The 559878-nt window shown below is 38.6% G+C and overlaps 3 protein-coding genes across 13 annotated transcripts; 2 read left to right on the top strand and 1 right to left on the bottom strand.

Moving 5' to 3' along the window:
- Window positions 1-87873: 87873 nt before the first annotated feature.
- On the top strand, window positions 87874-236694 carry nav3 (neuron navigator 3). Of its 4 annotated transcripts, XM_084406904.1 has the most exons (42): window positions 87874-88395; window positions 129546-129663; window positions 130272-130324; window positions 143131-143203; window positions 149255-149438; window positions 155841-155909; window positions 159687-159835; window positions 165708-166731; window positions 170256-170368; window positions 178952-179060; window positions 187724-188092; window positions 189497-189628; window positions 204769-204889; window positions 205114-205390; window positions 206002-206731; window positions 208845-209279; window positions 209460-209501; window positions 210634-210785; window positions 210920-211108; window positions 211296-211348; window positions 212806-212826; window positions 213195-213218; window positions 213785-213808; window positions 214020-214097; window positions 219426-219509; window positions 220370-220481; window positions 221178-221299; window positions 223282-223305; window positions 223762-223937; window positions 224257-224343; window positions 225549-225702; window positions 226646-226832; window positions 228175-228272; window positions 228384-228479; window positions 228556-228724; window positions 228808-229043; window positions 229689-229843; window positions 230219-230290; window positions 230499-230695; window positions 230776-230894; window positions 230980-231183; window positions 233626-236694. In XM_084406904.1, exons 1-42 carry the CDS (start codon window positions 88120-88122, stop codon window positions 233743-233745), a joined length of 7227 nt encoding a protein of 2408 aa, XP_084263030.1. In that variant the 5' UTR covers window positions 87874-88119; the 3' UTR covers window positions 233746-236694. The 4 variants fall into 4 exon arrangements, with proteins under 4 accessions (XP_084263030.1, XP_084263031.1, XP_084263033.1 ...); XM_084406905.1 differs by lacking the exon at window positions 224257-224343; XM_084406907.1 differs by lacking the exons at window positions 223282-223305; window positions 224257-224343.
- Window positions 236695-242595: 5901 nt separating this feature from the next.
- On the top strand, window positions 242596-460880 carry syt1a (synaptotagmin Ia). Of its 8 annotated transcripts, XM_084406910.1 has the most exons (12): window positions 242596-242865; window positions 245439-245580; window positions 336086-336141; window positions 367688-367774; window positions 421817-422005; window positions 435449-435621; window positions 439437-439562; window positions 442928-443095; window positions 443897-444064; window positions 445785-445902; window positions 455460-455593; window positions 456875-460880. In XM_084406910.1, the coding sequence occupies exons 5-12, from the start codon at window positions 421843-421845 to the stop codon at window positions 457082-457084; spliced, it is 1260 nt and encodes a 419-aa protein (XP_084263036.1). In that variant the 5' UTR covers window positions 242596-242865; window positions 245439-245580; window positions 336086-336141; window positions 367688-367774; window positions 421817-421842; the 3' UTR covers window positions 457085-460880. The 8 variants fall into 8 exon arrangements, with proteins under 8 accessions (XP_084263036.1, XP_084263034.1, XP_084263035.1 ...); XM_084406908.1 differs by lacking the exons at window positions 242596-242865; window positions 245439-245580 and adding an exon at window positions 262404-262702; XM_084406909.1 differs by lacking the exons at window positions 242596-242865; window positions 245439-245580 and adding an exon at window positions 262404-262702 and having other exon boundaries at window positions 336086-336137.
- A 10770-nt stretch (window positions 460881-471650) lies between these two features.
- On the bottom strand, window positions 471651-538050 carry pawr (PRKC, apoptosis, WT1, regulator). The gene is made up of 6 exons (XM_084408290.1): window positions 537266-538050; window positions 495561-495689; window positions 488314-488342; window positions 484055-484145; window positions 480906-481010; window positions 471651-472988 (listed from the first exon to the last, which is right to left on the bottom strand). Exons 1-6 carry the CDS (start codon window positions 537743-537745, stop codon window positions 472902-472904), a joined length of 921 nt encoding a protein of 306 aa, XP_084264416.1. The 5' UTR covers window positions 537746-538050; the 3' UTR covers window positions 471651-472901.
- Between the last annotated feature and the right edge of the window lie 21828 nt (window positions 538051-559878).

Below are 559878 nucleotides of genomic sequence, written 5' to 3' on the forward strand. Positions count from 1 at the left end.
GCATTGCACTGTATATATATATATTCATATGGAGATATTGGGGAAACAAGCATGAACAATATATAAACACTATATTTTATACAACTGTGGCCATTTTACAATATTACAGTTTTTTCTGTCCTTCTGATCAAATAAATGCAGGATTGATGAGCCTAAGAGCATAATGATTTTAAATCATCATGTGACCCCCTAGTCTGTCTAGTACCCCTGTTTAAGAACCAATGCCCTATATTTTTTCAAATTATACTTATATGTACAATTGTGGGCAGTATACCATGTATTGTGCACTGCAGTAAGCAGTATGCTAGCATTCCATTTCACTGCAGAGGTCTTGTCACAGGACGTAAGTATATTCATTGTCTATGAGACCATTGCTGTGATGCTGCTGTACCTGCGTCATTGGCAAATGTATGCTCTTAGCATTAATAAACTGGGTCTTTAGTAGATGTCGAATGAATAATTGAAGAGTCTAGTTTTAGTGTTTCAAAGTCATAAAAATACATTGCTTCTCGTAACATTGCTGTAACCACTCTTGAAACAGGATATTGTTTTCCTTTGTAACAACTCTGAAAACTATTTCACCACCCCTATTACACAGCTTGTCGCTTTTAATTTGCTTCTAGTCTTTTTAACAAGCCTGTTTTTTTCTTTAAAGGTTAGCATGTAACTCTGAATCTTTCCTTTTTATTCAGTTTTATTCAGCTATAAACCCGTTTCCTGCTTCACTGCATGACAAACGTGTTTTATCTTGGGTTAAATAGTGATTTGGTGCTGTGTAACGTGAAGGACCTGCAGTCAGAGGCAGGTGTGTGATGGGTTTTGGGGCGTTTAATCTTCTTATCGTGAGCTGGCACACGGTCTAAAGGGCGGCGTAGAAGCAATGAACCCACTTGACCTCGGGCAACTGCTGCTGGCAAGAGCAACACTCCCCTATGTCGTGGCGCTAGCATGCTAATTCATAAGAAGCCCCCTTTGCCACATTCCCCCCCTGTGATGCAAGTCTGTTGCTGGTCTGGGTCTGAGCCGCTGGGGATTAGCTGGTCACACAAGTGCCACTGGCACCATGCCGAAGAGTCGGACTGTCTGGGTGTCACAATATGACTGAATCACCATAAAAATGTAACCCGCAGCTTACAGGAAACTGTGAAAATGTGAGAGGAGAAAGAAAACATTGGCCATTTTTCAACAAGAAAGAATCTGTCACTCAGAGTTGACTTTCAAAAGAAACATCACTGTTGCACACACACTCAGTTTGCTGTTGTCAACATTTGTCACTCTGTCTCACTCTCTGTCTGTCTCTCTCTCCTTCACATTTCTTAACCTTGGCAGTTGTTTGAGTGTTGAAAAGAAATAAGGTGTCAGTTTCTTTTTAGGACATCCGTTGGCACATTTGATGTTTGTCTTAAGTTATTATTTTACAGTTTCAAGGTGTATGACTATTTATATCTATATATTATATTTTTAATTATTTTGTTTGTGTTTAACAATAGTTAGACCTCCTAGAAATAATGTGGGGTCCCTTGATCATTTGGCTCTAATTTGTCTAATAGGATAACATTTATCGCTATACTGATGTGAGTCAAAATATTGTGCATCACTAACCAGAAGTAGCTGTTACCAAGAAATCAGACTTGTGATTTTCTAGACATTTGAATATCATAAAGACTTTGGGGTGGGCTCTTTTGACTTGGGTCACACTTAGCATCATCCCACAACACCCTAGCATTCTAGTTCCTGTTGCACTCACATTTTCTTCATAAAAAGTTTAGTTCTTTGTTTATTTATTTATTTATTTATTTATTTCCTAAGCATTAATCCAGACCCAAGAAATGTCCTGACATGAACCTAGTCTTATTTGCTTTGACACAAAGCAAATTATAACACCTATTGTCACACATAGATCAGTTCTAGATTGAAATTCCGCCTGAATGGCTAATTGAGTTTCATATGTCACTGTTTTTTCCTCCCAGGGAGCTTTATCTTATGAAATACATCCCCCGCTGCCCTATCTAACCAAATAATTCAAATAGCTTTCCTAAAGCTCCAGGAATCCTTGTCCTTTCTGCTTTACCCATGATGCCATTCTCTTTGGTTATTGGTTGCACTGTGATGAGGGGATGAGATTGCTTTCTCCTCCAGTTTGAATATCCCTCATTGATTGTGCCTATATTGAGATACAGCAACACTGCGCCTGTTAGAGGCCGGTCTTAAATCACAGGGAAGCATATGCGCTTACAGCGGGATTGGGAATTCAAATGGATCGCCAGAGCTGTATGGAAAGTATACTGTATGGCAACCATAAACTTTCACAGCAGCCTTTCTCGAGCCATATTGACACTAACATGCTGATTTCCTAAAGTATAGGCATGTCAGAAAGGAAAACCGCAACCTAAGTCGGCAAAATGTGTCGTTGAAATAGAATACCATTACTTGACTAGTGAGGCGAAAGTGTAAGTGAGTTTCATTGTGGGCAGAGGAATATAAAAAAAAAAGAACAATTTGTGTCTAATGTTGCATCCAATATAAATGGTAATCATTTTGGGGGTTCAGACACACACTCTCTCACGGTAATCAAAGTGCCTGAAAGCACACAGCTCTAAATCTAGTTTTAGGATGCCCTATCAGATATCAGAGCTGACAGTGTTGGGGTAATCATAATTCGGGCACTAATTCAACAACTCTTGTCATATTTCTTTTCCCACCTAATGGGAAAATTCATGGTTCAGTGACCCGTACAATGAGTTAAACTCTGAACACTGTGACTCACTGTATGCCACTTTATTAGAGCATATTATGCAGGTGTTGAGCGCTCAAGAGGTGGTCGGTTGATTTCAGACCTCAATACTCTCTTGGTTGATGATTCTTCATTTAGTTATGAACATTAAGTGCATGGAATTTGCATTCATATATACTTGAATAAGTCCTTCAATGTATTGCAGTTGAACTCCGAGGGGTAATTGAAAGACTGAATTGTGTATTTATATTATATATAAAATATGACATATATAATTATTTTATAGTATACAACCCATTTATTCTATGTTTTAAGTGTATAGAAAAAGATTGTATTGGGTAACTAGATATTCCACTCATATTCTAGATATTCAGCTCTTTTCAGTTCACCCGTCACTCATTTTTATTCCTTCCGGGAGGAATGGATGGTCTAGTTAGTTATTAATATATTTGCTCTGACAGCTCTGAGTCCCACACTGCATTGCAATGTAAACAAAAATTATTGCGCACATAGCGCTAATCACTTACTAACTGAGAATAGTAGTCATTATTAAAATGTCATTAAAGGGATAGTTCACCCAAAAATGAAAATTAGCCCATGATTTACTCACCCTGAAGCCATCCTAGGTATATACGACATTCTTCTTTCAGACGAATACAATTGGAGTTATATTAAAAAATGTCCTGGCCCTTCCAAGCTTTATAATGAGAGTGAATGGCTGTTTGACTTTGGAAGTCCATTAAAGCGCATCTATTCATGATTAAAGTGCTCGACATGGATCTGCAGGGGTTAATAAAGGGCTTCTGAAGTGAAGCGATGTGTTCGTGTAGACGACAGATGGCCATACGCATTAATTTACGCCAAAAGAGTAAATTTTTGGACGCACAGCGTAATGACGGCTATTGACGCCTCTAATGGTTCAAACAAACAGGACTGGACAACCGCGTTCGTCATTACGTTGTGCGTTTTGACAGTATAGACATTTATAATGTTACAAAATAATGTTTTCAAGTAAATGTTTTGAACTTTCTATTAATCAAAGAATCCTGAAAAAACAGCATCATGGTTTCCACAAAAATATTAATAAACTGTTTTCAACATTAATAATAATAATAAGAAGAAATGTATCTTGAGCAGCAAATCAGCATATTAGAATGATTTCTGAAGGACCATTTGACACTGAAGAAGAACAATAATACAATATCTTTAAATAATGGATTTTCTCAGCAAACAGATCTCAAGTTTATAGTGTCTCAAGTAGAGTGGTTTTTTTTTTTACTTTGAGAATAATTGCAAGTCTAGAATTTAGAAACACAGTTGCATGATTTGATATCTTCCCATCTGTTGCAGTCAGAATCCCTGGTCACGGGGGATTGTGCCTTGAGGATTGGTGTGTTTGTGCATAACCACAATTACATCTGTCACAGGTGACTCATGAGTTGTGGGGGCACTTTGCACCATGGGATATTGCGCAAGATAAGCTGGAGGGAAATTTGTGTGTGTCCTTATGGCACTATCTGACAGGAGTGACACTGATATTCTAGACTTGACATTCAGACCCATCGCGCCTGCCAAAATTGTTCACTCTTGCACATTTTAAACTTGCAAAATACACCAAGACTGATGTATTGTACCATTTAAAGCACTTTACCATCATCAGATGACACTAATATTATAGCAAGACCTTTAGTACAAGCAATACATTAAAATACACACCGTTTCGAAAGACACTAAACAATCTTTCAACTTCAGTGCCATACAGTGACGTTAAACTCTGTAGCCCCCCCCACCCAAGAAAAACAAACAAACAGACACCTTAATTCACCTCTGTTTAAAGGATGTCAGTTAGAAATGTAATCTTGGCGTCACTCTGAGTATCATTCCATTTCCATCAGGGTCTTTAGATACATTTAGCGGCGTCACATCAATAGTTATTAATCGCATTGCTGTGCTGCCACAGATGAGCATCCATTACTCTCATCAGCCCTTTTGACAGACACGGAATCAGGGTTTTTCACTCCTGCCCGTAACCGTCCTACTCTACAATGGAATAAGCGCCAGGGCTGCAGGATCACAACAGAACCGTAACGGCTGATTTAGGGGCAAATCGTCTTTACTTGCCGTGAATGTCACTGTAACCGTCCGTCTCATACGCAGAGCACAAAGCTGTCAAGGTTTTATTATTGACACACTCTCTATCTCTCTCTTCACTTCTGGCGTCAGAGGAAAGATGCTTGTACTTGCACTACTTTTGTGGTGGTCATACGTGTTGAGGCTGACAGGCTGTCAGGTGAAGAGTCATGTGTGTCTGGTTTGCCCTTCCAGTTGTAAAATAACACCCTCTCAACTGTCTCTGTACATAAATGAGCAATATGAGAAATATTTTAATAAAAAAAAATAAAAAATTGTCACAATCCACTCATCCTAAAATCACTTAGGCCTAAGCCATATATCAAGACAATATTTGCAGTCAATTTTGTAATATGGACTAGTTTTATTATACTTTATTGAGATGTAAGAACACAATATATTGGGATCCATATCGGCCAATATTAGTAATTTTAATTGATCTGTATCGGATATTTAATTGTGGACACTTTTTTTTGCCTTCAATTTTAGTTTAAATTGAATGTGATCTAGCACTAACTTTAGATTAAAGATTCAAGTCAAGTCAAGTCATCTTCATTTATATAGCGCTTTTAACAATGTAGATTGTTCCAAAGCGGCTTTACATTGATAATAGGAAATTAAAGTAACATAGATTGTTTTGGCTTTATAGCAGCTCTAGAATAAAGTTATTGTCCAGGTAAATTTAGTTTTGACTGATTCTCTTCCATCGCAACGATCATTAGTTATTAACTTAGAGGCCACTTACACGACACCGTTTTAACAGAAAACTCTGAAGTTCTCTCTACGCAAACTTAAAAAACGCGAACCTGTGAGAACGCTGATGGCGTGCACATGCATATTACGAGTTCAGTCTATAGGGATGCGCATTTGAATATATGTGCGCAGGCGTGTAGTCCTTCCCTACAAACCAACCCTCAACAAAATACTTGTCTGGCCTTAAATTGTATAATACAGAATTTTTATCGCTTCCGCGTAGCCAGAATTATCCCGACAATGGAATTAGTGAGAGACTAGTTGACACTTCAGGACTGCGTTGTCGTCGCGTCCAGGCGCAGGTCCTTCATCAGATCTGGATACGGCCTGGATCTGGCGGACTGCGGTAAACCTCGGGATAAACTGAGAGATTAATATTAGCGTAGATGCCATTCTTTTTCTGATGTAACGAGTACATCAGGATTTATGGGAAGTGTTCCCGGTTCCGGCTGATCTAAACTATGCAGCCTAACATTGAATTATGGAAGTCTATAATGTGTTACGTGTATCAAGTGCACTTAAAGCACAAATGGAGGTTCCACTTCTATTATAGGGACTTTCTTATCTCAACTATCCAACTTTCTCATCAACTAATCTCATAATTTATAGGGTTCTTTTTGGATTGTTTTGAAGCCTTTGTCTAAAGGATACCCCTGACTTGAGAAAAGTACTTTTCTTCTTGTTAAGACATTATAAACTGGTGAAATGTTTTGTTTTGTTTTGTTTTCCATAGTTCAAGATGTTTTGCACTCTAAGGCTGGTATGAGTAAGTAAATACTGTAATGTTGACCTCTTGTGGGATGTTTTTGCTGTGCGTGGGCAGCTTACCAGTGAACTGATCAGGGTTTCTGAAGAGATCAAACCAGTCCCTTTAAACTTACATCTCATCTTATATGGAGGTGTTTGCTAAATGTGTCTGAACTTAGTCATAAATATATCTTGAAGCCAAGCTGTTTCATAACTGTTATATTATACTAGGTTTGCTTGGTTGGCTTTCATAAAGGAAAAATAAAAGGTCATCATGACATGTCAGTGACATTTGAAACCATTAGTGAGAGAAACACAGTGGAACGGAGATATAGAGATCATCTTAATAAGGCAGCCTGGGTTTTGGGAGAGTAGCTGAGTTGTGGAAAACAAATGGCCCTGCGAATAAGACAGTGTTTCTCTTAGCCTGTGGTCACTGCACATTTTGGGTTTGCGGGAAGATCCTTCTAGGTCAACACTAACAACTTCTGGGTAAAGCCACATAATATCCATTTCCCCCATAATATCTCCAAATGGTTTTCAAGCTCTGAAGCAAACAAGTTTTAGTGTCTATGACATTGACTTGTCATCCATGAGCTCATGAGTTACATAAGGCTGGCTGATCCCAGCTGACCAATATCATTTTTCAATTAAAACTGGATTTAAGTTGTCAAACATCAAATTATAGAAGGTTTGAATGATGAGAAAGTAACTCCTGTACACTCAAGAACTAGATCCTGGCACATCAGATATTGGGTAAACTAACTGATTCCAGGAGAGGTTTTTTTTGTTTGTTTTTTTGTTAGCATGTTGCGAAGATAAGCTACTGATGTGATGATCTAATTAGCACAAAACATATAAGTATGTAGTACACACAAATAATGGGTGAAATATTTTGAATGCCCTAGAAAGGCAACAACTCTTCTTGCATTTACGGTTGATTCCAATAGAGTTTATTAGCATGTTGCTAAGCTCATAATATACAAATGAAATAAACAGTGCTTTATTTGTTCAGCTACAGTAGGTGTATTTAACAGTAGCATTCAAGTTAGAAATTGAATGAGCTATAAAAAATAAAACACTGCAGAAACTTCACTGTATAAATTGTACATTGATTCTTATTAAAGCTACTGTATTAAAGTTCTTCAATCAAGAGCAGTGAGTGATTTTCTTTTTGTCTTTTGTTGTTTTATTAACATTAAAGGGATAGTTCCCCCCAAAATGAAAATGGTTTTAAACCTGAATGAGTTTGTTTCATCCGTTGAAAATTAAATTTATTTTGAAGAATGGGGGTAACCAAACAGTTGAAGTTTCCCATTGACTTCCATAGTATGTTTTTTTCTTACTATGGAAGCCAGCAACTGTTTGGTTACTAACTTTCTTCAAAATACCTTCTTTTGTGTTCAGCACAAGAGAGAAATGAATACAGGTTTGGAACAACATTAGGGTAAGTAAATAATGACAGAATTTTCATTTTTGGGTGAAATATCCCTTTAAGGACAAGTGGGAGCATGTTTACTAATTGGCTGTTGTCACTTTAAGACCCGCACGCATCTAATATACAGACACGCATTAAAATACTTGAATGTATCTATAAAAATAGTCCTACTAAATCAAACTTGGGGCTATTTTAAATATATTAATGAATGCCTAACACATTGGTACGTGTTGCACTTGAAGGCAGCATTATTGCAATGCATTCTGTGATTGCTTAAAAGCATATATAATGCGCTGTATTTTGTCTTTGATTCCTTACAATGCTGCCTAGGTACTGTAGGCAATCTGCTAGGATTGCAACAGAGCTATTGTATGACTAAAATTGCGATACCACATACAACATACCTGAAGGACAACCTCATTCAACAGTATAGATTTCAGGGCACAGATATGCCAGTCAACGCTCTTTTGCCACCTTTGTTGTGCTGTGCACAGATAATGAGATGAGATGGCTGCTTTGCTGGTTTATTTACTGATGGCTGCTCACTCTTGCTACCACAATGGCTGATAGATTTGATAAAGACTGTTTACAAAGCAGAAAAGGATGGAGTTGGTAGCCACATATCATGTCTACATGCTCTTAGTGTTTGATTTAGTGGTGTACTCCAAACAAGGACAAGTTCTTGCAGTCAACTGAATCTTAATATACTATCGGCACAACAACAACTAAGTAGCAGAGCATCAAAATAATGGTTAGCTGTATAAGAACATTCTCTAGACATCCAAATAGTGCCATATTACTGTGTTATCCTACTGATTAGTCCTGATATCCTACTGTAGTAGCTGATGCTCATTAATGTTGTCATCCACAGTACAGACTTCATTACCACAGCACCTCATGCCCGGCTTAATCTCTTTTTTGACATTCTCATTCGCCACATGCAAAAGGTCAAATGGTTTGTTTAGATTTATTTATAGTGTGAGCTGCTTCTGTTGAGCCATTACATCACCTAAAACAACTAGTGAATTACTAAATCAACAGAGGGCAAGTATTGCAGGTCCCTGCTGAAAAGAACAGCATCACTGACCTTCTACTGTAGATCACAATTCATTGTCAATAACAGTTGGTGCAGTCCTGTAAAACAGCGGCAGTTTAGGCCTTGAGGTTGTGTGTCAGATGATTGTCACCTATATTAGGATGCCTTTTGCTATGTAAAGGCCCGTTCACACCAAGGACTATAACTATAACGATACAGAGATGTCTATAAAAATCATTCTAATTTGAAAAGAAAAGCAGAGTCCATACCACAACTATAATGATAACAGCACAGAGGAACAATATCGTTGGAACGATATCATTTCCAGTTGATAACAGCCAATCAGGATCCATCAGCCAACCAGAGCTCAAGCATTTAAAGCGACAGATGACATAACTGCATTGCACTTGTCATAAACAGAACGTTATTGTGTGTTGATGTGGATACTAATTAGGTAAAGTTATTGTTATATTTATAGTGATCGTTCTCGGTGTGAACAGGCCTTAACACAAACTATGCCAGAATCAAACCAGCTTAAACCAGTTGGGTGTTTTCAGAAGGGTTTGATTGGAAAAGTTGCCCACATCCCCCATCATTGCTCTGCCCTCCTCCTCTTGCCATTCAAATAGCATTATGCTTCTATTAAGTTAGAAGTAAACCTCAGGCACTTCAGCATCTGGCTGTACTGTTGTAATTGCCCTCTAGCAAGAGATTTGCACTCTGACGGAGCCTGAATCTGTGCTGCGGATGTCATCAGAGACAAGAAGAGCGTAATAATGGAGTGAATCCCACAGCACTGGAGAAATCAACCTCAGTATTGTCTTAATCAGCAGATCTAAACCGTTATTTCAGTGATGGCAAAGCTGAACATTGAGCAGTAAGTAATCCAGTCTTCAGTGTCTCCTGATCCTTCAGAAATCATTCTAATTTGGTGCTCAAAAATTATTTATTATATAGTTTTTCTGCTTAATATATTTGTGGAAACCGTGATGCATTTTTTCAGGGTTCTTTGATGAATAGAAAGTTCAAAAGAGCAACATTTATTTTAAACATTCTTTGTTACATTATAATAGTATTTTACTGTCACCGTTGATCAATTTAATGTATCCTTGCTGAATAAAAGTATTTATTTCTTTAAAAAAATCTCTATACTATATAAAATATGGTACAGTTTTGTAAACTTAAAGTTTTAAATTAATACTTTTTTAAAATGTATATGTTTTTATATCATTTTAATGTGTAAATCAATATTTCTTTTCTTTTTCTTTTCTTTTTTTTTTATGGGAGGAACTGCTTATATAGAGTCAAAACACTATGGAAAAAAATCTGTGTTCCAAAGTTATTCCAGTCTGAATAACAGTGCAGATACCAGAAAGTATTCAGGCCTTTCTCCGTTAGTCAGGTGCCATGGCACACTTTGGATTTTTCCATGGATGGAAAGCGTGCAACCTGGGGAGAAAAATATATCATCTTTTTCAAGTATAGCGAGAGGGGGAACATTAAGAGGACTGGCACGGATCCTAGAAAATCTTCCTAAGAATTTGCTTCAGGCAAGACATCATATAATCGCTGCAGGATTCTGGATGGAAGATGCGGTAATGACAATGCATCATGTCAAAATAGTGTTTGTTTGTATCAAACAAGAATAAAGTACAGCCCCCCACTGTCATATGCTATTTTTCCCCTCAGAAGGAAATCGATCGGGTAGGACATCTGTGAATAGGAGGAAATTGGCCTGATTGCTAGTTCCCAGTGTCTGTAGCCACGCATCATGGGTACATGGACTCAAAATGAAGGGAAATATCAAACTCCCATTTAGACTGTTATTCAAATAAATGGCTTCTGTTTATTGATCTCTACTCTACTTTTATTGTAGCAATTCATAAGAGACGTTCGATTCATGCGTCAACACATTAAAACCGCGATGAAGAAAAGATTAATCTGTTGATAAAAGCTTTTACTTAAATTGAATGTAGCCTTTCTATCAATGTGTTCACGATCTCCTCACATGGTTTTACCATCATGTGTCCAATGGATAAGTTACTGTTATACATCAATTCCTTTGCTAGATTAATTTGTTCTCTTCTCACAAATTATGTGGTTAGGAATGGAACTAGCTGTCCTTACAAAGTGGTACCATGTTACAGTAATTGTCAGAGTGTAATACAATGGTATTTTGATATATAGTATGTCCGTAGCGAACCGTTGCTCTTGAACCTTGGCCCTCTCACCCCCTTCCCTCGTCGGGAAAGAAGTACTCAGCCTAGCTTACTGTGTCTTCTTCTGTAGTACTGCACAAGTTACCTTTGACATTACAAAGAATTGCATCATCACACAATCGGTGTGTCGTTTCAGTGGAATATGGTGACAACTGGCCACAAAACCAACAAAATGTTATGTTAGCTGATGCATCATGGCAGCACTCAGACCAAAGCACATTAGCGACACTTCTGCATGTTAATAATAAATCATATCATATCATAAGCACAGCAGCTGATTAAATGTGTATAACAGACCGTATTAAACTTATGATTTGGGAAAAATGTAACTATTATGCAGATATACAGAAAATGTGCATGGTCGCTAAGTTAGTACATTTACAGACTAACTAGTAATTCTGCAAAATAACTGTTTTCTCAGCTGTTTTCTTAACATATAAAACAGTGGCAGCGGCGGCCAGAATAAAATCAGTCGCATAACCTATTCGATTTTAAATAACGTGCCCAAACAGCAAACAGTTCCAGCAGTAAAGCTTTAGCTACTTGATTGATGCTGTCATCCAAGGGTATAACTCATAATTGCTTTAAAGGGGTCATATAATGGTACATTCACTTTTACAAGTTGATTGTTCTGAAATGTGTCTTGGCAGTGCCTGTACACAACCATCATAAAAAGATAAAAATCCATCCAGTGGTTTTATTTTATTATAATGGTTTATTCTTATATGTTTTTCCCCCAGTTGATTATTAAGATGAGAAAGAAATGTATTACAAGTTTTCTGTAATTTAATGTTTAAATATGCAAATTAAGCAATATCTAATTAAATCAGAGTATTGGATAACATTTCTTTCACTGTGTTCACATATTAGATGGGGAAAAAAAATTACAGAGGGATTTATGGATATCTACTTTTGTTATCCTGTAAATCAGAATATACTTTCAATAGCCTTAACATGTTTTTTGGAATAAAATGTTATATAAATCAGGCTAGGAATAATATTTTTACAAATCCCTCTGTAAATGTCTTCATAATATAACTAGGTACAAGACTGGAAAGTTTGGTGTATATAGGTGCTACTGAAGTGGAGATTTCGGACTTGGAGTGTGAGAGAAAAGTCATTTTGAGAAAACGGGCTTTAAAGATTTATCATCAGCCAATGAGATTGCGCATTCAGCCCTTTTACTTTCACGATTGGTTGCTGATAAAAAGGAAATGACCATATTTGGATCTGACAGCATTGCACAGGAGAGAGAGAGCTTTCCATCGGTGCATATGATGACAAGGAGCAGACGGTGATCGCGGAGCAGCGTTATGATTTACAACGCCAACTTTTGTTGAATTTATGAGAAATCTACAGACGCAAACAGACAAAGTGTAATAAAATAAAGACCTAAATGTGTATTTCGGACTTTTTTTCACCACAAGTCTGAAAGAAGTCACTGTTATTGAAGACAAATATCCCAAAATCTCCAAATTGACCAGTAAAAACCCCGATGTTTTTGCCTGCCGTGTCTCGCCTTAAAAAGCTTTGGCTTTCTGCACAAAATTAAGCTCTGGTGTAGGATTTCCTTTGCGATTAACTCCAGCTTTTCTTTAAAAGTTAATCTTGAAAACGAAGTGGATAGTGAAATACCTCATTAATGTTGCTTGCGGTTTCCATAGCGAATAGCGTTAGCTATATTATCAGCGTTTTTTTTCCTCACAGCGGGCGGAACGTGTCACAAATTTAGTGATTACAACACCCTCCCATTTAAAGGGATGATATGATTGGTAAATTTTACTAGATTATCTGAAATATTTAGTTGTTGAAATGTTGTGTTTACTTATTCATTAATTAATTACTACCAAAAAAATTAATATATAACACATACAGCTCCCGTGATATTAAATTACTAATGCAATATTTTTCCACATATTACATAACCCTAGTTACCATATTCATCCTCATATGCAAGAACAGCCATTGTATTTGTGCAAGTCCAAAAAAAAAAAGATGCCTTGGTATTTTTTAGTACTTTTTGTTAGTGTGACAAAAATGTAATCCTTTGACAAGAATATCTTTGACAGCATCATACAGTAATCATGTAACCTGTTTTCCTGAAAGTTCGAAATCTTACAGCTAGTGCTGATACATATATAACTTTACTTGAGTTGGCTTACTCAGTACATGTTCTCACAGTCTTTTATTCATACTCATAGCATCTCCAGCTGTCATCTCCCTCATTAGTTTGCTCTCTCCAGATGTATGCCGCGTTAGCATCTTGAAGACAGACAAGCCTAGTGGACTGAACCAGTGGGAAACAGTGAGCGTGTGTGAGTGGGAGAATGAATACAGACCCCAGTATCATCTGAGCACACCTGCAACGTTCCTCATCAGAAACCAGCTGCGGCAGACTAATCCCCCCCTTTAATCTCCCACAATTAGCAGACACTTCAATACACCGATATGCAGCGGCTGCCCTCACCAACCTCTCAACTCAAACACACATACATGACTCTGTTATGTTTTAATTAGGTCTGTTGGTTAAAAGCTGTTATCAAATGTATTGTTTGATAGCATTATTTACATGAATTTCTTTACATAAATGTATTATCACTTAATCTAATAGTCAATATGTGAATTGACATAATTCATGCAAATAACATAATATAAAACATGATAATTTTGAATTGACTAAATAATCATGTGATTTGTCAATTCACAATTACGTATATGTTTCTGAAAACCTGAATACATGTATTAGTTATTTATACAACATGTAAACACATAGTTTTGTCTTCAGATTATTTGCAGTACCTCACGAGCCTTTAGGTCTGTTATTGAGATGTTTTTGAACAGAGGTGGTTCTTTATTGAAAGGTCATGCATTCTACGTGAAAATGAATTTAGTTTCAGAGATAAACACATACTGTTGAGGACTCCTCCTGTTATTCAGAGTCATGAAGGAAAAGAAAGAGGCTCTGTGCTCAGATGACCAGATGTTTCTCCACTGCTGCCTTTTCGAGTTCAAACTACTCAAACCAACAATAGTGTTGAAGTTCTTCTGTCAAATCTGCTGCAAAATCAGCAGTTTTTTTGCATTGGGAAACTCCCCTCCTCTTAGGTCTATGAACTCAAGTAAGTCTTTATCTCAAATAAAAAAATGTGTTTACTCATTTTGACATTTTGACACACCTAAAGTTAGTTTAATTAAGTTAGTTAAAGTTGTGCAGGATGTCTGAGGTCTTTAAAAAAAGTTCCACCAACACCTATTCCCTGCTCATCTCTGGAGCTCAAGCATGAAAGAAGTCTATTTTGGTGAAAGTTCAATTTTAGATTCTGTCGATAGGAGCCGCGCGTCCATCCCTTACTTCACTGTTGCTGTGGCAACCTCTGCCCTGCTTTGTGAGCAGCAGTTATACTTTGTGGAGCGTGGAGGCTGGAGAAGACCTGTTGGGTGGAAAGTAAATTACAGGCATTCAGTAGATGATGAGAACCATTGACCACTCATGCATGAAGTCGTAAGCCGTCAGGGAAGTGTGGGAAGTTTCTTCAGAGAATATTGTAGGACACAACTTTTTTTGGTATACAGTGCAGTCTTTCATCTAATATTGTAAATGGTGTACGTACTAGTAAACAGTACACAATAGACAAGAGAAAGCATCAGGAAGTGAACCTCTGAGGGATATTGTATCACTTAACCATAGGGCTTTGCTTGTATCTTGACACACTCGTCCCAGGGAGCTGATTTGCTCTTGTTATACTTGAAGTTCTTCAAGTGTTCGTAACATCATAGTAAACTTTTTGAACAACAGCTAACCCGCTGTGGCCCTCTGCACGTATACATTACCTCAAGATTCATTACGTAACATACAGAAGCTGGGATACATATGTAGGGCGACTGAATTGTCCCTGAAACCCAAACTGGGTCTGATACTTGCTTTGTTTTTGTTGTTTTTATGTCACTTCAGCTTCAAATTAAGACGAGAAGCATCAAAAGTTATTGGAAAATGCAGGCAGCAACCTCAGAGGTCTGATTCCGTCAGCGATGTGACAGCACAATTCTGCTACTTGTAATAGCTCTTTAATGTTCCAGTGTCATTGTCTTTCTTAATTTTAATACAGATCTTGTAATTATATAATGATCAAATCTCTTTGTGGTTTCTCGACAGTATCTTCAAATCTCTGGTTCATCTTGTCCTCATATCTGTCCCTCAAAGGGGGATATCAGTTCTCTAACAAAGGCACAAAAGGAATTTGTTATGATTCTCTTTTCTTTCTTGGAGGAATTTGATAATGATGTCAATTTTCCAAGCTCATCCCAGGCTTTTTTTTTTCTTTTCTTTCCTTTTCCCCCAGCAATCAATTTTCAGCGCGACTAATTGTGGATTAAACATCCGGACGCCTTACTTTCTCACTTCTGCCAGAGGGATGAAGAGAAAGCAAATGAGAATAATCATCTTGCTCATCTCTTGTCAACTCGTATGGTATTGCCATGGAATATTTGTGGCTGAGTGGTTTGGGGGGAGGGGGGGCGGGGGTTGTGTCTTCATGGCGGTGAGAACAGTCAAACACGAATGCTTAGCTTATGTAAACATGAGATGCCACACATATCCAGAGATGCAGTCGGCTCTGTCACACTGCCTGTGCATTTCGGGTGCTGAAAGCGCAGAAGATATGCCATAATGTGTCATGACTGCAGTGCTTTGGAAGACAGGTGTGAAAACTCACTTTTCAAACTTGATGTGGCTACACGTGACATTTTATTTTGGAAACACATCTCTGTTGTATCCATCATTGACATGATGGAGATATTCTCTGTGGGCTTGGCAAATAAATTGATGGGTATTTTTAAGACTAATCTTATATTTCGTCTGAAGGTCATACACTTCACCCAAAGTTTCACTCACCCAAAGTTCGTCCTTATTGTCTTTTTTTTTCAGGTGCTCTCTGTAAGTTTTCTTCTTCACTTCACTTCTACACTTCATTCTTGGATTAAATGCATTTTCATGCATTATTGGTGATTCATTCTTATATTGTTATATTGTTTGGTTTTCTTGCTTTGTAAAGCAACTTTATTTTTATTATTAGTCATTTGCATGACACGGCTGGTCAACATGGTGGTGCCCATTAAAGGACAACTCATTCCATGTAGAAGAAAACTGCTTTTTCTAGAAGGATATGACTGGAGTCTTCATCTGTACCGTTTTAACTATGTTTCTAAAAATGACAATTTTTTCCCCCTTTTTATGTAAAACTTTTCTTAATTAGCAGAACACTGAATACACCTTTAAGCAACAACATCAACAAAAATCTACAAAAATTGTTACCTAGCTTGTTTTTAATATTAAATTACATTCTAAGCTCTTGGTTGTAATTTCCCGAGGCATTGTAGATTCCCCTGTCCATCTGTTGAAAAATTAATTAATTCATACAAGAGAGCTCAAGGCATGGCAAACATCCTCATGTCCTCAGGTGCTTTTCTGAAATCCACAGTGCACCAGTTTAATGCAAAAAGCCTCCGAAAGCTCAGTCAGCTGTTTAGATATGCAGACAATGTTTTTAATGGCATTGAGCCACTTTAGCTGAAGACCTAGAAACCTGGGGAAATTAGATAATTCTTGCTAATATGATTCAGTGAACACAGCGTGATATCAGATAATTCAATATGCAAATTGACACATCCTAAAACACATAATAAACATTTCATTACTTCTTTTTGGATTCAGATTTGCAGCATTTACATGCTATTAAAATTTACAAAGCCTCAAAACCTACTCAAAAATGCACTTTGAATCTGATTTATTTGATTTGATTTGATGTTTAAAAGAGGAGATGTTCATTGTAAGATTATTGCTATTAATAGAACAACTTTTTGTTTGCCAGCAGAAAAGGAAGGCAATGCCCTCTGTGATTACTTCTAATGACTTCAATATGAGCTAATAAACATCATATAAACATTCAGAGTAATAAGCAAGTGTTGTCTTGCCCTGTGGTCCAATCACAGTCACTGATTACTTCCTACTCAACACCCTAATCAATTCCTAACTACGCCACATACTCAAGCCAAGCCAGCTAATCTGCTTTTTTTTTTATCCGGCCATCTTTAATTGGCTGTCAAGTTCATTTATGAACAAGCAGCCATGCAACTTTTCGCTGTAATTTACTGCCTATTGCTTGCAAAGAAGACCCATTCACTACATATCCCCCCTGCTATGTGTGGAAATAAGGTTTAACTCATATTCAGCTTCAATCATTCAATACCAGCTCCTCTTCCTGTAGAGATGATAAATGTGACACATTTCCCCTGATTCCAAAGACACACATGCTCATTCTTCCATCCAATTAACATCAACTGGCCTAGACTTCCTCTCAGCAGAGGCGCTGGGACCTGTTATCTCTCCTGCAGCCATTTCGCCACAGTTAGTCGTACAGCCAGCCTCCACGGTCTCTTTTAATACGTCCATATGCCACTTGCAGCGCATCATGAGAATGCGCCCACATAGCGTCGCATTGTTTCACCTTGGCAACAAGGAATATTTCAAGCCCACCTGCCAGAGTCACACGGCCCGATGCCAGACTCAGGCAGATTTAATTAAAGAGACTCTAGAGCTCGTGAACACTGAAATAAGGGTCGTCACTATGGGTGCAGAGAGAGAGAGAGAGAGAGAGAGAGAGAGAGAGAGCAGGGAGGGATTCTGTTCTATTATGGCTATTGTAGAGCTCTGGATGCAGGTTATAATTTCAGGATGCATGCCCAATATGCTTGACACATAACAATCATTGTGGGATGCAGGTTTGAATCTGGCCTGCTAGAGAGAGAGAGAGAGAGAGAGAGAGAGAGAGAGAGAGAGAGAGAGAGAGAGAGAGAGCCAATCATCTGGGTCGAAATAACCACATTTGCTAAGATATAAAGATGATTAATATAAGAACATGTCCTGTAGATGCTATAGATTGTTGTTTTGTGGAAAGTTTCAACTTCCTTGATCACACAGTTGCACAGGTTTAATTGGATAGTTTATCCTTTACTTAATTTCACGTTGTTCCAAACCTGTATGATATAGCAACACAAAAGAAAATATTTTGTAGAAATGTCTGTTTTGTCAATACAATGAAAGTCAAAGGGGTCAATTTGGAAATATGCCAATTATTAGTCTGTTTAAATCCCACCAATTTCACAAGCTCACATTCAGATCTGCTTCTAAAGAATATAACCATGTCACCTCTCTACTTTTTTTTTTCTCATAAGTCATAATATGGAAACAAGATCTGTCACTACTTTCGTTACATCGTAACTTTGAAATAGATTGTTAGATATAGCGCCCCCTAATAAATAAATAAATAAGTAGTCAAATTATGAGAAAATCAGAAAATCTAACTTTTAAAAAGAGATTGGGTGGAAAATCTGAGTCACGTAGAAAATCACCTTGGACATCATGAACCCAAGTAAATCCATCGCCAATAGGACACTTGAATCTTTGGTTCAGTTACAAGTAAGGAGATTTCAGACAGTTTAGAGGTCTGCCGCTTGGGAGTTAAGTTGCTGCTCTGTCAAACAGATCATTTAGCAGAACTTTCTGGTTTATTACCCTATAGCAGTGGCTAAGCAGGCTTTTCAAACTTTTCGATTAACTGACAGGATAAGTTTCACAATAAACTGTCATCTTTGTACAGTATGATCGATCACCATATATGTACCCCATGGCTTAACCTCATATACTTCCTATAGGGTAGCCAATTTCTTATTAGATGTCCTGAGCATTAAACTGCCTGTACCAGACAAATGTAAGATGGGATTGAACAGGACAGGTAAGAGTAGGGTGTTTTGAAAAACAAATATCCATGGAAGCAATCAACGTCTTTGCTCTGATTTATATAAGAAAAGTCACAGGCAAGATCAGACCCTTGATTTATTTGCTGGCGCAAGGGGAAAGATCAAAAGTTTACTGCAGAAAATGGAAAAACACATTCTCTGTAGTTTCCCTCTGTTCTGATTTATCAAATGCTTTAGATATTTGAACATGCTCTGTTTATATTCATGAACTTGCTCTTGTATAGCTGCTGCAGTGCTTAAGTCAATTCAGTTGGGATTTACAAATATGCATGACAACACAATTAATGCGCTTTGTAATTAGGAGAATGTGAATATCACAGTTGCCTTTCATATTTACCCCAAGCACAGCCGTAAGCATACTGTAGAATATATATTGTATACTGGCTAACGCTTGAATATAGTAATAATAATAATATAATAATACACACTGTAAAAAATGATCGTAATTTTAACGGTAAAAGACTGTAAAAATGCTACAGTGAAAAACTGTTAATTGGTTAACAGAAAGTTTCCGTACTATATACGGTAAATAACTGTGATAGATCTAACGGTACATTTAATGTAATTTTGCTATAAAATACCGTTAAATTTACAGTTTTTGAAAGTGAAAAAGAACAACTCATTGTATAATTTACAGTGAAAAAACGTAAATTGGCATTCCCACAATTCCCTGTGTGACACTTCACATTTGATGTATTTTTGTTGAAATAACTGTTTCTTCGTAGTTTTTTTTTTTTTTTAGTTTTTCTAATCAGTTATGTACATTAGGGTTTTATGTTACATTTAATGTTGTTAAATTAATGTTTATTGCATTTTTTAAATTTCATGTGTTACCATGATGGTGTTTAATGTTTGTGTGAATGACACTATGCAGCTTTTATAAATTAGTATTAACTTTCTTGTGGAAGAGCTGCTTGTGATGAGCTTTGATTGATCATGTGACTCTCATCACTGCTGTGATTGGTGGTTATCAGTGTATTACAATGGTACAAAACAGATATTAATAGTTCAATAGGATGGTAAATTGGTGGTAAAATACGGTTTATTACTGTAAATTTTAAGTTAAGTCTGTAAAACCAATAACGTTGCTACCGTATTTTTGACGGTAAAGTTCTGGCAACCACAGCTGCCGGTTTTTTACCGTAAAAATCACGGTTTAATTTTTACAGTGCATATAGCCTAATAAATAATAGTTAATAACAGTAACAACAATTATTATTATTATTTGCATTTCTAATCCAGTTCTGTGGCAAAATATTCTGCATACTTCATACTTTCAAAAGACTAATATATAGTATGCCCTTCCAAACATACATAATGTTTCCACAGCATTACAGTGACTGTGCTGTTTGTCCGTTCATTGGTTCTGCTGAGTCACTTGTCAATCACATCAGTTCACTCAGGTTACAGTGGGCTGTTAGCTACATTACCGCCAGTTGTGAAATGCTAAATGGAGCTACTGCAGTGTTGCTGAGTGCTATCCGCCAACTGTGTTTTTCTCTCGAGATGACATGCACTGCTTCCTCCGACCTTTCCAGTCATCTTCATCATCTCCTTTACACGGACAATGTGGTGGCTCTCTGGCTAGACAACCATGTGGGGACCCACAGGGAGACAGAGGGATTGGAAAATGAGCGTGTTTGTCTCTCCATCTCTCACGATACGTTTCCATCTCATCATGATGTTTCTCGGTAGAGCCTGAAAAAAGAGACACATTACTCTGACAGAAAATAAGGCAAATAACAGCAGCTCCTCGCTACCAGATTTGGTCCCTCAGTTTTCTAATGTCTCAGTTTATTAGGCCAGAGACTTCCGCATAGGATCCAGCACTGGCTGAATGACATTGGTACTCCAGTCATTTGTAAACTGGTCTGGCTGGCAAAAGTCCACAGGCGCCCGGTCTTTGAAGTGAAGAGACCCAGTGCAGATGACTCAAACATTCTGACATTCAAACTCTTACACCCCATGAGTTTGCAAAGTTGAATGGGGTTCATCAAATCAGAGCTCAACAGTCTTTTATTCTGCTTGCCCAGTTGGGTTAATAGTTAAAATTTCTACTTGCAAACATCACTGGTCCCATCACAAAAAAATAATTCTTTAATGAGCTGTTGATTTCTGGCAAGAAACCAGTGACAGAAACCATTGGGGGAATTCATTATACAAACGAGTAATGACAACATGCAGTAACCAATAGGAGTGCAGATAGGGATCCATCATGTTATAAAGTTGGATATGGTAGTCTCGTAGGAACACTTTCTAGCTACCAACTTTCAAGCTAGCAATTTCATCGCTGTGAACGCCCCTTAAGGCCTCGGTTCTGACTCTGTATCTTTGATCTGCATTATCCCAGAAATCATTATAAATGCACTATAATTAAGATGCTCAAGGGAGCCACTGGAAAGACTTGATGAATCAGATCTCTTAAATAATTTATGCTAAGGATTTCTCACATTCGCGCTCTTGATAGAATAAAGTTTAAGTTTGTAAACTTCAGTGAAGATTTCTGACCTTGCACTATTATAGAGGTGAGTGAACCAGAAGATTAAGTTCCTCTAGGTGTCATGATACACCGCCATAGTCTATAGTATAGCAGGGATAAATGAGGGCAGCTCTTTTGCCGTATCAGCTCTCCATGCAGGCTGCTGCTTCAACTTGTTTGATCAAAGGGAGGGAAAATTTATGAAGCCGGAGCTGGAAGGTCACGTTGCCACCCTTTTTGCCTTGTGCTGGTGTGTCAAACGTCCAAGCAAAAGTAGTGCTTTCACAAAAATAGCGGGTCCAGTCGGTGTAATTTCTCTGTTCCACGCTTTGTTGGAGATTTGATCACAGCCTTTTTGCTGGAAAGAAGCTTATGATTGACTACAAAGATAATTGAACCTGTCCTTTGACAAATTACTTTTCTTGCTTTGTCGTTCTTCCCAAGGTCTGGATCTGGAATTAAACTATATTAGCTTCCATAAGCTCACTGCACTGTACTTGCTGACTCGTACTCTCAAGTGTGAGTGGAGCTATTGTTTTAATCTGGAATTAGACAGAATAAAATAAACTCTTGCACAAATATTAAAATGGTCTTGAAGCTGTTTCATGCTGATATTGACCAGATTAACTTGATAAATCAAATTTAGAGGTAATAGTGTATTTTATTTTTTCAGTTGTGCGTGTCTGTCACAATGCTTCGATTGTTTCTGACTCAGCAGAGAGATGACAAGCCACAGGGAATGTTCTACATGTTGACAAGGGTGGAGAGGTCAAGTCATTTCAAATTTGCCATGACTAACCTTCCACAATGCAGCCGCTGGCCTGTACTTTGTTAACCAGGCAGGAAGACAATCGCTCCTGACCAATCTCATGGAGCTGCATGAATCACTTCTCCTGTTGTGGGAGACACCTTCACCCCTGTAAAGGCTAAACTATGCATTTTGTGTTCATTAAAATTCATCAACATACATGTCTTCCCGGCAGCTTTCTTTTCTGCTGGCATTCACAATGATCAATGTCTGATCATGGCGGTGGATGCTGGTTCACCCTTAGGAGGTTTGTAATACCTGGAGATAGCTGTCTGTTAGCATTCTCATTCATCTTAATGACAGTTGCTCAGATGCCGCAAGACCCCCTGGAAACTTGTGATTTCAGTATTTTTCCACCCATTTTTGCCTTTTTGCTGAACAGGGGGGCAGGTAAAGTTAGCCATTTATGGTCACAATTTCTGTTGTTACCAACATTGTGTAACTGGATTGTCTTCTGCAGTGCTGCCTTTGAAGTCATTTCATAATTGTTGAACTTTGCATTGTCAGTTTTTTAACTGATTGGAATGAACATTGAACTAAACTGAGCTGAACAATGACACTGTTCTGTAGAGCTGCGTTATAGCTGAATTGAACTGGTTTCATAATTGATGTGTTTTGCAATATTAACACTGTTATTTTCCTGTTTATTACTGTGAAGCTGCTTTGAAACAATCTGTATTGTATTAAGCGCTATATAAATAAATATGACTTGACTTTCTGAAAACATTGTTCCGAGGAACATTTGCAAACAACATCGCAAAGTTGTATGGTTGAAAACTTCAGCGCTCAACCTCTGGTTAGAAGCATAGTTTCCTTTTAATATGACGTGGACTTAAGTAGATCATTGCTCTTGAGGAGAAAAAAAGCAAGCTAACATGCAGCACAATCCATATCTTTCGTTCCACAAATATATACACATTTAATTCTATATCTTTTAGTTTTTCAAGAGAATAAACGTTTTTGAAAAGTGTGCATGTGTGTACATTCTCTAAATCCTCAGGGGAAGCCCGGAGTATGCCTTAAGATTTGAATCAAACATCTGTAAATAAAGCCAAACGCAAAAACAAAAGTATTGAGTAGTTCTGTGATACCTTGTTTGTTATTTACAGTAATAATCTGACATTAAGTTGTTCTCAAACAGATTAATTAGCTGAATTTATTACACCACCACCTGCGTGACTTCATTAACGACAGTTCTACATTGTTGAACCAATGTAGTTCGAATGATGAATGATGAAAATTACTCCATACTCCGCATCATACTTTGGTAATTACAAGCGAGTTACGTTGTTGTACTGGAAACTCACTTCATAATGGTAACGATTGTCCACCAGCTATATCAACAGCAAACTAACAGCAACCAGCATAAACTGGCCTCAAACAGTATGTAAAATAATGGTGGTCTTTTCAGCAAACTAGCAAACCATAATATGAGTGAATCCACACACCAGAATATGCATTCAGATTGGCACAAGGTCAGAGTTCGTGCCCTCATTAGTAGTGCATGGCAGCTCTTTCCGAGCTGCATGTAGCAGTTTTAGTCTTATCTGATCCGCTTCTCATAAGTGTCGGGGTGACCTGTGGCTGAACCGACCAAAATCAATACCCATAAATCCGACCTGGCCCATCTTCCTCTGAGTTTATTCACTCTAGTGTGTTGGTAGACTTCTTTTTTTTTTCTTTTTTTTTAATTCAGGTCTTTTTTCTTTCTGTAGTTCCAAGTCATCACACCCCCATACTTTTAGAGACCAGTTTAATATTGTAGCGGGGGAATGGAGTTTTCTGAATTAGTCGTAATGCGGTTGTTACGGCCCTTTATCTAATTAGGCTCGTTAAAACACATGTAAGACAAGGACCGTACATATCAAGAATCACAGACGATTGGGTGAGGTTTCAAAGTGTACATCGTTTCTTTTAATGAAACATGAGAGAGCGCACCAACAATAAACAATAAATCAAACTAATAGCACAGGTAGGGTAGCAAAAGGAAAACAGAAAGCCTGACTATCTAACTCTGTAAGCAAGATCTTATCTGCTCCCGAAGAAAACAACAAACAGAGTGAGTCTTCCGGACCACTGCTTTCCTACGCTGTATCAACTAAATAATAAAAGTGATCAAAGAAAATACCCACTACCTGGCTTGAAAATAACCAAAATAAAAACTCAGTCCATGATCTGGAACAGCCGAGGCGAAGACCGTGGACTGCTCGCCATGTGGCAAGAAACCCCAGCTGTTACTGATCAGAAGGGTAGAGGCAGCTAGAGCAGCGAGCGTCGCGAGAGCCGAGAGAACCGAGAGAGCCGAGAGAGAGACCAGCCTCAATTCCGGACCGGCTTAAATACGGGGTTTCCCATGACGTCATTCATGACTGCACCTGCGATCTCAGATAGAACAATTAACATTCAGCAATTTAAAGCACCACCACATAACACCCTCACCCTTAAATAATTAATTGTAGGGTAAAAATATATATCTTACCTCAGAGCCTGCAATTAATTTAGATGCGAGATAAAGCATCCGCAACCACGTTATCCTTACCCCGAATGTGACGAATGTCAAGCTCAAAAGGCTGTAGGAATAAACTCCAACGCATCAAACGTTGATTGTTATTTTTCATCCGATCAATAAAAATCAAGGGATTGTGATCCGTATAAACAGTCAATGGGTACGAAACAGAACCAACATAAACGTCAAAATGTTGAATAGCAAGAACAAGGGCGAGCGCCTCCTTCTCAATAGTCGAGTAACGTCGTTGAGGTTTATTAAATTTACGTGAAAAATAGCAAACAGGATGTTCGACGCCAGTGTGATCTGATTGAAGGAGAACAGCTCCAGCACCGGTGTTACTTGCATCAACAGCAAGAGAAAACGGAGTGGTAAAATCAGGAGCAGACAAAACGGGAGAATTAACTAAAAGGGCTTTAACTCTCTCGAAACTCGATTGACAAATCTCAGACCATTTAAATGGAACCTTAGGACTAAGAAGGTCGGTTAAGGGCGAAGCAACTACAGAAAAATTCTTACAAAAATTTCTGTAGTACCCAACCATACCCAAAAACCGACGAAGCTCACGACGTGTATTGGGCACGGGAAAATGAGTGATGGACTCTACCTTAGACTCAACGGGTCGAACCTGACCGCTACCAACAATCTTTCCCAGATAAGTGACCGTGGCTCGGCCGAATTCGCACTTCGCTAAATTAACCGTAAGGTTAGCTTGAGACAAACGACTGAAAAGCGTATCGAGTTGCTCCACATGTTCTGGCCAAGACGCGCTGTAAAGGACCAAGTCATCCAAATATGCTTCAACGTTATGCATGCCTTCGATGACGCGATTGACCAGTCTCTGAAAGGTTGCCGGGGCGTTTCGTAAACCGAAAGCCATTACGGTATAATGGAGAAAATGATCTGGTGTTACGAACGCACTGATTTCCTTCGCACGATCTGACAACGGCACCTGCCAGTATCCTTTAAGCAGATCGATCTTCGTAACAAACACAGCATTTCCTACGTGATCCACGCAATCTTCCATGCGAGGCAATGGATAACTATCTGGTTTGGTCACAGCATTAACGCGTCTAAAATCAGTACAAAAACGAAATGTACTGTCCGGTTTTTTTACGAGCAAACAGGGTGAGCTCCAAGGACTAAAACTTTGCTCTGCGATGTCATTCTCAAGCATGAAGGTCACCTCATTTTGCAACAACATTCTCTTTTCAGGACTTACCCGATATGCGTGCTGTTTAATGGGCAACGAGTCACCAATATCGATGTCATGCTCTATTAACGAAGTACGAGATGGAATATCGGAGAACAAATTACTGTACGTCCGAATAATATTAGTCACATCAGCTCGTTCGGCAACGGTCAAATGAGAAAGATGTGAGTCTAAGGTTTGAATGATCTCAGAATTTTTCAATCTTCCCGCAACCAGTTCGGTAGAAGGAAACTCTACATCCTCATCGAAAGAAGAATCATCACCGCTGTCCGATACAGCAGAACACAATGGGTGGATCGAAGATTCAGGACTGGACAGCGCCTTGGTGTCAAGTATATCAGCACTGGACAGCCTCTGTCCTCCGGCCACCGGAAAGTCTGTGGGTGAAACGGTTAACACAGCCGACTTTTTTTCAGACAAATCTGGCGATCTTTCAAAGTACGGCTTGAGCATGTTAATGTGACAGAGACGAGTTTTCTTTCTTCTGTCTGTCGTCGAGATAACATAATCAAGCTCACTCACCTTTTCTTTCACTCGATAGGGACCAAAATAACGAGCCTGCAAGGCAGACCCAGGCACTGGCATCAGCACAAGCACCTTGTCACCAGGAGTAAAGCTACGAAGTTTAGCACGACGATCAAAACGCTGCTTCATTCGTTGCTGTGCAATCTCCAAATTCTCTTTGGCCAATTCGCATGCACGATGCAACTTAAAACGAAAGCTTGAGACATAGTCAAGTATGTTATTTTGAGGTATATCACTAGTCCAATGATCTCTGATCAGCTTCAGTGGGCCACGAACAGTATGCCCGAACACTAACTCGGCCGGACTAAAACCTAACGACTCCTGCACTACTTCTCTCACTGCGAACATGACCATAGGCACTCCTTCGTCCCAATCTTTTTGAAACTCAAGACAAAACGCACGCAGCATTGATTTTAAAGTCTGGTGGAACCTCTCAAGTACTCCCTGACTTTCCGGATGGTAACAACTTGAGGTGCAATGTTGGATATGCAGCTGATCTAAAGCTTGCTTGAACACACGGGACATAAAATTCGTGCCTTGGTCCGACTGAATAGTACGTGGAAGTCCAAACAGTGAAAAGAACTTTATAAGTGATTTTACGATCACTGGTGCAGTGATTTTACGCAGAGGAATGGCCTCTGGAAAACGCGTTGACGTGCACATTATAGTGAGCAGATATTGGTTTCCCGACTTCGTGCGAGGCAAAGGACCGACACAATCGATCATCACACGCTCAAATGGTTCACCGATAGCTGGAACAGGATGCAACGGAGCAGGTGAAACATTCTGGTTCGGTTTTCCCGTCATTTGGCACACATGACAGCTTCTGCAATAACTTGCTACATCAGTTTTCAGGCCAGGCCAGAAAAAATTTCGGAGTATTCGATCGTACGTTTTATTTACTCCTAAGTGACCGGCAAACGGGCTATCATGCGCAAGACTCAAAATTTCAGAGCGGTACGAGGAGGGAACTATTATCTGTTTGACGATTTGCCACTCATCATCAGCAGATGCAGTAGGTGGTCTCCACTTCCTCATCAACACTCCATCTTCTACAAAGTATCCTTGCGATACGTGTTCGAGTTGCTCAGCAGGAACAACAGCTTCAAAGAGGGATGACAACTTCTCATCTTTCCTCTGTTCAACAATAAGCTGCTCGCGAGACAGAGACAATTTAGTAGGCCCCATAATATGTTCATCTAATTTTTTAACGGCACTATCTGAACCGTCAACAAAATTTGAACATCTCACTTCACAAAAATCAGAATTAGAAAAGAATGTATCACTCAAATCAAAATTACACTCACTTTCTGATTCACTAAGGCTTTTACCTTTTAGTCTCTGAGTCATAGCGCGAGTAATAGCACATGAGGGAAAAACCTCAGGATATTCCTGAGCTAAGGCATCAGCAACAGTAAGACACAGAAAAGGATCATCAGTTACCTCAGGGCTAGCAAAAACTTTTCCTCCCGCTAAGTCATTCCCTAAGATAAACGTGACATCTCGAACGGGAAGACATGGTCGCACTCCAACAACAACGCGGCCAGACACAAGGGAAGATTCAATTTCGATCTCGTGCAAAGGTACCTTAACGAAGCCCATCTCAAATCCTTGTACTAAGACACTTGAACCAACAGAGCTCTCATCAGACAACGGCAATATTCCTTCCAGAATAAAACTCTGAGCAGCGCCTGTATCACGAAGTATCTTGACTGGTTTGCGCGAAGCACTACCTGACAAAGATACAAATCCGTCCATCAAAAACGGCACATATCCCTCATTTTCACACATGTCAGCTTCCGAAGCCAACAACTCAAGTCCTTTCACTTGTGGCATGGACGTCATCAATAAACCTACCGGTTTAGGAACACGGTTTTTCTTTTTGAGCACACTGCACTCAGAAATAATGTGTCCGCGTTTCTTACAATAGAAACAAACGGGTGAGAACACAGACTTATCAGAACTTAGCGCCGCTTTATCAACAGGCAGGGGGCGTTCAAAATTACGCTGAGAAGACCGAGTGCTGTTAGCTGAAGGAAACTTCGGTGCGACACTAAACACGTTCTTATGTGTGAGCACATATTCGTCAGCCAATGTCGCAGCAACAGAACATTTAGAAGCTTTTTGCTCATTAAGATAGATTACAACGCGTTCTGGTAAGCAGTTTTTAAATTCCTCTAAAATAATCAGTTCACGAAGCTCTTCAAAAGTGGTCACTTTCATGGAAGCACACCAACGATCAAACAGTGATTCTTTCTCCCGAACGAACTCAACGTAAGCCTCATCAGTTTTCCGTAAATTACGAAATTTCTGACGATAAGCCTCGGGGACTAGCTCATACACTCTGAGAACGGATGTCTTCACTTGCTCATAATTAAGAGAGTCTTCGACTGATAAAGAGGAAAAAACTTCCTGGGCTTTACCCACAAAAACACACTGTAACAACATGGGCCAAAAAGTCTTCGGCCATTTCATATTGACAGCGACGCGTTCAAAAAGAGCAAAAAATTTATCAACTTCTTGTTCTCGAAAAGGAGGAACAATACGAATATTACGACTCACGTCGAAATCAGAAGTGTCAGATAAGCCCCTTTCACGAGCGCTTAACTCAATCTCTTTTAGACGGCACGCTTGCTCCATTTCGAGCTTTTTCAGTTCAAGTTCATGTCTCTCACGATCTCTAGTTCTCTCTCTCTCACGCTCCCACCCTTCTCTCTCTCTCAACAAAACTATCTCGTGCTCTTTAGCTTGCAACTGCAATTTTTTAACCTGCATCGCAAGATCTTCGGAACTACCTTCAAATTCAACATCAGGATAATCCGTCATCTTTTCCTCATCACCAAAAACGCCTTGTTCATGCAATGAATCAACAAGCAGAATCTGAAGCTCATGTTTAGTTGAAGTCTTACGAAAATTGACCTTAAAATGAGCAGCAATCCTCGTAAGATCTACTCTATTAATTTGAAACAGCTCAGCTTGCGTCGGTTTCGCAATGAAGTTCGCTAATTCAAACATGATTAAAAATAACGTCTGGTTATTATAAGGAAAAAAATTTAACGAGCACTACACGAGAAAATATACACACACACCAATCGACTGTGATTCAACAAAGTTACTGAAGTTACTCAAGTAACAAATACAAAGTGTGAGCAGATCAAAAGATCAAACAAAGCCACACAAAATTCGATCCCGGACGAGCCCCCAAATATGTTACGGCCCTTTATCTAATTAGGCTCGTTAAAACACATGTAAGACAAGGACCGTACATATCAAGAATCACAGACGATTGGGTGAGGTTTCAAAGTGTACATCGTTTCTTTTAATGAAACATGAGAGAGCGCACCAACAATAAACAATAAATCAAACTAATAGCACAGGTAGGGTAGCAAAAGGAAAACAGAAAGCCTGACTATCTAACTCTGTAAGCAAGATCTTATCTGCTCCCGAAGAAAACAACAAACAGAGTGAGTCTTCCGGACCACTGCTTTCCTACGCTGTATCAACTAAATAATAAAAGTGATCAAAGAAAATACCCACTACCTGGCTTGAAAATAACCAAAATAAAAACTCAGTCCATGATCTGGAACAGCCGAGGCGAAGACCGTGGACTGCTCGCCATGTGGCAAGAAACCCCAGCTGTTACTGATCAGAAGGGTAGAGGCAGCTAGAGCAGCGAGCGTCGCGAGAGCCGAGAGAACCGAGAGAGCCGAGAGAGAGACCAGCCTCAATTCCGGACCGGCTTAAATACGGGGTTTCCCATGACGTCATTCATGACTGCACCTGCGATCTCAGATAGAACAATTAACATTCAGCAATTTAAAGCACCACCACATAACAGCGGTAAAGAGAGGTTCGCCCGCGCTGTTCATTAGCAGTAGCGATGCTATCAAGGCTAAATGGGCCTCTGCTAATAGCATCATAATTAGCTTGTCACTTATAAAGAAAATTATAATAAATACTTGTTTGTCTTCCAGCCATGGATTTCTGAGATAAAGTTAATCAGCTGTGTGTTTGTGTGTTATGAGTTGTTTATCTATGCCAGGGATCTGACCACATTGATTTAAGGCTCTCTCTGTTGCTTTATTACCTTATAAAGGCAAATTTTATTTATTTATAAGAGTTTTACCATTATTACATTGGACAACATAGAGAGACAGGAAATGATTGGGGACAGAGGGAGGAATGGGATCAGGACATGACACAGGTCAGGCAGGTTCCAGTCTTCCAGACTCCTTTTCATATCAGTCAATGCATGTTGTATAAGACAGTGCTCACACACAGTAGTGATATTTTAGTATCACTGAGATACTATTATATTTTTTATTAATATTTTGAATTAGTTTTATTTTTTAGATTTTCCATTTTCATTTTAGTTACATTTTAGTAACATTTTTAGTTATTTTGTTGTGTGTTTTTTATATACAGTGTGTGTGTGTGTGTGTTTGTGTGTGTGTGTTTGTATATATATACAAACACACACACACACACATTTATATTATATATTATACACATTTATATTAATTATACATTTATATTATATATATATATATATATATATATATATATATATATATATATATATATAAAGTATGCAAAATTATATATATGTTATATAACCTGCAGTAGACAAAATTTCAGATGGCACTTAGCCGCAGAGTTGCATCTGAAGTCTTCATATATATATATGAAGACTTCAGATGCAAAAGCCTCTAAGTGCCATCTGAAATTTTCTTTTAAAATTAGCATTTTTATCAAGCTTGTTTATTTAAGTTCAGTAATTTCACTTTAATGACAATTAATAGGTCATTTTCATTGCCTTTAAAGTGAAATAAAATGTAATATATATATATATATATATATATATATATATATATATATATAACTTTGCATTGAATATGTACAATTTGAATTTGTGATCTTGCAAAAAATATTTTTGAGTTTTAATATTTTACATGTGTAAACATTATCATATTTCCATTAACATACTAACATAAGATTACCTTTATTTTGATTATCCACTAAATTATATATTTAAAAAATGAAGGGTACATTATCTTATTTTCAAATCTTTAGTTAGTTAGTGGAACTTCGCACACCAAAACATGCTTCATATTATATTACACCTAATAATAATAATAAATAATAATAACAATAACAATAACCTGCAACCTACATCTCGCTTGTTATTCTTGTGTCAAAACCCTCTTTATTCCTTCCTAGTACTTAAATAAACAGACACACTGGCACACATGCACAGACATGTATTTGTTGACTGTCACCTTGTGACTGTTGCAGATGTAGTGTTGTCAATGACAGGCAGCAGGCGTCGGTGACTGACAGAGCTCATCTGCAGAACAGTGGCAGCTGTTTTGCTCCGGTCCCAGACATGGACAAGCATGTCTCTGCACCGTCTCATCTGTCAGTACAACAGGAAATATGACAGGTAGAGCAATGCGGTCGGCTCCAACTTATTCTCTTTTTCATCTTTTTCACACACCTGTCTGTCCAGCCTCGCCAGAATAATATGTGAGCTATTAAAGTATGCCCATAAAAGACCCTGGAAATTTAAAGAGATTTGCTTGGTTGTTGACAGGGTGAGATGGCCTTTGGTGTCTTGGAGCTTTGTGAGGAATGAATGTGGTTGCCTTGTGGTTGTGTTCCTCTTTTTATCTGTACATGAAGGAGGTGGTGAGCTGTTGTGACAGGAGTGTTGCTCTGGCAGTCAGCGGGGCGGCTTGATGGTTTGATGCGGAGAACAGGGCCAAAAGAGGAGGCTCTTCATTTTGTCTCGCCATGATGAGCCTCCTCCCTCCATCCACCCCCCTTTCTCTCTTTTTCTCGCTCTGGATTTTCTTTCTCACCTACTTTCTGTTCTCAGTAAGCCTCTGGCTGTGTTTTGTGCCACATTACCTCATTAAAACCTTCAGTAGACAATATTTTATTGGCGGTGCTTAATTTGTAAATTATGAGGTCCCTGAAAAATAACTGGTGACAGATCTGGCAGCTGGAGGTTGGGATCAGAAAAAAGTGTGCATTTCACTACCAGTTGACACCACAAATGAGCTTTGTTGATTATTGGTTGTTTATGGTTTGTGTATGGGCTTATTTCAGATGTGACTATACATATAATAAAAATAAAATTATATTATTATTATCTTTCATATATGAAGTGTTCAAAAGTTTGGAATCAGTATTTTTATTTATTTTTAAGAAATAATTACTTTTATTCAGCAAGGACACAGTTAAACTGATCAAAAAGTGACAGTAAAGCCACTTATACTGTTACAAAACATTTCTATTTCAAATAAATAATTTTCTAAATACATTTATATTTATAAATATGATATGATATAATATGATAATAATAAGAAATGTTTATTGAGCACCAAACCATGATATCTATAATATTTACATGGTACTCCAAAGTACTTTAAAGAGTTAGCAGTGGTATTACCTTTATATTTTATGCTGTTTCCATGTCCAAAAACAGTACTTTTTTTAAAATAAGGTAATTATGTATTGTACTCAGAACTCTGTACTGTAGGCTCACACATAAATTACCATTCAGAGTGAATGAACTGACTGGAATGACAGTGAGATTGTCCTAGGGCACAGAACATAAATGATTCAGGAAGTGCTAATTGCCGACATGCTAATTTCTTATGAATCATTCAAATAAATGGGCATAGATCTTTTTGCAAGTGAGGGTTTAATAGAGAGGTGTGAGGGATTTATTAGAGTTCATGCTTTTATTATGCTCTTCTTGATGTGCCTAAGTATATGAACTAATTGGCACTTATGGTTGTTGATTCTGGGTTATTAGCTGTCACAGCTACTGTATTTATATGCCTGGGATCAGTTGATTTTCAAGGCCTCAAACAATCCTTCAAATCTGTAATATTATGTAATCGTTCTTAGAGGAATTGCCTTTAGTACAGGGGTCTTACCGCAAGCCACTCTTGCAATGCAAGATTTATATTTCCCCATATTTGTGTTTAAAAGTTGTTGTTGACGCATGTTTCACTGTTTGATTTAACGTGCCATTTCTGGCTCTCCCTCAAAGAAAACGCTCTGACTCATGTCATGTTATCCTAAATTTAAAAGAAAAAGCTTTTATGAAGCCTATTAAATGTCAGTAATGATGTGAAAAGTTGAAATCTTTTGCTGACATGTCAAAAATAAAACATTCACAAACACTCACATGACCCATATGGCGGCGTCATCATACAGGCCAGCCTAATGCAGTACATCCATTTAGACCTTGCTTTTCCCTCCTAATGGGGCTTCAATGGGCCTTTTCAGGAGGGCACGGCCCTGTAAATGACTGCAGCCTCGGCTATGGCCGTCCGGGGACTAGGGTAATAAATAAGCCCACATGGTGTTTAATAAAACAATATGAAAATATTGTCTTACACTTAATAGCCTTGTAGAAAGGAGGGAGGTATAAATCAAGCCATGGGCCGTACTGTAGCTTTACCTTTTCCAGTCCGCTCTCCTGGAACCCTGGGAGGCTGGTTTCTCCTCTGAAGTGTAAAACGAGCGGTTGTACCTCATCGTCCTCCTCCACTGCAAGCACAATGTCGCTCTCATTCTGACTTGTTGAACCCAAGTTCTTTCGGTGTCACCCGAAGATTTACCACGGGCCCTTACCTGGTCTCGGCTTTAGAAACTTGATAACTTGTCTCCTGGTGACACTGCATCAGTTTTCTATTTAAACATTTAGCACGGGGTCTTTTGAAGCACAGAGGTGGTTAAGGTTGTGTTTGGCTTCTGTCCATGCGGGATATGTTTCATGACTTGATGTGCTGGTGAAGAAAATTGGGCTGTTTTAAAATGTTCACGTTTTGAAGGATTAAGCAAAGAAACCTGTTTGAATGCAAACTTCAGATGTTGTGCCCCTCATGGAATCTAATAGAGTGAGAGTTTTCAAACTGGGTGCTGCAAGACGAGCTACAGGCTCCACAGAATATTTGAGGGAAAGAATTATAGGAATTATAAAACAACTAGTCGGAAATCATCGGATCAATTGCAATTTATTTCTTCATTATTTTATCAGTAAGAAATAATAAATGCTCTTTTAAAACTGCAGACCTATATTTATTGTAAAAAGAAAAAAATACAAACACATTTGAATTTAATTTCAAATGCTTCTCTTTAGGTTTATATATGTAACTATGAAGATAATTGTGAGTTTACGTCATATCTCACAATTGCAACTTTATATCTCATAATTAAGACTATATGCACTACCGTGACATTTGCACATTTTTGTTGTAGAAAATGTGTGATTCTATAACTATAAGCAGTACAAGTCAATATCAGTGGATGGCACTTTAAATACATGCAGGCGTATCTAATCTCAGGAAATCTTTCTATCCTAATTCTACCTGCATCTTGACACTTTTCCTAATCGAATTACAGTCGTGCTGTCAGGGCAACTGAAAGAAAGTCTAAGCCAAGGCAAACACCTGGTACAGTGCAAAATGCAGTTCCTCAGCCCTGATTTAGTCTTTTTGGCCATAGGCCAGATCATTTTATTGTGATGGACTCTACAGTGTGTCTCTGACGGTCTGCTCTGGAGTTGTTAGTTCTCACCTTTGACTGAACATCTGTTCCCTTGGCGCTTCAAGCACATTGTTCTAATGACCTTCTAGAACCACACTGAAACAGAAAGTAACTCAAAGTCATCTGTTATAGCAATCAGAATATTCCCTTTGTTTTCATATTATGTTATAATAGATAATCAGTCGCGCACAACCACAATTTTGACTGTTGGCATAAAGTCTGGTCCATTTTGCAGTTTATTCTGGCCTAAAGCCGCCCACTTAGACTTGGGTCAGCCTGATACCTTATAAAAATGCATATGTTTCTAGGTGGACTGGTAAAAATGTGCATATTCAAGTTTTCTAGGAGCCAGCCAATGAAAAAAATGGAACTGTCAAACAGACTGCAGGTGCTGTCTAAGTCCAAGACTACTTGTGAGATTGCCTCACTGTTTGCATGTTAGCATGTTTCTAACCTACAGTGACATTTTAATGAATGGCTGAGCAAACTGTGCAACTTTGTGTTAAGAAGGGCATCCTCGCCAGATGAACTCATGCCCAATTTCAGCTCTCTATCGGGAGAGATCCCAGATTGCAGCAGCTGAAGTGTGAGGCACCACGCCGGGCGGCGGTCTGTCGCTCCCACACCATGTACCGGCTCCACTGCAGTGGGAGTACCGACATTGTGGCGTCGGATTGAGCCTGAGAGGGATATACACGCAGGGATCCACCCCACAATGCAAACAAAACGGGTGAATATTTAGAATCGCCGGAAATACGCCATTTAAATTCTACAAATGCGTTTTCACAGTGGCTAGCGGGTAACCTCACATGTCAGTCGGTAAAGTAAAGTAGAGTGGAAGTGTTGTGGGCTCTGCCGTTTGATCGAAGATGTCTGCGGGGTGCCCGCCAACCTCAGCCAAACCAGTACAGGCCTTTCCGCACCTCCGCTCCCAAATAATGACCCGGCTCGACAAACCAGAGCAAATCTCCCAGCACTGCTTGAGGTTTCCAAGCGAAGCAAATGGATTTTCGAGAAAGAAGGGCGTTTTATTTTCCTTCACCAACACTCAAATTACAGTTTCGTTGCAGATTCTAGCATCTAATTCAATGTTGTAGTATCATATAATACTGACAGCTTAAGTGCAGGGTGTCAGTCAAATTGACATGGAGGAAGCTCCACCAAAAGTGAGACCTAAGAACCAGACACAAGCTAAATGAATATAAAAGCTTTGGGACAGATTAAGTCTGAATCTAAAAATGCAGTAAAAATAGGTTGAGAAGATTCTGCAACATAGTTTCCTGTCATATACAGTATCAGTGCAGTTACCTGCATCATAATTATAAAGTTGTGCATTAAAATGTAAATATTAAGATACAAATATGAATGGAATATGAAATAAAAAATATTCTTAGCCTAAATAATATGATATTAATGTTTTTTTTTTTTTAAATCTTTTTATTTTCACTGCTTTTGCTGTGGGCACGAAAGTTGTAAGAATAACGGCCATAAAGTGCTTCTAAGACCGCATGTCCTCCAAAGTGTTTTTAGCCAGCTGAAAACACTAGGCGCTCTGCTGAAAACGCCTAGCTGTGGGCGCTTGAGAGTGTTTTGGCAGCGCAGCATTTTTTTTCAGTTGAGACGCTTTGCTTGCTATGATACGGAATATCCGCGGAAGTCTTACTAGTATCTCATTTCACAGAGAGTTTGTTTCTGTGTTGTTTCTATATAAAAATACAATGTAAAGTATTTGCTCTGGTTCTTGTTTTAAATTATTTTGTTCTGTTATTATGCTTGTTGTTGTCATCTGTTGACGTTGTACAAGCAGAATGTGACGGTTGGTCGGTGTGGTATTTGTCCCGCCCCTCCTCCACTGTGATTGGACAGCTAGGTAAAAAGTTACAGTGATGAGCGCTGCGTTTTACCTGTAGACTGTAAAAAAATATGGACGTAGTGTCCGTGATGTCACCCGTAGGTTTCTGAAGAGCATTTTTTAAGCCCAAAGTGGGCGGAGCCGGCCGTCGCCATCTTGGCAACGCGTCACCGCGTCACTCCCGGATAACCGAAAATGGGCAAAGAGGATTAACTGAGGAGACGTGACGGCTAACAGACAGCAGAAAAACGACAAGTAGTGACAGCAGCGGCAATCCACCTGTCACTCAAGTGGCCACGCCCTTAATTATGCAGAACTTTAAGGTTTAATATAATTTAAACGGATGATTTATAAATATATTCATCCCCCTTACAGTTGTCATGAAGGGCAAAATTAGCTATATAGACCAAAACCACTTTTTTATACCAGGCTGTGAACATATTTATTTCTGCTGTAAAGTTGGGCATATTAACATGGGGGGTATATGGGATTGACTCTCTTTTGGAGTATGTCTCTAGTGGCCAGTCAATGAATTGCACTTTAAGTCTCTTACGTGTTAGATTCAAGAGAGAGGCCGGAAGGTTGCCGCTTGGTTTTACCCAAAGTTGAACATTCTTCTTCTCTCGGCGACCGGTAAAAAACACAGAGCGTTCAGCGCTTCAGCGTGAAATAGACAGTCAGCACCTTGTTATGCTCCTGACGGGTTAAAAACGCGACGCTCCCATTGAAAACAATTTTTTTAAATATGCTAGCCGCAGGAAAAAATGCTTTGATGGACACCTAAAATACCACAAATTAGCAGCATTGTTTCCCTTGCATTCACATTTAGGATAAAAATAAATAAATAAATAAAAACTGAATTTTGTTTATGTTCATGATTAAGAAGCTCTAGCGGTACACTTAAAAAAAAAATGGCCTTGATTATACTTCAGAAATATGTGCTACTGTATCATACTAGATGATGTCCGTCCTTTGGCTTTGAGTTTGTACCACATCTCCGATCAGCCACTTTTGGTCTAATGTATCTGTAATGGCCCAAGACTAGAAATCTACTTGATGAACAGGGCTCAGGTTCTGTGCGCCGTTCAAAGCCACTTCATTACCTCCACTCTCCCTCTCTCGACCTCTTCATTACACCTGCAGTGAAGAAGCACTCAGATGGCTGCCTCTGCAGAGCTGTGTTTGGGATTCAGAAAGCTTCCTGACAGGACTAAGTGTTCAGACAGATGGAAACACAGAGGGCATGAAGCGTTGTTTTGTTTCCGTTCCATTTTGTCCCATTTTGTTTTATTCTGTTTAATTTTACTTTCTGCTGTTTTGTTTGGTTTTCTGCTGTTTTTTGCAACAGTGCTAACTTGGTGAAAAAGGCATATGCTATAATAAGACTGATTTGCATAGAAAGAAAACATAAAAAAAAAAAACAATGACAATGGCTTAAATATGCAGCAGTGCTATTTCAGTTCAGTTTGTATTTTGCTAAGCTGGATTGCATATTGTTAGTGAATAATAAGCATGTTTAATGTATGTTCTAAAGTACTGTATAAAAATGTGGATGACTTGTTTAGTGTATTTACAAGATAAGTTTCAATTTCTATGATACCTCATACAAATGTCTTAAGATTGAGAAATGGTTTTCAGCATTTCTTCATAATCTTCTATGGCCGGCATGAGCACCATATCTCAGTGTTCAAGCCACAACACCGACAAAGCCTGTTGATTTTGAATTGTAGAAGAGTATTAGAGTATTAATGCTTAACGATGCTGGACAATTAAGAAAACATGATACTGGCTGTATTCTCTACTACTGTATAGGTGGGCTTACTTACACAAATCATGTAGTACATTACTATCAGACTGGAAAGGTTTCAAAATGATGAATAGATTGCATCCTGACAGATGGTCTGTGAAAGACTGACCTTTGTCCCTCCACTGTGACAGTAAAATAAAATTAGAAAGGAAGGTTGGAAACCAATATCTAGACCCCTAATATATAATTTAGAGCATGTGCGTGTGGCTCTACCAAAGGTCAACCTGTTTATGACCTTCACTCAGCCCCTCAGCCCATTAAAACTCCTGTTAGAGACATAAGTCGGACCAAGCCTGTTCAATTAAGAATACATTTATGTGCTTAGCAAAAGATTTCTTACTAAATTGACACATGGATGAATCTCAGTTCCATGTCCCAAACACATTATACATCAAAATTAAAAGAAAGAAATTTGTTTTAAGATTTATTGTAGTTTTAACACTAATGGTTCTTAAAATTATATTTTAATTGTTATACAATGCAAAAACTATTGATTATTATTATTATTATCATGGGTAAAATGCAGCCTGGGCATGTTCATAAGATTGATCCATGAAAGAAATGACATTATCCTGATTTAACCACTAAAGGTGCACTGGTTTGTCAAAATACCGTATGTCAGCAACAGTGGGCTTTATTCACCATGGCTGCCTTTTATTTGTATACATGTGATCAGATCCCTGGGGAACATCAGATATCTTGTAGCCACCTCACGTTAGTCCTGAGGGAATGAGATGTGTCAAGATTCATAGAGATGCTCTGACATGGATAGACATATAGATGGACTTTATTGATCCCTCAGGGGAAATTCAGTAAAATAACGGACATCACTTTGTTTCTGCCTGCTTTAGTATTAGCCAGTGAGTCATGCGAACAGGAAAATAAGCTTAGTCACTCCTGACTGAAGATTTTCCACTGTAGAAAATGCAGATTTGCTTATGCTTATGAGAGCATGGGGGATGTTTTGAGCTCTGTGCATCAAGCACATGTTCTTAAATAATATACTGTACAACTAAGGGGGAATTGTTATCCATCCATCAATCCATCCATATTATTTAATGGGTAGATGCATATATGACAAATGTAATGGTTATACCCAAGGGTTAAAGTGACATTTTGGAGGCAGGGGAACCATAAGAGAGAGATAATAAATAAATAAATAAATATAATATACGTGTAGATTCATTGTGTAAAACGATCCTATCGCTCTATATAAGCAAACGCATAAGTTTGTTTTCATAAGCTGAAATTTGCACCTTTCATTAAACATCCAAGTTGTCCATGTTACTTGTGCCAGCTTGGCAGGAGAAAGATTGATTTGGCTCTCTAAAATAAGCGAGTCAGTCGATGGCGAGAGTAAATAACTGCTGACTCTGAGGCCATTAGAGCCTGTCAGACTATTTGTCTGCTCACTGACTGCTGTCTGTCTGCGTGCACAGCAGTGCATTGCGATCGATATTTGAAAAGCTTGATCAGGAACGAAGTCTTGTTAGATGATTCCTTTTATAAAAATCGCCTTTCTTTTGAGGCTGTGTCTCTGCACACCACAATCTGAAGTGTCCAGAGAGAATCACCACCTCACGCTGTTACCCTGTAACAGACTGAACAGACTTAACACTGCCATCTATTGGACATACATGGTATGACAGGTTTGTCTGAGTTCAAGCAGTGCATATTGGCCTCTCTCCATCTTTCTGTCAATGTCTAGTGTTTCTTCCTCTCCGTAGATTTCCATCACAACCGGCGTGAACCCACAAACGGTGTCGGTCAAACGGAAGTCGAGTTTTGCACACTTTTTACCAACAGAAATGACAGTAAAAAAGTAGGAGCCCTTTGGTTTGTGTAATGAGTGCAGTGAAGCTGTGCTGCTGGAAGCTCGGATGACTCCCCTGATTATGTGAAGGTCAATTGAGCGTGCTATTAGGAAGTGGAGGAGTTCTGAAGAATGGCAGCAACACAACCAAAGCGTTTCATCGAGAACAAAAGGTCACGCATTCTGTCAGCCAGGTGCTTATCATGAGACCTGTCTCCAACTGGGGATATTTGAAAGTTCACAGAAACTGATTTCATGAATATTTTTAGTAGTGTGTGTATGTGTGCATGTGTCTGTGTGTTCCAAACCCAAGTGACTTACTTTCTCCTGAGGAACAGAAAAGGAGATATTTTGCTAAATGTTCTGGCTGCTCTTTTACATGCAACTACAATGAATGGGAAATGAAGCGTTCAAGATTCAAAATGATGCAAAAATATTTTTAAGTATTAAAAAGTTTCTTACTAACGAAAACGTACAACTCTTATGTCTTACGACTAAATTGCTATTTTGCTATTCCATGTCTTAATTAGTTATAATAAAATAACTTTGCAAACTGGACCAAAAGATTCATTGAAAAGATTCGACTGTTTATAAAAAAATAAAAAAATGATTTGTTTAGTGAATGACATGAGATTCTAAAGATTCAGAAGATTTGGAATATAGTGCACAAGTGATAAGAACTACATTTATATAAATGTTATTGTGCTTTTTTTTTTTTTTGGAGCTTGACAATCCCAGTCCACATTTATTCGTAGTTCTTTGAAAATAGTAGCCAGCATATTCTTCACAGATTCACCTTTTGTGTTAGACTTGTAAACTTTACTTTTGGAAATTTAAGGATCTATTTACACAGAACTTTTAAAACTGCAGGGCAGTGAAAAAAAGACAAGAAAAGAAAAGGTCTGAGCGAGACATTGCAAAAGACACAAGCTCAAAAACGATAGAAAAGCAGTGTTTTTGAATGCAGAAACGCATTCTGTTTGAACATCGCCTTACATGTTTGGAACAACATTCGATTGAGTAATAAAGACAGAATTTTAATTTTGAGTGAATTTTCCCTTTAAGCCTTGGTTTCTATTGGAAAATGCCTCACAGCAACTACAGAAGATGGACTGAAATTACATCTCTTATCACCACAGCAATGATCAGTTGCACACTACACTTTTGTTCTCATATCATCCACTATCTGTCTTTCTCTGTCATTTGAATGATGATGGATATGATATATAGAGCTGCTCTCTATGTGGAATGCACTTCCATCTCTGTCCTAATCTTTCTTTGTTCACATTAGATGTGTTTGCTAGCAACCATCACTGTTGCTCTTAGCATTAGGAGAATGTTCAAACCCCTAAGGATCATTTTTGATGTGCATAATTCATCCCACATCATCCTACAGATATTTAACGACGCCTCAACTACTTTTCTAAGACATCATACTCTTTTAAGAGAGAGAGAGAGAACTTTTTTATTCCAAAGATCATAGAGACATGGGTAGGGTTATTTTGCCTCACAATGAGCCCCCAGACATAAATTAGGTAATATTTCAGTCTCTCTGTTCTCCGTTTTCCATCATATATGTGGCTTATTTACATACTTATCAAGTTAATACAGCCTGAACTTTGATTTAAACAAAGTGTTTTACACACAGAGTCACTGTGATTATACTTCCATAGGTTGTAGCTCACTGCATTATCAACGAGATTAACAAACCATTGTTCATTCCACGAATTCAGCACAGTTATTGATGACTGAACACAGACCACCCATGTTTTCCTTCTGTTGCATCACTTATTGCATAACACTATCCATCTTTTGTTTGAAACTACACAGTTAGGTCATATAAACCAGCAGCAGAAAGTTTTTACTAGAGGTCAGATCCGGATAAGAGAAGATTACTGCTGATGATTCAGGATCCAGCCGGCTGAGCCGAACCTCAACGAATCGCTTCCAACGGCTTCTGAAGATCAGAGCAAAGCCCCAGCAGACAGCAACCTGTCGGAAAAATCACCCCGCCACTCTCTTCAATGCGAGTTGCAGGCCCGTCTGCGTTTTATTAATCTTATCTTTGACAGGCCTGACTTATTCAACAGGAATTTAGGGAAGAACTAAAAGAGAGGCCATTCATAGCCGCGGACTGTTGTCTTTCTTGCAGTGTTTTCCTTCACGACCGTCTCGTCCTTAAAGGACAGGCGTGTGTCAGGAACGATCTTTCCATTGTCTGGTATTCTCTCATGGCATTTTCTTTTCTTTGTTTTCCTAAGCTTAGCGACTGTAAGAAAACACATGTCAAGCCGTGGGGCATTTCCTGCATGCACTCGCCTTTCGCTGGAAAGCAAACACCGTTCCCTCGTCGCCTTTCAATGGGGAGGCCGCTTTTCCTCCCTTCGCTCTCATCCCTCTTTTATTTATGAGCTCACCTCATCAGAAAGAAAGAGAGCTTCTGTATGAATGAGCCACTTTGTTCCGATGTGTAAAAGCATTGTACTCTTGTATTTTTTTTCTCATGCATACGCCGAGTCACCGTAAAGGCACTTTTCAGAGCAATGGAAGTTCACCTCACAAATCACTCACCACTTTTGGCTCTGAGGAGACCCGGTGGCAGAAACCCTCTTGGTCGCGGTCGGAGGAAGTACTTGAGTCCAACCTTCAATTACACACAGTAAATCTGATCAGAGCCTGGAGAGCGCAAGCAGGGCTGCCATCAATCAATCGTATCCCGAACCAGAGGCCAGGCTGACCCGATCTTCGAACCAAAGACGAGATTAATTATGAGTTTTCAATCCAGGCCGAGGGGCTGATCTGTCACAATCGCTGCAGTACAGTAGGAATTAAACCAGAGATTCTAGGATTTCAGTCTTAAAGGGGAATCAGACCCTTACCTGAATATGAGCTGATGTGTCTCAAGGCTATATTTCTTGCCTTACGTGCGTTGATTCTTGCTGTACTGACGTTTTTATTTCAAATAAATGGAATTAATATACACTGTTTTTAAAAAGATTTGAAGTTGCCACTAAAATAACTCTATAACTAAAACTCTCACTTAAAATCGTCTGGTTTTCAAAATACCGAACCACTTAGCATTTATTTTAAAGGATACAAGCAAAAAGGTCATTTCTGAAAAAGAAAAGGAAAAAAAAAATACTATGACAATTTTTTTTTTACTGTCAAAAATATGATGCGGAAAAAAAATAGCACTGCAAAATATCAATATTGCATTCACAACTAATAAAATTGTGATAGCAATCCCTCCAATTTGTCATATTTCTTTACACCTCCGTGGTATGTAAGGGTGACTTGAACTCAAAGAATATCCAATATTCCAACAACTTTGTAGCAACAGTAACTAATAAAAATGCTTATTAACAAAATTAACTGGAATTTTTTTTTTTACACAGTCCAAAAATGTATTTCTCCAATCTTACATTTTAAATAGTCCTTTGAAATACTTAAATATTGAATTACACTTTATTTACAGGTATTAAATCCACATCTACTGTATACAAATAACTTATGGATCTTACACCTAATTAATATATTGAAGAAGGTTTAATTTCTATAAAAAAAAAAAAAAAAAACATTTAATGATTGGTGTATAGGAGATTGATCTGCTTGAGCTGAAAGTGTGTGTTCAATTCAATTCAATTCAAATTTATTTGTATAGCGCTTTTCAAAATACATATTGTTTCAAAGCAGCTTTACAGAAAGTGCATGTGTGTGTGTGTGCGTCTGTGTGTATTTTACAGAATTTTTACATTATCCACAACATAAAGTGATATAAATTATTTCTTAATGAAAATATTAGTTATTAAATTATTAAATGTTATATTTAATGTTACTGCTTGTTTTTATCAAAATTACATGCCATTTTAATCAGAGTAAAAAAAACGAATTTATCAATGATATATTGATTCAATTTAAAGGACATTTTCAACACTGTGGTTGTCAAACACCAGCATTACGTAATGAAGCACACCTGTGGTTACTCTATAGGACACCTGTAGGAATGACATCTTACATCCAGCCTCCAATTTTGACAATTGACAGGAGCATGTAAACAACTTTACGATGATAACTGCAGCAGGTATCTAATAAAACAGATTGGCGGTTTTGCGAGGCTTTACGCTGTCAGTGACTCATACTACAGAAACCCGTGCTGCCAAATGCCATGACTTGTTTGCCCTGGAGGAGCTTGAGAGGTTTTCTGTGTGGCCGCACGTGTATGTGCGCATGCTGGCGATGTTCCCGTGTTTTCATCCTTATCGGCTTGGGTTTACATTTGATGTCACACTGATTTGATTTAACAAGATAACGGGGCATCAATAAACCTCAGCCTCCGCAGATTTTCAGAGCTAGATGGCAATTTGAAGAAAAAAAAAGGAAGAATGTCACGGAAGCGATGATAAGGGCGCCATCCAATGCTTATTTGTTTTGTCTAAATTGAATTAGTCATTCGTTAAGCTAGTGGGAGAGTTAATTGGATTCGAATTAATTGAAGAGGGGTAGGCTGAGAGAGGAGATGGTGTATTATTACCATATCAAGCATAGAGAGGGAGAGATGAAACATAGTGCTGTGAATGACAATATCTGGACGGATAGTTTCTGGATCTGTTTGTCAAAGCCATGATACTTAATGACACATTTATTCACTTATTTATTTTGTTTTGTTAGACTTCAAGTATGAGGATTTCTGAGTGGATGTTGAAGAGGCGCAATTGTTCATTTATTTTTAGGGAGATTCAAGCGTGATTAAAGGTTTTGCAATTGATTTTTTTTTTAATAGCACACATAAAATGGCCCTTCAGCCTGACAGACGTTACTGAATTATGTGTCCTGAGAAATCCCACGGCATTTTAAGCTGTAAAAAAGAGTTAGGGGTGTAGCCCACACTTTTTAGCCAGTCAGAAACACTCTCTACCTGTCAATACTTTCACACATTTGTGTTTGCTTAGTTTCGGAGTTTGGCATGTGGTCAATGTTAGGAACCTGGCAGAAGTTAGCAAAGCGACTTATAGCACCTTGAAGGTTTATTTATGGTTTTGATGACTGCCGGTAATATGTTATTTTGTTTGAGAGACTTTCTTTCTTTTACTTTCCTGACACTGTTGTTCACCTGACTGAAGGTCATTTCTTGCCTACTTGTAGAAATCAATAGATTTTAATGACTTTATCTAATGTTAATACAATTGTGCACCCTAATTGTGAAGCATTACTTAAATCTCATGTGTGTGTGTTCTTGTGTATGAGCTCATGGCTTAAAATCATACTTAACCGTGTTTTTTGAAATTGAAAAAAATGGCAAAAGTTTACTGTGATGGGTAGGTTTATTGGTAGGGTTAGTATAGGGGGATAGAATATACAGTTTGTACAATATAAAAACCATTACGCCTATGGAGAGTCCCCGTAAGCCAAATATACAAGTATCTGTGTGTGTGCGTGCATGCGTGCGTGTGGATGCTGTATTGGTTTTACTCTCATGTCACTGCACCAGTACCAGCAGAGGGAGCTATATCAAATGGACGCAGCACTGGACCTTGCGTGTGGCCACACACACATTCCTGTGGGGATACAGAATGGATTTACTTTCCAATAGGGCATTAATCAATCGGCTTGATTTAATGACTGTTCTCACCTCATTCGAAACACTCGAACATAATTTTACAACCATCGTTAGTCACTACTTCAATTAATAGACAGCGCAACCTTTTTAAATGTCTGACAGTAATGAACTAATAAATTCAGCTTTCTTACACCTTTTATTTTTGAGGTTGTGATGCTTTGATAAAGAGAGTCAGCAGACAGAGAAAGCAGGGCGTTATGGGGAGAAAGAGGGGTTATTGAATGGGAATACTGCAAAAAAGAATATACTATAATATATCAAATAAATTCAGAAATTATTTTTTCCCTACATTCATTTTACATCTGATTTTGAGCTATAATAATAATAAAAAAAATATTTTATATTGGGTTTTTTTTTTTTCTGACAAAGGTCATTATTGTTTACCTTGTTCTTTCAGAAACAGAAGGTACGTTACACAGCCTCTGTCTCAGTGGCAGTGAGTGTGTGCTTTGGGAAGTGTAGTGATGAAGACTACGGAAATGAGGGTTTAGGAGCTAAGCATGAGACATGTAGCCCAGAGGCTGATGTCTCTGCCGGACCCAGTCAGCTCTGAGAATAGTAATTTAACCGTCTGTCTGCGAGAGACAAGAGGAAGCTGCCTTCGTTATCTTATAGAACAGAAAGTTACATCTTGCAGAGTTAACACTAGAAACCTTGTCTTCATTGAGATGGTGATCTTTAGCTTTGCCTTTTATGGGGATGTAATTGACACTTTTTTCCCCTGTGGCATATATATATTCTGTCACTTTATTTTGTATTAAAGCCCAACAGCCTTGCGTGATTTCTGCTCGAGTTGGTTTTTGAGGCACCGGTGTGCTCATTTGAAGATTGCGCTCTTGATGGACAGTTTTATGAATGAAGGCGAGGGTGATTCTTAGTTAAACTGATATTTCAGGGTTTTTTCTCTGAAAATACGAGCATACACCTACACGCTGACAGAAAGTGAGAGGAAAGAAACTGCTGGAGGCGCACGCTAAAACTCTCTCACGCTCTTTATATTTGAAGATGGTGCCAGCTTGTCAGGTCTAGTTAGTTTGACTGTTGACTGTTAATGCAACTTTTTAACTATCTGTCCTTCTGTCGTTCGGTCAGTCAGTCTATCTGTCATCCGTCTGTCCGTCCATCCATCCTTATTGTGTGATATTACATAACTTAATCTCTACACTCAGTTTTGGGAGTTGTTTGCCTCAGGGTTTTGACTTTTTTCATTCTGTATATATGTGAACATATGTGTCTTTGCATGCAAGGTGGGAGTGCAAGTCTGTCTGTGAGTTATTCCTCCATATTTTGACAGGCATTATTTTAAAACTGGCGAGCCCGTTCTTCACAGCCCATCCTTCACAAAGATCAAGCTACAGGTTCCAACAAGATTACTTCTGTGGCACAAATAGCTTTCATTCAGTTCCATTCTTCTCTAGTTTCACCCCAAGAGAAGATCACAGTCGCAAGGTCTTGCTGATTCAATAATGATGAATAAATGAATGGAGCGTAGCCATACTGTATCATCCAACCTTGACAAATTTAGCTTTCTGTCAAAAGATTTCTTGTTTAAACGAGCAGTGTCTCAGGTTGCTTCATATGTGACCTTCTTAGAAACTTAAAAATGAAAAATCTGTCATCGTTTAATCAGCCTCATTTTGTTCCAAACCAGTTTGGTTTTCTTTCTTATCTAGAAAACAAAAGGAGATGTTTAGCAGATTCTCCCTTGTGATGTTTTTCATACATATCATAATAATAGTTTATATGACCAGTTTGCTATATTCACACAGGAAATCTCATTTGTGCTACTGTGTATTCACTGTATGCTTTCATACATTTATGAAAAGACATGATGGTTAGTTAATACCATCAGAATTTAAATTTTTGGCTAAAGTACTCTATGTTATTATTTTGTTATGAATATAGTTACATTACCTATACATTTTTATAGCTTGGTTCACAAGCCTAATTCTTCACCATATTACCTTTGAAAGGCCTCTGTAGATCGTTAAATCAGTTAATTCTAACATATTACACAGTATTTGATAAGTACATGTGTTTTAACACAGCATTAGGATTGTTTTTTTTACTAACCCTCTTTTGTCCATGTTATACTGCTGTTAAATGACTATAATGCCCTAAATATGTAATTACACAAAAGAGACACGGTTCCAGAAAGCCTAAGTAATTGATGTAATGATGCGGCAGGCCAAGACATTTAGCCTTGTATGTGCAGCCACACAATTACAGTAATTACCCATTGGATCAGTATTGTGTAACCTGGCTAAACCAAGACACCTCTGGCCTGGCAAATTTGTGGCAGATGTTCTAGAGAGAGACTTGGAGAACTGCTGCTCTGGTCGTCTTATTTTCAACCATCTACACCTATCTGAACTCACAAAATGTTGTCCTGTTGATAACATCTGACACAAATGACCTATTTATGGCAGGGTGTTTATGCCAAGCAGCATGTTTCCTCTCATCTAACCTCCAAAACAACAAAAACAAGCACTCGGCGAAAGACTAACAGCAATTAGTTTTGTTGAGCGAAGAGGAAGCTGACCCCATACTCAGATAAATCATGCTGTTTGCCGTTTTTTCCGGGTGGTGTTTGGCAGCTCTTGATTTCCCCCAGGTGTCTGGAGTGAGGACCGTGACTGAGTCCACAAACATTAGCGCTTCCGATCTTTTTCCTGGTGCCTTTGCATGCTCAGTAGTACCAGATGGTCCATTTGAAGAGCCCTTTGGATCTGCTGCCCATGCTTAACCGCTGCTACCACCCATTTCTATTAAACAGGACCGTAAAAATGACTAGCGGCCCTATGTGTTGAGTCATGTTGGTTTTGGTGGTGGTGCATGTTTTTATAACGCATTGCGTTCAGAGAGAGATAAAGGCTGCTTTCACACTAGAGCTTTTCGTTTCGTTCGGTCGGCGTGAAAGCACTTTTCCAAACTCAGGTGCACACCAGCAAACCGCAAACCAAGTGTGCAAACTGCCAAAGACATGCTAGTTCTTTAGTATCCACACCAGATTTCACATCTCACATTTGATGGAAACAGAATAATGAAATGGAATGTTCTGTGAAACACGATTTTGACACAGTGAGTGTGAACTGAAGTTGAAACAGCTTGAAACAGTAAGAGCTGATGAATACTTGTGCTTGGCCACAGCCATTATGCGCTCTGTTTCTCAGATGCTGGGCATTCTTGTGGTCAGAGAAAGGAAATGTCACCCGCAATGGACTGAGCTGAACTGGTGGTCCTTGCTGTTAACGTACACTCACCGCTCTGGGGTCTACTCTCTCTTAGGTGGTCTGCAGAAGTAATGGATGTGGAATTACAGTACTATACAGTACCCATTTTGAACACCATTGGGTAATTCTCAAATACTTGAATTATTTAAAGTATAGCAGAGTTAAAAGACAAAAGATGTATTGTGCGGAGTACGTTTTTAACTTTCCCACCTCTAGCGCCAGCTGTGGTTTGAGATCTTACCATGTTGAAAGTGCAGAACATACAAGTTTCAGCTTTTTCAAGTTTCTGAAACTTTTTTTAGCTAGGTCTGCGCAGTTCATCTATGAAAATCAAAACCAAATATGGTCATGTACAATTATTAATTCACATGTATTATTATTATTATTATTAATGCACTTAAACAGTATACTATTTTACTGGGCTTAAAAAAATACTGCAAATGAAAAGACTATAAAGAGATCTGAGTCCACTTTAAAGTTTAAATAAAATGGAGTGGAAAGGTTTTGTGTTGCTGTTGTTTTGATGTTTTGCTTTGTGTCCAAATATATTCCTGCATTTGATTATAAAACATGAACAATGATGGTTGATGGTAGCCTCACAGTTTGACCCTTCACAATCATGACAGCGTTTCCATCTTCAGGCAACTGTGGGTGGGCAGATGAATAAAACATAAGCAGTGGTTGATTGAATCATCACCTGCATGGAGAAAGTGAATTATGCTTCTATTTCTAGATGATGATAACTCACTCCATGCCACCATGCCACGCAACCTCTGTGTGAAACAAAACACCAGGGTGGATATTTATCGGTGTCAGGTCAAGTGAAGATGACTCTGGGTGCTGAATGCTCAATGAAAGCTTAGAGTTTAAATTGTCACAGCATGACAAAGGATTTCGTTTGATTAAAGTAATTGGCGTACTGAATTCTGCAGGGCCTGTCTGTTGTGACCCTGAGATTATGGAGATCGCTGATCTGATAGAAGGAAAAAAAAGACCAGAATTGCTTGTCCCCAACATATTGAGTTTTGGATGCTGTATATACACTGTATAATGAATGTGAAATGACAAAAAAATTACTATAAAAGTATAATAAAACTGATCCAAATGACTTGTGCTCTATAGTCTTCTGAAGCACTTTGTGGGGAACAGTTATCAAATCTTGATAGCTAATTCATGAGAAGTAGCATATTCGTGAACAAATTGTTATTTTGAATCTGATCATTTAAATGAATCATACAAAACCGAATGATTCATTCATTCACAATTGTTACTGATCTTATCAACTTCTGGTCTGTTCCTCACACAAAGTTATTATATGACATCACCTGACTTGAATATAGTGTGCAAGTTGTATGGGCCATTTTTAGCTAGTTTTGCCTCCTATTTGAAGCCTGAAAGCCCCAGTTCTCATTCATTCACCTTTATTGTATTAAAACATGGCACAGATATTTTGTGTTCCATTGAAGGAAGAAAATCATAAATACAACATGATGGGTGAACAGAGCTGGTTTAGCCATTTACTTCCATATGGAACAGATGTCCTTTTTTTTGTCAATTTAATGCATATTTATTGTGGTATTTAGAAATAATCCAATCAAAAGGGGCATTTGTGGCTGGTAATAATGTTGGACATCCTTCAATCACGTCTGTCTCCCTGTTCTTCGTTTATAGCTTCTTTCCCTTGTCCACTGATGTGAATCTGCTTTACAGAGCTGTAAAATACAAAGGCATGCACACATAAAGACTTCTTGACAAAATGCAGTTCCTCGCCCACACCGTATGTTGAGGATGTGTTAAATCTAGGCCAGCATCTGTGTGGTATCTGCCCATGATGAATGTATCCCATTGTTTGCAGTGGTATTCACTCTTAAACTGGCATTATCATTATAGGGGAGTTCTACATGCACTCGCCCATGCGTCCTGCTGAAGTGTCTTTGCCAGTCGGGAAAGAAAGTTTTACAGCACCATTAGCGGTTTTGCCAGGATTGTGGTGTGTTATCTCTTTATAGCAGAGCGGAGGGACGCCGAGAGAAGGAATAGGATTGCTACAGGACCGTTGTTCGCTAACACAGCATGCAGGGACCGCAGCCAGCCTCACAGGGCTCAAAGCAAGGCACACTCTTTTGGATCTGCTGTACTCCATCACTGAGAGAGCGAGTGTACCCATATTTTCTCATATTTCTGTTGGCAGACGCCGTTAGCTCATTTACTCTAGTTTGTTTTGATGTCAAACAGAAATGGTTTTACACAATTTTGGAATCGTCTGCGCTAATACACTCCACCGCAAAGCTATAAGAGAGAGAGAGAGAGAAGAAAACAATAAAGACAGAAGTAAAAAACATTGTTTGAAAAAAAAAGATACGGTCAAATCTGTGCCATGATTGTCACAGTCAGGGACGCAGGTTCGAATCCAGCTTATATGACATACCAAAATATAAATATTAGATGAAGACCTTAACCAAAATGAAAATTAGATTTGTTGTCTTGGCAAATAACTGAAATAAGTTTAGGTTGAGGCACTAAAATGACTAACTGGGAATAAAAAAATAAAAAAAAACTAAAGAGTATATATTACTATTAATATATAATAATAATAATAATAATAAATTAATGACAAAAAAGAGCCTTCCTGTTGCTCAAATAGTATAGAGCGCTGCACTAGCAACGCCAAAGTCATGGTCCGATTCCCAGGGAAAGCCTCAAACTTTTTTTTTATACAAAAAAGTAAATATACAACAGAATGTTCAAGCTGCTTTTTGCCAGATTATGAAAGTGAACTAGGACAGTTGCTTTCAAACTTCAGTTCATTGTGTTCAAATTAAAATGTTCAAATGCAATTCGTTGTCTGTTTACGAGGCACTCAAGAATCAAGAATGACATTGACTTTTAAACATAATTTGGTTCTAGACTGCAGTATGCACAAGTATGACATTTGAGACAGGAGGAGGAGGGGAATATTTATAGGAAATAACTGGTTAAATTGTGTTCTTTGTCCTCACACAGATCTATCGAATGGCTTCATGGAAGAGAGAAAATAATTTGGCTCTCTAGCAATGAGCTCTCTGATTTTTTCTGGCCCAGTGCTTGAGTTGATAGTGTGTAATAGATAGCTTTAGTGTGCTGTAGGCATGACCTATGCATCGCAATCAATGGAATAGTCATGTTCTTGCTGTTTTCAACCACATATACATAATTCATATATGACTCCCAGGGCCCAGATGACGAGGTATTACACCATATTCAATATCTCGGCTGACTCATCTCCATCCTAGAAATCTGTGCTGCACTGTAACCATGCTTGACTAATAATAGGGATGAGTCTATCAGACTCAGCTTGGACGCAGAACATCGGTTCTGTGGCGCCTTTTCAACACTTCTCAGAAAATGGACATTTCCATTCAATAACAATATGTTTAGCCAGCAGTTTTTTTTTTTCTTCGTTTTTCTTTTTTCCCTCCAGCACAGTGCGGTCTTTTTATGGTTTTTAAAATGGATGGGAGTTTTCTTTGTGGCAGTTTCTGCCGTGCATGCCAAAACCACAACAGATGCGCCACTCGCAGGCCACTTTGGCTGCTCATTAGAGATTGGCTGCTGTCTGTTAGCCCAGCTGAGAAGTTAGCATTAGCAGCAGCATGCGCCCAATGAGTCTTCCCTACTGGAAAATCCAACTTAATCTATTATCACCTTAGACCAGCTAATGAGCTGCTTAGATCAGGTTAGTTGCCATTGACTATCTTAACTAGCTGATGACCATCTTAGTCCAGTTAATGACCAGCTTAGATCAGTCAATGACCATCTTAGACCACTTAATTTGCAGTCTAGACCAGCTAATGACTACCTAAAGGGCCGTACACACCGGGACGAATATCGGCCCGCGTTATTCGCCAGCGTTCTTCAACGCGTTTTTTGTGTTCACACCCAAGCGATTTTCGCTGACGATGAGCCGAGTGAACATGTAAATTCATTCCCTGACATTAGATGACGCTTAATGTAAAACAGAAATACTCCGCTGTCGCGTTTGTCATATAGTTCTTTATGTTCCGACACCAACGAGACCAGCAGCTCTACATTCATCTTGCCTTACATCTTCCTCGTCTTATTTCTTCCCGGCAGTGTAGACGCTACTTGGCGTATATCTTCTTCGCCGTTACGTATGTGTGCTCGGCAAGACCGTTTTGTGTTTGAGCGCCCCCAAGTTGTGTTTTACTGTAACTTCAGAAGCTCCAGACACGTGAGCAAAAGCGCCAATCTCATTGGTCGGATAGTTTTTGACGCGGTGCGTCAAACCAAAAAAACGAACCCGAGGCGTTTTAAAAAAAATGACGCTTTTATGCGTGGCGTTTTTCGCGTCGGTGTGCACACTCACATTGGCGCCCTTTGTTTAGTCACGAGGCGTTAAACGTCGACAAATATCGCGCGTGAAATTCGTCCCGGTGTGAACAGGCCTGTAGACAAGCTAATGGCAATCTTAGAAGGGCCATCTTAGGCCAGGTAATAGCGATTGACCATTTTAGACCATATTAGACCAGTTAATACTCAGCATAGATTAGCTAAAACCAGTTAATAAGCAAATTAGGCAAGCTAATGACTATTTAAGACCAGATAAAGAGAAGCTTAGACTAGCTAGTTACCTTCTTAGACCAGTTTATGACCAGTTTAGACCAGCTAATGAGCAGCCTTGGCCAACTAATGATCATTTTAGACCAGCTAATGAGTAGCCTACACCAGCTAATGACCGCCTTGGACCAGTTTAGATCAGCCATTGACCATCTTAAGCAACTGATGATCACCTTGAACCAGCTTAGACTAGCTAATCCAGGTAAAGATCAGGCAGAGACCATCTTATACCAGTTTTGTGCAGCTTAGGCAAGCTAAGAGCCAGTGAACATCTCAAGGACCAATTTAAAGGTAAAATTAGGTATCATGTTCCAAAACACAGCTACCATCTCAAACTGGATTTTCCAGCAGGGTTATCAAGGCGATACAACAGGAAGTGTCTTAATCGCACAGATTAAACACACAAAGATAACACAGCTGAGTGTAGAAATGAGTGGTGGGATAAACCTTTGATTGCACACCTGCAGTGTTGTGAAGCCCTGTATTTTGTGCTTTTTCAAGCCCTGAAAACACTTACAGGTCCCGCCAGGTCATTGCAAGGACAAAGGGAGGTTGTTTATTCTCCCTTATTGCCCGTTACTGAAAAGCGAGTGAAAGTGCTTCTAAAAAGGTTGTGTTTCTTTTCTGCTTTGTGAAATCCTGGAGCAGCCCTGGTGCATTGATCTAAGTAAAAGTTGTGTGGTTTGGGGTGTATCGTCTGACCCTTTGCTCTGCTTCTGAATGCTATTATTACTGCGCTCTGATCCTAGATGCTGTTTGTACCATACATGCTCATTTAAATCACATTAGCAACTTTCCCAGGGAAACTTCACCAGCAGCTCAGAGCGTAAGTAAATACCTGACGTGCACACACTCACGCACACTTAAGTGGACACACACATGTGTGGCTTTGATGTACTACACAAACACTGCGGTGTGCCACTTTTCCCAAGCTGCACCTGCCAGACGTGCAGGGAAAAACTGTGAGATGGGGAACATGTCTTACTAACCTGATTGCATTGTCAAGAAATGCAATGATTAATGTGAGTGTAATGTCTGTAGCCGAGTCCTGTGGGATTGCGTGGTTCCACTGTCTGGCCATGGAAAGGTCTCGCTCATGTGCAAGACTGGCATGTCTTCACAGATCAAATGCCTATCATAAACATATATTTTTCATGTATGTTTTTTTCAGTCTTTCTTCTTCAAAATGTCATGTTTAATACAATGTGTTGACACTGTTTAGTTTTTAGGCCTAATTAATTGTGAAATTTACTTGCAATGTGTCAGTGAAAATGTTTTTTAACACCTTTTCTTTCAGTGTTTTTTTTTTTTTTTTTTTACCTCCACCCCCCCTCTTCGGAGGATAACTTCTATATAGGCAATATATATTTTAAGTACATACACAATATGTTACATTCAAATTACATTTATATTCAGTGCATTTAACTGTTGTCCTACCATAACCTTTCACCATGTTTTGGTCACCAAGGCCAGGTGGAAGTAAAGCACCACATACAGAGTAAAACACATAACACCTAAAACACAACAAGGTGACAGACAGACAACAGAAGGAAATGAGACAGGACAATATCAGGGCAAAAAAAAAAAAAAAAAAACAGTACAGTTGACAGATCAGTTTCAGTGTAGCTTCATCATGCTGCAAGAAATGCACAAAGAAAAAAACAAAACCAATGTTAAATCTTTAATGCATTAGATTGAGAGAAATCTATTGGAATCTTTAATATGCAGATAATATGCTTTGGCGAAACCCCAGTTTGTCTTTCCTGTGTATGACAGGGCAATTGTGTTGTTTTTGATGTAGTTTGTTTTGGCAGGACCTCCGTTTCCACCAGCTGTGGTGTGGAAGACCAAATCCGCCCGTGTTTCTGCTTTCAGTCACCCATCCCTCTCTAGGCTGTCCCAACTTCTACACCCAGATGGGTTATTGTCTATGATGGACGGTGTCGATAACGCCTGTCCTTTACTGCATACACACAAACACATTACACTGCACCCAGATCTGCTCTGCACCCTGCTGCCGTGCCAATGTTTTGTAACTGAGGGTTGGTTTTGTTTTTGAAAATATGAAAAAGGCTCTGCCCGTTTATTTTTAGATCTGGCAGTGTTGTAAATCTTATGCGAGTAGTAAATTCAGATTACAGAGAGGCATTCATAGCTTATTTTTCTATTCTTTTGTGGAGTTTTTTTTAGCACAGAAGAATCAGGGCTGTTTTAAATTTTCTTGAAGTTGTGCTCTGAAAAGTTCAGGATATTCTTCATCGAAAAGACAAAACTGTAAAAAAAACAACAACAATGCATCATATTTCATGTCTTGCAATAAACTTGATAAGGAAATGAATTTTGTCACTTTTAGATATGAAGTGATATAATGTGCATCTCACAGTGTGGATTTTTTTTTTTTATATACAAGGGGAGGGGTTAAATAATAAAAATGGTCTGTGGTGATGAAAAGGAAAACTAACATCTTTCAAATTTTAGTTAAAAACATATGTGACAGGTTCTTAGAAATGTACTCTTTGTTGGTTTTATACATTTTTGTAAAATAAATTGATGAAAAGTTGAAGAGAAATGTAGAAAAGTAATGCCAAGGGGTGTAACTATTAAAGTAAATAAAAAAGAACAAATAAAAGTATCAATTTATATTGAATTTATATTTACTTTAAATGTTTTTGCAGTTATACCATTTGAAAATGACCTTGACACAGTCAGAAGGGCCGGCATGGGACCTCGCTGTGACATAATTTCCTGTTTTACAGATTTACTATGACATTACAAAAATACTTAATATATAAAATATAATAATACCTGTAAAAGATTAAGCCAAACAATTTTTCCCCCTAGAATTTCAGCCTTTTAATTATTATTTTTCTTTGACATAATTTTTTGAATAATAATCAATAACACTTCAAAGTCTTTGTAAAAAATGCAGCTATACATATATATATATATATATATATATATATAGTTCTTTGTCATGACTCTTTCTCTCCCCGAGACATCATTAGCACTAATAAAGCCGGTGACATTTTACACCGGAAAATTCTGCTTCAAAAGTTCTGTTGAGTGACGCAATCCGTGTAGTGATCTCTGTTGTTTATCTGGCCTGTTTTCTTTGGAGCGGCCGCACAGTGGCAGGAATTGGACGGGCTCTTCCAGAGACTCTGGCCTGGAAACACGTCTGAGGTCACCGTCCAGTTATTAACAGCAGGACTCAATCAATGCAAACACTGGGGCTTTAGTTTTACTAATTCAAGCCCATTTCCAATTGTCATGTGTGTCGGCTTGTCTTTAGTTGTGTAATTGTTTACATATGTGTGTGTGTCCATGAGCCGTCATCACAAAGTGGATTGTTGCTGAAAGTCTCTGGGAGGCGCTGGCAAAGGATAAGAGAGACAACAAGGCTGTGTAGGCATTTCACTTTATGATTTTGTTTATCACATCTGTAACCTCGCAATTTGTGGTATCTATGTTTGTGCTGCATATGGTATCGAAAGTCCTTCCTTGTGCATTGTTGGACGTTCAGTTAAGCTGATCTGCATCGCTTTTGCTTGCAAACAACCTGCCACTCGGGATTCAAAAAGCCGTATATCAAATCCAGGTTATGAGGTGGAATTAAATAAGGGCTGTTTTTATCGTCTGAAGCACGGACTAGACGCAAACCGTGACATTTCCTTCTTGACAGCGCTGCCCATTTGATGTATAGGGATGTCTTGAGAGTGTGTGGTGTTTAATGGGATTTACAGGATGGGAGGGGGGGGGGTTGCAGATGAAAGACTGTCTTTTGAGATGAGGAACTCTGAGGGAGTTTTGTGCGATAAAGGTTTCAAATTGTAGGGCAGAAATGTTAGCTTGTTCTTCTGTTTTGAAGTATGCGTGGGGCCTCATCAAGGATGGTAACAATATAAACTCTTGAATATTAAGCAAAACTCAACACTTTCAACCCTTCAGTGATTGCTCAAGCTACGCTCGGACTGTAGTCCAATAAAAGGACCTGTTACTCTGATCACACGCCAGAAACTTGTTAGAGGCCTACTTCTCTTTAAAATTGTGCCAGATTGTATCAGACAGGTTTTGTGTGTGCTTATGTACTATTTGCTCTCTGTCGTGTTTTATTTCTTTAAAATACAGCAATACAATACTATCACTCAGCTGCCTTTATTTGATTGGAAATACAGTAAAAGCAGTAATATTGTAAAATATTATTACAATTAAAAATGACTTTACACATAAATCTCTTCCTTTAACAAAAGTCTGTCATTTTTAAACTTGAGGTTAAAAAGAAATGACCCGTCATCTTTCTGCATGTGAATGAATTGGGCTGCATGGCTTGGTTTATGCTAATAGCTTTCTTATGGGGAGATGGTTACGGCCCTATTGATTTTCCTTCTAGCCGCCTGGCCTAGGATGAAAGAGCAGGTCCCCGGCAGGCGCTTACTATAGAGTGAGTGCTGAAAAGCAGCGGTGGGATAGCTGAAGTGCAGGGAGAGGATCCAAACCAACGTCCCCAGACCAGGCCCTCTTTACCTTGGGGTCTGCGGAGGCTGAGGGAAGCCTGGCCGGATCCCTCGTGAAATGGAGCCAAAGCCTAACCACCATTTGCTGTTGTTGGAGCAGCCATAGTCCTGGTTGGTTAGGTGAAGATGGTGTTTATTTTTCTGTGAAAGAGTGAACTGGCAGTATATTCTACATCCTGGCCTTTGCTTCAACGGGTCATATCATGAGGAATCAAATTTTCCTTTGAGATAAAATAGCTTGATGTACTATGAAAACATACTGAAATTCAGAATCTTTTGAAAATAAAGTGCCAAAATGTCTCTTATGCAACTTTGTGACCTCACAGAGATTCAGTTACCACCCACTTTTACATGTTAGTGATAAATATTGGGTGATTAGAAACCTGGTCTGCTTAGTCATGCTGAGGTAAAACAGTAGTGTTCGAGAATGTTTGCCAAACCTTGTGCAGTTCCTGACAATAGTGTAGCTTCTTCTGCTTTGTAAATCCTTCTGAAGGATCACAATGTTAAAAATTCATGTCAATGTCAAACACATTCTTTTTCTTTCAAAAGCCCCTGATCATTTCTGGCTGATCTTAAAAAGTTCTCATGAACCGGAAGTTGCAACCGACTTTACTTCAGTGTTGTAACGTATTTCCAAGTGAAACAGAATATTGAGTTTAATAGTTGTTGCCATTGATTGAATTGTTGCAAAGAGGTTGTTATCAAATTATGGGGGAGTTAAAATTCTATTCTATTAAATAAAATGAAATGAAATATACTTAAAAAATACAATAAAAATATTCCCTGAGGTCCACTTATGATGCTAGTAAAGTTTTTGTTTTGCTATGACCTTTAAGTTTGTAATAGACTGTAAGGAGGAAACTGCATTTCCATTTTGCTCTATGATGTCAATAGTATTGAACTTCCGAAAATCACTGTTTGGTCAACAGATGCTTGTGGTGTTATTTGGAAGTAGCATAACTGGAAATCTAACTCAAGATTGCGGGGAGATTTATGGAGCACAACTGCTTGTCTTTTACTTTGTAAACACTGTGATGTTTCTAAATTCATCTAACCACACATCTAAATAAGTTGATTTTTCAGATTCAGCCCATAATTGCATTGCTGAAAGTTGAGTTTGGAAACAGTGCACTATTCCAACCGATCTTTAGACCATCTGTGTTTGAAAGCGCTCAACAATGTGTGAAGTCTTAGCACATACCCTCTCACTTTAAAATGCTCACTTGCCCGCACTGCAAATCGATTGATTTATTTTTACGCTCGTGCCAAGCTTTTTTCGCTTGTTTTAGCTCAGCAGATGCTGAAAATGAAGCAGATATGGAGTCTTCCTATGCTGAGTGATATGGATCTGCCAAGAACAAATCCATTCATTTCAGGGGCTTTGGGTGAGTTATATTCATAATAACATCTAAAACAGATTCAGCAGTGAAGCATCTGAGGAATACTTTGTCCATCCATTGTTCTTCGCCTTCCCTCTGGGCCCATTTAAAGTGGGATATTGTTCTGTTTGGCTTCGTTTAAAGCTTAATTGGATTGTTTCAAGGCCGGAATTGAATGATTTTACATACAGAGCAAGTCTATTACGTGCTAGCATGTAAACACAATACACATTACGTATGACAAACGTGCATCCCCCGCGACTGGTCTGAAACGGTTAGATGCTTAACAGACGGAATAATGGGAAATGAGAAGGTAAACCCCACAGAGACAAAGATGAGGATATGATTTGCGTCTCTCCTGCAAAATTTGTTCTATTCTTTGGTGAATAACCACATTTTGACACATCTTATTTGCCTCATAAAATATATCACTCCCTGTTCTCACGTTCATCCTTCCAAAAGTGCAAGTAAAATGCGGTTTGGCACAGTCATTCTCAGTGTGAAGTCGTGGTGGTATATGAAAGAGATTACCCAGACAAGTTAAGCCAAAGCTTTCCATATGATTTCTGCTTTGTAGTATCCAGCTCTCCACAGACAGTAGAGCCGGAGCCATGGGCCACAGATGGTGCAGCCTGCATGTCTGGCCCTGTCAAACATGCCTCTCTTAATGCAGAATTATTAACGTTATGACACGCATACTGAAAACAGGTCATTTTAGATATGCACTTAAAGCTGTAACTGACATTTAGATCATGGCCATGCTCCATTTATGCCAACTTTCTTATTATTTGTTATTTTTTAGATGTTTTTGACAGGTATAGCCCTTTTTTTTTGTTTTTTAAGTCGGATGTCTATCCAAAAGAGGTTATAGGTCACAGTAGTACTGTTCCAAAACCAAGTGTGCTGTCCACATAGACAACATTTTAAGGCATCAAAGCGTCCCCACTATATAAAGGCTCTTCCAAAAACAGGTATTGCATAATTATGTTGGCTTCTAAGGTACCTTTGCCCAAACTTTAAGGGTGCTTTGCATGTATTGTGCACAGAAAATTTAATTCCATTGCAATGCATTGCGACAAGGTTTTTTTTTTTTTAAAGAAAAAACATTCAAGATGGTGGACGAGTCAAGATAAAGGTTGATTTTATTGTATTGTATTGTCAGTTCCAAATCTGAAATATATATATTTTAATATAGAGCACTATTAATCTACATTCATCTTCTCTATAATATTGTCTTTGTTTGGGCTCATGTCCTATCGTGTCCTTGTCAGAAGTTTTCCAATGTGTCTCTCTTCATGTCTGTACAAAGAAACTGTGAAGGCATGTAGAGCATAAGAGAGTTTGACAAGATGCTTCAGGACAGCATTTAATTGAATAATAAACACCGCTGGGACTGAGTGTATCCATGCATACAATGCTATTCTGTATACCCAGTTAAAGGGGTAGCTCACCAAAAATGAATAAAAACTTTATATTATTTACTCACCCTCATGTCATTCCAAACCTGTATGACTTTCTTTCTGCTTCTTAACAAAGAAGACATTTTAAAGAAATTTCCAGCTTTTTAATGAATTGAAATTCAATGAGGTCCATAAAAAACATTGGACCCCATTGACTGTCATTGTTCGAAGAAAAATAAGTTGTTTATTATTAGAATTTATTAGGATTAACCCCTTGAGATGTATCATCTCGTTTTCGAGAGGGTACTTACAATGAAACAATTACAACTTAAAGAACATAACAAGATTACAATTAACAATACATCAACAAACAGGCAAAAAAAAAAAAAAAAAAAGGAACAGTACACAACAACAACGACAGTTTCAGTTTGGGTGAACTGCCCCTTTAACTATTATCATATCTCCCTTTGTATTCTTAGGACTTCTCAATAATTATTTGAAGTCATTTAAACACAAAAGAACAATGCCTGGAACAACAGAGAGCATGTTGAGATATTTGTTAGCCAGTGGAAAGATTTTACTGGTTTGGACTAAGCTTATGTTCAGGCTGTGTCAGAAACGGTTGGGGGTCTGGCTCACTACTGAGTGTCCATATCTGCGGCTTAGCTGTCCAGTCTAAGCCCATACTTCCAGTCTGTTCTGGTTTAAACAGTCTGTCTACAGTGCTTCCCTCCAGTGCTATGCTAGCTCTAAGATACCGCTTCCCAATGTGATTGTATTGTTTTGAGACTTAATCTGTGTTCAAGAATCTGAGCGTCAGGCTGAATGCCACTGAATCAACTCAGTGATCGCAATTACAACATGGGACACCCCAGGGGACTGCTCGGTCAGAGACTGAGAAGTAAGATGGGGTCTTTGGAAGGGGGGGAGAGAGGGAGAGAGACAGAGACAGGGATCGGGAGGGGGCGAAAGGGAAAGCGACAGATGGTGGAAGGAGAAATGCAGGAAAAGGATTGAGTGTCACTCTGCTGGTGGCTGGTTGAGTAAAGGCAGGAGGGGGGATCAGAGAACGACAGGACCTGTAAAGCAGATCATAACCAGTCCGCTCTGTAATCTGCTCCAGTATCTGGCCTCTTCTCCATCTGTACCTCTGGACACATCTAGCAGGACTTCTTTAGAGGATCTCACAGTTCCAAACTGCTCTTTCAAGCTCGTCGGGCCCGCTAAAGCTCTCCAGACTTTTTGGAATTCAGAGGTCCTGTCCAGGATGAGGTGGTTGGAGACAGTACGATCGTTGTTTAAAGGGGGCAGTCGCAGTGCCCCAGTGACCCCCACCTCCAGCCCATGCATGCCCTCAAAGAAAGACCACTCGGCCAAGCAGGTAAGAGACTAGAAGGGACAGAGATCAGGCATAGATTTTTAATAGAAGTTTTTAGTGCTGGGATTCATGTGATGCTTCATTTGGGAAATAATAATAAATAACAATTATAAATAAAAAATAATAATTTAAATAAATTCAGATTTTTCTTTTTGAAATAAACATATGTATATATTTTTAGCTCAGAATGCAACAAATTCATAAACTCATGATCAGTTTATGCAGTCATAGTTGAAACGCATTCTGATGATGATTGTTAGCGACCTTAATCCATGAAGCATCAGTCATTTTATACAGAACATAAAGTCCCTCTATGTGCGCATGTGAATGTATGTGTGTTTTAATCGTAAGCGCTCTGTTTGGATTTGCTTTGTCTGGATTTCACGGCGTGCTTCAAATGCATTAAGTCCTGCAGGCTGGTTGATGACACATTTATTGTATGATAATATCTTTATGGCTTCCAGGCTTATCTCTGAGAAGCACCCATAAATTCTCAATCAGAAATGTAATACCCCTTTCCCTCAATGTCATACTTAACATTAAGAGCTTCATGCCAAAGTGCAGCCACACAGTATTGCAGCACATTATTATTATTATTATTATTATTATTATTCATTTTTCATTTGATAATGTCCTGATCAGTCAAGGACCATCCATTTTTAGTTTCTGTGCCAATTATTTCATTTCATTATTTGTTTTTCATTTATTTTTAATATATTTACTTGCCATTTGTATGTGTATTTTTTTTTTTTTTTTTACTTTTTCATTCTTACTATTATTCATTTATATCAATAATTTCATATTTCAAATATTAATTTGTATTAATTTAGTTCTTAGAAATGATTAGACACTGTGTTATCAGCCTTAACATATAGTATCAAATAGGGCTGTAATCAACCAAAGAAAATCTCGGTCGACTAAAGTCCTGAAATTTTCGACTAAAAATGACGTTAGGAAAAAAAACAACTTTAAATTAATTAGCTGCGCACTGTGCGCCTAAATGAATTATAAATAAACATAAAAAACTAGTAGGCTATTTGCAGTATTAAATCGTTTTTGACGTAATTATTTTGCACTGAAATGAGTCTGACACACGAGTCTGTCGGCTCTGACAGCGTTGCATCACGTGCACCTGCGCAATATCATAGCCTATGATTTCCGAAAATAGTACTATGTTGTCAACTAGTGATATCATGACAAGAACTTTTGAGGAATATGTAACATAATTTAGACAATTGTTTTTGTCATATGTATTATAATAACTGACAGACACTATAATTTCAGCCGCTGATTTTTTGTCTAGTGTTACAGGAATGTCAATTAGGCATCACATGTGGACACTGAAATGTGAGTTTGAGTGTTGAGATATGTGGGTGGTGAGATTTGTGCCATGTTTGGACAATCTCACGGCAAATGAAGATCAGCCAGCACATGTTAATTGACTGTGTTCTCCCAGACGAGGACTACAGGAACCGACTCGAGGTCTGACAAGGGCTTAGCGCCTGCCTGCATTAGTCTAATGACGGATAATGACAGCTCAACAACCCACTCAGCACAGGACCAGCACACCCACCATCAACGATTTATAAACCTCTTACCGTCAAATCACCTTGATGTCTAAAAAAAAACACTAATGTGGAAAAAAACTAATTCGGTTATCGCTCATTGTGTTTGGATGATATCCTAAGAGAAAAAGTTTGAGAAACTAAAGGAGGAGGAAAGAGTAGAAGAAAAGTTGTTGTTCTTGGTCCTTTAATGTCTTGTAAAGGAACTAAAGGTAGCTCAGTCGAGTCTGAATCGAGATATGGACTCAGCCTTGACAAGACTCGACACTCTTCTTGACTCTGACTTGAATGATCTGGTCTCGACTACAACACTAAAAAATGCTTCGTCTGTTATAGATCAACAGGTAGAGCACTGCACTTACAATACAAAGGTCATGGGTTAAATTCCCAGGTATAATGCACATTCCGAGAAAGCATATATTTTTTTATGTATTGCAAATATTTTTATAACAACTGTGATGAATCTTATCACAGTCCATTTTTACTCAATCTCTCCCTCTACTCACTAACCTCGAAGGAATGAGTACAATAGCCAGATTTTAACAACCATTCTTTTCTCTTTTTTTCCCCCTCTGTAACTACCACACTTGTCCATCACTGTCAACCACAACACTAGATTCAGTTTAGATTCTGCCAGAAAATGCTCTGCTCAATTTACTTATTCATGGGAGAAAACGCTGAGTCAGTGCTTCTATAAATCCTCTCATTATATGCCCATGCTGAAGAGCGTACATCATAAAACTTTCCTGTTTACAGTAGTTTGGAGGAGTCGCATTGGACACATGCAGTCAATGATGCCTCTTGATCATTTGATTGCATTGTAGACCGGGTGTGAAGGTTAGTCCTGGTTTGGTTACAAGAAAGTTATGCTACCTGCTCACTCAGCATCTTTGAGATTTGGCGGCACTGCTGCTATTTGTTCAAGCACTTTCAGCTAATGTTGGAATAATTACCCAAATCACCCAGAACTAATGTTAGCGGGCCTCTCACAGATAGGAGGGAGCAAAATAAACTCTACTCTCTTTGCATCTTGTTCAGCCGCTTTCTTTCTCTTGTTCACTCTCTCTCTTCTAACATTCGACACATGGTAGGTCTGCTGCCAGACCTGAGACTAATCATGGGAGATCAATGCCAATGAGATGAATGGGAATTCTAATAGCTAGCCTTTGCTATCTGGTTTTCAGGACGATTTGGGTTGGTTTAAGTCAGTTACCACCTAAAACATTCACACAAAAAAGGAGTAAAGACAGATTTCACTTTGCTTTCAAGGCTATAATGGCTCCATGCTTCTAGGTCATTGCCTCAGAGAGGAAATAAAAGAGCTAACTTGTGTTTGGGTCTTTCAATTTGACACTACCAGTCTGGTCGGGTCAGGTCGGGTCGGGTTAAGTCACAGGGCCTCATTTACAGGCTGAATTCAGGCTTCAATTCAATGCCTGTGCAAACCTCTTACACACACAATGAGCCTCCAGTTCCTCAGAATGCATTATGAGGAGTAAATGAGGGCTATTAACAAAATTAACCTTTGACTTCAACTCTCTGCTCTTTTCCCTTTCCAGGCAAAAAGGGCCTGATGCTTATTTAGGCAAAAAATATCTGATTTTAGCTATTGTCCAATGACTGGAATACTTCATATTGTCGTGTTCTATGAAGTCTTGCATTTGTCATCCCTACATCTGCCTGGAGTTTAATGCACCCTGCAGTTTTTCATCCAGCCTCTGCAGAGCACAGCTTGACGTCTTGATGGTGCTGCCACGTCCATCTCTCTCTCCTCGCTTTCGTGAGGAGAAGCTCTCCAGGACGCTGGATGCTGACTAACAGCATGTGCGACTGTTTCGTCACACGTGTCAGTGGGTTGTTAGGATGCAGCTGCGTTTCTTTATCCGCTTCCTGGCTCATCTTTGTGTTTTCTTTTTGCAGCTCTTCTCCGCAGCTGCTGTGAGCTTGTGCTGATCTTTTCCAAGGAACAAATGAAGGGAAGAACTTCATCCCTCTCTTTCCGTCCTCAGTTCAGCGCTTCCCCTGTTTTCATGTAATCCTCCATGCGGCACATCCCAGATTAGCCAACCCACAGTGCCTTGCGACAAGGTCTCTAAATCTCATGCCCTCTCAATGGCTTGGAAAGAAGCATCGGCTACTGAAAGAGTGAAAGAGGAAGAAAAAGTGAATGTTACGCAATGCATTGTTCTTGGGAAAGTTTCGTGTAATCACTCCAGTGTGCCGCTAAATAAAATTGTGTGGGTTTGAAGATGATTATGTGCAAGCTTTCCCAGCATGGCTGGTTTGTTTGAGTGGTCTGTGCCTGTTTCCCAAAAGTGGGCCAACCAGAGCATACGATACCGACCTCGGATGAACTGGTCTAGTGTGATGTGGACTCTGCCGCACAGATGCCCAGGTCTTCTCTTAAACCAGGATGCACCAACATTCTTCAAAACTGGATATATTCTCGCGAGCGGGCTTAAACACTGTTCGAAATTGTAGGCCACCTTCCAAGGCCATAATCAGAGTGAAATCCGCACTCACAAGGGTCTCATTAAAAAGCACTTCATGAATGAATAGCTGCCGTGTGGCAGTGTGACTAGCTCTGACTCACTACTCCGTCAGAGCAAGTGGGATATTCCACATATTCTGAGGTTTCGATGGCATTCCTCTCTCTCTCTCTCTCTCTCTTCACTCCCTCCCTTTTCCTTTGATTTTAGTCCTTATTTTAACGTCCTGTGGCATTTTACAACTATATCCTGCCAAAATATCCTAATTTGCTTGAGGCCTGGATATATATGTACTCGCATCAATCAAGTCGCCATAGTTCAGCTTAAAGATGTCTGCATTGGTTACTTGCAGCCAGGCATTTCCTGACTGTCGTATAGATAAATGAGCTTCATGATACAGTATTCTAGCAATACAGAATGAGGCATTTTGTTGACGGTATTCCAGTAATATGATAGGAAACACAATGATAAATGACAGACATTTATATTACCGTGTTGTAAGTTGATAGAGGAAAAGCAGCTGTAATGAAAGTTACATGAATTTAATTGGAAATTATGAAATAGCATGGTTTCTTGAAATGTATTGGACGTCAGAGTTGGCTGCTCTTAGCATTTATTTTAAAGAGATGCAAACCATCATCTATTATTTAGGTAATTATATCGTTGTGGTGCCAATTGCTGCAAAGAAATCCTGCCAGCAATTGTGAAAATTCAAAAAAATATATTTTTACTGTATAACAGGTCTTCCTAACTGTAACAATACTTGTGGTAAATATAGAGTTTTTTTTTCTTTATTCTATAAATATATATATAAAAAATATTACACTAATGAAATCTTTCCAGACAAAAGTACATTTTATTTATTTATTTACTTGCTTGCTTTTTTGGGCTTAATTAAGAGAGAGATACATTAATTAATATGGTACGTTAGATTAAATATTTGCTTGATCATTGTACATTAACAAAAGCAGTAACATTTTTCCACCAAATCAATAAATAAAGGCTTACACATAAATAAAAGTTGTCATAAATAAGCAGATTTACACTATTCTCTCTTCCTGTTCATAGTGTGACTCCTGTGGGACTGACACCTGTTATAGATATCAGCCAGTGCTGTCTCTTTCAACCTCTGTGTGTGAATATGTTTATTTGGTTGTCTTTTGTCTGTACTAATGGGAATACGGAAAACAAGGCTTTGTTTCACACAAGAAAACGCTCCGGTTACGTTATACGAGAATGTGTTTGTAATTATTTTGGCAGCGTGAGACTCAAGTGTCATTGTTGAAGAATACTGTGGTTTTAATACGTGTTATGACAGCTCTTTTTACCACAGAGCATTAGCAATAGAGCGCAAGTTTTAAAGAACAGAGAAACTGAGCCATTCGCTTTACCAGCTCATTCAGATACTAAGGAAAACCTCTGTGGATATTATATGGCATCCATTATGAAGCTTACTTATACTGTACATAGGTGCTTTTTAGAACATGATCCCATTCATTAGCACTTCTGGAATGCGATTTTTGTGTGTGTGTGTGTGTGTGTTTTTCTGTCAGACATGCATTTTTACAATTCTATTTTTCTTGTCATTCTCAGACTTTTTTCCCCATCATCCTTTTTACCTGTTTACCATTACAACTGCTTTCCATCAAGTTTGTGAGCTCTCATCTGTGTTTGAAGATGCAAAAAACACACGTAGCTTTCTTAATTGTTTACCCGCACATTAGGCAGGCTATCGACAGATCAGACTCTTTGCTTATGCTTTGTGTCACAGCATGTGACGGTTTCCCCATTGGCATGTTTGCTTAGCTTTTATAATCTCAAACGTACTGTCCTTAAACAAATGCTTGATGCAAAATGAAAAATGCCGTACTCACTCACATTGTTCCAAATTCATACAACTTATGTTCTGCCGTTAAGCACAAAAAGAAAACATTTTGTATAATGTGAATACTTTCTTCCTCTTGACTGTCATATCTCATATGTTTAGGCTAAAAAAGCACCGCAAAAGTGTTTTATATAATGCATGCATCTTAAAGGGATACTTCACCTCTGGGAAGATGAATGTGTATTTAAAATAGGTCATTTAAGTAGAAGAAATGTGAAGAAATTTTTGAATTTGGAGCTTTCTAGACTGAGAAAAGCCAGAAAATGTATTTTTGGCTTATGTGGATGAAAGACAACAACTCCCAGAATGCACTTGCTTCGCTGCCTTAGGAGGCCACGCCTACCGGTAAGAGTGCGCAGTTTAAAACAACAAAGCTAGCCTACGTGATGAGTTTGCGAGGGATTTAGAGATAGCCGAAAATGTCCGGGATTCGGCTTTTGCGTTCTACAGTCGCCATTCATTCATCATGTATACTGTGGCGAGCAGGACGAGGCTGACGGCCGCGGGAGAACGGCGCGAGGCCGGTGGCATGATTACTGAGACGCGCCGGGTCTCCCATCTCTCACGGAGGAGCGGGAATTTTCCTTAGCAATGGTAAAACGCACATCAACCGATCACTTGTTCAGCGTTCATGTAAACACTACATTCAGATTCACCGATCGGAATGAATTCAGTTAGATTGAAACAAAAGGTGTGCATGTAAACAAGGAATAGCAACCGCAGAAAGCAAAAGCTGAATCCCGTACATTTTGAACGATCTCGCCCGCCGGACAAGTCCGGGAAAAGGAGGATGGTTACTTACTCAGCTTTCTCCTACTATTCAGCTTTCTCCACAGAACAAGAGCCTGCTAGCTTAGCTTCCAAAGAAAGACGGCTGACACTGTGTACATTCTGACTGAGTGAGATCCCACCCTGTATGGGCGGGCTGAAAACATGCGGAACAACGCCATCTACTGGCTGTAGTCTTTAGCCTCTGGCCAGAAAATCCTCCGATGACGCAAAATGACGATTTTTGCGTCATCGGAGGATTTTTTCCAGACAAAAAATACATAAATCTCTTGTCTCAGGGTCATATGAGGGTGGAAAGCATGGTAATTCGAATATACTACAGGTTTTCTACTAATACAAAGCTTAATGCTAAATCCTGAAGTAACCCTTTAAGTCTTCTGAAGCCATGCAAAAGTTTTGTTTGAAAGTGACTCAAATTTAAGTTGTTTTTCACTGAAAAATCTCAAATATGATTTGCATATAACCACTATTTAACATCAGTGACACCAAACTCCAATGGTTCTCAACTGTCACATGTCCAATTCCATGGTTTGGAATAACATGAAGGTACGTAAATGACAAAATGTTTATTTTTTGGATGAACACTCAGAATGCTTTTTAATGCTTGGTTGCAGAAGAACTTCGTTTTTAATCAGCCTCTCTATCCATTCTTACTATGCATTCAAAGGGACAGGCTTACACAATGCTGCTGTGAGCAAAGTTGTCCACTGAGTTTTCTGCTATAGAAGTCTTCCCTTCAGATCTATAGCCCACACAGTCTCTGTTCATTTATATTGGATCAGCAGAGGTCTACAGGGGAAAGATCTTCTTCTTCTGCGAGCATGTCAGTGCCAGTTTTAGATATACTCTATAGTCCAACGCAGACAGTCTTGTTTTTAGTGGTGGACTGCAGTGTTTTACAAGCAGACATAATGCCTTGAAGTTCAGTGCCTGGAATAGTCACAGGCTTTCGTGTTTAGAACAGTTGTTATCTGTATTTCTGCAGATACCCAGCTGTGTTTGGAGCCCCAAAATGATTAGATTAGAGTTTGTCTGGATACTGCAGTCTGATTCATGCCATGGAAGGGATAGCAGTATCATTCAAGCAAATTAGCAGTGTATCCGTCACGCTTTGACTCGATAACATACTGTAACCTGAGGTTGGATTTTGGTTGCAATGGAACACAATCCTTATGTGTTGACATTGCTCTAATTTTGCCCAATGAATTTCACAAAACCTGTCAAAACCATGTCCCAAATCACTCAAAAATCAACAGGAAAGAAATAAAAGTAATACATTTTTTTTTATATATATATATATATATATTCCCCAAAAAATATATATATATTTTTTTGTAAAATCCACTGTTGCAATTTGAAACAGAAACAAAAGATATTTAATTGAATGCACTATTTTATTTTGTAGTTAATATAAAGTATTTTATTTTATTTTAAACCAGCATCATTTAACAGCAGTAATAAATGATAATAAATCAGGTATAAATAATAGCAGTTGTCAGAATTGCACCTTCAACTTCACAATGTGTAATGTTAATGTTCTTAAAATACACTTTTTTTTATTTCGTTTTTTGATATGACCCGGAGATGTTCTTGACAGGTTTCGTGAGATTACCTCATACACTGATCATCACGTCAGCCATGGGGACTACGAAATTTCTGCCACTAAAAGAGTTGCACCAGGATAACAGAGCCTTGGCTTAGCCCTGGAACCTCACGACCTCGGTCTGTTGTCCATGCCAGCTCACCACAACAGTTTGTCCATACGTCAGCCTTTAAGTGTACTCTGTTACCATAATTAGTAGGTGCAATCCCATTTGTGCAAACATTCAGTGGAGCATCTCGCTTGCATTTGCCAAAAGTGTTTCCCCCCTCTGCTATTAGCTGCCTGCCGAGTGTATTTCTCCGTGCTCCCGTTCAGCGTCTCCAGTGGTATTACGCTGAGAGAAGCTCTTTCCCACTCCTGAGGCCCGGCCAAGCCCGAGCTCCCCACTGACCTCATGTTTAAGTGGGTGTGCAGAGAATGTTGCTCTGGGTTAAAAGAAATAAAAAGAAGGAAAACTACAAACGACTGAGGAAAATCATTACGTGGATCTAATTATGGCTTCTGTCTCACCCTGCATTTACTGTTTTTGAGGTTTTCTGTAAGCCATATTTAGCTGATTTATACATTTATTCATGGCCTTTTTGTTGTTTGTGCATGTGTTAGTGTATTTGTGTTTTTCTGTCATTTGCACTTGGCTGTGTTGCAGCTTTTCTGTGGTGCATGAACATTTTTCAGTGCATCAATGTATTAATGAATGTCTTTCTGTTTCTACATAGAGAACATGCATTTATTTATTTATTTATTTGCAACATCTCATTCTTTTTCTGAATGAAACTTATAGTATGTTTTTATTAGATTTTTTCAGTTATGTGTGCTGTGTATGGAGTGCTGAAAATGGTAAATCTGCAATCAAAGCATAACACTCGGGAGGATTTCTTTGAAATTAACATTCTGAGAGTAAAAAGAGAGAGAGATTTCTTGTGTATTTGTGGTAATTTCACAGCTCAGTGATCAGAGTATTTCCCAGAGAGCCTCCTGCCTTTGAATCTGAGATCTTACTGGCTGTTGAAAATCAAACTCAAGCACAGTCCCTCATGTGACTTGGTCCTAATTTAAGAACGTTTACCCTACAAGCTTTAGAGACACTAAAACACTATTATATGGATGCTCATATTTACCTATTGAGATTTCCATTGTAAAACCATTGCCATTAAAAGGTTCTCCATTTGATGCCATAATAAGTTATGTTACCTAGGTAGGGGTTGGACGACTACTGATTTCTCCTAGTCGGTTACTTATCAAAGCAATACCCAAGTTACTCAACTACTTGTGGTTTATGTTACTGTTTAAAAAATGACAAAATAACAGTTTGTGTCAACAAGTGTTTATCAGTTGACATCCCAATGTTTGCTACAATTACATATCATACATGAATTGTAAAAACATTAAAACAATGAGTTTCATTTTGTATAGGCAAAATAACACATTGTGACACATTAAAACCTTAACATCTGCATCTTCGACGTTGAGCAATATGTGCATACATATATTATTAATAAAAATAATTTAAATGGGTATTATACAACATTAGCCTCCTCACATATTTGACTGGTCTTTAGCAGTTAAAGCACTAATGGATCTGTACTCGCATCACTCATATCTTCACTCAACTGGTTCAAAATGTTTAGAATAGAATAAGACAAATATCATGAAGTAAATTCGCTGTCAACATCATCCTGCCCCTAGTCTCAGCCTCAGATGTCATGCCCACTGACCGTTGGCTCAACGTCTGATGCATAAGGCACACAAAATGGGAAACGCTTTGGGAGTTTCGAAGTCGTCATCTGATTGGTTGAATTCTACAGGATTTCCAGGAGACGTGTGTGTCGCGTTCTTTAATGGTCTGCCTGGAAATAAAGCCATCTTGATGCCAAACCCCCTCTTGGAAGAGGAAAGCTGATGTTTTTTCAGAATAAACTTAAACACTGGATTTCAAAAGTATGTTGCAGTAAACTTGCACAACGTTCTTAAATGAATAATTTATTAGATGCATGCTGGTCTATTATTGTAGGGACATAGACTTTTTATTTTCATGACACGGCACAAAGCAAACTGGGATTGGTTGCTTTACATGTCAGTCAGACGTCCTCTTGGGCAGTCCTTGGCCAATGAAAGCTGCGATTGAGTCCAGACCTTCTGAAGGAAGGCAACATACTCTCTTTGGTTTTTGTCATGGCTTGCTTGTTTACGTTAAGTAAAACAATCGCATCGTTATGGTTATTGCGTGCTCGAGTGCTCAGATGGCTTCCAACAGCACCAACTAGTGGTTGAAGTAGTTGACTACCCGACTAGTCTATGCAGGCTCTATTTCTAGGGAGGCCTTTACTCAGCCACAAGCTTCAGTGAGGCCAGGCGCTATTGTTGGCTGGTGCGGTCTTGCTTACAGTCAGCATACCCATTCACCCCAAAGGTGTTTAGTGGGGTTCAAATCTAGGACCTTGCACTGGTAGGGGCACTGTAATTCTAGAACAGAAAATATACTTTATTTTACAAAAAAATGTGGCTGTATACTTGATTTTATGCACCTGTTAGACATCAGTGTTGCTGAAATAGCCAAACCCAGTAATTAGACATGGGTGTTCACATATTTTTGGCCATGTAATGTATACAGGTGATGCATTTTTTAGTGTTTACTGTATATACTGCTTTATATCTTATATAGTATATTAAGGTAAAATATCTGGGCTTGATGGATACCACTATCTTTATATCACTATTACACCCTTGAGCAAGTTGCTGCAGGGAGACTGCTACCTGTGATAATTTCCTAATCAAAAGATCCAACAGGAATGCTAATGGAATATCTGTCATAATATTTATTCCTGAAAGAGATCAATTAAGAATTTTATAATTGTATTTTCCCCAGGAAAAGATGAGCAAACGTCAAAAAAAGGGAATGAACTGTTCATGAGAAGGGATGCACAGTTTTTTAAAATTTTGGCCAATACCAATTTGACACTCTTTATTTTGACTGGCCAATTACCCATCAAAGGCAGATATCAGAATATCAATATTATTTTGTGGAAATAATGAGTAAGTAAATGAACACCCTAAAAAGTACGAAAGACGCATTGATTTTTAGATCTCTAAATATTACATTTAGCAGTGTTATTAATCTCTATTCATGCGGATATGCTAAATAACAAAAAAAGTGCACGATTCGTTTGCTACAAGAATTTAATTGGTCAGATGTCAAATGATACATTTTTATACACCTGTTTTTGACAGTCCTCTTGTTAATTCAGTCCAGAGCACAGGTGTGTGTCATCACAATGTGATTTTAACAACTGTATGAATTCATTCTTGCAGCATCATTTGGTCAGAAGGTCCTGGTTTGCCTCAATTTTAGCTTGAACGGTAAGCTAGCTGTGTCTCTTTTTGTCTATTATGTTTTGTGTCTGCTAGCTTGATATGTGCCATGGCAGCATTTGTTTTGGTGGAAAATCATAACACAGCAGAGCAGAGTCATTATGCTCACAGTCCAATGAAGGATTCGCAACGTTTTGACAGAGCCTGTAAATACTTAACAATGCAGGTTTGCAGGCTTTTGTGAAGAATAATCAAGCATTTGGTTACCGTTATTTTTTTTATCAAGAACAAAGCATGACGTCTCTGTCTTTGAATAAACAGGTACAATAGCAAGGGACACAACTGATTGGCCCGGGTCGCTGAGTGGAGAATATTGCTGGAGCCACCGTATCAGTAAAGCCAAACATGTGAAGCGAGTTCTACCACATTCTTTCCAGATAAGTAAGAAAAGCCCAAAAGTGGGACTAATTACTTACCGGGCTTTTGTTGAGGCCAAGAAAATGAAACCAGGAACATTCTGGTTTGTCTTAAAACGACAGGAGGTTGATGAGCCGATGCAGGAAGAGAAAACCCTGAATCTGCGGGAACGCCGTGGTGTGTTTGCGAAATTATCTGACTCGATCAATCACTGTGCGTCTAGACCTGCAGACAGTCTAATTTTCCTCATTGGATGAAAGCACTTTACAAATTGCATGCTGGACCGAATATTCTGTGATGTTGAGATAATGCATTCATCGGCTCTTTTGAAGACACAGACAAAACTGATTGTTCTCCTCCAGCCAATCTTTTTTAGTATCAATCACCTCGCATAGAGTTTCGAAGCGCATTAATGTAAACAAACAGCAGGAAAGCTCTGCATAATAAGAAAATGTAAGCTGTTGTGTGGAAAAACTGAACAGACTTACGAATGTGATGTCAAACCATTTGCATGATTCAATCTCCTTCAGAAAGCTTCTTTGAATATTGAAATATTCCTTTAACTGGGAGATTGTTTGGAATGATACTGTCCCACTGAGATGTGATTGTCCTCTAGGTTCCTCTACATTAAAAGAAGCTTTCAATGAAGCTATTCAAATAAGCTTCACATTTCTACTTTTAAATCCTACTTTTAAAATTTGGCACTTTCAGCCCTTATGTTTGAGTAAATGGCTACGGTTCCCCTTCAGTTTTTCACTAGGGGCCGCGCTGCACACGTACACTCTGGATTAGACGGCCCTCATCCTCTCTCAGGCCTTTTATAGGTCTCTCCCCACGCGCCAGTGCCCACCCATAAATTATGAAGTGTTGGGTCATTCATAAGGCAGACATGGCACAGATTAGCACTGCTGTTTATGCTCTGGCAATGCCATGCCCTGTTCCCCGCTCAGGACCTTAATTGGGCACCACGCGCTCTGGCTTCCTGCCGGTTCCAGCTTCCCATTTGGTTTTCGTCAGCAGCCCATAATGAAGAGAAATGAAGTGAGTGCTTTCACCTCTCAGCACCACACTACTTAGCCACATGGTCCCTGAACTTTAACTCAGAGTCTCTCAGGCCACAGCTTGGCCATGACAAATCCATCTTAGAAACTGTTATAGGGCCCCTGTAACAACAGCAACATGGTGGCCACGTTCTCAAAACTGGGTGCAATTGGAAATATTGCCTCTAATGGCTTTATCTGTTTGACACGTTCAAGCAGATTTTTGATTAATTACCTTTGGACCCCTTAATCCAAAACACTGTGTTGTTATTGCCTTTTGGAGGCAAGTCAAGGTCTGATAAGATTGTCACAACAGTTTACATCCTGTTAATCTCGCCCGTGAGTTTGGGGGTAGCCCAGGCAAAAGAGTTTGTTCAAGTGAACAAGTACATGTGTAAGGGGAGAATGGGAGTGGGAACTCAAGACAATCTGAATATGTTGACGGAGGTGGGATTGTCGTGCCAAACCTAACACATCGCTGGACGCTGTTCCAGAGGCCGGACCTGCTTCCTGGCCAAACACAATACATCCAGTATTAGAAAACACAGCATCTCATGTAATCATGTCCTGGAGGCCACACGGTTCCAAGAGTTAAGCAAACAGGCTCTGAAATTCTCTGCTTAAACTATTAGATTCATGACATTTGGCAAGCAGAAGCCAGATGTTATTGGCTATGAGATTAGTGGATTGTAGACCTGGATATTGATTATTATATTTATATATTTCTGTGATAGCAAAGGACCACTTTGTATCCCAACAGTCATTTTATTCAGTTTTACTATTTTATAGCAGGGTTGTGCGTCATTCAGAACTGAGTTGAAAATGGCTTTGCAACAGTGTTATTGTTAAATTAAAATAAAGATGGGATATTAATATTTACCTATTTCTGGAATGAAACTCTAGATGGGGCAAGGCTGATAAGTCTTTGACTCATTTGGTAGCGATCACATCATTATCTACATGGCACAGCTGATTGCATCAGCGTCCAATGAACTTGCGCTCAACATTCAAACAAATACCGGGGTGTTTCTGGTAGCAGTATGCAGCGCGCTTTCAAAAATCCTCCACCTTCCCCAGCTCCACCTGTATAGATCTGCTACAGGGGTTAAATCACGTACGTTACATGTGCAGCAGCAGTAGCGTGTCTTACATGCTCACAGCAGCATATCTATAATGTATTGGCAGTAGCAAATCTCTGTACTTGCTCTGCAGCAGCAGCAGCAGCGTAGACCAAATACAGTACATTAACATTGCCATATCCATTACCATGTCAATCTCGATTACCATACCAATCTTTTGAGACTTGTCATGACAGAATTAGTGAAAACAGCTTAAATTAACAAAAAAAAAAACTTAAATGACAATAAGAAATGTTTAGTTGACAACTAACTGAAATAAATGTTTAAGTTGAAGTGCTAAAGTAAAAAAAAAAAAAAAAAAAAAGCAATATAGAAATATCGAAAAAATATATATAAAGCACTTGGCAAAATTGTTCAAGCTTAAATGAATTTTAAAATGAAAACTGATAATCTAAAAATAAAAGCTAATTCAAAAATACTGTAATAATATATAAATAATACAAAAAATTTAGTTTGACAAGGTCACAAAAAGGATTAAAAACTGTCAATTCAAAATTTAAAAAGCAAGTACAAATAAATTTAATTGAAAATGTATGTCACTAATGTTTAGCTGGAATAGGAAAGATTTTGAACGTGGCTTCACAAAGCCTTGTTTAAGTTAAGTTTTGAAAAAAAGTTTGCCTCACAGGTAGAATTCCCAGAATGCACCTGTGTGCACCCGTCTTTTTCTTTTAACTCTTTAGCATGGTCAATTCAATTTAGATTCACACTCATAACTGAAAGAGGGCCAGTTCTTCCATTCTGAATTTTGCCCAACCATGTTATGTAGCGTGTGTTTTTGGCCTAACCTTCTTTGTAATATCAAGCATAAGCTAAGTCACGCTAAAATGTCTTTCCAAAGAAGTTCCCTAATCTTTGTGAATCTGATGTTTGAATATCTTTAGTGGAGAAGATTTCTTCAAAGCAGTGAACTGTGTGCGTGGGTGATTAGTAATAGAGCATAATGCATCTGATGTAAATACAGTATTCCGTAGCTAATGAGTCAGAATCCATTAGAGGGGCCTTTCTTCTTGCATCGCGGCCACTTGGGCATTTTAAGTTTTTAGAGGAAGGCGCGGATTGAGACTCTCATAGCTGATGATAACACAGAGCAGAGGCCCTTTGTAAACACACTGCTGTAGATGAAAGAGCCGTGCTCTTCACTCAAGCACACGCAAGGCTCTGATCTGTGTAAGTTGTGTGGGCAAAGCCCCATTAAGCTTTTAGCATGCTAACATACATAGGCCAAAGCGATGACTCCAAAACCTCTAACCCCCATTTAACAACACCTATCTGTTAATGAGGGACAGAGTGAAGAGGGATCATTTACTCTGCAGTTAAATGTCAACGCTTCCATCCCATATAGGGGTATTTACACGGATTATACACAGCCATGCTCATGTTGTATGCAATTATCTTCTGATGCTGCCAACCTGAGACTGTTTGTATCACAGCTTTTGGGGGTGATGATTGTATGATGATCCTGTTGAGCTGCAGGTAAACAGCTTCCCGAACTCGTTGAAGACAAGGAAGCTGCGTGATATGTTTGTCAAATGGGAAAAACTCTTTTCCCCATTTCCCTCCAGAAGGGGTGCTAATTCTGACCACAAACTGACTATATTTAGACAGAAAAATGGCTGACTGATTGACATGAATTAAGGATGCACAAGCACTGAAATTATGATACTGATAAGCCGATAATTATTTTTATGTTGTAGACAATTATAACCAATAAATTGCCGCTATTATACATCTATACTTGTTGTGTTTTTTTTATTAAAAAAAAAAAAAAAAAAAAGTAGGCTCTAGTAGGCTACATACTGAAAACAAAAGTAAAAAGTTGCGTGAGCATAAAATGGACATTCAAACATAATTATCACAACATATACTAATTAGAATTTGACATTTAAATAAATCATTAAAATAGGGGATTGGCCCCTGATTGACCAAAGTAAATATATTTAAAAAATATTATAATTTTTTTTATACAATTATTGAAATATGTAAAATTAATTAAATGAAAATTAATACTATTTAATATAATATTCATTTTATGTTAAGGATGCACAGTATATTGGTAACCACAGCTTCCTTTTTCTGGGGCTAGTATTCTGAAATTGTATTGAGTATACGAGTATGATGAAGTATATTTCAAGATTTGAAAAGATAAGAATGAAAAGAAAAGAAAACCGTTGGATGTTTCAAAGATTTAATGCCACACATTGTTTATGATAGTTAGCTAGTAGTCTAGTTTTTAAACCTTAAGCCATGTTGTTCACCAGCAAGATTTTAGCTGCTACAGATGGTCGACCAGCATGTACATTATGGTTAAACTTGATGGTTAAGTTAGTTAAGAAGCCTGTCAGAAACACCAGCATCAAACGCACATCACACGGTTCATAAATGTCTGTGGGTGTGCCGTCTGAGACCTGAAGCGGTCAGTGTGTGCAGACTGGGCTCAAAAACCGCAAACTCATCAAGATGAAGCCTCCAGACGAGCCAAACACCCCAGCGTAGAGCAGTGAGTGTTTGTAATGTAATGAGCTGGAAGAGAGTTAGCACACACCACATGGGAGGCCTCCAGTAATGACCTAGTGTCTCCACATCTGGAGCTGCTGAGCTGAGGCCTGATAGTGGAGTACCACAGGAGCGCAGGCTTGTATTCCGAGCCTTTAATCAGAATCTCTCTCTCTAGGAGCACTGCTCCAGTGTTATGAGTGATCTGTAATGAGCAGGAGATGCAGCCACAGGTGACAGCACTGTACTGTATGTTTATCGCATGGAGAAACTGAGTGCTATTTACAAGGCGCACATGCTGATATCCACAGCAAACACTATAATGAAGCTGGGGGGAGAGGAGGGCCATTCTAGTATTAAAGAATGTTTAAAATAAGAACAGATGCAACAGACCTGTTTACATAGGGATAGATTGTGCCGTAAACACAACTTGGAGGGATCAACATTTTATAGAGATGTCATGTATGAGGGGCCACTTGTTTTTTGTAGCTTTCTCCCCTTACAGCTCATTAATAAAGTTGAACTTTTACATTATTATGTAACTTTATTACATAACTTTACATAACTTTTTTATTAAAACATTTTTCGCTACTTTAACTAAGATGTGTCTGTAAATGACATCTTGTTCTGAATCCTAGATTGGCGTTATGGTCTGAAACAAACTTATATTACAAGTGTTTGTGTTTTTTTAATTTATTATGTACTGATATCTTCTTATTGATTGTATTTTATTTTGTTAAATTATTTTTTTGTTTTTTTGTTTGTTACATAGGCCTATGTGATTATTTGGCCATTATTCTTTTTTTTTTTTTTTTTTTTTGGTGATATCCTCTGTTGCATTTTAAAAAAGAAATATAAAATATACTTAATGACTCAGTGCTGAAAGATCTCACCTTTTTTATTACTATATGAGGTTAGGTTTAGCTGCTTTTTGTCTGCCACCCATCCTTGGCTTTGGTGAATGCTTTTACCCTGTAAGGCATTGGATGGCCGTGACTCCATGCTGTTTGTTAAAGGCAACTAGTGCCAGGATAAGCCACCTTGGAATGCAGGCTGGTGTGTTAGTGTTGATGTGAAAAGACTACTCGCTGATGAGCCAGCTGTGTGTGTGGATGTAATCTGTTAGGGTTTGATATTGAGCCTCAAAGAAGCAATGCAGGAACCTGGTCTGGTCAGGTCTCTCTGAATGTTCGGTGTATTGTATTGTTCAGTTATGTATATAGCTTTGATTAGACCTGCCCAGCTTAATTTAAGTAATGTTTATTTCTAATAAAAAAGAAGTTGAAGCTGCTGTGTGAATATTGGTTATGATTATGAAGCTTAAACATTGTAATTCATAATGCACTTATGATTTGTGTGTGTGTGTGTGTGTGTGTGTGTGTGTGGGGGGGGGTGGCCTGGTAAACCCTGCATTATAGGGACAAAATGTCCCCACAAAGTTGCAATATCCAAAATCCTTCTCCTTGTGGGGACAATTTTTGGTCCCCATAAGGAAAACAGCTTATAAGTCTTATACTGTACTTTACGGGTCGTACTCAATTTGTACAGTTGTAGCAGTTACAGTGCCCTCCACAATTATTGAACCCCCTGGTAAATATGATCAAAATTGGCTGTAAAAAATAAATCTGCATCGATTATCCTTGTGATCTTTCATTCAAAAAATGTGCAAAATTCTAACCTTTCATTGAAGTAAAAGAATTGAAAGTGGGGGGAAATCACATTATGAAATAAATGTTTTTCTCCAAAACATGTTGGACACAATTATTGAAACCCCTAGAATTTTTTACGAGTAAAATATCTCTGAAGTATATTCCCATTAATATTTACCTTTTTTAGTACACCAGGGTGACTAGGAACATGAAACTGTCCAGCTATGACTTCGTGTTTCACAGAAGTTTAAATATGAGGAAACACAAAGGCCAAATCCCCTTAATCATCCATCACAATGAGTAAAACCACAGAATATAGTTCTGATGCGTAGCAAAAGATTGTTGAGCATCACAAACTAGAAAGTGGCTGTAAGACAATAGCTAAAGAATTGAAAATCCCCATTTTGACCATCAGGGCAATAATTAAGAAGTTATAACCAACTAAAGATGTTATGAATCTGCCAGGAAAAGGACGTGTGTCTATACTGTCTTAATGCACGGCGAGTATGAAAGTTTGAGTGGCCAAAGACTCTCCAAGGATCACAGATGGAGAATTGCAGAGATTAGTTGAGTCTTAGGGTCAGAAAGCCTAAAAAAAAAAATTATCAAACAACCCCTACATCCCCACATGTTGTTTGGGAGGGTTTAAAAAAAAACCTCCTCGCTCATCCAAAAACAAATTCCAGCAAATTTAATTGTCAGACACGACTGGATCTTCAAACAACACAGGGTTCTGTGGTCAGATGAGACTAAAACAGAGCTTTTTGGCAGCAAACACACTAGATGGGTTTGGTGAACACAAGGATAAAAAGTACCCCATGTGTACAATTTAATATACCATTGGATCTTTAATGTTGTGGGCATATTTTTCTGCTGGAGGTCCTGGACTTCTTGTTCAGATACATGGCATTGTGGATTCTATCAAATATCAACAGATAAAAAATCAAAACCTGACGCCTTCTGCTAGAAATCTTATAATATGCCGTGGTTGGATCTTCCATCAGGACAACGATCCAAAACAAACATCAAAATCAAAACAAAAATTTGTTGTGGAGCACAAAATGAAGCTTCTGCCATGACCGTCTCAGTCCCCTGACCTGATGAGTGGGCTGAACTGAAGAGGAGAAGCACCAACATGGATCTGGGAATCTGAAGGATCTGGAGAGATTCTGTATGGAGGAATGGTCTCTGATCTCTTGTCAGTTATTCTCCAAACTCATCAGGCATTATAGAAGAAGACTCAGAGCTGTTATCTTGGCAAAAGGAGATTGCAAAAAGTATTTAATAAAAGGGTTTCAATAATTGTGGCCAACGTGTTTTGGAGAAAAACATTTATTTCATAATGTGATTTCCCCCCACTTTCAATTCTTTTACTTCAATGAAAGGTTAGAATTTTTCACATTTTTTGAATGAAAGATCACAAGGATAATCGATGCAGATTTATTTTTTACAGCCAATTTTGATCATATTTACCAGGGGGTTCAATAATTGTGGAGGGCACTGTATGTTCAAAGCCTTCGTATGTCAATACAGGTGTCCCGCAGGGCTCAGTATTGGGTCCTCTTTTATTTATTATTTATCTTTTACCCCTATTCGTCTGCTCGAATCATCTGCAGAACTCCCCTAGCTGAACACATTACTCCCATATTACTAAACTTGCTCTACTAAAATTCTTCTTCTTACTTACAAGGCACTCAACAGTCTTGCTCCTTCATACTTATCTGACCTTCTTCATATTTACACTCCTTCTCGGACTTTAAGATCATCTTCTTCACTCACATTTGTTCTCCCTCGAACTCACACTACTTCCATGGGGTCCCGGGCCTTTAGTCATGTAGCTCCTTATTTATGGAACCTGCTGCCATAGGATGTGCAAAACAGTGGAAGTCTTTGTGTTTTTAAATCTCGCCTTAAGACCCATCTTTTTCGGCAGGCTTTTATGTGATTACTTTTGCATTTTAGTACTGGTATCCAGGCTGTAATAATGAGTATTTGTTTATTGTTTTATTGTGTTTGTAAGGTGTCCTTGAGTGTCATGTAAGGTGCCAATAAATAAAATGTAAAATAATATTATAATAATAATAATGAAGTCATACTAAGGTTTTTTTTGAAAATGTAAAAATGTGTGATGTGTAGGTTTAGGTGTAGGGTGGGTGTAATTGGATAGAATATACAGTTTGTACAGTATAAAAATCAATATGTTTATGGAAAGTCCCCATAAAACATGAAAACACAACGCGTTAGTGTGTGTGTGTGTGTGTGAGAATCTAATTTCCACAATGTCTGGCGTGCACATTTTGGACCCAATAGTTCCTCAGTTAGTTTTGCAGTGGATTGGACCTTAACAGTTTGTCTGTGTTTGTTATTCTAACCTTGGCTACATAACTGCTGACTCCTGGGCAGCTGAGTGTTCATTGATCTACTATTGTGCTTGTCTATGTTAGTATTATTCTGCTGGGATATTTAGTTGGGACTGAGCCCAGTGTTGTGGTGGCCTCTTCCTCTGGTTCGGGCTGATGGCTGACCTCCCTTTCATGTTATTTTTAGGCCACAATAGGCACAGTTATACTTACTGTACATCCCTGCCTTTTGCTTATTGTTCTGGTTGGTAAGTGTGCATTGATTCCCTGCTTGAGTTCAATCAAAACCAGCTGCAAAATGTTTCAAAAGAGACCAAATCTTGCACCAAAAATAAAGAAAGAGATGGAGTGAGCAAGACATGAGGGAAGACCATAGTTAATATCTAAAAATATTGTACAGAAAATAGCTTTTTTTTATGGCACACACACACACACACACACACACACACACACACACACACACACACACACACTGTCGCTCGCTCGCTCACTCACTCACTCAAGCACACACAATCGCTCACTCGCACAGACACACACAGTCGCTCTCGCACGCACACACACACACTCACTGTCGCACACACACACTCACTGTTGCTCGCACTCTCACTCACTAGCGCACACTCACAGTCACTCACATACTCGCTCACTCTTGACGGAACCCGTCGTGGAGGACCGTTAAAAAATTAAACATGCTAGTCTTTTTGTCGTGATGTCGTGAAGCATCGCAGACGCGACGTAGGTTGTCGCCCACAATGACACACTTTACGAGATGAAACGATCGAATCTTGCGTCCCGATGCCCCTTGTCGTTTACGAATCCCCACGACACCCTACGTCAAACGGATCGTGCCAAAATCGGGCTAAAATCGTGTAATCTGAACCAGGCATAAAAGTGTTTCAAAACTACATGAAACCAACATAAACTTGCCACATGTTTGAAACTTTTTTCTTTTTTTTCTATAATAGACAATTTTAGATGTCATTGACACTTGTGCCTGATTATTTAGTAAGTTATGAGGTTTAATTGTTATTGAAGTTGACCACTAAGTAGGAAAGTGGCAGCACTGTTTTTTGGGGAAAGTAGAAGATTTCCTGCTGGGATTAGGATGCGGCTTTAATTCAATGTAGTGTTGTTTCCACCCACTCTTTTTTTGGAATGTGGCCAAGCCACCCGCTCCAAACATGTTCTCCGGGCAGCTGGAATTTCTTTGACGTTTTTGCTAAATGTGTGTTTATAAGTTTGGCTGTTTGAAAAGGGATAGTTCACATTCCATTTGTTCCGACCCCTTTGAATCCGAAATGGAGGAACAATTGCTCCCACTAAAATGAATTGTTTCAATCTGTTTCACTACTCGTCTCCATCACGGTGGCCTCAAGGGCTCAAGACTTCAATATGAAAAAGAAACGGTGACTAATCGAATGGAAGTTCTTCCATCACCTCCAACCCTGCCATGTCCTGATAATCTCTGATTCACTCCAGACTAGAAGTCTTTGCAAGGATTAGCATGGTAGGAGAACCTTGAAAAGCACTCTTCTGATGCTAATGATGAAAAATGAATACCATCATAGTGCCACATAAAGCTTATCTCTCAAGCCTGTAGCCCATCAGGCAGAGAGTGAGAGCCCATGGAGGGCGTCAAAGGTTGACTGGGGAGTAGGAATCCATGACTCCAGCACCCTGTGTGTGTGTGTGTTTTCTTTTCCATGCCATCCTATTTGCAGAGCTGAGATAAGCATGTGCTTGTGGTGGGGACCAGGTGCGTGACTATCTGTCTCTCAAGGGATTTGTATTGACAGGGGAGGGTCCAGAGGGGATGTAAGAGGGTCAACCCATCTCTCGTTCTCTTTTTCAGTCTTTCATTCTGCCCATCTCTCCCCCCTTCTTGTTTTCACAGGGAGTGCAGGCCACTCTCTGACGTCAGGTTCCATGCATGATTGTTCCATATAATCAGGAACCACTGCTTTGGTTCTGCCTGGTATTCCTTTTTCTATAACCGGTAATATTTGTTTTTGGAGAAACACAACATTTAGATTCATGGATGAATGATGGTGACTAGGAGCTCGTCAGCTGGAAATGTCCCAATGCACACTTTGGTTCATTAATGCTGAACCCTTGCGTTTATCAGTCAGAGAGAAAAGAGAGTATCTCAACAAACATACATACATCTGTAGCAGCAGATTTCCTTCCAGGCTCTTTCGTGGAAAGCAGCAAGTTGACTTAATCACATGTTATAATGTTTGGCCTGGAGGATTGAGTCTTGAGATGCAGAGTTCCTATTTCCTCTCTTGGGCTGTGGCTTTTGGGTCTTCCATAATTCTCCCCCAACCCAAATTTCTTGAGGTTTCTCCCTCAGCCCACTCTTTTCCCCAGTTCTGTTGGAATGCCCTTTTTCCCTGCCACAAGATACTCCACTGTGGCTTTGGAGGCCACCTAGAATGGAGCAACTCTGCTGAGCCCACATTCAGAAATAAAGATTGAGGCTGTAAATGTAGCTCTTATCAGGGCTCTTTGCCTCTATCTATCGAGTATTGCCCGATCTTAAAAGACACATTGTTTGTTGTTGGAATTATAGCACTTCTGAGGTACAGGCCACAGTTGTCAACTGTGCCTCGCTAGACAAGCCTGAGGAAGTGAACTCTATCATTACCATCATCACCCTGCGGCATCAACAACAATATTGCTGTCATTCCCATCAACATCCTCATCATGTTTTATGATCTTTGTCCCCGCTTAACCAGCCCGCTAAGAGTATGGGCCCTCATGTGGAGAAAAGCGGTCAGATGGCTAAACAGCACACTAGCCATGACCCACCAAGCTCCGGTGGAACTGAACCCAGAGGTTGCTCTGCTCCTGTTGACTTTGGCTTTTCTAAGGCAGTTAGCGGCAAACTTTCAGCTCCGATTTATCGCAGTGCATTCCGAAAATAGGTAACTGGAAGCCTATCGTTCAGCAGTGCTTCACCAGAGCAGCTTGATGAACTCTGTGAGGGAGACACTGCTCAAGTAGGAACACACGCGGAAATGTTTTTTTGAATCTGACCTTCTGCCTGGAGCGTTCAGTTACATGTGATCCACTGAGCACCTGGAATCCTGGAGAGGAAATCAGAGCAGTTTCTTTCAATATATAATTGTATATAATTTTCTTACATTGAAGGTATAGTTATCATTCATTGCTTTGCAGTATTGGTGGATTGCATAGTAAAGTATGTTGTTAATGAAGGAGGAACATGGAAAAAAAAGGTGTTCACCATCTCATTAAATGCACTTGATTCTAAATATACCAAACAGACAAGAATATAGGCTTAGTTGTGTGAGCATTGAGTCAATCCCATGAGGTATTAAATAAACTGTAGGTGCTCAGGATAGGCTTAGGAACTGGACGTTGCTGTGTTAAAGTGTTCCGATGTGGTGGAAATCCTTGCTGTTCCTCCACACATCCCTGCTTTTAAACTGAACCAGATGGGCTCTTTCCATATAAAACTTTCACTCTCTTTTAAGTCTCACACTAGGCTAACGGCTGTTAAAAACCATGGTACATGTCATATTTTGCCCATTTAATAAAGTCTTTAATACATCAAGGGCTGCTCAGTTTCACACCACAGTTGAAAATTCATGTATACAGGCACTTTGCCAGGTACAAAACGACAGATTGTTTAGTGATCATGGGCAATGATTCGTTGTCCTCTGTTAGTGGGAAATGAATCGTATCTCCTGGGCTAAACACAAGAAAATTCCCTGATTATTTGTTTGACATGAATTAGCAGGGAGGAAAGTCAGTGCTGTCAGCATTGCTGTCATGTTCTTCTCTCCACCAGTTCCTAAATGCTACGCAAAAAGTCTAACACACAGTCCACTGTCTCCAAGCCTTCCTGTCTTTCTGACCCTTTACCAACTATTTCTATAAACTGGGTGGGGATAATAGATGAGATGAGAGTGAAAGTAAAGTTGACAGCACAAAAAAAGAAAGAGAGAGGCAGTGAATTGGAGTTTGGCAGCTAAATCCAGGGAACTAGACAAACAACTTAAGTGTGGATTGTTTCCGGGATAAAAGAGAGTAGACCTTTTCTAACATCTGTTTGTGTTGGCTGTCATATATATACAGACTTACTTTTACTCCAAACAACCCCAAATGTTTCCACTGTCTTTCGAGTGTTCTTTTTGCACTCATTCTTTCATCACAGCTTTCCGTTGTTCCAGCTGCAGCCAGTGTGAGGTGTCTATGTCCACCGATCTGAGCTGGGTTACGGAGAGACTGTTTTGACAGTTGCACAGTCGGAGTGTGACGCGCTGCTGTGGAATGCTCTTCAAATGACAGAGGAGGAACCAGAGAGTTAGATCAGTCGGTGTGTGCATGTGTGTATGTTAGAGAGATACACAGTCAGATCTGGGTAATCAGGCAGTGAGAAGAGCAGAGTGGTGGTTACCTTCCCGGGAAGTTCACGCCCCCGAGAGCTGTTTGGTTTTGTAGTGGCGCTTTGTCAGTAAGGGAAGAGGAGGAGTGGAAGAGAGAGAGGAGGAGGGGAGAATGTGTAGTGGAGGAGCCTTCTCAGTTACTGAGAGCAGCACACGCTGTCGGCAACAGAATGAGCGTGTCCACGCTCTCACCCGCTAGCAGCACTCTTTAAGAGACCATACACCCCCCTCCCACCTCTTATAGCCCCTGCCAGGCATCAAGAGCAGACACAGGGCTCTTGTCTCTCTCTCTCTCTCTCTCCCTTGTGTGAGAAAACCACGAGAGACAACTCCTCCACTTTTTTCCCCTCCTTATTTCTCTGTTCGACTTGCACTCTGAGGGACTATGCCAGTAGTTGGCGTTGCATCGAAACTCCGGCAGCCAGCTGTGGGGTCCAAACCCATCCACACTGCACTGCCCATCCTGAACCCAGGGAGAAGCAGCATGGCACATGGATTGACACCCAGGAGCTCGGAGCTCAGGGTCACAGAATCGTCTATGCTGTCCTGTCAGCTGTCATTCAAGACGGAGATCCATGATAGGAGGTCAACCTTGGTCCCAGCTCCAGCCGCAACTTTGGCACGTAGCAGCAGACAGGCAGAAGAGAGCAAGATATGCAAGGTCAGTGAGACAGATGATGACATGTAATCCAGGCATTCATCCGTGTGTACCATGTTTGGGTTGGTCTTTAGACTAGGTACTGGTTCACTCTACAGGTGACTCTCATGTTGCTCTAGGAGAAAGCTGGTTACAGTTCTTGTTTGATTGATGTGGAATTATAATTCAATGCATGTTTGGAAATAGATCAGCCAGATGCCTGGCAGACTATTGCATAATTTTAGCAGGTGCCATAGATCTGTCATGTCTGGACATTTTTATTCTACATGCTGGAAATTATGCAGTAGTGCATATGTATGAATTTAGATGCTTTACATAAAGAAATTGAATTAATTATATGGTTTGTTTATTTTATATATTAAAATGAATAGTTCACTCAGAAATGAAAAACTTTGGAATGACATGAGGGTAAAGAAATGATGACAAAATTTTTATTTTGGCTGAACTATCCCTTTAATATCTGAAGGAAAACACACTTTGCTGAATCATGCGCACTGTTTGAGCATGGCTGGTTTATCATTACAAACCATGTCTCTCATGATGCTAATACTTCCAGTTTACGAACGAGCTGTTGTAGTTTTGCTGAGGCTATTAAGATCTCTATCTGTGAAATGAAGCATGGGGGCAGTTTTAGGGGGTGTTTTGCGGGGGAGACTCGGCCACCCGAGGAAACTCTTGTGTGAAACAGAGCGGGGCAGCACACTAACTCCCTATCCCCCACGTGTGGTGCTCCATTACAGATATATGGCTGGTGTTTTCCCCTTGCTCTTTTCTCAGGCTTCACGATATTAAAAAGGCAAAGATCAAATTGCTAGCGAATGATAGACATGTATGGATTCCCATGAACTCTTACCCATTCAAAAGAAAGGCATGCAAATATTTCTGAAAGCAATTTTCATACATTTGGCTGGAAACCGAAGCAGAGACAGAAGGAAGGCGGGGCACTATGAAGGATGTGAGAGTCTTTCAAAATCCCCGCCAAGCAGATTCATTTGAGGTTTTGCTAGTCCCGCCTGTCACAATTGAAAAAAGTAAACTTTAGGTTAAAAAAAAAAGACTTTCCTGTTTAGTAAGCTCATCTTGACCATTGTCTCACTTATGACTTCCTTAGATTTACCTCCTCCCTATTCAGATCCGAAAAGGCTGTGTTTTCTTGTAACTTGAAGGAAGTGCGTGCTAACTTCAAAGCAGGGTCGTGGTTGACTGCTCAGGGTTTCTGGTGCAGTGGTTGTGAGCATGTTTGGGGTTGCTGGAGGGCAGTGGGGCCAAGAAAGAGGGGAAGTGTGCTTTATTATTAACTCCGTGCTCCATGACAAACTCAAGTGTCATGCCCTTTAGTGCGAAAAAAAAACAAAAAACAATCACTAGCCTTGTCTCATCACTTTAGTTTGCTGTTAAAAATGCAGCAGGAATGTTAAGACTAATCATAAAACTCAACTGAGCAAGCACTATTTTACAATATTATTAAGAAATGTCATGTCATGTAATGTGACTGACTTTTTAATACCTTCTTATCTCCTTAACTAAATAAATGTCCCACCTGTCCCTTCCTGACTGGTCACAAGGGAACAATTAGTACTAATGTGGGCTTGTCCACTCAGGTCTTGCAGCTCTCTTTGAATGGGCTGAAGAGCCTGAGGCAGTACTTGCTTTCTCCTGACAATCTAGTTTTGGTGGGGCTACTGAAGATGTCTAAGATCATAATGTAGTGGCATGTCAGTGCATTCAGCACAGGTGGATTGGTTTATACCCACATCATGCCTGTTTGGACATGTTTGTAGTCGTTCCCACAGAGGGCAGCACATTCACCTTGTTTGGTGTTGAGACAGTCTCTATGCTGCTGCAGATTGATTTGAATCATGTGTCGGGACAGCAAACTCATGTCAAACTTTGCATTTGAGGACATCAGTCTACCGCGCAGCTGGCGGTGTTGTGATCTGCTTGTGCTATTTATCAAGTTTCCAAACAAACAGGAGCTCCACAGAACAAGATTTAAAGTAAACCCATGGAACAACTTAACGGTTAATGTGAGAACAGATGGCGAGTGTTCTGTAGAAGCTCTTTTGGACACCTTAAGAGTTTACAGTATGCAAGGGCCTTATCTCATGACAAAAAATGATGGTTGTGCAAGTATCATTCCAGCCACTTTCTCCACAGAGTTCTCAGTGCAGTTTCCCATGGTAAATGGAGGAAATATGTGGTTGGTCTGGTTGGTGAACTGATTATAGCTTACGCTGTACACTTTATACACCTGAGACCAAGGGCAGTGAGGAGGTGTGTTTGAGAATGTGTGTCTGTGGCAGGCTTGATGAGAGAGATAATATGTGAGAAAATATGAACAAAAAGAAGGAAACAACTGGGTATTTGAATTAAATCTGTATCTAGGAAATAGGAAGAATATGGAAATGTTTATTAATTTAGACCTAATTTTTTGAACTCTTACACAACTAGTAGATGAGAAATCAGAACCGTTTTCTAATTCAGCTTGATTTTTTCTGCATCAAAGAGCACTTACTTAACTGACTTGAAAATGGAATGACTCCACTGGGTGTTGTTCACTGTTATACAAGACTGAAATTGGGACATAAAGACTTACAAGTATGAATTCTCTTCTTGTTCAAGAGTAAACATATTTTGTATAGTGTTTAGATCATCAGATAAAACAGTTGTTGATATAAATCCAAAATAATGATCCAGAAATGTTTTGTTGAGATGAATCCATCTGTTATATTTTATTACTCATATTTATTGCATGATTTATTGTCCCAAACAGCTTTTTGTAAATCCTCCTTTGAGTGCTTGGCTTTGAATGCAGATGGACTGGGGGAGATAGTCTTCCATAATGCATGAGGTTTGTCTGATATGTTGTTCTAGCATCCAGTGTAGAATTATGACAGCAAAACCCTGTTCTCAGAAGGACACATGTTTTCCACCCTGTGCAAATCTTCCATTTGCTTTGCCATCTTACATTTTTATTTTATGTGTTTTCTTGTGCTCTATGAGTCTTTTATATTAAAGTTATGTGAAATCCCCCAAATGCTCCTTACTGTCAAAACTGGATTGTCAACAACAGGATGTAATGCAGGTTCTATATTTACTCATTTGTTGTCCTATGAAAAGCAGCCTCTCTTAAACTCGGACCTCTCCATTGCTGTATAACTTTTTAGTAGCTTATAATATAGAAATTTTCATACATTTGGCTGGAAACCGAAGCAGAGACAGAAGGAAGGCGGGGCACTATGAAGGATGTGAGAGTCTTTAAAAATCCCCGCCAAGCAGATTCATTTGAGGTTTTACTAGTCCTGTCTGTCACAATTGAAAAAAGGAAAGTGTGGGTGTGGGTGCTCGAGGGCTTGACGTCGTAACAAGTGAAGCCACCGCTCCATCTGATTTCAATATGCAAACGTTACTTAATGAATCAGTGTTTTTATATCTGAACTCCCTGTACATTCTTACAATGCAAACATCCCAATCATGTAAATGGTTATTTATTTAATGTCAGGAAAATTAAGTATCATGTATAAGCCTATGCAAATGTCAAAGTGGTCATTTTCATTTTCAAAGTATATGCATACAACTTAATTCACCTTGTTACGTAATTGTTCTGTATTAGAAATATTGTGTTTTAATACCGTAACTTAATTTAAATTATTCGCACCCCACGGCAGGAACGTAAATCGGCGCCTATGCTTTCTGTCTTCTTTGCAACACAAAGGAAAATAATTTGAAGAATATTCCACCTGTTTTTGTCCATACAATAAAAGACACAAGAGTCCAAAACAACTTTATATAGATGAACAAACTCTTTAATTTCACTCATTTTTACAGCGATGTGAAATGTGGATTATATATTCACATTATCATTAGCTGTCTTGAGGCTCTTGTCATCTCAGGGAATCCTGTTACATATGGGCACAGACACACACTCATGTATATAATCCTCTTCATTCTTACTGAGTTCAGCAGTGTGGTCCAATAGCGAGGTTCCCCAGAGCTCTGTACTTGTCCCATTTAACATTTGTATGTGTGAGATTAAGAAGTCAGGGAATGTAAACAGGCCACTGGTGGCTCACAGTGTGTTAGATGGGGAAGGTAGGGGAATGTTGAGAGTGCAAGGGGACAGTGCCAGCGTTTCCCAGCAGCAGAGGTGCTGTCGGTGGTGAAACACTGAGGCTTGAGGTCGGCGGGTGGGGTGTTTCTTCTGTCTGTGCATGTCATAGCCATGGGTGGTCTGGCGTGCTGCACTCCTTATCTGGAAGAGTGCAGGACACTGAAGACAAGTGATGATGCTCCCCCTTAGACAAGCAGAGATGGGGGCTCAAAGCCATTATACAGCTCAACTCGAATAGAAACATACAGTACTATCCAAAAGCTCTCTAAAGAGTTGCGACTTGTAAAAACCTACATAATCTAATAATTCACTAGTATATTTTCCCCCAGTGTGTCTACTCAAGGGTTGAGTGATGATGATGTTTATTCAGATAATATCAGGCATAATCTCGGCACACTGCTCAGTTTATTTCTTGAGGCCTTTACTGTTTGCTGCAACTCATTTCTTTTTTTAATAAAATAAATCTGATTCTGACTCCCATGAACAAGGACTGGTTTACTGTTATGTTCTGTTTATTATACAAGTGCACGGGTAAAAGAGAGTATAACTGACATGCACAGAAGTGTTTATTGACTTTATTGACTTGCACAACCAATACAACATCTATCCAAAAATTTTATTCTGCAATTATATGCAATTAAGATTGAAAAAGAAGAATCTTTAAAACTTCAAAACAGATGCAAGTGCACCATAAAAGTATCATGAACGTGGTCTTCTGAAGCTGATCGAAAGACTGATTGAAGACTGAACAAACATTTTTTGTTATTGTGCATCACTTTTGTGTTATTCATTTACTTACATCCTTTTTTTGTTGTGGTATGAAAGCTTTACTCCAATCCACTGTAATTCCATGGAAAAGAACAACTATCTCATTATTAAGCATTTCTCCTTCTGTGTTCTACTGAAGAAAGAAACAACATAAGGGTAAGTAATGAAAGAAAATTCATTTAATTTTTTTTGTAAACTTTTTCTGTAAGTGTTTTGATTTTGCATTATGGAGTTTGTTTTCAAAACAACCGTGCAGGTTTATATTTAACGTCTCTGGAAGCCAAATCAGCCTTTAGTTAAAACAGGAAGAAAAACTGGTGAGAAAAAAAGCGCGCAACCTAAAGGACAGATCTTGCCAGGCATCCTGTTTTTTTTGTTTTTTTTTGTGTGTGTTTTTTTTTTTACAGGGGTGAGCCGTCCAGAGACCAAAAACACTCTGTGCACGCAGCTCTATTCGAAAAAATTACGTCTAATAACATTTAACGATCTGGCATGTATCATTTTGTTTCCCTCTATTCACCAGTATCATTAAGTGGCCGAGCACTTCTGCCACATCTGAATCTCTTGAATGGTATTTATTGATGCAGCGCTTGCAGAGCTGCAGAAAAGTTTCTTACCGCTTTGCACAGTACAGCCCATGGACGGAAGTTACCCACATGCTTTCATACTACTTCTCACACACATCAGGCCATATCCACAAACACAGTACCTCCAGGCATTGTGCTAGTTCAAAGGTATGACCAATAAATGATCAGAGAGAGGGAGACAAACTGTACACTGCCACTTCTGTGTTGTTTAATGCCATAAAAGAACAAAAAGAATGGAGCAACTAGAGCCGGCAAATTTAACCAGTTATCTAATAACATAGCCTTCTGTAGATCAGTGGTCTCAACCAGGGGGCTGGGGTCCACTCGTGGGCCTCAAGATGACTTCAAATTATTTGAAATAAGACGAAACAAGCGTTAAAATAAGCTAAACAACAAAAAAAAATCAAGATATTTTTGTCTTTTCTAAAAAACCTGTGTCTTGAAAAACCTGGATGTAGGAGGTAGCTAAAGTTATAAAATTACATTGGAATTTTGAGTAAATACTGAGTATTTTTCTTCCTTATAATGTAAATAACAAACAGCTGAAAAAGTCATGGGTCCTTCAGATATTGTTGTGGACAATAGGTAGCCTTGGTGTCAAAACTGTTAAGAATAACTTCTATAGATTTCTATGGTTTTGATTGAAAGCTAATAATAATTAATACACAAACTAATGCAATTTTTTTTATGCATAATTCTAACTTTAAAAACATGGTTTTGTCAGATTAGTTAACTTCTGGGGACACACAATGTGTGGCTAATCAAACGTATGAACACGCACTCAAGTGATTCATGTCTGATATTAGTCTGCTACCTTTCACTTCCTTTTCCCAATTCCAGTCTTCAAGTTTAAAGTTTCTGTTCTTTCACTCCCTTTCCTTCATTGCTCTAATCAGCCGCATTTGTCATTTGTTACATAAACTTTGACAGCTTTCCCACCTCTCTCACCTCTCTCACTTTCATGCGCTCACTTATTCTTTTACTTTCTCTCATTTTCCTGGAGAATTCACTTCATTCCAGACCTCTGCTCTCCTTTACTCATTCTCACAATCTGTGCTCCTCTCTCTCTCTCTCTCTCTCTCTCTCTCTCTCTTACTGACATTGTGCTGATAGAGGGATGGAGGCAGTGCACACACCTGGCACTGTCTGTATAACTGGCTCCGATTACACGCCACGAGCCCAGTGCCGCACACAGAGGTCACACATACACACACACACACACACACACACACTTTCTCTTGGCTTGACACAAAGGAGGAACATCTGTGAAACCAAAGCATGGGGCTCATTAGCAATCAGCAGGGACTGGGACAGAGCGGACATCCCAGCATGCCATTAATACACACCAGGAAAGGAGAGGAGGGATGCGCAAAGCTACATATTTTCATAATCGACTAGTCGTCAGGTTGTCTGAACAACTTGACTAGTAATTCTAAGGAAGTTCTGAGTCAGGATGGTCGAATAGTCATCTACTAAATGAATATTCAATTATTAAAGTACATTTCCCCCCTAATTATCATTAATTGTTTGAACTCGCACTAGCATTATTAAACAGGGTTAATAATGCTAGTGCGAGTTCAAACAACTAACGATAATTGGGGGGGAAATGTACTTTAATAATTGAATATTCATTTAGTAGATGACTATTCGATCATCCTGACTCATCCCTAGAGGAGAGGAGAGGTAAACAGAAAGAGTTCAGTTAGTCTGCCCTTCTGTGAGTCAGACTGCTTGATAACATCGTGACCCGCTACAGAATCATTGGATTTTCTGGCCCCTGGGCAAAAGTCCAAAGCCCTTCAGTAGTGTTTGTGCACTGACATGCGTGAATGTTTAGTGGTTATTGGACACCTCAGGAATCTTTTGCTGGCTACTGTTTAAGGGTTTTTCTTATCGACGATGCCACATGCATCTTTAAGTATTACAGGATCCCAGAAACCCCCTTGCAGTCTGACTCAATCTTTAATACATTACCGTTCAAAAGTTTGGGTCAGAAGTTGTGTGTTTTTTTTTATTATAGTTTTAAACTTTTTTTTTTTTTTTTTTTTTTTTAGCTTTTATTCATCAAGGATTCGGTAAATTGATCACACGTGACCCTATAAAGACTTTGATATTGTTACAAATTATTTCTGTTTGTAATATTAGTGAAAAATTAAGCACAAATATTAAGCAGCACAACCGTTTTCAAGATTGATAATAGTAAAAATAAATTCTTGAGCAACAAATCTGAAGGATCATGTGACACTGAAGACTAGAGTAATTCAGCTTTTCCATTACAGGAATAAATTACATTTTGAAATATATTAAAATAGAAAACAGTTAATAATTGTAATAGTGTTTTTACCGTTTTTGATCAAGTAAATGCAGCTTTTGTGAGCATAAGAGACTTCTTTCATGAACATGAAAAAATCGCGCACACCCTCAAATGTGGTACAAAAGTACAAATAATGAAGTGGCACAAATTAATGTTGTACTGATGCAGAACTGCCAAACGTTTTAGGAAGTACTTAGGAACATTGAAGCAGTCTGAGGTGATAATTTTGTTCAGAGAAAGTTTTAAAGTTTCAATGCCTTCTACAGTGGTTTGCCCCAGTACTGCATTAGGTTAAATGATTAAATCTGTGTTTTCCCCAGATGATCGCAGCAAATGAACTGTGAAGTACACAGACTCTGAACTCACTGTGTATGTGCGTGTGTGTGTCCTGTTATACCAGCCAACAGCCAGTTTAAAAAAAAAAAAAAAAAAAAAAAACCTTGTGCCAGCAGTAACGCCTTAGATCAGATAAGCAATTTTCAGAGATGGCTCAGATTCAGTTGCTCATTTGTTGTAACTCAGCACAAATGTTTTTCACTTCTATTTTTTGCATTTCCGTTTTGTAATGCGAGTGGCACTGAAATTACTTGTAGTTATATATATTTACCTTTATATATGTACCTTTTGTATATTTTTTTTGCATATTTATGCTTGTATCCCACCTCACCAACTTGCCCATGCAGACCAGAGGTTAAGTATTTCCCATCATTCAAAGGGTGTTAATGTTATTTTGGGAAGGTGTTAAGCCTCTCATTAGTGGTGTTTAAAACTGAAGTGCAGCCTTATTGACAAGAAAACTGTTCATGTCAAGACCAGGGTGACCAGACATAAAGGGGTCTGGCTTATTACCACAAACTTTCTCTCTCTCTCTCTCTCTCTCTCTCTCTCTCTCTCTCTCTCTCTCTCTCTCTCTCTCTCTCTCTCTCTCTCTCTCTCTCTCTCTCACTCTCTCTCTCTCTCACCACACAAACTCCTCTCTGTGCCTCCTTGACAAATAGCAGAGCCTCCTAATCTCATAATTATGGTGTAATCTCCTTAATAGCATAATGCTCCTAAACTTTACTGAGTATATATAAATATATATATATATATATATATATAGAGAGAGAGAGAGAGAGAGAGAGAGAGAGAGAGAGAGAGAGAGAGAGAGAGAGAGAGAGAGAGAGAGAGAGAGAGAGAACAAACGGTTCTCCTCCAATTGGTTCATGCATGCTTTTGGTCAGCCATTAAGGCAGTGGTTGATGTTTGATGGGCCTTTAATATCCCCAAAAATGTGCTAACAAATATTCTCTCATAATGATCCAGTGAGGAGGGGAGGTTATGCTTCAGTGAACGGTCCATTACTGCGGTTATGACAGTGGTACAGGGGTCCGTTGTATCTCACTGAGGTCGTGTGATAGCACACTCACCATTACAGATGGTGACTCAAGTCGTTCGCAAGCTCGTTATCTCTTTCCCTCCACTGCTGTCATCCCGGTATCGATTAGTTTGTGTACCTCAACACACACTTCCACTTGAAGCTGTCTGAGAAGTATGTTAGTTTATGTCTGTGGTATTATTTTCATCAGAACTGCATAATATCCTTTTTTAAGTGCTTCAAAATCACATTCTCTTAAGCTCTTGGACCATTGTGGTGTGTTATTGCCTTCTTCCCATTTATCTGGCAAGTTCTGGAAAAGTTTTGCAGTTATTATTCATTTAAAAGGCTGGGGGGAAAAAAACACCTTTGTATGTGCAGGCATGTGTAAATCTGTACATTGTGCAATGAAAGGCCTAGGTCACCTGACATAATTTTCTCATGTCATTCCAAACCTGAAAAAAGCAATCATACACGTTTGGTTTGTAAGAGTGAGCAGCATTCATTTTATTTATTGGTGTTTATTTAATTCAATAATGTTTTAAATTAACATCTTCATATTTTCAGTTTCAGTTTTAGTGATTTTATGTGCTTTTGTTTATTTTTTATTTAGCTTTAATTTATTTTTATTCAGTTTTAGTCATTTTAGTACACCAGCATCTAAAACACACCACACAATGCTGGTCTTTTCAGAAGGGTTAGTTCAGTTGAATTGCGCACTTTGTTGCACACTGAAGTGGTCATGTGTGTTTGGCTTACACCCCCGCTCACCTTGAAAGAAGATGTGCATGAAGAAGACTTACTGCATTGGAAGCAGATGGAAGCACCTACTGCAGATTTTTAGAGCTTTAATAAGCCCACATCTGCCTGCTTCCTCTCTCTCTTGCTCATGCTTTATTGTGACTTCATAAAGGAGCAACTGAGAGAGGAAAGGGAAGGATGGAGGTGCTGGGTAAGAGAGTAGGGGAAAAGGGATGAGTAGTTAGCTTTCATGGATCACAGCCCCTCTTTCTGTGTAGTCTAAGTAAGCCAATATTGCAGTAATCTGGAGTAAATCCGGTTTAATTAAGCTACAGAGGTTTAAGGGGCAGCGTTAGATTAGAAGCACATTGTACATGGTGGGAATGTGCCATGCTCTCTGTCCTTTGATCTCATACATACACACACACACATATGCCACACATACACCCATAGAACTGGCACAGTCTCCAAGTGGGCCGTTCCGCTGGTGCGTATAGCCCAAGCGCGTTCTGATATTCATTTTCCCAGGTTGACAGGAGCTATTAGTCATGCGGAGGATGGCTATGTTACATCGCTACAGGCTAAAGAGCACATTGGGAAAACGCTGTGCTATGTATCTCTGTATGTACTTCAAAACCGCAACAGCCCTGGAACTACTTGCAAATAATTTTTGCTTTTCTGTTAAATTGTTCGTAGGTGTGGCAGCATGTGACACCTCTTATATTCTGGGCAAAAGATGTTCCATGCACTTGCTGCCTTAGGGGCCAAAGCCTGTTTTGCTGAGAGTTGCATAAAAACAGGATGCTGGAGTGCAGCACTACAGATGTGCAGAAAGATCGGGCGAGGTGAAGAGAAGAGAGGGAGGGAGACGGGGAAGGGGAGATAAAGATATTTTTTGCACCAACTCGTCAAAAAGGTGACTTTTGGGTAAATGAGTGTCCTATCGCATGGCTGGAGGTTCAAGGTTTGTTTTTTGCATGACCGTTATGCATTATAGGGTGCTACAGTAACTGTGAGAAATAGTCTGAGAGTTTTGGGCCTTTGCTGTGTTTGCAATGAAAAGGTCATCCATTTGTGTATGCCATTAAAAAAAAAAACTGTCATATTCTCTACACTGATTTGTAGCTGTGCACCTGCATCTACAGTAGATGTGTGTATATTATTTTTTACATTTCTTAAAACTAAAATTCATTACATTTATAAAACTACATTTTTTTTACACCACTTTTGTGGTGAGGAAAATGATGGCAGGGCAAGTTACTATTGAAACTGCTAGCCTGACCAGGCAAGCAGAAATAATAATAATAGAAAAAATTCTTATTAAACCCTGCATTAGTTTAAAAAGAAAGGTCTGACAGAATTTGTGCCCTTTTTTGCATTTATTTTGGACTTAAAAACTGTGTAATTCTGGAATGGATGTGGTAAAAGGAGTTGAGGGAGTTATATTGCTAGCTAAATGCATGATCACATTACCAAAAATAAACAAACATGTAAAGATCAAACGAGGAGTCAAATTGTGTTTTAAACCCAAATAACTTTTCACGGAATTCCATTTGATTCCATTTGATTTGATGCAGGCCTAGTTGATTAGTCAACCAGTTGAATGTGTATCCCCGGTGGTCCAATCAAATTGTTCCCACGTAAATAGAAACGGAGTATGATGGCAAACATTTAAACTTGGACCTGAGGAGTATCGTTTTTTGCACAATATTTGACTGTGGGTAGTCATAGTTTTTTTATTTATTTTTATTACCTGGCAGACAGAGGAGCTACAGGCTTGCCAGGCTTGCCCTGATCCTTCATTGTTTATGTGCATGTTGAGAGTGTGTTTGTGGGTCTGAGCTTGTTTTCTCAGGTTTATATTCTGAAGTAGCACTTGGCTGCGGGCTGAAAGCAGTTACACTTTAATAGGCCAGTTGTTTACTCTTTTCTGCAGACCACTCTGGATGCACTCTAGTTTAGATCCCTCCTCCTTGCTGGCAGGTACGCTTTGAGCTGTAAAGTTAATGTTGTATCGTGCCCACCACATCTTACTAACTGATTTTAACAATCTGCCCAAAAAAGTGCCTGTCTTTTATAATAGCTGTAGGTAATGCAAGCAAGCTTGAGAAATAGACCCACCTCTGTTTTAGGTCTACCCCATTCCGACTTATTCAACACCACAGGGTGACAAACACCGTGAACTCACTGACTCAGAAAAGACGCTGTATTCACATGGCTTGCATGAATAGATTTTGGGCCCATAAGCTTTCCGTTGCACCCTGAAAGGAATAGATTAAAAAGAGACAGGGGGTCCGGTGGGGGAGTGTGAGTGGTGGGAAGAAGGGATGAAAGAAGAGGTGTGCTTGCCAAAAGCTGGACCTTTTTACGTCTGGCCAAGAGGCAGCATGAATGCCACATGCACCTGATCTTTCATCTCCTCTTGCTCATAGGAAATGGAGAGCAGATTGGGCTTTGGTTTACGTGATGCTCTTGATTGAGGACAAAGAGGAAAAGTTGTTATTGCGGTTAGCCATTGCGTGATCTACAATATAGAGGTCTGGCTTTGATGGGACTCAACCGTACCCTGTAATGGTGACTAGAGAACCCATTGAACCCAGGACAGGGGTAACAATAGCTAAGCCTTCTGTCGAGACCTTAAGAAGGGCAATGCTGGTAGAGAGAGAGAGTCTTAACCCTGGCAGACAGCTCCTTAAGGAATGTTTGGATTGGACCACATCTGCACTGAGGGGTACACCGCTTACACTATGCGGAACATAGACTTATGCAGAATGGTGAAGCTATCGGGCCGCTTTAAGCCAGGATTGCATTTGTGGTTTCTCCAACATGATCCCCTGCTGATAGCTCCAACAGGACTTCCATTCCCACTACTGTAAAGACTATAATTTACAAAATTTGTTCAACTATTTGTTGTACTTGTTGATGGTCAGTGACATGTACAATTATGTCCGTCTCTCTCGTACGGCTGGCATCCGTTTTATAAGGGCCTGGCTCTTGGAAGGAAGAGTTTGGCCACTGCTCTATTTGTCCTTGCTGAAAATTGCACAAGTACTGTCCCAGAGGTTGTGAGTAATTGATGAGTACATATGTTTTTGGGTTTTGCTCTTTAGATTTTATGTTTCACTCTCTCTACACTACCCCCTCGCTTGGTCAGTGGAGACTGTCTTTTTTCACAACTTTTGGCTTGGAATGTAAACCTCCTCCTCAGGCTTTGAGCCTATAGATTATATGACATGACCATTTAAGGGCCATTCCTAAGCTGTCCAGTTATTCAGCAGTTAAGCGCCATCTTTATAAAGGTCACCTGCTGATTGCCTTTGGTTTATCTATGACTGAGCAGGTCTCTGAAGTCTATTGCTCCACAGTGGTCCATAATGAATCATTTAACAACAGTGTTGGGCTTCCTCAGAAAAAAAGTTACATTTGTGTCGGATGTTTTTGATTTGATCTCTCATACAGGCTGTCTGGCCCAAGCCTAATGTCTGGATTTTCTAAGCACTTGGTGTAGTTAAACTCAGGGGTGGTCTGCTTCCCTCAGAAGAGGCTTTAAGGGTTCACATCGAGCCAAGGCTGATTGTACACAAAAAGGTCAGATGCTGGAGGAAGCCCTGTGTATTTCCTACATGTCAGACTCATAACTGTGAGAATATAGTGTAATAGCTGCACCTGGCTTAAACACAAAAACTAATCAGTGCTAAGTAGTTCATCCAATCTGTAAAACCAGCATCACAGACTCTCTTGCATCTGCATGTAATGTGTTTACAAAGAGAATGCGGATACATCCGTGGCTGTCTCAACGAAGGTCAACAAATATCTGCCCTCAAGTCGTCCTGGTAAGTTCCTACTAATGAGATTGGATGTTGTAATTACCCCCCCCCCCCCCCCCCCCCCAGAAAATATTTTTGTCGGAACACAATAAATGCGATACAATAAATAAATTTTTTGCCTTTTTGTTTTACCTACCAACAAGCATAGCACGGGTTTTCATGCAACTGCTACAAAATGTGGTGCTAAATATGTGCATTGGGTATATAAATTGACGCTTTATGCATTTGACCATATAGATTGGTCTCTTAAGGCCGTTGCCTAAAAAAAATAGACATTTTTAAATTATTAACAGTTATCAAAAGGCATTCAAAATTAATTGTGTAGTTAGCATTCATAATTTAGAAACACTATTATGTCTAGGATGGACATTCACATTGAGAAACTTTGTACGATTGTTTTGACGACTTGAAGGCAGCACTTGTCTGTGCCATCAATGCACAGGACCTTTGTGAAAGCATTCACCACTCTGTTTTCTATAGTGAATCCAGGCTCTGTTGAGCTTAAAGTTGATTAACACACACTTGCAAATATATATATATATATATATATATATATATATATATATTTAAATGTCTTGCATGCAGACACTATTATAAAATCCACCTGTTTTTTTTTTTTTTTTTATGTTGGCTTCCAGCGGTGTAGCACTCGGTACCATGTGCATTCAAGCGAATATGTCGTAGTCTGTATTTACACAGCTGCAAGAGGACAGGAGCAAGTCAGGTGAAGGCCCTGGCCTCATGCTGGCCCAGCAGGATCCTCTGTGAGCAAACGTTCACAACTCGGGCCATGATTCAGAGACACTGTCTGCCTCTGCAACCGCTGCTTTCACTCCAAACATCGTCCTTCCTGTCTGGAGAAGAGCGATAGGGCAAAGTCTACACACACTGACTTAGATATACATCTTCAGAATCATACTCATACAAACACTAAGGAGAGAATCTTCAAAGTGACCTACTGAGGTGTGTTGGTTAAACAGTGAAGTAGGGTCTCGCTGGTTGCTGCCGGTGGTGTGGTTCAAGACTTTGTGAAAAAATGGATGGCTTCTCAAGGGTGACTGCTGTAACCTTATACTGTTGTGCTTGGCAGCATTTCCTCAGACTCACCGATACGTGTCTGCCCTATTTGGACAGTCTCTGAGCACAGGGCCCCTCAGGTGGGAACTCTTAATGTGTGTGAGAGAGAAATAAGAAGCAGAAAAGCAAGACAGACATTCTCTAGCTTTTTGTCCGACTCCTGTTCTCTAGCAAGAAAAAAGGATGCCAATCCAAAGATTCACAAATTGATTTTGTCCCCAAGAGCTCTCTGAGAGTTTGGGTGTGGGGTCAACATATATCACTAAGCCTGGTTATTCACTTTTCCAGCATGATAACAGAACAGCCCATGTCTCCACTTTCTCCTGTTCCTCCTGAGACAGTCTGAGAGCTATTTTTGCCCTTTGAATCTATAATTAAATCTCTAGATAGTTAGATAGCGGACAGACCTTACTGCATGGGTGTAAAGAGTCCTGGCCAAGACTGTGACTGAGGAATCTCTCATTGACAAGTTTTACCTGTAATTACAGTCATCATCTCCCTGTTAAGCCTGTCCTGACAATAAAAACCGCTCTGCTAGATCATTGGAGTTACAGTAATAGGTTTTGTAGAAAAGTGTTTTCACCGGATTCTCAGAATTTGAGAGCTACATATATAGTAGTTTTCTTACAAGCATTATGCACACAGTAATGACCCTCTGGCCAGAGAAGAAGTTTTCAAAGTTTGTTCTTAATTACTCTTGTAGCCTCAAGTACCCCAGCTATGATCTCCAGCCATTATTTACAGATTGCCCGAGGTTACTAATATTCATTGAGCTTCACATATGAGTTTATTAATTGGGGATGTGATAGAGAGAGAGAGAGTGATAAAGATGCAAATGACAGGTCTGCTTGTTTAAAACCAAGCCAAGAGTTTAAAACTCTGCCAAAGTGTCCCTGTAAAGTCGTTTTTCCCATGTTTTAAAGTAAAAGCAAAATCTAATCTGTAGTCAGAAAAAAACTTTATTTGTGAGTTTGGAGTGTCTTAGCATAGTACAGCTTATTAGAGCTACTGAATTCAGTGCTGTTGTGTTTATTATTAGTTGTTAGTGTCCTGGATAATAACTATGCCGTGAACCAGTGTACTTTTTTTTTTTCGACCTCTTCTGCCTCACAGAATTATTTGCTGACAATCCCTTCTAATCTCCAGCTGTGGGTCTCTTGGCAGGTCTGCAATTTTCAAATATTTTGAAAGTGTCTTATGCCACCTTGATGCCTTACTTGGAGAGTGAAGTGGTGCAGATGTATGTATGCGTTAATGGGTCGAAAAAAGAACATGGACATCACAGTCCTGTAGAGTAGTACCCTACCTATCCATATGTCAGCACAGGTCCTGCTTAGTCATGGATACGCGCTCGATAAGAATGCACCAATATCCATTCAAGTCGCTGATGATAAGATACAAGGCTTTGATCTTATTGCTCAAGGCTGGACAACTACAGATAGTCCTATATTCACAATCATAGACAAGCAGGCAAATCAACTAAATCATGCAGCTTGCTTGACACAAGCACTTCCTTGGTACGGTCGTTGACATTCCCACATTGAGAGCCGGTTTGATGATAGTTATGCAATATCATCTGGCAGAGAGAGTGTGAGAGAGGGTAGGAAAGTTATTAGCCAACTCTTCTTTAAAACTGCTGTGATTGCATTCATGCTTTCTCTGTCCTCATTCCCACAACCCACTGTCTCACAGGAAACCATGAATCTACACAAAGTCTCAGAGGAAACACAGATCCAAATGCGTGAAAAGTTTGTTTTCTTGAATTAGCGTTGCAATAAAGTGTTTAGTATCATGTTTTACTGCTAAACTGAAGATGGTTCCTGTTGCTACTGGCTTAACTCGATTGGCCTGTACAACTTGTAAAAAATCTAAAGAACACACATTCCCAGAGAGTAGGACGCACATAAACTGCACTGTATGTGTTATGCTTTTATGAAATTTGACTTCAAAGACTCTGTCAGCTTTGATGAAACACAAACTGCTGTCTCAGTCAAGCGTCTGGGTGATCTTGCTTTCTCGTTTTTCTCAGTTGTATCTGCCGGTGTACACTTACAGATAGATGGCAGGGTCATCCGGAGCCCTGTGTGATCTGACACTGTGGGAGAGATACTTTGATGCCACCTTCACCTTCCCACAGCTTCCAGACAACAGTCTTCCAGTCTTTTCTTGTCCTATTAAAAGAGCATAATATATTGCCTGAAAGATAAAACAGTGCTAGTGTCTCCAGACCTGCATATTCATGTGCTTGCCAGTTTTTGTATGTGGGCCCTCTTAACAAAACTTATGTTACCATATGTAACCATCCCATATTTAGTTTGTTGTAATGCTGGAACACACCACTTGCTGGAAAACCAGGTCATAAGTTGGTCCAGGTGGGTTCTGGCACATGGTAGGTAGTTGCTGGTCCAAACATGGTATATGTACATTTAATGCCAATTGAGAGTATATTGTACATATATCTCCCCCTCAGATAAGTTTTTTTTTAAAGCCACCTGCACTCTTTTAAGGCTCTACACTCAAAAAAAGCCATCAATACCTGTCTGAAAACCCTGTGTGTTTGAAGTCTTATTCTTCACCTCAGCTGGAACTGATACAAATGAGCATCTCTGTTTATCTCCATCACTCCAGATAGGCAGCGATAAGCTGGAAGCCGATTAAAGACATAATAAAACCATAACCATAAGGCCGTAAAAGTGCTTTCCTTCAGATCAGTCGCTGCTGATGGGAGGAAACGATCAGCACCTGTTTGGACCAGATCCAGATTATTGTTTTCCCTGAGCTGTTGTTTATGATGGGGGCAGTACAGACTCCCGTGACCACTCTTGTTTTTGCTTTCATGTCTCTCATGTTGTGTAAGAGGTTTACACTTGCTGGAAATCAGCCAGAAACATGAAGAGTGAGAGTATGACTGAAACTTTGAACTGCTAAGTGTTGTCCTTTGTTTTTCAAGTGTTTGTTCGTGGTAATTTCCCTTCTGATCCACCACCTGTATGCACTGTTTCTCAAACTTGTGGGAGGATTTGTCAAAAACGATGTGAAAATATTCTTGGATTTGGAGGTAGTTAGGCTCCTAATGTATTATACAGTAGACCAGGGATTTCTCTTTAGTTTATCTATATCTTTGAGTTTCTCAATACTGTTGGGCTCCTTAGAGGCAGAGAAGGAGGAAGAGGAGTGGGAGGAAGGGTAGTTAGTTTGGGGTCAGCTGAGGGAGCTGGCCGAGGTCATGTGAACGGCGAAGAGAGAAGGATCCAAGAGGATTCTTTTTGGAAGATTGTCCAAGAGGAATCTTTTTGGAAAAACATCCCTCAGACTGTTACTGTGGTTTTGAATAGTTCGGAGAGTTTTAGTGCACCATGAGCTTGCTGTCTACCTGAGTGGAACATGGCCAAACTGGCCTGTAATCATGTGGTTTCGGCTTGCGGTCCACTGATTAATTCACTTGATCCACTTGGATTAGCAAGTAGTGTGACTTTGCAACTAAGGCACTAGAGAATAGTTTATGAGTGTGACTATATGTGTGTCTCTATGTGCTTTGCTTGTATTTCTTGTGAGTGTATGTTCGGAAAAGCATACTACAAATTTTATTTATGTACTGTTTAGTATGTGCATTGTGTTTGCATTCTAATTGTATGTAGAACTCACTAAAATGTATACTGTATCCCATTTGCCATGTTGACTCTTTTTCTTTTCATTCAGTTTTCGTTCAGACTGCTAAAATATATAGATATATGTAGTAAATAGTAACTTGTACTCTAGTATTCCATTCTTATCATTAGGAAAGGACCAAAAAGGACAACAACAACAAGGCCCAATCAAACATCCATCCACAAGCATCTTATTAACAGATCTCAGTTCTCTCAGAGGAGCACCTGATGCACGGCTCATCAGGAACAAATCCCCATCAACTCCCACTCACTCCCTCATTTCCTCCTGATAAACAGATTCAAGACTCTTTCTCTCTCTCTTATCTTCTGATACACAGCACTGATGCTGTTCGCTCATCAGGAAGGAAGTTCACTCCTCTGTTACCGTAGCGACCACGTGCGTAAAGCCCTAGTAATCTAGTGACACACTGAGCTGATTGTATCTGCGGCTCTGAATTCAATTAGCCATTGCTGCTGCAATAAGATAACCTGCTCTGTCATTGCTTAAGAAAATAAAAAGCTGCTGTCTTAGACTGCATTGGTTATACTGTTTAAGAGTCAAGATGACTGATAAGACACTCAGTTGCAATTGCCATCAATGGAGATTGTGTCTTACTACAGCAGTAAAACTCTATTTGTCCATGTTGTTGTGTTTCGATAAAAATCTTGACCTGTTATACTAATTAAACTCTGTTAAGACCTTTAGTTGCGGAAATGAACCTGATAGATCAGAGCAGTTTTGGTCTAATGTCATTTCCTCAGCATGAGACTGATATCCTGTCCATGTTAACATCTTCTGACTTCACTCTGCTTCCTCCATTCATTGCAGACCCTCCTGATTGTCTTTACATGCTCATTCACTGACATTTGTTCTCTGTTACATTCCCAGTGAGCTGCATCCCCTCATAATATATATGTATATATATATATATATATGCAAACTTGGGTTAAGGGATACCCAGGATAGTGCTTGGGTGTCCACAGAAAATTTTAAACACAATATTACTGTTTCATTTTTCTTATTTCTTTTAAAAGATTGGTTGGGAATTATGAGATGTATTGTGATTATTTTATTCTATTCTATTGACAACCCTCATTTTCAGCAGTAAGAAATGCTACATTGTGTATACTGCATAAATTATGCATAAATCACAATAGAAATACTTCATACATTTTCAGTTCATCTGTTTTTTCATAGTTTGTGCCTAAGGAAACAAAGGAATCATCCATTTTGGGGGTCCTTACCATCAAAATATTTTTAAATCCTTTGTGTACAAGATAATGACAGTGAAGGAATGGAGATTGATGAAGTTTTGATAGGTCACATTCCAGATATATTAGATATGAAATAAAGAAGATAAAGTTAGAGCAGAGCTTGTTTGGTGGTCCTATCTTAAATCGTTTGCATGTGCTGATTGTGGGAGCACAGACATGGTGGTTCACCTCTCACTGTCCACAACTGCTGATAAATGATGTGAAAGTTCATGATACAAACTCTTAGATCTTCTAACTTAATCCATCCAATGAGAGACCGCGAGTGAAAGTTTAACAGGTATCTGCCTGCTGAGACCATATTTAACCTGTGAGGTGCTTCTGCAGCTCACCGAAGTAGCAGGTCTTAGTCGGTGAGGGAGATGAATGAATGCAGAAGTCAAACAGAGAGGAGATAAGGCTAATATTTACAATGAGAGCCCAGCCCAAGGCCGCATACCTGCCATGCTCATCTGACCTCAGGGGGCGTGTAGGGGGGTTTGGGATTCTGGGGAAAAGAGACAGGAGATCATTACTGCCTCAGAGGCACTGGGGATATTTAGCAGAGCTCCATACAGACACACAAAGTTGAATGTGTGTCAGTTGTATTGCTGATATGAACAATGTGAGGAGCAGTGCAGTCTTTATCTAAAGTACTTAATCACTGAATAAACTGTAGTTTTTTAAAAATTGTAACCAGATGGTTTTCTAAAGACCTATATATTTAAATTATAATATTAAAAGTTAAAGAGGTTCATTTTTTTGGTGCTCTTTGGAAACTGGTAATAGTACCATAAAAGATTCGGATTCATTTTAATTTATGGTGCTCAAAAAAGCCACAGGCCATGTCCTGAGTAGAATCTGATAGCGATATTGTGTTCGGGGCTTTTTGTCCATGTTTTCTTGCACACATGATCACAGAGGAAATCGGGCATGGCACTTGTGAAGAATTATACGGAGAGCTTCCCAGCGCGGATGACTCTGCTCTGCTTCTGCGTTCAGGGCACATTTAAAACAATGCAGCAGGTGCAGAGTCTTCTATGAGCCGTGAGGTGCGAAATATCAAGTTTGTGTGGGAGAACTGTGGGTCTGTATGGAGCTACAGCACTTTTATCAGGTGCACTAATATGTAGAATAGGAATGACAAATGTTTTGCCCATGTGTGATATGTCATATTATGAAAGAAACAGAGTTTTGTCAGCAGTGTGTGTGAGTGTATGTGTGTGTGTTTCAGGGGTAAGATGGGTTTGTGGTGACAAGGGCATTACCCCTACGGCAGCAAAATATCACTTTTCTGCCCATTGGGAAGAATTACCGACATGAACCACAGAAACCAGCAGTCGGGTTTGAGTTACAGGCAGCAGATTTAAAGGTCTTTTCTGAGCAGGCTGTATCATTTACAAAGCATTCCCCAGGACTGCATTTTTATCGGTCAGTATGACTCATGAGTTGGGCCAGAGAGCAGATTTTCACAGAGCCACTGTTAATGCGTGTTGTTTAGAGATTTTTTTTTTTAAGTCTGTGCCAGTTTACATCGCCAGAGATGAACGTTTTTGGTTTTGTGGTAATTAGTGGTTTCTCTCTCTCAGAAAATCATCACGCTCTTAAAAAGTTTCTTTTATTTGCCGTTTCGTGTTCAAAGAGGCCAGAGTTAGAGTCTGATGAATGACTTTAAAGCGACCAAAATACATATGTTAGAAAAACCTCCAACAGAGCTGCCTAAAAGCAGTACATGACCCAGTGAAAAAGGGGGGAAAATGATAAAAGCGTGAGAAAAGAAACTAAAAAAGAACGAACGAAAAGAACAAACAAACTAAAGTCATTTTGTTTGTTTAACGTTGCTGCTGGGTTGTGGATGGTTTTTGTGGGTGTTATGTGATTCTAAATTAATTTTAGTAGGGTGTTCACTAATCACTAGTCCAAACAGTCTTTAGTCTCATCCCTAAATATGGCTCAGTTCAGTGGGACTTTTTTACCCTTTTTATTGTCTACCAAGCGAAAAATGAAAGTCTGATTATGTAGGAAAGTAATTTAAGTTTAATAGTAGTGATGCACTGAATTTTTTTTTTTTTTTACGAAACTGAAATTACAGTCATTTAGTTGAAAACTCAAACTGAAAATAAAGTTTCAGTGATTGGGTAATTCTGAGGTGATAAATTAAAGGTGCAGTGTGCAATCTCCCAGAATTGTTGTTGAACACTGTTGATATTTGATATCAACCCAAACAAACCCACCTCCTCTCTTCAATGCTCCACCTCCAAAATTCACAAACACTTTACAGCCTGGACCTAACCGCCTCACTCTGAGCTGGTCTCGAACCCCAATCGCCGGCATGCGAGGCTGGCGTGCTAACAAGGATGCTTAACGCCGTATTCTCTAATCTAGTGTCAGCTGGCCTCCGTTACACACACAATACAAGACTAGATGTCTATTTATCATCGCAGAAGCAAAGCAAAATAATGCTTTACGAAAAATGAAGCAAAGATGATGAACGAACGACAAGGAAGCACAAAAAAAATTGACATACAGTACACAAGAGTCAATATAAGCAAGAGTTGGTTCAGCAGTTCAGCAGCTCCAGACAAACAATGACACTCAAAACTGTCCTGGAAAGCTTTTATAATATTGACGCGGATCATAAAGCTCTTGCCTGATCATAACCCTTCTTTTTCCAGTGATATTCCTCTGAGATTTTCTCTCTCTGAGATCTCTCTTTCAACAGTCTTTCTTCAAATCTCCCTCTTGCTCACTCTCTGTCCTCCACCATCATACTCCCCCTAATGCTGATTGGCTACACGTTTGTTGTGGTGCTCGGTTCGACAACTTTTCAACAGACTTTTTGAAAAATCGCTTACTGCACCTTTAAGGGGCTGTTTACATGACACCGTTTTCATGCATATTACGTGTTTAGTCTATAGGCAAATGTCTTCTCCTGTATGAGCATGTTAGATTTAATGGCCATTGGCCAGTGAATCCAGACAGACACTTCTAAACTACACAGACACCGCCTGCCTCTCTGTCCTCCTTCTCTGTCTCTTACTCTCTCTCACACACACACTCTTTGTCCTTAGGCTTCTATCAGAGCTAATGGATGTATTTCTCAGTCAAGAGCCTTTGTTTGATGACTCCAGTGATGCCCCACTTTTCAAATTGCGAGCGACCGTCACTTTCCACGGCTATTTAGATTGGATAGACGTCCAGTCAGACTTGCCACAAAAGATGCTCTGCAGCATCGCTCCATCATTCCAGCTTCATTTATATCAAACAGACATTTACAGGCTATTAGCCTGCGCCACCATATCACTAGGATATTTACTGGTGCATCCGGAGCAAATCGGTAATAAAGTAATCATACAAAATCACACGGGCCGCCTCCTGCTGCGTCAGTGCCTGCCGCTATGTGAGAACTTAATAGGAAGGGAAAGGCGATCTCTCCCTCTAAAGCTCGTGCCCCGCCGCCGACATATTGAGATGCTAAATCAAAAACACGCTTTGCTTCTTCTTCTTTGCAAAGAAAGAAAGAAGAAAGAAACGCAGGAAGGGCTAGCTGGAAAATCGATTGCTGCTGTGGCTCACGTTTCCAGTCGTATCGGAGTGAAAGAGAGAGAGAGAGAGAGAGAGAGTGAAAGAGAGAGAGAAAGCAGTCTGGGATGAGACGGCTTTTATATCATATTATGTCACCAGACGACTCAGCACCTGATTCTCTCATCAGCTTACCAGACAAACCCCCTCCCTCCTATTGCTCTTTCCCATTTTTTTTCTTTCTCTCTGTTAGATGGGAGAGTACACATGCTGGCCTAGTGCCCTGAATAGCACACTATATAGTGAATAAAGAAGTTTATGGTTTATTTTATTGTGTACAAACCATATCAAGTTTTGAGTTCAGTATATAACATAATAAGAAAAAATTAAGCTTTTTGGCATAAAAACCACAAACAAGTAATTTCCACTTGATCTGGGTTACAGTGAGACACTTACAATGAAAGTGAATGGGGCCAATTCACAAACTTTAGAATAGTCTCTCTTTAAATATTAAAGGCAAAAGATGTAAAGAATTTTGTAAAGATTTTAGTTCACTTTTTAAGAAAAAAGAAAAAGAAATGAAAACTTTTTTGTATAAAGTTCCATCCAATTTTGATCGCCATTACAACGTAACAGTGCAACTCTAACAAAACTGTTGATTTAATTGCACAATTTTTTATGATACACTAATTAATGTACATGTACAGTAAGTGTTTTTATAAAGTTCACTTCACATTTCTGCTTTTAAAATCTGCATAAATTGGTCCTACACTAAAAAGGTTGAAGGATTTTTACTCAGAAATTGCTAGTAAATTTCACAAAGAATTACAAAGAAAATATGCCGAACAATTGTAAATGTGACAGCACCTTTACAATATGTGCCAGTTGTTGTTTTGTTGTTGTTTGCCTATCACACTTCAGAAGATCTCCCCTGCCTTGACCTGGCCGCAGTCTCACCTGTGTTCTCAGTAATGGAGTGAGATGAGACTGTCTTCATGAATTTGATATTTAAATTGGAGAAGACGGTAAAGTAATAATACTGAGATGTAGACCTTCAGTCATTTTTTTTCCACATGAATTTTATAGTCTCTTTTGTTTCCATGGTGATGCAGTGTGTCGGCACAGTGAGGTTAAGGACAGTTGCACTGCCTCATTTTCTGTCACTCACTGTCATTCTTTCATTCAGCTCATTGTCCAACGTCATCATTCAAATACGGGTCAGGTTCACATTTACGAAAGAATCAAGACGCGCTGTGCTCTTCATGAAGGACAGGTGTGCGTGTGTGTGTGGGGGGTGGGCTTGTGTTCGAAAATGATTCACATAGTGAACATCCAGACGCACATGCTGAGCAGCTAAATGCACTGACGGAGAGAAATTGTCTGAATTTTTTTATTGATTCGTTTATTCTTTTGTTCATTTATTCATTTGTTTTACATCTGTTTCTTTGCTCATTCATTTATTGATACATTCATTGATTAATCTGATTATTCATTCATTCGTTTGTTTATTTATTCATTTGTTTATCAGTTTGTTTGTTACACTCACTCATTCATTCATTTCCTCAGTCATTGATTCATTTGTTTGTTCATTCGTGAGTTGGTTTGTTAGTCCATTTGTTTGTTTGTTTGTTCGTTCATTTGTTTGTTCGTTCATTCACGAGTTAGATTGTTCATTCATTCATTCATTCATGAGTTGGTTTGTTAGTCCATTCATTCATTCATGAGTTGGTCTGTTTGTTCACTCACTCATTCATTCATTCATTCATGAGTTGGTCTGTTTGTCCATTCATTCATTCATTCATGAGTTGGTCTGTTAGTCAATTAATTCATTCATGAGTTGGTCTGTTTGTCCATTCATTCATTCATGAGTTGGTTTGTTAGTCCGTTCATTCATTCATGAGTTGGTATGTTTGTTTGTTCACTCACTCATTCATTCATTCATGAGTTGGTCTGTTTGTTCACTCACTCATTCATTCATTCATTCATGAGTTGGTTTGTTAGTCCATTCATTCATTCATTCATGAGTTGGTCTGTTAGTCAATTCATTCATTCATGAGTTGGTTTGTTAGTCCGTTCATTCATTCATGAGTTGGTATGTTTGTTTGTTCACTCACTCACTCATTCATTCATTCATGAGTTGGTCTGTTTGTTCACTCACTCATTCATTCATTCATTCATTCATGAGTTGGTCTGTTTGTCCATTCATTCATTCATGAGTTGGTTTGTTAGTCTGTTCATTTATTCATGAGTTGGTCTGTTTGTTCACTTATGCATTCATTCATGAGTTGGTCTGTTAGTCAATTCATTCATTCATGAGTTGGTTTGTTAGTCCATTCATTCATGAGTTGGTTTGTTAGTCCGTTCATTCATTCATGAGTTAGTTTGTTAGTCCAATTATTCATTCATGAGTTGGTCTGTTAGTTCACTCATTCATTCATGAGTTGGTCTGTTAGTCCAGTCATTCGTTCATTCATGAGTTGGTTTGTTATTCCGTTCATTCATTCATGAGTTGGTTTGTTAGTCCGTTCATTCATTTACAGTATGAGTTTGTTTGTTGGTCCAATTACTCATTCAAGAGTTGGTCTGTTAGTCCATTCATTCATTCATGAGTTGGTTTGTTAGTCCTTTCATTCATTCATGCTCATGTTGTCTGTGCATTCCTGTAGATCTGGCAGTGACAAATTCTGTGAGATCTGGAGTGACAGATATTTGGACCCAAATGTCATGATGAAAATCCAGTCTTTTTTCCTCTCTCTTTAATGTATTCAGCATTCAGGCATATATCAAGTTAAAGATCATTAATCAAGCCCATAACTGAAAAATGACTAATAGTTAATCAACATGCTTGTGTATTCCATGTACTCAACAGGACTCATTCGAAAAATGTGTTTATTTAGTTTCAGCCACGTGGTCAGGAAAGCTGGAATATTATTTAAGCTTTTCATTCAGCTGTGACGGCCTACGATTCTCAGAGTTTAACTCCAGAGGAGAGTTTTGGGTCAGTGCAAAGGCTACAAAGGGCCACTGAGAAGTTCTCAACACCCGACCAGCTGAACTGACAAGCCATTACTGTTGTAATTTTAGATCTTAGGTTTTTTTTTCACTGGGACTGCAGAGTTGACTGCGGGTCTAGACCGACAGCAAATAGAGAAGGCCAAAGATTAAGAGCGGATATAGTGTCTTCAGATCCAAATGCTGGAGGGCTCAGGATGTGTGTGTGTGTGTGTGTGTGTGTGTGTGTGTGTGTGTGTGTGTGTGTGTGTTCAAGACAAAGTGAATTGTCTTTAATCTGCCAATATATCATACAACTTGGACAACTCTCCTTCACCTTCAACCTTTCCGGATTAGAGAAAGAAGTGTGTAGGTGTGTGTATGGGGCCTTTTAGCAACAGGCCATTAACTAATATCAATGGTGTGGCCATTTTATCCTATCTACTAAGTGTGTGTGTGTGTGTGTGTGTGTGTGTGTGTGTGTGTGTGTGTGTGTGTGTGTGTGTGTGTGTGTCGCCCAGGGCATGACTACTGCAGTTCACTCTGGAAGAAATATAATAATCTGAAAAGTTAGTAGACCTTTAGGATGGGGGGAGCGGGAAAAAGACAGAAAGAGCTGTTTCCAGGGTTCTTTTAAAAGTACTGATGTGATTTGTGATGCTCGATTTTTTTTGCCAGATAAGGGGGGCTCTTGCCATCTCAATTTCCCCACCTGCCAAATGCAGAAAGAAGGGAAAGAAGAAAGATTTTTGGGGGATTTCCCCCCTCGGGTTTCATCTTCTGACAGCCCTCTTTTTAGATAGCACATCTCCAAAGTCATTGCTCTGTGAGCCACATCATATTAGAGGTCTGAAGTAGTTGCTGTGTGTTTTAGTGTCTTGGGGCAAATTGTATTTCTAAGACACAGTTGAACAATAGAGACAGAGGAAGAAAAAGTGATGGGGGAAAGTCACAGACAAAACTTTAACTTTAACTTAAACTCACCGAATCTGTGACATGCTGTTGATTACCACAAAAAAACTTTTTTGACTCGTCTCTTAGTTTGTAAAATCAAGCAAAAGTCGATTGCAAAGCACAATTGCAATGGAAGTCTATGAAGCAAGCCATTGCACTGCAGGATACCACTAGAACATTGAATGAGTTCATACATTTACATACATTTTCCAATACATTTTCTATTCATTTATTTATACTTTTTTGTGGTAATCAAAAGCATGACTCCGAAGCTCTCAATAGTCCTTGTTTTGAACATTCATTTCAAGTGACTCAGAATCTTCTTTCTCCCTCTAGCAGCTAGTTTGGCCTTTATAAACGTCCTTGAAGTGATCATAAGACTGGGTTTCCCTCTTCCCGTTCCCCTGACAGGTGTGCACTCATGTGCCTGTGTGTTTCCCCTCTTCTTTCCTGGGCTGATATTGTTATTATAGCTGTGCTGAGTGAAGGAGTGGAAGGCTGAGCCATGTGCCAACTAGAGCAAAAGCTTTGAGTTGAGCGGAGCGGAGGAGGAAATTTCATGCAGGAAAGCTGGTGAAGCAGTTCTCAAGGCATTTTCAAAAAGCATCCCAGGGAAATCCTGACCGACTGCAGGGCTCGAGAAATCTGACCTCTGATAGTCACATGACTCAGATAGCGGGAAGTGTGGTTGAACCTGAATGAGTCAGCATTGATTAAAGGCAGAGGAAAAACCTAAAATAAAGCAAACACATAAAAAATCAGTAGCTGTCACTTACCAGTGATGAATCACGGTATGTCAGACATGAGTAACACACACACTCATTCACTGGCAGATGTTTCAGACATCCAAAAAAGAAGCTTTTACTGTAAATGGCATCATTATGGATTACATAAATTAAATTGATGTGACACAGTCGACTAAAACTTCATGTCTACCAGCCACTGATTTAGAGTCTTAGTGCCGACTCATACTATCCATCAACACACATACAAAATCGGTCTGGCTTCTGTCCTTTGTATGTGGAGTAATGTTGTCCTTGATGACAACATTAGCTGTTCAATCATGACGTCAGTTTTCAGCCCGACCCGGAAGGCTAATCCGCCTTGGGTTCCCTCAGGAATATCTAATGGGTTTTTAGAATAGCAGGTTTCTTTGTAGGAACTGGTGTTTTTAAAGCCGTTTAAAAGCATTGTTTTGAAACCATTGCGTACTTTAAAACTGTACGTTTCTACATAAGGACTACAATAGTTGTCTGATTCATATAAACTGACAACTTCCAGGTAGATGTACTGTAGTCCTTATGTAGAAACTTGTTTGAAAGTGGGGTTTTAAAATCCATGTTTAAGGTGTGACAGTGTATTATTTATGTTATAAGACATATCTACCTTTAAGTTACATTAAAGGCAACATGAAATGACTTGAAACAGGGAACATTTTGGGACAGGGAATATTGATATTCTCATTCCGGAGAGCATTTGCTTGTATAAAAATCTGTGTAATGTAAGAAGAATTAATCAATATCTTCATCCCTTTTTTCTGAGAGAGACGGTCATTTTTAATTGTGCTAAAAGTAAATTTTGTCAGCAAGTACACTAGCATCCGAATGGTCTCAAAACTGATGGACTTAAAGCCACAAAACTCTAATTGTGATTTAATTGGGTCTTTAATCACAGACCTTTAACCACAAACTGAACAGCTCTGTAACAAAGTGTGTGTGTGTGTGTGTGTGTGTGTGTGTGTGTGTGTGTGTGTGTGTGTGTGTGTGTGTGTGTGTGTGTGTGTGTGTGTGTGTGTGTGTGTGTGTGTGTGTGTGTGTGTGTGTGTGTGTGTGTGTGTGTGTGTGTGTGTGTGTGTGTCGACTGGAGGTCAGGGCAAATCCAAACTCAACCCCACTCTCGCTGTCAGTGTAACTGATGACATAACCCACGGCTCTGATAGGCGGTCGTTCTGACGTGATGAAAGCGTGTTTTATTGGTTCATAGTGTCTGAAGCGCAGAGATATACAGCACTGCTATACGGCAAGGCTTCTGTCTCAAATTGTAGCCATTATTCTTTGTGTTTGGTTTCACTCTCCAATGACTCATAAGTGAATGAAAATGACTCAGCATATTTTGGTTTCCTGCTTGTTAAATTCCGGTGAGGCTAAAATTCCAAGCTTTTTCTCCCTCCGTAAGATGCATCACAGGATTGAGTGAAAACGGGGCCCTCTAGTGGGAGCTGCCGGTAGTGGGTTTCAAGCAGACAGTCAGGCTCCAAGCAGTCCGGGTGAAGATGCAAATCAAAAAGCCATTAGAGAAAGCCAGTGAGTTAAATCACATTTGTGAAGGTTGCACAGATTGATTTACATAGAGAGCAAACGTGTCTCCTGAATTCAAAGTAACCATAATCCCACTCTCTGTGTCCATGGAACATGAGGACGTCAAGTGCTCAAATGACCAGCCAAATCACCAGACTCATAATTATTGATTATTAAACCAATTAAAGTTAAGTCAATGTGACGGGAATGTCAGACTTCAGCAAATTCCTTGTAGATGAAAAAAAGCCCCATCTGTATTAAATATTAGTTTAGTGCCACGTCAAAACCAAAGATGAGCTCTGGGTTTGACACTTATCATGTGGCATCCCTCTTGCATCATGGTTATATGAAAATCAGGGGGTTTTGGGTACAGAAATACACATGGTAACTACATTACCTATAATTCCTCACATCCAAACATTATTGGTTAACGGCAGATGGGATGCAGTTCAGTTAACTGGCAGCGGACTTCGACTTTTTCAAAGCTTCATTTTATGAAAGTACTAGTGCATTAAATCTAATCAGTAACCTTTCCATGTTTCTACAAGTGGTTTAACTGCAAGGGATTGTGTGTGGAAGAGAAAAAAAAAGTCAAATATATGAAAAACAGAGTGATTTCATATATTTCACCATACACAAGGTCATAGGTTCATGCCAGCGTTGAGTGTGCTGTTGTTTTGGTGTGTGTCACTGCTTCTCCCCACGCTTTGACTCACCTTACACTCACGGGTGAGCATGAGGCCAGACTTAATTGAACACTAGCAGGAAGCGTGACTAATTACCCACAGGAAGAAGCAATGCTGCAATCGCTGCTCTTCCAAATGCAATACATTCTCACTGATACCCACTTATGGGATGTCAAGTCAGACTACTGATACTGGAACACGAGTGTGTGCTGACTCACCCGGACCGGACCCCCTCCTCCGCTTTTCCACAGTCATCCTGCATTAACAAAGGATGGCTTGTACAGTTTTTTTTTTTTGTCATTTATTTGTTAAATACAGAGAAAAGCCTATTATCCTACTGGCATTTTTGATGCAAGATAATGATAATGTTAATGAGATGCAAATCTAGGTCTCCGTTTTAAATTCTAGTGAGCTACCTAAATAGGCAGCTGCCTTCTTAGTTCACAACAGCAAATGGACCTTATAAGTGACTTATTTGGAATGCTCTACAGACCACACAAAATCATGTGAAGCACAAGGAGGCATGACTCAAAATTGATTGAAAAGCTCCATCTGTATCAAATATTAGTTTAGCACCACATCAAATCCAAAGATGAGCTTAAACATAAACATAAATACACATGGTAACTACATTACCGATAATTCCTCACATCCTAACATTATTGGTTTATGATATCAGGGCAGATGGGATGCAGTTCAGTTAGACAGCAGCCTTCTAAGTTCGCAACAGCAATGGGACCAAAGTGACTGATTTAGAATGCTCTATAGACCACATAAATCGCAAGGAGACGCGACTCAAAATTGATTCCAACAGTTTGACAAAAGCATGTTGCTTAACTAATACTGTACTCCAAGAAGCCTAAAACTAATTTCTAATAAAAAATTTTTTTTACAATAGTACTGAACTGTTCAATAGTTTAGGGTCGGTAGGATAAAAAAAAAAAAAAAAAAAAAAAAAGTTTCATATGCTCAGCAAGGTTGTATTTATTTGATTTAAAATACAGTAAAAAACAGTAAGGTTGTGAAATATTATTGTAATTTGAAAATCTGTTTTGAAAAATGTAATGTATTCATATGATGGCAAAGTTCAATTTTCAGCATCATTACTCCAGTGTTCAATGTCGCAAACTCCAGTCTTTATTGTCATTTTTGATCAGTTTATTGCATCCTTATTGAATAAAACCAGGCAGCATAATGTTGCATCCTACTTTTTGGCCTTTAAAAACAGCCTTCATGTTGGGAGCGTTTCTATGAAATCTTAAATGTTGTCTAGGTAGGCAGCTCACTCGTATTTGGAACACAGCTAATGTCGCTACACCATCCTCCTACACATCAGTCGCTAGTTGCAGTCTAGCATGGTGCTCAGTAACGAGTTGATGGAGGCTAATTACACGTTTGCTATTTACTTTTCTAAACTGGGTAATTTACTTAGTGAAGGTGGCTCTTACAGGTCTACTGCTAATTATAGAGACATGCTGAGAGACAGGAATAGCTTTGTGTCGCTAAGAGACAAAGGGGTTGCTAGTACAGCTGAGATGCTATTTCTTAGGCCAGATCCAGCAAAGCTACACATATACATGCAGATGAATAGTGTTTAGTCAGATACAATAGTGAGTTTAGATGTCTCACACCCCAAAGTTGTGAGTAACACTTTCAATTAACTGTGTACAAATGCAGTGCCAATGTGTTGTTTACTTTCTATGCATTGATAATGCATAATGATACACCTTAATACATTCTATGTTATCCTAAATACTTGTAACCACAGTTATGAGATACTTATTGATTAGTAATTTGACTTCTAAAGAGTATAAGGCACATACTCAACACCACATTTGGGTGTTATATGTTAAATGTAAAAATACAAGTATTATAATGTATTACCTTGCAGCTACAATTATTCATGACAAAATAAACCACATTACAATGTCTCTTGTAATGCATTATGAATACATGTAATGCATTATATATGGACTACAGGCATCATAGAAAGTGTTAGTGAGTGTTGCAGTGCTGCATTCCACCTTGAGACGACAGAATTATTTAAAGGATTAGATGGTTAAGCTCTATTTCACACCAGATCCCAATGGATATAATTTTTGAATGTAGTTCTCATTATTCCTTTCTGCTGAATCAAATGTGCTTACTAATTAGATGACAGATATTTCTCTGGAAGTGCTGCCTGTTTTAGTAATGACATGTTTTGAAAAGGGGCAGGCCGAGGGAGATTCCTCTCTTCAACAACAGTGGGAGTAAGCGTGACCACATTGTAGGTCATAATAAGAAATATCTCGCTGTGTTTATTATGATTTCTGTGGTAACTGGTTGAATGGTGGAGAGCTGTCACTCAAACTCAGCCAAGGTCAGTTTTGTCATGGAGACTTTTGACTTGTGACCTAAAAGCTGGTCCTCATTGCCCTTTGTTAAGGTCAAGATCCGCCACTTAAGCAGGAAGACACATATAAAGCAACCAACCACTGTTTAAGTTTGTGTACATGACTCTTGAAGTTGCGTAGAACCAGCTCATCACATTCAGTCAAATCAACTTTTGTCATTTGTGTGAGCAGTATTCATCAGAGAGTCAGTGAATAGACTGTGAATGGCCTAGGAACATTGTGTCCTTCACTGTTTGTGCTCTAGAAATGCAGAACTCCCTTCAGCTTCCTGTAACTCCTGAAAGTCACTTCAAGAATACGGCTTATGTACTTTCTTCCCACATGTTTCTATCCCCAGTTTTTTTTTCATCTCTGTATCTTCCTGTCCCTTCTTCTTGCTTTCTCTCTCTTCACTTCATCTGATTGACAACTGCAAGAGAATTTAAGAGACTTGCTCCCCTGCCGTGAGGTCCTTCATATCTTCGTTCCAGCTCTCATCAAACGAGAGCTCTTTGTTGGCATATGTCTGTGTAACAACGGAAAACTTTCCAATTCCAATTATTCTCAAAGTTGATTCTCATTGGATTTGCATTTTGACAATACAACATTGTTACGTATTTTTAATTACTGTATAATACAAATAAATAATTACTGTATTAATTTACATTCTTTCATATTGTTCCCTGTAATACAGCAATCTATATTTTTTCTGCATTGTAATTTAATACTTATCTAGTAAGTTAGTTAGCTCTTGCCATGTATGTGTTGGAAAAGGACGCACCTGATGTTTTATAGACAAACTACATGCATATGCATATGAGGAAAGGTATTTTATGCTTGGCAGAAGTTCCAGCCATTAACAAGTGGCAGGGTTACAAATGTGTTTGCTTTTACAACGTGTTGCATTATTTTCCACTTAAAGAGGCATTTTCCCCGTGCAGTGCTCAAAGGAGAAGAGTTTGGCTGTAGCTGTGAGTGTTTGTGGACCTTTAATGAAGTGACCATGGGGCTGACAGGTGCTATTATTGGGAACATTAAATGAGATGAAGGGCTACTGGCTCCCTTGGACAAGATAATGATGTTTGTACTGGAAAGAAGAAAACCAGGAACTGTTTAAAGTTGCTTTGAGGAGAAAGTGAACAAGGTTTGGCATAGTGATATCTTCCAGATGTGTGCAATGGTGCAGTTTGGTTCATGCTGTAGATATCTCAAAGTGTCTACGTAGACAACCATTTTGCATATACCATTTGAAATGGTTGTCTATGTTAAGTAGGCAGAATGTTTGTAGTATATTCCAACATAGGCTCAAAACTGCTTTCCTCATGTAAGCACCCATTCTCAATGAATTACCGCTAAGCCTTGGCTCCAACAGGAAACCTTCCATTGTTGATTACAAACAACAAAGGGACGGTTTACCATTATGTAACCTTGTTTCGCACGCATCATCATCGTCCATTGATTTTTACGGTATTCAACACTCTGGAGAATATTCTGCGAAGATGCTTTAATTACTAAACGCTGGAGCAGGGAATTCTCTGTTGTCTGTGCACTTTAGTATGTTAGCTGCTCTGTGGGGATTCTCAAGGGAAACTAGACTAAATGAGTCTCATGAAGATTCTGATGTACGATCAACCTTCAGACAAACACAATTAACTCAATTGGCAGCTACTGACACAGATTAATTCAGGTCACTTAATGAACCTGGTTGTCTGTTGTGTGGGTCTTCTATCAAGAGCCCATAAATGGCAAACCTGTTATCTTCCTCCATGCTGGTATTTATCTGATATACAATTAGGAGGAAGTGTATTTAGCCAGTGTATTTTCTTAAATTCTGAAATTTCATCAATGGGCCAATGAGAATGTGGTCTGAAAGAGTGGGTAGGGCTCGCACCTTATTAATTTCACCGTCCCTTACACTATGAGGTCTCAACATGAAGAGCATCTCCAAATGTCAGCTGTGTGCCAAGTCAACAATGATAATGTCATGCCATGTGAGAGGAAGGGACCTTTGTCGTCTCGCTGGGTTCAACTGTGTGTGGGTGTCCTGGCTGAGAGGAGCATTTAGGAGGCACATCTTTCAATGGGACGAGGAGCAGCCAAGGGCCAGCGCGCACACAGGAAACTAGTACTGACAGCCCAACTGCCTGCACTTCCTGTCAAAGCGCACAGTGGCGTCTCATCCTTGCAGAAACGACAAACACTCTTGCCCTTCTCCGCCGAGGGTTTTGTCTGGGAGTGATGTTTGATTTACACATACACAACTGTACACACAATAAAACCCTAGTCCCCATCCTCTTCCAATCTCCCCTGAGCCAAATGAAGGAATCACAGCCATATGTCAGCAGTCTGCGCTCCCATTCATGTGGCGGAACGCCGTGCCTGAGTATGAATGGAAAACTACCATGAAATCAATGGAGAAACTGCATTAAACTCAAGTGTCACACAGACTGACGGCTGATGTGTTATGGGTAAACAGCGGTGAGCTGTGTTTGCTGCCGCCTCAGCCCTGATTCAGCAAAGTCTTGTTCATCGCTCAGTTACAATGTCATAAGATGATTCCCTTTCCTCGAGGTGTCTCTCTATCCCTGAGTACTGCAAACTCATTCTGTACGCTCTCTCTGCAGCCTGCCCTACCTTTATTTGATTTTTTGTGCAATTTATGTGATTTAAAACATTCAAACACTCATGACGGTCCAAACCTATATGACTTTTTCTGTCAGATATTTTTTTTAAATCACAATATTTTTTGTCTATAATGAAAGTCATTGGGGTGCAATGTTATTTTGGACTCCATTGACTTTGATTCTTCATTTGAAACTTCTTTAAAAAAGTTTTTTAGTGGTAGTTTAACTTGTCTCGCACTGTTGTGCGTTGTGTATTAGTAATTAACAACATGTACTTACTATATAATTAGGGTTAGGGTTTGGTTTAGTCTTAGTTGCATGTAATTATGCATAATTGTCTGTTATTTCTACACTAAGTACATGTAACATATATAACAAGGACACTGTAAAATAAAGTGCAACTGCTTCTTTTGACTTACCAACCACTTAGAACACCATAGGAATGACAAAAAAGCTCTAAAGCACTTAGCAACTGTATAGAAATACCATATAGACCATTCAGAAAACCCAGTTTTACTCAAGCAAGCACAATCACATTTTCTTGAGAAAATGTAAAATTGTAGTCTGATTTTACACTGTATTTGTATTGTAAACCTGCTGTTTAACAACTTCCTGATTTTATTTGATTTTTTTAGCTCTATTCCCTTTCCTTGATATTGTTTTTAGTTATTTTAATGAATTCCTCTAATAAGATATATAAAGGTTTACATACAGTCATATAACTCAATTTGCAGCATTACACAATAGCCCTAAAGTGTTCTGAGGGCAGTTAAATATTCCATATGCTTACAGAGCCCCTCATTTTTATTAAATAATACATTTACATTCCTTTTCCACTCAGTCCTGTGATTTATAATCTAAACTTCATCTAAAAGCATTCAAATAAACACCAAATACGGTCTCTGGATCATCCGCAAGGCAGTGAACTCACAGACCCCTCTGGCTTATGCATGACAGCCTTTCCCAGCAGCTGACTCCCCCCATTGGCCGAGTACTGTAACTGCAGGCTTCCAGTACCTGCGCAGTTATAGGCACTGCAGACTGTAGAGAGAGACGAACGCTGCCGTTTATCAGCGGGACACTGAGGACGGGGACAACCTGGGCTCAGATACTCTTAAGAGGTACACACACTTCACTCGAGCTTAACTCTGGCAGGCTGAAACAACAGGGACTGTTGACTGCTTCTTAGAGTCAGAGACAAAGCCTGGGGATTTGTGTTTTTGTTTGATGGATGTGTGTGTCTGGACGCATGTATGTGTGCACTGGCAACCTACTTGCGAGGGGAGGAGGCTGCTCTCATGAATGACGGCTGTATGAGTGTATGTGTGTGTGTGTGTGTGTGTCCGTTTAATGCTGTGTGAATGCTGAGGGTGGCATAGTTGGGTTTTACAGCGGAGTGATGCATTAGCCAAACAAGCGCTTGCTCATTAATAGAGACAAAACCACAGTGTCAGAGCTGTTGGGATGAATTGAAAATAATGGGTCGCGGGAAAAGAAACCGTGATGCATGACAAATAGCTGTGAGTGAAGTCAAGGGGTGCTAGGGCACCAGATTAATGCTGTTCAGATGGGATCCAGCAAACATCTGGGGACTGAAGAGCACCGGGACTGACTTTTGGATGTGTTTGCGTTCATGTGAGCTTCTGCCGGTCTCACAGTGGGAAACATCAGCAAGTTCTCCCCCTGAAATAACGGGACGGGAAACTGTTTAACCTTGGCTCGATGTACTTCCCTCCATGAAACTATCAGATTGAAAGACTGCTTTACAACCAGTTTCCTTCTGCCATAACAGTCGCTTATTTACAGCTGCAGACCGGCCCATTTCCCCCTCCCTTGTGCCTGAGTGTTAATGGCAGCATTGATTAAAGCATTTACAGTGTGCTGCTGGTTATCATGTGCATAAGAGATTCCAGCTTCTCCTCGATATATTGTACGTTGCCTATGCTGATAAAAATGTTAATGGTGGTTTTCAGATCAATCAATCTGTTTGTAAATAACTGTGGTAATGGTCCTCTCAGGGAGATTTCATCTGTATCCACTTCTATCCTCATTAATAGGACACAGGGAGACTCCTTTAGTCGTACCTGTCAGCTTTTTATTTGTAATTTTCTGTTCTTTTTGCTCATTTTTTAAGCGCCAATCTAAAGCTGAAGTGTGTAATTTCTTTGACGTTTAAAATATATACTCTTAGTCTTATCCCAGCTTAATATACAGAGACAACTGTGAGTAAACCAATTTCCCTGAAGAGTGAAAATACCGTATCTGTGGTGTTTTCAAAACATTGCTTTGTTTGTTTTCACATGTATAATTTTGGCAGGTGTTAGCATAATTTTAACCCTAGGTCATGAACCCCATCTTTAATAGTCCCAAAGGTACACTATATAGAGTGAAGGATTCTGAGGGAAAGGGTAAAAGTATTGAACAATCAACAATCAAAAGTCAAGGTTTTTGGTTGTTATCTTGTTCCAGTTGGGCAATGCTGCCCAATCCTGTTCCTGGATATCTACCTACCTGTAGAGTTCAGATCCAACCCTGATTCAACACACCTGTCTGTATTTATCAAGTGCTCCTAAAGATCTCAATAAGCTGGATCAGTTGTGTTTGAACAGGGTTGGAGCTGAAATTTGCAGAACAATTAGATCTCCAGGGGCCGGTTGCACAAGCTGTGCTTAAGTTACAACTTAGCCTAGTTTTGCTATAAATGTACCACAAATAAAGTAAAGTTACAACATACTAACAAAAAAAATCATCACATTGCACCATTAAACTTAGTTGATGCGCAACTCTACTTATAAACACAATTTTTACGGAAGCCTCCAATCAGGACAGACTTCAATTCTTTAGACATATATGATAATGCTGACATTTTCACACACTTACATTTTAAGAGAGAGGACATTATGTGAATAAATTACTTTGTTAGCGACTCTTCGATATGAACAAAGAACAGAGTTCGTTACAAGCTAGCTAGTAGTTACTAAGCCCCTGACTTTCAATGTTCCAATTTAAGAAAGAATGGCTGGTGCAACTCAGGAATATGATTGGGCACCCCTGGCCTATACTACTAGCCTGGGTGCCAGCCCGAACCCCGCCCACAATATTTTTTGGTCGGGAAGTTCGGTCTGGACTCGCTCCGTTGAGGAGCTATTATGCCCGAACAAAAATTGTTCGGACCAATCAAATTGTCAGGGCGGGCTTTATACGATGATGGACAGATAAGCAACGGTAACGTCATCATCCACGTCATCAACGAGCGCTTGGGTTGAATTCAAATGACTGCCGCTGAAGAATTGAGATTTCACGAGTTCACGCTTACAAATAAGTCAGATAGAATAAATGCATATTTGGCGTGCTGTCTGAGGAGAGGCTTCGGGCTCGGTATTCGGCCCGAACCCAAAGTACTCCCCCCGTATTCCTGGCTGTGGAAGAACAAGCCAAGAGTGAGTGCAGGGATGCTGAAAACTGTCATGTTAGGTGAGTTGACCGAGTGAATAAATATATGCTTTCCTCTCATGCTGATAGACGGTTGATTGGATTGATTATTTGAATGTGCTCCTCCTGAAATTTGTTTATAAAACATCATGTGTAGATTCCGCCATCGCGTCTGTTATAGAAGATATCGACAGCGCATTAATTTTAAAAGAGGAACAGAGAACCGCGATCGGAAACATGAATGAAAAACATACGTCACTTACTCCGTTGCTCTGATTGGTTGTAGGTCTATCCAATTGAGTGCAGAGGAATTTTTTTTCCTGGTTCGGTTGAAACACGCCCCATAATCAAAGCTCAATGGAGAAGTATCAGACTCACATTCTGACTAGAATTGAGTATGACGACGTCAGGCTACTATACTACTGTAACTACAACAGAAAGCATGGTGACCATTCAAATGTTGCATTCAAGACTAATGCATTCATTAGTCACATGGCATTTACAGCTCAGGTGATTGGCTAACCGAACTTTATCAAGAATGTTTGCTCATTGTGTGCAATTTTAAATGTGAAATGTCCACTAGTCTCTTGCTTTTTCTGTTGTTTTTGCTCTCTCATCTTACTTTCTCTTACCATGTCTCTCTCTGCTTTCTTTGTTGATCTTTGGGCGCTGGAGGCAATAAGAGGGAGACAGAATGATTTTTCTTTCCTTCCTTTCAAAGGTCCAGATGGACAATTTCTGCCCGTCGAGCCCATGAACAACTGTGGCACTGTGGCACTGTGGCACCCCTAATTCTCTCTGCCCTCTGCTTGGCAGGGAAAATGGGAACGGGGTTGTGCTGCAGAGAATCTCTCTTATACTCCACTTCTTTTTCTGACCTTTCAACCACTGCGTCAGTTTACCTCACGAACTCTTGTTAAGCCACAGATATCTGTCTTCCTCCTACATCCTGGACCACTAGGATGAACTAAAACATCAATATCATAGCCAAACCAAAGCAGAATTCACTTGGCTTACTAGATGCTGCAGAATATTTTTTGCTGTTTTCTCTGCCATGACTAGAGGTGTTGGCATGTGTGGTAGTGTAGCTCTTTGTTTACTCAACTCTCGGAGGTGACTGTGGTTTGGAGTGGTGAGCTTTTGCATTGTGTTGTGTTTAAGTAGGATGGTGAGTAAAGTGTTCTTCATCACCCTGTTCTCGTTAACGACTCCTCTTCATGTGCTGAAACCACAACAGACGAAACCTTTGAACTGTGGCATCTTTGAGTGGAATGCTCCCTTTTGCCTGGCAAAGACAGAAATGTTTAATTGGTTACTGTGTTTGAGGTGGCGAGAGAGTGTGGCTTATGTTTTTTTTTATTTATTTTTTATGAGGCATTATAATATGGTCTAAAATGAAATGTGAATCTATGTGAATGAAAATTCCTTTGAAATTTTACTGGGTGCGTGGGAGTAAATTACTTTTACCACTTGAAAAATCTTTCAGTGCGTCATTCATAACTTAAACATGAAGCATGGTGCAGATTATGGGGGTGTGGGGAGGTCTGACCACCCTAATTAAGGCTCGAACTGTCTAAAGGAAGCCAAAACAAAAGCAACAGTAGGATGTTTGACCATTTTCCGCTAGGACCAAAATCAAATGGCACATTGAAAGAACAGATATGATACATGCTGTTTGGTTGATCTGAAAAAGTTGAACCTATCTGATACTCACATGTATAATTCACATACTGAAATCAAACATTACAAACAAAAGCCCCATACAGGCAACTCTATTAGTGAAAGGATGTGAGCTCTAAGAGTGTACCTTGCCACTGGAGTGCTTTTACTTAGGTGGGAAATGGAAAACCGCTTGCCTTTTGTGCAATGATATCTAATCCTAAGATTACAACGAAAGAGCAGAGCTCTAAGATTTGCGACATGAGTATTTTTAGGGGCCCTAGAACAGACCCCTGAGGAGCACCATATCCAAGGAATCTTTTAGACATATTACTGAGTCACTAGGGGGTTGCATTTGCTCGAACAGACCCGGTATATTACGCAATAAATAAGGACTTTCTATTTAGTGTTCCCTATATGCTGTTTTAACTTTTTTTTTTTTCTGTTTCACTACTGGGACTGGTCTGAAACTGTTATGTAACAACGTTCATGAAACAGGACTTAATTTAAAAGACTTTAATGATGGTTTATGCGCTCAAGATGCGATGACACCAGCCTTTAGAGAAGAATTTACATTTTGAAAAGTTAATTTGTTGTAAGTAGCTACCCATTATCTGTGTAATCCACATCTGATTAAACGGATCAGCTGTGTCACAATGTCATGCTAGGGCTGGATTCTATCCAGTAGAAAATCTAGATAAGCTGTTACAAGTGCTGAAGCCTCATTGATAGTTTTGATTAATTTGAACTCAACTTGTCCATACTAAACACGGTTGTGTTTTTCTCAATCTCTGTCTCTCATAGTAACACGTTTTACCTGCTTAGGTCCTCTTGGATATAAATATTCATTAATCTGTATTCTAGAAGGTTTCATCTACAAGGTTATTCATCCATCTTCTGTTACTTATCAAACAAAATTCTCATTCCCTATAGATCTACACTGATTGGGCGAACCATTATTTGGCCAAGTCCGGTTGTCCAAGGCTTATTAAGGACCTGACTCAGGACATACCCGATGGAGTTCTGCTGGCAGAAATCATCCAGATAATAGGTGAGAGCATGCACACACAGACACACAGTGCAGGCTAATAAATCTTCACAGCTCATTTGAGTGCTAAAATTATTTGTGTAAAACATAACTACTTACAGTGTTTCATCTTTAAGTTATTCTGCTCACGTTAAACTGGATTAGAAGCCGTAGAAAATCAGCAACATGAGAATTGAATTCTATTTCTGCACTATTAAAGCATGTGTCTCCCATGTGTTCACTTTAGCGAGCCCAGAGTGGTTTGCGTTGTGTGCATGTGTGTCAGTCTGTCTTTTTTATTTTTCCTTCTCTCTTCACCCCCATCCCATTTTCCCCTCCTCTGGGCTGTCCTGAAACGTTATTATGAACCTCCAGCATACAATGGCAGATCTTATGTCACAAACTCGCAACCAACAGCTGATGAATTAACAGCCGTTCATTTTCTCAGCATTTTCTCCCACACTTCGAACATACATATGCCCATTCAATCACAAATTCTCACAAACGGCAAAGGCAAACTTTCTTGCCTCATGACGGTAACCCGTGGATGGAAAGGCCGGAGGTTATGGTATGCTTTTTTGTTGTGTACCAGTGTGCTGCAGAGGTTTAATCAAGCAATATCTCTTTTGCAGCTAATGAAAAGGTAGAAGATATTAACATCTGCCCCAAGACTCACTCTCAAATGGTAAGTGTCTTTTTTAATCAATAATGCTTTAATATTCATTGCTTCATTGGTTAAATTAGTCAATTTGTGATTATGCAATGTACATAGAGTAATAGCATGATGATTGATACAAAGTCCTGACATATTAAGGTTTTTCTTTAACATTAGCAGCTATAAATAATACTTACACTGTAAAAAATTTGTAACACTGCCCAATCAAAAATTTCAATTGACCGATAACATCTAAATTTTTCAATTGGCCCAAGTGAAATTCTGTAAATTCTAAAATTAAATGTACAGATTTTCACTTGGGCCAATTGAAAAATTTAGATGTTATCGGTCAATTGAAATTTTTGATTGGGGAGTGTTACAAATTTTTTACAGTGTACAGAACTTTTGATCAGAAGGTGAAAATACTTGAAATTTGTTTAGTAGACAAACATAAATTGTATCTACGTATAAGTTTAAACAATTAAATTAACTGAAACTGATAGTAAAGGAAACAAGTGTCCAGTATTACATGCAAACTTCTTCAGTAGTATTTGCAAATCATGCTAGGATGCTTTTCATGATTTTTCATAGATCTTCACATAATTCACATACTTTCCTATATGTTATTACATAGTTATGATGACATAACTGTTATACATTATTATAAAATGTATCCAAACCTTTGACTGGTAGAGCATATTTTGTTACATATTTATTTATTTATTTATTGTCACAACAGTATTATATAGCTATTTTGTCATTGCATTTCTATGATAAACAGCACATGTCACTATAAAATAAACCAGTCTCATGAAATTGCTTCTGTCACAAAATCATGAAGATCAATTATTATTTTGTTCCATTTGGTCGACCAAATGATAATGTTTTTGCTGATGATTTTGCAAACTAATGATTCTTTGTTGTTATACATGTAAGTAAGATCCTCTATGCTTATGTTGTGTTTCTGCTGTGGCACATTGCAGTGATTAAACTCTTGCTAAGCTGTAATACAGTAAAGGCTTTAATGGCCTCCCAGGTCTTTTCTGCAGTAGAATGGACCGACCGGGCACTGGGCTATAACTCTCTGCATGTCAATGAGTATAGCAGAGAATGCTAGGATAGTTGCTGTGGACTTTTCCTAACAACTCCCATGTAGGTATGCTTGTCAAATTGGAAGAGCACAAAGACTGCAGGAAAAGATTTAGTTTTAAGTTTAAGGCTGAGTTTAAGGGTAGTTGTAGGAGGTTTCATTCAATGGCCATTGATCTTGCACCTGCGGCCAGCATGTGTGTGCACACATATGTAGAGGTTTTACACTGAGGAAGCGTGCCTGTTTATAAAACTGTTTACGGGAAGTTGAGGTTATAGAGGAATCTGACATACACATACTGTATCACAGCCAAGCTTCACAAGAGTAACCTATCAGCACATTGTTGCAGATTGCTGGGAGACTTGTCTGTAATTGCTAACGTTTTTGTCAGTGTTTGATTGATAGGAACAGGTTATTGTGCTAAAACAGCATAAATGGGATGCTGGTGTACAGGGTTCTTAACTATCTTAAACGAGTAGTGAATGAAATGAAAATGTTGTTTTTGTCTATGCAGTGAAAGTCAATTTGGCCACATGTCAGTAATATCAAACCTCATTGGTGCTTATCATGATGTTAAGTCATGTGAGATGCAAACATTCAAAGTAATCAGAAGGCTGATTAAACCACTGGAGTTGGATTACTTTTACGATACATATATGTCCTTTTTGAAGTTTGAAACTTTTGCACACAATTGCCTGGTTTCTCCCAAGGTTTGTTTTCTTAATTCTGTCACCTGATGGAGTTTTGGTTCCTTGTCACTGTCGCTTTTGGCTTTTGGCTTGCTTAGTTGGGGACACTTAATATTCAACAATATTATTGATCTTCCTGCATTGACCCCATTATATGAGAGCTGAACTGAGCTGGACAATGACATCACTGTTTTCTCCAGAGCGACTATAGATATATATAAATTAACTAAATTAATAACTTTTTTTACAACAAAAATGAACCATCACTGAACATCAGCTGGACTATGACACTGTTTTCTTCTAGATCTGTACAGCCGAAACAAACTTATTTGCATTATTTTCCTGTTATAACTGTAAAGCTGCTTTGAAAAAAATCTATATTGTGAAAAGCGCTATATAAATAAAGGTGAGAAAGCAAGATAACTGATAAAAAAAAGGAGATATAGTCCTCAGATGCCACGTCTGTAATTCATAGCAAAAAATCTGGCATTAATTCAATCTCAAATGCATGATATCATTAACAAGCGTGGTTGAACGTCAAATTTGCGACAATATGATTTAGGGAAAAGGTTGTGACTAGCTAGTTGATTTCTTCAACGATGCACCGTATTATGGTAGTTATGCAGCGAGTAACGTCGTTGTATGGGAAACTAGCATTTTTTGCTGGTTCACCATCAAAAATCCATGCTGGTTTAAGATGGTCTTTTCTGGGAGTTGTGTAGGACGGGGTCATTTATGTGTGTTAAATGAGAGGATAAGAAATATCCTGCCCTCAGCCTGGTTAACGTATTCAGGAATAAGTCAGGAAGCTAATCTATTGTGCCCCTTTTCCTGTATTTGTTACTGTGTGGCAGTTAATATTAAACAGTAAATCATGTCAAGCCTCATTGCTCAGGGAGTCGGCAATCTGCCATTGAGGAATAATCAATTATAACTATCATTCAGAAAGGAAATTCCTTATCGATTAGGATTAGATAGCCCTCCATGCATTTTCCGCTGTGAACCAATAAAACTTTACAACTTTGGCATTAGCAAAAAAAACCCACTTGCTCGTGTCCATTAAAAGCACCTGTTAAAAGTGACTCAGCTTCAGTTAAATGAGTGTACTGTTGGGTGCTTTCCCAGGCAATGAAGATGGTTGCTAAATTACATGCGTAATAAACTCTCTCTCATTGATCTGATTGGTCTCTCGGGGCTTAATTAAACTGGCATGAAGAGAGGCAGATAAATCGTTGCCTACAGGCTGTCTGTTCATTCACTGACCCGTATGGAAACGTTTGTCTTTTGAACCGCAATTACACAAGAAGCTAAAAAGGTAGGACCCACTTAGGACCCACTTTTCCCATAAGGAATGGCTATGATCCCAAGGCTGGTATTCGGATTAGTCTGGAATTCTGAACATGTTGGTACACCAAATGAGCCCTCTCTGCCATTCGCAGCGTAGTCAGTGAGAGACAGCTATTTTGGGAGGTTATGCATCAGAATGGGAGTTCCCCTGTACACAAGCATATCCCATTAGCCTGGCTTTCTTAGCAGATTCAGGGATTGCAACATTTGAAGCCATCCCCGAGGCATGTACACAAATTATTTTGCACAAACAGATTCCGAAGATCATCAGAGGCAACCTATTGGAAAATTCAAAATTTAAAATTTAATATGCAGTTTTGTGATCTCATTTAGTATAAACATTAAGATATCACTGAGGAGACTGTTGGCTTCTTAGTGGATGTTTTGTGGCTGACGGCTGCTTCATCAAATCCCTGTTTGCACCTCTTTCCTCTCCTATCAGGCATTGTTGGGACAAATTCAGTCTGACAGTGTTGTCTCATCCCTAAAACTGGAAACCACAGGAACTGTGCATGCAGAGCGCGCCTTTGAACACAACCAGACGCCCTCCAGCTCAGAAAAAGACAGAAAGAAATCCAAACAGTGCCATAAAAAGCCATTCAACTGAAAGTGTTGCATTACTAATCTATATAATAAAAAAAATAAAAATAATAAACCACATTGCACTTCAAAAGGCTACAGATGACTAGGCACACAGTTGGACTGCAATTCCCAGAATGCACCACATAAACTTCAAGTCTGTCTATACACATATGAGTTGCTGTCAGTGTCTCTTGTAGGTTTGATTTTGTGGCCATCAGGAGAGGCTGACTGATTGGTTACCTCTCCAGGTCTTGTGGGAGGACCAGTGCAGTTAAGTGTGTTAGGGCTTGTAAAGTGGCTGCATCATCTGGGCTCCATCTGTTAGCTGACAGCTGAGAGATTCGCTCCTCGCTGCGTACGCAGACATCAGCATATCCCTCTGATGGCACACCGCATTCATCTTTATATGATTAATACAGCATCTACCCAACTGGTCGTTAGAGAGACCTCAGATGCTCAGCTGGTTTACCCTTCTGGATGTCAGCTCGTCCACATGTCAGGATCAATGAACCATTTATTGAGGATGAACTTTGGGTTTTTACAAAGTTTGTTTGGTTAGTTAGAAAATTAGTTCGTCAAGAGGATGGACTGTACGACTTAATCAAGTTAGTTTAGTTAGTTAATTAGTGAGTTAGTTCCTCGAGAATACGTTTTGGAACTTTATTGCGTTAGTTTGTAGTTAGTACTGTAAGTTAGTTCATCAAAAGGATGGGCTTTTGGTGTTGATAGTTTTAGTTTTGTTAGTATGTTAGTTCATCGTGAAGCATGGCAATGGGTCTTGATTGAGTTGGTTTAGTTGTTTAGTGAGTTACAGTAGATCATTGGAAAGATGGACTTTGGGTCTTTATTGAGTTTGTTTTAGAACTTTATTGTGTTAGTTTGGTTAGTTAGCAAGTTAGTTCATCAAAAGAATGGACTTTTGGTGTTGATTTTGTTAGTTTGGTTAGTATGTTAGTTCATCGTGAAGCATGGCAATGGGTCCTGATTGAGTTGGTTTTGTTGTTTAGTAAGTAGATCATTGAGAGGGTGGACTTTGGGTCTTGATTAAGTTTGATTAGTTTGTCAGTTCATCAAGAGGATGGTCTTTTGGAATTGATAAAAATGTGTTTGGTTAGTAAGTTAGTTTAGAGGGTGGCCTTTGGATCTTGGTGGAGTTAATTTGGTTTGTTAATGAGTTAATACACTTTGGACGTTTTTTTAGGTATATTGGTTTGCGAGTTAGTTCATCAAAAGAATGGGCTTTTGGTGTTGATTTAGTTATTCTGGTTAGTGAGTTAGTTCATTGAGAAGCATGACATTGGGTCTTGATTGACTTGGTTTGGTTATTTAGAGTTCAGTTCAGTTTGGTTGGTTAGTTGGTTTATTAAGAGGCTGGACATTGGGTCTTGATTGAGTTAGTTTGGTTAGTGAATAACTAAGAAGTGATCTCTGAGCAGAACACGTTTGCATCTAATTGTTCAGCAGACACTTTTTTTAATCTAAAGTAACTCACAAATGAGTATTATTTTGTATTTGAAATGGGTATATATTGCTATTTTGTTTTTCTTGTTAGCATAGCATAGTGTACTGTAGTATTAATATTTTTTTGGACCATTTAAGAAAAAATAGCTTAGGTTTATTTAAGATGGATTTTTTCTGCAGACCTGTTTTTTGCGTCTTACAGGTGGTGGTTAAATATCAGTCATTCAGGTCAACTCTCACTCTCTTTCTCTGCTTAGCCTGCTCAGAGGGGTTGAGAAGTTTGTTAATGACTGAGTGCCTCTTGCACAGAATCATAGGACATGTCTCACCTTGTCTTTTCGTGTGTTTAACGCCACATACTGTAGCGACACTACGTTCACATTTGATTAGTGACGTTTAGCGTTTGACATTAGTGATGACCTTTCCACTTGGGCTTGTAGACATAGCAGAAATGGTTCTGAATGTTTCCTGTCAGAAATGTTGACTGCCACTGGACTGTGATTGTGCTTTGACCTCCTCTGTGTGAGGATCTGTTTTTGGATTGATGGATTTTCTGCTTTTTACTTTTGACAGGGAGTCATTTTAGTAATTATAAAGATTTCAGTCCGCTTAGAAATTACCTTGAGGTTGGTGGGCCCTGATGTCTTTTTCCTTCCTCAGACATGTCTGACATGCTTTCAAAATCTAATTTCCCTGTCCTGTTGTAATCATGTCTTCGAAGACATTTTCACAGTTATGAATAAAGGAAATGTTCATTCATTATGGCGACAACAAACATATTTGACAGACATTTTAATGGACCTCCAAATATCCGGTCTCCCAGAGTGAAAAACAGAGAGTCTAATCCTCTGATTACATCTCATTGAATGCTTTTCTGCTCGGCAACAATAAGCTTAATAATTCTACACAGAGGAAACTATGGAAGTAAGCCTGTTAAATCCCAGAGCAATTTGTGGAAATCTACAAAGATCAAACATAAAACAGACTGTGAAGAGGATAACTACAGCAAAGAGGTTTCCGGTGGTAACATGAAAGAACCGGTTGTGTGACATGACTAAAAGAGCAAATCTGTCAACCAAAACATTATTCAAAAATACATGAGCATTCATGAGATAATTTTTGATTTATTAATTTATGAGATGATGGCCTCTCCTGGACGCCTTCCCGGGAAGGTGTTCCGGGCATGTCCCACCGGGAGGAGACCCCGGGGAAGACCTAGGACACGCTGGAGAGACTATGTCTCCCGGCTGGCCTGGGAACGCCTCGGTGTCCCCCCGGAAGAGCTGGAGGAAGTGTCTAGGGAGAGGGAAGTCTGGGCATCCCTGCTTAGACTGCTGCCCCCGTGACCCGGCCCCGGATAAGCGGTAGAAGATGGATGGATGGATGGAGATGATGGCCTTAAATTGATAGAAATTCTGTCACCCTCATGTCATTCCAAACCAATATGACATTCTTATGTTAAACACAAAAGGAGAGAATTTACAATGCATTTACAATGAAAGCGTACTAGAGCTTTCAAAATGAAAAAAAGTATCATTAAAGTCAACAGCTTGTGCGCTACATCCCAAGTCATCTAAAATTTAAGTCATTATTCACTGTAAACCTTGACATTTGCTCTATTGCGTGTTCAGGAAAAAACTAATTCTCTGACTCCGATCTTTTCTATTATTTAGTTGTTACAGTTCCCATTTTTTATGAATCAAACTGATCTCTTATTTATTGAGTTATTTCTTGGGTAATACTGTATCTCTCACTGACAAAACAACAAACCATGGACTTGGAAATATAGTGCCCACCTCACATGGACCAATTTTATGATATTTTCTGGTGCTTTTGGGTTATTTTTTGAAGTTTCAAGGAAAAAAATAAATGGTGGACCTGCAGTATGAAATCTTGGCATTCTCAGATGTTTTGAGAGAGCAGACTCTTCAAAGCACATGTTGCAGGCAGTCTATCCTGCTGGTGCCGTACCTCCACCAGTCTTGTGCAGGGCAGCGGCTGCAGCCTGATCCATTTAGCTGCTAATTAGATAGAGGAGGCCACAGGAATTTAACGGCTGTCTTCATTGGCTGGCATCATAATGGCTCAGCTACGGTTGTTTGTCTCAATGCCACTGGGCACAGAGAATGGCATGCTGAAGTTGGCACTGAGATGGGTTTAACAAATAGACCTGCCAAGCATTACCATAACACCATTAGTGCAGACATAACTGTCATATTGCATGAATTAAAACAATTAATAAAAGTTATTAAGTCCTGAAGAGCAATGTGAAAAAAGTAGCACTAAATTATTTTCACTTGGTTTGTAATTTCAATTATACACAGGCCTAATGGCAAATCTTCAGTATAATTTGTTAGTAAATAACCAGTCTTATTATGTAGGGGGAATGGGACTAGTTGTCACGCTTTTTACTTTTTACTAAGGGGGGATTTTCCTAGTCAATTTTACACCTTAGTTAACTCAAGTTTTAAGTTGTGTATGTGTGTATATATATATATACAGTGAGGAAAATTAAATTTGAACACCCTGCTATTTTGCAAGTTTTCCCACTTAGAAATCATGGAGGGGTCTGAAATTGTCATCGTAGGTGCATGTCCACTGTGAGAGACATAATCTAAAAAAAAAAATCCAGAAATCACAATGTATGATTTTTTAAACTATTTATTTGTATGATACAGCTGCAAATAAGTATTTGAACACCTGAGAAAATCAATGTTAATATTTGGTACAGTAGCCTTTGTTTGCAATTACAGAGGTCAAACGTTTCCTGTAGTTTTTCACCAGGTTTGCACACACTGCAGGAGGGATTTTGGCCCACTCCTCCACACAGATCCTCTCTAGATCAGTCAGGTTTCTGGGCTGTCGCTGAGAAACACGGAGTTTGAGCTCCCTCCAAAGATTCTCTATTGGGTTTAGGTCTGGAGACTGGCTAGGCCACGCCAGAACCTTGATATGCTTCTTACAGAGCCACTCCTTGGTTATCCTGGCTGTGTGCTTCGGGTCATTGTCATGTTGGAAGACCCAGCCTCGACCCATCTTCAATGCTCTAACTGAGGGAAGGAGGTTGTTCCCCAAAATCTCGCAATACATGGCCCCGGTCATCCTCTCCTTAATACAGTGCAGTCGCCCTGTCCCATGTGCAGAAAAACACCCCCAAAGCATGATGCTACCACCCCCTTGCTTCACAGTAAGGATGGTGTTCTTGGGATGGTACTCATCATTCTTCTTCCTCCAAACACGTTTAGTGGAATTATGACCAAAAAGTTCTATTTTGGTCTCATCTGACCACATGACTTTCTCCCATGACTCCTCTGGATCATCCAAATGGTCATTGGCAAACTTAAGACGGGCCTTGACATGTGCTGGTTTAAGCAGGGGAACCTTCTGTGCCATGCATGATTTCAAACCATGACGTCTTAGTGTAGGTGGTCCCAGCGGTTTTCAGGTCATTGACCAGCTCCTCCCGTGTAGTTCTGGGCTGATTTCTCACCTTTCTTAGGATCATTGAGACCCCACGAGGTGAGATCTTGCATGGAGCCCCAGTCCGAGGGAGATTGACAGTCATGTTTAGCTTCTTCCATTTTCTAATGATTGCTCCAACAGTGGACCTTTTTTCACCAAGCTGCTTGGCAATTTCCCCGTAGCCCTTTCCAGCCTTGTGGAGGTGTACAATTTTGTCTCTAGTGTCTTTGGACAGCTCTTTGGTCTTGGCCATGTTAGTAGTTGGATTCTTACTGATTGTATGGGGTGGACAGGTGTCTTTATGCAGCTAACGACCTCAAACAGGTGCATCTAATTTAGGATAATAAATGGAGTGGAGGTGGACATTTTAAAGGCAGACTAACAGGTCTTTGAGGGTCAGAATTCTAGCTGATAGACAGGTGTTCAAATACTTATTTGCAGCTGTATCATACAAATAAATAGTTTAAAAAATCATATATTGTGATTTCTGGATTTTTATTTTTTTTTGATTATGTCTCTCACAGTGGACATGCACCTACGATGACAATTTCAGACCCCTCCATGATTTCCAAGTGGGAGAACTTGCAAAATAGCAGGGTGTTCAAATACTTATTTTCCTCACTGTATATACAGTATATATATATATATATAAATTGTATGGAAAAAATTGAGCAGTTGTTTGGCCGAAATATTTTTAATTAATTGCATACATTTATGACATTTAAAACACAACTTGTGACAACTTGCCCCAAATGGAAATTTGTGAAAAATATTGGATAGGGGAAACTTTTACTTAAAAACATTTTTCTTTTTTAAATGAGTTTGGAAGGCAGAATTCCCTTTAAATTGAAACTGATTATTACCTTTGAAATATAAACTTTTGAAAGCTTTTGAACTATTAAACCAATGTACAAAACCACTGTTAATTTTTTTTTTTTGTGTAAATAAAAATAGTCCCTGTTTGACAATGAGCCCCATTGTGTTCTATTGCACAGGCTTTTTTTTTTTTTTTTTTTTTACCTATGGGCAGCTCATCAAATTCATGTGTATGTGGTCACTATGATCAGAGGAAATGAAATGGTACAAAACGACTGCAGCTGTCTCCCTGGAAAAAACAGAAGTGCCGGAGAAAACAGCATTTATCTGTTCTCTTTGCTCTGAGTGGTTTTTAAGTGAAAGCCATATAATTGAGGCAAAAGACCATTTGTATTTCATGGTAGTGTTGGAGCAGCAACACTTTCCAAAGCCAGCGCTCACCCCACGGTTATCTGATATGCTTGGAGTCGGTCCCCGCGCAGCTAGCTTGGGCCCCTCAGCATCTGGATCCACACAGCCGGACCCGAGTGCAAACATTTACTCTGCATTAAAGCCTCGCTCTGATAAGTGTGTTGTATAGATTAAACATGATCAGATTTATGACGGTTGCAGCTCGCTGAGACAGTAAACTTAAACAGCTCGCCGTTGTCATTTCGAGCAAGGGATGTAAGCCGACTCGTGGTAATTTTCCATCCCGTTTGCATCCGTGTCAGCCCTGAAAAGTGCTTGCTTATAAATTTCTCAATATTATTTTGTGAAAATATACCTCATCAAAACATTCTCCTCCCTAATTGCGTTTAATGGCATATCTGGTGCTGGAAAATGTCTGTTTATGTCGGAAAAACAGATGATCTGACTTTCCCGGAGAGTTGTTAAAATCCCACATGGTTTGAAAAACCGCTCGGCAAGCGGCGGTTCGGCATCTAAAGCTGGCGAGAGCTCTGCTCGCCATTAGCGTATAGAATCACGGTTTCTGTATGTGTACATCACTGTAGGCTGAAAGACAGACTAAAAATAAACAGAGGGATGGGTTGATGGGACTGCTATTAAAAGGAGGGTGGAATTTCCAACCGTACTTATGGGATTATATCCGTAACGGACACCAAACTTGATGATCTTCTCGCTTTTAGAGCGCAAACCCCATCCATATGTCTGTTCGTGCACGTCTGTCAATCAACAGCATCCGCTCGCGCTTTTGGTGACGGCAACAAATGTTCAGTCCATTGCAGAGACATTATGAGCTATCCTATATCGTAAACACTCCAGAAAAGCATTAAACGATGCGGTTTAAATACCAGGCAAGCGTTTAGCGTTTGACCGCATTAGTGTTAAGTACGTTTCATCTTCGTTGAGAATGTCTGAATCAGTTTTTGGTCAGGACTTGCAGTCGGGTGCCCATGTGCGTGGGTGCCGTCGTCTGAATGAGACTGCAATGAAAAACAGCCCATCTCTGGTGCACCACACATGTTCTGCACTGTGTTGCCATTAGAAGAGGTTTATGAGAGAAGATAATCAAAGCGCATTAGGCTCCTTGTGTGTGCGGCTGTGTGTGGGATGTGTGTCATATGAAAAACAGGCTACTTGCCATCGGGACAGATGTAAGAAGAAACAAGATGCTGTCGATACGGATCGCATTAACAATTGCTCATTTATTCGTCATTCTGTGTGTTTGCGAGTGTGTGTGTGTGGGAGTTAATACTGTATGTGATCTGTGTGGATCTTTCTGGCTCCATGCCTTTCGCTGTGGGGCACTGAGGTCAGAGGATGGATGGATGGAGTTGCGTGAAAGACTGTAAATCTGTGACAGCTGTGAGAATGACATTAAATCGTGTTCCTTTCGGCCTTCACAGCAGAACTACAGCATTTTAGGACTCACTGACTGTATATTATCCAATGTATTATGGCTACTTGAAAAAATGCGAGACAAAATATGAGTGACATGAAACTAGCACAGGTAATTAGGTGACTGAGACAACATTATAGTGTTCATTAAACTGTACACACACACACACACACACACACACACACACACACACACACACACACACACACACACACACACACAATCTTTAACCATAAAATGCTGTGATTGACCAATTAGAATAGTGTTCCAGAGCTGTGTGATAAGGTCAGATTTTTTAATGAAAGCACTGTATGAATTAATTTGTCCGATTTCTGTTCACTCTGAATGCTTGAATTTAATTTGAACATGCTTAATGAAACACACACATTAGCTAACAGTCATATTATAATGTGACAGGAGTAACAGGTTTTAGTTTTTTTGCATTTTTCTATTTTTCTTAAGTTCTCAGTATCGTATTACGATACTTTTTCTCATTTTATCTGTATTGCAGTATTTATTTTCAACCAAATAATTTGAATTAATTATACAATTTAATCATTTGATATAACCGTTAAATATTATTTTTATTATTTATGTGATCTACTTAGATTGTTTTAGTTCTTTATGTTCTTTATGCTAACACTTTCTATATTACACAGTCATCTAAAGTGAAAACTGAGGATTCTTTACGATACCCTTCAAAACAGCATTAAAAATAGTAATAAAATAGTGGAAATCACCACTAGAGTGACATTTCCTTGTGAGACTGTGTATTATAGACCGCATTAATAAATGTGCACAAGGGCATCCCCTCAGGGTCTCATGTACTGTATGAGCTGAGTCAACTGTCTTCGCTTCTGTCACAAGGGTCCAGCACACAGCACAATGCATTCCACATAGTATTGAGCTTGTCGCATAATAATATAGTGTGGTCTGGCCCATTGACTATATCTGACCCTTACTCTACGACTTCTTCAGCATTTTGCCCTATACTAGTGCAAAATATGCAAGCCATTTGTATCACATGGCCAAAGTCCCTTTGTGTGCCCATGAGTGGAGGCGTCATGATAATACCACACTTTCAGTCAAGTGCTGTATTATTACAGCCCGCAACGTCATGCCTGGTCCGTCTGTCAGCGTGTGTGTAGGTGTGACACACTGCCGTCCCAGAGTCACACTCCGGGTCCGACCCGCAAAGGTTAGCCAGGGGTCATGACACTGTCTGACTCCCGACAATAGAGCCTTTGTGGGAATAAATCCGTGGACGTGTCCCCGCACAACATCGACATGCGCGCGTCAGCTAAACGGACACCAGTTGAGCTGTCATACATACTGAAGTATGCTATTACTGAAGGCGACCTTCAGAAGAAACCATCGCAGTCAAAGGCTTTGTTGAATTTTTAATACTGAAAGGAATGCGTGTGAGGTTCAATAGCCGCCTCTCTGACACCACTGGTCACTCACATTAACCGTCCACATCCTCAGTGTAATGACCATGTGCTGGTGGGTTTGCTCTATGGCTAATCTCTTTGTTTTTGTCTTTCAGATTGAGAATGTGGAGGCTTGTCTGAATTTCTTAGGGGCCAGAGGAGTCAGTGTTCAAGGGCTCTCTGCTGAAGGTAAGACCCCTCTGTCTGCTTGAAACTAAATAACAACTGTTAAATTCCTTCATATGCACAAATAGGCCTGCTATTCTTATGATTGGTGGTGTTTGCATCAGTATTATTGCTACATTACTGCTTATATATAGAATTAATGGCTTTTCATTATCACCAACATTAAGTATTCCATTTTAAACATAATATACTGCATATTTAGGCTATGAAGTTTAATGATACCTCAAACTGTGTGGCTAGTTTACATTTATAAGCAATCATATGAACAGATTTTGCAGTACAAAGGATAAAATGGGTGAAAATCCCACAGATTTGTATTGAAATAGGGGCCCAAGACATATCTAATGACTAGAATATCATAAAGAAGTGGTTCTCAACCATGTGGCAACAGGATGATTTTAAATAATTTTAACTATATTACAAATAAATCTATAAAATGTTATAAAAATCTAAGTGTAAACTGAAATTTACTGTGAAATGTGTGAGTATACTATATACCCTAAATAACTCATATTTCTTTTCATATTTGTATTGAAATACATACAGAATGAGAATGTTCTATAAACACAAAATAAATGTTTCTATTGTCATTGAGACTTTTTAAAATTGAGCTTATAAATTGCCAATTAGGAACCACCCAAAGCAACACCCTGACATAGTGGCGTGGTGGAATAATAATTATTTTTAGCATTTCATGTAATTCTGTATGCATACACAGTTAAGTATCACATCATTGTTATAGCTACATTGGTGGCAGAGTGTTTGAGCCCATAGATACTAGTTGATATTTGAACCTTATTTTAAAATAATTTTAGGTTTTTTAGAACGGCTGCACTGACAAACCACAAAGATCCTTGATATTCTTTTTCAGTCTGAGCTCAAGTGTACTAAATTCTGTGTGGAATGATATCATTAACCTAAAGCAGCTTGGATACTGTATTCACTGTCCCGCTAAATTCAGCATGAGTGCACAGGGTCCATAAATATACAGTGTATAGGGTTTCTCAAGCTTTCATCACACACTCATCCCCTACTTTTAGTGAGTGAGTGAGTGAGTGATGGAGGGTGTGTGTATGTGTGTGTGAGTGAGTGAGTGAGTGAGTGAGTGAGTGAGTGAGTGAGTGAGTGAGTGAGTGAGTGAGTGAGTGAGTGAGTGAGTGAGTGAGTGAGTGAGTGAGTGAGTGAGTAGTGTGTGAGTGTGTGAGTGAGTGTGTGAGCGTGTGAGCGTGTGTGTGTGTGTGTGTGTGTGTGTGAGTGAGTGAGTGAGTGAGTGAGTGAGTGAGTGAGTGAGTGATGGAGGGTGTGTATGTGTGTGTGTGTGAGTGAGTGAGTGAGTGGTGTGTGAGTGAGTGAGTGAGTGAGTGAGTGAGTGATGGAGGGTGTGTATGTGTGTGTGAGTGAGTGAGTGAGTGAGTGAGTGAGTGAGTGAGTGAGTGAGTGAGTGAGTGGTGTGTGTATGTGTGTGTGTGTGTGTGTGTGTGTGTGAGTGAGTGAGTGAGTGAGTGTGTGTGTGTGAGTGAGTGAGTGAGTGAGTGAGTGAGTGAGTGATGGAGGGTGTGTGTGTGTGTGTGTGTGTGTGTGTGTGTGTGTGTGTGTGTGTGTGTGTGTGTGTGTGTGTGTGTGTGTGTGAGTGAGTGAGTGATGGAGGGTGTGTGTGTGTGTGTGTGTGTGTGTGTGTGTGTGTGTGTGTGTGTGTGTGTGTGTGTGTGTGTGTGAGTGAGTGAGTGATGGAGGGTGTGTGTATGTGTGAGTGAGTGTGTGAGTGAGTGTGTGAGTATGTGAGTGTGTGTGTGAGTGAGTGAGTGAGTGAGTGAGTGATGGAGGGTGTGAGGAGTGTGTGAGTGTGAGTGCGTGAGCAAGTGAGCGTGTGTGTGTGTGTGTGTGTGTGTGTGTGTGTGTGTGTGTGTGTGTGTGTGTGTGTGTGTGTGTGTGTGTGTGTGTGTTGAGCATCTTTCCTAAAGCTGTGAGTAGTTGTCTTAATTAAATTAGCTAAGGTTTCAGAGTTTGAGGTTTGAAGGCTTGCATACGCTTGTGTTTAGTATTTTATGAGGCATGCCGACTCAAGACCTTTATAAAATAAGTTGTTTTTTTGTTTGATGTGCTTGACTGTGTAGGAGTTTTCCTAGGAAAATAAATGTAATAATGTCTCAACCACAGACACTATGTCATATAGTATTTCTCTTTTTCTGTCAGTTTTGAATTTATTTATTTTTTAATGTATTAAATTATTTCTCCTAGACAACAAGATTAAATTCAGAGCGAATTAGATTTCACTCCTCCTGAAGTATCCTCAATTTATTAAATAAAATGCATTCAGTTATGCTATTTAGTTTAATAGCACTATACTGCAAGTCATTCCAAAAAAAAAAGTACAATTTTGTTTTGCAAGTTTAAATATATAAATTAAAAAGTATTTAAAAACATACAATTAAAAATACCATTATCATTATTATTAGTATTATTGCCATTGTAGTTTGCATTCACAGTCTAATTAATAACTAATTAATACGTCTATGAATCCCAATTCCCACAACACATAGCTTATTTACCTCAAAATGATAGAAAACTGTAATTTTAAGATGGAACCTCTTCTTTTGAAGAGGAAGTAACAACATTCAGGTTTTCAGACACTCCGAGACTCAATGCATTCTTTTAGCACTTAATGTCATTCTTTGTCTGACAGAATGTTTAATGTACTTTAAAACAAATCACCATTCCAAATTTTAAAAAGGCAAGTAGTTTAATAGAATACCACTCTAACTGTATGTGTACAGTTGTCACATTTGTTTCTATTTCTATCTCTTCGAGGAATTTTAAGAGAAACATCTGAGACAAAGTTGACACTTAAATGAAACCCAACCTCCTTCGCTATGAAAGTGCATCATCTGTGCAATAAAATTGTCCTCAGGGAAAGTTTCCTCTCGACCCCTGCTGAGTGTTATCCTAGCCCTCATTCCCCAGAACAGTCCAATAATGAGAGGTGCAAGCTCTCAATATCCCTTTTCCTGCTGCACTGGCCATGACTCTCTGTTCACGGTGTGTAGGGTATCAGAACGCACAGTGGGATTCCGGTTTTAAGTGCTTTAAGTGCAGGGCACACCATGACCTGAGCTTTGATCTCATTGGCTGTGAGGATCTGGTGAAAAGTTGCACTTCGTTAAAGAGCAGGTTAGTCCTAAAGACTTCTCATAGGGTCAAAGGGGGCACCTTCTCCGGTGACCTGACCGTGAAACCCACCATGACAAGAAACACACACGTGTATTAAGACGTTCACGCAACTGATGTCAGCATAAATGAAGAGGCGCTTCCTCTGAGCTGTTTAATCCTTCTGCTCAAATCAAAAATCCTCACAAGTCATACAAAAGAGATCAAGCATGACCTTCTGAGGTATTCAAATTGAAAGACACTCATTAAAATGTAAAATACAGGAAGCCTGTTTTCATAGAAATCACTTTTCCTAATCTCAGCTGGGCTAAAGGTATAGTTCACTCAAAATGAAAATTCTCATCATTTATTCACCCTCACGTGGTTGCAAACCTGTAATGACTTTCTTTGTCACAGGCATGGGGGCTGTTCAACTCCAGAAATGATCAAATTACACAACTGTTTTCAATATTGATAATAATATGAATAATAAAAAAACGTTTCTTGAGCACTAAATTAGAATGATTTCTGAAAGATCACTTGACAGTGCAGACTGATGTAATGACTGATGATAATTCAGATTTTCTATCGCATTTTAAAATATATTAAACTGTATTTTTTGTTAAATTGTGATGTTTCACAATATTACTGTTTTACTGTATTTTTGATCAAATTAATTCAGCCTTGGTGATGAAATATCTTACCGACTCCAAACTTTTGAACGGTACTGTATATACATCCAATCCACTTTGTAATTCTGTACAAAGTATTACATGTTTACTGGTACTGAAATGATAGAACACTACTGTATACAGAGGAAGTGGTCAAGGTCACATCACTGTAAATAGATAATGTATTCACACTTCCCTGTCCTCGCTTCCCTTAATGAACCCGGCTGAACAGATACGCCTTTGACCTTGTGCGGCTAGTGACAGAAGCCGGATGACTCCACATTTAAACTTCTGCTTAAAGTGTGTTCATTAGCATACAACTTTTACTTCAAGTTTCCAATGTACATCCTAACTCACTGGTGTTTGTTTACATGGTTTGGGGCAGGACTGTCATGAAAAAAATCTAATTTGATTAGTTGATAAAGATTCTGAAAGAGAAGATTCTGATTCTGTATGTATTTCAATAAAAATAAGAGTTTTTTGGGGGGTGGGGGACAATTAAAATATATTTTAGAGTAAATTTCAGTTTACATCTTGATTTTTTTTTATATAGTTTAAATTATTTAAAATCAACCTGTGGCCCCATGGTTGAGAACCATTTCTTTATGATATTCTAGTCATTAGATATGTCTTGGGCCCCTATTTCCATGCAAATCTATGGGATTTTCACCCATTTTATAATTTGTAATGCAAAATCTGTTCATATGATTGCTTAGAAATGTAAACTAGCCACACAATTTTAAGTATCACTATCATTAATCTTCATAGACTGAATATGCAGCATGTTATGTGTAAAATGTATTACTTAAAGAGATAGTTCACCCAAAAAGGAAAATTCTGTCACCATCACCCTCAAGTTATTCAAAATCTGAATGAATTTCTTTCTTCTGCTTAACACAAAAGAAATGTCGGTAACCAAACACTTGATGGGCCCCATTGACTTCCATAGTATTTTTTCCCCATACTGTGGAAGTCAATGGGGCCCATCAACTGTAAGTAAATGTCATAATTTACTATGATTTTATAGAACTAGTGATACCAGTAACTATGTTATTTTCTATAGTGAAATCCTTATGGTAACATCTCATAAGCAATGTTCAATTCACTGGTGTTCGTGGAAATCGTTAATGTGAATCAGTGTAGCCCCCTAGACGAAATCTAAATGCTCTCCATATGCTATTGCACAAAGCAGTTGTGAGGAAAAATACTAATTCCCTCCATTAATGCAAACATACAAAATGCATTTGCAAATTAGCCTGCTAGTTTTTCATTTTCCGCACTGACCTGAAGTGCAACGACACCAAATAGTGCCAAATTTCTGTCGCCTGACCCAAAAATTATGTTCAATGGAAACATACCATCTAAGTGCTTTATTATGTAGAATACAAATTACAGCACCGCACGGTCCCAAATTGAACCGGGAGAAGATTGATAACCCCAAACATCGCTGCCGGGCAGAACAAACAGGCAGGCTGTCAGAAATAAACCGGATTCTTCTCTTTAGCGCTGCCTCAGCACTGCCATCATTCAGTCGCTTTCTGCACCAGCCATTAGCAGTGTGTGACTATGAATGAAGACCGTTTCATAAATGGGCACAAGAGAGAAAAGCGTCTCTGGCAGGCAGAGCGCAGACAATCGATGCTCTTCCCTTCATCTTCAGTCCTTTATCTCTGTGATCAGAGCAACGCCATGCTAGCACTTATTCAAACTCACATCCTCAATTTGGAAAAAGTTCCAAATTCCTCGTAGCACACCTCACAGCGCTAATGTGCATAGGATAATAGCGTATGGGCTTTTAAACTCCATCCGGCACTTCAACGTTTTGCTTATTGAATCAGTATCTCGTAAAAGGTCTCAATTAAAAGTCAGATCCAGTCGTTTACAGCGACTGTTTACAAATGTTAGCGTCTAATTTATGACGCACAAGACTCCAGACAGTCAAATGACAATGCTAAACTTGGATCCTCCAGACAGTTGTATGTTGTCATGCTGTGTATTACTTCCTCATTCAGAGAACAGAACTTATCTCCCCATATTCTCAACTGATTGTAAACTCTACTCGAACTTCCTTATAATGAGGCTAGCTACCATATGACTCAACGGCCGTTTCTTCTGACTTGATCCTGTACTAAAAACATGATGCATTTAAGGTTTGGTCGCATCAATGGAATGCAGTCGTCCGCAGGATTAAAGAGCTCTTCCTGTGGTACTTTCTAAATCTGGTGTGTTTGATCTTCAGAGGTGTGTAATGGGAATCTGAAGAGCATCCTGGGTTTGTTCTTCATCCTGTCCCGCTACAAGCAGCAACAGCAGCACCAGCAGCAGTACCTGCAGTCATTGGTGGAGCTTCAACAGCACGTCACGCATCAGAGCACAGGGGCGGCGCCAGCGAGCCAGCACAAAACACAAGACATGCAGTCCAGGTAGGACACGTCTGATGAGACCTTTCTCTGTCGCTCCTCTATTTGAGTTCTGCATCTTTCGTCATGAAATATACGGCTAAATAAATAAATGGAAAAAATGCTGGCTATAGTTGAATTCTATGTTCATAGACCTTGTAAGACTTATATTGTACTTTCTTAATGTCTAAAGGCCCGTGTTTTCTGGCGCTTATTCTGAAGATGTTTTGCAAAGTATTTTCTGTGTTGTGTCTACTTAACAATCAACATAAAGGTACAAATAATTACCAAAACAGCTCACTGTTCTTCGCATAAAATTAAATATGGCTTCTACTGTAACTAAGATAGTTTATACACTGATAGCATACAATGTGTTAGATCGCTAGATCAAAACTAGTTGAGTTCTTCTGAAAAAAACAAAACAATTCTTAGTAATTTATAAATATCACATGTATTATTTTTAGTATAAAGTAAATTGATATATAATTGATCATATAATACAATACAATTTAATAAATATACAGTTATATACTATAATATAATATAATATACAATTAAAATGAAATATAATAATATTAAATGTTGACTTTTTCACTAAAGACACATGGATGTAACATGGATTGTAACAATTATATATATATATATATATATATATATATATATATATATAAGTCATATGTGTATACACTATTTGAACTGAAATTTAAAATGGTTAGTAACTTAAAATGGTTAGTAAGTTAAACAGAATAATAGAACTGTGTGTGTGTGTGTGTGTGTGTGTGTGTGTGTGTGTGTGTGTGTGTGTGTGTGTGTGTGTGTGTGTGTGTGTGCGTGCGTGCGTGTCCGTGTGTAGGTAAAAAAGGAAGGCCATAACTGTGATGTAAATAGATGAGTAATCTTAGCAGCAGCTACGGAGAGAAGATGCCGCACATGAGTGGAGTTACACAGCCTGGCTCACGTTACCTGGCCCAGAATGCATTTGTGTGTGTGTGGGACAGGCAGAAAAGCACGAGTGTGCGTTTTGTAGTGCTTCTCTGTGCTGTCAGCATTCACAAGTGCAAAGAGAAGAGGGAGAGAGAGAGGAAGAGAGTGAGAAAAAGACAACAGCTGCCCCTCATTCTTGTCCGGGGCCTGTGGGATCTCTCTCAACTCAGATCCAGCAGTGACAGGTGTTCAGAGGGCATTGGACTGCCAGCCTGAAACACACACACACAGCTTTAGAATTCCACACACACCAAATGACATCAGTGAGCAGAATTGGGCCAGGAGGGCTGTAGATTGGCCGTACTCCTTGAGGATGTTGTAAACACAGTCTCCTCAGATAACTGTCACAGTTCTGTCCAGACAGTCTGGTAAAAAGGAAGCTATTGTATTGCGTTTATGAAATGTTTCTTCAAACGTTTACTGGCTTGGGGTTACAGGTGTTAAAATGGGTGGCTGGCTGATTGTGTGTGTGTGTGTGTTGTATCGGTCACAGGGGTCTTGGTGATTCATCAACTCTGGTCTTTGGCCAACAGCACAGAAACACTTAAACAGACTCCTGGGAGTTTCTTAAAGCATTTTAGCTTACTGGCAGAAGCGTATCACATACTCAGTGAATAAACTCATTATGTTTAATTCAATGGGTAAAACGGTCTTCCATACACTGACCTGAGCAAGCGCCATTCGTCAAGTTGCTGGTGCTAAATAATTTTTCTGTTCATACTTACATTTTCTGCTTAACAAGACATTTTATTAAGAAGCCAGTCAGAAGATATTTACAGTACAGTACAGTACAGCAATTAAATTTCAGCTACTCAGCACTATATTTACTCCCATTTCTGATCATTTCTTTTTTTAATGATATAATAAAATATAATTAATTACATTATATTACACTGTCAGTGTAAATGCTTATAAAATCCCAATTTAAGTTTTTAGTGGCTTCATTTTTAGCTTTGAGTGCATCTGTACTCTATACTGTATTGTATTGCTAAAAGTTAACAACATTATATTTTAGCTGATATATGCATTAAAAAAATAATGATGACTTATCTTGCACTCAGGGGCATAACTGAATTTTTAACCAATCAATTGTTTTCTAGAATAAGCATGCCTTCTCTTAACCATACTTGCTATGTTCCAGCAGAAGCATCATGGTTAAACTAAAGTTAAATCATGACTTAAACTAAAGACTATTGACTATTTACCAAAAAGAACAAGCCCTTCGATAAGTTCCGCCCCAACTTCCTGTTTCAACAGGAAATACATCAGCACAGGAAAGAAAACTGCAATGAGACACTGCATTTAGGGCTAATATCTGTACATAGATTTACACACAGTAACTTTTATCACTTTTTACTGGTAAGGACATTATATAAAATTCTGTTGCTGTTGCTTTAAAAAGGGAAATTGACTTTTAACACTTTTGACACCAAGTCAGCTGGATATCTGTTTTGTTTTAAAGATTTAAATACCATAATACAACACTGTCTGAGATCCCTGGGAATGAGGGGGGAGCTTTTAATAATGCACTCTGGCTGGTTTTACTCACAGGCACTGCTCCCATTTACAGTTTTAGAGATCCAGGCTTTCTATAGCCAACACCTGCTGGAGTGTTGGTCAGAGAGAGAGAGAGAGAGAGAGAGAGAGAGAGGCTGAAAGAGAGAGGGGGGGATAGCTGGACATTGCGGTGCCTTTAGGTCTGGGGAAGATATGGGGGGTGAAGTGTCATCCCTCCCTCTCAGCTCACCATGTCCCGAGATGAACAACTCGACTCGGTTGTCTCATGCTCACGATTGCCTGCCCCCAGCTCACGGGACAGGAAGAGCCGACTGTCCTATGGGAGAAAGTCTGACAGCAATAGGTACAGTAGAATTGATCGTGTCACGGATCTGGGTTACAGAGGTCCTTTGACTGGGAGCAACATGGTTGTTGTTAACTTTGTCGTAGTTTATTAATCGTTTATGGTGCAAGTTTTTGGACTGTCCTGTTCAGTGTATTCAGGCTATTGTGTCCCTCCAGATTTGATAATTATTCTGGGTCTACAGTGTGACATTTTATATTTAGGTGTTTAGTTCCTTTTTTGGAAGTTGTCTGTTCTGCTTTGAAAAATGAGATGTTTCTCTCTCGGGAGGTAAGTTGAAACTCATTTTATGGGTTGTTGCACTTATATCAGTTTAAAACTTTTCTGCAGGTTGGTCATTCTTTGTTTCCTGTCTTTTGCTGTTGAAAGTCATCTAGAATTATTGCATTAGAACTGGTAAAGTACTGCTAGTTAAGAGTTTTTATTTTAAAGGTAGGATTGTAAAAATATTAACTAAAACATTACATAACATCTGAAACTTAATCTAAATTAATAATCAAATGTACTATGTTATGGGGGTATTTATCAGAATAGACATTGATTAGTTTGTTATAACGCAAATGTTACATCTGCTGTGGTTCTGTGTTGTTTGATACATTTTTACTGTCAGTTGGAAAGTTTTGATTTATAAGTTATGCTTTTGAAATGTGTCTTTTATTTCTCTGGTCGATACGGCGGTTGTCTTGACGTCGATTGGTGTGGATGTATTGTAGCAACACAAAAAGTGGTCACCGTTGCTTATATGACTGGAAACTGCACAACATTAAAGATTTTTCATATGCATCCTTATCATTCTGATGCTTTTACATTTGAGTACGTAGGCTAATCTTGAGATTTACTGATTCCCATTAGACAAACTATAGTGAATGGTTTTGTAATCCTCACTAAACCTAATTGTTTAGATTCAATTTAAGATTTTCAGAATAGTGACCTTGGCGGATTTGGTCTCTGTTTGATTTCTCACTGTGAAGTGTGTCTAAATGGCCCACGGCAAAAGATTTATCCTTGAGACTGTCAGACTCACCACTGTCGCACTCTTATACTTCTTGGCTGAATGCTTTTAGAAGTGAAGGAAAAAGAAAGAAAGAAGGTTGTAGAGCAACTGCCCCAGCTGAGTTCCTCTTTGAGCTGGAGGAGAAACGGTGGGCCTCATTAATCATGTGGACATGATCACATTCTCAAGAGAGAGAGAGTGAATGAGAGAGTGAAAGACAGTGTTAGTGTCTCACTGGAGCTGTCTTTGGTTACAATGCTTGTTAACCTGCTGTCTTGCCTCCTTCTTTTACTGTCTTCCTCTCGTTCTCTCAGTCTGGTGAAGTCTTTGTTGCTCCTCAGGGTTTTACCTGTGGTAGTCTAGCCAGCTAGACTCAAGCCAGCTCCTTGTCACGCACTCACCGTAGAAACATTCATGGTGGTCATAATGATCTCTTTCTGAGCAGACACTCCCACCTTCTCAGTCACTTTGGGCAACTTTTGGAAGAAAGGAATAGAAATGCCTTTTTTTTTGCTCTGAATAGATATAGTTGATATCCAACAAGATATCCAACAAGATAAAGCTGGTTTCACCTTATGTATAAATGGGCGTGACATGACACAATCACAACCAATCAGAACATATTTGATATTTAATTTTGTGGAACAGGTTTTTGAACCAATGAAATTTCACTGTGGGCAGGGTTGCCGATCACGGAACACTAAAGAAACTTAAATCAAATGACTGAACACTTGTTACGTTAAGTTCTGGTCTAAATTGGTCATTCATGATCCAAGATGGTGTAGATGGTTGATCAGCTCTATTACCACCTGGTTTTGACCTTGTAAACCATTCTGATGACCTTTTGCTGATGGCAGATGGTGATAGCAACTAGGTGCTGTTTAGATAGATGTCTTCTTACTGTAACTGTTGAACCGTTGTGAACTGGACATTCCCTCTTTCTCATTCTCTCTCATCTTTCAACTTTCAGCAATTTTCATCCATCCATTGACATTCTCGTTCCATCACGCAGCGCTCACAAACCTGCTAAACGCAAAAGCTTGTCAAGGCACATTTACCGCTTAGACACAGCATATACAAACATAGACAAACAAAAATGCACACCCAAAACGAACAAAGGCAGTGTCAGTCAGCTGTCAGGGGATGGAAAGAGAGAGAGATTTGAGACCTATAAAGCCAACTGTTCTGTGTTTTGTGTTTGGCCTGAGGTGTTTGGGGTTTGTTTTATATGTGTGTGTTGTAAATACAACTCCTACTGACAGGACCTCCATCTATCATTTATTCCATCTGACAATGTAAGGGTCTTCTCTGTCCTTATAGAGATCAGTTCAGTTATATTTATTATTATACTTGCAGTATTACTAACTTATTACAGTTTTCATTATAGTATGTACACTACTGTTATAAAGTTCGGTCAGAGTTGGTAAGATTTTTTTTTTATGTTTTTGAAAGAATGTTATGCTCTCAAAGGCTGTATTTATTCGGTCAAAAATAGTCAAAGCAGTAATATTGTGAAATATTATTATAATTTAAAAGGACTGTTTCTATGTTGATATATAAAAAATAAAAAAATAAATATTTCTGTGATGGCAAAGCTACATTTTCAGATTTGTCTTCATTGTTACATAATCCTTCAGAATGAATTCTAATATGCTTGACTTGGTGGTCAAGAAAAATTTATTATTATTACTATCACAGTTGAAAACAGTTGTGCTGCTTAATATTTTTGGTATAAACCATGGTACCGTTTTTTCTTGAAACCGTTTTTTCTTTGATGAATAGAAAGTAACTTTTAAAAGTAAAAGTAGATGTAAAGTGTAAAAGTCTTTACTGTCACTTTCAATCAAATCTACTGCATTCTTCCTAAATAAAACTATTTACTTCCTCTATTCAAAATCAGGATCAGAAAGCGCTTTATTGCCAAGGAATTTACCTTGGTATTAAAGCTTCCAGTTAAAATCTTACTTACCCCGAACTTTTGAACGGTGTATATTTATGCATTATTTATACACACAGTTAAAGTGTTCCTGGAAGAGGTATGTGTTTGTGTGAGAGAGTGAGTGTGTGAAGTTTTTGTTGTTGTTGTTGTTGTTTTTGTGACTGGACCTACAGGAATATCATCTCTGTCATGTGGGATTACTTTCTTTGAGTTATATGTTGTTATAGAGGTCATTCTCAATGGATCAGTGATTCAGCATTACGAAGAATAAAGCTCGTACTGTATTCACCCACACGCATAGTTTAAGGTACAGGTTTATGAAGAGTGTGATTTGGCTTTACAGCATTCAATGGCTACTAGAACAGTAGGACGGTTGGAGGAAGTACACATACTTGTGGTCGGAGACGAGTGACATGTCATGTGAATCTGAATAGGCGCACACAGAGGCCATGCTGTTTGCGTTTGCACGTAAGCGCCCAGCCCTGATTGTGGCTCGCTAAGTGCCGCCCTTATTGCATTAGAGAGAAAGATGCCACAGTTAAAAAAAAAAAAAATTCAATCCAATCATTAACCTCATTCCTTTCTCTCTCTCCCTCCCTCTTTTTCTCTCCCGTTTCTCTCTCGTTCTCTCCCACTACCTCTTTACAGTCTCACCGCACGATATACAAGTCCACCAGGTCACAGTGGAATAGCAGCCCCTCAGAAGAAAAACACAAGGTAGAGTCTTTACAGTATCTGCCTGCTCTCGCTCTGTTCTGACACCTGAAACTCTCCGCAGACCTTCAGGCTAGAGGCTGGGAAAGCCGATCCACTGATGTTCAAAGCTGTAGCAACAGATCTGGGTGATGGAAGTGGTGGATGATATATACGCATGCTGGTTCTTCAACTGTAGTCTAGATATTTTTTATAAAATCTTTCTGTTGCTTTTCTAAGGGTTTTGAGCTGAATATCTTGGTTTAGCTGAGGTGAGCAGATGCAGAACGTCCTGGATCATCCCTAGATCTTGAACGCTGTTTATCTCTGACCACTTTAGCCGGAGGTTTTTTGTAGTTTGAAGCTTCGGCAGCAGTTGTCTGGCCCTGAAAGCATTTTCTTCATCTCTGAGCTGTTGGGAATCTGAGTGCTGGCGAAGCATTTCAAGCAGCCCCTGGCCAAACTATGTGAGATATGTGATGGACACTATGTGTGATATAGTGCTTACTCCACTGACAGCCTGATGGCTAAGGTTCAACTGATGGCATTATTTGCTCAAAGACAATATGTGCCTGCAGGGAAAGGGACAGGAATGGAGACGCTGCAGTTCTCTTTGACTTATATGAGGTCTGGGATCTTCTCTCAAAGCACTGATATAAAATGTGTCCTGAAGCAACTCTTTTTCATACTGGACTCTGCCCTCGTCCTAAGCTCAAATGTACTGCATATTTCATTGTATAGACTTTTAAATAGCCTGTAAGGATGTAGAGGGCTGCTCACGCCTAATGTTATCAGTGGGCTACATTACTGGCAAAAGCTTTTGAAAATCTGATCAGATATGAGATTTATTGGTGGTTGTAAGTGAGAACGCAAAAAAAAAAAAAAAAAAAAAAATCTTGTATCAAATATCTCCAAAGAGAAAAACCTATACAAATGATTAATTGTGTGTATATATATATATATATATATATATATATATATATATATATATATATATATATATATAATGATCTATATAAGTATCTCTAAGTACACACTTTCTCCTTTTTGTGTCTTTAGTTTAGAGAGATAAACTAATTGATTAATTAAACAGGATTATTGTGTAGTAATTTGGGTTAGAGAGACAAATTTAATAACCTATGAGGGGAAACCAGAATAGATAATAGTGCATAAATTAGCTGTCCTCTAGAATCCAAAACTTCCACCTCAATCCAAAGCACTTCAGTCGGAAAGATTACGATTCACCGGAGATGACAGATGACAGTCTTATTTGATCCTGAAACACCCTGCTCTAAATTTTAATAGGCATAATTTGAAAGATTTTTATCTTCCATAAGGCCTTTTATGTATGCAGGACACAGTTTGTAAAAGATGTGACATTTTAATAAAATTCAGTTATTATTTAGCAGTGCAGATAACCCCGTAAAACGCTTACGGTTTTCATCTGAGCCCCATTGACACTTTAATTGTTACCCTCAAATAATCAGGAGCAGATCCGGAGACCTGATCTTCCAGCTGACCATTTCAGCTTCAGGAATAGATTTTTCAATATCAGCCCCTAAAGCAGAATATGCCATTAACAACCCCCATCCCACATAAAAAATATAATATTTCAAACAAGTTTCCCTGCTTCCCTGCCATTGGTCAAACAATCAGATAGTCCTTCCTCAACTTGGTTGAGTCAGTGTGTGGCTGTGTTTTGGGATGCTTAAAAAGAGTAATGCTTTAAAAATACCTCCGATTTTTTTCCCCAGAGCCTATGAATGTCATATTTGTCAGGATAGGATAAAGTATTTTAGCACGTGCAGAAAAAAAATATGCACCACAGCTTTAATTCAGGTCTATTTTAGCAACGTTCTCTATCTTCAAATGCCTGGTAAGCACCAAATGTATCCTCTACTGGCATATTTGTGTATGTATACATGATACATATTTATGCAAATCATAGTCTAAGGAACATTTCAAGACCAAATTAGAAACCCAAATGTCTTATAAATGCTGATGTCAGATGTTGTCTGCATCTCTGAACCAGGGCGAACTGAATCTGCTCACTTTTGATGTGTTTGCTTTGCAAATTCAGGGGAAAAATCTGCAGATTTCAACATGATAAAATGCGTTACGCTCAGCTACGGTTGTATTGATAGCTGAAAGCATGATACAATTAGTCTACATATTTAATAAACAAACACATGAGGGCTGATGTGAATCTGCTGAGCTCTCAATAGACATCAGTTCCATGTGGGCCTGACTTCTAAAACTCTTTCGTTCAAATGCTTATCTCAATTCAGACAATGCTATCCACCCCAATTTTCACAGAAATAACCTCTCTGCGAATTAACTGCTTTTTCAGAGCCACTTTTCACACTTGTGTATTATCATAGCTGGCAATGGTGGCCTGCATAACAGGTTAATAGGGAAAAGCAGAAGTTCCTGATAGGAAATGAGCGAGTGATGAAGCAGTGTCATTAGAGGCTTGATGAGACATGCACCTCAACTGCCTGAATCATTGGTTTCCAATCCATCATTTCTGAAAAAAGCTATTTTCTCTGATTCTTTATAATAATACTTTTCAAACATATTTGATCAGCGATGAACTTCAAATAATGATGGAAATTTAAAATGCTTTTATTAGTTTATCAATTTGGTTTGTTAAAATCAATCGCCTTTTGCCGTAATCAGATTTGAGTAACGTCGAACATTTCTGTTTGGTGAGAAATGAATCGCCTCTAAATATATATTTGTCAATGTCAAAGTCCCTGTAAATTCCTGCCTTTTCTGTTCTCACACGACATGTTTATGAGATGGTGTTAGGCTATTAGATATTGTGTTTCCCAATTAAAAACTACCACTCGTGAGTCATTAACAAGCTTTGTGCAGGAGTAAATCATCAATAATGTGGATACAGCACAGGGCAATGCAAAGAAAAAACACACATACACACTCCAGGCTAGTTTCATTGCAGATTTTAGAGCAATTAAAAGCTGTTTATTATGCTGGCATGTTGAGGAATGAGCCGTTTTATTTCTAAATGGCATTAATTTATTGTCTCAAAAGGCATTACCAGAGCTCTATGTTATTAGAGCTTATATACAGTTGGAAATATATGTCTACCCTCCATTGGAAGTAAACCTTCACAATATTTGAATGGAATGCATGCATATGTTTGTATGGGTTTACTTGCCTATAGTTTAAGAAAAAAATGTCCTTAGAAGGGAGCAATGTAAAATGTTTATCTATATATCTTTATAAAACGGATAGTTCCAGTCCTTGATTCTGATTGGTTGAGCCGCGTTCAAAGCCTAAATTCACTGTAAATAACGACTTTGCGGGGCTTATTGCTTTAATCTATCTATCTATCTATCTATCTATCTATCTATCTATCTATCTATCTATCTATCTATCTATCTATCTATCTAACTATCTGAGTTTTAGACCATCGAAGTGAGGACAAAGAGAGTAAAGTGAGGACATTTTGGATGGTCCTCACTTTCTGAGAGCCCTTTAAAGGCCTGTTTGAGGGTCAAGACTTGGTTTAAGGGATCAGGTTATAATTACGTTAAGGGTAGGTTTAGGGTAAGGGTTTGGGTTAGGCAGTTAGTTGTAATGGTAGGGTTAGGGCAAGAAGATAGAGATTGAATTGTGTCAATGAATGGATGTACAAGAATGTGTGTGTGTGTGTGTGTGTGTGTGTGTGTGTGCGTACGTGTGTGCGTGTCTGTCTGTCATAGTTATATGTAATCTTATACAGCTCATATCCAGTGATTGAAGACCAAACTAATGTGTTAGTGTTGTGTGTTACAGGTTACCAGGTCCCTCCAGAGTCCCCGCTGCAGGCAGCGGCAGTAGCAGCAGTAAAGCCCACGGCTCCTCAAACCTGAACCGAAGGAGCCAGAGCTTCAACAGTATTGACAAGAGCAAACCACTGCAGTATGCTAGCGGCAACGACAGAGGTGAGTAATTTACAGACTTTACATTCTCTATCTTAATATTAAAATCAAGGTTTCTGCATGTCACTAACATGAAACAGCAGCAGCTATATCATGTTATCCACTAGATGGTGCCACTATCTAAGAAACAATAGAGCTGTGGGACCAGGCAAGATGCTCTAAGCTGGTTCCCCCGGTAAAAAAAATGCATTTCTTATTACATTTTCATAATGATGTAAATAAATCTGCAGAAAAACACATTTCCTGAGGAAAATTTCGGGACTTGAAGTATAATATTGCACTGCGGTTCCTTTGTGGTGTGTTATTCACATCTGAAAAGGTGATCTGCCCTAGGCATTCACTGTCCTCCTCCTACATATTTAGAGATGACGTTAATGTTATATTTTTGCTTCTTCCACATAACCAGCCTATTCAGGGTTCACTTCAGATTTCATCTTCCTGTCAGAGCCGAACCATCATTCAAAGCCGACTTCATAAAACCACACGGCCATTCAGCCACCAGTGTGTAAATCTCCACAGGCTAGTTGGTTACTTCATAAATCTGCGCTAGACCTGATGGAGTGTGTCGATTGAAGTCGGGTTGGGAGTTCAAAGGCGTGTGACCTGTATTTCGCCCCTACTTCACCCCTCACAGCAAGGATCCATGGCGATCGGTGAACAAAACGCAACTGATTTCCCTCGCAGACTGTTTTTTTTGGCTGTGCTGCCCGATTAGATTTATACTGGACTTTACTGGTCCTTGTTCACCGTTAGCACAGATGCTGGTGTTCCCAGACACTGGGTACGGAGAGGGCGAGACTGCACACACAAAGCCAGACAGAGGGTCTCACATGGCAGACGGAGCTTTGATGAATCAAAGAGTCCTAATAGGCGACGTCTCTCTTGAAACCCATGGCTGCCCTTTTCCATCGGGCCTAACATTACTCAAAACCTTGATTTACAGGGCTACTGTGCTAATACCTCCACAGATGAGAAAAGCAAACTCCCATCTGCCTTTTTTTCCTCATCTTCCCTTTTCTTCTGTCCAAAGAGTCTGCTGCACTGGAGGAACCATGGGAGGGGCTGGTAGGGAGAGAATGAGCTCTGTTCCAAAAAACTGAGCTGCCTACCTAGCATTTTAGGACACCATACAGGGCTCTAGAGTGCGACCAATTTGGTCGCATATGCGACCAAATTTTGTAAGTGTGCGACTAACATTTTTCCTAGGTCGCACCGGTGCACCTGACGTCCTCGCATCCGCTGCCTCTGCACGAACGTTTGTTGGCGTTTGTTCTCCTTTGACGGAACTCACACTCTTCTCTCACGCGATGCCACAGCTCGCACAACACGACAGCCCTGCTTAATGAGTGACGATGGAGGACAGAATTAAACATTCAAACGTAGCCTGGTTACACTTAAGGTCTGTTATATTAGTCTGATTTTATTTTAAATTTCGGCTTCCAAAGATTATAAAAAATAATATATTGAGGTAACTTAAAACCATTAAAAACTATCTACGCGCAACTTCTTCCCTTCGCAGCATTACGCTGTCATTTCTCCCTAAAACTCAGAATCAGAATCAGCACGATCGGTGATTGTTGTAAATGCAGTCTAGCTACTGTTGCTAAATTGCGGGACGCGTTTAATAATTGAAAGAGCTATTAAAAACACAAAAATCTGCGCAAGAGATGTTGTTCGCATGGCGGCGCGCGCTCCGAAACAGTCCGAGACAAGCAAATTATACTTTCGGTTTCATGTGCAGATTGTGCGCGTCTAAACGATCAATTGTACACAAAAGCGTGTCAAAATTACCGGCTTTGAGATTCACTAAAAACAGTTTATGTCTTAAATGGACGTAGTTATGGAAACAGTTGGGAGAATATGGTGCATCAGTAGCCTATTATATCTGCACCCGGTCTTAAAGGGGCCGCAGTCTAATAAACATGCTGACGATTGCGCCATTACTGCAAATCAAACAACAAGAGAAAAATCACTCACAGCTCTCGAAAGAATAACTTCAGCTTTGATAAGCATTAATCTATTTATGATAAATTTTACAGTGTTATTTTACATTTTATTACTTTATTAGATTTCTTTTTAGACCATGCCTGAACAGTAGTAGGCCTTCCTGAAATTAAAGCACTGTGTAGGCCTATATAAAGTGTATCTTTGTTTAATTGTTTATCTTTTGTTTATCTATTGTTTATCTTTGTTTATTATATATAAAACAAAAAGAACCATAAGAATACAGTTAAAGTACTGTATCGATAAGCAGTATCGGTAAGAGTAGGAATACCGTTAATAATTGTGCTTCAAAAAATAAATAAAAGTTTTTACCTACACCTTCTTGTTTAAATTCATTTACATAATATATATGAATGTGTATAGAGCGTGATAAAAAGGTGACCTTAAAATTGTGGCGTTAAAGGTGATACATCCGAGGAAAGATTTGGGTGCACCCAAATTTTGTGCTGGTGCACCTAAATAAAAAAGTTAGGCGCACCAGTGCAACCAAGGCAAAAAGTTAGTCTGGAGCCCTGCCATAGGTGCACTGTTGACACGAAAGCTGTTCCAGTAGGCAGAAAAATGATGCTGCCTTTTGAGACTTAATGTTTTGGCCAAATTTTAAAGGTATGGTCACATTAATGAAACAAGGTCCATCGTGGATTGTCAATAGTGTAGCGATATATAAAGCAGTTCACACAGCTTTATTTTGGTCAATGTGGTGAATACATGTGTCCAACTTGAACCAGTTGGGGAAATCTTTCACTAAACGAAAATTTCCTGATTGAAATTACTATTTTACCTGTGAAAATTTGTCATAAAACGGTAAATATGGCTGCACCTTCACAGGGGAGGTTATCCCAGAATGCATTTTGCCAAACGAGAAGCTGAAAAAGCGGCAGGAATGGTCTGGTACATATTATGAATTGGAAAAATTGTAACTGTAGTCACACTATACAGTTAAAAGAGCCAAAAAAGTGTGTTTTAGCTGGACCAGCCTGAAAAAAATTCAAACTTTCATTATGTTTATGACACCATTGTAGAGTAATTCTGTTCCTGATTTGAAATGTGTTGTTAAAGCATAATTTCAACCAACAGTTACTTAGATTTCGGTCCCCATTCAAATAGATCAGGAATTTCCAAACTATTTTGTCCCCTTAGTACCCCATTAGATTTTAATTCATATTTCAATAATTGAACAACACATTCGCGTGTTCACGGTTCTGTGAAGTTTGTAAGGGTTACATGAGATGCAGGTAAACTAAATGTGTGTTTTTTTTAGTTAGTGTTTTATTTTCATGTTTTCATTAAAAAAAAAATATATATATATATATATATATATATATTTTATAAACTATTAATTAATTAAATGCTTTTCGGCTCACAAACCCCTGCAGTTTCCTCACGTACCCCCAGGGGTTCACAAACATTAGTTGGGGAACCCTGAAATTAAATATAAAATACATATTATATAATATTGGTAAAATATAAATAGATCAAGAAATGGCCAGAAATAGCTTGCGTATGTTGTTATGTATCTATTATGCATATTGTATAAACTTTGTTAGCTTAGCAACATGCAATCAATTAAGATGTGAGATGAGTTTTATTTGCACTCTATGCTGCCTACATAGTGTTCCAAATCAGGCACTTATGACGGTTGGGATGCTGCCTTTGTAGCCCTTTAGGCAGCTCGCTAGGTTCTGGAACAGAGCTAGCATGTAGTCTTTCATTTTATGGCAAACTTGAATACAAAATTCATAATCCGGAGTTTGACCTTTAACTGATTTAATCCTTAACCTCGAAATCTGTCAGCACCCAGTGCTACCGTCACCTGCGTGTCTTAGCACAAAGCCTCTCTGTGGATGCAAATCTCACACTGTTTATAAACCCTATGCCAAGTTAGTAGGCACAAACACTTGCATGTTAAGTAGTCTTGACTCTTGTATAACAAAGCTAATTTCTCCATTCACACTGGCTGCAGGAGTGAATCAGCATGTTTAGCTCATGTCCACTTCCTGGATTCGTTTGAAGGAAATCATTGTTATTTAGTACACTCAATGAACTTCTGGCATAGCTTCATACAATAGCACCTGTGACGGTGGAGATATATCAGAACTGGACAGAAGAGATAACAAAGAAAGCCAGAGGCAAAGGAAATGGCTAATGTGATCCATTCTGGATTAGACAGTAGTGAATTGAGTATTTTCATTACAGAGTTGCTGTCAGTACACCTGTTAATATGTTTGTTTTGGAATGTGTATGGCATCCTACCAGAATTCCAAGACCAAAGTGGAGTTTCACTTTCAACATATAAAGTGGTGTGGCGAAAAGACGGGTAGCTATGGTAACCTCGTTTCGATGGTCTGGTGTGTGTGTACGTGCGAGAGAGAGGCTGTTATTTAAGCTGCTGTTATCTCCAAAGACGGGGTTAATTTAGCTGACACATGCACTGAAGCCCGATCCACACAACGCTCATTCATAGTCCAATCACTGTTCCTTCTACATGATTTTCAATGGAACCAATTGAAGTCCCATCTCCTCCTCTCTTCCTTTATGTTTAGAATTTTTCAGCTTGAGACTTTGATATATCTGGATGCAAATCAAAGTTGGGGACAGCCTGAGTTACTGTGAGATTAAGCAGATTTGCTTGCAGTTTGTTGTGTTATAAGGCAGCTGAAGCATTGGTGTATTACTGATCTTTTTAAATTCACAGAAACTCATTAAAATGGTATTTTATTTTCATGTATAATCCATTGAAGTTCAGTGAAAGCGATCTGATTTAAAAACACTTGAGAGTGAATCTCACAAAACAAAATAAAAATGATTTATTTGGCATTAAAAAAATTCTAATATTATTTTCATGACAGGTGGATGTTTTATTTTTTACTTCCTTTTTGGGAATTTTGGAACATTTGGAATTCTCATTACTGCTATATATATATATTCAGTATTACAGTGATTCGAATATGTGAAGAAATTACTTTTCAACAAAATTTATTTTATTTATTTGTTTTATTTTTAGTACAAATGACCCAAGTGAAAAAATATGCCTTTGTCTGGTTGCATGAGATTCACTCTTAAAATATAAAACATATTCTATACATATAGTACTTGAGTACATTGGTAGAATCAGATGGTAAAACCATGGTAATTTGGTATGTATGTTGGTACTGCATGATTATGATTACTGTATTCATATACCATATTCATATAGGTGCTAGAAAGAATGTAATTCATTATAGATAAAGAAGAAAAAAACAGCATGGTAATACAATGGTACTTTTTTTTGTCAGTAATGTACAATTGACAGAAATCTTGTCAAAGTAATCTGATTTATATACACTTACATTGTAAAGCATTTTGAGTCTATGTCCTGAGCTTTGCAATGGGAAGTTGTCATTATTGGACATTATTGGACTGATAGTTCATGATCTAAAAGGCTTGATATATGTAGATCTGTGGACATGATGTATTTGTATTGGATTAAGTATGTTTACATATATATATAATTCTGTGAGCCATGTTGATTCTCTGAAAAACATCACTGCATTTACAAAGAACAAGAGAGTGTCTGGCAACAACAAAGTATTTGAAATCCCACAAAATCAATTTAGGAGCCAATTTTCTGCCTGAGTGCATCTCAGCATTGCTTGGGATTTTTAGTATGCGGTAGTTGCAGAGTAAAGATTTGGTTGGAGCACTATCTATTTCTCACGTGTTTATCATTTTCCTTTCCCACAATCCCTTTCCTCTTATGTTAATATTTGATTATTGCCGCAGTCATCATTTTTGTTACAATTTTCACAACACAAACTTCGTATTGCTTCTAGGGTGTAGTTTTATCAGTCTAACAGATGTGTCCACTGTGTGGTCTGTTTCTCTGGCACAGAATCGGTGAAGGGCATCCCTCTGCCAGGCAGCATGAACGGCAGTGGCTCGGTGCCCTCAAGCACCAGCGGGCAGCAGCTGGCCTCTGCCATCCCCTCTCCCACAGCTGGAAAGTCCTGGCGCAGCAAATCCATGAACATAAAGCACAGTGCCACCTCGTCCATGCTGGCCACCAAGCCGCCTAGCCCAACCGCTTCCCCGACTCCTCCCTTATCATCTGATCGCCTCCGGCCCCCAATCACAGATGCCTCCAAATCAGCACCCGGCAACCAGCGCTCCATGTTGGAGAAGTTCCGGCTCATCAACCCTCGCTCCGCATCCAGAACCTCGCCCTCGGTGGCCGAAATGGCTCTTCAGGAGGAGGACGACTTGTCGGAGTTTGGAGATGAGGGGACCTGCAGTCCCACACCACCCTGCGGGATCTCGAAACAGCAGGGGAAGACCTCTGCATCCTCCTTTGCACCCCCAAACAAGACCAACAACTGCAAGAACCACAACAATAAGTCCTTGCCGCAGCCCAAAGACAAAGAGGAGAAGAACAAGACAAAGAGCAAAGCCAGCACACCACCCAAAGAGGAGCCAGTAATAGTGGAGCCCTCTAAGAAAGGCTCAAAGATCGGCAGCTTCATCCCCAAAGGAGGCAAAACATCTGCAGCCTCTGTGAAGAAAGAAAGTGCAATCCCCGCCTCCAGCGGCATCCCCAAGCCTGGTCTGAAGGCTCCGGCAACGACCGCCAAGCCTGCAGCAACTCAGCCTAGTGTACCTGCAACTAGTGTACCTGCTACAAGTGAGAAGACCAAACATAGTAAAGGCAGTCAGTCTATATATATGCAGAAATCTTTGGGTGGTTTGGAGAATCGTAAGACCAGCATGGTGTCATCAACCAGTACCTCAGCACTTTCTGGATCCGCCACTTCAGGGCTGGGTGGTGGAGGAGCTCTAGGAGGTAATGGGGTAGTACAACTTCCCCAGCAGCAGCAATACAACCATCCCAACACAGCAACCGTCGCCCCCTTCATGTACCGGTGAGTGATTCTCAAACACAGTTGGACTTGATCGTTGCATTTTTTAAATGTCTTGCTTTGCATATTGTGAATGATGGTTGCCGAAGTTACGGGTACTTGCTTAATGATTAAGGATCTGGATGTGTCCTGTTCAGTCACAGAAGAGTCCACCTCTGTCATATTACATTTACCATTATACCCCTAGCGAATTAATTAAGAGCAGGTGGGCTTTGCTTGTGATCAGTGTACTTTGTCTCTTTGGATAAAATTAGACAGAAATCCCTCAGTAGAGAAAACAGATGCCAACTGGTCATTTTTCATGTCCTCTATGTCCTCATCATAGACCCTGCTGGCTTCTAGTCCTGGCAGGGCTACTGGGGTCTATATATCCGATGGCGCTTAGAGACATTAAAGTGTAAGGCTCAGATAAACAGACAGATCTGGGTTCCTTGGTTCTATTCTGGGTTGTAAAATCATTATCATTATCCATGAGACAGCAGGACCATGTCTCTGTAATTACCCTCAATAGACAGGCAAAGATGAAACCCTCATCCCCAGGAGGTCCAGAATAATTACCTCATCTTTTACTCATTCTGCACACTGATAACCAGTTGTGTGGCTTTTGCCAAATGTAACAGGTACTATTCGTAATCGCTAGTAGTTCACAAGATACACCATTAACTATATGCAAAATCCAGTTTTTGTTTAGATGTGGAAAGTAATATCTGCATGAAAGATCTGACTGTTATAGAGTTGGCCTGGTGGGAAGTGCACATGTTCCGACATGTTGCATAGTGGTTTTTCTGTGCAGGCAACCCGGGTTTTAGTCATTTTCAAATCAATCATTTCTTCACTCTCCTGTCAGAGTAAAGGCAGAAAGAAATCTGGAGGATGTCTTGTTAAATCTGACTGTGGGGGGTGATGTTAACAGGATGGATCTCTTTTCATTATAGATCGTCTAGACAAGAGTCCTGTTTTGACCAGATGGGGTGAGACCCCTCTCACACACATAGGTTACAGAGCAACATAAAGCATCATTAATTACAGACAAATAAATGTTGAACTATTCATCTATATATACAGTTTATCAAACCAGCTTTTAAACCCACAAACACACACCCACTGATCATCTGTCCATTGCATCACATATCCAATCGCGCAAAGCTTTGTTAGAAAAAACAGTGGGTAAACGTCTCATCTTGACAGTATTAATAGCCCGAGTGGGAACCGCTGAGACGTTTGCCAGACCGCCTCGTTTGAGGGGCGTGGCTTCCCTCAGTCCTCACCAAGAGACTGGTGACATCACAAATGATGACTAATGAGGGTGAATAGGGTAGAGTGGAGGAAGAGGAAGTGGGAACAGAAAAGAGAATTATGTGATTGATGGGCAGAGGGCATTCATAACAGTTTGAGTCAGCTTGTTAAAAAGACAAAGAGGGTGTTAATGGTCCTATGACATGGAAGACAAAGATGAGAGTGTTAAAAGCGAGAGAGGAAGAGTATTGTCCTTGAGCGATTGTGCATGTTCAGTAACGTTTAATCCGTCTCTTGATAAAGAGCTCTCAAACCTGATGACCCCCGTCTGACATGCATGCACAAACTGAACCTTTAGAGCTCAACGTCTCTCATAAAAACACACTCACCACCTTACCGGCCTGCCACAGGTTCATTATTCACAGGAAGATGATGGCGTTTTCTTAAAGCTGTGTTTGGCATTCTCAGTGTCGTCTCATAAGGATTATAACCTAAAGACTTAATGGAATTTTAAACTGAAGCCTTTATCGCACTCCACCACCGCAGATCTTCCTCTCGAGAGCTTTGCTTGGCACTGTAAAAACCTGCAGGGCTGCGACAGCACTCAATGGTGCTGCGAGATGGTACACTGCATTTTGAATGGGTCCACATGGTGATCATGCTCTTTAAAACTACACTTACATAGGGTCAAACTTTTTGACATGTTTGGCAAAGGTGGGTGAGTTGATGAAGTTGCATTACCAGCCTCAAAACTATATTTTTGTGTAAATGTAAATATTTATACTCTAGTGTTCAAAATAAGCAGGTTGGTAAGATTTCTTCATGGTTTTGAAAGAAGTCTCTCAACAAAGCAACATTTATTTGATTAAAAATATTTTTTCCACTGGCATGGTGCCTCTCTTCCCATCAACACTCTAAGCTTCAGTGATGTTGCATGAAAACTATATTAAAACGATGAAATGATGTGTCTGATGCCCATGAAATCTCTGTATGTGTCCTTACCCGACCTTCTGTTGAAACTGTCTGTTCATTCAGTTCACCTACCTGACAGTTTAAGCCCTCTTCCTTTCTGCATCATTTGCTTATTTGCATTCTCAGGCAGAGTTTGTGTGTACGTGGGTGAGTGTTTGTTGTCTCAGGTAACACAGGAACACGTGGTGAAACTAATAGTGTGACATGCCACTGAAATATTTGGCTGGTGAATTGGATGTGTGTGACTGTGTGTGTGAGAGAGAGAGAGAAGGGAATGTTTATCTGGGCGAGTGCAGGTATCCTGGGACAACTTTGTTGTAGATGTGGTTGTTATGCATATATACAGTCATAGAGTTTCTCCCAGACTGTTTCAACTGTTCCAGTCTGAACAGCCTCGTATGTGCATGTGCTTGTCAGGTTTTGTTAGATTTTTGGGTACCAGGTGTCCCCACAATGACCGTCAAACCTAAGAAAAAGGAAGATGGCTACATAAAGTCAAAAATCTATGAGATTTTCTTTAGGTAAAATGTTTTCCCTTTATTTTAGGGTTTGACTACAGTAGTACAGTTAGTCTATAGTACTTGGCATTATAATTTTGATGATTATGGCTTACAGCTTATGAAAACCCCAAATTCAAAATCTCAGAAAATTTGAATATTACATGAAATCAATAAAAAAAAGGATTTTAAATACATAAATGTCGGCCCTCTGAAAAGTATAATCATGCATATGTATATAGTTATACTAAATATATTAGTTTCACCTTTTAATTGGAATTACTGAAATACACAAACTTTTGCACGATATTACATTTTTTCGAGTTTCACCTGTATACGTATATTAATGGTATTTAGTATTTGGTGTTAATGATATTTTATTATTTAATAATATATTATTTAATTGTTATTGTCATTATTAATGGCAGGGTATTATCGTTACATACCTAAAACTAAAACCATAAAAAAAGTAATTGCTTGACAAAATAAATATTAACAAAAAAAAAAAAAGTATTTATTATATTTCAGATAGTTGCCAAGGCAACATTTATCATTTTTGTTTAGTTTAAAATTAAATTGAAGAAAATAAAAGACTTATTACAGAAAACGAATAAAAAGGACTAAAACTTGAACTAAAATGAAAATGAAAACAGAAATATTGACCAAAACATTTGCCACTTTTTCATTAAACCCGTGGTTTTATCTTGCAACTGGTGGTTTCCATTCATTGTTAGGATGATATGCAGGCAAACTAAAAATATGATCTTCTCTGTGTAAAAATACTAATAATTCATATGCAATTTTTCCTTTTGCTTCACTCAGGACGTATTCAGAGAATGACTGCACTACCGTGGTCCCCACTGAACCGTGTCTCAGTCCCACAAAAGACCTGGTCTACAGCAAGACCGCCAAACAGTGCCTGGAGGAGATCTCAGGTAGGATGAGTGCCGCCACATGTGCACATACACACCTACACACAGTCAAACACACTCAACACACCCAACACACATACACTCACACAGGCACAGATTCTCTCTGCAGGCCTCTAGTTCCATGTTGCTATCGCAGCAAGAAAAAGGTCAGATATGACAGGTGGACAAAGGCCGGCCTTGTTTGGGAGGCCAAGCAGCAGAATGTGTTTATTTGCGCTTCTGTGTATTTCTCCATGTGTGGGACTATGATGTGACAGCTGATAGCTGAAGATAGGTGCCTGTGGCTCAGGCTCTGCTCGCACACATATTTTAACAGCCAGTCGGTGAGAAATAAATGCAAATTGTGCCCAAATGCTGCATTTACCTGCGCTGCAGTTACTGGAAATGGAGGGTGCACTATGACATACGTTCCTAGTTGTTCATTTCCTGTGTGAATATTTATCACAGCCACTGCTGTTATAGCTCTCTGCAAACGCTTGGGTTTATTTCATTAATTCTGTACGAGATGAGATTTAATCGGTTTGCGATCTGGCCGCATGTGTGCATCCCTGAGGTTCCCTGTTGTTATTTTAATACATTTTGTTCGTAATTAACCATCTAAAAAAGCTAAAAACAAAAAATCTTTTCTCAAACCAGCCCACTCTTCTTTAATGAGATATAAATTAGTGCTCCAGCTTGCACAAAAATGCCTGGAATGTCAAATTAAAGCGAATAAGCTGCAGACGAACACATAAGCACAAAGTGGTCAGTCGTTGTATGTCAATAAGAATGCAGCCCTGCTGTGGTCATTTTGAAGGTGAGGGACATTGTTGTTTGCAGCAATAACATTGTGACTCATGGTCAAACATTTACTGGATGTTTTGCCCTGCATTGGGAGAGTTTGGGACAGTTTATGGCTGATGAGACTTAGGGAAGCATAAAATTGTAATTGTACCCTGAGCTGTTGAAAACAAATTATAAATGGTACAGCCAGATTGTAAATCCAAAGTATGTACAATCATTTAAGATGATTAGACTTTATCTCAGATCCATGTGCTCTGATTTGCCAAAATGCTAAATTCTAAAGTCAGATTTTTTGTTATAAACTCCAATGTTTAGCTTTTATTTTATTGCTCTATATTCCTACTGTATGCACAGGATCATACTTATTTTAAACAGAAATTAGAACTCCATAAAATTCTCTTAATCTATGTAAGGGGAACATGTGAAAAAAATAAAATAAAATTCCTCTTAGTCTACAGGCTTTTTTTTCTACATCTGGGCATGCTTGAAATGCTGTGGTTTGTCCAGTGATGCGTCAGGGAAACCCTCACATGGACTACTTATAGATGTGAACCTCAGAACTCACTTCCTGTTAAAGTGCATTGTGGGTTCCACCCTGTTGTAAAATTTGTTTTATTCCATGCAAGGACAAGAACAAAATCTATGCATGCACCTGCTTTGTTTTTGCACATTTAGATGTCTGGTTGGTTTGGTGGTATGCAGATATTTGGTAAAGTTTATACCACTGTTTGATTAAAAAAAGAAAGAAGAAAAAAGAACTTCCTTACATTTGTTGAATTATCCGGAATCTATTTATGGTAACTATCTCTGTTGGTTAATTCTGAAACATCAGGCAAGCACTTTTGTGAATATAGCTTGTCGGAGTCCAGAAACGGATAAAAAAATTAAAAATAAAAATAATAATAATATATATATATAAATTATTAATAATATAATATCATATATAATAATACAGACAACTGTCTATATGTAATATTTAATTCATAAATGTATTATTATATTATATTATCTGTCTTACATCATTATAAAATCATGCTAGTAATTTTTTAATGATTATTTTAATTTTTGAATGCATAATAAGAATTTTTTGATGAAAGATATTCATTTTAATGTTAAAATCTAGCTTTTTATTTTGGGGGTCCCTGAGTCAGACCTATAAAGGTTGAAAATCTCTGTTTTGGGATATATTATGGTCTTAGTTCAGTTTTGTATGATTTCCTTTCCTTTTCCAGTTGAGCTGTGTGCTGCGGCATTTCCAAATGCATCATCTTAACACCCTTCACCAGTTTGAAGGGAGAGAAATCACAGTGTTACAAGCCAGTTTTGTCTTGCGCTATTCCCACAACACACACACACACACACACACAAATACCTGTGCTGACTCGGTAGCTAACAGCAACAGGAAACCAGCCATCATTGCTGCAAAGAGAAACACAGAGAGAGGAAAGGAGGAGATAGATAAAGAGAATGAAGCAGCTCACAGCATGTTAAAAGGAGCAGGCGGACCCTGAGCTCGCACCTCGTAGCGCACACACATACTCAGTCTCTGCTCCTGTCCCTTGGAGCGAGCCACATGCGCTCACTCCAGCCGGTAATTAATAGACAGAGTGTGTGAAGAGTCCTCGGTTGCTGGGAGAGAAACAGGAAGAGAGGGAAACGCCGCGAAGGATATGTATCACAATTTAACCGTAATCTGGTGCAGATCTGCTTCCCGCGAGCCTCTGTGCTGCATTGAAGGAAAGAAGTGATAGAAGAGGAAGAGAGGAGGAAGACAAGGAGGAGTGTGCTCTCAGCACGTGCACCTGGATGCTGGTTATTGGCTGCGGCGAGCGAGCGTGTGTGTGTGGGCAGGATGATATTTGAAGCTCCCTGGTGCAAGGGGCAGTTTTGCGACTGAGCTTATGTGCCAGCTACCACCTGAGGCACGCAGATCATGTGAAGAGGAACAAACTTCGAGATAAGGTAGAAAAAGTGCGAGGGATCCTAAAGAACGTGAGAAAATATGAAGCGGGGAGCTGACTTTTCTGTGTTCCAGGGCGGCAGCCCACCTCGCAAGTCACCGCAGTCTCTCCCAGACAATCTAAACCTCCGCAAGCAACGTTCTCTCGGCAACCTCGTGCTGCTTAGTGATGGGGAGCAGAGGGTTTACACCTTTGAGCTGGACGAACCGCCATGCCCACCCTCATCAGGATCCGGGATGTCGTCTTCATCACCCTCGCCCCAACACGGCCGATCCAGCGCTCGTAGACACCCCGAAAGCAGCACCCGAGCTCGGTCGCTCTCGCTGTCCCTCACCAAGATGCTCTCCCAGTCCGAACACTCCCTTATACCTGTGCCCTGGGGCCGGAAGTCCAGCCGAATGGCACCTGCGCATCAGCTCCAGCGGCCGGAGTTGATGGATAAAGCGGGCAGCAGTAGAAGATCAGATGAAGACACCCGGGCAGGTCCAGCGGGCACTGGGGGAGACTGGGAGCTTGAGAGTGCCAGAGATGAGCAGGCACAGCTGGATAAAGAGGTTATACTCACTATGCTGGGAGACCTGGAGCAGGTTTTAAACCCGCAGACACGCCGTAAGTGCCATGCCGTATAGCTACACAGAGTCACTCAAACTCATCAGTAACATTCTGTAACAGTCTTTGTGCCTTGCTTGTGAGTTGCTGTGGTAATGGTCATATTTATCCCTGTACTCCGGGTCGAGCGTGTGTGTGACTGCATTAGAAACGGTTCTTGGGGATGTCAGGGTGAATTATGGTTCTCTGATTGTGCTATAGGAGAACATTTAGAAGCCACATTCACCTGCCGGCTATGGAAGCATTGCCATGCTGTCTGCTGCTCTGATCAATAGCTCTATTTACCCTCCCGTCGGTGTGATCCATGCTTTTATTCCTCACCCATCTAATATTAACCGCCAACCACGGGGCTGTTTGTTCGCAAGCCCACCACCTCATCTTATTGAAGTAATTCAGTTCCCTGTAGTTCAGTGTGATCACAGCTTTCTTTCACACAGCATTGGAGTTAACTGAGGAAATGTTTTAGAGGGGTTATTTCTTACTTGTTTTAGTGGTCACTGTTCCTAGTGCTAATTCTTAAAGGGGATTGTTCACATGAAATTAGTCTACACAGTCTACACAGTTTTTTTTTTCCTACGGACAATAGTACCTCAAAAAAAACAAAAAAAAAAACATATATATATATATATATATATATATATATATATATGGTAATGGTCATATTTATCCCTGTACTCGGAGTCAGATTGCTTAGAAAAGTAATAGCGCACATTACATAAAAAAAAAAAAATATATATATATATATATATGTTTTTTTTTTTTTTTATGTAAGGAAATGTTTTTTTTTTTTTATGTAAGGTGCGCTATTACTTCTCTAAGCAATCTGACTAATGATTTTAGCCTTGTGGACGATGAAATGCATACCATAAAATCCCATTAAATGCTACTGTTATTATTGGCTAACATCATTGCATAGAAACGCATGTCAACGCCCACTCGAGTAAGTGTTTTTCATGTGAGTTAGTGTTTTGAAAACATTATCCATATAAAACCATAATTTAAAGACAAAGCATTATGAAATCATTTACTTACTGTTTGCGATGCAGCTGCTGTCCGTTTCTTTCAAGTTTCTTTGCAAAGTCTCCATTACACTGTGCCTCGCTGACAAAACAAAATGCTCCGAACAAACATATAATCCTTCAACGCGATCCGGGGCACCTTTAAAATACACCATCCGGTTGTTTCCGACGTTAAGATACTTCTAAAGTCTGCACAGAGACACAGATGAGCTGTTTAAACTGGACGCGTCAAATCGAACGTTCTTTCATTTTTCCATTTGTCCTGTCGACAGACTCAAGTGCATTGAGCATGTCAGAAACTAAACGCACATCTGTATCTAGTATAGACAACATCAGTGATTATAATGGGTTCTATTTGCTTTTGACGTGACACAATGCTCACATCCAGTGCAGGCAAATGTGAGCAGTTAAGCGACTGAAAGCCAATAGGTGGGGCCCAAGGTGCGATGGTGTATAACTATTCGTCGATGTCTAGCTCTGGAGGCAGTCCATAGACTGTAAAAAAAGATGGACGACGCCCCTTCGCTCTCTTCCATTGATGAGAACTGAAGCCGCCAGAGTCCCGATATGGCGCTGACATCTTGGAACTTGAGTCTGCGCAGTAGCGATCTCGGGACCAGACCTGCGCAGTAGTGAGCAGGAAGTAAAGCCGCGAAATCAAAGCTCCGCCCTCACTCTGCAAAATTGATTGCAGTACGACAAGAGGCTTGTTAAAATAAAGTAAATACAATCTCCTCAGTCCTCCGAAGATCCCGAAAAAAATGTCCGTTGGTGCTTCAGTGACTACTTCGCTCGAGAACCTGTCAATCACAGCTGTCAATCATGACGTTACACCGCCGTTTTTATAGCATCACGTAACTAACTAAAAAACAACTTATTTTTGAAACAGACACTTGAACTTACATCAGCGTGATAAAAACGACAGCAAATGAAAGAAACCACCTTTGGAAAAAAGATATTTGAAGTGTAATTTAATTGTTTAGTTGGTCTCACGTCCCGTTGAATTACATGGGGAGGCGGGGCTTATGACCTATACTAGGACCAGTCACCGGGGGGCGATCGAGACGTTTTGGCTTCACTTTTCAGGGCTTGTGCGGCACACTTGAGGCAGTCACATACAAATCTGTTTTCCCGTGTGACATCACAGGTCACCCGATATCACAACAAGCTGTTTTTAGAGCTTGAATAAATAAATGCTTTGTTTATAATGAGGAGTTCGTTTTAAGCTATGAAACTTGCAGGATTTTTTAATGTCAAAAGATGAAGGCGAATTTGATTTCTCATGTCATATGGTCCCTTTAAGCAGGTTTTTGCTACTGTACCTTTAACAATACAGTATTTAATTGGCTAAACTCTTTGCTATTAGGGCACAGAAATCTGCTGTGTCACCCTTTTTGCCTTGAAATGAGTGATACGGGTACAAAACAGCTCTGAATTATGCAAAACACAAGCAGGACAATGCAATCTGCAAAGATTCCAGTTTGTAGCTGTAGACTCTGAGGTTAGCTTTCACACTGGCACAATGAGGTTAAATCAAAGCAAATTCTCAGCTAACATCTGATCAGACAGAGCCAGCGGTGTGTCCTCACACCCTCCTTTGCTGCTGACAGGCTCAAATGGTGCTTACAGAAATGCGTCTGCTCGCCCAGAGGGCAACAAGTGCAGTTATACCACCTAGAGCCCTCTTGATCATCAAATACCTGAGTCTTGTATTGTTTGTTCATTTCCAGGATTCACATACATGTGCACCGTGCACCTGCTATATGTGTGTGGGTTTTAAATTGCCCTTGGCTCTAAATGTGAGGTAGTGCAGGAAAGAGAAAATACTTTATTTGCCTTACGCAGGTTGGCTGAATGGTCCATTACAATGCTATAAAATAAGCATTCTGGGTAATAGAGGGCCTGATATATTCACAGTGACTCCGTATGTGCTCCAGAGCTATGCCTCTCTGGGCTGTAGGGATCAGGATGGTCGACTAGTTTAATTAGTGAGGTTTAGTGTTCTGTTTTTTTCTGTTTAGTTGTTTGAGAGTTAATATTTTATGTGGTGTGCTTTAAAGGGATGAACTTTGAGATACACCCTTTCAAAGAGGATTTTAGCATGGTACTGTGACTAAAAATGTCAACACGGTAATCTGTCTCAGAACCGTTGCATCTCTCAAAGTCATTCTCTTGACATAATTGCCGCCACAGTCATCTTTTGTAACGAATCAAACTGTCAGCTGCAAGGAATATAGTTTTGAACAAAGTTACAGATATTTTTGGAATGTTGGTCTATGTACACATTAAAACAGATGTCTTGCAGTGTTTCGCACTGTGAACTCCTAGTTTTTAAGATGCTGTATCAAAAACAGTTTGACTTTTTAAAATGCATCTCAAAACCCTTCAATTATTTTTAAACTGTTTTTTAACATAATAATGCAACCAGTGCAAACATGTGCTCCATTGCTCAAGACCAGCTTGTCAGCTTTTTCGTTTATGAAAATATGTTGGTTTGCACGCAGTGTTGGATCTTTACAACCCAGAATGTTACATCCATAGAAATCTCGTCAGTTATTTCCTGTGGCAGAATATGCATCTTTAATATCGGTCTAAGGTTGCACTCTGGCTCTGTATTGATGGTCAGTCATGACACCCTCATACGTGGTTGTGCTTCTCATCATGTCTTCAATCCTGTCGGACAGAACTTCCACTCAGATGACTTTTGAGTCAGGCTCACTTACATGATCGCTTCTGTTTGTCAGATGGTTTGCCTTCCAAACAATATTGATTTGACAATAACTGTGTATAGAGTCCAGCTCTCTAAGCAGCAGCACAGACATGCTAAAACAAAATATGCGGTGTCATTTAATAACACAGAAGAGAAATAAGGTTTGACCTGGAAGTGTTTGATAAGTGAAAAGGGCTGTTGAAAATAGTTCTTGGTGTAAATCATGGTTCACATGGGAAATCACCTTTTATATTTCTTGTTTTTTGCTAAATACTTTTCCAGACACTGTGAAAGTGATACAGTACAATCAGTTTTGATTTAAAGCTCATTTTAAATGCCCATATAATGACAACTTCAACACATGAGCAACACACTTAAGATCAGTGCACCATATACTGTATGATAGCATATTTTTTATTATTATTTAGTGATATAAGTTGTATTATTATTAATTAGTGTTTCATATCATAGCTCATGCAATTGACACAGTATTTTACAGTCAGGGTGTGATAAAGCCAGACGTGACTGGATCAAATAAGCAGGTCTCTGATGTGATGTGGGAGTCATGCAGACCTGCTGTTAAACCTCTTACTGCCATCATCAGCTTGTATGAGTGTCCATTTGAGTGTCTTTGTTCAATGAGTTTAATGCAGTGGAAAAGAAGCACTTAACTGAACCTCTGCAGATCCAGATCCAGAGTCTGAGTTCTAGTGGTGTTGTGGCCATGAACAAATGAAAAATATTTCAAGTTTTCTTTCTTGTAAAGTGCATGAATGCCTTTGATGTCTTTTCCTGGCTTCATAATGATTGATTTATTATTAGAAGAAAAAAAAAATGGTTGGAATTAGTGGGGAAAACCCTTATGTTTAAACAGTCTCGCTGGAGTCTCTTAGTAGATTTTTAAATGAATCGGTTGAGTGAATAATTCAATGACGCATTCACAACTATTTGGTCAATAACAATAATGCTGTAACCTGCAGAAAAGGTTCACTGAATGAATCAGTGATTGAATCTGAAAGAATCTTTGGGGGAAGAGATTGAAATCATTTAAACCACTGAGACAATTTAAAATGTACACCTCTATTGAGTTCATACCGAATTAATTTTCTTCACTTCTGTCCAGAAAATGAGGATGAAAATATGTGCAGTTAAATGACTCGGTCTGTTCGAATTTGACAGGTTTCTGCTTTATAGGCAAATCATGCTCCAGCCAAACTTTGAGCCTGGCTTAGGGGTTAAGAAGTGGTGTCATAGCGCATGGATTACTCTGTGCTCCGCGAAAAAGTGATGACCGTGAAATCTGTCCCTTTATCCCATCAGCTGCACAGCAAGCTGTAACTTCAGCATCTAAGTTGACATGCAAGAGCAGACAGCCTCCTCTCACTAACCGCTGGCCACAGCATGTTTGACTGGTTCATATGCCGAATCTGTTTTGCCTTTCAGACTATTTACTAGCAAGCGTCTGTAACAGGGTAACCAATGTTTTCTTTTCTTTGTCCACCAGGGGAGGATCCAGAGGCTAGACGGATGCGTACAGTGAAGAACATCGCCGATCTGAGACAGAATCTCGAAGAAACCATGTCCAGTTTACGTGGGACGCAGATAAGCCACAGGTGAGTGTTAGTTCATCATTCAAAATATTGGTGGTGAAGCTGGTGGACCAGTATGGTCTGAAGCTTTTTGCAATGAGCCTTATCCATTAAGATATGTATATATATCAGTTGAGTAAAACATAATAAAAGTAAGTTCATTAGTTCCAAAAAGTGACAGCTGCACTTTTGAAAAACTGGGTCTCTTTTGCCAATTTAATTTCTTTAAAGATAGAGCTCAGCTTGGCACTCACAAACAATGCAAACCCTCACTGTGCCAACATCTTTGCTAACAAAGACTCTCACCAATCTCATTGTGATATGAAAAATGCTCTCTATTTTTGACGAGATAATCATTTATTAAAACCGTATTGCCTGTAAGACCCAAATTCCCAAACACCCAATTACTGAAGAAAATACTTAAGCGTAACCACATTTGTCCGGCTCTGGGATGGCCTATTTCTGCGACTCTCTCTTTATCTCACTCACAATGTGAACGTAATTTCACAGGAAAGTGGTTCAGAGGCAGCGCTCTGACATGACAGATGGTGTTGGCCCTTTCTCTCTTTCCCTCATGGGGAGCATCTTCTTTGGAAATCAATGCCTGGCCTTTTTGTTTTTTTTCACAGCACATTGCTTCTCAAAGGAGCCAAAAAGGCGTTAGACACTTCCTCACACTCCCTCACCGTAAGCCTAACCAGTAAAGAGCCCATGAATCAAAAAAACTCCAGCCTTTCTTTGTATGGAGTTCATAACGCTCAGATGTACATGTTGTTGATGCACGGCTGTCAGGCTGTGTACTCGATGAATGAAGATGAGGAAAAAACTATTAATCACTGTGACAAACTGAACAAAGTAATTCAGGGCAAGACAACAGACTTTATAGAAACAACAGACTTGCAAAGACTGAAAGATAGCGATCCAGCTAATTGTAGGGAAGAGCTCCATTTTCTCCATTGTGACATTGTTTGGTCGTCAGGAATTTGACCTGCCGTTTTCTGAGACGTTGACCCACTGTGTGCATTCCATCAAACATCATACATCTCGCACGAGCTTTTGAAATTGACTTCCATTCATCTCTAAACATACAGTACCATATGATTGGTATGCAGAAGAGTATAGAGTATCCATGTTCTTTCAGAAACTCCTGCACACACGTATTCACTGCAGTGCTGGGAACGCCACAAAGATCTATTGATCTGAACCTGTGTTTGGAAGGTTCTCAGACCTTAAATATTGTATTGATTGATGTTAAAAAAATAAAATAAAAAAGAAATCCTCAGTATATGAGTTTGGGATCTTCAAGGTCAATACAGCATCTCAAAGAAAATGAAAATCCCATCCAGACTTCATGGGGATTTATTTGATGGAAACTCATTATAAATACTATACAAGATACTGTATAGGCAGATTAACACTAGAAGTGCCAGAATTCCATAACTACTAGAACTGCCGCAAGCGGTCATTTTGACCGCTAGATTCCAAACTCTATATCTTTAATGATAAATACCCAATTGAGAGATTAATGCATTTATTGTATTAGGATATCTTTTAGAAACAAAACAACACCAAACTGTACATTTAAACAAGTTTAATTATACATCTATAAATAATAATATCCGTAGATGTCCAAAATGACGGAGCAGCCTGTTTTCATGTTTACACTGTTCGATCGCGCCCGCGCCTTACACACACACACACACACACACACACCATATTCCAGCATTGCAATCTTGACATCGCAGCCTGTTCATTATAGCCATAAACAAAATTATAAAATAGTCAAAACATATAAAAAATCCACTGCTCTGTTTATATAGTCAGTAGTAGCCTACAATTCGTACCATTTTGCGCATGTGAAGATTTTTTTCCGTCGATATTGGAACGTGAGTGAAGTACAAAGCATAATAAAGAATATTTTACCATCCAAATACATCGCAAATGTTGAAACATTTTGATTCTAATTAGAGAGTTACGTGAGCCCAACGCCGCTTACTTTCACTTTCGCTTGAAAGTAGCCTATTTCATTTTGGCTTGTTTATAGTTATTTTTTCATTCTTGTTCTGTTCTGAATATCATTGCATTTAAATGATTTGTTGTGGAATATGTTTTGTGTATTTTTTACCACATTTTATTGTTGTGTATATTGGTATATGTATAATAATACCGCGAAATTCAGTGCGGTCAATCTGACCGTCTATGGCCGAAATAGGTAAATATGTTCATTTGTTTTTTTGCCTTATGTGTAATTTATATGAAAAACATTTCAAATGAAAATACAGACACTTTTAGGAAAAGTCAGGTACCAGCAGGATTTTATTTATTTTTTAATTTTAAGTTATTGCAGATATAAAATTCAAAACGGTCAAAATGACCGCTTTGGCAGTTCTAGTGTTAAGTCTGTACACTGTGTGAAAAAAATTATCCCATATTTTTATTGTAGTCTCAGACCTTTGGGCACCACTGTATATATTAATGCAATGCAATAATAACAAATAAGATGTAGGCAACATAAAACCGCTAAAATGAATTAATTGCGTATTTTACACAGTGTTTGCCTAAACATGACTACAACATGTGCATTATGAATTGATAAAAAATGTCAAAAGATTTCAGAACAGCTCCTGTTAATTAGCAAAGCGTGCATGATTATACTTCCTGATGTAAGAGGATGTTGAAATAAGCTCTAGCACTTTTCTCACCGGTAGCTTTTATAATCGTGTTTCCATTTCATCAGGCCATTTGATTTCTTGCCACTGTTTAAGGTATAGCAGAGGAGGATGGCAGACTCAGAATAATGCTGCAGTCTTACCCTTACCCAGTAGCGTTAGCATGTTGCTAAGAGACAGGGGTTGTCGAGAAGATGAGACATCAGGAATATATATAGAGGAACTGTCAGCTGTCATGAGGAGTGACATCAGAGAGGAAGATAAATGCTGGTGACTTGGCCAGAGGGTGATTCGGGAGATCAATAGATTAGACAGAGCAACCTGCCGAAATGTGGTGCATCCAGTGATGTTTACTAACTCGAGATTCATGATTTATGTTCTAAGCGAGCCATAAACCTCAGCTCATACACTTCCTGTTGGCTTGGATTTGTAGACGAAAAGGGAAGTCATTGTTTCTTAGTTGGTCTGGGTTCTTTGTTCAACACTATTGCATGTGTACCGTACTGCAGGGACGCTCACATTACACAGTTCAGCAACCACTTTTAGAAAATACTGGGTGACCAGAGGGCAGTGAATAAAATGACTTTAAAATGACCAAAAAGCCTGTCACTGCTCACCGGTGATGATGGTATTTCCATATTCTTATGGTTTGCTTCTTGATTATGGGAATACTTTACAATAACATTTAATTAATTAACATTAGGTGTGATGAACTAACAATAAACAATACTTTGACATCGTTTTTATATTTAGAATGATATAAATCAGTGTTATTTTAGAATTATTTATATACTATTATAGTAGCTATTCATATTTTCAATTAGCATTATTTTAAAGGGGACCTATTAAGCAAAATTCATTATTACATGGTGTTTGAACATAAATGTGTGTCGGCAGTGTGTACACAACCTAGCCTGGTAATACCAAACTCTCACTGTAAAAAAAATCCCGTTGTTTTTACGGAAAAAAACTGGCAGCTGTGGTTACCAGAACAATACTGTAAAAAACACATCAAACCGTAAACATACTTACGGAGTTACATGTAAATTTAACATTTTAAACATGTATATTTAACATTGGATTTAAGTAATATGATATAATGTTAATTTTCCGACCTATTGAAGTATTAATCTCTATTTTGTACCATAGTATTACACTGACAAACCAACAATCTCAGCAGTAATGAGAGTTACATGATTAATCAATGCTCATTACATGTAGGCTAGTTCTTCCACAACAAAGTTACAATTAAAATATATAGAAGGTGCACAGTGTCATTCACACAAACATTAAACACCATCATGGTAACACACATGAAATTTTAAAAATACAATAAACATTAATTTAACAACATTAAATGTAATATAAAACCCTAATGTACATAACTGATTATAAAAAAAACTAAGAAAACTATGACGAAACATAGTTATTTCAACAAAAATACATCAACTGTGAAGTGTCACGCATGGAATTGTGGGAATGTCAATTTACGTTTTTTCACTGTAAATTATACGATGACTTGTTCGTTTTTACTTCCAAAAACTGTAAATTTAACGGTATTTTAAAGTAAAATTACATTAAATGTACCATTAGATCTATCACAGTTATTTACCGTATATAGTACGGAAACTTTCTGTTAACCAATTAACAGTTTTTTACTGTAGCATTTTTACAGTCTTTAACTGTTAAAATCACGATCATTTTTTACAGTGCTGCTACTTCGCTTTGCTTCGTAGACAGAGTCTGGAATGGCATAATAGAGAAGTGTTTTCTCTCTCGCGGGGGGCGCTTGTCTGAAGTTTAAAATCATTGGTTCCCGTAAGCCAATCACATAACGTTTGGTTATGGCGTGTGTTATGCGCATGCTCAGCCGCATCTAACTTCCACTGTAAACACATGTATGATGCGAAAACAAAACCATCGAGCGAAATACCGGAGTGAACATGGCTGTGCGCGACTTTTGCAGATTATGTGAAGTAAAAATCAACGCATCCACGGTACAATCAGCGTCTACGTCACGGCTCTCAGCCCGCCCTCTGTTCGTTGATTGGCCCGGCTGTTTTCAGGCCGGAGGCAAACGGAAAGCTATTACGCTGTATCAGACTGACTACAGAAGCGAAATGAAATTGAGCGGAAGTAAGAAGTCTGACGTAGTCAGGCTATACACAACCACCCTATAATGGTAAAAATCCACTCACTCCTCTTTTTTAATACCCATAAATCATAAGCAATGTTTTAGAATAAGCCATTTGCAGTTTCTATGCAATGTGACGTCACATTGTTTAGGCCCCGCCTACGACTGCTGACGGACTCTGCCCTATTAGCATAGACCCCGCCTGTCTAAAGTGAGCTTTACACAGTCCGCCATGTTTATCTCCTCGCCAGAGCATTTAACAGCAGCATTTATGTAAGAAATGTATTCTTATTAAAGCTACTAAAGCTATTCAGTCAAGAGCAGTGAGTGATTTTCTGTTTTTCTTTTGTTGTTTGATTCATTTTAACAGCAAATATAGCAGTAGGTACTGTATATTACGCCGCTTTCACTTTAATACACAGATCTAAAATACACATGAAATTTATTTACTTTTACAGACGTAATGGACTGTGTTTATGTAAGCTTTGTGTGTTTTTGACACAACTTTGTGTGTATTTGAGAGTTTAAGCACAATAAGACGTGAAAGAGAACTTAGTTTAATACTCACGGGACACGCCATCTGGCAGCTTTCTGTGCGCGTGCTTCGGATGTGAGCATTAAGAATAGCATTTATCAGAAGTTTAGACTGATATGGCTTGAAAACGCATGCAGATAATAAACTTTCATGATGATGAAGAACTGCAATGTCACGTGAGAGTGACCGCGATAGGGATGATAATCAAAAACAAAGAGATTTTTTAGTTTTTGGCAGAATATCCAAGGCACGAGCTGTAAAGCCTCTGCTCTCTTCTAAAAGCAGGGTGGGGAGCAGAATCTCATTTGCATTTAAAGATACATGCACGAAAACAGCATGTTTTTCCCCCAATTTTTTTTTATTTTTAGTTATTTTAGTACTTCAGCTTGCACTTATTTATTTCATTTTTATTTATCAAGTTGATATCAATCAAATATTAAATTTTGTATTTTATTTCAGCTTTATTTCAATTACCCAAAATTATTTGTAATAGTTTTAGTTGATGAAGACAATGCTGGTATAAGTGAAGACAATGCTGGTGTAAGTGGCCATATAGTTGATGTATTATATAGGCACACGAATTTACTGTAGATTAATAAATGCTGTAAAAATGTTAATTGTTAGTTCAGGATATCTAATGCATAAATTCATGTTGACAATTCAAACCTTATTATAAAGTACCACAGTAATTAAACAAGAAATATGAACTGCAAAACTGCAGAAGTATCCCTGCCCTCCTGCATAAATCCATCTAATCAATTTTTTTGGTCAGTACTACCAAGTCAAGGCCCTCTTCAGTTTTTTTGGGGTTTGTTTTTTTGCTTGTGTATTTGTACATACATGCTTCTCATTTGTATTTGTCTTGTCCACAGATTTGCACCATTTTTATAAACATCAACAACCCAATAAACCGACCTAATGTGTTCTGACTGTGAAATTCAATATTACTGTTCAAATATGTACGTGTTTGTTTCCTATCTATACAAAAACACCGGTCAGCCATGAGCATGACCAATCCCTGGTTTGGTATCCACCCTTCATTACTGCTGAGTCACAACTCTCTGGTGTATTTCATAACAAGAGCGTCCACACACTTAATGCTGGTTTCAGATATACCACAGCACAACAGAATAACACTAGGCGGGAACGCTGTTTCTGTAAATTAGACCCTTGGATTTTTCAATACAAATCAATACATGTATCTTTGGTCTACTAATACTACTGTAGTTTGCTTTTTCACAGTACATGAAAGTGTATCTCTTTCGAAGGATGTTGTTAACCAGCTTACATGCTGGCTAACCACTAATGAGATTCGTTCTGAATGGACTTTGATGGAGAGGATATTAATATGCCGGTGCTGTAGTCATGACAACGTCGCCTTGGCGCTGATGACTTATTTGTTAAGTGACACTCGTTTTTGACCCCCTGCTGTTGTCCCTTCATGCGAATAACTGTCATTTTTTTGGGTATATGCTTGTACACATTGTTTAAATTTCATATTCATGAATTTGTATATTTAATGATATTTATGTGTAATCTAAAATTGAATAGAACCTGAAAATGTACCCTAGAAATTGAAATGATGTCCGTAATGTGATTGTCTCACCACTAGAGAGAGCTGTTGCAGGACAGTCTTCTTGTATGAAGGGTGTGTCATTATGGGCGTCTGCATTTGAGCATTTGTCCATATGTTGTTTTCTCACTCGTTCCCGCATCAACAAGCTTGTGAACGTGTGGAGACACCTATACACACATCAGTTCACACATTTATATTCACACAATCAAAGACATACATGGAGCACTTAACAAAGGTCAGGAGGTCAGACTGAAGTTTTGCTCGCGGTAACACGCTTGTTGATGGGCTGATGCTAGTTGAAGTGAAAGATGAGAATAGCTTCCATTTTATGGAGAGCAGAAATCAAGCACAACCACATTGGCAATCTTTCTGCTTCAGCTGGGTCCTTCACACCACGCTGAACACTCACAACCTACAGATAGAAGACCTGCTGTGGAGAGAGACTCTATCTATCTATCTATCTATCTATCTATCTATCTATCTATCTATCTATCTATCTATCTGTCTATCTGCTATATTCATGTAGGTTATAAATTTAAAAATCAGTACAATATATTATTTTTCCAAAAACTACTAAATTCATAGCTTCATATTGAAGATCATTTTTATTTTAGATTGTTTTGGAATCGCTGAAATAAAAAGTAATGATTGGTAATAAACTCAAATCATTTACTAATACCACATATATTATTAGCTATTTATTTTTGTTTAATATCAGTTTTCCAAATCATACTAGTTATTGCTGTATTTAGCAAAATAGTCTTTTGGTTTTTAGAAATTATATACCATAGTAAGACCCTTTTTACCCTTTTTTATTTACGCATTTACTGTACAGTACAATGTTGTTTTGGGTTTTAAAGATGTACCATGGTCACCTTGGAGTTCCATAAAAATACCACTTTACACAATATGAATGTGATAATGAAGGATCAACGTCAATGCAGAATGGTATTACTTTCTGATAACAATGGTACTAGCACAGGGTAGACTCAAAATATAAAAGTATTGGAAACATTAAAGGTGAAGTGTAATTTATTCACCATTGTGGAGCCAAACTGAATTGGAATCTGTGTATTGGAGAAGAACGCTATCCATTAGCATTGATATTCACCTCAATGGCATTTGCTCGGTTTCCAAAAAACAACCGTTGATAATATTAAGAAATGCTTCTTGAGCAGCAAATCATCATATTAGAATGATTTTTGAAGGATCATGCACCGAAGACAGGAGTAATGATGCTGGAAAGTCAGCTTTGCCATCACAGGAATAAATTACATTTTTAAATATATTTAAATAGAAAACTATTCTTTTAAATCATATTATTTCACAATTTTTGATCAAATAAATCTGGCTGAGTGAGCAGATTATCTTTAAAAAACTTACCAACCCTAAACTTTGGACCATGAGTGTAATTTGAAATCTGCCATCTTTTCTCATAGGCACAATAGTTGTGGAGCAAATCATCTTGTCAAACACATTTGTGTAAGTCAGCCAGTTTGAAAGTTTTTTGCACCATGCCAATATTCAGGAGAGTAGGTGGATATTTTAAACTCCAAACTTTACTTTAGAAACTGTGCTGCATTGCAGGGTACAGATTGGTCCTCAAACTGTCAAGCAAACTCCTCACCTTGGCACAGGTGTTAGATATTTACGCCTTTAAATGGCAAGTCAGCTGTTTCAGAAGCAGGATATTGATTTAATTACCCAAATCCGTCTGCAGTCCCCAAAATCTCTCCTCTAATCTCCTTCTCTTCCTCATTTTTTTCTTTGTAGTACACTTGAGACAACATTCGACACCACTGTAACTACAGAAGTGAACGGTCGTGGCCTCCCCGCCCTCTCGAGCCGCTCTTCCCCCATGTCTTGGCGTCTCGCCCAAGGGTCCAATCCTCGTCTTCAGGCCGGCGATGCTCCTAGCTTCACCCCGCCCAGATCCAGTGCTGGCACCACTGGTCGCTATGGTGACTCATCGAGGTTGTTATACACTGCCCCCCTGAGGAGAGCGGCGGCCTCAGGGGTTCGAGGGTCAGAGCCGGGGGAGAAAGGTGGGGTTTCTGAGGCGGGACCAGAGGTGGATGTGACCGGATACGGGAGCGATGGGGACATACTCGCCAAGAATGTACATGCAGACGATATCAGTGGGTAAGAAACTACGAAATTAGAAACCATATTGGATATCAAACCATGAAGAAACAGCATCTTTTTTGGGGTGTTTTTCAAGAAATTAATGCTTAATTGGTACTCTGCAAGGACAAAAGTGACAGTAAAGACATTTAATGTTATTTGATTTCTGTTTCAAATAAACGCTATTCTTTATAATCATCAAAAAATCATGAAAAAAAGATTCTTTTTTTCTACATACATAAACTAAACAATGATATTCTCATAGTTTAAGCAGACCAGTCAAACAATCGATCACTTTTTCTGTTGCTGTATGCAGTGTTCATAAACAGAAGGCTGTTTAAAAAAAAATATGATCGATTTATAACATTGATGTTGTTTCCATCAAAGCAGAGAGGGAGTACGGCTGTTTCTCAATATCCCTATATGGGTGAGAAACACTTATACACCACCATATGTCTCTGTTTGGAGGAATAGCTCAGGGTCACATATATATCACTGTGTGATGCACTATTGCTTTTGCCCTTGCTGTCTTTATGCTTCTGAATAGACGGAGAGAGAAAAATAACACTAGAAATGAAGTCTATAAGAGACTGACTCACACAGGAAACAAAGTATGTACCTGAACCTGAAGAAACTCGCATGAAAGTAATGGGTTTGGGGATATAAACACATTGAAGCTCAAACCTGCAGGCAGTGCATCTGCTTAAAACAGCAATTAGCTGAAGTATTACACTTATTATCAGAACGTTAATGTTTTGTACTCTCTAATCTGTGGCATGTTTTTAATTCACTGATTCTCATCAAATAGTATTACATACTGTAAGTAAAAATGATGCTCACATAGATGCACAACGCATTGTTGTTGTTTATATACTATTATAATATTTATGAATATTTTGAATCATTTTCATTTTATTTTTATTAATTGTTTTGATTTGTTTAGTTTAGATTTGTTACATTTTTTGTAATTTTGTCATGTTAAATAATAATAAAATATTTGTTTATATATATACTATTGCTGTAATAAAAGGCCTAAAATTACATTTCCCCTAAAATTTCATTCCTGTGAATAAATTATACAGTATTTATTCTTACATTCCATGGAACAGGAGAAATTTTGAAGAATGTTAATGCTGCTCTTTTCCATACAATGAAAGCTGATGTCAAGCAGCCATCAAGCTTCAGAAATGACAACAAAAGTAGTTCATAAAGCTCATGCATTGTATTCGAAGTCTTTAGCTCTCAAATATCATTTGTGCTACTGCCTAAACTTGCAAGAACCAACAGCATAACACTAACAAACATGGTCAAATCTAGCAACAAAGTTGAGTAAATGATGAAAAATGAACCTCACTTATATTAACCCCCTGACAAATGCTCACAGATAATAGTTCACTGTGCATTTGTTGTTTACCCATTAAGGTATCACACAGATGGAGGTCTTTACTCTCGGAATGTCGACCTTTACTCTCGAAATGTTGGTCGCCCACCTGAGATGACGCCAGCTCGAGAGGTTGTTCAAAAAGGAGTCAAAGAGATGCAAGGGGAAGACAGGTAAGACTTCCTGTTATGAATCAAACAATTTTTTTTTTTTCTGATTGATTACAGGAAGTGTTTGTAGATATTTCCTGTAATATCTTAAATGTGTACATTCACAAAACTAGCTGTACTGTGTGATTCAGCATTAGAGATAGTGGATTTCCACATATTTAAGGTCTCTGACAGACTATGAAGCAGCCAAGTGCTGACCGGTTGAGGGGAAAGCTCATTTAAGAAAGTAAGAAGTTGTGACAAGATTTAAATGAACGTGTGACATTTTCCGTAACTGTGGAAAATTGGCAAAATGTTCGAAAATGGAGTTCATTACATTGCTGGTCTCCTTCACCGTGTCATTTGATAATAGGACCCATAAAACTGTTTTAGCAGAAGCTCTAATCCAAGTGATTTATATGAATGTAACTCTTTGAGGACTTTAGCAGAGTTCAGATCAGGTGATGAATGAGATTCAGCGATTGACGGACCTGATACCACTTTTCTTTGATCAATGAGCTGCTTCCTGCCTTTATCTGTGCTGGATGAGAGCAGATATTAATGACTGGGAGTGATTCTAACTGATGAGGTCCAGACGGTATCATAGCGGCCTGCCAATCACATCAAAACCTACATCTTGTCTGCCGTCAAGCAGATTTAAATTATTTGAGCCTTTTTATTATTATATAATGTATAATAGTAATAATAAAAAAGTAAAAAAAATAAAATAAAAAAAGATATATAGTATAATCCATGGCTAGCTGTGCATGAAACGATTTTAATGCACGATGTGGAGGCAAAGAACCACCCGACACATAGTGCATTCGGATTGTTTAATGCACAGTTAGCCATTAATTATCCTGCTTATACCATGGTCATTTGCCTGCACTGACAAGTTAAAGCTGTTATTATTGTTTGCTGCGCAATTTTTGACCGGAAGGATGATAACTGATATTTCCATCCATTACTGCTCGTTAGATCTACCATTCTCCCAACTTTGAATCAGACACAGAGATAAATGAGCGTGGTAACATTACATTTATTTTAATGAATTAATTATTGCATTTCTTTGAATTAATATTGATAGAGAGAGAGAGAGAGAGAGAGAGAGAGAGAGAGAGAGAGAGAGAGAGAGATGAGTGTGTGAATTATCTGTGTCTTCAGCATCTCTCTACTCTCACACTCTGAAGCAGTGAGTTTATGGTCAGACACAGAGATAAAGTAGCGTGGTAACATTACATTTATTTTAATGAATTAATTATTGCATTTCTTTGAATTAATATTGATTGAGAAAGAGAGAGAGAGAGAGAGAGAGAGAGAGAGAGAGAGAGATGCGTGTGTGAATTATCGGTGTCTTCAGCATCTCTCTACTCTCACACTCTGAAGCTGTGAGTTTAATTACTTCAAAAAGAGCAATGTTATCCCCTCTTTTGCTGAAAAATATAATGTAGTGATTCAGTATAGACTTTTATTAACAAAAGTAGTGTGGCAGCATTGATACATTTCTGTGCTCCTGAATGTTTCTGTGTGTGTGCGCAGCGCAATCTCCGATCTCTGTGTGTGAGTGATGTATGTGTGTGTGCAGCGCATTAAGATAGAACGGTGATTAAGCTGACTGGAACTACAGCCAATCAGAATCGAGTATTCTGACAGACCATGGTGTGTATATATTTAGTTACGTTTTGGATGGGCTACTCTAATCTTTGTAAATGAAGATATCAGAATAGTACATCTCTTACAAGTCGTTTAGGGTTGTACATGTAAAGTCGTAATTAATTCTGAGAACTAAATAAAATATAGGTGTGCTAAACAATATGTTTACTTGTCCCTAGTAGTTCCTCAAAAGTGGTTCCTTCAATATATTTTCAATGAGAAGCCCCGATGTAAAATGTTGTTTTTTTTGTTGTTTTTTTCATACACAATAACCAGTATGACCTGAGACTACATTACCTACTTCTTGGTTTGGAATTTTTGAGCTGTGTCCTTTCCTCATCAGTGTCAAGTGTTTTTCACAACCAAAAATTCAGTACAACGGCACAGTCTCAAGCCTCAGGGAGGCACTGTATTTTAGTCTTGCCTCTGGGAACAGTCAGTTACTCTGTGGATAAGGATCAGCTGTGCTGAAGGTCCCCAGACTGAACCTCGGTCCCCAGACTAATGAACCCTACCTGTCCAGAGGGGATGTGATTGAGAAAAATTGTCAGCTCAGGGCCCCTGCTACTCTGGATTGGCACTGGAAAGTTACCCTCTCTCTTTCTCTCCAGTTCGTATAGCTTTCAGTCTTTAAGCAGTTTATTTTAATAGCAGCTCACATACCTCTGAATGATTACTGAATGTTTAGTAGTCAGTACCTGTGTGTTTTATGGTTAGTGTTTCACCGATCCCTGATTCCCTGACCAATTACCAGCTCTAATTGGGAATGTAAACATGATCCCGGTGCGCTTGTTCTCTGTGCGATGTGATGTTATAGGGTGGAGAGAACAGGAGGTTCCAGAGGGACTCATTACAGTTGCTGCTTAATGTCGTTCCAGTCCGTCTCTGACTCTTCCTTGCAATGCACTTAAAATCTACAGCTAAACCCATCACTCTGATTTTGGCTGCAGAAATCTGAAGATACTGTTAATTAATAAAAAATGATGTGAAAATATATGCTGTTTTTGATATATCAGTAGTGTTGCTAAGGATTCTGGGTTAGGGATTTTTTAACAGACCCTTAATCATCTATCCTATCCTATTACATTATATTATATTATATTATAAGGAGTTAATGTAAGTCTCGTTTCAGCATCGCCCTACACGAGCATCAAGGCAAAGGTTGAATTGTCGACGTATGCAATTGATATTAGCAACTAATATCATTGCTTCACATGCTGGAAGCTCACTAACTTTCATCTGTTCGAATAAAAAAGCCAGTCAGTAGCGTGTTTGCGTATTGGCAGTGTGTAGTAGCGTAATTGGGGCTGTCATATGCTTTGAGCGGCCATCTGTGTGTAGTACCTCAAAGAGTGTGACTGCTGAGATTTGGGCATTTAAACAAAGCTCACTCCATCTCTCTCCTGCTGTGGCGTGTAGCTCAGTTTGAATCCCTCAGGCTGGGGAAAATTAGATTATTTCAATCTGCTGTTGCCCTTTTAAAACCCTGACTGCTGAATAAGCAGAGCGATGCAGCCCGGCCAACAGCAACACGTCTCCCGTATAATGGCAATAATTTTGCTTCGTAGAAATCCGGTCTGAAGTACAAAAGTGGGCTACTGCTGCTACTAAATCTTAATCTCACAGTGTTGTTTTTAGTAATCCTGTAATAATATTCATTAAAAAGACTAAAGATTGTATTGACTTGCATGAAACAGGTCACATTACTGTCATAAAGCCATTGCAGGCTGAATGTTGTGGGAATGTAACAAAAAAGTCATATACTGTATGTCTCATTGTGGTGATGTCTGAAAATCAGTTGCCATGCGATTAATCCAATGGTTGCTAAAAGTCTTTGGCTATAAATACACCCATCATGCAACATAGATGAGGCATGGCTAGCGGCAGCTCTGTGAGAAAGAAGGACCAGTACGACAGCGCGCAGACATGAATAAGTAAAACCCTTCACTTTCAGACTCAGAGAAAGCGGTTGGCTTCTTATGACAGCTTGCTCGGCATTTTTGTACTTGAAAGGAACGCTTTGGGGATTGGTTTGTGTTTATTCGTGAGAAGGGAGTGAGAGCAAAGGGTTTGTGTCTGTTTGAAGGACTGATGCTAAAATGATCTGTGGTTTTGTTATTCTGTGGTAAACAGCGGGAGGATTTTGTAGTGATTTGATTTTACAGTCATTGACAAAGATTCCTATTAGACAGAAGAGGTTTTGTGACTGATTCCGTATTTGAAGACATGAGTCAGACTCCTCCGCCTTCATTCATCACAATAAAATGGAGTCATGGAGTTCTTTCAGGTTATAGATGATCACCTTACTATCTCATTTGGTGCAGGAAATCACTCACTAATTGAAATTCATTTGCCCGCTTCATATGGATGACTGTTCTTGCCCTGTTCCCAAAAGCTGCTTCTTTAACTCATTATTGATTCTTTAACATTAGATTAAAAAGGAAATGTTTTTGTGTTTAAACCCCTCTTTTATTACAAAGACACTATCAGATGGTAGTTCAGTAACTGCTCTGATTCAGTAAGTCATTCCTAAGTTGATCTGATGAGTCTTTTTGACTGATTCACTAGACAAAGATGATTTGTTCATGAATCGGACTGCATTGATTGTGCTAAATGCTTGTTTTTGTGTTGTCTTATGCACAAGATGCATTGTTTGTTTACTGTCTTCTGTAAAATGTAATGGACTACTTGTACAACTATTTCCGCGTTCTTCTTATTACTACTCGGGAGTTTCCGGTTACAGCGTTCAGCGCACCTACATACAGTCCAGACAGTTACTCACGAGAACGCAGATTATTACTGCGTTTTATGGCTGACACTTGATTAAAACAATGAATCATGTTCTCTGCGTGTTAACATGAATTATCTTGAACCTGCTGAGATGTTCCTATAAATATATTTTCTTTCCTACTGTTAGTGGAGAAAAAATATATTTCTCCACCAACCTGCTGCAGTCCAGTGCTCGTATTCTCATCTTACTAATCATAGTTCATTACCTGTTTACATTTTTTTATTAATTTGAGTGATAAAAAAGGATTGCAAATAAAAATGTTCCGTTGAGTTTGGAAAATTCTTAATGTCCAGATTTTTAAATCTTCTTGTGGACACTCATTCTGAGTGGCGTTTAGTCAGCTAGGTACCTGGAGCACATTGAAGATAGACCTAACTGGTAAAAAGTTTTACTTTTTCAAAAACAAAAATGTGTCACAAAGCTCAGTGTTAGTAGTCCATTCTATAGAGCTGGTAAGTCCCGCCCATCCGTAAAACCCCAAGTGGACCTCTAGGTTGAAAAATCGTCAATGCAAGTGAATGGGAGAAAATAATTATTTTCTGGTCCCGTTTGAATTGTGCCATGAATGTGAACATATGTTGTCTGTGAATTTTTTATATAATCTTTCATGTTACGAGTTTGACAGTATATGGTATGATTCTTCGGCTAGCAGTTGTGGAAAAGACATAACGAGAAAGACTACATGTCGCCTATGTGACGTCACCCCATAAAGTTGACTTACCCGTGGTTTTCGCCAACCTCAACGATTTTGTCCTCTCCCTGAAAGAAGGCGGTGAAGTGCACCAAAGACACAGTCATGTTTAGCGGGATCCGTGAGCTAGTGTCCGTGTGCAAATGGTGGTGACGTTTCAAACGCGTCGAAAGCAGCGAAGAGTTGTAGTCCACAAAGTGCTCTCACACAAAGTCTAACCGTATCAAACTTCTACCCGCTAAATTGTAGCATTCTTTACACGAAAAATTATATAAAAAATTCACAGACAACATATGTTCATATTCATGGCACAATTCAAACGGGACCAGAAAATAATTATTTTCTCCCATTCACTTGCATTGACGATTTTTCAACCTAGAGGTCCAGTGGGGTTAGCGGAAGGGGCGGGACTTACCAGCTCTATCAAGCTGTAGATTTAGCCTGTTTTGATTCAAAAATTCATATGAGGGTTTGGTAATATGTTCACCTTCAGAATCCAGCTGATGGATTAGCTCAAAGAAGTTTTTCAAAACATGGGTCAAAAACATTTATTTGTGTAGAAAATACATCAACTATATAAGGTGTGTTTAATTTTATGAAAGAGCTCAATTGCTGATTAAAAAGTTGATAGGTGCTTTTGATACCCTTTTTCCGGGAGTATGTTTGTCTCTGTATTTGAAGTCTCCAGTAACACTTTGCAATATCCGACAATATCCCAAACACTTTGCAATATCCGACAATATCCCATGTCATGACTCCCTGTACTCCAACCCCCTGCCAGCCGTCTGGGTTGTCTTTCCTTCCTGCTGCAGTCAAACCATCCATCAAAGTCCACCAAATCCACTATAATCTGACTCTAGACAGTTTGAGGTCAACCAACATGGTTTCTTTCCTCAATAGTAACAGGTTAATAACATTTTGTTTACTCTTGAGCATTTTCTGACTAATCCATCCTCATTTGCGATATACAAAGATCGTTGGTGTGCCTATGTAAATCTCCTCTCTTCTAACTCCCCAGGGATGTTAAATAGTAACTAAATAGAGAAAGCTGCTCAGATACTGATTTTGTTGTTCAGCACTTTTAAGTTTTGAACTTCAAGCCACAAGCATTTACAGAAGAGTAGAGTAATTACTGCGTGTTCACCTGGGATAAACCCTGAAGAGTGCTGCCTCAGTATTTCAATATTCCTTTTTGTCCTTTATGTGTCTTTAATTCTAAGTTTCTGTAGTACTTCAGGCTAAATGTTAAAGCATAGCAGATTCCACGCCACAACTATAACTGTAACGGCATAGAGAAACAATATCGTTGGAATCACTTTGAGTATTTTTCTTCCAGCTGATGAATGAAACATTGACAGCCAATCAGAATCCATCCTGCTTTAAAGAGCATAAACAAGCAGCAGACAACAACTTTAGTGCACTTATCATAAACAGTATGTTATCACGTGTTGGTGTGGACGCTAATATATTTATTGTTATAGTTATCTTTATAGTTATCGTTCTTGATGTGAATGGGCCTTTAAACTTGATATGGACACATTAGCTCTACTTCAAAACTTAGTGAGTTGCCTACCTAGACAGCACTTTTAGGCAAAATTATGCCACCTTTTAAGATTTGTAATCCACTGTTTATTACAAACTTATATTTCATTTAAAACTGAATAGCGTGAAAGACAAACTGTTCAGGATGTTTACAAATGGAATATTTCAACCAATATTTATGTGTACTGTGTATTTTTTGTACGTACTTATTTATAAAGCGCTTTGGATAAATGTAGCTTCGCAACTCCACTGGAATCAATTGTGAGTCAATTCTACGTTGAAGTATACTGCCTTTGTACAGCGTTGGAAATTAGATATGAATCAGATATGGCAACTCTGACAAGGTCATTTTTAACACCATTAGATGTTTCTGATGTGCTGGTCCTGATCAATACAGGAGCATGGTTGAGGAACCATTGCTGCTCCATCTATGCCAAAACAATTGGCATGTTTTTCTAGAACAAATGATAAAAGAATTAAGCCATTCTTCCTCAGATTGTAGAATGTCTGAGTTTTTGGGATTCATACTGACTTCTTCATGCAGACAGTGTGCATCTGTTCAGATAATGGATTTAATAGGGATACTCCGCTAGTGACAAACGCTGCTCAAAGTCAGTAAGTAATGGAGTATTAGGATTGATCATTGCCCTGGGGATGTAAACAGAAACACTGTCCACATAAACAAACAAGAGGTTTCATTAGTGTCCAGGCAGAAAACCGGCCAACATTACTACATTATATAATGCCTAACTCAAGGGTTTTCAAACTTCTCAATGCCAAAGTTCCTAAATATGAAAATCCTCTTGCGAAGGACTACAACAGTATAAAGTCAGCTATATACTCATTTATGCTGTGTAAAAAAAAAAGTAGTAAGTGTGATATTAAAAAATGTGTGATGTTATTATAGCAAGTCAAATGCAATTATTAAAATGTTATCTCTAAAATATTACTAATTCACACTAATTGTTAATAATTCACATTTGCGCATTTATATATACTGTGTGTGTGTGTGTGTGTGTGTGTATCGCAAAAGATGGCAATATCCAAAATCCTTGTCTTTCTGGGGAGAATTTTTGGTCCCCATGAGGAAAACAGCTTATAAATCAGACTAAGTGATGGTTTTTGTAATGACATTTCTGTGATGGGTAGGTTTAGGGTTAGCTGATAGAATATACAGTTTGTACAGTATAAAAATAATTTTGTCTATGGAATGTCCCCATAAAACATGGAAACCCAACGTGTGTGTGTGAGTGTGAGTGTGTTTGTCTGTGGTGATTCTCACAATCACCACACTCATTATGTTCATTAACTGTCCTAGCCAGACATTTTATGTCACACACAGTGAAGAATGCAGTTGAATGCCTCTGTGATTGTGGGTTTGTCTGTTTGAGAAATAGAGCCTCTACATCCCTCAGTGGTGCCAGTGTATTGATTTCCAGAAGTAAAGGGGTGTATCTGCAGCTCAGTTCTGCAGATTTCGGTGGCGGCTGGTTGTCGGTTTCCTCTGCAATGCAGAAGTCACACATTTTTTTTTTTTCACTCAAGTCAGTGGAGTGACGTTTGACTGTCCCTGCTTTCATAAAAGATGGCATTGTCATACTCTGCCTCCACAAGGTCATTTGATTCAAACTGATTTGATTAAGCTGTACAAATACAACAGCTGAAGTACATTTTCATTTTCTGAAGTTTTTTTACTTTGAATGATGCATCTTGTTAAGGCCACTATGCATTTATTTAATCAAGAACATTAAGAATGTATTAATATGAGTCAGATATGTCTAGTTTCCAAAGGTTCAGCACATAAAGGTCATTGTGCATCATTTCCCTTGTGTTACCCAGCATGCAACTTCAAGTTTGACCCTGACTCTGACTTTGATTGGAGTCTGTGTCTTCTGGCAACGCCCCAGTTGGTTGAGGATGTCTGAAGCATTTCTCAGAGTGCATGATGGGCCCTGGGGAGGGGTGAGGTGTGGGGGGTGGGGTGGAGCTGTAAGAAGTGGCGAGATGTCGCTCTCTTCCCTCCAGCCCGTGTTTCGCAACCAAGCAGGTGGGTTGCATTCTTCCTCCATCTTCTTCCCCTCCTTTTTTTCTCTCTCCTCTGCTTTTTCTTCCTCCCCTGGAGCTACAGCATGACACGGGCAGCTTGCAGACAATCCAGACAGCATCAATCGCAGGGTGGTGAGTTAGTGTTCACCCTTTCGGCTCACTCGGGAGTCATCAATCACTGGTTTTGGGACATACTTTGGTATGTTGGTGACTCTAACAGGCTGGTCACCGTTCGTTTTAATATACAGCTAAGGCTCTAGATATTAACTTTAGGTTAGTACAGAATACTTTGTTTTCATTACAAATGTATGTTGATAAGATTTACTGGGTTAAATTGGATCATTCTTTAAGTTGTGTCTTTATATAAGTGTCAACATTCACAGACTGCTAATTGTTGTAAATTTTCCCTTTGGGGACCATTGGATAGCAGATTGTCTCTGTAAATGATTTTCTTTGCAATGAAAGTCATAAAAAGAATTTGCATGTTGTGGCCTTAAGACTTCTTATGCTAATCTTTGAATTCTTGTACTTAAGTGTTTGGGTGAAGAAAAGAAGAAAATGAATGGCTGATGGCTACATGCCCTTAAAAAACTGCATTTGAATGGACTCAGTTGAGGTTGCTACATATAGGACTGTTATGCAACCATACAGACGATGGTTAATTTCCTCTGGAAATATGTTGCTTTGCCATAATTAAGCCACAGCATGAAACATATTTAACAGGCCAATAGACACAGCTAGTGATAAAGAACTTGATTTGTTTTGATCCACGTAGAATGCAAAATCTGGCTTTATTAAGTGCTATTGTTTCATGGTTCTTTCAACACTGAATATTTCATGAGAATATTACTGTATGCTTGAATGGACGTTTGCACTGAACATAGAGTGAAAGTCAAGCGAATGCCGCCACTCATATTGTGAGGCGTTTTTATTAAAAAACAACAGTCCATGGAAGATATTCAGCCAACCAATCACAAGGTGCTAAAATCAACAGTCATGAAACATGTTTTACATATACAAGTGATTCAAGTGTAGGCGTTTTGACTAGTATTGCTATCATAAATGGACCGGTGTCTAAGGACATGGTCCGACCGTCAGTCACATCACAGATATGACAGCACAGAAAAGAATAAAATATTCAACCCATATGGGTAAGCTTTTAGGGCAGCTCTCTGGGGTCTTTATCCTGCTAGCAGCATTATTTCTGAGTGTTGTTATAAAAACTATACTGAATCACAATGGAATCTTGTTGTATAGTCCCAATAAAGTATGACATATTGTGGTAGTCTGTTGCCTCCTCCACAATTTAGTGCTTGAATTAATTTGTTAACTTGGACTGGCTTTTAACAGGTAAAGAGACTTTTTTCATAGATATATTATGCATAGAGATAGTGGCCTATATGCGGGACAGGACAGTGAAGTAAAGCACAGGGCAATGCTCAGAAAATCTGCTAGGTATCTACTAAGTCACAATTCAGTTTAAATAAGAATGATTGGAACTAACAACATGCGTGGCCCTGTAAAACAGCAGTGGTTAAGTAAGAAGTATTTGTCTCACTGTATGCAGAGAATGTAGCCGTCCTAACCAACTAACGTGCCTACTGTATATTGCCTATTCAAGGATCCGCCACTGTCTGTAGAGCATTGCATTTCTCAAGAAAAATGTACCACCCACCCTAAGACTGTTCTGCTGAATTAACTGTGACAAATTTCAATCTAAAAAAACAGATGTTGAGCTAATTATTCCCTATTCATGAAAGCATTAATTGATATTTTTTGGTGACTCGCCTTTGTTTTGGTAAACAATCATTATAATTATTATGCATAAGAAGACATCATTTGCGTCTAAGTGAAGAAAAAGGTATGCTGTTAAACAGTCAAATTGTTTAAATCTGACTTCAAAGTCATGTAATCTCAAACTGCACTAGAAGGGAACTCATTCCCAGCTCATTCTTCCATCGACAATGTGCTTCAATATATACAATTTGTCACATTTCATTTCTCATGGTCAATTAACAGAAATATATATTTGAGAAATGGTGCCCATGTTAATGGTATTAATACTCAAGATATTGAGTATATGAAAGATTCAAACCCCAAAGGTTTTTAACACCAACACCCAAAATTAGATCATGTATTTCCTACTTTCGGCATCCTGTGAAGTCACAAGAAGTGAAGGTTTAGTCACCATTCTGGCTGTATACCAGTGACATTCCTGCTGAAATCACTCTCTCAAAGCAGTGGGCACACTCAGCGGGGACATAGGTGTGTGGAAACAAGACTATCAAGGTGACCTTAACCAGTGAGCCCATGCCAAAAAGTGTCCAACTGGCAAAGGGTGCCCAACTAAGATTGAGTACCACAGTTTCAGATGTTTACTGTTGCATTGTGGGAGGGCAAATGCACAGAAAGCAGGAAGCCCTAGAAATCTCTCAGGCAGGTAAGGTTTCAGCAGAGTGCATATTAAGGGAAATTGTCAACTGGCCTGGTTATTGATTTGTGTTGGTGGTCCACTTGCAGCTTCATTTCACATTCGTCTGAACTCAAGACTACCAGCACATCATAGCACCAACAAGTCAATAACTCTACCCAGGTGTTAAAGCATTAGCTGCTAATGTGTGTACATTCACTGGATACTGTAGTCATTTTACTCTTGAAAAGTGTCACTTAATGTGTAGTTTAGACAAGCGCAACCATTGTTGATGTTATTGATAGATTTTAATATATCTCATGCTTGACATCACAATTTCAGTTAATTGTATCTGCTCCCATAATGGTCCCATATTGTCAAAAATGAAATTTCCTGGCTTTTCATGAAACAGAGGTCTAGGGGCTATGCAACTACCATATAAGTTTCAAAATCCACAGTCAATCCACAGACAAATGCGCACAGCCTGCATAAAGTAGCTTCGCCTTTTCACAAGCCGTTGTGACTTCCGTAAAAATGTGACGTCAGAACTACTCAGTCACAGAGTTTCTATTTATAACATGTTTGCAGCGTTGAGCAATGTAGCCAATCACAGACATATGTGTTGATTTCTTGAACGCAATGGCCAATGAGATGCATTTAAGATAGAATCCACTCACCGCTCAAAACTGAATTTTTGTTCAGTGCTGAATTCTGCATGCTGGCAAATCCTCTGATTATAACAAATGACGTGATGACATTTTGAAAGATGTATTGTGCAGTCAGCTTCATTGAAAATAACGGAGCTTTATGAGATCGCGATGAACTGAGATATCAGCTTTTTAGGAATTATTACATAGTAGCCTATGCTTGCTTTTATGTTAAATTAACAGTGGTTTGTGAATGTTTATGCTCTAATAACAAATAATTCATCACCATCATTACAGGTGCTTTATTTACCTTACGTGTGAGCATCACCAAGCCACAGCAGGCTACAGCATACATGACCTTAGTTACCTGTGGTTGGCCTGGCCGTGCGGCACTCATAAAACAACAGGCCAATCAGAAGAGAGGCTCATGAATATTAAGTAGACAGGCCAAAATTAACCTTTTATTGGCAGAGCTTCTGAGGAAGGAGCTGTAAAAAATATACTGAGATGGTTTTTAGTACTTATACCGCAAATATATATTCTTACGGACATAAAACTTCAGAAAGGTGTACAATATGAGACCTTTAAATGACGGAATCACATTTGTGGTCATTAGATATAGTAATTTCCTATAATAGTTCAATGATTAGAAGATGAATAGCACTTTGTGGATGAGATATATCTTGCATTGGTATGATTCTTGAGAAATTATTAATAATTTAATGAATGGTATTTGTTTCAGTAGGATACTAATGGAGAAAGAGAATGGATACTGCTATCAGTTTTAATCACATAGCTAAATTCTTATTAAATTCACTTTTCTTAATAAAAGTGCAATTTCTTCTTGTAATTTAATATTATAAAAGTGTTTAATAAAATTAAAATTGTTGCTGAGCAGAAAACAGAACATCATCAAACTGGACATTTAAAAAAAACTGTAATAAATTAAATGAAAAGTTGAAAAAGGAATAGTTCATCCAAAAATGAAAATTATACCATTAATTAATCACCCTCATGTCATTCCAAACCCATAAGTCTTTCGTTCATCTTCGGAACACAAATTAAGATATTTTTAATGAAATCTGAGAGCTTTTTTGTACTCTCCATAGACAGCTTCGCAACTGACACATTGACGCTTTAAAAAGTTCATAAAGAGATTGTAAAACTAATCCATATGAATTGAGGAGTTTAGTCCAAATTTTCTGAAGAGACTTAATTGCTGAATATGATGAAAAGATTGAATTTAGGCTTTTATTCACGTATAAACATTGATCAGCAAAAAATAAACAGAAGCTCAACCGAACATGCTTTACGTGCTAGAACAAACCTCTTGTGGAAGTTCAAAAGTGCTACGTAACACAAGAATGAACCTCATTGGTTCTTGTGGAAGCTCAAACATGCTGCGTAAAACAGGAGAATGAACCTCATTGGTTCTTGCACATCAAGCAAGCAAACTTGATCTTCTGTTTACCACAACTGATGTGTGAGTTGTTCAATGTTTATATGGGAATAAAAGTCTGTATTCAATCTGTTCATTATATAAAGCAATCGTGTCTCTTCAAAAAAAAATTGGACTAAACCACTCAATTCATATGGATTAGTTTTACGATCTCTTTATGAACTTTTTGAAGTGTCAGCTGCGTGGCTGACAGATCATAAATATCTTCAACGAAAGGCTTAAGGGTTTGGAACGACATGAGGGTGAGTAAATGATGACAGAATTGTAATTTTTGAACTATCCCTTTAAGTAGAAGTGGTGGCATCAGCAATATAATCAAAATAAAAAAAATTCTGCCAAGTATAGTTAATTTGTCTTACTGTTGGGTGTTTAATGTTGTGTAGCGGCTTGCTGTATTACTATAGAATTTCTGCAGTGAAATGTATGCATACATATCAACTTTTTACAGTGGCTTCAAATGCTCATCCAATCAGACTTTAGAAAAGTTCTGTTGTGTAATAGACGTTGTGTCATCTCTAATCTTTAATTTACATTATTGTATAACAGTATCAGATCTCAAGCTAAATGTGTCAAGTGCTCCTGGAGTTAAATAAGGGCGAAACAAGGATGTTGAAAAATCAATAATGATATTTTTAGTGTGATTGCGCACATACTCGCACCCACCGAGCCTATTTCTAATGCAAGAATCTTCAGAAACACCCACATGCTGGTGTTAAGAGCCCTGCGGGGTCTCTCACAATTATTATCCAGTCGCTTTCAGCCTCTCAAAGTTTTCTTTCCTTCTCACTCTGCCCTGCATACATAATAAAAGTGAAGAGAGAATATGTACTAGCTCGTCAAACATTTCAAAAAGAAGACCAAATGTCCTGGACACGAACGTCTCCTGGGTAGACTTGAATATATTGAATTTTAGATGCCAGCGTAGTTCTGCAAGCATTACTCAGAATCTTAGAATTGATATGAATAATTGAACTGCAGATATTGACATCAGTAAAGAGGTTTGAATATTTCAATCTCTTTTTATGTCAGATGTCTGTAAATGCCAGGATGTCTCTCTTTCTCTTGTCTAAATGGATTTCATGTCGGTCTAGCTGTCAATTTAGTCTGTAGAGCCGAACAACAAATAGCCAACAGTCATCAGAGAGTTGAATATAATATATGATCAGATCTGAAGAGCTTATTAAATTTGAGGACATATGCGTCCACAAACATGATCAAACAGAGCTCGCTTAGCAACACAAGAGAAAGACAGTAGATGATAAATTATCAGTATACGATTTATCTTGTGTGATAGACAGAAAATTAGTTTGCAAGCCTGTACAATTCTGCTTTGGCAGTAGTAATAACTTCATATGCATTCACACCTAGCTTTCCTCTTGGATTTTCAACTGGGTCAACAAAGTCGAGGGTGTCAAAGCTACTGTTTAATAACCTTTATTAATTAGACATGATCTGGTAAATTTAGAAGAATGATAATGTAAGGACTGTGGAGAAAAGAGAAATATTGCCAATAGTTAATGAGAATTGAAGTGGCAAGACACGGAGAACACTAATTAAGAGAAATAATATGAATAAGATGGTGACAGAGAGTCAACAATAATGGGCTTTGAAATATTAATGAAGGTGTACTGCAATCATATTTTCAGTTCTGGTTCTTGTGATGAATGTTTGGAAAGGTCTAATAAAAGACAAACTTTCTCTAAATATTTCCAGAAGATAAAACCTTGAAAAAAAACAATCAAATGGGCCATCTCCACAAGGGAATTTCTTTTTTTCATAAATCAGATTAATAATGTAATTCAATATAAAAATGATACACTATTTCCTGTCTCCAGGCACGATAAGTAAGGAAGCCCCCAAAGTTTTGGGTGTTTTTGTTTCTGCTTATAATTTTATTTTATTCTTTTCTCTTTCTGTCTCTACAGCTGGGATGACAGTAGTTCGGTCAGCAGTGGTTTGAGTGATACTTTAGATAACATCGGCACTGACGATCTGAATCCACCCACATATTCCGGCATCTCATCTCGCAAGAGCAAAGCAGCACAGGTGTGCATACGCTCTAGTCTTATGTATTTTTTCTCCTCACACACACATTTTTATAAATAGCTTTATATCAGCAGTCTGTCAGTAGGCCACAGCAGATTGAACAGACTGAGAGTTTTGGACATTTTGCTTTGGCTAGTAAGAAAAGTTTGGCCATCTGTCAGACGGATTGGCAATGTGAGATTACTGTGTTTGCACTATATTTTGTGTGTCTGTGTGATTCACAGTCAAATAAAGATACGCACACTCATACCGAGCAGGATGGTAGCAGCTGGGCTGGTGCGGAGGATCTGAAGAAGGTTGATGAAGAGATGGAGCCAGGTATGGACCCTTCCTGCAAGTGGAAGTCTTCATCCCCTTCCTCTTCATGTCAGGGTGAGGACGTTGGCCAGAAGACAGCTTTGCCCATGTCTCAAACAGGCTCCTGGAGGAGGGGCATGAGTGCCCAGGTTGGCATCACACCACCACGGACCAAAGGCTCATCCACCTCTCTCAAATCACCAGGTATCAAAATCTCATACAGTGGTACTTTGTAAATATGAAAAGATACGTGGAGCACCATTTGTGGTTTCACTGAGAGAGGCACTGTCAGAATCCTTTAGAAAACCTTTGCAAAAATGCCAATTCTCTGGAGGAACTTTCAAAATGGAACCCACAATTTTCTGTAAGGAAGCATGAAAGATACAGATGCCTTTTTGGTTCTTACAAAACCAAGGGCATATCAGTGATACAGTGATATCTGTCAGTAGGGACATTTTCTGCATGGTATTCAAAATAATTGCTTACTGTAGCTTCAAAGAGAAAGTATAATCAAAAAGAGATGAGGCTTTTTGACAACTTTGAGTCTTTGTCTTTTTCTTTATCTCAGCCAACTTTTGCAGCTGAAGCTCTTTTGGGACACTCAGCAGGAACAAGTTATTTTGGCTTAGAGTACCTTATCTGTGCTGTTTGCTGAGTTGTGCAAAAAAAGGGCAGTTGGCTAGAACACAACAGCCATTGCGTTGCATTGGTGATGATGGATTGGGTTGTGAAATTCTTTGTAAAAAACTAGCCAGCAGTATTGAATGATTGAGCAGGAGGTACTAGTGCCATAACAAACATCTTTGTGCTGACAGGTAAAACAGATGATGCCAAGGCATCTGAGAAGGGCAAGGCCCCATCTAAGAGCCCAAGCATCCAGCGCTCACCATCGGATGCAGGCAAGAGCAGCGGAGATGAAGGGAAGAAGCCACCCTCAGGCATCGGTCGTCCACCTACCACAAGCTCCTTCGGCTTTAAGAAGATTCCGGGTTCCGCCGGAGCCCTTATCACAGCCAGCGGGGCCACTCTGACCAGTGGTTCTGCGACTCTAGGCAAGGTACCAAAGTCTGCAGGCATTGGGAAGGGTGCAGGTATCGGCAATGAGCGGAAGACAAGTCTCGATGGTGCTCAACACCAGGATGATGCCGTTTTGTTAGGCTGTGGAGGCTCCAAGGTTCCACTCCAGTATCGCTCCCTACCTAGACCGGCAAAGTCATCTAGTGGGGGAAGCAGCGTGGTGGGCCGCAGCGGGCATCGTTCCAGCTCTAGCAGCATTGATTCTAATGTCAGTGGGAAGTCTGCGGGAGGTAGTGGAGGGGTGGTAGGAACCCCAACCAGCACAAAGAGAAGAGACCCTGGGAAAGTAGGGTCAGGACGCTCTAGTCCCATTACCATCAACCAAACGGATAAAGAGAAAGTGGCAGGGTCGGATCAAGAGGGAACCGGGTTGTCCACCTCCCCCAAATCCAGTCCCACTTCCACCCAATCGGGACTCAGACAGCCAGGCTCCAAATACCCAGACATTGCATCCCCCACATTCCGCAGGTAACCGACTTTCTTTCTGAATAAAACTACTGGGGTAATGGGAGGACAAGAAAAGTTAGACAAAGATGACACAAGGCAGACATAAGCAGAGATAAGACTAAAATATGAAAGCAAAATAGGCAGTTAGCTTGAGACAAATGGACACAAGCAGACAGTAAAAAAGAACAATTGCTTTTTGTGGTTTGGCTCACTCCTGCGATGTCATGACCTCTTGGCCAGCATGGAGGAGCGTTTCAGCATGTTTCCTCAGTAAGTATGTGAGATGAACGTGAGCTGCTTTAGGCTGTGCTACACTGCTGATTTGATCCACCAATGAGTTTAGGCTTGCCTCAGAGATCCAGGAAATTTTGTGATGGATTACGGAGCTGATTGTTTGAGTCATAGCCATAGCCTTCTGTATCACTCTTGTGTTTCCCCCAGCCACCATTAGACGAACTAAAATCTTGTCAGCAGCCCACAAATGCTCTGATGAATAGAGAAGGATGTAATCTAAATCACTAGTTCTCAACTGGTTTTTATACAGAACCAGATTTCACAATGAACATCAAGGGATGACCTATGTAGTAGCAAAAGAAAGAAAACTGACATTGGCCAAAAAGAATCGCAAGTTTATTAACCATAATAGTTTGGGTTTCTAAATGTCTCCTGAATCCTGATGGTTTCTTGACAAGCAGTGATATACCGCACAAAACAAAATTGTGGTCAGAACAATCTATAGCCGCTTTTCCACCGTCGGGCTGAACGGTTCTAAAAATAGTAAGGAACAATTCCAGTTGTATTTCCACTTGAGCCTGGTACGGCCCAATTACAAACCGTTCTCGACCCGGAATTCCTGTGCTGGTAGAATGCGTGTATTGATGTCGCAACTCGGGATTGGTCACTTGTCTGTTGTCTGACTACCCGTTTCTCTGTAGCTGGCTAAGCATGCTATTTGAGAGACGTAAACACAAAGTAATAATAAAATTATAAGAAATATCCAATCATCCTCCATAATGCAGTCACTATTTACATTTTTATCGTCTGTAAAGGCTTGTGTTACCAAGGGAATGACTGACACATTCGTATTACATTCCAAAGAGCTCAGTTATCAGCCGTTTTCGTACCATAGCCTATATGAAACCATAATTGCACGGAATGGATCGGTTAAGCAAAGAGAACGGTTTGGCCCGACGATAGAAAAGTAGCTTATTTCTGTCCTCTGCAGTATGTTAAGTTTGTATGTTTAATGTAGTCTGGCTCATATTTTCTTGTTAGTCTTGTTATGAAACCTGCCCATATTTACTTACTAATTTTGTTAGCTTATACTAAGAAACAGCCGTTTTTTGTTTTTGTGCCAAAACACTGTAAACTTTGATCGGACACAACCTTCACATCAAGAACAAAAGATGTGAGAAGCCTTTAAAAAGTTAAGCCTGTTTAATTTGCATAATTATACAGTTAGTTTGAATTAGTTTTTTTTATGCATTTAGCATTTTGTCTCCCTGTTGTCTGTGAGTCTCATAACAGCCTGCGACCCATTTTTGAGAATCGAAATCACATTGCAGCTTTAGCAGTCTGTCTTAGCACCTCTCTCCCACATCAGAGGACAGTTGCACACAAGACGGATTAGGGTCAGATTGCCACCTGGTGGTTGTGGAATGTAAGTGCATATATGGAAACACTCCTCAGGGAGCATGATTTGCCATTCTGATCAGACTCAATTCAGCATTGATGAAAGCAGATGGAGTGAGCGGATTTCCAGCACACTGATCTCTTTATTAGTAGGCGTGTCCATTTAAAAACATGTCTACATGGTGTGCTGCTCTGCTCCATGAAGCTGAAGTGTAATAGCTGGATTTGCTTGCCTCAGGCTGTTATTGCTGGAGCCATACAGTGAGAACCATGGGCAGATCCACCACTGAAAGCATATTTGATTATATACAAGGAGTAGAAGCTGACCAATTAAGTTATGCTGGAACTGTGTGATGATACTTTGTTTTTTAATGAGATTGCATGGTCTTTCATGAAAGAGCAAATGTGTGTAAACTGTTTCTGAAATCAACTCAATTCATTGCGACAGTTTACATAAGCAAGGTTTACGAACAATTTGTTGTCTTGTTTTCACTTTGCCCAGGTTGTTTGGCAGCAAGACTAGCAGTAAACCAAGTTCCCCTGGCACCCCTGACTCTGGTAAATGCCCATCGGCACTGGGCAGTCCTCATGGCACACTGGCGCGGCAGGCCAGCCTGGATTCACCCTCCTCAGGAACAGGTAGTCTGGGCAGCATGGGTGGGCAAAGCGGAGGCAGCAGCCCGTTGTACGGCAAAACGCCCGACCTGGGCACTGACTCCCCCGCCTCTAGTCCGGCGTCAGGCCTCTCTCTGCCCTCTAACGCCCGGCCTTGGCCTCCGAACCTCAGCAGTTCCTCTGCGGGCAGTAAAGACACACTGAGCTGCCACAGTATGACCAGTTTACACACAAGCTCAGAGTCCATAGACCTGCCGCTCCCACATCACCATGGGCCGAAGGTCACCCGCACGGGCAGTGTCAAGTCCACCCTGTCTGAGGGGTAAGTGCAGATATTCATATGGTATTAATTAAATGATAAGATGACAATGTATTGCTTATTACATGATATGTTTAATGAAATAATGGAGCATTAGTTTGTTGTTGAAATCTGTTAGTCGTGATATGATCAAACTACCTGTTTGTCGTAGATAACTCTCTTATTTTTCTTCTGTTTTAATAGCATGCCTCTTGACAGAAACACTCTCCCCAAAAAGGGATTAAGGTACTAATATAACCACCATCCATGTAATTGTCCTCACAAATATGTTTTTGTTTATGTTGTCACCTCCATCAAGTAACTAGCATTAATATTCTCATCAACTGCTTTTGAATTTGTCACTTACCCAGTACATGTGTGTGTCTATGTATTAGGTGTTTGCTAAAGCAAGCATTACTATTATTACTCATACTCATATTACAGTTAGCGATTGAAAACCCCAACCCTAAATATTGAACTTTAGCACATCATCCTGTACAGTTTGTGCTACAGACATTCCTTAAATCATGTGGCTTTGTGATGTGAAATTACGAGTAATAGCTGCTAAAAAATCAGCTTTGCCATCACAGTAATCAATTACATTTTAAAATATTTTAAGATAGAAAACAATTATTTTAGAACACTTTAGCAACTGCATAAGCAACACACAACCCACAGCAATGGTAGTGTTGGCAAAATGTTTTACATATCCACAGTGGCTTGTCAAGCTGTGACTCACTGATTTGTTAAACACTCATTTATTAACACTTTTAGCAAGAGACAACCACAGAAAAAAGTAACATGCTCTTAAGAAGCAATTAAATATTCACAGAGATAAGCACAGCATTTATATGAAATCAGACTGTGTCCAAACCACTATAAAAGAGCCATCAATGTGCAGTCAGGATGAAAGATAAACTGTGGAAATGCTACATGCGTGTGTGACCTTCTATTTGAGTTAAATCGCAATGTGAGCAAATAATTTAGGCCACAATATGGTATTTTAATTCTAAAGGCTTAGGTAGGCAGTGATGTGTGCACTGAAGATAGTCCAGTCAGGAAGATCCACGTGATCTCCATTCGTCTCCATTCATCTCCATTCGTTTTATGGAAACCGTCTTTGACGCATCCTAAGTCTGCCCACTGCCTAAAGCTATTACTGCAGAACAATGGATGTGAGACTGTGTGGGCTGTTATTATCTAGTTTTATTGTATAAATCATGTTAAGCCCTATCACTGCTGAAGATTTAGTGATTTTAGTTTAATAGACTCAATAATTGGAACAGTTGCATTTATTTATAAATATAAAAAAAATACTGCATTTTGGGAAAGTACATCCTTATGGAATAGCTAAAACTGTTTATTTACCTCCAATCAGGTACCCTCCATCCTCCAGACAGACATCCCATGAGGAAGGAAAGGAATGGTTGCGTTCTCACTCCACTGGAGGTCTGCAGGACACAGGAAGTCCACTTTCACCACCGGGCACAACCAGCACCAACGCTGGCAAATACCACTACTCAAACCTGCGTATGTCAACACATATCATATCTGATTTACACTTTACAGTAGAACACAACTATAATTTCTGGATTTCTCATTACACCATGAACAGATATTGGGATAAATGATAATTTTGTGACATCATGACATATGTGTTGCAGTGAGTCCCACCAGTATGTCACAGTATAATCTTCCCAGCACCAGTATGAGCCGTTCCAACAGTATTCCAGCACAGGATTCATTCGAGCTGTACGGGGAGGGTCACACTTTGGGCGGCAGTGCCACCTCGCTGGAGGAACGGCCACGCGGGATGAGCCGGTCCGGTTCTTTCCGAGACAGCACAGATGAAGGTTAGCATTGAAGTTACTTCCTTTAGAAGAATTCATTTATTTATTTACATCCGTACCATTGATATGCCTTTTCTATATAGTTGTGCATGTACCTGTATGTGTGCATGTCTGTTAGAAAACTTTTGGTTTCCTTTAGCATTAAAAACAGAAATATTTATATCGTTATGTTGCTCTGCTCTGTCTACAGTTCATGGTTCTTCTCTGTCTTTGGTCTCGAGCACATCATCTTTGTATTCTGCGGTGAGTGACGCTATAGTCTTCCTACAGAATCTTGTGATTGACTAATCAGTCAGATTTCAGTTTTGCAAAAGAAGTAGCCAGTCTTGCACCCAGTATTGTTTTTCTTCATTTAAAACGTTTTACAAAAATAAATCAATAGTACTTTTCAAAAAAAATGAAAAAATTATATATATATATATATATATATATACAGTATATGGAACAGCTGGGCTAAAGGCACATATTTTATTTTGATTATATTTATCTCGAACCCACATGAGTTTTCTAAACATCTACATTTCACTATGCAAGTGAAACTTTGTCTGATCCTTGATGCGATAGCATCAACGCAAAGTCAATTCTGTGCTAAATTGATCTAATATAATAATAATGTTTTTTGTTTTTTTTTAAGTTATAGATTTATGTAGCAAATGCAAATCATTAAAATTACCAAATATATTTTCAGACAAAAGTATTATTAATGATTTATATTTCCATTCAAGTTGATTAAATCAAAGTTTTTTCAAAAACTGAAGAATATGTCAAATATTGGTATTTGAGTACTAATGGCACAATATTTAATGTGCAAATAACTGGTTGACTTTTACAATTGTTGACATGCCATGGTTAGATTTATAAGGTCAAAATAATTGATTAAGCTGTTTATCCACCTTAGAGATAACATGAGACTACAGTCTTCAACCAAAATAAAAGTTTAAGGGTTTAACTCTTGCAGGTGAAGAATTTAAAACAAAAGTTATATACAAAAATAAGATACGTATTATTATAACTCTTAAAATGCACCATATTGATGCGTAGAACTTTAAAATGTACAAACTTTTCTGACAGGGGACCATGTCCCTAGGGCACCCCCCTAGAGGGAACGCAAAGATATATTTTTTTCTGCAATCTTACTACTGGAGTAGTGAAAAACAGATTTTCCTTACGGTGTGCTTTTAGCCCCATTGTACCCTATGATGATAAAAACTCTGTATATTTTGTACAGTGTATTTTTTTTTAAATTGATTTTATCGCATGCTATTATTTATTTGAACTAATTTGTCCTTTAATTTTGCCTGTATGCCTTTTAGTTTTATATTTGATATTTATTCATTTTTTTCTATTTTAGAGCTGGGTTTCCTTTGAAAATATAATAGATACACATTATATTCCTTGCCTGAGTCTCACTTTCTATATTAAAAGTCATTTTAGATCACTCGTATTAACTGCTAGTCTCTGAATAACTGTAACATCATACATGCTGTTTCCATTTGCCTGAGCTTGACAAACTAATAACTTTAAGGAGTAATTTCTTTGAGAAGTCGTCAGAGTTGAATATGTAACCTCCACTATTCACCAAGGTTATAAATGAAGACTAATGACGAGATTTAGAGAGGTGGTAGACTCATCTCAGAGGCTCATGGTGGCTCAGTATTGTGACTTTGCCACTATTTGAACACACATTTTCTCACTTTCAGGTGCTGGCCTTTTTAGACAAGGTAATAATTTGTCATACAGAAAAGTCTGCTTGTATTCACTTCATATTTTTTGATAAATGCAAACCCTAACAGTCTAACGTTTTGCTTCAAATCAGCTGCTACTAACGGGTAACCATAAATCTGATCCAAATGGCAAAATTCTGATCTTTGGTTAATTTGTATGGCTTTGTGGTTTACCTTTAAGTGTTTGCTAAGAGCTGGTGTGGATTTTGGCTTCTTAATTCTTTCTTCTTATTGGATATAATAGGAAACACTGATTGTAGATTTTTATGAATGCAAAAAACAAAACAAAAAAAAGACTATTGGGATGTTGGTAATATTGTATTTGGGTTATTTTCATGTCCTTTAACTGTTGTTTTTTCCCACAGACGGAGGAGAAGGCCCACTCTGAGGTAAGAATATCTTGTTTCCTAGTTATATTTGTGATTTTGGTAATATGTAAAAGCAACAAAAGGTCAAACAGTGATTCACTTTCACAAAGTCCAAAATCAGTTGGGTCTTTGAATCGGACAACCACACCAATACATTTACCAACAACACACATATTTAAAAAAATGAAAATTTAACGCTATGTTGCATTATTTTATGAGATCAATATCTATAATTCCCTTGTATTCACTGGCTCACATTCAGTCATGGACAAACATCTTTAAAATTCACATCCATAATTTCCCAGGTTTGGTTATATTTGGACTCTTGTTCATTTGATCACTGATTTTCCTTTGATTTCACTTTATTTTGTGTTTGTGTGCCATTAATATTCTCTCTCCTGTTGTCATATTTCTCCAAGACTGCAGACTTCTATATATGATGTGTCATGTAATGCTTAACATGTAACGAACAGCTACACTTTTCGTCTAACTACTAAAAACGAATGTATTCCTGTTTCATGGTTATGGCTGCATTTTGTACGAACATGCAACATAGAGTTAATTGTACTTTTCTTTTCTCAATCAAGGGCCAAACAGTCCAAAATACAACGGTAATTTCCCATTTTACATACTCTCTTCTGGTATAATACAAGAGAAAGCACTTCAAAGTCTTACATGCCAGGGTGCTTACCTGAGGCCACTGATTGATATCTAGGTTCTTTTGTTACTGTTAAGCAAAGAAAATGAAAGCAGTTTATTCTCCACTGTTTGAGTGCACAGCTCATTGAGGTTTGTAATGAGAAACCACTTCTTTTCCTACAGCAAATCAGAAAACTGCGAAGAGAGCTGGACGCTTCTCAGGAGAAAGTGGCAACCCTGACCTCTCAGCTGGCGGCCAACGTGAGTTAGATGCTAAAACAAAGAAAGGCATCAAAATACATCTCGTCTAGTGTTTTAAATTTAGTACACATAATAATGCCTGTGCTGCAGTAAAATTAAGAGGAATTCCAAGGTCCTAGAAGATTTAATAATCTTTATTTTGAAATAAAAGATTTTACAATATAATTAATATCATATAATTATTATTATTTTATCATATTAAAATGATATAAGAAAAACTTTTAAACTGCACAGGAGTGGCTTCTAAAATATAAACTGTTAACAGTCAGCATGTTTGGGAATTTGCATTAAAAGCATCTCAAAATCCCAGATTCTGAGGTATTCTGTGATATTCTCAGGAGAAGATTTAGTTTGTGTCCCTGCATTGTCAATCTAGGGCACATTGTTTCACAGTGTCACATTAGATTTCTGTGTGAAGGCACTGCAGGAAGAGAGCAGAGTTTGGACCGGGCTGAACTCTATTCACTTTCCTGTCCCAGGAGTGATGAGGGCAGGTGTGATGAAGGGCTTTGCTCTCTGACAGTTTAGTGAGAAGTGTGACAGGGCATGAGACAGTTCCTGTCTCTTCACTCGACCTCCTCTGTGATTTGTGTTTGACAGGATTCGTGTATGGGAGAACGCCTGCGAACTAAATCTATTCAAGTCGTACAATACTTGAGTGGATTGAAATGTCTGCTCTCCAGCTGGATATTTTTGAACTTCTCAGTGTCAGAACAACTTTTGAAAGTTGGTGTTCAGTTTTCAGGGATGAAAGAGAGCATCTTTGTATCTGTTGAATTCTGATGCCCCACAGCAACACAGAAACTATATGATATGAAGATTAAATTGTACTTCCTGAAATATTTCCTGATATCTGGACCCAAAAATTATTTGGACAATTACGACAAATGTCTGAATCCTATTACATTAGTTATCAAAGCAGTATCGCAGTGTCAAACCAAGTGCCATTTATTTTAAAATTAGCACAAGCATTTAAGAAAAAAAAACATTTGACACCAGTCTAAACTTACAATTACAATCAGAAAGTGTATAATTTCATTTAAGTGTAGGTTAAGTTTCCAAATTAGGGTATGAACCCTCAAAGTTTCTCTTGTTCTTCCATTCAAAACTTCCTGCCCACCCATTGGTTAATCCTTCAGTATCATGTGCATTTGTATTAGAGAGTCTGTGTAGTTTTGTATTAGGGTGTGAGAGAGCTTAAAGATGGCTGTGACTAACAGGGGTACTGCTTTAGCTAGTTCACTGTTTTGGCCACAACTGAACCGTTATCCGCGTAAAGAAAGGTCAAAGAGACAAGACCGTTTTGCTCAGATATTGTCATTACAGCAGCAAAACATCTGGATTTCATCACAACCACACCAGGTAAGGTGATAACACAAGATATGTGGTTTCTTTATGTTGCTTAAACAGCTAATATGTGGCTTTCATTTGTATGCATATCATAGTTTAAAATCATTTTAATGTCAAAATGTCCACCTTGAGGTTTTAATAGGTGAGAGTTTGCTTGGTGGGATTCATGTGTCAGGCTCCTTTGTGTAAGATTTGTGGAAATGCTGCCTGTTTCAGGTGTGCTTGACTGGGCTGAGGGACTCAGTGTGGACAGATTGTTGAAGGAATTTAAATGGATGGACAAACAGGTCAGGGCAGGGCATGTCGTAAAAGTGTGTTTATAGAGGCACTCTCCCATTAGAGTCACTCAAGCATTTGGCATTGTGCCTCTCAGTATTCGCTTGGCTTCACTTCCTGGCAGGCATTTTAAATAGTATATACCAAGAACCTTTTGAATACACCTCTTTTATAAAACCCAGTGATATTTAACTTAAAATATTAGAATTTAAAATGTTTTTATTTTATTTATAACTATAAGGACTACAGCTATCAGCTTAGGTCCTCGAACGGGTTGTTGGTCAGTTACAACAAATGATGTCCACAAATAATCTATTAGAACAGTTTCAGTCTGGATTTAGATCAGGACACAGCACTGAGACCACTCTTGTCTGGGTCACGAATGACTTTCTCACTTCTACTGACACGGGTGCTTGTAGCATTTTAGTTTTGTTAGACATTAGTGCTGCTTTTGACACAGTATGCCATACCATCCTTCTTGAAAGGATGTGTGGGTGGCTAGGCATCTCTGGTGATGTGTTTGAGTGGTTAAAATCTTATTTCACTGATCGTTTCCAGTATATATGTTTGGTGAAAAATAAATCCAAACCAACTTTAATTCATCAGGGTGTCCCTCAGGGGTCTGTGTTAGGGCCCATGCATTCTATCTTCTTATCTATTACCAGTGTGGATGCAAGACAACTTTCTCAATTAGTCAAAAACTGAAATGCTGCTTGGTGGTTTGCCAACGGCTCTGCATAAATGGAATAATTTCAATTTGTTAACTGATTGCCGTTCAGTATCTAAAAAATATTTTTTTTTTATGTTCACATTCAATGCCCATATCAAAATTGTCTCGAAAACTGCTTTTTTACAACTCAGAGATATTACCAGACTTAGACCTTCTCTTTCCTTGCCTGATGCAGAAAGGCTTAATCATGCCTTTATTATGTCTAGGCTTGATTATTGTAATGCACTTTATTCTGGTCTCCCTGATAAATCTATTAAGAAACTGCAATATTTAGAATTCAGCCACCCAGCTCCTGACTCATACAACTTTTTGCCAGGATGTTTCCCCTGTACTTTATAAATTACATTGGCTTCCCATACAGGCACGCATCAATTTTAACCTTGTCACTCCTTATACACCAACCCTTTCTCTGCTCTCCTCTGGTTCTTGTACTGTTCAGCAGCCTCTGAGCATTCTCTGTTTCAGCTCCACGGTTATGAAATGCTCTACCTTTGGTGATAAGAAATTCCCCAAAACTGGACTGTTCTGAGAACTCTCTAAGGACTAAATCTGTGCGTTTTTAATTTAATTTAATTTTATTGTTTGTATTCTTTCTTTTTTTTTATTACTGTTTATTATTATTACTCTGTCATAGCACTTTGAGTTTTAGAAAAGCATTATAAAATATATATATATATATATATAATTATTATTATTATTATTATTATTTCTAGGTTTATGCCAGCTCTGACTATTGAATGTATTGTTTGTTTTTTGTTCTGTCCCTTAGTTTTTTAAAAACACTATGGGCCCTATTTTAACGATCTGAAACGCAAGTGTCAAAGCGCAAAGCGCAAGTAACTTTGTGGGCGGGTCTTGGCGCTGTTGCTATTTTCCCGGCGGGATAAATTACTCTTGCGCCGGGCGCAAATCTAAAAGGGGTTGGTCTGAAGTAGCTTCATTATTCATAGGTGTGGTTTGGGCGTAACGTGAAATAAACCAATCAGAGCGACATCTCACATTCCCTTTAAGAGCAGACGCACTTTTTCCTTGGCGTATTGCTATTATAACGGCGGATTTGCTAGGCGCGCGCCAGGAGCGGTTCACAGCCGAGGAGACCAACGCTCTCGTCACGGCCGTAAAAGAGAGAGAAGTGACATTGGGGATGGAGAAACACACCCAAATTAGCTTCGGTTAAACAGGCATATAATAATGTGGGTAAATGTGTAAGCTAGATGTATGCTTTTATAATAAATTATTATATTTATAATAAATTGTCTATCTATCTATCTATCTATCTATCTATCTATCTATCTATCTATCTATCTATCTATCTATCTATCTATCGTTTGTAATAATATGATTTGCAAAAATGAAAACTGCATGCTTCTGTGTAGATTAGAGAATCACAGTGTATGAGCGTTGTGCACTCTATACATTATGGTCAAGCATGCGCCCTTAAAATAGCATAATGAACAACGCGCAACGCGCCACTGACTTTAGACTAGGTTTTTTCTGGCCAGTGGCGCAATTGTTTTATGGAACAGTAAAATAGCACCAGGGAACGTTTGCGCCGGAACACGCCTCCTTTTGTGCGCTGAACCGCCCAGGGAGCGCAAGTTCATTCCCTAATTTAGCGACGTGCTTCTGTGGAGGGAAAAGCGCGCTTTGCGCGGGTGCAAAATAGGAATGAAACATGCGTCGGTGTACAAAGTCAATTGCGCTGGGTGCAAGATAGGGCCCTATGAGTCTAAGGTCAGATGTTAAACTGGGTCATTTATATGGCCAAAATATATTTTGGATGTATTAAATTATTTTGGATGTACTTACGTTCGTTACTATCGTAACTTCGTTGTGTGAATATATATATTCATTCACAGACTTCAGAAGTCTTTTCAGTGTAGCTGAGGTCAGGAGAGACGGCTCTTCCACCAAAGCGCTGGGCCTTATGTTCAGACAAGCCTTAGACATTGTGTTTCCTTTGAACTCCTTCTCAGGAGCTTAAACCTGAAACATGCTTCAAAGCCCTTGGTGACTGTTGAGGAGTTCACAGCACTGTTTAGCTTGCCTGTGCAGGATAGATCAGAGTTTCCCAGGAGGAATCCTCCAGAGGCTCAGACTGGGTGGATACAAGAAAGTTGTTGATAGTTTTTCCAGCTCAGATGCCCAGAGTGTGCTGTAAGTTTTTATGCACAGAAGGATAAACTTAATAGATCTGAAAATCTATACTGTGGGTCTCACCGTGTACTTACATTTGTTTTACACCCACTGCATTAACATTATTGGCTTCATCGGTTTGTGTTGCCGAAAGCAAAGCAGGTTTTGTGTTGTATGAAAAACAAGCAAGGACGCATTAAATTGATCAAAAATGACAGTAAAGACGTTTGTGATGTCACAAAAGATTTCTATTTCAAATAAATTCTGTTCTTTTGAACCTTTTATTCATCAAAGAATACAAAAAAAATGTATGACGTTTACCCAAAAATATCAAGCAGCACAACAGTTTTCAACATTGATAATAATAAGAAGAAAATTTTCTTGAGCATCAAATAAGCATATTAGAATGATTTCTGAAGGATCATGTAACACTGAAGACTGGAGTAATGATGCTGAAAATTCAGCTTTGCATCACAAGAATAAATATAATACAATAGAAAACTGTCATTTAAAAATATATAATATATATCAATATTACTATTTTTACCATATTTGATCAAATAAATGCAGCCTTGGTGAATATAAAATAATATATTTTTTAAATACTTATTGACCCCCAAACTTTTGAACGTTAGCATACATGCTATTAGCATAACTATTATTTATCCATGTACCAGATGTTCAGCGACTGAGCTTTGATAGCCTCGAACCCAGAGAAGTTTAATTTTTCGATTCTTTCTCAATTTCCCTGTGGATTTGGTAAAGTATCTTATTAGAACCCTGTGTTGAAATCTGCGTGTGTGTGTGTGTGTGTGTGTGTGTTTGTGTTTCGACAGGCACACCTGGTGGCTGCGTTTGAGAAGAGTCTGACGAACATGACCTGTCGCTTGCAGAGTCTAACAATGACAGCGGAGCAAAAGGTAGGAAAGGACATACACACACACAAATGTGAACAATAACTTAAATATTTGAATGTTCTCTGTGTTTGTTGAGACTTAATAGCACATATTCTACCAGATATTTGTACCGTTTTAGGGGGGGACTGAGTAGTCTAAGCAGTTCCACCCATCAATAAAACCATCCAGTCATCATGTACATGTAACCTTCTGGTTAAAATGTGAAACTGCTTCCTTAATTTGCACAAAGCACCATCATCGACTTAATGAGTTCCTGCCTCTGTTAATCCCTCTTGAATAAACCATCAGAGATTACAGAGGGACGTCTTTGTTAAGATGGGACAATTTCAATTAAAGCTGAAACCCTATCGTAAGCACTAGAATCTTGAGCTCTGGATCGACAGAGAGACCGTATTGTGATGGAATACGGGGCTGGAACACATGCTCGGTTCCTCGGATCAGCGGGGCGCTTATCTCCACATGTGCTTTTGTGGCAGGAAACATCTGATAGAGGAATAAGACAGCTGGTGGTACGAGAGGGAGTTTGTGCTTTGCCTACAAAAGAGTTTGTGTAGGGTCAAAAACCGAAAGTGCCATGTGGCTCACTTCCTTTCTAGCGATTCATATGTAATGCTGATTTGATATTTTAATTAGCAATGCTTGCTAGCATCACAATTATTTTTGTGCATATTTAGGGTTTGGGATTTAAGCAAACCTCTGAACATAAGTGTTCAACTTTGTTGCGCAACTCTTGTCTGCATCATTTGAGCAACAGACATTAATCATAATCATGTGGCTTGTTGGGGAGAGGTGTGCTTTTACTTTTCTAAGCGATATGGGGAAATCAGTTGTGTTTATATTCAATGTAACTGTGTGTGTTGTAGGAGTCAGAGCTGGCGGAGTTGAGAGAGACCATTGAAGCATTGAAAACTCAGAACACAGATGCTCAGACGGCCATTCAAGTGGCCCTCAACGGCCCTGATCATGTTCATAAAGGTGCTGCTTGTGTAGCTACTTCAAAATCTTTCTGTTTCGCAATTATTAAAGGAATATTTCAGGTTCAAGTTAAGGTGCAGTCACATTTACCATTATAATCCATTCATTTTAGTAAGAATCCTTGCAATCCTTGCATAGAGCGTGCAAAAGATTCCCCCACGCTGATTTCGCAATGATATCAAGTTGGTCACATAGCAAATTCGATGTGTTGACTAACAAAACACTACTTGGTTTGAAAGTGACTTCTATGTGAGCTGTGCATCATACCTTACACTATTGATGATAACCAATGAATCTTTTTTTGCCCACCATATTTCACCGCAATTTTTGCTAATGTGACAGCACCTTTTAAACTCAATTGACAGTACTTGTGGTATAATCAATTACTTTTTTTAACCATGATTTAAGTATGAAAAAACAACAACACTTAATAACATTTTCTGTATAAAGGTATGTCATTTTACTTCATTCCCATGACGTCGTAAGACCTAAAGCCCTAAAACAACCATAAAATAACAATTTAAACAACTAAATAATAAATAATACACAGACTGTTACAGTTTTAACAGAAGAATAAATGTAAGTGTAAATTTAAGTTAAAATTAAAATTGGCCCTATTCACTTCCATTGTAAGTTCCACTGTAACTCACGAATGTTTGTTATGTGATGATGACTGTTTGTGTGTGTGTGTGGCAGACCTGAGGATCCGTCGACAGCACTCGTCAGAAAGTATGTCCAGTATTAACAGTGCAGCCAGCCATTCCAGTATGGGTAGCGCTAAAGACGCAGACGACAAGAAGAAAAAGAAGAAAAGCTGGGTGAGTCATTGCACAAGGCTTCAGCATCACAGGCTTGTCCGCTTGTAGAATGATGACTACAACTGTGAAAAAAAAAAATATATATATATATATGAAATATATGAATCACTGCATTAGATGACAAAATATTAAAAAAAGAGCTAATAGAGCCGAGAACAGTTTGTAATCTTGCCGTACCGAACCAAGCTCAAGTGGAAATATAACCGTAACCGTTCCTTACCGTTCTTAGAACTGCAATCTTGCATAAATGGCTGCATAAAATGGCTTTATCTTACATCTTACAGTTTTATGTTTAGTATATTACAAATTCATTATATTTTACATTTGTATTTGGCTGACGCTTTTATTTAAAGCGATAATGTAATGAACATTTTCAATGTACATATTTACATTTTATTAGTTCTTGCTTTCCCTGGGAATTCTTAGCATCTAGATATTAATGCCTTTTCCATATTTAGCAACTGTGAAACCTTGACTAACATTGTAAGAGGAAAGAAAGGTGTCTTTATCATATTCTATTATGCTTTTTTCAAATTCTTCTATGATAAAGTGATTTTTAGTTAGTCATCATTCTAGTAGTGGCATCCTCTCTAACTCGGTTCCTACTTTGGGAACATCAAGAACACGTAGCACAAACATTTCTGTCATTTCACCCCTTTCCGGCTGTCTCGCCCTCTTTCACACCCTCTCTCACACTTTCTCTGTCTTTCACTTCCTCACCACACCACCAGGGAAAGGATAGAGGACACAAGGTGACTATAACACCCCCTCAAAACTCTCCTGCATGCCCGTATGGAGGATCCGACATGCTCGTCCCATTTTTTCCCCTCAGTGGCCCTTCAAACCCCTAAACTTCCTCACTCTTCAGTTCTTGCCCTTTAAAAAACATATCTTCTTTAAAGAATGCACTAATTAAGAACATCTCGCTCAGGTTGCAGACATTACCGGTGATATATTTATGTTATTAAGATGCAGTTTTGCATGTTTTACTCCTAGTCAGCTGTTCTAGTTCACTCGCAGCAATTTTACAGATTTATTATCTCCTAACGCTTGTGGGCTGTTGTTTATTCTCATTTAGGGTGTACATTAAGTCAAGAGCACTTGAGGTAAACAGCTGTTTGAGAAATAACATTGGCATTGTGTGCAGCAGTTATGGCAACTTTTCCTCGAGCTGCCCTGGACTCTTGTAATGAGAGCAGAGCTCAAACCGAGCTCATAAATACCAATCACCTCTTTATTTATGCGCCTATTAATTATTCATCAGCACAATTTGAGGCAGTGTGGTCTCTGGATTCAGACAGTCTGGAAACGCTGCTCAAAGATGAAAGACAGTGAGAAAGCAAACTAAAAAGAAAACGAGTGAGATGAGGGTTGCAAAATAATACATTCACAGCAGGGCTCAACAATAATGATACATTGTAAGAGAGAGTTGCGGGGGACAGTTTTATTTTGCCTTCTATTAAATATAATTTAATACACATAGAAAATGAAAATGCTTAAGGAAAATTATAATTTTTTTCTAATTAGAAGAGAAGAAAGAAGTTGATATACATATAGACCTATATATTGACCTATATATTATAGCTTTTAATGAAATATTTTAATACATCATTTATATATAATACATATTTGTGTGTATATGTACAAAAAAAAATGTATGTTTAAAATCGCATAAAAATACATATAAAATATGCATAAGTAATATGCTTGTTGTGAGTCCAGTAGCTGAACAAGTGCAAACAGTAGCAGGTCAGAAAAAAATGTCCTTATTGTTGAGTGCACTGATGTCAAAGGAAGTTGAGGAAATAGAGTTCCAGTCAAATGCTGTTATGTGGAATTAACTAGTTCCATGCTGACAGACACAGCCTCCATTCGGATCTAATCAGATGAACAATGAATAAATGATGCTGCTGTTCCTGAACATTCTGGTCCAGCAGTGAACGTTTCAGTCAATAGTAACAGTGAGTGTGTTCTATCCATAGGTGGCTGATTCCATCCCTGCCCAGGTTAGTGTTTTCACGTCCCACATCACTGCGGCCATTTGCCTCTGATAACCTCAAACAACCCCCCTCCCCCCCTTCTCCCCCCACCAACTGCCCCCCCTCCAAATCCTAGGTGTTTCCATAGAAATATGTGCATGCCACCAGCTTCCCCCAGTCCCACTGACTGCCCCAGTACTTTATGTTTCTGCTGCTTTATTAGTTCTGCACAGTGAATTGCACAAGAAGGCTGGTATTTACCCTCTCAAAATGTTACATTAACCTTATTTTTAACCTTTATCATAAGCTGACTGAAAATAACCATGTGATGTTTACCAGACTATTTGAATGTCTTACCTAATGATCTTTTAAGCATTATATAATGCAATCATATTTGTTGAATGAATGTTTCAGGCTACGTTCAGAAAATGTGGCATGCATTTGGTTAGCACAGGAGACAATTTGTGGGGGTTTTTCTTACAGTTGCGGAGCTCCTTTAAGCAGGCCTTCAGCAAGAAAAAGACCAACAAGACCCAATCATCTCACGATGAGTTTGAAGAGATGACTGACTCATCCCTTCCTTCTTCACCCAAACTACAACACACCAACAGACAGACCAGCACCATCCAACCACTGCTCTCATCACCGTCCACCACAGAGTGAGTACAGATACAGATACAGTACATGCATATACACCTCTATGAAATACAGTAGATGCTTAAACATGCACATATTTGTTATGTTTTAATGTCATTTGTTTCTATTTCAGTTACACTCTTGCATATAATGGGCCATAACACATTCAACACATTTATCACCAGTAACTTCCACTTGTGTTTCAGTGATTTTATTGCTTGTTTTGTTGATTTTTTTCTTTCTTTATTTTTTTTGCTCTCTTTTTTTGGGATAATCTTACTCATCCTTTCCCTTAATCATATCTGTATTATGTCCTTGTTCCTCAATTTCATGTGTCTTCAGAAAGTGTTTTTGTGATAGCAAGTCCTCCCCCATTTGGATGCCAAAGAAAAAGTCAAACGGTCATGTGGTCTACAAGCACAGATCTCGGTAACGGGCACAGTGTGGCATGCTGGGAAGGATTGGGAGTGTGCAGTGACTAAAATCATTACAAAAGATCCCTTCCCCCTATATTTCAGTTGCAAAACATTTCATTTTAGAAAAATATAAAAAAAATATATTTGAATTTAATTTGTAATGGGAGATGTACTCAAAAAATAGAAATTTTATTAAGGAGATTTTTGTAAAAACAAAACAAATAAAATAAAATAAAATAAACAAAGATTTCAATATATGCTAACAAAAAAAAGTCAAACTTGTCTATAATCGTTTAGAATCAAATTATAGTTTACCTGAGTTATTTATTAAATTATTACTTACTATATGTTGCTTTAACTTCAATAATTTGCCTGTGCTTAAAGGCCCTTTCACACCAAGGATGATAAACTATAATGATAATGATGATGATAATGATAACTTAAGTTTTAATAATCGTTCTAATTCTAAGAGAACACAGAATTTTACACCACAACTATAACGATAACAACATAGAGGAACGATATTGTTGGAATCACTTTCATAACGATTTTTTACAGCTTATGAATGATAAAAACAATGACAGCTAATCAGAATCCATCCTGCTTTAAAGAGCTTGAGCATTTAAAGCAGCAGATTACTTAACTGCAGTGAGCTTGTCATAAACAGAAAGATATTTTGCAGTGGTCTGGACGCTAGTGAAGTTATCATTATAGTTATCGTTCTTGGTTTGAACAAGCCTTAATAATGGACATGACGGATTCCCACTTCCTGTTTGTGTTGATAATGAGTGTGATCTCTAATGCCGCATTCCATTCAGCTCGAAATGTTGGAATTTCCTACTTAGAATTTTTCTAAGTCTGACTTCTTACCATGCATAAATTCACAACTCGAGTTTCACCAAGGTGTGGAGAAGTATGTCAGGCTAACATGGCGGTAACCAGGGAGCTTTACACAGTTAATGATGAACACTTGTGAACAATAGAATATCTCACGTCCAACTTTGAATGGAATGCAGCAAACGCCCCTCACAAATATAAAACACAAAGCCCAGTGTGTGAATTTGTGTGCATCAAAGTGTTTGTGCATATAAATATTCTGACCACATCTAATTCTCCAGGAGTTTGTTGTGCATTAAACCCGCCTGTGTTTTGTAGCTCTCTGTGATGTGTAACAGTGTTGTGACCCACCTCCTCCCTGTACGGTGTGTGTTTGTGCAGACTGTGTGAATGTACAGAGGCCGAGGCCGAGATTATCCTACAGCTGAAGAACGAACTGAGAGAGAAGGAGCTGAAGCTGACTGATATCAGACTGGAGGCGTTAAGCTCCGCCCACCACCTTGACCAGATACGAGAAGCCATGAATCGCATGCAGGTACACACACACACACATACGCACACGTATGCATGCTGACTCACTCTGGGCCCTGCAACATTATATCACTGTCTTATGAATTCTAATCCAGTGTCTTAGTGCAATTCAGTGATCTATGTATTATATTAAAATATTAGAGTATTATATTAAAATGTCATTTATTCTTGTGATGGCAAAGCTGAATGTTTAGCAGCAATTACTCCAGTCTTCAGTGTCACATGATCCTTCAGTAATTATCCTAATATGCTGTTTGGTGCTCAAGAAACCTTTTTTATAACTATCAGTGTTGAAAACAGTTGTGCTGTGTACCCTAAACTTTTGAACAATATTGTATAAATAAAATATATATATATTTATATATTATATCAAAGTACTCTATTAGGTCCCACACAGAACACTCATGGCAGAAGTTTAAAGAATCCCACAAAGTTGATTTGTTTAAGGAACTCCTTACCAGCAAACACTTATGCTGCATAAAACATTTGGACTGAATCATTTAAAGTCTGAAACAAGGTGATTGAATGACTAAGATCAAAGTAAGTGTTGATAAAAGGGCCAAATTGCTCTAATTCCAAGATAAAACAACTAGACTGTGTTGTTCATACTCTTGAAGTATCTGTCTGAGCTTTTCCTTACAGCACTGGTTTGCTGAGCATGGCACACAAGTCTAATCTAAAGATTAACGAAATCTTTAAACTAACTTCTAAGTCATTAAAAGCCTTAGAAACAGTTTAGAAACTTAGACAACAAAGAGCAAGTCCTAATCTTCTTAGTATGTCACAAAAGCGTATTTCAGTTTTGAAGTGTGTGGGAAAGTTCCTTTTTTTTTCTAGTCACATAATAGTATGTGTTGACTGCATACTGTATATATGTCCAGTTAGAGAAATGTAGTTTTATTGTAGCTATCATTGTAGTTTTGAAATGACCTGTTTTTTATGTGCAGAATGAGATTGAGCTGCTGAAGGCGGAGAATGACAGACTCAAGTCCAGTGGCAACACCACACCTGCGGCCACACCTGCTAAAACAGCCCGTCCACCTTCAGAAACCTCCAGCACGTCCTCCTCGTCTTCACGCCAATCTCTGGGGCTGTCGCTGAACAACCTCAACATCACAGACACCATTATGTCAGGTCAGGCTATGCTTCATAATTTAAACGTGGAGTTATTTGGGTCTAACAATGTTTATTTCCAGTATGCACCATCAAAATGACGCTTTAGCCATTGTTACCTTGTTTTGGGGATTGTGAAAAGTATTTGGATTTTCTTCAGATGTTAATCTGTTATAAAAGTAGCTTTGTGTTTGATTGCTGTTCTCAACTCAGTCCAATATAACAACATATACTGTAGTGTACATATACTACTCAGGTTAGTTTTTATAGCTCATTAACTGAAAAGGAAATCCTACAATATTGTTCCTCTGTTTTGTTATCGTTATAGTTGTGGTGTGGACTATTGTCTTAGAGTTTGAGAGAGTTTGAGAACAGTCATTTTGAACTGCAATTTCTTAAGACAATACAACCAAATCACAACACAACCTGTCAAAGACATCCAAACCTTTCTGGAATCCTGGTATTGATTATTTTTATGGCTCAATGTTTTGATGATACATGGATAGACTGTGTTAAATTGATGTTTCCTTGTGAGACTTGATGCTATTTGGGATATGAGGTCACAATTAAAACCGTTGCAAGCAAACTTGATACATATAATCATCTCGCCAACAGTGTCCGGAAATGTATTTTTCAGTCGGATGATTTCGTTTTCCACCAGTGTGCTCAGCTCATGGATTGCAGTGTAGATTTGCATATGTCTGTGTTATTGATGATTCTGGTGTGGCGTTAATGAAAACTCTGGCATGGGAAAGACTATTTCACAGCTGTGCGGGAAGAGAAAGAACGCAGCGAAGAGTGAAATGGCCTCTTTTCTGTAAGGGAGGATTTGAACAGTGTGCCTGTGGCCACGTTTTGGGGTGGGATGGCATGGACTTGCTTGCTCTCCGGCTAATTAAAAGTAGCGACTTCCTTCTCTCTCAGGACTTTGGGCTGCTTAATTGATGGAGAGATGTGTGGAGGAGCACTAGAGCGTGGGTGGACGTGTGGTGGAAGGAACGTTATCACTCCTCTGCAGAACCTTGTGCAGGATGAATACAAAGCGCCCCCCTTCTGCCCATTCACCAAGTTCCGCGTACAAGGCCCATCAAAGCCGCACTCCTCCACTAACAGCCCTCTTCCTTTATTTAAATCCCTGTTAAAACCAAACAGCTCAGCCCCGCAGACAACAAAGCTTAAAGCGGTCGGCGTTTAACTACAGTCAAAACTACACTTTAGTGTCTCCGCTTGCCGAATTTGTCAGCGCTGAAAAGGTTCTTCTCCCCCAGATTCAATGACTCATTTGGCAATAAGTCTTTTGAGTTGTTCAGGCTTTGATATTTTTGTCATGCGATGAGTTTGAAGTTCGTGTTTGTGTGCACAGATATTCTGCTGGATGACGGCTATGAGGGCAACCTACGCAAAGAGGGCAGGAGCGTCCGTATAGTGGTCATGATCAAGAGCGACTTCAACAAGACCAAGGTATAGAGTGATTTTAACTATCCTGTTTTAATTTCAGAAGCTGTTTTGAAATGAAACTACTAATAAACAATACCCTTACGAGCATCATTTCATATCCTCTCGTCATCTAAGGCTATGCAGAAGAAGGTGTATCTGATTGGCTCCATTGGCGTCAGTGGAAAGACCAAGTGGGACGTGTTGGATGGTGTAATACGACGCTTGTTTAAGGTGCCAGTTTAGCCTTTTGCAAATATATTTCAGTTCCAATATTTCAAATCTAACAGATTCATTTTCTTGCATTAAGGAGTATGTGTTCCGTGTGGACCCGTTGACCAGTCTGGGCTTGAATTCGGATAGTATTGTGTGCTACAGGATGGGGGATGTGGTCCGATCTCATTCTTCTGAGGTGCCTGAACTGTTGCCCTGTGGATATCTGGTGGGCGACAACAACGTCATCACAGTCACCCTCAAAGGTGAGGAACCTCAAAAGATTCTTGTAGGGTCTTCAAAAGAGGTCAGATTTGAAGTCAAATGTCTTTCTGTTTATGTACTGTAGGTGTGAAGGAGGGTAGTATTGATGACTTGGTGTTTGATACATTGATCCCTAAACCCATCATTCAACGCTATTTGAACCTGCTGATGGAGCACCGTAGAATAATTTTGTCCGGTCCGAGTGGAACTGGCAAATCTTACCTAGCCACTAAACTGGCTTACTTCATCATCTCCAAGACTGGTCGAGAGGTAACCGACACTAATTTGGCGAGCTTCAACGTGGACCAGAAATCCAGCAAGGTATGTATTTCCATTCTGGGAGGCATTAATTTAGTGCCTATTATGCCCTATACAAAGTCTTGATTTTGTTTTGGGGGTATACTAGAATAGGTTTTCATGCTTGATTGTTCAAAAAACTAATTATTTTTTACATATTTTACATTACTGCAGCTCCTCTCTTCCCAGTGTGACTCAAATGCCCGTTTAGTTCCTGTTTCAAGAAGCCCCTCCTTCTGTAATATAAAATATGCTCTGATTGGTCAGCTGGCCCAGCATGTTGTGATTGGCGAACCGCTTAGAGCGTGTTCCGGAAATGTCATGCCCCTGACCATAATGGTAAAATGGTAATTGCTTTTAGGTTCATTTAGGTTCACAAGATCGGGAAGAAGTGCGATGTAGTGAAAAATTGCTAAAATAATTGTTTTATAAAAGGCTTTCCAAAGATTCTCCCCATTTGCTATTGGTAGAAGCCAACATATAATCCCACACCATTCGTCAATAGTTGCCAGTATGCTCAAAATAAAAAAGCAATGTTTCGAAAGCGCCACAGACTTACACATTTTGGCGAAATCAACCCGAGAATGACTTACTTATTGTTACCTTTTAAAGTAATGACAAAGTTTTCAGATATGTAATACATTTGTGCTTTGTGTTTGCTCAAACCAGGATTTTCGGCAGTACCTCTCTAGCCTGGCCGAGCAGTGCAACACAGAGGAGTGTGAGATCGAGCTCCCCACCGTAGTTATTCTGGATAACCTCCATCATATTGGCTCCCTCAGTGACATCTTCAATGGATTCCTCAACTGCAAATACCACAAATGGTGATGATTCCTATTATTACCCCCAAACTTTTAAAATATATTTAAAAAATGTTTTGAAAAAATGCTGTTCCTTTTAACTTTTTGTTCAACAAAGAATCTGATTTCAACTGTTGTCAGCATTGATAATATGAAGAAATGTTTTTTGAGTACCAAATCAGCCTTTTAGAATGATTTTTGAAGGATCACAATATTTCACAATATTACTGTAAATACTGTTTCCTATATGTATTTTAGCTGTATTGACCCATCAGCATTTCTTACTGGAACTGTTTATTTTATACCACAGTTTGACACCCATTATAGTGGATTTTCCTTGAGTATCTGAAACTGAGCTGATGAATTGCATCTAATTATGTGCATCTGTCCCTTCCACAGCCCGTATGTCATAGGAACTATGAACCAGGGTGTGTCCTCATCTCCAAACTTGGAGTTGCATCACAACTTCAGGTACTGTGTTCAATGTCAATGTAGCAGATGGTTTTGAACAAGACACACAGCACACATCACACTGATGATTGTTATTCTAGCTTTTCTCCACATGGGGGCCATAAGTGATCATATTTTACATTTGTCACTTGCACACATACACACACATAGAGTACACAAATCTTTCCAGTCATGTTCTCAGTGTAATATCCGACCATCAACCCCTCAGGTGGGTGCTGTGTGCCAACCACACTGAGCCGGTGAAGGGCTTCCTGGGCCGATTCCTGAAAAGAAAATTGATTGAAACTGAGATTGATAAGAACATGCGCAGCAACGACCTCATCAAAATCATCGACTGGATCCCCAAAACCTGGCAACACCTCAATTCCTTCTTAGAGGCTCACAGCTCTTCAGACGTCACTATCGGTAATAAACACAACACACAAGCCAATTAACATATTTGATTTGGTTGTTTGCCCAGAGATGTTAATTCATGTTGCTTCCAGGTCCTCGGCTGTTCCTGTCCTGTCCAATGGATGCGGATGGCTCACGTGTGTGGTTTACTGACCTGTGGAACTATTCTCTAGTGCCATATCTACTGGAAGCAGTACGAGAAGGACTGCAGGTACACATTTAACCACACACACTCATGTATTATGGGTATTTCTTACAATTTATACCTAAAACCATTTTTTTGTTTATCACTCCAGCTGTATGGTAAGAGGGCGGCATGGGAGGACCCTTCCAAATGGGTGATTGACACCTACCCTTGGAGCTCGGCCTCCCTGCAGCATGAAGGCCAGTCTCTGCTGCAGCTGCGTCCCGAGGACGTGGGCTATGATGGCTACACTTCCTCTAAAGACGGAGCCACCTCCAAACAAGTATCTCAGAGTGACACAGAGGGAGACCCACTGGTAAAGATAGCTTCATAAATCACAGTTCATTTAGATATGCACTACCGTTCAAAAGTTTGGGGTCGGATTAAACATACAGTAATATTACTGTTCTAACTTAATTTAATACCTCATTCATGTGATGGCAAAGCTACATTTTCAGCAGCCATCCCCCCCCCCCCCCCCCCCGCCCCCCCCCCCCCCGCCCCCCCCAGAATTCTTTGATAATAGAAACAGCATTTATTTGAAATGTAAATCTTTTGACAGGTTATAAATTACTTTACTGTCACTTTTGATCAATTTAACCTGTCCTTGCTGAATAAAAGTTTTTTTTTTTTAAACATACTCCAAACTTTTGAATGGTATTTTATACTGTAAGTTATAAGATAATAAGAACTACAGTACTAAATCACTAGTCATGCAAAATAACTAGCTCTTTTTCTAGACTAGGAACTGCCCAAGAGCAGCAAGGTGAAACATGGGCAATATTTGAGTAGGGGGAAATGAATGCCGATTTGTCAGGTTACCATTTATATGTGTATTTGTAAGGATAGCTGACATGTATCCATATGTATACACATTCAAAAAGGAGAACTGAAAAATTCTGCATAGAAATTATAAAGTTTACAGTGCTATCTAGATCAAATGCTCACATATATTTCCAAAATGTCCATGAATAATAAAGACTAGGTAAACATAAACAAGCAGTGGCTCAGACAACCTGTCTGGTAGTGAAAAGTGTGTGTGTGGGGGGGTTCAGATGTAACCTAAGTTGTGGGGACAAAGATGGCAATATCCAAAATCCTTGTCCTTGTGGGGAAATCTTTTTTGGTCCCCATGAGGAAACAAGCTTATAAATCATACAGAATGTAAAAATGCAGAAAGTTTTGTGTGATAGGTAGGGTTAGTGTAAGGGGACAGAATATACAGTTTGTACAGTATAAAAAAACATTACGTCTATGAAGAGTCCCCACAAAGATAGTAAACCAGACGTGTGTGACAAAAAGAGAGAGAATTAAAACAAAACAGCCCTCTCCCACCCTCCTGTGGACATAACTGTAATTTAAGAGTCTGAATGAGCAATACGAAATAAACGTCCTCTAGGTGGCAGCACTTAGTACATGCAATGTGACCTACTGTGTTCATGAATCAGGACACATGGGCAGAACAAAAGTCTTTGTAAATAATACATAAAACCATTTGTATGTACCTTCTTGCATTCAGTTCAGCTGAGAATGGCTTTAGGAACACTTATACACAGAAATTTGGCCCAATCTCAAAAAGCCATTTTACACATATTTATTAGTGCTAATTTCATTGTCATAATATTATAATAATGACTGTGGTTCCCTGAGGTCAAAAGTTAAACAAATGCACAATTATTGCACTGTCTCATCTTGCTGTCTCCTCTCATTTCTTTATTTTTTTTTCTGAGAACAGACGTTCAGAGATTATAAGGTGACAGAACTGCTGTTGTATGTTTAAATATCAGTGATTAGTTTGATCTAGTTCATAGTGTTTATAGATTTAAGGGTTTTAATGTTGTAGTGTTTCTCTCTATTGTGTCTATGTGAATGATGAGGTACAAACGTTTCCTTCTATCTGTGTTTGTTCCAATATCTGTCTGTTCAACTAGTGTTACAGTGGTCATTGATGTCAAATGAGTGTTGTGTAAACACCATTGGTTTCGTGCTTCGTGGCTGTGTTTTTGAACATCACTAGTGTGGTTGTGTGAGTTCATTACAACTGTAGTAGTGTGTTTGTTTGTTTGTTCAGTACAGACCAGTGTTGGGGAATGTTACATTTCAAAGTAACATGGTAAACTATTGCATGTGCCCTAATCAAAAGGACTCAGTGTTACTTTTGTGTGGAAAGGTGCCGTCATATTTACCATTGTTCGGGGAATTTTCGCGAGCGAAATCCAGTCGCAAACATTTCCCTCACAGATTTCGCAACCCATTTCAAGTTGATCAGGCAAATTCGCCACGATGACTAACAGAACGCTGCTTGGTTTGAAAGTGACTTCTGTTTGAGCTGAGCTTCATTTATCGCTATACTATTGGCAATAAACAATGGAGCTTTTTGTCTACGAAATTTTGCGAATGTGACACACCTTAACGTCTTGTGATACTGTTAGTCACTGCCTGACAACGTTTCTTTCAGAACAGTAAAACTATTCTTGGCTATTTTTTTTAACATTGTTTAATTACATTGTTTACAACGATCTAGTGATCTAGAACATGAATACATTAAAATTGTATTTGTCAGTAAATAAATACGGAAGTATACTTGGATAATGGTGGGGAAAAAAACAAATTACGAACTTGTTACTCTTGAAAAGTAACTTCATTACATCAATTTGTTACTTGTAACATGTAACCCTGGCACTGACTGTTACACAGCGATATTGAGTAACATCTTCCGCATCGCAAACATATGCGCTTGTCCTTCTCTGTCCATTAGATGAACATGCTGATGAGGCTACAGGAAGCTGCGAACTACTCCAGTGCCCAGAGCTGTGACAGCGACAGCGCCAGTCACCACGACGACCTGCTGGACTCCTCATTGGAGTCTGCCCTCTAAGCCCCGCCCCATTCGAAGAGGAAGTCTTCTGATTGGTTTAAATAGGGCCCACAGGACTTGTGCTAATGAGACAGGCTTATGAAACGCCCGACGCCTCCGGTGGAGTGTCCAGTATGCAGCGAATGAAAAGGTGCTGGTGGCACACACGACACTGGGGAAAAGTGTGTGTGCTTACTTAATTATTAAAAAACAACAACTGGAATTTGAATTTGTTGGAGGTGATTCGTAAGTTAAACATGTTTACAGAGGCAAGTGTTTAGTTGAAATTCACTGAGGTTTAAAAACCTAAAGGGCAACATTCTGAATTCTGACCTCAGTCAACAAACTGGTGCTGCTGTGGTGCCAGAACCAACATGTGGTTTACACTCATCTCGCCGGCACCATTCATGAAACGCCTCTAGCCAACAAGCACAAAACGTGCAACGTGTCATTACCGCTACTGTGAAATCATTCGCTAAAGTCCACCACTCGTTTCACTGCCAAGCGTATAGTGACCTGCAGCACTCCTGCACCACAGACCTCTTTCGTTCGAGTCCACGGCCGTGTGCGTAGTTGTTTTCTCCTCGCCGCAGGTACGAGGCAACTGCTTGTAGGAGAGTGTACCAGCTTTGTGAAAATGACCAGAAAATGGTGCTTTCTCGCTGCCTTAAATGTGCTGAGCTCTGAAGACATTTAAATGTGGTGCCGCTGTCCTTTTTCGCAGAAACGATGGCTTAGGACAGAACCGATCAACCATTTTCCTAAAAATGCCACGTCCACATATTTTATTTTTGTTACAATTAGTGTTTTAGTGCAAAACATGCCATTATAAAACGGTCCAAATGTATAAAAGTAAAAAAGATCTTTATGTAATCCCAGTTGAGCTGGGATCACTTGAATCGAGAGCACAAATCCGACGCGTCGCTTCGCTAGCATGCTGTTTTTTTCTTTGCTATATGTGTGTACGTGCACGCCGGAAACGTTTTTTCGCTCCCGTGCGCCAGTGTTCGTGTAGTCGAGGTTCATTCATCCTTTACTTTGGTTTGCTATGTGGGTTTTGCACAGTTGAAAAGGTGATTGTAAATACATCCAAGTCTTGCACAGCCTCTTAAAGATGCACTCTGCCCGCTCGGTATTGCGTTTCTGCTCTTCTTGTCTAGCATTACGCTCTCGTGATTTACTGAGAAAAAGAAAAAAAAAGCAAACCAGCAACCTGTCCAAACCTTATATGTCTTGTAATAACTGGTTATTATACAGAACTCTAAACTGTACAGTGAGAGGTGAAGTGTTTTTCAATTTCAGAAAACTTTAGTGTCAGTTTACTGTTCAAGGGCGCAAAATCATCCAAAGCGATTCCCTGTTTTATCTTTGCAATGCATCAATCATTTCTAACTCGCATCACACTGTTACAGTTCCTGTCTTGCAGCTTTCAGATAAACTGGCCCCTTTGGACGTACAGTAAGCCACGCTTAAAGACCCCATGAATGTTTTCTGACAACCAAAAGTTATTGCAGAATCTGACTGCCGAAAAGAGCATTTGATTGGACAGAAATGTTTATACGCCCTTAAATGCAGGATAAGCCATTAATATTTATAGTCCATTATGATTGCAATATGTTTAAAAGAGAAATACTGTAAATTCTAAATGTGTATATCTGCATAAAGTTTGTTTTCTTTAAGGAGTACAAGAGCATATAAATGACCTCAAAACGCTTCATTTTGAATTCAGTGGACTTTTAAAAATGCGTGAATGTCATTGCACTAGATAACAAAATCACACAACGTGCATATATTTTGGAAATAACGGTTATTTTAAGGTGTCCTTGTTACAGTGTAATAATACAATTAAGAACTGAGTAATATGAATTGACAACATGTACTTACTATAGGGTTAGGGTTTGGTTTAGGGCTTGTTGCTTGTAATTATGCATAATTTACTGTTATTACTATAGTAAGCACATGTGACGTGTTACAAGGACATTATAAAATAAAGTGTTGCCCAAAAACATCAGTATACGTTCCAGTTGGCGAACTACACCTGTGGTTACTCTGCTAGGACTTCTGTGTGACTCCACTAAAAAAAGATTAGCGTGGAACATGTATGTAAAAAAAAAAAAATCAATGCAAAAAATGGCTTAAAGTTAGTTGAAGATCTAGCATAATTTCTTATGAAGATGCAAGTCTAATACAATGGCATTCATACATAAAAGTGTGACTAAAGTATCTGAATAAATCCCTCACGACTTCCCAGAAATGTTACTGTGAAAGACTTTTCACTTTCCAGAGTTTGCACATGTTTACAGTAACTGAATCTGTTAGCTTGATGTACATGGTCAGGAGGTACAAGGTGTTTCATACGAGGTGCTATAGGTGAACCATTGAAAAGCTTTACGTCTTATTTGATCAGGCCTTTACCACATCCAGCTTCACCTTCCGACTCAAACTAAGTAACTCATTCTCACTGCCAGGCTTTAACCTTTGATTCTTTCCAATCTACCTTTTTGTTGATTCAGGAAACGGCTTTTTTTTTTTTTATTCCTCAGCACTACAGTGGTGCTACGACATGTATGTAACCTCCAAACTCTGTGACTCTGTGCCTGATGCTTTGCTTGTCAACCATTGTTCAGTGTAAAAGTACTCAACAGAAACATTTATAAGAAGTGCAGTAAAGGTTTCAAACTGCCTAATGCTCCCTAACCTCAAACACAAATAGTGATTGTCCATGGTACATCGGAAATATTCTTTTAATTTTCTTCGTGTTATGGCAAACACATCTCTCGGTGAGCGCATAACATTGAACTACTTTGAAAATGTTTCTTTTCAGGTGGAACATTTGTTGGTAGATGTTTTATATTTTGTACATTTGTAAGTAACATATCATGTAAATAGAAAGAGACCACAAATTTAATTCATCTGGGGGATTTTGTAGTCTTTGTAAAGCCCTAATAAATGGTATTTGGTGTCACCTGACCATTGAGTGTCGATTCATTATTTATACATTTATCAAATAAATTATTTTATAATTATGTTTTGTCTTATATGTATAAGTCATATATTTTGTCTGTTGCAAAGTACAATTTGAAATTCAGTTCAGTTTGATCAATAAATGATTGACTCATGAACCTCGTTGTGCCCTCTTGTGGTTTTGGAAGCAATAGCAGTCCACAGTACTTTTCAATACATCTTTATACTTGTGATCAAGTCTCAGGTGTCAGATTTGTAATAACTCTACTGCATGCATTAAGTAAGCAATATTTACCTGATTTACCTTTTCTTGCATAAAAAACAAATACACTGTTAGTTAGGGGTTTGTTTCTTTTGGCAGCAAAACTGGGCTACAATGGTTTTAATTTGAAATACATTTTTTAAATATACAGTATATAGGCTACAAAATTTTGCTTCTAGCTGAATACTAAAAAAATACTAAATAAATTATATTACATTTTATACTACTTGTTAAAAGCTTAAATCTGATTGGTTGACAATGCCATATGCTCAGTTTTTTTTTTTTTTTTCATTTATTATCACATGGCAATAAAGTAGTTCCCGTTCTGCATTATCATGTATAATATACATGATATATATATATATATATATATACTATATATATATATAATATACTTCGCCAAATTATTTTGAGTTATTTTAAAATGCCTGCTATAAAATTAATTAAAGATTTCACCGCAAAAACACACATCTACCACAAGCTGAAGGGTGATGTGTACAGAATTATATTAAAAAGGCCTTTTTCTATCAATCAGACAACAGAAGACAAGTAGGAGATTGTGTGCAACAGGTTTTTCAGCAAAGTTTCATGTTGGTGTTAATGAATTTAGAGGCCTTAGAAATTCATGTATCAAATATGATATACACTGAACAAAATTATAAACGCGACACTTTTATTTTTTGCCCCCATTTTTCATGAGCTGAACTCAAAGATCTAAGACTTTTTCTATGTACACATAAGGCCTATTTCTCTCAAATATTGTTCACAAATCTGTCTAAATCTGTGTTAGTGAGCACTTCTCCTTTGCCGAGATAATCCATCCACCTCACAGGTGTGGCATATCTAGATGCTGATTAGACAGCAGGATTATTGCACAGGTGTGCCTTAGGCTGGCCACAATAAAAGGCCACTCTAAAATGTGCAGTTTTATCACACAGCACAATGCCACAGATGTCGCAAGTTTTGAGGGAGCGTGCAATTGGCTTGCTGACCGCAGAAATGTCCACCAGAGCTGTTGCCCGTGAATTGAATGTTCATTTCTCTACCATAAGCCGTCAAAGGCGTTTCAGAGAATTTGGCAGTACATCCAACCGGCCACACAACCGCAGGCCACGTGTAACCACACCAGCCCAGGACCCTCCACATCCAGCATCTTCACCTCCAAGATCGTCTGAGACCAGCCACCCGGACAGCTGCTGCAACAATCGGTTTGCATAAACAAAGAATTTCTGCACAAACTGTCAGAAACCGTCTCAGGGAAGCTCATCTGCATGCTCGTCGTCCTCATCGGGGTTTCGACCTGCCTGCAGTTTGTCATCGTAACCGACTTGAGTGGGCAAATGCTCACATTCGATGGCGTCTGGCACTTTGGAGAGGTGTTCTCTCTTCACGGATGAATCCCGGTTTTCACTGGCAGATAGCGTGTATGGTGTTGTGTGGGTGAGCGGTTTGCTGATGTCAATGTTGTGGATCGAGTGGCCCATGGTGGCGGTGGGGTTATGGTATGGGCAGGCGTATGTTATGGACAACAAACACAGGTTCATTTTATTGATGGAATTTTGAATGCACAGAGATACCGTGACGAGATCCTGAGGCCCATTGTTGTGCCATTCATCCACGACCATCACCTCTTGTTGCAGCATGATAATGCACGGCCCCATGTTGCAATGATCTGTACACAATTCCTGGAAGCTGAAAACATCCCAGTTCTTGCATGGCCAGCATTCTCACCGGACATGTCACCCATTGAGCATTTTTGGGATGCTCTGGATCGGCGTATACGACAGCGTGTTCCAGGTCCTGCCAATATCCAGCAACTTCACACAACCATTGAAGAGGAGTGGACCAACATTCCACAGGCCACAATCAACAACCTGATCAACTCCATGCGAAGGAGATGTGTTGCACTGCGTGAGGCAAATGGTGGTCACACCAGATACTGACTGGTTTTCTGAACCAGCACCCCCCCCCAATTTTAGAGTGGCCTTTTATTGTGGCCAGCCTAAAGCACACCTGTGCAATAATCATGCTGTCTAATCAGCATCTTGATATGCCACACCTGTGAGGTGGATGGATTATCTCGGCAGAGGAGAAGTTCTCATTAACACAGATTTAGACAGATTTGTGAACAATATTTGAGAGAAATAGGCCTTTTGTGTACATAGAAAAAGTCTTTGTGTTCAGCTCATGAAAATGGGGGCAAAAACAAAAGTGTTGCGTTTATAATTTTGTTTAGTGTAGAAAGCAGGGGTTCTCAACTCTGGCTCTCGAGGTCTTTTTCCTGCAGAGTTTAGGACGCTGCTCTCGCTGTAGCCTGTAGCACAATTACATACTGGAATAAACACAATATACTGGATATATGATTTATTCCCCAAACTCCACCCCGCAGCCGATTATAAAGATTTCATTACTAAGTTAATCACAGTCCTGATTGCCTACTCACTGCTACAACAAATACTAACCCCTTTAAGCCCCTTGGTTTGGGACAAAAAAAATCTCTATGTATTGGGTTTAATCCAGTATATCATTGTGCTACAGACTGCAGTGAGGAAATCTTGCACTGCGTCTGAAACTTCCCTACTATTGTATGCGAAAAACATACACCACAGTAGAGTAGTGTGAAAAGTATTCGGATGACCTACTACTTATGCTGAGATTCTGGCTGCATCCGAAATCACATACTTCCCTAGGTGAAGAACAGTGACAAAAGAAGCATGTCTGAATTCACAGTACTCATAAAAGAGTAGGCAAAAAAGTACCCCCCCAAAAAAAGGTCTTCCCAGCGAGATCCTGAAGTGTGCATATGATGGACACTTTACTATCCCATGAGGCCTCAGGAGAGGATTTGTGAATGGCAGTGATGCGACACAACATGGCGAATGTTGTACGTCCAGATCACATTCATACTATATAGAGCTTACCTTTTTAGCGACCGTGAAGTAGCCCAAGTTCTTATTCAAAATAATTTCGGTCAGATGGACACTTTAATATCCCATGAGGCCATGGGAGAGGATTTTTTAATGGCAGTGAAGCAACTGCAACTGATGCTAGTAGGTCACATGAAAGTTACAACATGGCAGATGTAGTACGTCCTAATTTAATTAATTCTACCTATATTCATTGAAGTTCAAATGTAGTTATACTCAGACAGTATGTGATTTCAGATGCACATGTGCAAGCTAATCAAGGTCTTCAGGATTACAAGAAAGCTATGTAAGTTTGATCAAGGTTGGACCTAAATGGACCTCGAGGGCCAAAGTTGAGAACCCCTGCTTTAGGGTTAACTACTTGCATAAGTATGAGTTTAACTTCGTTTGCATGAGTAAATGTCCTGAATGTACTCTTCTCCTGACATTAATACAAACAGACTAGTAGATAAAATGTCTTATTCAGGAGGCAAGACCCCGCTTGATTCAATTTCAGGACAGTACACTGATGGAAAAAGTCATGGAAACTGTGTAGTGCTGATTGATGCTCTCCGATCTTTTCCCAGCATCACTCTGAGCTTCAGTCTCTCTGGGCTTTCACTTGTCAGATAAATAAATGGCTTATCAGTGTCTAATTTCATAATAGCTGATTATTGATCTGCATGAGTTGGCAGTGTAATTGAAATGAGGCTGGAACATTGTGTCTCGGAGTGCTGGGAAAAGAGACGACCTCACAGTGAATCATTCTCTCTGGTTCACAAAAGACGTCAGTAGATTCATGCCCTCCGGCGGATGAGGAATTTTCAGTAGATTAAAACTCTCTCCATGTTGATGGCATAAGCTGATTTGATTAGTTAGAACATCTTACCTGCTTGCTTCAAATAGACTACACGGAAAATGTTGAATGTTGAAATGTTGAAAATGCTGAAAAACAAAATTTATGTTTGTGTAAAAAGTAATTCCATCAGCAAAACACCTGTTTTCAGTAAGGCAATTTCCTGGTATCAAATTGGTACTGGAAATAAGCTACAGGGGGAAAAAAAAGTTTATGTATAAGGAATAATTAACCTACAAACCACCCTGTAAAGTCATCATGATCAAAATTGACAATTCTTATCTTTTTATGTAATATTAGTATTTATTATTATTTATCCATGCACATTAATCAACTTCCCATCTCTTCTCTTCCCTTCTCTTCTCTTCTCTTCTCTTCTCTTCTCTTCTCTTCTCTTCTCTTCTCTTCTCTTCTCTTCTCTTCTCTTCTCTTCTCTTCTCTTCTCTTCTCTTCTCTTCTCTTCTCTTCTCTGTTCACGCGTTGATACACAATGATAATACGCTAGATTTGGCAAATCATTTTCATCACAGTCAGACAAAAAATCCTGCTGTGATAAAATAACAGTATTATTCATTTCATGTATTAAATTTGCTAGAAATGTAGATTTTGGTGTTGCTAAATAAGTATTATAATAGGAGTTTACATAAGGTTGTGAAAGCACAGTATTTTAAAATGATTGGATTTTGGACTATAAAATAGTCAAATATAGGAAGAGACCTTTTAATACGAAGACAAAACTAGGGACACAGCCGAGAAACTTATTATAAAGTGTATTTTTAATCCATTACATAATTTAAATAAAAATGTCCTGTTATTTCTGAACAACAGGACATAGTAGTAAGGTTTGCTTAAAAATACATAGGCCTATTTATATTTCTGTTTTTCTTCATTCATAGCACTTCATAGTCGAACTTGACAAGCTCTTATGTATACTTGCACATAAAGTTTTGAGTCTCAAGAGTTGAACTCCATGCAAAAAACAAAACAAAAAAAAGTTCACGATCACGACTTTCCTGTGTGTTGAGCTAATCAAATGCTAAATAATTCAAGAACATTTTAAATCCCTCATTTCCAGTGGGCTGTGGGACGGGGAGGTCATTTGCTCATAATTATAATGTACAAAGACCCATGAGATCATCTAAACTGAACAACAACATGCAGTGCTTTCATGAAAACGACAAATAAAAAAATAAAATAACAACTTTGCAGAAATAATAAAAAGTGCCTTTGTGTGGTATAATGAGGTAAATTATAGCTTGAGCGGTCGGTGGAAATTACAGGGTGTCAGCCATTTCAGTGAGTTTCTCTAAAACACCCACATTAATTATATCAGCTTCCCATCAGTCAAGCTTTTATCAGGTTGTAGGTGTCTGAGAATCCTGCTTTTTGAATACAATGTTTCAATAGAAATAGATTTTTGTGGCTTGCTTTTGTGAAAAGGCTATTTAAAACGAGTAGTCTCTACTTACATAAGTGAGGGCAGTAAGAGGTTTATTTTATTGTTTTACAGTTTTATTTTATTTATCATTTTATATTTAATGTATAAGTGAATTTTTATGTTATAAAATGCATTTTCAACAGCCACTGCAGTCTTCAATGTCAGAACTTTGACTGTTCTTAAAAACTTACTGACTGTAGTGTACATTAAAGTGGCCTACAAAAAAAAAAAATATATATATATATATTTTTTTGTAGGCCTACTGTTATAATCATACAGGCTGCAATACAGATTTTCAGGTAAAACATAAATGAACCATACAACTAATTATAAAATAGGCTACATAAATATTAGAATCACAACTACTTCACCGTTGTCCGATTCGCGATTGAATCACTCTTGGGAGTCGGTTCCTTTTAATAAATCGGTCAAAGGATATAGCAATACGGTCTGAATCGATTCGCGATTCCGGAGAGTGTCTCATTCTGACAGTGACAGCCCGCTCACGCGTTTAATCTTTTGGAGCGGCTTCTCTCACTCATTATTAAAACACTAACAAACGATTTTAGAAGACAGAAAACACGAAGAGCGCTGGACATTCACCTACAATCCACTGAAACCAAACCTGCAAAAGCGTCCCATGTTTGCTGGCTATGAAGAAAGCATTTATGAGGTTCAACACCTGCACGTGCAGCTTGTGAACGACTCACCTCAGGTAAACAAGTACATTAAAACGCTGTAAATGGCAGAAACTATTTTCACTTTGTTGTGCCGTGATAGTAACTTACCATGGTATATGGTACTAGGACTATAATACAGGAATATATTGGTAATTCTTGTAGTATAAATGACTTCGCAACATTTTATTGCACAAATTTAACTTACCACTTATAGAATGCTCACCTGGCATTATCTAGTAAGTTAATTGGTTATCCGTCATCTCTCACGAGTATGTGCGTCAAAAAATATTGCAGTTAATGTAGCCTATGTAACGTTACTGTAAAAAGTCATCATGACATTTCAGTTTAAGTTTTTAACTTGGGCACAGTGTCATTAAACATACCGAAATTGGCCAAATTTGTATGTCTAGCTCTTTACATGTTTCATTGGCCGATTCAGAGTTGGTGTGAAATTGCAAAAAACATGACATGACAAAGCATACAACTACCAAATTTGTCTGCACTGACTGGTTATGGGTAACTTTAAAAGGTAATGTTCCCCAACACTGGCCATCACATTTAATTATATTTCTTAATATTAGTGCTTTATACATATTATACCAGCTAGAAATCAAATATATAACCAGTGACTACCACGTGCTTGTGAATCCTCCAAATCATCAGCACCCATTGCCAAAACAAACCCATGAGAATCTTCACGCAATACCTTGTAGCCTTATTGACTAAAGGCTTAACGGATTCTCCGTATCAATCATGCTCTCTTCCCTGTAAGCCGGTGTCTTAGCGATCATCTCTCCTCCATGTTTGGACAATGAGATGTGCTGGAGAGATGAGCCGAATGGCCTCCCACCCCATACTTATCTGCTTGTGCCTCGGCTCCATTTCCAGCACACAAAATAAACTATCAGAGCCTGGAACCTGCACAGGGTGCTGTGCTGAAAAGGAAGATGAATTAGCAAGTCTAAGTGTGCGCAGAGAGAGTGAGAGATGATCGACTGGAGGTCTGGCTTAGGTCACCTTCATAGATTAAAGGGGATGAGAGTCACCTGGGCCCATATGGAACATAAATCTCAGAGTGAGAGCGCTGATGTGGCACCAGCTCCCCGCTGTCCATAAGATCAGCATTTCAGATTTCTGCATTTACACAAATTTACATGCAAAGTCACTTTTATTTCTCCCAACTCTAATGCCAAAAAGTACAATGGCATGGTAATACGGTGCTTTTGGGTTTGTATTGTAACCTAAAGGTCACCTTAAACAGTGTTTTTTTTTTTTTTTTTACTTGGTAGCAAACACAGGCAACGCATGGAGGGTTCAGCACAGTTTGATCTCCAATCACACATCCTCTTCATTGGAAGAATTAGCAATCAAGAGAAAATCACGGAGGAATTCATGTCATATAATCATCATTTGAGATAATTGCACGTAGGCCAGTGTAAATGCAGTGATATGTCTATGCACATGCAAAAACGTCATGACCTGCAAAGTGCTCAAATGGGCAGTTAGGTTATTCAAGGTTTCTTGCAGCAAAAACATTTATAATGTAGTTCTGCCTTAACATGTTAAAAGGAACACGCCGACTTTTTGTGACTTTAGCTTATTCACCGTATCCCCCAGAGTTAGATAAGTCCATACATACCCTTCTCATCTCCGTGCGTGCCGTAACTCTGTCTGACGGACCCACCGCTAGCCTAGCTTAGCACAAAGACTGGAGGTAAACGGCTCCAACTAGCATACTCCCAATAAGTAACAAAATAACGCCAACATTTCCTATTTACATGTTGTGATTTGTATAGTCACAGCGTGTACAAATAACAAGGTCATTTTGTTGTTGGCGTTATTTTGTCACTTATTGGGAGCAGTATGCTAGCTGGAGCCGTTTACCTCCAGTCTTTGTGCTAAGCTAGGCTAGCGGCGGATGCGTCAGACTGAGTTATGGCACGCACGGAGATGGACTTTTCTAACTCTGGGGGATACGGTGAATAAGCTAAAGTCCCAAAAAGTCGGCGTGTTCCTTTAAGCCTATGCAGCTACCTTTTGCTACCATCTGTAATACTTCTGTATGCAAATGCATCTGCCATGCAGCTTTTTAAATACAGTTTTGTCTCTCTGTGGGCACCTGGAAGTGTCAGACTAAATGACACTCAATTATAGTAAAAAACAGAGGCGTCCAACCTCTGCACAACCACCCAAGGCTTATCTGAACAGCTGCACACAAATGCATCTTAAGGTTCTGTAGTCTCAGTATTTATTATTATACACTTTTTTGGGAAGTGATTTTATTTGTTTATTTATTTTTCATTTAATATTTTTTTTAATTAGCATTGAAATAGGACTTTGAGAAGGGTAAGAAAAATGGTAATTTACAGTAGTTATGACTTTTCACAAAAAGCTAAGTAATTGGGGAAACTGTAATTGACCTCTGAGCTTTCCTGACCTTTCTGCTCAGTCTTTCTCATAAATATTGCATTGGTGTGTTACATCAAAATGGTCATATTTAGTTTTTTCCTTTGAGGTCCACTTATAAAGCTGCTGAAGGTTTTTGTGGCAACAACAGTCATAATTTAGTTCTTTAATAACCATTTTCCACCTGGTTTCTGACTCTTAGGATTAAATGGCAATGACACTTTGCATGTGAAGTGCATCACAGATGATCAGGGATCTTGTTCAGCCACTCATTTCTAGCGTCGGGATCCTTCAGACAGATATGCAGAGCGGCAGGTGCTGCACATATCCAGGAACAGCTCAAGGTTTGGTGGCCTTTCCTATGCTTTTCTCTAATATTGTTTAGTTTTTCTGGGGTTTATTAGGAATAGTAGTATCTATCCTTATCTATATTCCCACCTCACCATGACTGAGTGTCACAATATGGAAGTAAAGATCTATATATATATATTTTTTAAAGGGACAATGCACATTAATCAACATTGATTGATGGCAAAATCCACAAGTCCATAAAACATATAAAATTCCAACAAGCATAACCATAATCAAAGCATATTAATACAAACACAGAATGACTTTAGATACAAGGAGACAAACACAAGGCACTACTCCAAATTATGAAAACATAATTGATTATCCAATAACGACTGTTTTATGGATGCAGATGTCATATTTCTTAATTTTGTAGGTATAGTATTTATTTATGTAATATATAGTATTCATATATTTAGTTAAAATTTTACTATGATGATATAAATTAGACCTTTTATCCAAAATTTTCAAAGCCTGCTTATAGTCTTTCGATTGATGGTAATGTAGTTCCCCCGTCTGTGTCCAACTGGTAAGGCAATAATTCATATGTGAAAGATCATGGCATTAACATATAACTTTGAAGCCTCAGTAGTTAAATTATTTCTAATGTGTCTAAAATTGACCAGATTAAATTAAATTTTATTCCCAACTTACTAAATGTAAGTTGTGAATCTATTATTATGCCTTAAATACTTGTACTCATGGACTACTGATAATTTTATTCCTAATACTATGACATCCGAATCTGACTCTCTATTTGCAGACTTTGATAAAAACATACATACAGTTTTACTAACATTGAGATGTAAACATGAATTTTTTAACCAATTAGAGACATTGACCATTGCAGCTGATAATTGTTCTGGAGCTTGCTTTTTGCTTTTAGCATGCACATATATAACCGTATCATCAGCATACATCTGACAGTTAACAGCAGATGCAGAATTTAATTGCAAATTTGTCTTTTTGTGGATTGACAGCTTGAATAATGATAGGCTACATATAGAGAAACTGCATAGATCCTGATCTTTCATTTGGCGCTAATCAAATATTTTCAGTTTTCTCTTACACCAACATGCAAACTCACCAACATCACTTTGTTCATTCTTGAAGAAGTGAAAACCTTTGTTTGTTTCTTTTGTACAATGAACTGATTCACTGTTTAACTGCCAACTGGGGGTACCAAATAATGTACAACAGGTCTGTGAGGTACCTTTGCTTTGTCCTACCCTTTACTGTAAGATAGTTGTGAAGAAGAGTTGTGATAGTTTAAAGATCATCAGGATTAATGTAATTGAATAATGTCATGAAATAAAATAGAGGCATTGAGCATCAGGAAGAGAATGTAATGAGAAAATCATACATTTATCTGTCCATTCAAGCATGCCTCATGCCCAGTCCTTTTCATATAACTGGACAGTTGCTTCTGAAATGTCGATTTGCGGATGCAAAAGAGCTGTGTCTAGTTTTAGACATTACATTTGTCTTTAACAGGCAAACGATAACATAAGAAAGAATAAATAAATAAAATGAAGAAACAAACAAATGCAATTATGCTCATAGCCACAACTGTCCAGTCAGTGTATCAACAACACTGTTAAGAGTGTGTGAAGAAATGTCAAAGCATAAAATGGAGAATTGTGTCTCCATAAATATGCAATAATCTGCATAGCCAGAATCAATTCAGGATACTTCATTTAGAGAAAATTAGGAGGAAACAAGGCATGAGAGTGGACACAAGTCAAGTCAAGTCACCTTCATTTATATAGCGCTTTTAACAATATAGATTGTTTCAAAGCCGCTTTACAGTGATAATAGGAAATTAAAGGAACAGAGATTGTTTTGGCTTTACAACAGCTCTACAATAAAATTATTGTCCAGCTAAAGTTAGTTTTGATTGGTTAATTTCCGTTGCAAAGATCATTAGTTATTAACACGACATCGTCTGACAGAAAACCCTTAATGCGCTCCGGCCCGCTCATTTGCACAACAACAGTGCAACAGGCTCGAGAACGCAAACCTTGAAATAGGTCCCAAGGTGCAATCCTTGAATTTAAAAAAAAACAAAACAACATGTTAGCAGTCCAAAAATATCAAGAGCACAGTAACCCAGATAAAACTTTCTAAAAGATGCATGAAAAAGCTTGAAAAGAGCATAAAAGTTAGAAAAAATATATAATTTGCAATCGAATGCAATAAATGCTCTATCCATAGTGTTTGATTTGTCAGTCATATTGAGGTATTTTTTGGAATCTTTTACCAGTGGATGTTACCTGAAGGTAATTGTCGTAGAAATTTTAAACTAACCATGTTTCTAACATCTAACCTTATTTAACATCTAACATTTGAACAGGATGTACTGTACGAAACCAATGGAAAACTTGTGACTTTGAGTGTGTGCGTGTATAAATAACATAGTTTGGGAAATGAAACTAGACAGTCTGTTAGAATCTTGTGATTAACAAATGAAGTCATCATTAAAACAAAGTTTGCTTTACCTAGTAACAGAGGGGTTTGCATATGAAGAACCAATCAAATAGTGGGGAAATTATGTAATGCAGCCTGACATTTATGCCATACCTCTATACTATAAAAACTGTTGTATTCTTGTGCACTGTGGGAGTCTCAATGGAATTTGTCTGAGATCCTCCGGCCTTGATTCTTCTTGGGAAAGTTTCTCTGAGAACTGCTCGAACACTCTCCTGGCCGTTAATAAAGGCATTTAAAGGACATTTGCTGAAAGTCTGTCTGTTAATTTTTGCTGCGCAGCAGGTCAGTTTAGGAAGCAAGTAAGTTAGAGTAAGAGACTCGGCCAGTTGTCGACGGAAGACGCAAAGAGCTAGAGTATAAAGGTTATTAAGTGTCGATTTGTAGACGCTCGGTGTCGATCAGTAGACGCGACAGATTTTATTTATTAAGTGTCGATTTGCAGACGCTAGATAGTCAGTTTTAGGAAAAAATCCACTACATAATTAAACATTTAATGTGACTGGTGAAGCAGATTAAATTCCTACAGTATGTACAAAATCTATTTTATCCATATACATCCAACACATAGGGCTTAAATTATGAACTATGTGCTGGAGTGGAGAGACAATCTTGTTTATGGACACCGTTCTGCATGTGGCACTGTCGGATTGGAGTTGAGCCCGCCAACCTGTAACACACAGATTGGTCTACAACTGGCTAACAAGAACATTTATTTCCAGGCTGCAGGCTACCTGAAGGTCACTGTTAAGGCAAAATTGAATCAAAAGCACATTACAAATGATGCTCTGCTCAAGCCCAATCAGGATAATGTTCCCTTGGTGTGTTGTTCTCTGCTGATTATGGGAGTGCACTTGTGTTTTTCTCACTTTTTCTGACTGGAAGTGTGCCTGTGGCCTAGGAAAGTAGAGATACACATATTGAGATATATATGCGCATGTTGAAAACAAACGTGTGTGTATACAAGGAATATTTCTCGAGCAGCAAATCAGCACATTTGAATGATTTCTATAGAAAACAGTTATTAAAAATTATAATTACATTATTTCAATATTGTTGTTTTGACTGTTTTATCAAACAAATTTAGCCTTGGTGAGCATAAGAGACTTTTTTTCATAAAAATCAAGCGTAGCGTTATTTCTGGGAGGTCACGTCAGTCAAACTCGCATCAGTTGACTCTCAGCTGATCCACGTCTACCTATAGGAATATAATGCCTATCACAGCATCCATTCAGTTTAGTTTAGGTAAACTGTGCAGTTTAGTTTAGTAGGTTTTTTTTTTTTTTTGCGATAAAAGAAAGAAAACTGTCAAAGCACTTAGACTGCATATTAAACAATGTAAGATTGTACAGGTAAATGCACTCACAAATGTGGAAAACATCTGAAAGATCTTGCAGCCACATTGTAACATTGATTACATTTAATCAAGTCGCACATCTATCTTATATAAACTGAAAAAGCAGTGTAATTATTGGAGAACAGTATTTTAGCATGGAAGTTAGAATAAGCATCACACAATCAGTTTATACCAAGACGTCTGTTAAGTGTGCAATAATTACATTTGATTATCTGTAAAACCCAGTGCAGTAACATTTAAGGTAAATCACTGCATCATCTTGGACCTTTAATTTGAACAATCACACCAGCTTCACAATCGCATTTAAACACAATGAATGTGTCTATTTGAGTCAACAGATCGATGAGATAATAGATGTCTGTGACCTAAGACAGGGCTTTGCATCCTTTAAAGAGTTCAGCAAAGGCTTTTGTTTATCTTTGTGAATGATTTAGAGACATACAGAATATCAATTCATAACGTTTAAGTGTTTGAGGGAACTAGACCTTATCAGAACGGCTCATGGGGTGATCGTTTTCTCCCATTGATCCCTGCAAATGGTGGCTGTCGTGTTAAGAACTCTTCCAAATGCCCATGTAATCAAATGCTCAGAATTCGTCTCGTTCTGTGTGTGTGTGTCACGTGTTTAGGTGAGTCATCCATGCCAAAATATGTTGGCCTTGATCTGTCTCATATGTCTTTTGAAAATGGCATGGTTGAGGGTGAACAATAGCCGTGGAGTCAAGCAAATTTTTATCTCTGTCTTGTGGGTGGAATAAATGAGTGGTTTTCAAATGGTGAGTGATATCCCAAAGATGCTCTCATAGGGTCACAAACAGAAAAAATAAATAAATATTGCAACCAATAGAATGCAAGTAACACCCATTTGAACACCCAAGGTACAATAGCAAATTAAATTGTCTTATGTGTCATGTTTACTTTCTGAAAGGAGGTTAGCCTAGATTTCTTCTCATATCATTTGTTGTTGATGCCAAAGGCTGTCCAATCAGACTGTTATTTTGTTCAAATTCTTTTGTGACTTGGTTAAGCTAGTAAAATTAGACAGATGCCAACATGGACAAGTTACTTGACACACCACGAGCAAACCAACTATGCAGGGTACAAAACTATGACCCAGATTACATTAAAACAGGTTCACTTGCAGTAAGAATATCCCCCCCCCCCCCCCCCCCCCGACCAGGCTGTTTTTTATACTCACACTTTTAAAAACATATTTTCTAACTCAAACTATTTAACTCCAGACTAAGAGAGTTGTTAGAAACTTTATGGTTGTGACGATAAAGTCATGTGACCATGGTGTGTAGTTCATTTATAGGCTTACTTGAGCTTTTTACTTAGGCTTAGGAATTTATAAGATGTCTTCATTGGGAAGATCTTGATGAACAAAACATTATACCATCTGATTTATTCCAAATTCCTTATTGGTTTGCAGTTGAAATACTGTTTCTCTAGAACAAATGCTTGAATATTTGATTTCTCCATGGAAGTGTTCCTGGTTTTGTGTTCATCACATTGATTGTTTTTTCATTAAATACTTATATTAAGAAAATACTTACATATTAAGTCAGTTATATACTGTTATCAGCATATGATGAAGTAGATTCATCTCTCATCATGTCTGAGAGAATGTGTGTGGTTAATGCAGCATCAGATGCCAAAAGCTTGGTCAGTTTTTACTTTCATTTTCTGTATTGTGTAATTGACTGGGGTTTGAGACTTCTTCACCGACATAACTCCCACGCAAAGTTTGCGCATTGCTTGTGTCAAATCCACTGGCTCGCCTTCATTGTTTAAAACTAAAATATTTCCAATATATATTACATTGCGGAGTGACATTTATCATCTTTATCACCAACTCCATCTTTGCTCGCAAAATGATGGACAACCATTCACATTTCTTGTGTCATTTCCTGTTGTAATAAAAGTAAATAATTAAATATATAAACAAGTAAATAAAGTGTAATATAAATTAGTATAATATGCCTATGAAAAAAAAAACCATTGACGATAATATTGTGTATCGGCGATGTCACACGCTGACAATAGGACGATTTAACTATAAGGAGTATCACCCGACAATTTGCTCTATGTTGGTTTTGTGAAGTTGCTCAAGAATAACTCTACAATACTTCTGAGATGCCACTGTAGCAAATTGCCAGTGTAAGAGGTTGCCAGAAACTTCCATTTTAATGACAAGAGTGAACAAATCTGTGAGATTAACCGTTGGAGCATTTACAAGACTAGTACGTCTGCTGTCAAACAGTTCGAGTTAATCTCTTCACAAGTTCTGAAGGATCTGACACGATTTGTCACAGGCTTAAGCTCGTTTAATAGTAAGTCTGTAAAGTTGTAATTCATGATTATCTATGCTGCGGTAATTGGACAGATGCTGAAACAAAAGAGCTGCTCTCAGATTACTGGAACTGTTAGAGATTTTCTTACCATCTTAATATATTTCCAGCTAGAGCTGCACGATTCTGGATAAATTGAGAATCACAATCTTTCAAAAATAGTGATTCCCACAATTCTGGATAGACAACTAAACAAAATAAGGTATTTATTTGAGGTCCTGACAAAATGTTCATAGCTGCAGTCTATTAAAAAAATATTTATGATGAATGTTATGTTAATTACAAAAGTTTTTTTTTTACAGTCACTTGTCGCCACCTACTGGCGTAATGGTGTAATCGATACAATCTATATTTGAAGTGTCAAGTTACTTTCAAAAGGTGGTTTTCTCTATTTTGATCACTACTGTTGACATCATTGTTTATATCCAAAATATTTAAACGGCGACTGCAAATTCAGTTCACATTCATGTTTCCTAATTTTGCATGCACAACATGTGACAATTCAAATGCTTAAGAATATAACGCATATTCCAAAGATGCTGCTCTAAGATACTGATTAATCACACGTCTTAGGCTAAATCATCAATTGCAATTATTCAGGACATCAGAGAGTTTTAAAACGGAAATCCATTGAGCTGATGTGGTATAATTACAACTGAACTTGTTGGGTTTCATGTCAGAAAAAGTGGCAGCTGGTTCATACATGATGCATAAAGATGCTGCTAGAGGCCCTGATTGAGTTTTGTAGGGGTTTTTTTTCCCTTCTTTTTTTGCCACTGCTGTCTTGGTTTTGATTGGCTGGATCTTGTGATCAGCTGTGTGATAATGATGGTTGCACTATGGCAGAGAGGCCTGATGGGGATCATCTCATTTCCATGTAGATTCATAAAAGCTTGTTTCTCCTCTGCTTGTCTGTCCTTTCCTCATGTTGTTCAGCCCTGGCCTTGTCAACGGGCTCTGACTGGCAGGCAAGCTGATGGACGCCCACGCAATTTCTGCAATCTAACTTAGCCCGCAGAACGAATCAGACACATTGAAGTCACAGTACATGGGTCCCTCCTTCTCACTCTCATCTTTCCTTTCCTCACTCACTCTCTCATTATTTTTTTCTATTTATCTCTTTCCCTTGAAGGAATGGTTAAATGAAATGACACTTTCTTCATGTCATTTTGGAGCTTGGCTGCCTCACTCCTCATTCACACATTAAAAAGCGCTGCCGATGTTATCCCAAATTTCTTCTTTTTTGTTCCAAGTAAGAAAGTAATTTGAGTTTGAGAATGACAACAAGGTGAGTAAATGATGATATTTTTTTAGACAAACAATTCCTTTAACATTCAGATTTCTCCATTGTTTCTCGCTCTCTGTCTCTCTTCCCAATTCAGAGGCAAAGTGACAGGGTAGTGGCTGAATGTCACGCAATCCATCAGGCACTGACAGGACTGTGGCCAAGCCTCAGGTGAGGAACGCCACTGATCTGTAAACCGTCGATTGAGAGACGCACATGGGCCCCAGTGGCGGAGAGGGGCCTCCCCGCATGACTCACTGTTATGCAGACAGAGAGAAGCCTATCACTGTAGCGAATGACTGATCTGACAGATTACGGAGGTGTTAGCCTGGCTATATGAATAAACCTAAAGTCTCACTTGTGGAATCGCTTGTTTAAAGCTTCTGAATCCTAGATGTTAGTTTGACAGTTAGTCTGTGTTGGATTCTGCTCTTCTACCTATAATCCGTTACTGTTTTCTGTCTCACTGGGTTTCATTTGCTAACCGAGGGTGCAGATATTTGTTGTCAAAGCTGGGATAAGTCAAACCACACACATACACACACACATATTAATCAGGGGTGTAACGGTACACAAAAATTATGGTTCGGTATTTATCTCGGTTTTGAAGTCACGGTTCAGTATGTTTTCGGTACAGCAGGGGGAAAAACAAACCGTTTTTTTATTAAACAGTGGTTTACTGATCAATATTTATTTACAGTGGTCTGTCAATATTGCTGAAGCTGGCAGCAACATACACTGCAATTTATGGTGCTGTTATAATGGTGGGAAGAGATTTGAAGTGCTTACACTTCTGGATGCAAAATATGTTAGCAAAATATTGACAATAATGTTATAACTATTGTGCCCCCATTCTAATCCACTTTGCCGGCACTTACTCATTGAGATCTGTGAAGTTAAAGGGGTACTTCACCTCTGGGAAGATGAATGTGTATTTAAAATAGGTCATTTAAGTAGAAGAAATGTGAAGAAATTTTTGAATTTGGAGCTTTCTAGACTGAGAAAAGCCAGAAAAAGTATTTTTGGCTTATGTGGATGAAAGACAACAACTCCCAGAATGCACTTGCTTCACTGCCTTAGGAGGCCACGCCTACCGGTAAGAGTGCGCAGATGAAAACAACAAAGCTAGCCTACGTGATGAGTTTGCGAGGGATTTAGAGATAGTCCAAAATGTCCGGGATTCTGCTTTTGCGTTCTACAGTCGCCATTCATCATGTTTACTGTGGCGAGCAGGACGAGGCTGATGGCCGCAGGAGAACGGCGCGAGGCCGGTGGCGTCATTACTGAGACGCGCCGGGTCTCGCATCTCTCACGGAGGAGCGGGAATTTTTCTTAGCAATGGTAAAGCGCACATCAACCGATCACTTGTTTAGCGTTCATGTAAACACTACATTCAAATTCACCAATCGGAATGAATTCAGTTAGATTGAAAGGTGTGCATGTAAACACTGAATGGCGACCGCAGAAAGCAAAAGCTGAATCCCGGACATTTTGAACGATCTCGCCCGCCGGAGAAGTCCGGGAAAAGGAGGATGGTTACTTACTCAGCTTTCTCCTACTATTCAGCTTTCTCCACAGAACAAGAGCCTGCTAGCTTAGCTTCCAAAGAAAGACGGCTGACACTGTGTACATTCTGACTGAGTGAGATCCCACCCTGTATGGGCGGGCTGAAAACATGCGGAACAATGCCATCTACTGGCTGTAGTCTTTAGCCTCTGGCCAGAAAATCCTCCGATGACGCAAAATGACGATTTTTGCGTCATCGGAGGATTTTTTCCAGACAAAAAATACATAAATCTCTTGTCTCAGGGGGATATGAGGGTGGAAAGCATGGTAATTCGAAAATACTACAGGTTTTCTACTAATACAAAGCTTAATGCTAAATCCTGAAGTAACCCTTTAAGCATAGACTCGCTTGCTGTCAGAATAATCCTTGATGTGAAGTGGAAATATTTACATGAATTTGTAACATTTATAGGGAAGCATACAACTGTAATATGCAAGTTGTTTACTGAGGAAACGTCTTAAATGCATTAAACGCGCTTCTGACAGTAGGACAAGCCATGTAGGTTTTATGATTTAGTTTAAAGCGCTTAATGTAAAGCATGTCTCAAGTTTAAGACGACTTGGATTGTGAGAGCTTATCCGGCAGTAGTTTGTGTCCTTTGTTTGTTTGTTTTTGTGTTGTCTGTTTTAATATTTTTTTATGGATTCTGCATTTTCAGAAATCAAATGAGGACATGCAACTTTAATAATTTTATTAATCTTTTTAAATGTAATAAAATAAAATTTTAACAATTCCTTTTTCTTTCTTTTTTTGCCAAACAAAGTGATGAACAACAGAGGATAACTTTAAATTAAATTAAAATGAGGATGAAAAATTGTGTGATTATTAGAAGTACATTCTCCTGTCTATTTCTGTTAAAGTTCTTAAAATTAAACTTTTATTTTGGCAGGTTGTAGTGAAGACATGTGAAGTGTCCTCTTATAGTGAGATGGCAGATGCTGATAACACAACGAGTATTTGTAGGATGCAAAAATGTGCAGACAAGCAGATCAAACAGACTTCATATTTAAAAATCAGCCTTTTTGGAGTTTATTATTCACAGACACTATTCCATATTGTGATTTAATTAACTCTTTCCCCACCATTGACAGAATTTTCCGTCATTTATGAGACAACGCGTACCCTCCATTGACGTCAATCCATGTTTTCACTGTTATATGATAGGGGCGCTATTACGCATCTTCTGAAAGAGTACAGAATTTCCATATCAAAACGAGAAAGAAGCAAAAACATACGATAAAAGCATTTCTCATTTGTAGTCTTTGACAAAAATGCGATTTTCTCAGCATTTTGTTCAAATTGTTGTTGTTTTTTTATGAAATGTACCACCATTTAAATGCTGATAAAAAGAATGCATGAAGTTAGAAAAAAACTTTTTATTTATTTTTTTAAAGCAGATGCTCTGTACTTTCTTTTGATTTGTTCAGATATTCATTCAAGAAAATATTTTGGGGGCCATGAAAGTTTTGTGAAAATGATCAGAAATGCTTAGCCTGGGTTTCCCCATGCTGCCTTGCGCGCAGCGCGATTTTATTCACGCTGCTAGGCAGCCTGGATTCCATGGACCATATTCTCGCCTCGGCGAGGGGACCAATCACAGAACGGGGAGGGAGCAGCAAGACGATGACGACGTCTATGCGACACACCGAAGCAGTTTGTTTATATCTATGGATCCAACATGGCAGCAGACGCGAAGTTACCTTTCGATGCAGCCTTAGATAGTGTTCTAATTAGTAAAGTCGCTGAACGCCATCATGTACACATAAATCTCTGACCCATCGTCTTCTTCCTCGTTGAATTTCTGTCGCTCTACATACGTCATCTGATATAATTGAAATGATTGGCAATGAGCTACGTACAGGCGCATTTGATAGACATTCCAATAAACGGCTCTGGGCATTCGTAAACCACGCCTCAAATACGAGAAAATGAACATGTGGTTCCCAGACCACATCTCAATGAGACGAGGTCTGACGTTAGCCAGGCTAAGAAATGCTGGCATTGGCAGAAAACTTAAAAAAATAATAATAATCTGGTTGGGAAAGAGTTAAGTATACAGCCCTACTTTTAGTTTATTCATCCATGGCAATCCACGTTATACTGTAAATTCTTTAAAAACTTTTATGACTGGATTGCACGATTCTGTCTGACTTCTATCATGATTCTGTCTTGATCAATGATCAACTTTATAATAGGACATAGATACCTATAAACACACACACACACACACACACACACACACACACACACATGAATGGAATATTAGGAATGGACAAATCTGAGGTACAGGTTTTATTAGTGCTTATAGCTGAAGGCTTTGGAAACCTCAGATGTTGGAGAACTGATTGGCTACTGATGGCTACATGGAAAAAACAGTCCTGTGCACTTTTCATTCCCCAGCAGACCAAGGCGCAATCTAGTGCTGCAGATGGTCGAAGTTTCTCCATTAATCTTTTATTAGTATGTAATTATTTTTTGCCGCTGCATAATTAATAACGTCACTTTGATTTCTATAGTCACGGTGTGCGATTACAGAGAGCTTGTGAATGCGACATTCTTCACAGTGATGTCAGCGAGTTGTTGTATGACAGCCATCCGTGTCATTGAGACTGACATTTGACCAATGTTGGGCCAGTGATTGATTGGAATTCTCGGGGTGAGGTTCAAGTTACTGAAGCCAGCAATGGGTCAACGGCACGCTTTATACAAATCTTCTAATCCCACAGGGAGAACGCCCAGGTACTTGGCAATGTTAACACTGGGCCAATGTTAGGCCTTGGTTTGCTTGGATGGCTGGGCAGAGGCCAGGCTTCTGCTGACTGAGGGCTATTTCTGAAGGACACTGGGGAGGGTACAGCTGGTGTCCCTGCTGTTTAGCGTGTAAACCAGCCAGCCTGCTGAAACAAAGCCAATCGGCTGCTGCTGAGAAACCGTCTGTCCTCAATGGAATCAAACCCATCTCTTGTTCTTCTTTCACCTCTGTTGTGTGCTATCATCCGCAGTTACTGTCTATACATGTTACAGTACAAAAGATGGAAAAGATTATTTTTTGGTTCTGGAACAACATTCTTATTAGCCTTTCAGAGAATGTTATTGCTCTAAATTCTAATCGAGGATCACATTTTACTGGTCAATCTGTTCTATGATTGATGAATGTTGTTTTCCTACTTGACTGAATTGTGTTGTACTACATACAAGAATGAGCCTTAAGCTTCAAACTAAATTAGGTACAAGTATGGATTCTGGGTGAAAGAAAATTCCGATCTTAAGATTGATGTTATGCTTTGTGAATATGAGTTTACAGTCTGTGTGACGCAATAAGAAAGACCACAAAATAATACCAATCATATATTTCTATCGGGTTCAATTGGTATACCTGTACCAATTCATGAACAAACAACCCTTATGAAACTGATCTTATTAGTGAATCAAAAACAAACAGCACAACCAGTCGGGTGTAGTCGATTCCCAAAATGAATGAACAAATTACTTTATAGAATGGACAGCTTTATGGACAGCTTTAGATGGAATAAATATAAAGATTAAGTTACTTATCATAACAGACACACTGTTGGTCACTCACTGAACCAAATCCTGGTCACTTTATATGGAAAGGAGCTCACTTCTTTTCTCACAAATCCTCCAATTTGCTGAAATGCATCTAAGGAATCAGAACCTAAAAAATACTGCTGACATTATTGCAGTGTATACTGGTGCAGTCACAGCCACCTGCAGCACACTGCATACCAATTCAAAATAAACCATGATGACTGTAATTGATATTCCAGTCAGATTAAATGCACATTAAATTACATATGAACTGCATCAATAATGCATGATCTTCTGTTTCTATTTTAAAGATGCATAGTGTCTGGACACAAAATCCACGTGTTTTCTTAAAGCGTCCCTATTATGCTTTTTCAAATGTTACCTTTCATGCAGTGTAATGTAGCTGTCTGTGAATGTAAACAAATCTCAAAAATGCTAATCAGTTGTGGCCCACTATTCCACCTAAAATTGTGTCCATTAATGCAGATTGTCTGTTGTTCTCTCTACTTTGAGTAATGATAAAGGATGGAGCAAGACTTGTTTTACTAATTTTAATATTAAGTATTAAATGTTAAAACAGTCATTCATGTTAGTGCTCGGCTAACATATGTGCTGTTCTTGATACAGTTCCCACATGTGCACCGCAATAATTCACATCGGTTTGTTGATGGACATACAGTACACTTGTTATTGCTGATGGTGAGGACTTACAGCTGCAACATCTCATTATGTACGATAAAACTGAGTAGCGTATCACTGAGAAACGTCCTGCTCAAGCCGTCCTTGCGATGGAGGTTCGGGTTGAATAACTAGTTCTTCCAGTGTTTCATCACCGGTCTCGCGTTCGGATTGGTATGGTAAAATCGACGCCATCATTACTGTCTTTACAGTGTGTACAATCGCTGAGCTTTAGGAAGCCTCCGGAGCTGAAGTTATGATAATAGGCATTTCTTTTCCGACATGCACTGTAAGCGGTAGACTAATCATTACAGACTGGGCCATCTGACCAATCCGAGCAGAGCAGGCTCGTGGAAAGGAGGGATTCAGAGACACTGAATCATCAGACGAGTCGTTTGAGGATCATTGAAAAATGTGGTGATGTGCAATGTAAATTAATATAGAAAATAAAAGTGTTTTTTGAACTTTTATGCATGTAAACCTGCTGTAGGAGACCTCCAAAACAAAATTAGGAACCTTTAAAATAGGGGCACTTTAAAAAAAAAAAAGCTTTGCTTTGCTTTTCTGCTTGCTTTGCGGGATTAGGGTTGTGTGAGTTTGAGAGTCAGGTTATCTCAAGCTAAGAGTTGGAATGCGGACTTGGCAATGACTTTGTACTTTGCTGGTCACTCTTTGATGAGACCATTTGCAGAACAGCAAACAGAGGCATCTCTCAAGATACTGCGGCAGGTACAGTCACAGCAGAATGCAGATGGACAAAAACATTCAACATTTAGTTATTCATATGGGGTTGTAAGGTTACCATTAAGGCCATGAAGTACCCATATAATTAATCTTCCATCCTGACCACTCCCTGTCATTGAAGAGGGTTAAATTCAAGGTTTCCATGTTGATTTACCAGGATACATAGATAATCAACAAGTCACGTCAGTTTACAGCCTTTCGTTTCTAGCTTCGATTTCTTGGAGCAAAGAAATAAAGGACAGAATTGCATTTGTACGAAATGACGAAAAAAAAAAATACTTGTTCAAATTAGGGGTGTGTACGAATATTCGAAATCTGTAATTATTATTCGAAAAATATTGTTATTATAATTATTATTAGAATTTTACTACGTTACTTTGCTGGCCGTCAATGCAGTGAATCCATGATAAATTCGGAGCACTAACTCAGTTATAATTAAATGCACTGGGTGGTGCTGTGGAGCGTGTTGATTGTATTTGATCACATAATGTCGTTGTCTGCCTCGTGAAGTTTGGAATTACTTAGATGAAAATGATCTTACTAAATGATATTACAAAATGGAATTACTTTTAATCAAATAAATTAATGAAACTGAGTTAGCCTATATCACCACCAGAATGAGAAATCACATGAAATCCAAACACCAGTCGAATGAGGAAAGACAGCTGTCCATCACTGCGTTCACGATTACAGGCAAGCACAGCTGTACCCCGATTGATCCGAGATAACTTATCAGATAGCAAAATGATTTTGAGATATATGCTTCCTTTAAGTTTCGTTGAGGGAGACAGGTTTAACGGAAAACGCAAAGTGCTGTTAGACACTTTCCGTTATCTTTGTCTCTGCAACATCTGTCAGCTCAGTGCGTTTTCTCACTCGAGCATGTGGATATTGTTTTTCTCGACATGAACATGAAACAATATAAACACGAAAACCATATGCTGACTCGAGTGTACAGTATATGTGCGTTCTGTGCTATTATTGGCTTTATTCAAGTTTTTGTCGTGCTGCTTGAGCTCAAATGCTTTTGTTCTTTATAATTTTTGTTTACACATAATGTTTAATGTTTTCTACTAAAAGAAAACCTTAAGATATATCGTAAGCTTGTTGTGTACTGTATATTGCCTAATCGTAAGCTTGTTCAGAAATGGTGATTAAAAAGTATTTCTCGTTAAACGTAATTTAAATAAACGAATATTCGAATATTACATTTTTATGAGCCCAAATATTCGAGTACAATATTTTCTAAAAATGCCCATCCCTAGTTCAAATTGCTCTATTTTTTATTCTTTACATGTGAGAGTTAGACAGTGTCAATCTGGATATCATGTAAAGAGAAAGATCATCAGGTAAAGCATTAAAGGGTTAGTTCACCCAAAAATGAAAATTCTGTCAGTAATTACTCACCCTCATGTTGTTGAGACTTTCGTTCATCTTCGGACTACAAATTAAGATATTTTTGATTAAATCTGATATCCTCCATAGGCTTCTATGTTATTGAAACTTGCCGGCCCAGAAAGTTAGTAAAGACAATGATTAATATAGTCCAAGTGACTACAGTGGCTCAACCATAAGTTTATCAAGCGAAGAGAACACTTTTTGTGCACAAAAACAAAAATAACGACTGTTCAACTATTCATTTTCTTCTGTGTTGGCCTCTGAGTGAGTTCACTAAGTGTCACAGCGCAGCTCTTCTGTGTTGTACGTCAGCATGTAGGCTCACTATTGGCCTACGCTGGTCATGTGTGTGATGCGTGTGATGTCAGTGGCACTCAACAAAAACAGATTTGTGCATATTAATAGATGCTGTACAGTTATCCAAATACAGCTCTATAAAGCTCTATAAATACAGCTCATTTCAAATAAAAAAGTACGAGAGTTTCCTCTAAAATGGCATGTTTCTTGAAATTGAGATTTGGATTACACATCAGTATATGCTGTTTACCTTTTTTATTAAAGTTTCACATTAAAAACCTCTTCAAGTCAAACGGTTATTTATAAGGCAGCTTTATAACTTTTGGACTGTTCAATTAACAATTGATTTTTGCATTCCACAACCACATCTTGCAAGCACGAGCAGTCTGACATTTAATTTTCAACAAAAGAGATGAGTCATTTACCCTTCTTACTTTTTATATCTTTGTTCTTATGCAACAAGCTGGCCTTTATAAGTGGAGGCATTGCACTGTGAAATTGTCAAACTCTGAGCACAGAAACAGTGAGGTCCACAAAAGAGACATCAGGCGATCCATTGGGAACCATTATTAGCTATGTCCGCCATCCAGATCCAGGCCATTTCGAAATTAATGAACATCAGACAGAATAATAGCCACTCTACAAGCAACTCTCTTCAAGATGGGAGGTCACGTTACCCAGAATTCATCCCATTAATTAGCACCTTACTTTCCTAACAGTGAGCCAACCTTGCTATTGATGGAGCTCTCTCTGGGGAAATCACAACCTCTACACCTAGATGTTCCTCTGAGACGTCTTTGTCTTCATGTGCGCATGAACGTCTACAAGTCACCGTGCCGGGACTTGTACACCATCCAGCTTCCAGCCCTATAAAGTACATGAACTCGTTCCCAGTAGGGTTTCGTTCGTCCTTGCCCTGCCTCCAGCCTTTGCTTAGGATGTGTGAGGATGCTAATACTAGCTGAGAGGGTCATCTTAGTTGACTGTTGCCAGAACCATCGCCTGCTGACTGCATCATCATCCACGATAGCCAATCGCAGCCAAGGACTCAGTGATGCTCTGCCACTCTCACTGGAGGGATTCCGAAAGAAGTGCCTCGTGACGGTGCATGGTTAAACAGCCAGGAGTCTCTTTCTCTCTCCCTGCCTCTCTCTAATTCAGGACTGGATGCATACACATTCTGGCTTCAAACAGGGATAGCACATTGCCATGCACACTACTCCCTGCAGGCTCAGCAGAGAATAGCGACAACAGCAGCTCTCTCCCTCTCTCTCCCGCTCTCTCCACCTCTACCAGACAAGACTCCTCCTCTCCATCTCTCTGTGACTCCCTCTCTCCTGCATATGATCTGTACTTCACTTCCTCCCAGCTGAAGCAGGAGATAACAGCAAGCTACATTCAGGTAGGCATTCATATTTCCCTCTCTGAAGTTGCAGGTGTTCGGATGTTGCTAGTTTGTTTCGTATTTGGTGCGATTCTGAAAGAGACCTATACTGGATCAGAGTAGAGCGTGCCATCATAATGCCCGCCCCTACAGCGTGGCGTTTGTTTTCGCGCCAACACTGGTTTTTGGCACCGTTTCCTTCCTTATTTCTGGCTGGCCAGGGAAGGTGGTAGTTTACTGGTTGGATGGTTCATGTGAGAAACCCATCATCCACTGCCACGCTTGGTTGAGATATGCTTATCCAAGTAGGGGAGAATGATTTGTTTGTAGCTGGAGATCGGAGATGTGTTTTCTTACGTGTAGGTTTGTGTGTGGGAGTGTGTGTGCGGATGGACGGCTGAGGTTGGAAGGGAGGGGAGATGGAAGCTGAGAAGCTGTATTCATCCCAGGGAAACTAATCCCACCACAGTCCTCCGTATCTGATAAACACTCTCTTCGTCTTTTCTCCCTCTACCCTTCATGTGTGATGGGTTTATCTGTGTCAGTGGATAGTGAAGGAAATTATTCCAGAATGGCATATAATTCCCACAGTAAAAGAGGTTCTTTGAACCATTATTTGTTCTGCTCTGGGAGTCACGACTGCAAACGTATATATTCAGAGACAGATGCTGTCTCCTTCAACCTATAGTAGCAGCCGAAGAGAAAGTAGGTTTGCCTTGCATTGTCCCTCATTCTGAATCACAAGATTGTTATCAAACCATACTTATGCTTCCCTGTCAACTCAAGCTCTCCTTTTGTTTGCATTTGTTTGATTTTATAACACACTAAAATCTCTTATAGTTATGTTATCAAGGACTTGGGCCATTGTGGCTAGCTGTTGCCCACACCAACAAATGGGCCTGTCATTACCTCATATCTGTGTTGGGCAGATCAGCGGTTGCTATGCACGCCTAGTGAGAGCGAGGAGCAGGGATTGCTCGGCTGTAGCCTCGGGCTTTTCCAATTCAGCTGTGCAGATCCTCCTCTGGAATACATCAGTGCTTGAGGAGCTGCAGTAAAACAGTTGCTAAGTGATAACATAGCTTGAAAAAATTCATCAACATTGACCACCACTTCACATTAAGATGCATGTGCTGTGATTATCTCTGTGATTCTTACAAACTTCCATTATATACAAACCATCACAGCAATATTTTCAGTTTACAGATATTTTGTTCACAAAGTTTTTGAACAAAGTTTGCTCTGGATTTGTTGAGTTCTTATACTCTCAGATTAATATAATAATATATAATAATGCACCAAATTTAGATTCTTTGGGTACATTCATTCAAAACAATTGAGTCTTTAAGGAGTCTGCACACCGAATCTGAGATTATAAAAAAGTTAATAAAAATATGGTGGGCAGGAAGCTTGTAAAACAATTTATTTTTTACATTTATTTTACATATGTATTTACTTATTTATTATAAAAAATAACGATCATGGACACAAATTATTACTCTGTATTACAACTTTTTATTTTGAGGTTTCCTTGTAATGACTCATAATGGTAGCAATACATAATTGTGAACATGAATTGGTCCACAAAGGAAGTTAGCTATGGCTATGACTCCCATCCCATCGATAATAATCTTTGATCAAGAGAATCTGTTGGCTTGAGAAGTTCCTTTTTCCCTGTTTACTGACAACCACAGCAACACGGCACAAAGATTGTACCTGTTGGGGCAATATGGGATAGCAGATGTTGGCCCAAATATGTCACGCCCCCTGCAGTTGCCAAGGGCAACGTTGTGCATTATCAGCCTTGTTAAATATCCATTAATGAGGTGAGATACAAGCCCGGTACTGCCGAAAGGTGGAGTTAACCATCCCTTGTACTGTCTCTTATGCTCAGCAGGGCATCTGTGGAAGTCTTTAATGTCAGCCTGTGAGATTAGGATCATTCACCTGGCAGATATTTTTTTTTTCGTCATTCACTTACACCGTTCCCTTTTGTGTTGAAATTGAAGGTAGAGAAATAAATGCAAGTGCATGTGTACATATATGTGCGTACCTGCAGAGGCCAAAACGCTGTTGTTAGGAGTAATAGCAGCCAGAAGATAAAAATAGCGGCTCTATTATGATTTGACCTTGGACAGCTGGCTGCTTGGCTGCAGATACCTGGGCGAGGGAAGTGTACGGATCACTGACATGCTCCATGAAGAGTCTGGGGCAGCCATGATAAATGTGTGTAATAACGGCGCGATATGTTATTGTTGCGTTACACCACAGCAAGCACAGATACTATCTAAAGGACACTCACTGTGGATTTGAGTAACTGGGACAGAATTAAAAAGCAATAATATATTACAAACATGGAAAATTGAAGGTGAATCTCACCTTTTTTTATGTGATCGAACTTCCAGTGACAAGATCTGGACTATGAGGATGTTGTAATTTATATCCATTAGACCACTGGATTGAGCATTTTCAAGCTGGCAGTGTCTTTTTGTGACCCACACCAACAGTAAGGCAGTAATTCTTCACCCAGTGACTGAGATGGATAACAAAAAACAAGCCTGTGTTTGTACAGGCAAGCAGCAGGGGTCATACATATCACAAGCAACAAGGACTTGTGGGAAATGCTGGTGAATAAATATCGTTTGATGTATCCGAGAACAGGAACTCTCTCAAGGTCAGTAGAAGAGCGATGAGATTGTAGGGTTGACAAAGTGCTTTGCCCTAATATAATATAGACTTAAAGTCTTGTTTGAAATCTATGTATACACATTTAAAATGTCTATATACACATTTTATACTTTTTAAATTCGTTTATTTATTTTATTATTATTATTATTATTAGATTTTCTTTTAGGAACAAGCATTAACAGACATAAAAAATTTTTTACATACTTTTAATTGGTTCTTGATCTTGTATAATACCAAATATTAATTCTGTAATTGTAATTGTATTGCACAGTATGCAAAGTGACATAGATTACAGCATATGAATATGCGGTGCTTATTCTTAAACGTGACATCCATAGTCCACCAGGAATATAAACGATCATGTAAATTCATAATATCAGCCAAAAACTTTTAAGATTTGTCTTACTAAGATTTGTCTTACTAAGATTTGTCTTACTTTGTTAGTAATGTCTTACTAACAAAAATATTTTGATATTGCATAACATAAATATTACTCATGTGAATGCTAAATAGCTGAATTCTGTTTTTATCTCTGTGTATTTCTGCTAGGGAAATACAGTAGATGCAATTGCCTTATTGGGGCTGCTCACTGTTCCACATATTGCTAAGCAACGGAGGAGAGGTCCTTAGAGAATGTAGCCAGCCTTCTGACTCCATAACACAGCCTTGGCACATGCACACATACACACACAGATGGTGATGAGCAGATCTCTTTCCATAACGTTTGCTACGCAAAACGTAGTGTTGCTGTGTTGCTATGGCGGTTACAAATGCACGTAGTTAGCGGAAGTGATGTAATGTCCTTCTCTTTAATCGGTGCACAAGGGGGCAATCAAGTGGCGAATCCTCACCTTGAGACCAAATGACTACAACACACAATTGTTTTCTGTGGTGGATTTAACAATGGCACCCTTCCCAGTCTCCTTAGCATCTATATTATTTTACTAGGGCTGTCAACTGATTAAAAAGTGTCATCAAATTAATTACATTTATATGCTAATAAATTAAGCAAATTAATCACAATCACATAGAGAAAAGCTCCCAAATGACAATACGTTCATAGACGTTACATTGTTGTCGTACACTGTAAACCCTAATAAGTTGAGTCTACTCAAATAATTTGAGGAAACTCATTCCCCCAATTTAATGGAGTAATGGTGCCTAACAAAACTTGTTTTATCAAGTTCACCAAATGTGGTTTTACTGCCAAATAAATCAATTAAACATCTTATGATGCCAAAACATGGTATTGCAAGTTATGATAACTTGATTGCTTTTGTATTGACAACATTAGGGTTTACAGTGAAACCATTGAATATACATTATATAGACATAAGTCAGTATACATGTCCCATATAATTGAATAGAAGCCTATTACTGGCCTACAAACCTCAAACCTTTATACATTTGTGGTCTTTGTAAACATGCATTAGGCAGATATATTGGACCGCTGCGTCAACTTGTGCAGTTTTAAATACTTTCTCTGGTTTTAAGACACGTGTCAAGTTTAAACTGAAAATGTGTCTCGTGACTCTATGGTCTGTTCCATTCTGATGCCATTTTGAACACAAGAACACATTCTTTGACATCAACTGTATGCTCATTCTGTGCTGCCTAATTGCTCTATGCAAACGCATTCAATTTAGAATCCCATTTTGTTTACATGTGCTTATGGTCAAGCACCACCTTGCCTTTATCTGGTTTTAGAGGGATATATGGCCTTGATCGTAGTGGATCTACACTGATAATACTAGGATTACATGATCAATACAAACTTGATCAAAACAAAGAGGAAAAGCATTTTGGCTTTACAGAAATCCTCCTCAAGGTATTGCTTGTAGCTCGGCCACAAACGTAACATGGAAGTAATTCAAGTACGTTTTTTTTCTACACAATGTCATGTGATTGATGTAGTCAAATTGTCCCAGCCAATAGAGATTTACTCTATAATGCTGATGATTTTGATACAACCAAAAAGCAGAGCAGCACTCTATGTACAATTAGGTAATTTCCATTAACAAAATGTAACAAAATTAATTCAGAAAGAATGTGAATTCTTGACAAGAAGAGATTTATAAATTCTCTTTCTGCATGGCTTGTCACACTTCAATTTAAGCCACAACAATTCAGCATGAATGTGCACTAGTGACAATTATGAATAATTGAATGCTTTCACAAAAGCATCAGCATTTCATTTGGGTAAAAACTGGACCTGGTGTCACCACCCAGAAATGGAAGGAAAATCATAATGCACTATTTCTCTTTAATTCCACATCACCATCTTAATCTGTTTAATGCGCAAATATAGCTCAGAATATTTCTCGCCCCAAGATCTCAGATATTATGCATGTTTGGGAAAAATTGCGTGTGTTGGTAGTTAAAAGGATATTATTTTCCTTTCTCCCTTGAGAAAGTTCTCCCCACAACCTTTTTATATTCCGGTATTCATGCTACAAGAGGACATCCTTCTAGCAGTAACTGATTTTAGCACTCTATATTTCACATGTCAGACGTTATTACATATAAAGCCATAGCTAAATAGACGCCCAAGTCGTGCGCTGTAGCACCACACTGACACCCCCTACTCCCACACCGCTGCTTGAAGGTGTGAGGAATTAATTATTACTAAAGGGCAGACTCTGCCACAAAGGTGGACTGGAGGACATTTTGAATGTTTTATGAATCTAATAAGGGAGGAAAGACGAGAGCTAGAAAAAATACCACTGTGCTACAGTTTACCCTGCCGCTCATGTGGCATCAGGTGAAAATGACAGTATCCCATGATGCATTCCCTGACCACAGTTGAGTCTAGGAGCAGATGTGAATATTATGTGGTATTCTGTCTCCCAAAGAAAACTGCATGAAGCAAATGAAGAAATTTGGATTATCAAAATGTGTAATGTTTCACCACACATTTTGATATCTGAAAGATTTTTAGGTTAAGTAAAATAATGTGTAAAATGTGTACATTTATCTACGTTATCACACGAACAAAATGTATACCAAGCAATTATACTGATATAATTAAGACGTTCTTCATTATGAGTTTGTCAAGACTGACAGTAAATCAATGTAAAATTTGAAATTGTTAGTTCAGTGAAAACTTCAATAAACTGAAATATTTTGCGACTCTTTGGCTGAATCATTAAAAGAAATGGCTCATTTGTTTGTGAAATGGACTGTACTGTTAGCACTGCATGATTGTTTTTGAGCTCAGTCAGTGAAGATGTTGTCTTACTATTTCATAGTATGCAGTCTTTTCATCTCATCACATTCTATTCAGAAGCTCACAAATTGAATACAATATAGTTTATTTTGCAGTGGCGCAAGAGATTTAGAAAAATAGTGCAGGAAACACTACAGTTAAACTCTCTCTTTAACTGTAATCAGAAACATGAGTCAAACAAAAACGTGTGCGTGGGTGCGTGTTATTGAAGGAGCCATAGTTTTTCTCTATTGCTGACTAGTTATTGTGTTTGCCCTTATATTGAACAGATCTCTCTGTCTTTTGTTACAATGGTGGGAAAAAAAAAGTTAGGGGTAAGAGGACTCCTAAGTCACTAAGACCAAACAAACAATCCTAAAATGGCTGTTGCCTGCAATCTGCCTCAGCAAACCACCCAGGCACTGTACACCATTGAGGCTCAGCGATAGAGTCTTGGGTGCTGAGCCTTTTCTTCATAAATGCAATTATGTAGATTTATTGATTTTAATCTGCAATGACATAACATAAAGGTTCATATACAGTATGTACAGGTAAAATGCATTGAATGATGGAGAATAAAACACTCAAGTTCCGACTCAGGACTTTTTTGATCCCTTCCCCCTTTCTGTCTTCCACTTCGCTTCCTGTCTATTCACTGTCCTAATAAAAAGGCAAAAACTCCAAAAATAAATCTTTATTAATAAATAAATAAGAAAGTAATGTCCGATTACCTGTGGCAGTTGTTTTCACGAGTTCCCACTTACAAATGATCGAATAGAGTAAACAAGTAAAATAAGCGTATTTGGTGTGCTGTCCGTGGGGATCGAGGGCTCCAAGCTCGGAATTTAGCCCAAACCCAGAGTATTTCCCCGTATCCCTGGCTGGAAATAGGAACCAGCCAAGTCAGGGTGGCAGAGGGATGCAGAAAGCTGTCGAGGTAACTAGGTGAGATGACTGTGTGTATGTGTATATGTACAGTATATATACATACACAACCGACTCACCTAGTAACTCCTCTCGAGCAGATTAGATTTGAACGTGCTCTCTTGAGATGTAGACATGTAAGAGGTTGACAATTGGCTGAACATATACTTGTTTAATTGGTGACAATTAGCCTACATTTTAAAATCTTTATTTGAATATGGCAACATTTTCATTTTAAAACCTTTATTTAATTATGGCAACATTTTCATTTTAAAACCTTTATTTGGATATGGCAACATGATACCTCATTCTACAATATTTATATGATTAAATCACTGACAGAGACTCCTCAACCATCAGCCAATCACTGTGTGCATAGTTAGTCAGCATGTTGACATCATCCATAGTAACGAGGTCAACCCCACCCTTGCTCTTAGCTTAAGACTTCTTTCTGTTCCTTAGTAAAAGTTGGTCTCAGCAGCTTTGTGAGTTGGTCTCAGCTCAGCTCAGAGTCTTAGAGGAAACTTTTTGTGAATACGGCCCCTGACCTCTATTTTTACTCCTCAGTCTTAAAGGATTTTTTTTTTTTTTTTTTAACTCTGCATATAACATAATATAATAACAATTCTGTATATCCATGTTAATTTTGGGGTGTTTTTGGATAGTTGGGCTTTATATAGAAAAAAGTGACAAAATGATTTCTAGTGACATGATGATAATGATAAAAATTTCATTATTGGCTGAACTGTTGCTTGAAGTCTTAAATAGTTCTTATCATAACAGGAGCAAGGTGCGCACACTGGCCGCTTCTTTCTAAATCCCTGCCATGATCCTTCTCTCATGCAAACATCCTTGCTGTCGCTATGGCAACCAAGTCTACTGCCCGTCATAGCCCGTCTCCAAGAAGATTTACCATGCTTATTCCCTCTGTGTGCTGTTGGGCTTCTAGTGTAAAATACTGCACATGACTGTCCACATTTAACTCAAGAAAAGATTAAAGAAAAGGGTTCGTATTCTAGATTCTTGCCCTGCCGCATGTCGCTGTCTCTTTTTAACCTTTCATCTAAGCAGTCTGATTTTGCTTCCTGTGGTCAGTTGTGAAGTCAAGTCAGTGCTTTTTTTGACGGAAAACTAAATTGTTTGCAAGCTTGCTGCAACCCAATTGCTGGAATAATAATATGCTACAACAGGCCCAAGGCACAGCTCTTGCCGCGAAAAAGTCACATCAACAGACCTCACGCTCTGCTTCTCTCGGTTTCGTCTCCTCTTTGTTTGTCTCTTGCTCGTTTAAGCGGCTGACGAATTTGGGGACCCCCTGAAGGATGTACCGTTTGAAGCACTTGCGGTGCTGTCTGCACATGCTGTGTCGTGCCGAGACTAAAATGAGGCTTTCCCTAAAACATGTCCACCCAGCCCCATGTAAAAACACTCATTATCCACTCGCCTAACGGGCTGCACTCTCCAGCGGGAAGCCAGGCCAGTCCTATTATTGGCTAATGTAATGATTTATAAAAGAGAGGCAGGCACAAAGATTATCTAATGAAGAAAATACAAGACTGCGAGAGATTAATGCCACGCTGAACTCCACGCTACCCTTCCATGATTGAATCACACTCGACAATCTCAGATGAGTCTTCTCTATTTTCTGTATTGCAATGGCAATTTTGTAAATTAACTGTCATGATGGGGAGAGCTAAGCTTGTTTCGTTACTTTTTGTGTTTTTGATGTCTTATTTTCTATAAAATAAGCAACTTGAGGGATTTAAGTAGTGTTTTTTTAGATCTAGCGATAACATCTTTGTCTTGCCGTTGATTTAAAAGAATTTTGACTTGTCCCTTAGTTTGTATACATGGATGAAAAACATGTTAACAGCACTTTTGATAGAAGCTGTGGGTTTAAATGTAGAAATGTGAAGCTTCAGAAATAACTTTTCTAGGTGGAAACACTGTGCATTACTGACAAAATTGTCACATGTAATAGGTGCTTTATGGATAGTTAAAGGTGCTCTAAGCGATGTCACACGTTTTTTAGGCCAAACGTTTTTTTGTCACATCCAGCAAACATCTCCTCACCATCCGCTAGCTGCCTGTCCCCTGAACACACTGTAAAAAACGCAATCTCTGTAGACACCCCAGGCTCCACAAACAGCAAGAAAAACAAACTGGGCTCACCCGCACCACGAAACATAACAAACTGTTCCAGCCAATAACCGACAAGAAGGATTTGGGGGTGGGGTTTGGGGGGTTAGTGCACGGATGAGGAGGAGGGAGGGTCTAGCTAGCCTCCGTTTTGTTTGACAATACTTTAAACGTCAACAAGAAGTGACGTCACCCAACATCACTTAGAGCACCTTTAATTTTGCTTCCCTTCTATGTTCCTTTTTAGTATCCCAAGTGAAATGTTGGGAGTGTACTTCTTTTAAATGGTCATAACGTGTTGAAAGATTGTGGTGATATAATCTCCTACAAACCCTGCAAAGTAAAAATCTGTTATTTTATGGGCCACACATAGAAATGTTGAAACCAGTGTTACAGCTGCCTTTTTAAAATGTTTATTTGTGGCTTTGCATATTTGCCTGCTGGGGATTCATTTGTAAGTACATTACTGTCAAGCTGTTTCATTTTTATGACACGAGGAATGGTTAAAAATCATAGTCTTTGGTTTTTTGACAGCACACTGCATTGGTGAAAGAGCTTAAGTTGTAGGCTATTTAACTTGAGCATTTCTTTAAAGCTGATGTTAATGCAAGAAATGGAAATTCAATTCAAAGTCTATTTTCTAAATGCATCTTAATGACCTTATTGTGAACAATTAATCCATGCATAAGTTTTTTATTTTTGTCTTCATAATTTTTGAACAGAATGTCATGACCGGAAGATTTTCCGGTGAAATGTTCTCTCTGATGATGTATGCCAGAAGTCATTTAGTCAGTGTAAACCTCACCCATGATGGAGTTCAAGCTTTCCGATTTGCCTCCATCCAATCAACAACAGATGGATAGAACCATGTCTCTGCCCTAGATTTTTTTTATGTTATATTGAATCTGTTTAAGCAAATGTACGTCACTTACATTGTGACTTTAAATAATAGAAGGATCAGGGCGAAGTAGTGATATTAGTTTTTTTTGTATTTTTTTTTTTATCATTATTGTACATGAAAAAACAAAAGGATAATTTGCCACAGCAAAATCACTAACTGACTCAACAACTCTCAGACTTTTTTTTTAGAAGGAAACAACTATACAATACAGATGGCGTGAGTAGGACACACTGTGACCTGACAGCCATAGCTTTTCAGGAGACATATGTGACAAAGTCAAAGTAGACACAGCAGGTATATAGACACGGCAAAGTAGACACGCCAGTAGACACGGTGGTTTGTTCCAAAGAGTTGTGTGCGTTTGTAGGATGGATGCATCATGCGATGCCAAAATGTGAGTAGATGGTCCTGCAATTTTGTCTTCCTTTACTTGAGTTTACTGAGGCATATGGCCAGAAAATAGAGAATGGAAGAGAAAGTTTGATAGAGACAGCAAAAATAAGAGGTCAGGTTCTAATCTCAGCAGGACTGACTACTTTCTGTTCCTTGCTGTCCCTGCATGGGGTACAAAGTCACACATACACACAAATACATGTACAGAGTCTTGTTTCTCAACAAACTGGGCACAACAGTACCTCTTACACTTTACTTTGATGGCATCCACATGATAAAGACAATCAATTTTGGTAACCTTAATTAGTTATGCAGATTAGACAGTGATATACAGTACTGGCCAACTGAGTTACTGTTGAGCTGAGCTTAATGAAAAAGCTTGTTAATTACACATGCATGAATGCTACACCTGAAATCATTAATGACACTTATGCTCAAATGAATACAAGCCTTGCAACCAGAGATGATAAACATGGTCATGTTCATGTAATCCACATAAGGGGTGTTTAATGGCAAGATGGATTTGCTTTTGTCGGTAATGAAAGAACTTGAGTACGAGACGTGACGATGTGAAGATAAATTGTGAGGATGATGGGAGATTTGTCAGAAAGAATGGGGTAAGTGGTTGCTTATTTAACCTTAGTGTTGTAAATGATGGGATGTCACAAACGGGCTCCTCTTAAACTTTCTCGAAGAACTCCATTAACCCAAGTTGTGCATTCATCAGACCAGTCACTGAACTGATGCTCAAGGGAAATATCATCTGTCATGGCAGCACTTGTTCATTTAATTTTATATTGTGGAGGTTTCATTCGTGCTTTGTGCCGGCAGTTCTTGCCAAATGCTTATCTACCTCAGCCGTCAACCTCTGAGAACATAAGAGACCAAGATCGATCTTCTACAGCATAAAAGATGACGGATAGACAGTCCAACAAATGTGATTATACTATATCAGTTCTATTTGCCAAAACTACATCAATAACTTGCTCCGACTTGAGAACAGGTTATCGCTATAAGAAGTAATAGGTATGTGAACGTGAGAAGAGTTTGAGAGAGACTGCATCTATGATAAATGGAGGGCGAGACGTATACACCAGGACACGGTGTCCCATGGTCTCAGGTGATAAGCGTTGTGTTAAAGGAGCAGGAATTTCAATTTGTTTCCATTTAGCTGTCTTGTCAAGGACAGCTTCAATGTCATGAGAAACCCACCACACAGATTACCAGACTTTTCAATCAATAACCTTGCATGTCCTGTCTGCACATGCCCACCCGCCACATGTTAAGACATATGGCGCCTATAAAGACTTTTAAAAGCAAAGCTGACCTCACTTCATGCGTTTTCTCTGATCGGATAGCTATTCAATCGTGAAAAGACCAGGTGTAAATGCCCTCCGAAACGCTTTCGAGGTGGATTTAAATCCGATCGCTCAAACCACTTCAGGAGGTGGTCTGAGACGCATTCCAGACGAAACTGGACAAGTGTAAATGCATCTGGTTGTTGAAACTACTTATGTAGATTTTACTCCACCCAAAAAAAAAAAAAAAATAAACGTGTGAGAGCGTGTTATAGGCTATATGACATGTTACAGATATGATTGCGCTACCGCAACATGCATTGCCGCAGATGAATTGCTGTGTAACTCTTCAGCAAGCCAACACCCAAACTGCCACAAATGAAACAAAGTAAGTCACAGATGCTCAAAACACAGTCATCTTCATTAAAAGTAGTGAGACTAAATGATCTTACCACTGCTAATGCGGCTCTCTCTCATATTGCGCTCTTTAATCTTGAAATTATCTGATGATAAATAAAATGCAGTTCTTATAGCTGTTACTTTCAATGGCATGAACTCCGTTAAATTTGCACATGGCGTGGGAATTGACGATCGGATTTATAGTCGCTTTGCAGAGACACATTTATGTGGGAAAGTGTAAATTGTAAACAGGCGCTTGGATGCAATCTAAAAATCAGTTGTCGATCACCTTTAGTAGTCCATGCTGATGTTAACTTACACTGTCAGATAAAAAAAGAACAAGTTTTTAGTATACTGAATGCTCCTCTTTCAGTTAAGCAATTATTGGAAAGACTCAATGTAGGCAGGATGCTGCAGTGAAGGACTGCTGCCACTAGATACTGCTCCTACCTGGCAACTGGAATTCTCCATTCTCATGCCACACAGGTTGGCACCCGACAGTCAGGCAACTCGGGAGACAAGCACTGCATTCTGAGGGGCTGAAGAAAATCATTGTTTAGCAGGAGGTAGCTAACATGTAGCTTTGAATTAACATTAAATTGATTATCTGGGCAATTTAAAGCTGTGATACAGAGGAAATACGTCTTATAATTATGACTGATCATAAAAAATAAAAAAAACTATTATACTTTCCACTTTAGTGGATTTCAACTTTGCCCACTGACTCCATATCGGCTCAGGTTGGGCAGCTGCTGTAATGTGTTTCTCTTTGGCGGATGTCAAAGATTTTCTAAAGCCTGGTGGTGTAACACAAGGTACTGTACAACCTTCTGCATGTTGATCATAGATGCTTGAAGTATTACAGACAAATCATCCCCCACCAGTTTCAGTAAGCTAGCCTTCATATAGTTTTGTGTAGCCAGACTTTTTTTGACTGTGCCATAAAGTCTGGTCCATTTTGCGGCTTATTCTGGCCAAAAGTGCCCACTTAGACTGGTGGAGATTGCTTAATAAACATGCAAAATGCCGCAATTTGTTTTGTTTTTATGTGATGTTAATGTGTAGTTTCACAGTGATTTCACAGTGGGTGCGAGACACTGTGGCTTGTAGGCCTCTCCAGGTCTCCGTCTAACCATTAGACGACCAGGTGTTGGACAAAGCTGAAAATGGATGATCTGGGGGTGCTTCAGCAATGCTGCAATCGGGCAGATTTGTCTTTGTGAAGGACACATGAATCAAGCCATGTACAAGTTTGTACTGGAAGAAAACTTGCTTCCCTCTGCTCTGACAATGTTCCCCAACTCTGAGGATTGTTTTTTCCTGCAGGACAATGCTCCATGCCACACAGCCAGGTCAATCAAGGTGTGGATGGAGGACCACCAGATCAAGACCCTGTCATGGCCAGCCCAATCTCCAGACCTGAACCCCATTGAAAACCTCTGGTATGTGATCAAGAGGAAGATGGATGGTCACAAGCCATCAAACAAAGCCGAGCTGCTTGAATTTTTGCACCAGGAGTGACAAAGTCACCCAACATCAATGTGAAAGACAGGTGGAGAGCATGCCAAGACGCATGAAAGCTGTGATTGAAAATCAGGGTTATTCCACCAAATATTGATTTCTGTCAGGATCACTATCGCCAAATACGATTGACAATTAGCATACAGTTTGGATTGGCGGTATGGTTCCGTTCTGGGCAAGAACTCCCTGCGCATCCATGCAGCCTAGCATGGATAAGAGCAGGGAGAGCAGGAATAACCCCCCTTAGGGAAAACAGAACAGAACCAACATGAATGTATGCAAATATATTTAATTCAAGATTTTAAAGTACAACGTAATTCGAGAACTTATCCTAATTCAAGGGGAATCATAATGCCAAATCCTGGGCGAGAGGAGGAGCTGGGGACGGAGGAGGGTAATTAGCTCCTGAGAAATGCAATAGCTGCTGATAATACTGAAGGAGCTTATATATGTATACAATGATAGGCATCCTATTTCTATAGGTAGATGTGGATCAGCTGAGAGTCAGCTGATGCGAGCTTGACTAACGTGACCTCGCAGAACTGACGCTACGCTTGATTTCTGAACTCTTCCTAAGTTAAAACATTAGTATTGTGTTGTTTAAAAATTAATTAACCCTAACTTATTTTCTTTCCATTATTCGAGGTCTGACAACACTGCATTTTTGTTATTTTGACCAGTTGTCATTTTCTGCAAATAAATGCTCTAAATGACAATATAGTACATTCTGCTTTGACATCACAGGAATACATTAAATAATCAAATACATTAAAATAGAAAATAATTGAAAATATAATAATATTTCACAATATTGCTGTTTTTACTGTATTTGGTGAACAGAAGAGACACAAAAAAACACGTTAAAAAAGTAATTTATTTTCCGTCAGCCAATCAGATTAAAGATTGCAAGATGGAGGAAGTACCTTCATATTTTTTTTGTGATATGCATCAGACAGACTGTGAGCGGCAGTACTTAAAGCAAGAGCTCAGATATGAGCACTAGACTATCTCTCTTCAGTTAGTGCTCTTTTCCTCAGGATGACAGTTGGGCTCAGGTTTGACCTCGGTGTGTTGTCTCACTATATTCTGTCTCGATCTCCTTCCTGTCTCCATTTCTCTGTATCCTACTGTCTTTAGTTGTCATACAGTATAATAAGTTTCCTTCCCCATTTCTTCCTTTTTCCACCTACACCAAAATGCACCTCTCTGATCCCTACACTATGTAGGCCCTCCTTGCACATAGCCATCGGCATGTTATGGAGCCTTTGTCTTTCATCTAATTTACAGGGACGCCCACAAAACAAATGGATGAGTTAAGGGAGGGGATGTTGTCAGACTGGAGACATTGTTCCACTCATTTATCATCCCTTCTTGTTGCTGTCTGTTGCAATAGTATCGTAGGTAATGCCAGAATTTTTCAGCAAACATCATTTGACGTTTATTTGATAAAGTATGTTTGTTCCAGCTGCTGTTAGATCTGAGCCCGGGGACAGAGTGGAGACAAACGTTTGGTAACTGCCATCCATGCAGCGAATGTCTCGAGGCCTGGAGCTGTGGCTTGAGACAGGCAGAGTCTCAAAAAGCAAATCTCATATTTTCAAAAACAGTGTTCAGAATTGTAATCTGATGTTGCTGTATTTTTACAAACATTATAAATCTGATTATTCTGGTTTCTGGTTTCATGAACCAGCAAGTTACTAGATTGCTTAGCAACCATAAACAGGCAACCTTTAATAACTATATTACTTGCAGATAGAATGTTTATTTTGTTTGTAATAACAATGAATGTAGCTATTCATAATGAAATTAGTATTGCTTAGTGTATTATTTCAAATTGCTGTTGCTGTCATTTTATAAAAGCAATAAGTCACTTTGGGTTGTGTATTACAGTGATTTTTGTACCATTGTTTGGCTTTGTGTTGTGCCTAAGAAGAACTCCCCTTACCTCTGGCAAAATCACATGTATTACCTTTCTTTGTTTGGCAAGGCCTATTACAGAGAGATTATGACCAAACATTTTCAATCTATTCTGTTTACAGGTGGTGGACAAGAAATGTAGGGAGCTGAATTTAAACTTGCGTTGTCCACATGGGTTCAAAGAACGCATCAATGCTTTCACTTGGATTTTTCATTCATAACAGCAGAAAGAACTAAAATACTCTTCAAATAAGAGACATCATTCGAAACTGTAAAGGGTCTAATTTTGTGTTCATTCACAGTGTGCTTTTGTAAAATAACGAAAACAAACGGTACACTTTCATCCGTCTCTGTCTCTGTGAGCGCATCAGAAAGATGAACCGAAACTCAGCGTGCACTTGCCGTACAGACATGAGAAACATGTCTGTAGAAAACTTATTCAAATTCAAATAAAATGCAAATATTCTCTGATTATGTAATCCATTATGAAACCAAGGAGAGGTACAGTGCATTAATGATCCGAGTATGTGCGTTACCAACTATACCATAGCTCCAAATTAATAAAGAAGCCAATAAAATTACAATACATCATATTTGGAATGGTTAATTAGAATATTCAGATTATTTCCCTAATCTTTGTTTAGATTTGTATTATTTGTTAACTTTAATTCATTCATGTTTATATTGATGTTTAATGTTAAATTTTACATTTAAATTGAATGCAACAGACTCATAGAGTACAAAAACCACTTACGATAAAGAGCTTGACTTGAGAACAGTCAGAACAAAAAGTCAAACCAAAACACAAAACATCTAAATTAGAAGATCAAGCTCATCAAGCTAGTCTAGAGAAGTGCATTGCTGCAGTTGCTGTCTGTTCATGAAGTGCTGAAATGTCAATCACTCATCAGTCATCACAGAAACCTAATTGTGTCATATAACGATTGCAGTAATGTTAAAAATACTTATTTACCTGACCATAAGATGATTAAAATTTATTTCTAAAATGCAGAAACAACTGTGCATAGAGTCCTTTGCACATAGAAGCGCAGTAATAGATAATAACATTGCCATAGAATCATTTAACATGTATTTGTTTAAAAAATATATATATATTGTTAAATGTCCAAAACGAATAATGAAAAATTAGCATAGTTGAAAAGAATAAGGGTCTTCTCTGGTTTATTCGGTAAAAGCACATTTATTTTAAACTACCCAAGACCCGAGGCCACTCATATCAGACCCAACCCGTGTTTGGGGCACTCGTCTTGGACCGAACTTGTTTTGGACCTGAACCCGATCTCGGGTCGGACCTTTTTGGTTCCAAGTGCACTCGTGAAGACCTCTAGTAGGAAGCTCTCACAGCTGTTTGTAGATCTACAGTATCCTTGTCATGGAGGTCACACTGTGGAAGTACGATTCAGCACCTGCCTTGTGGACAGCTCCCTTTGAAATAGACAGTCAGGTCATGTTACAAACTAATGAGAGGGAAAATATTCAAGTCATAGACCATTCATGATGATATGAATAGCACAACAATAAAATAGAAAGTCAAACTCAATTAACAATGCATTTTTTGGAACAAATATAGCTGCAATAGCATATTTAGACTCATTTGCATATATAATGACACCTACATTTCTATTTGCATTAATTTAAGTTTTGATATTGTTATCTAAAACAACCTATAAACATTGTTTTCTGTAATTAAAATAAAGCTAAATTAAAAAAATGTATATTAGAGAATAAATTTAAACTTAAATTAAAATTAGAAATGTTGCCTTGGCAAATAACTGAAATAAGTTGAAGTACTTAAATGACTAAAACTATAATAAAACTAAATTAAAGCTAAATAGAAATATTAAACAAAAGCTTTAACAACCTTAAACTAAAACCAACATTTAAAAGTTAAACATTAAAATAAATAAAATCTAATTTAAAAGGAATAAATACTATAATATATAATAGTATATACCGAATACTTTAGCATAAGCTCACATCTAAAGCAATTTATAATAGTGGAGGCAACATTATTAACAATATTGCAAAATGAAGAGTAAGCAATTAGTACAAGCAAAAAAAGAAAGAAAAAAAGCTAAACAGCTCTATACTTTTTCTTCAGTTCAAGACCAGTAGCAACAGTAAAATTCTGATGTCATTTTCTAATAAGATAATCTGACAGCATAAGCATATGTTTATTTTTTGTGCATGTTTGCATCTGTGCTTTTTTCTGCGTGAATCATTACAACCCTCATTTTGCACGGAAAAAACAGTCCTGCAAGCGGCCCACACGCCAGCTTATGCATAGATCAAACACAGACACACCTGTTCCAACAATCTGTCAGTTTACACGTGTTCTTTGTGCTTTGAGACACAAACCGCTTGGGGGTGGTGGTTTGGGGAGGCGTCAGTGGTGTTGAATATCACGAGGCAATTATTGATAGATTTCAAGTCATATGATCACTTCATGTTTACAGGTCATACAAAAATCTTAAACCCCTTTGTGCAGTTCGATACTGGATCAGTAACACTTAATTAGCTTTACTACAGAGTTTCTGTTCTGCTCAAACTTCCACAGTCCTCCTTGACTGTGCTAAAGTGAGTGTCCGAAGGTAAACAGATCCATTAGAGTAGATGTCAAACCACTCGCCTGCTCTTGTATTGCCGGCTATCTGTCTCTTATGTCACTGACACAAAGAGAGAGGCAATAACCTGTGTAGCAACTTGATGGCTGTTCAGTCAATAATGGCTCTTTCAGCTCTTCATCCACTAAGCAAGGAAAAGCTCTCTGTTTCACACCACCATCCTTTTTTTAATGACGGCAGCCGTTCAAAGCAACTCAAGCTATTCAGACTTCACTTGACTTCATTTGACTGTGGATGGCGGCGTTGTGTGGTGTTGCTCGTCCTGTTCTTCCATTTAAATGAAGTGCCTGATGGAAGTAAAATCTGTTTTTATTCTAATAAGTTCTGAGATTTTTGCATCTCTTTGATCCTTGCCACATTGTGATTTCTGTATTCTAATAAGCATGCAGTCACACAGAAGCTAAAATCAAGAGAGGCACATTTAAATAAGGTTCAAAAGGAAAGGAAACCACTCATACCCAAGATTCGCCATAGCATTGTGATTTCACTTCTGACTGAATGATATTTTTTCCACTATTTTTGACCTCAGTAAAAGGCAGTGCCATTACTCACAGAATACAGAGCTGCCAGAAATGTCAGAATTTACATCAAAGAGACATGGAGTCAACAAATGTGACTGTGTGTGTGTGTGTGTGTGTGTGTGTATAAAGTGATACCTCAGAGACCTTTTTTTCCCTGCCTTCACTTCCTCATGTCTAAAGGCAGGATGTGCATATTTATGCAGCCACTGTCATGGTTGATGGATTTATAAAGCCTCTTGCTTTCTAAAACAATGGCTCACTAGCAAATCCAGCAATCAGCTTTAGGATGTTCTTTGTAATTGATATTAAACACTGGCTGTGTTCCAAAACCTTGTGAGCTTTCCTCACTGTTTACATAGACAGCTACCTTCAAATGATGTCTCCAAACTGAAATAGAATCATAAGGAATGAAACGCTTAGGGTAGGCAATAAAATAGCTTATAAATTGGTGAACTTGTCGCAGTGCATTCTGGGATTGCATTATGCACAAAGGAAACAGGTTATACTGCTTTAGAATTTTCAATATCTTAAGACTGCCTACTGTTTGGAACAGCCATTGCATATGTTTAAATTGCTGTCTAGGCAGTGTTTCCCCTACCATTGAAAAAAAAAAAAAAAAATTTTTTTCACGATATAGCTGTTCAGTACACTGAAATCAAATCGCGATAGACTAGTGTGTGAATATTAAACTGCAAAAATACTATTTAAATACGAATCCTACATGTTCTGTGTGAATGAATGGTGCAGACGTCACCGGCAGTTGCACCGGCAGTTGCAATGGCAGTTTCATTTACCACACACACACACACACACGCATGCTGAAGCACGTGTGACGCTCAAGCTGTTTTTTTTGTGCCTATGAGGACACGGATGCATGAACTTCCTCTCCAGACTCTAGATCCGCTCTGAAAGTCTTTTTGTGAGCATTTAACCGCTTCATTTGAGAAAAACTATCGTCATGTCATAAACACAGAAACTCAAAGGTCTTCACGGAAACCCGTCAAAATAAAAGTTCGGTTTAACTTGACAGAAATATATTACTGTTGTGCATTAGAATTTAGAAATGTCTCAATGTAATAATGATACTAACACTAATAAAAACAACACCAAATTTGTGTGGAAAAAAAATACATTTCATTGAATTATTTTTTAATATTGTATAAGTTTAATAATTGTTTATAATAAAAGTTTAATGATTTCAATTAATTAGACATGATTTTTGATTACTTGTACACCACGTATCCAGAAGACACGCCCGCTCCGCAACACTAGGGACACAAAAATCGTAGGGGAAACACTGCTAGGTGTACCGTAAAAAATTTGTATTAGGAATGTGCAATATATTGATTGATTCTGTTTGTTTTTTTTGTTGTTTTATTATTATTTTTTTTGCTTTTTATTTTGTGATGCCTAAATGATTATGCCTTTGTCACAATCACGTTTGTTTGGACTCTTTGTTGTTTCGTCATCATCTGCCTTAAAGGTGCAATAGGTGATTCTCTATAGAATAAAAAATTTTCGGCTGGTTGAAAGTCTCCTCATATCCTGATAGCAATCAGGATAGCAGCATGTTCACGCAGACATAATACGTCATCAGCGCGTTCATGTACGCTGTGCAGACAGAGCGAGAATGGCAGGCAAACAGCTGTTGACAACGGTGCGCAGTGAAAGGGAATGATTGACAGCTAATATTGACCAACCTATAATCAGTTTTAAAGTTAAGAGTGTAAATATGAAGTTTAATTGGTTATGTGATAGAACAGTGGACCGGCCGCTGTATACACTGTGCAGTAATTAGCAAACGTTTTGTCGAGAAATGAAATCAGGTTTCACCTCAACAACTATTTGCACTCGGACAAATGCTCCCAAATATATTTTGAGGTCGCAAATGGTCGCAATTTCGAGCCTTGGCCTAGGACGGCTAGAGGGTTAGTAAATTATTTTAAAAAAATAGTTTTTGGGTGAATTATTCCTTTCAAATAGTAGCTTGCACATTCATTGTAGGCATCCCATAAAGGTTTGGATTGGAACTGTGTGCTAGCATTACCAAACACCCAAATGTGCTTTTGCTGTGTAAAAAATTGATATTTTTTTGTAGTATATCATTCAGCATACCTTCACAGGCGCCATGGGGCAAATCGTTGAATTCTTGACTAATAGGTTGTGGCACGGTGCATCAATAGGTGTCCATATTTTTGTATTGTCTGAGTGTGTTTGTGCATATATCCGGTGTCAGGCTTATCAATTTGGAGTGAGCTTTGTCCGTTGAGCTGGAGGGAATGACCTTTCACAACGCGCTACATGCAGATTAGCATGCTTTGCTCTGCCACTGAGAATCATTTGCACATTGTAATAAACCACAGGCTTGCCTTTGAAAATTAATTAAACTTACAAATCTGAAAGCCCTAAAGTGAACAGAGACCAAAGCTGAAACTGTCCACCCAAAATCTCTTTGTTTCCCCAAATAAAACACAGAGGTTAATTTGCATATCTGTTGTTGTTGTGGAGCTGCCAGAGAGCAGTCACATTGGTCTCAACGTGCTCGTTCAAAACGCTGAACAATGGCGTGAGCAGAGAAAAACGACAATATGCTATGAAATGCGGACAAAGCATTAGTTTTGGATGACGTTTGAGGCAAGGCGGTTGTGTAACTTTAACATGCCGTAAAATGATGTCCTCTGGAGTCTCCAACCTTCAGGTGAAAGAACAAGTCTGCAATTCATTAAACCTTAAAATATGAAGTCACAGCCATTTAATGGCACTTTGCACCTTTAGCCTTCATGATTTGAATGTGTTCTGCATAAATAATTCATAATTCCTCAGTAATGGCAATGCGCCAGAGTTGTAGTAACCCCTGATAGTGTAATGGACTGAGGTTTCCAATTAATACTGTGGCTTTACCCCCAGCCACCTTAATGACTTAGCCCAGACTTCACAGAACACACTAGACCTCCCATTTTCAGGCCAGGGTGCCATTTAAGTCCCAATAATGAGTCTCCTCTGAACATGAAAGGAAACCAGATTTTGCATTCACTCGCTTAAGTGTGGAGTCCACCATAAGGACATCTCGCATTATTATGCACAAGACTTCAAGCTCTTCATTAGCAATTATCCTGAGTCAATACATCTATGTAGTATAGGAAATAACATCACAACATTTATTTCCATCACCTATCAATTTTTGGTCAATATCTTGTATTGACAATGCAAGAGTCCAGCACTCTGTAAAGTCTCCTCCATCACATCCCAAAGACTTTCATTGAATTAAAGGTCTGGACTCAGAGGTGCCAATTCATGTGTGAACATGATTCTTCATGCTCCCTCCCAACCATTCTTTAGCAATTTGAGCCTGACATTGTCATTGAATCTTGACATTGTCATCCTGGAATATGGCCGTGATGTGTTTTCCTACATAGTTGTTTAAGAAATGAAAAGCTACACACACTCCATCAAATAGGGTTAGAAGTAGTGGTTGACCGATATTGATTTTTTGATGGCCGGTGCCGATGCCGATATCTTAGAGAGCAGGGTGGCCGATGGCCGATATAAAGCCATTATTTTTATATATATTTATTTTAATCAATATTTAATAAATATAAAATAAACATGCTTTATACTTTAGATGGCAACTTCTTGAATCTGCAATCCTATTACAGTATTTTTCACAAAGTAATTGTTTAGAAATATATGAATATGTGAATAAAAATAAAGTAAACACTGTAACAGGGCACTCAGTAATCTGGTAATTTCATGCTGGTAATCATATTTTTTCAAATAAAGACAAGGTAACGCTAATTTTACATACAGCACAGTGAAAACGATATGAATATGACATAGTTGGCAACCGGATATATCACAGATATGAATATGACACAGTTGGCAACTGGTTATATATCAGCATATTTTAAAATGAAGGATTTAAAGTTTTTCGATCGCGTCTCCTGTGAAGCTGATCTTCTGTTCACATTCACTCACTTCGCACGGACCGACCGTCACTCGCAGACAGTAATGCACACTTCACAAGATATCACAGCTGGATTCGATTAAATCGGCAAGGTTTGTGAAATTAAATGTTTATTAGATATTCAGAGATTTGTTTAAATGACGTAGATGCGAATTTGCTGAATGTTGACAGCAAATGAGAAAGTATTTTAGTCTGATTGTTTTCCTTTTCTGTTACAAATAATATAAAAGCAAACGCTTTACTTTACTTACTTTGCATACCATTTACTGTCTTTGTTTACCAGTTCTGTCTACCAAAGTATTAGATATGACTGACAGAGATTGTAAATTAATGAAGACGGAGAATGTGAGTGAGCTCTGTGTGATCTGAGGAGCTGCCCTTGCCGTTCTCTTCTGGCGCTGGTGTTCTCAGCGCCGCCCGTCAAAATAAAAGTCCCACTTCCAAAACATCGGCCAATCAGAAAAACGTATCGGCCAATGGCGATATTTCAAAAATGTCAAATATCGGCCGATATATCGGCCGTGGCGATATATCGGTCGACCACTAGTTAGAAGAACTGCTGCCAAACATATAACATGATAGAAACATAATAATCACTGCAATATTGATTCAATCATAGACTCTTAAGCATTTGCCTATTTAAATCCAAACAGTGACATTTTTTGGCCGGGCAGTGTATATGTTGCTTTCTTTTTTAATAGCTGTCAATGGCAGGGCTGTAGTACTCGAGTCCGGACTCGAGACCGTTTTTCTATGGTCTCGGACTTGTCTCGGACTCGCTGGTATTCGGACTTGTCTCGGTCTCGGCCACTGGTCTTGCCAAATGTGGCTTTTGGTCTCGACCGAGTCCAGGTTTTTTTATTATGTTCCCAGTAATAACGTATTATTGTAGTATGCTTCCCGCAGACTTCCGCAGAAACCTCCGTAGATGATGACCTGCACGTGTGTTATTTATTTTCTACTATTTACTGCAATACCGGCGCATAGCTGAAATAACAGATCTGTCTATTCACTGCCGATCATAATATCAAATTGCTATATGGACTAGTGACTGTGAATATTAAAGACTGCTATCAAAGTCTGATTGTTCAGCGAGTCTCTGCAAATGAGTGCAGGTTCATGTACTCATACTCAAGTACACGTTCATCTTCAGCATTTCATCGTCAGATACGCTCAGAAACCCGTCAAAATAAAAGTTCGGTTTAACGTGAAGAAATTATCACAGATATATTTTACTGGAGTGAAGCTATTGTCATTTAGTTGCTCAAATGCTCAGTACTAGTACCTAGCAGTGGTAATAGTAGTAGGTTGGTGTTTGTATATCAGTTCTAACACCGCTATTATGAGGTATCATCACCATATGTCATCATTCTGTTTTCTTTACAGTAGATTAGAAGATTATATGATATCAAGGGGAATATCTATACTTAAAAATCCTGGGTGTTGTGACACTGTTTTTGCTTTTAGATCAACAAATAATAACCCAAAATGATTGTCTTGATAATGTCATGCATAAGACTTTTTTTTCCTGTCCTGTCCTGGACTCGGTCTTGACTCGGACTCAAACCTTTTTGGACTCGGTCTTGTCTTGGACTCGAACCTCTTTGGACTTGGTCTTGACTTGGACTCGACTAGTCCTGGTCTTGGACTTGTCTTGGACTCGACAAAGGTGGTCTTGACTACAGCCCTAGTCAATGGATAAAGATGCTTTTTGCATCCAGATGGTGGACCGTGCTAACAAGCGAAACTTTGACCCCTTTGTCCACCCAGATGCTGGTGTCAAGTTGTCCCTTTCGGCCTCTATTTAGTCTGCACAGCAAAGACTGTGAAAATAGATTGCATCCTGAAAACAACTTATTTATTATTTATTATTTTGTGACTGTAAAATAATTTTCTAAATTCACAAAGACAAGTGCTGCCAAATTGGAAAAGATGAGGGAAAGTGCATTAGCAGTGGACAGTCCTCAATTTTGTGGTGAGTCGTAGTTAAAAGCATGTTTTTGTTTCCATTTTCTATTGATGAGACAATGTCAGAGAAGCCACTGACTGTCCCATGCTGGCCTTTCATCTTCTTTCAGACAAGTCTGAGTGCACTAACAATGCTCAGAGATCACAGGACCCTAAAACAGTGTGTGAAATATCCCGCTGATATCAAATTCTTTAGTTCTTTGTGTTAAACTTCAAAAGGTTCCACTTTGCAGTACAAAAATGACAAGCTGCCTACACGGTCAAAGCAACAAAAAATTAGCAAACATACTTTTAATAATCTTTTTCATTACAGCGCTCATTTTCCATTCGGGATTGCATTTTAAATGCCTGTTTTAATTTGAGACATCGTGTAACTCAAATATTATTTCAGCACATAATTAAACGTGCACACCACAAACCAATTCAGATCAGCAATTGTGATCCAATTGTACAATTATCTTTCACTTGTGCTGTAAAAAATGCTCTGTTCAAATTGTCATGGGAGGCTCAACAGATTCTGTGTTTATGTTTATATTGATAATCGGCTACTTTTGACTAGCCAAGACACTCTCTCACATTGGTCTGGAGCCATCAGACCATCCTCGTTGTTGATCCCTGGGCAGTTAGGGTAGATGTTAGAAAGAAGTGATTTAAAAATGGAGCTGTGTGATGATAAATTGTCCAGCAGAGGGTTTAATGAGCAGTTTTATGTTCTCTGAATGGCTCCAGGAAGGCTTCTAATTGATGATTTGTTTAAGGACTGGTGTGTTGTTTATGGGGACAATGTGCTCCAATAATATGGGATGATCTCATGGGCATGAGAGATTTAAGCTCTTCATGATTTGCAGGGCTGTCTCCTCGATCTAAAATGAACCAATCTTTTATATATTGGTGATACATTGCACCATTTCAGGTGACAAAAGGGAAAGATCTGATGTAAATCAACCTGTATGGTACATTCTGCTCTCTGTCTCATTCGTTGGGTAAGGTATTATAAAAGTGCTTCAAAGTATATTGAGTACAGATGCCTCCTTAGGAAGGTTAAAGCATTATTGATCTCGGTGAAAAAGAGCCACCTTTGGATCTTGTGAATTATAGTCATCTTATTGGATCTTATTGGATCTTATGAAATATATGTGAATTATGCACAGCTACATCTTATACTATGAAGTGCCATAAGACTTTATATCTGCTTCTAGATGGTCTTGACAGCACCCATCACAAATAAATTTCATAGTAACTGATCAGTACCGCACTGACATCTATTTCCTCCACATTTATTAAAACATTAGATGTACTTAGGATTAATGTCAAATGCCTCCCACAAAATAATCCAATGGCATATGATGAAAGGAAATTAAAGGATTAATTAAGTTGTTCAAACGGCTCATGATATTGGCATACAACCTTTGAGCTTAAAATGGGATGACATATTTCTAAATGAAAAAAAATGATAGGTTGCATTCAGTAAAACTCAATTTTCCAGCCCTGGCAAACCATGTAAATGAATGCTAATAATAAAATAAAATAAATATATTTAATTAAAATTTAACCTATTTTTTTATGGGTTGCTTTCAGTAAAACATATATGTAGGCCTACTCAGTAAAACGGTATGTAAAATATAGGGATATAATATACAAATGAAATACAGTTAAAATGACAATGTAAATCAACTCAAGGCACGTAAGAAGTAAAATAGCTACAAAGATGAAATGAAAACCAGGCGTTTAACCTTATTGTATGTCTGTGTGCATTTATGGGTTTGTGTGAGTTGTGTCAAAACCATTATCATCACTTTGATCTAAAACATAGTCTCAGTCAAAAAGCAGACACACACTAAATGCATAACAGAGCAACATTAGGGTTGCTAATATGTCCCAGTGTTTCCAATGAAGTAGCTCATTCTTCTGTGGAGTCTGCCAACCTTTGGCTAATAGGTCCTGATGAAAGTCAATGTACCAAGTGTCTCTCCCTGCACCACTCTGAGGACAAAATAAGCCAAGTTTTTTATGGAAGTACAGCAGATATTGACTAATGAAACCAGGCCCGGTGTGGGGATATCTGGTGGGGAAGTATTAATATCTGGCTCCTTCCATAGGAGGTTATTTGTAGCGTAGGAATCTATTTGTAGTTTGCTGAAAGAAATCAATCCAAGTTGTATAGAATCAGAGCTTGTGCTTCAGGCTAGTGTCTGATTCTTTAGACATGTTTGTACTTTAGAGATATATCTTCAGCCACTCAAGAAAGCCACAAACCTTGCTTTAGAATGAAAATATATATATATATATATATATAGATAGATATAATCGGAATTTAGCTTATGTTATTTTTCCAATGACATTTCCAATGTTACTGTGAGGTTTTATTGGGATAGGTAAAAGGCAAGACTCATGTCAGGATTGGGTTGTAGTAGCTGCAGCCCAGTGAAATCAGAATCTGAGTTAGCGCATTTATTTTCAGCCGGTTTTACAAGGAAGCCGATTTAATGTGGATTTAGCAAGATTTACAGCTGCTAAGCTCCAAAAGAAGACTCATAAAAAAGTTTTGTTGGACAAATACACGAAAAGAGAGATGTATATTTTGGACATGCCAAAATAGGGAATAATGGGAATCGCATTGCAATATATAAATTTATCTCACTTATTATATGGCTATCAAATAACAATACATGCACATGTAAAATGTGCTATCTTTTAGATTAGTTTAGAAAACACCTGTTCTAGCTTGCTAACATTTTTATGTAATGTAAACATGTCTTCATCTGTTTTAAAGTCACGATAAAAAAGAATTAGCGAAAGATGTTTTCTATTGTACTCTGACATACTGTACATCAGAGTGAAATTGATTATTGAAAAAGAAAAAAATATATAGGACAGAGTCTTGATTCTGTGCGTTGTTGTTTGGATATTGAGATTTGGGTGTTGCACCCAATAATTAACGCAAACTTGAAGGAATAAGCGGATTAAATGATTGGACAAATCCTGCATACTTCACCAGAGAGAAGTCTGTCGTTTTCTCCAGAAGATCATGTTATGACACCTTGATTAAAAATTATGAAGCCCAAAAAACAAAACAAAAAAAGATACATAGATGATTCGTGCATTTACAAAATAGATGTAGGGGAATTTCATGCTGACTTCTTTCATCCAGATCTTTGTAGCTCTTAACAGTTTGTTGTTGTTCTAAGCAATGCTTTCTTTTGTTGATTTAATTGGGGGACTGAGGATTATTATTTTATTACAGTCGGCAGTCATAGTAACTGTTTTGTGTCACAAGATGGGACCAATTAGCTTTTTCCAACCTGCGCTGTTAGGAAGAGAGAGAGGATACGGAGTGATATGAGATAGATTTAAGTAGCCACTGGTATGTTGCCATGGTCAACAGTGAAAATTCCAGTTTAGCTGTCATTATACAGAAATATCTGACCACAGAATGCCACAAACAGTCAGAATCAAGCGTTCAGAGAAATTTTATCCAACAAAAAAGGATTTTATTTAAAGGGATAGTTCACCCAAAAACGAAAATACCCCATGATTTACTCTGACCTCAAGTCATCCTAGGTGTATATGGCATTCTTCTTTCAGACGAATACAATCAGAGTTATATTAAAAAATGTCCTGGCTCTTCCAAGCTTTATAATGGCAGTGAATGGCCATATATTTTTTTTATGTCCATCAAAGTCCATCCATCCATGATAAAAGTGCTCCACATGGTTCCGGGGGGTTAATAAAGGCCTTCTGAAGCCTTTATCGGCTAAAATAACTAGCTTCCGGCAGACGGCCGTACGCAAGTCGACTTACGCCAAAAGAGTAACACTTGATGCCATGTATGACGTAGGATGTAGCAGTAGTGTAAGCTTTGACACCTCTCGCGGTTCAAACAAACAGGGTACGTCATTACATTGTGCGTCAAGGTCAAGTGTTACTCTTTCGCCGTAAATCGATGCGTACGTGTTTATGTGCCGGACTGCCATTATAAAGCTTGGAAGAGCCAGGACATTTTTTAATATAACTCTGATTGTATTCGTCTGAAAGAAGAATGCCATATACACATAGGATGGCTTGAGGGTGAGTAAATCATGGGGTAATTTTCATTTTTGGGTGAACTATCCCTTTAATGTACACTGTATCTAAAGTGCTCATTCAAGCTATCACATCTTTCCTGACTGCTTCATTATGCCTTCTGTTCCCTCAGAGGGCACAGTTGCTGGAAACACCATCTGACCAACTGCAGGTGTTCAGGACTGTCCATTTGCATCTTAGCAGGGTTAGGTGCCGCCCCACCTGCCCTGAACAATTGCACTGTGATGCCCAAATAATCATGCAGAGTTAATGAACAACATTACCTGGAACCTAACAACATCTCCACTGGTAACCGATTCAGTGCACTGCTTTGTTGCCTGATCAAACACAAACTGGCCGTTTGTGTCTGATCAGGCAACAAAGCAGGGCACATTACATGTTTGTACACTGTAATGGGACTGTGGTTTTGAATTTTAAGACGCTTTAAAGAGTGCAAGCCTCGTACTTGACGTTTTACTGGTAAATCATGTGGCTTAGAATAGTGCTTGTAACAATAAGTGTGCTCCGGGTCATGTTCGGATCTGCCCTTTTCTGTTCTCTATGGTGACATAAACTGAAAATGACACGCACTGCTCTGGGAAGGTGAGGGAGAAAGTGGCCAGGGTACACACACACACGTCAACACAAACACAAGTCCATATGCTCATTCTCTGTGAAACTGGTAGATGCACACTGCTGACTGTTTGATTTCCCCTGGTAGAAAGAACACTTTGGAGTTTTGAACCAAATTCCTAATTACTTCATTAAAAGCACGACGTGAAGCATAATACACTTTTACCAAATACACCTAAGACACTAATTTCTGAAGAATTATAGCACTGGTGCAAGACAAAAAGTGATTTAATGCTTATACTTTTACACAAACCACTTTTAGCAAGAAATGCATGCCACCTTGTGTATGTAATGTGATCCCTTAAAGTCCCTCTGTTGTCAATAAACTCATCTTTGATCTCCAAAATGACATATTTAAATTATTAATAAATTACTCATTCCTTAAAATAGCTTGCTTCATTTAGTATATTTTACAACTTAACGGTTGTAAATGTTACACGATGGCAAGTGGAAATACTGGTTTAATTCAGCCATATATGTTTGAACTAGAAACAGATTCAGAAGAAGGAGAAGAGTGAATTATACAGGGTTGTCTACAAAGTCGATGTATTTGAATGGTTATGCTTGAGAACGTTATCAAACAGCTAATAATGTGTTGCACATCAATAATGTTACACAAATCATGTTCACATTCGCCATCTCAGTCTCCCTTCTAGAAATCAGTATCCTTAGAAAGGCTTTGAACAACTTAGAACATCAGTGGAGAAAGGCATATAGTTCATCATAACATTGTAATATACATCATATACATAATTCACCTGATATATTGCTAAATGTACTCGGTTTTTCAACAGAAAAATATACCGGGATAACCTGGCTTCTCTTGAGACTCCCCTGCTTCAGAGCACAGTAATAATGATATGCTAAAGACCGACCACATGTCGAAGGTATCCGTCTGTCCGTATACTACACACTTTAGCACTTAAATCTAACCAACCATGGGCTGACCACCCATGAGACCAGCACTTTTGATTCTAAACTATCAAGTCTTCCTCTCTGTGAATCTGGTACTGGCTGTGTTGTGAGCCGGGAAAGGTCAAAGCATCCTCCTTTCAGACCTCCTCCAAGTATACTGCTGTAATCTCTGTCCTTGTGCCAAACCTCCCACTGGCCTCCAGTCTGTCCCCACAACACACACACACATCTTATCCTCTGTCAGGCCCCTCGTCTGTCCCTTTCCTTCTGTTTCATCTCAATTCTTTCCACCTTTCTATCATATTCAGTTTGCCCTTTATTAATTTCACACTTTAAACTAATCCTAACGGCCCCTCAAATTACAATGGAGCGTGACTGGCCGCATTGGACCAAATCAAGTTGATTATTTATTCCCTGGGCGGTGCTTGAGAAATGGCTCTCTAGTTTTTTTTTCCTCATGCTCGTCAATTATTTTTCTTTGTCCCTCCTTGGCTGATGTTAGGAGCTTTATCATCTTTATCATCACAAGCAAATCCTTTGTAGTAAAATCTAACTAAAATCAGCATCTTGTAGCTTTTGATTTTCTAGCAGGTGAGAATTAATTACCAGTAGGCGTGGTAATATTGAGAGAGATTATCCAGACTGGAACAAGCCTATGCACAATTTAAAACACAATATTGCATTAAACAATTAGTTGTCAAAATAGTAATTAAATCCTGAGTTAAACTTTAAAACACTGTGTAGTCTTCACTGTATGAATTAAATATACATTGATTCTTATTAAAACTACTAAAGTTATTAAAGGTCCCATGACATGCTACTTTTTGTAGACTTTAATATAGGCCTTAGTGGTCCCTAGTACTGTATCTGAAATCTCTTTCCAAAAATTCAGCCTCGGTGCAGAATTATAGCCACTACAAGCCAGTCCCAGAATGAGCTTCCTTCAGACGGGCCGTTTCGGTGTCTGTAGCTTTAAATGCTAATGAGGAGGAGAAAGGCGGCGCAAGGTGGAGGGTGGGTGTGGCCTTGACCATCTTGCGGCAACGGTACCATGCATGTTTACGTTGGATATATTGCAATGGCACGAAGACACGCAGTCGTTCAAGCATTTCAGTTTGACCCTGAATCTGATCCAGATGGAGAAGCAACGGATGAAGAAGTCGCAACTCAGCGGCTCCAGCAGGACCTTTCCGAATGGTTAGTTTAAAATATTATGTTAGCTGTTTAAGCTGGAGATAGCATGGGGGAAAACTGTTTTTTGTGCCTAGATGTTCTAGTACACAGAGATCTGTAACGTCTGTAATTTATCTTATTACATTTACATCAAGCTCTGCGATCTTGAAATGCGGATATCGCGTGCGCCATATAACCAACAGGAAACCGGTTACGTCATCCAAATAACGTGTACAACGTTACAGTGTGTGTATTCACACACATACTTGATGCTGTCTACCTTTACATTAACTGCATAGCTGCATAGCTAATGTGACGTGTAACGTCATTCTACGTGTAACAAGCTAGGCAACCATAAACAGTAAAGCAACACACTTATATATACACTTATATATCATTAGTTGACTTAGTTGTCCGAGGTGTGTAGCTGAGCCAAAGAGAGATGGTACTGAAGTTGAGGAAACAGTCGTCGGTGAAAATGTTTGCCGCAGACATGCAAAACTTTGGGAAGTTGAGTAGGCGCATTTCCAGAGAAAATTAAATTAATCCACTGGTTCTTCTGGGGCTTGGATGAAGGAACAAAAAAAAGGCTTCGGTGTTCATTTGTACATCCAATTATTGAGCAATTATTATGCTTCTAATATAATGACACACATACGATTTCTTTTCCAACCGTTTATTCGCTTAAGATATAACGGACATTTTGACCTATTTTGGTGTATATTTGACTGTTTAGGCGTGCGCCTGAAACCCCAAGTATACTTTGCTCGTCGGTGTTCCACTCCGTCCTGCAGCGCGCACACAGAAAGCACTCGAGGATCAGTCTCTTTCTCAGTTTCATGCCCTTTTAATAATCCTTTTTAGAATAAAGCATGCCACACAGTAGACTGCATTTTATGACAGGATTTTTACTGATTTGTACGTGAAGTTTAGGCTTTTAAGGAGGGGCGGAAATACACCGCTTTAAAGGAAAGCAACGGCATGCGCCACAATGATCAATTGATCTTGATTATCACGGTTTCATAATCGTTGGAAGCCAAAATAGAAACCGAAACTAAAATTTTATTAATTTGAATAGTTTTTCAAATCCGTCACCTCACATGAAAGACACATGATAGAGACGCATGATATAACAGCACAGCCATCTAGTAGGCAGTCATTGCTCTATTTTAACAATATTACAAGGACATAAAAGATCATAATCTCTACGATTCGCTTGAAAAGTAGATTATGGACGTCATCAAGATAAATCACGATATAAAATCGTCAGATCGCCCACCCCTGATTACCAGTAATACTGGGTAGAGGAAATGGTTTTCACTCTTTGATTCACCGACCATCTAATGCATATTTCTCTCAAAATGGAAAGCACCTGCCAAAATCATAAGCTCCAATCACATATGTAAAGGTGTTGGCCAGAATAAGTTGCAAAGTGGACCAGAAGCTGTCGATGTTCAAAAGTCTACTCGAGAATAAGAGTGGACTATCTTGGTCCAAAACCTGTTTCAAAACCTGCCTGACCACCACAGGCTGTATAATCCAGTGTTTCCAGAATATATCAGTTGTTTTGTGATGGTTTTATCTAACTCTTCAAAAGTTAATAGAACGGCAGCAAATTCAGTGCAGTCATTCCAAACCAACTCTAAAAACTCTAACATTTCCAGGCTTCGACTTGTCATTAGACATGTAAGTGGCACAAAGTTATTTATATTTAGGTGTGTCTGCACTCCTGTATTTCGTCGTCGTGCCGGAGCTGTTTTTCTGGGTCAGAGAGAGACTGTGAAAGTGAGAGACGCACGCAGGCAGATCTTACAGGATGCATCTCCTTCACAGAGGGGAAGCGGGCTTATTCAGTTGGCACCTCTTCCTCCTCCTCCTCCTCCTCCTCCTCTTCATCCTCCTCTTCCTCTCTGGCTAAATATAAATGTGACTGGCTGTCAGCAGGGGCTGTGGCTGTCACTGTTTCTGGAGATGTTGGTCGACCTTGGGGAACACCAGTTCAAATAGCTCACTAAAACAGTATAGGACATGGGTAGTGCTGGTAATGAGAGAGAGACAGCATGTGTGAAAGAGACGAAAAAAAAAAAAACGAGACCATGTGCTGCATAATACAATGTGATTTTTCTTGCTTTCTCCTGTCACTCACAGGTGCATAATTGCTGTGGGCTTTGAATAATGTAGACAGAAGCTTGTAGGTAGCATTGCGACTTTAGAAAGAGTTATGATGTTCTATATTGTTATAGACTGTCTGCATTGTCTTGCTTTTAATGTTAAGCATTTTATTTTATTTTTATAAGCATTTTTATAATGTTGTTGTTTTTTGTTTGGTTTGGTTTCACATTTACAGCTGCAATTCTGTTTTAAAAATGTGTAGTAAATGTTTCCTAAAAATAGTAATTGTTACTATTTATTGCACTTTATATCTTTTTTTTTTACTTTTAATAAGTAAAATAAAAAAGTATTGAAGTTTCTTCTGTTGAAACCAAAAGATATTTTAAAGAACGTTGGCATCCAGGAAGTTGACGCTACCCATTGACTTCGATAGGTTTTTTTTTTTCCTACTGTGGAAGTCAATTAGCCTGACGTCGTCATACTCAGATTCTAGTCAGAATGTGAGTCTGATACTGATCCATTGAATTTTGATTATGGGGCGTGTTTCAACCGAACCAGGAAGGAAAATGCCTCTGCTCTCAATTGGATAGTCAACGACTCTGCCTACAACCAATCAGAGCAACGGAGTAAGTGACGTATGTTTTTCTGTCCATCATCGTATAAAGCCCGCCCTGACAATTTGATTGGTCCGAACAATTTTTGTTCGGGCATAATAGCTCCTCAACGGAGCGAGTCCAGACCGAACTTCCCGACCTAAAAATTTTGTGGGCGGGGCTAAGTTCGGCTGGCATCCAGGCTAGAAGTCAATGGCTACCATCAACTGTTTGATTACCAACATTCTTTAAAATATCTTCTTTTGTTTCCAATAGAAGAATGAAACTCATACAGGTTTAGAACAGCTTGAGGATGAGTAAGTGATGACAAACTTTTCATTTTTGGGGAAACTCTACCTTTAAGCCCATGCTACGTGAGCAACACTTGTCGGAAAAAGCATGTATCTAATGAAAAGAAGAACTGACAACATTAGAGACCACCCCTCACCCCTTATTTTCACCAGCCTTGCAGTGTCGTTTGAGGACAGAGTCCCTGTCTTTCCTAGATGATCAGATGGAGCAGACGTAGAATACTGAAGCCTCATCTGGGTGCGGAGGCTGGTGGCTGTGCTGTGCTGCAGCCTGGGGTCTTCGCTTTGTCACCCTTATCAATCATTCTAGCTCCTCTGCCGATGCCTCACTGGTCATTGGTTTAACCTTGAGCATTTTTTTCCATATTGTCTTCATCGCCGCTATCAATCACACACTGCACTTTCTCACTTTCTTGACTTATTCAGGCAAACAAAAGAGGAAATTCCTTTTTTGAATTTGTTTCTTTTTCTGCCCTTTACCCTCTAGTTGTCATGTCATTACATACTTTAAATAATTTATGTGTTTGAGCATTTGGCCACCGCTGCTCAAATTGGGCTCCAGTTGAGAGGGAGGTGGCGTACTAAAACACACTGTGTTTAAAGCACTTTAGTTTGTAGTTATTGTTCCAAATTTGAGGAAACGACTTTCAAGAGCTCTGTGAAGAGCGCTGCGGTGGAGGTGGGCGGCTGCAAACATCATGGCGCAACATTTCTTCGTTTTGTTCCTGCCCTCTGCCGTGCCTGGGTTACATTCTGTCCCAGTGAAAAAAGACAGATCCCCAAAGGGGACGTAAAGGTCAGGGGAAGATGAACCCAGCAGCGGTGACCCTCTGTCACTCCCTATTTTCCTGAGAAGTGCAGCAGTGGGCAGCATTAGCGCTTAAAGATGGAAACCCTCAGGACAGCACCTCAATGAGGTATTGATCTCAAGACTTGATGAAAACAAAATTTTCCATTATACTGAAAAATTACAAAGGAGACTTCAGCTACAAAAAAAAACATTTTTGATTAAAAAACAGTGAATCAACCCAAACTGTGACAACCTGCTGACCTTGATTTTTTTTTTTTTTTATCTACCGGTGCAATCAGTATGAGTATCTTCAGTATTCGACTGTTTGTTTGTCTACAGCTGCAAAACCTTGCCCTGGATTAAATGAGAACATCAAGCAGTGGCCAATCAGATAGCATGATGGTAATGATGCAAGATAACAGACTTTCAAGGCTGCAAACCCTTCACCATTTAGGCTTGATGAGGCAATCATGACTTCTTATTGACCTTACTATCGAGTGATCGTCTCAAGGGGCAAACTGTCAGACAGTGGTCTCCGGGCTTTTTTAAGGAGCATTTGCCATTTGGACTGCTATTAGCTGAAAACGCCTCAAAAGAACACTTCAATTGACCATTCAGGTTAAGACTTAACTAATCAAACTGAAGCTCAATGAAACTCATTTTAAAATGAATTGGTGTGCGAGACTGGGTAACTGCTCATGAAATAGTGATGTTTTTCATGAATAATTAATAAAGAGGTTTATCTGGGGTTTACTTAACGCCTTGCTGAGCAGTTGAGCTTGAGGTACAGGAACTCAATACACTTTGCAGTTGCTTTGTTTTCTAAGCACTGCAGACTTCAAATCCAATTGGTGTGCTGCGTCAGTCAAACAGTGGAGAAGAACATGAAAACGCAACATGTGCTAACAAAATACTTTGTAACTTAGACAAATTTGTGTTTTTGTATACATCTGAATGCAGTGTATTGTTTTTAATATCTCTCTGCTCTCTTTTGTTTTATAACTGTGTGTGTGTGTGTGTGTGTGTGTGTGTGTTTATGTGACGTTATTATAGAATGAATCGTAATTTTTAGCATTCCAACATTGTTAGGTGCAAAAAACTGAATTATACTGTATATGATGCATTCATCTTCCAATTTCATATGTGCCATTAAAAATTTATCTATCCGTATTTGCACTCATATTTGGTATGCTTCATTTTGGAGAAAGAAAATTACAGGCTGCAGAGATAAAATGTGTATGTAAACAATAAGTTCTTTTGAATAATTTATTTTCTCATTTATATATATATACAGGGTCCGAAATTAACTTTTTGGCTCACCTGCCACGGGGACTGGTAGATGAAAAAATCCACCAGCCAAGCATATTTTTTACCGGCCAAAATAATAAACAGCCCTTTTTTTTGTCACATACATTCATTTCAGTACTTTTAACTGAGATAATAAGGTAGGCATATTATGTTGAATACAAACATAAAAAATTGTCCAGAGCAAAATTTGAAATGTATAATAAAAAAATAATAATAAAAATAATATATATATATATATATATATTGATCAAAATGAGAGAAATATATGAAATATTACTATCATTGGGGTGAAATCAAAAAGTTTTTTTTTTGTCAGTTTTGTTTCCTGACTCATGTGCAAGGGAAGGCAGAACGTACTCGACTAAGTTACTTACGTAACCTCGGTTCCCTGAGAGATAAGGGAACGAGTTTTGCGTTGCAAACGCTATGAGAAAACTAATTTTATCGAGAAAAGACCGGCCAGGCTGCTTCTGCTTTACACACCATGCATGGCCGGTCTTTTCTCGATAAAATTAGTTTTCTCATAGCGTTTGCAGAGGCGGAGTATGCACGATCCGCGAGTGCTGAAGACGCTCTGCACGGCTTTGATGAGCAGGACACAAATGGGCGGCGACCGCTTCTTCCAGTGGCGGGAGCTTCACATATCCTTTTTCCCCAGCGCCGTCAACAGATAGAGCGTTAACTGTACGTACACACCGCCGCCGACTTGAGCTGCAAAGAAGCTCTGGCCGCCCTGTCAAGGACGCTTGTCAAAAAGTAAGGGGAAGCTTGACGCTTGTCCGCTCTGAATAGTGAGTGCGCGCGCGCGGCCGGGGCTCACTCACTCGCTCTCGCTCTCTCTCTCTCTCTGCTCGTTCTTAGGAGGCAGAAGAGCGCGTGCGCGCTGACAATTTTATTATTTTGGTATGAACATTCACCCGCCACTGTGGCGGATAGCCTTTTGAGATATACTCGCCAAACGGAAAATCTACCCGCATTTGGCGCTTGGCGGGTGTTAATTTCGGACCCTGTATATATATAAAATGAGAAAATAAATTATTCAAAAGAGCTTATTGTTTACATACACATTTTATCGTATATAGATGGATGCCGTCTTGTTTCAGAACCTTTCTGTGTCAGTGGATACACATACACTTTAACACACACATATTCCCATCACAGGAGTGAGCCATATTGACATGAAAGGCACGAACTAGTTTACACAACACAAAGAGGTTTACATAACCAACATCCCCGTTGCGACTAGAGCACCAATCCATGTGAAAGTGAAATTGAGAGAGCCTTAATGTGCAGTGGATAAGATACTGACTGCGCAATATTCACACAATCCAAATGTCATAATGAAATCAGTCTTCTAGACATCCAGAGATGGTGCTGCCTATGGAGTGTGAAATTCTCTAGCAGCTGGGAAACCGATCTAATCACACAAACATATTTGATACCTTCCGCTCAAAAGATTAGACATAACTTTACAGTATAAAACCTGCGTTGGCTCCCGGACAGTGATAAAAATATCGAAATGCCTTCCATTTATGGCTGATTACATTTTCATTAGGCTGTAATGAGCAATCAGTATGTGATTTTCCTGAAGAGGGCTCCATCGCACAACACTAATTACAGCATCTAAACTCCAGACGTGCAAATAGGATACGATTGGTTCAGACTCACTTGGATTTGCCTGAGCTCAAAAACCCAGGATCTTTTGTTTACCAAGCATTTATAATGAATGTAATGTGGCATTCGGAAATTACAGCGTTCATTTTGCCTTTGCCAATAGACATTAAATCCAAATTACAGCTGGAAATTGAGCACCGTCAAATGAAAGGATTGTCTGACATTGGTTTCGTGCACAGGATACAGCCAATCAAACTCAGCGGAATCACATGATTGTGTATTGTATAAATCATCGTCTAATAAGCTGACATGCTTTGTCACTTTTGATCAGTAACGTGTCACTTTTGTTAAATTTAATGTATCCTTGCTGAATAATAGTATTAACTGACCTCTTTAAAGTACTTTTAACTCAGAAGTACTGACCCCAAATGTCTGGATGGGATATAAAGTTGCTAAGTGATCATTCATAATAGTAGTATCTGTACTGCCTTGAAATAATTGTTTTATTGCCGTCATTTTTACTAATATATTACCAGAACACTTAAACATTTTAACAAAACACCCAGGTGCATTACAGTAATGAGAATGTAGTGAGGAAAAAGTTGTCATTAAAATGTCACAATCCAACAATAATGGTCCGAATGGTCATATCTTTTTTTGGTATGAAATATGACCTAGACATGTTTTAATGAGACTCTTAAAGAGCAGTGGTCTTTAATAGTCCATTTTCATTTGATCTCAAACTTCTTCTTTTTTACATCAACAATGGTTGTTAATGACAATATAAGCATTTTAAAGTATATACATTAATATGGTATTATGTGCATGTTATTTCATTCATTCATTCATTCTTTCAGACTTGACATCAATCAGTTTTATACAATATGTAACAGTGTTCCTGCTCTGGCTCTTTCCACCAAGGGGTCCTTGGTTTTAATAGGAATAGACGAATGTCCCAGTAATCAAAGTACTGAAATAAACAGCTTGCTTGTGTTCCTGTGATTCATTGAAACATGATCCCTTTTAAATCGGTTAAACACAAGCTTATTTACAGCAGATCTGAGGAAGCCAGTTAAATGCAGCCCCTTCGCTTTATTACGTAGAAATGAGGTCTGACCGGGAGCACTCCATTACCCGAGGTATCTTTGTAAACATACTGCCAACCCCCAGCTGGGACGCAGCAAGCACTTCCATTAAAACCACTATCTCATGAAAGCAGTGATGGTAGGGACCTGGGGACGAAGAATGGAGATCTACTTCCTCTTCTCCTCAAACATCACTTGTTTTTTGGGTCTCAAAAGGCAGGAAACGCATATCCTCGCCTCCTTTTGCTTGTTTGCTCCGCTCTCTGGAGAAATTCTGTCTGAACGGCCAAGGATGACGATAACAAATGCTCTTGCTGAGGCAAAACAATATAATGTGTTCTGGGTATTTATCTCATTAGTCAACTCACACAAGAGCGACTACAAGCCCAAATGAAATGGCCAAACGGCAGGCAACGCTGTGATATTGAGTTAGCATGCTAATGCTAATTCCTTCATGATGTTTGCGCTGGTGAGAACTGTAGTGTGAGCGGCGTAAGTGCTGGAGGGTAATGAGGAGATAATTATCCGTGGGCCCCATGGGACCCCTGCGATACAGACCCTGCTGAGGACCGTCTGCGTTATGAAAAGCATCCGTGTGGTAAGGTCAACCTGGTGCAATGAGTGTATACGTGCCCTTTAAGGTGTTCATGTTTCACTGAACACCTCAGCTAATTCACTAAAGTGAAAAAAAATCAGCACTTAAAAGAGTATTACCTGACATTTACACATTACACATACTTACCATATTGCAAATACATTTCTTTGACCTCAAAGGTGGGCTACATAAACCTGTCATTATCTAGTCATAAGCAACAACAATGTTTAGTTTCAGTGATGTAAACCAGCGGTCCCCAACCTTTTTTGCGCCAAGGACCGGTTTAATATCAGACAATATTTTCACGGACCGGCCTTTAAGGTGCGGCGGATAAATACAACAAAATATAAAAAAAATAAAAAAAATAATTAAATATAATAATAAACGTGAATCCAATGTGTAGGCTTACTTGCAATTTTATTAGCAGGGTACTCGTAATATCGCGTCTAAAGACAACTGAGAAAGCCTGAACACAAACAAAAAGCCCCCCAAAAGAAAAAAATCTCCATGTTTACGGTGCTGATGCGATGTAAGGGTGGCGCTGCCAATAAAGCACCTAAAAGCTGTCACAAAGAACCGATTTTAAGAACCAAAATGAATGATTATGAATATGTAAAATATAGCAGGAGACATTTGAATTGTTTAATAATAAACAAGTGTTTTCTGTGCAAAGATGAAGTTGACAATGCTGACTCGATCTTCGCAGTATGCCTAGTGAACGCGCCAGAGAGAAATGCACATTTCATACGAATTACATAAGCAGAGAACAGTCAGTTTTCTTTTGTTTTGAATTGTTCTGCTTAAAATTAGACATTTCAAGCTTTCTATGTCTCAGGTCTGTGAGGCAAGTAGGCTACCTTATACGCTGAATTTCGGTTAATTTATGAGATCAGCTCCAGTTCACGCGCCCGCGCCTCCGTGTCCTGATTAAATATTTTCTATTATATTTACTTCTTATTAAATCCAGGCAATTGGGTGATGAAACATTGATTAAAATTAAGATACAATTAATACAAAACGAAATACAATTTAAAGACAGGCTTTTTGCTTTCTGTCTGAGGTCTCTGTGAAAGTTTTAAAGCAGTCTTTTTGTGCCGCTTTCAGAGCGCTCACGTCCGTAAGGGTGAACTGTCCCATCCGAACATTTATTATTATTATTTTTTTTTGTGAAATAGGCTACATTTCTAAATTAATGCGAGTTATAGTCCAGTGCGACTTAGGCTATATTATGTTTTTTCTTCTTCATGACGCATTTTTTTACTGATGCGACATATACTCCGGAGCGATTTATAGTCCGGAAAATACGTTAAGTTATATATTCTTTCTGTGAGGCCCGGTACCAAATGTCCCACGGACCGGTACCGGTCCGCGGCCCGGGGGTTGGGGACCTCTGACACTGAAGATGGTTCAGTTGAAGAATGAAGAAATCTAAATTTGAAATTCAGTTGTTATGAGAGACTGGGGCTAGTTGACACATGGCAAATGTAATTGTAAGAAGTCCAATGAAAAAAAGGATTGTTTTCTCCAGCAGGGGTTTTGTATGTGTACAATTTATTAATTTAACTTTTACTAAAATATACAATTAATTCATGATAACTGTTAAATAAATTAACATCAGTTCATTTTAGGGATGGAACAATGCATACGTTTTTTGTTCATCCCTTGTCATGTTTCATACAAAACAAAACTCTACAGCAGATGCTAATGGCTAGTATGGCAGCAGTGCTTTGTGTTCATACAGTGTTTTGTTGTTTACAAGCGTGACAAATCCATTTTCATTTAAAGTCCTTGTTGGCTGTTTAACATTTCTGATGGATGAACTCATGCCTCGATTGGACTCATTTATTTAATAACACCCTGTCAATTGTGATAAAACTTCCCGGTGTTATGGACATCGCAATTTTTGATACTGTCGCTGAATACGGTTGTGAGTCCTGAAAATGTGCAGGCTTGTAAGTGTGTGTGTGTGTGTGTTTTATAATTTTTTACCTTTTAACTTTTCCTGAATGTGTTAAACAGGCTTTTAATGGCAAGTTCCAATTGTTCAACTTACCCCAACTGTAAAGATGGCCCACAATGTGTGTGTTTTGAGCCAGAACTATCACTTACTCTGAATATTTACATGCCCTATATTGCACTGTGTATTTAGGCCCGAGCACCGATGGTGTGAGGACCCTATTGGAATTGCTCCATTTATTATTTGTTTTATGATCATAATATAAGGCCTACATGCACATGTTAGGCCTTGCAAACTAATAGTTTGATTTTCTGACATTTACAAGGAGACATTTGACATTTTGCCATATACGGTATACCATAATTTTACAGCAGAGTTTCATGTTTAATTATAATAACTATAATTTCCAGCTATTCCATCTACTAGCAAAATTAACCTCCTGATAAACCAATAGATACATTTATGTGATTTTGTTTTTAAATGATAATTTATTCATTTGAAAACAAATATCACATTGTAAATAAAACTACATTTTAAGTCATACATTTCAAATTATAAATGTAATTATTACATAATACATTTCATAATTTTACATTTATCATTTTTTTTAGTTGAGACCCATTACAATTTTTTACTAATTGTCCCGACCAGGAAAGCAGAAAGAAATCCTTACTGTTCATGTTACCCTGTTCATATAGTGTGCCTCATTTGATCTATGTATTTTGTACCCAAGACATGGCCATAGAGAAACTGATTTTCAGAAGTAAATCTACCCTCAGAAACATTCACTTGAGAAAAAAGTAATCCGGTCTCCTCTACAAATGGACTAATTTCATATTGTTTGACGACACAATGTTTTGTGAGGGACGAGACGTCTGCAAATAATAAGAAATTAGTCCAACTGCAATGACGAAATTTCTCATTCTGAACATAGGTGTCTTATTATTGGAGAATAAAAGAAAAGCTAAGTTTTTGAAGCCATTAACTTCACCCAAGGCTTCAAATTGTTCCACCTCACATTTGCACCACATGATATTGTAGATTTGATTACAGGCAAATGGGGGTTGGAGGGAAAATCATTATTTCTTTTCTCGACATCCAAAAGGCAGCTTTTTTTGACAGCTGCCCAAGTGGTCTCCTAAACCATAGCCATGTTGTACTTCTGAATAGACGCTTGATTAAAATGTCAAACGTAATAGCCAGGAATGAGAGACAACACTTGTATAAGTGGGTGATCATTAGACCACCTTTAAGGGCTTGATTGCCTTTTTATTGTAAGGAAATAGGAAATTAAGCTGTGCGCCCAGATACATGCAGTTCAGTGTTACTGTAGATACCCTAATCAGCCAGAAACACAATTTGAGATGTATTTTACTGAAAATGATCACAGATTTCTCCTTGTAATGAAATTGGCTTTGCATTTCTAAACCTTTGATTAGAAACCAGGCTCCGGAAAGGAAATTGAGAGAAGCTTTGTAATATTTTCAGGTGGCTGCAGATTAGGTTTCACACAGCGGACCACGAGATGAAGGTGAAAGGTCTTTCTCTGAGTGGCTGTAACTTATCTTCTAAAGAACAGTGTGGACCATATCAGTGCCATAGTATTATTAGGGCTGCCCCCTAATAGTCAACTAAACGTTAGGAAAGTCCCTTTAAGACAAGTAATTTCACTCGGCGGCCATCTTTGAAACGCCTCTCGGGCATGCAAGTGCAGCTTCCATCTTTTTGAATGGGGAAACATCAAATTCTCCAAAACTGTTTGCCAAGCTTACGATTAAATTTCATATTTAAAAAAATTAGTAGCTACATCAAATAGCTGATCGCTCTAACGTTAACCTAGATAAATGTGCGCTATTATAAGCCGCATATCCAGGTGTTTGTAATACCTCATTCAAAACTGTAAAGGGTTTACTTTTATTTGTGTAAACTTGCAATAACAACAGTTGTGCTTTGTAAAATAAAGAAAACAAACATGATGCACTTTCTGCCATCTCGGCCTCCCTGAACTGCAGCGCATATCAAAAATGAACCGAAACTCAGCATAGACTACTTGCCTCATAGACATGAGAAATATATCTATGAAATGTCTAGTTTTAAACTAACCAATTTGAATCGAAAACAAATACTCCATGATTATGTAATTTGTTAATCGTATGAAAGGTGCATTTCTCTCCAAAGGCGCGTCCTCTATACTGTGTAGATTTGAGTAGGGATGGGTATCGTTAAGATTTTAATGGTATTACTACTCTTACCGATACTTCTTATCGATCCGGTACTTTAACGGTATTCGTATCGGTTCTTTTTGTTATATTAAAAAAAAGGGAAAAAATTATTTAGAACACAATTAATATTGCTTTATATTTTGAAATGTAAAATAAATATCTATAGCAAAAGAAAAAGCAATGCTTTAACAAAACAAATATTTGTTTGATTCACATTAATGGAGCAATCGTCAGCAGGTTTATTAGACTGCTGCCTCTTTAAGACCAAATGCAGATCTAATCATTATTACGCATCATATTTTCTCCCAACTATTAACGCCCATTTAAGACATTTTGACATATTTGATCGTTTAGATATGTGCACACGAAGCCCAAAATATACGTTGCTTGTCCCGTTGCGGTGTGTTTCGGAGCGCGCGCCGCATTTGAAACAGCATCTATTGCGTCAATTTTGGTACTTTTAATAGCCTTTTAATAGTACTTTTATTTAGCCTATTAGAGACAGAATGCGGCTTTAGTTTTTGATGGTTATACCTCAAATATTTTCTTTTTTATAATTATTGGAAGCCAAAATCTAAATCTAAAATAAAAGTAGTTTAATATCAAAGATCTAAAGTGTAACCGTTTGAATGTTTAGTTCTGTCCTCATCGTCACTCATTAAGCAGGGCTGTTGTGTTGTGCGCCCTGTGGCTCCGCGTGAAAGATCGCTCTCTCTCTCTCTCACACACACACACTCTCTTTTTTTAGCAAAAATGCATCACAGACAAATGGTTCAATATTATTATATATAGAAGTGGCTGGCCCAAAAGATAAAAATATTAAATAAATAAAAGCATGGCGGTACCATGTTCAAGTTTGTCAGATTCTTTATCTTTTTAAAGGCACAATATGTAACTTTTTTGCTTTAAAAATAACAAAAATCACTATATCTATGTTAAATATTTTTTTTAGTTGTGTACTTACATTATCCCGACTGTTTCCAACAACTTTCAAACCAGGAGAAATTTGTAATTTAATTCGAAGACACGTCCCGTTTCTTTATTTCCGTTTTGTCGCCGTCAATGGCGCCATATCCGCGTTGTCCCTGGTTTCCGCTCGTGCTGCCATAGCAACCAGAGCCCTCTAATAGTAACCAAAGCGACTGACGCGGACAACTTTGTAGTTTTAGTCTAGTAGTTAGTCTATTAGTCTAATAGTTAGTCTATTTGCATGCTGTTGTTGTTTCGTTCAAACATTATGGACCATGGCAAGCAGACTTTGGATAAAAAAAGAGAACTAAAACGAGAATCAATAACAGCTCGGTGTTTTCGAGATGCCTAGAGCTCCCATAGACAGTATATAAACGAGAGCTCCACGTCCGAGACTTCGACCGCTCCTACATGTACTTTATTAAACAGGTGAGCATATTTACATAAAACTAATCAATGTTATATAGTTCAACAATGATAAAATGTTAGAATATGATCAGTATGTTATTCTAATGTTGATCTAGCTTACTGCTAGTCTCTTACAGACAAACTAACACATAACGTTACATTTCAACACATTTAAATGGTTTAGTGTGCTAGTGTAATGTTAGACCAAGTGAAACAGCGCTGCGTTACCTCACAAGTTTAATTTTCTGCACTTGACTTGCGTGCAGTTCGGTAGAATGAAATGTCCATAGCAGCTATTCCTTTTATATCGGCGGGACTCGCGTCGCGTGTGGAGCTAATAGCTGTCTCTTAGCAATCTCTTAGAACTGCTTCATATCACAGTCATGATAAAAGCATCGATGTATTCAGTTGACGACAAGATCCATAATTCTTAGCAAATGTTGCGTCATCAAACTACGCCTTTGTTATTGTAAAGAGGATACCGACCCCTAATGGCGAAAAATTCCATACTGTACGTTTAAGTCATAGCTGAACTGACTTGTCAGTCAGTCATAGGTGATTTATTAACCTTTTTTGTTGTCTTGTGTGCATTTTGTGCTTTGCCATGTGAAAATGTTCTAAATGTATTCTTTGTAATAGAAAGCCCATTACCATCCACTTGTATGAACAATTTGTTGAGATGACAAATTTTGTTTGCAATTCTTATCTTTGCACCATGCAGTATTCAACTTCGTAATTACATTTCATCATTTTTGTTAAAAAATGAAAAGGATAATAGCCCATCTCAGATGTTGCTCTGGAAAGACGTTGTTATCCTACCCAGTATTTTGAAGGAAATTGAATATAATCTAATTTCACCTGCAAAGCAAATAACCTCCCTGAAATAAAATTGTAATGGTTATGATTACTTTATTTGCAGTTGGCATTTGGTAAGAATGTCTTCTGTGGTCCTTTCACCTTCAGATGTTGCCTCTGTGTGGACTGTGTTGGGATAAATAAATGTAGATGTTCTTCTTGGTCCTTTGTTGAATCTTGTTTGAGTGTTGAATGTTTTCCTGTACTTGACCTCATTCTTCACCTTATGTCTTGGCTGATCAGCCACTCTCTCACCAACAATGGTATGTCCTTCAAAATATCTCATCGTCAAAAGAGGTGTTTTTGTACTTGTATCAGTAATTCCTGTAATGCATAAAGTCTAACAATTGAATCAGTCTACATTAGATGGCTTTACTTTTAATTAAACACTTTTTTGTATGAAGTTTTATATATGTCTACAAAACAAATGTTAAAGGTACAATATGTAAGAATTTTGCATTAAAATATCCCATAATCTCAAGGCCAGTGTTATATATTTTGTTAAGTTGATTACTTACAATATCCCAAATGTTTCCAACTATTTTTAAATCGTGAGAAAATTGCGATTTTAACCAAGGAAACGGGGCGTTAGAGCAGGGGGGAGCTGGGAGTCGCCAGTCAATTGCGTCATATCCGCGTTACCCTCGGTTTCCGCTCTTGAGAAATGCGGAAGTTGTAGTTGTAGCGTCTATCAAACTACAAACCTTAAAGCTTGTTTCGTGCAGTCGTTATGGAACACAATTATTCTTTACCGATTGCAGCTGGTTCTGTCGACAAAGCATGCTTAATTTTATATTTTCCAAATGTAGCATTCGGTAATAGTTATGTTTATGTAAGGGAAGTATTATTGCTTTAGATTTGTGTTTAGTTTATTGACATTGTTTATCACGTCTGGTGTTTATGGCCATGTAAATAAATATAGCATGTGTTATACATAAAGATTAATCAGTATTTTGGCAAATGATGTGGGTATGTTCGAATGTACTTTTACAACAATTGTTTAGAACACGTAAAACTGCGCCGCGTTATCACAACAATGGATTCGACATATACAGTAACATCTATGATAACCAATTTAGTATTAAACCTTACTTTTCTTTTACTTACTATTAATAAGTAATTACTTAATAAAAGTGTGATGAGGTTCAAGAGTCAGGAAGGAAGAAGACAGGGATCGGCATAACTGGGACTCGTACTTTATTAAAATAAAACAAAACAAACAAAAGTCGCACACAACGCGCATTCACCGTGGCAACCGCGACGGCACACAGTTCAAAAATGAGAGCTCGGATCCACCGGTTTTCTTTCTCTGCGTCCAATTTTCTCTCCAGTCTCTCTCGTTCCAGCGCGGCTTATAAGCAGTCTCTCCACGCCGATCACTGCAATAAGACACAGGTGTTCGTCATTTGCACTTGATCTACTTGCCTCCCGCTCGTCTCTTCTCTCTCCCATTACAGCGCTGAACTACGCCCCCCTCGCCACAAAAAGCATGTCATTATAAAAATAAAACTTAACCTCATCCATGAACATGATTTTTCGATTCCCGTCTGACTGATTTACATCCACGGTGGAGTTTAAAACGACAGTTCCCATCATTCCACGCTCCTTCACATCGTCATCAAGCTACGCCGTTGTTGTTGTTTGGAATGTAGCGCCCTCTAGCGGCAAAAAATTATTGCATATTGTACCTTTAAATATTTAATTATAAGTTTGTCGATCAAAGGTTTAATCCAGCATACATGTGAACTCCTTACTGTTTAAAAAGCATCCCAAAATTCACCTCAGGAAGTTGAGAGAGTGTGCAGAGTGTTTTGATTTGTTTAAGATTTAAATCAATCCTTAATTCCCACATTTCCAATCATGCCACTTCATTGTTTTGATGGACAGGAAAAGGAGTGAGGGATGAATAAGAAAGCTCAGATGGAACAAGAGCACAGATAAACACATCTCCACCCAGTCCCTCCTGCCTGCTGGCTCTAATGTAATCCCCCAGACCTCTGGTGCCAGCTGCAGTCCTGAGTCTAGCCAGACCACTGTCACCCAAACCAGATTAACAACTCTAATCTACAGGGCTTTCAGATGCTGCAGTCGCCATGCTCCTCACTAAACCCACGTACGCATTTAACATCCAGCTAATCGTTCGGCCCAGGCCAAAGATAGACTTATAAATTAATAAGATTGAGCGCCTAATCCAGTGATGGATGTTTTGATCTGGCTGGTGTAAATCTAATCGCATTTGATGGAAAATATTGCGTAAGTGCATAGAGCAGGAAAGTATTTTGGATTCTGAAACTAGTTGCGGGCTGACGAGGACTTAGAATCAACATGAAATTGTTGAAATGATTGTGAATGATTAATCATGCATGGTATCAAAATGTAGTAACCTGCTTTGCCTGTGAAGCGACTTTCATTTTCAGCTGACATCACCTGGAAACAACAGTGTGAAAAAAGACAACTGTTTGAAAAGAAACAGATGGACAAACATTTTGAAGAGCACAAACAAAGAATCCAACGAGTATTCTCAAATGCTGCAAGAGTGAAGTTTCAAGGGATAGTTCACAGAGAAGTGAAAAATCTGTCAACATTTATGTACCCTCATTCTAAACAGTACCAAATTAGGGATCTTCGGCTTGTAACGATAGCAGAACCCTTTTCATAAGGTTCCATAAAGAACCATGCTTTGAAAGTGCTATATAAAACGCCATTTAAAAAATGGTGTTATAAATAACCTTTTCAACATTTATTTTCATTAATATTAGTATATTAGGATCTTTATATGATTAATATTACTATTATTTTTTTTATAAATTATTTATTAATAGTGTTTAGCCCTCTATCTGCCTGGTCTTATGGTGCGTTCCAGGCAACCTGTAACCCGTGTTTTTCCAACCTTATACCCGTGAAAGTGCACTGGAACGGCAGTCAAACCCGTGACTTCCCACCCGTGAACTCGTACTAGATTGATGTACTCCCAGTTACGAGCTCTGACGTCACACAGCCCGCGAAACCATACAAAACAACAATGGCAGCCCTATACGGATGCAGTGTTTCTGCAGGCGGTACACGGTGAGAATACACTTTAGGACAATATAACGTTGCAGTCAAATTAATAATAATATAATAAGAGTAAGCACCTTTGGCGACAGAAATTATTAAAAAAGCCCCGTAAGGTCCGCCATGCTGGTTTGTTTACATCTAGCTACCACAATTCCTTGTGCTCAGGTAGTTTGGCGTGACTGGCCTAGAACGCTACAAAGTCGTGAGTCGTGGTTTGAAGTCGTGATTTACGTGCTCAAAAACCTGCCTGGAACGCAGCATTATATCTTGTTGCCTCTATTTGGGTTTTACATAAAAAACAGCATGTTGTGTCAATTAGGTACCTTTATTTTTTTATTGATATGGCATATTGTAGCAAGAATGACAGTTCTCTAACAACAGAGGTTAGCGGAATACATTAATAAAAAACAATTGACATTGAACATGATATAGATGTAATGAAGACCAAGTTCCAGTGCAATATCTTCACAATCCCCTATAATGTCTTTACGTCCTTCATTATGTGTGTATTCTGAGTGGCAGTTTCTCTCTGCAGATGATGAGGTACTCCTGATAAGTGACAGCATCTGAAATAATTTATAATTTAGTTACATTGTGTCTCTTCCATTTGATTGTGTAAAAACAATTATGTTCATGAATGCCAAAATTAGGCCTATAATAAAAAAAATGGACAGAATGAGCCCTTTACCATGTTAAAAGGAAAAAGTGATATAAAGTCATGGTATAGCTTTAATTTTTTTTTTTTTTGTGACTGGGTATGTTTAGGCATAAAGTCATAATAAAAAAAAAAAAAAATCAAACAATATGGATCATAAATTCCATATCTCTGTTACTTTGTGGAGAAGAGAAGATGAGTATCCTTAACTGAACAGAGCTGCTCACACTTACATGTTCTGTTAAACTAAATAGAGAAAAAGACATGATTGTTAGAAAATGATTGTAACAAATTTTAAAAGTTATAATTTATAGACATTTTAAGAAAGAAAACATACTAATGTTGAGAGTAATTTAATACTATGTTGACAGTCTGTATAGTAACTGTGGTTGTAGCTGAGTTCCAGATAATCAGTAGCCTAACACCGTGTCCTAACTACACGCGCCGCGACACGCGATAAAAGGTATCTTTTCCATGTTAATCAGAGTTTTTGTCCTAACCACGCGACGATTCTAATTTAGGTTTCTATTTTTCTGCGACGTCGCGCTGGAACAACAAACACAAAGTGTGGCAGTGATAATCTCAGGTACTGTTTATGTGCTTTATTTAATGTTAAAAGCGTGAAATGTGACTTTGAATATCATTTAGTGCTCCAGCTTTGTAGCTGTAAAAGCAACAATGGATATAATTCACCTCAGATCTTGAAATTAAACAAATGGAAACATGAACGTTAAAACTGTTAACAAACAAGTGTATTATTTGACAAATATTGTTTTAGTAACTCAGTAGACTATGGGTTTTTCTCAAAACCAAGAATGCAAAGAACGGACTTGTGTTCTTGGGGAGAACACTCTTGCTAGTTGTTCTTGGAAGAATGAACTCACAAGGTGACGAGCACACAGAACGCTGCTGACAGTTTGAGACGATGTGTTCTTGCTGGTATTGCGCAATAATACCCCCGCACAGACGCCGTCTGCAGTACCCAAACATAACGAGAATTATTGACGATAACAGCCAGGCTTTATCGCCCAAGCCTACCCTCAGCTCAAGGGATTACTCTACAACTGTACACTACAATGTAATGTATATTCATAACAATAAAGCAACGCTTATGGAGATTCTCACTTCCGAAAACGGTTGAGCACGTTTTCGATTCGCCATAAATTTTCGTAAAAATGCCAATATTTGATATCTACACAGTTGATTTCTCACATCAAATGTTCTCAGAAGTGAATTTAGTGATGAAATAGCGTACGAAATTGTAGAAAAACGACTTACTGTATTGACCTGCCTCTCCTTCCTCGAATGCCGAAATGAATGCTGGGATATTTCTGCCGTCAAGTTCACACAAGTTACCAACCGATGCATCCTCTGTAAAATGGGCGTGTCAAGAACACTTCCGGGATTTTTAATCGTTCTTGCCAAAATGCAAACTTGTGTATTGGGACAGTAGTTGGGCAGCGACTGATGACGTTTCACAAGTCCACAAGAACACAAGTACAGACAAGAACGCATATTGAGAAACGGCCTATGTACTTTTTTAAATGGTGTAACATTTGTGAATTAGATTATGTAGCTACTTATCCATTTTCTTGCGAGTGCCGTCAAGATTACTCTCTAGTGCTGTAGTTCGCGTGTAGTTAGGACACGGTGTAATGAGGAGGCTTTGACAGTTACAGATTTGAAAAACAAAAAGGCGGGAATAAAGAACCCTGAACTCTAAGACAAAGAACCATTTCAGCATATAAATGTTTCTTCAGGACGATACTGTACTAAATAGAACTGTTACTATGTGTAAAGAACCTTAAAATAACCATCTTTTTTTAGAGTGTAGGCTAGTTTCAAATCCATATAACTTCCTTCTTATGTAAAACACAAAAAGTGAGTCTTGAAAGAATATCTTGTCCATTCTTTTAAATATAATAAGAGTAAATGACAACTGCATTGTCAAACTCTAAATTTAGACTGATCCAGCTCTGAAGTTCAACTCTGTGACCAGGTTGCAATGGTTAACAGCACACTGGAGGGGAAATTATCAGTGAAAAATTCCTCACACAACGTTATCTTTCTCCATTTGTGTTATGGTGCGGTCACATTTAATTTTGTTCGACACATTTTTGATAGTGAGACAAAGTCATTTCAGTAGGAATCCATGCAATCTGCAATTTCATGTGACGGTGAAAGATTTCCTCATGCTGATTTCACATCTGCTTCAAGCTGGTCATGTAGATTTGCCACATTGACCAACAGAACGCTGCTTGGTTTTACATGCATCATTACACTATTGGACCTTTTTTGCCAGCAAAATTTGTCATCATTTTTGGTGTCACCAGAAATCATATGGGTTTGAAACAACAGGGTGAATAATAGATTTTAATATATAATTTTGAGTCAATTTTGCTTTTAAAAATGCCACCTAACGGTTTAAATAGTAGGATTTGTGAGTAACTTAACGCTACCAGCCTCTTGCAAATATCAGACTTATTTTCTGCACCCCCAACACTACCAGCAGGCAATTTCGAACCAATACTGAAGAACAGGTCTGTTCTGAACACTTTATGCCTGTTCGCAATGTTCTTAAGAATTTAATTTGGTAAAGGAGAACTACAAAGCGTATGGCACTCCTCTAGACTACTTGCAACTCTCCGATATCTCTCTGAATTCATGAGCGCACACAGGGTAAAGCACATGCTAAATAGCAGGGTTGGGTGCATATTACAGAAATTTAATGCGCTTCAGCGGGGTGCAGCCTTTCGCATTGAAAGCAACGTGCTTCTCTATTTCAAGCGCATTGTAGTTCTTTCACATTGTCTTCTGCTAAGCGTACCTCTTATTCCATTTGCATCTATCAGGCCATCTCTAATATGTCTCACCCTCTCGCTTTAGAGAGAGGCAGTCTGTGCTAGACCAACTGTAAAAATGCATTTCTTTCCATGCTAAAATGATAGGAACTGTGCGGACTACCAAACAGTAACAGATCAAATCACAATGCAGAAGTGTTTCATATATTGCAACATAAAATCTAGCAATCACTTCTAGCTGCTGTTAATGTAATCCAGTTTTTGTTTTATCACAAGGTATCTTGTGGTGTTTAACTAGGCACTTGAAGCAAGACAGCCACAGTGAAAATATGAATATTCTCATCCTGTCTTATCCATTTCATTTTCTGTGGAGGAGTTGTTGAGAGTAACACTGTGGAGACTGTATAACAACAATGGGCGAGTACATTATTTAGGATAAAACTACAAAATCCCATTTAGGAAGATATATTCGGTTCAATAGCATGTAAAGTAGCTCAGATTGTATTTTCAGTTGAAATAACGATGCAAAAAAATTGTCCCTGCATCCTATTCCTCGCATACTACACTGAATTAGACATCGGCTTTAATGAGGGTTTCCTAGCAACCGATGAAGCATCTCTTTTACACAAAGTTAGCTTCTCAAGGAAGTGCCCAGTGTATCTTTTCTCTCTTCCCTCTTACCTTTTCATCTGCCATCTGTCACCATTCAGAAATAATCATCTCTCGCCATCCAAAAGGCAGCTATCACTCTGTAAACACGAGCGCAGTGCATTTTTTTAATCATCATTTGCATGTTAACTGTAATCATCCAGTTAGGAATCTATCCAGTTTGCTTCTCATTCATTTTACATGTCATGTGACATGAACACATATCTAGCTTCAGCTTAAGTGTATTTTATTTAATGTAAAATATTTGCATTGGGTTCAGAAATAGTCTCTTGTGTTGATGTCTTCAATACAGACAGTGTTTCTAATTTTGCATGATCTAAGACAGGGTTCTCGCTTAAATCCACAAGGCCAGGACAACATTTCAAATTTTCCAGTCTTGACTACATTTTAATCATTGTCACCACATTGATGATTGATTGATTGATTGATTGATTTGATTGATTAAACCCAATGACCCCAATGCTGTATGCATAAAAATAATGGTAATTTAGATTAGGGCTTGTGGATTGAAAAGCCTTCTAACTGTAACGTCATGGTTCTGTGTTTTCTCTGTTTTCCGTGTCAGTAATCTTGAGAATGTCAGCGCTGTTTCATGTTTCGCGTGACTTGCGGTTCAAACGAGCACCTCTGTTTCGTTCAGCTTTTGGTGCGTTTGCCATTTAATGTTTCTCATACATAACAGAAATGGCAGTGCTTATCGGTGCAACAGTCTGCAACATGCATGCGCAGCATTATTTGCATAGTGCATAAACGATATTTCGAACACTTACCGAACTTCTAATTTTATTGATTCTAAAATTATATCGTAATAATTATCGTTTTATCACCCAGCCTTAATTAACCCAATACATTTCTTTTAAATAATTTTATCACGTGGACAGATGTAGATGCTTCAGCCTTCTTTTCTATCACAAAGTAGGCTGGCTTTTTTTTTTTTTTGAAAAGTGGCTAAAACTGCAATGTTTTATATCTGAGGTCTCTGAGACCCCAAACATGTTTTTCACATTTTTAATAAAGGATATTTGGAATTTGAAGGAAACATTATAAAATAACTTAATATAATATAATATAATATAATATAATATAATATAATATAATATAATATAATATAATATAATATAATATAATATAATATAATATAACATTGTTTTAGCCATTAAAGGGGAATTGATATATCTAGAGGATAACAAAAATAGTTTTAACCTACTTTATGATGGTTACACAAATTTTTCTGTTTAGAATGAGCAACCAAAGTTTTAGTATCTGAATTTAGTGGGTAAAAAAGCCTTTTCACAACTGTTTCACAACTATAATTATACACTTTGCAGTTCTATCCCTTCATTCTGCTCCTCTTATGATAATGTCCATCTGAATGAGATTTCCAAAGAGAGACACAAGGACAGAAATGAACCCAATTGGTCTCAATTGAGTACAGTGCGAGAAGGGCCGTACTCATTGCCGTGCACCTGAAGAAGCCAAATAATGCATTTTGATTGCATGATTAAAGCGGCGGCTGATTCTGAGTGCTGTCATTCTGTCTTAATGGGCTTTCCGAGAGGACTGCGTACAGATTTATATCAATAATAGGCATAGACAGGGTTCTCAAGTTTTATCAAAAGCTTGGAGTGAGATCACATGCGGTTAGGGGAGGAGCCCTAATGGAGCCCCGCCCCCGTCCGTCCGTCCCCGCCCCCCCAATTTTAACCATTGTTCATAATTAACCAGCACAAATTGAAATTATAACAATTGGTAAATCTGATAAATGACAGAGCAATTAATCACATCAAATATAGGCTACTCTTTAATGTTATTTCAAAATTACAAATATACAAAAATATAACAAATTGCTCCAAACAGTTTGGAAAAACAAATCTTTTTGCATTTTGAATGTGTCTAGTCTAACCCTACCCTATTGTAAACAAATTACATAGTATGGTGTGTGTGTGTGTGTGTGTGTGTGTAAGTGTGGCCTGGTAAACCTTACATTATGGGGACAAAATGTCCCCACAAGGATGGCAATATCCGAAATCCTTGTTCGTGTGGGGACATTTTTTGGTCCCCATGAGGAAAACGGCTTATAAATCAAAAAAGTTATGTTTTTTTGAAAATGTGAAATTGCAGAAAGTTTTCTGTGATGGGTAGGTTTAGGGGTAGGGTTAGTGTAAGGGAATAGAATATACAGTTTGTACAGTATAAAAATCATTATGTCTATGGAAAGTCCCCATAAAAAATTAAAACACTACTTCTGGCCTAAAAATGTTAGACGAGCTTTCTTAATTCCAACTTACCTTCTCCATCACGACCAGATCACGACGTGTGTTCGCGTGATGTTGTTGGTTACTTAGTAACGAACGTACGGCGGCCGAGAATTTTCCGTCAACTTCCGTGTGTTTGCGCCTATGGTTCGCGCATCTATGTTGCCTAGTAACGAACGCAATCTGGCCGAGATACGTGCTGGCGCCTGGCGGCAGGAAGCTTCACTTTGTGTGCCTGCGCCTCGTATACAACGTTATAAAGCTTGCAGGACAACTTGGTTGGCATTGCCTTTTCAGCGTGAGAAATACACGGTGTGGCGTGTGAGCGTGTGAACTGGTTGAATTGCGTGTGTCTCACGGCCAATGCGTGAGACTTGAGAACCCTGGGCATAGAGCTCATCAGGAGGATGGGAGCTATAGTGTAAATGGTACTTCAGGAGACAGAGGCAGTACGGTGGATATCAGGGGTCCTTGGACAAACAGAACTGGAGTTAGTGTTGGGAACCATTTTGTTGATGAGGCTCAAGCAAAGCTCTTACAAGAGCTCGAAAGTAGATTACGCATAGTAGATTAGCGAGTGCCACTAGTCTGGGATTAGGAGCACCGGTTTAACCATATTAGGAGAAGTAAGGATGGATGCTGAAGAGTTAAACTAGACTATGTGGTGCATTTCAGTAAGTAGGTGAAAGTAGGTTATGAGGTAATGAATAATGTGCAAATGAAAATTAGTTTGTATAGCAAACCAGGACACTAGAAGGAAAAGCTATATTACTTTCTGTGCATTTAATCAAAGGATCAGCAGTGCGTGGGCTTTTCTAGTCACTCTAATACTGTGTTTCTGAACGTTCAACAGTCTTATGAGTTACTCCCCAAGGCTTTTACAATACTGATCTATCCTTCCTAGCCAGGTAGCTAACATATTTCCACACAGATGTTTTCCCTCCTTAATTATAGTTATCTATATTTATTTTCAGCCATTGGGTGACAGCAGTCTGGACTATAAAGTAATGCATGGTTTGTAATTGCAGGCGGGGACTGTGATTTTTCTGTGCTGTGGACTGTGCGCTATCTTCTATGATAGCTACCTGCAGGAAGAACAGCTGTGCTTCTGCTGCTTCACTGCTAGTTTGTCAGCCAGGCTTAGAATGTGCTGATCAATCAAACCAAACCCCACACACCCTATTCCTCAGGTCTTGCAGTCCAAAAAGCAGTGAGATCTGTTGAGACACTCAAGAGGTGGGCAAGTTACAGTTAATAGTTTTCATGGTGGACATTTAGGGACCTACTTAAAGATTAAAGGAGACATATCATGCTTTTAAATTGTTCCTTTTTACATATAAATCATACATTTGTAGTCTATATAAAGCGGAACTGCAATGCTTGGGTCTGAATTCTTCATTATTATAGCTCCACAAGCCCCCTTTTTACCCCTTTTCTGATGTGCGTCTCAGAGCAACCCGTTTTGGTGCGGTCTCTTTAAAGGGGTGGTTTACTGCCTTTTTTCTTTGCTTGATTGTGTTTATGGGCTGCAATATAACATGTCTTCGTGTTTCGTTTGTTAAAAAACGCCTTATTTTTCATAAATTTCACCTTTATTGTAAGCCGCTTCCTCCTCTGTCATTTGAACGACCGGTTGACTTCCTGAGTCTATGAAACCACTCCCTCAGAAAGAGGCAATGAGCTCAGATTGGTTAGTTCGGCCGGTGTGTTGTAATTGGCTAAACTGCGTCCGGAATCTTCACGCCCATAACCTTTACGGGCGACAGTTACATGTGCTCCTGGCCCGGTCAAATGTAATCAATAGAGTCAATATTGCCTCATCAGTTTGAGCCAGAATCAGACCCAGAGAGAGGTGATGAAGAGAGTCAAGCAGAACCTCCGCAAACACGGCTCTTACTAAACGTTTCTGAATGGTAATTTTTTTTTAATTATTATTATTTTCTCAAAGAATTTCCACACGCTGATACTTGAAAATGCTACTGCTGTTTGTTAGCTTTTGAGATACGCTTTCCCCCTGATTAAACATTTAATATAACTGAATACATGACTGAGTAATACCGTTTTTTAAACATATTGTTTTATTGATAGAATGAACAACCGTTTAACTATTCACAAAACTTACCGGTAACGTTAGTTTACTCAGTTTGTCGTTTTCTTTAGGTGTACATGTGATAACAGCAGCTGAAGTTTGCTGTTGCGATAATTTTTTGAAGTTTGCACACGTTTCTTATACACACAAAATAACATCGAACTAACTAGCTACTATAACCAAACAGCTTTGGCATTGGTTTGCGTTCTTGATCAAATAAAAAAAATACGTCATAAAGTAGCTATACATGGAAAATACGTTTACAAAATTTGTACATATTACAAATTCGGGTCCAAAATGTTTATACGCATCTGTCATATACTAAAGCCAGCGCTGGCATTTTTTTACATCCTTGATAAAACTAAAACATTACGTCTTAAATTATACAGGCAAATACATTTAAAATGATTAAATCTTACTTGCAGGTTGTGGCCTCTGGTTTTAAAGCTGTAACTGCTTCATGTTGGAGTAATAGTTTCTTGTTGAATCCGACATTGAACTCGTGTAGATTCTGGAAGCTGTCTTCCGTAAAATGCGCAGCACAGAGAGCTAAACTACGATTGTAATTGTCAGGAACATAATCAAACTTAAATTTTAACCATTGTTGACGAACTACAGCGTCTGTAGGAAGCCTGAACACAGAAGACCTGACAGCTACAGCTCTCTCCACTATAACTCCTCCTCTTCGACAGCAGAACATGTTCCGGAGGGAGGGTTGATGTAAATGTATGGGTTAGTTACGTATAAAACCCGGGAAGTATCTCGTTGTAGTCCCATTCGAGTCGTTTTTGTAGGCATTAAACTTCCTGATTTTTAAAAGACGATATCTCCGCTTACGTTGAACTTCCAGCGCAGCAACTTTGCAGATACTGTTCATGCACCAACAGCAACATTACACAGTATTTAAAATGAAAAAAGTGAAATAGCAATCAACCACCCCTTTAAAAAACATTGAGACACTTCATACCCCGCCCCCTCTCCAGGTTGCAGAGGTTCAACTCCACCCCGTTCGGCCATTTTTGTAGTCTGACTCTGATAGCAGAGATAGGATTACTAGCGGCACAGAAATTTTTTATTCACACGTTATTAACAAAATGTCAACAACGGAAGACTTGTCCAGCCAGCCTTACATGTTCGAGCCAGAGTCGGAGCCGGAGCGAGATAAAAATGTAGACGACGAACCTGCAGAACAACGTCTTCATATGGATGTATCGCAATGGTATGTTACTGTATTTACACATGAAACTTTGGTCTTCCGACCTTTTACCACCGTGTCGATTTATTTTGATTAATATGTGCGAGGGAGAGCGAGCAAGACAGCGTCTTTTGGAGACGGTGAAGTCATGTTTACACCATAGACTGTAGGGCTCCGAGAGATAGAGAGAGCGCCCGCGCGACCGGGTCTCGGTCTCTCTCTCTCTCTCTCTCTCTCTCTCTCTCTCTCTCTCTCTCTCTCTCTCTCTCTCTCTCTCTCTCTTTGCTCGTTCTTTCAGTCAAACATGCGCCACAAGCGCGGCGGCGGCAGTTCATCTACATTAGACGGTGTAATGAAGCGTGTGGGTTACTACATCCAACAACCGAACATTTTAACTTACCCTCTCGTAACTTCTGCATCCATGAGCTTGGACTACAAAATTGCAGCGATAAATAATAATGGCGGATTGCTCGAAGTGTTGGGCCGGAAGTCAATGTCCTTATTTGGCAGTTCCACTGCAAATACTGTGACGTATTAGTTCGCAAAACGTCATAGATAACAGAAAAATCTGAACCGGTTGAAAAATATGACCAAAACAGAATATAAAGATATCAACGAAGCACCTGAAGAGAATAATTTCATCTTTTCTGTACTTCTAAACACTCCAAATATACAACAAAATGCATTTAAGGGCTAAAAAAGTGCATTTAGCATGATATGTCCCCTTTAAGTTTTTATTCCAACCAGTAGCCTTTAGTTTATGTCACAGCCATGAACCATGTTTTGTGACTTACCTTTGATGATTAGAGGCAGGTGAAATTTAATGGAAGAGAGATTTTGAATCTTTTTTTGGACAACAATTTGGATATGCCTATATGGACAAGCTGATGTCATCAACATGGTGGTCCATTTTCCTGTGGACAGCAGTATGCTAACAAAGATTAATCTTGAAGCAAGTAGACAAGTAGACCGAAAGCTTTATTACTGTGCCTATTTTATTTTTTATAAAGGTAAGAGTAATTCCTGTTATTATTTTTTCAAGTCTGTATTGAGCAGAAATGTCACCCTTCACCTTTAATTATTCTTGGTAGTCTTACCGAGGACAATTCACCAGTATTCACCCATTATGCTTAAGAAGGTTTCCATTATCTTTAATCTACCTTGAGTAGTTTTGTCCTCCTCTTTTTTTCTGCTGACAAAAGCAACACTGCATGGGTTGGGAAAATAAAAAACAATAATTTAAGAGCCTAACATGTTTCTCACTCCTCTGATCAAGCCAAATCCTCATAGATAAAAGCATCCTGCATTTTTTTCCAGCTGATTTTTTCTTTTTAGTTTGGAACTTTCACATTACAACATTATAGTTTTTATATTTACACATTTACATTACATCAGTTTTGGTAAACTTAATGTCGTGTATGATGACGCAAATATCTTTTTAGGTGAACTATCCCTTTAAGACTAGCTAATCTAGTTTAAAAAGATTAGATACGTATGTGTTGATCTACCAAAATTCAACCTAGAAAGTTCCTGCTGGTAAACGATAACGCTTTTTCAGTGTGATTTGCATGTATTCACTGGTGCTGGATTCTGCAGGTAGGCGTCAGAGCCAGGCGTTTTTTTTGCTGTGAAATGTCACACAATTGATATGTATGACAAAGCGAGCGTTCCAGATGGCATGCCTTGCCATCAGAGCAGACCGCTGGCTTGTTTTTCTCCTTCATCTGTAGCTGCATGATTATCACTGCATTTTGATGATGTGCGAGAGCGATACTGAGTGACAGCTATGGCTCCTCATCCACAACCAGATCAAAACTGACAGCTAGCTTCTGTGGGACGGTCCCTTCCTCCTCCATGTATCTGAGGACACACAGCCTGGGAAAAAAGGAGGAAGGGCGACACAGAAAAAGTGTCTGCATTTAATTATGCCACCGGCTTCAATAGACTGTAAACTCGAATTGATGTGTTGAATTTAATCTCCGCCAAAGCGTCCGTGCCTCACTGTTGTATTTAATAAACGTGACTTTTCATGTTAGCCCCTTTCAGATTTCTCCTTGCCTGGCAAACAAACAAAAGGGCGTTTAAAAGGGCTGAATTAATTGTGCTATTTATGTACTGACCAACCATTTTAATTGCAGAAAGATGTATATATTAGTGCTGTCAATATAGTTTTAATATATTTTTATATTATAATAATTTCACAGTGAATCTCCAAATTAATGTAGAAACAACATAAAGGCAGTATATTTAAAATATTTGTTTAATGGCATTTATGAAAGAAGGCCAGTTTCACCGATACCAATAATACATTTTGGCCATTTCCTTTCCATTTATTCACATAATATAATAAATAATGAATTGTATAATTTAATTGTTATTAATAATAATTTAATTAATAAGATTTATATATTGTCAGTTTCCTTTTCATGCTGAAACAGTTTAGTTGCACTTGGTCATATCTGTTGCAGTACCAATCTGTATTTAGTGAGCAGGCTGTTCATTTACATGTTTATTCAGAAGCCATCTTGCATGTTCCCTCACACACAAACTACGATTGCACATCTTTCCATGTGAAATACCTCACACTTGATTCATACTGCCAGTTTTTCCTGTTCTTTATTTTGGTCAGTCAACACTCTGAACAAATTTCCAAGTGCTTGGCGATGTTCAAATCGTACAATATATACCATGTTATTGGTGTCAGACATTGTAGTCTAATCAAACTGTGCTTCGTCAGGGACACCAATATCCCAACAAATTCTCCCTTTAAACTCAGGTTGAATGGTCCCAAGCTCAAGCATCATAATTGGATGTAAACTTTCAGGCTGCCGGTGTGAACAAACTGAAAGATGGAATTCAGAAGATGAGGCCTGAGATTTCCATATTAATAAAAGTCACACAGGCTGTTTTTTTTTTATGTTTTCATCTGAGCGCCGGATATTATGCCAGTGTTCCTGCTGCCAACCGCTCCAGCAATCCATTGTTCAGCCCATTACTTCTATTTCCACTTTTATTGAATAGATTGTGATCACATCTTATTTAGGAATGCATTTAGGGTTTGCTCATTTACCGTCTGTTTGTGTTGCATAACATGCAAGGCAGTGGAGCTTTTAATGGAAATGAGGCTGGCTATCTCCACAAAGCGGGTTGCTTGAGAGATGGGAGATTATGTTGGCCTCCATTTTGTTTTTAGGTAGACTATCCTGAATATAAAATACAAGATGTGGGCACTAAGTACCTGCATAATTAACTCATTCAACTAATATATTTCAATGGATGATTCATTTGCCGTCCTTGTTCCAGTTTAGAGCACAGCTTTCTTTGTAAGATGCATGTTAATATAGGCAATTTTATCCAAGAAGCTGCACGCTTTGAGCATCTCAATGTCCTCTCAATTGCACGGCCCCTTGTTGTGCTTTCTTTAACCAAATGAAGTCAGACCAGTCAGGTCTCCCACTGTGGCTCCGTCTCCTCCCAGCCTGTGCCACTTTGAAGTCTGGAGTAATTAGCCGCTGCCTGTGAAGTAGCATCGCTAACTGTGATGTGCAAACTCCATTTTCACTGATAATGATCTAGGAAATGTTCCAGCACATTTGTTATCAAATGCATTGAAACTCATGACCAGAGTCTTTGCGAAAAGGCATTCCAACTAGCCTCAGAAAGTCACTGTAGTGAATTCCACTTTGACGGTTTAATACTTTTATTCAGCAAGGACACATTAAACTGATCAAAGGTTACAGTAAAGATTTGTGAATTGTTCAGAATTGTACATTTTTCTATTTCAAATAAATGCTTTTGAATGAATGAATGAATTTTATTCATCAAAGAATCCTGAAAAAATATATTAAGCGGCGAAAATGTTTCCAACATTGATAATAATAAATGTTTCTTGAGCAGCAAATCAGCATATTAATATGATTTCTGAAGGATCATGTGACACTGAAGACTGCAGTAATGATGCTGAAAATTCAGCTTTGCCATCACAGGAATAAATTACATTTTAAAATATATTAAAACAGTTATTGTTAAATTTCAACCAATGACAAGACACATAGCAGGATCACATGACAAACAGGGAATCACATGACAAGACACAGAAACATGACAATGACAAGATCAAGAAACAAAACCCAAAACGTGACAGGTTTGCTGATATTTGGTTGCCTTTGTAGGTTGGCGGTTTATGGCAGAGGAAATGTGGTTGAAGTCTAGCAGAAATCGCTTACAATTCCTTAAAATCTAAATTGCTTGGCACTAAACACTCACCTCTACATTTCTTCTTTGCTCACTGCCAGTAAGTCATTCACAAAGGTCATAGTCCGATTGATTTCTGAGAGGTGGGTGGCAATATGCCAGATAAAACAGAACATTTCCATTTTCACTTCTTTTTTCGCTGTGTTATGTAGGGTTAATTTTTTTTTGTGGAACTTTGGACTTCATCTTGAAGGGTCAATTGATGACTGTCCTTTAAATATTTAACTGTACAGTCCTACAGCAATGTTCTCTAAGAAGATTCAAGATGATCACACCCATACACAAAAGATATATATTTGAAATATATTTTCAGAGTATATTTTGGAATATATGCAAATATTTGAAATTGGCCCAATAAATATATTTCATACTTATATTTCATATATTTTTGTTATATTTCAGAATATATTTCAATGTATTTTTTTCTGTATGGGTCCCCAAAAGTGTCAAAAATATATGTTGCATATATTCCAAATACATTGAAATATATTCTGAAATATAACAAAAATATATTAAATATAAGTATGAAATATATTTATTTGGCCAATTTCAAATATTTGCATATATTCCAAAATATATCCTGAAAATATATTTCAAATATATTTCTTTTGTGTATGGGCAGTCTCGACTCTATTGAAACAATGAACTTGTTGATATTTACTGATCGTTTATCATTAGGTTAAATATGGCTTTTGAAGTCTAATAAAGAAAGGTCATGTTTACTTTCTCAAGAAACCTTGGATCATTAATCAGGGTCCCCAACTGAGCCTTTTTCAACTATCTAGAAATAAGGCCTTGATTATTAGAGCACACAAGGCAGGACATCTCAGTTGAACAGTCCTTGGCTTTCTGGCTCATCTCAGTGCTTAATGAGAGCCACGAATAGACATAGACCATTCTAGTGATTCCGAATGAAATAATCTCTAGTCACATCCCAGTTCAATAAAACATAAAGCATGTTAAAAAAAATCCAGCCTCACTGGTAGAAGTAAAATCATAGGTATGGTCATTTATAAAGAGCTTCAGAGAAGCCAAGGATCCTTCTCTGACATTTAATTAGGATCATAAAAGGTGGAACAGCATTTTGAGAGGGGCATGTGAAGGTTGTGTACTGTACTTTATATAGCTCAAATGAATCTAAATGCAAGAGACTACAATAACCCACATCACTGACAGTACTAGATCATTTCAGAACCATGTCCAAAAACAGCGTAAGTAACTAGCAAAAAAGTTTTGAGACACTTCAATAAGGGTGAATCTCACAAACCTGTTAAGAACTTGTTTGAGTCATATCTAAAAAGATAATGAAGTCTATTCTAAGACCATTGTAATTAATTGAGACTTGATTCTTGTTGTTGTAATGTAAAATAAGTGCATGCATAAAAAAATCTGTAAGTGTGAGTTCAATATCTCACGTATGTGAGCTGTTTGTGACACTTGTAATTGATTTATATCTTTGTCTCACAATTGGGATTTTTATCTTGCAAGTTGGATATTTTTTATTCTAAAATGTATCTCACAGTCTCACAGTAAATCTAAAATGGAAATGCTCAGATATAGAGTTACCATTTAGAATTATGGAAACATCTGTACACGTACACATTACAGTAATGAGAATTGTATGCTTAAATCTCACAGAAATTATGCCAAAATAATATGGCCTGCGCATGTATTTGTGAGATTCAATCATGCGTGTTTACTCGGAACGGGTAGGATCTTCATATTCTGACAAAATGTTTGAGCACGAGATAAAAAAATTGTCCTGCACAGATGAAAATCTGTTTCTTCAACAATACCATGTGTCAAGTGCTCTCTTAGTATGATTTATGAAGAGTAAACAACAACCCCTGCTGTCTTTATAAGGAATGCGTTGTTCTCTCAGAGCCTCAAATGAGCCTAAAGCCTGTGAATCCACCTCTCTCTCAGACAGCACCTGATTGTGTTGGCCCATTTAACCGTCCGACCAGCTCCCCTGATACTTATTTCAAAATCATGTTGAAGCCAGACTCATTTTAGCCATTTTCCAGGGAGACTCGAGCGTGTGAGCTCAAATTGCAGCTTGTTACATTTAGGCAATGTTGATTCTTCTAATTGCCGTCTGTCTGGCTCTCGTCTCTGTGTTGGCCTGTACCAGAAAGTTCTCTCTAGTCGACAATGCCCCTCTGAATCATGTGCATTATCAGAGATGCAGTTGCACCTGTGTTTAACATTAACTCGCTTTGGAGGCCTTCGCAATCAGTGGTTCTGCTGCATTGCTACAATGATGTACATCACACCTCTGCCCAGATTATGTTGTCGTTTTTGGCCTCTGCAGTCAGCTGGGAGGTACCAGCCAGTGGGACCACAATTATATTGCTATATCTGGCGTTCACACTCTCTCTCTTTCTCTCCACAGCTCTTTGCGTGACAACTGAGCGCATTGGGGAATTTAATTAGGCTTGGTGCAAAAGCTGTGCTGTTGAAGAGTTGTTTCTTAATGAACAGTTTGCTTTGAATGTCGAAAACTGCATTATTTGCATTGCATTTGTGGTAATATGTGATTTTGGAGAAGTGTGTGTCGCTGTTCCACTTTGCTCCCATGGGATTATGTTACTGAACCGTAGTAGAGTTTTGCAGAATCAATGAGCAGAGCATTATAGTGAACTCCCAACTATTACCATAAAGCTTGGTATATTGCCTGATTTAGATTCATTTACTTTTTTTATAAAAAAAAAATAAAAAAGTTTCTTAGTGGCCAAAAAATGGCCTTGCTTTTAAAAAGAAATAAAGTATCATATATGTGGTGAGAAGCAGAGCGGGGCTTAGAGCCATGGGAGTAGAGAGAGGTCAGTGGAGCGAATGTTAATGAGCGACACTTGCACGACACAATAGTCTCGAGTCCCTCGGAGGAGCTCCGGAAGGATAAAAGAGTGATGACAGTGGAAAACAAGAGAGGACCATGCCTGGGACATTTTAAGTTGTTGTTTTGTTGTCTGTGAGGGGCTGCTGCCGGTTCCCACCTCCTTCCCTGATCAGCAAACCTTGTTACAATATACGTACCAAGTTCTGTCCTGAAACTCTAGATGGAGCAGGCTGATGGTGCTGCAACGTTCTGACAATTACATTAACTACACGGCACAAGCTGATTTGTTCCTGTTGCATCTGCAGCCAATGAGTTTGCTGCTCGACATTTAAACAGTTGGTCAGTGTTTTGCCGTAGCAGTTCATCTGAAACCCTTCACCTTCCCCAGCTCCACCTGTATAGATCTGCTATCCTTATATGCTATTTGTGCAGCAGCATGTCTCACTTTCTCACAGCAATATGTCTATGTATGTATTGGCAGTAGTAATTCTCTATACTTGCAGCAGCGTAGCAGATTTATTCCGTCAAGACCAAATACATACTTTTACAAATACATTAAATACATATACAAAGACTTTTCCGAGAGTTTTATCACAGTTGAAAACAGTTGTGGCTGCTTGATTTTCTCAAGTCTATGAAGTCAAGGAAGTTTTAAAAAGATGTTAACAATGTAAAAGTCTTTACTGTCACCTTTGCTCAAATGAATGCATCCCTGCTGAAAAAAGTATCATTTTTTGTCTGCAAACTTTTGCCTGGCACACAAATAAGTAGGTTTTGACACTGGAATAATTTTGTCATGTGTCATTTTTATACTTGTTATAAGTTCTATGTGACAACTCATGAACCGTCACAGTTTTGCAATGTATGTCATATGTCATGCCCTTCTGTGCTTGGCTGTGCAATTGATGCTTGCTATATTTATGGTTATTGTTAAGAAAATTCTTCCACACACACTTCCTCCAAGTACATTTTCACAAACTGGCACAATTAAGAATATTTAAAATGAGTATTTTTTTTGTCTTATTATATCTTCTGTTCTGCCTTTCATGTTCCCGCTAGACTATTTCTTCCTTTTTTTAAAAGGGTCCAATTACACAGCCTCAGTAGCTGCCCTGTGCTGTCAGTGTTGCAGGAAGCAGGGGTATATGGCCTATCAAAACCTTCAATTAGCTCTGTGGCCTTTTACTGAAGACCACTCTTATTGGAGGAAAAGACATGATAGGGAAAAAACCCAAAGCCAATAACTGCATTAACCTTCATCGTCAACCTTTGTACAAGTCAAGATGATGCCCTTTTAAGTTCACTTATGTCATTTTATAACATGTAACCTCACTGAAGTTCCTGGTATTTTTTATGACAGTGATATGGAACTTTTAGTGACTTTAAGTGTAAAAGTTTTTGAAAACTTTTGGGCCTTTATATCGGGTCACCCTGTGTTCATAGAGAGAGCTTTTAGAGAATGTGGGGTTAATGTGGCATCTAACACAATAATTTGTAATGCAGTGCTTTTTCTGTGCAGAAAAACACATTTAAAATACACAACCCTTTTAATTATTCATGATCTTTATTCTCTTATAAATTTCCCTCGCCTACCGAGTGCCAAACCAGCTTGTCTGCATAGCCATGAGCAGACATGGCTTCTGGGTTATTTTGTGGCTTTAAGATAAGATGAGAAGAGTTTATGGATTATGCATGAAGTACAGTCTGTGTTCAAGCGAAAGCAATCATCAGCAAGAGCTTTGATCAGTTCTTAAAACCTTTTTAATTGCACTGCTGTCTTTTATTTATTTATTTTGTCTGATCAGTTTTATTTATTATTGTCTATGGGTCTGTGACGTGATGCTCATAATTTTTGTCTAATCTGGTCATTTATTATATATATATACACACAGTATATATAAAAATACATTAATACATACATTCATAAAAAATACATGCATAAAAAGGTAAAAAGTGTCATGGTGGTACAACTGTGCAAAAATAAATAAATACATTAAAGTCAAGTCACCTTTATTTATATAGCACTTTATACAATACAGATTGATTCAAAGCATCTTCACAGTAATAAACAGGAACAGGATAACAGGATCTATAACTTCATCAAATATGAGACAAATTCAAATTCTGCTGTAAAGCAGCTATAAAAAGACAATAGTGTCGTTATTCAGCTCGACGAACAATTCAGTGAAATAAGTGTTGATATTGCTAAATTCATCAATTATAAAACAAATTCAATTCAGCTATAAAGCATCTCTTCGGTTCAGCTATTGAATGCAAGTCATACATCATTTCTATATTCATTTTGTTATTTTGGTTTTGGGAGAGGCAAACATGTCAGGGTGATACAACCGACCTGAAAAATGGCCTTATTAAACAAATTGAATTCTTGAAAAGAAAACATGAAACAGATTTGCATCTTAATCCTGTATTATTATTTCTTAGAGAGAATAAAACTGCTTCACAGCTTTTTCATATTTTAACGTTTCAAAATCAATTTCTGAGAACTTGGTACATGTGTTTTAATCTAGATTTTTATGTTTCTTAAAAAACATAAATATTTTAGATGTTTCTTCATGTTTCTAAATGAAACCACAGTGTAACTTTTTGTTGCATCCAAAACTATGCCATGATAAAAGGAGTTTCACATTGTGTAATTACCATTAGTTTGAAACGTGGGCCTCTTATGTTGGAGGACCATTTTGAAAAGCCTGAACTTTTAGAGAGCGATCTTGTATTTAAATGATGTGGTGGGCTGAAAGTAATGCAGAAAAAAATGATGGTCATGAAACTGCTTTTTAACAGGTGGCCTCCCATCTGTCCAATGTGCTTTTTACCGCTTTCTCTAATGAGCACTAGGTCACCTTGGCGCACCGATCCTTCATAAATTAAAGACTGTCTCTCCAATAAAAATTGGAATATGTGACTATTCAGTCTAAGCTTCCACAGTACGGCCATTGTTTGGTTTTCTTGTTCTTCAGTTTATACACTAAGCTTTGGGTAAAATCAACAGGGGCTTCAATGCTAAATGTTGTGGCTTAGTCATTACCCTTTATTTACTGTAGCTGCCTTCACCATGCAGTTTGAGCATTAAAAGCTCTGGCTTTTGGCCTTTGTGAGGCAAATTTGAAGTTGAGTCATAAGAGCAGATCACGCAGTGTATCAGCGAGGGGTGGTGGATACGAAATGTCAAAGAAAGAAAGTCCTTGATGCAGAAAGTGTGGTATTGTCGTCACTCTCTGTAGCAAATTAGACACTTCATCACAATGATGAGGTTGTTTCTTTTAGTAGGAAATCATGACTTAAGCCTAACTAATAACTCTATATGCAATGAAGGTAGGTGTTATTAAAACTCATTTATTTCAGCAAAAATCTAAGAAAGAAAAAAACATAATGCATAAAACACTTTTGTGATTAAGCTTGCAAATCTAAATCACACAATTTAGACATTTTGCAGAAAAGTGTCATTCTCCTTTTTCTTCTCTCTCCAGAAAGACCTATGTAGATACGTTTTGATGCTTTGAAGTTCAGTGGTAGCCTCTGGTAATGTATTTAATTTGTACTTTAGAGACATTCACTTTTACTAGATTACATTGATTAAAAGTTTTTAAATTAACCATTTTTGAAGTGAAATACAGGGTGGGCCATTTATATGGATACACCGTAATAACATGGGAATGGTTGGTGATATTAAAGTCCTGTTTGTGGCACATTAGTATATGTGAGGGGGCAAACTCCTCAAGATGGGTGGTGACCATGGTGGCCATTTAGAAGTCGGCCATCTTGGATACAACTTTTGTTTTTTCAATAGGAAGAGGGCCATGTGACACATCAAACTTGCAATGCAACCCTGTTCTCCCACTCTTCACACACTGATAGCAACACCGCAGGAGAAATGCCAGCACAGGCATCCAGTATCCGTAGTTTCAGGTGCTGCACATTGCTGTTTGGTGTGGTATATGGGGTACAACGATAGTGGGTCCATTCTTCATCAATGGAAACCTCAAGGCCACTGGATATTTGAAATTGCTACATGATGATATGTTTCCCTCTTTATGCACTGAAGCTGGCACGTTCCCTGAGTTTTTCCAGCAATATGGTGCACCACCACATTATGGGTGCCAGGTCCGAGCATTCCTAGATGAACAGTTTCCTGGAAAGTGGATTGGTCGTCGTGGGCCAGTTTAATGGCCCCCAAGGTCTCCCGATCTGACCCCCTTAGACTTTTATCTTTGGGGTCATCTGAAGGCAATTGTCTATGGTGTGAAGATACGAGATGTGCAGCACCTGAAACTACGGATACTGGATGCCTGTGCTGGCATTTCTCCTGCGGTGTTGCTATCAGTGTGTGAAGAGTGGGAGAACAGGGTTGCATTGACAATCCAACACAATGGGCAGCACATTGAACACATTTTATAAGTGGTCAGAAACTTGTAAATAACTCATGAACGAATAAAGTTACGTTGAAACCAAGCACACCATTGTTTTTCTTGTGACATTACCAATAAGTTTGATGTGTCACATGGCCCTCTTCCTATTGAAAAAAACAAAAGTTGTATCCAAGATGGCCGACTTCTAAATGGCCACCATGGTCACCACCCATCTTGAGGAGTTTGCCCCCTCACATATACTAATGTGCCACAAACAGGACTTTAATATCACCAACCATTCCCATGTTATTACAGTGTATCCATATAAATGGCCCACCCTGTACATCCCAGACAGTATATTCATCACTATTAAGCAAGGCTGTGATATTTTAATTATTTATTTATTTCTATTAGATAGTTTATTGCTACATATGTAACAACATATTCGGGCCACAAGTTATCTTTTTCACCTCTTCACATTATCAAAACAAAAGATGCATGTAAGATAAGCATGTGCATGATCTTACACCAATTATGCTTATAACCTAACAATGTGCAGCTCATGTAAATGGCTTAAACAGTGTTATTATGCATCACCACATAACCAACGCACTGTGAGGATAATAAAAGATTACATAGTAGCTTACTCCTCCTCATTGAAAATTGTCTAAAAACATTTAGGTCGATTACAATGAGTTATAGGCCTATAATTAAAAATATTAACAGTCTATAATATTTCCGAACACTGCAATAATTAGTCAAAACAGCTTTATTTCAAAAACAGTTTGTTTAACATGGACATTGTTTAACAAATTAAAGGGGCACTTCAGCTACATCGCAGGTGGCTTGGAAGACGTGGGTAATATATGGTTTATCCATTTTGCAACACAAACTGGGGGTAAGCAACAGTAATTTGTAGCTAGTTTGATAGCTACAGAAATTAAGATCTCACTCTTTTAATTTCTTTCTTGCTGCAGATGAAATGGTTAAACTACTGTTTTCGCGCAGGCGCAGTGAGGGTAAAGAACACTGAGTTTAGGGCAATCGGTTCGTAGCTTTGCTTCAACTGTGCGACGAGGAGCACGAGTCAGAATTCGGCTAAAAATCGGACGAAAATCACACAGTGTATGCCCGCCTAAGAAATATTGAGGTGAAAATTGTCTGTTCAAGAAGGGCATTGATAGACTTGGCAAGCGTGCAGCTTTGCTTTATTAATTGAATACTCCAGTAGGTGGTCAGCGGTGTATGATAAATCATACTAAATGGGGGTAAATTGTCTAGAATTAGTGTCTGCGTGTTTATCACTTGAGTCTCAAAATGCTTTCTGAAAGATAAATAATGAAGAGTGGCGTCAACTGCAACTGGGGGCAAATAAAATGTAATCGTAATAGAGAAAGAGAGAGCAATGAAAAGAGAATGAATGTTGAGTGTGTGAGAGAGAGAGAGAGAGAGAGAGAGAGAGAGAGAGAGAGAGAGAGAGAGAGAGAAAGAAATGAAAAGATAATGAATGTTGAGTGTGTGTGTGAGAGAGAGAGAGAGAGAGTGTATAGGGGAATCTAGGGGTTTAATACACTGTGAGCACTGCAGTCATGTTAATTATGCAATTATTGTAAAATAGTTGTAAGAAATTTCACATTCTAGCACATTTAGATCAGGCAAATTTATTTATCAAGTTTAAATTGTTTTAGTTTATATGTCTAGGCCTATGTGGTGTTTTTAATATGCTTTAAGAAAAACCATATGAAAATTCATCAGTCAACACCATTGCTGAGTATTTTCTCCTTAAAACTGCAGTGAACCATAACAAGTAACCAATCTTGTCAATGTGCGGTGTGGGGCTTTCCTCCACTGACTTTCTATGATGTTCAAAGCATTTCTAAGGATGATGATTTTTAGATGGTGAACAGGAACATGGTTCATGTAACATTAGCAACACATTATTAGCTGTTTGATAACCTAGTCAAGACAAAGGCTAATCATATCAATTACTGTTTTGTGTCCGACGTAGAGAGCGATACATAAAACGCATTACCATTCTGATGCATCTTATTATATTCCTTCTCTTTATATCCTATATTATCTTTATCTTTATATAGTTTTTTCTTTTAAAATTATACATTTAATGTGTTCTTATTAGAGGCCACCTAATCTTTTCTTAAGCTTTGCCAACATTTGTCCAAATGTATTTGTTCAAATGTGTCCCACATATAAATAAACAGATACATACATTTTAAGATTTAAATGTAGCACTTCACATATTGTTATCATATTGCATTGTTTTCTAATTTAATAAAAGTAAATATAAATACTTTTTATACATTTAAATACATTTGTTTATTTATACGCACATATAAATATGGATACTATATAACTATACATTATTATAACATGAATAATGCATTTAAGTTTGATATCTGTGTATGTGGCCTGTGTTATAGGTTGGTTTTAACTAAGCTTTTCTTTTAACTTTCCTTGAATATTTTAGACCACAAGACTGTGCACTTTATAATTAACAGAATATTAAATTGCCATTAACTCTCCAGAGCTCAAACCTACTTCTCCTTCATATTTAATTTAAGGTGACTTCCTAGGCACAGGTCTTCACGTGGACATTCAGACATTGTAATTCAATTCTACAATGAACAGTCTGTTTTATTTAGAACTGTGCTAATTAACGAACATTAGACCGGCACACTGTACAGCTCTGCCTTCAGGCTACTTTAAAGCTGTTATTCAAAACATCTTTAATTTAATAGTCATTCTTTTCTGTTGGGAATTATTTTCTGCCTTATGTCACTGAAAATGCATTGTTGTATATACTAATACTAATGTACTTGCTGAGAGTTTGAGTCAATTGAGATGACTGTCAAAACTAGCCCGCTTTACCTGAATGTCCACCTGTATAGTTTGATAAACCTCTAGGGCCGTAGTTGTGCCTTGGCCTGCTTTGCAACCTGATCATTTCCTGTTTTTCTATACACATTAAAGCAAATGGCAGCCTCCTTTGGGTCCATTGCTTGACACCCTCAAGACTTTATGCGCTGCCTCGAGGCTGAGATGATAATGTGTGGTGGAGATGGCCATCTCTGAGCCAGTGTTGTGCTAATGTGATCTTTTCTCCTCTCCTTCCAGTGAACACAAAGGAAAAACCGGAGAAGAAAAGGAAGATACGGCTGTGGTTTCTGTAGGTACTGTGCTTTTTGTTCTTGAGAATCTTATCAGCAGTAGTATAGTGTTGTTCATGTCACTTTACAACTTTGAAGATAAACAGTGCAATTGTATTGTAGATCTTTTAGAAACTGCAGTTATTCTGGGAATTTAAGATAAAGCTATACCTATAACTTAATCTATAAAATTTCATCTGATATCATCAATCACAGTGCATAATTCAAAATGCATAGCATGGTATCTCTCTCTCTTTTTTTCTCAACACTGTAGACACTTTTGTGTGTGAATTTACACTATATTACTTGCTACAAGTTGCCATACTATGCAGTTTATAGTAGTAGCTGTACTATTTATTTTCAGTAAATAATTAGCAGCAGCATTGTTCTATAAAATCATAATGATCTGTGTGTACCTACAAAATTACAGATTAAAAGCAGTAATATGATGTCCGGAGTAAAGTGCTGGCACTATGGTTTCCAGCATGCACTGCAACGTGAATAAATGATTGATTGATTGATTGATTGATTGATTGATTGATTGATTGATTGATTGACACTGGCTTTTGGGGGGTTACTGTTGTTGCTTTTGTTTTAGGACTTGTGCCCCATTGTGCCAACAGTATTTTTATTGTTTTTGTCTAAAAGTATGTTCATGATGGAATGCTCATCACCTTTGTTGACTCCTATTTGTTCCTATTTTGTTCCCATTGTTTTCATATTTTTCAACTGAAATAATTGCTTACAAACTAGTAGAAGACTTTAGTACAAGGAACCCTCATATCTCCAAAAACACTACTTTTCAAGACATTTTATTTTTTTAAATAATTAAACACTGCATTGTCAAATTAGATAGTGTGGCTTTATAGTCAGACACTTGCATGATGTGTCATTATGTTATTAACATATTACCAAAATCAAGCTTCAAATTACAAGTTACAAGGTTTTTGACCAGCGAATTTCAGAGAATATTGGACATATATGTTTTGTCCGTCAGTAGAACGGCCGCATCTGAAGCAGTAAGTGCATCAGATTAGGTTCATCAACTTACTGGTTATAAAGTTTATTGTAGCTACAGTATACATCAGTCAAAATCTCATGTGATTAAAAACAAAGCTGCCGTGCACAGGCTATTTAACTCTTTCCCCACCAACATTGCTGATTATTTTCACAAAAGTTTCTCTTAAATACAGTCCATCCATCTTTCTAATGCCATCATCTTGATTTCCAACTGATTCGTCTAAGTGTCTGACTCCAGTTTACAATCAGAGGTGTTAGGGATGACTGAAGCAACTAGTAATTAATGCTTCCTCTGCTACTTTGCTGAGTTGTGTGTGTCCCTCGCTCTCTCATGATGAATGGAGCTGCTGGACCCTGTCCCAGCTGTCATCTGTGATTGATGCACTGTGCTTGTCTTCGTCCAGGTTTCTTGCGCTCGGTACCTCCCTTTCCCCATCCGATCTTCAGCCTCATCCTATTAGCCACAGTATTAATCACCACCAGTGCTGCTAATTGCTTTGTAATCCCACCCCTGAGCCATACAATGTGTTGAGAGAAGTCACCTCTGAATCCCATCACTTTCCCCGTCGTATCCGTATCTCTGTCTCTGCCATGCTTTTTTTTTTGATAGCAGTGTATTACCCACGATTCCCGTCCTGCCCTAATCCTCTCCCAATTTCCTCGACAGATAATCTAACGAGTCACTCGCAATAAAACTTCAACGCTGCACCCATGCTGATGTAAGAGACAAAGGGCGTGGCCGGATTTGTCAGGAAGGCCATTTGGAGGATAGGATGCAAGCTGAGGTTGACCTCAAGTACTAAGACTAAGCCATTTTGCTCTTTCCTAAGAGTAAAATCTCAATCGGATTTCAGTTTATTCCGTACTGTTAATTAGTCTGGGTAAGGATTTTTCAATACGTTCCTAAGGGCCCACCCACACTGCACGTTTTAGGGGTCTGACTAATCTAACACACCCAATTTAGTTCATAGAGTCAAGAGGACCTCCATAGAGTGACTAATGAGCTGAACAAGGTGTGCTGAATATTGGCAATGTCCGAAATGTGTGGATTGGAGCTTGAGAAACCCTGGTCTAGGTCATTGAAGCATTTTCATAGAATCTGAGGGGGTATTTGACGTTCACGCTCCATTCCAGATGTGGCTTTGGGTAACTGTACCGTCATGAGAGAAGACACAGTGCATTGAGCATGGAAATGGAGGATTATGGCGAATAACCTCAGGCTTGAGCGATTGGCTCAACCAGGCAACCCCGCGGTCACGCTTTGATATTTTTATTTATTGCCTCCCTCAGCGATAGATGACATATTTCTCTTTCTGAGAGACAGCAAGCATAAATTCTCTACAAAGCGAAGGCACCTCGTTGGCCGCTCCTTGACGACGGGATAGATTGACAAGCCACTCAAGCGGTCCTCACTAATCAGAACTCCCATGCGGAGAGCAAAGCCCCAGGAAACTCATTTAAAGTTGTCGGACATATTGATATGCAAAGCACATCAACGTCAATAGAGAACAATCTAGATAAATATGAGAAAGATGAATCCATCTGTAAAAATAATCAACACACACTCAGCCTGTCTTTCATCTGTCTATAGCCAGGCATCCGATTACGGATCAAAATAATTGGGTGATGTGAGGTCCAATAATGGAGGGGAAGACCATTCTGGGGATATTTGGATATTTGGAGCTTTTACAGTGCTGTTAGCAGGCTACGTCTCGCCCTCAGTGCTATAACAAGGTGTACATCATCCCTCTCTGGAGTGCATTAGGGGCACTTTATGCAGGCTTTTAGTACCCCCATTCCGCAAGCAACTCTCTTCCCTCTTTTTACCCTCGCTCCCTCTCTTTTGCCACACTTTAAACAGCATATTACCTTCGCTAGCCCGTCTCCCTCATTTTCTCGACAGATAAGGCTTCTTTTTTTCAGGCCTGTTCCTAACAGCACAGGCTATGCCCAATGTTCCTCTTTTAATCCATCACATTATACTATTTCATTTCTTCTCTAATTCGTTAATCAGCGAAGCGCCCAAGCTGATATGACCACAGTTATACCAGAAGCAATTTCACATCTCCGGTTCGTCTCTCGATTTCTGCCTGGTGAATTCTCAGATTGTTCCTTTAATAACCTTGTCATGGATGTATCACAGCTTTTGGCACATGACTCACATTAATGCGTCGGTCCATTAAGAGGAAATTAAGGGACTGAGTTTTGCATAGGACTGTCTTATCAACAGCTGACAGATGGACATGTCAGAGAGACATGCCAAGGGGTATATGGATGCAGCAGCGCATGCTGGATAGGTAATCCTGTTGTGTGACCTCTATTAAGAAATGAGACGTGAAATGCTGCAACTATAAGTGGAATTATTAACAGGAAAACGTGTTAGATGTTTATGATGTCTTAACTAGTAGAAAGATGACAAACTAAATAATAGTGTACTATGAAGCATGGTTTATACCCAAGAAGTTAAAAGGGGCTTTGGTAAGCCTTCCACAAATGGCAGATTGCCTGATGGTTTTAGACACCATCTGGAGTTTCTAGTGCACTCTACATCTAAGATAACAAAGGTGGTCAGCCTACCGACGGAAGCGTGAGTAACAAACTTGTTTAGTGAATCCTATAACACATTACTGTTGCACACGACTATTACAGACATATCACTGTGCCACACTAACCTACATATACATTGCAGCACAATAATATAATATAATAATAATAATATATTCTATAAAATGTAATGAAAGTAAAGTGTGGCACAAAGTTAATTGTAGACCCCGCTTGCACAGAGATCTATTCTGTGGTTTAATTATTCTCATCCCATTTTCTTTTTATGCCTGATCTCATGTTATTGTACAATAGAGCAGTGATGATGTTAGTGTCAGGGACACATTTTACATCCATTTATAATTAGAACAGGAACCTAACATGGCTGTTCAGACAGATGCTAACAGTATCACTTTCATGCCAATTTCTCCATGGTAACAGAGCCATGTGACACAGTTATTCCGCCGCCTGTCAGTGAAGTGGAGCCAGCAGGGGGGCTTAGAGAATGTCCAAAGGTCTCACGTTCACTCAGTCATGCCACTGACTGCAGGTCAGCTGATCTCCTGCCTTTACATGCTCTTTTTGCTCCATTTCTATTGGGTTAAAGGGAAAGGCCAATGGCAGAGTGGACATTTTTAGATCCACCCCATGAGCTGCTAGGCACTTTCATCCATATGTCTCCTCTACAATATGATGTTTACTGGAGAGAGACCAGCTGAGGCTTTGGGAAGCTTGGCATTAGATGACACACACATACTCACACCCACCACTCTCAGTCATTACCCAAATCAGAGACTAGGATTTCCCATGATTCTCTGTCAGTGCTGTTTAAAGGAAACAGGGGGAAGCAGTGGTCACAAATTTCAGCTAGACCTCTGAAAGAGAAAAACAAACACTGCAAATTACCCATGGGAAAGCAAGAGTCCACTACAATCTGCTAGACATCAAGACGATGTACTCTACTGCATGCCCACAAATAAGTATTCTCAGGCCAAATAAAGGTGAGTGGCACCTTGACTACCAGCATATGAAAGCTCCTCCATTCGAAAACAAGATGGGATGAAATTTATCCTGAGCCACACATGCAATGGCATTTTGCCACTTAAACGAAATTAAGACTAATAGGGCAGGCTTTTCACATTCCTTCAATTATAGAATGCCCACTGGTGCTGATTATTTAGGCAGGGTGTATAAATCAAAAAAGCGCATATACTTTGATTCCAATTAGAATTGGTGAGCTGGAGTCGGCAGTAATGGTTATTTGAGGAGCCTTAAGCCTGTTTTATACTTCTGCGTCGAACTGCCGCCGTAGCTACGTCGTAGGCTGTATGTAGCGCGCGTACCCTTCGGCGTACCCTGACGTGCACCTCTCCAAAAATGTAACAACGCGTCAATTCTACGCGGACACAAGCGCTGTGATTGGTCTGCCAGAACCCCTCCCTCGGGGTTTCATGCTCCCCAGGTGCGCGTCAACGCGGACAACGACACAGAAGTATAAATTAAAACCAACACGTTGCCTACGGCGTATAGGCTCCGGCGTATGTCCGACGCAGAAGTATAATGAGGCCTTTAAAGTCCCCATGAAATCAAGATTTAAGTTTTTGTCTTTTAGTATGAATATTTTAGCCTTAGTGTGCTCCAAAACAATGACAAAATTCGCATTTAGAAGATATATCCATTCAAAACTCACTCTCTTACTTCTGCCAATATGGATCAATGATTTTGATGACTTCACTCTGCACTTTAGCTTCTCATCAGATTTTCTGTCCAATCAAATGCTCTATAGAATCTAAAGCATCCCTCTATATAATCCCCTGCACTATAAATAGACGCTGAAGCGGCGGCTGAAATCGTCACTTGTTCATACAATTTCTATTTTCTATATTGTGAATGGCACATAATGCACTATATAGGGGATATGGAATGATTCAGACAGTGTAAATATGCTTTCCATTCGGCAAATTAGGTCTGGTTTCTTAATTTTGCACGAACCAGTCCAGATACACAATAGCACAGAGCGGATCAAATGCGTGAGTTGCCGCAGACCACAAAACATATCGGACCCATTTGAATTCTTCACAGAATGCTCTATTTTAAAGCGATATGAAGGACATTAGAAGGATAAACAGTTAGACAGACTCGGCATTAGAAACAGCACTGACGAGTAGAAGAGATAACACCGAAGCCATACACCAACATAAATTACACACATTTCAAACTACACATTCTCAGCATGATTATGTTCACTGTTTTGCTTTAGTAACATTTTCATATTAAATCTATAAATGGAATCTATTACACTCTGGCTGTCATAAGCTATCAAATGCGGCTTTGCCGAGCTCAGTGACTCTGGCCAAGCTGTGATATAAATTAAAACGCAATTGGCTATTTGAAAAAAAGGTGAGGAGCTACTCAATATGTCCACCCCTGTCTTCCTGTTTCAGTGGAAATTACATCAACACGCTGAATAACGCTGTGCATTTAAAGGCATTTAAAGGCACCCACCTAACTCTGCTTCTACAGTAGTTGCAAGTTGTTTTCATCCTCTCCAATGCTCTGTGGCTGCTCCACTGTGACTTGGTCACAATGAATGCCAACCAGCCCCCAGGGGCTTTGAAGTCAGATGCTTGCATCGATCTCTAGAGCTGCCCATCATCTCAGCGGCAGTGCAGAGTGCTGTCCATTCCAAACATACCTGAATCTCAGCAGATTCTATTTTTTTTTGTTCAATGAAATTGAAGCCATACAGAAGGGCACTGCATACTAACACGCAACATATTTATGCAAGCTGTCTATGTCAATGATTGTCTCTGCTGTGAGTCAACACAGCTTGCATTTTGATGGATACAGAAATATGTTGCTCTGGATATGTTTTGCATGCAACTCATCTACTGATAAGTTTGGGCAGCAGCTAGTATTATTGAACTGGCAAATTAAAGGTTTTGATTGCTGTTAATTTTATGCCAACTTTTTGGTTGGCTTATTAATGCATTACTTGTACAATGCTACAATATTTAATGAAATGGCCAGCTGTTGCCTCCCATAACAGAATTTTAAGTAATGGCCTTTTACCGATAATCTAACCCTGGAACAGTACTGCAAAATTTGTATATTTTTAACCATCTTTGTCTTGTTTTCCAATAAACATTTCAAAATATCTAAGTATTATATTTTTCAGTGAACAAAGACAATTAGCTAGAAGTCAGATCTTTGAGAAATTGCAAATTGTGCAGTTGTGTGATGTAAATAGCCTAGTAAAAAAAAAAAAATTGAGATATGACAACCCGATCTCATAAGAAAGCGTAACTACTTTATAAGCTGGTGATTTCATATAAATTCGTACAATGTGAATCTTATAGAAACATGATTTTTAGGAGAAAAAAAAACTTAAATATGGAGGTCCTAGCCTAACCCCCACCCCTAAACCTAACCATCAATGGGGTTTAAGTAGATCATACAAAAATGCACTAATGAGATTGTGCAAATTCATACAAATTAGCCATCAATTCGTTAAAAAGTTAAATTGTTACAAATTGCTATCAGACTGTGTTGGATATGAAGTAATATTTGAGAAATAAAGTTGCAATTGTGGGATATAAAGTCGCGATTACAAAAATGAATTTAATATACATTTCAAATTATGACATAAAACTGTGTAGATTATAAAATCAATTACAATCAATTAAGTATTGTATTTATCCAGGTGGAAATGGGTTTCAATAAATTGCACTTATATTCAAACTGCACTCATGGCTTATATTGAAAATACATTCTTTAATTTTGCTTCTCAAATTCATTTATCTTGTTTTAAGTATGTTTAGATATTTTACTGATTAACAGGACAAAGATTCTAATTAAGAATATAATTTTTTTAACCTAAAATGTTTGGACATAACCTATCTTGAGATGTCTATGTATTGGTCTGCTCTCTAATGTAATGCATATGTGACCCTGGACCACAAAATGGGTCAGTTTTTTTAAATTGAGATTTAGATGAATAAATAAGCTTTCCATTGAAAGGTTTGTTAGGATAAGGCAATATTTGGGCCGAGATACAGCTATTTGAAAATCTGGAATCTGAGGGTACAAAAAAATCTAAACATTGAGAAAATCGCCTTCAAAGTTGTCCAATTATTATGTTCGCAACTGTGTTGCATTCACTCACAAAAATAAATGTTTTATATATTTACAGTTGGAAATTTACAAAATATCTTCATGGAACATGGTCTTTACCTAATATCCTAATGATTTTTGGCATAAAAGAAAAATCGATAATTTTGACCCATACAATGTATTGTTGGCTATTGCCACAAATATACCCGTGCGACTTCTGACTGGTTTTGTGATCCAGGGTCACATATGATCTCTCACCGTTTCAGTTTCAAAGAGGCTTACCACTATTTTCACTTCTGTCACACCTGCAAAGTCGTACCTCTCATCTTCTCCAAGGCAGGTGTAGAAAGCGTTCAAGAGTAAAGAGCGTTCAAGACCAACCCACGCAGTGAGCTGACCTATGCCTGTCGCAACCTAATAATTTTATCCACGGTAGCACACCAGAAATGTTTCGGGATGTTGCATTAGAGGGATCAAAGCGAGAGTATCTTAATCTGTTCTTGAACTGTATGAAATATCTAGGGCAGTTTTTTTTTTTTTTTTTTTTTTTGTGCTAAGATCATCCGCCGGTGAGTCATATACATCATCGCAGGCTCTAGGCACTTCCAAAGAAGCACCACGTTAATGCAAAGTAACATTTGGTTAGTGTAAAATATTCTAAATCACATAAGAGAGACGCAAAAATAACTTGATTTGTGCAGATGGAAGGGTTGCTGCATGCATCGCTGACAGTGTTTGTGTGAGTATGTGTGAAAAAGCAGCATATACTCAATTTGAGTTGTAACTGTCATCTAAATCCTTTTCCCACCTTTTAACATGCAGTGTAGGTGGTGTGCTTGAGGATTAAGTCTAGCCTTTAATATGTATTTTTGAAGCGCACAAGCTGTAGAATTACTTCTCGTACTGTATGGGGATCAAACCAACTATCGAAACCTCCTAAATTAATCAAACTCATCTGCTGTGAACATATTTTCTTAACTTTAATGCATAGGTGGAACTGAGAAATGAACAGCCCTAGTGATACAATACAACACAAGCAAGCACAGACAAACCCTTCCATCACAACATCCAATACACAGTAAATGTCATCATGAGGGTAAAATTTCTATAGTTGAAGCAATCCATCTCACTTACTCATACATGTAGCATGTACTTTCCATTATTCAGTTTAGTTGGACCAATGGTACCTCAGAGCATGGGAATTGCCAATGTCCTGCTTGTAAAAGTGTAATAGAATGGCAACAAAGATCAACAGTCAAATTCTGGAAGTAAAAAATCCATTCGTTTTCTTCATAGGGTAATTGATTTTTTAACAATAACTTACTGACCTTTAAAGACAAACCTACTATGAGTCGCAATGTTGTTAATGAAAGTTATTAGTATTAATTTGGTTAATTATTATTTATACAGTTCTGGGGCCGTATTCACAAAGAATTTTAAGGCTAAAAGTAGCTCCTAACTGGCGAATTTAGGAGCAACTCCTAAAAATAAGGGGCGTGTCACTCGTAACTTTAGGACTCCTAATTTTTTTGACTAAGAGTAATTCACGAAGCATTTTAGCCCTAAAAGTAGCACCTAAGCCTGAGACAGCTTAAAAGAAGTCGAGAGGACTCCTAACTCACTAAGACCTATTCACAAACCGCTTTTTGTGGCATCTCACGTTGCGATGTTTTGAAATGCGTACGCGGCGGCTACAGGAGCTTCCAATCGCGAGGGAACAATTTTGCATTGTAGGCATAACTAGGGATGCAATAACGCCACCAACAACAAGCAAAACTAGGCTACTCATTGCATGTAAACTAATTGTAACGTTTCATTGTGAATCAAATTAAAAATGTTCTTCTCTTTGCAAACGTAGGCAGAGGCATATAGTGACAGATTAATTCAATAATGTTGCAAAGATATTGCATCAATCCATATGTAGGCTATTTGTTTTGCCTTACTCTTTATTCATTTAGGCTATTTATTCAGTTATTCATCATCTTCCGTCCTTCGCACTACTTGTGAAGCGCACGCTTTCTGAGACCTGTCACCTGTCACTCATCATCGTAGGGGAGGTGTTTGGAATCATTCCCGCGTTACAATCATCAGCCAATCAAGGTGGTCACTTCAGTCAAGCTCGTGCATGAGTAATGACGTCATCCATAGCAACGAAGACTCACTCTTAGTTTAGGAGTTGTCATTTTTCTTTACTAAGAGTAGGTCTGAAAGGCGTTGTGAATAACTTTTAAGAGAAAACTCCTAGCTAAAATCTTTCAGTGCGATTTAGGAGTACTCCTAGTGGTAAGATAAAATGCTTTGTGAATACGGCCCCTGAGCTGTTAGAGAAAGTACTGTAAACAAAGAAAGTACTGTAAACAGTATACGAAAAACTATTATAGCATTTGCTCTTCTATTATTAATAATAGAAAGCCAAATGCTCTAATACTTTATCGTTTACCGTCAACATTCAGCAAATAAGCATTTATAGCATTTAAATAAGTCTTTGAATATCTGATAGACATTTAACTTCATAAACCTTGCAAACTTTTGCGAATTCAGCTGTGAGATCTTCTGAAGGCTGCATAAAACGCATAGCTTTGAAATCCTTGATCTCAAACTATGCTGCACTATATCCAGTCGGCCGCTAAGTTGTATTCATGTCATACTTTAGCAAAATTAGTGCTACGTGTTCTTTATTTGAAAAAAATATTATTTCCAGTGCACACGTCTATTATCAGATCACTGAGTGCACTGTTGGTTACAATGTTTACTTAGAAGATATATATATATTTATTTATATTTTAAACCTTTTTTTTTTTTTTTTTGAAAAAAACTTTAATAGGACTACAGAAGCAAGAAGTTGCAATCGAAAGTATTAATCTTTATTTTACAGATTCTTTTTTTTTTTATCCAGTTCAAATATTTTTTCATATTCATTATTAATTTCCAATTTAGTAAATATTATGTAAAATAAATAGTATGTAAAATAAATTTGATTTCCGCTGTTGTTATTGGGTGTGTTTTTACTATGGTCTGATATCAAATATATATCTGCTTTATATTGGCCACCGGCCTTCAAAAAAACAATATTGGTCGACCACTAAATGTAATGCTTGTAAGGAGAAATCAGGTACAAATATTTCACATCCGACAAATGGAATGCAGCATGAGATAACATCTACCTGTACTTAGTTCAGGTGGCAGCCATTTTGTATTCTCAAAAGGCAGTTGATATAGCATAAAATTGACGCAGCACAGGCTTTTGTTCCTTTTTCATCGTAAGCAAGGCAACTCAAACAGACGTGTCAGACTGTGCACTGACGGCTCTGCTAATTACATACAAATTGTGTGTTCAGCAAACTTAATCGGGCAGAGAAATATTTAAACAGTGTATGGGGTGAACTCAATCATACAGTAATGCCTCTTAAACCCACTCTTTGCAATCAGAGCTGGGCAATTCCAGAAAAAGAAATTCATAGACTCCGTTGATGTTGAAGGAATGCCACTCTTAACCCAGCTTTTCAACATGGTCCTTTAAATGTTGCACAAATACAAGAATGAACTTCTTCTTCTGCATGCGCATGTACACATTTATCCAATACTAATGTACATTTTAGCATAATAATGACTCTCTCTTCCAGTAATTTAGATAAACATGAAATCACAATTGACCCTACTTAGTTTATTACATGTACTTTGTCTTTATTGTTCATGATTCATCAGTGCATGTTATTCCAGAGAGGAAAAAAACTTGTGTAACTCTAAAATGGCTTTTAGCTGACATCATCTAGGCCTTGTGGAGTATTGGTTAATGTTAATCATCAGTTGAGAAGCTATTATTTTAGGCCACTGTTATAGGTAATGCAGTCTTTTCAAAAATATTGCCAATAGTAAACGTTGTAGTTTAATTCTGTTTTTTTGGTCTGGTTATTGTTTTGCATGTAAAATGGTTTTGTGAATATGAACATTTTTAAACATGAAACATTGTGAAAACGTGATTTCCAAAGGCTGTCTCAGCTATATGTGGGACAAAAGCAGCAAATAGGATCTCCATTGAAAGGGAAGAGGGATTCTTCTCAGGTTGGCCTACAGTAGCCTGAGCCAAAATGCCCAGATGCTTTTTAAATGCCGCTTTGGCTCACAGTCTGCTGTAAATTGAACATGTGAGCATAATTCTGAAAGTCTGTTTGTTGTGTTCAAACACAGACAGTCCTTCTGCTACCCTTCCTTATCTGTACACATTCCTGAGATCAGACTTTCATTGCTGCCCACCTGCCCTGCCCTGCCCTGCCCTGCCCTGTTTTGACTCTGAAAAAAAAAAGAGGTTACAGTGAGGCACATACAATGGTAAATAGGGCCATCGTAAAAACGATACGTCTGTGATAATCAATGCGATATGGCTCAGCTTGTCAGTGAACTACGGCTCTCTGTAGTAAATGTCGCTCCATCTGAAAGCAGGTGATGGCGATTTACTACTAATCAAGGAACCGGCTTTACTGACGAGATGTGCGTAACAGTGTCATCCGATATAACGCCCAGCCCTATGCCCACCTATCTAAATGTAGGAAAGAAGGTGAATAAGCCCTATTTCAAAAAACGGTGGAGTGTTCCTTTAAGTGAGAGAAGATCCAGTTTGGGGGAAATTGTAATGTTTAATAATTTATTTTATTATGAAAAAAAAATTAATTGAGGAAAAAGTAGATTTTTGTTTGTATATGCTGTCAATTATAGTTCTTAGAAAATCATAATATGCAAAAATCGGTATTGGCAGGGCACACTTACAAAGTAATCGGATATCCGCATCACTAAAAAAAGAGGGACAATTTTGTGCTGCCATTTGAGCTTAACTTGTATTGGGGCAGGAATATTCTTTTAGGGGGGATTGGGGTCATTCCGAGGGCAGTCATACAAAAAGCTAACTTACAAAGAAAGATAGTACCTACAAAAAGGCAGCAGTCAGGTCACATTCAGTAAAAATTTTACAGTGCTGGATGTGTCTCAACTGATTTCTCGTTTCAAACAGCTGTCAAGGTTATCAAAAATTGCAGGCCCCATGTGTGTTGTCTTGTCTTTTGTTCTTTGTGTATCTGCTCCCTGTACCGATTTATGCCTTGTTTCCTAAATGACCTTAAAATAACCTTGACATGTCTCTTGGGATCGTACAGCTTAAGAGCTAGGCTCCCTTGATAAGGCCATTCACAAGTCTGTGGGACTGAATCTACTGCAATTATGTCTCCAGTGGTCGTTTGCAGCATTTTTGTCACAGTTTTCTTTGAATCAATACCATGTTTTAGCCAGCATCAAAACAAAAACTACATTTCATCATTTTGGCAAAGAAAAAATAGGCTTTTTGAAGAGCACCTGCTGAGATGAGTGTGACACGGTAAAGCAAGACGCTAGAAGCTGAGGAAGAGAGAACTAATGTAAGAGTTTCTCTAAGATCCGCTGACAGTTATGCAAGTACCCACAACCTGTCAAAGCCAGAGAATCCCTTAAGAAGAACCAGAGTCTGAGATGAGAAGGGAGGTCTCAAACACCTCCAAGTCAGATAGGGAACTTCACACGAAAGCTGCATATGAGTACAGCCGTTATTCAAGTGATCCAGGCCTCTCAAACCTAAGCTGTAGCAGCCTTGAAGGAAGAAAATGGACATTGATAAGTGATTATGATAGCGAAGCAATTCAAGAATATTACCATGGACATATGGAAATCATGATCCCCTGATGTCATACTTGATAAGCAGACATGCCCCTTCCAATTACTTCATAAATCTGTAAGGAACCAATTTGGCCTGTCCATACATTGATTTGCTTTATGCACTGGAGCGTAGTGTAGGTAACAGCCATATTGTATACTCCCTTCATATTAAGAGCTAAACGTCATCATTAGCTCCGAGTTATTAGAGCGGAACTAAAGGAGGTTGCTAAGAAACAAAAAAGCAACTTCAGAATGTGCAGTTATTTCTGATTTCCACGTCACAGCTTTTCACACCTCGGAAGAACAATGGCAGAGAATTCGGAGAGGAGACAAGGAGAAGATAATGTGTGATGTTGCTATGGAGTCTTGAATGGAATCACGGTATACTACCATTACCAATGTGAGATGGACAGCACATAAACAAACACTCACTACTGTGTTTAAAACGTGAGAACGGAAAGCTTTTAAATCTGACACTTTATGATGCCCTACACGATTTCATTATCTGCAAAATTTTGTGCCCTCTGTTGCTTTCACTCTTTCACATCCCCCCTCTCCATTCTCTATGTCTTATCTCCTTTGCTCTGTTCCTCTTCCTCTCCCAAAGCGAGTAGCATATTGGAAATGTCAACCCCTTTCTGCTTTGGCCTTTTGCCTTGGGGCACATTACAATGTCCAGGTCACACCATCTCCCCAGAGAGGCTGAAGAAAGCATTCTAGCATGATTTTATTCTCAGTGAGAGCCAGCTGGAATAGAGAGAGAGAGAGAGAGAGATAGAATGTTCTAGAGATTGACATTATGCCGACAACAGCCAGAAAGACAGCTACCTTGGGTGGGGTAGTTACCACATTTACATTTTTACATTCGTGCATTTGGTAGATGCTTTTATCCATGATATTGCTGTTGCTAGCACAATTATCTAGTAGATAATCATGGTTTCGAATGATCTAAAGGGATATTATAATACATACTAGTCTCAGACGGCACTCCCAGACAGACACTGTCTGGCAAATAAACCTACAAACTTTTGAAGGCTTTTTAAACTTTTATTTTCTGAGCTTTCAAACAAGGCTTTGTCAAGCCAACATTCAAAGTTTGTCTTGACAATTTCAAAATGGCAGTTATACAAATGATTTGGAATTACAATTCATTTTAATTCTACTTCCTTACATTCCAATTTGAATTACATTTCTGCATTCTGTTTGCTACCTCAATTCAAATTCATTACACATTGAGAAAATAATTTGGAATTTAAAGTGCTTGACTGCCAGAAATTGCAGACATATTTTTCATTATTATTTTGTAGTCCTGTAAAGCTAGTAGAGGAGCCACACCGCATTTTATGTTTTGTTGTTTTGTCTATTATTGTGGTACCAAATAATTCATATAAGCCTATTGCTAAACAAAAAATAAATACATACATGCCTACATACATTTCATACATGCAAACAAACAAACATTCATACATAAACAAACAAAAACAGTAGTTGACCACTTTATTTTGGTCAGATTATCGCTTCCTTGGAAGTGGATGTTTTTTGCCCAAAATAAGCTAAAAAGTGTACAAGACTTAAAGGTAGTGTATAGCAATTTGTTTTATAAACACTTTTTGTTATACTGTTTTAAACTCTCTTCACATCCTGATATCAATCAATAATAGAAGTGGTCTAAATATTAAAACATGTACATATACTGTGTCTTCTGTGTAAGTCTCAGGACCAAAACATGTTTGTGCAATGATACGATGTCCTACCTGCCTGTCAACATATGTATTTCCTTATCTCCGTGCATCCTGCTCACTCAGACATCACACTTCATCAGTGTGATGTAGACACAGTCACCGGGTGCCGTAAACAAACAGCATTCATCTTTTACAGTTCCTCCTGAAACAAAACAATGAGCTTAGGCTGTGTTCACGCCATGTAGTAACCGTTATTACAACGGCAACCCGTGCCGTATTTCCCCGTGCTGTTCACGTCCTCAGACTCTATGTCAACACTATCATCTCCAAAATGAATCTGCAGCAGTGAGGTGGTTGTTTAGGTTCATTATTATTGTAATGTTATGTGCTTTGAGACATAAGGTAATTTAAAGGTTGTATCAGCGATTTCAGGCCCAAAAAAGGCCCAAACATAAATGATCACATTCATCTAATCTTTCCTAACGATCCGCTAGCTGCCCGCCCCATAAGCAGGCCGTCAAAAAAAACGCGTCTCTGTAGGCAGCCTAGGCTCTGAGATCTGCACACAAAAACAATTGGTTTCACCAACCACTCAAAACCAAAATAAATAGTGTTCCAACTAATCAACCGAGAGGGGGTGGGTGTTGTGAGGTTTTGCGCTCATGCACGGCTACACGCGAAGTCGGAGCTGAAGAAGAAGCCAGCGTCTATCATACCTCTCCCTCTCCCTCTTCCTCTCCCTCGTACAGAACTGTACTAGGTAAATAAATGATAATAGGCAACGTTATGACACCTTGCTAGTAACCATTTCAAATGACTTTTCTGTTAGCTGGGAGCAAAGCTGGAAGCGAGCTATGTAGTTGATAACATAATGTTCATGCATACAAAGTAAAAAATAAATAAAAAAAACATTCTCTGCATTAGCCTATTTTAGAATACACAATATTGAATGGGCTATTATATTTACTTGGTTTTAAAATTATGTTACAAAACAACTATAATGACTTACCCAGCAGAATGAGCCATCATTGAGGTAGAACGTCGTTCTGAATATCGTGTGTCTGTCACTTTAAGAAATGCATGTGCATGATCGTTTTTTTCATGATGCACGAAACGGGAGGGAGGGGCGAGCTAACTTGGTTTGTTTGGGATCTCGCTTCAAACACAAACAGAAGTGACGTCACCCACAATCGCTATGTGCGTTGTGGAGGTGTGGCTTTGGAGAGGCTCTGAAGGGAGGGTGGGATCTCATGCTTTCAAAGCTAGCTTGCTATTGCTAGCCACTTTGAAATTGCCTACCCAACCTTTAATGCTTATAGTCAGGAGTTTGGCTGCGAGGCTAGGTAGATACAAAATCAGAAACATCTTCACCTTGAATACAGTAACATTACAGCTAAGTGCTAATAATCAGTTACTCTAAACATATACAGTTGCGGGTCCTGTATTCAGCAAAAACTGGTAGGGCCTGCTGAGCTGAATGTTCCTTGCCAAAGGGCATGCTATCAGCAGGAAATAAACAAGCCAAGTAAATCTTTTCATAAGCTCTCTCTGGATATATGGTCATACCATTCAGTGGGGGACAAGACTTTACCACTTCCCCCCAGTAACTGGGTTTTACTACATTGTGCCCTGTGCAGAGTTTTATGTTCACCTTTGCTACCTCACAGTGTGTGGCGAGCTCCTGTGTCTTTTCTACTCAAAGCCCATGGTGCAATCAACACAAACTGCCTTCCCCAGGCCCCAATTGGTAAGACAACATTCAGGCCCACCTGTAAAGGCCCGCATTTAGAGATGAAAAGAGGACAGGCATCTGCAGGGCATCCACTCTCTGTAATGACCACCAGCAAAAGGATGCACATGAAAGTCTGAGTCACTCGCCCAGGCCCCTGAGCGAAGCTTTTACTGAGCCTAGGCTTGCTTTGATCCCTCCCTTGGAGAGGCCAGGAGGAAAATCGCATTAAAAAGGTGAGGGTGTAAATCTGATTGGCTTTGTGTAAAAATCTGTAATGCCAAGCCTCCATTTTGTTGCTGTCGCACATTGTGTAGGCTTGATGAAGCCCAATACTGCTGGTGCTGAGAGAGTGCCAGCACACAATGCCTGTATGGTGAAGTGCACAACATTCGATAGAAGTCAACTTGACCTCATGACAACTGGGTGCTGTTTCGTTTGTGACGAGGTGTTCATTTGACTTGAAAATATGTCACTTCTGAAAGTTGATTTGTGCCACTTCTGATTTTTGTGATGGGAAGTGAAGGAAAGATTTTTTTTTTCTCTGAAATGGGTGGGAGGATCATATGTAGCGTTCATACTGCAACTCATATAAAAGGATGGCACCAAGAATTTTGTTTGAATGTATTATGGGGATAGTTTACCCAAAAATTTAAATATGGTCATTTACTCGCCACATATACTGGTCAAACTTTAAATATAATGGAAGTAAATCAGTGTTGTTACTGTTGACTAAAACTATTTAAAAAGCAATTTTCTGTTATTGAAATAAAATATAAATATTAGACAAAAAAACGATTAGAATTAGAAATGTTGCCTTGGCAACTAACTGAAATTAGGTAAGTACTAAAATTGATAAAACTGAAATTAAAATAAAATGACAAAGAAATATTAGAAATAGCTAACTATTAATAAATACTATAATAGTACATTAATAATACTGAAAATAACACTGAGATGAAAGACAACTGTGGTGGTCAACCTCCAAAAAGGAAGCAAAAACACTATAAAAGTTTCATAAATGTGATTCATATGACATGTGCACTATATTGCAAGTCATATGATAGCTTAACATGAGAAACAGACCAATGTTTATGTCATTATTCTTTGATAATTGTCCACTCCATTGAGCTGTTAATCATTGAGCCAGTGAGTCTGAAGATTTGGTTCAGTCTTATTTGTAAACTGATTATTCAGACTGGCTTCTCTTTAAATATTCAAAACACTTTTATGATGCTTTTATGGTTCAATGATTTATTTATTTATTTCAATTTAGAGCCTCTGAGGTTGCTATTTAGTGGTAATTGCTATTGGTTTAACCATATCAGTAAGATTTACTAGTGTAGTCAAGGCTGACTGATTTTGCTGGTCAAGGGCGCTAATGAACAGGTGATCAAAGTGGTATGTTCAGCTCTTGTCTTCCTGTCTTTAGCGTTTGATGATGCCGGTGCTGACGCTCCTTGTACTTTGTCACAAGGTTACAAGAGAAGGAGCAGAGGCATGTATGGATAGTACACCAAATCAATTATTTCTTTTCTCCTGTGAGCCATATTCAAGACCCCCTCCTCACTCCTGTTCTCCTCCAATCAGGCAGTGAGGTGGAAAACTGGCACTGCTAGCTCCCAGCTAAGAGATGCCACTCATGCTATGCACGGGCAGTATGGGCCCATCCTTATCGTCGCTATGGATACCTCCTTTCTTCCCCAGTTGGAAAGGCTTGCCCACAGAAATGCACAAATGAAATCTAGTAGAAACACTAGACTTTGCATGCACAACTCGATGTTATGCGCTCTCACGCACATCTGTTTGACATCTGTGCTAAACCAAGAAGACCCCTTATGAATAGTAGACCACTTTAAAGTTGCCTTTGAGATGTTTTCAGACTCAAATCCCATCCTTACTCCAGCTGTTTGTTACTTCCACAATCTGTGAAAACCTTATTAACTGTATTACTCTTCCACATAAATAATTCTACACATTTCCTGGCACTTTTTTGTTTATTTATTAAAGATTTTGGATGATTTGGATGATCGGTCTAGTTTTGGTGCATCATGAGCTGAAACTCTAATCTTTAGCAAATCTCAGAATTAATATTCATATTTCATACTTTACATTATCATGCTGTGATTTACGATTTAACGATTTAAAACTTTTGGTTTTAATTTTTTATTTATGTAGGCAAAATAGAATATAATTTATTAATTATTGTCGTTATTATTAAATAATTATCAGTATTGGACAGAATTTTTATAGCAGTGCATCCCATGTAGGCATATACAGTATGGACACAATTGGACAGAGATCATCACGACATTCAAAATTTTCAGCATGAGGGCAGTTTGCTCGCATATATGAACAAAGTTTAGTCCATATTGAAATGTTACCTGTGTTCTAGCTGACCTGAGTAGAAATTGCTACATTGTAACAATTTAGACCCTATTTAGGAACAATGTCTGAGAGCGCGCTTAGTGAGGATCCATCTTGCAGCAGGGGAATGAGAATGCAACTTTGTCCTTTCCAGACATAATAGCTGAATGCACACTCCAAAAAGCTAGAGAAATGAATAAAAAAAAACAAAAAAAAACAATGTGACTTCATTGCTAACACCGGCAATGAATAATTCCCCGAATAGCCCCGTAGTCGGACCCATATCCGGCTGATTTTTCAAACAAAAGTTTGTTGTATTATTCTCAAGGTGCTTCATTTCGTGCCAAATTGATCTCTGTCAGCAATTTATGCACAGCGACTTGGTGATGCCATCAAATTTTATAGTGTTAATATGGCGTACCGCTCCTCATTTTGTAAACGAGGAGCACTTGTGAATTGGCTATGAAATTGGCCATGCAGCTGAGGCTATTTCTCCCCAAACCCATGGATAATGATCACTTAAGATGAAACTAGTGAGAAAAACATTGTTGGCAGCCCACTCCTAGTGCACTTCATTTACATATCTTTTATGAAAGGACACAACTGAAGATGAGTTGGTAATCTTGAACTAAACATCTCTACCATTCAGAAAGTTCCCTTTTTACTGCTGCTTTCCGATGGTCGTTATCTCATTTCCTGTCTCACTTTCCCTTTATTTATCTTCTCTTTCTCTGAAAATGGAGTTCAGAGTCCATAGTTCTGTCACACTTGATCAGTATTCAAGCTTTATTTTCCCAGCCATCGACATCCATATTCATACTTACAAGTGCTCTAGGTAAATTCATGTATATGGTAGAATAACAATCACTTTACTTCACATCACCCTTACAGCAGGGTCCAAAACTCAGCAGGAACACGGAGGTAGGTGATGAGAATCTGCCATTCTTGGACATGACAGAGCCCACTGTCAGGCGGCCCAGACGTAGTGGAGTGGAAATCTTGTCTCCCCAAACAACACCACCCCTCGTATTCCTCGTCGTGTGTAATGATGCCCTTTGCCAGGAGACTAATCCACCAGAGATGATTTGACACATCCTGTTTAATCTCCTTTGTACTACCTGGCAAGTCCCAGGAAAATTTTTGATTTAGATACAATGTGGCTGTTTCAGTGACAAAATGGTTGCCCGGTGGAGCCAGTTTGGCATGGGAGGTAGATTTGGTGAGTCCAGGCTTTCGGTCGAGGGATGTAGGCACCCAACTCGAATGGATTTGTTCCTGCAAAGCTATTGGCAATAACAATGGGAGTCATGCAGAGGGTTGGAGCAACTGCTTCCCTGATGTGCCTCCTGCCAGGTGGTTTGGAGATGGCTGTTACCCAGACCTCCTCTGGCTGGTTTCAGGAGACCTGTCTACACTATGCCCTTGTATTTAAAGTGAAGTGTCTCATTTTTTAACCACTAGTGGCATTAAATGGAATTGCAAAAATAATGACAGGTTCACGAATCCTCATAATTTGCACAAAGCGTGACATGTTACTGAGGCTCTTTTAACCCTTCCATTCCATTTTAGGAGCGTACTCGTGGTCATTTATTTTATTTCCGTACCAGATCAGATTTTTATCCCAAGTCAACCTTAAAATATCATCTTTTATGGTGGAGCTTCATGATGGACTTCTTTTTGTAAATGCTCTGTGGGCTCTTACCGTATGTTTTAGTAAAAGTTAAAGAATCAAAGTTTTATTGGGTTTTCAACATTGGCTCAAAGAATTCAATTACATTTTTGTTCTTCTGGTAAACCATTGATTCTGGAATGTGCTGTCTGGATCTACTTTCCTGATTTATAAATCTATTTCCCCTTAACAATTTATCAATCACATCAACTGCATTTTTGAGTCGTACTTCTGACCCTTTAATGCATGTCTAGTCCCTTTTTGAAATTATTGATTTAATATTGGTTATCTTTTCAGAATTTTGTCATAAAGGATTGTCTCAAGGCTTAGTGTAACAATGAGGACGAAGCGGAGAGAGAATCCACATGCAAGCACGACTTTAATAAAACAAACAGGTAATCCAGGGCAAACAACGGAACTCAGGAAAGCAACAGCTACAACAACCGACCAACAACAACTGAAGTACAGAGGTTTAAATACACAGGCAAACAAGCTAAACAAGATAACAAGGGGGTGTGGTTAATCAGAAACACCTGGGGAGACTAATAAACAAAAAACTACAAAGGACTACAAAACATGGCACAGAACAGGAAATAGTAAAAGTCCACACAAGACAAGGGGAACACAAGACATGAATCATGACACTTAGCTTTGTTTCCTACAAATATCATTTTCTTAACAAAATTCCTTATACAATTGTTTAATTTTTCTGTTAAAATCCTTGATGCAAAATACATTTCTGTGAAAATTAACAATGCATAAGATATCGAGATTTGTTTTTAGAGAATGTATCATTGATATGGATGCATTTAGTCTTTCTGCACTTTTTTCCCCTTATTGTCAAGTGTGAACAAGTTAAAAACAAGTTTTAAAAAAAAAGTCATTGCAATAAGAATAAATACTCCAGGACAATATTTCCAGGACACAATCTATGATAAGTCTTAATATCTTATTCAGTGCAGCAATCTTGTTTTAAGGATTTGTAGATGTATTATTGGAAAACAAACAAACAAAAATCAGGTGGAATTATTGGATTTTGAATTTTTCTTAAGCTCGTTGTCTATGCTTTCCCCTGTTTCCCACACATTTACAATCAAGACCTTTTTACACAAGACCTTTTGTATTATGTATTAACTTTTTATATATGTAAGTAACACTGGAAGTTCCCAAAGGTTAATGACAAAGATTATTACCAAATTGTGATAAAAGCCATGCATGTCTCTCTCATATTATGCCCTTCTAGACTTATTGTTTGTGAGAGTTTTCTAAACACCGCTCATTAATTTGGATGTTGTCCATTTACAAGCCTCTGCCAGTACTCTCTTTCAGGAAAGCATTCATTTGTCCCTAATGGATGTGGCTGATTACTAAATCAGTGACACGTTTCAGCTGGTCATGTAACCCTTGAAGAAACGTACCCAGTGCACCATTTTCTTAGCACTTTATTTTCTCTTTTCCCATCCCAATCCCCTCATTTTGTGAAGAGAGTACTCTTTACCAGTAATCCCCATGATCAGACCGATGGTTGTGATCGCTTTGTGATCGGCCATGTCTGAAGTTCTTTGCATCTCATTCGGTTGAGAATGAATCATTTATAAAGTACCTTAAGTGAGGGGTAAGCATCACGTGTCTTTATCAAGGTAAATCTTGTTTACACTGTTGGCACTACCAGTAGAGGACAGAGCCCTTCTCGAGAATAAGCCCTTCTCGGCTGCCTTGGAAATACTGCAATGCCAAAGGTAATTCTTTGAAAAAGAGGGTTTGAATGGATGGCCTTAAGTCCACTTTCTTGGAGCTGATGAGGCGCAGGGCATGAGTCCTCATGAAAAGACACAATTTGAGGCAGATTATTTATATATTTCAGCTTATGGGAACGGCTGTGATGCACAAGGACAAAGCTATTGAAGGGACGGATGGATGAGAATAATATCTACAGGATGAATCATTTTCACATCAAGGTTTTTCATGATGTTTTAACAGTACCGGTTATATGAACTTAAAGCACTGGCTTGTTTTTCATTCATGTCTGCCTTAAAATCTCAAACACAAATACACAAATCTGCACTGAAAAATAACACTCTTTTTAATCAGTACTTTAATGACTTGTTAATTTTTTTCATTCCAAATTGCCTATTTACTCTCCCGTTTAAAAAAAAAAATCATTTTAAGCATGATTTAGTCCGATTTATGCTTAAACAAGAATAAAAGTATATATTTAATGTAATCTTAATACAAACTGGTAAATATTCTTGACCATATCTTATAGAGTTGTGCTTCTTAAGTAAATGTGTATATAAAATACAAAAAGACAAAGTGCTATTGATACTAGTATGTGGTGCTAGAACAAAACAAAAAAATGCAAATTATATTTTTGTTGGTTTTGTTTTTAAAACTATGCTAATTTGTTTCAGGGCACTACAGTATATACTAGTAGTATTCTTCCTCTACAGGCACACTTATCAAATATGTGTAGCATACTTATAAATGAGAAAGAGAATTTGTCTTCTTCCAAAGCAGGGCATCTTTTTGTTGATTACCAAAGACAATCCTGTCTTATTAGTCGTGAACATGGAATAGATTCCGGAGCTGTGCCACGAGGTTGCGATTTAACACAAACGTTTGAGTTTATAATTACTCACTCCGGGAGCTGCTATTACAGCAGAGAGGCAGAGGATGGCAAATGTGTCACGTCGGGATAAGTAATCCAGGCACGCCGCTGAAATCGCTTCTTAACTGGGTGCGGCATGTCTTTCCCTCAGACTTATGATTCTAGCACAGCGGCACGTCAAAGAAGGAAGGGTGGGGGGGCGGCCTTGAGGAGAAAACAGATTTAAAAAGTCATAGAAAAAGAAGAGGAATGGATAGACTCAACTGGCAAGAATAAAAGGCATCTCACTGTTCTTATTTGTCATCCATTCCTCCATCAAACCACTCACTAGGCTCCCCTCAGTCCATTTATATAGCACTGTGGCCCTGACGTTCACACACACACACTCACACACACTCTGTTTTAAATGAAAGGCCACAGTGAGCACAGCGTATGACTTGTGAATGTCATTCTTCTGAAGCCAGAAAACCTTGTCTCTGGGGAGTGGCAGTGGGGAGAGAAGGGAAGGGTTGTTGTTGGCTGACAGACAGTGCCTGAAGAGTAACTTAAATCGCCGAATGAGAGCGACTCGTTGGAAATCAGCAGGGTGGAGTGACACATTCGCTCAAATGAGCTGCTTTCATCTTCCAATATCAGACTATCAAATAGCTGGAGATGAATGTTGGAGACAACGCAAGAAAAAAAGAAGAAAAGTCACCAATCCATTTATTGCCGTCTGTCATGCTGTGCTCTGCCCAAGTTATCCCTAACGGCACATGTTTACATATTGCGACGTCACCGTTGAGGTTACCTCCTTATAATGAGCCGAGGCAGATGGTCGGCTGTAGTCTCCCTCCAGCTGAGGAGGTCTCACGCTTTGGACACAGGCTTTGGAGGTTTGGGGGGAGGGATGGTTCCCAATCATTTCGGAGGCTGTTAGCCAGCTATTCTGCTGTGATTGCAGCATGATGTGCCAAAGCTAGTGCACACTGCTCGTCTGACAATCACACTCCCATCATCTCTGACAACCTGCTCTGCTTCACTCCAGGGTGAAAGCTGCCCAAGCCGTTTCTAAACATAATGATCTGTTTCTTTTAGCAGATATCGCCAGCTGTATTTCAGCATTTTGGGATGAGTTTTCGCCCAATGAGTGCAAACTTTGAGGCAGATTATACTTGTAAGTTTTGAATATCCTTATTAATAGAGAAATATGTCTCCGTTATTTGCACAGACATGTTGGTTGCAATTACAAAAATTATATTTTGATAATAGTCCACTCTAAGAGATCAGGTTTGTAGTAATAGTAGTAGTAGTATAACTTGCTCTTATAGTCGTGCCTTCACTGTTTAGTGAGGTCATTGTGTGTTCTGAGAAAACTGAAGTTATATGGTCAGTGTCGGTCACAGCGCCTTTTTAAATGCTGTTTTTGATTTGGCTCTATGTTATGCTTTTTCCATTCATGCGGATGGTTTGTTTTAAAGTTTTAAAGGTTAAAGTGCACAACAAATAAAGGGATTCTGAACTGCTGAAACGAGTCATCAGCAATTCCAGTCTCACTTCCTGTTACATACCCATGTAACAATGTAACAAATTCTGCTCTTCACTGGCTGCCTTCAAACAATGTCTACTTTGACTCTCATGTTGTAGCTGAGGCACGGAAGAGATTGACGCTGTTTTCAGCGCTGCATATACACTTTGCATGCACTTCAAAAAGATGAGGACTCGCGCTGGAATTGATACGGAAAAACCGACCGATTTTGTTTGTCACTGCGTATCAAGCGTTGAGAAAGCCTCTAAAGCTGAAATTCACATGGTAATAGGCGTTTCGGTTCTGACAATGCCCTGTAAGTGGTTAACTAATTACAATAAACTGGGCTGTCTGACCAATCAGAGCAGAGTAGGCTCTCAGAAAAGAGGGGTTTAGAGAGATTGGATCTTTGAACGGGGCCAGATCTAGGCATGTGCAGGGCAGCCCTTCTATAGCTACCAGGAACGGTCTTTGAAGGAACCGGTTTCAGACTCTTTGAGAAATTAGGTGATGTGCAATTTATATTATGGGAAAATTAAAGTGTTTTTTGATCTTGGATGCATGGTGGTGATGAATTCCTTTAGATTATGATTTTATGATTCTAATCTGGCCAAAAATAATTTTGTATTTTAATACCAAATTGCAGCTGTATGTCAGTGGATTTATTTTTGCAGCAGAAACACATTTGTTTGCATTTTGTCTAGTGGTTTCACTAGAATCGATAGCGAGCTGTGGAAAATCGATATAATGGAGTGTGAGGAGAGAACATTGCTGCTGTCCCTTTTTTCAACACTGATGACAACATAAAACATTACAAATAAATTCTAGCACCAGATCTCCACTCGTTTTAACGGATGCAGTGAAACTGCTGCTGGACAATTGTTCGTGCTGCTTCTCTTTTAGACACATCTCTGCAGTGAGCCATTTCATAAATTGTTGAGGACAAAATTGGCCATGGCTAAAAGTGGCAGGACCATTCTAAATGACACCTATGAGTGTAACATTATAATACCCTTAAAAATGAAAACTTAATTATGTCTCGTTTTGGGGTCTCTATTTTGGGAAATAGTATAGGATGTATCTATGTACTACATGGGCCTACATGCACACCAACAGACATAACTGGGTCTTGGGTGTCTTTCTGGATAATCATCAAATGGATGCCTGTCACAGTTGGCAGTGGCAAGTCACATGGGTCAGCAGGCTCTACCACTCAAAGCTCAAACTGCATTATAATCGCAATATCTCTGCTGTCATACACACTACTGCTCCTACACAGTTTTGAATCAAAGGCCAAATAGTTGTTGTCTCCATCTCCTTTGCTTGTTGTTACATATCGGGACGTGAAAGCAATTAAAAGACATGGATTGAGTTTAATCCCCTTCCCTCTGTTCTGAATCACATGGATATGAAATATGTCACAGTGCCATCTGCAGCGGTTGCTCTGGGTGGCCTCATGATAGTGTGTAAACGCATTCTGGCTGTTTGTAGGCTAACATAACTCAAGACAAGCTTCAGTTATATTACAGTCATTGACCTTTCAAAGGAATGCTGTGCACAGGCATGTAATGAGAAATGCTAAGCTGAGGTAAATGCAGATGATAGAACAAAAACAGAGCATGTAAATCACACTGTTACTTTCGACAGGAAAAAGAAAGAAGAGAATGTGAGTGCATTAGCCTGTGCAAAACTCACTGCTGTGATGCTAGGTTGTTAAGTGGTTACTAGGGTGTTACTGTGAAGTTGTTATGCGTTTTTTTGGATGGTTGCTAAGGTGGTTACTTACTAGTGAAGTCCAAAGAACTTTATGATATTATGCCTTGTATCCCTTTGTCAATGTTAGTCTGAGGGTATTTTTCGAGATCACAAAAGCCACACTATCTGAGCCGATTAAAGTAAATTAACAACATCATTTTATTTTCCGCTATTCATATCTATACAAGAAATCATGTGTTAGGTTGTGAAAACCCTTAAGGTGCAGTTTAATTTTTGCTGGCGAAATCCATTCATTTCACTAGGAATCCACGTGATGATTTGGTGTAAGATTTCCCCAAACAACAATGGGTTCAAGTTGGTCACCGTGATTCGCTACATTGACCAACAGAAAGCTGCTTGAGTTGAAAGTGACTTCAGTGTGAGCTGGGCTTCATACATTGCTACACTACAACAGACAATGAACCTTTCTTGGTCGTGAAATGTAGCCAAAATTGAGTTAATGTGACCATACTGTTAATCCTATATAAGTATGAGCAATAGTAGCTTTAGCAATAACTTTAACTTACAAAACACAAGCTAAAAAAGCTATTAAAAAAAGTCTAAGTTTACTGTTAAGAAATAAAAATGAAAAGGAAATATCAGCCAGGTAAAGCATAATAATGTGATTAACATTTGAAATTGCAAAATATGCAACACTGCATTTTGCTGGCCATTAAATGATTTGGTAATGAAACAGCTGAAAAACAAATGTACATAGATAGATAGCAAACAAAATACATAGTGTCATTTTTGCAAACAAAACTACTTCACATAGACTAAATGAAATAGTTTAGCTAGACTAGATCTGAAAATATTCAAAAGACTAAAATGTAAGAGTAAATAGAAGGCTGACTTAAACCACATGGCAATATGTTGCCAAATTTAACATTGACATTTCATTCTCATTTTAATGCGACCCCATTTTCGGCAAGAACTGCAAAGAACGTGAATGAGGACACGACAGCTTCCCAAACAGAAACAATGAAGTAGAGCTGAACTGAAGGAATGAAAGAAAGAGGGATGAAGAGAGAAGCCAGTTATGAAAGGAAACTATAAGAGACAGGGATGTTGAATGACAAGTCATTCTTTCATGGCCACAAACATAAAAAAAAACTGTTGAAACTAATTAACTGGTGAGGTAGACAGCTGACAAATGGGCTTCAGGGACCGTCATTGTGTCACTTGTGTCGTTTGTTTCAAGAGCTTGTCGGTAGGAGCTGTCAGATTGCTAGCGCTTCATTGATTGGTGGGCAGGGAGGCTGGGCATTCTCATGCTTACAGCCTCTGCATTATACAGATGATTTACACACCGAAGCAGCTGTTCGTTCTGGCAGCGGTTCAGACCTCACATAAGTAGTTTCAAAGCAACTCTAATGGACTCAAAGCTGGAACACGGCCACAGCCAGCCAACCGAGACAAGTGATACAGAAAGCACTCCGCAAAGTGTGGGTCAACATCAGAGACATTCATTCTTTTTCTAATTATGTGTTGATCTTCAGCAGTTTACATAGTTTTTTTTAGTTACCAGTTCATGTGGTATAAGGGAACCATGCTCTACCTTGTTGACAAATCTCCAAAACGGAAAGGCAAATTCACTAAACAATTTTACTTAAACAGTTCATAAGCTCCTCCCAAGAAAACACCATTTAAGGTATGACCTTGTCAGGTTAAGCAGGGATTGTGTAAGATTGTGCAAGTAAATACACTCAATAACTATGTTTCCGTCACCCTGTTTTTACGTGCATTTTGAAGTATCGCATCAGAAACGATTAATGGAAACGCCAAATTTCGCAAAAAGAGTTGCGAATAATGAGAGATGGAAACGCATTTGCCGAATAAATTCTGACGTAGCGAACATTAAACCCACATGACTAATCAGCTGTTTCTGCTGATGGTGTTTTATTTACTTTTGGTTACTAGGTAGTACCAATACCACCGTCATCCGCTCGAACAACTTGATTAAAATGCAAATAATTCGCATTTGTTTGTTTTTTGTTTTGTTTTTTGCACACTTTGAAAACGTTCGCCTCACGTTTTGATGTTTGATGGAAATCCAGTTATTGTTAGTCGCACCTAGGCTTCTATTTAATATTTAAATAATGTTTAAAGTCAAACATTTTTATGAAAGAATTTATGAAAGAAATCAATACTTATATTCAGCAAGGATGCATTCAATTTATTCAAAAGTTACAATAAAGACATTTTGAGCGTTACAGGAATAAATAACAAAAAAATTATTAAAGTGTGTTAAAATTGTGTGTACACTGTGTTTTTGCTAAAGAGACTTCTTTCTGAAACATTATAAATCTTTCCCACCACAGACATTTAAATTGTAGTGTATTTATGTAAAAAAAAAAAAAATTGTTTGTGTACATTTTCTGATCGTGACAGCAGCTTCAAATGTGTCTGAATCATGCAGGAGTGATGTTGTGCAGTTTCAGTAAAATATGCGATGTCATGGAAATCTGCTGCATCCGTCACAATCTAGCACTCAGAACCAATTCACAGGATGGATTTGCGCTGGCATTGTTTGCGCTGTCATCTGATTAGCATAATGTCTTTGGTGAATCGGCACTTAAACCATGCAGACAGTGTGCAAGTAAACTGTAACACCGGTTGCGCTTCCTTCTTCATGATTTCCCCCATTTATGTTGATACAAGGAAATAATTCAGTAGACCTTGGGATTTTTGTCCCAGTGCCAGCAAGGTATAATTTATTCGACTGATAAAATGCCAGGCTTTTGTTGTCTTTTTTTCCATATGTGATTGTCTTTCCATGCATTGCCTTTCCGCACCTGCCAGTCCAAAGTAATAGCTTTTAATCTGTGCATCAAATCCTGGATAAAGAGCCTCTAAGGAGAGAGGGGATATGGATGAGAAACTCTGTTTCTTCCCCCTACCTCCAAGGCTTTCTCTTAGCTTTTGCTGTATGCACGCCATGTTATCAATAACTGGGCTCCACCACTGACAAAGACAAATCACTTTTTTATTTTCACATTAAAGAAAGACGAAAACGATCTAGGCTGTGTGAGCTTGCCCATTTGATTACTTTAAATAGTTACCTCAACAATCTGTTCTGCTTGGCAGCAACATGCTGCCCGTTGAATAGCACAGTTCGTCCTAGTATTCAAATAGCTTTAATCAAATGTGTGCGCTCTGAAAATAATTTGCTGTTTGCTTTCTGTAGAATCATGTGTGTCATCTTAAAGACATAATTCATCCATAAATGAAAATTGTTATTAACATCTTCATGTTCTCCCGTATTTTTTTCCTTAGTGCACAAAAGAACAATTTTGAAGAATCGCTACATGCTACACTAATTTCAGTACAACAGTAGATCATAGTGACTGTGGCTAAAAACACCAAACAAGCACCATAATTGTGGTCTATACTATATTCCAAGTCTTCTGAGGTCATGTGATGGCTTTGTGTTAGAAACAAACCTTCATTAATTATTCGCTACTAAAGTTATTATTCACTGATAATCTTCCCCTCCAGTGAGCTGTTAACTAACGATCTGCTGCTACTGAATCATTGAGTTGATTAGTGAACTGGACCAGTCTGATTCATGAACAGATTTAGTCAGATCTGTGAACCAGATCAACAAATTCAATGAAAAGACCGTTCGTGAATCATTAAATGACAATGGTTTCTCATATATCATAAGAGAATGTGACTTGCTATTTGCAATATGCAGATGCACAAATGACTTTTGAGAGCTACAGTGGAGGGGACGACTTTCAGTCACTGCTTCTGAATATGGTGATTTCCCTACTAGATAGTATGTGAAAAACAGTATGCCAAAAGAGTAGTGTGTCCGAAATCATATTCAAAAGACAGTAGGTGAAAAATGTCTGGATGATCTAATACTTTCACACAGATTCTACTTTACTAGGAGTTACATTATGAATCGAATTGATTTAATGCAATCAACGCTGTGTTACACGATAAAGCCATGGCAGATGTTGTACATCCGGTTATCATTCTTACTATTCATATTCATACTATATAGAACATACTTTTTAATGGTACTGAACTACTTTACCAAATGTAGTACCTGCTCAGACAGTATGCGATTTCAGATGCAGCTAATGACTTAAATTTCAGTCTGTTCTTCATCCACATCTATCATATGACTTCCTTGCAATATAATGCACAATTCATATAGACTACCTCTGTGGTGGGTTTAGTTTTTTTTTGTTTGTTTTTTTTGTCAGGTTTAGAAAGACATGAGAGTGAGTATATAACTATCCCAGAGTCCTTCTTGAGGGTGAAGTGTTGTTACTCCATCCTTATTCACCTGCTCTATAGGCAGCATTTTTAGCCTATGCCCCAGTGACAGGAAGCACCTGTGGTGCGGAGATCTTAGAATGCTCTTTATCTCAGTTCCACAGCACATTACACAATTCAAGTAGCCCGCAAATGAACACGCAGGACGTCAGCTGTGAAACCGACCTGTCGATACCGAACTCGTCTTCCCCACTGAGAGAGTGAGATTACCCAGCTGATTGGAAAATCAACAGGAGGAAATGACACTGGCTTTATGGGTTATTTCTTAATGCTTGCATTTGAGTCTATTGATTGTGCCATAAGAACATTTTCCTGTTTCCTCCTTGCGCAGTATGTTGCACAGGTTAAGCAAGATTTAAGCTGTATTGTGTCTAAAGTTTAAAATATGTATTGATTTGTCCTGATTTGATAAACTTTCTTATTGCATTAGTTATTTGACCAAGAAACATTAACAATTAATGGAAAGTAGGCTTTTTAAGTAGTTTTTGAGATTATAGTCATAGGAAATGTTAATTGACTTCCTTTAAAGATGGTTTTCAGGATTTTCTTTAAGATATAAATATTATGATACAATATTAGTTTTTGTTGACCTCTCCTCTTTCGTTTGCAGATTAGAAGAACGCTGCTCCCTGTGACTGACTTTGGTGAGAGAGAAAGTCTGAGGCCAGCTTCAGCAGCAAGCTACCTTGAGTTAAAGGTTAGTCTTTGTCCCGTGGCTTCAAAGACTAGACGTACACACACAGAGATACGCATGCATCCGTTTGGTTTCATTAGAAATGCCAGGGGGCTGGAGAGGTTCCCTGTCCATTCACAGCCAAACACCTGCACGGCTTTCATCCCCTATCTGTCCACTCAGCCTTTATCACCTGCCACCCAGCCAACCACAGCACACACACACACGGCATCTAAACAAGCCATACACACCAGACATGCCTCACGCACTGCTAATCCGCACAGCCACATGGCACACACCAGTCAGAATACCACACAAAACTTCTGTGCACAGCTCCACACAGCATGCGTTCACCCAACACATCCTGCTGAAAAGACCATCTTAGACCAGAATGAATTTTCACAGCGTCCTAACCAAGCGTGATGTAGCAATGCGGCAAATAACATTTGTTCATCCGTTTGGTTTCATTAGAAATGCCACATATATACTGTATGTATATGTTATAATCAGATTTTGATGTTTTGGTATGGCAATTTTTTTTCTTTTTTTGCCATTTTTAACTGAGCTTAAAATTCTGACAAAATACTTTAAGGAATCCAAGCCATAATATCATAGAGATGTAGGTGTGCATTACTCTGCTTGCAACGCCAAGGTCCTTGGTTCGATTCCCAGGGAAAGCAAGAACTGATAAGAATGTAAATGTGTACCTTGAAATGCTATGTGAGTCGCTTTGGATAAAAGCGTCTGCCAAATGCATAAATGTAAAATGTTAGGTTTGCAAGGAACATAATGTGACCCCTAGGGGGCGCTCCAACGCACACAATTTGAATATCTAAACTAGAAAACCCAAACAGCGCTCCCCTTTAAACTATTTAGGCAGGTTGTATCCAATGAAGGAACAGAAATGGGACTGATGTACTCAAATATAATTTTATTAAACACTAGACAATAATATACTGATTGGCAATCAGAGCAGACAAATGTTCCCCGTAGGAAATAGTGAACAATTCTACAATAAATAAATCACAGTGAATAAAAGTCTCATAGTAAATGAGTTATAGGATATAAAGTCTAACAATACCTAGATTACAGTGAATAAAGTCAAATAAATAGATACTGTTGTTCACATACACACACTCCAACACTGCAAGAAACACTTCAAACCAAATCGGCCGTGCATACATACACTAACACAGCATTTCACACTTCACACTAGTGAACATTGCAAAATAGACACTGTCCCCAAAGGAGATATTGCACAATGCCCATAGGCCGAATATTGGAGTATAATGATTGCCAAACAGACAAAAAAAAACCAACAACAACAACACAAGCAAAACATTTAAAGGAGACATATCTTGCTATTAAATCGTTCCTTTTTACATATAAATCATACATTTGTGGTCTATATAATGCGGAACTGCAATGCTTGGGTCTGAATTCCTCATTATTATAGCTCCACAGGCCCCTTTTCTACCCCTTTTCTGATGTGCGTCTGAGAGCAACTCATTTTGGTGCGGCCTCTTTAAATGCAAATGAGACACTTCATACCCCGCCCCCTCTCCAGGTTGCAGAGGTGACACTCGGTTCAACTCCACCCCGTTCGGCCATTTTTGTCGTTTGATAGCAGAGATACGATTATCTAGCGGCACAGAAACTTTTTATTCACACGTTCTCCGAATGCTCCGAATCGCTTTGGCGGGCGCTAAAACAAGTTCAATGCAGGAAAAACCCTGTTATTGCAAACGGCATAATTTGTCTCGTTTCGTAAAATAAAGCCAATAAGCTTTAGATCGCCTCTTCCTCTCCATGATTACCTCCTCTGCTCAAATCACTTTGACGTCATGACGAAAGTTGTGAGTTCACGGTCTATGGCTGGGACTCGGAGAAGGGGCATTGATAAGAGGAATCGTTAACGTCGAGGGCATACAATATCGATTGTTCATAAAACTTAGAACCGGTTCTCGAGTGGAACCGGTTTTCAATTCCCATCCCTAGTCATGACACTCAACAACAGTAATACTGCTACAGACGTGTACTTAAAAAAAAACACTAAAAAAAACTAAGGTACTGCTAAACCATGACCACCGTGTGTTTTAAGAAAGTAAAGTACTTTACTTTTTTTAACGTTATTTACAGCTTACCGAAGTGCTCTGTTCGTCGTCTCCAAAGATAGAAGGAATTGACCCCTCAATCAGACGAAGTCTATCAGCAAATCCTTCTTTATACTGGCGGAGGTTGCTGAAGTAGTTATCCTTGAAGTGCTTCGCGCACACAAAAATGACTTTACCCACAGATGTGGTACATTTCCGTGAAAAATAAAACTCAACCAGGCACTTCGAAGAGGTTCTGATGCTGGGAGACGGTGTAATGAAGCGTGTGGGTTACTACATCCAACAACCGAACATTTTGACTTACCCTCTAGTAACTTCTGCATCCATGAGGTTGGACTACAAAAATCGCAGAAATCGAGAAATAAAAATGGCAGATTGCTCGAAGTGTTGGGCCGGGAGTCGATGTCCTTATTTGGCAGTTCCGCTGCAAATACTGTGACGTTATTGTTCAAAAAAAACGTAATAGAGAATAGAAAAATCAGAACAGGTTGCAAAATATGACCAAAACAGAATATAAAGATATCAACGAAGCACCTGAAGAGACTAATTTCAACTTTTCTGTACTTCTAAACACTCCAAATATACAACAAAATGCATTTAAGGGCTAAAAAAGTGGATTTAGCATGATATTTAGCAAATAATGGAGAATATTAAGAGAAAAATCGCGAGTGATAGAAGAGAGGACTGGGTTAAAATCTTCCACTGTGGATGCTATTCTTTTTCTCCACGATGCTCTGTAAGAGACTATTCTAACTTTTCGTTTGATTGGACTTTATTTTCGTTTAACTGTTGGAAACTACTGATGTTTTTCGTTCGATTGGACTTTATTTTCGTTTAACTGTTGGAAACTACTGGAAAAAAGAATGGCCATGTTCTGTGGTGCATTTTTGAGGTAAGATAACCTGCAAGTTTGTTTTTGATTTATTTGATTTGATTTGTTTAGATTGACTATTGCTCATTTCGTTTGCGAGCGCTGTTGCGAGCAGCCTGAGCCTGCCTCAGTATTTAAAAAAAAAAATGACTCACTGTGGTTTAATAAATAAACATTAAACTAACTGTCTGTGATATGCTTGAAGTGTTTTACATCTATGGATTTTATTGTAGCCAAGTAAAGTATTAGCGTTGATTTGAGAGGCTAAATTGATCAAACATGTTTTACTCGCTGTTGGCTCGGCTTGCTTGGCCGTCTTTTTTTTTTTTAAATGCTCCAAACATTTGTCTAAATTAGCTTAATAAAGAAATGAAAAGAAAAGAAACATAACTAACAAAACAGACATATTTTAATGGCAGTCTGCCGCTGTGAAAAAAAAAAAAAAAAAACGGCTCGGGTCGGACTTGGGCTGATAATTCTGATGAGCTGTCGGACACGGGTCGGGCTAGGGCCTGAGCGTCTCGGGCCAGGGCCGGGCTCGGGCCTAGATTTGAGGCCTGTGCAGGGCTCTAAGCCGTGTTAGGCGCTTCTCAATGAGTTTAGTATTAACGACAAATAGGCATGACCTTCCAAAAAGACTCATGTTCTCCCGTTTACACAGCCAATACACCAAGAGGCTCACTCTTCAACTCACACCGCATTAATGTTTTCCTGTCCATGTCTCACGACACATTTAAAAGGACGCGTCACTTATGCCACCTGATCCAAATAATCAGTGCCAATGAGCAGGCCTTAAAGGTACACTTCCCATCTCAATTACCCTACCCACTACAATAATAAAACATAATAAGCTATTATGACTTTAGTCATGAATATCATGGAAGTCATTGAAACCTGACCTGACTACTTAGGACACATAGCCATGCTCTTGACCAGCAGAACTGCAGCGTCCCCTATACATAGTCTGATGAATGGTCTTTTTAGCAGGGCACACACTAAGACCTCCACCTGGTTCAAATACCTCATTTCGAGTCACTGAGGAAATCAATACATGCTCCAAATAAAACAAAAACAGTGTGCTCTACCTCTGACAATCTGTCATTCTCATTCAATATGTCAAATGCAAAGGCTGCAACCCAATTTCAAAGCAGACTATTTGCTCTCATGTGGGAGGTGCTGGAGTAAAAAAAGGATTGTGTGACTTAGCTATCTGTTTCCCCTTCATGGGTTAAAGAGTTTGACTAATGCAATATTGATTTCGCTCTCTGGATAGAGAAGACACAAACACAGCTTATTGAAATATGGATAGTCAAGCCGCCAAGAAAATATTAAAAGACCTCAGGCGGAGGGGGACGTCAACATTAAGCTGGATTTTACCCTTCAGCAGCAGAAAAAGTTTAAAAGTTTAAACTCTTTGTATTGATAAAGGATAAAGAAAGGATTTCAGCATTTTTTAAAGCTGTTTAATGTCAACATGTATGTGGTTCTCTGTTCTTTTTATTGCATTTTAGTAAACAATGTGTTGTCCTTCAAAGTTTCGAACTGAGTAGGTAGAAAAGCCCACACATTCTGCAAGGACACTGTGAGACTGTATACACTATGTGAGGTCAGACCATGCACATGTTCAAAGAAGAACGTTAATAGAACTGCAAACACACACATACTGTATATTGATTATTGTGGATTTTAACTGTGCAAAGCATTAGTTAACGCTGTTATACTTGTGTAAACCTGCAGGTTAAAGGCTCTGGTTGTGATTAGTAACAATATAATCATGCAAGCTTAGCATCTTTTGTTAGCATCAGGCCTGGTAATGGAAGCTGAGTAGCCATTTGGGGAGGCATTGTGTTTGATTCAGACCTTGTTAAAATGCCATTTTGTTTTGAGCGCAAGTGCGGAAGGACTCAGAGAGTGTTCTCAGAGCAGGATTGGCGCGAACAGTCCAATTTTTCATCGTTATTGGTCATGACATATCCAAAGTGGCAGAGCGTGGGCTTGAAGGTGAACGGTGGATGCTTCAGCTGGGCAGGGAACTCTCACGCCACCACATTTGTCCCTGCAGGGTCTTCTACACAGCCGTGACGACAACACAATTCAATTGGCTATCACAGCCAATGAGGTTAAAAATAAGAGCTCACAGTTGTTCTTACACATATCTCATACTTTCTTTTTGCATCCTCAACCTAAACTGGTGTTGGTAGCAGTATAGCATTAAGTTAGAAGCCAAGGTTATGCATCATTCAATTGAATGCCTTGTAACCCTTGTGAAAAAGAAACACACTTCTATAGTATGCTTTACACTTATTATAATAAAAATCATTTGAAATGGACTTTAATTATTACAATTATACGTGCACTTTAATTTTTTTTAGTTATGTGTGTTAAGAAACATAGTCATGAAAGTATACTCTAAGCATACTCAAGTGCCCATTTATTTCATTAATATTATATTTTCTTCAAGGACAGTTTTTTTAAATCTACCTTTTTAAGTACACTACAAGTGCACATTTTAAAATGTCTTTCAAAATGTCTTTACACATTATGTTCCATTTTCTGATGAGCTACTCATTATTACAATTGCGTCTGATGGCCGCTAACACATCAGAGGCGGTTGACTGCAGCTTTTTATTCACGTTTGCATTACTCTGTATTGAATAATTAAATATTATTTTTGAACAGTAAATGAGGATTAGCAGTAGGGAACTGTATCAGTACAGTATGTCAATATTGTTTCCAGTACATAGTCCAACATAATACAGTATACGACTCTTTAAGAATTAATATCGTACAGAAGATGGGGCGGTTTGACCAAGTGTCTACATGTGCCATAAACCACTACCACAAACAAAAAAGGAGATATCTTGCCGACACCCTCATTTACCATTTGTTAAAGCAAAGCAAAACTTTGACAGATTTTCATTTGTCAGATTGAATAGAATAATGTAATAACCAGATACGAGAAATAACTGGTAGGCTACAATCAACACTTACCTCCAAATAGGACTTTTATCACTAGTTCTTTTCGGGGTTGTGTAGGCTATTTTATTCTCTTTTGTGACAGTGAATAGTTGAGGGAGAATCCTGAACCGGCTCTTGTTTCTCTTGTGTTTGGTATTGGTGTTATTTGAAAAAAAAAACATAGTGAATGCATTTATCTACACAGCATTTCTTCTCCATGACAAGCGTGTGTCAGAAAAGTTTCCTGAAGTAACTGGGCTAGCCTATAGCTGCTGTTTTAAAAGCGCCACCCTCTGTTACAGAGTGAATTATTTTCTTTTAGCCTGTTAACCAACTTTTTCGTGCCTTACCATCGTATTGACCTGCTATGTATATTAAGAAAGTAAATGGAGTCCATTCTGATTTCATCTGGACTTCAGCAAAAAGCAAGTGTTATTGATCCTTCCACAATGACCCACTTACATGTTTAAGCACGTTTTTCCATTATGAAGGTTTCCGCACACAACTGCTGTGTTTTACAAGGAATCTATCGATGTCCCATTGCTGTAGGACAGGGCAATTCGTTTAGGCATCATGATATATTACCAAGGCCCGGCTGTGTTGTTGGGTCATTAGTTTACTTAATACTGGATCCCGGGGAGTGCTAAAATACTGTGTTCTCTCACACATGCATCACCTGCTGCGCTCGCATGTGTGCTTCCAGCCACCATTTTGCCTTTTCTTTTGCAAAGGCCTCTGAGAAAGAGGAAAACCAATATATGCTATGATGACTTAAGCCTATAGGAAAAGACTTTAACCTGGCAGCTCTCATCATTTCGGACTGGCAGGCAATTAAGGATGTGACATGCATTTTTTATATATTACTGTATGGCAATGAGAACAGATTCCAACACCTAGTTCACTGTTTTGGAAACACCACTTTATGGAAGTTACTGAATATTGCTCATGTTAAAATCACTTTAAAAACTTATGAGAATCATCTGTGGCCAGCTAAATGTTGACTTAAAGCAAAAGTGCAAACAGTTCATTTTTAAATGCACTCAAAATTGAAAATTCAGTTTTCATTTACTGAACCAATTCCAAATCTTTCCCTCTTATGTAACTCTCAAAAAGTATATTTGCATATGTGCATGTTTCAGAATTTGTCTTTTTTTCCCATGCAGAAAAAAGTCAAATCATATATGGCATGCAATTGCATAAATTACATTCTTCATTTTTAGGTGACCTGTCCCTTTGAGAGAATGTAGTAAAGAGTTGATACCAATTCAAGTAAACTTATGACACATATAGTCAAGTTTATTATATTACGCTACCGTTCAAAAGTTTGGGGTCGATTAAGATTTTTAATAAGTACTTTTTTTAGCAAGGAGACATTAAATTGATCCAAAATTACATTAAAGACATTTATAATGTTACTAAATAAAATATTTTTGTGTCTATTTATTTATTTAAAAAATGCACACAACTTTCAAAATTGATGATAATAAGATTTTTGTTGTATGCTGACCAAATCTACATATTAGAATCATATATGACTTTGCCAGATTGAAATTGTGAATAAAGAATAAATTACAGGAATAAACTACATTTTAAAATAGAAAAGCTATTTTAAATGGTAATAATATTTCACAGTTTTACTTTTTTTACTGTATCTTAGTGAGCATAAGAGACTCTCTATATTACAGACACCAAACCTTTAAATGTTAGTGTACATTTTCCCCAATCTTCCTAGGTTATACTAACTGTTATGTCCTCGGATTTATTATTGTGTGGGATGCACTCTTTTCTCTCTCCCTTCTCTCTCGTGCTCGCTCTCTCCGTTGCTCCAGGTTGGAGACATACTTTCAGGGTTGTTTTATTTTTCAACACTTGCCTCTGTCCCTCTCAGCCCCTCTCTTTCTTCCCTCAACACTCTATCTTCCTGTTTCATCGTAGTCCAAGACTTTCAATATGAGCATGTGTGTTTGTTTTGACGCAACTGAATGTGTGTTTCAGAGCCATTGTTTCTAGAGGCCTTCATCCACAAACACTTGAATGGACGTCACTCATCATGATAATTTAATTATCAGACTCTTGACAAACGCATTTAATGAGTGCTCTCCAAAGCCGACCCGATCCTCGGCCCAATACACAGCGGCGAGCTTGCCGTAGAGACCATAAACATAGACTCACCTGTCCAGACGGAGTATTTTTTATGCCGGTTTGTGCTTGATAATTAGGTCAATGACGTGACTTTTTTTTTAAAATGTCCAGATCTTTTAATATATAAAAAATGCAATTCATAGCTGTAATGACTTATATATACATCTTCTATGATTAAGGTTATATTCAAAATTTCTGAATTTACATGCATTTTGATATTTTTTGGGGGGGCACAAGTCATTCGGTTCAACAAACAAAAACAAAAACCTGCAAACCCTCATAACTGCGTGTTACGGTTAATGAGTATCTTCCAATGTAATGTGCTGCAACTCCCTAAAGACGTATGAAAACAACATAAAATTATTAAAAAAAAAATCATTTTGAAGAACTATGCACGTTTTAAACATTTTTTTTCTTATTTATTTATGTGGATGCTTATTTGATATTACCGATATAGTGTTTAAAATGGCACTATATGTGAGTGTACTGTATTTAAATGAGAGCTTTTGTTTGCAGTACGATTGTGGAGTTCCCCTCAGTCTGAGGTCGTTGGGTCAAATTGGGGCTTTGAAAAAGTCTTAATTACTCACCCTGAGTGGAATGGCCAATGAGGCGGCTCTTGTAGACGTTAAATCACAGCAGCTCACTCCAACTCTCTGATGCCTCCATTAAATTGATCCCAGTGGGACCGACTTCCTCAGTCTTCCTCACTAATGTGGAGAGCACAGGTGTTTATCAGATGCTGGAGGACAAAGGAATCCTACTACATCTTGCATCTTTGAAGAACTATGCTTTAATCTACAAGTATTGGCTTTGTGTTGGAATAAATCCTGAACAGCAAAACTCACTTTTTATATACCAAAATTACTAAAATTCAAACTGGTTTACACTGGCCTTGTTGACAGGCATTAAACCAGAATGGGCAAAGGCAAAATAACAGCATATCCAGTCTGCCCATCTGACTATATCTGCATTAATTAAGTAGAGGAGCCAAGGATTGGAAGTGCGGAGTATGATTACAATGGACGTCCTGGACGTCCCCTCTCTCACACTTCATTACCATCCCAACATCTGCAGCGTGTCCTCCTCTCCTGTCAGAAACAATGGCCTCCACAGGTGTCAGGAGGAGAAGAGAGGGGGTGTGTGCACATGTTTGTGTGTTTGCATCTAGTTTGGTAGCGTTCGGCAGGAACAACTCTGAAATGAACACCTGTGTTCACCGAAGAAAACATGGAGGGTGCTGAGGCATCCAAAGAAAGACAGAAAGAGACAGTCAGGAAATGATGAAAATAAAGCTGTTTCGCTGGAGTCTGGCAGGTTGATGCTCCTGGCAAACGGGAAGCATAATTAAACTATCAGATGTAATTAAGAGAGGGTTCTCTGCCTAAAATGCATTTAAAATCTCCTGCAAAATCTCAGCTACCATCATATGTATTCACATACAACGAACGCATTTAGCCCAGCACACATTTTCTTTTTTGGTCCAGACCAAAATAACCAAGTGAAGCGAACAAGTGCAAACACCTAAGCGAACCAGGACTAAATATATCATTTTCTCTTCTGGTCTGGACCAAAAGAACCAAGAAAACCAAACCACAAGTGTTAACAGAGGCTAAATGTATTTCATGTCACACTAAAAGGTTTTAGAAAACTAATGAAGGGGTGAATATCAATTTTATTCTCTGCACTTGCGACAAAATGCAAAAGTGCATCTCTCAAAGGCCTCTATTCAGTAGCTGTGGGCTAATGGGTGTATTGTGCAACTCCAAGAGTGTATACTGTATGCAAGTTGATAACAGGCAAGCAATCACATTAATGATGCTCATTGGGTGCATCGAGTTCTCACAGCTTTAAGTACCCTTGACCTTTTGTTGGGCTGAGTGTCCTCTCTTGCTCAGGAGACATGCTTTGATCAAGGCCTCTATGCATTCTTTATTCATCTTGGTCTTTCTCTAGTTGGAGACATACTTTCAGGGTTGTTTTATTTTTCAACAGTGCCATGTTGTGGTTGTACATTCAAAGAGGAGAAAGGTTCTGTCCAAGGTTGTAGGATATTGTAATGTTCAGGGGCTTGAGTTGAGGAGATGAGTGGCATTTCAGTGTTAATGGTACTCTGAAAGGGAGCACTGACTGACCGTTATAACTTATATGTTATATGCTCTAGCCAGATACATACAATGACAATGTTAACTCTTTCCCCGCCAGTGTTTTTTTTTTTTTTTTTTAAGCTGCCAGCCACTGCCATAAATGTCATGGCCCCAAGAATATTTTGTTGTATGAATATCTGAACAAGCTATATACCAAAAGAAAAGTTTTATTCTAGCTTCATGCATTCTTTTTTTATCAACACTTGAATGTGGGTAAGTTTCATAAAAAGCAAAAGGCTGAGAAATGCACGTTTTTGTCAGACTATGTCTGGATCAGATTCACTACGATGAGCAAAACATAGATGGAGTAGATTGAGTCCATAAACAACCCCAAAGCACAGTACTAAGCTAACCACTTCCTGGGTTGACATTTCACTCGGTAACATTAGACCATTTTGATGTATATGCTGTTAATAATTGTTGATGATCGTATTGTTTTTCATATGCATCTGCTTACGTATGAGATTGCTCATTTCTGCCTCTTCTTTGTCTGTGTTTTGATCTGGAGATAATGTACTCGTTCAGGAGATGTCTATTAGCGTCCCCTACAGTGATAACTCGGAAAGCCGTAAAAACTTGTCAACGGCAGGGAAGCGTTTTCTCATAAAAGACGAGATGACTCGTCAATGGCCGGGAAAGACCAAACAAAATCTTCTTTCTTGTTGCATTGTCTGTGGACTTAATGTGTAAAAGCAGTACATTTAGCAAATCAGTTAGGACTACTGAAGGACATTTTAAATTAATGTATTTGTAATGTATATACTGTGTGTATATATATATATATATATTTCATTTAAATGTAAAATTTTTGTTAAATTTCCTTTGTTATGCCTGAAGCATTTCGAAGTACCATTATGTGAATAAATAAACGCTTTGCATGTGAATTTTATGTTGCCTAATTAATATTCATGAGCTAAGCTGATGTCAGGTTTCTGTTTAGTTTTCCTTGACCTAATCCGAAATCACCCCCTATACCCTCAAATAGGGCATTATTTGAGGGGACAGCCATTTGTAGTGGTGTCCGAAACCATAGTGGACGTTATTGAGTGAACTCATTCAATCTCACATTGCACTGCAATAACGAGCGTATAGCCGATGTACGCTCAATGGCTGTCTGAATTCACTCACTCGTTTTCATTCACTCCTTCAAGTGAACTGTATTAGAGGACTTAACGTTGGAAATAGTGATTGAGGGTTTAGCAGAAAATTTCAGATTCAGCCCTTGTGTTTCGTTTTCATTCATTTCCTCATTTCATGGTTCTGTGTCCTTTTAGTTTGCGTGGTTGCCTATATATTATCTGTGACTCTGAAGATTTGTGATTAAAGACTGTTCTTACTACAACCACCACCCGTTAGAGCTGATAAGGTTTATAATATGCCCTGCTCACTTTTCATATTGCTTTTGCACCCCTGGATGTATAAAAGTCTAAAAAAAGTTTTGGATTATGAAGATTTTTTACCAATAGAAAGTTTTGCCAAAAATTTTATTTGATTATTCGGTTTCCATTTTGTTCATGTTTGCAACGAGCGTGCAGACTCAATAATGTTTTGTTTGAAATAGGTAGCGTTTGTTTTCCCTTTCACATTATCTGTTTCTTTTCTTTCTTGCTTTCTTTTTCTCACATTTTCAAATATGAGGAAAGTCAGTGAGTTGGCTCTCAATTGTGGTTAGCAGGTGCAAGTGAGCTCTTTGTTCCTGGTTTACCTCATTAATGTGGCAGCTGAGAGTTCCATTCTTAATTTATTTTTCTGTGTTAAAGCAGACCCTCCTCTGCAACTAGCACATCTGCGATTATTGTATTAAGTACTCTTCTCTAGATATTTTTTTCAAATCTGTCCGCCTTGGACCTGACAACCAACTTTGGAAATGAGCTGATGCCCTAGTAGCTCTCCATGATCCTGTAAAATTGCTTTTACATAAAAATTTTTGAACAAGCAACTTTTAACAAAAGTAAAAAAGAAATTGAATCTATTGGTCTTTCACTAATACAAGCTACAATCAATAATAATAAAAAAAAGCATCATATTATTATGAAACCATATCCATGATTTTATTGATTGATTGTTCCATCCGTCCGTCCATCCATCCATCCATCCATCCACCCATTCATTCATCCATTCATCCATTCATCCATCCATCCATCCATCACCACAGATTAAGTCTTTACAAAAGAAATATATACAAAAAACGATCTGGCCCAGTTTAAAAATCCCATTATGCTTGCAGAACATTATAGCCATGGCTGGTATTTATTGTATACAGGCATTGCTATGGTAACAGATGCACCCATGGGAATTGAGGTATTATGCCTTAAAAGAGATGAGACGCTCAGTCAGTTAGCCTCCCAAGAACCATCTAACCTGAGATCACAGATTGGGGTGTGGGATCTTGTTCAAAGGTTATTCATTCTGTTAATTTTGAGCCATCGTCCCCAAGAGGGCAGTATTATGCTCCATTTAAACTGCATACTGATCAGCCTTGACTGATTATGCAACAGTATCCATCCTGATTCTTACCAGCAACTGATATGTGCGATTTGATAATGTTCCTCTATTGTTTTACTCCTTGAGCAATCCATCATTTTCAGTGCCAGATCTCCGTGATTGCTGTGAGAGGGGTGTGTGCGCTTGCCGTGCACATTCAAGCGTCACAGGGAGTGCACATGCATGTAGTATTCTGTGAACTGGAGAGATATGGCAGATGGCTTTGGCCAAACACATCAGTGAAAATGTAGAATAATCCCACACTCCTCCACCTTGGATCAATAAGCTTACATTTATGTGGCAAGCGTACGCACAGGTCGCTGTCATTCTCACCTCTCTTCTAGCACCAGTTGGCTGACTCTCAATTTTCTCTGTCAAGGAGCTGAATATAAACCATCTACCTACAGAGAACTGTGAGATCCAATACACATCTGTTTAAATAAAAAAAGACAGCGAGAGACACGTCCCCCTCTAAAGGTTTGCTGTTTGGAGCAGACGGCTTAACAAGGGTAATCATTAAGCTTTGAGTCTGTTTGCGCTAGGTTTGATTTCCTGCCTGGCTAGCTGTGTAAGCACACACACTTCCTGTTCCATCAATATCATCCCACACACAACATCATACACATTTATATTTTGAGATGGATATCTTAAAAGGATGCTGCATTAGCATCGTATTGTATGATGTTGAAGGATGGTTTCACATGCACTGATTCCAGATTCCTTATCCATTCAAACAAAATCATTCAAACTACTCGTTCTTGGATTATCTTTGTTTCCTTAAAGATCAGTGGGCCAGATTTACTTAACAGGGCAAATTAGCGTGAGACCGCAATCCCATAAAAGCGCAAGCCAGCTCATTTACATTATGACCAACTCAATCTACAAAGAGCAGCGCAAAAAAGCGTTATCTGATCCCAAGTGTGTAATTTCTGTTTCTGAACAGGTTTCCCCAAACACATATGCATACACATATGCAAACATTATATATACAGTGCTGGTTAGAATTATTTGCCCCCTTGGTAAATATGATCAAAGATGGCTGTAAAAAATAAATCTGCATTGTTAATCCTTTTGATACTTTATTCAATTTAATTGAAGTAAAAGAATTGAAAGTGGGTAGAAAATCACATTATGAAAAAAAAAAATTCTCCAAAATACGTTGGGAACAATTATTTGCCCCCTTTTATTAAATACTTTTTGCAACCTCCTTTTTCCAAGATTACAGTCTTCTCCTATAATGCCTGATGATTTTGGAGAACACCTGACAAGAGATCAGAGACCATTCCTCCATACAGAATCTCTCCAGATCCTTCAGATTCCCAGATCCATGTTGGCGTTTCTTCTCTTTAGTTCAGCACACTCATTTTCTATAGGGTTCAGGTCTGGGGAACACGGCCATTGCAGATGCTTGCTTTTGTGCTCAGTGACCCATTTTATTTTATTTTTTTATCCAAACATGGCCCGGTATACGATTTCTAGCAGAGGTTGTCAGGTTTAGATTTTTTATCTGTTGGTATTTGATCGAATCCATGATGCCATGTATCTGAAGATGTCCTGGACCTCTGGCAGAAAATTAGGCCCAAAGCATTAAAGAAACAGCAGGGTATTTCATTTTACACACGGGGTACTTTTTTTATCCCTGTGTGCACCAAACCCATCTTAAGTGTTAGTTTCATCTGACAATGTTTTGGAGAAAAACATGTATTTCATAATATGATCCCCCCCCCAAAAAAGGTTAGATGTTTGCTTTTTTCTTTTTTTATATAAAATATCAAAAGGATTAACAATGCAGATTTATTTTTTATAGCCATCTTTGATCATATTTACCAAGGGTGCAAATAATTCTGACCAGCACTGTATATGTATATATCTTCCCCAGAAACAACTTTCCTTTTTTGTTGACATAATTTATGGCACTAGCTATTGGATAATGTTAACCAGTAGCTAAATAGCCAAATTTAGGCACTGTTTTAGCAAAATGAAATTCTGATCTGATATATTACGACCACTTATCACAGTCCAAACAATTCCTAATGGATTCCGAATGGATTTTGTTCCGTCTCACATGCATTCTTTTTGGTTATCATATTTCCTTCATATATGTTACATAATAGTTTTAAAAGGAATGACAATTCTCATTTCAGTTTAACATAGAAAAAACAAAGGGTTATGGAACAGGTTATAGGATGATATTTCGGGTGGTAAGAGTGTGCATGAAAAGCAAAACCTGACCAGTATCTGTGTGCGTTCAGAAACTGAGTGGATGTCATTAATGGCCAACAGCTTATTCTATTGCTGAGAGGCTTTTGCTAATGTAAACTGTCAGATAGAACATACTGCTGCCTGAAGCACACATGTACAAAGGAAAAATGAACCGTCACAGCATGAGAGCAGTATTAGAAGGAGTGTGAAAACGAGAGGGGAAGAGAATGAGGTCAAGAGGGAGAGAGAAACAAAGAGAGAGAGGCAGAGATTGATATGGCACAAAGGGAGTGTTCCCAGTATTCCATGCATCGGACCTGAGTGCTCTGAAGTGTGTAGCGCAAGCGAAGCAGAAGTCCATTCAACCTGCACTAAGTCCACTCTTCCTTTTCCCAGTTTGCGTACTGAGCCAGCGATGAGCGTTCCTCACAGAAGGGCATGACCTTGACGACAATTCAAACCAGTCTCTTCCAGCATCTCCATTTGGTAATGCCAAAAAGCACAATGCCTAAAACAGCACCTAAAATCAACACCACAAATGTACAAATCAGCTGATTTAGAAAATGTCTATGTTTAAAAACTCATTATCATGAATGTTGTTCCAAATTGGTTTATCAGCAAGCTGAGCTCAAGCTGTGTTTATTATAGTGGCTTTTTGAGCCCCTTTAGGCCACCGCTCCGCCCCAACTACCCTCACAGGCCGAGCATCTGGACCAGGGGAGGGGCCAGGCAGCTGCTCCGGGCTCACTGTTCATTTGCATACAGTTTCTTTGGGAATGCCCTTGACTGACTCCTCAAGGGGACGTGGGCTGCATCTACACTACAGAGAGAGAGAGAGAGAGAGAGAGAGAGCAGTAAAAAGAGCAAGAAGGAATTGCAGCCCTAAGAGGTGTTCACACAGGATGTGTTCTTCTGTTTAAAACAGCTAGACGGAGTGCACGGATTGCATTTATGGGGATATTGTATACGTAAATATGATTATTCTGCTGCCAGATTCAGTTGTTTTTAAACGAAAATTTGTATGTATTTATATCTGCTGCACTAAAAATTGAAGATCAAAAAAGCAGTGAGTGCCTTAAAGGGAGTGGAGTGGGAGTGGAGCGAGGAGTGGAGCGGTGTGATTTTTGAATGGAGTGTGGAGCGGATTTTTTAAAAGCACCCCACTACCGCTCCATCACGAGTACAATTCATGCCAACGGCTCATTATAGAACTGCATTTTTAGTAAGGATTCACACGTTAAACACATTTAGCTAGATGGATAACTCAAATCAGAAAAAATGTGAAGGTTATGATGATGCCGAGGGACATGAGTGGCTGCAGGAGGTTATAATTCTCAAGCCTACAGAATATGATCGGGCAACACGATCTCATTAAAGTGCGTATCTATAGCACAAATTTTATTTCTCGTGCCATTTATACACCAATTGCAAATGATACGCACTAAACCCCATCCTAGGTGTATATGACATTCTTCTTTCTTGAACTTGTCACACAACGTAATGACGAACGCGGTTGCCCAGCCCTGTTTGTTTGAACCGCGAGAGGTGTCAAAGCTTACACTACTGCTACATCCTACGTCATACATGGCGTCAAGTGTTACTCTTTTGGCGTAAGTCGACTTGCTAGTTATTTTAGTCTATAAAGTTTTATATATGGATATTTTTCTTACACGAACGCATCGCTTCGCTTCAGAAGGCCTTTATTAATTAATTAATATTTATTTCCATTATGACTACTACATCTCACTCACATGCGATGTAATGATGTCAATAATGTAGCATATCAATAATAATAATAATTAGGGCTGGGTAAAAAATATCGATTTCTCGATTTTTAATCGATTCTCATTTTTACAAACCGATATCGATTCTTAAATCCCAAGAATCGATTAGTCATCCTGTTTTCAGTTGATGAATGAATGGAACATTGTAGCGCGCATCCCATCCAATAAATCGCAGTAATCTTTGTGCGTTGTTACTATTGATATGAAACAAAGTCTCAGATTTCAAATTACGTCTATTTTCTTACGAAATTCTAAAACATAAATACCGTTTTGGCGCTGTGGCGTGAGATCGCCCAAATGATCTCTTCCGCCTTAATAATAGCAGTTACAGCGCGAAATAAACATGAATGAGCACAAGTGTGTTAAAAGATAGAGTACAACTTATCGAAATCCGTATCATGTCACATGGAATCGCTCAAGCAGTGTTTCAACCGTGGAAAGATTAAAACGGCTTGTAAACAATGTCATGTAACGTCACATTTACCTCAGAAAAACCATATCCAGTGACCATAAACTTGTTAGTCAGCTAGAAAAATTAACTCTAGAGAGGAGCATTTTGCTAAATATATGCACCATATTACATATTCATTGTAATTTTTAATGTTCTTCAATATTTAATGCATGTTTGAATAAATCTGTCAAGTTTTTATGACAGCCCCCATTTATATGTTTACATTTCATATAACTTTATTATTATAAAAATAAATAAAAGTTTAATTCAAGTGTTTGTATACAAATCAGTAAATTTTTACCTTCAATATTATAGTAGGCTAATGAAGCATTGTAGGCTCGCTGACTCCCATAGTTTACAGCATTAGTTAAGAGATTTGTTAAGAGATTTGAAATTTGCCATGCATTGTACCTGATATCCAAAATAATCAATATTGAATCGAATCGGAATCGAATCGAATTGCAAGCTTGTGAATCGAAATCGAATCGAATTGTGAATTTTTTGTCAATACCCAGCCCTAATAATAATATTTACATTTAAATCATGTGACTGTCAATGACCCCATCAAAACAGACCTGTGATGCATGTTTGAGATATGCAGTGTATACTGCACTGTATTCAGTTAATAACAAGCTGGTATTCCCTTCCAAATATAACCTTAGTCACGTCAAAGATATGCTCATCCATGTTTGTGGAAGACAAAAGCAGAGGAAGAGCATGTTTGTTGAGTAAAGAAACATAATGTATGTACAAGTGAGAGCTTGTGTCACAGCGAATGAGAGAGTGCCTGGAGAGAGAGAGAAAGAGAGAGAGAGAGTGTGCGCATGTGTGATGAGAGAGAATGACAGTGTGTGTGAAAGAAAGAGATAGGAAAAGGGAGGGTGTTGGGGGTAGGTGGGCGGGAAGACGAGTAGGAAGGCTGAGAGAGAGAGAGAGAGAGATTCAGTGAGCGTGTCAGAGCCGTGTGTAAGAGAGGGAGAGAGAGAGAGAGAGAGAGAGAGAGAGCGCGTGTACACAGGGCATCCGTATTTCTGCAGGACAAACGGAGGTGTTTTCACTCAATTCAATTTCAACCTCTAGCTCCTGCTCTACCTGCCATCCAGCTCTGAACAAAAACCCAGGAGTGACTACTGACCGCCAGGTAGGGACACTTGACTGTACTGAGAGCAGTGTTTGTGTTAGTTACTTACAGTATAACATCTGTAGCTAAGTGTACTGAACTGCTTCAGGAGATTCTAGTTCAAAGGATATGATGCTTTGGGTTTTAAAGTCTTGGAATGGATTAGATAACAAGATCTGACTCCGCTTATATGATGAGAAAACTACACTATGTGCCTATGTGCATGCATATGTGTTGTGGTTATATGCTCAGCCATGTGAAAGCATTTGTATTTCATTATCGAGTGAAAACAGTTCTCAATAGCACTCAGTAGAGTGTGAGACACTGCTTCCTACCTCCAGTGCATCGTGACGACTGATTCCAGGAGGAATAACTTCAGTAGCTTCCTGCCGTCTACTGCCGCTCTTACTAATTCTACACCGGTGGCGAGGAGGTCATCTCCAAACATCTCTCTCACCTGTTTTCTTTGAAAACTGTCAGTTTGATGGCAGCAAGAGGGTCTTTTCAGGCACGACTGTTGTTTACAAAGCGCATTTAAGAGGACGGATTGCTCTCTCTAAACAGTAGACATGGGCAGGCAGAGAAACAGGGATTGTCTGTCACTACAGTGGTGAAATTATGTGTATGGGCTTTGTGATTGTATCCTACACACCCCTTCCCCCACATGCCCACACATAGCTTTCATCTCATATCCTATTTTTCCCAGTAGAGTTTGCAGCCCTGGCTGTATGGAGTGATCAAACCTCAAGGCGCTATCACCTCCCGTACAATCATTTTCCCCCCGCCCTTCACTCTCTCAGTGATGTCAAACTACACCTAATTGACAGATCTCTTCCGGTTTCACCATTTTCAGCCACTCTGTTCAAGTTAAAGCCCCGTTCCTCCATTAGCTCTTGATCTAAGAATGGAACAAAGGGGCTGCTGGATTGCGGTTAACATGCACAGTTGTTCCCTCATTTCGAAACATGAAAGAGGGGAAGAATGGCTTATTGCGGAGCTTCAAACAACTTCTCTCCATTTGGTTATCCTGCCTGGCATGATCCTCAAAAGCCACTGCATGCCATCCACCTCTTCTTTTAAAATGGATCTTTTCTTAATCAAAGCAAACTGCACTCTAGTTCCCTTTCTTTTTCCCCAGAAGGCTGTTTTACATCAGTTTATTTCACATTGCTTTTGAATGTTAATTTGTACCTTTAAGGTGGTACAGAAGATGTTACGGACATTTGTTTCTGTATGGCTGGTGGCTTGTCCACCTCGACTTGAACTTAAACTGCCACCCCTCTTGTTTGGTTTAGTACCATGGAGACTGGTTTGAATTGAGTCCATTGTCAATAAGTGCAGAAATAAACAATCCGTGTGTGTGTGTGTGTGTGTGTGTGTGTGTGTGTGTGTGTGTATCTAGCTGTGGCGCCAGATCTCACACAGCATCAATAGTTAATGAGTGAAGCTGGCAAAAGCTCTATTGATATGTCTGTTTTTGTTTTCCAAACAGCTGTGTAATTTATATGAGCTTTATTTGACAGAAGGTGAAAAAAAAAAAAAACTATAGACATGGAGGAGGACAGTATTGAGATTAGGGGTTGACCTGAATGTGCCAGTCCCTCGTAAAATATGCTGTTACAAAGTCAAAGTCATGCAGAGAGAAGACCCACATGCTTTTGTGTGGAAGACCTAACTGAAACTAAACTAGGTGTAAATGGCATGTGAGAGGTTGCTTGTTAGTGTGCATATGCAGTGTGGTGACAAGTGTTAGTCTGTATGACTGTTTCCCCCATTTTTTTGGACGGTATTTGAGCTAGTCAACGCTTTACTTGCTGTTAGCGGGATGTTTGTTTTTTTTCTCCCTCTCCTCACGACCTCACTAACTGCGCCTTGTGATTGGTCGTCTCTCTCACACTCCACGGGAAGAAATTACAGAGTGGAATTAAGGTCACATGATCAGCGATGTGGGATTCTGTATTTACAATCTTCTCTTTTTAATCTCCCCTATAGACTCTCTCTCTCTTTCTCTGTCTCTCTCTTGCTGCAGATTTGGATTATCTAGCGGATTTATCCTGCTGTCAAAAATTAGCTGTATGATTGTCTGCTTAGTGTACACGTTTACCAAGCAGCTGGTTCAAGCCATAAATCCTAATAAAAATAAATAAATAGAGAGAGAAAAAAATACATATCTGCAGATGGCTATATTGGAGCACAACACTGTGTGTAGTCTTAACCATGTGTACACTGTACAGCTATGAAAGCTAAGAAATGTATGATAGTTACTGATATTATTATTTTTTTTTTTCCCTACTGTCTTAATGCTCCAATCCAAAAGGTGTTCACACAGGGCGTGCTCTAACATGCAAAGCAGCAAGAGTGAACAGCTAGTAAATGAACCTAGTCATAAAAACATCACAAAGGACGGAGTGTAGTTTTCCCATTGAAATTGTTATTACACAATCCAAAACCAACCCGAAAGAATGCTAATAAGAGTTATCTATGTATCAAAAAGGATCATGTAACTGAAAACTGATATCTTTAACTTGTCTTAACACAGTGCTTGCGGCGTAAGACAATGGCCACAGATGTTAGTCTGACACTTGTGTAAATAGTTTTTTTATTTTTTATTCACCAGACGAAATGCAAGAAATGCCCTCTTAGGTGCTAAGGAGACTGTTGACAGCTCTGAGCAAATAAGCTTTGTAGCCACCCACAGAGAGTGCGCTTTTCCATACTCTTCAACACGACACACAGCTTTCAGCACTTCTTGCTTTTGGACAGCGCCACCTGCCTCAAAGCTTTCAGCACCGGACAGCAACAAACTTCCAGGCTTTACGCAAGGGAGCTGCTTTCAGAATCGCTATTTTAAGGACAGCGACAATGTCACTATATACAAGTTCCTCTACATTTACCTTTTGCTCTTTCCATACCAGAAATTAATAGGGAGAAAAATGCCCTCCAAAATTGGGTGCAAATATGACTCTCTGTGATATTTCCCTTTGTAGTTAGTGGTACTTTCTTAGGCATCATTGTTTATTTTCTTTATTGATCAAAGCTTAAAAAATATATAAATTGATAAAAAAGTTAATATATATCTTTAAAAAAAATATATGTTTGTTCCATTTTAAAGAAAATAGATATCATTTGTCTAATGATTCAGACTGAGAATTTGTAAATAAATTGAATAAAGATTACGTTTTTTAACATTAACAGATGATACAAGTTATGCCTTAAGTGCTCTAAAATACTGAAATTGCACAAAAAAAATAAGAAAAATTACATTTCATTTTGGTTAGCAATAGCATGTTACATGCTCATCTTATTTTCAGATGAATGAGCTATAATGTACTTTTCTTTCTCATTAGTATGCTATTGCAAAGTATGGGTCCTTTAAGCATTACATAACGCAGTGACGGCTGATGTTGACTCGTGCAGCCATTCTATAGACTCAGCTGCTTTCTTGAAATCACTGTGGCGCCCATGTAGTGCATATGTGTTCAACATGTTAGCTATATCTGGTTGGTCACGCATATTTGTGGGACATGCTAAATAATGAATTGCTCTTGTGTAAGTTAAAATTGTTGCACAGAGAGCTAAAGTTGTTTCTTTTGAGACAACATGCTGTATTTCATGGTCAGAATCGATGTTATTAATCCAGCCTTGACCATACTAAATATGATGTATTACTCACCAATCTTCTGACAATTCACCCTATTGATTTTAATACCTAATTCTTTTTGGTACATTGTGAATACGTGTTAGACATGAAAGCCAAGCAATAACGTAGATCAGTGATTCAGATTTATTGTGCAGTTAAAAGTTTCCACCAATTCAGAGATGATTTGTGCAGTAATGTAATGCATGTTGGGCTTCAATCATTTGATAATGTAATGTTGTGGCGCTTAACCCACATTCACGTAATTGTTCGATTTGATCTACACAATGTATATAAAGAGCTTCAATGTGACAAACAGAGGCAGATGACACAAGCTGACCTTGAATATGTCTGACCCCTCAAAAGCTGGTTCGTTCTTGAGGGAAGCGCTGCTAAAAGCTGCAGTGCTGAACTGAACCAATAAATATGACATGTGAAGACGCACGTCCACAGTCTCCCACACGTGCAGCCAACACATGCAGTTGCACGCAAACAGAACATGACTTCTCAGTCTGCGAGTCAACCCACCCTGCTGATGTCTCGTAATGATAATCACAGGTCAAAAGCTGTTTGCTTGTAGACGGATAGCAGGGCAATAATCTGGTCGCTCTCTAGAACCAACCCTTGTAAGCCTGTCACCTAATTGAGACAGCATGGTGTTGCGGACCATGGTCATTTGCATGTGTACATTAGCATAATTGAATAGGCATGAGTTAAGTGTGTTTCAGTAGGCTGTTAATAACATGGCCCCCGCACCACCAGATAAATTAGTTTCTGTTATTTCTCCTCCTTGCCGCCGTGAAGAGAACGTAACCATCCGTTTGCTCTCAGTCCCCCTCATCTGTCTTTTCCTTCCTTTTCTCCTTCCCTCTGTCCACTGTCGATGAGTTGAGGTCAGTTTTCCCTCCCCCTGAGGGTGTCTAATACTGTATATTCTGTCTACAATCCACCCGGATCATTTTGAGCTCACTTACTCAAGGAGCTCTTCAGGACTTGACCAGTGCAGTCGACTGTGAAGATTCAAAGACGGAAAAGGCACTGGGTTATATCTGAAACAATCGGCTTAATTATTTTAGCACTTGAGAATGTCTCTCCAAAGGTCCAGGTGCATGTTCACTGGGTTTGTTCCACAGGTGGAGCAACCAATGCGTCTAACAGATGAGACCGAAAGCAAAGAACAGCAAAATGTTGGAAGGAGGTTTTTTTTCTTCTTTTTTTCTTTTTTTTTTCAGCTGTTGTTTTTTGCAATGGAGCGTGTAAACGGGGCACTGCCGGATTCTGTGAGCACGAGAAATGCTTGCTCTATTTACTCTTCCTCTTCACTCCTATTCCCATTTAAACGGCCAGTAATATTTAATCTTCAGTTCTCCAACCAATCAGATGAGCTTCTGATTCTGAATTCAGAATTCTTACTGCTCTTCCTCCTACACTTACCTAAGAATTTTAAGTAACTTTTTTTCATTATAGGGTGCTACTAGTAAAACATTAGGCATTATTTCACAATAAACATGTTGGCTAGTATTCTGTATTATTACAGATAACAATACAGGGCAATTAAAAAATAGATATATTAATAAAAGCTTGAATATAAAAATATCATTATTATTATTTAAGCTTGTGTAAAATGTCTGAACTTTTTGTAATCTGCTCAAATAATGATATTTGTTTGAAAATAGGAGTAGAGCACAATGCATTGTGGTATCTCAAACAGTGTGCTCCATGTAGGTCATCCAGGTATTCACATTTTGTGTACAGTAATTATACGTACTACATACTGTGGTATTAGTAGGACTCACCTGTTAGCATGCTCATTGAAACATAGCCTATGTTCCATGTCAATAGTAAAAAAAAATTACTACATAAAAGTAGTTTATGCAAGCCCTATTACCATACTGTATGTCTCCAGAGTCATTTTGTGCTACTGTATTTGCTCTTATTTAACACCTGAACACGATAGCGGCTTATGCATTCAAGACATGTTGTCCTTTCTATATTAGTAATCATACATTGTTAGGAATGTTATGCATTGTTATTTAATTCATTTATAGTAGAGAGATTATATACAGTAAGCCACATCCATAAAAGATGCTGTGGTTCCTCCTCTCACCTGAATTACGTGTTGACTTCCTTATGGGTCAGTGAGCTAAATCACTTCATTCTGCACAGTTGACATGTACTTCCCGACCTCTAAATAACCCTAATGACCTTCCGATTGTAAGATCTCTAATCTCTGACACCCTCCAGTCTCCACTAGCTTTTATAGCTGTGCGTTTACAATGGCTCAGTAGCTGCATGTCAAATAAGTCACTGTGCCTTAATTAAAGGCAAGGGAGTGCTTTCTTAAGAGCCCAGTGATGGATTGAAATCTTACGAGTCATGACTGTATTGATGAGAGGAAAGTAGCCCTTCTTATCTCTAAATGTTCTCCTTTTTCTTCCTCCGTTTGCAAGCACGCTCCTGCTTGCCGGCATTGACATGTTCGCTGGGGAGAAAGATTATGCGGGAGTGGATAGTAATTACGGCTCTAAGCCAGCCATTTGTGAGGCCTTATCAGTCAAATGATCGCGGTGTGGATCACATTAAAACACAAAGGCTGTGGCATGTCCTAAATGCATTTTTCCATGACCTGTTATTCCATCTTACCCTTTGTTGGCAGAACGTTTTCTTCCGTATCCCCCTTGACCAGTTTCCATAAGGAAATTTAGGCATTAGAGGTATGAGTATGTTTATATCGCAATATAGATATTTTTATTTCATTACCATAATTTAACATTTTATCTTGATGGATGCAAACATAAGGTTATGAAAAGCTGATTCACATTATATAATATACATTTCTTAGCACATTATAGAAATCATAATAACCCCATTAAAAGCCATTAAAACATGCCTAAGACTTTTGCACAGTACTGTATGTAAAGGTTATAACCTTGTAGGAGCTGGAAGTAAAGAAATAGTTAAAAATTCGGTCACCCTCATGTTGCTCCAAATGACGGGGGTGAGTAAATGACATAAATTTCAGCTTTTTACCTCTCTAAAGACCTTGACTCTGGATTCCAAGTCTTGAGCTGAGCAGAGAAATGAGTAAATTAGGAAAAAAAACACATCCTGCGGCAACATCACATCTCTCTCTCTCTCTCTCTCTCTCTCTCTCTCTCTCTCTCTCTCTCTCTCTCTTTCCATCTCATCATGATTAACGGCAGCAGATAAATTTCATGCATTATTCATCCACTCTGCCACCTTCACCTGCAGAGTGGAGGCTGATTTTCAGGTGCCGCTTTGTTCCTAAAAAACTTTAGCCACAATGACAGTTTGATAAAATCACTTCCCTCAGGGCCAGTGTTCTCACTCATTTAGCTCTTACTGGCAGGCCGAGTCACTCCTAAAGTTTGTGGATCTGCCCGCGAGCTCCTTTCCATCTGGAGAGATAAAAATATCAAAATCAAAAGCATGCCTTAATCAACTTCAACACAGAATGCTATATTTACCATTTGAGTATTTACCCATGTTAATCCATATTCACAAGTAACTTATATCATCTTAATGGTATATATCACAATATAGTCATTTTTTGCTGGAAAATCTACAAAATGTGGTTAATATATTACATAACAATGTTTGTATGCTTATTTGGATTGTCAAGTTAAAAGTTTGGCAAATAAAAAGTACTTAATTTTATTAATTTTATATTTTTATTTTGGAAATGATGGGTGTAAAATAAAATATATCATTATTCATAACAAATGGGTCTGGCATCAGCAGACCAGCAAAAATAGCTTTATGTTTTGTAACACTGGAGTTGAAGGTGAAGTGTGTCATTTTTTTAAAATAATGACACACTGAATAATAACTGTTTGCTATTGTTTTTTTTAGAGCTGCTTTACAGCAGAATCGAGTTCTGTTTGCATCATCGAATCCTTATTTACCTGTTATCACTGTATGTATAAATAAAAGTGATTTACCTGTTAACACTGTATATATAAATAAAGGTGACTTGACTTTGTCACCAAATTAGAATTCGAATTTTTTTTGCTTTCTGCTATTGGCCAGACACAAAATATAGTCCCACACTGTCCAAGATTTCTTTCTTTCTATTTTTGTGACAATTCATTATGTACTGTACACCCACTTAAATCAATTACTGTGGATTACGTTTGATTAACTTTGTCCCTTGTTAATCTAACAATTCATACTTCACAAATTCATTCTGTACTCAGAACAGTTTTGTTTAAACTAGAGCCTGCATTCACCACAGCTCATAACACTGGGTCTTGGCGTGGCTTAGCTGTCAGTGTAAATCATTCACTAGCCCACTGAGATGATAAAGCCCTGGGAGAAATGAATTACCCAGGATGCACCGGGTGTGCCAGGCACAGACAGGATGAGAGAGTGGCTAATGTTACCCACCTACCCATTCCTCAATCTCTGGATTCGGCTAGTGCAAGCCAGTCACTGGCAGTAGTGCGGTCAAAAATAATGGAAATGCGAGGGGTGTCTATGGCATGACTATAATAAATGCCATGAAAAACCTTGAGATGAAGCGGCACAGATTGAGGGACCAGTCTTACCTTTTAATGGAGCCCTTGACAAAAATTTGCATTAGTGCTGCAGGCGACCAATTCTGTGTACTGTGCATAATGCAGTCTATTGGGGACATGCACACACACATATACACAGATATGCATGACTGCACTCATAACAGTCACAGAACTCAGCCATTTAGCCAAGCACACTGCAGATGCATTACAGATAGGGTCGATCTTGGCATTTTCGATTTCCAAACAGCAAAACGCACTATAATATAGGGATAGAATATGATCTATGTTTGAACATGCAGCACTACAAATAAATAAAACAAATTCCGTTTCTAAATTACAGCGACTAAACCATATCATTTTGTCCAGCTTTTTTAAAATGTGTGTTCTCTGTTTTGTGTGCCAATCCATTCATCACAACACCATCACAAAAACTCTAAGGATGTGAAAGACATTCCTATTGGGCTTAGTGAGAGAATGACCAGACTGAGGGGACAAGTAGGGTGAGACGTAGCCTGCGCCACATGGCCATTTCTGCTGTCATTCCACCATCGCCAATGGTTGCAATGACATGCCAGAATACTGTTCGAAGCGCCAAATCAGAGCTAATCTGGAGGTTGAGGACAATGGCCACCCAGGCTTACATTGTGTGAGGGAGCTTTTAGCAATTTCCTGGCAGGAATATATTTTTGGGTTAGAAAGCAGCAGTCTGCATGAATAAACAAAAGTTCAGTCTTACATGGACAATTCCTTTTTTGAAAGAGAAAGGACATAATAACACTAGTAATTATTGATCATTATAATTCACCAAGTTATATAGTTTATTAGCCTAATTGTTTTATGGTAAGCTGCGTAGCAACTAGCTATATAAAGTTCAGAAACAGGTTTGTGTATATTAGCTACTCATTGAATGCTTATCTAATTAGAATTTAGGAGTCAGAACTATCCGTTTTATAAAGGCAACAGTTTACGATATGGTTCAGTTTGTTAACATTAATAAACGTATTACATATTAAATTAAATTACATATCAATAATGCTAATTCATGAAAATACTATCTTTTATTTACTGATTTATTACTAAATTATTCATTTATAATATATTCTCTTATGTAAATTTATGCAATTATAGATGTAGAAATGCACTTTAAACAAAATTGACAAATGCTGTAAAAGTATTGCTCTTTATATCTTAAAGTTCATTACATACTTTAGTTCTGTTACCTATTATGATAACTACAGTTACTAAAGTTAACAAATTCAACCTTATTGTAAAGCGCTGCGCTTATAATTCCCCCGATAGCACTTCTGTACTGCAGAAGCACTAAACAAAGACACTGACAATAAAATCCCTATGAGCTCATATTTACCTCTGTAGCACAGTCATCACTGTTTGGTCACATGTGTGTGTTTATGGCCACTGAAGCATGCTGGGAGAGCTGGCAGAAGGGGATGGAAGGGGGAAGTGACCCCATGTCACGTTTCACTGCACACAATGCAGGGTGGACTGGGAGTATTGGAATGCCCAATCAGCAGAGAGGAACTAATAAATATGAGTCACCGCCAGGGCTTTGTGTGCACTCCAGCAGCCCAAACAGAATGAACCCAAGGTTATAATGTGGAAGAACAACAGATTAAGGTCGTTTTATTTATTTGGTTATGGCTGTTTTTGGATATAGATCTCTTCAACAAATATTATTTCTATTTACTAACGTATATGGTACTTTCTGACTTGACAACCCCGGTTGCAGAGCTTGCTTTTTTGGAATGTGTGTGTAAGTGAGAAAGCTTCAGCTAGCAACAAGCTCCAGAATTTGGTAATAGCCTCTATCAAACAGGAAATCGACAGAAAATGGCCTGAAATTGTAGGTAAAGCAATTTATCTCAAATAATATCACCACATAATATCACATGGATGTCCCCAGCACCCTTTGAAGCTCCACTAGAGAACTCATCCCAAATTCTCAGCTACAATGATTTGGTGGGTGGGGAGATGGATGAATGGATGGATAGATGGATGGATGGGTAGGTAGGCAGATAGACAGACAAAAGAAACAAAATAGATTAAATGTTCAGTGTGTCAAGCACACTTCCATAGCCGTTCTTCTCTTCTCAGTTTGGGGTGGGGAGGACTGTCAGACAGTTCTGCCACTGGCTTATCTCCTCTCGCAATGTTTACAGATCTTGTTTTTCTGTGTGAACGATTCGCCACTTTAGAAGCCCAACTTTGAGCTTCTCTTTAGCAAAGTGTCACTCTTTTATCTGCTTCAATCTGCGCCATGCCTGGGGAGTCCATAATAAATGTGTTTACTAAACGTGTCACATACAGAATTATGCCTGTGCATACATTATTCCTATGGTCTCTACACCAAGATCGGTTGTTGCTATGGCAACAGCAATCCCTTGTACGTGGTTGTGGTAACCAGTTACTAGTTGATTCTTGGAATTAAATATCGATTCACCTTCAAATTTCACTCTTGACACACGAGAGGAAAAGATGCACTTTGTAGTTCAGCTGACCTATAAAGGCAGAGCTGCTTCAAGTTTATTTATAGACTTGTGGTGGGTGGGGGGGATGTCATTCAGATAGACGTGACTGCACTGATGTAAAAAATCTATAAAAAGAGTCTGATTCCTCTTCCAGTTCTCCACCTAGATGGTTAAAGAGATTATTTCAAAGACAAGCTCAATTTCCAGCATTCACGTCTTGAAGGAAGAAGGATGTACTCTAAGAATGAATTAGATCATGTCTTGTTTGAGGAAACGCATGAGCTACATAATCTAATCTACTGTTGCTGCAGTTTCCTCCACAGAATGATTTGATGGCAGCAAACATGCCCTCTAAAACACAACTTCATTGGAAGTGTTTGGCTTGCCATGTGCCATTACGCAGCAGGGGAGCTGTGTCCTTGCCATATTACGAGCACTGAAACGTTCTTTTTTTTCAGCAACTTCCTGTCTCTTCTCTGTAGAAATAAGCAGACCAGGGTGGAGCTGCACCCTTCTGGCTATAATCATAGCATTTTCTCCTGTTTTGTTCTGTCCGTCTGACGTGAAATTACGACGTTATTGGTTTTTAGAATCTCTTTTAGCTGCAAATGCATGCTGATTTTGTACAGAAAGACGTTTCCAGCATCTGCCAGTGTATCTGCCACATCCATCTTCAGGGCTATATGACAACTACCGATCCCCACATCCAGAACTAGACAAATGGTCTTGTTAATTGGAAAGAGCCATTCAAAATAGGATCATGGCAAGCATAGCAAATACCAACTAGTATACAAGAGATCACAATGTATTCCACTCACCTCCGAGATATTGTCGCATGCTGCTGGGTGCACGGAAGTAACGGATTACATAAAGTTTTAATTATGAATATTTTTCTTACAAAAATGCATCGCTTCACTTCAGAAGGCATAACCCCCTGGGGCCGTATGGATTACTTTTATGATGAAATTTACTCACCCTCAAGCTTAGGATGGCTTGAGGGTGAGTAAATGATTAGATCATTTTCATTTTGGGGTGAAAAATGAAAACACAATCTCATAAGTGACTAATTTGTATAGGCAGTCAGACAAAAATAAATAAATAGCTTATTTAGAGTAAAATGCATGGGATACTCGATTCAGTAGATATAGTTATAGTTATCATCCTCGGTCTGAATGGGCCTTTACGCTGATAAGAATAAAAATACAGAACATGCACAATTTTAATTAGACTGAACTTTTTTGATCAACGCTTTTCTGTATTGAATAAATTACATTGGAGATTGTCTAATTTTATGCAAAGGATGCATGTGAGGATGCTATAGAATCTGGAACACATCATATTCGTGCTGCTTACCTTTTCAGAGCAGCCTTCGTATTGGCACTGTACCTATTATGCCTTAAAATGCTCCCTACATAGGCACATCACTAGGCTTTAGAACACAGCCGTAGAGTTCCGTATTTATTCCCTGCTGTAATCATAGCTAAAAGAAGTCCTGTGACACTACCTCAAACAGTTCCTTAACTAGCACTGCTAGTACACATGTAAAACAAGCTTCAGGCTATAGTTTGTTTACTTAACATTCAGTGTGATTGTTCTAGTCTAGTAAATAAACAATAAGAGAGTAAAAAGGGAAAGAGAGAGATGAGCCAGGCACAGAGTGTTCTCCCTGCTGGGAAATTAGTGTCCATGTGCATAATTATGGGATTAACTAGATGAGGAGTGATTACTTTCTATTTTGTGTATGAGAGTCAAACAGCATTGTGTGCACTAGAAAACATCCCCTCCCGCATTGACCATCTGCAAACAGCCTCCATTTCAAATTCGATTAAACCAGTAAACACTCTGGTTTGTCTCCCAAGAGCAAACAGACTATGTAACTGAAGAGAAATTGTACAGGTCATACCTCAGGTTGGCCTAAAGGGTAGAAGGTCAGGGATATGTACTGTACTGTTTTAAATCATTTAAAGAGATTCACGTGATTCACAAAATCTAATGTTTTAGGGATTGTTCACCCACAAAATGAACATTGTGTCATCGTTTACTCATCGGCATGTCGTTCTGAATTAATTTTATTTTTTGTCTGTGGGGCAATTTTTCAAGAAAATCCTAGTCACTCTTATCAGTATAATTAAAGCGACTCTATTCCAAGTGTTCTGAAAACATAGCTTTGTCTAATAAAATCTCATACGGCTTGTGCGCATAAATATTTAAAATATTGGTCATTGTATGCTTTTATTGTATGTAAATGAGCAGCTTGGACATTCAGCAAAAATATTTTTTAATAGACTATTCCTTTACCTATGGGAATTTTGTAATATTATTTTTGTTTTCTCTTTGATGGTTATTTAGTGTGTCGGTTGCCATTTAAGTCACTTTAAGAAGCTTGCATGAGAAGTTCCACTTTGACCTCTCAAAGTGTTTCTCTCACTCAGGTGCTGCAGCATGCTGGCACGTAGGTCGCCCGCCCTTGGTAACAGCTGTGAAATATACAGCTCATTTCAGCTATGCCGTTGTTTCCTTTTTCTTTTTCGCTGAGCTTGTCCGGGGCCTTCAGGGCAGGCAGCTTTTCACAGTGTGTTTATGCAGCCTGTCAGCACCTGAGATCCGCTGAGCTGGCTGCTTCGGGCGCTCACTCCTCACAACCCAGCAACGGTCAGTCTCAGCCAGCCGGACCAGAAGGTTGCAACAAGGTCATGACAAAAGTCTTAGTGTGGGCTTCTGAAGTAAGATTTCTATTTACATAGACTACAGATTAGCGATGGTGACATACAGCAGGACTCACAGAACAAATCGTGGAATCCGAACGACGCGGTCAAGCTGCTGGTTGGCGGATCCAGATCGGCACGGCTGGTGGACTTTACAGTGGCATGAGTGAAAGATGCAACGTGTCACAGTGTGACACAGATGCACGCTGATGGAAGTGAGACTGACAAGCTCGCAGGCGCATAGGGACTTGAAATGGCAGATTGCTCCTTGTTGCGAAAGGTCTATTTTTGGGGCTACGCCGACACCCAATCTGAGGGTGACGAATGCAGCTGAATACATTCACACATTATGGAATTCATTGAATTGTACAAGGCTTTGAACTCAGGCTCTTTCATTAAAGATGCTGAATGTAACCTTTTCACTCTACTAAAGCATACAAATACCATAATATGTTTGCAGATATATAGAAAACATGCTAAGTTCACATACTCGTTTCTCTGAAAAACACTTCTACAGCCAGTTATTTTACTTTGAAATGTGCGTTCCGTGTTGGAAGTCTCCTCGGCTTTCATTGTCAGTTGCACTCGTTTCTGTTGCGTGTCCTCAAACTGGCAACCCGCGTGAGCATCAAGTCTGAGGAGGAGGGGGTGGGGGGAAACAACAATCGCCGATATTTCGAATTTTGACTGCAGTACCTATTTCAACCACTAGCTGTCATTCTTACAGACTGCACCTTTAACTATATACACAGATCTGTATATCTGTAATTCATTGAAGTGTCAAAAATATGGAATCAGTCCACCCGTTTAGTTTTTCTAGCACATTTACATGCCATTCAACAAGGCTGCTAAAACTCTTGTCCGCACAGTCAGGAGTAGACAGCTTTGTTCTAGCCTTCCGTCCCCCGTTGCTCGGAAACGATTCCGTAAATACTTCTTCCGCTCAGCGCTCTTCAAAGGACCCTGGACAGCACAGGGCTTAAAAAATCCTGCACCAAGTGTGTTGGGAGAGATGCTCATCTCTGGTCCCATGTTTACTGCTCCCGTGGTGAGCGGCTTGAGGCGATACCCTCCCGGCAATACTTGCTTATTAGCATGCAGATTTAGGCCAGCCTCTCCTGATAACACTTCTGGAGCTATTGAGTTGATTTTTCAATTTTGCACTGCTTATACCCTGCTTCCCTGCCCATAATAAAAATTTCCATCTTGACTATCACCACAAGTGCGTGCAAAAAAGCCGCATCGCTAATAACTACCTTTCTCTGAGCTACACCTCTCTGACAAAGGTATGCAATCACATCTTGTTCTTGTCTAGCATTGATTGCACGACATCGCTTGAGCTTCCAGTTGTTCTGTCATACAGTATATTTACTGTCATAAAGTAAATTGCAACAGAAGCGAAGCAAGTGCAGTTTGCTTGAGCAGCAAATAATCCTCTCTAAACATATTTAAAGACTGTGTGAACTGGTTTGAGTGTCAAAAATGCCAGGTTTGACATTTGTATTCAGAAAGGCAATTATGCTCTAGTCTAAAAGGACTTCTCAGTCCTTTTTATTTTCATGAACATTATAAGTTCTTCAGGTGTTCTTCACAATCACATGTCTTGGATGATGATCCCATTTCTAGATGCTGGCGTCTCCAGCAAGACATTCCTAGTCGACCAGTATCACCAGAAAGAACATGCTTGTCAACTTGTCTAACCAGCCTGAACCAACAAAGGTCCAATGCTGGTCTAATCAGTGTAAGACTGCAAAAGTAATATATAGTGTATGACTAAATTAAAGTGTTTATTTATCAATTTCATTGGTCATGAAGGAGAACAGCAATTTTTTATTTAAAAGCAGTCATTTGCAATTAGTCTGATCTGTGGAGGAAGCATATACTGACTGAAGGAGCCATTTTATAGCATGGCTGATTTCTCTCTCAACTCCCTCTCGGGCTGACTAACAGCTTGTTCAGTCAAGGGTTATCAGCTGCAGATGGTTTCAGACAATAAACATGATCAAATACGGGGGCGGTTTCGCCGAGGCGCCCTGGCTAAAACATGGTTTTGACGCTCTCTGGTCTCTATACATCCCTTTTCATTTGGTTTATTCATTCATCTTTCCACCTTTCTCCTTTATCAACTAATTTTCTGTCTGCTTTTTCTGTCTTCTGGATTATCATTATATAATTTGTTCTATTCACTGCAGGACATCAAGAGCTTGCACAGATCAAACACATCAACACATAAAAACTGAAAGAATGAACTTTGAGTCTGCAAATTATTTGTCTATTACCTGCTTTTCCACTCAAAGTATCTTCTAAAGTGAAGACCTTTCAGTGCAAAACACAATTTGTTTCATGTGACAATGCCATAAAGGAGCAATGGAGAGACCTTCAGCGCAAGGGCATGAATTCTGTTCTCATAACTCATCTTTGAAAATAGTTCTTTAAATTTGTAGAGTCTGAACTGACTATAAATAAAGGACTAGTTCAGTCAGATCTAAATCTAATGTTGTTCCAAATGACATTGGTTCTAAAATGTCACAATTTAAATGAATAACAACTTTTAACTTGCTGTCTGTTCCTCACACATTGCTATCATATGAGTTCAGAAGACTTGGAATATAGTGTAAAAAATCGTGTGGACCATCTTTATCATACTTTTGTGGTGCCTTTTTGTAATTTTAAATTTCTTTTTATGGAAAAGTGTACCAAAGAGATCTTCAAAACTTTGACTTTGCTGAAGTAAGTCATAATTGGTTTGAAACGACACAAGGGTGAGTGAATAATGACAAAAAACTTTATATAACAAACTAACTATTTAACTAATTATACATGTACTATACATCAGCCTTTTTAAAATGGAAGTTGTCAGTTATTCAAGGAGCTTAAGGAGCAAACCGTAGGGAGCCAAATAAGTGGTTATCCACTTATTTCTTTAGCCTTTATCCATTGAACACATTTACAGTGATTTATTGTGTTTACCACAACCAATCAGCATAGAGAATAGCTTGTCTAATTGTGGTGGACTATGGCTTGATTCTCTCAAAGGCTGCAGTTCTCCAAACCTCAATGGCCTCACAAATGATTAAGCCGTTTTGGCTCTACTGAGAGAATTTGCTGATTCTGTACAAAAAAACACATCACCCAGTTAGTCAGTGCTAATCGTGGTATTCAATATGCATTAATTCATGTAATGCAGTACAAAATATGCTTTGTCAGTTCACCACAAAGCGGGGGGTGGGGAATGGGATGGGGGGCAATCCATCGTTGTCTGAGTATTGTCTACTAAATTGTGTTCAGATTGGATTTTTTTATTGTGAAATCAGTCCCTGATTATCCTGCTTTGGATAACAATGTGTTAATTCAAGTTATGTTGCCCATGCATCAGCAGTAGAATGCTTACACTGTGCATTGGTTGCAGGTGCATTGAAAAAGCATCTAGTTTTGTTCCATTTGGCTAATGATCATACGAAAGCAAGGGTCTACTTCAACCACGATGCATTCTGATTGAAAGCCACTTGTGAAAAAGGAGGCATCTGACGAGGTCAATTGCAAACCTTTTCGTGCAGCAATTTCCACAACACAAGGTTGAAATGTGCACCCCTTCAACTGACTTCCACTCTACCTCCTCCATCTTCATTTTTCTCTTTGTTTCATTTCGACCTACCCGCAGGATTTCTTTCAGACAGTATCAAAAACTCATTCACCCTGCCTAAGCAAGACTGATGTGCAGCCTTTACAGTTTTTGGCCAAATTTCCCAGTTCGTTCTCCAGGAGTCCGTTTGTTTATCTGGCTTGTATTGCTCTATATAGATTCTGTCAGAATCGTCTACCATGAAATTACGGTCATCCTCATTCAGAGACTGCAACCATGCATAAGGACTTAAAAATTCATGTTGCTGCAGTCTTGATGTAATTCCCAGCTCCATCATTTGAACATGAAAATAAAATGCAGTGCCCCAAAAGAGCCAACATTTCAAATAAGAAAAATCAAAGAATTGCTGTTCACTTTGACTATAGAGGACGGAAATGGGGAGTGAATGGGGAGGATCTCTTTCATTTGAAGATGACAAGATTATTACTTCATGCAAAGATGATTCTGCTGCTTCAAAAGTCTCAGCACTGACCCTTTAAAAGGAGTACAACATTTTCAGTTTAATAAAATCGTATTGTGCTTTTCTACTATTGGAGTAGTGCTACTATGGGATGAATACATGGAATTTCAATTGATATCTTAATAAATCCATTGGAGTTTTTTGGCTGATTTTAGGCTTTATAATGACTTCCATTGAAACATGCCCGTTGTAAAGGAGAGATGCCTTGTATAATTCAGCCCTTCTTAAAGCAAGTATAAAGAAGCTTTGATGAGGTCACCATCCAGATTGCTCCATCTTGTTATAAAAGTGGTACCGAATAGGTCATTGAATTTGTCATGCATCCTGCGCTTCAAAACAAGATCTAAAATGCTGTTTCCACAGTGGAGGATGTCACGATACAGGTGCAGTGTCAGTTATGATGTCCTAAAAAGCCATCAGAGAAATCTTTTGGCATAAAGAGACAGAGGCTGTAGCATAAGCCCATCTACCATCCCCCTGTCTCATTCACCCAGCTCAGACAGAGTTTCCTAATGGTGCAATTTCAGATGTGCCTCTGGCAAACCCTCTCTTTCGTTCTCATCACCCTCTCCTCCCTCCCTCCCTCCCTTCCATACTTACTCCATGCAATCCCTGGACAGGGCAGGATGGAGGCCCCATGGTGAGTACGGTCGGGTGGCTTGACGGGAAGCGCCGGCCTTATGGTGCTACTGATGCTAATGGCCTGTTTAGAATAGCTGACACAAAGAAAAAGAACAGAGAGAGAAGAGATAAATGCTAAAGTAATTCGGCAGCAACTTCAAAGATATATTCCAGCTGTAGAGTCAAAACTTCCTGATTGCATAACAGGCCTGCATGGGTGTTAGGCCAGAAAATGAAATGGCCTGTTAACCAGAACTTGTGATATTGCCAAACTTGTCCTGATGCAAGTATGTAGACTCAGACTTTTTGCATTGGCTCACAGATGTGTTTGTAAAAACAGAACATTTATAAAATAATATTGAATATTTAAAGGGATAGTTCACCCAAAAATGAAAATTCTGTCAGTAATTACTCACCCTCATGTTGTTCCAACCATGTAAGTCTTTCGTTCATCTTCGGAACACAAATTAAGATATTTTTGATGAAATCTGACAGAATTTTGACTCCTCCATAGGCTTCCAGTGTGACCGAAACTCACCGGCCCAGAATAGTTATTAAAACATCGTTAAAATAGTCCAAGTAACTACAGTGGCACTACATTAAGTTTATCATGCGACGAGAATACTTTTTGTGCGCAAAAACAAACAAAAATAACGACTTTATTCCACTTTTCATTTCCTTCTCTCTGGGCCTCGTAGTGTTTTTGCGCTGCGCGTCTGTGTTGCACGTCATCACGCAACACACACATGACCGGCGTCGGCCAATAGTGAGCCTACGTGGTGACGTGTAACACAGACGCGCTGCGCAAAAACACTACGCGAACCAACTAGAGGTCCAGAGAGAAGGAAATGAATAGTGGAATAAAGTCGTTATTTTTGTTTGTTTTTGCGCACAAAAAGTATTCTCGTCGCTTGATATACTTAAGATTGAGCCACTGTAGTCACTTGGACTATATTAACGATCTCTTTAATACATTTTCTGGGTCAGCAAGTTTCGGTCACCTAGAAGCCTATGGAGGAGTGAAACATGGCTCAGATTTCATCAAAAATAGCTTAATTTGTGTTCCGAAGATGAACGAAGGTCTTACGCGGTTGGAACAACATGAGGGTGAGTAATTACTGACAGAATTTTAATTTTTGGGTGAACTAACCCTTTAATATATTTAATTTAATTTAATATATAATTGTACAATTTATAATATATACAAAATTATGTAGTCAGATTGTAATGTTTGTTTTTTAAATAAGTCTTTTATTTATAAAAAAAAAAGATTATTGACCCCAAACCTTTGAACAGTAATGTACATATAATTATTTTTGTAGTACATGAAATCTGTAGTAGCCTACATAAGACACATAAGACATGTTCACTGAAAAGATTAATTCTGATTTGTTCATTGACTCTTTCTGTAGGTTACTGTAGGTTCATTCAGTTTGTCTCTTTCACTACAGTAGCCTATATATATATATATATATATATATATATATATATAAACTTGGCAGTTTGTTGAGTCTCATCAGGCTTAAGTCAGGTAGCAGACCTCATAGACCTGCATAAATCACTAGAAAGAGAGATATCTCAGTGTTCTGGGAAAAACACTAATAGCCACTTCTGGAAATGGCTTACTTTGAACCAAGTGAAAGTACATTAACGTTGTCAATGGCTAGTTTGATACCAGACTTGCGCATAATGCTGGTGTTTACTCAAATGGATGTGTCCAAAGGTAAAATTAGGTCAGATTGATTGTGCAGGACATAATGACATGGTGGTTGAGTAAATATTTTCTTCATGCCGCAGCACAAAGACTCTAGGATTCAGGAACAGTGATATCTTTCCTCCACAGCAAATACACCCTAAGAGGTAGGAACCAGACTCACAGACTCATTTTGGCTCAGTCTGTCTGTCTTTCGCTGTCTACTCAGTTACTCCCATTTCCAAAATACCACTCAGCCATGCTTAATTAATTAACAGGCTCATTTAAATTTCCCACTGTCTAACTGCTGCATATGCAGACATTTAGAGAAATCAGCGCGGAAGAGAGGCCGTGCCGACGGTGCTTATAAAGAATCGGCTAAGCCTGCCGCCTTACTATTCATTTGTTGGGAATTAGCAGATGGCTTTATTTGACGGACCAGCCATCCGAAACACTTAACACTTGTTTTGCCTGGTGACGACACTACTGTGGGGAACCATTTGGAGTTTTCACACCTGAGTATGGAGCTGGATTTAACTAATTTTGCACTTTTAAAGGTTACACTGTGTCTGTCCACATGATCCTACGGCAGCAAGTGTTAAGACTCACCTTAGTTATCTCTCAGATCTGACTCCAGGTGGCGCTCTCACTTCCTCATTCTCTCTTTACTTGTGCCTCCCCATTCACTGGGCTGATGTCCCAGTCATTGAGCTGTTAAGAGAGGTGGGGATCGATAGGAATTACATTTCTCCTGCCATTTTTGGCATTGTAATTGGAGACGAGCCAGACGAGGTTATTTTTGTGGAGTCGATTGATAGGACCTTTTAGACACTGAAGCATCAAGACACCCTCCGCTTTTGACAATTCAGTTGCTACTATTACCAGTACCATCTCAACAAACCTATTCAGAAAGAAAGCAAGGGGAAAAAAAGAGAGAGAGGAAGAGTGAGAGATGTTTCCAATGTTTTTTACACAAAAATCCTTTACAAAAACGCTTCAACAAGATCAATATTCCCACTCCCAGCATTAGTCAAATGACATCTAAAATAGCTTTTGAACAGAGGCTAGATATCAGCACACATAAACTCTTTTAAATGCAAATCAGCTTTTAGTATGCTGTTGGTACATCTTTTAATATTTATATGTGACTCAGTAGTTTCAGTAGTTCAATCGCCATATAAGTGTTGAGGTGTACATGTGCACTTTATGTTGCTTAGTATTGTTCACTATCAAAAAAGCATCACAAGTATTACGTTGATATTACATGTTATACCAAGATAATAACACTCTTTGGTGTGTATTTTCGTTCTTACAGTGGGATATTTCCCCCCTTTTTGAACAAAAATAATAATTATTATTTTTACTATTATACCAAAAATAAGAACACTGCCAAAAACCTAGGAATTATTATTCCTAACAATTTCCTGTTTGATGATATTATTATAAACATATCCAACTGTCTATAAAAATTACTGAACTTTTTTTTTCAATTCCTTTGGAAAAATTGGTGTTTGCAATGAGCAGTCTAAAACTCTGAACTAACAAAAATATAGTTAGACACTCTCTGACAGGTTTGTTAGTGTCAATCGTAGCTTTGCCTGTGCAGTTGTAAATGACTGTAATGATTCTTGACTTGAGCAATGAAAACAGTCTTCACTTGATGAGCTTGACAGCTCTTGCTCTCTCTCTCTTTCCTCAATCTACTTATGATCATTATTCTAATTAGCTTTGATGAGTAAAACGTCAGTGCAGAACAGATTCTTCTGCCTCCAGACCTGCACAACCCTCAAGTCCTCGGGATCTGACTTATACTTCTACATATTGCATCTCATAAGTTTACATGCTGCCTTCAGAATCTGTACAAGAATTTGCATTAAAAATAAATCCGATTTTTTATAAAATCCTCTCATTTTTATTATAATTTTTGTTTTTTTTAAAGATAAATATCTGATAGATTCTGAAGAGGTGTGAAAACTTAAGCACATTAGCTTAAGTACACAAGCTTCAGTATTATTTATGTCATTGTATTTTTTCCACTCGCCACAAGCACAGTTAGTCCTTCACAGAAAGAGAGAGAGAGATGTTACAGCTTGTTGAGACATGCGGGGAGTGAGAAGTGGAAACATCAGTCAGACTGTCCTGTGACTGTCAATTCACATCAAAGAGGAGAATGCTGAACACTAGAACCACTGCACTGTAGATTACCTGTCATAATTCAACCATCTCACACACATACACACCATCACCAGAACCCCTTTCCATCACACTTCCTCTTCTTTCATCCTCACCTCTCTATCTTCGTCTATCACTTCCTTGTTCTGCTAGCGCGTGAAAAAACATACCAGAATTTACTTTATTCCCAAATAGAAAGCCACACTAATGTGCTTGTGCGTATAGACCAACTATTGCTGGTTAGTGCAGTTTGGTGTTGATCTAGCTGAATAGTCACGCTGTTTTAGTAACACTTAATTTTTTTGGTCCAAGTCTTTATGGTTAAGCTAGTCAAGAAGCTTCTTTTCAGTTGAGGGGTTCAAGTGTTTCATTACAGTAAATAATTCAGAGATAGTAAAATGATTTTCAGACTTTAAGTATACAGTTTGCTGGTGACAAGAAAGTACAATTAGTACGGTAGTATTTGGACAAAGCACGTTATAAATGACACAGACCCCCTTGTTGGAGTTTGTTTTCTATTATGTATAAGAGAGAATGTATCTAAATAACTGCCTTAATGTAAATTAAACCACATTCACAACTAATTTTACTTGCATAATGGGACTTTTTTATTGTTATTTGGGAGCATTATTTCATTCATTGCTAATTAGTTGAAAGGATAGTTGTGGGGCAAGTTATTATATTTTGATGAAAGATCAAAAACATAATTTGCACTGATTATGCGCAAGAAGTAAATGGTGTCAATTAATGTTTAGGAATTACATTTTAATATGCAAATTGGCATGCATGGTCGGTCGTTGTAGTTCAGATTTTCTTGATGATTTGAAATGTTACTTAAATCAAATCATGGCACACAATTTTTGAGTTTTAATTCTCCCAAAAAAATAATAATTTTCCAATTCAAGAAGATAGGAGCTGTGCATGACTAAAACGACTGCCCATTTGCACCAAGTGAATTGGCTGACATAAAAAATAAAATACAAAACCAAAGTCTTAATCCAAAATCCTCACCTCTGGGCTGTAAATGTAATACTGAATGAAAAGGTACAGGGAAGCAGTCTGGGTTGAACCATTCTGCTATTCTTCTAAATTAATCAAGAGGAAAACCTGAGGAGGTTTGGATTAGGCCAAAGCCTTCTGAGATTAGAAAAGACTCTCAGACTGCCTGTGGAAGTATGTAAATCACAAAACCAGTGCATTCATAGTGTTGCCAGCAGCGGTGGATTCATCTTTTTCATAGAGCCAGTCCACAGGATAAAATCCTAAAATGTAGAGTGTTACGTAACGCTGAAAAACATTCAAATTCACACTCTCAGGACAAACAGCCCTTGCAAGAACATACTGACTGCTTGTGTGAGCGTGTGTGTGAAGTGCCAGCTGCAAAATACCCTCTTTATCTACAAAAAAATGAAAGACTCGCCAACGTGGGAGTCATGGAGAGAGCAGAATGAGTTGTTAAGAGCTGCATCTGTGGAAGAAGCACAGTGCAAATTAATGGATAGATGGCGTACCACAAATCTCAGGGGAACCATGAGGCGGGACCCTGTCTATAAGTAGTGATGTCATTTATGAGTGTTTTATCAGCCCACAGAGTTTTGAGCCAGTTATATTATGGTCAAATTTGCCAATATAAAGTGGTTTCTTTCTAGAGCCGCGGTCTTGTACAACAGTGTAGACGGACTTGTGGCGGTGGAGGGTCAGGTGTCCTGTGCACTGAGAGTTTAGCCGATCCCATTCTTTCCTTTTCAGTTAGAGAGGTGTACAGGGATCTTACAGACACTGTAAATCACAGGTGAGAAGGGCAGTGAGAGAGAGAGAAAGAGAGAGGTCGAGCCCTTGATCCAAAAGCAATCTGCTAGCATGCACTGCATCACATCTGACACCCACCTATAAAGAATAAAACGAGAAGTAATAGGGTATACCAATCAATTCTTTTTCCTTTCTTTCTTTCTTTCTTTCTTTCTTTCTTTCTTTCTTTCTTTCTTTCTTTCTTTCTTTCTTTCTTTCTTTCTTTCTTTCTTTCTCATACACACACACACACACACTCACACACACACACACACACAAACATGTTGGGTTTTCATGTTGTATGGGGACTTTCCATAGATATAATGATTTTAATACTGTACAAACTGTATATTCTAACCCGTAACCCTAACCCTACCCATAAACACAACCCTCACAGAAAATTTTATTCATTTTTACATTTTCAAAAACATCTTTCTATATGATTTATATGCTGTTTTCCTTAAGGGGACCAAAAAGATGTCCCCACACGATCAAAAATGACTGGTATTACTGTCTTTGTGGGGACATTTACCAGGGCCACACACACACACACACACACACAGGGTTTCAATGTTTTATGGGTACATTCCATAGACATAATGATTATAATGTACAAACCATATAGTATCCCCTATTAACCTAGGATTTATAAGCTGTTTTCCTCATGGGGACCAGAACATTTACATTGTGTCCCCATAACATGGGGTTTACCAGAACCACACATACACACAAACACACCAGTAACCTGGCTGCAAATGTAATCATATTGTTGCTGTTGTTTAATCACCCCTCTGCCCTTGTATGACATAATGAGCTGTTTAGCGCTTGCTCGAACACACATTAAGGCTTTTATACAGTCCATATTCATCAAACCCATGATGAAGAATTGAACTGAGAATGCCTAAATTCTAATTCATTTTGAATGGAGATTGCAAACAGTGAATAATTGAAGTTTATAAATTGACCTTTAAGGGAAATAAAGTTAGAATGGAATGGAAAAATAAACATTTACATTAACATGTTCTTTAGATATAAATAACCATAAACATGATGGCGTTGTAGGGTCAGGTGTCCCTGAACAATATGTGAATATGATGTATTTGCAGATATATTCATTATAATTTATATTATTTAATAAATTAACTTTTGCCTACTTGTGTTTTAATAATTTAACTTCCATTTTATATATCAATTATGGATGAGAAGTAGAACAAAAAAAAAACTGATTTAATATCAGTAATAAATTATTTGAAGTCATATCCTTCTTTTCTGTGATATACCACGCGTTTTCTGGAAGTTAACAGGACAACATAAGCTAAAACATTGTCCTTTTTTCTTTCTTTTTTTCCAAGTCAATTCAAACTCCAGCATTTTTACATTTTGCCTTTGTTTTTAAGAAATGTACTGGTTGCATCTATTTTGTCTTTGTATTGTAGATTCATATGTATTTATATTCATAACACTTATATAAGTGTACCACACAAAAATACCACACAGACAGAGTGGTATCCCATCATGCTCTGCTTCACCTTGTCACTTCTGATCTTTCTGAGCGAGCTTTTTTCCTCTAACCCCAAGGGTCCTGGCCTCTCCTGTCCCATTCCCCCCTTCACTGTCTGCTGTCGTTTCTTCCTCACTCTGTCTATTTCTCTGTCCTCCTTCCTGTTATTTGAAAGATATCCTTTTTTAACCCCCATTGTCTGTGTCTGTTCACCTTAATGTTATAAAATGGCAGCAGACATAGTACAAAATGGAGAGCTGTGAGTTTCACATGGTGGACAGACAAGATACAGATCTATATAGAAGTTTATAACATTTTCTCTTGCTTTTTGGTATTCTTTTTTTTTTGTCATTTGTGGGGGGGTTATATCATTACTGACCTGTTAATAACAGCACATTCTGATTTTTTTTAAATGTAACTTAAAGCTGAGCAGTTAGACCTTACTCATATGATATTAAAATCACAAATGAGATCTCTATAATATCTCGATTGTTTCAGAAAGTTGTTGCCTGTCTATGACACCAAGCTCCCGATGGATCTCCTTAAGAGACGTCACTCTCTTTCCCTTTATACCACTAAACGTGCGTGTGTTTACATGGGAGAGGCTCAGGGCTCCAATTACTCCAAAACAAGGAAAATACATGATGAAATAAACAACAGACATCCTGGCCTGTGGCCATTGCCTACACTGGATGACTAAATAGCATTTAATGACGGATTGTTTGACTGGTGTCATGTTAATGAATAAATGATTGGAGCTTTTTAGTCACAAATAAGTCGGGGTGTTAAAAAACACAGTTGGACTGGACTTGAGGCTCGATGGGGACGAAAGTTGTGCGATGAGACAACAGCTGGCTTCCTGCTCTTATGATAATGCCAAAAAAAAAACCTGTCTGTATTACTCCCATCGCTTCTTGCTTCCCAAATGCACCCTTTTTCCACAGCTGATCTGCCCCGCCTGAGCCAAACGTCCATTATTTACACTTGTTCTGGGTTTAAATGAGAGCAGCTGGGAGCTGATGAGTGAGCAATGCCCTGAGGGTTCCTAGCACACGTAGTTTTTTATTTTATTTTTGTAAAAAATGTCTGCCCAAGCTGACTGATATTCGCAGTCTCAAGTCCTTTATCCAGGGTAGTTTATAAGCAACAAAGAGGAATTTAGGAGTTTTTCATCATCCTCCGCAGAAGCGAGAGGTAATTGAAAAAGGGGGGATTTTGTGCATGGGCTAAATAGAGAAGCAGTGGCCCTGCAGCAAAGCGAGGTTAATAACTTTTCCACTTTCATTACCCTAGAGATGGACTGCAGGGGACTTAAACATAGTCCATGGACACCGGAGAACTCTACTTCTCTTATCTTACTCTCAATTCTCTCTCTTTCACTCACCTGTGTGCATATAAATGCCAACAGACACACAGTGCCTATACTCAACAGTCAGCCTGGTTTTCTTCTTGGTTTGGCCTGGTGGTGTGATTGTAGATAGATAGACAGACAGACAATAACAGTATGGTTTTGTCTTTCTTTCTTTCTTTCCTTTCCAGCATGCCACATCTGTGTATCAGCTTTAGCTGTGGTTGACTCTTTTGCCTTAATGTCACCGTGTCCCTTATCAGAATGAATGTCTCCTGAAGGTTAATTACTACAATTCCCCCATTGGCCAGTTTTGCTGTAAAAGAAGTGAATTATACATTCATGTTGTACATTTTGCCCTTGACATTCCAGTTTGTTCCTTATGGCCTAATTATTCTACTGACTGCTAGTTCATGAAAATGTACATTCACTTTAGAATTGAAACAATTTCTTTATGGTATTCCTTCAACCAATTGCCTAAACCAAACACTTAAACTGTAGTATAAAAGTACAGAAATATTCTCATGCAGATTATCTACATCCCACCTTGCAGCATGTACTAAAAATCCATTAGTATGCTCTTTGCATATTCATATATTTCCTGTACTGTTCCTTTATAGATAACACTTGTTTTGATCATAAAATTAAATGGCATTTACTTTAGTGGCTTTAATTAGTATTTGTCTGATAAGCGTCATACAATTCAATAAAGTGCTCTTAATTGTTTGACGCAACATCAGTGAACTATTTATTTGGTTTCATACAGCTTTTAATTGTGTTAAGTTCTCTTTTTTATTTATTTTTTATATAACTGCATTGTTAGTTCTCCCTTTGAATCAAATATCTTGCTATGATTATTGCTTTATACCCACAGGAAAGCAATCTTGGTGAACATTATCTTTAAATGAGACACACAATTTAGAATTTCAACGTCAAAACTAGATTAAAACTTACCTGTGAAAACGCAAGAATTGGTCCATACCTACAGTGTTTGATATTTCTGTCACAAACTAACTTTTGTTTGTTGCCACCTTCATGGTCTGTCTTAATTTTCATATTTTTTGACGATAAATACTCTTGTATCCCAGCTTAGAAAGATACAATTATAAAAAGAAAAACCTGTGTGAAAACGTCAATATTTTTTAATTATGCTAGGTGATGTTAGTTAAATACACACTTTAGCTTTAAAGCTACATGCAGTTATTCTTGATATTTCAGTAGTTTTCTTCATGAGAAAGTGTTTTGTTCAGCTAAGATTAAAAAGGTGCTCTAAAGGATTAAACACAAAAGAAAATCTAATGGAGAATCAACTAAGCTTAATGTCAATATGTATTTAGAGTGAGTCATTATATAGTCAAATTCAGCTACCAATAACCACAGAAAACATGATTGTTGTTGTTGCCACTGAGAGGTCGAAGCTGCTCATCCGTGTTCACGCCTGTTCATTGCCTGCAGCATCCAATCTCTGCCAGTTTATGTGTTATCAGTGTTTTTCATCTCTCCTCCTCCTCTTTCTTTCTCTTTCTCTTTCTCTTTCTCATCTCATTGATTTGTAATATTGATCCGAACCATAGCATTCACCCAGACATTTTTTTCCTTTTAGTGTTTTTAATAAGACCCAGCCGAATGTGTCCTTTTTCTTTGTTATTTTCTACTTCCTCTGCTTCTGACCCATTGTTTGACAAAACAATTACACACCATTAGCCTCTTCCCACTCAAGCTTTTTCCAGAGTCATTACAACTGAGATATGCACCTCACAGCTAGCTCAAATAACGATTTGGTTTGAACTTTTCCTTTGTTGTCAACTCACTTTTTACAGTCAACTACAACCACATGCATTATTCATGCAAGCACAACATTAGAAAGAGACATGGTTGTGCATGTTAATTTGCAGATTTTTGCATATTCATAAATGTGAGAGATCAACTTGTCTGTTTATCTGTCGATAAAGTACTCTTAGACATCATGGTAAAATATGGTATTCTTTAAGGACCCATGCTTTATGATTATGGTTATCATTATCTTCTATAGTAGCCTATATCAAAGTACTATGCTATTATCTCAATTCATTGCAGTTAAATTCAGTGTACAATACATATTTTGTCAATTCAACATACATACTATGGTACTCTGATAAAAATTGTGTCATACAGTCAAAAATCATCACAGCAAAACCATCAAATAGAGAAATCGAGATCAGACGGTGACCACCTCACTTGCTCCCTCATATATACGAATACTCATTCACACATACATACAGAACAGAAAGCATTCAGCCTCCCCTTTTCGTTTTTTCTTGCATTTTACACCTTCAAATGTAACACTTTTTTCTCCCTTCAATAACAGTAAATTGAACACATCTATAAATAAAATAATATGTGTTCAAGAACATTTATTCCCCCACAAATACCAATTTACTTTTCTCAACACCCTCATTTAGATTACATTTCAGCTGTTTTCCAATGCTAATTTGCTCTGCCAAATTAGTGACACTCTAGTTTTAGGTATTTTTTTCCACCTTGCTTCTTGCTAACAACTTTGTCTCAAACTCCAGGTGTGTTAGTTCTTAATATTCAACATTTATTTTAAACATTAAATATAAAATACATAGAAAATTCATTTGGCAATGTACTACAGTGATTTTAATACTGGTAAGGAGTGTTCCTTGGATTTAGCGAAGCAATGTTGCGAATATACAATGGTAAATAATCCCTTTTGTTATGAATAATTTTATATTAGTTTCATCAACAATTTACAACTTTGAATGTGGTTCATCAAATCAGAGTTCTCTGCATTTAAAAGGCTATTAAACTTTAATTGGACTTTGCATGACAGCAGAACAATATGTAGTCAATTAGATGAATACTTTGTTACTGTACACATTCATACATACACATAAGCACCTTAACAAATTTGTTGACGTTCGCATAACAACTTCTTGAAACAAAATCACTGCCATCCACACCATTTCACACCCAGTGCTGAGAGACTGGTGCATCTGCAAGTATTTGTCAGAAATGACTCAAACACATAATCAAACTTGTGAAGACACATTACGCACATGTTGATTCGTCATTGAGCTTCAGTGCATCAGTGAATATGAAATGTCTTCTCTCGGTTGCAACTCCACACTAACGTCCCTTGATTGCATTATGCATGCATTTGTTTTTTAATATGCAATAAACATGTCATAGGGCTATATCGCTGGTGACAAATGGAAGTCAACTCCAGTTAAGTGGAAGTAATTGATGATTACATGCTTGATTAAGCCTCAACTTTAAACCAGAACATATAGACGACCAAGATCAAAGTCCAAAGCAAATTATGGTCATTGTGATTCAAGACGTGCGTTTAAGCCACTATTTGTAATTTCTGCATGATGAAAGAAAGCGTAATGTCATGGGCCCAAACATCCTCACCTGCCCTCAATCACTCAAAAACATGACTAGCATTTATTGCCTGGGTGGTTATGGGCTGAACCGTAACTTTGACATAGTTTGAAGTGCCTCCAACCACAGTTCAGAAAATACAACATTCTGGGGCCCTCAAAAATGAGCAATGGAAGAGTCCAACCAAAGTAGAAGCAACTCAGCGTACATAAAGGCAACGCTCCGATGTGGAGCCGTAGTTTTGCTCTGGCAGCAGTGGAGGTTTTGGTAGAGGAGCGATTGGGAAAAATGGAAGGATGAGGCAGAAAGCAAGGAAAGGAGGGAGAGAAGCATGGTTTGATGTGCAGAGCACCGGAGCGAGTGCAATGAAAGCCATGCTGTGCCATCTGGCAGAGTGGTAATTGGGTAAGGATTTTTCACCTGCTCAGTGCCACGGCCCACACTGGGCTGGGTAAAGAAAGTATGGTGCATCCTGGATGCATATTATGCAGTCAGTGTAGTTTATATAATTTACTTGTAAGTGCCTCAGTCTAAGCACTCAGATTTTGATGAAAAAAAATTGCAGGTTTTCAAGTTTTGGCAGGTTAGTGGCGTAATTCTTTTTATGTAATTTATTTATTTATTTATTTATTTATTTTTCACACATGCACACGATATTCATACCGTATGATAGAACTCTTCATTCTGAACAACTTTGCCTCTAGGACCACTGCTGTCAATCAATTAGTTTTTTAAATATTGGAGATTATTTGAAAAACCTCAACCTTGGTAAAACCATGGCAGGACAATTCTCTGGACTATAGTTAAATAATTATACGTAAAAGAAATGTTGAACTTTAGCATTTGGATAGCTATGGGGTCATTTAGAAAACGGGCGTGGCCAAGTGTACCCAACAGCCTATCACTCCTAAACGAAAACTCAGAACTTCGTGAAATTGAGTGAGCACATGTGACATGATGATTCTAAAGAAGCATGCAAAAACTGTAGAGATCGGGAAGGTGGTGCTGTAACTGTTAAAAAGGTGTAAAATGCTGTGTTTCTATGGCAAATAACAAAATGGCCTTTTTCGTGTCTGATTTGCATAGAACTTCACGAAATTAGGTAAGGAAATGTCACATACAGTATGATTCTAAAGAAGCATGCAAACTTTTATGCAGATCGGATCATAAGTGATGCTATAACAGTTAAAAAGGTTTCAAAAACACTATATTTCTATGTTAAATGACCTTAAATTGCAGAAAACGTACTATATAATATGTAATATCTTACAATCTGCTCAAAGCCTTAAAGGTTTACAAGCCCTTGAACCCCTCACAGCTATATTTTATTCTGTGTTAACTGTACAGCTGTGGATTTATTTCATTTTTTTCCCACAGTGGTACTAACTATTTCAGATAAACACAAACCAAAATGGCACGTAAGAACAAACACATAAAAAAAAACTATAGCCGCAGAGATATATTTCAGCTAGGGGATCATATTTGGGAGTCCTTAGCATCAGACGTCTGTGTTTGTCTAGAATAAGATGCAAAGTAGATCATGTTTTATGCAAAGGTCTGGCAATTTGAGACTATGGTTAGTCCAGCACTCCCAAGGTTTGATTTAATCACTGAATGGCAGCATCTGACAGCATCTGACAGCTTACATGTTTTGGTTGAATAAAAGCTTAGATGTTCTTCAGCCACTGTTAAAATAATTTAATTTTAGAGTTCCTCTGTGCGTGCATATCAGTAAAAAAAACTATGATTTCAATCAATCATTCATCTCAAAGGCACACTACACAAAATCTCCAAACTCAAGAACTGCTCCTGCTATTAAAGCTCTGAAACTTAATAGAGACCTGTGATCCTTGCAAGGCCCACTGGGCACATTCACTTGATTTACGCAAAGTTGCCGTCTTATAGGTATGTCTCTTGCATCCAGCTGTTTTAGCTCTTAAAATGTGCAACTTTCTTTTGCCTGTGTGATACAAATAGTAATGGCCTAATGGACATTCTTGCACTGCCTCTATCCATTTGTGAGTAATTATGGCTTTTTGTGTAGGTTTATAATGGACTCCTCTGACTCACTGTGTGAAGCAGTCTAGCTTCGCAGGTGTGCGGCAGCGCTATTCATACGTGCGACATACACACACGCACACACACACACACACACACACACACACACACACACACACACACAAAATCCATCTTTTTTCCCATCCTCCTCCACCTTCCCAAAGTTCAGCTCGGCTGCCAGCTCATCTGCCGCCCACATCATATCAGGAGAGTGACACGGCGCTCCAAAAAACACACATGGCCTTTCGACTGTCAGCAGAAGCTCCTGTCAAGCTTTGTGATCCAGAAACCTTCCTCTGCAAGGAACCAATCCACCCAACCAATCTTCTACAAACTTTTTTTTTTTCACTTACACGTTACATGAGCAAATTTGAAGTGTGGAAGTTTGAGAATACTAGTTGCTTGTCCACGTAGCATGCCTTGTGTTAACCAGACTAGCCAAGACTTGACATGTAGCTTTTTAAAGACCTGTTCCTGATCAATCTCATAGCAACTAGATATCCAACTATAAAAATCCTATAGAAACTAATTTTGAACAATTGCGATGTGTAACTAAGGAAAGCCATAGCTAGCGAGTGCCACAGCTGTTGAACCCTGTGCTCTTCACACACCATTGTGTCAGCAGACCACACAGCTGCTGCTGTGTACATATGTAAACACTTCCCCATAGTGTCTACAGCTCAGTTAGGGTGTGTTGAAGTCATTAGCGTCAGTTTGTGCTCAGCAGCATACAGGCTTGACCAGCTGTTGGTCAACATCTACTGTATATCCCTTACCACAAAAAAGTACTGTGGCCGTAGCACGTTGCATTGATGCTAATGCTAATGTTAATACCATGCTAGTTTGTATATAAATATTTATAAAATATGTTGTTTATTGTAATTATTTATTTATTTTTGCAAGTAACATCCACACACAGTGCTAGTATTTCATTATATTAGAGTACTGATGTTTTACTAGTGTTCATTTTTGACGGTTAATTTTTGAGGGCTCGTAAAAGTGTGCAATGAACTGTATACATATACAGTATATACACTGAGCCAAAACATTATGACCAGTCACAGGTGAAGCAAATATTACACATATTAACAAAATATTACATATTAAGGTCTGGGTAGATTAGATGGGTAACCAAACGATCAGTTCTCATGTTGGATGCAGGAGAAATGAACAGGAATACATGTCTTAGCGACTTTGATAAGGGCCAAATTATTATGGCAAGGCGACTGGGTTAGAGTATCTCTGAAACGGTAAGGCTTGTGGGTTGCTCCTAGTGAGCAGTGGTGAGAATTTACCAATAGTGGTCCGAGGAAGGGCAAATCGTGTATATATATATATTGTAATCAGGCTATATTAGACAATTTTAGACCTGTTTTTGTGTCTTTATTTTTTATGTACATCAGCCAATAAGGGATATTTCATTGTACATGCTAAATCTACCTATTTTTATATTTATCATCATCATCAAACACTCACTTATAGGCCAAGTTTAAAAAAATTGGCTCTGGTAAATGTAATCTACAGTGAATCTGAAAATCAATGTCCATGTTTTTATACTATATATTATAACTTTGTGATGCCTGTGTTCACTCAGCATTAAGTTTCTTAATGTATTTAGACAAAATAATATAGAATTTCAGTATGGACCATTTAGCATTAATTTTCCATCGAACAGTATTTTACATGGTAGTCCAAGGTACTTTAAAGAATGTGTACCATGGTATCATGTTCTGATACTTTTTGATTTCTTTTTTGTTAGTGATGGCTCAGCGTCACTGCTAAATTGCACACAGCCCATACAAAATGTCTTTCCAGAAAGAGGATAAGCACATATTAGAGTACCTTCGAACCTGCAGAACATAGTGATTATCCGACTCTGTAAGAGATCAAATTTACAATTATTTTGTCAAACCAAACACAAAAATCATATTTTTGAAGCATTTTATGAAATTGTGTTTCTATTTTGCACTTGAATGCTCTTTCAAGCTAAAAGAAAACCCGACACATATTTCGTATAATCTGTAAGCTATCAATCCTGCTGTCACCATAGCGACATTAACACGGCAATGACAACCTGTCAAATGCAACAGCTCCAGCAGTTTCCTCTTTCCAGGCAATCACCTGTAGAGAAAGGAGGAGAGCCATCCCAGCCAATAGAAAGTCTAATTAAACTTGCTGCAAGTTCACTCTAACTCCTCTAAACTTTGAGGTTTCGTACCTGCTGCATTCATTCGATCTATTATTATTCCGTCTGAGTGATTGACTATGGCAGTAATTACAGAGCAGGTACAATGGCAGCGACACCGGCTGTGCGGGAGTGGGCGGATCTTGCGTGCCCTGTGGCTAGAAGAGAAGGCGGCTCATAGTCTGCTCACTGTTCATCAGCACGTCCCACGACCTACCGCTGGCCTTCAGGACCTCCTGGGGTCATGTTGGTACCGACAAGAGAGATGCCATACTGACTGCACATGAACTGGTGAGGCAGAGAGAAGCTGTAGGCAAGTGAGTGAGTAAATGAACAGAGGACTGAGTAAACGCAAGCGAAAGATTAGGATGGATGGATGGGAGGATGTTTAAACAGCTAAACACACCTCACAAGCGCATTTGTTCAGAGCACGCTGCAGTAGAAGGCTTCCCATAGTCACACCTCATTCTCCACCTTCCTCGCACACTAGATTAGACACTCGCACACTGGAGTTTTCATCTTTCTAATTCTCACTCCATCTCTCACATCCTGACCTGTTATCTGCCTTCTATCTATATCCCCATTAGCGGAGTTGTGAACAACCCAGTGTTTTTGAGCAAATCTTTTAAGTGAACAACTTGAGTTCATATTGATGGTCTGATTTTCCCTTGTAAAGTGTGTGACTGCTTTAGTGACTTCAAAAAAACGTGAGAAAATTTCCTTTGTGGCCTGTGAAGGAGTATTTTTTTTTGTGAACAAATATGCCCCTACACTCAACAAGTTAGTGTTTTGAGTCTGAACGAGATGAGAATTTTATTCATGAACGAACAGAATGAACTGGACTAATTAATGACTAAACAAAAAGGGACATGTTGTACAATCAGTCTGCATGTCTTTGCAACAAAAAAGTCAGTGTTTTGAGTCTTTCCTTTTTAACTACGTTTGGCTGATTAGCTTCAACAGTAAACCCCTACTGGTAGATGTCATAAATACACCATTATTCTAGAAAAAAGCATGCTTCTCCTGACATGCTTAGGGCCTATTCACACAGAACACAAAATCGTGACAGACGTTTTTTCTGAATAGGGTCAAAAGACTAGACGCTGCAAAAATTAACAATGGTCAAACACATCTATCTAGCTTGTTTATTTAGAAAAGCAATGAAAAAGCAGCACAGTGGAATGTGAAAATGTGCTCTGTGTGAACAACTGCTAACAGTCAAGTCAATGATTCAATGACTCACTCATACTAGTTAGACACTCATTGTTGCCCACTTATTTGTCCAATGCTGCAACCTACAGAAATGTTCGCTGGAATGAATCTGAATGAGCCTTTGTTTAACAGAATCAAAAGATTCAAATCAGTGGAATGAATCAAAATTCCCACTATTGACCTGCAGCTGTTTTACATAAATGTATCATGCCATATTTGTAGGTACCTACAAATCCATGTGGTATACATTATCCAACAGATAAAGATATTGGAAGAATTGTGAATGTGCAACTGGTATGTCCTTTTTAAATATTCCAGATAGTATGAGTAACCCTCTCTCATCTTTTCATATTTAGCTTCTGCCTGGCTGCCACTTCCAGCGATGAGTCGAAGGGAGGCTCTGGTGGGGAACCCTGCGCCCAGCGCAGCACCTGAGGTATTGGGCAACAGCACAGAGGCAGCAGGGCCCGGTCCCCGAGAGACCAAAGATGAGATGTTCTCCAAAGTCAAAGACAAGTTCATGAATGAACTGCACAAAATCCCACGTGAGTAAACTTTTTTTTTTCTTTTTTTCTTCTTCTTCTTTTCACAACGCTCAAAGGTGTTCACTTGTTTATATTTTAGCTTCAGTGTGCTGTGTTCGTTTTACATAATTTTACATAATTTTACATAATTTTTTTTTTTTTTAATGGCATTGATTGAGTCCCAGCATTGGTTGCATTGGCAAGTTCTGTCAGATCCATTTTGTATTATTTTCTTTCAAATTTTTAAACTTCCATTGTTTAGCCAGTGCTGAAAAATAATGAGCTTGAGAAACAGGCGGCTACCAAACATGTTCCTTCTCATTCTAATTGTAAATAAGCAAGTAAATGAGTTTTGTTATTTGCATGCCTTTGTTTGTCTAAGTGCCCTCTGCCTCGGTCCCCAACACACCACAGCTCTCACTGTGAATCATGGAGCTAAATTCAGGCATCGTACCTAACCATCAACCAGTTCACTGTATGCTCCTTCATATTTTCAAGTAAACATGTTGAAAAGTCTGTAGCTGTTTGTGTGTGTGTGTGTGTGTGTGTGTGTTTCTTTAGCTAGGTGCTTTTATGTCCCAGAGATTTTTTTTTTCCTATTACATACTGGATATCAAGGTCACATTATAACTGTCCTGGACTGGAATATGTTGCCATATGAGATCACCAATAAACTATAAACACACACCTGACTAAAGCACTTTCAAACAAGATTGTTATAGTTAACAAAATATATAACAAAGACAAAAACCTTGTTCATTAACTAATAAAAATTAAAACAGGTGTTTGCGAAAGAAGTTGGGATTTTTTTTCTTTTACATAATTTATTTACAATTGACAACCTGCCCACCACTGAATAGTGCTAAAGTAACTCATGTATGTAGTGGAGGTGATGGCAGAATTTTTTTAAGCTACATAAAGTACTAGGGCTGGGGAAAAATTATCGATTTTAATCGATTCTCATTTTTACTAACCAATATTGATTCTTAAATCCCAAGAATCGATTAGTCTATCTTGTTTTTAATTGATGAAGGAACGGAACATTGTAGCAAGCCTCCCATCCAATAAATCACAATAATCAAGTAATGCTTTATTACTTTTGATATAAAACAAAGTCTCAGATTTCAAATTACACAAGACAGATCGCAGTAGCACCTCAGTTCAAGCAAAGCGGCAGCACGGACCGCACGTGAACTGGTCATCTCCTCTGCTTTAATACCAGTTTCAGCAACAAATAAACATGAATGAACATCTGAAGGTATGTTAAAAGATACAGTACAACTTACCGAAATCCGTATCATGTCACATGTGATCGCTCAATCAGTGTTTCAACCGCGGAAAGACGTCAATAAAACAGCCTGTAAACAATGTCAAGTAACGTCAGATTTACCTCAGAAATAAACTTGTTAGTCAGCTAAAAAAATAAACTCTAGAGAGGAGCATTTTGATCAAATATGCACCACATAACATATTCATTATAATTTTTAATATTCTTCAACATTTAATCCATGATTGAATAAATCCGTCAAGTTTTTTGACAGCCACCATTAAAAAAATTATATTTAAAAAAATCCCGAATTGGAGTAGAAATATAATTATGTAGTTGTAAAAGTAGTATTATAACTTTAATATTATAAAAAATCTTCCTTGAGTGTAATTTTTGTGTTTGTATACAAATCAGGTGAGAGATTTTTGCACATGTGCTGTATCTAAAATAATCGATATTGAATCGAATGGAAATCTAATCGAATTGCATGCTTGTGAATCGAAATCGAATCCAATCATGAAATTTGTGTCAATACCCAGCCCTATAAATTACACCATGTCTAACAAGACACTGTTGGCGCAGACCTGAGATATATTCGAGTCATCTCCTACCCCTACAGTACCTTACTATAGGTGTCTGGTCATTTTGCCAATCTCTCTATCTCTCATACTCGATTTCACACATACAACTTCTCGCTCTCACTTTCACTCACACGCTCACACACGTACACTTTCACTTCCACCCTTGCTTTCGCACTTGGAGACACATTCACCACATTAATTATCACTTTGCCTTCCTGCAGACAACTGTAAAATAAAGGGTTGCCGCATTTGACTCAGACAGATATGCCCCTTCTGAGATCCAGCCAGAAAAAGACACTCCATTACAGTGTCTTAAATTACTGTTTTAGCCGCCTCCCTCCATCACACACATGTCTCCGTGCCAACCGGTGCCTGGGTTGATGAATGCCTGGGGAGAAGGGTGCTGTATTGACCGAGGCATCCAGGAACCCTGACGGACCTGCATTAGTGATGAATGGGCGAGTCCAGATGCAGAATACTTGAGCAGTTCTTCTCCAATTTAATCCACTGCACTGAATATGTGCAGGTGCCGCCTGTAAAAGTAAGATGCATGGACCTGTCACAATCCACCATCTAGCGTGGCAAAAACAGAGGAACACAGACAGATGCTGTGTAGTGATGAAAAAGATATACTTCACTCTAACCCTTCTGCCTTTCTGTCATAGCGCAAAATATGAAGGCGAATACTGTTTAAGATCTATTTCCATGCCACAACTAAGAGCGTCTTGGGCACTTTTGGCTCTTTTAAAAGTAAGCTTCCTTAAACACACTTTTCATTCACAAGTTTAGTGGTTCGTGGGTGGGTCGTGTACAGTCAGCAGATTGTTATGCAAAGAAACCTCTTCAGGGTGATACAAGAGCCACTGCGAAATTATCCCGCTTATTATGTGGCTACTTGTCACATAAGTAGCAAATTGAACACAAAATAGTAATTTGACATATTTGATTACCTCAAGATTACTCGCAGTACCTGCTTTAGACCGCTAGATGTTGTGATTGAAGAATCAGAATTGAGTATTGCAGGGAGCCGTGTTAAATATAACTGAATGATGCATGGTTTTGCACTAAGCTTGAAAGATTCACTAAGTTTGAGTGAAAGGACTGCCAGTGGCAGGTAAACGTAAAGACGATGAATCTACTTCAAACATCACAACTGCCAAAACAATGTGTCTACACTACATGCGAGCGGTGCGACAAACTTCTCACCCTCTGATTCACCAGTACAGTACATCACAGTGGGTGATGAAGAGAGACCACAGTGTGTTGTGTGCCTCAAAACATTAGCTTCAGACAGTATGAAGCCGAACAACGTAAGTCTTCACATCACGAACACAAAGAGGAGACCGTTGACATTGAGAAGTTGTAGTACCTACTGTATTAATTACGATGTTTCAAATATATCCTATATAGGGGTGTCACGATTCTCCAAATCCTCGAATCAATTACATTTTCGATTCTAATGTCACGGTTCGATTCGATGTTTACATTTTTATGAATTAAAAAAATTTTTTTTTTAAATATATGCCATTTTTAGACTAGACTTTTATGCAATATAATATCTGACCTTTTTTCGCAATGTACCACACTACATTGTCAAATTTAAAACATTTATTAACAGCATAATGTAACAATAACTTATATCTTCAGTCAAATGGAAACTTAAGCAAAATAACCTGCCTTCTAGTTTCTCTTTTGTAACTGCAGTCTTCTTCACAGAAGGTGACATTCAAGTTCACAACAAAACAAACAAACAGTTGTTGGTTTAACAGATAAATCTATGTTTTTGCGGTGCCTGCGGAGATGCCCTGCCATGTTAGACGTGCTGCCAGTGGAAGAATATGGTACACGCACATAGCAGAGCTTTCAAACTGTGGCTTTTTTGAAGCGCGAACGTTGTCAACATAACTCTTCAGTGAAAGAGGAGGGGGTTCAAGTTCTGTCGATGGGTCTCCTGCATCTGCAGTTGCAGTTGCCATGCTATCTTTTGACTGGCTGTAGCTAAGTTAGAGGAGGTTGACTCGCAGCACTTCAACACGCGTGTTTTTTTCCACTTGGCAAGCCGACCGGACGTGACATAGGGGCATGGCAGCATCGACGATTCCATTTTTTTATTTGAAGTTCGAGATTGTGACTTAATTTCGGTCGATTTAGATTTTAAATCGAAATCGTGACACCCTTAATCCTATAGAATTTTGCAAGCAAGGTCATGTCTGAGACTTTATGTGGGTGCATAGGTGGGAGTTTGATAGTTTGGATAGCCAGACCTTCAGACTGACAGCAGAAGGTCTGGACTCCATTGCAGCTTTCATTGGCCAAGAAGTGCCCTAAGTTGATAAAACGCTCAATTACCTCCTGATACTTTAGACCGAGGGTAAATGTAAATGAACAGGCAATTTGTTTTTGTCCAATTTGTTCGAAGTCTCAGATGGTGACACATATTCAAAAAGGTTTATCCATAACCTGTGATTACTAACGTTCCCTCTACCCTCACGGTCATACAACATCACATCCGTTCTACGGCACCCGTCACAAACGGTCCTGCGTGTAGAATCACTCCGACAGGTAGCTCTCAGTACGCCACACTCGCTTTGTCATGGCTCTCTTCGAAAACGTACAGGCCTTGAGTCCTGTTGACAGGTTCAACAGTTTGAACCCGACCATCTTGGCTCAAAAATGTCTGGACTGCTGCGGTTACACAGCTTTGTTGACTCGATGCAACAAAAGAAAATTACTTTAACACAACAGCTCTGGTTATTCTCCCAACGCTCCGCTGCTCAAGCTCAAGGCGTCTGTTTTCGATGATAATTAACCTCACCGCACAGAGACAGTTTGAGACATTATTCAGCTCTGCCACAATTACTATGAATAATGAACACACTCCGTCCAGCCTCTGAAACACTCTTGCACACTGGGTACCCTGATGCCCAACACAATGCCCCTTTCATCCATCTCAGCAAATTTTTGAGATGTTCTATCAATGTTCTTTTCTTTCTTGTTAAAATGCAAACTCAACTGGGAGCATTTGCTTTGAACATTAACTACAAATTAATGGGGTAAAATTTTATAAATTGCCATTATTATAAGCCATTTACATGTATTTGCATTTTATTTTGATCATAATCATGAAAAGCTTTGTCTGTCTTGTGATTTTTGTTTTACGTTGTATACTGAGTGTCTTCGTTTCAAACCCTAGTGTGCTGCCCTAGGTGTCTACCATCTACATAGGCAGCTATTGTAAATAAAAAAATATCTTTAAAAAGTGAATTAAAAAACTTAAATGTTTGTTGCCCTCCTCATAGTAATAATCTCAGCATGTTGTTAGTCTTTAACTGTGTGTGTGTGTGTGTGTGTGTGTGTGTGTGTGTGTGTGTGTGTGTGTGTGTGTGTGTGTGTGTGTGTGTGTGTATGTATATATAAACACCTTGTAATAACCTATAACTGGCACAAAATACAGTATATAAACAAAGTTTTAATTAAATGAAACCATTTTCTAGTTACTTTTTAAAGATGCTTGTCTGTACTAAATTAAAAAGTCATTTTTAAAATCAACATTTCCCTCAATTCATTCCAATGTATTATAAGATTGAGTGTATGTCAAGAATGTCAATACATTTACATAACATTTATGCATTTTACAAATGCTTTTATCCAAACCTACTTACAGTTCATGTTTAACATCTACTGTACATGTTATTAGTATGTATTTCCTTGGAATTCATGACCTTGGCAGCTCTACTGTCATGTTCTACTAGTTGAACTACAGAAATGCTAAGACATGACAAGTTTTGAGACTTCAATATATGTTTGTGAAGTGTGATGTTTAGCGGGATTGTGTTGTTTGCCAGTATGTAGAAAGCCTCAGTCATAGTCAGCAACAGGAGGCGAACTGGAGCAGGGTGCCAAACACATCATCAGCCAACAGCCTGACAGATGGAGCAGTTAGTCCTCCCATTCTGCTGACCTTTGACCTAATCCTATCTCCCTTTCTTCCCCTCTCCCTGCTGCCCCCAAGACTGCCCAAGAGGACATCTGAAGGTTACCAGGCTTGTCAACCCTGCTCCTTTGAAATTGAATTATGTAAACAAACAAAAATAAAACCCCAGCCTCTCCGTCTGCCTGCTTCACATTATAAAGCCTTTTGGAGGAAAAGATGATCTCATTTAAAACAAGTTAAAACTGCCTTACAGTAGTAAACAAATATATGAGAAAAGACACATTTTGTCCCTGCAGTGTAGGAGAAGCTAAGAGACATTAAAGACATTCATAATATTACAAAAGATTTCTGTTTCAAATAAATGCTTTATCACAGTTCCTGCAAACATTTTAAGCAGCACAACTGTTTTCAACACTGATAATAATAAGAAATGTTTCTTGAGCAGCAAATCAGCATATTACACTGATTTCTGAAGGATCAGGTGACAGTAAAGTAATGATGCTGAACATTTAGCTTTGCCATCACAGGAATAAATTACATTTTAAAATACATTCAAATAGAAAAAGTTATTTTAAATTGTAATAATATTTTACAATATTACTGTTTTTGCTGGATTTTTACTGTAAATAAATTCAGCATAAAAGACATCTGTCAAAACTTGTAAAAAATATCATTGACCCCAAAATTTTGAATGGTAGAGTGCAAATGAGTGAATAGAGGGAGTGTTCACTTACAATGCACAATACAATGTGACAAAACCAGCAACGCAGCATTACACCAATACAAAAAGTAGCTTGTTACCATTTTGAAAAGAGGTGAGCTACTGTCTTCCTATATACTGAAACCTGTAGTAAAGTTTGTTTCTTTCAGTTACTTATTCCCCTGTCTCGCACATTTCCTTGACAAATGAGATGACAGACATCTGATTAGCATTCAGCGGATGAGAAAGGACAAATGAGATAGAGAATGAATGAGGGTTTGGGTTAAGGGTTTGTTTGTTGTCCCTCATAGCTGTCGTCCTGATATTTTGAGCACCACAATCAATGTTATTATCAGTTTTCAGTCAGAGTCTGATCATTGGTGTCACTCACCATCCGAACGCATCGTATGTCACAGACCAAATAATGGCAACGTCTGTAATAACAAAAGATAATATCTGATCTGAATGCTGTTGGCAGAGGATATGAGAGGGTGGATATTAATCTCGCAATATCACATGAACTGTTATCACACTTGTCTGTCTTTTTCCCTTCAAATATTTTCTTATGTGAGTCTCGTGGTTTGTTTGGGAGGGACATTAAATCATACGGTATGGCTCGACTGTTCAGTAAAGTTTCTCTTTCATGCGATATTCAGTTTAAATGAGAAAATTTTACATTTGTCTTCACCACTTTTTGGCCTCTGCCAACCACAACAAACAAAAAAATGTGCAGTCAGTTATCCTAATGTGGCTAGCGGCCACTCACCTGCTTTTTAGAAAATCAGTCACGACTACTAGGTGAATATACATTATCTAATTAATATTCATGAGCCAAGCTCCCTTTTCAGATTGTTCCTTCGCCTATAAACTTTACTAAATGGATATTGAAATTACCGCCCATCTGCTGGACTGTAACGTAACCACATGGCATAATAAATCACTTCCAAGTAATTTTCCTTAATGCAGAGAATATATTTGGAAGTGCAACAGGGTTGTCTTTCTCTCATGCTGTATAACATGCTCTAGTACCAGGGTTAATTGACCAATGGCGTGCTGTCAAAACACATTAGTTTGGGTTGCCAGTGTGTGCTGTATTACACCGATGGATCATTTTCCCTCCGCTTGGCCCCGTGCGCTCACTAGCACTCGCAATCATGACGCACTCTCAATCAAATCACGCCTGTTAAGACATCGAGTTTCTCATTCCGATTTGGCATGTTAACAAGTGTAAGAGTGGGTAACTCGCCCCGCGGCATGCCGCCTGGGGATAGATCATGTTACTGTTAGCTTCGCGTTAACAGGCAACACAACCTCGCTGGTCAGAGACGCTCACATTACATTCTGATCAGACAAACAGCGGGATAATGAGCCCCGGGCTGCCCAAAGAGAATCCCAGCATGGTGCCACTACTGCTGATGACCAGTTTACTTTTAGAGTTGTAATCTGTAATTGAGAGCTACATTAGTTAAAATGAACTAATAATGAACTGCACGTATACAGCATTTATTAATCTTTGTTAATGTGATGATTAAAATCTTGTTAACATTAGTTAATGCAATGTGAACTAACAGTGAACAGCTGTATTTTTATTAACTAACGTTAATAAAGATGAATAAATATGGTAACAAATGGATTACTCATGGTTAGTTCATGTTAGTTAATACATTAACTAATGTTAACTAATGAACCTTATTGTAAAGTGTTACCGTTTTTTTATTTTTTTAGGTCAAATATGAAATGAAAATGTTCTTTGCATAAGTAATGTCTTGTTTTATGTGGGTGTTGTGAAAATTACTATGCTTCTGATGTTTTTATGTGCCATAGTTATAATGCGGTAGCCCATCTATCGCAGTCCTGCACTGCACAAATGCGATAAGATTCTTCTGTAAATCTAAGATGCCAATCTCAGAGTCATTATAGTGTCGACTCCCTGGCATGGCTTCCTAAAGCAGCTTGGTGAGATTTTTGTGTGAGCCCAGTTTGATAAGTCTGATGCTGTATTCTTTTGTCACGGAAAAGGTGGAGAGCGAATGAGTGCACTCAAGATCTTATTCACATACCCAATTGGATAAGGTCGGGCCGGAAGGACTCTTGGCGTCCTTGAAAGCAGTATAGCGAGATGGCAGATTTCTTTGGCATCCACCTCCAGTCGTGTCATTGTTCTAAGCTGTATTTGGTTTTGGATTGTGCACCACAGCGGTGCTGAATTGGAATAATGTTCCTCTCTGATTGGCTGTGCAGTCACAGAGTCCAGCTACAAAACCTCATTTTGTGCTCCCTGTTGAGAGTTTGTGTGTGCATGTGCACGGCGGAACGAAAGATAGCTGCTGGAAGTTGAAGAGCACATGCCTGCTCTGCAATCCCAAAGGACAATAGACACTTACACAATTGAGTTAATTAGAAAATGTTTCTATTGCTTTCTGGGTCTCGGGTTCTTTTAATTAAGAAACACAAAAGTGTCTTTCAGAATAGGACATTTGCTTGATGAAGAAGATAAGCACTCTGGTTTATTGCATTGGATGGCGAAACATTAGACTTATTTGCATCTATTAGTGCTCAACCAATGCAATTTCACTTCTAAACAACTAAGCTTGATATGAGAAGGTTTTTTTTTTTTTTCTCTCTATCGTGATAAAAGTAATCTAATTGCTACAGCAGACTGTGATTAAAAATACAGCTAATGTACTCATAGCAGTCAATTTACTCAAACTCAAGCTGTGCTTGTTGTATTAAACATAATTTTTTCATAAGCTTTCATTATAAAAGTGCCAGAATTGCTCAGTGTCTGCTGTAGCACTAAATGGTTCTCATCATCGACCTTTACAGACCTTTAATATGTGCTTGCCGCTGTCATGTGAGATTCTGTCCCTTTGCAGTATCCTGTGGCACTTGGAACCAAGAGGTTTTTAATCTTATTTTCATAGTATCCTCTTCTAGATAATCAAAATGTTCAGTTACATATGAATCATGTTTAATTGTATGATTATAAAATATAGCATGAGTATAAAATATTTTTACTGCATCCACCATATTTTTTGAACATAAGAGCACAGCCATTTGTAAATTGAATGGCTTCCGGTGTCATCCGCTTCTAGTTATTTTAGCTGTGCAAATCAGCTCAATATGCTTTTTGACTGTATTTCTTATAATATTATTTTAATTTATAATCCTGTACTGGTTTGTAGTGCAAATATGTTTACTGCTTACTGCACTTTTTTATTCTTCAAGTTAATACCTATAGGTAATACTGAATCAAAATCTTGCACATTTACATAAAAAAGCTTACTTGGGTTGCAAAATAAGGTGAATATAATTCAGCAATATTGTCATATACATAGTTAAAAGTACACAAAATAATGTCATAATTTCACATTTTCAAACTTCAACCAACAAAATTTACTGTGTACATTCTTTCAGTCAATAGAATCTCTTTGAGGGAACTTTAAATTTCTTTGACTCATATAAATTTCAGTAAACCAAAAGATGAGGCAAATGGGTGGTGATCAAGAGGGGGAGAAGAACATTAATATATTCTCCTCAATGCATGTTTAACCAATAGTACCTAGATTGTACATTAGGATACTTTAATATCTCTGTTAATTTCACCACCATTCATTTCAGTTTATAAGCTGTCAGATGAGACCAAACATGGCATAGTTACATATTAGAACATACTAGTAAATAAACAAAATGTAGTTGAAAGCATATGTCCTGTGAAGCAAATGGTACAGACGTGTCATTGAGGTCCAAACGACTCTGTCTCTCCCGACAGAACCATCCTGTACCTGGAGTGTCCCAACAGTCCTCAATCAGCATACTGATTAAATCCCTTGCACTAGATAGGCATTAGCATACTGTAATGGTGAAAGCCATTGTGCCACGTTTAATTCACATATAAAAGGATTTCTGAAGTGTAGGGCAGTAAAGAGTTCTACCCATATTCGCTCAGCCCTACAGTAGCTTAAAAGTGAACGTTTTTTTATTAATTGTGTACATCTCGACATTGTGTTACATCATGCACACTTATCTTTGCAAAATCTGTGACTTGTGGACTGACAGATTTCTCAAGTTGAAAGTCCAGTTTCACATAGCATTCAATAGGATACCGAATGAAACGCAGCAATATAATCTTCCATGAGACCGCTGTCGAGACACGTCTAATAATGATAGTTCTCCAGGAGAACTGATGAGCACTGACTGGTCTGAACTCAGGACGGTTCAATGCTTTGTGCAGCTTGAGCCCCATGTGGCAGGGGTTGTGCTAGAGGAGGCATAGAAATGAAAGGGGCTCTTTATTCCCCTAGTGGGCTGATATTCAGGCTAGTGGTGGAGAAAAGAGTGTGGGCCGGAGAGCAGGTTATAACAGGTATGAATCAGGGGTCTGATGCTAGACAAGTATGGGTCTGATGCTAGATAGGATCAATTATGGTCTAAGCCACAAGCTTTTAAAGAAAATGGGGAGTGGCCTTTAAGATGGCTGACACGCTCTCCTCTGTTTGAAAAGGGTTGAAATGACAGGGCTTTGGAAAAAGCTTTTTGAAAGCCTGATGAGAGTTTTTTTTTTTCATATGGTCTTTTTTTTTCTTTTCAAAGTTTCACACCATGCCAAAATATTATGTTAAATGAGCTAAACACATTTACTCAGCTGTTCGAGATATCGAACCAGTCAATGCTTTTTAAGTAGTAATATTTTGGTGCATCTGAAATAAGTGTGCTAAAGCATTTGAGAGAAACACACTAGGGATCCCAGTTATTTGCTCTTAAATTTGAATGAACCATCTGGGAAGGTACCAGATGTCTGTCCATAAGCTAAAACCAATTTGTTTTTTGTTTTGTTTTGTCTTGTTTTGTTTTGTTATCATAAATGAATATACTGAAGAAGTCCAGTAAAGGGTATTATGCTAGGAAGGAAAGACAAAGGAAAAAAGTGGAGGATTGTCACCTCCATTACCCCACAGCGAAGTCGAGGCCGTGGGCTGATGATCCCAAAGTTACTTTAGACTATCACTCACTGTTTTTCCTCAGAGGAGAGTGCTTATCGATTTTGTCAACAGCCAATTGATTTTTCTTTCTCTCTCTCTCTCTCGCACTCTTTATCTTCCCTGTTTTCTCTCCCTTTGGACCTGGCTTTGGGAAATGTGTCCTGTGGTAGCAAGTCTAACCCTCCTAGGAGACAGAGATGCAGCCTTCATTTTAATGTTTCTCTACTGCCAAATCAAATATAAAGTCTTCACACCACGATAAGAGAAACAAAAGATGTTTCAAATTGAGGACGAATTTCATTTGAAATATAAAATGGATGAATCTTATGAAAAACAGATTACATTTTACCCAATATTACAAAGAAAAAAGAAATACGTCAAATCAATTCAATGATATCTCTTATTAAAATAATAATAAATGATATTATATGAAGCCTATTTTAGATATCCACTATGATTTGATTGTGACATTAATTTTAGGGCAGTTAAGCACATCCAACCCCATAATTTCCATGAGAATAGATAATAAAGTTTTTAAGTAATTTCTCTTAAAAAAATCAATCTTTCTTTCTTTCTTTCAATTTTGAGGTGAAATATGACCTTGACCGGTTTTTTGAGATGTGCCATATCATGTTTGAGTGCTTGCATGTTTCCCAAATTATGCATACAGGATGTCATTTATTCACTGGAGCCTGGCATTATTTATACAGTCCTTGACTCTGCATTGTCCCAGAGCAAATCAAGCACATTCAAATCTAGAGTGGAAAAATCATCATCTTTTCTGAAGAAATCTGCTTCCCTGAAAGTTGCCATTTGGTTGCCAGGTGTTTGTTGTGTTGTGCGCAAAAGACGTAATTACTGTACGAGTCTCTGAATGCACGATTTTTCTACCACATCTGTCTACCAATTATTCCCAGCAAATGTCGGTTTGGGGAGGAACCTTCTATTGAGTCTAGGAAACTGACATTCTTGTGTCTGGTGCTCGTGCTCTGTTGACGCATGCAGTTTTAGCCCTGCTGTATAGAGGCGTCGCTCTTTCTCTTGGCAGGAGGCTGTTAATCTTGTCGAAAAGCTGAGAAGCTCGATTGTCCTCCCCTGACAGCGCTCGCTGGAGTTCGGAGCTGTGTTTATAAAGTCATGACCAGAAGAGGAAATACTATTTTAGGTTACAACACTATGCTGTATGGATGTAAATTGCTCACAAATATTTTTATAGCCACTTATATTTTTTAACTTCAACTTGGTCAGTGTCATACATTTTTGTTCATTAAGTCCAAATCTTATTAAACATTTTCAGAATATTTTTGTTCCATTTATTTAGTTCCATGCTGTCCTTGACAATCAAATAAATCCTGTGCTGAGGGTGATTGCTTTAAGAATGTCAAGCTCAAAATGTCTTTCAAGAGTGATCAAATGGCAAGTTGTGAATGCCAACAGCTCCTGTTTTCAGCTAAATTGGCTGATTACTCTCACTAGAGCGTTGCAACATCTCTGTCTGAGCGAAGATCGTTAATCCCGTGCGACCGGCAGACATGAAGGTCTCTTGCAATTGATCAAAGAGTGTCAACCAACACACTGAAACTTTTCCCTTCTAGCCTGTTTCGTTTCTTTGTTGCTCTAGGATGATATTGAACCGTAAAGCAACATGGCTATTTGGAACTACGTCAGCTCAGTCTGGTCACAGAACAGCTATTTTCAGTCATGCTAGTGCTGCTTTTATTTACATAAATGGGGAAAGTTTAATAGAGAAATAGGTCAACTCAAAATTTTAAATTCTTGTCTTTAGAAACCCATATGGCTTTTCTGTGTAACAGAAAATTAGAAACGTAATAGAATGTCCTGGCTGCTCTTTTCCATACAGTGAATGTAATATTTTAAACTCAAATTTGAATAACAACTTCAATTTTGATCTGTTCCTACAAAAAAAAGCTATTGTATAGCTCCAGAAGATTTGAAATGTAGTGAATGTGGATGTTTTCTCTGTGTTTTTGTCTGCACAGTGCCATCATGGGCCATCGTCGCCATCGCATTCGTTGCTGTTGTACTAGTTGTTTCCTGCTGCTTCTGCATCTGCAAAAAGTGGATATTCAAGAAGAAGAACAAGAAAAAGGGCAAAGACAAGGGCAAGAATGCCATCAACATGATGGACGTCACAGACGGTGTCAAAACCGAGGTAAAAACAATTTGTTACTATTTTTGGATTAGCCTTATTCTTTAGTGGTCAGCAGTTGCATGAAATAATTATTTCCTCAAGTATTATTTTATAAATGTACAATGCTAATTAAGAATATTCATAAGACAACTCAATCTAGATCGAGTCATCTGTTGATGATGTTGTTTCACAGCTGAATTTAATTGCAGGACTGCAAACCTGGGCATGTTAACGGTTCATTAAAGTATTGAGTTTTCCTTGCATTTAACTTAATTCACAGTCTTTGTAGTGCTGCATATGGTTAACTGTGCTATGAAGTGGTATCAACCCAGAGAAATGACAGTAGATAAGGAAAAAAATAGGAGAAAGAACATTAATGCAGCTCGCTTTTTTCCACACACAAATTATATGGAACACTTTAACCCTAGTTAGCATGTTAATTGTATTAGCAAGCTCGCAATAGTACACTTCTAACAGAATAATTGACAAAGTCAGCTTAATTCACGGTGTAAGGACACTGGCTTTGAGACCATGCCAAGACCACTCAGATCCCAAATTAGAGACATTGATTTTCGAGCACAAAGCACAGTGAAGAGGAACAGACACAGATAATTAACAACACTCTTTAAAAACCCAGTGTGCCATTCCAGAATGTCACAGTTTATCAGCGTCAAACCAAATGCGAACACTTGTTGGTGAAAAGCAGATATACAATAGCTGCTATATGATGTTTACAAACCTACATTGTGTATTAGTTTTCAAAAAAAGAACTGCAGCCATTGAAATACATATACAGTAATCAATATTTTAAAACACAACCCTGCTGAATAAAACAACTTAAACCAGCCTAAGGTGGTTAGGCTTGTCTCTTTGATGGTTTTAGAGCGAGTTTGGAAGACCAGGTGAAGACCATCTTAGACAGGTTAGACAACCAGCTAAGACAAAACAAACCAACTTAAGCTGATTTAACCTGTTGTTTTTAGCAGGGAGACACCCATATATAGTTTCTAATACCTTTGCTAATTGGCTAAATATTAAAGGGCAATGAATCTTCACTCTTATTTAACCAATTAGCACAGGTATTTGAATGACACACACTAATTCAGAGCAATATGGCAGAGTACAATGTCCTGCACAACATACATCTTTTATTGCCAGCAGAAGGAGCTTTGAGCTTCTCAGCAGTCATTTCTCCTGGTGTGCCCAGAATCATGTGGTCACCTTTGTGTGTGGTTGTTTTAATTTGTGTCTCTTCCTTCCATGTCCTCCTTATCTATGTTTTGTCTGATGACTTTACGGGATTGCCACTGGCGGTAGGTTCCCAATTGCTGTTGGATCTTCTATAGCCTGCTGTAATGACTTTTAATAGCCTCTTGATAACAGGTTTACTCTAGTAGAGTAACATATATGTAACTATGCACACAGTACATGTATATCTACAATATATATGTGTGTAAGTCTACATATACACATATATATGAAGAGAAAAAATGCACTTGGGTACGCTTCAGCAAGGTTGAACCACATTGATTTCTCATTGTAAACATGCTTCTCATTTGATGTCCAAAAAAGCAACTGGAAATTGCTTGAGTGAAATTACCAATTTAAAAAAAAAAGTGAAATGGCTGAGAGAACTGTCAAAGTACGGATTGCTAAACTGCTAGTGATCCGTTCGGCTTGTTTGACTGCCCTTGGCCAAATTATCAGTTATCATCTGGTCCACTTGAACCTAAAATTGAAAAATGTCCTGAAGGAGAACAGCACCCACCTCATTAGCAGGACAAATTTGTTCAAGAAGCAATTTTCAGACACGATGACCAGACTGATCTTTAATTGGCTGACATGTTTTGGAAACATCATCTTTGCCAGTCAGATGGAAAGGGTATCAATGAAGGACACTCACAGCTGCAAAAATACCAACTAGTGTTAATCATTTTACAGTTCCAAAAATAATCATTTAAGGGGATAAAATATTTCCTCATTTACTTACCTTCATGTTGTTCAAAAGCTGTCTGACTTCCTTTTTTACCCTGGAACTGAAAAGGAGATGTTTAGCAGAATGTCCTAGCTGCTGTTTTCCCTTCAATGGAAGTGAATGGTGACCACATAATATGTCAAGCAAGATTTTTGCTGTTTTTTGTTGTTGTTGTTTTTTTGTTGTTGTTTTTTTTTTCTTTTTGGCTAACTAGCTTTTAATCCCTATACGCTTTAATTATACGGAAAAGAACATGTCACATGTCCTGCTAAACTTCTCCTTTTGTGTTCTGCTTTCATATGGGTTTGGAGCAACAAATGAGGGAGAATAAATTATTTCTGAATGAGCTATGCCTTTAAATTTAACAAGCACCTCGAAAAGCTTGTTGAATTGAAGCGCACAAGTGCTTGTGAGACTAGTCTGGTCCTCAGAAGGAGATAAGACAGTAAAGAAATCAATTTTGTTCAGCCTTCTGCTTTCACACTTGTAACCCAACAACTAATAAGACAGGCCCTGTACACAATATGATCCCTCCCACCAACACCTTCTGCTGGCATGATGCTTACAGCTTCCATGAGCGTGGTGGTTATCACCAATAACTAAGGGTCATGACAACGCCACTGTGTGTTGAAGATCACGTCACAGAGAATGAGGGTCACTCTACTAGCACTCTTCTTGAGAACGTGAATGCCCTGCATGCTTTACCGATGAGCAAAAGTGCCCTTTCAGAAGGCAACTATTTCACAGTGAATGAACAGAGCTGAGTTTGCCTCAACAATCGCATGCTTTCCAGCGACAACAAAGCTCACTCGACTTTCCCTTAACACAGCGTCTTAGACTCAGGCTAGCTAGGGAGCTACTGCCACACCATCCACAACATTTCCCCACTGATTTGTTGATGCCAGAGATTGTTCTGCCTGAAATAACATAAAGGTCAATGAATTGTACAATGTATTTCTTAAGAACATCTGTCTGCTCATCTTGCTTAGGGTTGGGCGGTATGACAGAGTAATTTTGTATCAAAGTATCGGTATACATATACATTATTATTATTTTTTGCCTTTTTTTCTTTTCTTATAATGTTTTAAATATTACATAACCATCAATGTTTTTCAATAATTGTATTTATTTATTTATTTATTATGGATGCATAATGAATTCATTATTAAGAATTCAAGATTAAATGTATATAAGATTATTAATAACAAATTAATTATTAGTCTGGAATCTATGCAGAAACAACTTTTCATAATCTATCAAGTGAACATAACTGTGCCATAATATAATATACACAAACTTAGCATTCTATTTCTTAATGAACATAAAAATTAAAGCACAATATACTAATATTTCATATTAATAATAATTATAATTATAATTGATAATGCAATAATTAGCCACTTTATGGACTTAATCTTTCATGTTAAAGGGACAAATGCCCTCCAGTCCTCCATGAAGAGTCTGAAGGGTAAAACGTCATAAACATGATTGGATGAGCCAAGTTCGAAGCCATTGTAAAATAGCGATATACAGTACCATATGCGTTGTCGATATATTTTCATACCCCCCAGCCCTAGCCTTGCCCCTCCCACCAACCTAAACTGCTTGCACTCATTCATCTTCTTGCAACTCTTTCCACGACTTTCCATAGGAGAGAAAGGGGTTCACAGCCCAAGTCTAGTGCATCACTGAGCATGTCATGGTCTTAATTGCTGTGGTGTTTTAGTGCTTGCTCCCCCCCTACTAGAGGTGCGGTTGAAGAGCAGGCTGGTCCAGGGCTGGCCCGGCGCTCTGGCGAGGGCAATCGGGCTGCGCCAGCGTTGGGCCTACAGGACTGACTGTTAGTGGGTGTCTCCTTCAGGCCTTGAAGGATGAGGATGATGCAGAAACAGGGCTGACGGATACAGAGAAAGAGGCAGAGCCTAAGGAAGAAGAGAAACTTGGCAAATTACAGTACTCCATGGATTACAATTTCACAGAGAATACGGTAAGGGGCCGTCTCCGAATCATCGTCACTGTGTGTGGTGTTTAGTGAGGTCTTCTTCGTAAGTACAGCGTGTTTGTCCGTCAAAATGTAGCCACCTCCATTCAAATAATGCCCATTCCTCTAAGGTTATTCAGTGTCACTCTAACATAATTGAATACTCACTATAAGGTGTGTGTTTAAAAAAATACACACTGAAAACACAAAGATAGAGTGAACTTCGACAATATGAATCACTTTTGAGAGTAATTTTTATAGCTGTGCTCTATTATTAAGTGCTATCTCTGAAAGCCAGAGGAATTCAGACTTAGCACTTAAGAAATAATGCCCATCATCCTGTAAACTCACCAAATGCTGTGAATGTCAAGGGCACATCACAGCAGTTAGATTTGTGTTTGAATCGGCTTTCTTCCACACTGACTGAATGAGGGTGCTGGCTTGTCTTCAACTCTGAGGCTAAGCCGAAATTCACTGGGCGCCTCTTACAGGCTGTTGAGCTTGAAAGCTAAGTGACTTCCAGAATGAATGCGCTTCCTTTTGTCAGATCCTGGCTGACAGATAATTGAAGCCGTGCATATAGTCTTACACAGAGACCGAGCATAAAAAAGCTACAAACATGAAAGAGCCAGATTATCCACCATCACATACTCACAAATTACAGCTTTTCATTGTATGGTGTCAATATAGTGGTGAAATGACAAAATGACTGCAAATGACTGGTAATGCATTCATTTTATTGCATAACAGTTTTAAGAACAAGAACGACATGTTTAAGATACTGCATTTGTTCTATTCTTTTGGCATATAACAAAAATATTACAAATAGCTGGTAAATTTTACTAAAGCCTTCATATGAGGGATAAGAATATGAGTATAAAATGTAGCATGCACACAAAGGAGCAAATTCACTAAACAAGTGCAGAAGATACAGAGAAATCCACATCAGCCTGACCCAGATTCAACCCATAGACCCACACACTCCACTAGACAGACGCACTTGCATGTATCTCCACCCTCCATGCCAGCAGGAAATCTGCGTGCTTCTTTCCTGTCTGGCTTTAAATCAAGCCGAGTATCGCTTCAGGCAGACTCAGAGGTCTGGGAGATTTTTCTGCAACTCTTGCCCTTTCCAAAGGGGAAAGGTTCCAGGGAGCTCAACTCAACTCTGGGTTTGTTTAAAGGTAATCTGAACCTTTAGCCAGAGAGTAAACATAAAAATGACAAAATATGGCAGTCACAAAAGCCACACAACACAATATCTCGGAATTCAGGGCGGCTCCTTGGGGAGACGGAGAGACAGGGTGCAGATAAGGGTGATGTTGCTAATGAGGATAGAAAGCGAGATGTGGATTGAACTGTGAATACATACACGTTCACTGAGGTGAATCATTGCCATCACGGCCTGTTTTCTAATGAATCTCAGGTATTTTAAGGACAGAAACCCCTCACTGTTTGTGCCAAATAACAAACACCCCTAAAAAAAAACATTTTTCTTTGAAAGCCATTAATTTAAGATGACAGCTCACAGCCTTCAGATGAGAGATTGTGAGTACTGAACCCACTGAGTTGAAGTCATACGGCTGAACCTTCCTCCAGCATGTCCTGCATCAATCTGATTCTTCAAACTGTGTGAAGTTTTCATAGCCTGCAGAGCGATTGAAGGTTATTATGGCCAAAGTCTCATCAGGACAAAATATTCCTTTACCCCCCATCTATGTCCTATCCACCCAGAGACAGATCCACCCTGACTCATACTGCTACAGTTGTTCACAGCTATTCAATCTAACTCACAGCTAGGAGCTTCTTACAAAAGACTTCTCGTTTAGACTTAGAAATGTCATCTGTTATCGTGTTGCAAACTTCCAGTGAGACTGACAGTGAAAGATGCATTGCGAAATGGGGCTAAAGGTGCGGTCACATAAGTATAATTTTGTGAGCACAAATTATACATTGTCTGTTGTCAACAGGTATTGATTGCCCTGCTATTGATTTTTTACATGTTGCATCTGTTAGTCATTTAATCGATGTATCGATCCATATCAATGTATTGTTACACCCCTATGCTCTACCAGTTTAGCTACAGGATCTCCTCATTGCAATATGATCAAGTATCTTGAAAGAAGTGTTACAATTGTCTTATGTTATAGGTGTTTTCTAGGGTGAACTTGATCTTTACAGATAAATGGAAATTACAAGTTATTTCTTAACTTGATGTTGAGTTTTCCATTGCTAACCTGTCCAAATCTAACTCTGGGGTCAAACATCCATTTTCTCCTGTCAAGTAGCAGGAAATGTTAAATTATGCTGCATCAACATATATTGAAATTCTCCAGTCCTCGCAACATTAATGGTCATATTTCAGCGCGGACAGAAATAGCGAACTGTTGGTAAAAAGGAGTTAAAAAGGGCTCTTATTTTGTCAATCACTTTCACCAATGCTCTATGGAGTCAGTGATTATGGGAGCAATGGACATTATTTGTGGAGCATTTTCTACCTTGCAACCAATTCCTTCAAAATAAAGATATTTCTTTTGCTGTTTGTGTCTGTGTTCGAACTGTTTGTGGAGGGTGTTTCTTTCTTGAAGTCAGAACATGTCCTTTTTTTTTCATCCAAGATGACAATATGAAGCAATAAAGCTGTCCAGACCTGAAACCCATCACCATTTAATAGCAAAAATCAAACATTACTACAGCCTGACAGGATTTTAAAATCTTTATAGCTCCTTTGTCAAAAGTACAATCACAGGGTTCTCTGATGGCCACCATCTAAACCATCCTTTCTGTGGCAGCACAAGCGGATTTTGAGAGAGAGAGAGAGAGAGAGAGAGATCTTTGCCCGTGTGCCTGTGTAGACATAGAGAAGGGGGGGTTTATGGGAAGCTGATGGGAACTTGATTGACTGACTCTAGGACCCATGAGGGTATACAGGGGATATGGTGACTGGCAGGTCAATCAGGACCTCAGCCCAGCCAGCCGGCCTATCAATTATTAGAGCTGATGGGGAGATAGGATCAGGAGGCCCACGCTTGACATGGCCTGACCCCATCACCTCCTTAATGCTGGGACTGTTTAAATAGTAATGCAGGCCAAGCCTGAAGTACACACCTCAGCATCATAGCTATAACTGACCTCTCAGTGGCGTTTCATATTATTAAGCAGATATTCCCAAGGCTCACAAGTTAAAAGAGCAACAATTGTCTTTATATGAATCTGATCATTACAACATTTACAATGAACACCAGTACTTTTACGTGACATAACAGTGGTATCTACAGAATGGTGGTGGGATGATGGTTCAGACAAAGACCATGCTCCTCTTCAAGGTCTTAATCATGTTCTCTTAAACTTTGACTTTTGACCCCTCATAGCTCTTAGTGGGGATTATCCAAGCAGCAGAATTGCCTGCCATGGATATGGGTGGTACTTCTGACCCCTATGTGAAGGTCTACCTTCTTCCAGACAAGAAGAAGAAATTTGAGACCAAGGTCCACCGGAAGACGCTGAATCCTGTTTTCAATGAGCAATTCACATTTAAGGTAGGTCACAAACACTTAACTTAAGCAAACTTAAGCAAACAAGCAATTTTCCATTGGATCTATGTGTTCACATTCTACTCATACAATAGATCAAGTTATTTCTGATTACTTTATCTGGTCTATTAACAAGACATGAGGCATTGGAGTAATTACACGCAAACGTGAGGATGGACTCCTGCAGGTGTCTGTCATCCAGAAAGGAGCATAATTTCTATTTTGAATGTTCAGTAGAGCTTTCTGATTCGTTTTTATGAGACGTCATGCAGCTAGAAAATCATTTTTGTGTAATTACCGCAGTCAGACCTCTAAATTTCTAATAAATTGCTAAGTGAAGTGTTGAATTCTTTAAAAAAAAATCGATATAACTGAGCCAACCAAAGGGGTAGAGGACTGTTTACCTGTTTTTTCCTCGTTTAGCCTAGCACAATTTCAACTGACATGGTACCTTGAGAATGAGAAATGAACCACACGCCAACATCAAGAGACATGTAATCACAAGTGCCTTCATTATTGAAATGAAGACACTGGAGAGCTGGTGTGTGTGATAGCGTCAAGGACAAAATAGCAACCCTTGGGTCTTATCTCTTTCCCGGCCAATCAAGCAGTTTGTCGCCATGTTGGAACAAGTCCTTCGGGATAATGAGTTTTGTCTGAAAAACAGCTCAATTGGAGGCAATCAAGAATCAAATCTCTCTCTCTCTCTCTCTCTCTCTCTCTCTCTCTCTCTCTCTTTCATTCCAACATCTTGGTGGTAGACGGGTAGGTATGCAAGCAATTATTTTCACCGTTTATATCCTACAGGTTCCCTACACTGAGCTTGGAGGTAAAACACTGATGATGACAGTATATGACTTTGACCGCTTCTCCAAACACGACGCCATTGGAGACGTGAAGGTGCCTATGAATAAAGTCGACTTTAGTCATGTGACTGAGGAGTGGAGGGACCTCGTGAGCGCTGAGAAAGAAGAGGTAACACACATGGGTGGAAATAACCTATTCCCTGGTAATGTGATTAAATATTCAATTTGTATTGCCCAACCTTCTTAAGCGTAGAAATTTTGCCAATTCAGTTGGTCACTACTAGTGATTTTTCCCAGTGACTTAAAATTTTAATCCATTCACACAAAATATTAAGTCATATCCATTCACATTGATTTGCTCACTGACTGGTTAAGTTTACATTGTTATACCACTTGGTAGCAACTACTAAGTGACCGCGTCAAAATCTTTTTTGTTTTGTTTTTCTAGACATGTGATCTCAACATGGCAGTCCCCATGTGGAGATCCATTTCGTGTAAAATAATACAACATAATTTGTATTACTTAAATTATAAGTCTTCACAGATTTTAAATGTAGCAATATAAATGTAATACCTTATATATTTCAAATAAAAATTTACAAGATTTGGTAAAAAGACTGAAACGTTTAAACAATACTCCCAGTGCTTTTCTTTAACACACGCACCAAATAAATTTGAAATGTTCCCAAATGTTAACTCGTATATTTTAAAGGTTGTACACAACAAGAGTAAATATCATTTAGCAGGAGCTGCATGGAAATTCACTTACTGTAAAGGTGCAAGACTTGAGGGCTATCTATCTTCAATGGAAATGTCAGTTAATCAACTGGGCCGTGCCGTTGTTTTATTAACAAAAAAGTGTGACTTTGCAAGCAGTGGTTGGGGAGATTCAATTTTCATGGTAAATGTCATGGAATATAGCATTTAAGCTGTGGTTTCTATGGAAACCTTGTTTTTGTGTCACGGTTCCTTGGTGTAAAGGTTAATTATGATGCTGTCAAAAGCCTGCTAAGGGCAGAGAGTTGAAGGCTATCTACATACGTTGAAGGTTGCTCTTTGAGTTTGTGCTGCTGTAACACTCCATGTCCGATGAGCTAGCGAAGCACTTCAAGCAACGCTTGAAAGCTGGAGCGTATTGACTTTTACCAAAGGATCTCTAGAGTGGTGTCCTGAGGATGTCACTTTAAGTGTCAGTAAAAAATAAAATGAAAGTCAACTGCAAAAGACCGTAGCTTTTTGCAGTTCCATTCAGTTCAGTCCTCTTTGCTCTTTTTTCCCCCTACACAAATCCTGGTTTCCTTACAAATAACCGGGTGTTTCAGTCAAACAGCAGTCGATTCAACATATTTACCTTGTAGGGTTCTTTTAATTAAGCAGTCAAATGTTTTTTTGTTTTGTTCTGATGACCTTTTAATTGACAGAAAATTGATTGTGTGGAAAATGGCATCAGCCAGTCGAAAGTAAAGTGATGTAACCTTTTACCCCTTCCTGTTGTTTTCTATATGTCACATATGTTTGCGCCCATGTTTATGAGAATGGCTCCTGAAATATTAATGGAATGTGTATTGTACATGTAAATGTATTTTCAATGTGTTTACCCCTGCAACTACATTTGTGGAAAATGAATCAGACTGAAAGACTTCAAACGCTGTGCTCCTCATTTCAATTTCTCTTATCAATCATGTTGTGTGAGAAAAAGTCTAAAAGTGTTTGTGTAAAGAGGAATATTTCACGCCTCTTGTGTGCTAGCTAGATTACTTTAGTTGAAGATGGTTTGCTTTTCTTCTTAAGCACTTTTTTAGTTAGAGAATTCAATCAGTGAATAAATTTGACCTGGTTTTCAGGTTCACAATGATGTCCCTGATTGAACTTTTCTCTACCACTCGCAGCAAGAAAAGCTGGGTGACATCTGTTTCTCTCTGCGGTACGTGCCCACTGCTGGCAAACTGACCGTGGTCGTTCTGGAGGCCAAGAACCTGAAGAAGATGGATGTCGGTGGCCTGTCAGGTGAGTCCAGTTACTGGCTTGTGCCATTATGTGACAGTTTAGTACTGTCTCTCTTGTTGCCAGCTGTCATGATAAACCATACACTGTGAAATCAAAATGGATCCTATTTGTAAAGCCTGACATATGAAATAATAGTCAGAAATTTCATTTTCTTTAACAATAGACAAAATAAAAAAAATGTTGTATCATATTGGATGCATCAGGCTTGCGTATAGGTTGCATATAGTATTATATAGAAGAAAATGGAGCTCGAGGAGAAAAAAAAAAACACCTCAGCTTAATCCAGCTAATGTAAATCAATGAGATTTAGCAGCATAGCAGACTACTTACACAAAATGCATATAAATATTAGTTGTCACTCTATGTCTCAAACTAATAGTATGATGATACTTATTGTGGGGGAAAACATATAATGCAACATGCATGCGCTATATGTTTTTAACATGATTTATCTAAAAAATTATGTATGGATATTAATCAAGTAAACCTAAGTTGCTTCAGTCCAGTACGTGTTCATCTTGAAATATTACCAACAATGTAAATGTTATTCTTGCGTTTGGACATTTTTGGACACAACGATACTAAAAGCCCTATTACTTGCTAAACAAGTATACATTATCAATCAGACGTCAGGAAGGCATGTAGCAGATTGTGTACGACAGGCTTTTCAGCAAAGTTTTAATCATGTTGATAATCTAGAGGCCTTAGAAATTTGTGTAACAAATGATATAGTGAGCTTTTCAAGGTAAAGATGTGATGCTGATTTTATAGTGCACATTATCATAAAGACATAAAATGTTTTTCTTAATTATTCTTTAAAATATAATCACTTTCTTCTTATAAGACCATGCAGAAAAATCTAAAAATATTATTACAGTAATAGCCTAACATCTTTGCATTTAATCAGATTCCCGCTTTCCATAATTTCCAGCTGAGTACACTAAGAAAGACGCGTTATGGAAGTTAAATGCATCGTGAATGCTCCTTTCATGTTGTCCTTAACACGGTTTCATTTTCTCATAGCTGTCTGTATGTAAATGCAAAGTCACTTTTAGTACATCTTTCACTTTTAAAATCATGTAATGCATACGCAGTCATTCACAGCTACAAATTCCAAAGGTGTCGAAATGTGGCTTGAAATGATCCGACACTTCTCAAACCTGCGGCTGTACGGAGAGCTGCGCTTTATCAGCTGAAGTAATATTCGGCTCTGGTGAATACATGAATACATTTTCGCAGAGTAAATTTACAGCTCGGCATTCAGAAATCAGTCCTCATCTGTGCTGTAACCACTTATGAAAAACGGCCTCTGCCTCGTCCATCTATCCTTCCCCACCCTCTCGCCTCTAGTAGCAGGCCATCAGTTCCAGACCCACTGCTGGGAGCCAAGAGACCCGACATTTACTTCTCATCGCTCAGCTATAAGCAGCGGAGCTGAGAATAAACTTTCTCACTCTCCCCGGTCCATTAGCAATCCAGATTAAAGTCGGCTATAAACTGTCGGTCACGTTTCATAAGGTGCTCCAGCGCTCTGATGAAATTAACACTGTTAACAGTTCTATTTATGGGTTTGTGTTTGGAGGACTATAGGTTTCACAATGTGATAACTATAACCCCCAAACCTCCTATCACGTTACATCGTTGTGCTTGTTGAATTGGCCGCTTGCCAGATCGATCAAATCCTGTGCGAAAATTGTGCAGTTAAGGGTGCTTTCACTGTCAATTACTGGGATTTTGCCAGACTCTGACAGTTTGCATTTGAAATAAACATTTTTTGACAAAGCGCTCTGTGTTCCCACTGATTGTACTAGAAAAACATTTCTGTCCCTGCATTCTCTCTCTCTCTCTGTTTTTCTTTTCGTTCCAAGTTCGTGAAAATGGCTCAGATTTAATTGTTGTTATGGGGGAGTCATTCTCCCAAAGGAATCACTGGAGAGCATGTCCAAAGAGCCGTCACATGATTAGAAACAATAGGCCCACATGGATCATGCCAATAATTAGTGACTGTTTCCATTGTGATTCAGCTACAGGGAGGACAACTCATCAGAACACTATAATTTATCCCTTTCTCCTTTCAAATCCTGTTTACTCTCCCTAATCACACAAGACGTGGTTGTTGCAGCTAAAATAAATGTAATTTGAATTAATTCACAAGAGCACTGCTTACCAATCTCTGTACTTTTCTTCGATGTGCTTTTAGGTCGATATTTCTGGTTTAGTATTTGTATTTGCATATATGTACAAATTGACATTTATTTTCAATGCATTTGGGAGATGCTTGCATTGCATTCAGGTTATGCAGTTTATCGGTTCATGCACTCTTGACTTTGGTGTTGCTGATACCATGTTGTATTGCTTGAGCTCCAGGTGCAATTTCAAAGTCTCAGAAAGCAAATGGACACCCCTTAAAGTGTAAGTTGCAGGTTAACCACCACAGCCAATTAATGTGTAAATTAAAGTGCTCTATATGTATATATTTAATTATTTCTGTCTTAAAATGCGTTAAAATAACATTTATTGGGGTTTCTTCAACGGTAGCGTGTTTTTCCAGTTACTGGGTGATGACGTCATAAGAGGAACTCGCAACCCATACTCTGCTAGATTGTTACTGTATTAAGGCTATTTGGAGAACGACTGAGGATGTGGGAAACCATCAAATTCTTTATGGACCACAGCCCTACAATTTTTAACCGGTCAGGCGTGAGAGAGGGGAGCCATGGCACTCAAAAGAGTTATTAATGCTTGGTGTGAGGAGAATTAGTGGAGGGTTGGCCAGGTGAGTAACGTTAGCTACGTTAGAGCTAGTCTAGCCTGGTGCAAACTTAACCCGGATAATATAACGGAACAAGCAAGTCTTTTCAAAATATTGCCGTCATGTAGACTAGCAAGGAGGGACAACGACTGAAGACATTATTAACTTACAGTAAGTCAGTCCAAATCAGAGCTGCAACGTTAGAGATGCACACACGCCTCAAACGTCATGTAATACCCTTCCTCAATCCACGCGTTATCAATTTCTCACGATTTAATTAGCGATGTTTATTGTCAGAAAAGAAAAAGAGAGATCGATGTCCCCATCACTGTGTTTGTGTGGGCTATGCCACCCAGTTGAATCTGCAGTGGAGAGTATGTGCTGCCGTGAGGTGAACGCGTTTTGGAGTTTAGTGGAACAGCTCGACCTGCGACCGGCTGATCTGACGTGCCTGAACCCGTTTGTTTTGCGAATAGCTTATTCTCATTTCAGGCAGGATCACGGTCCCCTTGAAGTCAGCACACACGAGTATGTTTACAATGGAGTTATTTTATCCATAATTTTTTTTATCAAATAAAACATACAACCAACTTTTCTGAAGTTATGTAAGGCGAATATAGCTGCTAGTGTACGGTAACTCTACTAGTGAGTTCCTCTTATGACGTCACGCCCCATCTAGTGGAAGGGAGCGGGAGCGGTTAAAACCACTGTTAAAAGTGCCAACTTTTCATATTATATCAGCATTTTGCTATAAAAAACAATGGTGGGCGGTTCTTATCTTTATGTTTAATAAACACATTGCATTATCTTCGTGAAAAATTTAACCTGCAACTTACACTTTAAGTGTCACCGGCCCACCGGTGGGCCCAAAGCCATTACAGTAATATCCTATACTAAACCTAAACTAATCTTGACAAACTATATATCATTTGAAAGCTTACAATCTCTAGTCTTCATATTTGGTGACTGATTTTCAAATAAATTACCGAGGAGCCGTAATTTATCAATTTGCAACAAGAATATTTTCATATTCCTAAGGCATATTCAGACCTTTATTTTGAAATAGCAATGAACATGAAAAATCATGAAAGAATGGTAGAAACCTCAGTTTGTTTTCATGCCAAGAGTTCAAAAGATAGCATCCAATTATTTTAGAAAAAAAGGTCTGAAAATGTTTTAAATATAAAGAAAAAAATAATAGATTCACCATTTGTGATGTGGCAGCGAGCTATAGCGCACATACGTGTTCTTTTTATGTTTCTTAGAGATTTAATTCATATCAAAATCTGCCAAACTTCCCATACTACTTCTGAATAGAATGTCTACTTCATAAATTGTATGAAAATTGTGGAAATAATGGTTCAGATCACTCAAACCACATATGGAAATGGAGGCGCCCTTATATGGGCAGTAATAGAGTCTGGTTGTCACCTAGTGAAAATGTTTGGTACTGCGCCCAAACAAAATCTTACTGAAAGCTAATTTTTTGAGATATCAACCTAAATTTTGAAACACAACTTGTTCAGATTTTTTACTTTGATTTTTTTGCAGTTTTAGAGTCACCCAGGTTTTAAAAATATATATTGTATATAAAATATGAATAATTTTTTTTTTTTACATTGTATATTTCCATTAACTCAAACTTCTATAACTTTTTTTCTGTTTCACTTTCTTAATTTATTTCACTTCTACAAAATTCTGCCAAATGTCTTCTTTAAAACAAGAACAATTGTACGTCTATACTCCAAAGCATTCTTTAATTACAACCATTTAAGTTCGAAATGTGCATTTTCACGTCTATTAAAAAAAAGGGGGGGGGGGTGACACTTCCCACTTAAAAATGTAGGAATGTCAATAAATTAAAATAAGATAGCAAAATATCAAGTGACATTTATTTTGAAGAAACACACCCATTCCTAAACGCACACGTGTAAGCTTAAGGGGAACCGACATTTTGATTGCATATTCCACTTGTTTTGATATTTTGTATCTAATATGCAGTGTATTATTACTAGTAGACATTATTATAGTATTTATTTACTGTTAGTATTTATTCATTTTTCATTTTAGTTTAAGTTATAGTCATTTTGTTATGTGCTTTTGTCATTTGTATTATATATATATATATATATATATATATATATACATACATGTACAGTATATGTATACAATAGAATATTGTCTGTGTATATATATATATATACACACACAGTATCTCACAAAAGTGAGTACACCCCTCACATTTTTGTAAATATTTTATTATATCTTTTCATGGGACAACACTGAAGAAATTACACTTTGCTACAATGTAAAGTAGTGAGTGTACAGCTTGTATGTATACATATTAAGTGTGGCTTAAGTTTGCAGATACTTTTTCATATACTATTCATAGTCATGTTTATGTATTTGACCAAAATAGTGGTTAAAATCACCACCACCAGCCAATTGGCTATTAATAGCATTTCTATAGTTGTGGGTCATTGCAGTACATGCCGTCCACCACTAGGAGACACCTATGAGTCTGTAGTCCATATGGGTCTGCATGCCTACAGTATGTGCCGGAGCCAATGAAAACATACCACATCAGAAACAAGGGCCAGTTTTATTTTCACTTGGATTTTCAGTATCCTATTTAGATGAGCTTCTCAAGTGACTATATGAACCATAAACAGAAGTCACTACAAGCACTGCCAACTCCTTGAACCACAAACTTCTAGCTTGGCTTCTGTGTGAGTGTAGACTACCACAGATTTCCCAAACAACCTCAAACCTCAGGCACTCTGTTGCCAAGCAACTGGGAAAAAGCACCACCGTTAATAGTGTTATAGGCCCGGAGAAGTGCTGTTTAAGTTCAACATCAAAAATAGACACGCTACGTGTTTTTCACCATTTTAAAAGTGGATGGAGCGAGCAGCCAGAGCTCTTCAGATCGTGCAGTGTTAGTGTAAGTTCAACAGGAGGTGCTGTGCTGCTCTATTATGAGAAATATCTCGCATAATCTGAATTAAATGCATCAGTGTTCAGAGTGTGAAGCTCCATGGATGAATCAGGGAAATATGAAAGCATACTTTTTCATTGTATCTGAAAGACTTTTTTATGGGTAATACCATAGAAATCCATTTAAAAGAGATTTTGTGCCATTTAGAGGCATAAATGCCATACAAAATATCAATTATTAACACAGTTTGCAGTCACAAAAACAGTATTTGCATTATATTATTATATAATATGCAAGAATAAAAAAAAAAAAAGTCTGTGCATGTGATTAGTTCAACTCTCGGCATGGCAGCAAACCTGAATAATAAATATCCTAATCCATAGTACAAGATAGTACATGGATGAACAGGTTCATTTTAGTGCTACCATAATTCCATACATTTAAAATCTTGTACTCATGTACACTACCGTAATAAGCTTTTAGTATGATTTGTCCATGTTGCTTACTCTTTTATGATCACCAAAGCTGTATTTATTGGATAAAAAATACTCCAAAAACCAGTAATATTGTGAAATATTATAACAATTGGAAATAACTTTATCATATATCAATTAAATTTTAATATATTTTAAATTTTTATTTATTCCTGTGAATTTTTAGCACTCACCAGTCTTCACTCTTCAGTGTCACATGAAGAAATGTGCTGCTCAATAAATATTTTTTTTATTATTATCGATGTAAAATTATTAAACTGTGACAGGTTTTAGGATTCTTTTATGAATAGAAACTCTCAATTTTTGTAATGATGTAAAAGTCTTTTGTATCAATTTAATGTATCCATGCTAAATAAAAGAATTTATATATTTTAGAAAATCTTACTGACCCCAAACTTTTGAATGGTATTATATATTGTATGAAAAATGTGATGTGTGTGATGTACATAAGTGAAAATGACAATGACAAAGTTATAAAGAGTGAAGGAGATGGGGAGAAAGTATTTCACTGTTAAAACATCTTCTAATATACCGTACTGGAATACGTGTGATTCATGTTGCTTAAAATGTATTTCGATTAACATGTATCCTAATACTATATACAGTATGCATAATGGTCATCCTTACACACCCTCACCTTATGAGATGTAAGATCTACACTTCCAAAAACCGCATGCCCCAGATTTTGTGCTGCCCTGCTCCTAATATGGTATGAGTGTGGAGTTCAGCACGCCTTCGAAGTCTCTCCCTCTCTCTCTGTATGGAATGTGCTACTCTAATTTTTTTCACAGAGATAGAGTATTTGGATTAGTTGGAAAATGGGATTGGAAATGCCAGAGATGTTGTGAAATTCCTGATATATAAGAGTGTCAGTGTCAGGGAGAGAAGGGGTGAAATGAAATTACATGTTGGACAAAAGGTAATTCTGAAACATAGTTAAATCTGTCAAGTTCAACCATTACTCACCTTAATAACTGCTGCTATATCCTTTTTTTATTATAAGGCTCAGGAAGGCATACGATGTCACCGCTCTTTACAGACGCAGTATAATATAAAATACACACATTTGCTCCCCTTTTCAAAATGGAAGGTGTATAGGCGTAAAATCAGATATTTTGGTGATATTTCATCCCTAACTTGTTTTGTGAGGTTTCAATCAAAAAGCGATTCTAAGAAAGGTGAGTACGAATCAGCAGTGGGTGAGGTAAACAGATGAAGAGAGATGCATGATGGGGACAGAATATAGATGCTGGAAATGATACTGTTTAGAGGCACAGGCAGAGATTGATGTGCCTGAATGGCAGTAATGTCACAGGGAAGAGACTGGAGGGCACACAGCTGCCATGTGTAAATAAAAGCTTGGACTATCCTAACACATACCACTAGAGATCTGGTCTGTGGCGGAGCTTCAGTAGAGGCTGCAGATGTCGTGTGTCAGCGTGCACAGAAACACAGAAAAGATATACACTCACCTAAAGGATTATTAGGAACACCTGTTAAATTTCTCATTAATGCAATTATCTAATCAACCAATCACATGGCAGTTGCTTCAATGCATTTAGGGGTGTGGTCCTGGTCAAGACAATCTCCTGAACTCCAAACTGAATGTCAGAATGGGAAAGAAAGGTGATTTAAGCAATTTTGAGCGTGGCATGGTTGTTGGTGCCAGACGGGCCGGTCTGAGTATTTCACAATCTGCTCAGTTACTGGGATTTTCACGCACAACCATTTCTAGGGTTTACAAAGAATGGTGTGAAAAGGGAAAAACATCCAGTATGCGGCAGTCCTGTGGGCGAAAATGCCTTGTTGATGCTAGAGGTCAGAGGAGAATGGGCCGACTGATTCAAGCTGATAGAAGAGCAACTTTGACTGAAATAACCACTCGTTACAACCGAGGTATGCAGCAAAGCATTTGTGAAGCCACAACATGCACAACCTTGAGGCGGATGGGCTACAACAGCAGAAGACCCCACCGGGTACCACTCATGTCCACTACAAATAGGAAAAAGAGGCTACAATTTGCACGAGCTCACCAAAATTGGACAGTTGAAGACTGGAAAAATGTTGCCTGGTCTGATGAGTCTCGATTTCTGTTGAGACATTCAGATGGTAGAGTCAGAATTTGGCGTAAACAGAATGAGAACATGGATCCATCATGCCTTGTTACCACTGTGCAGGCTGGTGGTGGTGGTGTAATGGTGTGGGGGATGTTTTCTTGGCACACTTTAGGCCCCTTAGTGCCAATTGGGCATTGTTTAAATGCCACGGCCTACCTGAGCATTGTTTCTGACCATGTCCATCCCTTTATGACCACCATGTACCCATCCTCTGATGGCTACTTCCAGCAGGATAATGCACCATGTCACAAAGCTCGAATCATTTCAAATTGGTTTCTTGAACATGACAATGAGTTCACTGTACTAAAATGGCCTCCACAGTCACCAGATCTCAACCCAATAGAGCATCTTTGGGATGTGGTGGAACGGGAGCTTCGTGCCCTGGATGTGCATCCCACAAATCTCCATCAACTGCAAGATGCTATCCTATCAATATGGGCCAACATTTCTAAAGAATGCTTTCAGCACCTTGTTGAATCAATGCCACGTAGAATTAAGGCAGTTCTGAAGGCGAAAGGGGGTCAAACACAGTATTAGTATGGTGTTCCTAATAATCCTTTAGGTGAGTGTATATATATAGTGATTTAATGTTTATTTATTTATTTGGAAAGGGACCATGTGCAATATTGGCTGCATAAAGGTTTCCATTTAATGCACTGTGCCAGATTTAGCCTATGGTTAATTTTCATCCGCAGTCCCTTGGCAGGTCACCATTAACAAACCTTCTCACAATAATAAAATAACAACAAAAAGTATGCATGATACAAAAAATTCTCTCTCTCTTTGACAAGATATGAGTGTATATAAAAGCAGTTACATAACAACCACTATCTGTGCTTAAAAAGTGAGTATTTGTTGTTGTTTTAAGTCTGGTTTTAAAAAGACCAATAGATGGACACCTCTTAATATCATCTGGCGGAGTATTCCGGTGGGTAGTAGCTTTCACAGTGAAAGTGATGAAAGGAAAAAAAAAAAGAACATCTAGAATAAAAAATAAATGAATAAATATTTACAGAAACTAAGAGTGGCAATACATTTAAATAATTGAAATGAAAGTAAATCAATTATTTTATTCCAAAAACTGAATGTTCTTTATGGTTTCCACTTTTTATGACCAGGTGTAGAAATCACACTTTTAAAATTCCCTCATATATCCAGGTTTTCCTGTGGAAACCTTTATCCTTAATAAGTTGGAACTTGGGGGACAAAAAAAAAAGTGAGTAAAAAAGAATTTCCCTGTTCTTGTGTGTTTTCAGATCCCTACGTCAAGATCCACCTGATGCAGAACGGCAAGCGGCTGAAGAAAAAGAAGACGACAATCAAAAAGAACACCCTTAACCCTTACTACAATGAGTCTTTCAGTTTCGAAGTGCCATTCGAACAAATCCAGGTAATGAAATTTGTCTTTGTTGCTTGTACTGAAATTTAATCGTTGTCGAAAACTAATTGTACGAAAACACAGCCGAAAAGAAACTTGTGAAATGCGATAAGGCTCGGCATGAGGCTTTTAAAAAAAAAGTAGTTGCTAATTAGTTGGAGAATAAAATGGGTTCGATGCTTGCTAGTGCAACAAGAGTAAAATTGCTTCAAATTGATTCAGCATTTCACAGTTTAGATGATACATTTTATGCTTTGAGCTGCTTTGAATTCAAAGTGTGTCTGGGGGTCTGTTAACCAGAGAGGCCTTCCTCCCTCCCCATTCTCACCAAGCAGCAGACGTTTCTAAAAGCTGCTACCCCGAACTAACAGTTCCTCGCTCATTGTACATCCCTCAATATTTCATTATATGGCAAATTAGCTCTGGCTCCGAGAACAATGGTCCCAGGCCTGTTCTCACCGGTCAGTAAAATCCAAGCAGAGAGGTGGATCGAAGGATAATCAGGGCTCTGAGGACGCTAATTCATATCGGCTGCTCGCATTTTGTGCACAGGCGGATCAGGCTCCAAGTAAGCAAGCTAAGAGCGAGCCATTGACCCCGAACTCACACCGTTCAGTTGTGTGCTCGCAGTCAATTTACCGAGTTGTCCGGACCTCTCTGGTAGCACCCGCTGGCCTTTCTTTGGTATCTGCCGCCATGCTCTTCAAAGACTCACTCTGCTGCAGAGTAACAGGCCCTTGAATAGACTGTCACACTGAGATAATTGTGGTGGAATTCAATGGCATCAACTATTGCACCACTATGTGTATTTTCAGTAATTGTTAAACAATGTTATTCAAGCCCAGCAACAGTAATGTTTTTTTTTTTTTTAAACAAATTAATTCTGCAGGGATGCATTAAATTGGTCAAAAGTGAGAGTAAAAACTTTTAGAATGTTACAAAAGATTCCCATTTCAAATACATTTTGTTCTTTTGAATTGTCTATTCATCAAAGATCCCTGAAATGAACAAATTTAAATATTAAGCAGCACAACCGTTTCCAACATCACAGGAATAAATAATACATACTGCATGTGCTTGTTTAGTGCTCTGCCAGGCATATTTAAATAAACTCCTTGCCACCCTTTCTTTTGAAATGAATTTTATTCAAAGATATTTTTGTGTGCATTTTCATTTGATCAAAAGAAGTAATAATTCATCAAGTGATGGAGGAACTATAACCTGGCACATGTTCAAACGAAGTGAAAGTCATGCGTTACGTCTATAACTGTGTGTCTCTAATTTCTATTACAGAAAGTTCAAGTTGTTATAACTGTTCTGGACTATGACAAGATTGGCAAGAACGATGCCATCGGCAAAGTGTTTGTGGGCTTGAACAGCTCAGGCACCGAGCTCCGTCACTGGTCAGATATGCTGGCCAACCCGAGGAGACCCATCGCGCAGTGGCACGTGCTCAAGCCGGAGGAGGAAGTGGATGCCCAGCTGGCAGCTCAGAAAAAATAGAGCAGCCCAAGCCCCGTCCCCTGCCCCACAACCCCACCCGTGTAGTGCTCTTTACCCAGTGCGTGTAGATACCTCAGTGATATAAGGATCCATGCACCCTCACTTCTAATTTCGTGTCTAAGAAAACCGCCTTCTCGGACCACCCCCTTGAGATGTTGTGTTGTTACGTCAGTTTCGACCCCCTTCCTTCCTTCCTTCCTTCCTTCCTTCCTTCCTTCCTTCCGTCGATAAACTTTTCTCTGTCCTTTATTGTTTCACCTCCATCCACGACCTTAAAGTCCCCGACCAAATGCCCCCTTCTTTTAAGCAATATGATCTGTATAGATAGCGCATGACTGGAGGAATTTATTATACCACAGGTGTATATATCAGTATGCAGATGAAAATGATTTCTAGTTTATGTGTTTGTATGTTGTTACCCGTTTCCTAATCTGTGTATACCTTGATGTTTTTAATAAGATGTTCTATTTTAAATGATGTAAATGCAGACATAGAAGAGCCAATATTATAAATAACGGGATTTAAGAATTTTACCTTATTGCATTCCACTAAAATATACGATATATCTCTATATAAATATTTACGAGCTAAAGAATTCCAACCTGCAAGACGCTAGTGGAGGTACACTCACTTCGTAAAGGACGGTTTGCGCTTCATGTTTACTTCAAAAAAAAAAAAAAAAAAGCATACAGATGTACACGTTAAAGACACACAGAACACCAAGGCCATTAACTAATATGGTTTCATGGTATAAATGTAATATGCTGCTGGCAATTATACAAGCACATGATTGCGTAAGAACTTTTTGTACTAATTTATCAAACTGAGGACCTGTACGCTTTGCTTAAACCTATATAACGGAAGGAATTCTTCTTACTTGACGAAAACCAATCAGCCTTTTCTTTTGATTTCTAATACGGTGATGCTGTTAACTTTTAGTAGAACGGGTCCCCTGTTTGCTTCTTTCTTGTTTTCGGATTCTTAGATTCCTGGATCTGATTTGGCACCTTCACGAAAACTGGAAATTAACAATTAATGGGGCAGTCTCAAGCTGTAGCCATTGTTTCCTTGAAGCTTGATTTTGTGAATCACTTGCTTTCTTGTCGTTGGACTCGTTTCGTTGACGAATTTGTGGTTCAGCCTCAAAAAAATGAAACCAAGAGTTTTGACTCTAGCTTTAAGACAACTATTTTTTAGATTAAGTCAGCGTCTGAATATTTTTGGTAACTGCATGATTTTTTTTACGATCTTTGCTAAAGGCCGGGTTACGGGGGGATTTATTTACACCGGGGCGTCTGTTTCAAGAGACTCCCTTGCCTTCAATCAAAAGGTAATCAAACTTTGAGGGACGGCAACTTTCAAAGCGGTCGGTCCCGACCAGTCGGCGAGGAGGAGAGGCGAGCTTTTAAACACTGCCATTGTTTTTGGGGAGGTACGAGGCGTACCTGACTCCTCCCTCCACGCACACTCCGCTCGGATAGTGGTGGTCGTAGCTTCGGTTCATCGGGGAACAATGTATTTTGGCCGCAACGGTGCCCTAAACAGCAGTTTTTGCTTTATGTTGCCTTCTGACAGTGACAATAGAGTTAGCCATGCTTAACTGCCAATCCCTTCCCCTGTGGCTACTGTTTTGCACTGTACCGTCTCTGAACGGACTCCCGGTCAGCTTGCACGGTCCGTTCATTTAAAAGCGGACCGGCCGCATTAGCGAATCCTTAACAATAACCGTAAAAGTTAATGGTCTGTACAGGTGATAACATTACATTCTAATGTCCTTTACTACGGGTCTAACAAGAGGACGAGTAGACGTTTAGTCCATTAAAACCATGAGTTATCTTGGAGGAACCTCTCACGTACACTAGATGCTAGCTTCAGGAGGAGTTTCTAAGTGTTTGCAACGTTATTGTGTAGGTGATAGCACTATTACTTAAAAATAAAAGGAGGAAAAAAAGCTGTTTGTCATTCCATAGGAGTCTCTAGTAGGGACTGAGTTGTGTATCACTGTGACTGCGGTGTGTGCTTAGCGTTGTAGTTTTCAGTAGGTAGCGGCCATCTTGTACTATAGTGACGTTGTGCTACCATCCCCCTATCACACGACGAGAGCACGAAAGAGGGCGCGCCAGCGAGAAGGCGAGAAATCGTCAGTTTCTAATAACCGTTGCCGTCCGAGCGCGCAAGCGGGTCAATTCACACAGCATTTTGTTGAGCACTGTGCAATACTTGTATGTTCATTCCCTTAGTCTTTAAAGGGGCGGTATCACTTGATAGGGGTTAAAAAAAGACAAAAAAACACAACCCCCACAAATTCAGTGGGGCGACGCATCCATCGACCGTAGTCTGGTTAGGTCACAGCACACGTGTGTAGTTTGGAGCTCAACATCTGTAAACTTGTTAAGGATTCCTCCGTTTTTCCTGTTGAGTTTTCCTGCACACAGATTTAACCACCATCCAAACATTTGGGTAAACGTATATATAGGATGTACCCCCAAATATGAGATTATCTATCTATCTATCTATCTATCTATCTGTCTCTATATATATATATAAATAAATATATATATAGGCTATATATAAAACCCTTCCCTTTCAGAATAGGTGTATATATTTTTATATTTGTCCTGATATCATTTCCTCATTATTGAGATCACCTGGATATAAGAGAATTGTATCAATCTTGTTATCTGTTGTACTATTAATATGATTGGCTGTACCATTCTGTTATCGCTGTTATGGTTACACTCATGACTATTACCTGGTTATTGTTCCTTTAGTGCCCTATTGAAGACCATTTTATATTTATTATGGAACTCAGAATGTACAGTATGGACTGTGTGTTTTGTTTCTACTTTTTATCGTGGGACCAAGTATAGTTGGCACTTTCATTTCAATGTTGCAATAAATATTGATTCATGTGTTTTATTCATAGCTGAATATGATTTCTTACCCTGTCGGAGAGATCGAACCTATAGAGAAGATCTCCAGAACGTGTAATTGCAACTATAAGTAGGCCTACAATTATTCCTCGACTACTCCTATGTTAACTGATGTACTCTCATTATCTACGATATCTTAATACAAGAGGCTTGTTTATAAAACAAGGATAAAATGCCGTTTTTAGAGTCACGAATTGAATACGGTACTACACTTGGCAAAAGGGTGTTATCGCACTATCAGGTGTCTGCACGTTAGGTGCGGAGCCGGACGTACAGTAGAAGACAGCATTGCTCGTTGCACCTCAGAGGTTTGTAAAGTAGTCTGAATAAGCCATTTCTAGTCCTGCAAAGCAACGCTATCTTTTACTAAAGCCTACCAAAGCACGCGAACAGCTCCGACGACTTGAAAAAGAAAAACAAACAAAGCCCTATCGCTTAGCGTACGACGTACAGTACAGCACATGCATACCACCCTCTGATACTCTGCTACAACGAAAAGCCACCTTTCAAGAAAAAGCTGTGTAAAGAATTAGAATCTGATGCTGTAGGGAGATCCTAGTTGCCTTTGTGTATATCAACTGCCTGCTTGAGTATTTTTGTGTGTGGAAATTTTCTCTGTAATCTTGTAGAACTGTTCGGGGTGTTTTTTCCTGCCATACTGCTCGCCCCAGCGGCGAGCCGACAGTTATATTGCTGTGTATACCTTCATTTTTGATGAGGTGTTTTACAATTTTGTTTCATTTTGTGTAGTGATTCACTCTGTGGAGTTTCTGACTGTTGTTATATAACTTCATATACACAAATGTTCAATAAAACTGTTTTATTTCCTGTTGATACAGAACCTTCTCAGGAGCTCTTTTTTTTTGTAAAACTGCAACTGATGAAATGAATGTACTCAAAATAGTATCATTTTGTTGTTCTTTGTAAAATAAAATGTTGTAGAACAAACAAATAAATGTAATGAAGCAAAACAATCTAGTTCCACAAAGAGCCCATGCATGTGTAATAATGAATGATCAGGGTTCCCAGTCATGGAAATTATATTGACCATTTTCCAATTATATTGAATGTTCAGCTCTGAAATATTGACTAAATCTACTAGAAATTGCTGTAGAACGTTAGCCTGGGTTGCCCCATGCTGCCTTGCGCGCAGCGTGATTTTATTCACGCCGTTAGGCAGCCTGGATTCCATGGACAAGATTTTTGCCTCAGCGAGGGGACCAATCACAGAACGGGGAGGGAGCAGCAAGACGATGACGACATCTATGCGACACACCGAAGTAGTTTGTTTATATCTATGGATCCTTTCGAAGTTACCTTTCGATGCAGCCTTAGATAGTGTTCTAAGTAGTTTAGAACGCAAGTTTATTTCGTCTTCTTCCTCGTCGAATTTCTGTCGCTCTACATACGTCATCTGGTATAATTGAAACGATTGGCTATGAGCTACGTGCAGGCGCATTTGGTAGACATTCGTAGCTCCCAATAAACGGCTCTGGGCATTCGTAAACCACGCCTCAAATACGAGAAAATGAACATGTGGTTCCCAGACCACGACTCAATGAGACGAGCTAGTAGAAAGTGTGATTTCTATCAAATTCATTATTTTTTAAAATCCTTATCCAGCAATCGTGAATATCATTGAAAATCACTTGCCAAAACTGTGTTTTGTCATTGTAGGTGTTTTTTGTTGTTGATTTTTTTTTTTTTTAAAGAAATGCCGCTGTAGGCTATTGTCTGCAGCTGAGAAATAATAAATTATGTTACATATGACAGCAGAGGCTGGAGGTTATCCTGTCGATAAATGCCCCATGACCTTCTCGGTGAGGTCAACTTTTGGAGCCCTAGTGGTCAGATATGGAAAAGGAGATTTGGTTTCTGCGCACATTATACATTATATATTCTCCATAAATAGTAAGACTAGTATAGTAGCATTCTCTCTGGTTAGCATTCTCTAACGCCAGTCGGCGATATATGGATTCTAGATTCTAACACTGATTCTAACCACTATTGAAATGTCTGAATATTGAGGGTCAAGTGTAAAATATCAAAAGGTAAAACAACATTTCTGTCTTTAGTTCAATATCATCTTCCATTTCAGGCTTACTGAGTGCGAAGCCCACAGAGATATCCTCTGAGCGGATTGGGGCTTGGGAGTGAGCGCACGGAAGCGCTGATAATGAAATATGGGCTCCTTGAAGAACAAGATAAGAGCGGGGGTCTCGGGGCTATCAGCGCCACACGATCAAATGCATTTCGGTATACATGACTTTGACCATCTCGCACCATTACGTACACATTACTCAGCTGCCGGCCGCTTCATCTGTGAGTAGATCTTCAAGGTCTGCTTAAGAGCAATGAATACGAGATGAGACCGGTGTCTGTGCGCCTTCTCACAGTCAAGCTCAAGCATGAGTGCAGAATTTAGTCATGATCTGAGGTTACAAATCCTTCCGGTGAAAAACCTCATGTTACTTTCCTGAATCTGTTGCTTAGCTGATATACAACACAAAAACATTTATGAAGTGTTGAGTAAACATAATTTGGTTTATGCAATTGCTACAATAACACATAGTGTGTCAAATTTATTATCAGGTCCTTAAAACAATAATGAAGTGGCATGACAAGAACATCTGGTTGTGACTCGGTTGTTTTTGTTTTTACATGTATGTTCAAAACAGCCCACAACGTGAAATAATATTTCATAAATATGAAAGTGAATGTGATTCTCACCCAGGGGACCGGGGCCTTAAGGCTTAAAATGATTTAAAATAAAGAGAAAACAACTAAAATCGTGAGATTTCTTATTTTAATTGACCCCCTTACAACTAAATCTTATAACTCCACATGTCAGAAATGTCAAATCCGACCCCGGACACCAGATCTTGTGAAAAGATAGCCTATCCGTTTTGTCTGGTGCCCAAAACCAGTAAAACCTGTTAACAGTCTTGTCTGGTACCCCAAAACTCTATTAACAGTCTTCTATCAGCCTGAGAATTTGACTGAGAAAGCCAGAGAAGAGCAGAAGCAGGAGACGAAGTGATGACGATAAAACATGCAGTTTTTATTGAATAATCTTAGTCTAACCAGTACAAATCCAACAAGTGTTTATACTGAGGGAAAAACAATGGAAAATGGTATAATTACACCATATAAAAACAAAGAAAAGAAAATACAACAAAGTAAAATAAAACACACACACACACACACACACACACACAGAGAGAGAGAGAGAGAGAGAGAGAGAGATATTGAGAATCCTTAGATCCTTCAAGTGCATGGGTATTTTTACATTTTATGAATAGGCGCCTATACATTTTTTGAGGTTGGTTATGCCAAGCTCTAAAATATTTTATCATGTAGAAATTGTAGGCTATGTAAAATATATTCAAAAGTAGGCCTAATTTCCCATCATACCCATCTATAAAATCACAAACAACAGGAAAAGCCATGGGGCCTTTGAATATTGTTGTGGGCAATGGCGCGACCACTGCAATACGGAAAGTCGAGCCTGTCGTGCGTCTGTTTCGGCCAACAGAGGGCGCTGCTCGCTAATTGCAGCTTCAACTCGTATTATGCGTCTTCCTCTACTCATTACGTGCTCGCCACGCTCTAATTATTGAGAACGACCGCGAGAGTGTCTGTCATCATCGTGTCATCAGCTTCAAAGTAAGACACAAAATAACATATAAAGTCCCAAATGCATAAACTTACACAACCTGCGACTGGTTGCTTTTCGTCTCTTTTCATACAGGTGAACAGGCGCAGGTTAATACGTCACACGTATCTGCACGTATCTGCGCGCGTCTATACTCAAAACCCTCCTCGAGGCCCATGTCTTCTGTGCCATCCCGTTTTTGAACATAAAGTCTGTATGTGCGCCTTGATGTAAAATGAGGCCGTAGTGCGAGGTGTGAACAGTCAGATGTGGCTTGGTAAACTTTAGTTAAGTCAGTTAGCCTAATAAATGGTTCATAAATAAATATGCTCATCAAAATAACATTGGACACTCCAATGATACAGTTGATGATTGCAATGATATATTTAAGGAATCTGGTTAAATTGTCAATAAGTTTAATTTGTTCAACCCAGAGTTGCCAAGTTCTGGACACTTTTAAACTGATGGTGTGGATTGATATGTTTGTAATTTAGTTATTTTTCTAGAGGACTGAGGGTTTGAAATATAGAGCACACTGATAGTTTGAGACTTGACTAATCAACTAACAGTCAGTCAGTCTGTGAGGATGAGTGGTGTGAGGACCAAATATCCTCACTGATATAGTAAAATATAATGATAACCAACTTCTAAAGACATGTTATGTGTAGTTAAAAATGCTCATAAATTGGCCAAATAATGTTTATATTTTAATGTAATGATAATGATGTGCATGTTTCTTGTCAGGCTAAGACAAAGAAAACATTATTAACCTGAAATATGAAATGTCCTCACTAATCTAGTCTGTGAAACGTGTGTGTGTGTGGCTGGGGAAATGATGGTCATGGACATGATGTGTGTAAATATGACTACAGACGATAGCAATCTGGTTGTTAAGTGTGTTGTTACGCATCACAGTTCCCAGTCCTTCAGTTCTCGAAAGCAAACAACAAACAGTGCTAATATACATTTAAGGTGGTATACAGTACTACTGAAAAATCTTCACTTAGTTGACATCTTTTCTGAACCATTCAAATATTTGATACTGCAGTGTAAACCTAGAGTTGTTAAAGGGTTAGTTCACCCAAAAATGAAAAATCTGTCAGTAATTACTCGCCCTCATGTTGTTCTAACCCCGTAAGTCTTTTGTTCATCTTCGGAACAAATTAAGATATTTTTGATGAAATCTGAGAGCTGGCTCACTCCTTCATAGGCTGCAAGGTAATTGCATCTGCCGGCCCAGAAAAGTTCATAAAGACATCGTTAAAATAGTCCAAGTGACCATAGTGGCTTAACTTTAAGTTGATCAAGTGACAAGAATACTTTTTGTGTGCAAAAACATGTTCTCGCACATGCGTCGTGGCGCTCTCGTGAACCCAATCAGAGGCCCACACAAAAGAAAATGAATAGTTGAAATAAGTCGTTATTTTTGGGGGGTTTTGCGCACAAAAAGTATTCTCGTCACTTGATACCACTGTAGTCACTTGGACTATTTTAACAATGTCTTTAACAACGAAACTAACTTTTCTGGGCCGGCAGATGCAATTACATAGAAGCCTATGGAGGAGTGAGCCAGCTCTCAGATTTCAACAAAAATATCTTAATTTGTGTTCTGAAGATGAACGAAGGTCTTACGGGGTTGGAACAACATGAGGGTGAGAATTTACTGACAGATTTTTCATTTTTGGGTGAACTATCCCTTTAAAGCTTAAATGAAAAGTTTGCTAGACCTGAATAGTATTCATAAACGGCTGTTGAGGCAGCTTTCTAGAGGCATGGACCTGGAAACAGTATTTATGGCAAAGATGATGTGTTTCACAACAAAGCGGATAGGGAATTGTGACTGCTGCTCTATAGGATGCTGACCATGACCCATGACTGTTGGTCACCCCTTTCCAAATCAGTGGCAGTAGGAACTTCAGCTTATAACAATTTATAGCTGCATGCGTGGAGAAAATGCCTTCATAAAAGTAGTGTAATTAGAAAATATAAACTTGCCACCACATTTATGTAAGAGTCCATCATATGCAGCTGTCTGCGATTGTGAGATGCATATCAGAAAAGTGACTTTATTATTCACAAGCAACATTTTTACAGCAATTTTATCCACGTCTAAAAATACATACAGAATCATACATATTGCGCATGTAGTGTATAAAACCATGAACATTTATTAAATGTAGCTGTGGGGTAAAATGTGCCAGTGATGCGAAATTGATCGAAAATATTACTGATTATTAAAATTTATATTAAACCATTTTGAAGTGACTCTTTCTGCAGGTTACATTATAACCAAATGTACAGTGTATGTTGTTGCTTACATTTATATAATGGGCCTACTAAATATTGAGAGCAAATCTGTGGCATAGGGCTGGCTTTGACCGCAGAACCAGAATCCCACCTGTCTCGATGGTGTTCTCGTCCAGCTCCCAGTTTCCCATGAGATTTTGTTCTGTAGGTCTTAATTCTGAAGATATTTTTTTGGTCTGTATGGCATAACTAGGATTTGAGCAACCAGGGTGGAGTGTGAATTCAGAACTGTACTGTCAAACATGAAGCATCTTAAGAGTCCTCAGAAGGGTGAGATGTCAGGTTTGTTCAGTAGCCGGTGTTGCTCTGACGAGTTAGTTTGTGGCTTTTGTAAATTCACTGCTGTTTGTCTCTCTAGCGTCTCATGTTGCTTGCGTGACTAGATGATACTCCTGATTCTAATTGTTCCTTTTGTGATTGGCAGTTCTGTCAGCAGGTGTGTAGCAGGAGCGGGACCTGATTTGGTTCTATTTAAGTCATTTCACAACGGCAACAGACATTTTGTCAGGTTTTATTGGATCAGTCTTTACATCTGTTGGCGTCCGTTGTTGTTGGTCGGCGGCGGCTCTCTTTTGCCGGGTTGTGGAATGTCTGAGATGTGACTTACTGTAAATCTGGTGATTGTCGGCGTCTGTCGGTGCCGTGGGAATTGGCCTTTTGAATGACTTGCAACTTCCAGTGAACACAGCCTTTTCTTCCGCAGCTTCAGTTAAAGTACCCCTTTTATGCTATTTCTAATTTTGTTTTGGAGGTCTCCGACAACAGGTTTATATGAATCAAAGGTCAAAATACACTTTCATTTTCTCATAATATACATTACACATCACCACATTTCTCAAAGACTCGAAAACAACTCGTCTGTAATTCTGTAATCATTAGTCTACTACTTACAGAGCTTGGAAAGGAAACACCCATTATCATTAGGGATGTCCCGATACCACTTTTTCACTTCCGATAGGATACCGATGCCGCAGCTTTGGCTATTTGCCGCTACCGATATCAATCCGATATTTTTATTTTATTCTTGAACTAATACTACTAATAATAAAATATATGGAAGCACTTTGCTCAATTAGCCACATAAAAACATCTCACTCAAATGGAGAACAAATACTTCTCCAGTATATAGTCCACAACAACAGTTGATAATGAAAGACTGCCACCCTTTATTCAAAAGACCTTGAGATATGTTTGGTAATTGTACCTGAATGAATTTAAAATTAATTTGCTATATTTCAAATCAATATATTTGTTTCCTTAAAATTTTGATTAACTTTAACTTTATTCTCATCTGAATTATAAATAATTTATTTCTGTATAAAATAATACTAGCCTACCATTAAAAACACATTTGATTTTCTTTTTTAATCGATGTAGAATGTGTAACTTCAAAATAAACAGATTAGTGCTCTGTTTTAGGACAAGAAATGAAAACCAATGCAATATGATGAATGTCCAAAAGATGAGATCATTTTTGCTTTTAAACAGCGTGTGTGTGTGTGTGTGTGTGTGTGTGTGTGTGTGTGTGTGTGTGTGTGTGTGTGTGTGTGTGTGTGTGTGTGTGAGATTTTGGTTGGGTGACAGTTGTAGGTTACAGTTTGACAAGAGTTTACAGTTTGACAAAAGCACAATGTTGTGTTTTACACAAATATAAGTAGGCTAAACACTTTTTGCAGTTTTAATGATGTCCTGTATGAACAAAAAAAGAGTATGTTTTTATGTTTCCACTGTTCGATCGCGCCCGTGCCTCCCTCTCTCTCCCTCTCCGACACACACACACTCCAGCATTGCAATCTTGACATCGCAGCCTGTTCATTTTGTTGCGTTCACACCAAACGCGAATAGAGCGTCAAATTCGCGTCTAGTTCGATGCTTGAACAGTTTGAATCCATTTGCGCGTATAAAGCGAGTGTTTGGCTGAGTCCCAATTCGCCTACTTATACTACGACCTAAAAGTATGTACTTTTTTTTGTGAGGAAAAAGTACATACTTTTGAGTGTGTAGCAAAAGAGTATGCATGTTCTGGGACATACTTCGATGACGTCATGCAACGTAAACGAGAACGTAGTTGCCTTGTTACGCACACAGCGACTGTTAACAAAACATTTTACATTTCATTCATTCTTATATATCCAATATTATTTCATTTACTATTCCCATCTTTTTTTCCACAATACATTTACAATGTGTTTACCAAATTGAGGAGTGAAGCAGGGCGTCGTCGTAGATCAAACTGGTTCTGAGGCGGCTGGTTCTGACGTTCATGTGCAATGTGTGTAACGAAAGCTACTTATTTTCTGAGTTAAAATATTTAAAGTTTATAGTATAACTATTGTTTAACGTATTTTATACTTAATCTTATACTGCCATCCTTAAAAATACCCCAATGAAAATGAACCATGCTTTTACTAGCCTATAGTAAAAGTGTAGTAACTATGTTTCTTCGGTTGGACTGATAAAGTTGACATCTGTACAGCCACAGCATTACTACAAATAAGTCAGACAGAAACATCAAAAGAAATACATAAAAAAAGACACTTATGACACTGTAATGTTACTAGAGCCTTTTTATTTATTGTTTTGTAGCCTGATAACCCCAATGAGGCGCTCAGTATCTTCATTGGACCCTACAAGATAAACACGGTACTTTTTTGGCACAACATAAACCCATTAATATTACGAGACAATAAAATAAAATATTAATTTAATTAGGGTTAAACATTTGAATTCTTACACTTAAAAACTGAAGGTGCATCTCCGCTGCCGCATCCGGCTGCTATGTTTACATCACCACAAAGCTCCTCCCGCACGCACGCAATGGGCTGTGGGCAATATTAGCCGTTAGAGTGTGCAGTGATCTGCACTTCGAATTCTAACCGGAAATAGTAGACCATCCGGGTATCTTTGGAATACTCATTTCAACATACTACGATTTGGGACGTACTAATTCTAGTTTCGCATACTATTTAGGACGGATAGTATGCGAATTGGGACTCAGCATTTGAAGCGAAATAGATGCGCATTCAGAGCTAAGGCGGGGCTACAGATTAGGTGTCCCTAAATAACCCGCATATGTCTATGCGTGTATCTAATAGTAGTTCCGCATTACATTAAAGGAGCTGTATGCAAGAAATGTATTTCAATTAATCATAAAATGGCCCTGATATGTCACTAGACATAAAGAAATCATGTTCATTTCAAATACTTATAATCACTGACAACAGTAGTCCAGCCAGGATATTGTCATTTAAAAGTGAAGTTGCAGCCCTCAACTGATGTTGTCATCTTGTGTTTTGGCCTGAAGCGCCACCCTCCACCTATCTACCAATCACGAAGTCAGTAGTGTTTCGGCATCGGGGTTGCCAGCTCTGCTCTAGTTACCACAGCTACGTAGCAGCCTACGTTCCTGCTGGATCCTGCAGCCTATCTGGCAACCTCGAGTCAGGGGGGAGGTGGAGGGGATACACCGCTCTACAGTCATTTGAAAGTGATTGCAGTACCAGTTTTGGCCACAATCTTACATACGGCTCCTTTAATTAATGTTTTATACCGTGTATTCTCCGTGTAAATCCACGCACCGAACCGTGACGCACGTACCGAACGTACGTTCAATACGAATACACGTACCGATCTACCCCTAGGTATTGGATTTTTTTTTTTCTCTCCTCTGTTATCCAGTCTAGCGTTCTGGGCCAGTATCGGCACAATACCGATGCCGTGGATCGGATCGGGACATCCCTAATTATCATAACTGAACTTCAGCTCCGGAGGCTTCCTAAAGCTCAGCGTTTGTACACACTGTAAAGACAGTAACGATGGCGTCGATTTTACCATATCAATCCGAGCGCGAGTCCGATGATGAAACACTGAAGAACTGTATCAACTAACGTGAATGACTGATGTAATATTGAAGTTAGTAAAACAAGTCTTGGTCCATCCTTTATCATTACTCAAAGTAGTAAGAATGCATTCAATTTATCTGCATTAATGGACACAATTGTAGGTGGAATAGTGGGCCACAGCTAATTAGCATAACTTTTTCAGTAAAACAGTAATAACGTGAGTCAGCCGGAGACCTACACAATATAAAACACAAAACGATGTATTTTGAACACCCGGTAGATACATCATTAATACATCAATTAAAATGATAATATCACCTGCTAGTATGCAATAAACACAGCTGTTCAGCACAAAAGTAAACACTGAAATATTTACAAGTCATCCAAGTGTGTGAACGATCATACGTTTATTTGCAACTTCTATCAGTCACGTGACCATGAGGGTCTGCTGTGTCAGTCCGACTCTTGATTCACAAAGCTAGTGTTTAGAGTGTTAAAACAGAAAATCAATAAACATAATGAATCAATTAAAATGAATTTAATTTAATTCCATCAAATTTGAATGGCTCTTAACGAGGGCGTAGGACTCCCCTGCCAGTTTGAACGCTGCTTTATTGAAATACATTTTGAATAACACAGGATCACGATGCAGTGAATTTAACGCGAGCTTCCATCATTTTTATGACCACGATCTGTTTACATCAGTACTTAAGCAACAAATAGTTGTTAAGGTGGAGGAATGTTAAAAGTTCAGTAACGGATGCGTTTGCGTCTCCACTCTTCCCAGAAGAATCCACACGGCTCTTTCTCCATAAAAATGCTAATCCAGACGCACGTCTGTCCTGGAGCAGCAAAGTGGGGGAGATGAAGCAATTACTAAAGCATTAGCGCGATAGCAGACGTTCCTCTTGGGGTGAGGGCTCTAATGACCACAGAGGCGTCGCTTTATTAATATGCAGGAGTCCCTGCATCCTCTAGATAGCAAAGCCTTCTGCTCGGTAGCCTCTGATTGGTTTTATGAATGCCTCACGATTTCCCGCGGCGCCAATCTGGGCCTGTTCTATTCACAGAGGACTGAAATCACACAGCGGGAGACGCTGGGTGAACGTTGTAAAAAGCGTCAAGATGATGTCAGGATCAAAGTTTAGCCAAAAATCAAGATAAAGCAATTCTACTTTGCATACAGTAAACAAAACAAAAACTTGTGACAGAGGTGATTCTCAAATTTCATGCAATTTAAAAGGATAGTTCACCCAAAAATGAAAATGGTCATTATTTAATCCATGTTGTTCCAATTATGACTTGCTTTGTTCTGTGGAACATAAAATTGTTCATAAAAGTTACATTTTGTATGTTTTTGTCCATACAATGCAAGTCAAGTCAATGGTCACCAAAATTGTTTGGTTACCAAGATTCTTCAAAATATCTAAGAAAGCAAGGGTGTGTTCACACCTTGTCGTCGGATCAAAAAAAGGAAACGATGCACGCGGTCCTGGTTTGCTTGGAGTTCACACTGTCAAGTTTTTTAAGACTAAACCTAAAGGAATTGTAATGGGTAAACTGTCAACGTAAATCCTATGACTAGAAAACCCAGAAATGCTTGAGCATTCTGTCCTTTTTAGGATGGCTTCTTGCGACTCGTCCTGTTTTTGGTTTGTTTCGACGTCTTTGGTCCGTGTTGCGTTCATATTTCAGTCTAACAGCACCAGAGTCATTTTGGATGCAGACCGAGACCCACCTTTTTAAAAGGTCTCGGTCTGCGTGCTTGGTGCACACCAGGGTTCGGATGGCAGCGTTCACACTTATTCAAAACGAACCGCACAAACAGAGCAATCGCACCAGTTTATTTGAATCAAACCAAACATGCCAAGTGTGAACACACCCGACACGAAGGCCAGTAAATGACGTCAGAAGAGGTATAGATTTTATAATGCTGTCCATTTGGTTAGAAATAAATATGGTTAGAAATACAATCATTGCATAAGGAAGAATTTGATTAATAAATAAAAAAATAGCATGAAAGATTTTTATGCAAACTTTTTATTCAATCTTCTGTACATGCATTACGTAAAGCAATGGGAAACAGATATCTTCCACCCCTATAGTAAAAAAAAACAAAAGATACCCCCTTAAATCACTTTGCACAATACATGTCATTAGCACTGTAGATTAGCTCAATATAGATAAGAACCCCAAAACGGTGAGCAAACAATTGCAGTTTATAAATGTCATATCGCGGCCTTTACGGCCTACAAGAGGCCCCACGAACACGCTTAACGTCTCCAAACGGGTCTGATTAATTGAAACCGTGCAGCAGCAACCTAGGCTACGAGTCACGCTAACCGTACATGATGAAAAGCTACAGCTATTGATACCACGAGTTTAAACCACATGTAAACATTTGAACAGCGTGTAAAATGATCAGACAATAACAGATAATATTCATTACAGCATTTGCAAGCTTCAAGCCGGAGACCTATTCATAACGTCACGCTCAAGGCCGAAGCGCCGAAAAGGAAAACGGGAAGGTCGCAGACGTGACGGAGTTGCACCAAGTACCGCCAACCGCCAGGGAGGATCGGTTACCCGGTTTAAAACGAGGCCATAAGATGAGATGCGGGCTACTGTCTTAACAGGCACTTTTTGGGACTCATTTCCATGGGGTAATAGAATTTTTGACAAAGGCTATTGTAATAGAACAGGAATTTGGTGCCACACCACGTACATTCAAACGCATTTCCTCTTTTCGTTGTCTCGCATAAGCCTCAAAAGGACAGTCAGAGTAGCCCACGTACACGCACATTTACATTAAATAGAGGGCAAGTTCTTCCGGTTGAAGAGGGAGGCCTCGAGTAATACGGCGTCGGTGGCTCGGTTCCACATCCGGAGGTCCAGGTTCTCAAAGCCTCCCCCACGCGCGCATTGTCTTCCAGAGAGCGACAACAAGACAGACAGACACGTAAGACCAGAGCAGAGCACATAAAGGACAGAGGCGGCGGCGGCGGGGTTTTTCTACCAATCCCTCCGGCCGCCACAGCGAGACGCAGACTCCATTTCAGCCGTCCTCGGGTCACCGGGTTCTACCTGGTGAGTTGGCCGACCACTTTGAGCAAGGTCTTATTTTCCTGTTTTAGCTGCTCGTTCTCGTCTTCAATGTCATCCAGATCCTGAAAAGGTTAGAAACGTAGAGAGAGCATTACTTTATTTTCCAATCACCAAAGAAAGGAAGCTAAGATAGCAGGCCATTTTTTCAAAGCGTAACACGCCATCTAATAATGCTGTTCTTCTCCCGAAACACAAGGGAGACGTGATCCTGGATGGATTGTAATAGGGTGTCACAAACAATATGGTATTTGTAGTCTAAGAACGCATAAAACCGAAATATGTGCTAAAATTCTTATCAGTATTAAAATACTGTTAAATGTTTAGAAGATGCTCTTTAAAATGGAATTGAATGCACGAGTGTCTTTGTTGGAGGTGTTAGGAGGATGCGTTTGCTGGTTCAATACGCAAGTGTTTTTACAAAACAACTGCTGTAAACTGGTGAGGGAAAGGTCATTTGTGCTTCACAATCTTTGTAGGCAATGGCATTTTCCCCTTGTACTGTACGCTATTACAAGTAGGGGGTGTCAATTGCCAAATTCCCATGAATTTAAATGAAAATGAATAATCAATTAATCATTTGCCTTATACTGCAAGGTGCGTGTATTGCAGTGGCATACAGATACCGGCATGTGTTTATGCCACTCAAAAAAGCAGTTGTTTTATTTACTGAAAATAATAGGCTAGTAGGATTGAAAAATGAATCAGTGTGATTTGTGATAGCGTGCTAAAATGAATGTGTTAATGTGGCCAAAATGAAAAGCAGGTTCTATTATGATCTATCTATTATCAATGTTACTATTATTATACTTGATCTGTAGATAAAGATGGTTTTGCATAAAACAGCTTTATCTTGCTGGACTTTATTGCTGTACCTTAATCATGTTACTTTCTACCGGGTGTCTGTTAGATCAAAACATGAGTAGAAAGCGCTATAATTGTTCTTCACGCGCATAGTAACTGAAATTTAAAACTGTTAAAAGAAAAGGCGCAATAAACTATTGCATAGATAGATACTGTATAATACGCTACGCATCATTTTGTCTTTCCTTTGTGCTTTGAACTTTTCAATGTGGACTCGAAGCGCTGTGATCCTTTCATATTATAATACTTGTGCGCAATGAAAGATTATTAATAGCCTTTCTTGTTCTGTCCAATCTATCATATGTTTCTGCCCCAATAAACAGCTGCGCTATACATTTAAAAGATGTCTTCATTTTATTTGTTATATTTTACCAGATTTAGTGCTACACTTGTCTCTTTATTTATTCCCCACTAAATAATGTTTTTTCACTAAATGTTCAGATTGTATCCAATTATCGTGCACTCGTGATTTTTCAAGAGCAACTTTTACTGCAGAATTATCCACTAATTTAGTTTATAGTAGCTTTTTTGTCATAGATTATGATGATATATTTTTGGGATGTTTTTCTTTATAATGAAGTTGTCTGTATTTAGTAGATTGTGTTTAACACACAAACTAGTGATTAGCAGTTCAACACACAGAGTTATAGAAATTTGTAGTTGATTTAAAAAGAAACTTCGCCGGTATCGGATCGGATCGGTATCGGTCGATACTCTGAATTTTTGGTATGGGATCGGTGCATCTCTCTTAACAGTGTTAGGCAGCAGTCTACTAATAGCAAAGCTGTACGTTGAACTGCTTCAATAAAAGCGATGTTAGCAGGATTAATAATCACAAACGTGACATCAGCACAATCGCGTAGTTGCAACAAAAGAAGCCGTGGCCTCGTCAAAAGATCTGACAAGAAAGCAACAAGTTTAATTTACAGTTTCCTTGGTCAGTAACGATGACGGACAGTCAGTGGAACGACTTGCGCCACACTTTTTGGAGATCTGAAGTAAAAAGAAAGGGTGAAAAGGTGTTAAACTGGAGAAATATGTACACGACTATGGAAATGTGCAGTTTTGATTTGAAAAATCAAATAAAGAATACAGCGATTATTAGAATAGCTATCAGACGTAGCTTTTTTTACAAGGAAATATGTAATGGCTTACACTCTGGGACAAAGTAAATAATAACATGTTTTTTGCGTACAGAGTGCGGTTGAAGTATTTCCTCTGTCGTTGTAAATGCTATTCTGGCAGAGACGCGGAGCAGAGTAGTCAATTGCATGCAAGCCGTGAAGATTTCAGCACAGGTTGCACTGTAAAGCGGAGTTCATCAGCCAAATCAATGGCAGGCTTGTGAAAGGTGAAAATAGTGGCAGTCATTAAGTCCATGCACTTGTGTGTAATGGGGTGTATAGTGTTTTTTGTTGTTTGTTCAGTTGTGTAGCGGTGCAGTAGGGCGCAGAAAGGCTGGATGAAGCCGAGCTACAACGGCAGCGTCCAGGGCCGTCAGTGGCAGTTTGGCCGTGTCAGGAGAGAACAATTCTCTTGCTGTCTTTTGTTGTTCAGTGGCGTAAAGAGGAATTTGTGTTTTTCATAGGAGTCTGTTTAAGTGTGAGTGACCTTTTCACATCTGTTCCTGGAAGCTTTGTTTACAGTGTATTTCTGCGCGTATGCATTTATTTGTTCCTATTTATTTGTATTGAGTCTTGTTAGCATATGTACCTTACAGTAAAGGGACAAGACAGACACATCAGGCAAACCTTTGAGCGGTCTAGCGACGACACAACAGACTGTGTTTGTTGGCGTCGTCAAAGCTGTTTGTGTTGGAATCAAACGAGAGAACAGACTGCAATCTAAGACAAAGACAACAGCTCTGCCATAAAAGGGTCAGAACCACCTACTGGGTTTGTTCCCTGCTGTAGGACTAAAAGTAGAGTGGCTTTCTAATGCTGAGCTGGCCCATGATGGAGAGGTAAGGGTATTGACCTGGACTGCTGGATGAGTGGAATTTGGGATTGCTGAAAAGGGGGGAATAAGTCATAAGAATGAATCAGTAGCCAGGAGAAATAAAAAAAGTAAAAATAAAATATATAAAAAAAATATATAAAAATTGTTTAATGCATGTGTAGTGAATAAGGCAAGTCAAATGTGCAATTCCATGTAGTAATAATGTTTAATGCACAGCTGTGATGTAATGAAAATGAGTGTGTTGATGTGTATTATGAAAAAGATTCTATATGCAAGTATAAGAACGGAGCCCTGTGTGTGAGAGTGAGAGAGAAAGTCCCCACAAATGAGGGAGTGAAATATGAGGCAAAAACAAGACAACACTTGTTATTGTGAGTGAGACTTTATTAGAGTGATCATGAATAAAGCAGCACAGTAACAGTTCCTGGGGTTCTTGAGTGACACACCCAGGGCAGTGGATAGGGCGGCATGGAAACGAGCTGATGAGTGGCGTCAGGTGTGGAGCGAGAAGCAGCATTGGTGTAGGAAGGTCTGTTGTAACGCATAGCTGCGTGCTATTGGTTGACGAGGTGTCTGGCAGGTGTGGGACAAGCAGCAAAGAAGTATTTGAGGCGCAGCATTCCTGTAGCGGCAGCGGAAGCGGCAGCCATCGTGCTCATCCCTCGTCGTGTGAAGACCGGCTTGTGTCAAGACCTGCGACTCTACCTGCGCGACTCCACCGAGGGGACGCACAGGAGGGGACGACTACCCTACCTTTCTTCTTTAAAGACACACACATGAACACTCAGCAGGTATGGGACTCAACTATTTGACGACTAAGCTTCAGGAAACACGCAATAAATTACTATCATAAAAGCTTGTGGACAATCTTCCTAATGTGCTTCAAGCTACCATAATTCCTTGTGCTCTTTCATACCACAACCAGGTCACCATAGTCAGGACTTGCCTCCACCACACATGCCTACAACTTTCTATAGTATGCCTACTGACACTGGGATTATCCTCTCCAGGTGTGTTTGATTGTGGTTGGCACTAACCCAACTGGCCGGACTTCTACAGATGATCCAGAATGCTGCAGCTCATCTTGTCTTCAACGAGCCCAAGAGGGCCCACGTCACTCCTCTGTTCATCTCTCTGCACTGGCTACCTATCGCTGCTCGCATCAAGTTCAAGGCACTGACGCTTGCTTACAGATCTATCACAGGCTCAGCTCCCTCCTACTTTCACTCACTCCTACGAGCCTACATCCCTACCAGAAGCCTACGATCGGTCAAAGAGCGACGTCTCGTGGTTCCATCACAGAAAGCCACAGAATCACTTTCCAGAACATTCTCATTCACAGTTCCATGCTGGTGGAACGCTCTCCCCACCCTCATCCGGAATGCAGAATCCCTGACAACATTCAAAAAACAGCTGAAAACCCATCTCTTCCATGAGCACTTAACCTCAAAAAAAAAAAAAAAAAAAAATGTCCCTTTAAAACCTCACTTACTGTGCTTATGCTACTCTGAATAATGCCTGAACCTCGTATTCTGAGCACTTCTTGCGTTGTTGTTGTTGTTTTTTGCCTCTTCTTGATGACTCGCTTAATTTTACTCCTAATTTGTAAGTCGCTTTGGATAAAAGCGTCTGCTAAATGACTAAATGTAAATGTAACCCCAGGTTTGGACACTCCTGCCATATACAGAAAGCTACACATCACGTTACTTAAACATGACCAATTCTTGCTTTATTACTACTCTACATAGCATTCATTACTTACACTATTTCTCCATTCCTCACTCCATTACAATATCATAACCATACATACACTGAAACACTAGAAAAACAGCCACCAGCTACATTTGCTTGGAGAAATGGAGCCACAATAACACATCACACTTCACCTGAATGTATTTAGACAAAAGCATCTCCATTCAACTTCACTTTAAGTAACTAACTCCTTACCAGCTACTTTACACGTCACCACCAAACAAGCCATTCAACATATCGTTCTTCCTCATTCACACATAGAACACAGCACAGCAAAAACACTATATAAATATGGATTACCACTGTAAAGACACTGACTACTACCATATACGTCATAGACAACCCACAGAAACACAAAACAAAATCAGACAAACTACCTCAAACAATACAGACAATGTCACCTCACATCATCCAACACACCTTAACTACATTCCCAAAGACACCTGATTGTCAACATGACAATCAACTGATTTTTTTTTTTTCACCCACCAACACACACACACACACAATACAATTCTTATTCAAGGAGAGAACCCAATGCTTTCAGTTTCATGCCATCGGGCACATTAACACACCAATCGCTGACACCGCGCTGTGAAAGCACAATGGAAAACCATGACTCAGAGATTATTGCAATCTTTCAGCTCTGCATTAACACGGACACTGGAAAAGGCACACCTTTGCTTACAAGCTTCTATAATTAAGTAGCATCATCGTTACAGCTATTGCACACGCATTTCAAGTATAAAGATGACCTTTCATAAACGTGCACATCAACCTTTAATGCGTTTGTGATGGAAAAACTGTTAATGACAGTGTCGTGTTAAACTATCTGTGAAATTACATTACTAAACCTTGACCTCGTTTACCACGAGAAGGACCTTCCTGACGCTACGTCTTGCTACTTGATTGGCGCTATGTGCTCGTAAATACAAGTGTTCGCTTAGCCTGCGCCCGACGCGTGTTCAAAGAGTCCGTCCAGTTTCAGCCTCGTGTCTATCCCCATAATGTGCATCAAATTTCCAATCTGGCCCAATGCGGTGGCAGCCGCTTCACATTAAACTCTTACGGCATGAAACACACTGACACCATTTCTTGCCCTAAAGCAAATGATCATTCTAATCTTCCGCTAAGCCACAAAGCACCTTTACGACATAGAGCTGATTGCTGCGAGATGGCGACGTGGTCGTTTGCTAATAGTTTCTCTTTCGTTGCCGGTCTGCGTGAAACTGTTTGGGGACAGAAAATAAGCTTGACGCAATGCAAAATACCTGCAAACTCAACAGAGGAGACGTCCCAGTGCTGTCTAAGGTGCCTTAGTGTGTACCGTGACAAGTTAGCAGATATGTCCGTTAGCAGAGTAAACAAGTGCAACGCTGTGTGCTTGTGGTGCTTTTAATTACCACTCCTTAATGGGACACTCTATGTGACAAACCTTTATGCCACATAACTTTTTAAATCTCACATCAGCACAACAGTGCTGTCAATTTGGGGATAAAAACAAAACAAAGATACATATTTTTTCTTTTTTTTCTTTTAGCATTACCACTTTAGATGATACATTCAACAAATATGTTAACTTGCCATCAATAGCACTGAGGGAACCAAATGAACCTACTTCGGTAGGTTATAGTGTTTGATGTTTTGCGCAAATCTTCAGCATCAAACAAACCCCTGAAGGCTGAAGGACAGTCGACACAGCCTCGAGTGAGTGCTGGCCTACCTCACTGTTTTAGAAACTGATCAAAATGTGAATTACCTCTTCAAGTACTGCACTGTTTGGACCTTTTCAAAACTATTTGCTGCTTTATAAACCTAGGTTAAATGGTGAGCTTTCACTTTATTGCAATTTGTATGCCTGCCAATATGTGGTCAAAGACAATGAGGTTGTCCTGTACTGCTTCTAACTGACGTGCCGCGTTTGAGGCCGTTCGTTTCAAAATTCGACACGTTGGAGGATTGCATTCCCACAGGGCCCAACGCACCTGAGAGCAGGTGTGGGAATGATGATACTGATGTGTGTGCGGGAAGCGGGACAAACAAATGATCCGTGGAACTCTGGATAAAATGTTAGAAGATACTGTCGTGGAAATTTTAAACTGTATATTAAACTAACCATGTTTATAACATCTAACCTTATTTAACATCTAACAATGGAATAGGATGTACTGTATGAAACCAATGGAAAACTTGTGTCTTTGACCGTGTGCGTATGTATGTCAAAATAACACAGTTTTGGGAAATGAAACTAGACAGTCTGTTAGAATCTTGTGATTACAGATGAAGTCATCGTAAGATCAGAGTTTGCTTTACCTAGTAACATAGGGGTTTGCATATGAATAACCAATCAGATAGTGGGGAAATGATGTAATGCAGCCTGACATTATGTCATACCTCTATACTATAAAAACTGTTGTATATGTGTTTTACGGTGGGATGTCTCAATGGAATTTGTCTGAGATCCTCCGGCCTTGATTCTTCTTGGGGGAGTTCTCTGAGAACTGCTCGAAGACTCTCCCGGCCATTATTAAAGCATTTAAAGGACAATTGCTGAAAGTCTGTCTGTTATTACTGCTGCGCAGCAGGTCAGTTTAGGGAATCAAGTACAGGTAAGTTAGGTTAGTAGACTCGGCCAGTTGTCGACTGAAGACGCTAGAGCTAGAGTATAAAGGTTATTAAGTGTCGATTGTAGACGCTCTGTGTCGATGAGTAGACGCAACAGTTTTATTATTAAGTGTCGATTAGTAGACGCTCTGTGTCGACAGTAGACGCAACAGTTTTATTTTAGATAGTCAGGTTAAGGAAATTTCCATTACAATACGTAATGTTATTCGTCTATTGCACAACAAAAAGTTTAGATTTTATTTTGGTTGTATGCAACGGCAAGGGAAAGTACCTTTCTTTTGCCTACTGCAACAAATGCAACAAGGTGAAGCATTGTGTGTGTGTGTGTGTGTGTGTGTGGGAATTGCAAGAAATTGCCTATGACACCTGAGCAAAACAGAGTCATATTGAAAATCCACGTACATCTCTACCTGGGGGATTTTGCTGGCAGGGGGTGGGCCAAAATGTAAAAGCTGCAGCCGGGAGCAGAAAGAAACAGATTCTGCGCGTACCTCTACTGTGCACCGTTATTTTAATAACTACTCTTTAACTAATACCCATGTAAAGATCATATAGCTCCAAATATTTCAATTCATCAACTTCCAGGTGTACTGAGTGACAGCTGGCCTATTTTAGGTTAAGCCCAAGCAAAATGCTCTAGGAGCACATGTGTAATCAGCCTATAAATTGTCATTTACTCAAACACAAATGAAATGCCTATGTGGTTATCGGACAGAAAATGAAAATGACTAGGACAGATAGCGCCGCCTCTGGCCGCGTGCGCGTGTCATGAGGCTTCTCACCCTGTTTAGCAGGTCGATCTCCTCCTTCAGCTTAATGATCAGCTCGTCCTTGTCTTGATGGGCTTTCAGCAGGCGACCGTTCTCCTGTCTCTCAAAGGACAGCTCCTGTGAACACACAATTCTGTCAGATCCAAAGCCTTGCGTGCATCTCACAATGTGTCAACACGGCATGGTGACAGACTGCCCTGGACTTCTTTGGACAGTTTTTTTTTACATTAAATCAAGGTGTCTTGCATCCAAAACTTCTCATTTTATTTAAAATCATCCCAATTTTGATTATTTGATCTGACTAACAATTAAAGGATTAGTTCACCCCAAAATGAAAGTTTACTAATAATTTACTCACCCCAATGCCATCCAAGATATCCATGTCTTTCTTTCCTCAGTGGGAGAGAAGTTATGTTTTTTGAGGAAAACATTTCTGGACTTCACTGGTTACCATCGGTTTTTAAGTCCAAATCAATGCAGTTTCAAAAGTCTTTGAAGTGGTTAACCGGCGGAAGTACCGCCCCACTGTTTAGAATGCGACCGTTTCGTTTTTGTCTCAGTCTTCCTACAGTCGCATTGTAAACAGTGGGGCGGTACTTCCGCCGGCGCCGGCGTGACCTTTCAACGTGATGACGTAGTTCCCTGTCTGTTTGTTGATCAGCTCAATCCGAACTATTGAAGGTAAAAAGTCTATAAATTCTATATATTTTTTTGAAAATGACCTATCGTTTCTCTAGATAACAACCTCTTCTTCAGCTTTGATCGCGTACAGCCCGTTTAAACACTTCAAAGACTTTTGAAACTGCATTGATTTGGACTTAAAAACGATGGTAACCAATGAAGTCCATTGTTAGAAGACAAATCCAGAAATGTTTTCCTCAAAAAACATCATTTCTCTCCCACTGAGGAAAGAAAGACATGGATATCTTGGATGGCATTGGGGTGAGTAAATTATTAGGAAATTTTCATTTTGGGGTGAACTAATCCTTTAACACCATGTGTGACTGGTTGCTGAATACCTGATATGTAAATATGGCTGATTGTCATTATCGAGCTTATCGCCAAATTATTTCCTATAAATGGACAATATTTTAATTTAGATTTATTTTTCAAAAGTAATGCTTTACATTATTATTATTGTTATTACTATTATTAATAGTAATAATAATCATAATAATATGGTAACACTTTACAATAAGGTTTACAATAGTACTATTGTAGTACAATAGTAAATGTATTAACTAACATGAACTAACCATGATCAATACATTTGTTACAGTATTTCTTAATCTTTGTTAAAGTTAGCTAATAAAAATCCAGCTGTTCATGTTGGTTCACAGTGCATGTTAACAAATACAACTTTTGATTTTAATAATCTATTAGTAAAGGTTGAAATTAACATTCATTAAGATTAAGAAATGGTGTAGAAGTGGAGTTCATTATTAGTTCATGTTAACTAATGTAGTTTACTAATGTTACCAAATTAAACCTTATGATAAAGTGTTACTATTATTATTAGTAGTAGTAGTAGTAGTAGTAGTAGTAGTAGTAGTAGTAGTAGTATTAAAGGGGTCATAAACTGAATTTTTTTTTATAATGTTCTCTGAGGTCCACTTATTATTTTATCAAGATTTAACATCCAAAAACATCATTTAGAAGTAATTGGCTATTTTTTACCCTGTTTTGGACCCTCTCTTTAATACACACAGTTTTGATAAGTGTGTCGCATTCAAGACAGGGAACTGCCAACTGCTATGATTGGATAACAGTTTTGCTTATTATAATAATTTTCCACATCACTGCCATTACACTTGTAGAATCATTTTCTTACATTGTCAACTGCAGTGTTGCGTTGTAATATAAAACGTGTTGAAAGTTGGAAACGTGTTGTAATGACAGAAGATGTCGCTCACCGAAGCTTTTATTCGAGATGACAGCGAATGGCTTAGATCAAAACAATAACAAAAGCAGCATTCTAGTGCTTTCTTCCGTATGAACCCTGCAACGCTACAAGCAGAAATACTCAGTAGGTATTGCTGTCGGACCAAATATTGTCAGCGGTGCATCATCTTTTCTTTTCGGTCTCTGAAAAGCCTGTGCCAGACGGTGTCTTGTTGAAAAGAATTCCAAGTAAAATAAAGCCAACAAACGAATTGACACGATCTGAGACTTTGTAATCAAAGTCAATGCAAAGACTGTGTTTTTCCACAATTTGCCACTGCACAATGTCTTGTAATCCTCAGAGGCATTTTGTTGCTGGAGTAATCCTGTGTTTGCATCTCTGGTATCTACTATTACATGACATGCGTGAATCTGTGGGCGGGGCTAAAGAGGAAATGATGTTGAAGTATGATTTCTCAATTCATGACCCCTTTAAACATAAATGAGTATGTAGTGTACTGCAGTATAGATAGACGTATTGCATTTCATTCATTACAATTTTGTCACATCGAGCACAGTCGGATCTAGATGTAAGAGCACCTGAACATATGTTCCTACATCCTCTCAAAGACGTTCATATTTATGACTGTTTGACGCACGACAATAAAACCTCTCGTGTAGGGCCTACGCATGTCTGGGTGACTACAGACATTCCCCTCACGATCGTGTTTGTCTTAATGCGCTGATCTCAAGGTCCCGAGGAAAAATCTGAAGCCAATTAAATTGAAGGTTATTGCAGAGCTGTCGTGCTGAGAACTATATGTGAAACCACTGCAAGATAAGGTGCTAAAAAAAATCAAGTCTCACTGGCTTTGGATATTGACCCCATGCTGAAATGAAAATTTAATATCACTGTGAACAGTATGTGACCATGAGTTCGAGTGGGTTCCAGGTTTGAAAGTATGGTGACATTTGAGAGTGAGCTGCACATAGTTCGGTCACGTGGCGTTTCATAAAACCGGTGCGGACGGAGAGGTCTTCCAGAGAAAGGTCAGGACTGCGCCGTGAGAACTTGCGCAGCAGTGATTTAGGATCGACCCAGAGATAGCAGAAAGACTTCTTAAACCCACTGAAATGTTGAAAACATTTTTTACACTACATACGTGTAGTTTAAGGCAAACATTTTGCTTCAAGGATACAAAGTCTTTGAGAACAAGACTGTGAAAACCTGTAGGTGAAACATGCCGTTCCATCTTAACGGTGGACGTACACAAACGTACCCTCTCTAGCTCCTCTATCCTTCTTTCCAGGGCTGTGGGCGCGACGCCGCTGCCTTCCCGTCCGTGTCGATGGCGATGTCTTTCTTCGTCGCTGGACACACAAAAACACAATTTTCAATGCAAAACCATCACTAATGCAAATGGTACTTGTTTTAGCTCCAACATCTAAATGAATACATCTTTCTTTTGAACGTGCCAAGTACGGTACAAAACAAACTAAAAGGGGTCGTGCTTATTGACGCTGAAATTGCATTTTCGAACAGTGTGCCCGGTTCGTGACTCGCTGCCAATGGTACCGTACGCCTCTAATGGAGGCGCTTCTTAAAAGCTTAAATAAAAAAATAAAAAAACAGGTGCTCACCTTTTCATTCTGGTTACAAAAGATGCCTTCCTGAAACATGTTTTAACCAAAAAAATTCTCTTTTTAAATGAGACTTCAACCTTTTTCTAACATAATGGCTTGGAAAGTGCGTCATTTATTTCGTAGGAGCGGAAATAAGAAAACTGAAGCAGTAAATTATCCGAGTATGAAAAGCCTTTTTATGGCACAGCAGAAGGCATTAGAGCAATGCTCTTTCATTAGTGAGGAGAACAGACCTGCTTCTTACAGGACTGAGCCTTGGGACACTGCTGTGCAGCTAGTCAAAGAAAAGGGAGAAACAAATAAAAAAAGAATATCTGTCTTTTTTCATTTGTTTCCACTTCAGCATCTCTCTCTCTCTCTCTCTTTACCAAGGCCAGACACTCCGGGAATTTTCATGTGGAACTTATTTTAACCAGGTTCATTTAAATAATTACATAATGTGGAAACCTTAGAGAGAATTCCTTTGTAATATTTTACTCTTCAGGCTGATAACCTCACCGGGAATCAAATTATTGGGCCATCTTTTTGTTTCAGAGTGTTCTGAATGAGGGCTGCCTGTACATTCCACAAAAGCGGGAGGAAAAGAAACTGGCAAGAGTAGGAAACTGTTGTACCTTTATCTTTAAACAATTTTTTAATTTGCGCTTTTTACAATTCACATTGTTTTGGTGCAGCTTTGCAGTTTGGATTACTATATTGTGATATTTATCAATTATTGTGGAAAAAAATACTTAATTTGTGGTACAAGTCCATAATTAGTTTCTCTAGTCCTCCTTAAGTCGTAATTACATGTGGAATAAAATAGTCAAGAGAAGCGCATTATGGGTAATTAACGTAACACATTAACCCCATCCTGATCCAATCAAATCTACATGAATAAAACCGTGTTCGTCCAACATCGTTTGGAAAGGCAAAACAGGAGCCAGATGAGTTGCGAATTTCAGATCTGCGGCCAATCCCAAGTTAATAAAGGACAGACCCCTGCTTAAGAGAACCTGTCATTTTACATTTCAAACACTTACATTTCACAGCTACAAAAAAAAAAACAGAATTCAAAAATGTCTTTGAAATTGCTGTGAAATCAGCTGTGAAAGTGACAAACGCAACACTGGCCCTACAGAAATATCCCGCTCTGATTGGAACTAGCTTCAATCGCCTCACCTCCGTCTTCTAAAGCCTCACTTCAACCTCAAACTCGCAGACGGGCTGAAGGGCGCTCTGGCCCCCGTAATATTAACGTTCGCTGAGGTCTGGTCGGGCCATCCTCGTTCAGGCGCTGAAAGATCATTTGCCGGATCAAATATTCGCCACACTTATTTTCTTTTCGGCTAATGAGGAGGTACGGTCCTTCATACTGTATAATGAGGATATTCAGGTCAAACGTACAGAATGAAGCCGATGCTTATGAACCAAAACTATTTAGTTGATACCAGCATCATCACTATTATTAATATTATTGCTCATTCTTAGGGTTACAGATTTGAACAAACCCCTAAGAGTAATTCCTCCAGCAATTTTTGTGTGTATTTTGTGTTACTTTTAAGTGATCAAACTCTGCTAACACATGATAATAATGGACCTGTGCCATGTCTAGAGACCAGAATATCACGTTTTCAGGTAGGCTCTTTTCATTTTATTTCTTCTTCGTGACAAAGAAACCACCTTACAACCACCTAGAACACCCCAGCAACCACAAAGTAATGTCCTGGCCACAAGCTAGCATAGTGGCGACGAGTTATTTTCTTCTGAAGATGTAAAACTGTACTTTCAAAACTGCAATTGGTCCTGACATCTTTCAAAGATGACACAGCTGTAACACTGAAGACAACAAAAAAAAGTAGAACAATAATAATAATAATAATAAAAGGAAACCCTAAACGAAAAGGTCCAGAAATGCGTCCAGATAAGGTGTGTGATGTATTTTGCCGTGCCTCTATCAGTGTAGGGTAGTCTGAATCTGATAGACTCGGAGAACAGAGCAGATGTCCAATCTGAATGTTCATGTCCTGGGAATGTAACAGCCACTCTGTTGCATTAGTCCCCTGTGGAGAGGAAACGGGAGGAGGCAGAGGTAATGATCTGCTCCTGGAAAACCAGCAGGGGTGTGTGTGTGTGTGTGTGTGTGTGTGTGTGTGTGTGTGTGTGCGCATGTGTGTGTGAGTGAGAGAAAGAAAGAGAGAGAGAGGGGTACTGAAGTCAACACTAAATATGTTGGCCATACTAGCTGGCAGCAGTTTTAATTCATTCTGAAAACATTTCTATAGAACTGTGTCCATTCCTCATGAATAAACTTTTGGTTAGTACTGAACTAACCATAGTAAGACGTATTTGCCTTGTCTCTGAAACATTAAATATGGCAGTGGGACTGTAATTTAATGTGATGGTTAGCCTTCTCCTCTTATTCTGATTCACAGTGAGTGTGTATGAAGCGGTCTCAGCTGCTTGTTCTGCCGCCCACCTGTCGTGCCGGCTGCAGCAGAGCCCTGGGTGTTCAAGTGCGAGTGTCGGGGCAGAAAGATGGGCGACTAATCAAACGGCCAGACTGAGCCTCAGATGGGCTTTTGTCTGCATCACCCTGGAACCAGTGTGCAAAATGTACGAGTCCAAGCGATTGTAAACTGGGAAGTCTGATTCATTTAGTAAATCAGTTAGTTCATTTAAATGAACTAGCTCAACTAATTGGAATTGACTGAATTGAATTGATTACTTTATTATCCCCTTGGGGAAATTTTGTTGCTTGGATGTGTTTCAACATGCGTACATACAAAGACCAACAAAAAAAATAAAAATTATATATATAATAAACACCCAAACAAAAATAAAATAAAGAAAATGATCATCACTGAGACCCGCTCAGTAAACACCAACACTACCTTTCATTTAACAATTTTACTGCCTGTGGCAGGATAAAAAATTGCTGGCATCCTAAATTGGATGGCTTTTTCACTCAAAAGTCTCCAGAAGTCAACATTTAAACCAGATTTGACCATATTTTCTGTGAAGGTTGCTGAGGTGTTCTGACCGGTCATTAGCATGCTGCTACACCATTGCTACTATACCTAGGTGGTTGTTTTTCCGTTGCTACCAATCCAAGTTATGAGAGCCCACCCAAGTCTCTATGATATTCTGCTTTTTAGATGATACAGTGAGGATGCAATTATGGCAAATTAAATCCCATTTCATGGAATTACTTCTAAACTTTTCCCTTACAGTTGAGTGAATTTCTAACCTTTTTATGTAATGCTTCAAAACATTATTTTAAAGGAATCGGTTTAAAGAACAATTTGTTTGTGAACTTAACCTCAATTGCTGTAAACTGTATCAAAAATTGAATGTGACACTCGGAAATGTTTAAGAAAAATAGCCATTGTTGGGGCAGGAAGTGTTTACGTGAGAGGTGACACAAGTGGATATTTCTTTGTCAAACTTGATCAGTGTTTGGTTTGGGGTGAATCGTAGGGAAAACCTTAGGGTCTACAAGTTTTAACTTCCTGGAACTTTTCTCTCAAATTTGTCTGATCAGCTTGATACAAACAGTCCACTTGTGTCATTCAAGTGGAAACAAATTCAGTCCTGACGTTGCTGCCGAGTGAGAGAACGAAAGCTCCTGGCAGTCTCACAATGGCTCTGAAAATGAGTCCAGTTAAGCCATGCTGTCACAGGCTTTAAATCCCTTTCTTCTGACAAGACACATTTTTTTCAGCAGTTTCGCTAAGGCAAATTTTTAAGCCAGGAGAATTTTTGTACATCTGACAGAAGCCACCAGATGAGTCAATGGTACAGAGCTGCGGTCAACGGCTAAAACTGTTTAATCCCTTCGATCTGCCTCTGTGCAACGCAATGCTGAAACAACGCATTTCACCTGCTGACAGATATTGGATGCAGTCAGACTCACCTCTTATGACTTCTGGATCTTGGAGTGTCCTGAAAAATAAAAAAGAGGCAAAAGAATGAGAAAAACTGAAAAGAGACAGATAGACCTAAATACAGATACATACACATACACAAACCCACACACAAAAGCCTCCCAATAGCTTCTTTTGGCCTTTGAACGGTATGACTATTCATACGCCCCTTTCTGAGGTACAAGAGCTAAACCAGAAAAACAATAAATCCAGGCACCAACTCACTCAGCGTCAGCGCTGAACGTTTCAGTTGTGTTTTCTCCAAAGAAGCGCATCAAAACAAGTTCCATCACTGTGACGGCCTACAGGTTATCATTCTCAAACTCTCACTAAATGCTGCTATCTACCTGTATGTTCCAGGAACACATAATTCTGTTTATTATAATGTTTTAACAGTTATTTTTAATGTCCAGCACAATTTATGTTGTTTTACAATATAAAAATAATAATTCTCAATAGTGTTCACAGTATCGACCCAATATCATTCTTTCTCAAATATCTCATTCATTATTATTTTCATTATCTGTGTTTAAATGCATGTTCATTTTTTAATGTTTACATTTTACTTATCATTCCTCTTATCGCCTCACAGCCTCTCGAAATTTTTTTGGGCTGAAGCAATATGTCAACAATCTAAATCCAAACAATCTCTGTAAACCCACAAAGCAAAAATAGGGGGGAAAAAAGAAAAGCATGTTCTTGCTTTTAATGCAGGTGGTTGTTGGCCTTTCCTTGTTGAGAAATTAAATATTCAAGCAAAACCTGCGTTTTTGAACTTATTTTTGCACTTATTTTTCAGGCCCCCTCCTTCCAATCACCTGATATATAAACACCACTTTTCATGAGCTTATCATCAAAATCAAGTTCCATCCTACACTGTTATTATATTTTCACTCAGAAATACATATTATAGAAGTAAAATTGCTTGTGAACACTTGCCTTATATGAAAAAGAGATTGAGAGCAAGTGCTAAATTATTTAATATAACTACTGTTTGCATAGCTGGAACCCTTAACCTTAAAAAAAATATAGACATTTTGGTCATCAGAGCCCAAAGAAACAGTGTGGGAAACCGAGATGGAGAAAGCAAATATATTCATTGTATTCAGCCCAGTTTTTCTTCTGCTAAATTGCATATTGCTTAAAAAAGAATTCATAGCTGTTTGCGATCTGACGGGCTTTGTGATTTTGACACCCAATTTAAAAGGTAAGATCTCAGAAGTCCAGTGTAAAAAAAGTCCAGCACAGACCTGCTCTGGCATTCTGGAGCTGTGCTCATGTGCCCTAAATCTTTCCTGCTTTATGCGATAAACATTTAAATCCTGCCAGAGAAAAGCAGCAATACCTGTCGTCCATACACTATTCATTTTTACCCATATAGGCTTCGTAAGATTAAATATGAATGCTGAAAGCCTCGAGCTTGCCATGCAAAAAACCAAAGGGTGAGAATTTCAGCTGTTGGGCAGCAATTTAAAGGAAACTGCATTCAATCACACTATGTAAATTCTGCTTTTCTCCATAACGTTTTTAGCAGGCGCTTTTGTCAGGTGAAAATTACACTGCCACGATCTCATCTCTCTTAATGTGGGGGTCACTGAGTGACGCATGGGAAATCCCTCCCAGCACATCCAATGTCTTCACACTAGAAGTGCTAATTAAAAATGTAAATCAGCACTAACACTTTAAAACTCAGAACTAACCCCATATTGTCACGCAAGAGCTGTATTAAACCCTAATGAGTTGTATATTTAGAGGTCTTTTCACATGTTCTAATATCCTTTATATTGTCAAGCAAGGACGTTGTCTCAAACCCTAGTGAGTTTCCCAAACTTTCACCATTTGATTTGATTGTTCAAATGCACCTATGATACTCTCTTACATTTACATGCAGGTCAAACATTTCAATCCAGCCTCCAAATGTGCCCATGTTGGCCAAAATTTTACATGATTGTGCCTATGAAACTTAGCATTTTTGGTCATTTAGAGATTATGCACATACAAAATTGTTTGGCATAATTGGCATGTTTGAATATTTGAGCATTGCAGGCATTGGTAAATGTGGCTGTGATACCTAGCTTGAACATCACACTAAAAATGCTGTCTAGGTAGATAGCTCACTAGGTCGAGACAAATCTGAATCATTCTGAACCTTTTTGGCCATTGATAGGTAGGGAACAAGCTAGGTTTTGAGGCCCAACTTGAAAATATCATACAGCACAGTTGAATTTTCCAGCAATGCATTAGAGACCCTGGCGCCACACTGGTGCGAGATGATCCTGTGGAATGTACCGTACGGTTCTGCGAGTTCTAGCGGTTCTCCGGTATCGGAGTATGTTTTCCTTGTATGGCAGAAGAGAAAAAAGGTAAAGCGTGCCTTAAGCAGAAGCAGATGGAGGCCTTGAGTTGATCAGGACTTGATTAGAGAGAGAAGAGGCAAAATAACACACATGCACACACACAGAACCAGAAGGGAAATGCTTGTCCCAGTATAAAAATATCAAGGAATTATACTCATAAAGCTACAATCTTTTAATTTACTGCATCCCTAAATAACCAGCGGCCTTGAACAGACTGTACAGAGACTATTCAGAGACACATCATGTGCATCCAACACTGTAATGGGTGAACCTGACAGCTGCAAGGCATCGTACTAATGTTGTAGAAAGCTTGTAGATTGTGACCATGTCTAGTGGGAGGTCAGAGAGAAGAGAAATATGACGTGGAATTCCACAAAAGCCATTCCAAGCAACTGATAAATGCAGCAGGAAAAAAGCAGCACATTTTTGAGAAGCACTACACACTCGCATCTCTGAAGGGATGCGTAAATCTGCCATCTGCTCTAGCTATGGTGCCTATAAAAAAAAAAAAACAGGGACATAATGTTACCTTTGTCATTTCTCATAAAATAAGGGATTTTCTGGATGCTGCTGTAATTATGCAATACCACACAAGCAATTGTGCTTCGTCTGTAGGCACAGGGGCTCAGAGAGAACCGACATTCACTACAACAACACAACTGACCTTATGGGAGTGATTACTTAAAGCTACAATATGTACGATTTTTGTAATAAAATATCAAAAAATCAGTTGCACAGTGTGATATATTTCCTGCAGTTGTGTACTTACAATATCCCAAAAGTTCCCAAAGATTTTTAATTTAAGAGAAATTCCAATTTTAATAAATGGATCGTCCATGTTCGCTTGTCGCCTGTCAATGACGTAATATCTGCGTTATCCCTGGTTTCCGCTCGTACTGCCATAGTAACCATGGCGACAGACGTGGACAACTGCGTTACGTCTAGCGGCACGCTCACGCTGTTGTTGTTTCGGTCAAACATTATGGACCATAGCAAGCAGACTTTGGGACAAAAGGAGAACTAAAACGAGGATCAATATCAGCGTGGCGTTTACGAGATGCCGAGAGCTCCACGTCCGCGACAAACTTCAGCTTGACAGAGACACCTCTCTTGCATGTACTTTATTAGACAGGTGAGCAAATGTACATAAAACTAATCAATGTTATATAGCTCAACATGATGAAGTGTTAGAATATGATCAGTATGTTATTCTGATGTTGATCTAGCTTACTGCTAGTCTCATACAGACAAACTAACACAGAATAACATTATAACTTTCAACACACTCAAATGCAGTTTAGTGTGATAGTGTGTAGACCAAGTGAAACAGCGCTGCGTTACCTCACAAGTTTAATTTGTCAAATAAACTGACCTGTGTGAGTATTAATTCAGCACTTGCGGGTAGTTCGGTAGAATGAAATGTCCTTATTCCATTATATCCGCGGGACTCGCGTGTGGCACTGATATCTGTCTCTCATTAGCAATCGTGACCTGCTTCATACCACAGTCATGTTAAAAACATCAATGTATTCACTCATCCATAAACATTATTAGATCCATCAGCATGACGACAAGTTCCATAATTCCGCTTATGTGTCATCAACATTTGCCTTTGTTATTGTAAAGGCCTGTTCACACCAGGACGAATTTCGCGCGCGATATAACAAAGGGCGCCAATGTGAGTGTGCACACCGACGCAAAAAACGCCATGTGTAAAAGCGTCATTTTTTAAAAAACGCCTCGGGTTCGTTTTTTTGGTTTGACGCACCGCGTCAAAAACTATCCCACCAATGAGATTGCCGCTTTTGCTCATGTGTCTGGAGCTTCTGAAGTTACAGTAAAACACAACTTGGGGGCGCTCAAACACAAAACGGTCTTGCGGAGCACACATACGTAACGGCGAAGAAGATATACGGCAAGTAGCGTCTACACTGCCGGGAAGAAATAAGACGAGGAAGATGCAAGGCTAGATGAATGTAGAGCTGCTGGTCTCGTTGGTGTCGGAACATAAAGAACTATATAACAAACGCGACAGCGGGGTATTTCTGTTTTACATTAAGCGCCATCGAATGTCAGGGAATGAATTTGCATGTTCACTCGGCTCATCGTCAGCGAAAATCGCTTGGGTGTGAACACAAAAAACGCATTGAAAAACGCTGGCGAATAACGCGTGCCGATATTCGTCCCGGTGTGTACGGCCCTTAAGAGGTTAGCGACCCCTAGCGGCGGAAAAAAAATGACATTGTAGCTTTAAACATGCCCACTGCTTTTCAAGGGCGGACCACTCCTTCTTTGAACGTCAAACAAAATGACATCGCCACATTTGCGAGTCGGCTCACTCGCTCGCTGATGTACTTGATGATTTTAGAAAAAGCTTAAATGCAGTAACTTCAAATGCAGTGTATCATCATGCAAAAAAACTAAAAGCACAAGCTTTTGTATCAGGTTATGTTGAAACAATATAATAGATAAATAACTTATACAAATGTCAAGAAGTTATACAGTTGACAAAAACTGACGTTAACAGAAAGGAAAAATGTGTAACCTACACTATCTGTAGATGCAAATAGGGTTAATAATAATCTTTTTTTGTGTGTGTGTTTTTATCAAAATAAAGTTAACTTTGGCCGCATGTATTTAATGGAGAAAACAAATCATGGAAGTGTAAAATGAACAATGGTCAATGTCAAAGACGAGCACTATTTAAATAAATTATTGTTTTGCTGATGTTTTGCTTTTGGATAATCATTCATATTTTGCAAGTTGGAGATCACTGGCTGGTATGGGAAAAATAACAAACAAAACTCCATTCACTAGGCTCTCTGGACGCCTAGTATCCGACTTACATGTTCTGTAACGACACCTTTGTACCCTAATTATAACGGTAATAATAATTCTGGTAAAAATATTATGTATTTGGGATGTCAGTCATTTATCTGTCTTAAGGTCAATTATGGGTGGCAGGTCAAAGCTATTTGCAAGTACACTGTAAAATCTATACAAAATCTCTTTTATTTAGTATGTCACTCTTGGCCAATCAAATTAGAGGACGAGAACTGACTATTTTATAATATCCTACATACAAAGTGATCCGTGTCCAATACAACAGAGGCCAACATCTGGAGAACTGTGGGTTGGCGTACGCTTCTGAACATGACCAGGATCACCAGAAACACCAGAAACACATGTAACTACTCGCATTCTCACAGCTCCGGCAGTAGTTTCTTCATAAACTTCATACATAATTATGAATCTAACTGAAACACATTTCAATGGCTTTTCAGAGAAGCACTTTTCACAATGCCTTCAGTCGCAAACAATTGCTCACTAAAAGTCCTTTCATATTTTGCAATAATAGGTTTGAAATTCTAACTGAATATACAGTAGCGATCCTTTACAGGGAAAAGTAATGCAAGATGATATGCACCCAGACACACAATGCCGATGTGATTACGGTTCAGAAATCTCTAGATAATAGTTTCCTTTATGCATTCAGCAACCTGAAGCTACATGGAATCAACCACCCAACAGGAGGAAATTAGATATAACACAACAATGCGTAATTTAGAAAACGATGTAATCAATTTCCCATAGCTCTACTGATGGCAGACTGACAGTTAGCCAACCATAAGATTTGGAATAAAATGCACCAGTTCTATGGGCTACTTTTATGATGCTTTTTTCACCCCTTGGTCACTATATAGGCCCATATAATGGGAAAAAAAGCAGCATGAACATTCTTTTAAACATCTAATTTTGTGTTTGGCCATACACATTTAAACCAATGAGGGTGATTAAATGACTGAAAATACATTATGCACAAAAGCTGATGTACATTAGTAATTAATGAATATTGTAATAATGTTAAAATTCATTAACATGTTTTTTTTTCCCCAAAATCAAAATTCAAGAGAAAAAAAATCTTAAATATTACTAAAGGTTTTAATTTATTATATATTGCCTACACACTACTATTCAAAAGATTTGGATCTGTACGATTTAAAAATAATAATAATAATTTTTGAAAGAAGTCTCTTATGCGAAATATTATTACAATTTCAAATAATTATTTTCTATGTTAATATATTTGTAAGTATAATTTATTCATGTGATGTCAAAGCTGAATTTTCAGCATCATTACTCCAGTCTTCAGTGTCACATGATCCTTCAGAAATCATTCTAATATGCTGATTTGGAGCTCAAGAAACATTTATTATTATCAATGCTGAAAACGGTTGTGCTGCTTAATATTTTTGTGGAAACTATTATACAATTCTTTGAGTATAAAAAAGAACAGCATTTACTTAAAATACTTTTTTTAATAAATGCCCACTGTCAAAAAATCTTACTGAAAAGTAGTGTGTATATTATAATAATAAATGTGTTTTTTGTTTTTTTTTACAATTCAAGGGAGAAAAAAAACATATTGATATGTCTTCATAGTTAATATAGTAAATTTACACTGCCTTTTTTGTGAGAGGTATTTTATTACAGTGTTGTGTTTTATTTCTCTTTTCTTAGGAAATGTAATTTTGTAAGGCACTTTTTGCGGCCCCTGAAGTTTGGTTTTAAAACTCTAAAATAAAAAATATGATGCCGTCCTGATCCTGTTCGTCACGTTTCTTCTCTAGACAGGTCATAACACAAAGTAAATAGAAGACAAACCTCTGTCATGTCTAGTGTCAAGAGATATTATCTCTTCTCATAATGTGGCCTGAGGCTCCATGAGCTTGGGCTGTTCTGCTTTCTGTTTGTCACTTGATTGTGTTTGTTTCTTTGGTCAACACTGCCTCTGTAAGGCAGAACGGTGACGGCACTCCAAACACCCTCTAGAGGCAGGACTATCCTCTGACATTCCTAAAACAGTCACACACTCTCACCTGTATCGAGTGGGCCTCTCCGGGGTCAGAGATCAGCGACTCGTTCTGGACCGTGTTGTGCTGTGTAAGACTTTCGTCCGTCTTTCCCTCCTTCTCTTCTCCGTCATCATCATCAAGCTCATCCAAGCTCTGCAGAGAAAATTTCAGGCTCAGTCAGTTTAGTTTGTTCAGATTGTTTGGGATTTGTGGATTATTTTCACATGACGGGAGAGTCTAATTGTGTTCAACACACACACACACACACACACACAGACACAGGAAGTTTACCGAACAGCCTTTGTGGTATGAGTCTAGGGGATTTTTGGAAAGTGGAATGTCCCACTGCACACTAAGAACAGAAAGTTTTGCATATCTTAAAACAGACAGACTTTAAAACGTCAATAAATATGGTAATTTTGAGAATACTAACAATCTGAGCTATTTATGAATGATAACGCCCACCGCCATATGTGACAAAAGTGACAGAGAGAGAGAAACCGGTCTTTCCAGTTCACGAAGTAGGAGGAAGAGTGAAGGTGGAGCCCAGCACAGGACTAAGAGGCTAAAAATAGCCTTACAAAACTAAACTGGAATGTAATAATTTACACAAGCTTTCCGGCCAGCCGGTTTTATCAACACTTCCTGGGGATGGGCCAAACTCTGAAACCGCTCATAGGCATTAGCATACACAAATGAATACACAAACTATGACTTAGAGACACACACTCATACACACACACTTTCCCACTCCCCAGGGATCAGTAAACACACTTCATCAGCCCCCGCTGCACCCTTAAAGAGGTCACTTCTGCACTCGGCTGCCCGTTAGCCAAAATCAGGCATTTCCCAGCCTAATGACAATCATTTGTGTCAATTAAGACAGCTTAGAAACTTGAGGGCAAATTAGTGTCACAACAGTAAAATGACTATAAAGAGATTTTCAAAGGAAGCCATTATTGTACAAATACTGTCTGTAACTATACAAACACTCACACTAAATGACCTTTTGAAAACAGTAAAAAAGAAAATAGACCTTTAAACACTGTAGAGATAATCTATTTAGGGTCTAGCTTGAAACTGCCGGTTTCTAGAGTTTTATGATCACTCAGGAAGTGTAGAAAGGCACTCATTTAAAGAGGTCAGGTCAGAAGAAATACATTTGTTTCTTTTCTTTTGGAAAAAGATTATTAATAACAATGTGCCTGGTCATTGAAAAAGGGCCATTTACATATTCTTAAAAGGTATAGCAGCAAAAAAATGTTTCGCAATTATTCGAATTGAAACAAAATATAAATAAAACACAAAAACGTATATGAAATATAAAAACTGTAAAAAAAATTATATAAATATAAAAGTTTGTAATAATAATAATAATAATAATTATGAAGAACATTGCATAAGGCTGAACAGGGACACTGAGGGTCTGTGGCTCCATAGAAGAGGGTCTGGAGATCAAGTGGTGGAAAAACAGAGAAAACAAAATACTGCAAATTCCTTGCCCTTCCTGTTTATAAAGCAAATGAGAAACTAATTTCGCTTGACATAAACGTACATGTATTTACTTGAGTAAACAGGTTAGATCATTAAACCTTTAACCTCTGTGTGTTTGCCGTGAGGGAGAGGGGCTTCATTTAAAACACTCCATCTGTGCTCATCCTCTGCTTTATTAGGAATGCATGTGCGAGTGGAAATTTTGTCTCTCGCCTGCTGAAAAAAAAAAAAGGATCCCCGATCTATCATGTTAATACCCCTTTCCTGGCAGAGGGAATGCACAACATGTCTGCCTCAGAACGGCAGCCTATCCCACCATCTTAACTTTCAGACTACAATACTCCACTTGCACTTTTTTATTAGTTTTTATTTTTTGTGGATGGAAAAGAGGGGAGCCCTAAATTTAATCAGACAGCCAAAGCTGATCTACATGAATCTATGTATAATGTATATTTCCTCAAATATATCATAGGATCTTTTACATTCCTAATGACTCAACAATATGCACAATTACAAGAGATTGTGCTTTGCTTCTTTATAAAATGGTTTCTAATATAAAACAAATAATAAGTTGAGATCATCTACATTCTAGTGAACTAGAAAAAAATGGACTTAGAAAATATGCACATTTAAAATACAATATTTCTCTTTGGGGAAAACAATCTAAAATTAATAATGTCTCATTTAGCTCCACTGGAACACTGTATTGACCAATCAACATCAAGAAACATAATAATGCATTTTTATAACTTGCATATTATACACTACTTTTCTGCGTATTATTTAATCCACTTAATTCATTTCGTTTTGTGCATGACGATTACATTTTGGAACTCTCTTTAAAATATTCAACAAGAAAAGTGAGAAAACCTTATGAAGCTCTGTGTGTGTGTGTTTGTGTGTTTTGACTGGTGTTATATTGAGGCCAGTTATGCAGTAGATTAATGGAGAGTCGAGCTGAGGGGCTCTGGATGCTCTTCCCTCCTGATGTCCTCGGCAGACTGGATTTAATGACTGTGGATTAATCAAGTATTGCATGCCCTGGCTACACAGGTTCATTAGGATGATGTATTACACCCATGGAAGGTGAAAAGTGTGTGTTTGAGTGTGTGCGCGACAAAGTCAGCTGTCCTTTAATCATCACAAATCCACAGTCTCGTGGAGTGACTTAATGACTTAACCCAAAATCCCAAGATTATTCCGGGCACAGCTAAAAGCCATTTTATTTCATAAGTGCATACATTAGAATCAAATTTGGAGGGCTGTGGAGACATATTTGGTCAAATAAGTGTCAAATACAGTTATGAGTATTAGTATTTCCTTCCACATTAGTACAACACAAACCGATATGGGAAGTGATAATGGTGATTCCTTGATAGCCACTCTGTTTCAACCTGAGGCACCTCATAAGTACAATCATAAGATTTGGAATTTACTTACAAAGTCATTTCTTTCAAAAAACAACAACAACGTATTGACTGCAAACCTTTGGACGGTAGCATATATAGTATATAGCTTTCGCATCAGGAGCATGCTTACAATGCCAAATGCTGCCTACTGAGGCCAAAAGATCCACCTGCAAATGTTGCGCAAGTATTTGAATGAGATTTGTGATGGCAACCTTGCCTATCTCTCTCCTGCACCGGACAAGAGATTAACCTCACCTGGTGAACACATTTTAACGGCTTAGTCGAGTGCTCAAAATTGTGCACGCACGCACAACTGCCTGGGAGAATAGGAGGACACGTTCTCTGGTTATTAAATTTAATCATAAATAATTTTCTGCCGGCCCAGCAGCCATGGGCAGCACAGCTCACCATATTTTTACATATTATATACACAAAAGCATGTGAGTTTCTCATTGAACTGAAGTGTCTGTGCAGGTTGTCTGTTCCCCAAAGAAATAGTTATTTTCGTTTCATTTTAACACAGAGATTGTAGGGAAAAAGGTGTGAAACATTTAGATTGGGGACTTTTGCTACACTTTGATTTGAAGGCACAAGGCGAAACTTAAACAGATATCAATTCAGGCGGCTTACGAAAGCTGAAAAATTCTGCCTCCGCAGGGAGCGTACGGAGGCAGGAAGGCAATAATGCACGTCCAAATCCAATGATCGTGTTACATCCTGTCTGCTGAGATACCTTCATCTGATCGTTTTTTGAAGGCAGCACAGATGTGTCTATTGCTGCCTATATATCCCACTATTCCTCTTGCTTGTGTTTCAGTGACGGTTGAACTGAAGGACAAAAATTACATCTAAAAGCTGTGTCTGGTAGTCAGTTTGTGTGTAAATGTAGGGTTTTTTGCCCAATTTTTTCAACTTTTCCCTTAATTTCTAGCAAGAAATTAGTACGGTAATGAAATAATCACTTGGTTATCATCAAAGCTCTCTTTAATGTGTTGCAGTTATGCTGGAAGAGGAAGTGTGTACCTTAGAAAGCAAATGCTTCCAGATAAGTCAGTGGCTAATAGGACAACAAGGCACCTGCCTAAGCTTTTGGACACAGCCTATAAACATATTTCAAATATATTTAAAGTAATAGCTCATCAGATAATTAAGATTCCATCATCATATATTTTAATGTTGTTCCAAACCCACTTTTTTAGCCTGTTTGTCACACAAAACTATTCAGGGCTTTAGAGAACAATAAACCTCTCAAGCCATATGGAATTTTTATATAGATTTATTGTCTTTCTGTCTGTCCTACTTCTTTTACATTTATTAGGCTTTTTTTTTTTAAACACAGGCAGAACGAATTTTATGCAAACCCTTCATAAATATGTCTGCAATCAGTTCAATTGGACAATAGACCTTATTCACAGCAGTGCCATCTTTGATTTTTAATGAAAGCGAGGCTGTGAGGGACAGGCATGCATCTCCTCAATGGGCTGTACTGTTATTTAATGTGTTTTTGGATTGTTCTGCTCATGAAACACTGGAATATCTTTCCAAGAAATTTCAGTTGTCAAAAAACTCCTGACAATATAAGCTGTGGAAAATTGTAAGTAATCTAGGAGCTTTATACAGCTTTTTAAAGCGGATGCCATTGGAAACACGGCAAGACTATCCCTCACAGCCTCACTTTCTTACCTGTAATGGCGCTGCTCTGAAAAAGGTCTATTAACGCATGAACTGAACTGAAATTGAACAGAAATAGTTTGTTTCTATGAAAAAGACCAGCGTAAACAAATATGCACTGTCTGAGTTCTGTTTTTTGTTCATTTCTGGCTGAACTATTCCATTAAGCTTCTATGAGTGAACATCTTCATTAGAGGTACTCAGAGTTTAGGATATTTTTAAAAGCTGCTGAAGACCTCAGCCTCGGTACGTTTTTGCCAAGACATTTTGTTTTAACAAGTCACCACAAAGACAAATCTTCACCTCATGACTTGCGTGTGGTCAAACCGCACAGTGTGTTCTCAGACAGTAAGTAAATTCCATCCAACAGCGATTCAAGCATGTATAACCCAGACCCACATTTGATAACAGGATTGACTCCATCAGTCAGACTTAAAAATAATAAAAACAATAGGAGGAGGACACAGTCAGGACATCAGACTTGATCCACTGCTTGGTCCATGCCAGTTCTGAGAGAGCCGACAAGCTGTTTTTGAACATTCCAGGAGAGTTGATTTTAGTGCAACCACAACGGTCCGCAGGGTGTATTATGAGGTTTTGAAGGAATGTTTGTGAGAGCTTAGAAAGCATTCACAGCTTTGCACCGTCTCTCCTAAAATGGTAGCCTTTTTTTTCTGAAACAACATACTTCCAGCAAAGCACTGAAGCCTTTCCTGGTTAGTCCATAAATCTTGTTTCTGAGAGAACTGTGAGCAGATTTGCAGTCTGTAAAGTTATTTCCGACTTAAGCTCAGTCTAGCCACCTCTATGTTTAGTGTGTGTCATTAAATCACACATTTATTTCACATACAGTCCCAGTACGTTAGGTCTGAAGACGTGAAATAAAGGGTTAGTTCTCCAAAGCACAAAAAATATAAATAATTTACTCACACCCTTGTGTAATTTCAAATGTGATTTTCTTTTTTTCCTTTGGAACAAGAAGTGTTTTTATGTTCATAGAATGTAGGTCAGTGGGGTCCCCATGTTGTTTCGGACCCCATTAACTTTGGGTTAACGTTCATGTTCCAAAGAACAGAAAAAAGTCTTTGGATCAACATAAGGTTGAGTAAATGACGACAAATTTAATTTTGGCGTGAACTATTCCTAATGAAAGACTGTGATTAAGTTAATGGAAGGGAGATTGGAGATTTGAAAAAAAAGAATTGAGTATACAGATGGTATTCCAAAATAACCTTTCAGGACTTAATCTAAAAAAGGTTATCAATGCCACCAAAATATACAATTTGCAGTCTGTTCAATAGGGAATCACATAAAAACAAGGGCTCGCACTTTCAGGGAACTTGTAAATGGGGTTTTTATTGAGGTTATATTGGCTGCATAAAAACAAACATATCATCTAAGCAATTTCAGAGTTACAGTTCTCTCTGCTGTCCGTCTGGTTATTCAAAGAGTGGGCATTTTGTGGTTATTCAAAGCGTGGGCACAGCCCATCCATCCACAGACTGATGCAATAATTTGAAAGCCTGAACTGAATTTCAAGACTCTAGCTTCAAAACTTTACATGGACGTGGTAGGCTAAATTCAACTCAAGTCACTCAAAAGGAGACAATAAGTAATCTGATTTTATCACTGTGACTCTACATGTTAATAAAAAAATATATATATATCATGTCAAACTTCAGAAATGTCCTATCATTTGTACAATCTGATCCAGATGATGTGACTCACACAAAAGGTTATTTTAAAACAATTTATTTTGCTTTCTAACCTTTAAAGTAGTAGTTCATCCAAAAATGATTATGCAAGGAACTCAAAAAGAGTTTAGCAAAATGTCCAATGTTCTTTTGCACACAATGAAAGCAAATGGTGACCACAACTGTTATCGGACCCAATCCACTTGCATTATATGTAAAAGAGCAGCTTGGAACAATATTCTAAATACTTCCTGTTTTGTTCATCAGAAGAAAGAACGTCATGCAGATATGGAACAACAAGAGGTTGAGTCAATGATTTAATTCTGTTCTTTAAGGCTTTAACATCTTTTTTTAAACTTTAGAGAACCACTTTGCAGCAGCCAATAAAAATAATGCAAAATATTATGAAAGCAGGAAATTCGCTGATCACAAGCTCTACTCTGTAATTTTCCAGTCATATGGAGAATTGGCTAATTACATGCCTCCAATTCCTCATGCCAAATGGCTGCTTGATATTTTGCTATATTTGTCACATAGAAGATGCACATTACATGGATGATGAAACAACCAGGGCTCTGAAGTAAACCTGGGACTCATGCATGCAACAGAATATTCAGTGAACTAAAAAGCCACGGAGGGCTCAGAATTGCTGTGACAAAGCGTTTAACTACATATCACATTTATTTATGATCAAGAATAAACGACTGCTTGAACAAACACAGCCCAAATGCTCATTATAATTACGAAGTAGGAGTCTCCATGACTGTTGGAAGCAGTAGATATCATTGCAAATTCCTTACAGCACCCTTCCCACGACTTTAAGTGCATAGTTATGGTCAACGAGAGCTCATTCTGAATCAGCTGGTTTCTCGATCCTCCTCTGGGACTAGAAGAGGGCATTTGGTGTTAAATAACCCTTGTGGGACTACTGACCAGATGAGACTGACTATCTTGCAATATTTATCCAGACACAAGTTCTCCTGTTGTGGGGGTAAACACAGTGAGACTGCATCTCCATTACCAACTTCGCTGTTTATTCTCTCCCGTGTTTGACTAGGGAGGAGAGTGTTCAGTCACTACAAACAGAATAGAGCTCCAACAGTGTTCAGTCTCTGAAATATGTGTCTTGAAGCAGTATGAAAGACCGCTCAAAAGCAGGGATATTTTGTGTAGTTTACGGGCATCTAATTCGATGCTCTAGATGATTAATATGCCAATGAATAGCTTTAAAGCAAAATAAGTTTAACATCTGCTTTTCCATACTGCTGCTGCTGCTGCAAAAAAAAGATTGATATCTTCAACCAGTGAACTGAAGCCAAGGTAGGAAGGATGATGGTAGGTAGTGGTTCAACAGCTCACAAAACTCACGGTTCAGATCATATTACGGTTTGAGTCTTGGTGAGAACTCAAGATAGAGAACGTAACTATTTTACGAGGTGGGATTTATGATTTGATCCGTACAAAAATGTAAGATTTTTAGAAAAAACAAACAAGAAGGCCCACCCCTGAGCAAGCTGTGCAGGGTTTATGCTAGCAACAGGAAGGAGAACTGCTGTTTAGTCGATAGCAATGACCTCTTATCTTCGTTTAACCCTTTAGATGACAAATACTCTTTTGCCACTGTGTTATGGTTTCAGGCTTTTCATTTGCAGTTCTTGAGTTCTAAACTGGCCTGCTCTTCTGGTTTCAGTAGCTGCCAGTAGTTCTGCTTCACACTGAGCACAGCAGCATGTTCTTCCTCCATAAGCACACACTTCAGTCACGCTCAGAGACCAGACCTCGCTGCAGTGAGAGGGCAGAGTACATGCTAGCAGTGAGTCATCTAGCCCCCTCTTGTCCTCCACATTCTTTCAATTACTTTCCCTCCCCTCCCTTTTTTGGACATTTTTTCCTGTTCCTTCACTTGGTCTATTCTCTTCTTGAGTCTAATGAGCCTGACACTCAGCAGGTTTAGAGAACTGCTGACTCATGGTCCAACGGCGACCTGATAAGTGGGAGTGATAGGACGGGTGAACATGCAATCCTATGATTTAATGGGCTATTGAGAGCCCAGAGAGAGTTAACCACTTTTTGTATTCATGCTGGTTTCATATGATTTTGAAAAAGTTTTGTACCATTTTCAATAGAAGTTCAAGAGAAAACTTTAAAAGCGTAATGCAGCGTAACCACCAAACACATTTTCCATACATCTTGAATACATGTGCGTATTCAATCATCCTAGTCACTTAAAAAAAAAACGTTTGCCGCACTGACCTTGACGCACAGTAATGAGTGTCTGTAGGGATTCAAAAATACAGCAAAAACATTAATATTGAAAAAAAAAAAAAAAATTTATTAATTAATTTATTGCTGTGATTGCAAGCTGAAGCCATTCTTCAGTCTTCTCTCACATTATCCTTCAGAAATCATTCTAATATGCTGATTTGGTGCTTAAGAAACATTTACTTTCTTTGAACCATAACTTTGACCCCTAACTTTTCAACAGTTGTGCAAGTATTTGCTAAGTTGTCTTTAACTTTGTTTTAGATCATAGTCCCTTAGAAGCCTGTCTAAAACTTCCTTTGTACCTTTATTCACACAATAAAACTGCCAATTTACTGACTGACTGACTGACTGGGAGGCAATGTAGCAGGTATTCAGACACTTCCTAAATGGGATCTAATGTCAACCTGACCTACCCTGCTAAATGCACATCAAGCTACACAATAACACTGATGGCAAACACAAGTGTGTCTCATTCAGCCTGCCGAGTTGCTTGTAGTGTTCTTGGTCTTGGCTTTACTGCTTTCCCAGAAATCCAGAGAAAATCCCAACCCATCAGGCTGAACAGTAGGTCATTGTGTCAGTAGTGGCTTGCGATGACAAAGGCCCAACAATGAGGTAGAGATGTCTTGGCAGGGACACCAAAGCCAGTAAGACCTTACGATGCTTAAGGAAGAGAAAACCATCTGTTCACGCTTTCATTGATTGAGTTTATCTCACCGAAAGAGACATCCATTCCCGGAGCCAATTGCATTCAGGCTCGTCTCCTTTGTAAAGCGCTCACAGGTTTCTTGGCTGCTGGTGCTGGGTTTCTTGGCTTTGGAACGCGGGTGTATTCAGAGAAGCTCAGCGCTGGGACTGTTCGGGTTTCATGGAGCTATCAAAAGAGTCACAGAAACCCTGCGATGCTGCAGCCGGTCACTGTGGGAGAATGAGCGGTTACCTTGCACTGCAAGCAGTGTTGAGTTAGAGTGTCCGGCTTTCAGCCTTACAATGCCCATTTTGTCAACTACATAACTCACATCTGACACCAAAACAAGCTGTATGTATACAACACTTTCCTATGCTTACAAAGGATTAATGGGATATTTGACAAAGATGATGCCAAAAATGTTGTAACAAGTCTGGATGGCAAACTTGAGGGTTTGGACTTTTTGATCACACAGCGTCAGGTCTATCACCCTTCTTTCTACGCTCTATTGAGGAATGTACAATTCAGAAATGATTATTTCAGAGCATAAACCACTTTCTAACTGGGCAGACAAGGTGTTAAAGCAGCCACATTCCTCTGGCAACAAACTGAGACATCCTGCTCTGAAGTATGACGTTAATCTATTCCAGTAGAGAGCATTTCATTACCCCTGAACAACAGAAGGCTGCAATCAAATTTTGTTATGTAACTTCAAACCCCGGGATAAACGATTTCCAATGTTTTTGATTTGACAAAGTTTAAACATTAAACTAAACTTTTTTTTTCATATGCAGGCCACCCTCAAGCTTGCAAATGGATCTGACTGGCACAAATTCCATGTGCCTTTAGTTTGTTTGATTTAGTATCACTATACTATGCAAGCTGATAAACAAGGTTGGAATTTTGAAACCAAGAATAAAATTTCAGTAGCTGTTCAACTTTTTTAATTAGAGAAAATCTACCGAGTGCACCTTTAATTGAAGTGCTTTCGCACATATACTTTGGATATATCCAAAAGCCTGTGTGTGCATAGGTACAGCCATTGTCTTGAGACCCATGTCACTGTGATTGACAGTCCATACAATAACAAAGCCCTCATGCACATCCAGCTCACCATTTCTCTTTTCATTTCCTCTGTACTTCTGGAATCTGAAGAATAACAGAAGCTGAGAATCCAGGAACATACAGCAGAGAGAAAACAAAGAGCTTTCAAATCAAAAGGCCAGATTAGCTTTGATGTTTATTTATTTAAGAAGCAACCCAAAGCCTCAAATTCCTTCAAGCTAGCTAATGAAAGGAGAACAGAGCAGAACTCAATCCCACTTTGGGATTTGATGGATTACAGGCCCAAGAGCAGCATGGTGACCTAAAGCTCCTTCGGGAACCAGAGGGGTGCATGTAACATCACCAATGCTGAGTTTGCTTTGGCTCTTCATGTGCTTGTCGTGGACTGGTTGGGAAAGAGGAGCAGTAGACGCTACAAAAATATATCATGTTTCCTCCCCCAGCCACCAGAAATGATAGTTTGCTGCAGAGTTTACATCTGTGTGGTGAGGAATCAACCGCTTGCAGGGACGACAGTGGGCTGAGGAGAGCAGCCAAACCGCGTAGTCTACGAAACCTCTGCCGATGAGAGTACACAGTAGCGTTGCAGACATCAGACCGTGGTGGTGGGGCTGGGGGAGCGCCAATAGGAGCGTTTGGATTTTGGATTTGTGAGGCCTGTTATTGCAGAACCGCTGGCAAGTAGCTCTGAAACAGATTGTACGCCAATGAAACGCCATTGACCTCTCGCGGAGCTTAAACCTGAAACGCAGAAATGATAAAACCAGCAAAAACCACCCTCGGACCTCACAGGAACATTATATCCAGACAAATTATCTCTGGGAAACAAATTAGCTTTGCTGATTCCTAAAAGAAATTTATGTAATGTGACTAAGAGATGATGATCAGAGGGTTTGTATTTCCAGACTGAGCCACCAAGCAAAAAGCATTCTGCAATATTACTCAAATGCATCCTGACCAAAAAACGGATATTTCAGTTGTACTCAACATTGTGGATGTGTCCTACTTTCTCAGGGCAATGAAACATTTATGAAGCTAGCTTTCAGTAGGGTGGCAACTAAAGTAACAATTTAGAAGATTTTCAAGAATTTGAAGTCATCAAATTTCCTAATTTTATTCCGGCATTTTATCAAAAAGCATGTTATTCCAAATTTTTTCCCAATGTGTTCAGTACGTAATCAATCATAATTTTAAAGTCACATGAAACTACACACTTATGTTGCATATAAAGTGCTTTGGATATCTTGAGACATACACTCATTCCGTAATTTTTCTAATTGCTTTCTCTGTAAAATAACATCACTAATGAAGATTATGTGAACCATAGCAGAAATCCACCAATTTTAAATTGTTTTAATTGCACCGGTATGTAGATTTAACTCACAAAATTACATTACTCATTAATAGCTTATATATATAGTTTAACATAACCTTTTATTTTTATTTATCGCTCATAAATCATTTTTGTAAGATGTTTTTTTTTTTCTTGCTTCAAAGTTAGTTGTTAAACTATAACAAACACAAACGAGCGACTCAGAAGGCTGTTCCAAGGCAGCTGTGTCCTCGGCGGACCCTATACGGTGGCCCCACTGAGGGATGTAATGAGCAAAAAGAAAGTGTTACTTCAATCCACAGGCGCACGATATAACAACCTCAAAGAGATGAAATAAGTGGCAAATCAAGAGATAGCGAGTACTTTGATTTATGCCATGCAGACTCTCTTCATTACCTAAATAAATGTGTAAGACAGGATTCGATACTGGAGGCAGACGAGCATGCAGCTAAGAAACTGATTAGTGTTCAAAAGAGAAACTGGTTTAAAAGTCTGTTCAAAACAGAAGTTAATCGCTTCAGCTTGTTAGAGAATAATAGCGCCTAATTAAATTCATATTACTCTGCAGATATTAAAAGCTATTTGATGGCTTTAAACCTATTTGCTTACAGCGAGAGGATTCAGAACGGTAGAATCCCTTTGCAGTGATGCTTTAAAGCGTATGAAATGCATTGCTCCCAGATCAAAGCTTTAAACGGTCCCTTCTTTCAACCAGTGAGGCTCGCATATAAATTTTCAGAATGTGGCACATAAACATGCATAATTAATAATAGAATCCCAAATAATTTCAGCGGCAAAGTAAATTGGATACTCATTGTCATTTATTGGAAAAAGACAGAAAGGCCTACTATAACTATGGTTAAGAGATGCTTTACAATGGAAAAGATAACCTATATTCTTAAGGGTAAAGAAGACAAATTTAAGAGGGTCTGGAGTTCTTTTTTATTATTTATTGAACATGGGGATATTAACAATATAATAGAGGAGGAACAAAATGCTTAATTAGGTACTATATTCATATGAAAATATATTTTAATGTGCACTATAGTAACCCTACTTTATTGCTTATATTTGTGGTTATTGACAGCAATGTATTGTTAACTCTGACTTCCAAAGAACATACTGTATTACCCAAATGTTGGTTTGTGCTTTCAGGCGAAACCTGCGCTCACTTTCTCCCTCCCATCTTTCCTCTGCCGTGTCATCTTCTCTTCCCCCACCCTCACAATTCTCATCTCTGGATGTGAATACCGCAACGGATACCTTATGCTCCACTCTAACCTCTTCTCTAGACAATATCTGCCCTCTCTCCTCCAGGCCAGCACGCGCTACTCCCTCCAACCCCTGGTTATCTGAGGTTCTTCGTGAACACCGGACCGAACTCAGGGCAGCGGAGAGGAAATGGCGCAAATCAAAAGACACATCTGACCTGAGTATGTATAAATCTCTCCTCTCTTCCTTTTCTGTTGATGTTCATGCTGCAAAATCTTCATACTTCCACAAGAAGATCAACAGCTCCTCCAACACACGATCACTCTTCAAGACATTCAACTCTCTCCTCCGTCCACCTCCACCACCACCCTCCTCCTCCTTAACTGCTGACGATTTTGCGAACTTCTTCACCAACAAAACAACAACTATCAGCAGTCAGTTCTCAGCTCCACACACACAGGAACCCAGTCTGACCCCTTCCACAGCCAATATCCCTCTGTCCTCCTTTTCTCCGCTAACCGAGGAAGAAGTATCTACACTTCTCCTCTCCAGTCATCCTACCACCTGCCCTCTAGACCCCATCCCCTCACACCTTCTACAAGCCATCTCTCCCACACTTCTACCAGCACTCACACACATCATCAACTCATCCCTACATACTGGCACTTTCCCTACAGCATTCAAGCAGGCTCGGGTTAATCCACTGCTTAAAAAACCAACACTAAACACATCATCTGTAGAGAATTACAGACCTATCTCTCTCCTACCATTCATTGCGAAAACACTTGAAAGAGCTGTTTTCAACCAAGTAACATCCTTCTTGTCTCTAAACAACCAGCTGGATGTCAACCAATCTGGCTTCAAGAAAGGGAATTCAACTGAGACTGCATTACTGTCGGTCACAGAAGCCCTACGGATCGCAAAAGCTGCTTCCAAATCTTCAGTCCTCATTCTCCTGGATCTGTCTGCTGCCTTCGACACTGTGAATCATCAGATCCTTATGTCCAGCCTCTCATCACTGGGCATCACAGGAACTTCACTCCACTGGTTCGAGTCCTATCTCACAGGTAGGTCCTTCAGGGTCGCATGGAGAGGCGAGGTATCCAGAGCACATCAACTGACCACAGGGGTTCCCCAGGGTTCAGTTCTTGGTCCCCTCCTCTTCTCCATCTACACCACATCACTGGAACACATCATACAGGCACACGGTTTCTCCTACCACTGCTATGCTGATGACACACAGCTCTTCCTCTCATTTCAACCAGATGATCCCACAGTAGCTGCACGGACCTCAAGCTGTCTGGCGGACATCTCCACATGGATGAAGGAACATCACCTGCAGCTCAACCTGGCAAAGACTGAGCTTCTCGTCCTCCCTGCCAATCCGTATCTACAGCACAACTTCACTATCCAGCTAGAATCATCATCAATCACCCCATCAAGGTCGGTCACAAATCTAGGAGTAACATTTGATGACCAGCTGACCTTCACAGATCACATTTCAAAGACAGCTCGATCATGCAGGTTTGCACTGCACAACATCAGGAAGATCAGGCCTTTCCTTACAGAGCATGCAACACAACTTCTCGTCCGGGCCCTGGTCATTTCTAGGCTTGACTACTGCAATGCTCTTCTGGCCGGACTTCCATCATGTGCAACTAAACCTCTACAAATGATTCAGAATGCTTCAGCTCGTCTTGTCTTCAACGAGCCCAAGAGGGCCCACGTCACTCCTCTGTTCATCTCTCTGCACCTGCTACCTCTCGCTGCTCGCATCAAGTTCAAGGCATAATTGACGCTTGCTTACAGATCTATCTCAGGCTCAGCTCCCTCCTACTTTCACTCACTCCAACGAGTCTACATCCCTACCAGAAGCCTACGATCGGTCAAAGAGCGACGTCTTGTGGTTCCATCACAGAAAGCCACAAAATCACTTTCCAGAACATTCTCATTCACAGTTCCATGCTGGTGGAACACTCTCCCCACCCTCTTCCGGAATGCAGAATTCCCTCACAACATTCAAAAGACAGCTAAAAACCCATCTCTTCCGTGAGCACTTAACCTCATAAAAAAATAAAAAAAAAAAAAAAATAAATAAAAACTTCCCTTTCCCTTTAAAACCTCACTTATCGGGCTTATGCTACTCTGAATAGCCTAATGCCTGCACTTCGTATTTTGAGCACTTCTTGCGTTGTTTTTGCCTCTTCATGATGACTCGCTTAATTTAGTCCTAATTTGTAAATCGCTTTGGATAAAAGCGTCTGCTAAATGACTAAATGTAATGTAAATGTGCTATTGCACTTTTCATGTAACATGAGCCCCGGTGTTTGTTTGCTTTGTTTTTGTTTTTGTACATTATGTCGTGTTACAGATGTGTATTGTACACTGTTGTGTAAGTAGAAAGAAAATGTAATAAAAAAAAAAAAAACACGAATTGGATGCCCATCTTTATTGAAATCATCAGTAAATGGTGGGCTGAGGAGTGCTAGTGTTCTTCTCTTTTTCCAAAAAAGGCTGTAAATTGCCAGATATTCAAATCCCGTTTACACTTGTACGGTCTCTTCAAAGTTCTACATTAGACACTGCAAATCCGGAGAAGCTATCCAATAGATTTCATATCTGGTTATGGGAAAATAAGAATTAAACCGTTAATTCCCAGGATTAAGCATCGAAAGCTTTTGAAACCAGGTGTGGGTTGTCTTGTGAAACATAAGCATGCTGTCAGCCGTGATACGGCTCTGAAAAAAACACAGTCTGTGAGTCACCACCCATCGCGTGGGGCGGCAGCAGAAGAGGAGGATGATGGGTAAACAGAGTGCGGGGTGAAGTGAGGAGACCGTGACCTCGCAGCGAGGCTGTCGCCGCCACAAACATTTATGAATATTGCGTAACTTTCTTTCACTGGTTTGGCAGATCGACTTCTGCTGGGAGAGCGGTGTGACTCTCTGAGCATATGTTTGGACGCGAATCAAAGACTCAATATTCCGACATGAGGTGCATCAGTGAGGCATGAAAAACCCTTGATGTGCACAATGGAGAATTTCTTTTAATTATGCCAGTGGAGATTTCTAAAATGCTTCAATCTGGCACAGTGAGCGCGGTCTAAACACAAGAGACAACAACAAACTAGTTTCTCAGTACCACCAAGATTCATTGTTCCATTTGTCTTTTTGATAACGATTCTCTCTTTTCGTCTATAAGAATCAACATTAAATTGAACGATTTCTCAAAGAAAGAACCAAAAACAAATTTATTTTCCTCCACATCAGAGAAAGAAGCAAAGCAAATCAATGGACAGAATATACACCTTCAAATTAATTCTGCATGACTGCAATTCTGTTGTGCTGGGGTGTGATCCTTATTTTTTTTATCCACCAAAAAAAAAAAACTCTAAAAACTGTGTTATGCAATTAAATGGCCACTTGTAGCCTCAGGACAAACATGTCCTTAAAAAAAGCAATAAAAAAACCTAGACAAACTGAAACAATTACCGAATTACTTCATCCTCTTTCTCGCTGCAGTAAACAAAAACAAAAAAAGCAAGATGAATAAAGGAGCATTTGTTTGTAGAGTCTCAAGTAATCACTTTGACCTTTTGGTCATTGTGAATTTTTTGTCATTTCAAAATGTTTAAAAGCAATTTAGTGCTGTTGGCTAAGATGTTTACTCATGGTCATACTTGGGCTAGTGCTTAACTGTTGGTAAGTGCTTTGCTTAACCATTTCATTCCGGGCCGATCTGGCCTAGCCAGTAGGGATATGGTTTAATCTTCCACTGTGGAGCTGATAACTGAGCTCTTTGGAATGTAATACAAATGTGTGAGTCGTTGCCGCATGAGATGTAAATAGCAACTTTTTAATCTAGTTCCAGTTTGTAATTGTGCCGTGCCGAACCAAGCTCATGCAGAAGTATTACATGAACCACTCCTTACTGTTCTCAGAACCGTTTGGCCCAACGATGAAAAAGTGTCTTAATAGTGTGTGTCCATTGTTCCATCCATCCACTGTTTTAATCTACTCACATCAAATTCAAAATACATTTTTATGGACGTACTGGATTTTATTTGGTGCCATGATGAACATCGCAATGCATGAAGTTTTATGAACAACACACGGCATCCGTGTACGTTTTTCTATTTTTATTCAAATATCTTCGGTTTCTGAAATTGTGTTGCATCACTGTTGCAGCTGCAAACTAAAAACAACACCTTAGAAAAGTACATGATAGCAAATACCTCTAGAGAAGCAGCATTGTGACGGTGAGATTTGCATGTGCAAGCACCACTTACAATGTTTTCAGAAAATGTCAAAATATAGTCATATTTTTCTATTTGAACAAACTCGAAAATCAAAATTCAATTGACTTTTCAGAACATCTACTGTATGTAATATACATTGGGGGGGGGGTTCACTCTTCAGAACAAGTATGTCAAACCAGCCGCAAAACAATACGGTTCAAACAGCAAATATCTCCTTATACAAGGACATAAATATTTGAAACTGCTTCACTAGAAATCACTGACAACATTCAGAGCTTGCAATTCCAAGTGCCAATCATATAAACATATTAACTATCATCAATATTCATTAAACTCTTTCAGCAGAAGACAAAGACTGAGAACAGTCTATATAAAAGACAAACAAAAAAACGAGAAAGGGAAGTGTCTTCATTTTGTTCATAAACAGACAGCACAGAAAACAATTACTTTAAAAAGTACTTGAGCATGAGGGTTGTGTCGAACTAAAGAAGAAAAATGTGTGTTTGAAAGATAAGTGACAAATGAACAAAAAAGGAGAGTATTTTCTTTGTAGTCTGTATTATAATTATGATGTCCATAAATACATTAATAGTGCAAATCTCTCCTCTTTTGGATACAGACTGTGCATAATCTGTTACAGACAGACTTATTTGACATATAAGAGCTATTTTTAAATAATACATTATTTTGAAACAAGGGATGCTTGATTTTAAAATCAATAATCTATAAATTGATTAATAACAAATATACAGCAAAACGTGCATTTGTAAGACTCCAATCTCCAATTTATATAAATATAGATCTGAAGAGCAAGTATTTATGTTTACCTTTTAATAAATTCAGTCTACTGTATTTAATGTATTAAATGGTAAATATACTAAACATATCCTAAAGGCATTTTTTTGCATTATCAAGTCTACATAAAAATGTATTTCTACTTTGAATTTAAATAAAATAGGCTACCAACAACAACAGCATGTAGTGTATATATACACTACTGTTCAAAAGTTTGGGGACAGTAAGATATTTATTTGTTTTATGCTTTTTCACAACACGACTTATGTTTGCCAAGGCTGCATTTATTTGGTCAACAATACAGTGAAACTGTATTGTTTCATATATTGTTTCATATTGTTATTATGATTTAAAACAATTGTTTTCTATTGTATTACACTTTAAAATGTTATTTATTCCTCTGGTGGCAAACCTACATTTTCAGCATCATTACTCCAGTCTTCAGTGTCACATGATCCTTCTAAAATTATAATATACTGATTTAATGCCCATTTATTATTGTTGTTAATGCTAAAACCATGTTGGTCTGCCTAATATTTTTGTGGAAACCATGTAATGCTTTCTTTTCATCAGAGTTCATTGATGAATGTTCAAAAGAACAGCAATTATTTAAATAAATGTTTGTAACATTACAAATGAATCTCTACTGGCTCTTTTGAACAGTTTAATGTGCATTTACTGTATACACAGTCACAGAGAGAGGTCAGTGCACCTGCATGCTATCCCGGTGAGCACCGACATGATTGTCAGTTGTGATTATACAGGGAGATTGATGGAATGTCGCTGTGCTTGCCATTTACTTTACCACAGTAGCATTGTGCCTGCAGTGAATGCAACTGTTAATTATCGAAAAATGCATTAACATGTATAAACAAAGCCAAAAACTAAATTAAGGATGTGCTTGTGATGCCATGGCTTGTGTGATTGTATAATATGAATGGTTGGTTGTGCTGATTTTTCTTAAATTGACTAGACAATTGAAAAGCTTAAGCATTTAAATTATTAACAACAATTAAACATTCGTCCCTATTTAAAATGTGCAAAAAAGGTATGATTTACGCATGCGCCTGTGTGTTAAACAGAGGACCACTCATTTTGAATTTGGTGTAATTCAGACCACCAATTGTTTGGCTTGGATGACAGAATTAAAGATGTACCAAGATTAAATATTCCTCTCTTCGTGTGAGTGTGTATTTTACCAGCTCCAGACCATGCCACACTTTCCACAAAAACCCTCCGTGATACGGCATTGAAAACGCAAACAGCCTAAACAGTCGGGGTCAGGTTGGAGCCCATTGTTTTAGACACAGAGAGAGAGAGAGACAGAGAGAGAGAATTAGACGTCAGTGATTAATGCATTCCACAGCTCTGCTCTCCTGCAGCATAAAATAATGTTAGACAGCAAGAAGGCCTACAAACTCACAATAAAAACTCAAACATGTCCACACAACCTATAGATGTAAACACTGATGCGTTTAATCATAACTTCACCTTCTAATACAACTACTCTTACACATTTTCAATCCTTAAAATCCCACAAGAACATTCACAAAGGCAGTCGGCTGATGATGTCACTCTTCATTTGCATATAAATGAGGGAATGGAATGCTGATCTCTATCTACAGCCTAGCAGTGGCCTATTAAAGTGGACTGGAGAGATTTCCTCAAACGCATCAGACCTGCTGACACACACACACACACACACACACACACACACACAGTGAGGGCTTGCTCGGTAAATTAGTAAAATAGCTGTGCTAGCTGATCAGCATTACTGAGACCCTTAACCTCTCTTTGGCACCAGAACAAGTTTTAAAGCAGCAGGGTTTAGCTTCGATGGACTGTTTGTCATGTTATTACATGGTCTTCGCTTATGAATATTAAGTAGGAAAATGTGACATTCCTGAAACAATGTTTTCGTAATCCTACTGAGATTTTATCTACTTTCTACTACTTGTCAAAGGTTTCAGTTTTCTTTGATTTATTTCATTATTTTATAATTTATCATTTTTTAATTAATGCACGTTATTTTATTTATTTTACTTATTAATTAAATTAATTTTGTTTATGCAAGGGTCAAATATGCTGCGTAACACGAGAATGAACCTCATTGGTTCTTGTGGAAGCTCAAACGTGCTGTGTAACACACGAGAATGAACATCATTGGTTCTTGAGGAAGCTCAAACGTGCTGTGTAACACACGAGAATGAACCTGATTGGTTCTTGCGGAAGCTCAAACGTGCTGTGTAACACATGAGAATGAACATCATTGGTTCTTGCGGAAGCTCAAACGTGCTGTGTAACACACGAGAATGAACCTGACTGGTTCTTGCGGAAGCTCAAACATGTGGTGTAACACACGAGAATGAACCTGATTGGTTCTTGTGGAAGCTCAAACATGCGGTGTAACACACGAGAATGAACCTGATTGGTTCTTGCGGAAGCTCAAACATGCGGTGTAACACACGAGAATGAACCTGATTGGTTCTTGTGGAAGCTCAAACGTGCTGTGTAACACATGAGAATGAACATCATTGGTTCTTGCGGAAGCTCAAACGTGCTGTGTAACACACGAGAATGAACCTGATTGGTTCTTGCAGAAGCTCAAACATGCGGTGTAACACACGAGAATGAACCTGATTGGTTCTTGTGGAAGCTCAAACATGCGGTGTAACACACGAGAATGAACCTGATTGGTTCTTGTGGAAGCTCAAACATGCGGTGTAACACACGAGAATGAACCTGATTGGTTCTTGCGGAAGCTCAAACGTGCGGTGTAACACACGAGAATGAACCTGATTGGTTCTTGCGGAAGCTCAAACGTGCGGTGTAACACACGAGAATGAACCTGATTGGTTCTTGTGGAAGCTCAAACGTGCTGTGTAACACATGAGAATGAACCTGATTGGTTCTTGCGGAAGCTCAAACGTGCTGTGTAACACACGAGAATGAACCTGATTGGTTCTTGCGGAAGCTCAAACGTGCTGTGTAACACACGAGAATGAACCTGATTGGTTCTTGTGGAAGCTCAAACGTGCTGCTTAACACACGAGAATGAACCTGATTGGTTCTTGTGGAAGCTCAAACGTGCTGCTTAACACACGAGAATGAACCTCATTGGTTCTCGCACTTGACCAAGCATGTTTGAGAACTTCCGTTTACAACAACTGATGTGTGCGTTGATGAATGTTTATTTGTGAATAAAAGCCTAAATTCAATCTATTCATCATGTAAAGCATTAGTGTCTCTTTAGAAAATCTGGACTGAATCACTCAAAATCTCATTAAAAAGATCTTAATATATGTTTCGAAGATGAACAAAAGTCTTACATGTTTGGAACGACATGAGGGTGAGTAAATGATGACAGAATTTTCATTTTTGGGTGAACTATCCCTTTAATGTGCATTAAAAATGCCAGAGGAAAAAAAAAAAAAAAGGAAAAAAAAATAGAGACCAAAAGAAAAAGAGAGAAAAATAGACAGAATGTCTTTAGGCCAAGTAATATGTTTGTTTTTCATGAGAAACCCATCGCTGTGACTGGCCAGTTCTCCCTTAGGCCACGGGAACCCAGCTTTCTGAAACAATAACCCTGGTTGAGCTACTGCAGGATGGCTGTTGGCATTCCCACGTCCGCAGCCTGCCACCCAGATACAGCTCATCCAGCATAATGGATTGATAGGTTACACCTTGGGGAGTAAGACCTCCATTTAGAAGTTAAGGTAAATATTCTGACAGTTCTGAAGGAGATGTTCTGCTCCACAGGACATGGATGATAGCTATATAAATCATGGATTCTGGTGGGTTTGGCAGAGCTGCTGCTGCTTCTGCTACTAATAAAAGGAGTTTAGCACTGAATGAAGAAAACCAGTTGAAGACCAGGGTTTTGGGGTAACTAAAAACTAGGCCACCGTACTTCCATGACCCATTACAACCATTCAGTCTTTATTAAAGAATGACTGTTTTTAAAAGGATAGTTCACCCAAAAATGAAAATTCTCTCATCATTTACTTATCCTCGTGTCATTCCGAATCCTGTATGACTTTCTTTCCTTTGCAGAACACAGAAGATATTTTGAAGAATGTTGGGAATATTGGTAACCACTGACTACCCATTGTATGGACAAAAAAATTATAATACTGAGACATTCTTCATCAAAATAACTTCTTTTATATTCCACAGAAGAGAGTCACACAGGTTTGGAGTGGTATGACGTTGAGTAAATGATGACAGAAGATTCATTTTTGGGTGAGCACTCTCTTTAATAGCATAAAACTATTTAGTGTCACAGGTTTACTTCCGAAACAAGCATTAGTTGAGCACTTGAGCATATGAACACTGTTCAACAAAAGCACATCTTATCAGGTTACACCACCACAAGTTACAGTTAAACGATAACAGCATTAACATTTAATGGGAAAGCAATCTGGGTATTTTTGTCAAAGCTGCACTTGAGGGAATGCGAGCAGGGAGAAAGTAGGCAAGCAGATCAAGTTAAAGTTTTAGTGAGAGGGGCCGCTCATCAAGATATCAACCGCCTGGAAACATGTTCGTCAGATTATTATAACTAAGGCAATGTACGCAGAGAGCCGATTTAATTAACAGATAAGGCTAGAGTGCTAAGGGTTAACAAATATATCTGCACGCTCCTGAGATAAAAAGCATCAATATTTATACAAACATGACCTTGTCTATGTGGCCACCCACATATCAAACATCACTCTTAAGTCTAATTACATACATCAAGTCTAGATTAAAATGAAAAAGAGCATTGCGCCTGTGATAAAGCCTGTGAAATGATTTGGTCAAAAGAGGTCATCATCATCAACAAATATACATAGAATATTCCAGTTAATCGTTCAGACCTAATTCTAGTCTCTAGATATGGCTTCCCTCTGTCAGTATATAAATTTGTGGGATATTTTTCACCCATTTTATCATCTGCCTGCCAAAATCAGTAAATCTAATTGCTTAGAAAAGTAATAATACACCTCACCTCAACAAGTCACATGATTTCCGGTCTCAGGTCCATTGCACCACATGAGCAGTACAAACAACACATGAGACTTTAATACTTAGGGTTAGAGGTTTACCCAAATCCCTAACATTAAGAATGAGCAATAATAATAGCCATACTTGCCTTAGCAAACACCAATAATTAAGAAAACACAATGCGTATACCACATTTGGAAAGCATTTCTTTAAGCTCTCCAGAGGGAGTGGTGTCGTCTTTACCAGGACTGCAAAATTAAATGTGACTCCAGAGTAATGTTAGCTCGCTTTGAGACATTCTTGTTTCCGCTTTGCCAACTCATGCAGAGCACATGCACAGACATGCTATGGAAAAAGAAAATTAAGGGCAACTTCCAACATGCAGGTCAATGCTTAAACAGTAATTACGAGAGAGAGAGAGAGAGAGAGAGAGAGAGAGAGAGAGAGAGAGAGAGAGAGAGAGAGAGAGAGAGAGAGAGAGAGAGAGAGAGAGAGAGAGAGAGAGAGAGAGAGAGAGAAAGTAGATAGGAGAGAGGGGCGTCAACATAGATGGAGAGACATCAGAGGAGAAAGACAGAGAGAGCGTGACAGACACTGGGTGTGTGGGGTGTGATGGGAACTGAACTTTGCTCCAGGCATAAAGCAAACTCATTATTATCTGAAGAATTTTTCGAACTTTCCTTAGCGCTACTAAGGCTGGGTTCAGATTCTTCACAGTGATAAGAGGATGCGTTTTGTTAGGTGACGCACAAAATTCTCAATTAGTCAAAAACAAGTCTGTGAAGGACAGAAGTTGAAAATGTCATGACTCATGCATATCATATCTAAAAGTCCTGTTACTGGAAATTTTTAAAAATACATATTTTAACTTTTCCCAAAATAAAGAATCTACACCCATTATTGACATTTTCACATTTTCACCAAGTCTGCCACACAATAGCATGTCAAATGTGTTTTTCAAAAATACTGTGTACTAGGGTTGTGAAACGATTAATCACATCCAAAATAAACGTTTGTGTTTACATAATATATGTGTGTATACTGTGTATAATTATTTTGTATAAATACACATACATGCATGTATATTTAAGAAAAAATTGTTATTTATATATAAATATACATACAGTAGGCCTACATGCAAATATTTCTTAAATGTATGTGTATTTATATACAGTGCTATGCATAAGTTTAGACACCCATACTAAAGTAGACTAAAAAGAGGAATAAAAAAATCATCTTTTGGAAACTGAACTTAATGCCTTAATTAAAAAAATTAGGAAAAATCCAACCTTTAAGGACACCAATTTTCTTTGTGAATGAATAATGTATCGTAAATAAATAAATGTCCTTCCTTAAAATACAGGGTGCATAAGTTTGGACACCCCTATGTTAAATTCCCATAGAGGCAGGCAGATTTTTATTTTTAAAGGCCAGTTACTTCATGGATCCAGGATACTATGCATCCTGATAAAGTTCCCTTGGCCTTTGGAATTAAAATAGCCCCACATCATCACATAGCCTTCACCATACCTAGAGATTGGCATGGTTTTATTCCAGTTAGCCTAATAGCTAGTTTGATTTGCATTGAGAGATGATCTTATGGAAAGTACCCCATGCCAATCTCTAGGTATGGTGAAGGCTATGTGATGATGTGGGGCTATTTTAATTCCAAAGGCCAAGGGAACTTTATCAGGATGCATAGTATCCTAAACCATTTTTTTTTTTAAATACTTAAAAATAAAAATCTGCCTGCCTCTATGGGAATTTAACATAGGGGTGTCCAAACTTATGCACCCTGTATTTTAAGGAAGAACATTTATTTATTTACGATACATTATTCATTCACAAAGAAAATTGGTGTCCTTAAAGGTTGGATTTTTCCTAATTTTTTTAATTAAGGCATTGAGTTCAATTTCCAAAATATGATTTTTTATTCCTCTTTTTAGTCAACTTTAGCATGGGTGTCTAAACTTATGCATAGCACTGTATACAAAATAATTATACACAGTACACACACATACTGTATATTATGTAAACACAAACTTTTATTTTGGATGCAATTAATTGCAATTAATCGTTTCACAGCCCTACTTTGTACCATTAATGTATTTCAAATGAATGATTGACACCCAGGTACACAACAGTACAAATGTATTAATCAACAGGGTGCAACAGAGCAATGCACTATAAACATTTTGTCAAATAAACAAGCCACCTAGGAACACAAAAGTGAGACAACTTTTTAATGTTCTGTCAAACAGGAAAACAACAGTACCAAGTATTTTATAATTTGTTGACAACTAATTGTGTGTATGTAACCATGCTAGTATACATGACAATGAGCAATGGGATATTTGAACATCAAATGCACATTACACAACTTCTTCAGCTGAACAATAGTAGTGTAACACTAACGATACACTCATGTCACAATTTGCTACAATACACAATACTAAACTCTATACGATACTACTATACTTTTAAAGGCAAGATATATGTTTTTTATTATTATTATTATTACTTATATGGTAAAAGGTTTACAAAATGTACTGTTGATTAAAAGCTAAGGGGGAAACACAGGGCAATGGTGACACCAGAATAGAAATATTCATGATTCTTAAACTGAAGATACAGAATTATGTTAGACACACATGCTTACACTCTATCACTGACTACATATAGGCTATTTAAATAAAAAAAAATTATTGAATATTGAATCATCATATATTTAAATAGAGAGGATGAATGGAAATCTTATAGGCTGGAAATGACAGTGAGAAAATGACAAAAATAAAAAATTTGGGTGAACTATACCTTCTAAACACAGTAAGCTGAGTCTTGGATAAAAGTAACTATATTCGCAATTAATTAATATCGTCACGTTTTTATATTCAGGTATATCGATATAACAATATATTGTTACACCCCTAGTGAACAATGCAGAGGCCAACTGTCATCTGATTTATGTCAGAAGTCACTCCTGACACAGAGTACGAAGTGTGGTAGCGGAGGAAAAATACTGATGTGTGCATGGGGATTGGGAGAAAGAAATTCTATTCTGTAAAATATAAATATCTCAACATAAAAGTTACTAAAAAATATATTTTTAGGTAATTTATATTTGTATTAATCATGTCACATCATGCTACAACAGCTTGGGGCGGTCTACACTAAATGTGTCAAACCAAAACTGCCAAAATGTCTGTTGTCAGAAGTAGCACAAGCATGTGAAGTACGTCAGAAATAGAACAGTGCATTAGTTTACTGTCAGAGTTGCACTGCACCACTTCTAGTGTAGACAGTATCACACTGATTACAATGGGCTCTATTCGTTTCCGTCGTGTCACACTGCTCACGTCCAGTGTAGACAGTGTTAATCATCTATGGAACGATCAAAAATAAAGGGTTTAAGGCGCAAAGTTGGATTGGATATTCTCAATGTTTTTCAATTGTAGGTGGAAACAACAACCTTCCTTTTGCCTGCTGCGACAAATGCAACAAGGTGAGGTTTGAAGCATCATGTGTGGGGGGGGGGCATATACTTATGGGAGAGAGACTGAAAATAGGCATAAATCTGTGCATGCTTTTATAGATGGAAGCGAGACAAAATGTGAAATTTTCAGGTGAGAGCAGGACAAAAAAATATATAAACGTTTTTACAGGAGCAGACGGTAGCAAGAGAGGATGGGACTAAAGGCGCCGATGTACTCACAACAAAGTTCGTTTTCGTTTTTTTCTTTGGGGTAAAAAGTTGTTCTAAATATTTTAGCAGCCATATACTGTTAGCAAACATTCAACACCGCCCACACTCCTGAAAGCGACAGTTAGATGAATATGTAAATATGTGCTGCGCGCTTTCTTCTCTCAATAACAAAATAAACACCACAAAATTGAGAAAACAGCAAATATTTTTTCTTATTAGAATCTGATCAAAGCAAAGTGGATATGCTTGCGCAAGCTCTGCAATTCAGCACTCTAGTAAAGTCACATCACGTCACTCAAGCAGCTGTACCGTATTAAAGAAGAAAAACAATGTCAGTGTCTCATTTTATCAGAAGCACAACTTCATTTTCTACTATAAAGCGACTCTCTAGTCTAGTGCGTTCGTATTTTTGCCCGCGGACGTCTGACCTCGACGGACTCAACAGAAGAAATTACCAGAGAACAGTTCCACGTGAAAGGCGGCGAAGCCTCAGCGAACACCTATTTCGTAATCGCCACGGACCAATGGCAGTTCAAAGGTGTTTACCAGCCGGAGCAAACTTTTCCGGAAAGTTCGCTTTGGCAAGCCGTTTTGAACTTCTGAAAAGAACACAAAAGAACTTTGTTTGACATGATTTTGTTCGAAATGACATATCAGTTCGTCCTTCGGTTTGGCTTGAAGTACATCAGGGCCTTTAATCATCCATACCGTGCAGACCTCTAGTGTTTATTGCAGGCTGAAACTGAGCTACAGCCATACTATCTACATATGGTAGTCCAAGAAATGGGCAATTTCAGTCTGATTATATGGTTTGGTACAGTTGAAATAAGACTTTTAAATTGCATGTATAAACAGTATTCTGTCTATTCTGTCCTCACATCAGAAGCAATTTAGAAAAGCACACTTGTACTCTTCAGGTTTCTACTAAGTATTATAGCAGACAGGGGGTTAAAGTCCTCTGGTCAACTAGTAAAACCTGCTGTAGGATGATGCGCCATGCGTGAATAGAGGACTCTGTAAAAGTGTTTTTCCTCGAAAAAATCTAGCATGTGGCAAACAGGTTGTGCTACACTCAATGTTCTCATTTTAGAGATTCAAAACGAGGATAATGTAGAACCTCTCCACGTCTGTCAGTAGAGTTAGCATCAACGTACAGAGAAAAAAAGTCGGACAATACACCTGCATACCAGGCAAGCCAAAGAGCATTCCACGTGCTTTCTCAGATTTAGGCCAGTGTTAATCAGCGGTTTGGGCTGGGACCGTTGGAGCATGCTTGGCCCTCCCCACCGAGGGCCTCTGTGTATGGAGCCCATTGTGTTCCAACATTAACAGACACAGAAGCATGAGTCACCTTCAAATCGTGTCTGGGTATTAGCAACCCCATCCAATCAGAACGCTGGGAGAGGTGAAGACCGAGCACCTCCACGGCAATGTGCGCAATGCAACTCCTCGTCGGCATGGTAACGCTCAGAGGGGCATACCTGAGGTGAAGCCTAACTGCGGTCTCATGGACGGGATTCTGCGTGTCTCTTAATGCGCGTCTAGCAAAAATGCAGCTGGTCTTCCTTTGGTTGCAGTGGGTAATTAACGCCCACTGGTTACATTAACGTGCTCACATTTGTATCCTAGTTAAGCACACTCCCAGGCTATCATTGGCCAACAACTTCTTTGTGCTTACCAAACCTTAAAAAAGATGACAGAAAACAGTCAAAACATAATTATGAATGAATCACACGCAAGGCGCATAATTATTTTCCAGTCAGATTGTTGGCAATAGCTAGAAGAAAGTTAAAACAAAGGTATTAGCAAATCTCTGTTATAACATTAGCCATTGCTATCATAATAAACAGAGACTGGTAATGTAAATAGGCCCAAGTCATCTCTCCAGTAATAAAACATCTAATTTTTCCATTAGCAGATAAACTAAAGACAGTAACTTCATTAGAGGAAGTATATAAGGTCATCTGGCTAGCATCTGACACAAAAGTAAATAGTGAGAGTGAATGTAATATTGCTGTTGTCTGTCGCATACCCTGAAGTCTGTTGCTTTAGTTGTCATTGGCTCTTTCCCAGTTGAGGGGATAAATGTCTGGGTCTCTCATTCTCTGTTCTCCTCTCTCATTTGGACATAAACCACATAGCCAGTCTGTGTTTACTAGACAGTTTCACTGTTCCAAAACATAGTGAATTGCCTACTGCTTACATAGGCAGATGCCTTCAAAGGTACTAACCTAACTATCATGAAACTTGTAATTGACCATTTTGCAACACTACATAAGAGTAACACAGAAGTGGCTCAAAATTGATTTCAATAGAGTCTGACTTTAGCATGTTGCTAAGATAAATAGAAAGTATTTAGCACATACACAAATATTACAATGAACAAAACGGTAAAATTTACTTTCAATTACTACAGTTTTGTTCAATGACACTTTCAGTATTGAACTTACATTTATTTTTTCACTGAGCTTGTCACAGTGAAACATGCATTCTTCGTAGGATGATCACTAGGTTTTGGAAAAGGTGTTACATTTTTAAAGGCACAATGCAATGGAAGCACATCCAAGTGAAACAGATTATCAAAAAATAAAAAAAATAATGTAGCGTGGCGGAGACTCGGTTCAATCCAGTCGTTGTTGACTGAACAGAGGCAGGTTTCCATTTCAAGCCGACTTTAAGCAGCAACGACAAACTAACTGGTCTACAGATAACCATATGTAGGCATGTTTGGTTCTCATTGGGGGTGAAACAAGAACGGTGACAGAGAATTTGAAAGACTACAACAATTAGGATAAGCAGACAAGAATAAACAGTTTGTCTGAATGTTAAACAAGTCCAAACTCCAACAGCAGAGTCAACAAAGAGAGGTTAAGGAGAGGAGGATGGGGAGAAAAATGAAAAGCTGAAAGAAGAATGCAAAAGAAAGCCTTCAGGATCAATACGGACATAATGAAAATTCAAGATGAATATCCAGGGTTGTGTGATGGTTATGGATCAGTTAGATCCTGACTTTCACTACAGGAAGGACAGAGTACTTGACAAAAAAATAAAAATAAGCTACTTATTAAAAAAAATCAACTGTGAATAAAAGCTGGAAATTCAAAACCACTGAAGGCCTATTGTCCAAGATGGAAATATCAGGCAAAGATCAATAGACTTAAAGTTTAAAGGGAGGTTGGAGTTACAGTAGAAAAGAAAATGAAAAGGGAGGAAAAGGGGAATTTCCAAAATTTAATCTAATTGTTAGGCCTAATTATCAAGCAGGATACAAAACTCTCTCTCTCTGGGTAACAACAACAATCTGGAATATCAAACCTGTCAATCATCAGAGCAACATGACAATCAAATGTAGATCACTCACTGCATATCTGACTCAGTGATCCCAATTAATGATAGTTCATTCAAATAAAAGGACACTCAAAATTATAACACAATAACCCACAAATTAGCCTTGCCTACAGTTGCCTACTCAGTTTGAAACAGACCAAACCCAGAGCCTGCAATGATTTGACTTTGAACAGATTGCTGAACAATAACAGTTGTCATTTTGTTGGCATGATTTTTCAGGTACCATCATCAACATGTAGAATTCATACTGATGGTGAATACTACCATGGAATGAAGCAAGTTCAACTGAGATGTTGTCCAGGCCCCAAGACAGTTGAGTATGCATTTTTTAAGAGGGTCTAGAAAGAAACAACTTAAAGGTAAAGGTACACTGTGTAGTTTTTTTAAGTATTTTATTAGCTAAAATCAATGTCTTTATTCATAAATATGTCCTCATTGGTGTAAAATTACCTCTGCCAATGATCTGACTTATCCTCGTAAGCGAAGAATTTCTTATCTTTATTTACATTGGACGGGTAAGTCCAAAGAGGCTTCCATGTCATTCCGCCATTTTGAAAAACGTTTTCGTTCAGAGCCAGCGTCACGTGACTGAAACCAGCTGAAACGGACAAGGAGAGTGAGAGGCGCTTGTCACTGCCCCGGCAAATTTGAAAGGCTGCACTGCACGGTACTTCACAATGCAGGATCATACTTATATGCCAAGCCACAGGAGAAGGAATCCTCGTCGCCAAAAAAGCAAAAAATAATACTTTAAAAGGAAACGTGACCGGCGAATTCAAAAACCGAGGGTAAATATCGGGATAGCTTTTCCCAGGTGGAAAGAGCTAATGAAGGAGAAAGACTTTGAAGTTGCCTGCTTTCTTCTCGACAGGTAAGTCAATGTTATGGTCTAAATGACAAGCTTTCTTTTCATTGCTTGGTTGTGTAATTCATTATATAGGCAGCATAACAGTAGAACATGTATAGTTAAACTCGATGAAGTGCTATTGGAAGACATGTTGTCATAGCTTATTGGTACATAACGGCTACCGTAGTTGCAACACGCATTTGAAAAAGCGAGGCACTAGAGGGCACTATTTTTTTGAATGCAAAATATAATTTCACCGCTAGATGGGAGAAATTCCTACACAGTGTACCTTTAATATGACATTTTAGAGAGATAAAGATGTAGGGAATTGGAAATGAATTGGATCATGAAAAAGAGACGTTATATAGCAGGACTGCACCAAGTGGTTGAAATTTAAAAGGCACTGGTGATGTACACCAATGGAGTACTAAATTGGAGATTTAAACAAAAAAAATGTGCCTCAAAATGTATAAAGACAAACTTTTTCCTTGAAATAACAAGAACCATGGAATTGCACAAGAGAACAGAAACACGTACAAAAAAATCGAAATGGGGTCTTTCTGATTTCATGAGGACTTCATAAGTAGGCCTACCACAAACGTCAAATAAATTTTAGTTTTGATAATGCATTGCCTAGGTAAGGACTTCATCACACTGTCAACACAATCCTGCAGGCAAGAAGTTACCTGTCACTTACGACCATAAACAGTCAGTGCTCAGCCCCGGGCGTGTGAACATCATAAACATTCCTGCACCTGATGCCACAGCTGTTTGGTTGACAACATGCCGTTTCTAAAACATCATTTTTAATCTGCAATATAAATGTAATCACTGATATTCCAGCCAATGACGTAAAGCTGCCACATTACCCTAAACGCATCCCCTGCTGCAAAGGAAAACGAATGGTTGGTATTTGCTCTGCTCCTGTTTGTTATCTTTGGAACCTTCTCTGACTCGCGCTTCTGGAAGGCCTGAAGATTAGCAGGTGTTGACTAGGGATCTGACCCCCTAACCTCTCACGTCAACTATGGTCTAGAGGTTAAAAGGCAAGGCCCATACAAGGCCACAAAACAAGACCTTGTGGGCGTCAAGGTGAAAGGCATATTCAAGCAGTTGCCCAATCACACAGTGAGGTCTGATAAAGGTGAATGCCACAAGCACAGAAAAATACCCACACCAGCTGAAGAACAATTCACATGAGTGAGTTGAGAAATAGCCAAGCAAGCAGAACCAAGGCCAAGAGCAGGACATTAAGAGAACATTGATGCTGCCTTCATGTCTTATGGTAAATTAGTTTGTATGATAATTCCTTAGTCAGAAATTGGACATTGGTATTTATAACTAAGAAAACTTTGAGATCATTTTGATACCCGATTTTTCGAGTTGGGCGGGCCATAAACATTCTGGAGGAGAGAACCATTGCTGTAGTGACTGTGAAGTTTTATTTGTTTATCCCATAACATCTTCATTGCTCTCTTGCCATTACAGTTATGTATATTTATGAATATATATAACAACTTGATGCAATATTGTGTGTATTTTCCACAGTGAAAAAAAATTGCATTTATTTGATCGAAATTCCGGAATCATCAGCAAGCTGACAGACCCTATAGATAGTGAGGTGAATGTTTACAATGGCGTGGGTAACGTTTGTGTGGTTACCAATAAATAGGATGCTACATTTTATTCAAAATCCACTGGACATTTTGGCTTTAATAACATTCCCCCCCCAAGAAAATATGCAAGAATGAAGGCAGCATGAGGATGGGGTACTCCAGGACTACTTTGATGGTCATGCAAAATTCATTCCAAGAAAAGTACAGGTTCATCCTCCAAAGGATATCCCTGTGGAAACTAAACTGTTGGGTTTTTTTTTTTTCTAGACAAATTTTGGTCAGAGATAAATCCATGGGCTTTCAGTGGCACGTTTTTATTTGATGTTCAGAGTTTTGCCGGTTACATTCCAAAGCATCTCTGCTATTCGTTTTTTGATGTGTCCATGGATACTCCTCCTCTGAGCAGATCCCTGGGGATTCTATTTGACTTTGAGGTACATTGAGGTACGAGAGAAGTTGTGGACTTTTGCTCAAACAAATCATAACAGTTAACAAGCAGAGTCAAGACACAAATGCGACTTTAATGAAGGAAAATCAACTTAAATCCTTAATCAAGTTCAGGAATGCATAAACTGATGAAAGGTCATGTTTCTTGATTGCTCTGCACATTTCTACATTATTCAAGGCTGTTACTCAGTAATGTGACTCAAAACAAGAACACGGATAAACGTTAAGTTTAATTTTAATGCCCCACTAGCATTCAGGTGTCATAGCTTGGCAACAATGCAAACATTTATTTGAGATCAAAGTCTGAGGTGTAACCATAGAGATGTGGCATGAAACAGCATACTGGAGAGCCTTGGGTACTGACAAAAATATGAAAGAAACTTGGAATGGTGCATGTCTTTGCAAAACTCTGTGCACTGTGTTTTGGGAACCCAATGAATTGATATGCAATTGCTAGGGTGTTTTAAGCAGATTTTAGTGTGTTGCTATGCAGTTGCTTGAGTGTTTTGGGTGGTTTCTAGGGTGCAACACTATCATTGTGCAAGAAATAAAACAATAATTAAAAATATGTTTTTGCATATCATTAAAGGATGCTTAAACATATTGGTCGTAATAACACACACACACACACACACACACACATCGCTCTAAACAGCACATAATTCCTCAACAATCCTCATTTGAAATATCATATTTCTCCATAGCAGTGTGGGACGTGTTGCATACCAAAGTTTACCAATAATAGTTCGGTTTTGCCTTTGAGGACACTGCATGAATACTAAAAGCACTTATCAAAAGATAGGAAATATACTCTAATAATGACTCCACTTTACATTGTTTTCTTTGTTTGTGCCTTTTGCTTCTATAATAAACAAGTATCTTGCATCGTGAAACTGATTTGAGATCTTGAAATACCAACCTATCAGCATGCTTTACACCACATGACATAAAGAGAAAACAGACACAGTGAGAGCTGAGAAATAGAGGGAAAGGATCATAGGATGAAAGTAAAAAAGAAAGAAAGCAAAAAGCGAGCAGGTTTGTCTTGTTGTGCAATGGTGAATGTAAGTAGACAGGCTAATGCCTAATCACGCAGAGTGGCCTGGTTTTACAATTGACTCATACCGAGCGCCCTGCTGAAAGGAATGTTCACAAACAACTAATGGCCAAATCCACTCTGTTTTATAATCATTGTTTCTGCTCACACACAATCAAAGCTAACAGCCAGTCGTGTAAATAATCATTGTGTGACAAAATGTGAGCCGATATCATTAAAAACACGCTGGCATCTCTCTCCAAGGGTTCTGCACTTTTTTGTAAAATACACAAATAAAACTTTCCACATTGCTTACTGGCCAATGTGTTTGCGATCCCTGCTGAATATGAATGACAAAATTAAAGTGTTACAGTTAGCCTACTCCCCAGCACTGTATAAGTAGCTACTAACCTAACTAGTTTTTCAGTAGCCTGACAGTATAGCCTAGCTCAGCTGTTTTCAAAATAGTCCAGCTATTTCCAGAAACAAGCATCTTTTTCCAAAGCATTGCAGTGTAGTGTGACATGTCAAATGTGCATTGTAATCAAACACACTCTCCATGTACTATGTAACATTGCCAAATTCAATTCATTGATTTGAATTGCTTCATTCGATTAAAAAAAATGACTAAACAATTATGGTTATATTTAGTTGTATTTAGTGTAAATTGATCTTTGTAAAAAAAGATTAGTTCTGTCAACCTGAGATCCCTATACTAGAGCTGTCAAATTGATTAATCATGATTGTGTATATGTTTGTACAATGTTTGTATAATATGCGTATATATATATATATATATATATATATATATATATATATATATATATACACACACATATGTCTGAGTTTACGTATACTATATATAGATACAAATACTTGTGTGTGTGTATACATATATATATATTAGCCTATATACTGTAATGTGATTAATGGTGATTAATCAATTTGACAGCACTATCCAATATATTTATATTTAACATTTTTGTCATTATTTATATTATCTAACAATAAATATAAAGCACAGTACACTACCATCCAAAATATTTTATGTTTTTCAAAGATGTCACTTAAGCCCATAAAATACAGTAAAACAACAACACTGACATTATGGCATAATATTACAACTTAAAAATAATTGTTTTCTATTTGAATATCTTTTAAAATTTTGAATTTTCAGCATCATTAAGTCTTCAGTGTCACAAGATCCTTCTGAAATCATTCTAATATGCTGATTTGCTGCTCATAAAAACCTTATTATCAATGTTGAAAACAGCTGCTTGACATTTGTGTGGAAAGAAACCATGACACTTTTTTTTTAGGATTCTTCGATCAACTGAAAGTTTTGCCCCCTTTAATGTATTTGGCTACTTTTTGTTAGAAGCTTGAAGCATAGCTAACTGCTATATAAAACCCAATTATGCACGACCTGACATGACAAGATTTGAACATGAACATTTTCAACATAATTTAAGTTAATTAATTAGTGTCTTCTCATCCATATTAGATAATTAGTAAACTTGAAGAGCAGTACTTCAGTCCAATCACACTTCAGTGTGGACAGGACTTCCTAGTGCAACACTGAAGAAGAAGAAACCAACCAACCAACCAACAAAATGTCCCTGATGGGAGGGGGGAGGGGGGAGGGGGGGGGGCTTATCTCAGTAGAGGTTATACAACTAACTATTTCCTCTTTTGAACTCTGTCCACTGATACCAAAGGCTTCAAATATTGAACCAAGAAGCAACCGATCTTGAACACAGACATATTAGATAAGAGTGGGGCCACACAGAGGGACTAGGGTCATTTAGTCCATTATCTATGTGTTGGCTGGTGCACGTTAATAAGTGACGACTCAGTCTGGAGCAATGCGTCACTGTGACGCTGACAAATCTCTGAGATATTTCTCAAGCAAACAAAAAGACAAAATCTAAACACACAACGTGGAAGGGGCTATTTATAGTTCATACATGCACACTATCTACACCAATGAGGAAGAGTGATGAACGCACGACTGTCACAATCAACCGGCTACCTAATTCATGTGCACACACCGTGACCGTTCTGTTTCTAAGAGATGAATCCAAACGCAAAAGGTGGCGCTGTCCTCTTATTGGCACCATTACCACATGCGACTGAATTGATTGTGGCTCGTAACTGTGGAAAATGACAATGCCAGTCATGCATCATAAACAAGGAAGAGCAAAAATTCTGAACTGAAAGTGAGTCCGTCTGACTCTGCGTCACGCTTGAAAAGACCGGACAGCCAAATAAGACAGAGCAGAATGTAATCTGAGGAGATTGGTGACCGTTCAGAGGGCCAGTACAGGGAGTCTTGGTCTCAACGGATTCCAGCTCTTCGATTATGTGTGCTGATTTGGTCCGACAGTTAAATGGACATAGTACATAATCCTTTGACTGTTAAGCAGTACATTAATGGGCTGACATCTAAGGGATCTTCCCAGAGCCTATGGCTCGTAGCAGGACCCTGAGTGTAAAGTGAGACCCTACCCTACTTTGTTTTATCAAAACTTTCAAGTTTTCAAATTTTCCCTTCCAGTTCTCATAATTCCCACTTAAAGACATTACTACGGTGGCTCAGTATGTGCACAACACAACAAAATTTAAAAAGCAAACAAGATCACAACACAACGAAATTAAGCCACAACACTATGAAATAAATCTGCAACACATCGGAAATGCTTCCGACCACTAGAGGGCTCTCGGAGCGCGATAAAGTTAGTTTTCCATGCCACTGTTCTATAGAGTCAGCAGTCTAAAAAAAATATATCAACACCATGATTAGTTTTAACAGTATGTAGCTAACCATATCAACATTTCTTAATTCAAAATCACCTACGTGCATTATAGCTACATATTTATACTCTAGAATGCTTTGACGCGCTACTACCACAGCGCATCCATAAGGGAGCGTCTGCCAATTCCTCAAAGTTGTTCAAACTAATTAAAATTACTTTTAACATTCAAAAAACAGACATGTAAAAAAAAAAAAGCTTGATTGTATTGCTAAGACTCACTTACTACAGGTGACTTTTTTTCAATACCTCCCTTCATGTATTTACAGTAAACAATTCTAGGAAATTTCTGTAATATAATATAAGTTTTTTTAATAATTTTTTTTTATCATGTTTCAAAGGCTGTAGTTCCTAGTAACAAGACTAGCTTACTACAGGTGAAATTGTAGCTCCTTGTATGCACAGTACACAATTTGTTTTTTATAAAAAAAATTTAAAATAAAAAAACCCATAAGGCCTACTCTAATTCACCTTAGAATTTTTTTTTTTCCTGTCCCAAAGCTTGTGGCAGGTTCCTAGTGACCAGACTGACTTATTACAGGTGAAATTGTGCCAATACCTTCATGTAATTCTGCAATTCACCAAATGCTTTTTCAAATATAATTTATCAAATTATATTATAATAAATTATACGTTTTAACCACTTGGTGGAATTGCCAGAAGTTCCCTTAGGGATCATGCGCTTTGGAAGCGGGTCAAAGCATTCTCAAGTATAAATATACGCAGCTGTAATTCATGTAGGTGATTTTGAAGTAATATTTTATGTCGATATACAATGGTTACATAGTGTTAAAACTAATTGTGGTGTTGATATATTTTTTAGACTGCTGACTCTATAGAACAGTGGCATGGAAAACTAACTTTATCGCGCTTCGAGAGCCCTCTAGTGGTCGGGAGCATTTCCGCTGTGTTGCGGCTTTATTTCGACGTGTTGTGGCTTTATTTCGTTGTGTTGTACATTGTCCGTTGTGTTGTGGATTCATTTCGTTGTGAATTCTTTTCTTTGTGTTGTGAACTTATGTTTGCTTTTTAAATTTTGTTGTGTTGTGCACTACTGGGCCACTGTACATTACACCCTTGGAGGAGGACTCAGGAATGCAGTGTAGTCTCTACCACAAATATCAGCAGTAACAAAAAAAAGCAGGAATTTCCTTTGTTGAAAGGATTAGCAGAAATACTCCACTATGCTTGGTATATATCCTGGAATGTTCTAAAAACAAAAGCAGAAAGAGTGAAGGACCAAGCTAAAAACTAGTTCCTTACCTTGCTTACCCATGACTGAATCTCAGAAGTATTTGTAGTGTTGATGTGACCTTGTTTGGAAAAATGAGTGACAGTAAAACATGCCGCCCCATGCTTGTTTAGGCGGCAATGTCTCATTCCAGGCAGTGGACCATTGCCAACAAAGGCAAATATAAGCTGTTAAACCAAATTGTTATGTTTGACATTATACAACGACAGTTAACCAAGGTGCCTATCTTTTGACATTTAACAACAGGTCATCGACCACTAACAAATAAGTAGATCAACAACCGCAGGTTTAAAACTCAAGAGAACCACAAGTTGTGAAAGAAAATTGTGCTCTAACAGAAGTATTTCAATTTCATCTAGCCTTGATTTGCTTGTACGAGAACCTCGCTTGGTTAACCAGACCCTACGGATCACTAGAAGCAGAAGATAAGGAACGTTAAGGACTGTTTTTCATCCACTTGACTGCTGCCAGAGCCAAACATTTGCCAGTTAGTCCAGGTTTCCTGTTCAAATGGCAGATATACAGCAAGTTCCCCAAAGGCCTCACAATGTAAACACTTGGTATGATCTCTTTCAACGTTGCCATATCTAGTCCAGCTTAAGGTGTTCAGAGGTGAAAAATGACTCATTGCCACTAGCAACTCCTTCAGCAAGTAACGATCATAAATATGTATTTCTCAGGGGTGAATTCCATTCAATTGGGACACAATATTAAATGATCCCCCGACTGATGGTCAATATAATCCAGGTTCATTTCCAGTTCTCCTGCACAAAATCCAGCATAAAGAGTTTCCATAGCCCATAAAGAAGAGATTGTCATTGTTTATGCTGGATTTGGAATTTGAAATGGAAAACCGCCAAGAAGAAGACCGGACACGGAGGCTTTTATCTACAAACAGGTCGTGAGGAGTTTGAGACTCGGCCAGATGTCAAACAATAGCATTCGCGTTTATTAGAGCTGCGCTGGCCCCAAACACACCGAAATTAAAACAAACTTCTCAGTTACCCCAGCAAAACACACGTAGCAAAAGAACATTTATCAAATGTTCTGGCTGATGATATGAACTTTCAGATCTGTAATACTACACAAACATGTTATGGATTAAAGTTACAGTCGGATATACACGGCTGAATCCGCTTCAAGGTGTCTGCGAAGGATTGCTCATGAATTACTTGGAGCCGGAGTTCCAGGCAGCCTTTATACGGGTTAACGGCCCCCCATAACAATGACAGTGGGAAACAAAGTTTAGGTTTCAGGGAGAGAGCTGGGAGGCTCCACAAGTGTCTGATAACTCACAGCAAGCTGCTAAATGCACACGGTCGAACAATGAGCCCTATCAATTTGAAGCCACGGCAGGAAGTACAGGGAAACAACCTCCAGAAAATCCTGCATATCTTTTCTCTGAAAAGCTGTTCAGGGAAGAATCGCAAGTGCATTTTCACGAAACTAAGCAGACACTGGACATGCTTGATACGTCCAAGAGGTGTGAGACATATGGTTGGACACCATACCAAGCATAAATAATAGTTTCAGGTGATGGGACTCCGGTCGAATGGGTTTAGACAGCTTGTCATGGCCATTAACTGCCTTCACACTTACACACTAGATAAAGCGCTCAAACTGCATGACATGCTCCCTCGCTTATGCTCACTTCAACCCCAGAGAATAAAAAGAAAGTGTAAAAATGATCAATAATTTACCCAGCCTCACACACATTCTTGCAGTAACAACCCCAGCAAGACCATGGTGCATGAGTGTGTATACTTTAAACACTCATCTCTCAAATACACCCTAACATTAAGTCTTGGCCTGTGCCCACTTCCCAAACTACTTTACCTTGGCACAGTGCAAGAGGCTAATGACAGGATGTCTTCAGCCAAAGCAGACATACTGGTCAGCCTCCAACAGTAACTATCCGCGGGGCAGTGGAGCTGGGTGGTATGCAGACATTCGCAGCTCTAGTATATGTACACCAATGGCACAATGCGGCTAACAAGCCCTTTGCTTATGTGTGGGAATGTGATGGATTGAAAGGGGAGAAACTTATGAGACAGTTGGCATGTTTTGGAGGAATTGTTATGGTGAACTGATCAGATGACGAAGTGTCTTAAACTAGAGGAACAGCCGTACCATGTTCTCCCTACATTGCATGATGTAGAATGTTACTCCGCAACCCACAGAATCATGAAATGGAGGAAATTATGTATAATATGATCTCAATCTGTTAGTAATCAGACTCGTTGGCTTCTAGTCTTGATTTATGCGAGTGTTGCTTAGAGGAGAACATGTATTGAGTTGATATTTCACATACATTACACAAGGCAGACGGACAAGCTAAGCGATGGAGCGACATTTAACGATGGATTTTAGATTACAGCTAAGTTAACTTGGCTAGAGCTGTGTCTATATAAGGAAATGTGGTTGCAAAAATGCCAGTTTTGGACAGATGGACCAACAGATCACTTACAAAAATCATTACACATGTTTTTGGAGGATGATAAAAGTAAAGTAGTTCACTCAAAGTTTTCTAGTCACATGGTATGGCTAGGATAAGTTCTACATAGCAACACATAGTAACAAGGGATTTTTGTACAGTGGTACCATGGTAAACACTGTACTTGTCTCCTTTAACATATTTAGGATACTGTCCTAGTAAATATGGGTGACAGTTCACTTACAGTCAGAAATGTATGCTGTATTACTGGGTTTTTTTTTTTTTTTAAATGGTGCCAAAGGCAACACCATGTTTTTTGGAAACTAGCATGACGGTAATACTAGGGTTTTCTTTGAAGTACATGTAAATACACAGCATATTGATGTAAATCTTTCAGTATCGTGGACAAGTAACCATTACAGTGGTTTTATGGGCATGGGTCCATGATAATAATATATTTTTATTTTTTTTACTTAATTTGCAAAACCTGTCTAACATGATGTCTACATAAATAAATGCCAACTTAATAAAAATAAACCAACAGATCACTTACAAAAAAGTATGATGGTATTGCCACCTTTTTCGCACAATGGTAAAAAAAAAATTATGCTTTTCTAATTTAGTTACAAAACATATTTAGGATACTATTTATAAATATGGTTGCAACTCAGTATATGGGCCAAAAGATCACTTACACAAAAATACCATGGTATGGTGGCACTTTTACCACTTAATATGTTTTTTTGACAGTGCCATTGATAATTTCATGGGGTTTCTTTAAAACTAGCAGGGTACTAGTGTAACACCATAGTATTCTTTAAAGTACACATGGCATATTAATATGGCAATCCTTCAGTATCATGGTATACATCAAAGTATCATGGCCAAGTAACCATTACCCTGGTTTTATGGAAATTATACCATGGTAATACCATGTATTTAAACTTAATCAGCTAAAAAGCTGGCTACATGAATAAATGTGGTTGCAACTTGCAACAATGCCAACCAAAAGATCACTTGCAAAAAGGAACCATGGTATTGCTGCCTTTCTGGTAACTTACCATGGTAAAAAAAAAAAAAAAAAAAAAACATGCTTGTCTAGTTTAGTTGCAAAACAAATAGGATACTGTCTATGGTTGCAACTCCAATATGGTTTTATAACATTGGTGCCATGGTAATATCATGTTTTTAATACTAAATTTGCATGCTGTCTACATACATAAATGTGGTTGAAATAAAGCCAACTCAGTAGAAGTACCATGGCATTATCATGTGAAGTATACTTGTAGTAGGCCTACCCTCTGATACCATATTGCTGCTGCTACCTGGAAGAAATGATTAACTTTAAAAGTGAACTCACCTCAGTGGACGGTATGCTGACAACACCTGTTGATCTCCTCTTCTCTCTTAACTTCCTTTTCTCGATCTGTCCTTTGCCCTTTCTGGCGCTGGGTCCAGAACTCTTCTTCTCTTTGCTCTTGCTGTGTGTGGGACTCTCCTTATCGCTGTCATCCACACCAGCGGGGCTCGAGCTCTCCGCCTGCGGGACTGCGCTCACTTTCTCCGGCGTCTTCTTCAAGCTGCCCCCGGGGGGCTCGGGTGACTTTGCCTCGTCCTCCGGCCGCTTCAAAGCGGATAAAGAGGAGGACCGGGCCACCGGATAGGACGGAGGGGAGACGCAGTTGACCGAGCTGCCGTTGTTGTTTAACTCAGTAACGTTAGTTCTCCCGGTGGCGGCGGCGATATCTCCAAGCATCTTTGCTCTCATCTTCTCGCGCTTTGCTTTCCATTCCTCCAGAAAGTCCGTTGCGCTGGTAGATTTAAATCCTCCCGTTGCCATGATTTCCTTTTGAGAATGTCTCGTGCGACCCAAATCACTTTGTAAACACACTATACAAATATTGCTGTTCAGATCCGCCACATTCCTCAGAAGTGTTTAGAGATTGTTTTAAAATAAGTGTACTTTTAAAGTTGACCCAAACTGTGATGAACTCACTTTAAAACATTCAAAAACTGTCAAGTAAGTGCTGTCTCTTAAGAAAGTACCCGGTAAAGCTCACCTGCGCGCGCATGCACATTCGTCAGAAGTTCAGGTGGACTGATCGTTGGAACGAACTGGATTAGTTACAGCACGCGCACTCCAGCGCTGAGTCCTGCCCCTCTCCCGAAGAGTTTCCGAGCAGTCACGAAAATGACCGGAAATAGCCGAAGGGAAATGAAAGGGACTTGACATTACTATTGGCACATTTAGCATTCGTTTTCATATTTTTAATTTACTTCAATACAAATATTCAACTAGTAGGGTAAGATGAATTTTTTTCTTTTGGATGAATGGCTATGCTATTTTTACTTTTCTCTCTTAATCTGAATATCAGCATTTGTTTAATTTAGTCAGTTTAAATGATCTAATTGTGTGTCTCTGGAAAATAGTGATTATATTATGTTGAATATTTGTTAATGAGGGATGTGTAGAGACATTATTGTTTTTTGATTTGTGCATGGAGTAAAAAAGATAGAATCAGACCTTTGGGGTAAGATGGCCCCCTCAGAATTTTTTATTTAATACTTTTTGATATTCATGGGTTTATTGTTCAATAATTCAGAATTAGATGCATTTCAGGCACGCATTTGGTTTACATTAAAATGAACTGAGTAAAATAATTCAATTTGATTTCAAATCGTTGTTGTTATGACATATCGTAATTTAAATTATGGACAATTAAATATGCAAATAGTCAAAGTCAAAGAATAAAATTCCCTTTCAGATGAATCTCTTTTACTGGTATTCTGCAAAACACTAAATTGACACAACACAATTTTGAATAGAATAGTTGATTTAGTCTTTTACATGAATGACATTTAAAATATATATTAATAAGAATGATATCAAAAGTAATTTATACATTTTGTACAATTTTACCTGCAGGGCTTCTTGCCCTATAGGGGGCCAACATACCATAGTAGTGCTATGACAAGTAATTTGGCAAAAGTTTTTATTCCCTTTAATATCACATTGAATGCACATTGTTATTGGGGGGGCATCTTTTTTCCCCCCTATTTCCTATTAAAGACAGAAAGACAGATGTTGTTCTGCGTGTAATGATGAGAAACACTGGTTGGTGATGAGAATGGCCTGTTCTCTCCACACAGGTCCCGAGAGAGCATGAGTCACTGTTCTACAGAGCTCGAGTGTTTGTGACCTGAAGACTCTCAGAGATGAAGGAACTCAATGTCTTAGATAACAGAGGTGCACATAGTCATCTCTGCATACAGCCTGTCTATCATCAAATTGTTCATTAAACTGGCATATCATAATTTTCGACACATACTTATACATCAGTCTAACATTGCCACTAAGTGGATACTGCTGTTCAAAATGAATGCATTATGATAGTAAAGAAATAAAAACAAAAACCATTCCTTGTTCTTGTGTAATGTTGTGAGGGGGGGGCATGTTGTGTAACATTTTTAAGCTATTGTCTTGTTTATTTTTTAGGGACTCTATCATGTCCCTAGTTAGTTCCTGTCATCTTTATTTGCATGAAACATGGAAGTATGAGAAGCTTATTGTATTCTCTGTTCATAAAGGGAAAAATTTGCATCATCCATACAATGGCGTTAAAAAGTTTGAGGTCAGGTCAAAAGTGACAGTAAAGACATTTATATGGTTACAAATGCTGTTGAACTTTCTATTCATCAAAGAATCCTGAAAAAAATTATCATTCTAGAATATATATATATATTTATATATATACAGTATATATACACTCACCTAAAGGATTATTAGGAACACCTGTTCAATTTCTCATTAATGCAATTATCTAATCCACCAATCACATGGCAGTTGCTTCAATGCATTTAGGGGTGTGGTCCTGGTCAAGACAATCTCCTGAACTCCAAACTGAATGTCAGAATGGGAAAGTGATTTAAGCAATTTTGAGCGTGGCATGGTTGTTGGTGCCAGACGGGCCGGTCTGAGTATTTCACAATCTGGGATTTCACGCACAACCATTTCTAGGGTTTACAAAGAATGGTGTGAAAAGGGAAAAACATCCAGTATGCGGCAGTCCTGTGGGCGAAAATGCCTTGTTGATGCTAGAGGTCAGAGGAGAATGGGCCGACTGATTCAAGCTGATAGAAGAGCAACTTTGACTGAAATAACCACTCGTTACAACCGAGGTATGCAGCAAAGCATTTGTGAAGCCACAACACGCACAACCTTGAGGCGGATGGGCTACAACAGCAGAAGACCCCACCGGGTACCACTCATCTCCACTACAAATAGGAAAAAGAGGCTACAATTTGCACGAGCTCACCAAAATTGGACAGTTGAAGACTGGAAAAATGTTGCCTGGTCTGATGAGTCTCGATTTCTGTTGAGACATTCAGATGGTAGAGTCAGAATTTGGCGTAAACAGAATGAGAACATGGATCCATCATGCCTTGTTACCACTGTGCAGGCTGGTGGTGGTGGTGTAATGGTGTGGGGGATGTTTTCTTGGCACACTTTAGGCCCCTTAGTGCCAATTGGGCATCGTTTAAATGCCACGGCCTACCTGAGCATTGTTTCTGACCATGTCCATCCCTTTATGACCACCATGTACCCATCCTCTGATGGCTACTTCCAGCAGGATAATGCACCATGTCACAAAGCTCGAATCATTTCAAATTGGTTTCTTGAACATGACAATGAGTTCACTGTACTAAAATGGCCCCCACAGTCACCAGATCTCAACCCAATAGAGCATCTTTGGGATGTGGTGGAACGGGAGCTTCGTGCCCTGGATGTGCATCCCACAAATTTCCATCAACTGCAAGATGCTATCCTATCAATATGGGCCAACATTTCTAAAGAATACTTTCAGCACCTTGTTGAATCAATGCCACGTAGAATTAAGGCAGTTCTGAAGGCGAAAGGGGGTCAAACACAGTATTAGTATGGTGTTCCTAATAATCCTTTAGGTGAGTGTATATATTGTTTCTTGAGTAGCAAATCAGCATTATTTCTGAATGATCATGTGACACTGAAGACTAATGATGCTGAAAATTCAGCTTTGCCATCACAGGAATAAATTACATTTTAAAATATATTAAAATAGAAAACATTTTAAATTGTAACAATATTTCACAATATTACTGTTTTACTTTATTTGATAGTAAGAGACATAAAAAAAACAACTCTATTTTGTGACCCAACTGTGGAAAGTCCCTAAGACATTCTTTTGAGTCCTTAAGTAATGCATTCCATCAGGGTTTAGGTATACTCTCCACGGGCCATATTTACGAGAACTCAAGACTAAAGTCAGTCGTTGTTTATTTTTGCAGAAAATGACTTGATGAGTAAGCTGTGCTGAGTCACTATACACTTACATCTTATATACTAAAACGTCACTGAGTAAAAACCAAGGAATTTTGTCCTTGAATTTGCAAAGAATTCTTTTAAAACAGCTGGTGAATGTTTTAGTTCTCTGAAGGTTTACGTAGAGATTTTATGGCTGAATTACTCCTAAAGCCAACAGAGCCATAGAAAATAGCTTTTCATTTAAGATCTTTCTTTTCTGTGCACACTGACAGAGATAATTGGGAGAAATCTGTAGGGGAAACAATAAGGCGCCTGGTCTATAAATAGCCTGTGATGTACAGGTCCCGCTAATGCATTTTTAGAATGTTTCTGTGTGCTTTGGGGAAACTCAAATCACTCGCAGCACAAACACTCATCTGTCACTCACTCTCCTTTTAAGAAAGTTCCACTTGGCATACCTAAAATGCATTTTGTAAAGGAGCAGATAAGTGGAGAGTTACTCCCACTTTGAGAATTAAATTTAGTTTGCTTTCTTATCAGTCAAGGTCTTTTTTAAAAAGCTGTCTGATATGTTTGCTTCACTGCGGGCGAGAATGTGCCGTCTATCTGAAAGAGCCCTTTTAGGAGATACTGAAGTCACACCTTCAGTGACGATCTTTCAACTGACTCATCCCTAAATGGATCCCGCAGTGAAAAGAAAAAATTAGAAATGAGAACTGGTTCATTGTCAATTGTACCATATTTGTGATACTTTTAACCCATTTATTCCATTATTTTAGACTAGAAATAATGACTTTGCTGTCTGTGAAACATCAGAATGACAGACATTTTTCTGTGCCCTGACATGAGTTCATTTCAATTTCAACTGAAAATCACACAGGATTAATATAACAGTGAAAAGTTATACGCTTACAGAAATCTGCTGTTACTTCAGGGTGATTTTTTCACATTTCTTGTATTTCTGCCTTGTTGTAAATGGAACCACAACTGCCATTAATGGAATTATTGAGGTCAATTATGGAAACAAGACTTCATATAGTTGAGCTCTGTTGCATTACAGTTAATACTAATAGAAAAAAAAGATTTAAGTTAAAAAATAAATGATTCTTGGTTTGATATTTTGTTATATACTTCTAATAGTGTCCGAATTCATGTTGAGGCCACTGTATGTCGTTTTTTAATATGAAAAAACGAACAAAGCATGAGATTATTTGCATCAGTGTATATTGTTGGACATTGACCAATCACACAATAAATGTTGCTTGTACTGCAGAGTCGCATGATACAGTTAATTCGAAACAGCATTTTTATGATTCTTTTACAGTTTTTTATAATAATAAAAATAGATTTTGAGGTAATATCTGTACCTTTAAATAATAATTTGTCACATCGCACTATTAAAAAAGGTGAAAACCCTCCGAGTTTAACTACTCAGTTTCAACTTAATTGCTTAATGTAAATGTTACAGTGTAAAAATAAGTTGCTGCCTTAAATTTTTAAGTACAATCAACTTGTACATGAAAGGAATGTCCTTTCAACTTAAATTACTTTAAACTGACTTAAAAAAACGAGTTGAATCTTGTATAACTTATTTTTAAAAAAATCAAATTGCTTAACTTATTTTGATAAGTTAAAGCAATGTAAAAACATGTCATAATTTATTGATCATATCATTTTATACAGTGTAGCTTTTTTATAGTTCATTGTCTTAATGATCATTGCAACTTCTGGTCATTGTGAGTCCCAACAACCTTGAAATCATTACAAAGCACAGGCCAGGCCAATGGCCATAACTTCCCCTGTCGGTCCTATAAAAGTGGACCATAACCATGCCATCTGTGCGCTGCCATCTGCTGAGATGGGTGAGGGATGACAAAATGGGTCATTACAATTGTTCCGTGTGCCACCCATATTTAACCGGTCAGGGGTGCGTTTCCCGAAGCCAACGATGGTCACAAGTTCCGTCATTACCAGTTGAACCGAACTTGCGACCTAATGCTGCTTTTGGGAAACGCACCCCAGGTTCATTTCTATGAGTTCAGTTGAGTTAGCAGCACTAGGAGTAACTTTATGTCCCCAAACATCTTAGATGTCCCTTAATTGGTATGTTAAACTATTGTCAGCATGGTTGAATGGAGGCATGGGAATGATTTCACCAGCTGTAGTTTATTTACTTATGAACTGAAATGATTAAACGCTTCAGGCAAAACAATAACCGTCATCTTGCACAATACGAAACTCCACCAACTAGTGACATGTAAGTCATCTTCACCTGCTTGTGTTTCTGAAGAAAGACATTTAATGTCACAATCAGAACTTGGCAGTGCAAATGAAGAATTCAGTTTCAGTATTTGTGGCATAATGTTGATTACCACACACACACACAAATAAAAAATAAATCTGTGAAATTGTAAAGTTTGTTAAAAGCACTTATTAATTCTGTAAAAAAAAGTATGTATTAGTTTAGTTATGAATTTGTTCCTGTCATTTTTACCATCTTTTAGGATTTTAGGTTGTACTGTCATGGCAACACAGAAAATGTATACACTAAAAGTAATAGTCAAATCATATTGTCATGCATTTGTTTTTGTGTATTGAAGTAGCAAGTATTTTAACATTTACAGACTTGCCCCGTTTACTTCCATTGTAAGTGCCTCCCTTTTTTAAAGGAGGGACAAGTCTTGTTATTTTAGTAGCTAGTAATCAACATTATTCTGTGTTGCCTCATAGACTTCTCATAGACTCATAGACATCACTACTAAAATGATAAGACTTGCCCCGTTTATTTCCATTGTAAGTGCCTCCCTTTTTTAAAGGAGGGACAGGTCTCATTATTTTAGCAGTAATCAACATTACGCCTCTAATGTTCCTTTACAGGAATGTTCATGCTGTATTTCCCGCAGAAAATAATTTTGCAATGTAATTTTGCACTTTTACAATTTAAGTCTATGAGGCAACACATTGCACAGGGATGACATTAAAATACTCCGTTTCGATAGTATGGCTGCAAGAGAAAGACATTCTGAACGGTTTAAAGCACTGATGTTAATTCTGTACAAAATAGTTTTATTTTGAGCTGTAGCGGGCGTACACGGTGCGATTTTTGCTGTTTTTACGAGCTCGCAGATGATTTTTTTCACTCGGGAGAAATCGAGTGGAATCGGTGATGCTCGCATGGTCGCGGCTCGCAGCGTGTGGAGAGGAATTATACGAGCCGAGCCGAGCCCGTTACGAGCACCTCCCGACCTCCCGATAATTTTTAAACATGTTTAAAAAATTCGGGGAGTCGGCCCGATTTTCACAAGTTTTTATGTTGAAAGGAATACTGTTCTCTGCTTTTCAACAAATCACTTGCACACACATTTCTGTCATTTTTCTATCTGAAACTTTGCCTGCATGCAATACATTGACAGTGTCTGTGTTTAGCGCGGAAGCTCACGTGATTGCTCCCGGATAAAATTCGTGCAGGACAGTCGTGCCGTGTAGCCTACCAGCTGCTTTGACGCGATTATCAGTTAAACTGACTCGCAACGTGTGCAATATCTCACGACCTCCCGAGTGTCCGAACTCGCACCGTGTATGCGAATACACGCATAAATGGTTCTTTAAGGCACATGAACTTTGTCTATCATCTGGTTGTGAATGGATTTTCTCTGTTAACAGTTCCTTTTGGCTATCCCTCCGAAGTTACAAGGTTAAATGTTACATGGTCATGACAGAGGAGTTTAACGATGGCCCAGACAAAGTAAGTGAGGGATTCACACTAGCCTAGTTTACACATATTATGTTTAAGATAAGTGGCGATACTTTCAAAACACTGTGTATTGTAAAGGTGTCATGAACTGAGAAATCAATTTTTCCTTGGTCTATTATTGACATATGAGGGCATTGTATTAATAAATATCTTGTAAGTTTCAGAACTCAAAGCTTCCTCGTAGTCCAAAAACAGCTTTAATTGAAACCGAGCTCCCAAAACGTCTCGTTTCGGATTTTGTCACATTATGATGCGACAAAAGACCACGTCTACAGAAGCTCAATGTCTACTTCTCATCATTGCTTCTTTAGCCCCGCCCACAGATTCGTGCGTATGATGTAGTAGTAAGTACGAGAGAGATGAACACAGGAAAAAATCATAAAGATTCCTCTGAGGATTACAAGACGTTTTTTAGAGCCAAAACAGTCTTTCCATTGCCTCAGTGATTATAACATTAGGAAGTGTGAATGAACTTTAGGGTAGAGTGGGGGAAAACGCCCCCCTTAAGGAAAATGTGACATTACAGTGAAACAAAACATAAATGTGACTAGAATTGCCATCCCGGTTTTGAGTGACTATGGCAGGAGTTATTCACCAAATATTAAAATTGCTCAGCCTTCATAATTAATTAGTATTTTCACTGAAAATATTTTTGTACAAAGGGGGCGTTTTGCCCCAGCGGTGGGGTAAAACGCCCCCCAAGGTGGGGTAAAATGCCCCCTTTCTTACCAACCAGTTTGCTTCATAGATCAACAGCAAAATTAACAGACAATAGTTTTTAATCTCTAAAGGTAAAAGGCAAGTAATGTATCAACATGTATATATATTAATATTTATTTCAGCAATGTTCAAAATAGGCAAAATTAACTACCTTCCATCAGTGAGCTAACTGTGCTAGCAAGCTAGCTAGTTAATGCTCACTTGAGGTAATTTTTTCATGTTTTGTTCAAATAATTTGATTTTACCACCTAGTTATACTGCATTAAGTGTAAAACAAAGGATTTGATAGACAGAAATATTTTATTATAGTAATTATGATAGAGAAACTATGCCCCCAGGGGGGGGCGTTTTACCCCTCAGCGTAGGGGGCGTTTTACCCCACAAGCTATGAGTTTTTAAAAAAATGTTTAATTTTTTAAATATAATTATATTCCTTATAAATAATATATGATCTCAAACTACAGACTTCACTATTCATCTATCATACATCACTGCGATATCCTGCAGAACAATATTCTCTTAAAACACTTATTTACTAATATCTGAAAATTATAGCATTTACCCTGTAATCCTCTTCTCTTCAAATGTGTCGCTGGTGTCAGCTTCTCCATAGAGATTTGTATATCCCCGTTATCAACGTAGTGCATAGCAACAGTAAAAATGTATCTTGACTACTTTTAGTGGTTATTTTGGGAAAAACAGGTGGGGGGCGTTTTCCCCCACTCTACCCTATATTAAAGGAAGTTCCAGTGTCAGTAAGACACTTCATTTGTTCGCTTCATTTTACTGTGGATTCATTTTTAAACAAGACACCGTTCGACACAGAGACTGAAAATAAAAGACAATGCAGTGCCAACTACATTGGATCTGACAGTAATGCCGCAACACATGTGTGAGTAACAATGTTTTTACCATGTGTCACTATTACTTTGTCTGTTATGGATCATTTGATATGTACTCACTTTACTAAAAATGATGAGCGATTAAAGGGTTAGTTCACCCAAAAATGAAAATTATGTCATTAATGACTCACCCTCATGTCGTTCCAAGCCCGTAAGACCTCCGTTCATCTTCGGAACACAGTTTAAGATATTTTAGATTTAGTCTGAGAGCTTTCTGTCCCTCCATTGAAAATGTATGTACGGTATACTGTCCATGTCCAGAAAAGGTAATACAGACATCATCAAAGTAGTCCAAGTGACTACAGTGGCTCAATCTTAAGTTTATAAAGCGACGAGAATACTTTTTGTGCGCAAAAAACAACAAAAATAACGACTTTATTCCACTATTCATTTCCTTCTTTCTGGGCCTCGAGTCTTTTCACGTAGTATAACTGTGTAGCGCTTCTCGGTTGTACGTCAGACGCATCACACACATGACCAGCGTCGCCCAATAGTCAGCCTACGTGTGACGTACAACACAGATGCGCTACGCAGTTATACTACGTGAAAAAACTCGAGGTTTTGTTTTGCGCACAAAAAGTATTCTCGTCGCTTTATAAACTTAAGATTAAGCCACTGTAGTCACTTGGATTAGGCTACTTTGATGATGTCTGTATTACCTTTCTGGACATGGACAGTATACCGTACATACATTTTCAATGGAGGGACAAAAAGCTTTCGGACTAAATCTAAAATATCTTAAACTGTGTTCCGAAGATGAACGGAGGTCTTACAGGCTTGGAACGTCATGAGGATGAGTCATTAATGACATAATTTTCAATTTTGGGTGAACTAACCCTTTAATATAAGAACAACAGTGGAACATAATTCGTTAACACGAAACACCGTAAGTTATCCTGTCAACTATAACTGCGGTAAATTCAAATTCTTAAACTTTATTTGCCACAACCAACACTCCAAAAATTAAGCTGTTGAACGAACTTGATTAAATTAAGGAAAACTTTTCCACGAAAATGAATTACATTTCTCCAAAATCTAATTTGTTTGAAATTATTCATTGTAATCTTGTTATATGAACTTAAATTCATTTATTCATCCCTGCTAGATAAAGTTTTGTCAGGTTGACTACATTTAATTTTTGCCCTGCCTAAAATCGCCAACATTATAATTTTAACTAATTTGACTCTACAGTTATTTCCAATGATAGAAGCTACTAGTGTTCAATTCAATTAAAACCACTTTTTAGTAATATTGAATATTATTTATGCAGGTCTGCAAAAGAGGTTTAATGCATGTATGGAGTATACAGAGTGCCCACAGCCCTGAACTAAACACAGTCGCCACTCTTCTGCATAATGGTAACCACAAAATTCAAAAACATTACAGAAAGTCCTCTAAGTTTCTAACATAGCTGAATATTAAACACTAACATTAACTAACAACATCTTTCCATTTACAGAAAAACACTTTAATCCCTAAATTTACCCTCCTAATGCAGTCCCTTGCAAAGCATGCTGGGAACTACAGATCCACTGCCCATTTAGTTGTCAACAAAAATGATTCATGTAGTTTTCACACAACTTAATTAAGTAAACTTCAGTTTTAAATATATTAGGTTGATTGAACACAATTAAATTAAGTTGCGACAAAATATTAAACAATTGTATTACTTTAGCTTATTTTAATTCATTAAATTTAACAAGTGGCAAAAATTAATTTTTTGAGGGAAGACTTAAAGCATATGTATACACATAAATGTTTCACAGTTGGCAAATTTTTCAACTATGTAACAAGATAAACACCTTTCGGTAGCATCTTCGTTTCAACATCAATGTGATAAAATACAATACTACCTCACAAACACATAAGGAATAAATATAAATAAAGATTATTAACTACCAAGCTGTCCAGACTGAAGAACCCTTGTTATTTGAGGTGAAGGTTAGTTGGGATCAGACTCCCACTCAAACATCGAATTTTTCAAAACAATTCCACACGTGTAGTGAGGACATTGAAAACTATTTTAATATATGAAACTGTTACCCAATCATAGCAGTGGGCGTTTACCTCCAAGTCTTGAATGTCGTAAAAGTCTATAGCCTATTACTTCTAAACTAGGATGTTTTATATGTTCAAATCTTGCTAACATTATAAGTAGACCTCAGAGAACATTATACAATCCCAAAAAAAAATGCAGTTCATGAGCCCTTTAATGTTTATCCTGTGCAGTGTCTTGCCTCATAGACCTCCACTGAAAGTGCATTCATGTAAACACAGTTCTGCTTGTATTTACAAACTAAGGGATGAGAGAAAATCATTTTCTGAGGTAATTGACAGCGTGCCACGGATCCAGGAGAACAAGAGATGAGCCTTGACTGACTCCGGAGGCCTTTCTCTGGGTCTGCGCCAGATATTCATAGCCTGGAACTGGAGGTTCCTCACGTCTTTCAGGCCACTGCAGAGAATTCAGTTTTTTAGCAGGCTAGATGTGTGGAACGTAAAGCAGGCAGGGAGGTCATCTGGGGAATAAATCCTCAAGATCTTCAGTTTTGGTCTCATTACAGGGAAATATACCCGTACAGCTCTGGGGAATGCGGATTCGAGTGACTGAACACACCGCCTGACTATCCACATTCCGGGACATGAAAGTCACATGAAAGCCCCTGAATAAGTTTAGCTATAGTCAAATAATCTCATGGAAATTTATAATGATCATGTAAATTCCAAAAATCACAAATATATTACACATTAGGCACTGACTACAAACACAACCATTTACTGTAAGAGGAAACACACACACACACACACAGCACTAACTAAACATTATGGTTACATGCCGTTGAAGTGATTGTGCTCGTATTCCCATATTTTATTGGATAGATTTTATTTTATGTACATTGTTGAGCATTTTGTTGTTGCGTTTAAAAACACAACCCCAAAATGAAAAAAAATTAATTAAAAAAACCATTAAATAAATAAATACATACACACATACATACATAAAATAAAGACCAGTGGAAATATGGTGGCCCGCCTTTTATGTGATCTACAATTCAGTTCAATTACACTAATTTTCCTCTTGTTTACGGTAAAATCCTGACAATCCCATAATCCCATCATATTTAGAACCAGGGTTATTGACTAAAACTAAACCTAAACTAAAACCATTAAAAAAAAAAAGTGTTACTTGAAAATTATTTTAAGTTTCTAATTTTCCTTTAGTTTAAGTATAAAATAAATAAAAGAGTACAAACATAGACATAAAAAAAGTAAATAAAGAAAAATACACACCAAAAAATGACTGCACCTTATTACAAAATTCAAAATGAAAATACAAACAAATTCAAAATATGAATAAAAACTATAGACCTAAGTATGATATCCTGATAAACAACACTGATAGGATATCTCTTTTTAACATTTGAACACTACAAAGAACAATGTATTCTCGAGAATTTAAGAAACTGTCTGGTTTTAATTCACATATGAAGAGCAGTTCTGTTTAGACATCAGTTCCACATCTCCTGATATTAATAAAAGATACGAAAACTATAGAAAGTAGTAGGCTAGTTGTCAGGGATTCACAAGACCTACAGGAATGACATCATCTTTCCACAGACACTCACATGACAGCTACAGTTCACAGTAGGATTTGTATTTTATTTTTCTGCAAAAACTGATAATGGCCAAGAAGAAAAGAGCAAGTGACCAAATGGCAGCAGCAGAGAGGCAAGATTTGTGATGTTTCTCATTTGTAGTCATTAGGATAAAAACATCTGCTAAATGAATACATGTAAAGCATGTTGATGTATAGCTATATAGATGTAAGTCAGAAATAAAAGTATAACCCCGGGGAAAGAAACGGTGCTTTTGCAGTGTTAACCCTGAATTGCGGAGCCAAACATGTACAGTGTGAAAAACGAAGCGGCGTTAGAATGTTACCGACAACCAATCGCGTGCCTCATATTCACGTGCTTTGTACAGTCACACAAACGCTGCGTTGTATAAACAACAGTTTCAGAGTTTGAGGAGGACAATGTCAAATGGTGACAGAAAACGCGTCAGCTGGAGTTAATAAGAGTTTTATTCTTGCCGTTATAGTCAGAGAAGTCCATTCAGGAGAAAATTAATACATTCAGCAGGCAGCGCAATGCTAGAGATTTTAAAGTAAATAGGTCACGTGCTGCTTTCGTCCAATCAATGACACTGATAACGCAAATATGCAAATAAGAACGTTAACGCAGTATGAGTGAGTAAATAAATAATGAATTAAGAAATGATTCCGTCATAAATACAGAAATAAAATATGCAGGAATAGTATGACAGTGATTTGTTCCAAACAGCAATATTTTCCCGTATTATTAGAGCATGGGTGATTGATTAATATATTCATGGTTATAGGCCTAGGCCTACTTTATTTCACTTGCCAATACCTGCTTAACTACTGCTTAACTTAATTTCCCCCCCCCTTCTGAATTCAATCAAGCAATAACAAGCTCACATTTACTTTTTCCGCAGCCTTGTGTAGCCTACTTGTATATGATTCGTTAAATCACATAACTCATGTGAAGTGTGAAATATGTTGCAACTGATCTTACCCTTGCTGGTACAAATCACCAAAACCGAAAGCACTGAATGTATTTGTTTCTATAATTGCCTAGGTTGAGTTTTTTGTTTTATTTTTATCCTGCTTTCAAACCGGGAAACACTCCAACTGATATTTTCCACATTAGTTTTGGTCAAGAATGCCATTAGACCAGAGCTTTGAGGTAGAAACAGAAGAATGAAGCGGACTCGAATGGAAAAAATACAGAAAAGGGAAAAAGTTCCATTGCATGACTATGTGCAATTACTGCCCGTTCAGCCTCTTCTCCTCAAAGCATTATGGCATTATTTGAGCTCTTCATGCCACAATCAGAGCCAAGCACATTTATCAATGCAGTCTTGAAGTCTGGAACTGACTTTGATATTGCGGTATTGAGAGAAATGCTAAATGTAATTGAAGTGACACATGGTTGCACTTGCATGGAAGAATATTATACTTAAAAAAAAAAAAAAAAAGATAAACTACCCTTTAATTTGAGATGTTTCATTTTAATCAGGCTTTTTCTTTGGACAAAATGCCTTTGAATGTTGGATCACTTCAAGCCCCAGAGGAAGCAGCAAACAAAACACACTAGAAGGGTTCACAGATAAATGTAAGCCTTATGTAAGATCAAATAATGAAGCAACACTTTTCCTGCATTTCCTGATAATTCCGAGCTCAGTCAGGCGCCATCTAGTGTCTCAAACCGCTGTTCATTCCAGTTGCAATAAATTGAATTTCTCCTTCAAATGGACTTTGATTACATGAGCTAATATTCAACAGGTGAAAAAAGTTGATAATTCAAAGAAACTTAAAGGTTTAGCATTAAGATCCATAAAAGTTTGATTGAATAATTATATTATAAATGATCAAACACACATCTTGGTTTACAGATTATGCAAGTGAATAATTGACTTGTTCATGGACCCTACATTCTGTGTCTTGTGTCTTTGAATTAATAGCTACCTATTAATAGCTAATATATCCGTGTATGGTCCTTTTTTTTTTTTTATGTCATCCGATTATTATTGAATAAAAAAATAATGGTAAGAGATCCCTGATCAATTACATTTCAAGTAGTTTGGGTATTAATAGGGGAAATATCAATATTCAACAACAATAATCCAACTAAATATTTGTATTATTACAATATTTGTAAAAATTTAACTACGCTAAAAGATTATTCCAAAAATCATACGTAGAAAAATCATTTTTTTTTGGTCAAAGCAACAATGTGAGATGTGGAACTAACATTAAGGGGGAAAAAAACCAGGACAACAACGGCAAAGAGATTTTTTACAATGTACAAGTTTATTTTAATTAACTCTCAGTGGTTGGTAGTCACAGCACAGCTTGCACGGATGAAGCCACACATCTATTTTACAAGATGATGGGAAATTTAAAAAGGAAAGAAAACAAAAACAAAAAATTTAAAACCTAAACCAAAGAGGAGACAGCTGACAAGTCCAACTACAGCGACATTTTTTTTCCCGACTACAGTATTTTAAGTACAAGGCCACTGAAATGCATAAAACGTGTTTCCGATGCATGGACTTCATCTGATGCGGTGGCAAAAGTTCGCTAAACCAGACAGCAAGACTCCTGACATGGCATTGACAGTGCATGTAGACATTGTAAAAAGGACTGGGTTAGCGAAATCTAGGATCTTTTTAGTGACAACACCTTGGCTAATACTACAGCTTAAAAAAAAAAAAAAAAAAAAGGGAATGGGGGGGAAAAAAGTAAAATAGAAAAAAAAAAAAAATGAACAGCACTCTTCCAAAGATACTGAATAAAATGTGTGAAATGTAGTGAAGCAATTATATTATTATCTCACAATTTTACGTGAACACTTAAAACTGAGAAGAAAAACACCTTCCCCTTGAAGGGGGCGGCTCTATTGTTATTCAATGACTTTTTTTCGACTATAAAAGAAGAAGGAAATAGTTAAAACACACTTTGTCCTCTGGAGTTGGTATATTTCAATAGTAACAGACAGGGAACCATAAACGCATGCCATGTGCTGGTCTCAAACAATACATACAGGTATATACAACTTCACTCAGTACCTGCTAAAACAACGTGAGGAGTACAGGATATAAACCAACGACTACACTACAAACTCAAAGAAACGAGAGAAAGAAGTCGGGGGGGGAGAGGAAGGAAACCGGGGTGAGCCACGAAAGTGGGGAGGAAGTGAACATTTACTAGTGACAGACTCATTCTTAAAGCATTTGTATAGGAAAGAAATGCATATATTGCACATAAGTGAAAGCTTCGATTTCACAAGGTCCACCTAATCGGTAAAGCCAGGGGTCCGTCGTCTCTCTCTAGAGAGAGAGAGAGAGAGAGGAGGAAGTGTGCGGAGCGTGCGCCAGCATCGTGGAATGCTGGGAAGTCTTCTGCTGAGAGACAGTGCCTCTGAGGACGAGGCGGGACTTCTAGCGCAATGTGGAGGGGGATGAGGACAGGAAGAGGAAATGGAAGGAGAGAGAGCTGCACATTGCATGACGCATCTATACAGGAAGAAAGATTAAAGAGCGGAGCAAAAAAAAAAAAATTAAAACAACAAAAAAAAAAGAAAGATAGATCACAAAAAAAAAGTGTGGCACAAATAAAATCAGGTGTTCTGTGACAGCCAAGAGAAATTTGATGCAAGTGACGTATGTACAACTAAGGCTTATTGGTTAAATAGTTTTTCGAGGCTTTCCCCGCCCGCAAAGTGTTCGATGCCGTTCTCTCGTCTAACGCTTTTCCTTAGTTCTGTAAACGCAGTGGTTCTGTGTGAGTGGTGAGGTGGGCGTTCGGTGGAGCGGAGAAGCGAGGGAAAGCTGGGGACTGAGAAACGGAAGGGGAGACGGAGCCTTCTTGTCGCCGTTGTCTCGTATTAATATCTAGATGTGCAATACCGTTACTGCCGGAGGATGTGGGGAAGGGTCTTTTCTATTTGGAAAGCTTGCTTATGACTCGGATCAGTGCTCCGTTCTCGTCCTTTAGTCTCTGGTTGTCTGCTTTCAAGTCTGGTAGCGTCTGGAAGAGAAAACAGGAGAGGGGAGGGTTAGATTCACAGACAAGAACCAGTGTTTTGTAGATGACGCGTGTCTCTAGACGCTGACAGTTTTTTTTTTTTCTTCCTTCCTTCAAACAGCAATTACTATACAACACAACCCCCCCCCTTTCCACCGATATGGTGATGGTGCCTGATCTGGAATAAAAACAAAAAAAAGGCTCAGGAATGGCTTCCAAACCTGCTGGTCTAGAACCAATAATGACTCTATAATGTCAATTGCAGGAAAGGTGATAATTCTCTCAGTATATATATATATATATTTTTTTTTTTGACGATATGCGAAACGTATCTTAATATGTTATAGGTTAAATGGTGAGAAAAAAGTAACCAAACAGCCACTGTAGCCAAGTGCACTCAAAATGATTGATGCATAAACTATAATACAGTAATCATATAGGCTAAATTACGATGAATAAGGATAATTTATGTTTGTAATGAAATGTACTATTTTACTTGTGTGTGTGTGTATATATATATATATATATATATATATATATATATATATGCGTATGTATGTATGTGTTTATTTTAATGCACTAATAAAACATACATAGTACGCATAGCTATAAACACACACACATACATATATATATATACAGTGAGGAAAATAAGTATTTGAACACCCTGCTATTTTGCAAGTTCACCCACTTAGAAATCATGGAGGGGTCTGAAATTGTCATCGTAGGTGCATGTCCACTGTGAGAGACATAATCGAAAAAATCCAGAAATCACAATGTATGATTTTTTTAACTATTTATTTGTATGATACAGCTGCAAATAAGCATTTGAACACCTGAGAAAATCAATGTTAATATTCGGTACAGTAGCCTTTGTTTGCAATTACAGAGGTCAAACGTTTCCTATAGTTTTTCACCAGGTTTGCACACACTGCAGGAGGGATTTTGGCCCACTCCTCCACACAGATCTTCTCTAAATCAGTCATGTTTCTGGGCTGTCGCTGAGAAACACGGAGTTTGAGCTCCTTCCAAAGATTCTCTATTGGGTTTAGGTCTGGAGACTGGCTAGGCCACGCCAGAACCTTGATATGCTTCTTACAGAGCCACTCCTTGGTTATCCTGGCTGTGTGCTTCGGGTCATTGTCATGTTGGAAGACCCAGCCTCGACCCATCTTCAATGCTCTAACTGAGGGAAGGAGGTTGTTCCCCAAAATCTCGCAATACATGGCCCCGGTCATCCTCTCCTTAATACAGTGCAGTCGCCCTGTCCCATGTGCAGAAAAACACCCCCAAAGCATGATGCTACCACCCCCATGCTTCACAGTAGGGATGGTGTTCTTGGGATGGTACTCATCATTCTTCTTCCTCCAAACACGTTTAGTGGAATTATGACCAAAACTTTCTATTTTGGTCTCATCTGACCACATGACTTTCTCCCATGACTCCTCTGGATCATCCAAATGGTCATTGGCAAACTTAAGACGGGCCTTGACATGTGCTGGTTTAAGCAGGGGAACCTTCCGTGCCATGCATGATTTCAAACCATGGCGTCTTAGTGTATTACCAACAGTAACCTTAGAAACGGTGGTCCCAGCTCTTTTCAGGTCATTGACCAGCTCCTCCCATGTAGTTCTGGGCTGATTTCTCACCTTTCTTAGGATCATTGAGACCCCACGAGGTGAGATCTTGCATGGAGCCCCAGTCCGAGGGAGATTGACAGTCATGTTTAGCTTCTTCCATTTTCTAATGATTCCTCCAACAGTGGACCTTTTTTCACCAAGCTGCTTGGCAATTTCCCCGTAGCCCTTTCCAGCCTTGTGGAGGTGTACAATTTTGTCTCTAGTGTCTTTGGACAGCTCTTTGGTCTTGGCCATGTTAGTAGTTGGATTCTTACTGATTGTATGGGGTGGACAGGTGTCTTTATGCAGCTAACGACCACAAACAGGTGCATCTAATTTAGGATAATAAATGGAGTGGAGGTGGACATTTTAAAGGCAGACTAACAGGTCTTTGAGGGTCAGAATTCTAGCTGATAGACAGGTGTTCAAAAACTTATTTGCAGCTGTATCATACAAATAAATAGTTTAAAAAATCCTATATTGTGATTTCTGTTTTTTTTTTTTTTTTTTATGTCTCTCACAGTGGACATGCACCTACGATGACAATTTCAGACCCCTCCATGATTTCCAAGTGGGAGAACTTGCAAAATAGCAGGGTGTTCAAATACTTATTTTCCTCACTATATATATATATATATATATATATATATATATACATACATACATACACACACAACAATCCCATGCAGTGATGTAAATGAATAGCTGAATCAGAGAGCTTTGAATTAATTCACTGAATAGGACCGTTTGAATCGATCCACAAAGATCAAACTTGCCGACTGTAAAGAGTTTAAATGTAAATGTAACTGCCAAATAAAAAACACTTTCTATTTGAGAAATTATTGCAATAAAAATTTTTTTTTTTCAAAAGCATTACATATATACACGCTAGAGAAGTCTGCAGATTCATCTGCACCAGAACCAGCACCATTTGGGTTGAAAAGGGACCGTAGACTTACGCACACAAACCAACAAGCACACTGCAGTTCAATGGGAAACTGTAGCCATGCACTCTCAGATAGATGGTAAAGATGAGGACAGTGCTCAGGCTAGGCGGTCCTCTCTCTCTCTATCTCCCTCTACACACACAGAGTTCCTTTGTGTGTTCTCAACTGGACGGGATAAATAAAGGAGCTGGAACACAAGAGCGGCTCAAAGTGTCTGTATAAACCACAACACTGAGTGCTACTTGATACCCAGCCCGCTTCAGTCTTCAGGTTGCAGTGCTGAAATGGAGATCTTTAACTGAGATTTCACTCTCACTGTCCTTTATTGACCATAAACCGCATAGATGGACAGGTGGACTTTCTTGACCGCAGAATGAAAAGTCAGACAAAACTACTCTACTAACTGGACACTGAAAGTCCACACAAGAAAGTCACAGGTCTGTAACTGTAATATTTCACAAAAAAAGGATGTTCTGTAAACAAGAAAGGAATGCAGGGACAGAAATTGATCTGTTTTCCAGGAACACAAAGAAACAACTTCCTTGTGAAAAAATTGCCATTTACAATTACATTTTAACAGTGTAATGACACCTCCCGAGAGAGAGATTTACAGTCTGAGTACTGTAGTTATAGACTGGAAAATGCATTAAAACAGTCCATAAAAGCTGAGTGCTGAAATAAGTCACAAAACAGAACTGAACAAAAGAAACAGGACTTCTACAAAAACCAAGTAAGTTTCTCATTCTGTAAAACACTGCATAGATTATGAAAGAGAAGCTCCAAATATAATTTAAGTATTTACCAAGGACAATCTGTGGATTAAAATGCATGAGTTTCCAGAAGCCATGCAATCTAGATTAGCCTCAGGCAGAGCATATGGCAGTTCAGCTCCAGGATCAAAATATCTGGGATTGAGGGAAAAGGAATGGTCTCCAAAGTATAAAAAAAGACAAGAAAAAGAAAAAAGCAGAGAAACAGTTTCACAAAACCAGTCAACCACCTCATGCAAGATGCCAGAGTTATCCAAAGGAACTGCACTTCACAGCAACACATTCGAGGGTAGTGGCAAAAAAAAAAAAAGAAGAAAAAGAAATAAAAAACTAAATAAAAAACAAAACAGGACAATTTATCACTAAAAACTGTTAATAAATAGCCGGAACTGTGCGATGGATATGAGCTGCATTTAATGAAATTATTTATTTTAATATCAACATACAATATATGTCATGTCATTCATGAAGATATGTTATAAAAAAATAAAAATAAAAATAATATCAGATTAAAGCAAAACGTCATTTGTTAAATGGCATTCATAAACTAAAAAATATATATATATAAAAAAAAAATATATATAATAATAATAATAATAATAATAATAATAATAATAATAATAATATATAAAAAAATAACTTAGTAATTTTTATTTCATATTTTTATAACAAATTTAAACATGCCATTTGTACAAAAAAAAATAAAAATAAAATAATAATAATTTGGCAGAACTAGTTTATGTAATTTTGTAATGAATGACACATTTTAATATATAAAATATATTTTTTTTCCCTCATTTCTAAAGCACATACCAAAACAGTACTTTCTAGCAATTTATTAGCAATAACTGTATGGTAAAAAAAAAAAAAAAAAAAAAAAAGAATAAATAAAAAAAAAAGCCCCAAAAACCTCCCTTTTAAGAAAAGCAGAGAGCACTGAGGGAGGCGGAGCATCAGCTCAGACACAGGCTGGCACCTGCCTTAATATGGGCGTGGGCGGAGCTGAATGGAGCATGAGGAGGGGTGTAAGAGGAGGTGGGGGCGGGTCTACAGGTCTGCGGCGGGCAGGAGGCTGCAGCCCTGCGAGAGTTTGGAGAGCACGCGGGACAGCGCCCTGTTCTCTGCCTGCAAACGCTCGTTATACTGGCGCAGAGACTGCACCTGCTTTACCTGAGGAAGGTTCTACGAGAGGGAGAAATACAGACAGAGAAAGAGATAGAGGAGATGACAGACATCAGACAAAAATAAACGCGGAAAAACGCAAACTGAAGTAAACAGTACAAAAAGCAACAAAATATGGGATCACAGAACTAATAAAAAAAACAAAGACACGTGTGCATGCACACACATACATAGCTATCTAAAAATGGGGACATCTATTTTTTAAATAAAGATTATTATAAACACTATAGGTTATTGCTTCTCAACCAGGATGTACGGACTGACTTAAAATGATATAAAAAGACAAAATCAAAAGTTAAGTTAGCTGACATAATATTTCTTTAATTCGTTTCCTTAAAAAAATAATAAAAAAAGATGGTTTTCATGGTCTTCCGCACAAAAAAAAAAGAAAAAAAAAAGGTTAATATACAATATAGATAAATTTTAGTAATGAGGACCTTCCCAGATGTGCCCAAAATAGGTTTTGTCCGATTTAGCACAATTCTGGGGGAAATTTCCCCTTAAAGTAGTTAGATACACACATACTTAAGAAGTGGGCTTTCAATGGGGAATGCTAAAATACTGAAATCTACAGAAATTCATCATGTCACAGAAAGATTAAAACCAAGGCCTGGAAAACCTCTCGCTCACATAATTTAAGATTTTAAATTATGCTACCCTTCCACACACACACAAACACAGAATAGAGAGAACATGCGCAATATTTACAGTACGGCTGAAACAGCTAAACTGAGCTGCAACTTGATATGAAGCAGATAAAATGACCAGTGAAACAACAATCTCAATTCTCACACAATCACATAAACGAGCTGTAAACCCTCATAAAAAAGGAAGAAATCAAAGTTTTGTAGCTTTTAGTCCATGTCTGTTAGTTTTGAGGTCATCTATCCACCTTTTTCCTGAGCAAACGATGAGCTAACTGCCGTTTGTATGCTGTCCTGTTCCGTTCTCCATAGGAACCCATTGTTAAAACGGAGTCAAAAAACCCAATTGAATTAATAAAACAGAAACTTTTTGAACATTACTAATAGTTAAAATGAGGGTTAAGCTGTGCTGTTGCCACAACAACAGCAATAAACTGAAGAAATTCCTGGAAAGTATGTTCTGAGCACCAGCAAATCTGAAAAGAATGTCCGTATATGGCACCATATGCCTTGCATTTTAT

Source organism: Rutilus rutilus (genome assembly GCF_951802725.1).
Source record: "Rutilus rutilus genome assembly, chromosome: 4".
Classification (NCBI taxonomy): domain Eukaryota; kingdom Metazoa; phylum Chordata; class Actinopteri; order Cypriniformes; family Leuciscidae; genus Rutilus; species Rutilus rutilus.

What these genes read in the sequence shown, in the direction of transcription:
- nav3 (XM_084406904.1), top strand. Translation starts at nt 88,120, where the DNA reads ATGCCAGTAGTTGGCGTTGCATCGAAACTCCGGCAGCCAGCTGTGGGG. An exon ending in ACACAAGACATGCAGTCCAG is followed by an intron (nt 149,439 to 155,840) that starts GTAGGACACGTC and finishes ACCTCTTTACAG; the next exon opens with TCTCACCGCACGATATACAA. An exon ending in GCAAGAGCAAAGCAGCACAG is followed by an intron (nt 204,890 to 205,113) that starts GTGTGCATACGC and finishes TGTGATTCACAG; the next exon opens with TCAAATAAAGATACGCACAC.
- syt1a (XM_084406910.1), top strand. Translation starts at nt 421,843, where the DNA reads ATGAGTCGAAGGGAGGCTCTGGTGGGGAACCCTGCGCCCAGCGCAGCA. An exon ending in ATGAGCAATTCACATTTAAG is followed by an intron (nt 443,096 to 443,896) that starts GTAGGTCACAAA and finishes TATATCCTACAG; the next exon opens with GTTCCCTACACTGAGCTTGG. An exon ending in GGATGTCGGTGGCCTGTCAG is followed by an intron (nt 445,903 to 455,459) that starts GTGAGTCCAGTT and finishes GTGTGTTTTCAG; the next exon opens with ATCCCTACGTCAAGATCCAC.
- pawr (XM_084408290.1), bottom strand. Translation starts at nt 537,745, where the DNA reads ATGGCAACGGGAGGATTTAAATCTACCAGCGCAACGGACTTTCTGGAG. An exon ending in GAGAGGCCCACTCGATACAG is followed by an intron (nt 488,343 to 495,560) that starts GTGAGAGTGTGT and finishes TTTATTTTTCAG; the next exon opens with GACACTCCAAGATCCAGAAG. An exon ending in GGATAGAGGAGCTAGAGAGG is followed by an intron (nt 481,011 to 484,054) that starts GTACGTTTGTGT and finishes GTGTGTTCACAG; the next exon opens with GAGCTGTCCTTTGAGAGACA.